This window comes from Hypanus sabinus, chromosome 6 (assembly GCF_030144855.1).
Source record: "Hypanus sabinus isolate sHypSab1 chromosome 6, sHypSab1.hap1, whole genome shotgun sequence".
Lineage (NCBI taxonomy): Eukaryota > Metazoa > Chordata > Chondrichthyes > Myliobatiformes > Dasyatidae > Hypanus > Hypanus sabinus.
Genome location: NC_082711.1, coordinates 114,875,413 through 115,451,699, shown reverse-complemented (window position 1 = coordinate 115,451,699; position 576,287 = coordinate 114,875,413). Strand labels below are relative to the sequence as shown.

The 576,287-nt window shown below is 42.1% G+C and overlaps 3 protein-coding genes across 9 annotated transcripts in view; 1 reads left to right on the top strand and 2 right to left on the bottom strand.

Moving 5' to 3' along the window:
* The first annotated feature begins 97,088 nt into the window (after positions 1–97,088).
* LOC132395769 (AT-rich interactive domain-containing protein 2-like) lies at positions 97,089–431,648 on the top strand. Of its 5 annotated transcripts, none has more exons than XM_059972775.1 (21): positions 97,089–97,221; positions 97,933–98,026; positions 221,037–221,134; positions 289,971–290,104; positions 297,593–297,811; positions 305,704–305,771; positions 333,266–333,335; positions 341,916–342,160; positions 365,992–366,088; positions 374,063–374,272; positions 376,706–376,864; positions 385,339–385,408; positions 387,056–387,190; positions 388,897–389,096; positions 401,938–404,315; positions 417,099–417,292; positions 418,467–418,605; positions 419,724–419,812; positions 425,087–425,210; positions 428,232–428,323; positions 428,632–431,648. In XM_059972775.1, the coding sequence occupies exons 1-21, from the start codon at positions 97,121–97,123 to the stop codon at positions 428,762–428,764; spliced, it is 5,049 nt and encodes a 1,682-aa protein (XP_059828758.1). In that variant the 5' UTR covers positions 97,089–97,120; the 3' UTR covers positions 428,765–431,648. The 5 variants fall into 5 exon arrangements, with proteins under 5 accessions (XP_059828758.1, XP_059828756.1, XP_059828759.1 ...); XM_059972773.1 differs by having other exon boundaries at positions 341,913–342,160; XM_059972776.1 differs by lacking the exons at positions 97,089–97,221; positions 97,933–98,026 and adding an exon at positions 160,641–160,724 and having other exon boundaries at positions 341,913–342,160.
* Positions 431,649–473,875: 42,227 nt separating this feature from the next.
* LOC132395770 (DENN domain-containing protein 2C-like) overlaps positions 473,876–576,287 on the bottom strand; it is a 184,458-nt gene continuing 82,046 nt past the window's right edge. For both annotated transcript variants that reach the window (XM_059972779.1, XM_059972780.1), the window contains exons 4-20: positions 574,334–574,482; positions 563,913–564,019; positions 549,803–549,994; positions 546,241–546,337; positions 527,284–527,328; positions 522,173–522,360; positions 511,576–511,685; positions 509,604–509,673; positions 505,199–505,276; positions 495,874–496,014; positions 493,769–493,917; positions 492,816–492,993; positions 490,170–490,211; positions 488,993–489,104; positions 482,670–482,909; positions 479,498–479,584; positions 473,876–476,598 (exon numbers count right to left, since the gene is read on the bottom strand). In XM_059972779.1, coding sequence (XP_059828762.1) covers positions 476,567–476,598; positions 479,498–479,584; positions 482,670–482,909; positions 488,993–489,104; positions 490,170–490,211; positions 492,816–492,993; positions 493,769–493,917; positions 495,874–496,014; positions 505,199–505,276; positions 509,604–509,673; positions 511,576–511,685; positions 522,173–522,360; positions 527,284–527,328; positions 546,241–546,337; positions 549,803–549,994; positions 563,913–564,019; positions 574,334–574,482 — 2,017 coding nt within the window. In that variant the 3' untranslated portion in view covers positions 473,876–476,566. The remainder of the gene's footprint in view (positions 476,599–479,497; positions 479,585–482,669; positions 482,910–488,992; positions 489,105–490,169; positions 490,212–492,815; positions 492,994–493,768; positions 493,918–495,873; positions 496,015–505,198; positions 505,277–509,603; positions 509,674–511,575; positions 511,686–522,172; positions 522,361–527,283; positions 527,329–546,240; positions 546,338–549,802; positions 549,995–563,912; positions 564,020–574,333; positions 574,483–576,287) is intronic.
* Positions 539,337–545,899, bottom strand: LOC132395771 (uncharacterized). 2 transcript variants are annotated; one of them, XR_009512737.1, is made up of 2 exons: positions 540,295–545,899; positions 539,337–540,016 (listed from the first exon to the last, which is right to left on the bottom strand). XR_009512737.1 is itself a non-coding variant. In XM_059972781.1 (2 exons), exon 2 carries the CDS (start codon positions 543,864–543,866, stop codon positions 540,696–540,698), a length of 3,171 nt encoding a protein of 1,056 aa, XP_059828764.1. In that variant the 5' UTR covers positions 543,867–544,033; positions 544,312–545,899; the 3' UTR covers positions 539,337–540,695. The 2 variants fall into 2 exon arrangements, 1 of the variants encoding a protein (XP_059828764.1); XM_059972781.1 differs by having other exon boundaries at positions 539,337–544,033; positions 544,312–545,899.

The window sequence follows — 576,287 nt, the reverse complement described above, 5'->3', positions numbered from 1 at the left end:
CCCTGTGTACACAGCGTTGCTGATAATTGTCCCGATGGACGGGTGGGATTATTTACAATACTAAGGTCCTGTGTACACAGCGCTCCTGATAAAATGTCCCGATGGACGGGTGGGAATATTAACAATACTAAGGGCCCTGTGTACACAGCGCTACTGATAAATGTCCCGATGGACGGGTGGATTATTAACAATACCAAGGGCCCTGTCTACCGAGCGCTACTGATAAATGTCCCGATGGACGGGTGGGATTATTAACAATACTAAGGGCCCTGTGTACACAGCGCTACTGATAAATGTCCCGATGGACGGGTGGATTATTTACAATACTAAGGGCCCTGTGTACTCAGCGCTCCTGATAAATGTCCCGATGGACGGGTGGGATTATTAACAGATACCAAGGGCCCTGTCTACCGAGCGCTACTGATAAATGTCCCCGATGGACGGGTGGGATTATTAACAATACTAAGGGCCCTGTGTACACAGCGCTACTGATAAATGTCCCGATGGACGGGTGGGATTATTTACAATACTAAGGCCCTGTGTACACAGCGCTCCTGTTAAATGTCCCGATGGATGGGTGGGATTATTAACAATACTAAGGGCCCTGTGTACACAGCGCTCCTGATAATGTCCGATGGACGTGAGGATTATTTACATTACTAAGGGCCCTGTGTACACAGCGCTCCTGATAATGTCCCGATGGACGGGTGGGATTATTTACAATACTAAGGGCCCTGTGTACACAGCGCTACTGATAATGTCCCGATGGACGTGTGGGATTATTAACAATACTAAGGGCCCTGTGTACACAGCGCTATTGATAAATGTCCCGATGGACGGGTGGGATTATTACAATACTAAGGGCCCTGTGTACACAGCGCTGAGGATAAATGTCCCGATGGACGTGTGGGATTATTAACAATACTAAGGGCCCTGTGTACACAGCGCTGCTGATAAATGTCCCGATGGAAGGGTGGGATTGTTAACAATACTAAGGGCCCCTGTGTACACAGCGCTCCTGATAAATGTCCCGATGGACGGGTGGGATTATTAACAATACTAAGGGCCCTGTGTACACAGCGATGCTGATAAATGTCCCGATGAACGGGTGTGATTGTTAACATACTAAGGGCCCTGTGTACTCTGCGCTACTGATAATGTCCGATGAAAGGGTGGGATTATAAACAATACTAAGGGCCCTGTGTACACAACGCTCCTGATAAATGTCCTGATGGATGGGTGGGATTATTAACAATACTAAGGGCCCTGTGTACACAGCGCTCCTGATAAATGTCCCGATGGACGGGTGGGATTATTAACAATACTAAGGGCCCTGTGTACACAGCGCTCCTGATAAATGTCCCGATGGACGGGTGGAATATTAACAATACTAAGGGCCCAGTGTACACAGCGCTGCTGATAAATGTCCCGATGGATTGGTGGGATTATTAACAATACCAAGGGCGCTGTGTACACAGCGCTCCTGATAAATTTCCCGATGGACGGGTGGGAATATTAATAATACTAAGGGCCCTGTGTACACAGCGCTCCTAATAAATGTCCCGGTGGACGGGTGGGATTATTAACAATACTAAGGGCCCTGTGTACACAGCGCTCCTGATAAATGTCCCGATGAACGGGTGGGATTATTAACAATACTAAGGGCCCTGTGTACACAGCGCATCCTGATAAATGTCCCGATGGACGGGTGCGATTATTAACAATACTAAGGGCCTGTGTACACAGCGCTGCTGATAAATGTCCCGATGGACGGGTGGGATTATTAACAATACTAATGGCCCTGTGTACACAGCGCTGCTGATAAATGTCCCGATGGACGGGTGGGATTATTAACAATACTAAGGGCCCTGTGTACACAGCGCTCCCGATAAACGTCCCGATGGATGGGTGGGAATATTAACAACACTAATGCCCTGAGTCAGCAGCGCTCCTGATAAATGTCCTGATGGACGGGTGGGATTATTAACAATACTAATGCCCTGAGTCAGCAGCGCTCCTGATAAATGTCCCGATGGACGGGTGGGATTATTAACAATACTAAGGGCCCTGGGTACACAGCGCTGCTGATAAATGTCCCGATGGACGGGTGGGATTATTAACAATACTAAGGGCCCTGTGTACACAGCGCTCCTAATAAATGTCCCGGTGGACGGGTGGGATTATTAACAATACTAAGGGCCCTGTGTACACAGCGCTCCTGATAAATGTCCCGATGAACGGGTGGGATTATTAACAATACTAAGGGCCCTGTGTACACAGCGCATCCTGATAAATGTCCCGATGGACGGGTGCGATTATTAACAATACTAAGGGCCCTGTGTACACAGCGCTGCTGATACATGTCTCGATGGACGGGTGGGATTATTAACAATACTAAGGGCCCTGTGTACACAGCGCTGCTGATAAATGTCCCGATGGACATGTGGGATTATTAACAATACTGAGGGCCCTGTGTACACAGCACTGCTGATAAATGTCCCAATGGACGGGTGGGATTATTAACAATACTAAGGGCCCTGTGTACACAGCGCTGCTGATAAATGTCCCGATGGACGGGTGGGATTATTAACAGTACTAAGGGCCCTGTGTACACAGCGCTGCTGATAAATGTCCCAATGGACGGGTGGGATTATTAACAATACTAAGGGCCCTGTGTACACAGCGCTGCTGATAAATGTCCCGATGGACGGGAGGGATTATTAACAATACTAAGGGCCCTGTGTACACAGCGCTCCCGATAAACGTCCCGATGGATGGGTGGGAATATTAACAACACTAATGCCCTGAGTCAGCAGCGCTCCTGATAAATGTCCTGATGGACGGGTGGGATTATTAACAATACTAATGCCCTGAGTCAGCAGCGCACCTGATAAATGTCCCGATGGACGGGTGGGATTATTAACAATACTAAGGGCCCTGGGTACACAGCGCTGCTGATAAATGTCCCGATGGACGGGTGGGATTATTAACAATACTAAGGGCCCTGTGTACACAGCGCTCCTAATAAATGTCCCGGTGGACGGGTGGGATTATTAACAATACTAAGGGCCCTGTGTACACAGCGCTCCTGATAAATGTCCCGATGAACTGGTGGGATTATTAACAATACTAAGGGCCCTGTGTACACAGCGCTGCTGATACATGTCTCGATGGACGGGTGGGATTATTAACAATACTAAGGGCCCTGTGTACACAGCGCTGCTGATAAATGTCCCGATGGACGGGTGGGATTATTAACAATACTAAGGGCCCAGTGTACACAGCGCTCCTGATAAATGTCCCGATGGACATGTCGGATTATTAACAATACTAAGGGCCCTGTGTACACAGTGCTCCCGAGAAATGTCCCGATGAACGGGTGGGATTATTAACAATACTAAGGGCCCTGTGTACACAGCGCTCCTGATAAATGTCCCGATGAACGGGTCGGATTATTAACAATACTAAGGGCCCTGTGTACATAGAGCTACTGATAAATGTCCTGATGATCCGGTAGGATAATTAACAATACTAAGGGCCCTGTGTACACAGCGCTCCTGATAAATTTCCCGATAGATGGGTGGGAATATTAACAATACTAATGGCCCTGTGTACACAGCGCTCCTGATAAATTTCCCGATAGATGGGTGGGAATATTAACAATACTAAGGGCCCAGTGTACACAGCGCTCCTGATAAATTTCCCGATAGATGGGTGGGATTATTAACAATACTAAGGGCCCTGTGTACACAGCGCTCCTGATAAATGTCCCGATGGACGGGTGGGAATATTAATAATACTAAGGGCCCTGTGTACACAGCGCTCCTAATAAATGTCCCGGTGGATGGGTGGGATTATTAACAATACTAAGGGCCCTGTGTACACAGCGCTCCTGATAAATGTCCCGATGAACGGGTGGGATTATTAACAATACTAAGGGCCCTGTGTACACAGCGCATCCTGATAAATGTCCCGATGGACGGGTGCGATTATTAACAATACTAAGGGCCCTGTGTACACAGCGCTGCTGATACATGTCTCGATGGACGGGTGGGATTATTAACAATACTAAGGGCCTGTGTACACAGCGCTGCTGATAAATGTCCCGATGGAAGGGTGGGATTATTAACAATACTAATGGCCCTGTGTACACAGCGCTGCTGATAAATGTCCCGATGGACGGGTGGGATTATTAACAATACTAAGGGCCCTGTGTACACAGCGCTGCTGATAAATGTCCCGATAGACGGGTGGGATTATTAACAATACTAAGGGCCCTGTGTACACAGCGCTGCTGATAAATGTCCCGATGGACGGGTGGGATTATTAACAATACTAAGGGCCCTGTGTACACAGCGCTCCCGATAAACGTCCCGATGGACGGGTGGGATTATTAACAATACTAATGCCCTGAGTCAGCAGCGCTCCTGATAAATGTCCCGATGGACGGGTGGGATTATTAACAATACTAATGCCCTGAGTCAGCAGCGCTCCTGATAAATGTCCCGATGGACGGGTGGGATTATTAACAATACTAAGGGCCCTGTGGACACAGCGTTGCTGATAAATGTCCTGATGGACGGGTGGGATTATTAACAATACCAAAGGCCCTGTGTACACAGCGCTCCCAAGAAATGTCCCGATGGACGGGTGGGATTATTAACAATACTAAGGGCCCTGTGTACACAGCGTTGCTGATAAATGTCCTGATGGACGGGTGGGATTATTAACAATACCAAAGGCCCTGTGTACACAGCGCTCCCAAGAAATGTCCCGATGGACGGGTGGGATTATTAACAATACTAAGGGCCCTGTGTACACAGCGCTGCTGATAAATGACCCGATGGACGGATGGGATTATTAACAGTACTAAGGGCCCTGGGTACACAGCGCTGCTGATAAATGTCCCGATGGACGGGTGGGATTATTAACAATACTAAGGGCCCTGTGTACACAGCGCTGTTGATAAATGTCCCGATGGACGGGTGGGATTATTAACAATACTAAGGGCCCTGTGTACACAGTGAACCTGATAAATGTCCCGATGGACGGGTGGGATTATTAACAATACTAAGGGCTCTGTGTACACAGCGCTACTGATAAATGTCCCGAAGGACGGGTGGGATTATTAACAATACTAAGGGCCCTGTGTACACAGTGAACCTGATAAATGTCCCGATGGACGGGTGGGATTATTAACAATACCAAGGGCCCTGTGTACACAGCGCTCCTGATAAATGTCCCGATGGACGGGTGGGATTATTACCAATACTAAGAGCCCTCTGTACACAGCGCTGCTGATAAATGACCCGATGGACGGGTGGGATTATTATCAATACTAAGGTCCCTTTGTACACAGGGCTCCAGATAAATGTCCCGATGGACGGGTGTGATTATTAACAATACTAAGAGCCCTGTGTACACAGCGCTCCTGATAAATGTCCCGATGAACGGGTGGGATTATTAACAATACTAAGAGCCCTGTGTACACAGCTCTGCTGATAAATGTCCCGATGGACGGGTGGGATTATTAACAATACTAAGTGCCCTGCGTACACAGCGCTGCTGATAAATGTCCCGATGGACGGGGGGGATTATTATCAATACTAAGGTCCCTTTGTACACAGCGCTGCTGATAAATGTCCCGATGGACGGGTGGGATTATTTACAATACTAAGGGCCCTGTGTACACAGCGCTCCAGATAAATGTCCCGATGGACGGGTGGGAATATTAACAACACTAATGTCCTGAGTCAGCAGAGCTCCTGATAAATGTCCCGATGACGGGTGGGATTATAAACAATAATAAGGGCCCTGTGTACACTGCGCTCCTGATAAATGTCCCGATGGACCTGTGGGATTATTTACAATACTAAGCGCCCTGTGTACACAGCGCTCCCGAGAAGTGTCCCGATGAACAGGTGGGATAATTAACAATACTAAGGGCCCTGTGTACACAGAGCTCCCGAGAAATGTCCCGATGAACGGGTGGGATTATTAACAATACTAAAGGCCCTATGTACACATTCCTCCTGATAAATGTCCCGAGGGACGGGTGTAATTATAAACAATACCTAGGGCCGTGTGTACACAGCGCTGCTGATAAATGTCCCGATGGACGGGTGGGTTTATAAAAAATACTAATGGCCCTGTGTACACAGTGAACCTGATAAATGTCCCGATGGACGGGTGGGATTATTAACAATACTAAGGGCTCTGTGTACACAGCGCTCCTGATAAATGTCCCGATGGACGGGTGGGATTATTAACAATATTAAGGGCCCTGTGTACACAGTGAACCTGATAAATGTCCCGATGGACGGGTGGGATTATTAACAATACCAAGGGCCCTGTGTACACAGCGCTGCTGATAAATGTCCCGATGGACGGGTGGGATTATTAACAATACTAAGGGCCCTGTGGACACAGCGTTGCTGATAAATGTCCTGATGGACGGGTGGGATTATTAACAATACCAAAGGCCCTGTGTACACAGCGCTCCCAAGAAATGTCCCGATGGACGGGTGGGATTATTAACAATACTAAGGGCCCTGTGTACACAGCGTTGCTGATAAATGTCCTGATGGACGGGTGGGATTATTAACAATACCAAAGGCCCTGTGTACACAGCGCTCCCAAGAAATGTCCCGATGGACGGGTGGGATTATTAACAATACTAAGGGCCCTGTGTACACAGCGCTGCTGATAAATGACCCGATGGACGGGTGGGATTATTAACAGTACTAAGGGCCCTGGGTACACAGCGCTGCTGATAAATGTCCCGATGGACGGGTGGGATTATTAACAATACTAAGGGCCCTGTGTACACAGCGCTGTTGATAAATGTCCCGATGGACGGGTGGGATTATTAACAATACTAAGGGCCCTGTGTACACAGTGAACCTGATAAATGTCCCGATGGACGGGTGGGATTATTAACAATACTAAGGGCTCTGTGTACACAGCGCTACTGATAAATGTCCCGAAGGACGGGTGGGATTATTAACAATACTAAGGGCCCTGTGTACACAGTGAACCTGATAAATGTCCCGATGGACGGGTGGGATTATTAACAATACCAAGGGCCCTGTGTACACAGCGCTCCTGATAAATGTCCCGATGGACGGGTGGGATTATTACCAATACTAAGAGCCCTCTGTACACAGCGCTGCTGATAAATGACCCGATGGACGGGTGGGATTATTATCAATACTAAGGTCCCTTTGTACACAGGGCTCCAGATAAATGTCCCGATGGACGGGTGTGATTATTAACAATACTAAGAGCCCTGTGTACACAGCGCTCCTGATAAATGTCCCGATGAACGGGTGGGATTATTAACAATACTAAGAGCCCTGTGTACACAGCTCTGCTGATAAATGTCCCGATGGACGGGTGGGATTATTAACAATACTAAGTGCCCTGCGTACACAGCGCTGCTGATAAATGTCCCGATGGACGGGGGGGATTATTATCAATACTAAGGTCCCTTTGTACACAGCGCTGCTGATAAATGTCCCGATGGACGGGTGGGATTATTTACAATACTAAGGGCCCTGTGTACACAGCGCTCCAGATAAATGTCCCGATGGACGGGTGGGAATATTAACAACACTAATGTCCTGAGTCAGCAGAGCTCCTGATAAATGTCCCGATGACGGGTGGGATTATAAACAATAATAAGGGCCCTGTGTACACTGCGCTCCTGATAAATGTCCCGATGGACCTGTGGGATTATTTACAATACTAAGCGCCCTGTGTACACAGCGCTCCCGAGAAGTGTCCCGATGAACAGGTGGGATAATTAACAATACTAAGGGCCCTGTGTACACAGAGCTCCCGAGAAATGTCCCGATGAACGGGTGGGATTATTAACAATACTAAAGGCCCTATGTACACATTCCTCCTGATAAATGTCCCGAGGGACGGGTGTAATTATAAACAATACCTAGGGCCGTGTGTACACAGCGCTGCTGATAAATGTCCCGATGGACGGGTGGGTTTATAAAAAATACTAATGGCCCTGTGTACACAGTGAACCTGATAAATGTCCCGATGGACGGGTGGGATTATTAACAATACTAAGGGCTCTGTGTACACAGCGCTCCTGATAAATGTCCCGATGGACGGGTGGGATTATTAACAATATTAAGGGCCCTGTGTACACAGTGAACCTGATAAATGTCCCGATGGACGGGTGGGATTATTAACAATACCAAGGGCCCTGTGTACACAGCGCTGCTGATAAATGTCCCGATGGACGGGTGGGATTATTAACAATACTAAGGGCCCTGCGTACACAGCGCTGCTGATAAATGTCCCGATGGACGGGTGGGATTATTAACAATACTAAGGGCCCTGTGTACACAGCCCTCCTGATAAATGTCCCGATGGACGGGTGGGATTATTAACAATACTAAGGGCCCTGTGTACATAGAGCTACTGATAAATGTCCTGATGATCCGGTGGGATTATTAACAATTCTAAGGGCCCTGTGTACACAGCTCTGCTGATAAATGTCCCGATCGACGTGTGGGATTATTAACAATACTAAGGGCTCTGTGTACACAGCGCTCCAGATAAATGTCCCGATGGAGGGGTGGGAATATTAACAACACTAATGCCCTGAGTCAGCAGAGCTCCTGATAAATGTCCCGATGACGGGTGGGATTATAAACAATAATAAGGGCACTGTGTACACTGCGCTCCTGATAAATGTCCCGATGGACCTGTGGGATTATTTACAATACTAAGCGCCCTGTGTACACAGCGCTCCCGAGAAGTGTCCCGATGAACAGGTGGGATAATTAACAATACTAAGGGCCCTGTGTACATAGAGCTACTGATAAATGTCCCGATGGACGGGTGGGATTATTAACAATACTAAGGGCCATGTGTACACAGCGCTGCCTATAAATGTCCTGATGGATGGGTGGGATTATTAATAATACTAAGGGCCCTGTGTACACAGCGCTCCTGATAAATGTCCCGATGAACGGGTGGGATTATTAACAATACTAAGGGCCCAGTGTACACAGCGCTCCCGAGAAATGTCCCGATGTACGGTTGGGATTATTAACAATACTAAGGGCCCGGTGTACACAGCACTGCTGATAAATGTCCCGATGGACGGGTGGGATCATTAACAATACTAAGGGCCCTGTGTACACAGCGCTGCTGATAAATGTCCCGATGGACGGGTGGGATTATTAACAATACTAAGGGCCCTGTGTACACAGCGCTGCAGATAAATGTCCCGATGGACTGGTGGGATTATTAACAATACTAAGGGCCCTGTGTACACAGCGCTCCTGATAAATGTCCCGATGGACGGGTGGGATTATTAACAATACTAAGGGCCCTGTGTACACAGCGCTCCTGATAAATGTCCTGATGTACGGGTGGGATTATTAACAATACTAAGGGCCCTGTGTACACAGCGCTCCTGATAAATGTCCTGATGGACGGGTGGGATTATTAACAATACTAAGGGCCCTGTGTACACAGCGCTCCTGATAAATGTCCTGATGGACGGGTGGGATTATTAACAATACTAAGGGCCCTGTGTACACAGCTCTGCTAATAAATGTCCCGATGGACGGGTGGGATTATTAACAATAATAAGGGCCCTGTGTACACAGCGCTGCAGATAAATGTCCCGATGGACGGGTGGGATTATTAACAATACTAAGGGCCCTGTGTACACAGCGCTGCAGATAAATGTCCCAATGGACGGGTGGGATTATTAACAATACTAAGCGCCCTGTGTACACAGCGCTGCTGATAAATGTCCCGATGGACGGGTGGGATTATTAACAATACCAAGGGCCCTGTGTACACAGCGCTGCAGATAAATGTCCCGATGGACGGGTGGGATTATTAACAATACTAAGGGCCCAGTGTACACAGCGCTGCTGATAAATGTCCCGATGGACGGGTGGGATTATTAACAATACTAAGGGCTCTGTGTACACAGCGCTGCTGATAAATGTCACGATGGAGGGGTGGGATTATTAACAATACTAAGGGCCCTGTGTACACAGCGCTGCTGATAAATGTCCCGATGGACGGGTGGGATCATTAATAATACTAAGGGCCCTGTGTACACAGCGCTGCTGATAAATGTCCCGATGCATTGGTGGGATTATTAACAATACCAAGGGCCCAGTGTACACAGCGCTGCTGATAAATGTCACGATGGACGGGTGGGATTATTAACAATACTAAGGGCCCTGTGTACACAGCGCTGCTGATAAATGTCCCGATGGACGGGTGGGATTATTAACAATACTAAGGGCCCTGTGTACACAGCGCTCCTGATAAATGTCCCGATGGACGGGTGGGATTATTAACAATACTAAGGGCCCTGTGTACACAGCGCTGCAGATAAATGTCCCGATGGACGGGTGGGTTTATTAACAATACTAAGGGCCCTGTGTACACAGCGCTCCTGATAAATGTCCCAATGGACGGGTGGGATTATTAACAATACTAAGCGCCCTGTGTACACAGCGCTGCTGATAAATGTCCCGATGGACGGGTGGGATTATTAACAATACTAATGGAGCTGTGTACACAGCGCTTCTGATAAATTTCCCGATGGACGGGTGGGATTATTAACAATACTAAGGGCCCTGTGTACACAGCGCTACTGAGAAATGTCCCGATGGATGGGTGGGATTATTAATAATACTAAGGGCCCTGTGTACACAGCGCTCCTGATAAATGTCCCGATGGACGGGTGGGATTTTAAACAATGTTAAGGGCCCTGTGTACACAGCGCTACTGATAAATGTCCTGATGGACGGGTGGGATTATTAACAATACTAAGGGCCCTGTGTGCACAGCGCTACTGATAAATGTCCTGATGGACGGGTGGGATTATTAACAATACTAAGGGCCCTGTGTACACAGCGCTCCTGATAAATGTCCTGATGGACGGGTGGGATTATTAACAATACTAAGGGCCCTGTGTACACAGCGCTGCTAATATATGTCCCGATGGACGGGTGGGATTATTAACAATACTAAGGGCCCTGTGTACACAGCGCTGCTGATAAATGTCCCGATGGACGGGTGGAATTATTAACAATACTAAGGGCCCTGTGTACACAGCGCTGCTGATAAATGTCCCGATGGATTGGTGGGATTATTAACAATACCAAGGGCCCAGTGTACACAGCGCTCCTGATAAATGTCCCGATGGACGTGTGGGATTATTAACAATACTAAGGGCCCTGTGTACACAGCGCTCCTGATAAATGTCCCGATGGACGGGTGGGATTATTAACAATACTAAGGGCCCTGTGTACACAGCGCTGCAGATAAATGTCCCGATGGACGGGTGGGTTTATTAACAATACTAAGGGCCCTGTGTACACAGCGCTCCTGATAAATGTCCCAATGGACGGGTGGGATTATTAACAATACTAAGCGCCCTGTGTACACAGCGCTGCTGATAAATGTCCCGATGGACGGGTGGGATTATTAACAATACTAACGGAGCTGTGTACACAGCGCTTCTGATAAATTTCCCGATGGACGGGTGGGATTATTAACAATACTAAGGGCCCTGTCTACACAGCGCTACTGAGAAATGTCCCGATGGACGGGTGGGATTATTAATAATACTAAGGGCCCTGTGTACACAGCGCTCCTGATAAATGTCCCGATGGACGGGTGGGATTTTAAACAATGTTAAGGGCCCTGTGTACACAGCGCTACTGATAAATGTCCTGATGGACGGGTGGGATTATTAACAATACTAAGGGCCCTGTGTGCACAGCGCTACTGATAAATGTCCTGATGGACGGGTGGGATTATTAACAATACTAAGGGCCCTGTGTACACAGCGCTCCTGATAAATGTCCTGATGGACGGGTGGGATTATTAACAATACTAAGGGCCCTGTGTACACAGCGCTGCTAATATATGTCCCGATGGACGGGTGGGATTATTAACAATACTAAGGGCCCTGTGTACACAGCGCTCCAGATAAATGTCCCGATGGACGGGTGGGATTATTAACAATACTAAGGGCCCTGTGTACACAGCACTGCTGATAAATGTCCCGATGGACGTGTGGGATTATTAACAATACTAAGGGCCCTGTGTACACAGCGCTGCTGATAAATGTCCCGATGGACGGGTGGAATTATTAACAATACTAAGGGCCCTGTGTACACAGCGCTGCTGATAAATGTCCCGATGGATTGGTGGGATTATTAACAATACCAAGGGCCCAGTGTACACAGCGCTCCTGATAAATGTCCCGATGGACGGGTGGGATTATTAACAATACTAAGGGCCCTGTGTACACAGCGCTCCTGATAAATGTCCCGATGGACGGGTGGGATTATTAACAATACTAAGGGCCCTGTGTACACAGCGCTGCTGATAAATGTCCCGATCGACGGGTGGGATTATTAACAATACTAAGGGCCCTGTGTACACAGCGCTCCTGATAAATGTCCCGATGGACGGGTGGGATTATTAACAATACTAAGGGCCCTGTGTACACAGCGCTGCAGATAAATGTCCTGATGGACGGGTGGGTTTATTAACAATACTAAGGGCCCTGTGTACACAGCGCTCCTCATAAATGTCCCTATGGACGGGTGGGATTATTAACAATACTAAGCGCCCTGTGTACACAGCGCTGCTGATAAATGTCCCGATGGACGGGTGGGATTATTAACAATACTAACGGCCCTGTGTACACAGCGCTTCTGATAAATGTCCCGATGGACGGGTGGGATTATTAACAATACTAAGAGCCCTGTGTACACAGCGCTACTGAGAAATGTCCCGATGGACGGGTGGGATTATTAACAATACTAAGGGCCCTGTGTACACAGCGCTGCTGATAAATGTCCCGATGGACGGGTGGGATTATTAACAATACTAAGGGCCCTGTGTACACAGCGCTACTGATAAATGTCCCGATGGACGGGTGGGATTATTAACAATACCAAGGGCCCTGTCTACAGAGCGCTACTGATAAATGTCCCGATGGACGGGTGGGATTATTATCAATACTAAGGGCCCTGTGTACACAGCGCTACTGATAAATGTCCCGATGGACGGGTGGGATTATTAACAATACTAAGGGCCCTGTGTACACAGCGCTCCTGATAAATGTCCCGATGTACGGGTGGGATTATTAACAATACTAAGGGCCCTGTGTACACAGCGCTCCTGATAAATGTCCCGATGGACGGCTGGGATTATTAACAATACTAAGGGTCCTGTGTACACAGCGCTCCTGATAAATGTCCCGATGGACGGGTGGGATTATTAACAATACTAAGGGCCCTGTGTACACAGCGCTCCAGATAAATGTCCCGATGGACGGGTGGGATTATTAACAATACTAAGGGCCCTGTGTACACAGCACTGCTGATAAATGTCCCGATGGACGTGTGGGATTATTAACAATACTAAGGGCCCTGTGTACACAGCTCTGCTGATAAATGTCCCGATGGACGGGTGGCATTATTAACAATACTAAGGGCCCTGTGTACACAGCTCTGCTGATAAATGACCCGATGGACGGGTGGGATTATTAACAATACTAAGGGCCCTGTGTACACAGCTCTGCTGATAAATGTCCCGATGGACAGGTGGGATTATTAACAATACTAGGGGCCCTGTGTACACAGCGCTGCAGATAAATGTCCCGATGGACAGGTGGGATTATTTTCAATACTAAGGGCCCTGTGTACACAGCGCTCCTGATAAATGTCCCGATGGACGGGTGGGATTATTAACAATACTAAGGGCCCTGTGTACACAGCGCTCCTGATAAATGTCCCGATGCACGGGTGGGAATATTAACAATACGAAGGGCTCTGTGTACACAGCGCTGCTGATAAATGTCCCGATGGACGTGAGGGATTATTAACAATACTAAGGGCCTGTGTACACAGCGCTCCTGATAAATGTCCCGATGGACGTGAGGGATTATTAACAATACTAAGGGCCTGTGTACACAGCGCTCCTGATAAATGTCCCGATGGACGTGAGGGATTATTAACAATACTAAGGGCCTGTGTACACAGCGCTGCTGATAAATGTCCCGATGGACGTGTGGGATTATTAACAATACTAAGGGCCCTGTGTACACAGCGCTGTTGATAAATGTCCCGATGGACGGGTGGGATTATTAACAATACTAAGGGCCCTGTGTACACAGCGCTCCTGATAAATGTCCCGATGGACGTGTGGGATTATTAACAATACTAAGGGCCCTGTGTACACAGCGCTGTTGATAAATGTCCCGATGGACGTGAGGGATTATTAACAATACTAAGGGCCTGTGTACACAGCGCTCCTGATAAATGTCCCGATGGACGTGTGGGATTATTAACAATACTAAGGGCCCTGTGTACACAGCGCTGTTGATAAATGTCCCGATGGACGTGTGGGATTATTAACAATACTAAGGGCCCTGTGTACACAGCGCTCCTGATAAATGTCCCGATGGACGGGTGGGATTATTTACAATACTAAGGGCCCTGTGTACACAGCGCTCCTGATAAATGTCCCGATGGACGGGTGGGATTATTTACAATACTAAGGGCCCTGTGTACACAGCGCTACTGATAAATGTCCCGATGGACGTGTGGGATTATTAACAATACTAAGGGCCCTGTGTACACAGCGCTATTGATAAATGTCCCGATGGACGGGTGGGATTATTTACAATACTAAGGGCCCTGTGTACACAGCGCTCCTGATAAATGTCCCGATGGACGTGTGGGATTATTAACAATACTAAGGGCCCTGTGTACACAGCGCTCCTGATAAATGTCCCGATGGACGGGTGGGATTATTAACAATACCAAGGGCCCTGTGTACACAGCGCTGCTGATAAATGTCCCGATGGACGGGTGGGATTATTAATAATACTAAGGGCACAGTGTACACAGCTCTGCAGATAAATGTCCCGATGGACGGGTGGGATTATTAACAATACTAAGGGCCCAGTGTACACAGCGCTGCTGATAAATGTCACGATGGAGGGGTGGGATTATTAACAATACTAAGGTCCCTGTGTACACAGCGCTGCTGATAAATGTCCCGATGGACGGGTGGGATCATTAATAATACTAAGGGCCCTGTGTACACAGCGCTGCTGATAAATGTCCCGATGGATTGGTGGGATTATTAACAATACCAAGGGCCCAGTGTACACAGCGCTGCTGATAAATGTCACGATGGACGGGTGGGATTATAAACAATACTAAGGGCCCTGTGTACACAGCGCTGCTGATAAATGTCCCGATGGACGGGTGGGATTATTAACAATACTAAGGGCCCTGTGTACACAGCGCTCCTGATAAATGTCCCAATGGACGGGTGGGATTATTAACAATACTAAGCGCCCTGTGTACACAGCGCTGCTGATAAATGTCCCGATGGACGGGTGGGATTATTAACAATACTAAGGGCCCTGTGTACACAGCGCTACTGAGAAATGTCCCGATGGACGGGTGGGATTATTAATAATACTAAGGGCCCTGTGTACACAGCGCTCCTGATAAATGTCCCGATGGACGGGTGGGATTTTAAACAATGTTAAGGGCCCTGTGTACACAGCACTACTGATAAATGTCCTGATGGACGGGTGGGATTATTAACAATACTAAGGGCCCTGTGTGCACAGCGCTACTGATAAATGTCCTGATGGACGGGTGGGATTATTAACAATACTAAGGGCCCTGTGTACACAGCGCTCCTGATAAATGTCCTGATGGACGGGTGGGATTATTAACAATACTAAGGGCCCTGTGTACACAGCGCTGCTAATATATGTCCCGATGGACGGGTGGGATTATTAACAATACTAAGGGCCCTGTGTACACAGCGCTGCTGATAAATGTCCCGATGGACGGGTGGAATTATTAACAATACTAAGGGCCCTGTGTACACAGCGCTGCTGATAAATGTCCCGATGGATTGGTGGGATTATTAACAATACCAAGGGCCCAGTGTACACAGCGCTCCTGATAAATGTCCCGATGGACGGGTGGGATTATTAACAATACTAAGGGCCCTGTGTACACAGCGCTCCTGATAAATGTCCCGATGGACGGGTGGGATTATTAACAATACTAAGGGCCCTGTGTACACAGCGCTGCAGATAAATGTCCCGATGGACGGGTGGGTTTATTAACAATACTAAGGGCCCTGTGTACACAGCGCTCCTGATAAATGTCCCAATGGACGGGTGGGATTATTAACAATACTAAGCGCCCTGTGTACACAGCGCTGCTGATAAATGTCCCGATGGACGGGTGGGATTATTAACAATACTAACGGAGCTGTGTACACAGCGCTACTGAGAAATGTCCCGATGGACGGGTGGGATTATTAATAATACTAAGGGCCCTGTGTACACAGCGCTCCTGATAAATGTCCCGATGGACGGGTGGGATTTTAAACAATGTTAAGGGCCCTGTGTACACAGCGCTACTGATAAATGTCCTGATGGACGGGTGGGATTATTAACAATACTAAGGGCCCTGTGTGCACAGCGCTACTGATAAATGTCCTGATGGACGGGTGGGATTATTAACAATACTAAGGGCCCTGTGTACACAGCGCTCCTGATAAATGTCCTGATGGACGGGTGGGATTATTAACAATACTAAGGGCCCTGTGTACACAGCGCTGCTAATATATGTCCCGATGGACGGGTGGGATTATTAACAATACTAAGGGCCCTGTGTACACAGCGCTCCAGATAAATGTCCCGATGGACGGGTGGGATTATTAACAATACTAAGGGCCCTGTGTACACAGCACTGCTGATAAATGTCCCGATGGACGTGTGGGATTATTAACAATACTAAGGGCCCTGTGTACACAGCGCTGCTGATAAATGTCGCGATGGACGGGTGGAATTATTAACAATACTAAGGGCCCTGTGTACACAGCGCTGCTGATAAATGTCCCGATGGATTGGTGGGATTATTAACAATACCAAGGGCCCAGTGTACACAGCGCTCCTGATAAATGTCCCGATGGACGGGTGGGATTATTAACAATACTAAGGGCCCTGTGTACACAGCGCTCCTGATAAATGTCCCGATGGACGGGTGGGATTATTAACAATACTAAGGGCCCTGTGTACACAGCGCTGCTGATAAATGTCCCGATCGACGGGTGGGATTATTAACAATACTAAGGGCCCTGTGTACACAGTGCTGCTGATGAATGTCCCGATGGACGGGTGGGATTATTAACAATACTAAGGGCCCTGTGTACACAGCGCTACTGATAAATGTCCCGATGGACGGGTGGGATTATTAACAATACCAAGGGCCCTGTCTACAGAGCGCTACTGATAAATGTCCCGATGGACGGGTGGGATTATTATCAATACTAAGGGCCCTGTGTACACAGCGCTACTGATAAATGTCCCGATGGACGGGTGGGATTATTAACAATACTAAGGGCCCTGTGTACACAGCGCTCCTGATAAATGTCCCGATGTACGGGTGGGATTATTAACAATACTAAGGGCCCTGTGTACACAGCGCTGCTGATAAATGTCCCGATGGACGGGTGGGATTATTAACAATACTAAGGGCCCTGTGTACACAGCGCTACTGATAAATGTCCCGATGGACGGGTGGGATTATTAACAATACCAAGGGCCCTGTCTACAGAGCGCTACTGATAAATGTCCCGATGGACGGGTGGGATTATTATCAATACTAAGGGCCCTGTGTACACAGCGCTACTGATAAATGTCCCGATGGACGGGTGGGATTATTAACAATACTAAGGGCCCTGTGTACACAGCGCTCCTGATAAATGTCCCGATGTACGGGTGGGATTATTAACAATACTAAGGGCCCTGTGTACACAGCGCTCCTGATAAATGTCCCGATGGACGGGTGGGATTATTAACAATACTAAGGGTCCTGTGTACACAGCGCTCCTGATAAATGTCCCGATGGACGGGTGGGATTATTAACAATACTAAGGGTCCTGTGTACACAGCGCTCCTGATAAATGTCCCGATGGACGGGTGGGATTATTAAGAATACTAAGGGCCCTGTGTACACAGCGCTCCAGATAAATGTCCCGATGGACGGGTGGGATTATTAACAATACTAAGGGCCCTGTGTACACAGCACTGCTGATAAATGTCCCGATGGACGTGTGGGATTATTAACAATACTAAGGGCCCTGTGTACACAGCGCTACTGATAAATGTCCCGATGGACGGGTGGGATTATTTACAATACTAAGGGCCCTGTGTACACAGCGCTCCTGATAAATGTCCCGATGGACGGGTGGGATTATTAACAATACTAAGGGCCCTGTGTACACAGCGCTGCTGATAAATGTCCCGATGGACGTGTGGGATTATTAACAATACTAAGGGCCCTGTGTACACAGCGCTACTGATAAATGTCCCGATGGACGGGTGGGAATATTAACAATACTAAGGGCCCTGTGTACACAGCGTTGCTGATAATTGTCCCGATGGACGGGTGGGATTATTTACAATACTAAGGTCCCTGTGTACACAGCGCTCCTGATAAATGTCCCGATGCACGGGTGGGAATATTAACAATACGAAGGGCTCTGTGTACACAGCGCTCCTGATAAATGTCCCGATGGACGTGAGGGATTATTAACAATACTAAGGGCCTGTGTACACAGCGCTCCTGATAAATGTCCCGATGGACGTGTGGGATTATTAACAATACTAAGGGCCCTGTGTACACAGCGCTGAGGATAAATGTCCCGATGGACGTGTGGGATTATTAACAATACTAAGGGCCCTGTGTACACAGCGCTACTGATAAATGTCCCGATGGACGGGTGGGATTATTTACAATACTAAGGGCCCTGTGTACACAGCGCTCCTGATAAATGTCCCGATGGACGGGTGGGATTATTTACAATACTAAGGGCCCTGTGTACACAGCGCTACTGATAAATGTCCCGATGGACGGGTGGGATTATTAACAATACTAAGGGCCCTGTGTACACAGCGCTATTGATAAATGTCCCGATGGACGGGTGGGATTATTTACAATACTAAGGGCCCTGTGTACACAGCGCTCCTGATAAATGTCCCGATGGACGTGTGGGATTATTAACAATACTAAGGGCCCTGTGTACACAGCGCTCCTGATAAATGTCCCGATGGACGGGTGGGATTGTTAACAATACTAAGGGCCCTGTGTACACAGCGCTCCTGATAAATGTCCCGATGAACGGGTGGGATTATTAACAATACTAAGGGCCCTGTGTACACAGCGCTCCTGATAAATGTCCCGATGGACGGGTGGGATTGTTAACAATACTAAGGGCCCTGTGTACACAGCGCTCCTGATAAATGTCCTGATGGACGGGTGGGATTATTAACAATACTAAGGGCCCTGTGTACACAGCGCTCCTGATAAATGTCCCGATGGACGGGTGGGCTTGTTAACAATACTAAGGGCCCTGTGTACACAGCGCTCCTGATAAATGTCCCGATGGACGGGTGGGATTGTTAACTATACTATGGGCCCTGTGTACACAGCGATGCTGATAAATGTCCCGATGAAAGGGTGGGATTGTTAACAATACTAAGGGCCCTGTGTACTCTGCGCTACTGATAAATGTCCCGATGCAAGGGTGGGATTATAAACAATACTAAGTGCCCTGTGTACACAGCGCTCCTGATAAATGTCCTGATGGACGGGTGGGATTATTAACAACACTAAGGGCCCTGTGTACACAGCGCTCCTGATAAATGTCCCGATGGACGTGTGGGATTATTAACAATACTAAGGGCCCTGTGTACACAGCGCTCCTGATAAATGTCCCGATGGACGGGTGGGATTATTAACAATACTAAGGGCCCTGTGTACACAGCGCTGCTGATAAATGTCCCGATGGACGGGTGGGATTATTTACAATACTAAGGGCCCTGTGTACACAGCGCTACTGATAAATGTCCCGATGGACGGGTGGGATTATTTACAATACTAAGGGCCCTGTGTACACAGCGCTGCTGATAAATGTCCCGATGGACGGGTGGGATTATTAACAATACTAAGGGCCCTGTGTACACAGCGCTACTGATAAATGTCCCGATGGACGGGTGGGATTATTTACAATACTAAGGGCCCTGTGTACACAGCGCTCGTGATAAATGTCCCGATGGACGGGTGGGATTATTAACAATACTAAGGGCCCTGTGTACACAGCGCTACTGATAAATGTCCCGATGGACAGGTGGGATTATTTACAATACTAAGGGCCCTATGTACACAGCGCTACTGATAAATGTCCCGATGGACGGGTGGGATTATTTACAATACTAAGGGCCCTGTGTACACAGCAGTGCTGATAAATGTCCCGATGGACGGGTGGGATTATTAACAATACTAAGAGCCCTGTGTACACAGCGCTCCTGATAAATGTCCCGAATGACGTGTGGGATTATTAACAATACTAAGGGCCCTGTGTACACAGCGCTACTGATAAATGTCCCGATGGACGGGTGGGAATATTTACAATACTAACGGCCCTGTGTACACAGCGTTCCTGATAAATGTCCCGATGGACGTGTGGGATTATTAACAATACTAAGGGCCCTGTGTACACAGCGCTGCTGATAAATGTCCCGATTAACGTGTGTGATTATTAACAATACTAGGGTCCCTGTGTACACAGCGCTACTGATAAATGTCCCGATGGACGTGTGGGATTATTAACAATACTAAGGGCCCTGTGTACACAGCGCTACTGATAAATGTCCCGATGGACGTGTGGGATTATTAACAATACTAAGGGCCCTGTGTACACAGCGCTACTGATAAATGTCCCGATGGACGGGTGGGATTATTAACAATACTAAGGGCCCTGTGTACACAGCGTTGCTGATAATTGTCCCGATGGACGGGTGGGATTATTTACAATACTAAGGTCCCTGTGTACACAGCGCTCCTGATAAATGTCCCGATGGACGGGTGGGAATATTAACAATACTAAGGGCCCTGTGTACACAGCGCTACTGATAAATGTCCCGATGGACGGGTGGGATTATTAACAATACCAAGGGCCCTGTCTACCGAGCGCTACTGATAAATGTCCCGATGGACGGGTGGGATTATTAACAATACTAAGGGCCCTGTGTACACAGCGCTACTGATAAATGTCCCGATGGACGGGTGGGATTATTTACAATACTAAGGGCCCTGTGTACACAGCGCTCCTGATAAATGTCCCGATGGACGGGTGGGATTATTAACAATACCAAGGGCCCTGTCTACCGAGCGCTACTGATAAATGTCCCGATGGACGGGTGGGATTATTAACAATACTAAGGGCCCTGTGTACACAGCGCTACTGATAAATGTCCCGATGGACGGGTGGGATTATTTACAATACTAAGGGCCCTGTGTACACAGCGCTCCTGATAAATGTCCCGATGGATGGGTGGGATTATTAACAATACTAAGGGCCCTGTGTACACAGCGCTCCTGATAAATGTCCCGATGGACGTGAGGGATTATTTACAATACTAAGGGCCCTGTGTACACAGCGCTCCTGATAAATGTCCCGATGGACGGGTGGGATTATTTACAATACTAAGGGCCCTGTGTACACAGCGCTACTGATAAATGTCCCGATGGACGTGTGGGATTATTAACAATACTAAGGGCCCTGTGTACACAGCGCTATTGATAAATGTCCCGATGGACGGGTGGGATTATTTACAATACTAAGGGCCCTGTGTACACAGCGCTGAGGATAAATGTCCCGATGGACGTGTGGGATTATTAACAATACTAAGGGCCCTGTGTACACAGCGCTGCTGATAAATGTCCCGATGGAAGGGTGGGATTGTTAACAATACTAAGGGCCCTGTGTACACAGCGCTCCTGATAAATGTCCCGATGGACGGGTGGGATTATTAACAATACTAAGGGCCCTGTGTACACAGCGATGCTGATAAATGTCCCGATGAACGGGTGTGATTGTTAACAATACTAAGGGCCCTGTGTACTCTGCGCTACTGATAAATGTCCCGATGAAAGGGTGGGATTATAAACAATACTAAGGGCCCTGTGTACACAACGCTCCTGATAAATGTCCTGATGGATGGGTGGGATTATTAACAATACTAAGGGCCCTGTGTACACAGCGCTCCTGATAAATGTCCCGATGGACGGGTGGGATTATTAACAATACTAAGGGCCCTGTGTACACAGCGCTCCTGATAAATGTCCCGATGGACGGGTGGGATTATTAACAATACTAAGGGCCCTGTGTACACAGCGCTCCTGATAAATGTCCCGATGGACGTGTGGGATTATTAACAATACTAAGGGCCCTGTGTACACAGCGCTCCTGTTAAATGTCCCGATGAACGGGTGGGATTATTAACAATACTAAGGGCCCTGTGTACACAGCGCTACTGATAAATGTCCCGATGGACGGGTGGGATTATTAACAATACTAAGGGCCCTGTGTACACAGCGCTACTGATAAATGTCCCGATGGACGGGTGGGATTATTAACAATAGTAAGGGCCCTGTGTACACAGCGCTCCTGATAAATGTCCCGATGGACGGGTGGGATTATTAACAATACTAAGGGCCCTGTGTACACAGCGCTCCTGATAAATGTCCCGATGGACGGGTGGGATTATTAACAATACTAAGGGCCCTGTGTACACAGCGCTCCTGATAAATGTCCCGATGGACGGGTGGGATTATTAACAATACTAAGGGCCCTGTGTACACAGCGCTCCAGATAAATGTCCCGATGGACTGGTGTGATTATTAACAATACTAATGGCCCTGTGTACACAGCGCTCCAGATAAATGTCCCGATCGACGGGTGGGATTATTAACAATACTAAGGGCCCTGTGTGCACAGCTCTGCTGATAAATGTCCCGATGGACGTGTGGGATTATTAACAATACTAAGGGCCCTGTGTACACAGCGCTGCTGATAAATGTCCCGATGGACGTGTGGGATTATTAACAATACTAAGGGCCCTGTGTACACAGCGCTCCTGATAAATGTCCCGATGGACGTGTGGGATTATTAACAATACTAAGGGCCCTGTGTGCACAGCTCTGCTGATAAATGTCCCGATGGACGGGTGGGATTATTAACAATACTAAGGGCCCTGTGTACACAGCGCTCCTGATAAATGTCCCGATGGACGGGTGGGATTATTAACAATACTAAGGGCCCTGTGTGCACAGCTCTGCTGATAAATGTCCCGATGGACGTGTGGGATTATTAACAATACTAAGGGCCCTGTGTACACAGCGCTGCTGATAAATGTCCCGATGGACGGGTGGGATTATTAACAATACTAAGGGCCCTGTGTACACAGCGCTCCTGATAAATGTCCCGATGGACGGGTGGGATTATTTACAATACTAAGGGCCCTGTGTACACAGCGCTACTGATAAATGTCCCGATGGACGGGTGGGATTATTAACAATACTAAGGGCCCTGTGTACACAGCGCTACTGATAAATGTCCCGATGGACGTGTGGGATTATTAACAATACTAAGGGCCCTGTGTACACAGCACTACTGATAAATGTCCCGATGGATGGGTGGGATTATTAACAATACTAAGGGCCCTGTGTACACAGCGTTGCTGATAATTGTCCCGATGGACGGGTGGGATTATTTACAATACTAAGGTCCCTGTGTACACAGCGCTCCTGATAAATGTCCCGATGGACGGGTGGGAATATTAACAATACTAAGGGCCCTGTGTACACAGCGCTACTGATAAATGTCCCGATGGACGGGTGGGAATATTAACAATACTAAGGGCCCTGTGTACACAGCGCTCCTGATAAATGTCCCGATGGACGGGTGGGATTATTAACAATACTAAGGGCCCTGTGTACACAGCGCTACTGATAAATGTCCCGATGGATGGGTGGGAATATTAACAATACTAAGGGCCCTGTGTACACAGCGCGGCTGATAAATGTCCCGATGGACGGGTGGGATTATTAACAATACTAAGGGACCTGTGTACACAGCGCTGCTGATAAATGTCCCGATGGACGTGTGGGATTATTAACAATACTAAGGGCACTGTGTACACAGCGCTGCTGATAAATGTCCCGATGGATGGGTGGGATTATTTACAATACTAAGGGCCCTGTGTACACAGCGCTCCTGATAAATGTCCCGATGGACGGGTGGGATTATTTACAATACTAAGGGCCCTGTGTACACAGCGCTCCTGATAAATGTCCCGATGGATTGGGAGGATTATTAACAATACTAAGGGCCCTGTGTACACAGCGCTCCTGATAAATTTCCCGATGGACGTGTGGGATTATTAACAATACTAAGGGCCCTGTGTACACAGCGCTACTGATAAATGTCCCGATGGACGGGTGGGATTATTTACAATACTAAGGGCCCTGTGTACACAGCGCTCCTGATAAATGTCCCGATGGACGTGTGGGATTATTAACAATACTAAGGGCCCTGTGTACACAGCGCTACTGATAAATGTCCCGATGGACGTGTGGGATTATTAACAGTACTAAGGGCCCTGTGTACACAGCGCTCCCGATAAATGTCCCGATGAACGGGTGGGATTATTAACAATACTAAGGGCCCTGTGTACACAGCGCTCCTGATAAATGTCCCGATGGACGGGTGGGATTGTTAACAATACTAAGGGCCCTGTGTACACAGCGCTCCTGATAAATGTCCCGATGGACGGGTGGGATTGTTAACAATACCAAGGGCCCTGTGTACACAGCGCAACTGATAAATGTCCCGATGGACGGGTGGGATTGTTAACAATACTAAGGGTCCTGTATACACAGCGCTCCTGATAAATGTCCCGATGGACGGGTGGGATTGTTAACAATACTAAGGGCCCTGTGTACACAGCGCTCCTGATAAATGTCCCGATGGACGGGTGGGATTGTTAACTATACTATGGGCCCTGTGTACACAGCGCTCCTGATAAATGTCCCGATGGAAGGGTGGGATTGTTAACTATACTAAGGGCCCTGTGTACACAGCGCTCCTGATAAATGTCCCGATGGACGGGTGGGATTATTAACAATACTAAGGGCCCTGTGTACTCTGCGCTACTGATAAATGTCCCGATGAAAGGGTGGGATTATTAACAATACTAAGGGCCCTGCGTACACAGCGCTGCTGATAAATGTCCCGATGGACGGGTGGTATTATTAACAATACTAAGGGCCCTGTGAACACAGCGCTACTGATAAATGTCCCGATGGACGGGTGGGATTATTAACAATACCAAGGGCCCTGTCTACCGAGCGCTACTGATAAATGTCCCGTTGGACGGGTGGGATTATTAACAATACTAAGGGCCCTGTGTACACAGCGCTACTGATAAATGTCCCGATGGACGGGTGGGATTATTTACAATACTAAGGGCCCTGTGTACACAGCGCTCCTGATAAATGTCCCGATGGATGGGTGGGAATATTAACAATACTAAGGGCCCTGTGTACACAGCGCGGCTGATAAATGTCCCGATGGACGTGTGGGATTATTAACAATACTAAGGGCCCTGTGTACACAGCGCTACTGATAAATGTCCCGATCGACGGGTGGGATTATTAACAATACTAAGGGCCCTGTGTACACAGCGCTATTGATAAATGTCCCGATGGACGGGTGGGATTATTTACAATATTAAGGGCCCTGTGTACACAGCGCTCCTGATAAATGTCCTGATGGACGGGTGGGATTATTAACAATACTAAGGGCCCTGTGTACACAGCGCTGCTGATAAATGTCCCGATGGACGGGTGGGATTATTTACAATACTAAGGGCCCTGTGTACACAGCGCTACTGATAAATGTCCCGATGGACGTGTGGGATTATTAACAATACTAAGGGCCCTGTGTACACAGCGCTATTGATAAATGTCCCGATGGACGGGTGGGATTATTTACAATACTAAGGGCCCTGTGTACACAGCGCTCCTGATAAATGTCCCGATGGACGTGTGGGATTATTAACAATACTAAGGGCCCTGTGTACACAGCGCTCCCGATAAATGTCCCGATGAACGTGAGGGATTATTAACAATACTAAGGGCCCTGTGTACACAGCGCTCCTGATAAATGTCCCGATGGACGGGTGGGATTATTAACAATACTAAGGGCCCTGTGTACACAGCGCTCCTGATAAATGTCCCGATGGACGGGTGGGATTGTTAACAATACTAAGAGCCCTGTGTACACAGCGCAACTGATAAATGTCCCGATGGAGGAGTGGGATTGTTAACAATACTAAGGGTCCTGTGTACACAGCGCTCCTGATAAATGTCCCGATGGACGGGTGGGATTGTTAACAATACTAAGAGCCCTGTGTACACAGCGCTCCTGATAAATGTCCCGATGGACGGGTGGGATTGTTAACAATACTAAGGGCCCTGTGTACACAGCGCTCCTGATAAATGTCCCGATGGACGGGTGGGATTATTAACAATACTAAGGGCCCTGTGTACACAGCGCTCCTGATAAATGTCCCGATGGACGGGTGGGATTATTAACAATACTAAGGGCCCTGTGTACACAGCGCTCCTGATAAATGTCCCGATGTACGGGTGGGATTATTAACAATACTAAGGGCCCTGTGTACACAGCGCTCCTGATAAATGTCCCGATGGACGTGTGGGATTATTAACGATACTAAGGGCCCTGTGTACACAGCGCTCCTGCTAAATGTCCCGATGAACGGGTGGGATTATTAACAATACTAAGGGCCCTGTGTACACAGCGCTACTGATAAATGTCCCGATGGACGGGTGGGATTATTAACAATAATAAGGGCCCTGTGTACACAGCGCTTCTGATAAATGTCCCGATGGACGGGTGGGATTATTAACAATACTAAGGGCCCTGTGTACACAGCGCTACTGTGAAATGTCCCGATGGACGGGTGGGATTATTAACAATACTAAGGGCCCTGTGTACACAGCGCTGCTGATAAATGTCCCGATGGACGGGTGGGATTATTAACAATACTAAGGGCCCTGTGTACACAGCGCTACTGATAAATGTCCCGATGGACAGGTGGGATTATTAACAATACCAAGGGCCCTGTCTACAGAGCGCTACTGATAAATGTCCCGATGGACGGGTGGGATTATTATCAATACTAAGGGCCCTGTGTACACATCGCTACTGATAAATGTCCCGATGGACGGGTAGGATTATTAACAATAGTAAGGGCCCTGTGTACACAGCGCTCCTGATAAATGTCCCGATGGACGGGTGGGATTATTAACAATACTAAGGGCCCTGTGTACACAGCGCTCCTGATAAATGTCCCGATGGACGGGTGGGATTATTAACAATACTAAGGGCCCTGTGTACACAGCGCTCCTGATAAATGTCCTGATGGACGGGTGGGATTATTAACAATACTAAGGGCCCTGTGTACACAGCGCTACTGATAAATGTCCCGATGGACTGGTGGGATTATTAACAATACTAAGGGCCCTGTGTACACAGCGCTCCTGATAAATGTCCCGATGGACCGGTGGGATTATTAACAATACTAAGGGCCCTGTGTACACAGCGCTGCTGATAAATGTCCCGATGGACTGGTGGGATTATTAACAATACTAAGGGCCCTGTGTACACAGCGCTCCTGATAAATGTCCCGATGGACGGGTGGGATTATTAACAATACTAAGGGCCCTGTGTACACAGCGCTCCAGATAAATGTCCCGATGGACGGGTGGGATTATTAACAATACTAAGGGCCCAGTGTACACAGCGCTGCTGATAAATGTCCCGGTGGACGGGTGGAATTATTAACAATACTAAGGGCCCTGTGTACACAGCGCTGCTGATTAATGTCCCGATGGACGGGTGGGATTATTAACAATACTAAGGGCCTGTGTACACAGCGCTGCTGATTAATGTCCCGATGGACGGGTGCTATTATTTACAATACTAAGGGCCCTGTATACACAGCGCTACTGATAAATGTCCCGATGGACGTGTGGGATTATTAACAATACTAAGGGCCCTGTGTACACATCGCTACTGATAAATGTCCCGATGGACGGGTGGGATTATTAACAATACTAAGGGCCCTGTGTACACAGCGTTGCTGATGATTGTCCCGATGGACGGGTGGGATTATTTACAATACTAAGGTCCCTGTGTACACAGCGCTCCTGATAAATTTCCCGATGGACGGGTGGGAATATTAACAATACTAAGGGCCCTGTGTACACAGCGCTGCTGATAAATGTCCCGATGGACGTGTGGGATTATTAACAATACTAAGGGCCCTGTGTACACAGCGCTGCTGATAAATGTCCCAATGGACGGGTGGGATTATTTACAATACTAAGGGCCCTGTGTACACAGCGCTACTGATAAATGTCCCGATGGACGGGTGGGATTATTTACAATACTAAGGGCCCTGTGTACACAGCGCTACTGATAAATGTCCCGATGGACGTGTGGGATTATTAACAATACTAAGGGCCCTGTGTACACAGCGCTATTGTTAAATGTCCCGATGGACGGGTGGGATTATTTACAATACTAAGGGCCCTGTGTACACAGCGCTCCTGATAAATGTCCCGATGGACGTGTGGGATTATTAACAGTACTAAGGGCCCTGTGTACACAGCGCTCCTGATAAATGTCCCGATGAACGGGTGGGATTATTAACAATACTAAGGGCCCTGTGTACACAGCGCTCCTGATAAATGTCCCGATGGACGTGTGGGATTGTTAACAATACTAAGGGCCCTGTGTACACAGCGCTCCTGATAAATGTCCTGATGGACGGGTGGGATTATTAACAATACTAAGGGCCCTGTGTACACAGCGCTCCTGATAAATGTCCCGTTGGGCGTGTGGGATTATTAACAATACTAAGCGCCCTGTGTACCCAGCGGTCCTGTTAAATGTCCCGATGAACGGGTGGGATCATTAACAATACTAAGGGCCCTGTGTACACAGCGCTGCTGATAAATGTCCCGATGGACGGGTGGGATTATTAACAATACTAAGGGCCCTGTGTACACAGCGCTACTGATAAATGTCCCGATGGACGTGTGGGATTATTAACATTACTAAGGGCCCTGTGTACACAGCGCTGCTGATAAATGTCCCGATGGACGGGTGGGATTATTAACAATACTAAGGGCCCTGTGTACACAGCGCTGCTGATAAATGTCCCGATGGACGGGTGGGATTATTAACATTACTAAGGGCCCTGTGTACACAGCGCTCCTGATAAATGTCCCGATGGACGGGTGGGATTATTTACAATACTAAGGGCCCTGTGTACACAGCGCTCCTGATAAATGTCCCGATGGATGGGTGGGAATATTAACAATACTAAGGGCCCTGTGTACACAGCGCGGCTGATAAATGTCCCAATGGACGGGTGGGATTATTAACAATACTAAGGGACCTGTGTACACAGCGCTGCTGATAAATGTCCCAATGGACGGGTGGGATTATTAACAATACTAAGGGACCTGTGTACACAGCGCTGCTGATAAATGTCCCAATGGACGGGTGGGATTATTAACAATACTAAGGGACCTGTGTACACAGCGCTGCTGATAAATGTCCCGATGGACGGGTGGGATTATTAACAATACTAAGGGCCCTGTGTACACAGCGCTCCTGATAAATGTCCCGATGGACGGGTGGGATTATTTACAATACTAAGGGCCCTGTGTACACAGCGCTACTGATAAATGTCCCGATGGACGTGTGGGATTATTAACAATACTAAGGGCCCTGTGTACACAGCGCTATTGATAAATGTCCCGATGGACGGGTGGGATTATTTACAATACTAAGGGCCCTGTGTACACAGCGCTCCTGATAAATGTCCCGAAGGACGGGTGGGATTATTAACAATACTAAGGGCCCTGTGTACACAGCGCTCCCGATAAATGTCCCGATGAACGGGTGGGATTATTAACAATACTAAGGGCCCTGTGTACACAGCGCTCCTGATAAATGTCCCGATGGACGGGTGGGATTGTTAACAATACTAAGGGCCCTGTGTACACAGCGCTCCTGATAAATGTCCCGATGGACGGGTGGGATTGTTAACAATACTAAGGGCCCTGTGTACACAGCGCTACTGATAAATGTCCCGATGAAAGGGTGGGATTATAAACAATACTAAGGGCCCTGTGTACACAACGCTCCTGATAAATGTCCTGATGGATGGGTGGGATTATTAACAATACTAAGGGCCCTGTGTACACAGCGCTCCTGATAAATGTCCCGATGGACGGGTGGGATTATTAACAATACTAAGGGCCCTGTGTACACAGCGCTCCTGATAAATGTCCCGATGGACGGGTGGGATTATTAACAATACTAAGGGCCCTGTGTACACAGCGCTCCTGATAAATGTCCCGATGGACGGGTGGGATTATTAACAATACTAAGGGCCCTGTGTACACAGCGCTACTGATAAATGTCCCGATGGACGGGTGGGATTATTAACAATACTAAGGGCCCTGTGTACACAGCTCTCCAGATAAATGTCCCGATGGACGGGTGGGATTATTAACAATACTAAGGGCCCTGTGTACACAGCGCTGCTGATAAATGTCCCGATGGACGTGTGGGATTATTAACAATACTAAGGGCCCTGTGTACACAGCGCTACTGAGAAATGTCCCGATGGACGTGTGGGATTATTAACAATACTAGGGGCCCTGTGTACACAGCGCTACTGAGAAATGTCCCGATCGACGGGTGGGATTATTTACAATACTAAGGGCCCTGTGTACACAGCGCTACTGATAAATGTCCCGATCGACGGGTGGGATTATTTACAATACTAAGGGCCCTGTGTACACAGCGCTGCTGATAAATGTCCCGATGGACGGGTGGGATTATTAACAATACTAAGGGCCCTGTGTACACAGCGATGCTGATAAATGTCCCGATGGACGGGTGGGATTATTAACAATACTAAGGGCCCTGTGTACACAGCGCTACTGATAAATGTCCCGATGGACGTGTGGGATTATTAACAATACTAAGGGCCCTGTGTACACAGCGCTACTGATAAATGTCCCGATGGACGGGTGGGATTATTAACAATACTAAGGGCCCTGTGTACACAGCGTTGCTGATAATTGTCCCGATGGACGTGTGGGATTATTAACAATACTAAGGGCCCTGTGTACACAGCGCTACTGATAAATGTCCCGATGGACGGGTGGGATTATTTACAATACTAAGGGCCCTGTGTACACAGCGCTCCTGATAAATGTCCCGATGGACGTGTGGGATTGTTAACAATACTAAGGGCCCTGTGTACACAGCGCTCCTGATAAATGTCCTGATGGACGGGTGGGATTATTAACAATACTAAGGGCCCTGTGTACACAGCGCTCCTGATAAATGTCCCGTTGGGCGTGTGGGATTATTAACAATACTAAGCGCCCTGTGTACCCAGCGGTCCTCTTAAATGTCCCGATGAACGGGTGGGATCATTAACAATACTAAGGGCCCTGTGTACACAGCGCTACTGATAAATGTCCCGATGGACGGGTGGGATTATTAACAATACTAGGGGCCCTGTGTACACAGCGCTGCTGATAAATGTCCCGATGGACGGGTGGGATTATTAACAATACTAAGGGCCCTGTGTACACAGCGCTACTGATAAATGTCCCGATGGACGGGTGGGATTATTAACAATACTAAGGGCCCTGTGTACACAGCGCTGCTGATAAATGTCCCGATGGACGGGTGGGATTATTAACAATACTAAGGGCCCTGTGTACACAGCGCTACTGATAAATGTCCCGATGGACGGGTGGGATTATTAACAACACTAAGGGCCCTGTGTACTCAGCGCTACTGATAAATGTCCCGATGGACGGGTGGGATTATTTACAATACTAAGGGCCCTGTGTACACAGCGCTCCTGATAAATGTCCCGATGGATGGGTGGGAATATTAACAATACTAAGGGCCCTGTGTACACAGCGCGGCTGATAAATGTCCCAATGGACGGGTGGGATTATTAACAATACTAAGGGTCCTGTGTACACAGCGCTGCTGATAAATGTCCCGATGGACGTGTGGGATTATTTACAATACTAAGGGCCCTGTGTACACAGCGCTACTGATAAATGTCCCGATGGACGGGTGGGATTATTAACAATACTAAGAGCCCTGTGTACACAGCGCTCCTGATAAATGTCCCGATGGACGGGTGGGATTATTAACAATACTAAGAGCCCTGTGTACACAGCGCTCCTGATAAATGTCCCGATGGACGGGTGGGATTATTTACAATACTAAGGGCCCTGTGTACACAGCGCTACTGATAAATGTCCCGATGGACGTGTGGGATTATTAACAATACTAAGGGCCCTGTGTACACAGCGCTATTGATAAATGTCCCGATGGACGGGTGGGATTATTTACAATACTAAGGGCCCTGTGTACACAGCGCTCCTGATAAATGTCCCGAAGGACGGGTGGGATTATTAACAATACTAAGGGCCCTGTGTACACAGCGCTCCTGATAAATGTCCCGATGGACGGGTGGGATTGTTAACAATACTAAGGGCCCTGTGTACACAGCGCTCCTGATAAATGTCCCGATGGACGGGTGGGATTATTAACAATACTAAGGGCCCTGTGTACACAGCGATGCTGATAAATGTCCCGATGAAAGGGTGGGATTGTTAACAATACTAAGGGCCCTGTGTACTCTGCGCTACTGATAAATGTCCCGATGAAAGGGTGGGATTATTTACAATACTAAGGGCCCTGTGTACACAGCGCTACTGATAAATGTCCCGATGGACGGGTGGGATTATTAACAATACTAAGGGCCCTGTGTACACAGCGCTCCTGATAAATGTCCCGATGTACGGGTGGGATTATTAACAATACTAAGGGCCCTGTGTAAACAGCGCTGCTGATAAATGTCCCGATGGACGGGTGGGATTATTAACAATACTAAGGGCCCTGTGTACACAGCGCTGCTGATAAATGTCCCGATGGACGGGTGGGATTATTAACAATACTAAGGGCCCTGTGTACACAGCGCTCCAGATAAATGTCCCGATGGACGGGTGGGAATATTAACAATACTAAGGGCCCTGTGTACACAGCGCTGCTGATAAATGTCCCGATGGACGGGTGGGATTATTAACAATACTAAGGGCCCTGTGTACACAGCGCTCCTGATAAATGTCCCGATGGACGTGTGGGATTATTAACAATACTAAGGGCCCTGTGTACACAGCGCTACTGATAAATGTCCCGATGGACGGGTGGGATTATTTACAATACTAAGGGCCCTGTGTACACAGCGCTACTGATAAATGTCCCGATGGACGTGTGGGATTATGAACAATACTAAGGGCCCTGTGTACACAGCGCTACTGATAAATGTCCCGATGGACGGGTGGGATTATTTACAATACTAAGGGCCCTGTGTACACAGCGCTACTGATAAATGTCCCGATGGACGTGTGGGATTATGAACAATACTAAGGGCCCTGTGTACACAGCGCTCCTGATAAATGTCCCGATGAACGGTTGGGATTATTAACAATACTAAGGGCCCTGTGTACACAGCGCTCCTGATAAATGTCCCGATGGACGGGTGGGATTGTTAACAATACTAAGGGCCCTGTGTACACAGCGCTCCTGATAAATGTCCGGATGGACGGGTGGGATTATTAACAATACTAAGGGCCCTGTGTACACAGCGCAACTGATAAATGTCCCGATGGACGGGTGGGATTGTTAACAATACTAAGGGCCCTGTGTACACAGCGCTCCTGATAAATGTCCCGATGGACGGGTGGGATTGTTAACAATACTAAGGGCCCTGTGTACACAGCGCTCCTGATAAATGTCCCGATGGACGGGTGGGATTATTAACAATACTAAGGGCCCTGTGTACACAGCGCTCCTGATAAATGTCCCGTTGGGCGTGTGGGATTATTAACAATACTAAGCGCCCTGTGTACACAGCTCTCCTGTTAAATGTCCCGATGAACAGGTGGGATTATTAACAATACTAAGGGCCCTGTGTACACAGCGCTACTGATAAATGTCCCGATGGACGGGTGGGATTATTAACAATACTAAGGGCCCTGTGTACACAGCGCTGCTGATAAATGTCCCGATGGACGGGTGGGATTATTAACAATACTAAGGGCCCTGTGTACACAGCGCTACTGATAAATGTCCCGATGGACGGGTGGGATTATTAACAATACTAAGGGCCCTGTGTACACAGCGCTGCTGATAAATGTCCCGATGGACGGGTGGGATTATTAACAATACCAAGGGCCCTGTGTACACAGCGCTACTGATAAATGTCCCGATGGACGGGTGGGATTATTAACAATACCAAGGGCCCTGTCTACCGAGCGCTACTGATAAATGTCCCGATGGACGGGTGGGATTATTAACAATACTAAGGGCCCTGTGTACACAGCGCTACTGATAAATGTCCCGATGGACGGGTGGGATTATTTACAATACTAAGGGCCCTGTGTATACAGCGCTCCTGATAAATGTCCCGATGGATGGGTGGGATTATAAACAATACTAAGGGCCCTGTGTACACAGCGCGGCTGATAAATGTCCCGATGGACGTGTGGGATTATTAACAATACTAAGGGCCCTGTGTACACAGCGTTGCTGATAAATGTCCCGATGGACGTGTGGGATTATTAACAATACTAAGGGCCCTGTGTACACAGCGCTACTGATAAATGTCCCGATGGACGGGTGGGATTATTTACAATACTAAGGGCCCTGTGTACACAGCGCTCCTGATAAATGTCCCGATGGACGGGTGGGATTATTTACAATACTAAGGGCCCTGTGTACACAGCTCTACTGATAAATGTCCCGATGGACGTGTGGGATTATTAACAATACTAAGGGCCCTGTGTACACAGCGCTATAAATAAATGTCCCGATGGACGGGTGGGATTATTTACAATACTAAGGGCCCTGTGTACACAGCACTCCTGATAAATGTCCCGATGGACGTGTGGGATTATTAACAATACTAAGGGCCCTGTGTACACAGCGCTCCCGATAAATGTCCCGATGAACGGATGGGATTATTAACAATACTAAGGGCCCTGTGTACACAGTGCTCCTGATAAATGTCCTGATGGACGGGTGGGATTATTAACAATACTAAGGGCCCTGTGTACACAGCGCAACTGATAATTGTCCCGATGGACGGGTGGGATTGTTAACAATACTAAGGGTCCTGTGTACACAGCGCTCCTGATAAATGTCCCGATGGACGGGTGGGATTGTTAACAATACTAAGGGCCCTGTGTACACAGCGCTCCTGATAAATGTCCCGATGGACGGGTGGGATTGTTAACAATACTAAGGGCCCTGTGTACACAGCGCTCCTGATAAATGTCCCGATGGACGGGTGGGATTATTAACAATACTAAGGGCCCTGTGTACTCTGCGCTACTGATAAATGTCCCGATGAAAGGGTGGGATTATAAACAATACTAAGGGCCCTGTGTACACAACGCTCCTGATAAATGTCCTGATGGACGGGTGGGATTATTAACAATACTAAGGGCCCTGTGTACACAGCGCTCCTGATAAATGTCCCGATGGACGGGTGGGATTATTAACAATACTAAGGGCCCTGTGTACACAGCGCTCCTGATAAATGTCCCGATGGACGGGTGGGATTATTAACAATACTAAGGGCCCTGTGTACACAGCGCTCCTGATAAATGTCCCGATGGACGTGTGGGATTATTAACAATACTAAGGGCCCTGTGTACACAGCGCTCCTGTTAAATGTCCCGATGAACGGGTGGGATTATTAACAATACTAAGGGCCCTGTGTACACAGCGCTACTGATAAATGTCCCGATGGACGGGTGGGATTATTAACAATACTAAGGGCCCTGTGTACACAGCGCTACTGATAAATGTCCCGATGGACGGGTGGGGTTATTAACAATACCAAGGGCCCTGTCTACAGAGCGCTACTGATAAATGTCCCGATGGACGGGTGGGATTATTATCAATACTAAGGGCCCTGTGTACACAGCGCTACTGATAAATGTCCCGATGGACGGGTGGGATTATTAACAATACTAAGGGCCCTGTGTACACAGCGCTCCTGATAAATGTCCCGATGGACGGGTGGGATTATTAACAATACTAAGGGCCCTGTGTACACAGCGCTCCTGATAAATGTCCCGATGGACGGGTGGGATTATTAACAATACTAAGGGCCCTGTGTACACAGCGCTGCTGATGGATGTCCCGATGGACGTGTGGGATTATTAATAATACTAAGGGCCCTGTGTACACAGCGCTGCTGATAAATGTCCCGATGGACGGGTGGGATTATTAACAATACTAAGGGCCCTGTGTACACAGCGCTGCTGATAAATTTCCCGATGGACGGGTGGGATTATTAACAATACTAAGGGCCCTGTGTACACAGCGCTCCAGATAAATGTCCCAATGGACGTGTGGGATTATAAACAATACTAAGGTCCCTGTGTACACAGCGATGCTGATAAATGTCCCGATGAAAGGGTGGGATTATTAACAATAGTAAGGGCCGTGTGTACACAGCGCTCCTGATAATTGTCCCGATGGACGGGTGGGATTATTAACAATACCAAGGGCCCTGTGTACACAGCGCTACTGATAAATGTCCCGATGGACGGGTGGGATTATTAACAATACCAAGGGCCCTGTCTACCGAGCGCTACTGATAAATGTCCCGATCGACGGGTGGGATTATTAACAATACTAAGGGCCCTGTGTACACAGCGCTACTGATAAATGTCCCGATGGACGGGTGGGATTATTTACAATACTAAGGGCCCTGTGTACACAGCGCTCCTGATAAATGTCCCGATGGATGGGTGGGAATATTAACAATACTAAGGGCCCTGTGTACACAGCGCGGCTGATAAATGTCCCGATGGACGTGTGGGATTATTAACAATACTAAGGGCCCTGTGTACACAGCGTTGCTGATAAATGTCCCGATGGACGTGTGGGATTATTAACAATACTAAGGGCCCTGTGTACACAGCGCTACTGATAAATGTCCCGATGGACGGGTGGGATTATTTACAATACTAAGGGCCCTGTGTACACAGCGCTCCTGATAAATGTCCCGATGGACGGGTGGGATTATTTACAATACTAAGGGCCCTGTGTACACAGCTCTACTGATAAATGTCCCGATGGACGTGTGGGATTATTAACAATACTAAGGGCCCTGTGTACACAGCGCTATTAATAAATGTCCCGATGGACGGGTGGGATTATTTACAATACTAAGGGCCCTGTGTACACAGCGCTCCTGATAAATGTCCCGATGGACGTGTGGGATTATTAACAATACTAAGGGCCCTGTGTACACAGCGCTCCCGATAAATGTCCCGATGAACGGGTGGGATTATTAACAATACTAAGGGCCCTGTGTACACAGCGCTCCTGATAAATGTCCCGATGGACGGGTGGGATTGTTAACAATACTAAGGGCCCTGTGTACACAGCGCTCCTGATAAATGTCCCGATGGACGGGTGGGATTGTTAACAATACTAAGAGCCCTGTGTACACAGCGCAACTGATAAATGTCCCGATGGAGGAGTGGGATTGTTAACAATACTAAGGGTCCTGTGTACACAGCGCTCCTGATAAATGTCCCGATGGACGGGTGGGATTGTTAACAATACTAAGAGCCCTGTGTACACAGCGCTCCTGATAAATGTCCCGATGGACGGGTGGGATTGTTAACAATACTAAGGGCCCTGTGTACACAGCGCTCCTGATAAATGTCCCGATGGACGGGTGGGATTATTAACAATACTAAGGGCCCTGTGTACACAGCGATGCTGATAAATGTCCCGATGAAAGGGTGTGATTGTTAACAATACTAAGGGCCCTGTGTACTCTGCGCTACTGATAAATGTCCCGATGAAAGGGTGCGATTATAAACAATACTAAGGGCCCTGTGTACACAACGCTACTGATAAATGTCCTGATGGATGGGTGGGATTATTAACAATACTAAGGGCCCTGTGTACACAGCGCTCCTGATAAATGTCCCGATGGACGGGTGGGATTATTAACAATACTAAGGGCCCTGTGTACACAGCGCTCCTGATAAATGTCCCGATGTACGGGTGGGATTATTAACAATACTAAGGGCCCTGTGTACACAGCGCTCCTGATAAATGTCCCGATGGACGTGTGGGATTATTAACAATACTAAGGGCCCTGTGTACACAGCGCTCCTGTTAAATGTCCCGATGAACGGGTGGGATTATTAACAATACTAAGGGCCCTGTGTACACAGCGCTACTGATAAATGTCCCGATGGACGGGTGGGATTATTAACAATAATAAGGGCCCTGTGTACACAGCGCTTCTGATAAATGTCCCGATGGACGGGTGGGATTATTAACAATACTAAGGGCCCTGTGTACACAGCGCTGCTGTGAAATGTCCCGATGGACGGGTGGGATTATTAACAATACTAAGGGCCCTGTGTACACAGCGCTGCTGATAAATGTCCCGATGGACGAGTGGGATTATTAACAATACTAAGGGCCCTGTGTACACAGCGCTACTGATAAATGTCCCGATGGACAGGTGGGATTATTAACAATACCAAGGGCCCTGTCTACAGAGCGCTACTGATAAATGTCCCGATGGACGGGTGGGATTATTATCAATACTAAGGGCCCTGTGTACACAGCGCTACTGATAAATGTCCCGATGGACGGGTGGGATTATTAACAATAGTAAGGGCCCTGTGTACACAGCGCTCCTGATAAATGTCCCGATGGACGGGTGGGATTATTAACAATACTAAGGGCCCTGTGTACACAGCGCTCCTGATAAATGTCCCGATGGACGGGTGGGATTATTAACAATACTAAGGGCCCTGTGTACACAGCGCTCCTGATAAATGTCCTGATGGACGGGTGGGATTATTAACAATACTAAGGGCCCTGTGTACACAGCGCTCCAGATAAATGTCCCGATGGACGGGTGGGATTATTAACAATACTAAGGGCCCTGTGTACACAGCGCTGCTGATAAATGTCCCGATGGACGGGTGGGATTATTAACAATACTAAGGGCCCTGTGTACACAGCGCTGCTGATAAATGTCCCGATGGACGGGTGGGATTATTAACAATACTAAGGGCCCTGTGTACACAGCGCTGCTGATAAATGTCCCGATGGACGGGTGGGATTATTAACAATACTAAGGGCCCTGTGTACACAGCGCTGCTGATAAATGTCCCGATGGACGGGTGGGATTATTAACAATACTAAGGGCCCTGTGTACACAGCGCTCCTGATAAATGTCCCGATCGACGGGTGGGATTATTTACAATACTAAGGGCCCTGTGTACACAGCGCTCCTGATAAGTGTCCCGATGGACGGGTGGGATTATTAACAATACTAAGGGCCCTGTGTACACAGCGCTCCAGATAAATGTCCCGATGGACGGGTGGGATTATTAACAATACTAAGGGCCCTGTGTACACAGCGCTCCTGATAAATGTCCCGATGGACGGGTGGGATTATTAACAATACTAAGGGCTCTGTGTACACAGCGCTGCTGATAAATGTCCCGATGGACGGGTGGGATTATTAACAATACTAAGGGCCCTGTGTACACAGCGCTACTGATGAATGTCCCGATGGACGGGTGGTATTATTTACAATACTAAGGGCCCTGTGTACACAGCGCTCCAGATAAATGTCCCGATGGACGTGTGGGATTATTAACAATACTAAGAGCCCTGTGTACACAGCGCTGCTGATAAATGTCCCGATGGACGGGTGGGATTATTAACAATACTAAGGGCCCTGGGTACACAGCGCTACTGATAAATGTCCCGATGGACGGGTGGGATTATTAACAATACTAAGGGCCCTGTGTACACAGCGTTGCTGATGATTGTCCCGATGGACGGGTGGGATTATTTACAATACTAAGGTCCCTGTGTACACAGCGCTCCTGATAAATGTCCCGATGGACGTGTGGGATTATTAACAATACTAAGGGCCCTGTGTACACAGCGCTATTGTTAAATGTCCCGATGGACGGGTGGGATTATTAACAATACTAAGGGCCCTGTGTACACAGCGCTCCTGATAAATGTCCCGATGGACGTGTGGGATTATTAACAGTACTAAGGGCCCTGTGTACACAGCGCTCCTGATAAATGTCCCGATGAACGGGTGGGATTATTAACAATACTAAGGGCCCTGTGTACACAGCGCTCCTGATAAATGTCCCGATGGACGTGTGGGATTGTTAACAATACTAAGGGCCCTGTGTACACAGCGCTCCTGATAAATGTCCTGATGGACGGGTGGGATTATTAACAATACTAAGGGCCCTGTGTACACAGCGCTCCTGATAAATGTCCCGTTGGGCGTGTGGGATTATTAACAATACTAAGCGCCTTGTGTACCCAGCGGTCCTGTTAAATGTCCCGATGAACGGGTGGGATCATTAACAATACTAAGGGCCCTGTGTACACAGCGCTACTGATAAATGTCCCGATGGACGGGTGGGATTATTAACAATACTAGGGGCCCTGTGTACACAGCGCTGCTGATAAATGTCCCGATGGACGGGTGGGATTATTAACAATACTAAGGGCCCTGTGTACACAGCGCTACTGATAAATGTCCCGATGGACAGGTGGGATTATTAACAATACTAAGGGCCCTGTGTACACAGCGCTGCTGATAAATGTCCCGATGGACGGGTGGGATTATTAACAATACTAAGGGCCCTGTGTACACAGCGCTACTGATAAATGTCCCGATGGACGGGTGGGATTATTAACAATACCAACGGCCCTGTCTACCGAGCGCTACTGATAAATGTCCCGATGGACGGGTGGGATTATTAACAATACTAAGGGCCCTGTGTACACAGCGCTACTGATAAATGTCCCGATGGACGGGTGGGATTATTTACAATACTAAGGGCCCTGTGTACACAGCGCTCCTGATAAATGTCCCGATGGATGGGTGGGAATATTAACAATACTAAGGGCCCTGTGTACACAGCGCGGCTGATAAATGTCCCAATGGACGGGTGGGATTATTAACAATACTAAGGGACCTGTGTACACAGCGCTCCTGATAAATGTCCCGATGGACGGGTGGGATTATTTACAGTACTAAGGGCCCTGTGTACACAGCGCTACTGATAAATGTCCCGATGGACGTGTGGGATTATTAACAATACTAAGGGCCCTGTGTACACAGCGCTATTGATAAATGTCCCGATGGACGGGTGGGATTATTTACAATACTAAGGGCCCTGTGTACACAGCGCTCCTGATAAATGTCCCGAAGGACGGGTGGGATTATTAACAATACTAAGGGCCCTGTGTACACAGCGCTCCCGATAAATGTCCCGATGAACGGGTGGGATTATTAACAATACTAAGGGCCCTGTGTACACAGCGCTCCTGATAAATGTCCCGATGGACGGGTGGGATTGTTAACAATACTAAGGGCCCTGTGTACACAGCGCTCCTGATAAATGTCCCGATGGACGGGTGGGATTATTAACAATACTAAGGGCCCTGTGTACACAGCGATGCTGATAAATGTCCCGATGAAAGGGTGGGATTGTTAACAATACTAAGGGCCCTGTGTACTCTGCGCTACTGATAAATGTCCCGATGAAAGGGTGGGATTATAAACAATAGTAAGGGCCCTGTGTACACAACGCTCCTGATAAATGTCCTGATGGATGGGTGGGATTATTAACAATACTAAGGGCCCTGTGTACACAGCGCTCCTGATAAATGTCCCGATGGACGGGTGGGATTATTAACAATACTAAGGGCCCTGTGTACACAGCGCTCCTGATAAATGTCCCGATGGACGGGTGGGATTATTAACAATACTAAGGGCCCTGTGTACACAGCGCTCCTGATAAATGTCCCGATGGACGGGTGGGATTATTAACAATACCAAGGGCCCTGTGTACACAGCGCTGCTGATAAATGTCCCGATGGACGGGTGGGATTATTAACAATACTAAGGGCACTGTGTACACAGCGCTGCTGATAAATGTCCCGATGAAAGGGTGGGATTGTTAACAATACTAAGGGCCCTGTGTACTCTGCGCTACTGATAAATGTCCCGATGGACGGGTGGATTATTAACAATACTAAGCGCCCTGTGTACACAGCTCTCCTGTTAAATGTCCCGATGAACAGGTGGGATTATTAACAATACTAAGGGCCCTGTGTACACAGCGCTACTGATAAATGTCCCGATGAAAGGGTGGGATTGTTAACAATACTAAGGGCCCTGTGTACACAGCGCTGCTGATGGATGTCCCGATGGACGTGTGGGATTATTAACAATACCAAGGGCCCTGTCTACCGAGCGCTACTGATAAATGTCCCGATGGACGGGTGGGATTATTAACAATACTAAGGGCCCTGTGTACACAGCGCTACTGATAAATGTCCCGATGGACGGGTGGGATTATTTACAATACTAAGGGCCCTGTATACACAGCGCTCCTGATAAATGTCCCGATGGATGGGTGGGAATATTAACAATACTAAGGGCCCTGTGTACACAGCGCGGCTGATAAATGTCCCGATGGACGTGTGGGATTATTAACAATACTAAGGGCCCTGTGTACACAGCGTTGCTGATAAATGTCCCGATGGACGTGTGGGATTATTAACAATACTAAGGGCCCTGTGTACACAGCGTTGCTGATAAATGTCCCGATGGACGTGTGGGATTATTAACAATACTAAGGGCCCTGTGTACACAGCGCTCCTGATAAATGTCCCGATGGACGGGTGGGATTATTAACAATACTAAGGGCCCTGTGTACACAGCGCTACTGATAAATGTCCCGATGGACGGGTGGGATTATTTACAATACTAAGGGCCCTGTGTACACAGCGCTCCTGATAAATGTCCCGATGGACGGGTGGGATTATTAACAATACTAAGGGCCCTGTGTACACAGCGCTACTGATAAATGTCCCGATGGACGGGTGGGATTATTTACAATACTAAGGGCCCTGTGTACACAGCGCTCCTGATAAATGTCCCGATGGACGGGTGGGATTATTTACAATACTAAGGGCCCTGTGTACACAGCTCTACTGATAAATGTCCCGATGGACGTGTGGGATTATTAACAATACTAAGGGCCCTGTGTACACAGCGCTCCTGATAAATGTCCCGATGGACGTGTGGGATTATTAACAATACTAAGGGCCCTGTGTACACAGCGCTCCCGATAAATGTCCCGATGAACGGGTGGGATTATTAACAATACTAAGGGCCCTGTGTACACAGCGCTCCTGATAAATGTCCCGATGGACGGGTGGGATTGTTAACAATACTAAGGGCCCTGTGTACACAGCGCTCCTGATAAATGTCCCGATGGACGGGTGGGATTGTTAACAATACTAAGAGCCCTGTGTACACAGCGCAACTGATAAATGTCCCGATGGAGGAGTGGGATTGTTAACAATACTAAGGGTCCTGTGTACACAGCGCTCCTGATAAATGTCCCGATGGACGGGTGGGATTGTTAACAATACTAAGAGCCCTGTGTACACAGCGCTCCTGATAAATGTCCCGATGGACGGGTGGGATTGTTAACAATACTAAGGGCCCTGTGTACACAGCGCTCCTGATAAATGTCCCGATGGACGGGTGGGATTATTAACAATACTAAGGGCCCTGTGTACACAGCGATGCTGATAAATGTCCCGATGAAAGGGTGTGATTGTTAACAATACTAAGGGCCCTGTGTACTCTGCGCTACTGATAAATGTCCCGATGAAAGGGTGCGATTATAAACAATACTAAGGGCCCTGTGTACACAACGCTCCTGATAAATGTCCTGATGGATGGGTGGGATTATTAACAATACTAAGGGCCCTGTGTACACAGCGCTCCTGATAAATGTCCCGATGGACGGGTGGGATTATTAACAATACTAAGGGCCCTGTGTACACAGCGCTCCTGATAAATGTCCCGATGTACGGGTGGGATTATTAACAATACTAAGGGCCCTGTGTACACAGCGCTCCTGATAAATGTCCCGATGGACGTGTGGGATTATTAACAATACTAAGGGCCCTGTGTACACAGCGCTCCTGTTAAATGTCCCGATGAACGGGTGGGATTATTAACAATACTAAGGGCCCTGTGTACACAGCGCTACTGATAAATGTCCCGATGGACGGGTGGGATTATTAACAATAATAAGGGCCCTGTGTACACAGCGCTTCTGATAAATGTCCCGATGGACGGGTGGGATTATTAACAATACTAAGGGCCCTGTGTACACAGCGCTACTGTGAAATGTCCCGATGGACGGGTGGGATTATTAACAATACTAAGGGCCCTGTGTACACAGCGCTGCTGATAAATGTCCCGATGGACGGGTGGGATTATTAACAATACTAAGGGCCCTGTGTACACAGCGCTACTGATAAATGTCCCGATGGACAGGTGGGATTATTAACAATACCAAGGGCCCTGTCTACAGAGCGCTACTGATAAATGTCCCGATGGACGGGTGGGATTATTATCAATACTAAGGGCCCTGTGTACACAGCGCTACTGATAAATGTCCCGATGGACGGGTGGGATTATTAACAATAGTAAGGGCCCTGTGTACACTGCGCTCCTGATAAATGTCCCGATGGACGGGTGGGATTATTAACAATACTAAGGGCCCTGTGTACACAGCGCTCCTGATAAATGTCCCGATGGACGGGTGGGATTATTAACAATACTAAGGGCCCTGTGTACACAGCGCTCCTGATAAATGTCCTGATGGACGGGTGGGATTATTAACAATACTAAGGGCCCTGTGTACACAGCGCTCCAGATAAATGTCCCGATGGACGGGTGGGATTATTAACAATACTAAGGGCCCTGTGTACACAGCGCTGCTGATAAATGTCCCGATGGACGGGTGGGATTATTAACAATACTAAGGGCCCTGTGTACACAGCGCTGCTGATTAATGTCCCGATGGACAGGTGGGATTATTAACAATACCAAGGGCCCTGTCTACAGAGCGCTACTGATAAATGTCCCGATGGACGGGTGGGATTATTATCAATACTAAGGGCCCTGTGTACACAGCGCTACTGATAAATGTCCCGATGGACGGGTGGGATTATTAACAATAGTAAGGGCCCTGTGTACACAGCGCTACTGATAAATGTCCCGATGGACGGGTGGGATTATTAACAATACTAAGGGCCCTGTGTACACAGCGCTCCTGATAAATGTCCCGATGGACGGGTGGGATTATTAACAATACTAAGGGCCCTGTGTACACAGCGCTCCTGATAAATGTCCTGATGGACGGGTGGGATTATTAACAATACTAAGGGCCCTGTGTACACAGCGCTCCAGATAAATGTCCCGATGGACGGGTGGGATTATTAACAATACTAAGGGCCCTGTGTACACAGCACTCCTGATAAATGTCCCGATGGACGGGTGGGATTATTAATAATACTAAGGGCCCTGTGTACACAGCGCTGCTGATAAATGTCCCGATGGACGGGTGGGATTATTAACAATACTAAGGGCCCAGTGTACACAGCGCTGCTGATTAATGTCCCGATGGACGGGTGGGATTATTAACAATACTAAGGGCCCTGTGTACACAGCGCTACTGATGAATGTCCCGATGGACGGGTGGTATTATTTACAATACTAAGGGCCCTGTGTACACAGCGCTCATGATAAATGTCCCGATGGACGGGTGGGATTATTAACAATACTAAGGGCCCTGTGTACACAGCGCTACTGATAAATGTCCCGATGGACGGCTGGGATTATTAACAATACTAAGGGCCCTGTGTACACAGCGCTACTGATAAATGTCCCGATGGACGTGTGGGATTATTAACAATACTAAGGGCCCTGTGTACACAGCGCTATTGTTAAATGTCCCGATGGACGGGTGGGATTATTTACAATACTAAGGGCCCTGTGTACACAGCGCTCCTGATAAATGTCCCGATGGACGTGTGGGATTATTAACAGTACTAAGGGCCCTGTGTACACAGCGCTCCTGATAAATGTCCCGATGAACGGGTGGGATTATTAACAATACTAAGGGCCCTGTGTACACAGCGCTCCTGATAAATGTCCCGATGGACGTGTGGGATTGTTAACAATACTAAGGGCCCTGTGTACACAGCGCTCCTGATAAATGTCCTGATGGACGGGTGGGATTATTAACAATACTAAGGGCCCTGTGTACACAGCGCTCCTGATAAATGTCCCGTTGGGCGTGTGGGATTATTAACAATACTAAGCGCCCTGTGTACCCAGCGGTCCTGTTAAATGTCCCGATGAACGGGTGGGATCATTAACAATACTAAGGGCCCTGTGTACACAGCGCTACTGATAAATGTCCCGATGGACGGGTGGGATTATTAACAATACTAGGGGCCCTGTGTACACAGCGCTGCTGATAAATGTCCCGATGGACGGGTGGGATTATTAACAATACTAAGGGCCCTGTGTACACAGCGCTACTGATAAATGTCCCGATGGACGGGTGGGATTATTAACAATACTAAGGGCCCTGTGTACACAGCGCTGCTGATAAATGTCCCGATGGACGGGTGGGATTATTAACAATACTAAGGGCACTGTGTACACAGCGCTACTGATAAATGTCCCGATGGACGGGTGGGATTATTAACAATACCAACGGCCCTGTCTACCGAGCGCTACTGATAAATGTCCCGATGGACGGGTGGGATTATTAGCAATACTAAGGGCCCTGTGTACACAGCACTACTGATAAATGTCCCGATGGACGGGTGGGATTATTTACAATACTAAGGGCCCTGTGTACACAGCGCTCCTGATAAATGTCCCGATGGATGGGTGGGAATATTAACAATACTAAGGGCCCTGTGTACACAGCGCGGCTGATAAATGTCCCAATGGACGGGTGGGATTATTAACAATACTAAGGGCACTGTGTACACAGCGCTACTGATAAATGTCCCGATGGACGTGTGGGATTATTTACAATACTAAGGGCCCTGTGTACACAGCGCTCCTGATAAATGTCCCGATGGACGGGTGGGATTATTTACAATACTAAGGGCCCTGTGTACACAGCGCTACTGATAAATGTCCTGATGGACGGGTGGGATTATTAACAATACTAAGGGCCCTGTGTACACAGCGCTACTGATAAATGTCCCGATGGACGGGTGGGATTATTAACAATACCAACGGCCCTGTCTACCGAGCGCTACTGATAAATGTCCCGATGGACGGGTGGGATTATTAACAATACTAAGGGCCCTGTGTACACAGCGCTGCTGATAAATGTCCCGATGGACGGGTGGGATTATTAACAATACTAAGGGCCCTGTGTACACAGCGCTACTGATAAATGTCCCGATGGACGGGTGGGATTATTAACAATACCAACGGCCCTGTGTACACAGCGCTGCTGATAAATGTCCCGATGGACGGGTGGGATTATTAACAATACTAAGGGCCCTGTGTACACAGCGCTACTGATAAATGTCCCGATGGACGGGTGGGATTATTAACAATACCAACGGCCCTGTCTACCGAGCGCTACTGATAAATGTCCCGATGGACGGGTGGGATTATTAACAATACTAAGGGCCCTGTGTACACAGCGCTACTGATAAATGTCCCGATGGACGGGTGGGATTATTTACAATACTAAGGGCCCTGTGTACACAGCGCTGCTGATAAATGTCCCGATGGACGGGTGGGATTATTAACAATACTAAGGGCACTGTGTACACAGCGCTACTGATAAATGTCCCGATGGACGTGTGGGATTATTTACAATACTAAGGGCACTGTGTACACAGCGCTACTGATAAATGACCCAATGGACGGGTGGGATTATTAACAATACTAAGGGCCCTGTGTACACAGCGCTACTGATAAATGTCCCGATGGACGGGTGGGATTATTTACAATACTAAGGGCCCTGTGTACACAGCGCTACTGATAAATGTCCCGATGGACGTGTGGGATTATTAACAATACTAAGGGCCCTGTGTACACAGCGCTATTGATAAATGTCCCGATGGACGGGTGGGATTATTTACAATACTAAGGGCCCTGTGTACACAGCGCTCCTGATAAATGTCCCGAAGGACGGGTGGGATTATTAACAATACTAAGGGCCCTGTGTACACAGCGCTCCCGATAAATGTCCCGATGAACGGGTGGGATTATTAACAATACTAAGGGCCCTGTGTACACAGCGCTCCTGATAAATGTCCCGATGGACGGGTGGGATTGTTAACAATACTAAGGGCCCTGTGTACACAGCGCTCCTGATAAATGTCCTGATGGATGGGTGGGATTATTAACAATACTAAGGGCCCTGTGTACACAGCGCTCCTGATAAATGTCCCGATGGACGGGTGGGATTATTAACAATACTAAGGGCCCTGTGTACACAGCGCTCCTGATAAATGTCCCGATGGACGGGTGGGATTATTAACAATACTAAGGGCCCTGTGTACACAGCGCTCCTGATAAATGTCCCGATGGACGGGTGGGATTATTAACAATACTAAGGGCCCTGTGTACACAGCGCTACTGATAAATGTCCCGATGGACGGGTGGGATTATTAACAATACTAAGGGCCCTGTGTACACAGCGCTCCAGATAAATGTCCCGATGGACGGGTGGGATTATTAACAATACTAAGGGCCCTGTGTACACAGCGCTGCTGATAAATGTCCCGATGGACGGGTGGGATTATTAACAATACTATGGGCCCTGTGTACACAGCGCTCCAGATAAATGTCCCGATGGACGGGTGGGATTATTAACAATACTAAGGGCCCTGTGTACACAGCGCTACTGATAAATGTCCCGATGGACGGGTGGGATTATTAACAATACTAAGGGCCCTGTGTACACAGCGTTGCTGATAATTGTCCCGATGGACGTGTGGGATTATTAACAATACTAAGGGCCCTGTGTACACAGCGCTACTGATAAATGTCCCGATGGACGGGTGTGATTATTTACAATACTAACGGCCCTGTGTACACAGCGCTCCTGATAAATGTCCCGATGGACGGGTGGGATTATTTACAATACTAAGGGCCCTGTGTACACAGCGCTACTGATAAATGTCCCGATGGACGTGTGGGATTATGAACAATACTAAGGGCCCTGTGTACACAGCGCTCCTGATAAATGTCCCGATGAACGGTTGGGATTATTAACAATACTAAGGGCCCTGTGTACACAGCGCTCCTGATAAATGTCCCGATGGACGGGTGGGATTGTTAACAATACTAAGGGCCCTGTGTACACAGCGCTCCTGATAAATGTCCGGATGGACGGGTGGGATTATTAACAATACTAAGGGCCCTGTGTACACAGCGCAACTGATAAATGTCCCGATGGACGGGTGGGATTGTTAACAATACTAAGGGCCCTGTGTACACAGCGCTCCTGATAAATGTCCCAATGGACGGGTGGGATTGTTAACAATACTAAGGGCCCTGTGTACACAGCACTCCTGATAAATGTCCCGATGGACGGGTGGGATTATTAACAATACTAAGGGCCCTGTGTACACAGCGATGCTGATAAATGTCCCGATGAAAGGGTGGGATTGTTAACAATACTAAGGGCCCTGTGTACTCTGCGCTACTGATAAATGTCCCGATGGACGGGTGGGATTATTAACAATACTAAGGGCCCTGTGTACACAGCGCTCCTGATAAATGTCCCGTTGGGCGTGTGGGATTATTAACAATACTAAGCGCCCTGTGTACACAGCTCTCCTGTTAAATGTCCCGATGAACAGGTGGGATTATTAACAATACTAAGGGCCCTGTGTACACAGCGCTACTGATAAATGTCCCGATGGACGGGTGGGATTATTAACAATACTAAGGGCCCTGTGTACACAGCGCTGCTGATAAATGTCCCGATGGACGGGTGGGATTATTAACAATACTAAGGGCCCTGTGTACACAGCGCTACTGATAAATGTCCCGATGGACGGGTGGGATTATTAACAATACTAAGGGCCCTGTGTACACAGCGCTGCTGATAAATGTCCCGATGGACGGGTGGGATTATTAACAATACCAAGGGCCCTGTGTACACAGCGCTACTGATAAATGTCCCGATGGACGGGTGGGATTATTAACAATACCAAGGGCCCTGTCTACCGAGCGCTACTGATAAATGTCCCGATGGACGGGTGGGATTATTAACAATACTAAGGGCCCTGTGTACACAGCGCTACTGATAAATGTCCCGATGGACGGGTGGGATTATTTACAATACTAAGGGCCCTGTGTATACAGCGCTCCTGATAAATGTCCCGATGGATGGGTGGGAATATTAACAATACTAAGGGCCCTGTGTACACAGCGCGGCTGATAAATGTCCCGATGGACGTGTGGGATTATTAACAATACTAAGGGCCCTGTGTACACAGCGTTGCTGATAAATGTCCCGATGGACGTGTGGGATTATTAACAATACTAAGGGCCCTGTGTACACAGCGCTACTGATAAATGTCCCGATGGACGGGTGGGATTATTTACAATACTAAGGGCCCTGTGTACACAGCGCTCCTGATAAATGTCCCGATGGACGGGTGGGATTATTTACAATACTAAGGGCCCTGTGTACACAGCTCTACTGATAAATGTCCCGATGGACGTGTGGGATTATTAACAATACTAAGGGCCCTGTGTACACAGCGCTATTAATAAATGTCCCGATGGACGGGTGGGATTATTTACAATACTAAGGGCCCTGTGTACACAGCGCTCCCGATAAATGTCCCGATGAACGGGTGGGATTATTAACAATACTAAGGGCCCTGTGTACACAGCGCTCCTGATAAATGTCCCGATGGACGGGTGGGATTGTTAACAATACTAAGGGCCCTGTGTACACAGTGCTCCTGATAAATGTCCTGATGGACGGGTGGGATTATTAACAATACTAAGGGCCCTGTGTACACAGCGCAACTGATAATTGTCCCGATGGACGGGTGGGATTGTTAACAATACTAAGGGTCCTGTGTACACAGCGCTCCTGATAAATGTCCCGATGGACGGGTGGGATTGTTAACAATACTAAGGGCCCTGTGTACACAGCGCTCCTGATAAATGTCCCGATGGACGGGTGGGATTGTTAACAATACTAAGGGCCCTGTGTACACAGCGCTCCTGATAAATGTCCCGATGGACGGGTGGGATTATTAACAATACTAAGGGCCCTGTGTACACAGTGATGCTGATAAATATCCCGATGAAAGGGTGGGATTGTTAACAATACTAAGGGCCCTGTGTACACTGCGCTCCTGATAAATGTCCCGATGGACGGGTGGGATTATTAACAATACTAAGGGCCCTGTGTACACAGCGCTCCTGATAAATGTCCCGATGGACGGGTGGGATTATTAACAATACTAAGGGCCCTGTGTACACAGCGCTCCTGATAAATGTCCCGATGGACGGGTGGGATTATTAACAATACTAAGGGCCCTGTGTACACAGCGCTCCTGATAAATGTCCCGATGGACGTGTGGGATTATTAACAATACTAAGGGCCCTGTGTACACAGCGCTCCTGTTAAATGTCCCGATGAACGGGTGGGATTATTAACAATACTAAGGGCCCTGTGTACACAGCGCTACTGATAAATGTCCCGATGGACGGGTGGGATTATTAACAATACTAAGTGCCCTGTGTACACAGCGCTTCTGATAAATGTCCCGATGGACGGGTGGGATTATTAACAATACTAAGGGCCCTGTGTACACAGCGCTACTGAGAAATGTCCCGATGGACGGATGGGATTATTAACAATACTAAGGGCCCTGTGTACACAGCGCTGCTGATAAATGTCCCGATGGACGGGTGGGATTATTAACAATACTAAGGGCCCTGTGTACACAGCGCTACTGATAAATGTCCCGATGGACGGGTGGGGTTATTAACAATACCAAGGGCCCTGTCTACAGAGCGCTACTGATAAATGTCCCGATGGACGGGTGGGATTATTATCAATACTAAGGGCCCTGTGTACACAGCGCTACTGATAAATGTCCCGATGGACGGGTGGGATTATTAACAATACTAAGGGCCCTGTGTACACAGCGCTCCTGATAAATGTCCCGATGGACGGGTGGGATTATTAACAATACTAAGGGCCCTGTGTACACAGCGCTCCTGATAAATGTCCCGATGGACGGGTGGGATTATTAACAATACTAAGGGCCCTGTGTACACAGCGCTCCTGATAAATGTCCCGATGGACTGGTGGGATTATTAACAATACTAAGGTCCCTGTGTACACAGCGCTCCAGATAAATGTCCCGATGGACGGGTGGGATTATTAACAATACTAAGGGCCCTGTGTACACAGCGCTGCTGATGGATGTCCCGATGGACGTGTGGGATTATTAATAATACTAAGGGCCCTGTGTACACAGCGCTGCTGATAAATGTCCCGATGGACGGGTGGGATTATTAACAATACTAAGGGCCCTGTGTACACAGCGCTGCTGATAAATTTCCCGATGGACGGGTGGGATTATTAACAATACTAAGGGCCCTGTGTACACAGCGCTCCAGATAAATGTCCCAATGGACGTGTGGGATTATAAACAATACTAAGGGCCCTGTGTACACAGCGCTGCTGATAAATGTCCCGATGAAAGGGTGGGATTGTTAACAATACTAAGGGCCCTGTGTACACAGCGATGCTGATAAATGTCCCGATGAAAGGGTGGGATTATTAACAATACTAAGGGCCGTGTGTACACAGCGCTCCTGATAATTGTCCCGATGGACGGGTGGGATTATTAACAATACCAAGGGCCCTGTGTACACAGCGCTACTGATAAATGTCCCGATGGACGGGTGGGATTATTAACAATACCAAGGGCCCTGTCTACCGAGCGCTACTGATAAATGTCCCGATGGACGGGTGGGATTATTAACAATACTAAGGGCCCTGTGTACACAGCGCTACTGATAAATGTCCCGATGGACGGGTGGGATTGTTAACAATACTAAGGGCCCTGTGTACACAGCGATGCTGATAAATGTCCCGATGAAAGGGTGGGATTATTAACAATAGTAAGGGCCGTGTGTACACAGCGCTCCTGATAATTGTCCCGATGGACGGGTGGGATTATTAACAATACCAAGGGCCCTGTGTACACAGCGCTACTGATAAATGTCCCGATGGACGGGTGGGATTATTAACAATAGCAAGGGCCCTGTCTACCGAGCGCTACTGATAAATGTCCCGATGGACGGGTGGGATTATTAACAATACTAAGGGCCCTGTGTACACAGCGCTCCTGATAAATGTCCCGATGGATGGGTGGGAATATTAACAATACTAAGGGCCCTGTGTACACAGCGCGGCTGATAAATGTCCCGATGGACGGGTGGGATTATTAACAATACCAAGGGCCCTGTCTACCGAGCGCTACTGATAAATGTCCCGATGGACGGGTGGGATTATTAACAATACTAAGGGCCCTGTGTACACAGCGCTCCTGATAAATGTCCCGATGGATGGGTGGGAATATTAACAATACTAAGGGCCCTGTGTACACAGCGCGGCTGATAAATGTCCCGATGGACGGGTGGGATTATTAACAATACTAAGGGCCCTGTGTACACAGCGTTGCTGATAAATGTCCCGATGGACGTGTGGGATTATTAACAATACTAAGGGCCCTGTGTACACAGCGCTACTGATAAATGTCCCGATGGACGGGTGGGATTATTTACAATACTAAGGGCCCTGTGTACACAGCGCTCCTGATAAATGTCCCGATGGACGGGTGGGATTATTTACAATACTAAGGGCCCTGTGTACACAGCTCTACTGATAAATGTCCCGATGGACGTGTGGGATTATTAACAATACTAAGGGCCCTGTGTACACAGCGCTATTAATAAATGTCCCGATGGACGGGTGGGATTATTTACAATACTAAGGGCCCTGTGTACACAGCGCTCCTGATAAATGTCCCGATGGACGTGTGGGATTATTAACAATACTAAGGGCCCTGTGTACACAGCGCTCCCGATAAATGTCCCGATGAACGGGTGGGATTATTAACAATACTAAGGGCCCTGTGTACACAGCGCTCCTGATAAATGTCCCGATGGACGGGTGGGATTGTTAACAATACTAAGGGCCCTGTGTACACAGTGCTCCTGATAAATGTCCTGATGGACGGGTGGGATTATTAACAATACTAAGGGCCCTGTGTACACAGCGCAACTGATAAATGTCCCGATGGACGGGTGGGATTGTTAACAATACTAAGGGTCCTGTGTACACAGCGCTCCTGATAAATGTCCCGATTGACGGGTGGGATTGTTAACAATACTAAGGGCCCTGTGTACACAGCGCTCCTGATAAATGTCCCGATGGACGGGTGGGATTGTTAACAATACTAAGGGCCCTGTGTACACAGCGCTCCTGATAAATGTCCCGATGGACGGGTGGGATTATTAACAATACTAAGGGCCCTGTGTACACAGCGATGCTGATAAATGTCCCGATGAAAGGGTGGGATTGTTAACAATACTAAGGGCCCTGTGTACACAACGCTCCTGATAAATGTCCTGATGGACGGGTGGGATTATTAACAATACTAAGGGCCCTGTGTACACAGCGCTCCTGATAAATGTCCCGATGGACGGGTGGGATTATTAACAATACTAAGGGCCCTGTGTACACAGCGCTCCTGATAAATGTCCCGATGGACGGGTGGGATTATTAACAATACTAAGGGCCCTGTGTACACAGCGCTCCTGATAAATGTCCCGATGGACGTGTGGGATTATTAACAATACTAAGGGCCCTGTGTACACAGCGCTCCTGTTAAATGTCCCGATGAACGGGTGGGATTATTAACAATACTAAGGGCCCTGTGTACACAGCGCTACTGATAAATGTCCCGATGGACGGGTGGGATTATTAACAATACTAAGTGCCCTGTGTACACAGCGCTTCTGATAAATGTCCCGATGGACGGGTGGGATTATTAACAATACTAAGGGCCCTGTGTACACAGCGCTACTGAGAAATGTCCCGATGGACGGATGGGATTATTAACAATACTAAGGGCCCTGTGTACACAGCGCTGCTGATAAATGTCCCGATGGACGGGTGGGATTATTAACAATACTAAGGGCCCTGTGTACACAGCGCTACTGATAAATGTCCCGATGGACGGGTGGGGTTATTAACAATACCAAGGGCCCTGTCTACAGAGCGCTACTGATAAATGTCCCGATGGACGGGTGGGATTATTATCAATACTAAGGGCCCTGTGTACACAGCGCTCCTGATAAATGTCCCGATGGACGGGTGGGATTATTAACAATACTAAGGGCCCTGTGTACACAGCGCTCCTGATAAATGTCCCGATGGACGGGTGGGATTATTAACAATACTAAGGGCCCTGTGTACACAGCGCTCCTGATAAATGTCCCGATGGACGGGTGGGATTATTAACAATACTAAGGTCCCTGTGTACACAGCGCTCCAGATAAATGTCCCGATGGACGGGTGGGATTATTAACAATACTAAGGGCCCTGTGTACACAGCGCTACTGATAAATGTCCCGATGGACGTGTGGGATTATTAACAATACTAAGGGCCCTGTGTACACAGCGCTGCTGATGGATGTCCCGATGGACGTGTGGGATTATTAATAATACTAAGGGCCCTGTGTACACAGCGCTGCTGATAAATGTCCCGATGGACGGGTGGGATTATTAACAATACTAAGGGCCCTGTGTACACAGCGCTGCTGATAAATTTCCCGATGGACGTGTGGGATTATTAACAATACTAAGGGCCCTGTGTACACAGCGCTCCAGATAAATGTCCCAATGGACGTGTGGGATTATAAACAATACTAAGGGCCCTGTGTACACAGCGCTGCTGATAAATGTCCCGATGAAAGGGTGGGATTGTTAACAATAACAAGGGCCCTGTGTACACAGCGATGCTGATAAATGTCCCGATGAAAGGGTGGGATTATTAACAATAGTAAGGGCCGTGTGTACACAGCGCTCCTGATAATTGTCCCGATGGACGGGTGGTATTATTGACAATACTAAGGGCCCTGTGTACACAGCGCTGCTGATAAATGTCGCAATGGACGGGTGGGATTATTAATAATACTAAGGGCCCTGTGTACACAGCGCTGCTGATAAATGTCCCGATGGACAGGTGGGATTATTAACAATACTAAGGGCCCTGTGTACACAGCGCTCCTGATAAATGTCCCGATGGACAGGTGGTATTATTGACAATACTCAGGGCCCTGTGTACACAGCACTACTGATAAATGTCCCGATGGACGGGTGGGATTATTAACAATTCTAAGGGCCCTGTGTACACAGCGCTGCTGATAAATGTCCCGATGGACGGGTGGGATTATTAACAATACTCAGGGCCCTGTGTACACAGCGCTGCTGATAAATGTCCCGATGGACGGGTGGGATTATTAACAATACTAAGGGCCCTGTGTACACAGCGCTCCTGATAAATGTCCTGATGGACGGGTGGGATTATTAACAATGCTAAGGGCCCTGTGTACACAGCGCTGCTGATAAATGTCCCGATGGACGGGTGGGATTATTAACAATACTAAGGGCCCTGTGTACACAGCGCTGCTGATAAATGTCCCGATGGACGGGTGGTATTATTAATAATACTAAGGGCCCTGTGTACACAGCGCTGCTGATAAATGTCCCGATGGACGGGTGGGATTATTAACAATACTAAGGGCCCTGTGTACACAGCGCTGCTGATAAATGTCGCAATGGACGGGTGGGATTATTAACAATACTAAGGGCCCTGTGTACACAGCGCTGCTGATAAATGTCGCAATGGACGGGTGGGATTATTAACAATACTAAGGGCCCTGTGTACACAGCACTACTGATAAACGTCCTGATGAGCGGGTGGGATTATTTACAATACCAAGGGCACTGTGTACACAGCGCTCCTGAGAACTGTCCCGATGGATGGTAGGGAGAGCCCTACGATCCTCTCACAGTCCTTTGTAGGGACTTCCGGTCCAGTGTTCAGCTGTTCCCATACCAGATGGGGATGCAGCTTCTCAGGACACTGCCAATTGTGCTCTTATGAAATTCAGTTAAGATGGGGGTGGGATCCCTTGCGTGCCGCAATCTCTTTTGGAAGCTGAGGCACTGCTGTGCCTTTGTTTCATGGAGGTGATCTTTTTAGGGTGTACATTACTTACAATTTGTCAGTCCATGCTAGAATGTTGTCCAGTCCTGCTGTGTGTGGACACAATCTGCTTCGTCCTGAGGAACAGTGTGACTCTGTTCATTGAAAACATGATGCTACATCTGTAAGACAACAAGGTCAGAAAGTAATAGCCAACATCACTTCCTGCACCTGTCCTTCCACCATCTCACCTGTGGATTACTCAGCCAGCCTCCATGTCGTGAAGCTGCAAGACCCTGCACACTCCTCCAACAAGCGGTTAAAGATCGCATGCCCAACCGTGTGGCAATGGTAGCTTGTTTCCTGCTACGTCTTCACCCCTCAGAGCAGGCTTGGCTGAACGCCAGGGAAACTGAGCCAAGTGTCCTTGCTCCAAAGTAGCCACTCTTTCACTGAAACAGAAGCAGAGTGGGACTGGGCAAAAAGAATTAATTATCTTATCAAAGATGCAGGTGAGCTGGATGTTGAGAGGAGGATAAAACTGACAGCTCACAACAGCCGAAGATTTCCATGCTTAAACCCTTGAGATGATCTGGATGTTGACTCCTTAAACCCTTCAGAATCTCCATGGCCATTCTGACGTCTGATTTACACTAAACAAGAGCTTTCAGCAAATATAACTTCAATGAATTATGTAAATCTTGAATGAAGTCTAAAATAATGCTGACCTTGAAATTTTGATTGTCATAAAAGGACACAGTTCATTTATGTTGTGAGGGAAAGACATCTTACCCAACAGACCAAAGTCAATGTGGTTACCCTCTGACGCAGTATCTAGTACTCACTTTACTCAATGCTGGCTATGACAGTCGTGCCAACTACTAATGAAAAGCAAAGCCACCCGCTCTGCTTCTCAAAGATCAAAGTAAATTTATTACCCAAGTACAGATATGTCACCATACACAACCCTGAGATTCATTGTCTTGTGAGTGTAACACCCTGACTGATATTTTACTGCTAGCGTGTAGGGTAGTTCATTTAATGGCTTTCTGTATGAGTAGTGTGTCCTGCTGGTAGTTTTTGGGTTACTGTTAAAGATAAGGGGTTGTAACGTTCAGCTTAAGAGTGTGAAGTCAGCCAGTTAGGATGAATAAATTGGGAGAAGGTTCAAGAGGAAGCTGGGTGGAGAGGTTTTGGGGACACAGGGAGGGGGGAGCGGAGCGAGGTCTTTTCGGCGGGAGGTGGAGAGAGAAGCTTGAAAGAACCCACCATAGGATTCGATTGAATTGGAATGCACTATTTGATAGAGTCCAAGATGGAGAATTCTACTGCGATCGGTGAATAGGAGTTGGCACCATGAGTAAAAGGACATATCCAGCTTTTGGAAGATCTGAGCTTCAACCTTGTGCACATTTGACTGTTTTAATTATAATGGGCTCTTTTGTTTGTTTTTCTTTCTTTAATAACAGTTTGTTTAAGCTGACATTCTTAAGTATACTTTCTTTATAATTGTATGGAGTGTATGATCTGTTACTTCTTGCTGACTCCTAACTGCAGGGGGGCAGTATTTACATAGCATTCGCACAGATCCGGGTTCGGTTGTCGAAACATCCCAACTTCCCGGTTTTGGTGGGATCCAAGTCATACTGACCCTAGACAGACGGAGCCTGAGAAAGGTGGTTTTCTTGCCGCTGAGTCCAGTGGCTGTTAGTGAGCGGCTAATGAGCCACATCTGTAGAGATGCTGGTAAAAAGCAGTTTCACGGGCGAATTCAATAAACCCATAGAATAATAACCATAACAGAATCAGTAAAAAACCTCACCAACTTGGATGTTCAACCAATGTGCAAAAGACAATAAACTGTTCAAATACAAAAATAAGTAAATAATAACAATAAATCAAAAAGCAATAAATATCGAGAACATGAGATGAAGAGTCCTTGAAAGTGAGTCCATAGGTTGTGGGAACAGTTCAGTGATGGGGAAAGTGAAGTTGAGTGAAATTATTCTGTTTGGTTCAAGAGGTTGATGGCTGAGGGGTAGTAACTGTTCTTGAATTTGGCGGTGTGAGTCCTGAGGCTCCCAATCCACCTTCCTGGTGATGTTTCTTCTAGATGTGCTCAATGTTGGGAAGGGCTTTACCTATGATGAACAGGTAACTAGGCCATGAATTAGGCCATATCCACTACCTTTTGTTGGATTTTCCTTTGTGTTTCTGTAGCAGGCTATGATGCATCCAGTCAATATACTCTCCACTACACAGCTATAGAAGTTTGTCAAAGTTTTAGATGCCATGTCAAATCTTCACAAACTCCTAAGGAAGTAGAGGCACTGTCATGCTTTCTCCATAAGGATAGGTCCTCCAAAATAGTAACACTGAGGACTTTAATGTTGCTGACCCTCTTCTCTTCTGATCTTCCAATGAGGATTAGCTCATGGATCTTTAGTTTCTTCTTCTGAAGTCAATTATCAGCTCCTTGGTCTTGGTGATGTTGAGTAAGAGGTTGTTGTTGTGACACCACTCAGCCAGATTTTCAGTCTCCTTCCTATATGCTGCTTCATCACAACCTTTGCTTCTGCCTGCAATAGTGGTGTTGCCAGCATTCCTGAACAAACATCGGAGCTCTGCTCAGCCACACAGTCATAAGTGTAAAGTGAGTAGAGCAGGGGGCCAAGCACACAGCCTTGTGGTGCTCCTGTGCTGATGAAGATTGTGGAAGAGATGTTGTTGCCAATCCAAAATGACTGAGGTCTGCAAATAAGGAAATCAAGGATCCATTTGCACAAGGAGGTATTGAGACCATGGTCTTGAAGGTCTTGGAGCTTATTGATTAGATTTGAGGGGATGATGGTATTGAGTGCTGAGCTGTAGTCAATAAAGAGCAACCTGATGTTTGCATCTTTGCTGACCAGATGTTCCAGGGTTGAGTAAAGAGCCAATGAGATGGCATCGGCTGTGGACCTGTTGCTCCAGTTGGCAAACTGAAGTGGATCCCAGTTGCTTCTCAGGCAGGAGTCTACATGTTTCATCAACAACCTCTCAAACACTTCATCTCTGTGGATGTAAGTGCTACTGGACAGTAGTCACTGAGGCAGGTCACCACTTTCTTCTTAGGCACTGGTATAAGGGAAGCCTGAAGACCTAAGGACTTACTCAGCATAGCCCCCATGTTTGGTCAGATTGTTACAAATTTGTAAAAGGTTATCTTACACTTCGCGCTCTCACGTAATCTGAAACTCCATCTGTTTCAAAAGTTTCTGCAGCAAATGTACACAACCAATTCTGCTACCTATCAATCAAAACAAACGTCCCAAATCAATGAAATTTGAAATAGCACTGGTTCTAAACAGGGGTGTTCTCATGGGTTTTTAACAGAAAACATTAGCTGGTTTGCCAGGCCCAGATTAGCTATGATGATGTCAAAGCAGTAATGCACAAAGACTGATATCAAGAACTGTCTGCTCTGCACATTACTATCGTGTCTGAGTGACTTTAACATAGTCAACTATGTAGACTTGTTGGCAGACAAGCAAAATACGCGTCATCTGTGCTTCACAGACCACAAATAAAATTGGAAGCAAACCAACACCAAGGCAATCAGAAAACAGCAATATGAAGTCCGGTTCAGATTTAGAAACTGATAGGAGAATCAGATCATAGAGTAGAATGCACACCAACTCATAATCAGCAGAAGAGAAAAAATAAGTTTGTTGGCAGTTTAAGAAAGCTGAGGAGTTCTTACAGATCTTTGTGTCCTGATGTAGACTGTCACAGTAAAAATGAAAAGGGCAAAGAGGTAGATGAATTCATGGAATATTTCCAAAAGAGAGTGTGTTTCCAGGGGCAGTAACAGCGTGTCTACTTCTGAGAAATGTTGTGGGGCAGATTTCAGTGGCATTGTATTGGCAGAAATGCAGTCATGATGTTACTGAGCTTGGAAGAACTACAAGCCATCAGGGCCAGCAGCAATGTTCTCTTTAAAACTGTCAATACCATTTTAACCCTTGTTTACAATAAAATCTTCTACAAGAATATCAAGATTACCCTGAAACAAGTTTAGGCTAAATTTGTTCATATCAGCTTTATTACTAAGAATGGTAAATCAAGATTTAAAATACTTCCCCAATCTATCTTTTCCCATTGTACAACCCAACCTCTGCTGGCATCTTCTGCCATGTGGGATCCTGCATGGCAGTCACATTTCCAGCGAGCAAACAGTTCTCAGAAATGGAACCCAGATGCAACCTGCAATGTCCTGTATGGGAAATGACAGGGCACAGACAAGGGTGAAAAAATGTCTTGTAAGAAGACTAACTGTAGTGAATGAGAATCAGGTTTATTATCACCGGCACATGATGTGAAATTTGTTAACTTCGCAGCAGCAGTTCAATGCGATACATAATCTAGCAGAGAGAGAAAAAAATAATAAATAAAATAAAACATAATAATAAATAAACAAATAAATCAATTATGTATATTGAATAGATTTTTTTAAAACATGCAAAAACAGAAATACTGTATATTAAAAAAAAGGTGAGGTAGTGTCCAAGGGTTCAATATCCATTTAGGAATTGGATGGCAGAGGGGAAGAAGCTGTTCCTGAATCGCTGAGTGTGTGCCTTCAGGCTTCTGTATCTCCCACCTGATGGTAACAGTAAGAAAAGGGCATGACCTGGGTGCTGGAGGTCCTTAATACTGGATGCTGCCTTTCTGAGACACCGCTCTCAGTTGAAGATGATCAGGCCAAATGAACTGGAATCAAACTTGGTAGAACAAGGGTGGCAACTGAAGAGGGAGAAGCTGTTAAAGAAAAGACAACTTAGATAACATAATATTTACTCCCACTAGAGAAAAAGAAGGGCATCCAATCTAAAGTTAGAATGAGGCAGAAAAAAGCAGTGTATGTCTATTTTGATAAAGGCTGGACTTAAATCTGTTTCTCTTAAGAAGATTTGGACTTTATTATTCTTCCTATTGCTTTTTCCATGAAACGTACAACAATGGTTTAACACCAAAAGTGATGCCCATCAGTCACAATATCTTCACTTACCAAGGTGTTAGCTTCTCCACTGAATCCTGGAGCTCACTGATAACATTTATATCAGGCACCACAACTACTGGAACAACTACATTCAGACCAAATAACTTCAGCAAAAACTTCATTTTTAAGTAATCAAATACACCTAGGAACATAGAAAACCTACAGCACAATACAGGCCCTTTGGCCCACAAACCTGTGCCGAACATGTCCTTACCTCAGAAATTACCTAGGGTCACCCATAGCCCTCTATTTTTCTGAGCTCTATATATTTGTCTTAAGACACCCCATCATCTCCTCTGTACCTACTCCCCAGCACCTTAAACCTGTGACCTCTCACGATAGCCATTTCAGCCCTGGGAAAAAGCCTCTGACTATCCACATGATCAATGCCTTTCATCATCTTATACACCTCTATCAGGTCGCCTCTCATCCTCCATTGCTGCAAGGAAAAAAGGCCGAGTTCACTCAACCTATTCTCATAAGGCATGCTCCCCAAACCAGGCAACATCTTTGTAAATCTCCTCTGCACCCTTTCTATGGTTTCCACATCCTTCCTGTAGTGAGGTGACCAGAACTGAGCACAGTACTCCAAGTGGGGTCTGACCAGGGTCCTTTATAGTTGCAATATTAACTCTCAGCTCCTAAACTCAATCCCACGATTGATGAAGGCCAATGCACCATATGCTTTCTTAGCCATATAGCCAACCTGCACAGCAGCTTTGAGTGTCCTATGGACTCGGACCCCAAGATCCCTCTGATCCTCCACACTGCCAAGAATCTTACATTAATACCATATTCTGTCATCATATTCGACTTACCAAAATGAACTGCCTCACACTTATATGGGTTGAACTCCATCTGCCATTTCTCAGCCCAGTTTTGCATCCTATCAATGTCCCACTGTAACCTCTGACAGCCCTCCACACTATCCACAACACCTCCCAACCTTTGTGTCAAATGCCTGCTGAAATCCATATGCACTACATCTACTGCTCTACCTTCATCAATGTATTTAGTCATATCCTCAAAAAATTCAATCAGGCTTGTAAGGCACGACCTGCCTTTGACAAAGTCATGCTGACTATTCCTAATCGTATTATGCCTCTCCAAATGTTTTTAAATCCTGCCTCTCAGGATCTTCATCAACTTTCCAACCATTGGAGTAAAACTCACTGGCTCGCAACCCTCCAATCCTCTGGAACCTCTCCCGTCCCCATTGATGATGCGAAGATCATTGCCAGAGGCTCAGCAACCTCCTCCCTTGCCTCCCCCAGTAGCTTGGGGTAAATCTCATCCGGTCCTGGTGACTTATCCAACTTGATGCTTTCCAAAATCTCTAGCACATCCTCTTCCTTAATATCTACATGCTCAAGCTTTTCAGTCTGCTGCAAGTCATCCCTACAATTGCCAAGATGTTTTCTCGTAGTGAATACTGAAGTAAAGTACTCATTAAGTACCTCTGCCATCTCCTTCGGTTCCTTACACACTTCTCCGCTGTTCTCCCTTCATTCTTCGAAACACCAGCAAGTACAGGCTATCACACACTCCTCATATGTTAACCCTTTCACTCCTGGGAGCATTCTTGTGATCCTCCTCTGGACTCTCTCCCAATTCCAACACATCATTCCTTAGATAAGGGGTCCAAAGCTGCTCACAACATTCCAAGTGCAGTTTAACCAATGCTTTATGAAACCTCAGCATTACATCCTTGCTTTTGTATTCTAGCCCTCTCAAAATGAGTGCTAACACTGCATTTGCCTTCTTTACCATTGACTCAACCTGTAAATTAACCTTTAGGAAATCCTGCACAAGGACTCCCTAAAGTCCATTTGCAAGTCCATTTGCACCTTTAGTTTTTGAATATTTTCCCCATTTAGAAAATAGTCCATGCCTTTATTCCTTCTAGCAAAGTGAATGACCATTCACTTCTCTACACTAATCTGACATTTCTTTGCCCATTCTTCCAATCTGATGAAGTCCTTCTGCAGACACCTTGCTTCAATGCTACCAGCCCCACCATCTATCTTTGTATCATTTGCAAACTTGGCCACAAAGCCGTCAATCCCTTCATCCAAATCATTGACATATAATATGAGAAGGAGCAGTCCCAACAACGACCCTTGTGACACAGCCAACCAGAAAAGACCCTCTTTATTCCTGTAATACCATGTTAAACAACCTCATGTGTGGCACCTTGTCAAAGACCTTCTGAAAATACAAATAAACATTATCCACTTCCACTTTATCTATCCTGCTGCTATTTCCTCAAAGAATTCCAACAAATTTGCAGCAAATATTTTCCCTTAAGGAAACCATGCTGACTTTGGCCTATTTTGTCATGTGTCTCCAAGTACCCTGAAACCTCATCCTGAATAATAGACTCTGGCATCTTTCCAATCTCTGAAGTCAGACTAACTGGTCTATAATTTCCTTCTTTTTGCCTCCTTCCCTCTTAGAGAGTGACATTTGCAATCTTGAAAGATCATTACTAATGCCTCAACAATCTCTTCAGCTACCTCTTTCAGAACCCTGGGGTGTAGTCCATCTGGTCCAGGTGACTTATCTACCTTCAGACCTTTCAGTTTCCCAAGCACCTTCTCCCTAATAGCAACACAACACTCACTTGTCCCCACTGATATTGTGGCATTTCTGGCATACTATTAGTGGCTCTACAGTGAATACTGATGAAAAATACTTATTAAGTTTGTCTGCCATTACTTTGATCCCCAGCACCATTTTCCAGTGGTCGGATATCCACTCGTCTCTTTATATATATCTCTGGAAAACTTTTTGTATTTTCTTTTATGTTATTGGCTAGCTTACCTTCGTATTTCATCTTTTCTCTAAGCTTTTTTTAGTTGCCTTCTGCTGTTTTAAAAAATTTCTCTATCCTCTAACTTAGCATTAATTTTTGCTAAATTATATACCCTCACTTACTTTAATGCTGTCTTTGACCTCTCTTGTCAGCCATGGTTACCTCATCCTCCCTTTAGAATACCTCTTCATCTTTGGGATGTATCTTCCCTGTGTCTTCCAAATTGCCCCCAGAAACTCCAAGCATTGCTGCTCTGCTCTCATCCCTGTTAGTGACCTCTTCCAGTCAACTTTGGCCAGCTCCTCTCTCAGCCTTTGTGATACAGATACATCTGATTTTAGCCTCTCCTTTTCATATCAATCAATAGACTCTCCACCATACATCTGTAGAAGTTTGCCAACACTTTAGATGACATGTTGAATCTGCACAAACTTCTGAGAAAGTAGGACACTGCCATGCCCTCTTTGAAATGGCACTTATGTGCTGGCTCCAGGGCAAAGCCTCTGATGCGATAACACCCAGGAATTTAAAGCTACTGACTCTCTCCACCTCTGATTCCCTGATGAGCACTGGCTCATGGGCACCCCAATTTCTTCCTCCTGCAGTCGATAATAGAAGTCTCCATACACAAAACCTTTGCTAGCATCTCTCTGGAAGAGTGTACAGTCTTGGTTCTAGAAAGAATTCAAAGAAAGGCCATTATTTTAATGTCTAGTTACAAATCATTTGATACAATTGAGCCAAGATCTTCACTATTAGCTTTGTAGTGCATAGAATTTGGAAAATTTAATTGATCTACTTAAAATGCCACCATACTTGGACTCATGTCAATGATATAAAAACCTAAATGGTAGCTCAAGTTCAAATTTAATGTTCATTCAACCATACATGAATACCCATCAATACAGCCAAATTAAACAGTGTGACTCTGGGGCCAAGGTGCAAAACACAGTACCAACAGTCACACACAGCACAAGGCACATATAAGATAGCAGTAAACAATCAGTAACACAAAAAAATATATAGCCCAAGTCTGTGAGTGACTTGTCCTGCAAACTGATGGTGCATGGGTGCTATTGGCAAGACCAAACAGTTCTCAGCAGTCTGCAGATGAACGCAATTCAGCTTGCCTTCCATTGAGCAAACACTGGAGGGCAGCACCAATGGGAAGAGCCAGCCCCCGAGCCAGAGTGGATGCTGAGCTACACTGCCTCCCGCATCACCCCTCCTGGACTGCTGCAAGAGTCAAGCCCCCGACTTGAGCCTCGTCTTCGGTACAACAGAGGCCATGCAGCTCCCCCATCGACTCTCTTGCCAATGAACAGAAGAAATGGACTTGCAAGATTTTACATTATCAATGTCCAGCAGAATCTTGAGATCGCAAGAGAAATATCCAAGACTATCACTTTCACTTCGCCTTTGCACACTGACTCAGGTGCCTTCCTGTAGCAGGCAGTAACACAGTCCAAACCACATCCTCTGTGAATGAGCAGCTCACTGATGGAGTACCTGCAGTACTTGAAGTTCTCACTGTCCAACTGGGACTTGTGATCATAAAAAGACATTAAAAAAATAAAAACACCTTTTGTTGGCCCCAGAGAGGCTGTTGTGTCCGAACATGTCACAATCTTACTGGAAATGTGTATTTCTAAATATAAACATAAATATTGTGTTCATTAAACCATGGTGGTGATTTTAGGAAATTTCCCATTTTATGGAAAGTCATTGATCTTTGGAATAAATTGCCATTTCAGGAAGCAAGTGTGAGCTCATTGCAAGCACTCAAAAGGGAACTTAATATTCTCATGTATAAAATACAGCTAAAGTTTTTGCGAGCAAATGTTAATCTGGAGGTCATTGTGGATTGATTTGAAATTCTGGGATTAATGTCCCACAGTTTTTAATCCCAATTTGCTTTTGAAGTGGTTTTCTTTGGACTAATTGGACTATTTATAATGTGTATCATTTACGTGGTGCACAGCAAGAACCAGCAAATATAGTCAAATGCAACATCTCTTAATTCTCCAGTCTCTACTTCCAACAAGCAAAAAGGCAATAGATACAGAACATGGTCATTTCATCACCACCAATTTATTTTTCCAAGTTACACACTTTCAGAATGAGAATCAGGTTTATTATATGAGGTAGAATTTGTTGTTTTGTGGCAGCAGTATCGTGCAAAGATGACAAATTACTTTGAATTATAAAATAAATAAATAGTGCAAATGAAGATAGTGTTCTTGTGTTCATCGACTCTGATGATAAAGGAGAAGAAACTGATTTTCTTTCACTGCCTCTGGGTCAGAAATTCTGGAACTCTGAACCTAGCAGTACTGTGTTAACCTCAGTGCCAAAAGACAGGCACAGTTCAAGAAGGAGACCTACCATCCTTTTCTCAAATGCACTGAGGGATGAACAATGGCTTCAGGCCTTGCCTGCAATGCCACACCCTGTGAATGAATACATCATTGGCTGTGAATTGCCTCAGTGTCAGGATATTGTGGGGATGTGAATGATGTACTCGTTCCTTCAATTACAATTGTTGTTTGTGGGACCTTGCTGTGTACAAATAGTCTGCCTGAACCACTGGGATGAGAACAGTCATTATATCTAAAGTAATTTATGATACGAAATGTTTTCAGATCTATTGTTAAGTTGCCAAATAAATGAATGTATTACTATCAAGCATAGTGCGATTGGATGTAGAATGCACATCTTCAGATTATTGGCCCATATCTTGCAGAATAACAATGGCAAAACCGTCAGCATTCACTAACTCTACCCCACATAACTTGACAGCAATTAAGAGACTTCTGTATTTAAAAATCCTAGGTTAGGTAAAATATATTTACAGAAGGCAAGGAAGGAAGGTGGATTGGCATTGCCTAATTTTAGATTTTATTATTGGGCGGTTAATATCCGATATTTGTTATGTTGATTAAAGGATTGGGATATATCTTTTAGCCCTCATTGGGTGAACCTGGAAATTAAATCTGTACAAGGATTTGCATTGGGTTCTATTTTAGGGACTTCTCTTCCCTTTGCTCTTTCTAAATTGCCGAAACGAATTGACAACCCGATAGTTAAACATACTTTACGTATATGGCTTCAATTTCGGAAATTTTTTGGGTTGACTCAGTTTGTTTTAAATATTCCTATTTTATCCAATTGCTTTTTTTATCCTTCTATTATAGACCAAGCTTATTCAGCTTGGAAGACTAAAGGATTACTACGATTTTCCGATTTATTTTTGGATAATTGTTTTATGTCTTTTGAGCAATTATCTAATAAATATAATTTGCCTAGATTTCATTTTTTTAGATACTTACAGATTAGAAATTTCTTAAATACTGTACTTTCTACTTTTCCAAATTTTGTGTCTTCAGGTATTTTGGAGAATTTGTTTGAACTAAATCCTTTTCAGAAAGGGCTAATATCAAAACTTTACAATATAATTATGAAGATATGTTCAGAGTCCTTTTATAAGACTAAAAATGATTGGGAAAGGGAACTTAACCTTACTATCCCTATTGAGAATTGGGATAAAATTCTTCAATTAGTTAATACATCATCTATATGTGCTAAACATTCATTAATACAATTTAAAGTTGTGCACAGGGCTCATATATCCAAGGGTAGATTGGCTTGTTTTTATTCCTATATAAATCCTATTTGTGACAGATGTCATTCTGAGATAGCGTCTTTAACTCATATGTTCTGGTCATGTCTGCTTTTGAAAAAATATTGGAAAGATATTTTTGATATTATTTCTGCGGTATTGAACATTGATTTACAACCTCATCCTATTATTGCAATTTTTGGTTTACCAATGATGGACTCACTTCATTTATCCTCTTCTGCTTGTTGAATGCATTTCTTACATTAATGGCTAGAAGATCTATTTTGTTGAATTGGAAAGAAATTAATCCTCCTACCGTATTTCATTGGTTTTCTCAAACTATGTTATGTTTAAATTTAGAAAAAATTATAAGTGTTGTATTTGATACTTCTATTAAATTTGAAAAGATATGGAGACCATTTATTCAATATTTTCATATGATATAATATGACCCTGTTCCAAGCCTATTTGTTTTTCCAGTTTCGATTTTATATATGTTGAGAGGATCGGAGTTGACGACACTGATGATCTTGTATTTTTGTGAGATATTATAAACAGCCCTTTTTTTTCCATTTTTTCTTTTTCTCTTTTTCTTTTTGTTTTTTTTCCTTATTAGTTATTAGATTAGTTTTTTCTGCATAATTTTTTTTCTTTTTCTTTTTTCTGTTTTTTTTTTAATATATTATGATATACCTAGGTTTGCCTTGTTTATTTGTATATTGTATCGTCCATGATTTGGGAATACCCACTTATACTGTAATCATTGCTTATGTATTCTTTCATGTTCAGTTGAAATGTGTATGTTTGTAATCCCATTATTTATTTATCAATTTTATTTTGTTGATATTAATAACGATAATAAAAAGATTGAAAAAGAAAGAAAGAGACTTCTGTGAGCGTGGATGTTAACGAAGGGAACAGGAGTTGCTCTTGGCAATTTGTCTCTGGCAACAGGCTGTACTTCAACACTGGAATCCTCATGGAGTTCAGCATAGGAGAGGGAGCTTGGGCTAAGTTCTCACCTGAGAATTCTATGCAAGATTCAACGATAGCCTCCACATGATTTAGGAACAAAATATTTAGAAGTGCCTCAGGTAAGAGTATGGTATTTAGAAAGACATTCAGATGGTAGTTAGTTGAAAAATACTCTCCTAAATCCTTCTAGAAAATTTTGGAAAAAAACATTAGCGGTTTTGCTAAATTGATGTTTTAAAAGTGTTCTACGTTGTAGATAAGTGTTTCTAATTTAAATTATTTTGTTTATTTTTTGAACAAATTTTGGAATACTTCTGACATGGTCAGAATGTTTTTTAGAGTTTAGAGTTTGACAGTTCCAACTTGCATTGAATATTTATCTAATTTTGTGAGTGGAATTTATTCAGGTTTTCCCATGTGATACTTTTTCCAGTGGTGAGGAATATAAGATGACTTTACAATGTTGTTGTATACCAGCTTTTTTTTTATTAAACAAAATATACTTTATTCAAAATTAAAATTATATACAGTAACCATTCAAAAACTTTCAATTCTTTACAGTTGGTACCATTACTGTCTTTACATTTTCAAAGTTCAGAAGTTTTGCCACCCACGTGGCACTTTGTTCTTTCATATTTACATTCAGGGGGTATACCCCCAACCCCCACTGGAGAAGAACCCTATACTGTGGTCCTTCCCCACCGGACCCTTGCGGTGGCTGCACCAAATTTGAGTGCATCCCTCAGCACGTACTCCTGCAGCCAAGAATGTGCCAGTCGGCAGCATTCCCCCACGGACATCTCCGTGTGCTGGTAGATCGTCAAATTTCAGGCCAACCAAAGAGCGTCTTTCACCAAGTTGATGATCTGCCAGCAGCACCGGATGTTGGTCTTGGTGTACATCCCCGGGAACAGCCCGTAGATCAGAGTCCTCTGTTACGCAGGGGCTGGGGATGAACCCCAACACCGCCCCTTCCATCCTCCTCCACACCTTCTCCGCAAACCCACAGTGTGCAAAGAGGTTGGTCACCGACTCCTCCTCTCTGCAGTCCTCCCGTGGGCAGAGGGGTGTGGAGACGACATTCCGGGCCTACAGGAGGGATTGGACTGGGAGGGACCTTCTCATCACCAGCCAGGCGAGGTCTTGGTGCCTGTTGGTGAGGTCTGGCGATGAAGCATTTTGCCAGATGAACTGGACGGTCTGCTCAGGGAACCACCCCACTGTGTCCATCACATCCTTCTCCTGCAGTGCCTTACGGGCTGACTACTGCCTGATGGCCCTGTGGTCAAAGGCGTTGACCTGAAAGAACTTCTCTACGAAGGACAGGTATGGCGGCAATGACCAGCTGACAGGGGTATTGCGTGGGAAAGGGGCCAGACCCATCCTTCATAGCCAAGGCGACAGGTAGAACCTGGGCACGTAATGGTACTTGGTGCCCACATACCTGGGATCCACACACAAACTGATGCAGCCACACACGAAGCTGGCCATCAGGGTGAGGGCGGCATTGGGGACGTTTTTGCCCCCGTTGTCCAGGGACTTGTGCATGGTGGTCCGCCTGACCCGCTTCATCCTCGATCCCCAGACAAATCTGAAGACGGCTCTGGTGATTTCCAAACTGCAGGAGTGGGGGATAGGCCACACCTGTGCCAAGTACAGCAGCCCTGAGAGCACCTCACACCAGATGACCAGGTTCTTGCCCACTATCGATAGGGAACGCCCTCCCCACAGCCCAGCTTCTGTTTCACCTTGGCAGTCCGCTCCCACCAGTTCTTGTTGCATGCCTCGGCATCAGAACCAGATCCCCAACACCCTCACGTGATCAGCCCTGATGGTGAAGGGGACGCTGGATTGGTCAGGCCAGTTGCCGAAGAGGATGGCTTCGCTCTTCGTGCGGTTGACCCTGGCCCCCGACGCCTGCTTGAACTGTTTGCAGATGCTAATCAGCCTGCGAACTGACCTCGGATCAGAGCAGAAGACAGTGATGTCATCCATGTACAGGGAGGTTTTGACTTGGGTCCCTCCACTGCCTGGCAGCATCACCCCTCTTATGTCCTCATCCCTCTTGATGGCTTCGGCAAAGGGTTCTATGCAGCACACAAACAAGACAGGGAAGAGAGGGCAGCTGTGCCTGACTCCAGACCTGATGGGGAAGCTGCAGTTTTATCACAAGACCAATCCTTGATCTGACAAAGAAAGGGGCTTCCCTTCCTCCACTATCAGCTCTGCCCTATCACACTTAGGTTGAAGGGACAACACTTTTATATTCCATTTGGATAGCCTCCAGCCTGATGGCGTGAACATCAATTTCTCAAACTTCCAGTAATGCCTCCCACCCCTTCGCCATTTCCCATCCTTTTCCCCTCTCTCACCTTGCCTGCCCATCACTTCCCTCTGGTGCTCCTCCCTCCTTTTTCTTTCTTCCATGGCCCTCCATCCCTACTTATCAAACTCCAGCCCTGTATCTTTCACCAATCAACTTCCCAGTTCCTTACTTCATCCCTCCCCTTCCAGGTTTCACCTATCGCTTGATGGTTCTCTCTCCCTTTCCCTCATCTTTTAAATCTACTCCTCAGCTTTTTTTCTCCAGTCCTGCCCATAATGATGACTGTACTTTTTTCCCATTGATGCTGCCTGGCCTGCTGAGTTCAAGTATCTGCAGATTTTCTCTTGTTTCTGACAGGGAATTCCAAGGTATTTGGAAATCAGGCCCTACTGTATAGACTCAGAGCGTGTGGTCTCTCTCTCTCTCTCTTTCACACACACACACACAAACTTACTCACCTTTCCACAGCCTCCTTCTCTGCAAATTCTGATCACCGTGCCTCCAGACATCTGTCTGAAACCCTGCCTGAGCCTCCGTACCACTGCCCTCCTTTCTCACTTAGTCCTTCCAGCCTTTCTCCTCTCACTCACCTCCTTTCATCTCTACATTCTCTATTGTCCAGCTGCTCGGAAGTGAGGGGAGCCACTGACCATTACAACCCATCCTTTTCAGGCCTGCTCCCTGATCTCTCTCCCACCCCATTTCCAGAAAGAATGCTGCTCAAGGCCCGAGGCCTAACTCAGATCATCTCCCAGCAAATCTCAAAAGACCTTCAGCTGCCCACCAGCACTGGCAGATATCATCTGATCACGGTCACCTGCCTATTCGCAAGTGGGCTTGGTCACCCTGCTGCATAATTTTCTGGCCAATAAGACCATAAGACATAGTAGCAGGATTTGGCCCTTTGGCCTGTCAGGTCACCTCCGCCATTTCATCATGGCTGATCCAATTCCCTCTAAACCCCATTCTCCTCCTTCTTCCTGTATCATTTCATGCCCTGACTAATCAAGAACCTTTCAACCTCCACCTTAAATACACCTAATGATCAGGCCTTCACAGATCACCTTACAAATTATGAATTCCCACAGAGTCAGCTAAAGAAATTCCTCTTCACCTCCATTCTTAAACGACATTGCACTATTCTCAGTTAATGTCCTCTGGTCCTAGACTCCCCCAGCAACCCCCTCACATACACTCTGTCTAGGTCTTTCAACATGCGAGAGGTTTCAATGAGATCCCCCCATTCTTTTAAGTTCTAGTGATAACAGGCCCAGAGCCATCAAATGCCCTTCATATAATAAGCCTTCCATTACAGAATATTATTTGTAAACCTTCTTTGAACCCTCTTTGATTCAGCACATCTTTTCTTAGAGAAAGTGCCCAGAACTGCTCACAACACTCTAGTGCTTTATAAAGCCTCAGCATTACAAATTTGTTTTAATATCCTCGACCTCTTGAAATGAATGCTAACATTGCATTTGCCTTCCTCACTACAGACTCAACCTGCAAATTAACCTGTGGGGAATCCTGCACGAGTACTCCAAACTCCCTTTGCAGCTTGGATTTTTAGATCTTTTACCCTGTTTAGAAAATAATCTGTGCTTTCATTCCTTCTACCAAAGTGCATGACCTATTCTGCGCTGTATCTCAATGAATAAATAAACGAGGAAAGGGTTTGTGAGGACCCTTCATTCCATTGACAATGTCTGGAAGAAATTGCTGGTTTGGTTTCAGTGGAGCATATTTTACTGCAAGAGGTAACCAAGGTTGGCTGGATACCGACATTGTTCAAAAACAATACAAACTTATTGTTGGCAATCACCCTGATGGCAAACTGCAGGAAGAGCTGGAAGAATTTCCCATGGCAAATCCCAATATATTGAATGATCCAAACATATCCTAAGGATTATTGAGTTGAATTTATGTGCTGGAGATGGCGTCTGTCTCTCAAGAAGAATAGAAACATGGGAAACCTGCATCTTCATCTGTATTGACCTGCGCTGAAGGAACAACAAACTGCAATTACTTTCCTTGGCCTTAACTGTTGTGGTTTATAACATATAATCATATAACAATTACAGCATGGAAACAGGCCATCTTGGCTCTTCTAGTCCGTGCCGAATGCTTTCTCTGACCTAGTCCCACTGGCCCGCACTCAGCCCATAACCCTCCATTCCTTTCCTGTCCATATACTTATCCAATTTTACTTTAAATGACAATACCAAATCTGCCTCTACCACTTCTACTGGAAGCTTGTTCCACAGAGCTACCACTCTCTGAGTAACAAAATTCCCCCTCGTTTACCCTTAAACTTTTGCCCCCTAACTCTCAACTTATGTCCTCTTGTTTGAATCTCCCCTACTCTCAATGGAAAAAGCCTATCCACGTCAACTCTATCAATCCCCCTTATAATTTTAAATACCTCTATCAAGTCTCCCCTCAACCTTCTACGCTCCAAAGAACAAAGACCTAACTTGTTCAGCCTTTCCCTGTAACTTCGGTGCTGAAACCCAGGTAACATTCTAGTAAATCTTCTCTGTACTCTCTCTATTTTGTTGATATCTTTCCTATAATTTGGTGACCAGAACTGTACACAATACTCCAAATTCGGCCTTACCAATGCCTTGTACAATTTTAACATTACATCCCAACTTCTATACTCAATGCTCTGATTTATAAAGGCCAGCATACCAAAAGCTTTCTTCACCACCCTTTCCACATGAGATTCCACCTTCAGGGAACTATGCACCATTATTCCTAGATCACTCTGTTCTACTGCATTCTTCAATGCCCTACCATTTACCATGTATGTCCTATTTGGATTATTCCTACCAAAATGTAGCACCTCACACTTATCAGCATTAAACTCCATCTGCCATCCTTCAGCCCACTCTTCTAACTGGCCTAAATCTCTCTGCAAGCTTTGAAAACCTACTTCATTATCCACAACGCCACCTACCAACACCCTATCTGCATACTTACTAATCCAATTTACCACCCCATCATCCAGATCATTAATGTAAATGACAAACAACATTGGACCCAGTACAGATCCCTGAAGCACACCACTAGTCACCGGCCTCCAACCTGACAAACAGTTATCCACCACTACTCTCTGGCATCTCCCATCCAGCCACTGTTGAATCCATTTTACTACTTCAATATTAATACCTAATGATTGAACCTTCCTAACTAACCTTCCATGCGGAAACTTGTCAAAGACCTTACCGAAATCCATATAGACAACATCCACTGCTTAAATGAAGATTTAAATAAAGATTTATTTTATTTATTGAGTTACAGCATGGAACAGGCCCTTCAAACTATACCACCCAGCAATCCCCCCATTTAACCCTAGCCTAATCCTGGGACAATTTACAATGACCAATTAACCTACCAGCCAGAACATCTTTGGAGCGTGGGAGGAAACCGGAGCACCCGGAGGAAACCCTGGTGGTCACGAGGAGAATGTACATACTTGCAGACAGCAGGGGGAACTGAACCCGGGACTCTGGTGCTGTGAAGCATTGTGCTAACCACTACCCTACCGCTCTGTCCCATGTGATTCAACACCTGCATGCAGTGGCTATTGGATAGTCACTAAGAGTGGGGATGCTGATGGACGTGTGGGAAACGGTGGAAAATTTCAGTGAGTAGATTGACCAGGTTAATTCCTCAGCCAAAAGGGCCGTTCTATGAAGAGAAGCTAAACAGTCTGGATCTGTATCCCTCAGAGCTTAGAAGAATGAGAGGTGATCTCATTCAAACAAATAGGAGAATATGACAAGGTAGATGTTGAGATAGGAGAGTCATGAACAGGGGTAAGTATCTACTAATTAAGAACATAAGAAACATCGGCTGTCTGGCTCAGCAAGCCTGTTCCACCAGCAAGATTGCAGCCGATCTACCACGGACTCACCTTCATCTACATACCTTTTCCCCGTATCTCTTGGTGCCCCCAAAAATCTATCTTAGATGTCTTAAATATACTTAATGAGGTAGTTCCTACTGCTTCCCTGGGCAGAGAATTCCACATATTCACCACTCTCTGAGAAAGGCAGTTTCTCCTCATCTCTGTCGTAAATTTATTCTCCCAAATGTTGAGTCTATGTCCTTAAGTTCACTTACCAGTAGGAACAATTTTTCTGCCTCTTTCTAATAGAAACACACAAAATTATTAAGTAGATAAGATTCTCTCTGATTCTTCTGAATTCCAGTGAGTAAAGTCCCATGTGACTCAATCGCTCCTCAAAGGTTGACCCCTCATCTCTGGAATCAAACTGGAGAAACTCATCTGCAACATTTCCAAAGTCTGGGAGACTAGAACTGCACACAGTACTCCAGATGCAGCCTCACCAGTACCCTGTACAGTTGCAGCATGACCTCCCTGCTCTTAAATTCAATCTCTCTGGCAATGAAGGACAATGTTCCCTTGGCGCTCTTGATAACCTTTTGTATCTGCAAACCAACCCTTTCCTATTCATGCACAAGCACTCTCAATTCCCTGTGTACAACAGTCGACTGTAATCTTTCACCATTTAAATAATAGCCTGCTCTTCTTTTTTCCTTGGATGACCTTACACTTACCAGCGCTGTACGCCATCTGTCAGACCCTCACTTACTCTCTTAACCCATCACTATGTCTCTGCAGACTTTCCACATCTTCTGTATAATTTGACTTCCCCTCAATTTATTGTCAGCAGCAAAGTTAGATACACTGCACTCAGTCCCTTCTTCCAAGTCATTACTATGCATCGTGAACAGTTGCAGGCTCAGCACCAACCCTTGTGGCACTCTGATCACCACTGACCGCCAACCAGAGAAACTCATTTATTCCAAACTCTCTACCAACCCTCTATCCATGTAATGCAGTACTGTGCAAAAGTCTTTGGCACATGTGTATAGCTAGGGTGCTTTAAGACTTTTGCACAGTATTGTATTTGTCAAAGTGGACCAGAGAACAAGTTTGTAAATTGGGGGGGGGGGGGGGGGGGGGAGCAAAGGATGTTGAGAATGGTGAAGTCGGAGGGCCATAGGCGGAGAGTGGGACAGGTGGAAAAGAAGGAGTGCCAGGGGTGAGGGGTAGTGCATGTACAGATTCACCCAGTCCTGAGACACCAGGCAAGGTCATTTGATGCCAAACAATTGGTTTATTAGTAATTACAGAATGTCTCCCTGGTACTTCCTGTTTCTCCCCCCCCCCCCCAGCCCTTTTCCCAACCACTTCCTGCCCCCTTCCCACTCTCACTCCACAATCAGATTTATCATCACACACAGATGTCATGAATTTTGTTTTGTTTACGGCAGCAGTACAGTGCAATACTTAAAATTACTACTGCACTGTGCTAGGCACCCTAGCTATATATAAAATGCCAAAGACTTTTGCACAGTACTGTACATTACCCCAACTCCATGTATTCTTATTGTAAGTTTATTATATGGCAGCTTTTGGCATCCTAGTGTACGACATCCACCCATTCCCCTCTAACTGCTGAGCTCTTTATATCCTGAAAGGACCTGGCCTCTATGAATTCATGAAGGGACTAATAATTTTAAAAAGAGGTGCCTAGAAATTACTTTTCTCAGGAAATAGTGAATCTCTGGAATTATGGAAGAATGGTGGAAGCCAGATCATTAGACATTTCTGAGGAGGAGAAAAATAAATATCGGAAGGAGAGAGGGTAAACAAAACCAGGACAGAAGCGCAGTTGAAGTTACAGAAAGCTCTTACTTAATGTCAGCAAAATGACACAGCCAATGATTGACTCCAGGAAGGGGAAGAAGGGCAAATAAATACCAGTTTACATTGGGGGATTAGCAGTGGAGAGAATCAGCAGCTTTAAATTCCTGGGAGTTAACATATTGGATGGCCTGCCCTGCACCCAGCACACACTGTACCTGTGGATGTAATCATAACCAAAGTGCACCAGCATCTTTACTTTCTTTGGAGGTTTACAAGGTTCAGCTTGCCATTGAAAATACTAACGTACTTCTACAGATGTAGTGTTGAATGTATTCTGACTGGCTGCTTCACAGTCCAATATAGCAATTTGCATAGGAACATAAGAAACTGCAGAGAATAGTGGACACTGCCCAATACATCACAGGCACATCCCTCCCTGCCACTGGTAGTATCTATAGGAGGTGCCACCTCAAGAAGGCAACACATCATCAAAAATCTCAAAGACTGATTGGAGTACTATGCAGATGCGACAGGGAGAGTTCCTGTGCAAATCTGACATAGACCTTGAAAAAGCAGCAAATTTTTTGACAGGAGCCATTGATTGGAGTACTGTGCAGAAGTGACAGGAGCATTCCTGTGCAGGTCCAACAAAGAGCTTTTAAAAACCCTGTCTCTATAAAATAGAGTTACCACCTAGCAGAGTGGCCATCGTCAAGCAGTCTTGAGTCATAGTAGTAAGATATTGGCTCAACAAGGCTTTGGCAAGAACAGGCAGAGGTTAGGTAAATTTGTTCATTATTTCTTATTTAACTCTAGAGAGAATAGTGGGTATGTCTACAGAGCAAGTGTTCTGTTTTGGTTGTTAGTTGTGGGACACCCAGTCTCCTCAATGGCTACACCTGCACCAGGTGTATCAAGATGCAGCTCCTCAGAGACCATGGTAGGGAACTGGAGCTGCAGCTTGATGATCTTTGGCTTGTGAGGGAAAGTGAAGCAGTGATAGACAGGAGCTACAGGGAGGTAGTCACCCAAGGTTGCAGGAGAGATAAATAAATGTGTGACTGTCAAGAGAGGGAAGGGAGAACATCAGATAGTGGAGAGCATCCTTGTGGCCATCCCTCTCAACAATAAGTACTCAATTTTGAGTACTGTTGGAGGAGGGGGGGGGGATGATCTACCTGGGGAAGCAACGGCAGCTGTGCCTCTGTTACTGAGTCTGGCCCTGTGGCTCAGAAGGCTATGGAACAGAAGAGGATGGCCGCAGTAAAAGGGGATTTCATATGTCAGGGGGTCAGATAGGCGATACTGTGGACATGGATGGTAGTTTGTCTCCCAGGTACCTGGGTATGAAATGTTTCTGGATGCATCCACAATATGCTGAAAAGGCTGAGCAGGCAGAAGCCATGTTACAAATAGCTACCAACGACATAGGAAGAAAAAGGAGGAGATCCTGAAAAAAGAATATGGGGGTTTAGGAAGGAAGCTGAGAAGCAGGTCCTCAAGGTAGTAATGTAGTAATCTTGGGATTGCTGCCTGTGCCACGTGACATTTGAGGATAGGAATAGAATGAGGTGGCATTTATGTGCGTCTGAAGCATTGGAGCAGGGTGCAGGGATTCAGATGTCTGGATCATTGGGACCCCTTCTGGCCAGGTGGGACCTGTATAAAAGGGAGAGGTTGCACTTGAATCTGAGGGGGACCAATATTCTTGTGGGGCAGATTTATTAGAGCTGTTGGGAGTGGTTTAAACTAATACGGCAGGGGGTGGGAACCAGGGTGATAGAGCTGAAGATGAGCCTGCAGATTTACAAGTAGATGACGGGTGTAACATGAATGGAAGGAAGGACAAGCCAATAATTGGGTAGAAATGTAGACAGCAAAGAGTTAAATTGTACCACAGTGGCAAAATTCAAAAAGGCGAAGAATGCAGGACTGAAGGTGCTGCTTTTAAATGTGTGTAGCATTTGTAATGAGGTGGAAGAACTCATGGTGCAATTAGAGACTGGTCAGTATGACATTGTGGGCATCACTGTATATTTGTGCCTAGGAGTTTTGCACAGTACTGTATTTTTACCAGTCTGTGGGTAATAAAGCTTCTTCTGAGTTCCCTGTGGATTAATGACTGATCTTGTTTTATGCTGTTCTATGAACAGTACGTATACCAACACTTATTTCCCATTAGGATTGCCATCCTCTTAAACCACTGCATTTCTTGTGATGGAAATAATCACTTAGCCCTATCAAAAAGGAACTGCAGGAATTTGAACAAGTGATGAAAGACTGTTGATATATTTGTAAGTCAGAATGGAATATGTCTTGGAGGATAACGTTCCATGTGGATGTTCAAAAAGCGTCCTTTCATAAATCACAGTGTCAGAAGTGGGGATTGTGCACAATGTTTAATTCTGTATGTAACACCTCAGCAATCAACTTGTTCTTTCTTCATCAATGTATCTAAATCCTGTAACTTCCCACCCAATGGCTCTGTGTGATTACTTTCACCAGAAAAAAATGCAGTGGTTCAATATGGTTGCTCATCAATGACTTTACAAAGGCAGTAATGAATGGATGAGAAACATTGTCCTTGCTTGTTACATCCACATTCCCTTTGATGAGGTGTCTAAAAAAGGTATATGAGATGCATTCTTTGATTGGCTAAGGGAAATAATATCTTATTTGGGAAGTTATACTAAAAATGCATAAATTAGATAGACCACAGATTGTGTACTGCATATGGTTCCAGTCACCACTTTATGGGTTACAGTAAAGTAATTGCTCTTCAGATAAAAAAAAAGGACATTTATGATGATGTTGCTAGGACTGCAGATTTTAAGTTATGAGCTAGACTTTGGTCATGGTTTAGGGGAAATTTTATTAAAGTATCTAAAATTATGAGGAGTCTAGCAGAGTGAATAAAATAAACTTAGTAGAGGAGTCATAATTGAGGGGCCAATCATTTAAAAGTAATTAGTTGAAGAAATAGACTGGATAGTAAAACACCCTTTGAGATGAAGGTGGTAGAAATCCGGAACTCACTGCTTAAAAGGCTGATAGCAACAGAGGTCTTCATAACTCTGAGTGTTTGGATCTGTGCTTCATGATCTGCACTTAGTCTAGGTACAATGGACTACATGACATTCTCCAGTATTGTGAAATTTCGAAGATTCTCTCTCTGATCCTATAATCTTTGAGATACATCTTTAAAAATATCATTGTTATGTGCTGTGTCGTACAACATAGGCAATTATGGTCTTGAGCAGGATTGCTCTTGGCAAACTTTCTTACAGAAATGGTTTACCATTGCCTTCTTCTGGGCAGTGTCTTTACAAGATGGGTGTCCCCAACCATTATTAATACTCTTCAGAGATTGTCTGCCTGGGGTCAGTGGTCACATAACCAGGACTTGTGATCTGCACCAGCTGCTCACGTGGCTTCACGTGACCCTGATCAGGTTGGGGAGAGGGGTGCTAAGTAGGTGCTACATCTTTCCCAAGGGTGACCTGCAGGCTAGTGGAGGGATGGAGCCCATCTACCAAAATGAGTGGCCATTGGGAGATCCCACTTTTTTAGGTGGATGGAACACAGGTGCTCACAAAGTGGTCTCCCAATCTATGTTGGCTTTCACTGATACACAGGAGGCCATGCGAGGAGTACTGGACACAGTAAATGACCCCAACAGACTCACAGCTGAAGTGTCACCTCACCTGCAAGGACTGTTTGGGGCCCTGAATGGTAGTGAGGGAAGAGGTGTAGGGGCAGGTGTAGCACTTGCCCCGCTTGCGAGGGTAAGTGCCAGGAGGAAGAGATGAATGGACAAGGGAGTCATGTTGGGAGCGATCCCTGCAGAAAGCAGAAAGGTGGGGGGGAGGGAAAGATGTGATCTCGTAGGAAATGGCAGAAGTTTTGGAGAATTGTGTGCTGGATGTGGAGGCTGGTGGGGTGGTAGGTGAGAAAATGAATCTGGAAACCGTGTGGTATGAGCTTGTGGCGAACGCATTTTCCTAGAAAGGATGCGAGGCTGTAGTAGCGGGTCTGGGTAAGCATGTGGTCGAAGAGTCAGAGAGCAGCAGAGATTTCGGGGGGGGGGGGGCAGTGAGTGGGTTTCACTGAACTCCCATTGAAGGGAAGATCTAAACTTTGTGTAGGCATCCTAAATGGCCACCCATACCCATTCCCATTTCAACATGTCTATCCATGGCCTCCTCCACTGTCATGATGAGGCCACACTAGGTTGGAGGAACAACACATTAAATTCCATTTGGGTAGCCTCCAATCTGATGGCATAACCTTACTTGAACTTCTGGTATTGCCCCGACTACCCCTCTCCTTCACCACTTGCCATCCCCTTTTCCCTCTCTCACCTTATCTCCTTGCCCACCTATCTCCCCCCTCTGGTGCTCCTCCCTTTTCTTTCTCCCATGGCCTTCTGTCTCTTTTACCAATTTACTTCTTAACTCTTTACTTCATTCCCTCCTCCTCCAGGTTTCACCTATCACCTCTCTCCCCTCTGCCCCAATTTTTACATCAACTCCTCAGCTATTTTTCTCCAGTCCTGCCAGAGGATCTCCGCCCAGAACTATTTTCTAGATGCTGCCTGGTCTGCACTGTTTAACGTAGTTCAATGTAGTTTTTCTATTGTTTTACGTAGTTCAGTGTAGTTTTTGTATTGTTTCATACAGCACCATGGTCCTGAAAAACGTTATCTCATTTTTACTGTGTACTGTACCAGCAGTTATGGTCGAAATGACAATAAAAAATGACTTGACTTGACTTGCTGAGTTCCTCCAGCATTTTGTGTGTGCTTCACAAGATGCCACTCCGGTTAAGACTAAACATGGCAAAGGCAAGGTCTATTAGCTGCTAGAAAGGCTTCGGGGAAATAAAACACAAGGGATACAGTTGACACATTCACAGCAGGTAACTAATTTTCTCACCTGCTGTTGTAGCCTCAGTATTTACATACAACACACACAAAATGCTGGTGGAACACAGCAGGCCAGGCATTATCTATAAGAAGTACAGTCGACGTTTTGGGCCGAGACCCTTTGTCAGGACTAACTGAAAAAGATAGTAAGAGATTTGAAAGTGGGAGGAGGAGGGGGAGATCTGAAATGATAGGAGAAGACTGGAGGGAGAGAGATGAAGCCAAGAGCTCGGAAGTTGATTGACAAAAGGGATACAGAGCTGGAGAAGGGAAAAGATCATGTGACAGGAGGCCTAGGGAGAAAGGGGGAGTAGCTTCAAATAAGTTTTTAAGTCACTAATAATTTTCTGCATCATAGGCAGTTTTAATGTTGAATATTAAGGAAGGAGATAGACTCTTGTTAGAATGATTATTGCTTGGTCAGGTGATGGAACATAAAACAATACAGCACAGGAACAGGCCCTTCTGCTCACAATGTTGTCTAACCAAATGGCCAGCTAAACTAAGCATATCCTTCCATTTTCTTCACATGCATTTTAAAAATGTATCTTAAAAGTCTCAAGTGTTTCTGCTTCTACCACCACCCCAGACATGGCATTTCAAACATCTATCAATCTGTGTGAAAAAATCTTGCCCCCTCTCAACCTAAATGCAAGCCCTCTGGTATTAGACATTTCAACCCTGGGGAAAAGATTCTGTTTGTCTACTCTATCTACACCTCTTATAAACCTCTATCAAATTTCCACTGCAAATTCATAGCTGCTTATCAGCCAAAGCTGGACATAAGTAATACTGCTTGAGGCTACAGTATTTACATCATCTGAGAAGGGTGGAAAAGAAATAAACCTTCAGAGTGGCAAAATAGAGGTAATTCATTTTTAATGGACTGTTGAAAAACAGTAACTTGGAAAAGGCCATATTTTAAACCTGATGGAAAACAATCCTCAGTTTAATTTACAATGTTACATGAAGTGTTTCCTGACTTCTTTATAACAACTTTGAAATTTAATGCAGACAAGTGTGTTACTTATTACACTTTGGAGGATAAACCAGGCTAAGAGTTACACAGCAAGTGGTAGGACACTGAGGAGTGCGGTAGAACAGAGGGATCTGGGCATACAGATGCTCAATTCCTTAAAAAGTGAGACCACAAGTAAATAGGGTCATAAAGAGAGCTTTTGGCTTTCATAAATCAAAGTATTGAGTACAACAGTTGGGATGTTATGCTGCAGTTGTACCAGACATTAGTGAAGTCTAATTTGGAATATTGTGTGCAGTTCTGGTCATCTATCTACAGGAAAGATATTAATAAGATTGAAAGAGCTCAGAGGAAATTAATGAGAATGTTGCCAGCACTTGAGTTATAGGGTAAGGTTGAATAGTATTTTAATCCCTAAAGTATAGGTGATTGAGGGGAGATTTGATAGAAGCAAACAATATTATGGAGGGGCATAGATAGGGTAAATGGAGGCAGGCTTTTTCCACTGAAGGGGAATTTCTTCACTCAGAGAGTGGTGAAACTGTGGAACGAGTTGCCAGCAGAAGTGCAAACACGAGAAAATCTGCAGATGCTGGAAATTCAAACAACAACACACACAAAATGCTGGTGGAACACAGCAGGCCAGGCAGCATTTTGTGTGTGTTGTTGCAAGCAGAAGTGTTGGATTCAGGTTTGATTTCATCACAAGAGAAATTTGGACAGGTACATGGATGCGAGGGGTATGGCTCGGGTGCAGGTTGATGTGACTAGGCAGATTGATAGCTCGGCATGGACCAGAGGGGCTGAAGGTTCTATTTCTATGCTGTGACCCTGATGAAAATGCAGGATTTGGGCACTTTGCACTGTAAATCTACTTCTACCCAGGCAGGATTTTGCTTTTATAAGTGTTGTAGAAAATGAATTATCCAGACAATTCTCCTCAATAATAAGCATTCTGCTTTGGGAGGGGTGTCTGGCATTGAATCTGGTTCTGTGGCTTGGGGGGGGGGGGGAGAGTGGAAGAAGAGGAGTGCAGTAGTGACAGGATATTCCATAATTAGAGGAGCAGAAAGCAAATTCTGTGGATATGAAAGAGACACCTAGAGAGTATGTTGCCTCTCAGGTGCCAGGGTCAGGGATGTCTCATATTGGGTCCATGACAGTCTGAGGGAGGGGGAACAGCTGGAAGTTGTGGTACATATAGAAAAGGGGAGGTGGTCCTGAAGAGAGAATTCAGGGAGTTAGGCAGAAAGCTGAACAGCAGCTCCTCAGTAGTAGTAATCTCTAGAATGCTGCCTGTGCCACATGCCAGTGGCGGTAAGAATAGGGTGATTTGGTGCAGGGGAAGGGTTTCAGATTTCTGGATTATTGGGATGTCTTCTGGGGAAGGTATGATCTGTACAGAAAGGAGGGGTTACACCTGAGCCCGAGAAGGACCTATATCCTTGTGGGCAGGTTTGCTAGAGCTGTTGGGGAGGGTTTAAACTGATTTGGCAGGGTGATAGGAACTGAAGTGATAGGACTGAGGATTGAGGATGGTGTGTGTTGAACCTGTGAGGAAGGACAGGCAAAACTGCTCTCAGTGGGACCAGTTAAAGTGTAATGGGGGCCTTAATCAAAATGGGTGATGAATACAGAACTGAAAGTGATATATTTGAAGGCACAAAGTATACAGAATAAGGTAGATGTTCTTGTAGCACATTTCGATTGGCAGGCATGATGTTGTGGGCATCTCAGAGCTGTGGCTGAAAAAAGATTATAGTTGGGAGCATAACATCCAAGAATACACATTGTATTGAATCCACTTATCAAATCCTTGGAAAGAGGTGACATGGGATCAGACAATATCAAATCCTTGTGAGTAGAGTTAAAAAGAGTAAAAAGACCCTGATGGGAGTTATATACAGGCCAGCATGTGTGTTACAAATAATAGGAGACAGAAGAGGCATGTAAAAAGGCAACATTTTAATAATCTGGGAGATTTTAATACGCAGGGAGATTGAGGAAATCCAGTTGGTTTTGGATCCAAAGGGAGGAAATTTATAGAATGCCCATGAGATGACCTTTTAGAACAGCTTGTGATAGAGCCCAGTAGGGGGACAGCAATTCCGAAAGGCCCATGTTTCTTGAAGAAGCTTAAGGTAAAGGAACCCTTAGGAGAAAGTGATCTTAATGATAGAATTCACTCTGCAGTTTGAGAAGATAAAATCAAATATTTCAGTATTACAGTGAAGAAAAGGAAATTACACAGGCATGAAAGAGCTGACCAAAGTTGAATGGAAGGGGACACCAGCAAGAATGACAGCCAAACAGCAATGGTTGGTGTTTATGGAGGAAATTCAGAAGGCATATGAAAGATATATCCCAAACATGAGGGAGTATTCTAAAGGGAGGATGAGGCAACTGTGGTTAACAAGGGAAGTCAAAGACAGCATAAAAACAAAAGAGAGGGTATACAGTATAGCAAAAATTGGTGGGAAGGTAAAAGAATGGGAAACTTTAAAAATCTAATAGAACACAATTAAAAAAGTCATAAAGAAAGAAAAGATGAAATATGACGATAAGCTAGTCAATAATATAAATATGGAGATGTAGTAACGGGGGACAAAGAAATGGCGAAGAATTTAGTAAATAGTTTGTGTCAGTCTTCATTGTGGAAGATACTAGCAGAATGCCAGAAATGCAAGAGTGGCAGGGGGTAGAAGTGAGAATAGTGTTGCTATTTTGAAGAAGGTGCTTGGGAAGCTAATAACCATTTTACATTGTATGCCAGTGATTTAGATGAAGGAACTGAATGAAGTGGACATGTAGAGGATGTTCTGCTGAAGGGTTTTGACCTGAAATGTTGATGGTACTTTTTTCCATAGGTGCTGCCTGGCCTGCTGAACTCCTCCAACATTTTGTGTGATGCTTGGATTTCTAGCATCTGCAGATTTTCTTGTTTGTGTGGAGTAGGTTTCCTATAGTGGGGAAGTCTAGGCCCAGAGGGCACAGCCTCAGAATTGAGGGCCATTCATTTAGAACAGAGAATGAATTGATGGTTTTGGGGATGAAATGAAGACAGGGTAGGGCCAGGCAGTGTTGAGGAAGCAGGATGTCAGCAGAAAGACTGAAACATATTGGGGAAATGGGTAATGAAGGGATGCACTCTGGAAGAAGGAATGATGGCATGGACTTTTACTAAATGGGGAGAAAATTCAAAATCACAGGTGCAGAGGAAGTTAGGAGTGTTCTTGCAGCATTCTCTAAAGGTTAACTTGCAAGATGAGTCAGCAATAAGGAACTAAAGACTAAAATACAAAAGCAAGGATGTAATGCTGAGACTCTACAAGGCATTGGTCAGTCTGCACTTGCAGTTTTGGGTCTCTAGTCTAAGAAAAGATGTACTGGCCTTGAGAGGGTCCCGAGGAGATTAATGAAAATAATTTCAGGAATGAATGGGTTAACAAATATGGAGTGTTTCATTACTCTGAGCCTGTACTTGGAGTTTAGAAGAATCTCATTGCAACCTATCAAACATTGAAAGGTCTGAATAAAGTGGATGTGGAGGGGATGTTTCCTACAGTGGGGGGAGCATCCAGGCCCAGAGGCACAGCCTCAGAATTGAGGGCCATCCATTTATGAGATGAGGAAAATTTTCTTTGGCCAGAGGGTGGTGAATCAGTGGAATGCTTTGCCACAGATGACTGTGCAGGCAAAGTCATTGGGACAGTTAAGGCGGAGGTTGATAGGTTCTAGATTAATCAGGGCATCAAAGAAGAAGACAGGGTTGAGAGGGATAATAAATCAGCCATGATGAAATGGCAGAGCAGACTTGATGGGACGAATGGCCTGATTCTGCTCCAATGCCTTACGGTCAGAAATAAAATTCTTCATTAAGTATTGAGAGTATAATCCACTCTTGTTGACCCATGAACACCTATTGAGCCAACTCCTTGTGATTATGAAAATTTCTTTGCAATTTAACCATTGTCCTTTTCATCAGAAATAAGTTTCATGTATATGTAATTGTTGATCCCAGTCAATGCCATCTTTCTTGACTACTGTTAATCCTTTAAATCTACTTTTCACAAAGTAGATTCATCACATAATTGCCAAGGTCCCTCCTCCCACCAACATCCATAATGATAATCCTTCTGACAGAGCACATATGTGGAGAACTGAGTAACACTTAAAGTTTTAGAACCTTGCTTAATCAAATCCATTACCAAACTAATGAATGCACATACTGTGACAGTCAGCAAAACCCAAACCCTTTCATGTCATGCAGCAGATTTCACACAGTTTAAAGAAAACCTCTAGTATGGATGGGCATAACATTTCTAAAGACAGCACAAGAATTACTACAAATAAAAGGTGAACTTTGTTACCTTCCACCACACTGGAAAGTTCAGAGTTGTTAAATTTATTAATTAGCATACAAGATACATATGTTGCAAGGAAAAATTGCACAATGTTCACAAGTTATTTGTTTCTTGCAAGCATACACTAATTAAACAATTAACATTTGTCTGAATTGTAAAATATTTTTCAACACAATGTTGGTTTGAAGTGCAGTTATTTCACAAGTACGTACAGTACAAAATACTGTAATCAATATACAAATGAAGCATTCCCCATTAACTAGTCAGGTTCTCTCTATTTGTAGCAAAATGTTTCACATTGGGGGAAGGAATACTTTAAAATTACTTTTAACAGTTAATTATATTATTACAAGGCTTAGAATTAACAGTGGAATGCTATAATCAAAACCAGCACAATAGGCAAAGATTAAAAGAAGAGCAATTAAAGTGGATTCTGTCCACTGGGACTTTTATGTAAGAATCTCTATACCAAAAAAATTTTGAATTAAGATTAGCATACACAAGTTGACTCACTTACAAAAGAAATCTCAAATTCAGGCAGTATTTATTGTTCATCTGTAACCACACTGACAGAGAATTGTGAACTGCCTCTCTGAATGTGCCAGAAGTACTTAAATGTTTGAAAAGATAGGTCAAATTGACATTTATTTTAAAGTACATTAACTATGAACAAGCATGGGTGGCATCTTCTGTTCAGTTAGTTTTTGGTTGAATTAGGTGAAAAATGTTTCAATTCTCTGCTCTGACAGAAGAAATTTCCCAATTTCTTCCTAAAAATTACCTAGCATTCATATTTGTCCGAATTGCAGGTTTTCTGTAAACTCCTTTCCTTTCAATATTTATAAAAACAGCCTAGATGAGGGATGAAGTACAGAAACTTGAAGACTCACACTCAAGAATTGAGGAACAGCTTCTTCCCTTTCACCATCATATTTTCAAACAGTCCACGAATCTTACTATTCCTTAATTTTGGCTATATTTATTTATTTTATTATTAATTGTAATTTTCTGTCTTTGCACTGTACTGCCACAAAACAACAAATTTCACAGTGATAATACAGTGCCTTGAAAAAGTATTCATCCTCCATCATTATTTACTGTCTCATTTTCTAAATTTAAAATATACTGTAGTAGGCTTTCTTTGAGCTAACCTACAAAACATTGTGCATCACGTCAAATCAAAAGAAAAATTGCAAAACCTGTCAACAATTTACTAAAATTTTAAAAACCTAAATTGTGAGGCTGGTAAAGTATTCATCCCTTTGTAGTTACTATATTAACTTTTTTTAGGTGCAATATTGTGTATTACCTTACCAACTTACCCAATTTGTTGATGTAGAAAATTGAAGGATCACCTGAATAAATATCCCCTCTCTCTAAAAGGGCCAACAGACCAAAACCAAAATAAAGACAAGAGCATGATAATAAGACACAAATATAGGGAAAGGTACAAGACCACTTTAAAGCAGTTCAGCATAGTCCGTCATGAAAAATACAAAACCACAGCTACACTGTCTACATCAGGTCACCCCTCTAAACTTAGTCGGTGGAGAAGAATGACACTTGTACGAGAGATTACTGTGACGCTAACAATCAGTCTGAGTGAGCTCCAGAAGTCAGTGGCTGCCACTGGAGATGAAGTTCATGGCTCCACAATCTCCAAGGCCTTACCCAAAAAGAGTATTTATAGAAGAATGGCAAGGAAGTAGTCTTTCTTGTGTAAGCATCTCTATACCAAAAAAAACTTGAATTAAGATTAGCATACACAAGTTGACCCATTTACAAAAAAATCTCAAATTCAGGCAGAATTTATTGTTCATCCGTAACCACAGATAGAAAATTGTGAACTGCCTCTCTGAATGTGCCAGAGGTATTTAAATGTTTGACGACGTAGGTCTAATTGACATTTATTTTAAAATACATTAGCTATGAAAAGCTTTAAAAAGAGCATACCCTTGCTATGACGATTTTGCGAAGTGTCACTTATACTGTAAAAATGTGGAAGAAGGTATTGTGGTCAGCTGAGACTAAGGTGGAACTTCTTGGCCTCAACACCCAGTGGTATACATCTAACACCGCACATCAGCCAGCTAACACCATCCCTATTGTGAAGTATGACGGAGTTAGCATCATACTGTGGGGATTATTATCAGTAGCAGGGACCGAAAATCTGGTCAGGATCCATGGAAAGATGAATGCTGCTAAATATAGAGATCCTGGATAAAATCCTGCTAGCCTTTGCCAGGAAGTGTGTCTTTCAGCAGGACAACAACCCACAACACACTGCCAGAGCAACCATAAACAACTAAAATTGATGTTCTTGAGTGACTGGGAGTCCTGATGTTAATCCAATTGAACACCTCTAGCAAGACCTCAAGATTGCTGTTGCTCCCTAATTATCCTGGCACAGCTTAAGAAATTTTGCAAGGAGGAATGGGCAAATTTTGCTCCAGAACATTGTGCAAAGCCAATAGAGACTCATCCAAAAAGACTACTAGCTGTAATAACTGCGAGAGATGGTTCAACTGGGTACTGAGCAAAGAGAGATAAATACCTTTCACTGCTGACATTTCAGTTTTTGAATTTTCAGTTTTTCATGTTGTACAATTTTTCCTTTCTCTTGGGCTCTACTGTGACAAAAATAGCATGTCATTTACAAATAAAACTTCAGTTAAATTCATTAATATCACTGGTTGTAATACTCATTCATGAGAACAAAAGGTTGGGGGCTGAATCTGATTACCGATTTATAAATGGGTTACTTTGCCATTTCTTTCTCACAGTCGCAACCCTCTTTATTGTGATCTCTGAACCGAATTTTATTTAGAGTTATATCCATGAATGGGAGAGTTCCCAATTGGATCACCGACCAAATCATATACCTTGCAAACAGCAAGGAAATGAATGATCAGTTAATTTGACAATATTGATTAAAAGGATGAATGCTTCATAAAGCAATTCTGTATGTAATAAAAGTGCCAGAGTACTTGCTTAAATCTGAAAATGCTGCATAATTTGTTATCCAATGACAAATAATTTATTAAAACTCTTACTTTCATTTGGTTATATAAATACAAATAGTCATGATTGAGTGCCCATTTTATATCTCTGAACAACAATTAGCCTTGATGAGATACAGAATTTTGGGAAGGCAATGCACAGCTACTTTATCACTATCTGGACAAAGTTGTTTAACAGATGATATCCCAATTGGGTGTTTAATTAGGTAAGTGGCCAGTATTCTATATCTGATCTGTATATCTGATTTATCTAAAAGTTGCTTCAAAGTTTAGCATCAGCAAATGCACAACTTTTACATGTTGTCCCCCTTTACCTTGTTCAGCACAGAGTTTATTGCCAGTTCTGCACATTGTACAGATAACTTCCAAATAATTAAGACCATAAAAATAGTAGTAACTGGAATAGGCCTTCTGGTCCATGAACCTGGTTCTCTGTTGAACAAGATTATGGTTGACGCAACTTTCCTCAAATCCACTTTGGTATGAGAAAAATACTGTCAGAATATTTCTATAAGAAGAAATATTGTCAAGCCCTCAATAAACCTTAGTTTCAATATATTACCCCTCTTTCCAACTCCAATGAGTAAAGACCCAACCTACCTTTCCTCATATGACAATCTTTCCATCTTCTTTTAACTGACTCCAATGTCAATATATCTTCCTTAAAATAAGGGGCCAAAAACTGCTCACTGCTTTGTACATGTACCATTACTGAATTATATAGCAGTTGTAAGAGGTTCCTACTTCTATACTCCATCCTTGAATTAAGGGGGCAATATTCCATTATCTTTCCTTATTACTTGCTCCACCTGTATGCTAGCTTTCTGTTCATCTCTGAGAACACCCAAATCCTGCTGTGCTCCAGCTTTTGCCATCTAAATAATAAACATTTAGTCATCTTTGCTACATGAACCTTACATTTTCTGACATTATACTTCATTTGCCAGTTTTTGCCCATCCATTCATCAGTAACTCTCTGTACTGTTTGTAGTCTCTGTGTAACTTACTTTTGTGCTAAAAATTGGTCACTTTTTTCCCTCTTATTTATTAATATACAGGATATAAATCTGAAAATACTTCCTGCTTATTAATCCTCTATCTATATTAATGTATTACCTTCCATACTATCTAGTCATTTCTTGTGAACTCTTCTTGAAAATCCAAATATATTATATCTACTGCAAGGCTTAACAAAATGAACCTGGATTATCATAAATATAACTACTGTAATAATTTCCATTTAAAATATACTTTGGAACAATTATTTTTATATAAAAGACACACAAGACATAAATAGATGCATACACATATTAACTTTACTTTTTCCAGTATTTTTTAATGACTGTACTGGCCCAGCTCCCTGCATTCATACAGAATTCATAACTTGCCCATTACTTTTGCTGCCAATATTCACTCTTCTCTCACGTTCGTAAGCTAAATATCTGACTCTCTCCTTCCCTATCAAGAGGTTGTAATTGACATTTTTGCTGACAAGGCCAGTCTCACACAGCTATTTTGATTCCTATCTTGCTTCTGACAGACTTCAGTCCATTCACCCAGAGTCTATCACATACTTCTGATGATATTTTCTGCAACAGTACTTCTGAAAGGTCTTTCATTTTCCTGAACAGTATTTTCCCCTCCAACACAAGTGAACAAGTGAAGTTTATTATCATTTAACTACCTACATGAATATAACGTATATAACCATATGACGTATATAGAGGCAAGACAATTCTTCAAACCAGGGTGTAAAACACATAATACATGCTAACTTGTGAAGCTAAGAATAAAATCTACAGATCACACATAAATAACAAACTAAAGTGCATTAATATTAAATATTATAAGGTACAGAACAGATTAACCAGTGACGATGCAGCTGGAGGTTCAGAATCTTGGGGGAAGAAACTGTTTCTCATCCTGACCATCCTTGTTTTTATGCATCGTCGTCTCCTGCTTGATGGTAGAAAGTCAAAGAGAATACTGGATGGATGGGTGGAATTATTAACAGTACTAAGGGCCCTGTGTACACAGCGCTGCTGATAAATGTCCCGATGGACAGGTGGGATTATTAACAATACTAAGGGCCTGTGTACACAGCGCTGCTGATAAATTTCCCAATGGACGGGTGGGATTATTAACAGTACTAAGGGCCCTGTGTACACAGCGCTGCTGATAAATGTCCCGATGGACGGGTGGGATTATTAACAATACTAAGGGCCCTGTGTACACAGCACTGCTGATAAATGTCCCGATGGACGGGTGGGATTATTAACAATACTAAGGACCCTGTGTACACAGCGCTCCTGATAAATTTCCCCCCAATGGATGGTAGGGAAACCCCTACGATCCTCTCAGCTGTTCTCACATCCTTTAGTAGGGACTTCTGGTCCGATGCTTGATTGCTCCCATATCGGATGGAGATGCTCTCAATAATGCTCCTGTAAAACGCAGTTAAGATGGGGGTGAGGGGGGGGGGGGGGGGTGGTAGCAGCCTTGCTTGCCTCAATCTTTGTAGGAAGTGGAGGCGCTGCTGTGCCTTCTTGTTCAGGGAGGTGATATTAAGTGACCAAGTGAGGTCACCTGTGATGTGAACTCCCAGGAATTTAGTGCACTTAACTCTCTCTACAGAGTAACCATGTATTTGGATGGTTTGTCTGCAGCTTCCTGAAGTCCACAGTAATTTCCTTCATCTTCTCCACATTCAGGCTTATGTTGTTCTTCTCACACCAATCCACTTCCTCTCGATACTCCATCTCGTCATTGTTCTTGATAAGGCCTGTTGAAACTACATCTGCTTTATTCTGTGCTCTCCTTACCTCCCAGCCAGAACAAAGATAAAATTCCCCTTGTCTTCACTATCGATCCTAAGCAGTTCTTCCACGTTAAGCATCAATCTACCTGCACTACTTTCAACTCAGTGTACTGCTCTCAGATGCAGTCGCCTGGATGCTGGAGACACTAATGCAGACTGGCTGACTGCTTTGCAGTGTACAATGTTTCAAAACCTGGGCCACTGTACCTCCTTTTGCAATTGAATCAGGAGACCAGTCTGTGCAGATCAGAAACAACAACTCCTTGCTTGACATCAAAACCTCAAGGAAGCATACTTAGCTCGCTGCTCTACTCTCTTTACACCCATGATTGTGTCTAGGTACAAGGCAAACACCATCCAGAAATGCACTGATGACACAACTACTGATTGTAGAATCCCAGATGGTGACAAAGTGGTGTACAGGAGTGAGACAGATCAACTGATTGAGTGGTGTCGCAATGGCAATCTTGTACTCAACAACAGCAAGACCAAGAAATTAACTGCGGACTTCAGGAAGGGGAAGGTGCAGGAACACACACCAGTCCTTATTGAGGATCAGCAGAGGAAAGGGTAGGTAGTTTCAAGTTCCTGGTTGTTGACATTTCTGAAGTCCTATGTTAGGCCCAATACAATTACAAAGAGGGCACGCCAGCAGCTATGTTTCATTAGGAGTTTGGGAAGATCTTGTTTGTTATCAAAGACTCTTAGTAAGTGCCGTAGAGAACATACTAACTGGTTGCATCACCATCCGGATTGAGCACCCACTGTACAGGATTGGAAAAAGCTGCAGAGGGTTGTTTACTCAGTCAGTTCCATCATAGGTACTAGCCTCCCTTCCACCGAGGACATCTTCAAAAGGCAACATTCATCATTAAGAACTACCCTCGCCCAGGACATGAGATCATCTCATTACTACCATCAGAGAGGAGGTACAGGAGCCTGATGACAAACACTCAACACTTTAGGACCAGCTTCTAGCTTATTATAATTTATGGTACTGTAACACAACAAATTTTTAGACATGCTGGTAATAATAAACCAGATTCTGATTCTCCACCATTCAGTCAAGTATAATAATGATTATCCAGTAGTCTATCACTTTGATCCTTAATCTCACTCTCCATTTTGATCTCCCACAGCATTCTGAAGTCCAATGCAAAACTGAAGAAATATAGCACTCTATCTTGTGTCTAGGCAGACAGCAACCCTCTAAACTCGATAGCGAGCTCAACAATTTCAGATACCAGTTTTTCCTGCCAGTAATTATTTACGGTCACCCATCTGTAACATTAATTAATTTCCTCTAATTTCAAACGTTTCACAATTTGCTGAGGATTTCCAATATTTGTCAGGATTCTAGCTACTGCTATGCTTTACTTCTGAATTTACATTTGTTTCCTGGAGACACAAGAGACTGCAGATACTGGAATTTGGAGCAACAATCTGCTGCAAAACTCAGTACTTGTCCAGTCATGATACCATGTTTTGACCTGAAACGTTGACAATTCTTTTCCTCACAAAGATGCTCTGCCTAATGAGTCCCTTTTGCAGACTGTTTGTTGTTTCATAACGTTTCTATCTAACTGCTCTCAGCCATGCCCTTTCCTTTGTACTCCTCTAAACAGATTAGATATGATTAAACCGCATTCACTTCTCTCCCTTAGGTGGCATCAAAAACAAATAACTTTGGTTTCCTATCAGATATCACTTTTGTTCTGTTCCACCTTTCCCTACAAGTGCACGTTTTCTACTTTTCCAGTTCTGATGAAGGGTCATTAACCTGTAACGTCTGCTATGTTTTTCTTTCCACAGATGTTGTCTGATCCGGTAAACATCTGACCTGACCTGGCATTTCTTGCCGTCTTTCCAAGCTAGTAATTCTATATTTCTCATATGTTAAAGGAGTGGAAAAAAATTAATGTTGTAAAAATATGCAATGTTTACAAACACAACTATCTGTACGCAAGGCTTCCAAATTTATCTTGTTATAAATAACCGCCCAAATATTTACTATAAGCCCAACAACTGTAGGTGCTAACTATATTTAGGGATACTACAAGAGCTCAGATGACCTGTGCAATAAAACCTTAATCTTCGTTTTCCCCCCTCAAAAAAATAATCTCTTTAGCGCAGCCCCAACACCGAGTGCTGCATATCGCCATTTTGAGGTTTTGAACGGAACGGTTTAGCCGTGCGCGTTGCGTGTCTGGTGGGTAAGCTTCACCGGGTCGCTGCCTCCCCGTCTCTGTGCCGGTTGGGATTCGGAGCGCGAGCACAGCACGGCGCCGCCCGCCGCCGCCGTCCTCCGTTAACGATCCGCGTCTCCAGCTCGCCCCGCGAACTACAGCTCCCGACCGGCCGCACGCGCGCTCCAGCGCCTGCGTCCTCCTCTCCAACGGCGCCACCAGCGCTCCGAGAACCCGGGGAAAGCGGCCGCGATGCACCCCGGGACTTGTAGTGCAAACTCCGCGCCTTCCTTCTGCTTCCCCCGAGCGATGGGACTGCAACTCCCAGCCTGCCTCGGACCGAGCAGGCAGCCATGGCGGCGGATTGTTTGGTAGAATTGCAGGACCCCCCCTCTGGCGGGTAATTGCTCGGCCTTCATTGTCTGTGATGGAAGATAGTGAGAGAGGGAAAAAATAGAGAAAAAAATTAAAATTGGATTCGATTTTTTTCCGGAAAAAAATTGACATCCATAAATTTTAACCAAAAATAATCGGAGCGAATGGAGAGAAACGAACCGAGCTCCTGTCAAAACCCCCGGCCCTTTGAGAGAAAAAAAGCAGGCGAGAGACGGTGATAAGGAGATTAAAATCTTTCCCCCTCCCCCTTCACAGGCTGGCAGGGTTGTTATAGGGAGAGCGGCGGAAAATATAGCCTCCCCGGTGAATCGCACGGCGCGGGCCGAGCCGCCTCACTGCGCACCGGCGAGTCTGCCATCAGCGGTCTCTGGTGCTGCCGAAGCCTTGCGCCGTCTCCCTCCCTCCCTCCCTCCCTCCCCCAGCGCTCTTCCTCCTCTCTGGCTCTTGTTTAATTCCCGTCGTGGCCGGCGATGGCTCGGGCTCGGGCTCCGGCGCCCGACTCTCCGGAGATGAAAAAGAAGAAACTGTAAAAGAGCATACAGCAGACCTACATATATATAGAATAAGGACCGAGTCACCTCCGGAGTTCCCTCTCCGACCTTTTTTTGTTGTTTTATTATTTATTTGGGGGAGTTTTTTTCTTGTGTATGAGAGGGATTATTATGGCCAAAACTCCGAGTAAAAGCGGCGGCTTGAGGACTGGCAGGAGTTTCCTGGACGAGCTGCGGCACTTTCACAGGAGTAAAGGGTAAAAACAAATGTATTCACCAGAAAATAAATACAACTTTTAATGGAGGGGGTGAATTAACCGTCTAAAATAATACAAGGGGAGGGACGAAATGTGTTGTTTTTATTCAGCGGCCTTCAAAGGCTTTCCCTTGTCACTCGATGTCTGAACATACACCATAGGCGATTGGAATGAGAATTATTTCATTGTAAAGAATGAAATATGTTCCTTAAACTTTTTTTAAATGGCGAGGGAGGTCGAGAAGCGTAGAGGCTTGAGTATTGGCAGCCTTTGTTGCCTTGTGTTACCACCTTTTTGCCAACAGTGATTCTTGGCAAGGAAATTAATTTTCATTTGAACTCTTTTTAATAAAAAAAGCATTCGAATTACAATTTTAAATTCTGCGCAGCGTGGAGTTGTAATTATCTGTCAGGTTGAAGGGGGAGTGGCGGGGGGCTTTTGAATCGCCGAGAATAAGAGGAATATCAAACTTTAAACAGACTTTTCATTTATTAAAATGTATTTGTTTATAATTTGGCTTTGAATTTGACTTGAAAATCTGACCAATTTTGATACTGAATTAGCAATATTTATTTTTAATTTTAATTCATTACGTTAATTTTGTTCCAAACTTTTGGGTAAAACACGGGTTTATATTTTTAAGACGTTTGCTGCTGTTTAAAACAATTGCTGCAAGTTAAGTGAAACTAAGACTTATTTAAATGTTTTTAGGACAACCTTTAGAAAGATCCCAATCATCGGAGGGAGAGAGTTGGATTTGAGTGCTTTATACAACAGAGTCACTTCACTCGGGGGATTCGCCAAGGTAATTTGGGCATTTATGAAGACATATCTTTTATGGTAGCTTGTATTTGATGGCTGTGGCCATCGAAAGACAACTCTGTTTCTTAGAAGCCATGCATAATGTTTGTTTACTACTAGGGGTGACTTGTAGTTGGATTAATGAACATAAAATGTTGAATTCTGTGAATTTTATTTTTTAAACATAATCCAATGGTTTACTGGAGTTAGCGTGGACCTCACAGGTCACTGATATAACTATAAATGTAACTAAAAAAGCATCCTACGAATTTAAAGAACATTTTCTGCATAATAAACTTGTGGATTCGCAATATTTATCGTTATTAACAATATCAAAATATGCCTTGGGTATTTTTAAAGGCTGACATCCAATTTTACGTGAAGCGATACAAGGTTTGCCGCCTCTTTTAATTTACCACTGAAATGCACATATGCGCACGAATATAATATATCAATAAACAGATTTTGGGGGGGGAGGGAACCAATTCCTCCCTCTTAGAAGAGAATTTATACGGTCCTTTGAAATACTGTGCTTTCGCGCGATGAAACGGGTTGTGAGAGCCCTTTTAAGTAAGGCCTGTCTCCCAGCCGAAGTGTGGGAGCAAGTGAATGAACTGAAAATTAGCGACTGTGTAATATCAGTAGTATGAGCGGGATCGGTGAGAGTCAATACAACTGTCTGCTGCAATTTACTCTTAAAGGGGATTTGTTCGTTTATTTTGTTTTCAAAAAATGGTTGTTAGGCTTCTCGTCCAGCTAGGCCTTATAGAGGCCTCAATCAATATAAATCATAATAAAAAAAAACTACAAAAGGCATCTTTGGCGTCCAGAGGCTTTTGTTTTGTAATTTGGATATTGGATAAGATTTTTTGACCGCATGTTGAATATTTTTCAGAAAAGTACTTGGTATGGGAGGAGGGTGGGAGATGGAAAGACTAATTACTGTACCTGTATTTAAATTAACCATATTGGGAATAGTAATCTGGTATACATTTGAACAAACTGCAATTACTGATTGGTGCTGTAGTGTGTTTTCTTGCATTGATTACCAAGATATCTATATGTTGGGTGACAGACTATGGCTGTGTATTTTTTTGTGAATTGTGTGCACCTAATAGTTATCCTTTGAAATGAAGGGAAAGATTTGCAGTGATGGAATAGTGGAATAGTTTGCGGAATGCTTAAAATCACATTGCAAATCTAGAAAACAAAAATATTCAGAATGTTGGTGATTCTGAGCTGCCAGGCAGCATCAGTGGAAAGAGAAACAGAATTAATGTTTTGGATTCAAGATATTTTGAGTAACTTTTTCCTCTGATACTAGCTGACCTGTTGAGCATCCCCAGCGATTTCTCTACGGAGACAGTAGCTTTAGTAGACAGTAGACATTAGAATGAATAGCATAGCTATGGAAGGATTTTAACACAGGTAACAATTTCAAATTTGAGGTGAGATATATCAGAATTTTGCATATATAGATGGTTGAGTGGGAATAGAGATATCGACAGGAGTGATGACTGTTCTGGAGGATAGCTGGTAGCAGGCTGGTTTGGACAGCTTTGGAATAGTTGCGTGCTAAAATATGGACTAGGATTTCAGGAGCAAATCTTGTCAAGTCGCAGTTTGAAATGGGCAATATTTTGAGGCTGATGTAGGTCAGAGAGGGTATGGGATTACATGGTTAAATTGATGTCAGATAGCCAAGTTGAAATGCCCAGTTTACTTCAGCCTAAAACAGATGACTAAGAAGAGATGTACAGCTGGTGAAGAAACAGTGTTTTGTGTTTGGGATGGTGATGATGGGTGAGAGGTGTTGCACTCATTAAATGTCCACATTCTGGTCATTCCATTATGTAACTGAAGGAATTCTGGCCCATCCAGGAATAGATTTTGAATAAGCAGATAGTGTAATAGTGGAGGAAAGTGATAGTTATAACAGTGAGGCAGAAATAAGACAGTAAATGCTAGAAATACACAGCTGGTTAACTACCATTTTAAACAGTTAATGTTTCATTAAAATAGGTGTCAACAGCCAGAACCAAAACCTGATGTTGTCATGGGATACTATTGTCAAGGAGCATGATAGTGTTGAGAAACAGGGGAGGGGAATACAGATTGGATCTGTAAATGTAATGCTATTTAGTACACTAACTATATTGATGGGTCAATATTAACATTGTTGTAACTTATTGTGGTTAGGTCAGCCTAGCATGATTCCATCCACCAACAATCAGAAAACTACGTTTGTATTTACTTTTTTTTATGGAGTACAAAGCTTGGTAAATGTTGGGTTTATGGAATGACACGGAGTCAAAAATATTTGGTCATTTGCTTTGGTCATAGATCTGATTTATTTTTCTGAGTCCCATTTTAGTGAATTTCTTTTTGTTCTCTACTGATCAGAAACTTTATTTTACAGTTGTGCTTTTATTCCCTCAGCTTCACCGGGTTTCCTTGGGAGATCTACTCAGTCTCAAAAATAAGTGATGAAATTTGAAATAGCTTAAATCTATGCTACAACTGAGAACCGTGTATATGGATAATGAACTAGATAGTTCAGTCAGTTATTCCAATTTTCCTTCTAGATTCTGTAGAAAACCTTTTGATCATGCAACTTAGATTTAATTAAGATAGTTTAAAAATGTGTTCTCTCATTTCAAAGGATTGAGTCATAATCCTTTACATACAGGTTGGGGGGATTTGGGAACTGGATGGGGTATCAGGGAATGCTAATACGTTAAAAGTGGAACCCACTTGGGCCGGAAATCCCATTTGTTTTGTAACCTAACAGAATAGTTATTTTTTATGTTATCAACTTAAATTTATAATTTAATTTTGTAAGCCACTAAATGTCCTTCTTGCACAAAAGGAAGTCATTAAAACAGGAAAGGCTGTGACAGTTCAGAAAAATACTTCCAACTTTTAGCCTACATCCTTCAAAATATTCTGTTGGGTACTTGTCCCTTATCTTCTTGAAAGTTATGTTTCCACTAGTTTTCCAGACAATGAGTTCCAGATCCTAACTGATGACACAAAGATGGGAGGGAGTGTAATGAGTGCGGAGGACATTGAAACCCTGCAGGGGGACATAGATAGGCTGAGTGATTGGGCAGACATTTGGCAGATGAAATATAATACTGACAATATAATAGTGTGAGGTCTTGCTCTTGGGCAGGAAAAATAATAGAGCAAGTTATTATCTAAATGGAGAGAAACTGGAAAGTGCTTCTGTGCAAAGGGATCTGGGGGTCCTGGTGCAGGAAACACAAAAAGTTAGTATGCAAGTACAGCAGGTGGTCAAGAAGGCCAATGGAATGCTGGCTTTTATTGCTAGGGGGATGGAGTATAAGAACAGGGAGGTCTTACTGCAGTTGTATCGGGTATTGGTGAGACCACACCTGGAGTACTGCGTGCAGTTCTGGTGTCCATATTTAAGAAAGGACATACTGGCTCTCGAGGCAGTGCAGAGAAGGTTCACTAGGTTAATTCCGGGGATGGGTGGGTTAATGTATGATGAGAGGTTGAGTAGATTGGGACTCTACTCATTGGAGTTCCGAAGAATGAGAGGCGATCTTATTGAAACATATAAGATTGTGAAGGGGCTTGATTGGGTGGATGCAGGGAGAATGTTCCCAGTGATGGGTGAAACTAGGACTAGGGGGCATAATCTTAAAATAAGGGGATGCCATTCCAGGACTGAGATGAGGAGAAATTTCTTCACTCAGAGGGTAGTGAGGCTGTGGAATTTACTGCCCCAGAGAGCTGTGGAAGCTACTACACTCAATAAATTCAAAACGGAGATAGACATTTTCCTGGATAAAAATGGCATTAGGGGATACGGTGAGCGAGCAGGTAAGTGGACATGAGGCCAGGTTTAGATCAGCCATGTGATCTCCTGGACCAGTTTTCGATAGCCTGGATGGGTCGGAGGTGAATTTTCCAGATTTTTTCTCCTCAATTGGCAAATCGTTTTTTTTTCCCCCGGGTGATCACATGGGTTTGGGCGGGATGAATAATAAAATAAAATGGTGGGCATGGTGTCCTTTTGGTTGGCACTGTTGCCTTGTGGGATTCGGTGAAAACTAGAGTTAAGATTGGATCAGCCATAATCTTGTTGAATGGCAGAGCAGGCTTGAGGGGCCGATTGGCCTACTCCTGCTCCTATCTCTTATGTTCTTATGTAATGTTCCAAACAATTCCCGACATTCACACTCTATCACTTTGTGTTCCCTTGTTTTTGAATTATCAGCTCCTCTCAGTTTGCTCTATCTAATGCTACATCCACACTAGACCAGATAATTTTAAAAACGCCAGTTTCGCATAAAAAAGATAGGCGTCCACACTATGTGTTTTTGAAAATATCTCTATCCACATTGAAACGGAGATTTCGGCGAATCTCCTCCTACTGCGCATGCTCAGGACACATCTATCGAAAAATCTTGCTATAAAAGTGCGCGTTTGTGTAGTTACAGACTAGAAAAACTTAAAACGATGGATAGTTGTTGGCTTTCGCAGGAGAACAAAAGTAAAAAAAACAAATACTGGAGCATACGGCGGCAAGCGACAGGGTGTTCACGGACAGATTGACCCGGCTGACAACGAACATTGAAAAACTGACTAACTCTGTTGCATTAATAAAGCCCCTTGTTAAATGTTCATCAGTGTTATCTTGTATTTCCATACAATGTTACAGCAGGCTGTTAGACATCTATTGTCAGAGAAGTACTTGCATAAATAAGTAAACCACCTTCATATGAGCAAGGACAGAAAACAGGGCAAAGTGAGTATACTTATTTATTCAGTAAGTTATGGGTCAAAGTATTTGGTGAGTACATTTCTAACTCTTATGGCTTCAGTCTCGTTGCCGTTTGTTCTGAAATTGTTAGGTTGCGTTCAAGAAAACAATGAAATTGCTCGCTGCCGTCTGATAGCATTTTCAGGTTTCTCCAGTTGCCCCGTCCACACTGATCTGCCGAGCAGCGTTTTTAAAAATACCCACCGTGGAAAGCGTTTCTGAAAAGCTCTGGTTTCGGGGGATGAAAACGCCATTTTAGTATGGATGGAGGGTAAAAACGAAGAGAAAAAGCTTTGGTTACGGATTTATCCGGAGTAGTGTAGAAGTAGCCTAAACTAGTCATAATCTTTTCAACCTTACTGTACTCCAAGGAAAATGACCCATCTTTTACTGTCCCTTTTCATTGCTGAATCCCTCACCCCTGAAAATCTCTGCACCTACTTAAAGACCTTCACATCCTTCCTAAAATGTGATGATGAGAATTAAATGCAATAATCCAATTGTGGCCTAATGAGAGTTTTCAAAAAATCTAATCAATACTACTTCCCTGTATTTGTGTTCTTTGCTTCCATTTATGAAGTCCAAACACCCATATACTTTATAATGCTTATACTTCCAACCACTGTATACTTGAGAGAAATTTAAAAAAATGGGAAACTGTGCCCCTCATCACCTAAACTTACATCTTGGCTTTGCATCATCTGATTTTGGGCATTGGTAGTCATTGAGCTACTTGTCTGACTTGTCATTCCTCATTCAAAGTAAATTTATTATCAAAGTACCTATATGTCACCATATACCATCATGAGATTCATTTTCTTGCAGGCATTTAGTGTGAGGCTGAGTGGAATGGAATTGGGTCTGTCCTTGTCTGAGCACTGCCATGCATTATGGATGGTTATATAGTAATCATATTTGGGTGCTTTGATTTTTGTTCTCTCTACTATAACAGAATTAAATGATTCGCTGTTGTCTGCTTACAATTGTTCTGTCTGGTGTCTGCAGATCAATGTAAAACTGAGGTTGAGTATAGTTTGTAAGGCTAATTATCTTCCCAGGTAGTAAATTTACTAGTGAAGCCATTGAGCAGGGTATTTTCAGATTGTTTTGAGGAGATAAAAGTCATGATTCACCTGGGATTTTTTGTACCTGTGGCATTTTTAAAAAATATGTAGACTTATAAAAATCTCTTGGCATAGTTATGCACAAAAGGTTAATTCCCTGAATTGGTTAATCAAAAAGGATTCACGTTGATGATGATTTTGGTGCTCTCATCCAAGTTTACTGTCTTCTGATCGTGTTTCTCTCCATATGAATACCCTTATTCATATTTATTGAAAAGTTGTGTTGATCTTGATTAATGATAAAGTGTGGCCTGGGAGGGTGGATGCAAGTCTGTCTGTTTGAGAGTCGAGTTGAGTCAGTTTTCATCTGGCATCTCATCCACAGCCGTTTCAACGTGGGTGGCCCCGAGTTGGCATTGCCTGATGTAGTTCTTGAAGCATGTAAGCCTCCACGTGACATCACCATGTTGATACCCAAGATATCAAATCCCTATCCAACTACTTCTCAAAGTGGTATCTAAATCTGAATGTCAACAAACAGCAACTTCCATATTTCATCTGGACAACTGACTAACCAATTTTAAACTTAATATCAAACTAAATGACAAACAACTACCCAACGATCCATACCCAGAGTACTTGGGAGTCACACTAGACTGAAATCTCTCATACAGGATCCACTTCCAAAATGTTGCAGAGAAACTAAATTTCAGAATGGCCATGATCAGGAAGATAGCAGGAATCAAATGGGGTGCTAAGTAGTTAGTCCCATGAACATCTAGCTTAGCATTATGTTTCTCAGTTGCTGAGTACTGGGAGCGAAGTGCTCTCACAAGCATCATCAAAACACAACACTGTACTGCTATGAGAATAATCTCAGCAGTCCTAACATCTGTCCAATGGCTTCCAAGAATGAGCGGATTAGCACCAGTGGAGATCCTTAGAAGAGCAATTTCAGCAAAATTCTACAAGCATATCCAAAATATGCTCAACAACATTCCAGTTTGTGAACTCATTGGAAATGCTCCCCCATCTTCCGGACTCAAATCTCGAAAATCTTTCTACAACGTGATAAACCTAGATTCCTATGATGAACACACTGAATGGCACCGATACTGGCACAGAAGTAGATTCAGAAGTTGATATGCCAAAACAGCACTACACCAGTGGGGCGCTAGCAAACCCCAGGTTGCCCCTGGGCTGCCCAAACCCAGGACATTTTCTACCTGGTCCAAACATGCCCTGTCACCAAGATCCAAGTTGGCCAATTCTCTTTATTAGTTAGTGGTTTATTAGATTAGTTTTTCTTAGGGCAATAATTTTTTTTCTCTTTTTTTTCTTTTTTTTCCTTAACATGATATACCTATTTTTTGTTGTTTCGTTTATATGATAGTTGTATCATTCATGATTTGGGAAGACTTAACTATATTGTACTTATTGCTTGTGTATCCTTTTATGTTCATTTTAATTTTGTGATCCCAATAACTCTGTATTAATCTTGTCATGTTGATATTAATAAAAAGATTGAAAAAGAAAAGAAAGATCCAAGTTGGCTTTGATCCAGCCACGAGCTTGAGGAGTGGCTTGACAAAAACCAATTTGAAGAGTAAACAGCTGCCATAAAAAAACAATTCATGTCTCTTTCAAGCTGTTAGATTTGGTCTTGTTGCTTCTAGTATGTCAAATGATGAAACTTGTATTGCTTTTTCACTATTGACCAACCCTTTCATGTTATTTGTTTAAATCCATTTTTGAAAATGTTTTTCTCCAACACATGGCTGCATCTTCAAAGTCTTGCAATGTTTTCTCTTAAATCCTGAGAATTAGATAGCCTATTGTACACTTCCAACAATATGACTGCCCTTTCTAATAAATTTGTTGATCTTGTTAGTCTGTCATTCCTCATCAGATGTGTAATTATTTTCTTTTACCATAATTGTTGTTCCTTCTCTCAATTTTGGTCTTCTTAAAAGCATTAACCAGGAATGTTGAGCAATCATTCATTCCTAACTTTTGCCTTATTTCTGTATTCCTACAAGCCTATCCATGCACTAAATTCAGTTCCTTAAATCATTAGACTGGTTGCATTAAAGTACAAATGAATAAGCATTGCCAAACACTTACATTTTTCTGGGTCTTTTTCTCCTCTGCTTTCCAATCTCATTCTCTGCTTTTCATCCTGATTTAATTCCCTATCCTTGACATTCAGTTTTGCTCATCTGCTTTTTGAAATTCTTTGCAGTCCATTTTTCCTTTGCCAAACCCATTTGGCATTTTAAGGTCTGTGCAGAAGAATGTTGGTCTCGGCCCTCTGAAGTGAAGTTTGCTGGGCTTGCAGAGATCCCAACCATCTCTAAGATCCTTTCCTGCACCACAAGCTTAGTCATTTTGATTTTCCTCCTATTTCTTTACTTACCAGCTTTTGCTGTATGTTTGATGTACAATAGATTCTGGGTAATTGGGGCAGCCGCTTATTAAGAACAACTTTAAAAAAAAACAAACTAATTAAGAAAATAGTTGGGATTCCCTTCATTTATTTGGGACACTATGCCATTTAATTGTTGCAGAAGGCTGTTGCTGAACATCTTCTCACTAGCATCAGACGCATGCAATTTTGTGACTGTCAGATACTACATTGTGCTTGGAGCAAACAGTTTTTAAATAGCATAATTTGCTTGTGTTAAAAAAGCAGTGATTTTTGTCACTGATAGTTGGCAAGATATAAGCAGTAAGACGACCCAGAGCTGTTTTGCTCTCTGAGGTTTCAAGCATCCAGGAACGGCTGGGAATGAAAATGAAACTATTTCACAACTTCAAGTTGTGAAGGCATCTTGAATGTTACAATGAAAATAAAGATATGGAGGATGCAGTAGTCAATAGCATTGTACGAAGACAGTCCATTACCTACTCTAAATGTCTGCACTGATATTGTTCATTTACATTCAAAACAATACACCAGCGTACACTGGATGAATTCCCCTGTTAACAACTATTGGGATCTAATACAGTTTTATAATGCTGTAATGCTATTGATAGTATTCTAATTTGTTCTGTATTTCATTTAAATACACAATTTGTTACTCAGTTATATAGTAGTTTGTCTTTTTTTTAATACTTCTTTAAACTATTTCCATGAAAATTTGATTAATTGCAGCAGCCACTAAATTGGGCCAAAATATACTGGTCCTAATGTGTCTCAATTAATTGACTGTATTTGGTAACTTTGTAATTTGGTTAATATAGTTGAAAACTGGTTTATCATAAAATATGATTTTTAATCATTGTCTAACTTATGAGTAACTTGATTGTAGATAACCAAACTCTACTATAGAACTACACAGACCTGATAATTAGTGTTGGAGTACACTAGTTAATTTCTTTGTACGTTAAGTAAAAGTTCAAAAGCTAGTTGAACGCCTGTTAACTTATTTGATCCCAAAGCTATGTTTTAGAACATTTTTGAGCAATAAACTAGCTTTGGAGTTAAATTCGATTTGGGAGCTTCTTAAAATAGAGCAGAATATCACAGATAGAATCCAAGTTGGATATTATGCTTATTTAGATGTTGGGAACATCTCTTCTTGAAGGTAGTGCAACCTAGTGAAAACTGCTGGCTTTGGTGGGAATCAAGTACAGATAGAGCTGGGATTACAATCAATCATTATCATTTTAATAATTCAGTGTGGACTTGTGCTGAATTTAAAGTAATTATTGTAGCAATTGCAGAAGAAATCAAAGAACGACCCACAAGTAAGCACTTCTGCTCTGAAAGAGTTGGACAGTCTGTGGTCTCAAGGTGGAAATATTGTATCATTGCAAATATTACAATAATTGGGAATAGATGATTCAATGGGATAAATTAATAACTATTGCAGTAGTGACATTTATGAGACATGGAGAAATGACAAAGTTGTTAATAAGAGTGAATAAGGATTTTCTGGAAGGTACAGTCTTTCGGGGAAGGGGAAAAGGTGGTAATGTAACTAGTGTGGAAATAATGTGCTGTGTGGTAGCAAGTGCAGAAAATACATCTATGGGGTAGTCTCAATCTCGCCTTTGTCAAGGGAGAGAGAAGGTGGAAAATTACAGACATCAGCCTTGATCCTGTCATCACAGGTGAGGGAGAAATCCTGACTAAAGGAAGAGGAGAATATTTCAGAACCAGCAGTGTGGAAATTATTATTGTCAAAACAGTTTTAACTGGAGAAAACTGATAACGTGTATTGAGAAGATGGGGAGTAGCTTGGTCCAAGTAGTTTTACAGTCTGTCACTTTCTATGAGAAGCTTTAGCTAAATTTTAAAAGGCGACAGGAAAGAGCTGGAGGTTACAGTAGTTACCAGATCATAAATCCAGAGGCCAGGAACGTTGATTCAGGCATGTGTTTGAATCTCCTGGTTTTTAACTTTCTGCCAAAGAAAATGGGCCTTTTCTATTGCTCTCCCTAGGCCCCATGTGATTTTATAATACTAAAGTTAAGTTTCTGCTGAACCCCCTCTGTTTAAAAGAAAACAAGTTTTTGTAATCGTTCCTTGTAGCTGGAACTTTCTAGTCCTGGTAATATCCTTATACATTCCATTTATATCCTCTCCATTTTGGTAGCTTCTTTCCTAGTGCAACATTCAAGAGGTGGTCTGACAAATGTTTGTGCAGAGCTTTAGCACATGTTGCTTGCTCTTGGCCATCTTGGCTAATAAAAGCAAGAATTCCAAATACGTTTGTAACCATTTAACTTTTTTCGCAACCTTTATGTAGGCATGCCCTTCAAAGTACTCCAGGGCTCTCAATTTTTTTATTATTCATTTCGTTCTCTGAAATGTGGATAAAAATTTAGTTTTGGTAATGACAACCATGAATCTACTAAATTATTTAAATGCCTGTTGAGGTAAGGAAATCTGTCATCTTTAACTCTTTGTGGCCCTAGACAATTAAATTTGGTGATGGACAATTTAAAAAAAACAAAATTGTAAATGAAATTTGCATCATATGAACAAAATTCTGAAAATAGAGCAAACTCAGCCCTTTCATAACATTGGTGTAATGAAGAGCCAAAGGTAAGATTGTAACCTGTGTTCAGTCATATTTTTATTCTAAGTGAATTTGGTAGAAATTTATTAATGAATGTTGCTGGAAAGTTGCCAAAAGAATTGAAAGGTTTTAATAAACTGTTTTGTAAGTTAGTAGTTACAATAGAAGATCCTAGTTTCATTAAAATTTAATCATATTGAGTGTCATGAATCTCATCTCACCCTTGATGTGGTGGAATTTGAACTGGCCTCTGAATTGTTACTTTAGGCTGTTCTAAGTAGGCTGGTTGCTTAATCATCAGAGTGAAGCAATTGAGATAAATAGTGAACTGTTCCTAAACAGGGTGGCATGATGGATACAAGCACAAAGCAAGTTGGATTATTTGAAGTTAGTATGGTGCCAGTTGTACAGGAGTTGTATTGGAGCCACATTTTTTTTTGATAAAATAGGAGATTTTTCAGGTTGACTAACTGAAATGGCTGAGTATATGGGAAAGTGGAGACTGGACAAAGTTGGAAATGAAAGAAGTTGACCTATCACATCTGGCAGGAGGAGTCTTTCTCACTGATACTAAATTTTCTATGCTTTCCATCAAAATTATACAATTTACTTTTCAAAATCAAAACTTGCAGTTATCTTGCTGTAAGTGCTGTAGGGCAAGTAATTTGATAATTGTGGTATGTTGTCTTATCCAAAAAGAGTGCATAAATATTGATCTGTTCTTTGTTTACTTGAAGGTAGTGATTCTATGTTGTCATAAGTTGTACACTAAGGATTTTTTTTGAGTAGTGGGACAAAAATGAGGAGTGGGATCTGTTTAGAGTGAATGTTCAAAGTTAAACCTTTTGGTTCGAGGGGTTGTGAGAGCAAACTCCTTCCATTTTCTTATAAGCTGTAGCTGAGAATGCTTAAAAGTAGCCAGCAGCCTCTTATTAATTTTGTTGTAGGCTTTTTAGTGAACAGAAAGCCTGTTGTGCAGTGATACGAAGTAATTTGTTTTTGGGAATGCAGTACAGTTGTATAGTTCTCTTCAGAGAATCATACACTTTAAGATTTGATGGGGGCATTTTCCATTGTAAATCATGCATGTGCAGATAAGCTACTGGTATCTTCTGTGTCAAATGTACATGTAATGAGAGCATTCACAATGCTGAGAGAAAGTTGGTCATGGTGTAAAAAGTGTACACGTCATGGGCTTTTATATGACAACCAGATTTATATAATGATGTTTACTCTGCATCTGTATAATTACAAGACAATTTTCTGATACAGGTCTCAAACTGGTGCTGGGAAGCAGAATAGGATAGATCCTCTAAGTTAGTTACTTATTTGATCAGTTGCCTAGATAATGTGATAGATCTATACTCCTCACGCTGAGCCTGTAGCCTCCTGTTTTTTTTCTTAATTACCCTCGTCCCAAACAGTAGAAAATGTAACTCTTGACCCATAACCCCAGTGACATTGTAGTCCTATCACCTGCAGCTGACTTTCACCCTGACTCTAATGATTGCCCCATCCCTGTATTTCATGTGCTCGTGGTGCCTTCTGTCTGAGTTCTGCTAAATTTCCAAGCAGATGGCTCATGACATCAATGGTTGTTAGCCTGCCACACATCAACTGGTCAATACACCATTAGATGCATCAACTAAATTCTAGACAGCTGAAAGTTTCGTACAGCTGACTTCATTTCTTTTCTCTATCAGGCTTAGTTAAGATCTGTCAGATGTGCTGTTCAGTGAACTTGCAAAGCACCATACATCTGATTCTAGGATCAAATTTATTTTTCCAAACCTTGTTCTTGGTGAATACAAAACATTGTTTCTGTCTCTGTTGGATGTGTATTTAGGAACTGGTAGTGCTATAAACCATTGGTAAATCAGTTCTAATACATTCTGGTTGTGGTAATGTAACATCTTTTGTAAAGTTACAGATTTAGGTGTGTACTGTCATAATTGGCATGGCAATTTTTTAAGTTTGGACTATTGATCTATAGAAACTATTCTGAAATTTACCATGATGGAATTTAAATGCAATTTGAGAACAGTATAAACTTAAGTTGATATCAGTAAAGAAGTATCAATGCAAGTTTTAAGCCAGTTTAAAACCTGGTTAGATCATAGTTACTCTTAAGAAAAAAGAAGAGTTCTTGCCTGGTCTGATTCTATATAGTCTCTCTCCAATGTGGATGATTTTTAACAGCTTTCTGAAATGCCACAGTGAACCATCTAAGTTATGTTATCACTTTTGTCATGAATGCCAAGTTTTTCAGGTAAAGCCATATTTTCGAAGAGAATAAATAAAATCTTGGTGTTTCAGATTTTCTGAGTAAGCAACAGAGCCTCTAGTCAGATCTTGAGGGTCTGATAGATTGCATGTAGTTGGGATGTTTCCTCTATAAATAACTGTTGTCTTAAATGGGCAACCATTTAAGTTATTTTGAGCATTGTGATTATTTAGAACTATGTTCTTCATGTGTTTAAGGCAATGTGAGGTGGATAAGCAAGGTGGTGAAAGGTTACCTGAGATCTCAGAATAGAGTTGAGCAGCTGTGATCTTGTTGAAAGGGCAGAGCAATGTCAAGGAAACAAGCGACCTATTTCTGCTTTTATTTCTTGTATTCCTTTAGAAAAGTTAAAAATGATCTAAAACCATTTGACTTGTTTTCATTCTAGATGGAAAAGTCAAGAACAGAATTAAGCCATTTACCCCCATTGAGTTAGCTCCACCATTCAATGCCAGATTTATTATTCTCTATCAACCCCATTCTTCTGCTTTCTCCAAGTAAGATTTGATAGAGTTACTAATCAGGAACCCAAGCATAAGCAATGTCTAGGCTGCCACAGTCATCTGTGGCAATGAATTCCAAATTCACCACCTTCAGGCTAAAGTAGTTCCTCATTTGTTCTAATCCTTTCATTCTGATCCTAGACTCCATTACTACTAGAAAAATCCTCCTCACATCCACAATCTAGATCTTTCAATATCTGGTATGTTTCTGTGGATCTTCTGCCCCCCCCCCCCCCAATCCTTCTAAACTCCAGTGATTACAGACCCAGAGCCAACTAAAATGCTCCTTGTACATTAACCCTTTCATCCCTAGGATAATTTTCAAACCTCATCTGAACCCTTTCTAATGACAGCCTATCTCTCCTTAGATATGGAATCCCAAACTGCTCACAATACTCAAGAGTATATAAGTTGTATAAAGCCTCAGCATTACATCCATGCTTTTATCTTCTAGTCCTCAAAATGAATGCTAACCTTGCATTTGTCTTCCTTACTACTGACAAACTGAGTTAACCTTTAAGGAATCCTACACTAGGACTCCCAAATCTGTTTACACCTTTATTTTCTGAATTCTCTCCCTATTTTGACAATAGTCTACGCCTTTATAGACTTCCTTAGCTGTATTCCATCTGCCATTTATTTGCCTATTTTCACAATTTTTGTAAGTATATTCTGCAGACTCTGCTTCCACAAGACTACCTGGCCCTCCACCTATATTTTTTTTATCATCTGCATACTTAGTCACAAAGCCATCAAATTAGTCTTTGGGATCATTAACATACAGTTGCAAGAAAAAGTTTGTGAACCTGATTTTCTGCATTAATTACTCAATGCGGTCTGATCTTCATCTTAATCACAAAAGTAGACAAACACAATCTGTCTAAACGAATAACACACAAACAATTGTTCTTTTCATGTCTTTATTGAACACATTGTTTAATCATTCACAGCCCAGGCTGGAAAAAGTGTGTGAACCCTTGTATTTAATAACTGGTAGAACCTCCCTTAACAGCAGTAACCTCCAGCAAATGTTTCCTGTAGCTACTGATCAGTCTTGCACAATGGCGAGGGGGAATTTTAGACCATTTCTCCATGCAAAACTGTTGAGTTCATTAATATTTCTGGGATCTCTTGCGTGAACAGCCCTCTTCAGGTCATGCCACGGCATCTCAATTGGGTTAAAGTCTGGACTCAGACTTGGCCATTCCAAAGCATGAATTTTCTTTTCAAGCAATTTGGTTGTTGATTAACTCTTGTGTTTCGGATCATTGTCTTGATGCATCATCCAACTTATATTAAGCTTCAGGGGACATACCGCATTATTCCCTCAATGATTGCAAACTATCCAGTCCCTGAGGCAGCAAAGCAGCCTCAAACCATGATGCTCTTTCCACCGTGCTTCACAACTGAGATGAGGTTTTGGTATTGATTTACAGTGCTTTTTTTCCTCCAAACATAGCAGTGTACATTTCTGCCAAAAAGTTCAGCTTTTGTCTCATCTGTCCCAGAAGCCCTGTGGAGCATATAGGTGGACTTTTGGAAACTTGATGTGCAGCAATTTTTTTTTTTGAGAACAGCCATTTGTTTCATGGTATCCTTCCATGAAAACCATTCTTGCTAAGTGTTTTCTTATAGTGGACACATGAACAGATACTTTAGCAAGTTCTAGAGATTTCTGCAGGTCTTTTTTGCTGTTACCTTTGGGTTTTTTTTTCACCTTCAGAATTGCATGTTATGCTCTTGGTGTGGTCTTTCCTAGGGAGAGTAGCAGCGGTACTGAATTTCCTCAATTTCGTAGATAATTTTTCTTATTGTGGACTGATGAACACTCCAGTCTTTAGAAATGCTTTTGTAGCCTTTTCCAGCTTCACGCGTCTCTAAAATTCTTCCTCTAAAGTCCTCTCAAAGTTGTTTTGATCGAGGCATGGTGCACATTAACAGATCTTTCTTGAGAAGAGCAAAATCTGCCAGTAATCTGACTGTGTGTGTCTTTTTTTATATAGGGCAGGACACTTCTACAACCCACACCTCCAATCTCATTTCATTGATTGGAACTTTTATAGAAGGCATTACCCCAGAAGTTCACATACTTTTTTGAACCTAGACTGATTGTTTAAATGGTGTTCTGAGAATTGATGTGAATTACAATTGTTTGTAAGTTACTGGTTTAGGCAGATTGTGTGTGTGACTTAGATGAAGATCAGACCACATTTTGAGTAATTAATGCAGAAAACCTGGTAATTGCAAAAGGAGCACAAACTTTTTCTTGCAAATGTATAACATGAAAAGTAGTGAACCCCATACCAACCCTTGGGAGTACTACTGGTAGCCAACTAGAAAAAGCCCCCTTTATTCCCACTCTTTGCCTTTTACCAGCCAAACATTTTACCATGAGAAACCTCATCTGCATCAACTTGTTAACGGCCTTCTGAACATCCACTCTCCCTTTCTTCTTCAAAGAATTCCAATAGATTTGTTAAGCGATCTCTCCCTTAAGGAAACCATGCCGACTTCAGCCTATTTCATCATATGTTTCCAAGGAATTTGAAACCTCATACTTAAAAATTGACTAAAATATCAAAAACCACTAAAGCCAGGCTAACCTGCCTGTAATTTTCTGTTTTTTGCTTCTCTCCCTTAGAGTGGGGTACCATTTGTGATTTTCCACTTCTTTGGAATCATTCCTGACTATCACTTCTCGAAAGATCACTATTAATAACTCCATAACCTCTTTTAGAACCCTAGGCTGTAGTCCATTCAGTCCAAGTGACCTGTCTTCAGACCTTTCAGCCTCTCAAGCAGCTTCTCCTTTGTCATAGCTACATTCACTTCCACCCCAACTCTTTCAATTTTCTGGCATATCTTCTACAGTGAAGAATTGTGCAAAATACTTATCCAGTTTATTACTATTTATTTATTCCCCATTACTACTACTCCAGCATCAATTTCCAGTGGTGCATTGTTCACTTTTGCCTCTTTTACTCTGTAAAAGTTTTTTGTAACATCTTATTAGTAGCTTGCCTTTACTGTTCATCTTTTCTTTTCTCCCCTTGCTTTCTGAGTTTCTATTGGTTATTAAAAGCTTTGAAATTTGAGCTTCCTGCCATTTTTCCCCCAATTTTGTATTTCTTTGCTTTTGCTGTTTTTGACTTCTGTTGTCAGCCACAGTTGTGCCATCCTTCCTTCAGTATGATTCTTCTTCAGAATGAAATGATCCTTAGTCTTCCAAATTACTCCCAGAAACTACTGCCATTGTTACTCTACTGCTAGGATCCTCATTCAGTCAACTGTGGCCAACTCCTTTTTCATGCCTCTTGTAACCTTCGCTCAACTGCAAACCAATATATCTGACTTTATCTTCTCCCTCTCAAACTGCAAGTTGAATTCATTCCTGTTATGATAACCACTTCCTAAGGGTTCCTTCACCTTAAGCTCTCTAATTATATCTGGTTCACTGTACAAAACTAAATCCAGAATTGCCTTTTTTCTAGTAAGCTCTACCCCAGGCTGCTCTAAAAAGCTATTCCAGAGGCATTCTAACAAACTCCTTCTCTTTGGATTCAGTATCAGTCTGATTTTTCTGAGTTTAACTGCATTTTGAAGGGACTCATGACCATGGTAACATTGTTCTACTTACTTATTTTAATCTCTACTTCTGTAGATCACATCCTAGCTACTATTTTGAGGCCTGTATATAATCCCCATCAGTCTTTTCTTTAAACCCTTGCAGCTTCAAAGCTCTATCCCAATGATTCTACATCTTCTGATCCTATGTCACTTCTTGTTAGGGATTTGGTTTCATTTTTTAAAATCAGAGCCAACTCACTCCATTTATCCACCTGCTTGTCTTTTTCATAGGATGTGTATCCTTGGATCTTTAGCTTCTCGTAACGATTCTGACCACACAGCATAATTCCTGCTTATTTATAACTGTACTGTCAGCTCACCTACCTGTTTTGTATACTACATAGATTAATATATAATACCTCAAGTCCTGTATTCAACACATCTTTTCTCAAATTTGTGTCAATGTTGCCTGAAGTTAAACTTAAATGGCTCTAGCACCAGTCCAGAGATTATCATCTTCATGGATCATGTGTTCAATTTAGACCCTAGCTGCTCAAATTCCCTCAGCAGAACCTGTTCTTAATGCCATTATGTCCATATGGACCACAACTGGATCTTTCCCTTCCCACTCAAAATTCCTCTGCAGTTCAGATGAGATGACTCAGACCCGGGCAACACAGCCTTTGGGACTCAATTCCTTCATCAGAGAGTTGTCTATTCCCCTGACTTTACCAGAAGACACAGGGGGAAAATTAGACTTTGGCCCATTGAGTCTGCTCTACCATTCTATCATGGCTGATTTATTATCCCCTTTAACCCTATTCTCCTGCCTTCTTCCCATAACCTTTGACATCCTTACTAATAAAGAACTTATCAACCTTTACTTTAAATGTACCAAATAACGTCCAAGGCAGTGAATTCCACAGATCCACAACCCACTAGCTAAAGAAATTCTTCCTCTTCTGTTCTAAAGGGATGTCCTTGTATTCTGAGGTTGTGCCCTCATTCTAGACTTGCCCACTACAGGAAACATCCTCTGCACTGTATCTAGGCCTTTTAATATTTGAAAGATTTCTATGAGATTTCCCCCCCCCCCCCCCCAATATCCTTCTGAACTACAGTGAGTTTAGGTCCAGAGCCATCAAGCACTCCTCATACATTAACCACTTAATTCTTGGGATCATCCTCTTGAATCTTCTCTGGACCCTCTAATATCAGCACATCCTTTCGTAGAAAAGGGGCCCAAAACTGTTGTATTGCAAGTGCAGTCTGACCAATGCATTATAAAGTCTGGATGTAGAAATGGGGGATAATACAGTGGTGAAATTAAATTTGCTATAGATTCACCCTGCAAGTTGATTTTTAGGAAATTTTGTATTATGGCTATCAAATCCCTTAGCACATTTTGCCTGAATTAGCTCCCCATTTAGAAGAGTCTATTCTTCTATTCTTGCTTCCAAAGTGCACTTCTCTACACTGTACTTTTTTTGCCACTTGTTTTGCATGTTCTCCTAATCTGTCTAAGTCCTTCTGCAGACTCCCTGCTTCAACACCACCTGCCCCTCCATGTGACTTTGTATTTTCTGTAAATTTGGCTATAAAGCCATCAATTCTTTCTTTCTAAATCTTTTTATTAAGCCATCAATTCAATCATCCAGATCATTGACATATAATGTGAAAAGAAACTGTCCAACATCGACCCTTATGGAACATCATTAGTCACTGGCAGCCAACCAGAAAATGCCTCTTTATTCCCACTCTTTGTCTCCTGCTAGTATCTTTCCTGTAATATTATGATCATGAACTCTTGTTTATGAGCCTCATGTGCGGCACCTTCTCAAAAAGCTTCTGAAAATTCAAAATAACAAAATCCACTGACTCTCCTTTTTCTATCCTGCCTGTTTCTTTTCTGAAAAGAATTCCAACTGATTTGTCAGGCAAGGTTTTCCATGTCTTCAGCCTATTTAGGCTAATAGGCTAATAGGCTAATTAGCCTATTAAGTACCCCTGAAACCTTATCCTTAATAATGGACTCCAACATATTCCCAACTATTGAAGTCAGGCTAACTGACCTACAATTTCCTGTCTTCTGCCTCCCTCCCTTCTTGAAGTGGAGTGACATTTACAACTTTCCAGTCCTCTGGAAACGTTCCAGAATCTAGTGATTCTTGGAAGATTATTACTGAAAGTCCACAGTTTTTCAGCTGCCTCTTTCAGAACCTTGGAATATAGTCCTTCTGGTCCAGGTGGCTTATCTACATTCAGACCTTTCAGCTTCCCAAGAACCTACTTAGTAATAGCGACTACACTCGGTTCTGCTCCCTGACATTCCATAACTTCTGGCATTCTGCTGGTGTCTCCCACAGGGAAGACTGACATAAAATACTATGAGTTTGTCCAGCATTTCTTTGACCCACATTAATGCTTCTATAGCAGCATGACATCCAGTCAACATCTTTTGCTCTATCTGGGGGTGGGGGTGGGGGGGGTGGAGGAACTACTTCTGGTATCTTTTATACTACTGGCTAGTTTTATTTCATATTTTCTCTCCTTATTACATCATAAGTTGCCTTCTGTTGGTCTTTAAGTTTCCCAGTCGAGCTTCCCACTAATTTTTGTGATATTATATGTCCTCTGTTTTGCTTTTGTGCTGTCTTTGACTTCTCTTGTCAATAAATGGTTGCCTTTAGAATACTGCTTATTTGGGATGAATCATAGCAACATGGAAAACCTACAGCACAATACAGGCCCTTCAGCCCACAAAGCTGTGCCGAACATGTCCTTACCTTAGAAATTATCTAGGGTTGCCCATATCTATCCAGCATTTTCCAAGTTACTCCCAGAAACTCCAGCCATTGATGCTTTGGCATCATCCCTGCTACTGTCCCCTTACAATCAACTTTATCATGCCTCTGTAATTCCCTTTACTTACTGCAAAACTGATAGATCTGACGTTATCTTCTTCCTCTCAAAAACTGCAGGGTGAATTCTATCATATATTGGTCAGTACTTCCTGAAGTTTCCTACATCTTAAACTCCTCAAATCAGGTTCATAATACCACACCCAATCCAGAATTGCATTTTCCCTAGTGGGCTCAACCACAGATTGCTCTAAAAAGTTACCTCAAAATCCCTTCTCTTGGGATCCAGTTTTAACCTGATTTCCAAATCTACCTGCATATTGAAATCCCAATAACCATTATATCATTCCCTATTTACATGCCTTTTCAATCTCTCCTTGTAAGTTGCACACTAACCCTAGTTTCAACTAGTTCCCTGAACCACAGTTAATATTCTCATCCTTGCTGCAGTCCCCACTGCCATTACACAGGAAGCTGGAATCTCAGACTTGTTGGACAAACTCAGGGCTGAGGCTCCTGCACTACCTCTTGGAAGCCCCACCTGCTTCAGTTGTAGGCACACCCTTATGTCAATTAGCACAGATCAGATTTGAAATAGTTAATCAAATGAGTATGACTCCCTCCTGAAACACAACATTCAGGTAACGCTCACCCTCCATGATGTATTACATCAGGTAAGCTCAGGTTCCAGCTCACCAGCTTGGGTCTACCAAATAAATGTGGTCACCAGGGGTCCACCAACTCATCTGATCCTGGATTCCTATATTATTTAATTAAATGTAATTTGATGTCATTATTTAATTACTCTGTTGCCAGCCTGCTAAGCAAATAATCTGAGTAATTTAAAAAGGAAAAATTACAGGTATTGCCTGTTCCCCTCAAGTCCACTCTTTCATTTGCCTTTGTTTTATTGGCAGCTGCTGTACAATTAGCCAGTTAGATAATTAATGAGGCTTATTGCTTTAACTCCATCCTGCTCTCTTCTGTAAGGAGAAATTCACTAGCAATCAGCCTTGTTGTATTAACTCCATCCTGCTCTCTTCTGTAAGGAGAAACTCACTGGCAATCAGCCTTGCTGTATTAACTCCTTCCTACTCTCTTCTGTAAGGAGAAATTCGTTGGCAATGAGCCTTGCTGTATTAACTCCTTCCTGCTCTCTCCTGTAAGGAGAAACTCACTGGCAATGAACCTTGCTGTATTAACTCCTTCCTGCTCTCTCCTGTAAGGAGAAACTCACTGGCAATGAACCTTGCTGTATTAACTCCTTCCTGCTCTTGTTTTTCCTCTCACTCCTGGTCCAATCCCATCTTCTAGCCCCAGGCCATTAGCTCCATGGGAACATCAAGTACTTTTCATAAGATTAAAATTTCTGTACTTTCTGGTAGCAAGTTCCAGGTTGCTATGAACTCCATCTTAAGTGATTTTTAAAAAAATGTTTGGTTTCTAGATGAAGGGGAAAAGGTCTTGTCCGTTTGCTCTGTTTAGATATTTTACAGTATTCCTCTATATTGAATCTCCTTTCATTTGCCTCTGTTTCAAAGAGAATAATTACAGCTTATCCAAACTTTATTTATTGTTAAATTTTTCTAGCTCTGCCAATATCACAGCAAATTTTGGCATCTTGTTCAGTGTCATCACATCTTTCCTGTAATATAGTGACCAGAACTGTATGCATTATTTAAGTTGTGGCCTAACTGATGTAAGCAGTTCTAGATAAGCTCTATGCTCTTGTTTTAAATACACCTCCTAATGAAGAAAAGTGTGCCTTTGTGAGTTGCCTTGCTTCTTCTTAAGGATGCAGCAAGATAACTGACGAGGTCCCCTTGTTTTCCTCTATGCTCTGGAGCATTTTGTACAATGCCATCTATTGTAAGTTTCCTTGCCTTCACCTCCTCTTGCCAGAAAGGGGGTAGATATGCAATATGAAGGTAAGCTTGCCAATAATATCAAAAATGATACCAAACTTTTTTTTCAGATATATGAAAGAGGCGAGAGTTAGATATTGGACTGCTGGAAACTGACGCTGGAGAGATCACAGACTACTGCAAGAAACATAAGGTTGTGATTGTAGGTGTCTTTAGCTTTCCACATATTGACTGGAACTCCCACACTGTAAAAGGTCTGGATAGGTTAGAGTTCGTCAAATGTGTTCAGGAAAGTTTTTTTAATCAAAATGTTGAAGCCCCAACTAGAGAGTGTGTGGTACTAGATGTCCTATTAGGGAATGAGGTTGAGGAGGTGACAGAAATTTTGTCTTCTGATAGGGAAACACTTTGCATCTAGTGATCATAATGCCATTAGTTTCAAGTTAGTTATGGAAAAGGATAAGTCTGGTCCTCGGGTTGAGATTCTAACTTGGAGAAAGGCCAATTTTGATGGTATCATAAAGGACTGGCAAGTGTTGATTGGCGCAGGTTGCTTTCTGGCAAAGGTGTACTTAGTAAGTGGGAGACCTTCAGAAGTGAAATTTTGAAATACAGAGTTTATAAGTTCTTGTCAGAATAAAAGGCAAGGATGACAGGTTTAGAGAACCTTGGTTTTTGAGCAATATTGAAGCCCTAGTTAAGGAAAAAAATGGACATGCATTGCATGTGTAAGCAGGTAGGAACAAATGAGGTACTTGAAGAAATGCAAGAGAACATTTAAGAGGAATTTTGGGAAAGCTAAAAGAAGGCATGGGGTTGCCCTAGCAGACGAAGTATGGGAAAATCCTCAGGGTTCTACAGGCTCATTCTGAGCAAAAGGATAGCAAGGGACAAAACGAATCCTCTGGAAGATCAATGTGGTCATCTATACTCTAAATTGGAAGAGATGGGGAGATCTTAAATGGACTTTTAATATGTCTCCCTATTTACTTGGGAGTCAGACACAGAGTCTATAGATGTGATACAATGCCACAGCGAGGCTGTGGACCCTATACAGATTACAGAGGAGGAGAAGGTGTTTGCTATCTTGAGGCAAGTAATGATGGATAAATCTCTAGGACCTAACAGTGTGTTCCCTCAGACCCTGTGGGAGGCTGGTCCAAAAATTGCAGGGGCCCTAGCAGAGATATTTAAAACATTCTTAGCCATGGGTGAGGTGCTGGAGGTTTGGAGGATAGCTAATGTTTTTCTGTTGTTTAAGAAAGCTTCTTTAAAAAAAAGCCAGGAAATTATAGGCTGGTGAGCCTGACATCAGTAGTGGGAAAGTTATTGGAAGTTATTCTAAGGAGCCAGATATTTAAGTATTTGGATAGAAAGAAGTTGATTAGGGATAGTCAACATGGCTGTGTGTGTGGTAGGTTGTATCTCACCAATCTTTTAGAGTTCCTTGAGGAAATTACCAGGAAAGTTGATGAGGACAAGGTGGTGGATGTTGTCTACATGGACTTTAGCAAGGCCTTGGAGAGAGTCCTGCATGGGAGAATGGTGAAGAATGTTCAGTTGCTTGGCATGATGTAGTTAATTGGATTTGACATTGACTTCGCTGGAGAAGCCAGAGAGTGGTAATAGATTGTTGACACTTTGACAGGAGGCTTATTATTAATGCTGTGCTGCAGGGATCAATGCTGAGTCCATTGTTGTTTGTCATCTATTTCAATGGTCTGGATGATAATGTGGCAAACTGGATCAGCAAATTTGCAGGTAACACCAAGATTTGGGGTGTAGTGGACAGTGAGGAAGACTATCAAAGCTCGCAGTGGGATCTGGACCAGCTGGAAAAAAAAGGCTATAAGATGGGAAATGGAATTTAATGCAAACAAGTGTGAGGTGTTGCACTTTGGTGGACCAACCAGTGTAGTGGCCTTACACGGTGAGCAGTGAGTGTGGTAGAAGAGAGGGATATGAGAACACACATCCATAATTCCTTGAAAGTGATGTCACAGGTAGATAGGGTCATAAATAAAGATATAGGCACATTGGTCTTCATAAATCAATGTCTTGAGTGCAGGAGTTGGGATGTCATGTTGAAATTGTATAAGATGCTGGTAAGGCTTAATTTGGAGAATTATGTGCAGTTTTGGTTACCTACTTACAGGAAAGATGTAAATAAGATTGAAAAAGTGCAGAGAAAATGTGCAAGGATGTTGCTGGGACTTGAGGAACTGAATTATAGGGAAAGATTGAATAGTCTAGGACTTCATTCCCTAAAACAAAGAAGATTGAGGGGAGATTTGATAGAGGTATACAAAACTATGAGGGGTGTAGATAGGATAAATGCAAGCAGGCTTTTTCCACTGAAGTTGGTGAGACTGGAACTAGAGGTCATGGATTAAGAGTGAAAGATGAAATGTTTAAGTACATGAGGGGGAAAATTCTTCACTCAAAAGGGGTGTGAGAAGGAGCTACCAGCACAAATGGTAGATGTGGGATTGATTTCAACGTTTCAGAGATATTTGGATAGGTGCATGATGGGAGGTGTTCGGACGGCTGTAGTCCGGGTGCAGGTCGATGACACTAGGCAGATTAATCGTTTGACGTGGACAAGATGGCTGAAGTCCCTGTTTCTATGCTGTAGTGTTCTATGACCAACTTAAATATGCTTTTTAATTGCTCTTTGAACAACTACAGTTATAAAAAAATATTTCTACTGGTTTTACTAAGAAGGTATCATAGGTACAGTAATATCAGTTTGGTTTTGGGGAGAAAACAATGGAAGTGAATGAGCAAATGCAGTGCCCCTTGTTTTGGGTTTCTTAAGCTTGCTGTTAACAGTAGAAATGAAATTTATAATCTGGTTTGAATTGACTGCTCCAGTGAATTAATTTGTGTAGCACCATGTTCTTAGTGCATTGAGCTATGTGACAGCAACCTGAATGTGGTGAAAAGTGTGCACCTGTCCTTTTTTGGTTTTGAACTTGTGTTTGTAATCCTTGGTAGTCTTAAATTCAGATTAAAAATTCCCTCAAACTACAATTCATATTTAAAGTTTAAAATTTTCATCTGGCATGTTAGAGAGAATTTAAATTTTATTGAATATGGATGAAAATTTAATCTGATGTTATGCAGGTTAATGTGTTTTATTGTTGAAAAGCTATGTGAAATATTTATGCTTTAACTACTGAAAAATGAATTATATGGATATTCACTTAGTAGCTAATCCAAATATTATACACATCTGGAATAGGAATAAGAGAAGGTGGAGTGGAGCAGAAGAGGGGGAGAATGGGTGTTATATTATTGAATTCTTAAAAATGTGCGAATAGAACAGCACCTGAGGGCTTTTTTATAATCAAAGTACTATTGGTATTTAAAAACTAAGGAGGGTGTGGATTTGTAAGTTGTTAAATTGTTCCTTTCTCTTGATCCAATATCCCTCTCTGTTATTCACGCTATTAATGAAATGTCTTGAAAAGATCTTCATTTCAAGCAATACAGTATGACATGATATACAGTACAGGAGGCCCCTGTTTTTCGAATATTTGCTTTATTTGCTTCGCTGTTTCGAAAGACCTACATTAGTTACCTGCTTTTGCTAACAGAAGAATGTTTCCACTGTTATGAAAAAGGCAGTGCACACCCCGAGCAGCTAAGCTCCTCCCCTGGAACTGCATTCTAGCGGCCATTGCTTAAACACGTGCCTATGAGCATCTTTGCTTTACGTTATCTCAATTTATTTTGTGCATCCGTTAGCAAGATGAGCTCTAAGGTATCGGAAAAGCCTAAAAGAGCTCGTAAGGGTGTTTCGATCATGGTAGACGAAGTAAGGACATTGTGCATTGAACTTGCTGGCATCCACCATTCACACTATTTACACGCAGAGAGAAAGAATCTTGAAAGCTGCTGATGTTACTGTTGGTTCTGCTCATAGCAAAGTGGTCTCTTTTAGTCGGCATCCAATAATAGATAAAATAGAAAGTCTATTGCTTGAGTGGATTCATGGGTGTACAAAGCATGGTGTTCTGTTATCTTATAATTAAGGAGAAATCAGGCAGTCTTTTTAATAAGCTGAAACAGAAAGCACTGGACGATGGTGATGAAAGTGTTGCAGAACTGGAATTTAAAGGTAGTCATGGGTGGTTTGATTGGTTTCTGAGGCGAGAGAAGTTTCATTGTTTAATGTTTACTAGAGAAAGTGCTTCAGCTGATACTGAAGCTGCTGAAAAGTTCCCCGCAGAACTGAAGAAAATAATTACAGAAGGTGGTTATTCGTATAAGCAAGTGTTTAACTGTGACGAAACTGCAATTTATTGAAAAATAAATTGCCGAGCAAGACGTTTATTTTGATAGAAGAAAAGTAGGCTAAGGGACATAAGGCCTCCATCGAAGGACAGGTTTAGCCTAATGCCTATTATTAACGCCACTGGTGATGCTGTCCTTAAGCCTCTTCTAGTGTACTATTCAGAAAATCTGAGGGCACTTAAAGGCTTTGATAAGAATACACTTCTCGTTGTGTTCCGTTCACATCCAAGCGGTTGGAATACCCAAGTGCTTTTTTCTGAGTACATGAGTGGATACGTTAGTTCTTTTTTTTGAAAAATACTGTAGAGAAAATAACCTCGATAATACGTGTCTTGCGATTGCTGTCTTACCAATTCTGGTAAGTGAAACTACATACGCTATTTCTACTTTATAAAGGCTGTGTATTTTTATGTGCTATTTGGTATGATTTGGTAGTTTAAAGGTTACTGGAGAGAGTGCTTCCGCTGAGAGCGCTTGCGTGAGATTTTCGCTACACTAGACAGTGCTACAATGATTGCCGACAAGTATTTCTACTTTATATAGGCTGCGTATTTATCAGATCATTCCTGCTTTTACTATATGTTACTGTTATTTTAGGTTTTGTGTGTTATTTGGCATGATTTTAGGTTATGTTTTGGGTCTGGGAACGCTCACAAATTTTTCCCATATAAATAAATAGTAATTGCTTATTCACTTCATGACATTCTGGCTTACAAACCGTTTCATAGGAACACTGTACCTTCAGATAGCGGGGGAAACTTGTATTTAAAAAAAACATCTTTCCCAATTAAGTTCAAGAATAAAAAAAGTGATAGATGGATAGTGTCAAACAGCAAGAGTACGTACACTCAACTACTGCAATAGAAGTGCTTGTTGTTGACAAAATAGTTGGTACAGGCTCATAGAGAATATTAAAGCAGATGTTTTCTACACAACAAAATTGATGTAAGTTTTCAAATATTGGGGAAGGAGATCTTGTGGATCATGAAGTCCTCATGGCCTGAGAAGGGTGAGACACCTTCTAGGACATAGAAGCTTTGAAGATATAAACATATTCAGGAGGTGAAATCTTGTGGACTGAGCGTTGTGAACAGATAATAGAAGCTCCAGGCTGGTCAGGATTCTGTTTGTTGACTATAGCTCAGCATTTAACACCACCATTCCCACAGTTTTGATCGATAAGCTACAGCACCTGGGCCTCTGTACTTCCCTCTACATTTGGATCCTTGACTTCCTAACTGGAAGAACACAATCTGTGCAGATTGCTTAAAATATCTGCACCTTACAGGCTGTCAACACTGGCTTACCTCAGGAGCCTGCTCTACTCTCTGTATACCCATGACTGTGTGGCTAGGTATAGTTCAAATACCATCTATAAATTTGCTGGTGAAGCAACCGTTGTTGTTATAACCTCAGATGGAAATGAGTGGGCATACAGGAACGAGACATACCTGCTAGTAGAGTGGTGTTGCAGGAACAACGTTGCATTCATTGTCAGAAGATGAAAGAGCTGATTGTGGACTTCAGGAAGACGAGGGAGCACAAACCAATTCTCACAGAGGGATCCGAAATGGAGAGTGTGAGAAATTTCAAATTCCTGGGTGTCAAAATCTCTTGAGGATCTGAGGATATGAGGTCCCAGCATATTGATGCAGCTGTAAAGAAGGCAAGGTGTTGGCTATATTTCATTAGGAGTTTGAAGATATTTAGTTTGTCATCTAAAATTCTCAAAAACTTCAAGATGTATTGTGGAGAGCATTCTGCCAGGCTGCATCACTATCTGGTATGGGGGTGGGGGGGGGGGGGGGAGGCAACTGCACAGGACTGAAAGAAGCTACAGAAAATTGTAAAATTAGTCAGCTCCATCTTGGGTACTAGACAACTTCAAGGAACAGTGCCTCAGAAAGGTGGTGTGCTTTGTTGAGGACCTCAATCACCTAGGACATGCCCTCTTTTCATTGTTACTATGAGGAAGGAGGGACAGAAGCATGAAGGCACACATTCAGCGATTCAGGATCAGCTTCTTCCCCTCTGCCATCTGATTCCTAAATGGATATTGAACCCATGAACACTTTCTCACTTAAAAAAAAATATTATTTCTGTTTTTGCAGTATTTTAATATATTACATATACATATACTTACTGTTATTTATTGATTTTTTTCTTAATATATTTTCATGTATTGCATTCTATTGCTGCTGCTGCTGCTAAGTTAACAAGTTTCACAACACATGCTGATGATAATAAACCTGATTCTGATTCTGGAAGTTTTATGGTATTCAATATTTTTATACATCCTTGATAAGAATGGTGTGCCCAGGGTAATGAGTTTTAGTTTTCTTGGTTTCTTTTTCATTATCAGATGCACTTCTGCAACTTTTTGAATCCATGAGGTGGTAATCGTAATGGGGGAGAATAGGATCAATATAGTAACGTAGCAGCTAATGTCATAAATTGAGACATGCTTGTTTCGTTTCTTTTGCTTCCTCTGTAATCTTTGTGCTTTTCAATTCTTAAAAATTAGACACTAGATGTAAACTTGGTCAGAGAGGTTCCTTACACAGCATGGAAACAGGCCCTTAGCTTAGCTTCTCCGTGCCAGTTAAGTTATTCTTATTTACTTCTGTTTGGCCCATTCGCTCTAAAGTTTTTCTGTCCATGTACCTGGCTAACTTTATTAAATGTTGTAAGTGTATCTGTCCCTACAGTTTCCTCCATATAACCACTACAGTCTGTGTGTGTGTGTGGGAGGTGGGGAGTGGGGAAGGAGGGAGATACAGCTGCTTGGGTCCATTTTAAATCTTCCCCCTGCTGTCTTAAGCCAAGTCTCAGGGTCACTTACTTGGGGTGGGGGTAGGAACTGTGATCATCTCTGTACTTTTTCTAGGCCCCTCATAATGTTATAAAGTCACTTCTCAGCTTTCTGCGCTCAAGTTGTAACGTGTCAAAAGAATTTTGTTGCATTCGGAAATATATGACAAATAATTAATCCGAAAACGTCTGATCTGAGTTCTGATGAAGACTCGGCCCAAAATGTCAACTGTTCATTCCCCTCTGTAGATGCTGCCTACCCTGCTGAGTTCCTCTAGCATTTTGTGTCTGTTGCTCTGTAAAAAGTCCCAGCCTATCCAGCCTCTCCTTGTAGCCCAAGCTTTCAGTCCTGTTTGTATCCTTGTGAATCTTTACTGTATTCTTTCCAGCCTAGTGATATTCTTATTGTATGGCACCCGGAGCTGAATTGCATGTAATGCAAGTGTGGTCTTGCCAATGACTTTATACAATTGTAACATGAAGTTCCAACTTCTGTTTTCAGCGCTGTGATTGATGAAGGCAAGTGAGCAAAATGTCTTCATCATTCTCTCTACTTGTGCCACCACTTTCAGAAGCTGTGTACTTGTACCCCCTAGGTCTTTTTGTTCCATCTGTCTCCAGGATCCTGTCATTTATTGTGTGGTTTTCCCCTGATTTAATTTACAAAAGTACAATGCTTATCCAAGTTAAATACCGTCTGCAATCCTTTCAGGTAGTGGTCACCAACCCGTCAATCGTGATCGACTAGTTGCTCTTTGAGACTTTCCCAGTAGATCCCGGAGAGAAAAAAGAAAAATAAATACACAAATATTGTTGAGAGATCGTTTCTGTGTTGCGGGGTTTTAGTTCCGTTCTTTCTGCCCAGTGAGCATGTGTGTAGCTCCCCCGCACTACACAGTGTACTTTAGTGGTTGATATGAGTCAGCTGCACCTTTCTTCATTCCCTGTCATGCCCTCTGTTGAACTCACGCGAGGACATCAGTTGCCTAACCGCAGTGACACCCTCGCGCCAGGGATCATTGGTTGGCCTCGGGCGGCCAGCGGGAAGTGCCGTCGCTACTGGCCTGGAGCGCTGCCTCTAAACCTGTTTAACACACTGAATGTTCGTGGGGAACTCGGTGCTAAAGTATTCACAGACGACCTAATTTGGGCTCAGCGTTTCGTAAGTATCAGAGCAGCTACCTTGCTGCGATCTACTGAAACAAACTTTTGTCAGCCAATAGATCCTACAAGGGGGGGGGGCGGGCGCGCACCCTGTCACACTCCTCACTCGGTCGGTCATTCTCTCCGGACTGCGACCACCGGCGGCCCTGGCACAGGGACCTCCGGCCCCGACCTTGTCCTCTCACCCCACCCACGACCAGCTGCACCTGGCCAAGGTGTCTGGCAGCGGGCGGGCGGGAGGCTGGAGCTCGGACCCAGAGGCTGTCTAATGAGGCAATGAAGCCCTCAAAACTGCTTCGGTACCCTGAGTCCAAGTACCCCACACTGAAGGACAAGCCCATTAAGTTTTTTTCAGCAGAAAAAACATGAGCAGCGCAGGACAGAAGCTAACTGCCGAGAGCCGTGAAAACTAAATTGTGGAATAGACTGGACATAAGGAGTATCGAGTATCGCTGTATTCCCATCGTCTTTTACACCCCCACTCCCGTCAGCTGGTCCGCAAGAATATTGTCAATATTAAACCAGTCCGCGGTGCAAAAAAAGGGTGAGGTGGTGTTTATACATTATCTCTACTTCCAGGTTGCAGGTTTTTACTTCTAGTCTTTTCTGCCCCAGTGCGCGTGCGTGTAACTAATTGATCTGGGGTCGATCTTGCCTTTTACTAAGGCCAAGGTAGGGGATCTTGGGCTTAAAAAGGTTGGTGACCACTACTTTGGGGCATATCTCCAGTTGGTCCAGATTCTGTTGTATTCTTAGATAACCCTTTTTCATGCTTCACTCTAACACCAATTTTGGTATAATTTGTAAGCTTATTAACCATGCAAATGACACTCTCATCCAAATCATTAAAATAAATAACAGACAGCAATGGACCCAGCTCCTTTCCCTATGGCACACTACTGGTTACAGGTCCCTGACCTGAGAAATAGCCCTCCATAACACCCTCTGACTCCTTCCACCAAGCCTTTTGGCTGGTTCACCCTGAGCTTCATGTAATCTAATCTACCAGACCAGGTCTGCCATGTGGAACCATACTTGTAGACAATATCCACAGCCATGCCACCTTCAGTTCTCTTTTTTACCTCTTAAAAAAAAAACTCAGTCGGATTTTTGAGAATTAATTTCCCATGCACAAAGTCATGCTGACTATTCCTAAGCAGACCTTGTCTTTCTAAATGAGATGTATAGACACCATCAGATTTCTGAATCATTCGTGACTACCTCAGTTTTGCTCTATTTGCACTATTTACTTATTTCCTTTATGCCATCAGATTTCAGAATGGTTCATGAACCATTTTAAAACTTCATCGTTATTTATCTTTTGCACTATTTATTTTTGTAACTTAGTGTCATCTTTATGTCTTGCACTGTGCTGCCGCCAGAAAATAACAAGTTTCACAATTATACGTCAGTGATAATAAACCTGATTCTGAAATGGAGACTTGCGAGCAGAAACGGTAGACTTGAGTGCATGATCCATAATAACACCAATACATTATCAGAAATAACAAACCATAGTGGAGGCCTTTCAGTCCAATCACCATTTGCTGGCTTAACTCTTATAAGAAAGCTGTAACCGTAAACATTTGAAGGTTAAAATAATGGATACTGAAAATGTGAAATCAAAAGAAAAAGTGTTAGCAATACTCAGCTGATCAGGAAGTGTCAGTGGAAAGAAACAACATTTCAAGTTGAAAATTCTCAAGATCTGGGGAAGAAAGCAAGTCAGTTCCAAGTTGCAGAGGTATTGAGTGAAGGTTGGCTAGGGCAAAGGTAATACTTCTGATCGGATTGGGCTAGGTTTGTCTTTTGATGAAGCCATTGATTGATAAATTAATGAGTGGGAGTGAGTAAAAACACGAAAGGAAAAGTGAAGCTCATGGAATACAGGGTAGAACTGTAGCAAATGTCTAATTCATCAGATAGTGTCTGTGGGGAAAGAAAAATTGCTTTATTATTGCCACTTGTACTGAGATAGTGAAAATCTTTGTTTTACATTCCCTTCATAGAGATACTTCAGAGTTATAACAGTGCATTGAGGCTTTACAAGGGAAAACAATAACAATGCCAAATAAAATGTAGATACAGAGAAAGTGCAGTGTTGGCAGACAATTCAGGTCAAGGCTGAGACAAGGTAGATTGTGAGGTCAAGAGTCGATCTTGTCATACTATAGAACCATTCAGTAGCCCTGTAAAAGCTGTCCTTGAGCCTGGTGGTGCATTATTTTAGGTTTTTGTGTCATCTGCATGAAGGGGGGGGGGGTGTATAGGGAGAAGAGAAGAGAGAATGTCTGGGGTTGCTGGAGTCTTTGATGATGTTGCTGTCATGTTGCTGAGGGGAGGTAGTTGTCGTACCAAGCTGTGATGTGACAGATAGGATGCTTTCTATGGTGACCTATAAAAGAAGACATGAGAAGTATCTTTCGCCTCCTGAGGAAATACAGGTGCTGATGCACTTTATTGGCTGTGGTGTCTACGTGCTTTGACTATAATACACTGTTGGTGATGTTCACTCCTAGGAATTTGAAGCTTCAGACCTTTCGACCTCGGTGCCATTGATGTAACTAGGAGCATGTGCCCTGCCCCTCTTCCTGAAGTTAATGACCAACTCTTCTGCTTTGATGAATTTTAGGGAAGGGTTGCTGTTAGGGCACCATGCCTCTAAAAGAGTAAATATTACAGATGGATGATTTCTGTTAAATCTGACCTGTTCTGAAACAAACTGAGAAAATGACTTATCTGAATTTGCTTAATTTGACTTGAGTCCTGATGACTGCATTATGTTCAGATGGAGAAAAAAATACTGTTCCTTACTTTAATATTTGGCATAGTTGGAGCAAGCAGGATAGACAAAAGAGGGGCAAAAAGATAGGTGGATGTTGGACTTACAGGCCTTTGACAAGATGTTGCAAATAAGGCTACTAAACAAATTAAGAGCCCATGGTATTACAGGAAAGATTCCAGCATGGATAGAAGATTGGTAACAAGTAGAAATAAAGAGGTCCTTTTCTGTAGGTTGCCAATGACTAGTTGTGTTCTGCAGGGGTTAGGACTGCTTCTTTTCATGTTATACAGTGTGTCAGTGATTTGGATGATGGAATTGATTGCTTTGTGGCCAAATTGTAGGCAGTAGGTAGATACGTGCAAGGACAAGAAAGTAGTGAATCTGCACAAGGACATAAACAGTGTAGGAAAATGGGCAAAGAAGTGGCAGATAGAATACAGTGTAGGGAAGTGTATGGTCATGCTCTTTGGTAGAAGGAGTCAAAGAATTGACTACTTTCTAAATGTGGAGCAAATTCAGAAATCAGAGTTGCAAGGGGACTTGGGAGTCTTTGTGCAGAATTCCCTAAAGGTTAATGTATAGATTGAGTCGTTGTTAGGGAAGGTAAATACAATTTTAGCATTCATTTCAAGAGGACTAGAATATAAAAGCAAAGATGTAACACTGAGGCTGCACTTGGAATTTTCTTGGGCCCCTTATTGAAGAAAGAATGTGCTGGCATTGGAGAAGGTCAGAGGAGGTTCAGGAGAATGATTCAGGTATAGGGAGCATTTGATGGCTCTGTGTCTGTATCAGCTGGAGTTTAGAAGAATGAAGGGGAATCTCATTGAAATATATCAAATATTGATAAGCCTAGAGAGTGTGGATGTTGGGATGTTTCCAGTAGTGTGGAAGTCTAGGACCAGAGGGCACAGCTTCAGAATAGAAGAAAGGCTCTTTAGAACATAGATGAGGAGGAATTTCTTTAGCCAAAGGTAGTGAATTTATGGAAGTGAACCATAAGACATAGGACCATTCAACCCATTGAGCCTGCTCTGCTATTCTATCATGGCTGATTTTTTTATTCCTGTCAACCCCACTCTCTAACTCTCTGCTTGTAACCTTTGATGCCCTCACTAATCAAGAATCTATTCATGTCTGCTTTGAATACACCCAATGATGGGCCAATGGCCTAATTCTGTTCCTGTCTAAACAGTGAAAAAAGCCATGGTATGTGGGAGTCTTATCTTAAATATGCTCTTATATCCATTTATTCCCATTTACATTCATTCCATAGCTGTGCTATTCTTTAATGTTGATTTTCTTTATTTTCAATAGTAATTTTAGTTGTGCATTCGAAACCTTATCATTTTTCTCATCCCTCGCAATTTGTATCTGTCCTTTCATTGTATGCCACTATCACATGCAAGTGCATTTTCAATGTATTTTGTGCCGTTTCTTTGAATCTGTTCTCTCATACCTACCAAATTTTATAATTCCTTTGGTTACTATAAAGCTGGCCCAATTTTGTGAGTCTTCAAACTTATATTTTTTCACACTGGGGAATATTCTACTGACTTTGCACTGAATCCTATGTATTATCTGAACATCCTTCTTGTCTAAGTATTTAATATATAAGTTGTTTATATACATTCTGTGGTATATTATTGTAGTGATTTTAATATTTCAGTAATATCTGAGTAATATTGTCAATATATTTTTTGAGTAAGCATTCTTTGTTAATATTCATTATGGGATATACGTAAGCAGTATGTGAATGCCACCACGTCATGTGTGAGTGACTCTCTTTAAAAAAAAAGGAAAGAAAACTGAAGTGGACAAATATTCAGGCACCTGTGTTTTTTCTTTTAATTAGTTTTTGGGGTTAAAAGACAAAACAGATGCAACGAGGAAGTTTTTAAATGAATCCGAGATGATGACTTAACTGTTAAAGGGTAGCATGTCCTTTGGAAGGGGAGAGAGACATTCCAGTTTTAAAAAAGAGCAGAAAATGGACAAAATTAACAAACAATGAGTATGGCCACGGGTTCATAACCAGTGTGTACTAGGTAATAATAAATTTAAAAAAGCAGAAATGGCTGGCTACGTCGGAGAGATAGACATGTTGGATGTATACTGAACGATTTGGGCAGTACTTTGAAACAAGTGAAATAGCCAAAGAAAAATGTGCCAGTGTTTCTGAGTACAATGGTTGGAAAAGCATATAATTTGCTTAGTTTAATTGCTCCAACCAAACCAGCCAAAATGAGCTTTGCTAATATCATGAACGTAATGCAGGAACATTTAGAGCTGAAATCACTTGATTTTAGAACGCATTAGGTTTCAGAAGTGGAGTCAAAAGGAAAGGGTCTCTATTTTAGCTGATGTGGCTGAATTGAAGAAATTGAGCTTTATCAGTTCAGTGATGGGATTAATGATCGTTTATTTTGTGGAATCTTACAAGAAAACATTCAATAATAGCTCCTAACTGAAGCACAACTCACATTTAAAAGAGCATTTGAAATCACTTATCAGTTTATACAGCAGCCAGAGACACAATTGAGTTACAGTCGACAATGAAAGTGAGCATGAACAAAAATTGCAATGTCCAAACAGAAAGTCAAGTTGCAGTTTCAAAAAGAACACTATTCTGCATGCTTTTGGTGAATAGTCTGATAAAGATGAGAGTGACACAGGACTGGATAGCCTTGAGAGTTTCAGTGTGAAATCTGACAAGCAATATGACTTACAGCAGAAGTGAACAGCCAGTTAAATTAAAATACAGTTGGATACTGGCTTGTCTGTTTCAGTCATTCCACAAAATGAGTTTGAACAGCATTTCAAAGATGCAGGACTGAAGCTTGCAGATATCCAACTAAGAACTTATACTGGAGAAAATATAACTCCTGTTGGAATGACATTTGCAACAGTGAATACAACAACCAACAAACCACGTTGGGTTGTATGTGATGAAAACAGGAAGGCCAGCATTGTGGGGTATTGATTGGCTGAGACAACTACAATTTGATTAAAGATTCATTCACCATTGCATGCAACATCCCCTACAATAGTCAACTGAAAGCAAATTAAGAAAGGTACTGGATGATGCTTACAGCAGTGTTCAAGGATGGTACTGGAAAACTCAAACATATCAAGGGTAAATTAGTGTTAAATTGAAATGCCACACCCAAGTTCTACAAAGCCCATCTGGCTTCTTGTATCATCCGTGATGAAGTAGCCAGTGAACCACTTCATATTCATATATATTTGCATAGAGGCTGAAATAATTCTTTCTAAGGTTGAGTGTAGCCCATCGGCAATGCCAGTGGTTCCAGAAGCTAAGAAGGATGGGTCTGGCAGGATCTTTGTGATTTTTAAGGTCACCATCAACCTAGTACTGAAGGTAGATCAGTGCACTCTGCCCAGGATAGAAGATATCTTTCTAACACTTCAGCAAAGTGGACTTAGCTGAAGCCTACCTACAGGTGGAGATGGCAGAAGAGTCCAATGCGTTTCTCACCATAAATACTCACAAAGGACTTTATCGCCATAATAGGGTTATTTTTGGAGTAGCATATGCATCTGCGCTCTGCCAGAAAACTATGGACTAGGTGCTCAAAACTGCCCAGGCACTTAGTGTTACCTGTATGATATCATTGTTACAGTGAGGATGACAAGGGACATTTCCAAAATCTGAAGAGTGTTAAAAACATAAGAAAAATATGGGCTCAGAGCATGTTGTGACAAGTGTGAATTCTTTAAATCAAGCATCACTTACCGTGGTCACACCATTGATGCACAAGAATTACACAAGTGTGTGAGAAAATTCAAGCAGTAGTGGATGCCTGAAGGCCAAAGGATTTGTTGTAGTCACTGTCCTTTTTAGGATATGTAAACTGCTGTAACAGTTTTCTGCCAAACCTGGCTACTGTGCTCTACCCCTTGAACTCATTAATATAGATTGGGAAGAAATGGCAGGCTGAGGTGGGCTTCGAAAAGGTAAAGGAAATGATGTCAGACTCTACTCACACATTAAGTGACACATCATCCAGTGAAGCTTGCTTGTGATGCCTCTTAATGGTAAAGGTGCACTCATGTGACATGTTATGAGTGATGGAAGTGAACACCCCATTTCACAGCCCTAATCTTACTTGGGCAAGCAGAGTAACCTACCTTGTCGGGAAACACATTATACCACAAGAATAAGTAATCCTTCATTGTGATTAAACCTTTTGGCCTGTATGAGAGAGTTTAAAATTTGCTGCGCTGTGGATGTCTTGTAGTAGTTGTATTACAGAGTACGTTACATGTTTGAGTTGTGATAGATTCGATATTGAGTTGGAGTTTATAGCTAAGCAGGGAGAAGTGTAGTGTATTCAATATTTCAGTAATATTTGAGTAATGTTGTAAACATAATGTTGGATTAAGTATTCTTTGTTTACATAATTCACTATGAGTTATACATAAGCACTATGTGAATGGCATATGTCGTTACACTACATGTTGTATTTGAATTTTTAAAAAAAGGAAAGATAATTAAGTAGACAAATATCCTGGCTCCTGTGTTTTTTCTTTCAGTTAGTTTCTGGAGTTATAAAACATAACGATTTTTATATTCTGTACTACTTGCCATAAAACTTTCTAAATACTACAATATTAATAATTTTCTATTCATATATTTTGGAGGAATTGGATCTCAGTTTCAGTGCCTGATGCTTTGAAAAGTCTGATATTTAAGTGCATCAGTTAAAACTGCTGTGGCTTACATTTCTTCATAGAACCATAGAACATTACAGCACAGAAACAGGCCTTTTGGCCCTCTTGGCTGTGCCGAACCATTTTTCTGCCTAGTCCCACTGACCAGCACCTGGACCATATCCCTCCATACATCTCTCATCCATATACCTGTCCAAGTTTTTCTTAAATGTTAAAAGTGAGCCCGCGTTTACCCCTTCATCTGGCAGTTCATTTCACACTCCCACCACTCTGTGTGAAGAAGCCCCCCCCCCCCAATGTTCCCTTTAAACTTTTCCCCCTTCACCCTGAACCCATGTCCTCTTTTTTTTCCTCCCCTAACCTCAGTGGAAAAAGCCTTTTTGCATTCACTCTATCTATACCCATCATAATTTTACATTCCTCTATCAAACCCCCCCTCATTCTTCTACGCTCCAGGGAATAAAGTTCTAACCTATGTAACTCATTTTCTTAAGTCCTGGCAACATCCTTGTAAACCTTCTCTGCACTCTTTCAACCTTATTAATATCCTTCCTGTAATTCGGTGACTAAAACTGCACACATGCTCCAATTTTGGCCTCACCAATTCCTCACCATAACATTCTTCCTGATCAAAAACGACAGTGTCTTTGTCCCGAAGTGCTAATTCTGTTTCTCTTTACACCTCCTAAGTGCTTCTGATATTTTGTACTTTTATTTATAAAAATAGTTTCTAATTATCTAATCAGGGTGGGGTTATGCATTGTGCAGAATGCAGCACGCCTGTTTGTCATGCTTTTCTATATTTTAGTACTGTCCAAACCTTGCCTCTGATCTTCAAACGCAATTTTGTTACTGTCTATACGATTATTTGAGCAAAGCATAAATGAGCAGTGTCCCCTGGCTGATGACCCTGCAGCTGACCTAAGGGCACTGTTGGAGGTGCATCAGGCAGCAATGCCAAACAGGAAATAGCATCTTCCTGTAAATCTCATTGGATTTCTCTCGTGTTTTAGTTGCCACAAAGTTCAAAGTAAAATTTATCATCAGAGTACATACATGACACCACAATCTTTCTGAGATTTTTTTCTGTGGATATACTTAGCAAATCTTTAGAACAGTAACTTGTAAACAGGATCAATGGACAACAAACTGTGCAAATGCGGCTATAAATAAATTGCAATAAATAATGAGCAGGAAATAATAAGTTAAGAGTTCTTAAATGAGTGTAGTTAACCACTTTTGTTCAAGAGCCTGATGATTGAGGGGCAGTAATAGTTCTTGAACCTGGTGGTGCGAGTCTTGAGGCTCCTGTACCTTCTACCTGATGGTAGCAGTGAGAAAAGAACACGTGGTGAGGATCGTTGTTGATGGATGCTGCTTTTTGACAGCAATGTTTCACGTAGATGTGCTCAGAGTGATTGGGAGGGTTTTACCTGTGATATACTGGGCTGAATCCAGTACCTTTTTGTAGGATTTTCCACTCAAAGGCATTGGTGCTCTCATACCGGGCCGTACTGCAGCCTGTCAGCACACTTCCCACCACACATCTTTAGAACTTTGCCAAGGTTTTTGATGACATGCCTAATTTCTGCAGACTGCTGAGGAAGTGGATGTGCTGTCGTGCTTTCTTGGCAATTACATTTATATGATGTTCCCAGGACAGGTGCTCTGAGATAGTGACACCCAGGAATTTAAAGTTACTGACCCTCTTCACCTCTGTCTCTTGGATCATGGACTTCTGGTTTCCCTCTCCTGGTGTCTGCTTTCAGTTCCTTGGTCTTATGGACATTGAATGAGAGATTGATGTTATTACATCAAATTTTCAGTCTCCCTCCTGTAGGCTGATTCATCATCACCTTTGATATAGCCCACAACAGTGGTGTCATCAGCAACTTGTATATGGTGCTGGAGCTGTACATAGCGACAGAGTCATCAGTGTAAAACAAGTAGAGCGGGGCTAAGTACACACCCTGCAGTGCTCTTTTGCTAATGGAGATCATGGAGGAGATGTTTTTGCCTATCTGAACTGATTGCATCTACAAGTAAGGAAATCCAGGATCCAACTGCACAAGAGGGTACTGAAGCCCAAATTTTGGAGTTTACTGATTAGATTTGGGGGGATGGTGGTGTTAAATGCTGAGCTGTAATTGATAAAGAGAATCCTGATAAATGCATTTTTTCTGAACAGTTCATGATAATTAACCATGTTTTGATCTATATTTCCCGTGTCTCTTAAGTACTTTGTGCATGTATTACTTTTCGCTGTCTTTTGTGTTCCTGTAATTTATGGTGGTTTAAGTTTTTCTTGTTTTCTAGTAGAATCCCAGTTAAATATTAAATTGCTTTGTGCTACGTGTTTACAAACAAGGTTACATAAAAATTTCTTATGAGGAAGATGTTATGTTAGAAATGGAGTATAGTGCCGATTCTGGTTAATGGGATGCACCAGGACCAGTACTTCTGGCCCAAATAAGTAGCTGCATCAATTAGTCAAATTTCTTGGAAGTTGTTTAAATGGTATAAAAATAACAAACTGAATAACAAATTATGTATTTAAATGAAATGCAGAACAAATTAGAACACGATCAACACCACTGCGGTAGTGTAGTATAAAACTGTGTATTAGTTCCTTATATTTATTGACAGGAATTCATCCATATCACATTCTTTTGCCTGTAAATGGTGGGGGGGGGGGAGCGCGGGGGAAACAATAAACACCTGGTGAAGATAATGGACTGCCTTGATACAATGTTGTCAATTATTGCATCCTCCAAATCTTCATTTTCATTCAAGATGATTGTTGATACCTTCAGATTCTTCATAGCCCCTAACATTTTGAAGTAGTGAAATGCTTTCATTTTATCTCCCAGCCATTTCTGGCATCTCCAATGCTCGAAAGCATAATGCGAAAAACAGTTTTGAATTGTCTTACTGCTTATTTTTTTTACCATCTATCAGTGACAAAAATCGTTGCTTTTAGAACAGAAACACATGCAACTGATGCTTTTTAAAAACTCACATAAAATGCTGGTGGAACACAGCAGGCCAGGCAGCATCTATAGGAAGAAGCACTGTCGATGTTTCGGGCCGAGGTCCTTCATCAGGACGCCAAAGTTCCACCAGCATTTTGTGTGTGTTGCTTGAATTTCCAGCATCTGCAGGTTTCCTCATGTTTGCTATTTAAAAACTGTTTGCTTATAGCATAGTGTTGTGTCCAACAGCCATGTAAGTGCATGTGGCTGACACTTGTTAGAAACTGTACAGCAACAGTCTCCTGCCCTAGTTAAGCAAATAAACAAATAAACAAAGTGTCTCAAATAAACAAAGGGAATCCTGACTATTTTCTCAATTAGTTTCTTTAAGAGTTCTCTGAAATAAGCAGCTGCTCCGATTAACCGATGGCCCAATTAGCTTGAATCCTTGTATTTGTAGATTTATTTCTTGCCCATTATGTGCTATTAGATGGTATATATTGCCTCGCAAGAAGCATACCATTTATCAAGTAACACTTGTAACTTCGAAGAAATCTTATTTTACTGAAAGTTTAATAAAACAACCTGAATTAAAAATATTACTGACTTAGAAGATATGTGAAATCTGAAATAATTCTGTAGTAGATTAATCAGAAAAAAAGTGGTCTTTGATTCTGATAAAAGAAGTAACAAAATTCAGCAAGAATGTTTTTGTAATGCACACAACAGAATTGGAGAAAATGCAGGGTCTGGGTGATTGGATGGAATTTTGGCATCTTGGAAATTGAAGCAAAATGACAGGATGATTGAAATGAAAATAAAGCATACAGACCAATCAGAAACTTTCCACATTCATTTTATATTGTCTAAATTTTCTTGTTCATCTGTTGCAGTCTAATGTCTGATTTCATATTCCTGCTGTCCAGCAACGTCCAAAAAACAAAGACTTAAGTTTTAGTGTTTGTCTTGCAAAGTACTCTCAGTAGCTAGATTTTCTACCACAGAGTTGAGAATATTGATTTGTCAGAATATTTTAAGAGCAATCCATACTTTAATTCAACATTTGCATTATTTCTTGCAGATTATATAAACAAAACAGATACAAAACTACCTTTTGAGTAATATAAGCAACACGCACAATGCTGGAGGAACGTCAGATTAACTGTTTTCCACAGACGCTACCTGGCACGCTGAGTTCCTCAAGCATTTTGTGTTAGTTGGATTTCCAGCATCTGCAGATTTTCTCTTATTCTTGAGTAATATTATTTGTTTTGCCCTGAAGTGTGTATTGCATCATTGTGTGCAATGTAAAGTGGAGTTATATATTTAGATCATTCCTTGTTATTAATCAAATTTCATTATTTTTAAAAACTAATATGAAAAATTTAATTAAACACATGTTCTTCATTATGCTTTCTACTTAATCCTTAGATGACTCAGGTCATCATGAAGCAGTAGTTAATTAAGAAGTTGCTATATTAATCAGATTCCCATTCAATAGGTGCATTTAATGTAAGAGAAATGTATAGAATATATATCCTAAAATTCTTTTTCTTTGCAGACATCCACAAAAACAAGTGCTTCAAAGAATGAATGACAGTTAAAACATTAGAACCCCAAAGTCTCCCAGCTGCTCCTCCTTTGCACAAGCAGCAGCAAAGCAATAGAACGCTCCAACCCCACCAGCAAAAAAGCATCAGCACCCTCCACCGAGCACTTAAACGTGCAACAAAGCATCAGTAAAGACACGGACTTGCAGTATCCAAAAACTACTCGTTCAGTGACAATCCGACCTACCACAAGTGCTCTCTTTCCCTAATAAGGGAAAAAGAAGTGTCGCCATTTCACAGCAAGAGGGGAGACATAACAAACAATGCACAGATTTACAATGCTAAAAGTCTGTTGCATCGTTTTTTCCGAGGTCTGAGCCTGTAGAGTTGGCACCAAAAATGGCGCAGCTATCCGAACACACAGCCCCCAGCAGCTAACCCGCTACTCCGAATGTTCTGTGTTCTCCCATGATGCTTCAGTCAGGGGCACCGGCCTAGAATCAGTACATTCCCAGAGCCACGAAATCCCAGAACCTTGAAGGTGCCCCCTCACCCTGAAAGAGGGATAAAAGGAGTTTCAAAGATAGAAATAAAGCTGTTTCTGAAGATGCAAGCAAAGGAGTCGCCATTTAGCGCCATTTTAACTTTGCTCTGCCCATTCTTGAATGATACCATTGGGGAGTGGTATAGCTGGGAAATTATTGGTCCACATCGACCTTTTCCTTCACCCCCCCCCTTCATTTGTTACCAGTATAGCAAGTTGCACTTGTGTGTAGGTTAGAGTGATGAAAACAAACCCTTCATTTACTGAATACTGACTGACCATCAGCCACATATTTATATTAATTGTACATTAGTTCCAATTTTTTCATTCTGCCCACATTCCCATCAGCTGTCCACAGGTTCCGCCATTCACTTATAGACTTGGGGCAAATTACTGTGGCCAGTAAACTTACTATCCTTCGGGATGTGGGAAGAAAGCTGCCTGGTAATAGAACAGGTAGAATCCTCACAGACACTACCCAAGGTGAGAATTAATTGCAGGTCTCATGCATTGTGAGGCAGCAACTCTATTAGCTGCATCGTTCTCAAATTTACTGAATTTTGTTCAGTAGGATAGTGCTAAACTTGTGCATTATTTTCCTCATATTAATGTAAATTATTGTATTGTTCTTGGCCACTGTATTAAATATAACAATTCAGCAAGTTGCTGTGCAGATTGCATGGTTTTATTGCAAGTATTCTATACATATATATGCTGGTTCCTTGCTAAGCATTTGGGATGCTTCCAAAGATCGAGGGTGCTAATGGCAAAGGACTGAAAATGGGTCATTGGGATAATGAGAGGTACATTATTGACAGCATTGCTGTTACATGAAACTGGTATGAACCTCTGCCTTCCTTGTTCCTATGTATTGTGGTGCCAGGAATCTGAGAGCATGTACTCTCCATGGTTTTTTATTACTGTGCTGGGAACTTGAGAGGAAATTCCTGACCTTTGCTGTTCTCACAACAGATGATTGTCCCAGGCCTTCAGGGCTGGAATTGGGCAACTAGAACAAGCAATGTCCACTCCAACAAGCCATTCTACCCTAAGGTGTGAGACTGAGGACTCTGCTCTGAATGGTAGGCCATTGCTTAGAAGTAGCAGAGTGTGGTCTATCTGTTGACAGATTATAGGATCATTTGGTCTCTCTCATCACTTGTTAAAGAAATTTCTCAGTAAGGCAGCTCGTCCCTGTGAATGGTCTGCGCTTGTGCTGGCCAGGATACAGCCCAGTGCACGTCTCAGCATTCAGTGGTTGCGCTGCTCACCCGAAGGCCACTGAAAACCAGCAATCGGGCAACTTCTCTGCACTGAACAGTGAGGAAATTTATTGCTGTGAAAGCATGTGTAGAAAACAGGGATTTGCACATTAATGTGGAGGGCAGGAGGTTACATCAGGCTCCTTGCACCCATGTCCTTGGCACACGATTAAGCAGAGTGAGGATTAAAGTTATGTTCCTGGCACAACAGGGCACAGCCTGATTGGGTACCTTTCTGAAAATATGGGGGGAAATGAATGTGTAAATATTTTGACTGAAGGATCAAAAGTGCTGTAATGAGTTGGAGATCTGTTGGATAGTTGTATACTGGTATAAGTGCAAGTTGTTTATTTTTTGTTATTTAAATTTGCTTATATATTTATCGGTCACCTTTCTGAAGGGGTCTTGAGTACTTGGCCAGAATCCTTACTATGAGTAATATGTTGATCTGGAGCATGATGGAGAATGTTGATGGCAAAAAAATTGAATGAGAAGTTTTCTTGAAAAGTTGCTTCATCTTCGTCCTGTTTTGAGTCTTAGGGTTACAGACCATTACAGCTTCTGGCTGTGGTTTGATAGTTTTCTTTTAAACTGTGTTATGAAATAGGCCTGGCCACAATTTGGTTGAGAGAAAAATGTATTTTTTAAAATTATACCTTTTACATTCTTGGAATGGTTCTGAGTGCTTTATAGCTAATGAATTATTTTTTTCCCTAGTGTAGTCACTGAAAACCCATTTCCAATTTACATGTAATTACATGTGATTCCACAAGTTGTGTTGTGATAAAGCCCATTGAGAACTAAGAAGAAACAGGTTGCGTTATTGTCCTTACACTTTCCTCAGGGTTTTTCAGGACGTTGTTACACCTTGACTTCAGTAAACTTTCTGTGGCAGCTAATCTGCATAACTAATAGGAAATTGTACAGATATAGCTGAGCCAAACCTTTGTAGTCAGGTAGTAAATACGTAGTTGACGCTTGTATTTGCATATGCGAAGATGGGCTTTAAAAATGAAGTGTGCAGGCTCTTCATCACACTGTCCATTGACAATAAAAGTTCACAATGAGTTACTACAAAATGTGCATCACCTCCTGTCTCTGTTGTGCAACCTCAAAAAAAACATATTGATGATGAAATTCAACAGTCTTTTAGGTACCAGTGGTACCTTTGGTTGTTGGAGGAAAAGAGTATTTGAAGACCTTCAGATCTGGCACAAAACTAATAGTGACCTGGGTGGCAATGATCCCTACTACCCTAAATGTTCCTGTCACTTGGATTGCACACAGTAAGTATCCTTAAACAAAAAGGAAAAATGGCAGGTTTGCATGTTTGTTTATGCTGCCTCTTTCATGTTAAAGCAGAAGTATTTTAGTTCCTGGTTATGGTCAATTGGCTGTGCTCAGGCCAGCTATGGCATTCGTGAGGGTGTGGGGGGAGATTTCCAGGTGGATATAAAAAGTGATTTGAGGATGCAGTCAAAGCTTCTTGAAGAAATGCAATGACCCCATTGACCTCTGGGAGCCTCTGGTCCATGATGCTCAAAATGGAGGGGCAGCATTGAGGATGGTGTTGAGAACATTGGGAGGACAAAGAAGCCCTGTGTAAATGAAAGAAGAAATGAATCACCTGGCAACTATTAACATGCCTGCCTATCAGCCTCTTGTGGATGAGTCATGTTAGCCACCTCAAGAATACACTAGATCCAAGTGGGTAGCAAGCCTTCCTTGATGTTCGCAGTAAGAAAAGGGTGTGTCCTGGGTGGTGAGTATCCTTAATGATGGATGCGTCCTTTCTAAGTCACTACCTTTTGAAGATACATCGATGGTGGAGAGACTAGTGACCATGTTGGAGCTGGTCCACCATCGAACTCTTCTCCTCGCTGAACTAGTACCCTTGAGATGAAGGGAAATTCTCAGTTTTAACACCTTATTTCAAGAACTCCATTCTGTTGTTTCTACACAGGATTATAATGCTAAAATCTTTGGAGTTTGATTTTCTTCATAACCTTCTGAATTGGTTGAGAATTCTACTGATTACATCTAATTCTCACATATTTCATTATAAGCTAATTACTTCTCCCCTCTTGTCTGTTTCTTCCCAGATCTGTCATGTTCATGCAAAATTTTGTAGAAGCATTCGTGTGCCTTTGCCTTTACCGTTATGTGTTCACCAATATGTGCTCCACTTTTGTTAGTGTCTTTCAGATGCTTAAAAACTCCCTGTATAAATTAGTTTCTTCGATCTACTCCTTAAGTTACTAGTTAAGAGAGCAAGTGATCTTGATTTCTTCCTTTTATGGCCAGTAGTGCACTTGGATTCCATCATCTTGTTACTTTGTTTAATGCCGAAGTACAAGAAGTATGTCTGATTGCTTTCCAGTTGTGTAGAATTTTATGAGACATACATTTTTAGTTCACTCATTTGTATGTTGCTCATTGAAATAAAAACATCTTCCAGTGTCCCTGGTAAGTTTCAAGGGAGCATGGGAAACAGAACTAGCTGAATTTCAAAGGAACGCTGGAACTGGGGACTTGACAAACCAGATGGCAAACTATCAGGATTTCTGTTGGCTAGTAGGTTATAAGAGTTTTTCTTTTACCGTAGTCAATAATAGGTTCAGTTTCAATATTTGGTATCCATGCCAATTATTGTTCTGTTGCTTCTGCTGCTCTGATGGGGTTGGTTACTGATTCAATAGTCCAGATCATCATTCTGTCCGTTCTCCCTCTTCACATCACCTTGCCACTGAGACACCAGAGCTCCCATCCAGCAGCCATGCAGGACAACCTTTACCATAGGACTGTAGTTCAGGAAGATAGCTCTTCAGTTCGTTTGGGGGTCTTCCTGCTATTACCTCATCCCAAAAATGAATGCAATGGATTCCAATTAATTGGGACACATTGGGCAGTAAATTTTGACCCAATTAAATAGCTGTCCCAATTAGCCACATTTTCATGGAAATAGTTAAAAAGGTATAAAAAAAATGACAAATTTAACTGAGTAGCAAATTATGTATTTAAATGGAATACAAAACAAATTAGAACACTATCAATACTACTACAGTACTATAAAATTGTATATTAGTTATTGACAGAAGAATTCATCCAATGTACGCTGCTGTGTTCTTCTGATTAAATGTAAATAAACACAATCAGTGCAGAAACCTAGTGTAGATAATGAGCTGTCTTCGTACAATGTTATCACTGATTGAATCCTCCAAATATTCATTTTCATTGTAACATACAGGATGATTGTTGATGCCTTCAAATTCTTTGTAATTCCTAACTTGAAGTAGTGAAATCATTTTATTTTCACTCATGGTCATTTCTGAATGCCTGACACCACAGTGAACAAAACAGTTCTGAATTATTATACTGCTTATTTCCTGCCAACTGTCAGTGACATAAATAATTGCTTTTTGATCACAAACACATGCAACTGACACTATTTAAAAACTGTTCACTCTAAACATGGTGCAATTAACTGGGATTCACTGTATGTTTAAAAAAAACCCTTAAATCACAGGTCGAAATTAATGCATTGAAAAAAACTGGTGTTGATACTGACCCTTGAAGGACTCCCTTCATTTCTCAGGGTTTATATCATTTTATTTCTTCCTTAAGCAGCCATGAGTTTGAAAGGCCTATTTGGTTGATTTATCGTTCATAGTTTAAAATGGGGTCTGGAGAATGTTTGATGCCCTGGCCCCTTTCATTTGGTAATATTAAGATCAAGATCCTCTTTTCTGCTTCATTTCAAAAGCTTTCTCTGCATTAACTGCAAGTAACCTAACTTAGTTTGTGGCTTTTTCCTAAATTTACTTTGTTTGTCTTCCCTTAGTGTTTACTGTTCTGTTCAGGGATATGTAATCCATTGGCTGGCATGCAAGACAGAGTAATTTAAGTTAGTAATATTTTGGATCACTTTGACAATGGTATCATATTTTCTCCAGATTTTTGACACATTTACTTTTTAAGTATTTGTAGATAATTTTTGGAACTAATATAAGACATAGGAGCAGAACTAGGCCACTCAGCCCAAAGAGTTTGCTCTGCCATTCCATCATGGCTGACTTATCCCTCTCAACCCCATTCTCCTGACTTCTCCCCATTAGCATTGACACCTTGAGTAACCAAGAACCTACCAACCTCTGCTTTATTAAATATGCTCAATGACTTGACCTCCACAGCTATCTGTAGCAATGAATTCCACAGATCACCACCCTTTAGTTAAAGAATTCCTCTCATTTCTGTTCTAAACAAACACCCCTGTATTATGAGGTTGTGCCCTCTGGTCCTAGACTCATCCACTTTAGGAAACATCCTCTCCACATCCACTCTATCTAGGTCTTTCAATATTCAATAGGTTTCAATAAGACTGCCTTCTTTCTTCTAAACTTCAGCATTTACAGATCTAGAACCTTCAAATGCTCATAATTTAATCCTTTAATTCCCAGAAAAATTTAAGGCTCAGAATTACATCCTTGGTTTTGTATTCTAGTCATCTTGAAATAAATACTAACATTGCAATTGTCTTCCTTACCACCAACTTAACCTGCAAGTTAACCTTTAGGGAATCCTGTAGAAGGACTCCCAAATCTCTTTGCACCTCCTGAGTTTTGAAGTTTTTTCCCATTTAGAAAAAATTCCATGCCTTTTTTCATTCAACCGAAGTGCATGATCATATACTTCCTTCCATTGTATTCCATCTGCCACTTCTTTGCCCATGCTCCCAATCTGTCCAAGCCCTTCTGCAGGTTACCTGCCCCTCTACCTACCTTTGTATCTTCTCTAATCTTGACCACAAAGCCATCAATTCCATCATCCAAATCATTGACACATAATGTGAGAAGAAGCAATCCCAATACTGACTCCTGTGGAACACCACTTGTCACTAGCAGCCAACCAGAACAGGTATCCTTTATTCTGCCTCTTTGCTTCCTGCTAATCAGCTAATGCCCTATACCTGCTAGTATCTTTCTTGTAGTACCATGGACTTTTATCTTTTTAAGTAGCCTTACATGCAGCAACTTCTAAAACATCCACTGACTCTCCTTTGTCTTTCTGCCTGTTATTTCCTTAAAGATTGTCAAGTAAAATTTCCCTTTAGGGAAACCATGCTGACTTTGGCCTAATTTATCATGGTCTTCTAAGTACCTTTATCCTTAATAGTGACTGCAACATCTTTTATTAATTAAGGTAATAAAAGATTGTAATATTAAGATGTTTATTATGGTCTAGGAATGTACCTATGGAAAATGCTTATCACTTCCAGAGCCATGCTAAGAATTTATTAATAACTTCCAGAGTGTTGAGCTTGCTTCAAGCTTAAAATCTTAGCAAATTAATGCAATAAAAATACCATCAAGAATTACACTTAGTGGATTTCCTGTGAACATATTGTGCTGTCTATGTTATTACAGGTTTTAAGGGCAAAGGATGTGATGTTGATATATACACCTATTTGGAAATAATTAGTTTTACTTTTAAAGATTTCCTTGTATCAATTTTTTTCAATATGTGGATCACGATATTCCTACTGATTTCAGATTGATAACATTCCAATAAATATACATTTTAGAAAAAACTAAATCATTCTTCAACCTATTGTGATCTATTTAACTCAGATTTGTATGAAACTGGCTTTAATAACAGTGGGAAAGCTGGCCATATGTAGCAGCACCGTTGGACCATATGTGAAGCTTTCAATGTAATGAAGTTTTTAAATGACATAAGCTTCAGTAGTACTATAGGTGGCCCCCATTTTTTGAACGTTGGGTTTACGACAGCTTGCTGTTACGGAAGACCGACGTTAGTAACTGTTTTTGCTAACCAAAGAGGATTTTCGCTTTTACGAAAAAAAGACACCCGCTTTATATGTGTGTGTTTACCCCGAGAAAGACTACCATGATAGTGAAGCCTTATGCAGTCAGTTGTGTGCGCACGCATGTACGTGCCCAGGCGTGTATGTGCCCATTCTGATTAAGTGAAACTACACCGTACATACAGTATTTCTACTTTATATAGACTTGTATATTTATCATATCATTCCTGCTTTTACTATATGTTCGTGTTATTTTAGGTTTTATGTGTTATTTGGTATGATTTGTTAGGTCTTTGATCTGGAAATGCTCAAAAATCTTTCCCATATAAATTAACGGTAATTGCTTCTTTGCTTTACGACATTTCGGCTTACAAACGGTTTCAATGGAATGCTCTGCCTTCAGATAGCGGGGGAAACTTGTATTCACCACAAATTTGGAACCATATGCTTTATATATTTAAAATCCTTTTTTGATGTCAGAAGTATCTGGGTAATCAATCAGAGGGAATAGTCTCATGATTGGGTATTATTTGCTATTTAATGTAGTCCTGATAGAACATTGTAAAACTTAAGTTTTTAGTATTGTGGGATCACTACATGACAGATCAATCTGACCATACTGAGACTAATTGGATTTCTCAGTGGACAAACCATTCTTCTTAAATAAGAATGGATCACAACTATCCTCATGAATCCTAGATTAACATTAATAACATTAGACCGAATCTGACAATGGAACTTATTAGAATTAATTGTTGATTCTGATTCCTGAGGAATATTACACTGATGGAGTTAGTCTGCAATTTTTCATTTAATCTCTCTAACATGTTCAGATCATTGGAAGATGAATTATTTTAGTTGCAGTGCAAGTGGGGAATCCATTTGCCAAACATGCACAGGTTACTATGCCAAGCATGCTTGAAACAGGGGTGAATGACTACATAGAGCTTTTTTCTGTCATCTATAGTCCTTGTATCCTAGGGATATTGTATGCTGTATTTCCACAGAGAGTGACCAAAGAAGATCAGGGAATCTTAGTTGACTTTCTGTGGTTGAGTGAAAGGTCCAGGGATCATTTGCAGTACCTTCTAATTCCAAAACAAAGCTCAAAATATAGGCCACCTAATCAGTTATGTCTTGAGTTATTTGGGTGGTTTTGTCTGTTTGGCCTCTTCTTTTAATGTATGACATCAATGGGTGACGTCAGCGGCAAGAGCGGGGTTGAAAAAGAGGCCCACTTTTAGGAGCGGGCAGCGGAGTGCGCAGGAGCAGAGTGCTGGGCTTTGGCTCAGCGGGCTTTGGCGCAAGGGGACTTCAGTGAGAGGAAATCAGTGAAGCTGAGTACGTGCTTGCTGAGGTAAAAAAGGTAAGGTCAGTAGGTACTTTTTTCATTTATTCTGACTAATCTGGGATCAGGTAATGGGGGAGACAGTTAGAGCAGTGGTGTGCTCCGTATGCAGTATGTGGGAGGTCAGGGTCAACACAGTTGTCCCTGATGACCACACCTGCAAAAGGTGCATCCAGCTGCAGGTCCTATCAGACCGAGTTAGGGAATTGGAGCAGGAGCTGGATGAACTACGGATCATCCGGGAGGCAGAGGCAGAGATAGATGAGAGTTATTGGGAGGTAATCACACCTAAAAGACAGGAGGTAGGCAAATGGGTGACAGTCAAGAGAGGAAGGGGGAGCAGACAGAGAGAGCAGAGCACCCCTGTGGCCATTCCCATCAACAATAAGTATACCGTTTTGGATACTGTTGGTGGGGATGACCTACCAGGAATAAGTTGCAGTGGTCCTGTCTCTGGCACTGAGGTTGGACCCTCGACTAGGAAGGGGAGGAGGGAAGAGAAGAGAGCAGTAGTGATAGGGGATCCTATAGTCAGGGGGGCAGATAGGAGATTTTGTGGGGAAGATCGGGAGTCTCGGATGGTATGTTGCCTTCCTGGTGCCGGGGTCCAGGACATCTCAGATTGAGTGCAGGTTATTCTCGAGAGGGAGGGTAAGAACCCAGATGTGGTCCATGTAGGGACCAATGACGTGGGTTGGATGAGTGACGGGGTCCTGCGTAGGTAGTTCAGGGAGTTAGGTGCGAAGCTGAAGGGCAGGACCTCCAGGGTAACAATCTCAGGATTACTACCTGTGCCACGTACGAATGAGGCAAGGAACAGAAGGATTATACAGATTAATACGTGGCTGAGAGGATGGTGCAGGAGGGAGAGCTACAGGTTTTTAGAAAATTCGGCTTTGTTCCAGGGAAGGTGGGATCTGTTCCGACAGGACGGTTTACACCTGAACTGGAGCAGTATGAACATTCTTGCAGGAAAGTTTGCTAGTGCTTCTTTGTGGGGGGGGGGGGGGTTTAAACTAAATTTGCAGGGGGCAGGGATCCAGGATGCGAGAGAGGATAGCGAGATGAAGAATAAAGGACAGGTGGGGACTACACGGTTCCAGAATATTAAGTGTGTAGTAGAGAAAGGTGAGGCGGAACAAGTGATAAGGAGGACACATGTACAGAGGGATGGTCTGACGGAACATGGAGTTAAATGTGCAGAAAGAATAAGTAAATTTAGGAAGGACAACAAAATTCAAGGGGCGTATAGCCCGATGGGAGTTCGGGGAGCTGGGTTAAGCACAATAGGCAGCGATTTAAACAGAGAGAGGAGAAGTGGCCTGAAAATTCTATATCTGAATGCACAGTGTCAGAAATAAGGCGGATGAGCTTGAAGCTCAGGTGCGAATGGGTAACTGTGATGTTGTTGGGCTAACGGAGACATGGCTGCAGGGAGATCAGACCTGGGAAATGAATGTACAAGGGTATACATGCTATCGTAGGGACAGAAATGTGGGCAGAGGGGGTGGGGTGGCCCTGTTGGTGAGGAATGAGATTCAGTCCTTTGCAAGGGGGGGACATAGGATCAGGAGAAGTAGAGTCTGTGTGGATAGAACTGAGGAACAGTAAGAGCAAAAAGACCCTAATGGATGTTGTGTACAGGCCACCAAACAGTAGCATGGATATTGGGTGCAAATTGAATAGGGAGTTAACATTGGCATATGGCAAAGGTAATGTCGCAGTAGTTATGGGGGATTTCAACATGCAGGTGAACTGGGAGAATCAGGTTGGTGCTGGACCCCAGGATAGGGAGTTTGTAGAGTGCCTACGGGATGCATTCTTGGAACAGCTTGTATGAGAGACTGGACCAGGGACAAGGCTATTCTGGATTTAGTGTTGTGTAATGAACAGGATTTGATAAGCGATCTTGAACTAAAGGAGCCATTAGGAGGTTGTGACCATAATATGATAAGTTTTTATCTGCAATTTGAGAAGGATAAGGGCAGATCGGAGGTGTCAGTGTTGCAGTTGAACAGAGGAGACTATGGAGCCATGAGGGAGGAGCTGGCCAAAGTTAAATGGACGGATATCCTAGCAGAAAAGACAGTGGAGCAGCAATGGCAGGTATTCTTGGGAATAATGCACAAGGTGCAAAATCAGTTCATCCCCCGGAGAAGGAAGGATTCAAAGAGAGGAAAGGGGCCACAGTGGTTGACAAAGGAAGTCAGAGATTGCACAGCATTTTAAAAAAAAAAGTAAGTATGACAGAGCTAAGGTGAATGGGAGGACAGATGATTGGGAAATTTTTAAGGAACAACAGAACTTAACTAAAGAGGCAATACGGGGAGAAAAAATGAGGTATGAACGCAAGCTAGCCAGGAATATAAAGGAGGATAGCAAAAGCTTTTTTGGGTATGTGAAGAGAAAGAAGATTATTAAGGACAATGTTGGGCCCTTGAAGAATGAATTGGGTGAAATTGTTATAGGAAACAGAGAAATGGCAGAAGAACTTAATAAGTACTTTAGATCTGTCTTCACTAGAGAAGACGCAAGCAATCTCCCAGATGTATGGATGGGCCAAGGACATAGGGTAACAGAGGAAATGAAACAGATTGACATTAGGAAAGAAACGGTGATGAGTAGACTGATGGGACTGAAGTCCCCAGGTCCAGATGGTCTGCATTCTAGGGTGCTAAAGGAGGTGGCTCTGGAAATTGCGGATGCATTGGTAATCATTTTCCAATGTTCCTGAGATTCAGGATCAGTTTCTGAGGATTGGAGAATGGCTAATGTTATCCCACTTTTTAAGAAAGGAGGGAGGGAAAAAACAGAGAACTATCGTCCTGTCAGACTAACATCAGTAGTGGGGAAGATGCGAGAGTCCATTATTAAAGATGAAATAGTGGCATATCTAGATAGCAGTAATAGGATTGGGCCGAGCCAGCATGGATTTACCAAAGGCAAATCATGCTTGACTAATCTGTTGGAGTTTTTCGAGGATGTAACCAGGAAGTTAGACAAGGGAGATCCAGTGGATGTAGTGTAACTCGATTTTCAGAAGGCATTTGATAAGGTCCCACATAGGAGATTGCTGGGTAAAATCAGAGCTCATGGCATTGGGTGGGGGGGGGGGGGGAAGATACTGACATGGATAGAAAACTGGTTAGCAGTGAATGGGTGTTTCTCGGAATGGCAGGTGGTGACTAGTGGGGTGCCACAGGGCTCGGCATTGGGACCACAGCTGTTTACGATTTACGTCAACGATTTAGATGAAGGCTTTGAGAATAACATCAGCAAGTTTGCTGATGATACTAAGCTGGGTGGCAGTGTGACGTGATGAGGATGTTAGGAGAATTCAGGGTGACTTGGGTAGGCTGAGTGAGTGGGCAGATACTTGGCAGATAACGTTTAATGTGAATAAGTGTGAGGTTATCCACTTTGGGAGTAAGAACAGGAAGGCAGATTATTATCTGAATGGTGTAGTGTTAGGTAAGGGAGAAATACAAAGAGATCTAGGAGTCCTTGTTCATCAGCCACTGAAGGTGAACGAGCAAGTGCAGCAGGCAGTGAAGAAGGCTAATGGAATGTTGGCCTTTATTACAAAGGGAATTGAGTACAAGAGCAAGGAAATCCTTTTGCATTTGTACAGGGCCCTGGTGAGACCACACCTGGAGTATTGTGTACAGTTTTGGCCTCCAGGGTTAAGGAAGGACATCCTGGCTGTAGAGGAAGTGCAGTGTAGATTCACAAGGTTAATTCCTGGGATGTCCGATCTATCTTACGCAGAGAGGTTAGAGAGACTGGGCTTGTACACGCTGGAATTAAGGAGATTGAGAGGGGATCTGATTGCAACATATAAGATTATTAAGGGATTGGACAAGATAGAGGCAGGAAATATGTTCCAGATGCTGGGAGAGTCCAGTACCAGAGGGCATGGTTTGAGAATAAGGGGTAGGTCATTTAGGACAGAGTTAAGGAAAAACTTCTTCTCCCAGAGAGTTGTGGGGGCCTGGAAGGCAGTGGAGGCCAATTCTCTGGATGCTTTCAAGAAGGAGCTAGATAGGTATCTTATGGATAGGGGAATCAAGGGATATGGGGACAAGGGTATTGATAGTAGATGATCAGCCATGATCTCAAAATGGTGGTGCAGGTTTGAAGGGCCGAATGGTCTACTTTTGCACCTATTTTCTATTGTATGATATAAACTTAATGCCACCTTCAAGGCTATTACCCAAACACCTTTTGTTTTGAATATTTGTATAGAGAGCTTCAACTTGGAAGGGTTAGAGAGGCAGAGTGATGAACTGAAAGCTTCCGCATTACTCTGAATAGACAGTTCTCAGACTTTTCATTGAACAAATTAAACTTTCTTGATTTTTAACATAATTACGATGAACTCTGTAGACATTGCTTGGGGAAGGAAGCTGCTTTTTCATTTTAATGTATTTTTAGTAGCTAATGTAAAGCCATGATTTTATAGAACTATCAAAATGCTGGATGAACTCAGCAAGTCAGGTAGTAGAAGCTCAAGATTTTCAGCATCAGCAGAGTCTCGTGTTTGTGATTTCATACATTCTTGATTCCATATTTTCAGAGATATCTAATGCTTGCTGATGGCAACTAATAATATGAAAGTGTATATGAAGTAAATGAATTCAAATTTATGTAAAATCAAATAGAATTTTCAATAGCACAGATTCTATTGCAAAAGAATTGTTTTTACTTTTGGCTTACTCTTGCGATTTTGGAAAAGGTTTATTACAATTGCTCTAAGTCATATCCTGTATAACTTCAGTTGACTCTTATTTTCTTGCAGTTTGTAATTGTGGATAGACTATTGCTTGAAATGATCCCTGAAATGAAAGATTTAACTTGGGGAGAGTGTTTAATGGCTCCGGGCCTGTACCCACTGGAGTTTTGACGAAAGAGGGAGGATCTCATTGAAACCTATCGAACATTGAAAGGCCGAGATAGAGTGGATGTGAATTCAAGCAATAGTCTATCTGCAATAACAAACTTCAAGATACATAAAAAGAGTCAACAATTAAGTAGTTAAAACATACGTGATGTATCCTTGCAATGTGCAATGCAAGTAAAACAAGATCTTGAGGGATTTTGACAGGGTGAATGCACAGTCTCCTCTTGTTAAGGGAAACTAGAACTGGGAAGCATTCTTGAAAGGCTTGAACATTTAAGACAGTGATAAGAGTAAAGTCTTTTTGATGCTTGCAAGTTTTTGGAATTTTCTCAGTGTTAATTAGATGTCCAGTGGCATTATTGGGGTCTAAGTTATCTAAATAAATTGTCTGTTATCTTTTAAATATCCCTTTAGTGCCCTGGATTCTCTTGAGTCCTAGTTCAAGTTTACAGTCATCCTTGGCCTCCAAGGAGAAGAATAAACTGGATGTGGAATGTATTGCTTCCAAAAAAGGCCCAACAGGATAGTTGAGAGAGAGTCAGTGGATGGGATGTATCTGAATTTTCAAAAGGCATATGATGAAATGTTACAGAGGTTATAACTGACTCTGCAGTTGAACAATAACCTGGATTGAAAAATGTCTCTCTTCCATCCATTAAAATATCCAAGAACTCTTATTATCAAAGTACAAACCCCATTTCCAGAAAAGTTGGGATATTTTCCAAAATGCAATAAAAACAAAAATCTGTGATATGTTAATTCACGTGAACCCTTATTTAACTGACAAAAGTACAAAGAAAAGATTTTCAATAGTTTTACTGACCAACTTAATTGTATTTTGTAAATATACACAAATTTAGAATTTGATGGCTGCAACACACTCAACAAAAGTTGGGACAGAGGCATGTTTACCATTGTGTTACATCACCTTTCCTTTTAATAACACTTTTTAATCGTTTTGGAGCTGAGGATACTAACTGTAGTAGATTTGCAATTGGAAATTTTGTCCATTCTTGCTTGATATAAGACTTCAGCTGCTCAACGGTCTGTAGTCTCCGTTGTCTGATTCTCCTCTTCATGATGCGCCATACACTTTCAATAGGAGATAGTTCGGACTGGCAGCAAGCTAGTCAAGCACACACACTCTGTGTCTACAAAGCCATGCTGTTGTAGCCCATGCAGAATGTGGTCTGGCATTGTCCTGCTGAAATAAGCATGGACGTCCCGGGAAGAGACGTCGCCCTGACGGCAACATATGTTTCTCTATTTTCCTAATATACGCATCAGAGTCAATGGTACCTTCACATACATGCAACTCGCCCATGCCGTGGGCACTGATGCACCCCCATACCATCACAGATGCTGGCTTTTGCACCTTTTGCTGATAACAATCAGGATGGTCGTTTTCATCTTTGGCATGGAGAACTTGACGCCCATTTTTTCCCGAAAACTAGCTGAAATGTGGACTCATCTGGACCACAGCGCACGGTTCCACAGTCTTTTGGTCCATCTGAGATGAGCTCGGGCCCAGAGAACCCGCCGGTGTTTCTGCATAGAGTTGATATATGACTTCTTCCTTGCATAATACAGTTTCAAGTTGCATTTCTGGATGCAGTGACGGACTGTGTTAAGTGACAATGGTTTTCCGAAGTACTCCTGAGCCCAGGTGGCTATAATTGTCACAGTAGCATGACAGTTTCTTAGGCAGTGCCGCCTGAGGGCTCGAAGATCACGTGCATTCAACAGTGGTTTCCGAACTTGCCCTTTACGCACTGAGATGTCTCTGAATCTTTTCACAATATTATGTACTGTAGATGTTGAAGACCTAAATTCTCTGCAATCTTGCATTGGGAAATGTTCCTTTTGAACTGACTAACAATTCTCTCACAAATTTTGGCACAAAGGTGTGAGCCACGACCTATCCTTGCTTGCAAAGACTGAGCCTTTGATGGATGCTACTTTTATACCCAGTCATGATACCTCACTTGCTACCAATTAGCCTGCTTAATGTGGAGTCTTCCAAACCGGTGTTACTTGAATATTCTGTGCACTTTTCAATCTTATTTTAACTCTGTCCCAACTTTTGTTGAGTGTGTTGCAGCCATCAAATTCTAAATTTGTGTATATTTACAAAATACAATTAAGTTGGTCAGTAAAACTATTGAAAATCTTTTCTTTGTACTTTTGTCAGTTAAATAAGGGTTCATGTGAATTAACATATCACAGATTTTTGTTTTTATTGCATTTTGGAAAATATCCCAACTTTTCTGGAAATGGAGTTTGTATATGCACATTATTCAACCTTGAGATTTGTCTCCTAACAGGCAGCCATGAAACAAACAAACCCAAAAAATCTCATATATAAGACCATCGAATGTGCAGAGAAAAAAAACACGTTGCTCATAACAAAAACCAATAAAAATTAAAAAAAAACTCATTGAAAAGATGGGGATGTGTACGGTGGCCGTGTCGTGAGCTCCAACCAACTTTACAGTGTACTGCTAGTGTCTGCAATTTCTTGTTCAAGTAGCTGCTAGTCACACTAGATTTTTTAGATTGACTGTTCTGAACATCGGGAAGATGGCATTTACCCACAGCTTACTGCCTTTTCTACACTGGGAACCCCTGCTTACGCAATCCATGGGAGACTCATTTATTACACTGTCGCTACCTTGGAAGCGGCGCTGGAGGTGAGGGAGAATGGCTGGCATCCTGGTGAGATTAAGACTGTGTGCTAATCGGCCGCCACTCCCTAGGATACTCCTGGCTAATGTTTAGTCCCTGGACAACAAGCTGTGCAAGCTGAGAGCCAGATTCTCCTATCAGCAGGAAACAAAGCAAGGTAATGTTTTGTGCTTCGTGGAGTCTTGTTAATGAAGGAGATACGGAATCACACCATCGAGCCCTCTGGGTTCTCCCTGTTCCAGGTGGACAGGTAACCTCTCTGGTAAGAGTAATGGAGGTGGAGAAATTGACTATTATTGCTTCATGGTCAATAATGTTTGGTGCGACCGGTGGAATGTGCATGCCCTCCAATCATTTTGTTACCCAGCTCTGGAGTGCCTTGTGCTGCTGTGTAGACCTCTCTGGCTGCCTCGGGAGTTCACGGTTGTTATTATCACAGCTGTATAGGACCCTGGTCAGACCCCACTAGGCAATATCATCAGTACAATTTTGAATGAAATGTTGGTGATCATCTTGGTGATTATCTTGGTGATTGTCAACTTTTATGTGTCCTGTGATTAGCTGTTTGTGTGCGTGGGTATATGTGCCATTTCTATTGGTTACCGATTATGTAATCTGCAATTGGTTCATTAAAATCCAATTAGGAGATTATTGTTGTCCAGTCTGTGTTAGTCGAGCATTATGTAGGATTAACATCGTCCTCATTGATTGACATGTGTAATCAGGTGTGAATTGGCTTTTGGCTCTGGATCGATGACTTGATGCTGAAGTGGGATGTAGACTGGGTTCATTTTGACATGCTTGTTGATAGAATTCTATGTGGAGAACAAAGCCTTTAAGAATTCTCGGTTGTTGTTGACGAGCTTGGCTTAGGACAATGAAGTTGGTCCAATTGAATTGATGTGTTTCACAGTCACCATGTATAGATACAAGAGAAGGTTGATCATGATCACAGCCCTTTGGTGTTCATGTACCCTTGTTGATGGCTTCCTACCAGTCTGGCCAACATAATGCTTGTCGCAGTTGGCGCATGGAATTTTGTATATAGTGTTTGTATGTCGTGGGTAGGCAATCTTTTATTCTTGATAAATATTGGCGTAGTGTGGCTGTAGGTTGTGCTACTGTGATGTCAAATGATCGTAGAAATCAAAAATGTATTGGAAGTGACCGATAGACCAACAAAACCTCTGCAAGCTATAAAGCCAGCTTGGTGAGCCACTTATCAACAACATCCTCAACCTGAGCTCCAAATCTTTTCCAACATCTTAAAAACCATAAGCAAATAGAGTTCTGAACTGAAGTTCAGAAGAGACCCATAGTTTAGCACAGAGCCAACTAAACCTTGAGAAGAGTCTGAACCGGCCTGTACCTCGTCTTGGGCCCCAATAGCCTGTCCTTTTCAATCTGGCCTGATGCCTAAATCACCGACCATACATTGGGTTCATTTGGTTTGATGCACTCTCGGGCTGGGACCTCAGCACCTCAATTCAGCCTGTGATCGACCATTTACCATTAAAGATATTTATCGGGTGTGCTGTATATGCAGGGTCCTTAGCATTCTCAGTGATCCCTCCCATCTGTTCAACGATCTCTTTGACACCTTTCCATCAAGTGTACTGTACCATTAGGACAAGAACTGTTAGGATGGTAAGCATCATCTTCCCTCAGGCTATAAGACAGCTGAACTTCCTGCAACCACCCAGGTTTCATGACATATGAAGAGCCATAAGTGTTCTAGTTTATATTTCAACTTGTCTATGCACTTTATTATTTGCGGTAGTATTACTTTCTGTTAAGTGTGTGAATTATATGTACTGTGTTGTGCACCTTGGTCTAGAGGAACGTTGTTTCATTGGCGGTATACATATGTAAGGTTGAATGACAATAAACTGAACTTGAATTTAAAAATGATAGAGATTGGATGGAGTAAATAGGCCTTCAGATCTTTTTGATGTCTTTGTTAAAGAACACCATAACATACAAACCTCGTTCCAAAGTGAAGTGGGAAGTAGCAGAATATAGAGCATTGCAGACTGGTTATAGTCATTGCTCTCCCATTTATCACTTTCTCAATCAGTAAGAGATTTGGCAAGGAGAGTAGCAACTGAGAATTTTTTTCTTAAAATCATTGTTAGAATTGGGATCTGGTTGTATTAAAGCAGATGGTATATTAAAACAGAAAGTTAGCACAGGTGATGCAATACTGAGTAACTAGATTGATCCTGGGATTGAAGTTGTTGTCCCAGGAAACAAAACATAGGAGGGGGCCTTTACTCATAACTTACATGTAAATGTGGCAATTTTACTGAAATTTGACAGTTTGTGATGGGTTGACTTAAAAATGATGCAGAAATAATATGGCAAGTATTTCTACAACTAGGAAACATAGTTTTCAGATATGGGGGGATAAAATAGGGTCTTTTAAGAGACTCCTGAATAGGTACATGAAGCTTAGAAAAGTAGAGGCTATGGGTAACTCAATGTAATTTCTAAAATAAGTACATGTTCGGTGCAGCATTGTGGGCCGAAGGGCCTTGACCATGCTGCAGGTTTTCTGTGTTTCTGTGGGTTCGGCCATTTAAGACAGAGATGATAAAGGTTTCATTACTCCTGGAATCCTTTATCCCTGGGTGTTCAGCATGCTCAGTCATTCATTATATTGGTGGGTGGCAGAATGGAACAACTAAAAGGCTTTTGCCACACAGAAACCGAGATCTGTGTTCATTACTGATCTCAAGTGCAACCTGTTTGGAGTTGGCATATTCTCACTGTAACGTTCTCCTTCGCGTGTAACGAACGCCGAATTAAACGTCGAGATAAACCACAGTTAATAAGAACCAGATCGCAGTAAGATTAACCATTTACTGTTCACTCTTCACATTAACATATGGTGAAAACTGTTGATAAAACAATACAAGATTGATACAGTATTTGTTCCTTCCTTAATATCACATTTCAAGTGTAAATACTTGCAAAGGTGACTATAACTACATTACACTAAGGTGCAGTATACAGGGAGAGTTTACCTGCTCCATTGACTACTTTAAATACACTTCCATGCAAACTATCCGCAACTCTTTAACTAACGAAAGCATAAACATTATCGACTGTCGTTACTTCTAACAGGATCGGCATTAACATCTTAGTTCAATATATCGATTATCTATTAACTTACAGCGTTGCTCTCGCTGTGATTTCTCATGCCTGCAAAACAACTTCTGCTCAGGTGTGCCTCGTGGTAAGCCCCCACCCTCGCGCTAATTTCAAACCGGTACTTTCCCACAAGACGCGGCGAAACCGGATGTGACGTCATCGCATGCCGATATATTTTACATGCAATGAATATACTTTAAACACTTCTAATTCTAACTAGAAAATACTATCGAATGAATTACTAAGCAAAAATATTATAAACTAAATAACTGTCGTAAAGACAGCACACTCACTCTGATGACATGAGCTTCCGCCATTGTTGATGTGTTGATTGGAGGTTGATGAAGGGTATGATCTGGGGAGAGTTGATGAGTATGCCAGGAAAATAAATAAATTAGTTTGTTGAAGACTACTGTAAATGACAGTTTAGTTGGTTTGCATTTGGTAGACTTGTGGCCTGCTTCTGTGCCTAATCTTTTTATGACCGTGATTCTATATTCAAAGCTGACTGATATTTATGAAAATTGTCCGCAAATGGACAATGTAATTTCCTTTTTCTATTGAAGGACAGAAGTTGTTTTAAAAGTTAAAGAGCAATACTTGTCGTCCCTTTCAGGGTTACCCATAATTCTTGCAGGAGTTCTGGTCATAATTAAGGCACCAATTAAAAGCACAATGGAGACACAGGAGACCGTACATGCTGGAATCTGGAGCAATACGCAGAAGACTGCAGGAATTCAGCAGGTCAGGTAGTATTTATGGCAGGAAATACAGATGAAATTTAGATTGATATTGGTATGAAGAGAACCCAGAGCAGTATTTTGAATGGGGCAGGTGGTGTCCACTTCGTTCGAGTTCACATTTATGTTCACTCTACTGTGCACATGTATACCGCCAAATAAAACAACATAGTAATGTAACTCACAATATTACTATAAATAAATTAACAAATAATAAGGTGCATTTACAACACAAGTTAAAAAGTAAACAGTATAATGCTACTGGCGCTTCATATGTGATTAGACTTTGGTGGTGGCAGGGAGTTCATTTGTTTCACAGCCTGAGGGAAGGAGCTGTTTCCCATCCTAACAGTACTTGTCCTCAGGCCACAGAACCTCTTTCCTGATGGTAGGGGGGTCAAAGATACTGTTGGACAGATCAGAGGGATCATTGACAATACTAAGAGCCTTGTGTACGCAGTGCTCTTGATAAGTATCTTGGTTGAGTTGAAGAGAGAACCTATAATCCTCTTAGCAGTCCTTGCAATCCTTTGTAGGGCCTTGTGGTCAGATGCCTCGCAATTCTCATAACAGATGGTAATGCAGCTGGTAGGGACACTCACAATGATGCCCCTGTAAAAATTGGTTAGGAAGTGGTGGGGGAAACCTCGCTCAGTTCAATCTCTTCCAGAAGTGGAGATGCTGTTGTACCTTCTTGATTAAAGAGGTGGTGTTGATGGGCCAGGTGAAATTGTTTGTTATGTACACTCCCAGAAACTTGCTGCACGGAAGAACTGTTTATTTGTCATGAGATGTTGTCAGCCTGCAACTTCATGAAGTCCACAACCATCTCTTTGGTTTTGCCATACTGAGACTCAAGTTGTTGTGCTCCCACCATTCTACCTCCTTCTGTATGCCATCTCATCGTTGTTGTTGATGAAGCCAACCACTTTATGATTTGGTTTGAACTGGATCTAGGAATGCAGTAATCATTTTCCTCCATGGATGCTGCCTGGTCCTCCGAGTTCCTCCAGCTTTTTGTATGCTGCGATTATAAGTATAGTCTATCCTTGGAAAACAATCTTTGTTCTCCTGTACTGTATCTGTGCTGTTTCCATAGCAATCTGTGATGCCCACCCATGCCTCATTTGACAACCAAAATAGCAGTTTGGTTCCTTGCTGAAACAATGCCAATGAATGAAGATTTTAGGTTTAGATCTTGGCTAGAGAGTAATCTTTTCACTAGCCAGCCTATGTGGTGGAAATAAAAGAGAACACAGGCAGAGTTTTGTTTCCTGTTCTAAAATCTAATCATAGTGCCAGTGGCCAACAAGACTCAACTTTTAGAAAACTCCTCCAATAGTCACCAGAATGGCTTGATTTTGTGCTAGATGGTGGGATGAAGTTGCTGGATCTGGGTTTAAATGGGTGAAATTATGAGCTGAAAATGTCATGATATTCATTTTGGGTGCTTATTTTTCTTATTAATATTGGATGGTTAAATTAGTTGCTTTGTTTGTTTTGATGAAGCTTGGACTCTGTAATTACTGATTTATTTTCACATTGTCTTGCAGGTTTGCATTTAATTCTTAAACAGTGCCCTATTTAGCACTACATAAAAATACTGAAACTTTTGTGATTGTAGTCATTAGGTGCCTCAAAGCTCCACATTGAGTCCTGTAGAAGATTTTATAGGGAGGGGAGATGGAGCATTTTCCCACTCTTGATTGTTACTCCTGACAGACTTGAGGGGTTCATTGAATCAAATTAAGCCCAATCTATCATTAGCTAATTCACGTAATATCCTTGTACTTGATAATTTTCAATAAACATGGCAGTAGAAAAATATAAAGTGACAAATTGTGGTTTAAGAAATGTCCAAACTTGACAGTTATAGAATATATCACAATGTTTATTAAATTATAGAAGCTGTCTGTAGTACAATGGAAATTTCGTGAAATGTTTCACAATTTTACCATTTAAATACCTAAGTGATTAAAAGTTATCCTCATTCAATAATCTTATAGTCTAGTGGTCACCAACCTTTTTGAGTCCAGGATCCCCTAACTTGGCCTTAGTGAAAGGCGAGATCAACCCCAGATCGATTAGTTACACGCATGCGCACTGGGGCAGAAAAGACCGGAAGTAAAACCCCGCAACCTGGAAGTAGAAATAATGCATAAACACCAGGGGTACTCACTGTTTTTTGCACCACGGACCAGTACAGTATTGACAATATTCTTGCAGACCTGCTGACAGGGTGGGGGGGATGTTAAACACGACCGGAATACAGTGATATTCGAAACAGGTTGCTTATGTCCAGTCTATTCGGCAATTTAGTTTTTGCGGTTCTCAGCAGTTAGCTTCTGTTCCGCGTTGCTCATGTTTTTTCCACTGAAAAAACTCAGCGGGTTCATCTTTAAATGCAGGGTGCTTGGACTCAGGGTACTGAAGCAGTTTTGAGGGCTTCATTGCCTCATTAGACAGCTTCCTGGCCTGAACTCCAGCCTCTGCCTGCCCGCCACCAGACACCCTGGCTACGTGCGGCTGGTCGTGGGTGGGGTGAGAGGACAAGGCCGGAGGTCCCCGTACCAGGGCCGCGGCGGTTGCAGTCCAGAGAGATTGAGCGACCGAGCGAGGAGAGCAACAGGGCCGCGCCTGCCCCCTCTTGTAGGATCTATCAGCCGACAAAAGTTTGTTTCAACAGATCGCAGCGAGGTAGGTGTTCTGCTACTTACAAAACCTTGAGCCCGAATTAAGTTGTTTGCGAATATTTTAGCACCGGGTTCCCCACGAACATTCAGTGCGGTGAACAGGTTCAGAGACGGCGCCCATCTGTCTGCACTCCAGGCCAGTAGCATCGGCATTTCCCGCCAGCTGCGCTCCGGGCCAGTAGCATTGGCAATTCCCACTGGCCGCGCTCCAGGCCAGTGGCATCGGCGGTTCCCGCTGGCCGCGCTCCGGGCCAGTAGCATCGGCAGTTCCTGCTGGCCGCGCTCCGGGCCAGTAGCATCAGCGGTTCTCGCCGGCCGCACGAGGCAAACACTGGCGAGAGGGTGTCACTGTGTTTAGGCGACTGTTGACCTCGTGTGGGTTCAAGTTCAACAGTGTGTGTGACAGGGAGTGAGGAAAGGTGCAGCTGACTCATCGTTTCCTCGCTGCCCGGTGGTTGGGGACCACTGAAGTACACTGTGTAGTGCGGGGGAGCTACACACATGTGCACTGGGCGGAAAGAAAAGAACTAAAACCCGGAAACGATCTCTCAGCAGTATTTGTGTATTTATTTTTCATTTTTTTTTTCGGGATCTACTGGGAAAGTCTCAAAGATCAACCAGTCAATCACAGTCGACGGGTTGGCGACCACTACTATAGCCAATTGTATGAGTGACATTTCACCAGTGTTTTTATGCCAGCAGAAAATTGTTGAATTTATATGTTGATTTTCTGAATAATTTGTCATTATCATTTTAAACCATAAGCTTTTTGAAAAGCCTGGGAGTAAAACTGTGACATGTAAAAGAAGTAATAATTAGTCAGAGCTGTTAAATTAGATCTAAGTTTTAAAACGTGTAGTGCTTCTTTTGGTTTGTTAAGTAGCATTGAAGTGCAAGTTTGAAGGTGTTACATTATAGTTGGATAGGATTTCTTTAAGATAATTCCGAAGGGACCTTGTATGTTATCACCTACGCCATAGGACCTTCTTTGGTGCTTCTTTTGCCTGCTGTTTCTATGCCTTTTTGCTTCAATTCTGAAATTAGTTAGGATATGAAAATCTATCGCAAGGCCATTAAAAGAAACTGAACCTCGATCCTGTCTCTTCACTTTTCTCCACCCTAAGATGTTTATATGCAGTTCACTGTGAAAGTTTCTGATATAACATTTGTTAAGGATAAAGATCAAGCAGGAAGTTTGACTTCAATGGAATACGGTGAACGTTCTACATGTTGACTTGGTACACAGATAAGCCAACAGTGAGGAGTTTTCAAAATAGTTGTTGGTGCTCAAACAACTCACCTCTAAAGAGACAAAAAAAATTCCACTCCTGTTACGTTACAGTTACTGATTATGTTGCGTAATGTCGCAATGCTAATGAATGCAGATTATGAAACCTTTTCCTTTGATTTCAATTCTATGTATTTTTTACAGCCTGATTATGCATTTAAGTTTCCCTTTTCATGTGACTGCTGAGTTTTTGAAGACATGGAGGCATTTAAGGATTTGAAATTTCATGCCTTTAAGTTGGGTCATAAAGGTTTGACACTATTTATTAAAGTTGCCTATACGTTGATTTGGTTACCAGACTAGTGATGTATACTCACCCCACTGTATTTGTTTGTATTGGCCAAAATGTCAGAATAATTTTCCAGAAATTTTGACCAAAATCCAAAGGTATCAGTTGAAGCTGTTGTCAAGCCACCTTTTCAAAGACAATAGGGGAAGGTGATAAAATACTGGCTTTCCCATTGATGCCCATATTCTGCAAATTAATAACAATTAATTGTGTATAACAGCTGTCTTATCACTTAAGTATCCAGGGCCAGTTAAGCGCATGTGAGATATACTTAATGACCTAGATTATTTTGTTTTTGTCTTCTTTCTTGCCCTTCTCTTACCCCATATTCCCTTTGCTTTTTGGAATGGGAAAAATGAATACAGATCATTTTTGTCAACTGATTTTGTAATTTTGTTCTATTTGGTTGCTTGTGTGTAGCTAGGAAAACCAGATCTATATATTGCATGCCTTGACACATCATTATTTAGTTTTTCAAGATTTTGTTTCACTCACTCTTTTTGTCAGGAATGTATGAAGTCCTAAAGTATGAAATTAAACATTGGACTTCTATAGGCCTTTTAAATTAAAACACCTGCAACCATTAATTTTTAATTCTACTTTCACCTATTAAATCACAGTTTAATAGTATAAAATTAGGAATAATCTTTGTTGTCTTTCTCTGTATTTTAATTCGAACCAAAATATCCCTGCACCAAGGTTGCTCATGACTTTTCAAATGAAGTAACTTGTCATACAGACCTATGTGTAACCTCTTTGTTGTTGTGCCCCTCCGTTTAGTGCTATACCAACCAGTACAGCTCAGAACCATGTTTGCTTTTGGCTTCATGTTTGAAGTTTAAGGAAGCAGGTAATGGTAATCCCCAAGCCTTCTGAGCACCCATCTGTGTTCTTGTGCACTTAATTAAATTTGAATTTATTTGCCGATTTGGCAAATCCTTTTGCATAGTTTTCATCTACTTCTGTCCTATTTCTGCCAGTTGTCTGACAACACTGGTGAATGTCAATGCCATTCTCCAGATTATTAGTGAATACATAACAAAACAAAGCCCAGTACAAAACTATCCATGAAGGAGTAGCAGAATTGGTTACTTCATGTTACTTTGAGTTGTTTGTTAATGGTTTTGTTCTTTGGAGAATTAAATGTAGTAAAAGTATAGGGAGGTTAACAGTTTTGACAGATTTTTGCTTTAATTTCCCTTCCAGGTTTAACATAGAGTCATAGACAAGTACAGCACAGAAACTGGCCCCTCAGCCCATCTTGTCCATGCTAAACCACTTAAACTGCCTACTTCCATCGACCTGCATTGGGACCATAGTCCTCCATATCATATCTGTGTACCTATCCAAACTTAAACTTTGAAATTGAGCTTGCATGCATCACTTGTGCTAGTAGCTCATTCCAGATTCTCATAACGCTCTAAGTGAAGAAGCTTCCCCTCATGTTCCCCTTAAACTTTTAACCTTTCACCCTTAACCCAGGACCTCTAGTTGTAGTTCTACCCACACCCTGTGGAAAAAACCTATTTGCATTTACCCAAAATTTACTCCTCATAATTTTGTATACCTCTACTAAATCACCCTTCAATTTTTGACATTCCACGGAATAACGCCCTAGACTATTCAATCTTTATAGCTCAGATCTTCCGGTCCTGACAACATTTTTGTAAATTTTCTCTGTACTCTTTCAACGTTACTTACATCTTTTATGCAGATAAGTGACCAAAGCCGCATGCAATACTCCAAATTAGGCCTTATCAACGTTTTTACAACTTCAACATAACCACCCCATCTCCTGTATTGAATACAATAATTTAGGTGTCTGTATAACAAGTGCACTTTTAGGGTCCCACAATGTCTGTGATTGCGGAGGTGGCCTTTGTGGTCCTTCAGTTGAGGATGTAGACCCAGAATTGAATGTTGGCACTCTAATCTCTATTTAATAGAGCAATTTCAAGTGGGATTTGAGCCTTGCATATTTTGGTTCATTTCAATAGTTAAAAGCTGGTGAACATGGTAAATACTGCTTTTTGGAAATAGTTAATGTTATGTTTTTTTTGTGGTTGAAGTAACTTCATGTGTATAATCTTAAAGCGGTTCTAGAGTTGTTCTAGAGTCTTTCCAGTGTCTTTTCCAAGGGGCAGTTCTTTTTGACTCTACAATATTTTGCCTGCTTTTATCTGTGAAGTTGTTAATGTGATGGAGTTATTATTGCTGCTGTAAGTACACTTGTAGGAGATTCATTGTAGTTTAAGCTTGGAACAGATATTCAGGATGTATTTTTTCTTGTCAGATTAGACTTTCTTCAGTCCAAAGAATATCTATTTATAGCTATAATTTGTACAGGTCAAGTCTAAACACAAGACATTTTGAGCCATTATAGTTCGATACCACAGTGTACATGCAATGTGTATAGAGTGAACACTATTCTCTTCCAAAAAATTAATTTACGCGATTGTTCAAGAAACACTTCAGTCTTTGTCACAAATTCCCTGGGTACTAGTTTTTCTGTCATCTGTTGTACTAATGTGTTACTGTGATTCTCATTTGGGCTCCAACTGTTTACTGGTAATATTGAAAATGTGAGTTGTTTAAAAAAAAGTCCTACCAGTTGTTACATTTGTTAACCTTGTTCTTGGTTAAGTAGAGTTAGAAAAAAAATCTGAGCCATACACTTTTTAAAAAAAAAAATGTTTAAAATTGTCTGAAATTAGATAAAATGTTGAATTTTAGTCCCAAGCCATAAGTTCCTTTATTGCCGAGCCTTGAATGGAATTTGATGCCAGTGGGGCTTTAATGTTACTGTTTAAATGAGGCAATGCTGATGGATAACCATGAAGGTTATAACAAGTATTCTGTTTTAATTGTGTTCCCTAGTGAAATAATTTGTATGTTCTGGCAAGTTTTTTTTTAATATAAAGCTGCTAGATATAAAAATGTACCATAGTTTATAAATGACCATGAAAAGTTGTTCCAATGTTGCCTGAGTTAAGATAGGATGCCATTGAAACTGTGTTGAAATGAATTGAATATTGACAGACACTTCATGGCAATGTCTTTGTCATTTCTGGTTTGCTGCCTGTGCCATGTGCTGGAGAGGGTAAGAGTAGCATGATTTGGCAGATGAATGTGTGGCAGAGGACAGGGTTTCAGATGTGTGGATCATTGGGATCTCTACTAGAGAAGAGTTCTTGAGATCTCTTCAGGGGAAGTTATGGTCTGTACAAAAAGGATGGGTCACACCTGAACTTGAAGGAGACACTATTTATACTTGCAGACAGATTTGCTGGAGCTGTTGGGGAGAATTTAAACTAGTTTGGCAGAGAAATGGGAGCCAGAGTGATAGGTCAGTGAATGAGGCAATTGGTATACTGGTAGATGTACTGTGCAGAGAGAGTGTGAGGAAGGATAGGCAGTTGATTGTACAAAACTGCACTCAATAGAATGGGTTGAAGTGTATCTATTTTAATGGAAAAAAAGTATTAGGAACAAGGTTGATGAATGTAGAGCTTGCGTAGTACATGGAGCTACAATGTTGTGGCCGTTACAGAGTCTTGGCTGTCACAAGGGCAGGAATGGCTGTTGGATGTTCCAGGGTTTAGATATTTTAAAAAGGGACAGGTAAGGAGGTTTAAAAAAAAAGGTTGGAGAGTGGCATTGCTGATCAGAATAGTATCACAGCTGCAGAAAGAGAGGATGTCTGGATGTCTTTTGAGTCAGCATGGGTAGAAGTCAGAAAAAAGCAGGGAGCAATCACTTAGTGAGGGATAGGAACAGATGGTATGGGGAAGTGCTTAATTGGGAGAGGGAAATGATATACTGTAGATATTAGGCAGGAACTTGGGAGCATAAACTGGGAATGGTATACTCTGGGAAATGCACAAGAATGTGGAGATTGTTTAAGGAGCACTTTCATGGGATTCTGGATGGGTTTATCGCATTGAGGTAGGGAAAGGATGGGAGGGTGAAGGAACCATTATTGACGAGATGTAGAACACTTGGTCAAGAGGAAGAAAGAAGCTTAAATTAAAATTTAGGAAGTAAGGATCAGACAGGGCTTGGGGTAGCTAGTAAGGAGCTGAAGAATGGACTTGAGAGAGAACTAGAATGGTGCATGAGAAGGCCTTGTCCAGTGTGGTTAAGGAAAACCCTAAAGTGTTAATGAAGAGTTGAAGCAGATGTGCAAGACTGATCAACAGTTTCTGGCAACATTTAGTTGAAGTTATTGCTGTACAAGGGGATCACACCTGTTCCTGAAAGCAAAGGTTCACATTAGTTTTCCAACAAATACATGTAATATTGGGTTATTTTTCTCAAAAAATAGATGAACACGTATGATGTTTTTCTGTGTTATTTTTTGTTTTTTTTAATCCAGTTTTAGGATTTGCGTGAAGAACTGATCACATTTTACGCCATATTTATGCGGAAGTAAAAATTCTACAGGGTTCACAAACTTTCTAGCACCACTGTAGCAGTTCTGTTGCTTGCAGAGATATGTGCCAGGAGGGACAAATGGACAATGGTATCGCAGAGGGGGTGTTCAATGTGGAGACTGGACAGTGGGAGGAGGTAAAAATGTACCATGGAGAGCATTCTGACAGGCTGCATCACTGTCTAGTACAGAGGGGCTACTGCACAGGACCGAAAGGAGGCTGTAGAAAGTTGTAAAGTTAGTCAGCTCTATCTTGGGTACTAGCCTCTGTAGTATCCAAGACATCTTCAAGGAGCAGTGTCTCAGAAAGGTGATGTCCATTATTAAGGACCCCCATCACCAAGGGCATGAGCTCTTCTCATTGCTACCCTCAGGAAAGAGGTACGGAGACCTGAAGGCACACACTTACTGATTCAGGGACAGCAGCTTTCCCGCTGCCATATGATTCCTAAATGGATATTGAACCCTGATCACTACCTCACTTCCTTAAATATGTGTTATTTCTGTTTGGCACTATTTTTAATCTACTGTATATATATTTATATACATACATATATACTCACTGTAATTTATTTATTATTTCTATATTATCATGAACTGCAGCTACTAGTTAAATTCCTTATTACATGCTGGTGATAATAAACCTGAATTCTGATTCTGGTGGCAAGTTCCTGTTGAAGGTTGTAGAGTTACGGAAAATGAAGTGTTAGATGTGGAGCTTCAAGGGATGGTAGGTAAGGACAAAAGAAACTCGATCCCTGTTAAGGTGGGGGGAAGATGGGGTGAGTGTGGATTTCTGGGAAATGAAGATGTAGGTGAGGGCAGCATCAATGCTAGAGGAAGGGAAACCCTGTTCTTTCAAGAAGGAGGAGATCTCTAAAGACTGGAAAAGAAAGCTTCATCCCAGGAACAGATGTGGTGGAGATGAAGGAACTGAAAAAAGGGAATAGTATTTTTACAGGAGACAGGGTGGGAAGAGATAGCCGTGGAATTACTAAAAGGTATGGTACTCAGTTTATCTCCAGCGATTGAGGCAGAGAGATCGAGAAAGGGGAGAGGGGTGTCAGATATGGACCAAGTGAATTTAAGGGCAGGTGGAAATTGTAGGCAAAATTGATGCAATTGACAAACTCAGCCTGGGTGAAAGAAGCATCACCAATGCAGATGTCATTGGTGCATTGTTTTATGTAGCCAATGAAAAGGCAGGCATAGCTGGGGTCCACGTGGGTGCACATGGCTACACCTTGAGTTTGGAGAAAATGGGAATCAGAATCACGTTTATTATCAGTGGCATGCATAATCTAGCAGAGAGAAAAAAATAAATAAAATAAAACATAATAAACAAACAAGTAAATCAATTGTGTACATGGAATAGATTTTTTTTTAAAAATGTGCAAAAACAGAAATACTGTATATTAAAAACATGAGGTAATGTCCAAAGCTTCAGTGTCCATTCAGGAATTGGATGGCAGAGGGGAAGAATCTGTTCCTGAGTCACTGAGTGTGTGTCTTCAGGCTTCTGTACCTCCTACCTGATGGTAATAGTGAGAAAAGGGCATGCCCTGGGTGCTGCAGTTTCTTAATAATGGACACTGCCTTTCTGAGACACTGCTCCCAAAAGATGTCCTGGGTACTTTATAGGCTAGTGCCCAAGATAGAGTTGACTAGACTTACAACCTTCTGCAGCTTCTTTCGGTTCTGTGCTGTAGCCCCTCTATAGCAGACAGTGATGCAGCCTGTCAGAATGCTCTCCATGGTGCAACTATAGGAGTTTTTGGGTGTACTTGTTGACACGCCAAAACTCTTCAAACTCATAATAAAGTATAGCTGCTGTCGTGCCTTCTTTATGACTACAACAATATGTTGGGACCAGGTTAGATCCTCAGAGATCTTGACATCCTGGAATGATCCTGACATCATTCTCTCCACTTTTGATCCCTCTATCAGGATTGGTATGTGTTCCTTCGTCTTACAATCAGCTCTTTCGTCTTACTGATGTTGAGTCCCAGGTTGTTGCTGCAACACCACTCCACTAGTTGGCATATCTCATTCCTGTACACCCTCTTGTCAACATCTGAGATTCTACCAACAATGGCTGTATTGTCAGCAAATTTATAGATGGTATTTGAGCTATGCCTAGCCACACAGTCATGTATACAGAGAGTAGAGCAGTAGGCTAAGCAGACCCCCCACCCCCGAGGTGCGCCAGTGTTGATAGTCAGCCAAAAGGATATGTTATCACCAATCCGCACAGACTGTGGTCTTCCGGTTAGGAAGTCGAGGATCCAATTGCAGAGGGAGGTACAGAGGCCCAGGTTCTGCAACTTCTCAGTTAGCATTGTGGGAATGATGCTATTAAATGCTGAGCTGTAGTTGATGAACAGCATCTTGACGTAGGTGTTTTGTGTTGTTTCGGTGGTCTAATGCTGTGTGGAGAGCCATTGAGATTGCTTCTGCCGTTGACCTATTGTGATAGGTAAATTGCAGTGGGTCCTTGCAGGAGTTCAGTCTAGTCAAAACCAACCTCTCAAAGCATTTAATCACTGTCGATGTGAGTGCTGCTGGGTGATGGTCGTTAAGGCAGCCCGCGTTATTCTTCTTTGGCACTGGTGTAATTGTTGCCTTTTTGAAGCAAGTGGGAACTTCTGCCTGTAGCTGTGAGAGGTTGAAAATGTCCTTGAATACTCCCACTAATTAGTTGGCACAGGTTTTCAGAGCCTTACTAGGTACTCCATCCGGACCTTCTGCCTCACGAGGGTTCATTCTCTTCAAAGACAGTCTAACATTGGCCTCTGAGACAGAGATCATAGGGTCTTCAGGTGCAGGTGGGATCTTCACAGTTGTAGTTGTGTTCTCCCTTTCAAAGCAGGCATAGAAGGTGTGGAGTTCATCTGGTAGTGAAGCATCACTGCCATTCATACTATTAGGTTTTGTTTTGTAGGAAGTAATGTCTTGCAGACCCTGCCAGAGTTGCCATGCATCTGATATCGCCAGATCAACCTTGTTCGAAATTGTTTCGTTGCCCTTGTAGCCCTCCGCAAATCATACCTGTTTTTCTGGTACAGGCCTGGGTGCCAGACTTGAATGCCACAGATCTAGTCTTCAGCAGACGACGTACCTCCTGGTTCATCCACTACTTTTGGTTTGGGAATGCACAGCAAGTCTTTGTAGGCACACACACATCCACACAGGTTTTAATGAAGTTGGTAACAACTGCAGTATACTGATCCAGGTTCAAAGATGGATCCCTGAATACAGTCCAGTCCACCGATTCAAAGCTGCCTTGCTTCCCTTGTCCATACCTTCTTGGTCCTCACTACTGGTATTGCAGTCTTCAGTTTCTTCCTATATTCAGGGAGTATAAGTACAGTCAGGTGATCAGACTTCCTGAAGTGAGGGTGTGGAATAGCATGGTAGGCATTCTTGATGGTGGTGTAACAGTAGTCCAGTGTGTTGTTTCCTCTGGTATTGCAAGTGATATGCTAAGTATATGCTTAATGATTTTTTTTCAGACTGGCCTTGTTAAAATCTCCCAAAATGAAGGTGTTAGGGTGTGCCGTTTCATGCATGTTGATTCCATTACTCAGATCATCTCAAGCTGGCTTGACATTGGCCTGAGGTGGAATGTAAACTGCTACCAGAATGACCTTAGAGAACTCCCGTGGTAGGTAAAAAGGACGATACTTTACTGCTAGTTATTCCAGGTCTGGTGAGCAGAATTGGGACAGCACTGATATATTTGTGCACCAAGGAGAGTTGATTAAGAGGCATACTCCTCCACCTCTGCTTTTGAGAGACTCTATAGATCTATCCTGACAGTGTATAGTAAACCCATTGATCTGAATTGCTGCATCTGGTACGGAAGGGGTTAACCAGGATTCTGTGAAACAAAGGACACTCATGGTCCTAATGCCCCTCTGATTCAGCACTCTGGCTCTGAGATCACTGATTTTATTCACCAGAGACGGCACGCTCGCCAGCAAGTTCGTTGGTACAGGGAGCGAAAAACCCTATTTCCTTAAACGCACTTGTAACCCTGATCTTCGCCCACACTTCCTCCGCGGTTTTCTCCACAGACTGTGTTGTTTCCATTAGTTTTAAGCAGTGATAGTTCGTTTAAATGCGTTAAGACGTTTTTGTTGACTGTACTGACCTTGGAAGCAGTTGTGCTTTTAGCTGTAACAGGCTGAAATGGGAATATTTAATCGTATCCATTGAGCGTACTGCTGCTACTCAAGTCACGCCTAGGCATCCTGGAGGAGCCAAAGGAGAAATTGCTAAGGATGAGGACAGTTCTGCAAGATGGAGGAGAGTGCTGGTGGGGGAGAACTGTTTGGTCTTTCGTTGAGAGAGAGAGAGAGAGAGAGAGGGGGGGAGAGAGAAAGAAAAAGAAGCGGAGAGTTTTAAGGCTTTCTTGATGAGGGATAGAAATGTATGGAGACTGGATATCCATGAGGCATTAAGGCCAGGGAATTGAAGGTTGTTGAGATCAAGAGCATGTGAAGTGTCACGGATGTAAGTGGGAAGGGACTGAAACAAGGGGGATAGAATGAAGTTAAGGTATATGGACATGAGTTCAGTGTAGGAGCAGGCAGAGACAATGGGCCTACCTCGACAGTGTGGGGTAAAGGAACTATGAGTTTGGTAGCAGTGGATGGGAGCTCTTCAGTCGTGATGAGGATAGTGATGGCTTTGGAGACAATTTTCTGATAGTCTGGCATAGGGTCCTTTACAAGGTGTAAGTATGTGGAGGTGATTGAGAGTTGCTGCCTGGCCTCAACAAGGTAGAGAGAAGTCAGTCCATCACCCTACAACAGCACCCCCTTTGCTGGTTTGATGGTAAGGTGTGAGAGTGGAGTGCAGGGCATTCAGACGGGTTAAGCTTTGAGGAGGGTGAGAGAGTTGAGTCAGTTGATGCCTCGTCAGGAGTTAAAGATGAGAAGATCCAGTGCAGGCAGAGAACCAGAGAGGAGTGTTGGGAGACTGGAGAAGGAGTCAACAATGTGGGTTGGGGATTTCTTGCCAAAGAAATGGGTTCGGAGATGGAGAACATGAAGACAAACTTGGTGTTGAAACCAGCGCAGAACTCACTGAGGTGTGGGTGAAGGGGAGTAAAGGTAAGGCCCTTGCTGAGGACAGAGCGCTCAGCCTCAGAGAGCAGACGTTCAGAAGGAATGGTGAAGACAAGGCAGGGATTAGAACTGTGAGCAGAGTTGTTGGTGTCAGAGGAGGGGGAAGGGTTGGGGTGTTCAGAGAAGGTAGGGTGGAAGAAAGATTGGAGTCTCTGAGGACAGAAGAGATAATGGGGAGCCTGAGAGACTAGGGATTGGAGAGTGGTATTGGGGAAATAGGAGCCTGTTGGCCTATCAGCAGCGAGGAAGGTCCTGGCCTGCAGGTGGTGGCAGTCAAGGTTCAGGTTGGAGCTGAGCTAAAGACGTCGTAATTTGCAGTCTGAAGGCATCCAGGGTAATTGGAGACAGAGTTGGAAATGATGGTATCCGCGGTCTGGAACTACCTGACCTGACTGGAGATGGTTGAATTGAGGTCCGAGCGGGTGGCGGAGTGGACTGTGGTCAGGAGTCCACATCCAAGGCAGTCAGATTTGGAGTCTGGAAATGGGTGATCTTCTGACCTTTCCTACAATAGAGGATGATGAAGAACTGGTGGTTGAAGGCGTGGGTACAGAGGAGAGGTCCATGGCAGGTGAAGGAGAGAGAGGTCCAGAGCTTCTCTCTCTTCCTTATCTATCCTTCGGGTAGATAAGTCACTGGGATGGGATATACCCTATATTATTACAGTTAGCAAGGGAAGAAATTGCTGCACCTGTGGTGTTGCTTTGCGTTCTCACTGGCTGCAGGATTAGTACCAGATGATCAGTGGGTGTCACAGATTATTCCTTTGTTCCAGAAAGGACGAAGGTAATATCCTAGGAATTACAGACCAATGAACCATACTTCAATGCTGGGCAAGTTATTGGAGAAGATTCTTAGAAACCGAATTTACAAACATTCGGAGAAGCATAGTCTGATTAAGGACAGGCAGCTTGGCGATCTCTCATGGTCCTGATCGTGGATTTTAGTTAGGCATTTGATAAGGTTCCCCATAGTTGGCTCAGTCAAAGTCTGGAGGCATGAGATCCAGGGAAACTTGGCAATGTGGATTCAAAATTGGCTTGTCTATAGAAAGCAGAGTTTGGTTGTTGATGAAGTATATTCTGCCCGGAGATCATTGACTAGTGGTGTTTCGCAGTGTTCTCTTCTGGGAGCCCTACTCTTTGTGGTTGTTATAAATGACTTTGTTGAGGGAGTGGAAGGGTTGCTTAGTAAGTTTGCAGTAGAATGTTCTTATAGATTACAACATAGCATTGACAAGAAGCTGAACTGGACTGAGAAGTGGTAGATGGATTACAACCCAGAAAAGTGAATTTATTAATTTTGGAAGGTCAAATTTGAAGGCAGAATATAGGGTTAATAGGATGCTTAACAGTGTAGAGGAACAAAGAGATATGGGGTCTGCATCTATAGATCCCTTGGAGTTACAGTGCACATTGATAGGGTTGTTAAGAAGGTGATCTGTGTGTTGTCCTTTAGTCATGGGATACGGTTCCAAGAATTTGCAAGATAACGTTCCAGATTCTATAAAACCCTGGTAACTGCACTTGGAATAATATGTCATTTCTAGCCATCTCATTACAAGAAGGATGTAGAAGCTTTAGAGAGGATGAAGAGGAGATTTACCAGGATGCTACCTGGATCAGAGAGTATGTCTTCTGCGGATAGGTTGAGTGAACTATGGCTTTCTCTTTGGACTGAAGGAGGAGGAGGAGAGGTGACTTTAGAGATGTAGAAGATAAGAGGCATAGATTGAATCATAGCCAAGACTTTTTCCCAGGAAATGACTAGTAGGAGAGAATGTAATTTTAAGGTTATTGGAGGACTGTAGAAGGAAGATATTAAAGGAAAGTTTTTTTTTTACAAAAAGAGTGGTGGGTACATGCTCTTCCAAGGGTGGTGGTGTCTCTTAGGCACATAGCTATCCATTTTATGTTTATCCATGTAGGAAGGAATGTTAGAATGATCTTGAGTAGATTATCAGGTCAGCACAACATCATGGGCCAATGGGCCTGTAATGTTATGTTTTATATTCTATGTTCTATTATGGCGACTGTCTACCATGTTTTGTTTATCTAGCCTCTGAGCCAATTTCAGGAGAGTACTCTTTATTTGGGTAGATCAGAACAGATGAAGCAGTCTACATCACATCAGTTGTGCCACCGCTGGTATCAGTTAGTTTTTCATGAGATTTATTTGATTTATTTGATTTATCAGATGAGCAGTCAACATAGTCAAGAGTGATGTCAAGATATTTTTTGATTTTCAATTACAGTTAAGAGGCCTTCCTCAGAATGAACATTACTTGGAATGTCTGTCACATTAACCAAGATATAGTGGAAAAACTTGTCTTGCATTCTGTATTACAAGGAGAATAAAACTACACCTATGCAAATACTCACAGTACCTGGTGACCATCTGTTCTCTATCTTTGGAACATCCTTCAAAGGAGTGAACCCTTTTAAGGTATCAGACTCCAATGGTGTATAAGGCAGGGTACTGAAACCTTGTGCTGACCAATAGGCTGGAGTGTTTAAAGATGTCTTCAACCTCTCTCTGCTGCAATCAGAGGTTTCCACCCACTTCAAAAGGGCATTAATTATGCCAGTGCTCAAAAATAACAGAGTGAGCTGCCTCAACAACTGTTGTCTGGTAGCACTCACGTCTGCTTTGAGAGGTTGGTCATAGCTAGAATTAACTCCTGTTAGAGCAAGGAACTGGACCTACTACCACCACAACAGGTCTACAAGGGACGCAATATCACTGGCTCACCACTGGGCTGTGGACCACTGGACAGTAGCAATACCTATATCAGGCTGCTGTTTATTGATTCTACCATCATCCCTGCTGTACTAATTAACACACTTCAAAATTGGGGCCTCTGGACTTCTCTCTACAACTGGATTCTTGACTTTCTCATTGGGAGACCTCAGTAAGTATTGATTGGTGATCACATCTCCTTTCTGACAGTCAACACAGACCCATCTTAAGTATGTTTGCTTATCCCATGGCTGTTCATCCTCTACATTCATAACAGTGTGGTTAGGCACAGCTCAGGTGACACCTGTAAGTTCACTATTGACACCACTGTTGTTAGTAGAATTTCTGATGGTGACGAGAAGGTGCACAGGAATGAAATAGATTGGCTGGTCAAGTGGTGCCACAGTAACAACCTTGCAGTCAATGTCAGCAAGTTCAAAAGTATTGATTGCAGACTTCAGCAAGGGGAAGTCAAAGTTTAAAGTCAATTTATTATTGAAGTATGTATATGTCACCATATACAACCCTGACATTCATTTTCTTGTGGGCTTATTCAATAAATCCAAGAAACATAATAGAATCAATATGTACCCAACAGGATAGTTAAACAACCAATGTGCAAAAGACAACTAAATGTGCAACTACAAAAGTATTAAAAAGGACAGTAATAAATACACAAGCAATAAATATCAAAAACATGACATGTTTTCAAGAGTCCTCGAAAGTGAGTCCTTAGGTTGTGGGAGCTGTCCAGCGATGGGGACGAGTTAAGTAGAGTTATTCCCACTGGTTCCAGAGCCTGATAGTTGTGGGGTAATAACCTGGTGGTGTGGGTCCCAAGGCTCTTGTACCTTCGTTTCAGTGTATGTTCTCCCAAGATCATACTCCATGCATCAGTCCCTATTGAGGGATCAGCAGTGGAAAGTTCCCGGATGTTAACATCTCAGAAGATCCACCCTGGGCCCAGCATATTGATTCCAACACATTTAAGGCACACCAACAGCTATACTTCATTAGGAATTTGAAGAGACGTGGTATGTCACCAAAGGCTCGCAGATTTCTTCAGATGTACTGTGGAGAGCATTCTGACTGGTTGCATCACCGTCTGGTATGGAGGAGCTAATGTGCAAGATTGTAAGAAACTTCAGGGAGTTGTAGAATCAGCCAGCTCCATCATGGGCACAGGCTTCCCAACCATCGAGGTCATCTTCAAAAGACAGTGACTCAAGAATGCAGTATCCATAATGAGGGCCCTCATCATCTTGGACATGTCCACTTTTCATTACTACCTTCAGAACTGTGCCTAACTGGAAGCCTGAAGATTCACATGCAAATTTTAGTTTCTTAACAGGTTATTTTGCTTTGCTATTAGACTTCTGAATGGCCCATGAACTCACAGACATAACCTAATTATTCCTTTTGCACTTCTTATTTATTTATTTATTTATTTATTTATTTTTATATTGTAACTTGTATAAATTGATTGTGCCTGCACAGTATTGCTGCCACAAACAAAGTTCACAACTTATGTCAGTGGCAATGGTCCTGATTCTGATCCTACAGATTAAATCATTACACAGTGCATTGAAACAACACACACAAAATGCTGGTGGAACACAGCAGGCCAAGCAGCATCTATAAGGAGAAGCACTGTTGACGTTTCAGGTTGAGACCCTTCATCAGGACTAACTGAAAGGTAAGATAGATGGAAGAAGGGAAGCCCCTTTGAAGCTCTTAGCTTCATCCCTCCCCCTCCGGTCTTCTATCATTTCGCATTTCCCCCTCCCCCCACTACTTTCAAATCTCTTACAATCTTTCCTTTCAGTTAGTCCTGAGGAAGGGTCTCGGCCTGAAACGTTGACAGTGCTTCTCCCTATAGATGCTGGCTGGCCTGCTGTGTTCCACCAGCATTTTGTGTGTGTTTTTTGAATTTCCAGCATCTGCAGATTTCCTCGTGTTTACAGTGCATTGAGGTAGTCAAAGGTAGAACAATAACAGTGCAGAATGAATTGTTCAAAGACAGAAAAAGTACGGTTCAAATAAGTAATGTGCAAGGAAATAACAAAGATTCAGAGATTCCAAATACATTTATTATCAGAATCTGTATGCAGTATACAACCCTGAAATTCATCTTCCCCGTGGATAGTGACAAAACAAAGAAGGCAAGAGAGGACTGCGAAGCTTTTAAAAATCAACAGAAGGAAAACTTAAAAAATTTAGTCACTAAGAAGGGCTTTGTGGCAAAGTTTGCAGATAATACAAAGATCGGTGGAGGAGTAGGTAGTGATGAGGAAGTAATGTGATTGCAGCAGGACTTGGACAAATTAGAAGAATGGGCAAAAAAGTGACAGATGGAATACTGTGTTGGATGATAATGCATTTTGGTAAAAGGAACAATAGAGTGGGCTATAATCTAAATGGGGAGAAAATTCAAAACATCAAGAGGTACAGACAAACTTGGGAGCCCTCATACAAGACTCCCAGAAGGTCAATTTATAGGTTGAGTCTGTGGTAAAGAAGCCATTCATTTCAAGGAGAATGGAATGCAAAAACAAGGAAATAATTCTGAAGCTTTACAAGACAGTTTTAGGCCCCACATCTCAGAAACAATCTGTTGTCATTGAGAAAGTCCAGTGGAGGTTCACAAGGATGATTCTGGGAATGAAGGGGTTAACATATGAGGAACATTTGGTGGCTTTGGTTCTGTACTCACCGGATTTTTGGAGAATGTGTGGGGATCTCATTGAAACCCACCGAATGTTGAAAGGACTAGATAGGGTGGATGTGGAGAGGATGTTTCCTATGATGGGAGTATCCAGAACTCAAGGGCACAGCCTAAAACCTGAGGGGTGAGTTTTTAGAACAAAGATGAGGAGAATCTTTTTTATTAGCCAGAGAGTGGTAAATCTGCTAAATTCTTTGCCACACACTGTGGTGGAGGCCAAGTCCGTGGGTATATTTTAGGTGGTAGTCGATCATTTCCTGATTGGTCAGGACATCAAAGTTTATGGCAAGAAGGCAGGTATATGGGGCTGAGTGGGATCTAGGATCAGCCATGATGGAATCGTGGAACAGACTCGATGGGCTGAATGGCCCAATTCTGCCTTATGTCTTTCCTTATAGAGTAAGGAAAAGGTGGAATACAAAAGTAAGTTAGCCAATAATATTAAAGAGGATACCAAAAGTTTCTTTGGATATATAAAGTGTAAAAGAGAGGTGAGGATGAATATTGGACTGCTGGAAAACTGTTCTGGAGAGGTAGTGATGGGAGACAAGAAAATTCTGGCCAAACTGGATAAGTATTTTGCATTAGTCCTCACTGTGGAAGACACTAGCAGTATGTTGGAAGTTTCAGAGTGTCAGGGGTCAGAAGTGTGTGAAGTTATCATTACTAGGGAGAAGGTTCTTGTGAAACTGAAAGGTCTGAAGGTAAGTAAGTCACCTGGACCAGATGGTGTACACCCCAGGATTCTGAAAGAGGTGGCTGAAGGGATTGTGAATGTATTAGTAATGATCTTTTAAGAATCACTAGATTCTGGAATGGCTCTGAAAGACTGGAAAATTGGAAATGTCGCTGTACTCTTCAAAAAGGGAGGGAGACAGTGGAAAGAAAATTATAGGCCAGCAAGTGTGACTTCTGTGGTTGGGAATACATTAGAGTTAATTGTTAAAATGTGGTTTTGGGGTACTTTGAGGCACATGATAAAATAGGCTATAGTCAGCATGGTTTCCTCAGTGGAAAGTCTTGCCTGACAAATCTGTTGGAATTCTTTGCAGAAATAACAAGCAAAATTAACAAAGGAAAATTGGCTGGCATTGTGTATTTGGATTTTCAGAAGACCTTTGACAAGATGCCACACATGAGGCTGCTAACATGTTAAGAGTCCAGGAAAGATACTAGCATGATTAGAGCATTGGCTGATTGGTGGGAGGCAAAAAGTGGGAATAAAGGGAGCCTTTTCTGGTTGGCTGCTAGTGATGAATTGTGTTCCACACGGGTCTCTGTTGTGGCTGCTTCCTTTCACATTGTATTGTATGTCAATGATTTGGATGATGTAATTGATGGCTTTGACGATACAAAGGTAGGTGGAAGGACAGGTAGTTTTGAGGAAGTAGAGAGACTACAAGAGGACTTGGACAGATTAGGAGAATGGGCAAAGGAGTGTCAGGTGGAATACAGTGTCAGGAAGTGTATGATATGTACTTTGGTAAAAGAAGTAGGTTAGACTATTTTCTAAGTGGAGATAAAATTAAAAAAATCTGGGGCGCATAGTGAATTGGGAGTCCATGTGCAGGATTCCCTAAAGGTTAATTTGCAGGTTGAGTCTGTGGTGAGGAAGGCAAATGCTGTGTCAGCATTCATTTCATTAGGGCTAGAAAATAAAAACAAGGATGTAATGTTGAGGCTTTATAACACTGGTGAAGCCTCACGGAGTATTGTGAGCAGTTTTGGGCCCCTTAGAAAGGATGTAATGACAGTAGAAAGCATTCAATAAAGGTCACGAAAATTATTCTAGGATTGAATGGCTTGCCATATGAAGAGCGTTTGATGGCTCTGGGCCTGTGTTCACTAGAGTTCAGAAAAATGAGGGGAGGCCTAATTGAAACATATCGAATGATGAAAAGCCTTGATAGAGTGGATGTGGAGAGGATGTTTCCTGTGGTGGGAGAGTCTAGCACCAGAGGACACTGTGTCAGAATAGACAAATGTCCCTTTAGAATGGAGGTACGGATGAATTTCTTTAGCCAGAGAGTGTGAATCTGTGGAATTCATTGTCACAGAAGGCAGGAGATTGAGGCTGAGAGGAAAAACGAATCAGCCATAATAAAATGGCAGAGCAGACTTGATGGGCCAAATGGCTGAATTCTGCCCCTGTGTCTTATGGTCAAAAACCATAGAACCCCTTCAAAGAAAACATCAAACCCCCACCCCCCCAGTGTGCAAACAAACAACAAATAGCGCAAACTGCCAAGAACAGCTGTAAAACAGAATATAATATACAAAAACGAAAGAGTCCAGGCATATTCAGTTCAGTTCAATCTACCACTGTGTCATTTATCTACAGTCTGCCCCTGATCAAAATCGCCCGAAGTAGCAACAAAAAAGACCAAAACCCAGAAGCATATTGTAATGTGAACTAGAGTCCAATCCACAAACCATGTCAGTTAAACCTTACCCAAGACCCAGAGCTTCGGTGCCATTCTCTGACAACATTGAGAGGGAGAGACAGCATTTGTATGCAGGGACCTTCCTGTGGCAGCAACAAGTATGAGGCTGATAGTGCTGAACACTTACCGCCTTCTGTGATTTCAGTCTTCCTGGACACTTTAATCGGTGAGCAATGGAGTTGATTATGGAATTGCACCCGAACTCCAGGCTTTTTGGCCTTAAGACTGTGTGGTTCACTCGAAATCTCACCGAACTCCTTCAGAGACAGCAAAGTACCAGATCACTCAATTGACCTGAAGACACACCACCAAACTATGGACCACAGGCTCCAACAGTAGCAGACCACATTTGAAAGAAAAAAGAAACCATAAAGAAGTAGTTTCATAAACTGTTTGGAGGCGGTTGTAGTTGGCCGCGTTGTTTACTGGTGCCATCTTCTGGATAATAATGAGATAAGTTGTGCAGTCAAAAGTCTATGTTATTGTATTAGAGAACTACTTAACAGTCTTATAACTGCGGGGTTGAAGCTGTCCTTAAGGCTGCTGGTATTTTCAGTCTTCTGTAACTTGTTCCCAATGGAAGAGGGGAGAAGAGAGGATATCCATGTGGGCGGGGTCTTTGGTTATGTTGACTGCTTTGCTGAGTAAGTGAGCAGTATAAACAGTCTGTGGAAGGGAAGGTGGATTCCATGATGTGTTGAGCTGTGCCCACAATTCTCCCTGCAGTTTCCGTTGTGCATCCTAATGACAGAGGATGCATGTATGAAATTCACTTCTAGCTCTCAAAATTGTTCAAGTGGAAGGTTGAAATAATATTCTTGACAGTGTTTTGTCAAAACAATTTTTTTTGAAGTAGTTTTCTAAGGCATATGGAACTTGATTATTTTCCAATAGTTTGAAGGATCTTAGGCTGGCGAGACCAGACTTTGTCATTAATGTGTGTGATGAGCAATGACTTCGTGGAATGAAAGTCACTGGTATGTATGTTGAATAAGCCTTTTACCAAAATAAATCTTCAAACCTTTATGTTTGTGCATTGTTAGCTGGTTTGATCTTCAGAATGTACTTTTTGATCATGGAATTAATTGTATGATTTTTAGATCTTGGCGAACTCCAACAATATGCTATATATTACACTCTGTCAAAAATGCAGGGATACCAACAGATATATCTCTGGAATCCAGCCTTAATGTGCAAGGTCAGTGACAGGACCTGCTCAGAACAGCAGCTAGAGAAATCTTCCTTCTGAAGGGAAATTGCTTCTTCTAGGAGAGGGCTCATCATGTTTTACCCTTACTTGACAATGGCCACTTTATTGGGTTGCTGGGGTTAGTGACAAATATTTGGGTTGGCTCCTTTTTCGGCGTGCTAATCACTTACTTCCCTGTGTTCTCTTTAGGAATTCTGGGTAGGTTCCGTCATTTCATTCTGCTTTCACTAACTTGTTGTCAAAGCTGCTTATTTGCTTTCTTGTGAGAGGAATTTCAGAACATGTGCACTGGAATAGTGACATTAAAAAAACTACATTTTGGCAGTTTTATTATATGTTCATCTCTTCTGTTGGCAATGTCTAAGTTCAGTAAATCTGTGAAAGAATGGCTTTCAGTGCATCTCTGGGTAATTGGCTGCTCCTAGGCAGTGCAGGAGTTCCATATTTTTACAGATTGAGTGTGATGCTCATGTACTCTGATTTCTTTCTATCTAATGAGGTGACCTTCACTTTAGCCAGTTCTGAGTAATAATTTTCCCATTATTCTTCCAGGAGTTAATCACTTATTACAGTGCCCTTGGTAACACATTTGTTGACTACCATTTTGAGAATTGAAGTAAAGCTGATGTTGTTCCAGAGTTTGGAGAAGAAATTTTATGTATCTGCTATAGTCATGAATATCCTTCTGCTAATTACAGCTTGATTTTATTTTGAGATCATGATTGGTAGTTCCAGGCCAATGTGAATGAGACTTGAGCAGTGTTGGGAGTTGAGGTAAGATGGCAGCACTGTAGGAGTCCTGTCATGTACTGCTGCTATTAAAATACCTCAGAGAAAAAAGATGATTAATTTCCATAAATAAAAGCTTATTTTGAAAAATTGATCAGGAGGTGATGAATTAAAATAGGTAGAGATAAAAAGTTGGAAATGTGGGGTGCTGGAAATCTGAAAGGTACATAACATAGAATAAACACAGAATGAAGACCTTTGTCTCTGTGTAATGTAAGCATGTAGGATGTGTAGGCAGTATCGGAGAGAATAGTAGTGTGGTTAGCTTTACAGTCCCAATGATTGGAAGGTTGAGGTTCAATTCCTGCTGCCGGACTTAGTACTTTCTTACCATAATGTTTAGGTTTCTTCTGGTGCTCCAGTTTCATGCCATGTTCTAAAGACATACAAGTCAGGGTTGGTAAGTTGTGCGCATGCTATATTAGTGCAACAGCATGGTGCAGGGGTCGGCAATGTTTACCACTGAAAGAGCCAATATGGACCCATTTCCCACAGAAAAGAAAACACTGGGAGCCACAAAACCCGTTTGACATTTAAAATGAAATAACACTGCATACAATGTTTTTTTTTGCCTTTATGCTATGTATAATCAGACTATAATGTGTTGCATTTATGAAATTGATGAACTCCTGCAGAGAAAACAAAATTACATTTCTGCATGCAACAAAAACATTTTAAACTCCGAAAAGAAGATGTTGGGTTGAAGGTTACTCCATAGTTAGCCTACCTTGGATCGAAGAATTAAAAGAAAGCGTGCACTGGCGGGTGTCAGGCATTGGCAGTGGTGGATCTATATTAATAGCGATAAAAAACACGTTTTAGTGGTGTGCTACACTCAGCGCTAAAATAAAGACACTGCAGTCAAACGTAACTTTATTCAAACTAAACAGCCTTGCTTTAAAGCCTCCCTCAACCCGTCCCCGTGGGCGCGGATGCTCCAAAAGACACGTACTCACAAACCCCCGTAGGCTATCTCCCTTAGCCGGAACGGTGGCTAATTGTGAGCCGGTTCAGATGTGCCAGGAAATGGGGTCTCCACAACGTTTTTAGATTGTACAAGATCACCATAATCTTCAAATTTTGAATTACATTTCAAAAGCTAACAAACCACGGGGAGCCGCAGCACAGAGATGAAAGAGCCGCGGGTTGCCGACCCCTGGCATGGTGAAACTTATGGGCGGCCCCCAGCACATCCTCAGACTATGGTGGTTATTGACTCAAACAATACATTTCATTGTACAAGTGACAATAAAGGTAATCTTTAAAAGTGGGTGTGCAGAAAAAGGTACTAATCCTATGGGAATCAATTAAAGGCCAGCTGGTCCCAACATGTTTCTGTGGGAATTAAGATATGGATGACAAAGTTTGGAAACCTTGGAGAACAAGAGATGTTGCTAACTAAGTCAAAAAGGAAAAGCATGCTTATGATTTAGGAAGCTGTGAAATTGGACAGGGCCTTTGAGGAATATAAAGGAAGAAGGAAAAAAAAACTAAGTTATGAGCGCAAAAGGAAATGAAATTTTCTTGTGAGGAAAACTAAACAGAATCCCAAGACATTTTATACATACGTTAAAAATAAGAGAATAATTTCAATGTTTGAGAAGTTTGTATAAGCACGTGGATAGTAGGGATATGGAGGGCTATGGTCCCAGTGCAGGTGAATGGGAGTAGGCATTTAAATGGTTTTGGCATGGACTAGATGGACCGAAGGGCCTTTTTTATGCTGTACTTCTCTGTGACTGTATAACTAGGAAAGAGGGTAGGACCATTTAAGGACAAAGGAGGAAACTAATGCCTGGAGGCAGAGAAAATGGACAAGGTACTAAAAGAAAAGAGTACTTGGCATCGGAGGTCCTCTGACTGGTTTTTTGTGACCAGTGGTGTTCCAGGGATCAGTGCTTTGTGAAATATATTGCAGACAGCACAGAAATTGGTGGTGCTACGGATGGTAAAGTAGGTAATCAGAGGAATTATCAGAAATTCATCCAGTTTGAAATGTGGGCAGAGAAATGGCAGATGCCTTTTTTAATCCAGACAAGTGTGAGGTCAAATGGAATAGGAAAATACACATTAACTTGCTGAATTGTTGTACAGGGATATCTTGGGGTACAAGTCCAGAGCACCCTGAAAGTGGCAACACCAGTAGGTTGGGTAGTATACGACATACTTGCCTTCATTGGTTGGTGCTTAGAGGCCAAGATAGAGCATGTGGAGAGGGTATTTCCTATAGTGAAGGAGTCTAGGACCAGAGGGCACAACCTCAGAAGGATATCTGTTTGGAACAGAGATGAGAAGGAATTTCTTTAGCCATAGGGTAGTGAATCTGTGAAATTCATTGCCACAGATGTCTTTGGAAGCCAAGTCATTGGATATATTTAAAGCAAAGGTTGATAGTTCTTGATTAGTAAGAGTATCAAAGTTTATGGGGAGAACACAAGCAAATGGGGTTGAGAGAGGTAGTAAATCGCCATGATTGAATGGTGGTACAGACTCAATGGCCGAATGGCTTAATTCTACTGCTATGCCTTGTGGTTTTATCAAAATCAGGAAGTCATATTGCAGCTGTATTAAGCTGGTTGGATTGCATTTGTTGTTCTTTTGCATGTTTCTGTTTGCCTCATTGCAAGAAGCGTGTATAGGTTTTGGTGAGGCTGAGAAGAGGTTCAGCAGGATATTGCTTGGATAAGAGTATTATTTACAAGGAGAGTTTAGACAAACATTGATTGTTTTCTTCAGAGCCTTGGAGACTGAGGGAATATATCAAATTATGAGAAGGACAGATAAAGTTGATTTTTAGATAACAGTCTTCTTCTCAAGAGGACCACAGCCTTGTAGAGTTTGGAGGCTTGCATGATTCAGTTACCTGGAGAACTATGTTGGCTGGAGTTAGGGCTTTGTGCTTTGACTCTTGGTAAGGACACTCATCTCAAACAGATCAAATGGCAGGCTAGAGTAAGAGTGGCCCACTTGTCGTCCAGGTGTGTGGATTCAGCTCAGGGTAAACTACCAAGACTGGTCAAAAAACAATTGTTATGGAAATAGCAATGAAGAATCCTTCTATAAAGACAGAGATGGAGGACCTTCATTGCTGCCCTAAATGCTAGCACCGTAATGGGTAGTAAGCAATAGATGAAGCAAATTTAAAGGAGATTTGTGATGCAAACTTTTCGGAATGGTAGGTGCCTGGAAGTTGCTGACAGGGGAAGTGGTGCAAGTAGACACAATACCAATGTTGTCACGAGGAAATCTGCAGATGCTAGAAATTCAAGCAACACAAACAAATTGCTGGTGGAATGCAGCAGGCCAGGCAGCATCTATAGGAAGAAGCACTGTTGACGTTTTGGGCAGATACCCTTCATCAGTCTTGACGAAGGGACTCGGCCCGAAACGTCGCCAGTGCTTCTTCCTATAGATGCTGCCTGGCCTACTGCGTTCCACCAGCATTTTAACAATGTTGTCAGTACAGACTTCGTGGGCTGAAACACCTGTTTCTGTTAAGCACTGTTTAAAAGTTCTATGCTGTTATAAGTTGTAAATGCAGGTCATTGGTTGTACTGAAAAACTGAGTTTATAGGCCACAGATAATTTGGTGCAATATAGATCTTTGTTATGGTTAGTTTGTCAATTTTGATGTGGAAGGAAATGAGTGTGTGTCACTAATCTTATGAAAATTAAGGATGATAAATGTTTCAACATTGACTGAGACTGTCACCGCTTTGTGTCTTTCATTTCTTTTCTTCTTTCTGTGTGACTCAACCAAGTGCTGAACTCTTGGTGGATATGTTCACTAGTTTCATCCAGACTCTCACCTGGAGGCTGAAAACTAATAGAGATGGGTGGGGAAGCTGTAAAAATGGCTGAATGATATCCATCCAGCATGGCAAGGCATCAATATAAACTTTTTAATTATCTTTTGTGACTAAGAACTATTACAAAACAGAGTCAGCATTCATCATGTATTGAGATTGATTAATGAGCTGAAGTTTTGGAGATTTTGTTTGGTTGCATCTAAGGGTTTAAATATTTTTGCAAGTTTGCCTCATTTTAAGATCATGTTAGTGAAATGTCATTTGACTGTAGAATTATAGAAAAGAAACATTTCTGCTGATAAGCTTAATTAGGTTTACAAAGCAGTTAAAATTGCTTTATTTATTTACAGTGCATACTATAAACATTTTTTATCTTAAAATGAGCAATTTTTTCAGTGGTTCAAAATTCAAAGTAAATTTATTATCAAAAAATGTATGTATATGTTCACTTGCAGACATTTACAGGAAAATAAATATAATAGAATTTATGAAAAACTATAAAGACGGAAACAGCCAGTGTATAAAAGAAAACAAATTGTGTAAATAATAAAAAAGTAAATAAATAATACTGAATCCATGAGTTGTAGTCCTTGAAAGTGAGTCTATAGGTTGTGGAGTCAGTTCTGTGTTAAAATGAGTGAAAGTATCCATACTGGTTCAGGAACTCGATGGCTGTACGTTAATGACTGTTCTGAACCTGGTGACCTGATGCTCCTGTACCTCTTGCCTGATGATAGTGATGAGTAGAGAGCATATCCTGGTTGATGAGGGCCCTTGATGATAGAGGTTGAGTTCTTGTGGCAGTGCTCCTTTTAAATGTGCTCAGTGATGGGGAGAGTTTGCTTATGAAGGACTGTGCAGTATCCATTGCTTTTTGTGGACTTTTCTATTCTTGGGCATTGGTGTTTCCATTCCAGGCCGTGATGCAACTCTCCTTTGTGCATCTATAGAAGTTTGTCAGAGTTTTAGATGACATGCTGAATCTACGTAACTGTTGAAGAACATAGAGGAGCTGTCCTGCCGACTTTGTGATGGCATTTATGTGCTGGTCCCAGGATAGATCCTCAGAAATGATAATACCAAGGAATTTAAAATTACTTACTCTCTCCACCTCTGATCTCCTAATGAGATTGGCTCATGGACCTCTGACTTCTTCCTCCTTAGACAATAATCAGCTTTTTGGTTTTGAATCCATCACAAGTCAACAGTAGTTATGTTGAAGAACAGTTTTCAGGGCACGTATCAGCAGCACATTATAGCTGATAACTAGGGAGGGTGTTAAGTTAGTGCACTGCTGTCACATTCAGTACTCGGTAGTATTGGACAATTTGAGCAGTAGCTGTTACAAAATTCCCATTTTCAATAATTGTAAATCCTTTACATCTCCTAATGATGGTGAAGCATTTCTATTATTCTGACACAGCTACACTTCTCCACACCAACAGGCCTTTTAATCCCCCATCTCAATGCTGACCATTTTGACTATTTACCATTTGCCTGCATTAGGTCCATATTCATCTACACTTTGTCAACTTAAATGACTGTGGAAAGTCTTATTAAAGGTGATATTGCATCTCTCTCCACTACAACTTCTGGTAGTGCACTGCAGATCTCAACTCCTCACTACTTGGAAAAACAGTTCCTCCTTAAAATTTCTCCCATACCTTCAACTTATGCCCTCTATTTTTTCACTCATACCACAAGGGCAAAATGATTTTGAACATCTACTCTGTCTATCTGCCTTAATTCTCATTCTCGCCCTTGCCTGCACCCTCCCTAATTATTTAACTTACCCTTGCACTCTCACTGGCATGTCTTTTGCAGACCCTAGGAGTTTATTCTTTCTTCTGTAACTGCACCTTTGTCTTCCTGATCTGCAGACCACAATCAGTAAGGATAGGCAGCAGCACCTCCACCACCATTATTCTAACCTTTGGTGCTCTACAAAGTTGGACCCTCAGCCCCCTAATCTACTCCCTGTACTCTTGTCATTGAGTGGCCAGATTCTGTTCTAGTGCCATCAAAAAGTTTGCAGATTATACAACTATAGTAGGCTGTGTCTCAAATAATGACGAGTCAGAGTACAGGAAGGAGCTTAGTGACATAGTGTCATGACAGCTATCTTTCCCTCACCATCAACCAGACAAAAGAACTGGTCATTAACTTCAGGAAGGGAGTAGTGCACACGCTCCTGTCTCTAGCAACTATGTTGAGGTTGAGCAGGTTAAACACTTCAAGTTCCCAGGTGTGAATATCATGAATAGCCTGTCCTGGTCCAACCATGTTAATGCCATAGCTAATAAAGCTCACTTATTTCCTCAGAAGGCTGAGGAAATTTGGCATGTTCCCGTCATCTCTTTACTATTTTTTTGCTGATGCACCATAGAAAGCGTTATGTCTGGATGTATAATAGCTTGGTGTGGCAACTGCTCTGCATATGACTACAGGTAGTCCCCGAGTTATGAACGTCCCACTTACAGACAACTCGTAGTTACGAACCGAGGAAGGAGAATGCTGTCTGCCATTTTAAGTTGGATTGCGACGCCGTCCACCATTTTAAGTTTGCCACCTCCAGTATAAATTCCCATGCAGAATATTGTGGAGGATCAAATACCCAAACCCAGCACAGCTCCCACTTGTCCCATTTAGCCTGTCTCAGTGCAGTGGTCCTTAGGACCCGGCGGAGCTCAGGACCTGCCGCCTGCAGTGTTTCTGTTACATTGACGGGAAGCAATCACGATTGAAAATTAAGTGGAAATAATAAAGCGTTTGGAAAGAGATGAAATGCCATCAGTCATTGGAAAAACGTTAGGCTACAGTCGGTCAGCGATCGGAACAATTTTAAATGATAACGGATAAAGTGAGAATAATGGAGCATGTGAAAGGCCCTGCCCCAATGAAAGCTACAATTATTACCAAGCAACGCAGTGGTTTAATTATTGGAATATGTACGTTTCTTAAGTGTTTTATATGCATAGAAAAGTAAAATATGTACTATATACTAAGACAAAAATTTGACTAACTGACGCTAAATAATACCGGATGTGCTAGTTCTGACTTATGTACAAATTGACTTAAAGGTGGACTCAGGAACGGAACTCATATGTAACCCGGGGACCGCTTGTATATATATAAAAAAAACTGTAGAGATTTGTGAACACAGGTTAGCACATCACGAGAAGTGGCCTCACCTCACCCGCTGCCTCAGTAAAGCAGCCAGGATAATCAAAGTTCTCACTCACCTCAGTCATTCTCTCTACTCCCCTCTCCCATTGACCAGAAGATACAAAAGCCTGAAAGCATGTAGCACCAGGATATAGGACAGTTCCCTTCCGAGGGTTTCCGGTGACATCATCGTCAAGAATGGCAGCTTAAGTCACCAGCTCCTCCGGAAAAACGTGTATTAAGCCCCGTTAACCCATCAAATATAGTATTTTTTGAAAAATATTTGAACCTGAAAAGAGAGGCAAGAATGAGGAGAAAGAATGGAAATAAAAAAAGCGACACTGCGGAGCCTGCGTCCAAGAGGAGTGCAGTGAGCAGCTCTCCTACCCAACTGTGTGCTAGCGAGGGGGACGCTGGAACTCGTTCAGGCGAAGTGGCAAATATGATTGAAATCCTAAAAGAGATGAGGGAGTTCCAGAAAGAAATAAAGCAGCAACTACATGATATTAAGTCAGAGCTCGCCAACGTCAATCAAAAAATGCGGTGGCAGAGACTTGAATTGAGAAGGTGGAAGATCACGTTCAAAACGTTGAACGAATACTGAGTAAGACGATAGAAATATTAAATCACCAAGAAGGTAAACTGCTTGACCTGGAGGAGGGAAGATCACAGCAGAAAAATATCAGAATCTACAACGTTCCCAAAGGAGCGGAGGGCTCGTCTATGACGGAGTTTGTCGGAAAGTTGCTACGGGACGTGCTGGAGCTTCCTTCAGCTATGGAGCTGGAAATCGAGAGGATGCATCGCGAGTTAGTCCCGAAGTCTACCCAAGATAAGCCATGTTCAATAATAATTAAATTTCTTCGGTACAGCAGCAAGGTGGAGATTCTACGAAGGGCCTGTGTGAGTGTTTTTAGACGATAAAGTAATATATTTCGAGCAAGATTACCCCCCCCCCCGTGGTCCTGCAGAAACGTAAAGAATACTCTGAAGTAAAGCAAGTACTAAATCAAAAAAAACATTAGATTTCAAGCTCCGCACCCTGCTAAACTTCGAGTGTTTTATGACGACGGGACGCGGTTGTACCAAACAGCGAAAGAGGCGACTACAGACATGAAGGCCAGAGGGTTGCCCGTCAGCATTACCAAACCGAGAGAAAGCCTTGCAGAGGAATTATTCCGCTTCGCTTGGGAAATAGTGCGAGAATCAAGAAGGCAGGAGACAGGAGGAGGCTGAGAGAAGTATATCAGGAAGAGACAAGGAGTTTCCCGAAGACAGTCCTCACCCCCTTCAGAAGAGCCATAAGGTTTGGCTAACTTTAAAAATGTTGAGAAGCTAAACGGAAGCAAAAGTAGGAGAAATCTTAGTAGGAGAAAAAGTAGGAGAAAACAGGGAAATCTTTTCTGTGTAATGGATTTGTTCACTGACTTTTATTAATACTGTACTTTGAGGAACAAATTAAAAAAGAAATTGGTCTCTACTTAGAATTTAATGATAATGGAGAGGTTTCACCTCCCATTTTATAGGATACTCTGAAGGCGTTCTTAAGAGGGAAAATTATAGTGATAAGTGATATCTTCATATTGTTACGAAATCCCGTATCTGGATCACTTACCAGCAAAGATAGAGAGGTCCGTTGAAGTCTGATGGTACTATTTTTAAAAGTCTTTATTTATGAAGGGGCACAAAAATAAGATTAATACAAACATTCAGATACTATACGTCGTCACTACTCAATCTAAAAGCGCGGGTCTAATAATAACCATCAATAAGAAACAGCTCGATTGTTTGTCTAGGGCAGAGGTCGGCAACCTGCGGCTCCGGAGCCACATGCGGCTCTTTCATCTCTGTGATGCGGCTCCCCATGGTTTGTTAGCTTTTGAAATGTAATTCGAAATTTGAAGATTATGGTGATCTTGTACAATCTAAAACCTTTGTGGAGACCCCATTTCCTGGCACATCCGAACCGGCTCACAATTAGCCACCGTTCTGGCTAAGGGAGATAGCCTACGGGGGTTTGTGAGTACGTGTCTTTTGGAGCATCCGCGCCCATGGGGACGGGTTGAGGGAGGCTTTAAAGCAAGGCTGTTTAGTTCGAATAAAGTTACCTTTGACTGCAGTGTCTTTATTTTAGCGCTGCGTGTAGCACACCGCTACAACGTGTTTTTTATCGCTATTAATATAGATCACCACTGCCAATGCCTGACACCTGCCAGTGCGCGCTTTCTGTTAATTCTTCGATCCAAGGTAGGCTAACTATGGAGTAACCTTCAATCCAACGTCTTTTTTTCGGAGTTCAAAATGTTTTTGTTGCATGCAGAAATGTAATTTCGTTTTCTCTGCGGGAGTTCATCAATTTCATAAATGCAACACATTATAGTCTGTTTATACATAGCATAAAGGCAAAAAAAACCCGTTGTATGCAGTGTTATTTCATTTTAAATGTCAAACGGGTTTTGTGGCTCCCAGTGTTTTCTTTTCTGTGGGAAATGGGTCCATATTGGCTCTTTCAGTGGTAAACGTTGCCGACCCCTGGTCTAGGAGATAATATATTGTCCGATGGAAATATAAAAGTCACTCAATTCCTGCAGGCTTCAGCCTTTTGGGGGGGGACCGCTGGGTTTTCACTTGTTGGAGAGAGAGAGAGAGATTGGTGAGAAAAGAAACTTGCCCGGGTCTTTTATGAAGCAAATCCGTTGAATCAGGGGAGCGGGCTTCCCCGTTGTTAGCTAAAAGTGGTTTTCCGTGATTCCAGGCATGGAATCCAACGCACGTGGCTTCCCGCTACTACGGGATCGTTAGCGTTTCTTCTGGTGCGTCTAAAGGGGTTGTTCCCCCCCAGACCCTCTTTTATACTTCCTCATGGGGTCTCAGATGTCAATCAGGTAGGGATGATGCAATCCCTCTGTAAACCAGCCCACTTTGCCCGAGGGCTTGCACGTAGCATAGTCCCCAATCCACAAACTTGGTCTCCAGGAGACAATGGCCAGGTCTCTCTCATTTCCTGGGTCCTCTGAGCCAACCCAATAATGCTCTTGTGATTCTCAAAAAGGGGTGGCTCCCCGCCCCTTCGGCCCCTCAAAGCTGTGGTGCATTCATAACATGAGACATATGCAGCTCAGTACCATGCTCAGTTTCCTGTGATAACTCTTGTACTGAGACATACACAGCTCAGAACCATGCTGAGTTTCCTGTGATAACTCTTGTACTGAGACATACACAGCTCAGAACCATGCTCAGTTTCCTGTGATAACTCTTGTACTGAGACATACACAACTCAGTACCATGCTCAGTTTCCTGTGATAACTCTTGTACTGAGTGTTACGTATCCCGTAACTGGGTCACTTACCAGCAAAGATAGAGAGGTCCAATGAAATCTGATGGTACTATTTTTAAGTCTTTATTTATAAAGGGGCACAAAAATAAGATTAGTACAAACATTCAGATAATATACGTCATCAATACTCAATCTAAAAGCGCGGGTATAATAATAATCATCAATAAGAAATAGATCGATCGTTTGTCTAGGGGATAATATATTGTCCGATGGAGATATAAAAGTTACTCAGTTCCTGCAGGCTTCAGCCTTTGGGGACTGCTGGGTTTTCACTTGTTGGAGAGAGAGAGATTTGTGAGAAAAGTAACTTGCCCGGGTCTTTTATGAAGCAAATCCGTTGAATCGGGAAAATTGTTTCCCCGTTGTTAGTTCAAGAAAATCGTTTCTGTGGTACCCACCACCGGCTCCCAGGCGAGGGAACCGAAGGCACGTGGCTTCCTTCAAATGGCTTCCCGCTATTACAGGATCGTTAGTGTTTCTTCTGGTGCGTCTGAAGGGGTTGTTCCCCCAGACCCTCTTTGATACTTCCTCACGGGGTCTCAGATGTCAATCAGGTTGGGATGATGCAATCCCTCTGTCAACCAGCCCACTTTGCCTGAGGGCTTGCACGTAGCATAGTCCCCAATCCACAAATGTTGTCTCCAGGAGACAATGGTCAATGTCGCGTCATTTTGCATCACTGGGGAATGAGGCATTCGTCATGTCTCTCTCTCTCTCCCATTTCCTGGGTCTACTGACCCCCCCCCCTCAACTAGTGCTCTTGCGACTCTCACAAAGGAGGGGGCTGCGGCCATAACACCTCCCCTCTAACAGCGTTTTTTACCAGCGGTTAAAAATGGATTTGTACAGAGTCACACAGGATTTTAGAATCTAACACAATACACAAGCTTTTCTTTTCACTACAGAGCAGTACAGGTATACATTTAATTCGATATCCAAACAGTTAATGATTACAGTGGCATTTCCTTTAATATTGTAACACCTTGTACCTTACTAAAGTCTCGTAGCATCAGACTTCAACTTAATAACCACCTATTTTTTTTCAGCAACAAAACTAAGGAGTTGTGATCTTCGCTTTTGTGCATCTACAGAAGTTTATGCGAATACTAATCGTTTTGGTCGTTTTACTTAACCGGCAGGTCTCCAAGGGGGCTGTCTTTTTTCACAGGCTTTGGCGCAATCCCGTACAACCTGCTTTGCTGTTTAAAATGGCATCCCCATTAACCGTTGCCTCTTTTCCTGTGAGTCCCCCCCCCCCCCCCCCCCGTGGGGAACTTGAGTAATTTGGCGTGGTAAACTCCTGCCCGCCTTGTTCTTAGGGGTTATTTTATCAACACCGTGTCCCAAACTTAGGCCATTTCCAACCAATTCTTTAATTTTACCCAGGTGGCTAGCCCTTTCGTCAGGACCCTTCACGCTATTGGTTTTTAATTTGAACTCTTCCTTCAAGTAGCATTTCGAATTCGGCCTCTTCACACCCCATCCTGGCATAACAATAGAGTGGGGGGCCCCGCTTTCTCCCGGCTCACTCTGTAAGCGATCTGCCAGGTTTAAAATTTCGTCATTTGACTTGGGAACTACAGACTTTCCGTTTCCTTCAATAATAATCCTCATCTCCCCATTCTTAAATTCTGCATTAACTTTGAACACACCTTCGAGTACAAACACCTAGGAACTCACACTTCCCATGGTTACCAAGGTTAACCCTTTTTCCACTGAACCAAGTCTATCTGACCCACAAGGACGGCCGCCCCGTTCCACAGAAACAAATACCTCAGACTTCTTCTGAGCTCCGTTACTAGGTTCAGTACCACGTGCATCCCCATCTTGGACACACTCAAACGGGACATTGGCGTCTTCCAGGCTTTCAATACCCGTACCCTTTTTAAATTCTAAGTTCCCCCGTTTCTCCCAGGTACTCTCCAGGCAACTCCCTTCCGGAGTAAACTCAACCCCGCGGGCTGAAACAACCTCATCTGCCAACCCAGCAGACTTCTTCGAGGTAAGGGCACCCTTTTCATCTAGTGCTGCCCTCATTTCATTATCGGGAACACCTTTAGAAGTTTCAACTTCCTCAAACAGTTCTGCCAAACCAGACAGATCATCCATGTCCAACTCTGGACCTCTTAACCGCTCTATCTATCAGTTCCTCATCTTTATTTTCTGCCTCTAGGACCTTTCTCCTCGCTAAAGGCAGATCTACCTCTGCTTCCTTACCCTCTTTCACTTTACTACTCTTCGTTTTACCACCCTCTAAACCCTCGTGGTACAGGGTCTGTAGAAACGTCTCGGCCAAATCAAAACTGGCCCGATTTAAACTGCTCTCGTTCTCAGCTGCCTTTCTCGACAGGCTGCAAGTGACCGCACATGCGGGGTAGATCTGGGACTCTAGGGGTGGGGCCACCGCACTTGCCGGTCGGCGGGTCGGCATCATGGCTGCCCAAACCTTACCACCTGCTAAATCATTACCGGGAAGGATGTCCGCGTCAGTTCTCGGGAACTCTGATGGCACCCCTATTTCAACGGGTCCAGACACCAGCTCACAATCCATAATGACCTTGTGTAAGGCCACCATTTCTATTCTTTTGCTGATCCCCTCTACCACCACCATGCCCGTTTTTCGACCAAATTCTAGTACCCTACTGCTGATCAACGACAGCTCAGCCCCTGTGTCTCTCCAGATTCGTACGGGAATTGGTGGTTCCCCCTTCCTCAAAGACACGGTTCCGTGTGTCAGAGAAGTCTCAGACCCTTCTCATACTCTGTTTACCCGGGGCTCTCTGGTCGATCTACTGATTATCACGGCACACCCGATAAGGTCTGCGGCTTTCCCTTTTCCTATCTCTTTCCTCGGAGCAAAGCATCGAGATGCAATATGCCCTCCCTTTCCACAATTAAAACAGGTCAAGCCCGGAAACCTCTGGCCGTCTTGCCTTTCCCCCTCAACCTTACCGCTAGCTCCCGGTGGGACCTCTGCCTCACTCGTCGGACTTTCTCGATCGTTCCCACGATCTCTTTGGGAACTTTTATTCGAGGAAAACTTTGTCTTGTGGGTTAGGGCATATTCATCCACGAACCTAGCAAAATCTGAAATGGACTTATTCGGCTTCTCATTCAAATACATCCGGATGTTCTCCGAAACACAACCTTTAAATTCCTCAATCAAAAGTAACTCCCTGAGATGCCCATAATCCTCGTCCACTTTTTCCTCGGTGCACCAACGGTCCAAGAGCACACCCTTCTCATAGGCAAACTCGGTATACGTCTGATTCCACCCTTTTCGTAAATTTCTGAACTTTTGTCTATATGCTTCAGCTACTAGCTCGTAACCCCGGAGAATGGCCGCCTTTACTTGGTCATATTCCTCCTCCCCTTCCCCCTCCGTGGACAACACTGCATATGCCCGCTGGGCCTTCCCTCTTAACACACTTTGTAACAACGCCACCCACTGCTCTCTGGGCCACTTCTGATTCCCTGCCACCTTTTCAAAAAGCAAGAAATAACTATCAACATCCGTCTCCTCGAACGGGGGTACTAATCTCAACGCCTGACTGACATCAAACGGCTCCTCTAGGTCCGACCCCTGACTTCGTTGCTCTTGCCTTAACTTCTCTATCTCCAAGTCATGTTTCCTCTCCTTCTCCTTCTCGGCCCTGTCCTTCTCCTTCTCGGCCCTTTCCTTCTCCTTCTCAGCTGCTTCCAGCTCTTTTAACTTAATTTCATGTTCCCACCTTAATTTTTCCAACTCTAACTGAGCCGCCCCACTAGCTGGTACCTTTTCAGGGATATTTTCCAATACCTCAGCTGTAAACACATTTTTCCCAATATAATACTGAGTTATTGCCCTTCGCACCTCCTGCTTTTTCATTGACAACCTTACCCCTGCGAGGTTTAACTCCTTCGCCAATTTTATCGTCCGATTTGGAGGCCACCTCCAGCGCCTCCAGAGTCGGGTTTTCTATAAATTCACCCACGTCCATCTTTGCTGGTTTCCCGTCTGGCTACTCGCGTAACCAGATCCAAGCTTTGGACCTACAAGCCCGATTCACTGGCCCTCCAATTTGGTGTCAAATCCTGAGACGAGAACCCCAACTGTTACGAAATCCTGTAACTGGATCACTTACCAGCAAAGATAGAGAGGTCCGTTGAAGTCTGATGGTACTATTTTTAAAAGTCTTTATTTATGAAGGGGCACAAAAATAAGATTAATACAAACATTCAGATAATATACGTCGTCACTACTCAATCTAAAAGCGCGGGTCTAATAATAACCATCAATAAGAAACAGCTCGATCGTTTGTCTAGGGCAGGGGTCAGCAACCTTTACCACTGAAAGAGCCACTTGGACCCGTTTCCCACAGAAAAGAAAACACTGGGAGCCGCAAAACCCGTTTGACATTTAAAATGAAATAACACTGCATACAACGTTTTTTTTGCCTTTATGCTATGTATAAACAAACTATAATGTGTTGCATTTATGAAATTGATGAACTCCAGCAGAGAAAACGAAATTACATTTCTGCATGCAACAAAAACATTTTGACCTCCGAAAAAAAGACGTTGGGTTGAAGGTTACTTTTAAGTAAAATACTCAACGTCTATTTGAGTCCTTCTTGTATTTATGAAAAACGCCAAACTTAAATTTGCCGCCAGCAGCAAACCAAAAATAACGTCAGCCAGCTGTCAACCTGAAAAATAAAAGGACTATTTCACTGAACAATGAAAACATATGAATATACGCAAAATAATAGGCAATTAAAATATTTATCATCCTTGTTCAGGTTGACTCACACCTGACAACGCAGTCGTATTCAGTAGGGATGGATTGATGCTTAGGGGAGTGACCGGGAAGGATAATGTGTTTTTTTCCTCTCTGAACTCACAGAAGTGTTTCCCAAACGATGTTTGCATTGCGATGATTGCAGAATGTAAATACTCCGAATTTATCAAGTCGTGACCTTGTTTGAACTCTCTCAAATTGGGGAAGTGAGACAATGTGCCTTTCTGTAAATCTCTGGCAAGCAACGTCAACTTGCGCTCGAATGCCAAAACATCCTCCAACATGTGCAGGGCTGTACGTCCTTACCCCTGAAGAGCTGTGTTCAGGTGCGCTGTCATGTCTACCATGAAGTGTAGCTTTTCCAGCCACTCTGGCTGTTCCAGCTCAGGAAAGGTGAGCCCTTTGCTGCCCAGGAAAGTTTTCACTTCTTCCAGACACGCGACAAAGCGTTTCAGCACCTCCCCTCTGGACAGCCAGCGATAAAAACACGTTGTAGCAGTGTGCTACAGGCAGTCAGTAAACTGCAGTCAAAGATAGCTTTATTCGAACTAAACAGCCTTGCTTTTAAGCCTCCCTCAACCCGCCCCCCATGGGCGCGGATGCTGCAAAAGACACGTACTCACAAACCCCCGTAGGCTATCTCCCTTAGCCTGAACGCTGGCTAATTGTGAGCTGGTTCGGATGTGTCAGGAAATGGGTCGCCCGCCACAACGTCTTATTTAGATTGTACAAGATCACCATAATCTTCAAATTTAGATTTACATTTCAAAATCTAACAAACTAACATAAAATACATTTTAATTAAATACTGACCATGTAGCGGTGTGCTACACGCAGCGCTAAAATTACGACACGGAGTCGGTAACTGCAGTCGAAGGAAAAATCTTTATTCGAAATCTTCAGCCTCACTTTTAAGCCTCCCTCAACCTGCCCCCATGGCGCAGAGGCTCCAAAGCTCTGTGCTCGCAAACCCCCGTAGGCTATCTAATTGTGAGTCGGTTCGGATGTGCCAGGAAAAGGGTCGCCACAACCAATTATTTCTCAAAGCAACAGGGAGCCGCAGCACAGACGTAAAAGAGCCACATGTGGCTCCGGAGCCGTGGGTTGCCGACCCCCGGTCTAGGGGATAATATATTGTCCGATGGAAATATAAAAGTCAGGTGGAGTTTCAAGATGGTGACGTAAACATCTGCCTTTTAGGCGCTCTTCACTTTTCTAACTATAATCACCCTTTAATCAAATCTTTTCGAATTTAACCAAATGAGTTGATATTTTCGATTGTCTTTTTTTTCCCCTAAAACTATATTTGATCTAACTTTGCCGAACTTAAAATGGCTACAAGTAAGAAATCGTCTAAGGAGCCTTTATCTATCGATGCAATTTCTAATCTTCTGGACGCTAAATTTGCAAGTTTGGAAAGCAAGCTGGAAAGTAAAATGGCAAGTTTGGAAGATAACCTGGAAAGTAAAATGGCAAGTTTGGAAAACAAGCTTACCACGAAAATGTCTGAACTTGAAGGAGCTGTTAAATCGCTTGATACTAAGTTTCAGTCGCAGGCAACGGATATTCAGCGACATGAAGATAAGTTGGAGACTCTTGAAAAATTAATTGTTGAAAAAGCACGTACACTTGAGGAGTTGGATAAGAAGGTACAATCGACTCTTAAAGCTGTAAATCAGCATAAGTTTAAAATTACTGATCTCGAAAATCGATCTCGCAGACAGAATTTGCGAATTATCGGGTTTTCCGAAAAAGTTGAGTCCGGTGATTTAACTGAATTTTTCTCTAAATTACTGTGGGAAATTTTCGGTGATGAAGGTTTGCAAACTAAACCTGTTATTGACCGTGCTCACAGAGTTGCGAGGTTTTCGTCTATGACTGATAAACCACGAGCGGTGATTGTTCGCCTTCATTATCCTTGTGAGAAAGAGCTTTTAATTCGATTAGCTCGTAAAAAAGGTATGATTTCTTACAATAACTTCAAATTTCGAATTGTTGAGGATTATTCTTATGAGGTTATGAGAGCCAGAATCGCTTTTAAACCAGTGATGGCAGAGATTTATTTGATTGGACTTAAACAAGTTTTAATGTATCCAGCGAAGCTTAGAATTACACTGAGCGACAACAGTCAGCAAATTTTTAACACTCCGGAAGAAGCGAAGAAATTTGTTGAAGAATTTTGATCTTCTACTGCAACTTGAACTATGTGTTATGTGGAAGATTTTTCGGAGAGAGGATATCTTTCTATTTTAAGTTTTAACCTATGAAGCTGGGTTATAACTTCTTATTTTGATCTATGGGTCTGGTTTTTTTTTACTATCATCATTGTTTATAGATGTTCTTTTTAATTTTTATAATATCTTTTTTTTTCTTTCTGTTATGGTTATATACGTTTATATTTTGCAATAATGATTTACTTTTTTTTAAAGATGTCGTTTCTTTTTCCCGTAAGATTCTGTTTTTTGTAAGCATTTATTTGTTTGCCTGTACTCAGAAATGGGACGAATGTTTTGGATTTTTGGTCTTTTTTTTTATATATATATTGTACTGTTTATTATATCCCTTTTTTTTAAATCTTATTTTGTCTTTTAACAGATTGCTGAACTCACATTTGTATTTAGTAATTTGGCTTTTTCAAAATGGCGTTTCTTCTTCCCATAAGTCTTTGCTTTTGAAACGTCATCTTGTATTTGTACACGGGATTTTTTTTTTAAAGGTGTATTACACTTTTAAATTTTGATGTTTATACTTTTTTTATTAATGATTGTTTGTTTTATTATATTAGTTTTCTTTTATTCTGATTGATATATATATTTTTTTGCAACTCTATATCTTAATTTGGGTGTTATATAGTTTTCTTTTAATCTTTTTATGGAGCTGCCATCTTGAAATGGGGGTAATATTAGTATTAGATTATGCGCCTACCGCTTGGCTTTTTTTCGAAGGGTGGGGGGAGGGGGTAGGGATCTTTTTTCACGCTTTTGCTTTTTATTTTTTTGCTTTTAGTTTATGGGCCGACTTTAAATTATTAATATTGTTGAGGTGTCATGTTCTCCAGTTGCTCCTGAATCAATTTTCCTCCTTCCTGAATTGTGGGTTATGTGTCTTTCTAACCTTTTATGATACACACAACTAATATTAGTATGATGGATAAATCTGTTAACTTTATCTCCTGGAATACTAATGGTTTAAATCATCCGATTAAACGTAAAAAAATATTTAAAGTATTCCATAGACTGAATGCTAATATTATCTTTGCACAGGAGACCCATATCAGGAGGGAAGATGATCAACGTTTTTTTAGGTTCTGGAAGGGTCAACAATTTCACTCGAATTGTACCGCTAAAATTAGGGGTGTGTCTATTTTTATAGACCCCTCAATATCGTTTACACATCATGAAATTATTTCTGACCCACAGGGTAGATTTTTGTTGATAACTGGCTTACTTTTCCATCGGAAAGTTGTTCTAGTTAATATTTATGCTCCAAACTTTGACTGCCCTGAATTTTTTAAACGTTTATTTACTTCCCTTCCTAATCTAAATGAATATATGTTGATAATCGGTGGAGATTTTAATTGTTGTTTGAATCCTTCGATGGATAGATCTAAACCTATTCGTACTCTTCCGAACAGATCAGCCCTACTTATTAATTCGTTTATGGTTGATTCGGGAATTACAGAAATATGGCGGTTTTTGAACCCTAAAGATAAAGAATTTTCATTTTTTTCACATGTATATCATAGCTATTCTAGAATTGACTATTTTCTTATTGATCATCGGTTATTAACGGATGTTATTGATTGTAAATATGATTCTATTACTATTTCGGATCATGCACCTTTGAAGTTATCTATTAAGATTTCGGACTATTCCAATAATATCAGATCTTGGAGGCTTAACGCTACTTTGCTTCAAGACCCAGAATTTATCACCTATATAAAACAGCAAATTGACTTGTTCTTCTCAACAAACTGTACTGAAGAAATCGACAGAGGAATACTTTGAGACTCTTTTAAGGCTTTTATTCGTGGACAAATTATCTCATATTCTGCTGGTAAAAGAAAACAAAGATATTTAGATATTGCTTTATTAGTGGATAAAATCAAGGAAATTGATAAGATTTATTCCGTGACTCCTACCAAAGAACTTTATAAGAAGAGAGTTGAGCTTCAAATGGAACATAGTTTACTATTATCTTCTTCAATTGAAAATCAATTAATTAGGACCAGGGCTCAATTCTATATTCACAGTGATCGTACTGGTAAACTGTTAGCTAATCAATTAAAAGCTATCTCGACTAAGCGACAAATTATTAAAATTCGCAAACAAGACGGTAATTTAACTACTGATCATAAAGAAATTAATACCTTTCAAGATTTTTATAAATCTCTATATCAATCAGAATTTGATGGTGACCAGTCCATGATAGATAATTTTTTTAACAATTTGAATATTCCTAAACTGATTGATGAAGACCATAGCCTGTTAGATGCTCCTATCTCTATGGTGGAAATAGGAGAGGCTATCTCATCAATGAATTCAGGGAAAGCTCCTGGTCCTGATGGTTATATAGTAGAATTTTTAAAAACTTTTTCTTCTTTGCTCTCTCCTTGGTTATGTGAAATTTTTAATGATGTGTTTGCTAAGAAGAGATTACCTCAATCCTTTTATGAAGCTAATATCTCTCTAATTCTTAAAAAAGATAAAGATCCTACTTTATGTACATCTTATCGCCCTATATCACTATTAAATGTAGATTCTAAGATTCTTACAAAAATTTTAGCTATTAGATTAGAAAAAGTACTATCACAGATTATTTCAGAAGATCAAACTGGTTTTATGAGGAATCGGTATTCCTTTTTTAATGTTAGAAAATTGATTAATATAATTCATACTTCACCACCCACAATCCCAGAATGTGTTATTTCATTAGATGCTGATAAAGCTTTTGATAGAGTTGAATGGATATATTTATTTAATACATTGAGAAATTTTAATTTTAGTCCTAACTTTATATCATGGATTAAATTAATATATCATAAACCTGTTGCTTCTGTTCTTACAAATAACTATAGATCCTCTTTTTTTCAATTATCTCGTGGTACGAGACAAGGCTGTCCCTTAAGTCCTTTATTATTTAATATTGCATTAGAACCTTTAGCTATTGCTATTCATGAATCTCCTAATATTTTTGGTATTACCCGTAATGAGAAGTTATACAAATTATCACTTTATGCTGATGATTTGCTGTTATATATTTCTGACCCTGATAGGTCTATTCCCGCTATTTTATCCTTGTTGGTTCAATTTGGTACTTTTTCTGGTTATAAACTAAATTTAGATAAGAGTGAATTATTTCCTTTAAATGCACAAACTTTATTGAGTGATAGGATACCATTTAAAGTTGTTATTGATAACTTTACCTATTTAGGTATAAAAATTACCAAGAAATATAAAGATTTATTTAGACTGAATTTTTTACCTATGCTTCATCAAATTCATCAACTTACTACAAGATGGTCTCCTTTGTTTTTATCATTAATTGGTCGGATTAATGCTATTAAAATGATGATTTTACCGAAATTTTTATACTTATTTCAAGCCCTACCAGTTTTTATTTCTAAATCTTTTTTTGATAACATTGATTCAAAAATTTCCTCATTTGTGTGGCAAAATAAAAACCCTAGGTTAAGTAAAAAGCAATTACAAAAATCTAAAAAAGATGGTGGTTTAGCCTTACCTAATTTTAGATTTTATTATTGGGCAAATAATATTCGTAATTTAATGTATTGGAAACTAGATTTGGATTCACCACTGTGCCCACAGTGGGTAAATTTGGAATGTAATGAGGTAAAGGGATATTCTCTATTCTCTGTTCTTGGTTCTTGTCTTCCTGCTGATTTAGTTAAATTTAATAAACAAATATCTAATCCTGTTATTTAACATACATTACGAATTTGGTTTCAATTTCGTAAGTTTTTTACTTTGAAAAACTTTGTTCTTGATAGCCCTATCTTACTTAATTTCTTTTTCAAACCCTCTTGGACAGATCAAGCTTTTAACATATGGAAAAGGAAAGGTATAAAATGTTTTCGTGATCTCTTTTTTGAAGATACTTTGATGTCATTTGACCAACTTTCCAACAAATTTGAATTACCTAAATCTAATTTTTTCAGATATTTACAAATTAGAAATTTCTTACATAAAGTTTTACCATCTTTTCCTAATTCAACTTTGGTGGACTTTACAGATTTGATTTTTACCTTAAATCCTTGTCAGAAGGGATTAGTAGCTTTTATTTATAATATGATTATGAAGATACAACCAGAAATATCAGTTAGAATTAAACAAGAATGGGAAAAAGAACTTCGATATAATATATCAACAGATAAATGGGAAAAAATTTTGCAAATGGTTAATTCTTCTTCTATATGTGCTAAACATGCTTTAATACAATTTAAAATTATACATAGAGCTCATATGTCTAAAGATAAACTTGCTCGATTCTATTCTCATATTAACCCTCAATGTGACAGATGTCATTCAGAAGTGGCCTCATTGACCCATATGTTTTGGTCATGTCCCACTTTACATAATTACTGGAAGGACATATTTACTACTATTTCCTCAATTTGGAATACAGATTTACAACCTCATTTTATTACTGCAATTTTTGGCATACCAAATGAAGATGGTAATCAGTTTTCCCCTTCAATCAGACGAATGATTGCTTTTGTAACATTAATGGCCAGAAGGTCTATATTACAAAATTGGAAAGAAGTAAATCCTCCTACCACGTTTCAATGGCTTTCTCAAACTATTTCTTATCTGAGCCTGGAAAAAATTAGAAGCACTATTTTTGACTCATCAATTAAATTTGAAGAAACTTGGAGACCGTTTATTCGACATTTTCATATGAATTAATTTGGCCTTTTCCAGACCTTCTTTCTGCTTATTCATGTTCAGGTATGGAGTTCTGGAGTTTGTTGACACTATCATATACTTGTAAACTATTATTATTGCCCATGTTAGTTTAGTTTAGTGTTTTATTTTTTTAATATATAGTTTTTTTTCCACATATTTTCAATTTTTTTTCTCTCTTTTAATGGTTATTTTTGTTTTTTTTCATATATAATCATATGGATTTGATTGATTAAGGTATTTTCTTCTGTTGATGTTTAATAGGATATTGTTATCTTATTATCAACGTGATTTCAAGTCTATTGTATTCATAATTTACATTATTATGTTATGTTTTTTTTGTGTATATATGAAAATCAATAAAAAGATTGAAAAAGAAAAAGAAATATAAAAGTCACTCAATTCCTGCAGGCTTCAGCCTTTTGGGGGGGACCGCTGGGTTTTCACTTGTTGGAGAGAGAGAGAGAGATTGGTGAGAAAAGAAACTTGCCCGGGTCTTTTATGAAGCAAATCCGTTGAATCAGGGGAGCGGGCTTCCCCGTTGTTAGCTAAAAGCGGTTTTCTGTGATTCCAGGCACGGAATCCAAACGCACATGGCTTCCTGCTACTACGGGATCGTTAGCGTTTCTTCTGGTGCTTCTAAAGGGGTTGTTCCCCCCCAGACCCTCTTTTATACTTCCTCACGGGGTCTCAGATGTCAATCAGGTAGGGATGATGCAATCTCTCTCTCAACCAGCCCACTTTGCCCGAGGGCTTGCACGTAGCATAGTCCCCAATCCACAAACGTGGTCTCCAGGAGACAATGGTCAATGTCGCGTCATTTTGCATCACTGGGGAATGAGGCATTCGGCATGTCTCTCTCTCTCTCCCATTTCCTGGGTCTACTGACCCCCCCCCCCCCTCAACTAGTGCTCTTGTGATTCTCAGAAAGGAGGGGGCTGTGGGCATAACAATATAAAGAAAAAAATAAGGAATAAAACATCAGAGGAATTACAAAATAGGCTGAAGGAACTAGAGAAAAAACAAATTGAATTTGGCACAGGATATATTAGGGGAAATTAAAAGAATTAGGAATGAAATTAGTAGTTTGGCTATGCAAGAAATCAGGAAAAGTTTAATGTTTCTGAAACAGAGACGTTATGAAAGTGGATCAAAGTCTATGAAAATACTGGTGTGGAAACTGAAAAAAAAAGCAGAAAATACAATTCATAGAATTAGGGACCCAAGAGCGAAATTGATAAAAAATAAGCTAAGTGAAATTCAAGAAGCTTTTGAAGTGTTTTACAAAACTCTATCTTCCAAAGTTCCAAGCATAGCCCAAATTGACACCTTCTGGAATTCTCTAGAGCAGGGGTCAGCAACCTTTACCACTGAAAGAGCCACTTGGACCCGTTTCCCACAGAAAAGAAAACACTGGGAGCCGCAAAACCCGTTTGACATTTAAAATGAAATAACACTGCATACAACGTTTTGTTTTGCCTTTATGCTATGTATAAATAAACTATAATGTGTTGCATTTATGAAATTGATGAACTCCTGCAGAGAAAACGAAATTACATTTCTGCATGCAACAAAAACATTTTGAACTCCGAAAAAAAGACGTTGGGTTGAAGGTTACTTTTAAGTAAAATACTCAACGTCTATTTGAGTCCTTCTTGTATTTATGAAAAACGCCAAACTTAAATTTGCCGCCAGCAGCAAACCAAAAATAACGTCAGCCAGCTGTCAACCTGAAAAATAAAAGGACTATTTCACTGAACAATGAAAACATATGAATATACGTAAAATAATACGCAATTAAAATATTTATCATACTTCTTCAGGTTGACTCACACCTGACAATGCAGTTGTATTCAGTAGGGATGGATCGATGCTTAGGGGAGTGACTGGGAAGGATAATGTGTTTTTTTCCTCTCTGAACTCACAGAAGCGTTTCCCAAACGATGTTTGCATTGCGATGATTGCAGAATGTAAATACTCCGAATTTATCATGACGTGACATTGTTTGAACTCTCTCAAATTGGGCAAGTGAGACAATGTGCCTTTCTGTAAATCTCTGGCAAGCAACGTCAACTTGCGCTCGAATGCAAAACATCCTCCAACATGTGCAGGGCTGTACGTCCTTTCCCCTGAAGAGCTGTGTTCAGCGTGTTCAGGTGCGCTGTCATGTCTACCATGAAGTGTAGCTTTTCCAGCCACTCTGGCTGTTCCAGCTCAGGAAAGTTGAGCCCTTTGCTGCCCAGGAAAGTTTTCACTTCTTCCAGACGCGCGACAAAGCGTTTCAGCACCTCCCCTCTGGACAGCCAGCGATAAAAACACGTTGTAGCGGTTGCTACACGCAATCAGTAAACTGCAGTCAAAGATAGCTTTATTCGAACTAAACAGCCTTGCTTTTAAGCCTCCCTCAACCCGCCCCCCATGGGCGCGGATGCTGCAAAAGACACGTACTCACAAACCCCCGTAGGCTATCTCCCTTAGCCTGAACGCTGGCTAATTGTGAGCCGGTTCGGATGTGTCAGGAAATGCGTCGCCACAACGTCTTATTTAGATTGTACAAGATCACCATAATCTTCAAATTTAGATTTACATTTCAAAAACTAACAAACTAACATAAAATACATATTAATTAAATACTGACCATGTAGCGGTGTGCTACACGCAGCGCTAAAATTACGACACGGAGTCGGTAACTGCAGTCGAGGGAAAAAAACTTTATTCGAAATCTTCAGCCTCACTTTTAAGCCTCCCTCAACCTGCCCCCCCCCCCCCCCCATGGCGCAGAGGCTCCAAAGCTCTGTGCTCGCAAACCCCCGTAGGCTATCTTATTGTGAGTCGGTTCGGATGTGCCAGGAAAAGGGTCGCCACAACCAATTATTTCCCAAAGCAACAGGGAGCCGCAGCACAGACGTAAAAGAGCCACATGTGGCTCCGGAGCCGCGGGTTGCCGACCCCCGCTCTAGAGTTACCCACTTTAAGCGAAGAACAAAATAGAATGATGACTGCCGACATAACTGAAGTTGAATTAAAAGCTGCAATTAGTAGGCTTCAATTAAGCAAGTCACCAGGATCAGATGGGTATATGGCACAGTGGTACAGAGAATTTTAAAAATGTGTTAATTCCTGTTTTACTCCCCACACTGAACTGGGGTCTAAAAAAAGGCACAAATGCCACCCAGTTGGAAGGAAGCAATAATCTCAGCTATACCGAAAGAAGGCAAGGATAAAATGGAACGAGGGTCATTTAGACCAATATCTGTTCTTAATGTAGATGATAGATTATTTACCTCAATCACGGCCAAACGATTAGAGGAGTTTCTACCCATACTGATATGTAACGATCAGACAGGTTTTATACGGCAATGCCAGACAGAAGACAATATACGAAGGACACTTCACATTATGGATCATATACAAAAAAATAAAATTGAAGCAATAGTGATAAGCGTGGACGCTGAAAAAGCATTTGATTCGGTTAATTGGTATTTTCTTTACAGAGTTTTACATAGATTTGGTTTCCAAGACACAATTATTAAAACTATACAGACACTATATGACAATCCTACTGCTAGGATTAAAATCAATGGATGTTTATCAAAGAGTCTTACCCTAGAAAAGGGTACGAGACAGGGTTGTGCATGGTCCCACCGCTACTCTTCGCGTTATATCTGGAAGCATTAGCTCAATACATCAGACAAAATGAAGCTATCAGGGGAATTACTATTAAAGGGACAGAGCATAAATTGGCTTGTTATGCAGATGACATTTTGATCTATCTAGGGCAACCAACATACTCTTTACCTAAATTGATGCAATCCTTTGAACGATATGGTCAATTATCAGGATACAAGATCAACATAGATAAAATCCAATTACTTTCATATTGCTATAGCCCACCAGGAGAAATTGAAAGTAGATATCCCTGGGCATGGCACACAGAGTCTTTCAAATATTTGGGCATCATTATGCCCAAAGATTTGGCAAAATTATCAGAATATAATTATCAGCCTTTATATAAAAGAATTAAGGAAGATGTGGCAAGATGGAACCTGATTCCTTTTTTCAGTCTGATTTCAAGGATTGAGTCTATTAAAATGAATATACTGCCCAGACTGTTATATCTCTTTCAGACCCTACCAATAGAAATTAATCAAATTCAATTCAATGAATAGAACAAGGTGTTATCAAGGTATATTTGGCAGGGTAAAAGGCCTGGAGTTCATCTCAAAACTTCGCAATTAGCAAAGAAAATGGGGGATGGGGCCTACCTTCTCTTAGAGATTATTGTTTTGCAGCACAGTTGAGAGCTGTGATATGTTGGTGCAACCCATTGTATGACGCTCAATGGAAAAACATTAAGGAGCGGGTACTTCCCATCCCCATACAAGCAATTTTGGCTGATAACAACCTGCAAAGGTACATAAATACTATTGATACCATGGGTGAAATTGACTCTTAAAATATGGAAAACTACTATAAAAGAATATAATCTAGAGGGAGATATTGCAATTCTTAAATGGTGTGCATATGACTCGGATTTTACACCAAATAAATTCGATGCTAGATTTAAGGACTGGACAGCTAAAGGAATAAGAGTTCTTTGCAACATAATGAAAGAAGGAACACTGTTCAGTTTTGAAATGCTTAAAGAGAAGCTTATTAGAAAAACAAGATTTTTATCGGTATTTACAGATGCGACAACATATTAATAAGACGCTTAAAAATGTAACCAAGGCAAGTACATACTGATAGAGCTATTTAGAAAAGCGTATAATTCAGATAATGGTAGTAGAATCATTTCAGGCATGTATAAAGGGTTGTCAAGTCTTAAAACACATTCGACTTCATAAATTAAAACAAAATGGGAGAAGGAAGGAGGGATAATTATATCTGAGGAAGAATGGCCAACAATATAGAGATATCAATGGAAGTGTACCAGTTCACAGAAATGGAGGGAGTTTGGATGGAAAACTTGATAAGATATTTTATTACATCCTCTCAGAAATCCCATTATGATAGTAACCTGCCTGTTTGCTGGAGAAATTGTGGAAATCAAAATACAAATCATTATTATATTTTTTGGGACTGCCCTGTTATCAAAGTCTGTTGGAGGGGGATACACAATGCCCTACAAGACATCTTTAAATGTGAAATACCCTTAGAGAGTAAGACCATATATTTTGGATATATACCTCAAGAATGGTTGAAGAGAGATAAATATTTATTGAATATTCTGTTGGTGGCTGGTAAAATGACTCTTACTAGGAAATGGTTATCACAGGAGAGCCCAACTTTAAATACATGGATGGAAATTACAATGGACATTCACAAAATGGAGAAGATAACAGCATCTGTTAATCATAAGCTGGAACAATTTGATTCATACTGGGGAAAATAGTTTAACTACATAATGCCTCATAGACCTGATTTCATTTTCACAAATCAATGAATATGTTTTTAAAAAAAAGATCACTCCCTACTTGTACATAGTTCTTACCTTTTGCTTGTTTTCTCTTGTCACTCTTTTCTATACGTGTATATCTCAGATAAATACTTTGTGGAGATTTGTGATATATATGATATATGTACAATGTCTGAAATACATCTTATGGAAATGGTTGTTTGATGATGAACTTCAATAAAAAAAAATTAAAAAAGGACAGTTTCCTTCCCACTTATATCATTCTTGAATCAACCTCTTGTATTATAAGATGGACTCTTGGCCTCACAATCTACCTCATTATGATCTTGAACTTTATCATTTACCTGTATTGCACTTTTTCAGTAGCTTTTACACTTTATTCTGCATTGTTATTGTTTTATCTTATTCTAGCTCAATGCACTGAGTAATGATTTGTCTTGCATGTAAATAGTATGTAAGTTGCTGAGAAGTATAAAGAATAATCAAATGAAATTGAAAGGATGGAGACCAAGTTTGTCCAGAAGGTGCAAATGATGTCTGAGACAGAAATGAATGTTAGTTAAAGCTAATCTGTCTGGAGCAATATAAATAAGGGGAAATAAATGAGGGTTGTCAGGAGAAGAAAATGTACACCCTGAAATACAGTGGATTCTGGTAAATTGGGCCATTGGTATTTGGGGCAGTTGCTTATTTGGGACAACTAAACAACAAGAACTAATTGGGAAATTCCCTTTATTTGAGACTCTGTGCCACGTTTGGGACAGGAGACTTGCTGAATAGTTTCTAACTAATGTTAGTCACACGCACTTGTGTGGCCATTATGCACGGCATCCTGCTTAGAGCATACAGCTTTTAAATAGCAGCAGTTGCATGTAGTTTGTCTTTTAAAAATCAGTGAAGTTTGTTACTGGTGGTTGGCAAGAAATAAACATTCAGGTAACTTAGAACTGCTTTGCTCACTGCAGCTTCAAGCAATTCAGGCTTGTGGATGGTAGAAATGGCTAGGAGTGAAAATGAAACAATTTCACTACTTCAGGAAGTTAGGAAGTACAAAGAATTGGAAGATGTCAACAACCATCTTGAATGTTAAAATGAAGATTTGGAGGATGCAATGATTGAAAGTATTGCATGAAAGCAGTCCATTATCTGCACTAGGTGTCTGCCCCAATTTTGTCAATCAAAAGAACAGGGCATTGTATCCTGGATGAATTCCTCTGTTGATTCTAGTTAATTAGAACATATCGGGACCTGTACATATTGGCCCAATTAAGTAGCTACTCCAATTAGCCGAAGTTTCATGGAAATAGTTAAAAAATTATATAAAAAATTGACACTACTGTTTAACTGAGTAACAAATTATGTATTTAAATGAAATACAGAACAAATTAGAACACTACCAATGATACTACAGTACTATAAAACTGTGTATTCATTCCTAATACCTATTGATGGAGAAAGTCATCCAGTGTATGCTGCCATCTTCCTTTGGTTGATTAAATGAGCAAAATCAGCACATTCTCCTGGTGCAGATGGCCTATCCTTACACGATGCTATTGATGATTGCCATCTTTCAAATCTTCATTTTCATTGTAACATACAAGATTATCGTTAATACCTTTAAATTCTCTTGTCAAATCTGTCTTGTCTACATTGAGACTCAAGTTGTTGTGCTCGCACCATTGTACCAGTCATTCTACCTCCTCTCTGTACGCTGTCTCACCATCATTGTTGATGAGGCCAACCACTGTTGTGTCATCCACAAATTTGATGTTCCAGTTGGAACTGAATCTAGCAGTACAGTCATGTACCAACAGCAGGCTGAGCTTGCAGCCTTGGAGGATGTGGTTGCTCAGCATGATAGAGCTAGAGATGTTTAGACTCACTGTGGTCTTTCTGTGAAGACGTCCAAGGTCCAATTACACAGAGAGATTTTGAGGCTGAATGAGGACAGTTTACCCATCGTCTTCTGAAGGATGATCATAGTAAATGTCAAGCTGTTCGATAAACAGCATCCTGGCATTTGAGACACAGTTTTCCAGGTGGGACTGTACTGAGTAAAGGGCAAAAGTTATTGCATCATCAGTGGACCAATTTGAATGATAATTAAACTGGAAAAGGTCCAGGGTAGCAGGAGGATGGGAGATTTAATGTGATTCATAACCAGCCATGCAAAGCATTTTATTATTGTTGAGGTCAGTGCATTAGATAGTAGTCATTAAGGCAGGTTACTGTCACCCTCTTGGGCACTGGGATGCCTTGAAGCCTGCAGGGACATTGGACTATTCCAGAATGGTGTTGAAGATGTCTGTTATAACCTCTGTTAACTGGGCTAAATAGTCTCTCAGCACCTGACCAGGTATGTTATTAAGCGCTGCAGCTTTTTGTGGGTTGACTCTGGCTAGGGTCTTCCTCATATCAGCTATGGCCAGACTGAGTGCCTTCCTTGCTGGCACATTGTTTCATTTATCAAACTGTGTAAAAGATAGTCAGGCTATCAGGAAAAGAGGTGTCACCATCTTTGACATGCAGAATAGTTTTGTAGTCTGTTATGATCTGAATGCCCTGCCACTTGTGCCTCGTATCTCTGGTGTCACTGAAATGGCTATATATTCTCTGTGAATAATCCCATTTTGCCTTCCTGATGGTACGGGCCCCGATCTGAAGGTTGTATCCTGATATATCAGCAGTGCCAGACCTCTGTTGTCAACCGTGGCTTTTGATTTGCCCTCACAGAGATGTGTTTAATGATGGTGACATCCTCAATTCACTTCTCGATATAGCCAGTCACAGATCCTGCATATTCATTGTTAATGTGATGGTCATAGCATTGCAGGGCTGTTTTGAAAAGATGGACTGGAACCTATTCAGTGAGGAGCTACCTGAGGTTGCTGCTTCTGGCCAGGTCCGTACCTCCCTTTAAACTGGTTTGATTTGCTTGATATATATGCAGTCTCTATGCAGGAATTAGATAAGTGGTCAGAGTATCCAAGGTGGGGGTGAAGGTCACCATAGATGTTGGTACAAACATGCTAATAGAAACGAGAAAAATCTGCAGACGCTGGAAATCTAAGCAACATGCACAAATGCTGGAGGAAATCAGCAGGCCAGGCAGCATTTATGGAAAAGAGTACAGTCCATGTTTCGGGTGGAGACAATTTAGGCAAGACTGTTAGCATAAGTTAGCATACCTGAAGTAGCCAGCAACAAAAAAAAGAAATTGTGGGGTTGTGTGGTTTGCAGATCACTGATGATGCCAGAGCTCTCAGCTTTAGAAGAAAGGGAGGTAATGGCGTTGATTTGCACGTGGAATTGATACTACTTTTGGCTGAGATACCTAAAACCATAGGTGCTTACAGGCGAAGATGTAAACAGCCACAATCACAATGGCAGTGAAATTCTTCGTTAAATAGAACAGTTTAGAACACCAGAGGTGAACAGTAAAAGTTCAGTTGACCTGAAATGTTGTCAGTCCTTTCCTTTCAGAGTTGCTGCCTGACTTACTGAGTTCTTGTAGCAGAATGTTGTACAATTAGTAAATTATTCCAATTCTTGTGGATAAAATGAACTATTGAACTGAGTTACTCCTCCGAGGCTTTCGTGTGGTGATGACTTGGGGTTTTGGTGATTCTGGTACTAACCGTGAACCTTACATTATGGTGTAACAAATGCTGGAAATCTCAGGTATGAACACAAAATCTAGTTTTAGTGTGTTTCTTTGGTTTAGGAATTCTTCTTGTTCATTGAATAGGCCCAAAGTGTGTTTTTCCCTGGAAGTCGTTTACAACATGACTCCCAGTTGTTCCCTTCCACCACCTAAATTGTACATCTGCTGCCTGATGCTCCTTGCCTTGACACTTGGGATTGAATTCCCGCTCACCAATTGATCATTCCCTAACTATAATCTTTCTGGCGACTATATTTCTGCACCTCACTTTCTGCTTTTTGGCAGTGATCTACACTCTACTATGGATTAGTTTGCTATCAATTCTGAAAGCAACAGTGTCACAAACTATTCAATAAAAAGGTAGTTTTTAAATGGTAACAAATTTAAAGGTTTTATGTGTTTGGATGATCCAGCAAAGTCCAGCAAGCAACCAATATATTGGTCTTTACTGCAAAGGATTTGAGTAGAGCCATTTTGCTGCGGTTGCATCAGGACCTGATAAGTCCACATCTAAATTATAGTACGCAAGTCTGATTTTCTTTTGTAAGGAAATGTCTTGTGGAACCATGGTAAAGGTTCATTCACTAGATAGATTCCTTGGATGGCAGTTTGATAGTACAAAGAGTAGATTTAAGTATATGGAATGAAACCTCTCAGCTTCAGAAGAAAGGGAGGTAATGGCATTGATATGTATGTGGAATTGATGTTACTTTTTGGCTGAGATATCAAGAGCCTAGAGCTGAGGTAAAGATTAACCTTGATCCTACTTAAGGTGGAGCAGGGCACGTGGGGATAAATAGGAATAGCCTACTTCTGCTGCTATTTGCGTTCTTATGGATTGCTAGAGTCTGTGAACACTTGATACCCCCACATGTGCTGTAATATTTAATTTAACTTCATGAACTCATCATCATTATCTGTCATGTCGTATGATGTGGGTGATCCTATCCATGACCATGATTGCTGTTGGCAAATTTTTCTACAGAAGTGGTTTGCCATTGCCACCTTCTGGGCAGTGTCTTTACAAAATTGGTGACCCCAGCCATTATCAATACTCTTCAGAGATTGTCTGCCTGATGTCAGTGGTTGCATAACCAGGATTTGTGATCTGTACCAGCTGTTCATATAACCATCTACCACCTGATCCCATGGCTTCTTGTGATCTTGATCCGGGGGGGGGGGGAGGGGGAGTGGGGGGGGTATCTAACTAGGTACTACACCTTGCCCAAGGGTAACGTACAGGCTAACAGAGGGAAGGGGCTTCTTACACCTCCTTTGATAGAGATGTATCTCCACCCTGCCGCCTGATTCATGAACTAAGACAATTAACTGATATAAATTATTGTTTTTCTTCTTTGAATTATTCAGTAGTGAGAAGTGAAACAGTGCCTTGTAAAATCAAGTGAATGATGAGTATTACACAAGCCACAGTTTTGTCACATCTGATCTACATTTAAGTAGCAGCAGTATACTAAATTTTCACCAGTATTTACTGAATGGTACATAATTTTTTTCACTGTTTCCTTCCTTGATATTATTACCATATTTTGTATTTTCTGTTTGGCTTCTAACTGACTAACAGAGAGTGAACAAATAACCAATACAATGGTATCAGTAAGTAGGTGGAAATTCAGAATGAAGTGCATGTGATTCTTCAGGTGCCCAGGTGTCTGAAGTGAATCTGAAACGTCAGAGTCGAAAGTTGACAATATGGTTATTTAATCCTGATGCATATTCTAGACTTGAAATGTTGACTATTATTTACTCTATCTGTTTGTGTTTTGCTTAGATTTTAGCATTTGTATCCTCTTGTGCCTCCATGATTACTGTAATGCTCAATTACATAAAATGATACAGAAGGACAGAATTCTAACAGTGGAATATGCTTATTTGGGATGCATGTAAATTTTGGTCTAATTAAGTGGCTACCCAAATAACCAAAGTTTCATGGAACTAGTTTAAAAAGGTATAAAAAAAGACAAATTACTGTTTAAGTAATAAATTATGGATTTAAATTTCAAAGTTCAAAGTAAAACTTGTTATCAGAGTCACCACATACAACCCTGAGATTCTTTTTCTGCGGGCAGGCTTAGTAACTCTATAGAATAGTAACTGAACTGCTTGTAAGGAAGTAGAGGTGCTGTCGTGCTTTTTTCTCAGTAATATTTATATGATGGATCCAAGTCCAGGACATATCCTCAGAGATAGTGACACCCAGGAATTTAAAGTTATTAACTCTCTCCACCTCTGATCCTGGGATGATGACTGGCTCACGGACCTCTGGGGTTCAGTTCCTTAGTTGTACAGACATTGAGTGAGAGCTGCTCTTCTTAGACTGAGACAAGTTTTCAGTCTCTCTCCTGTATGCTGATTCATCACCACCTTTGATACAGCCCACAACAGTGCAGTTGTCAGCAAACTTGTATATGGTGTTGGAGCTTTACTTAGCCACATAGTCATAGATGTAAAGCAAGTAGATCAGGAGCCAATGAGATAGCATCTGCTGTAGACCTGTTGCCAATTTGGTAGGCGAATTGGAGCAGATCCGTATCACTATTCAAACAGGAGCTGATATGATTCAACACCAGCCTCTCAAAACACTTCATCACTGTGGTTGTTAAGTGCCAATAGTCATTTAGACAGGTTATCATGCTCTTCTTGGGCTCTGGTGCGATTGAAGCCTCTTTGAAGTACTCTGAGGGAGCGAGAGGTTGCAGATACCTGTGAATACACCAGCCAGGTGGTAGGCACCGGTCTCCAGTACTCAGCTAGGTACTCCTTCTGGATTGGATCCTTTCCTTGGATTCACTTTCTTGAAGGCAGACCGCATGACAAGCTCTACTGTTCACTACATTACAAGATTAATAAGTCTGTAACAACCCTGCTATAGTCATTCAGGTCCTCAGGTGAGTTCTTGACCACTGCCCAGTCCAATGACTGAAGACAATCCTGTAACCGTTCCTCAGTCTCCTGCGACCACCTCTTGGTTGTCTTGATCTCTGGAGCCTTGCTCTTTAGGCTCTGTCCCAAGTGATCCGCCTTGCCAAAATATGGTCTTGGAAAGGAACAGTAGGCATTCCTTATTGTAGTGTAGCAGTGATCTAGCGTGTTAGGACTTATGGTGCAACAGGTTAAGTGCTGGTTATAATTGGGTAGGGTTTTCTTCAAAAAGGCCTGGTTAAAGTCACCAACTATAATTTGAAATGCATCAGGATGGGCAGTTTCTTGTTTACAGACAGCATTGTGCGTTTTTGTGAGTGCTTACTTTTAAACCGCCACTGGTGGTATGTAAACTGCGGTCAGGATCACGGATGAGAACTCTTGAGGCAAATAGAATGTTTACTTGTTAGTTGTTCTGAGTCAGGGGAACAAGCAATTGACATAACCCCAACACTCCTGCACCAAAAGAATTGACCAAAAAGCATACACTGCCACCTCTTTTAGATCAGAACACTATTAATGCTATTATAATACTGCAAAACTGTGTATTAGGCCTTAATAGTTATTGATGGAGGAATTCATCCAGTGAATTTTAAATTATAGTTGGTGACTGTAAATGAAGAAAATCAGTGCAGACACTTGGTAAAGATTTGCACTGCCTTCAGGCAATGCTTTCAACAACTGCATCCTCCAAATCTTCATTTTTATTGTAACAGTCAAGATTGATATCTTCAAATTCTTTGTAGTTCCTAACATGTTGAAATGGTGAAATTGTTTTGTTTTATTTCCTGTCCATTTCTAGCATCTCCAAGCCTGAATGCTTGAAACTGCAGTGAGCAAAACAGTTCTGAATTGTCTTTCTACTTTTTTCTCACCAACAATCAGTGACAAAAAAACACTGCTTTTTTGAACATCAACACATGCAAATGACTCTTTAAAAACTGTTCACTGTATGCATACGCAAGGAAATCTGCAGATGCTGGAAATTCAAACAACACACACAAAATGCTGGTGGAACACAGCAGGCCAGGCAGCATCTATAGGGAGAAGCACTGATGACGTTTCGGGCTGAGACCCTTCATCCCCAAGTAAGTGGCTGTCCCAATAAACTGATGGTCCCATGAGTTGGAGTCCACTGTTTCTGGAACCACTAAGTAGGTCAGATAGCATGTGTAGAGATGGCTGTACCCATCACTGTTTGTCATTGCAGTGAAAGTTTATGACTGAAAATGAGCAATATTAATTTTTTATATTTCCACGTCCTGCAGAATTTTGTTTTGGTTTTTTTATTATAAATTGCTTTGGATTCAACAAAATTTGCAAGAAAATTGCGGTTTAGAGGATTTGTAGAAAGAAAGTACACCAAGATCATAATTTTGATTTGTTCACTTGTTAACAGTACACATGGCTTATGACTAATAATGCAAAGAAGGAAAAATTTTCAGGACATGATTGAATGAATTGACTGAGCATCAACTCTAGTTACCGTAACAGATTTTGCTATGTAATTTTATGACACGACTGTGGTGGGTCTCATCAGCAAGAACGATGAGTCAGCATACAGAGAGGAGGTGCAGCGGCTAACGGACTGGTGCAGAGCCAACAACCTGTCTCTGAATGTGAACAAAACAAAAGAGATGGTTGTTGACTTCAGGAGGGCACGGAGCGACCACTCTCCGCTGAACGCCGACGGCTCCTCAGTAGAGATCGTTAAGAGCACCGAATTTCTTGGTGTTCACCTGGCAGAGAATCTCACCTGGTCTCTCAACACCAGCTCCATAGCAAAGAAAGCCCAGCAGCATCTCTACTTTCTGCGAAGGCTGAGTAAAGTCCATCTCCCACCCCCCATCCTCATCACATTCTACAGAGGTTGTATTGAGAGCATCCTGCAGCTCATCACTGCCTGGTTCGGAAATTGCACCATCTCAGATCACAAGACCCTGCAGAGGATAGTGAGGCCAGTTGAGAAGTCTCTCTTCCCACCATCATGAACATTTACACTACACGCTGCATCCGCAAAGCAAAACAGCATTATGGAGGACCCCATGCACCCCTCATACAAACTCTTCTTCCTCTTGCCATCTGGGTAAAGGCACCGAAGGATTCGGGCTGTCACAACCAGTCTATGTAACAGTTTCTTCCCCCAAGCCATCAGACTCTTCAATACCCAGAGCCTGGACTGATACCAACTTACTGCCCTCTATTGTGCCTATTGTCTTGTTTATTACTTATTGTAATGCCTGCACTGTTTTGTGCACTTTATACAGTCCTGGGTAGGTCTGTAGTCTAGTCTAGTGTAGTTTTTATTCCTGTGTTGTTTTTACGTAGTTCAGTGTAGTTTTTGTACTGTAGCACCATGGTCCTGAAAAATGTTGTTTCATTTTTACTGTTTTCTGTACCAGCAATTATGGTCGAAGTGACAATAAAAAGTGTCTTGACTTGACTTGACTTGATTTGCTAAACATTAGTAATAAGAATTTAAGAATTGGTGTCAGTTTGGTGTGCACAATTTTAATATACCTACATTTACTTTTTTAGGTAACAGATAAAGGTCTCTGGGCGGATCTTCTGGAGGAATTCAACTTTCCAAAAGGTTGTGCCAATGCGGCCTTTGCTTTGAAGCAGTACTACCTGAGGTGAGTGAAAATAAGTGAATACATCTCATCCTATTTGCATGTTGGTTCTTTCTGTGCTGACACAAGCATGAAATTCTTCAGGTTAACTAAATTGCTTAGTCACTTAATTATTGATAATGTCTTTATTTCAGATTAGTCAATTGTATTTAACTTGTATTTATATATTCTCTCAAATGTTTGGTTTACAATTGCATAATACAATGGATGGTCTAAGCAGTTTCCCTTTTACTAAGTGCATATGCAGTAGGGAGAAATCAAGAATATTGTCATGAAATACCAAAGTCATGCTTCCAATTAATAATGGACGGAGAGACATGGGAATAGAAATTTCAAATTTCAGATCTTTCCAGGCACCTTGCTACTAACAAATATGTTCTTGGCAAAAGTAAAGTTCTAGCAAATGAGATTGTGTGGTGGTGGTGCCGCCATGTGGGAAATATGCAGTGGCTCTAATGGAGATGTGTTTTCAAAAGTTAGGAGTGGACACTAAATATTCCTAATTACAATATGTTCAGGAAGGTGTAAAGGATGGGCAGTAGGATAACTGTTTAAAGGTAATTATTTGGTCAGACTCTTGCCGGCCTATTGACTCCAATGTACTTCCTTGGTTTACTGTGACTACCTGCTTGGACAGTAAATTTACTTTGTAATTTGAACTTTGAATTTTGATTGTAATGTGGAATTAGAATTGAATGCTTTGGATAATACGAGAGGAAAGGGTAAGCAATGGGAGATTTTTTCTGAGTTTCTAGTTCAATACCTCCTTGATCAGCGAAGATGGAATAATTGCCGTATTTGGTTCTGGGCAATGGTGTGGGTCAAATTGATCAGTAAGGGGAACACTTGGGGAATGGTAAATATAATATCCTAAAACGTGGTTTATGAATGGCAAAAAACAGTGAGAAACCTGGCAGTAGGTTTGACCCCTCAAACCTGCCCCTTCATTCATGGCTGATCTATGCCAGATGTCACCTGATCATTTTTAATCAAGTTCCCTCTTGCTTTTTCTAGAAACTGTCAGTTACAAACCTGTATGATCTTTCCATGTAGGACTACCTGACCATTCCAGGTGTTAGTCTAATAAATACCACTGAACTGCTTCCATTTACATTCTTCCTTGAAGACCAATACTGTGTACAGTACTCCAGATGTGGTCTCTATATAAAGTGAGGCATTGCCTTCCTACTTTTAATTTCAGTTCTCCGGATGATAAAATACAGTATTCTCTTACCCTTTCTAATTAATAGTTATATCTTTATGTTAGTGTTTTGTGAATCATGTACCAGAGCACCAAGATCTCTTTGCACCTCAAGAGTTCTACAATCTCTCACTGCAATACAGTCGGCCCTCCTTATCCGCGAGTTCCGCATGCGCAAATTCAACCAACTGCGAATCAAGAAAACCTGGAAGTGCTCTTCCAGCACTTGTTGTTCAAGCATGTACAAACTTTTTTCTTCTTGTCATTATTCCCTAAACAATGCAGTATAGCAACTAGTTTACATAACATTTACATTGTATTAGGTATTATAAGTAATCTAGAGATGATTTAAAGTATACGAGAGGATGTGCATAGGTTACCGTGGATCAGGATCGAAAAGAAATTGGAAGTTCTCTTACTATGTGAGTCGGAACAGGTACATCCAGTATTATTTAACATCAGTTAGTCAAACGTTTGACTTAGTATATGGTATAGATTTTACCTTTTACCTATAAAACACTTAAGAACGTATGTTTCAGCGCCGGGCTCGGGAACAGAAGTTCCCGAGTTCGATCCAGTGACAGATCGCCCCCAAGTGTGCTCTCCATCTGTGTGGTTGACGTGAAGGATCAAAAACCCAATACCCAATAATTAAACCACTGCGTTGCTTAGTAATAATTGTAGCTTTCATCGTGGCAGGGCCTTTCTCACTTTATCCTTTAAAATTGTTCCAATTGTTGACTGTCAGTAGCCTAATGCTTTTCCAATGACCGATGGCGTTTCACCTCTTTCCCATTGCTTTATTATTTCCACTTTATTTTCAATTGTGATCATGATTATTTTCGTGAACAGAAGCAGAGCTAGGCTGCCAGATCCTAATGTCCACTGCACTGAGACAGGTTGGTTAAATAAGGTCTAAGGTTCCGCTGGGTCCTAAGGTCCACAGCATTGCGGCAGGTTAAATAGTGACTTGAGCATCTGCGTTTTTGGTATCCGCAAGGGGTCCTGGAACCAATCCCTCGCGGATAAGGAGGGCCGACTGTAATATGCTTTTTCTTATTTTTCCTGTGAAATAGACAACTTTACTTTTCCCCTTCATTATATCCCATTTATTCTCTCTCTGCCCACTCTCTACCACTTTCCTGCTAGCTCTGTCATGAACAAAGGGCCAAGAGGACAGCTTTAACATGGAATTGAATTTTAAAAGCTAGTCTTTATTATGGTTTTCAGCGAATTCCAGAACTTAATGTATTTTGTTCAACATCATCCTTCAGGGAAAAATTTCTGGTCTGTTTATGAGTCCAAGTCCAGCAATGTCTTCATGCTAATCTGCTTTCTGAAAGGAAGCTGTTTGGTTGAAGCAAAGTTGTTACATTAACAAAATAAGATCACCTGGCAGTAATCTAAACCCCAAATTGATGCAACATAGTCACATCTGCCTAATCAACTTTACAAAGTCTTTCTTTCAGACATCAGGAGTGGGCTCCCTCACCTCTACCCTTTTGACCCTCCACACTGGTGCCCTTCAGGGTTGTGTACTAAGCCCCCTCCTTTACTATCTGTATACCCAAGACACTGTTGCCACCCAGAGTTCCAATCTGCTAATTAAATTTGCTGACAACACTACACTGGTTGGCCAAATCTCAAATAATATTGAGGGAGCTGAAAGCGAGGAAGTCATCACCCTGACACAGTGGTGTCAAGAAAACAAACTCTCCCTCAATGTTGCAAAAGGAGCTGGTTGTGGACTACAGGAGGAATGGAGACATCAGTAGATCTGGGGTTGACAGGGTGAACAGCTTTAAGTTCCTTAGCATAAACATCATGGAGGATCTCATGTGGTCTGCACATACTGGCTGTGTGGTGAAAAAGGCACAGCAGTGCCTCTTCCACCTCAGAAAGTGGAAGAAGTTTGGTATGGCCCCCAAATTCTAAGAACTTTCTATAGGGGTACGATTGAGAACATCCTGACTGGCTGCATCACTGCTTACTATGGGAACTCTATTTCCCCTAATTGCAGGACTCTGTCACCCCAACCACAAACTGTTCCAGCTGCTGCCATTGGGGAAATGGTATCCCAGCATAATAGCCAGGACCAACAGGCTCAGGGACAGTTTCTTCCACCAGACCATCAGACTGCTTAATTCATCCTGACACAACTGTACTTCTATGTTATATTGACTATCCTTGTGTACATAAAACATAATATTTATTATAAATTATTGTAATTGCATGTTGCAGGTTTAGGCAGAGACGTAATATAAGGATTTTTACTCCTCGTGCATATGTTAGTAATAAAGTCAATTCAATTCAATTTAAGTATGCAGATTTGAATACTGTTGGGAATTACAGAGGCATGCAAGAGAAGCTGGCCAAAGTTGATTCTTTGTGGAATGAGCTTCCTGTCTGTGTGGAATGAGCTTCCTGTAGAAGTAGTAGAGGCCAGTTCAGTTGTGTCATTTAAGGTAAAATTGGATAGGTATATGGACAGGAAAGGAGTGGAGGGTTATGGGCTGAGTGCGGGTAGGTGGGACTAGGTGAGATTAAGAGTTCGGCACGGACTAGGAGGGCCGAGATGGCCTGTTTCCGTGCTGTGATTGTTATATGGTTATATGATTGGAAAGGGAAACCAGCAGGGTATCATCAATAGCTGGTGTTTCTGGGGGAAATTCAGAAGATGCAGGAAAGATACATCGCAAAGATGAAAAAGTATTTCAAAGAGAGAATAAGGCAATTGTGGCTGACAAGGGAAGTCAAAGACAGCATAAAAACTGAAGAGAGTGTAGATAATATAGCAAAATTTAGTGGTAAGGTAGAGGATTCAGAATTTTTAAAAAACCCACAGGAAACTAAAAGAGCCATAAAGAGCAGAGCCAATAAAAAGGTGTTAAAGGTCAGGCACATGACCTACAGCAGATGACACTGGAATGCAATATTTAACTTGGGAAGAAAAAAATATAAAAGCAGCCACCTGAAGTGTGTTGGTGGCGGTAACTGTAGGAGATCAACTATCGCTGATGTGAGGTGCCCCACGGACACATGGAAATTTGAAATGAAACTATGAGGAACACGTGGTCAGCAGCAGAAACTCCTTTATAACTGGTAATATCTTTTCTGTTCTTTGACTGTTCATGGAAGGTCAGGAACACTTAGTTGGTGTGCATATACGTATTGGTTGTATAAGTTCACATGTTCTTCAGTTGAGACAATAAAGGTACTTGTCAGTAAATACAGATCTCTCTGTGCCTCACTGATCATTATTACAAGGAATGATTCTTGTAACAGGAGGGAGGCAGAAGAAAGGAAATTGTAGATCAGTTAGCCTGACTTCAGTGGTTGGAAAGATTTTGTTGTCTTAATATTAAAGATGAAGTTTTAGAGTACGTGGAGGAACTTGATAAAATAGGCCAAAGTCAGCATGGTTTTCTAAAGGGGAAATCTTCCTCAACACAACTGTTGGAATCCTTTGAGGAAATAATAGGCAGGATAAACAAAGGAGTCAGTAGATGTTGTTTATTTGGATTTTCAGAGGGCTGTAGACAAGGTGCAGCACATGAGGCTATTTAACAAGATAAGAGCCCGTGATATTACAGGAAAGATAGTAGCATGAATAGAAGATTGGCTGACTGGCAAGAGGTAAAGAGTGGGAATAAAGGAGGCCCTTTCTGCTGTAGTGTGTCAAGGGAGTTCGTTGCTTCTTTTCATGTTATATGCCAGTGATTTGGATGAAAGAATTGATGGTTTGTTGGCCATGTTTGTGGATGATACAAAGGTAGGTAGAGGGTATGTAGTGTTGACGAAGCAGGGTGTTTGCAGGAGGGCTTGCATAGATTGAGGGAATGGCAGAGAAGTGACGGACAGAATTTAGTGTAGGGAAGTGCATGGTCATGCACTGTGGCAGAAGGAATTAAAGCATGAACAGTTTTCTAAATGTGGAGTAAATTCAGAAGTCATAGGTGCAAAGGGACTTGAGAGTATTCATGCAGATTCCGTAAAGGTTAACTTGCCAGTTGAGTTGGTGGTAAGGAAGGCAAATGCAATGTTAACAGTCATCTTGAGAGGATTAGATTATCAAAGCAATGATATATGCTTTGGCTTTATAAGGCATTGGTCAGACCACACTTGAACTGTTGTGAGCAGTTTTGTACCCTTCATTTAAGAGAAGATGCGCTGGCATTGGAAAGGGTCCAGAGGAGATTCACAAGAATGATCACAAGAATGAAAGGGATAACATATGAGAAACATTTGATGGCTCTGGGCCTGTACTCACTGGAGTCGAGAAGAATAAGGAGTGATCTCATTGAAACCTATTGGATATAAAAAGGTCGAGATAGATTTGGTGTGGAGAGGATATTTCCTGTAGAGAGTGTGTCTAGGACCAGAGGGCACAGCCTCAAAATTCAAGGAAGTCCATTTAGGTTGTCTCTGAATGAAATGGCTGTACATGTAAGATAATAGGACTTGGACAATATTTAGATATGGACTAAATAGCAGGTAGCATTTGTGTCATACAAGTGCCGAGGTCAAGGAAGTTTCTAAACACCCACCTTTTCAATTCAGTAGGATTTATGTTGCCTAGATGCACACCACCAATATACTGGCCACCATTGACCAGGAACTCAGTAGACCAGTGATGTAAATATTGGGTACAAGAGAAGGTCAACAGCTAGATATCCTTTAGCAGGAGACTCACCTTGTATCCTAGAGCCTTTCTGTGGCTACCTACCACACTTTCTATGAGACAAAAAATGCAGAAGATGGAATAATCACTTTTGCAGCTCAATGCAGTTCCAAAAACATTCAGGAAGATTTTAAGTTAGCCATGTTATTTGACCCAGTCAGTGGTAGAAGATACATGGGAATATCTTCTCTATGCTATCTATTTCTCAGATGATCCAGAATATACTTCTGTTCCTTCATTGTCTCTGGGTCTTATTGGAAGGACTGAAGTAGGTCAACTTATTACCACAACCAAGTGCAATTATGGATGGGTAATGAATGCTCAGCTCATCAGCCATACTTGTGTCACTTAATATCAAGTTTTATTTTAATAAAAAAAAAGGAGCCCAGAAAATCTGGGGTTGTCTTTCGCAGAAAATTTGAAAGGAGGTTAGATAGCAGTGTACAAAATCATGGCGGTTTTGTATGGAAATCATAGAAATTCTGAGATCTCACTGGTTTATGCCAGTGGTTTCAAACATAACTAATAGGATTCATCAGTTTAAACTTGATAAACCTGTGCTTTCACAAGTGTAATGTTAATCACAGAGGTCTAGTAAATACTTGACAGAACTGGAAGCCCATGTCTTTGCTGGACTTCATGTGGGACTCTGGCAGTTGGCTGACATGCTGAAATTTGGTAGCATTGCAGTTAGCACGACTCTATTATAGCTCAGTGCATTTTGAAGTTCGGAGTTCAATATAAACATTGTTCTGTAAGGAAATTTTGTACGTCCTGCCTGTGGAATGCATCGGTTTTCCCTGGGTGTATCAAAAGTATCATCAGAACAGCCATAATGAATCAATCTTTGTAAAGTAATGGGGAAAGAATCTATGTACCACAGGCCTTAGACTTCCTTATTCAAAACTATCTTTTAAATAAGAAATTATCTTTATTTTTTTAAATGAGAAGTGATCCTTCTCAGTATTGCATATACATTTTACTGTCAGCTGGGGGTAGTATTTCTAGCAGTGGGGTTTGGAAGCATTATACAAGGTAATATACAAGTTATCCAACAGCCATTATTGGTCCATCAGTTTATGTGTTAATAAACAGAAATCCCTTTGATTTTCATGAAAGAAGCTCAATGTCTGAACCTAGATAAAGTTGAAAGGAAGTAACATTAGCAGTCTCCTTCCTGATGGCAAAGGGAGTATCTCCTGAAATGTCTACAATAAGAATTATCCCTGCTGAACGAGTAAATCAAAATTTCCCTTGTAGTACAACCAATTGGTAGGCTGCTGGTTGCAAATATCCTGCTAGAGTTTTTGGGCAACAAATAAAGAATTGATGGTTTGATTTTCACACAGTGTTGTTGCTGTGCCTAGCCCCATATCATTGTCATAGGATCTGTATTTATGATGGGAAATTGGACTTTAAAAATCCAGCCCAAATCCATTGTTTCCAGATTAATGGGAATTACAAAATGAATGCTCAACAAATAACCTATTCCAGTGATTTTCAATCTAAACAGAATATACTAGAAATATTCTGCATCAGTGGAAAGAGAACCACAGTCAATGATCTTTCATCATAGATAATAATTTATAATCATATAACCATATAACAATTACAGCACGGAAACAGGCCATCTCGGCCCTTCTAGTCCATGCCGAATGCTTAGTCTCCCCTAATCCCACTGACCCGCACTCAGCCCATAACCCTCCATTCTTTTCCAATCCATATACCTATCCAATTTTGCTTTAAATGACAATACTGAACCTGCCTCTACCACTTCTACTGGAAGCTCATTCCACACAGCTACGACTCTCTGAGTAAAGAAATCCCTCCTCATGTTACCCTTAAACTTTTGCCCCCAAGTCTCAACTCATGTCCTCTTATTTGAATCTCCCCTACTCTCAATGGAAAAAGCCTATCCACGTCAACTCTATCAATCCCCCTCATAATTTTAAATACCTCTATCAAGTCCCCCCCTCAACCTTCTACACTCCAAAGAATAAAGACCTAACTTGTTCAATCTTTCCCCGTAACTTAGGTGCTGAAACCCAGGTAACATTCTAGTAAATCTTCTCTGTACTCTCTCTATTTTGTTGACATCTTTCCTACAATTTATATCAGACAACATCAGTAATCTCTACACAAAATTCTGCTGTCATAATAAATAGATGCAGGAATAGGCCATTTAGTTCCAAGCACCCTACTTAAGGAAAACCTCAACCTTGCACCTGCTTTGTCAAATCCTGCAAGACTTTGTTATGTTTCAATGAAATCAACATTAACTGTTCGAACTCGAGTGCATAGAAACATACTGCTATCTCTCTGCAGATGACAACCTGCCACTCCAGGAATCATTTGGCTCTATCATATTTATATTCTTCCTTTCAATGTGGAGATCAAATCTATACAGAATGTTCCAAAAACAGTTTCATCAATGCTACATATGATTGAAAATGCTATACTCAGGCTCTCTCTCAATGAAGGCAAATATCCTTTTGCCTTTCTAGTAACTTACTATACCTAAACATTTGTTTTTAGTGGTTCCCATACACAGAAATTCTGATCCTTCCAAATCCTATCATTCTTAAATCTCTCAATATTTAAAAAATGTTCAGTAGGGTCACAGCCTCCTAACCCAAAATGACCCTATTATTACAGCTATCTTTTCTATTAACCAAATCCAAATCTGAGAATATATTGCTCTCATTATTCTGTGTTCTAATGTTGTTTGATAATGTTGAGTGGTTTCTGTAATTATACCAGATTAATTCATTTGCCTTTATCTGTTCACTAAAAGATTTATTAAACAATTTGTTGCTCTTTCAGAAATCCATGTCATCTTTTTCCAGTCATTTTATTTTCAAACTGCCCTGTTACCATTTCTTTAATGGATATAAGCATTTCCCTACTATTATTAAGCTAACTCTATAGTTCCTCCCATTTTCACGCTGCTTTATTTTATCTTAAATAATGATATTAAGTTACTATCTTCCAGTTTGTGGAATCATTCTCAAATTGTTATCTGTAAATGTGCCATATGGATCAAAGGGAATTTGAAAGCACAAGTCCTTTTAGACCCACAGGTTTAAACTTAATTGATTTGTTTTTGAGATGAGCTGGTGTGTACTAGTCCATAAAATAAAGGAACTTGATTTAAACTGATTATCAGGGAAGGACTGATCGGTACAGGTGATAAAATATGATACAAGTGTAGTGCTGCTTTGATGAAGTGGAATGCAAGGATATTGAGCTGTCTGATTATGGCTGAGACATTTGCTTTAGCAGGGAATTGGATTAGTAGGAGGGAACTGAGGTGAAAAATTGAGTAACCCAAAGTTTAGCTGGAGAGAGCCGTGGATTATGCAAAACATGATGTTGGACATCTAATCAATAGAATAGTGGTGAATCGAAATTTAATATATTGGAAATTAGATTTAGATTTACCATTGTGCCCACAGTGGGTAAATTTAGAATGTAATGATGCACAAGGATATTCTTTATTTTCTGTTCTTGGCTCTTCTCTTCCTACTGACTTAGTTAAACTTAATAAACAGATATCTAACCCTATTGTCAAACATACATTACGAATTTGGTTTCAATTTTGTAAGTTTTTTATTTTGAAAAACTTTGTTCTTAATAGTCCTATCTTACTTAACTTTTTTTTTAAACCTTCTTTAATAGATCAAACTTTTAGTATATGGAAAAGGAAAGGTATAATATGTTTTCGTGATCTTTTTTCTGAAGGTAGTTTAATGTCTTTTGACCAAGTTTCTAACAAATTTAAGTTACCTAAATCTAATTTTTTTAGATATTTACAAATTAGAAATTTTTTATATAAAGTTTTACTATCCTTTCCTAATTCAACTTTGATAGATTTTTCAGATATGATTTTTACTTTAAATTCCTGTCAGAAGGGATTAGTGGCTTTTATTTATAATATGATTATGAAGATACAACCAGAGGTATCGGGTAGAATTAAACAGGAATGGGAAAAAGAACTTCAATACAACATATCAACGGAAAAATGGGAAAAAATTTTACAAATGGTTAATTCTTCTATATGTGCTAAACATGTTTTAATACAATTTAAGGTTGTACATAGAGCTCATATGTCTAAAGATAAGCTTGCTCGGTTTTATTCTCATGTTAATCCTCAATGTGACAGATGTCATTTAGATGTGGCTTCATTGACCCACATGTTTTGGTCATGTCCTACCTTACATAATTATTGGAAGGACATATTTGCCACCATTTCCTCAGTTTGGAATATTGATTTACAACCTCAATCTATTACTGCAATTTTTGGTATACCAAATGAAGATGATAGTCGACTCTCCCCTTCAATTAGACGAATGATTGCCTTTGTAACATTAATGGCCAGGAGGTCTATATTACAAAATTGGAAAGAAGTAAATCCTCCTACCACATTTCAGTGGTTTTCCCAAACTATTTCTTGTTTAAGTTTAGAAAAAATTAGAAGTACTATTTTCGATTCATCAATTAAATTTGAAGAAACTTGGGGACCGTTCATTCGATATTTTCATATGAATTAATCTGGTTTATTCCGGACCTTTACTCTTTTTATTCTGTTCTGGTATGGAGTTCCAGAGTTTTTGACACTACCATATATATATATATAAACTATTATTATTGCCCATGTTAGTTTAGGTTTTTTTTAATTTCTTAATATACATTTTTTTCTGTATTTTATATATTTTTTTCTTTTGACGATTATCTTTAATCTTTTTCATGTTTAATTAATATAGGTTAGATTGATTATCGTACAATCTTCATTTTTTGCTGATAGTTGAATAAGATATTGTTATCTTATTACTAATTTAATTTCAAATTTAATGTATTCATAACCTATTTAATACAATACTATGTTATGTTTTTTTATATATGAAACAATAAAAAGATTGAAAAAGAAAGAAGAATAGTGGTGAATCAAGAAATAGAGGGACAGGATAGAGTTGGATGTTGTTATATAGGGAAGCTGACTCCATTAGAATGGATAGATGATGTAGCTAGTGAGTAAAATGTAGATGGAAAAATGGGAAATTGTGAGTAAATTTATGAAGAAGGAAATTGGTGAAAAGAGATGATTATGTTTGAAATGCTTCAACTGTGATAGGATGGGCAAGTGTGAAACTAGAAAGAGATCTTTGTGAAATAGACGATGGGAAAATGAAGTTTGAAGAAGGGTAGTGTGGTTGATTATGTTGAAAGATAGCAGACAGGTAAGTGTAGGTGGCATGTTAGGGTGGTGCAGTGGATGTAATTTATTTAGAATTTTCCATTTTTTTTACAAAAGTTGAGTGTTAGCCAGCTGCTTCTCTGTGGTAATCATTGTATTATGTGCTACCTTTGTTTTTGCTGATTGAACTCTGTAACTATGTTGCCAGATCTTACCCATTTTGCTGTGTGATTTCAGGTTCTGTTTCTGTTTGAGCAAGAATTTTGCTGTATGTTAGCCATTAGATGGTTTTGGAGGAATCAGTTCATAATAGTCAGGAACAAAGAAGATTGGCATTGTTACACTAGAATTTGAAAATAGAGAAGGCAACCATTCAGTAATCAACTTACAGAATAAACAGAGTGCAAGTGCCTGAGTTTTCAATTGAAATTTAAAGTTAAATTTTTGGAACAATTGGACAATGAATAAAAGAAATGATGGAGTTTTCAGCACTTACTGATTTTTTTCCCCCTGTGCTTGTGCTAGGTATTCAGTTGTAACACTTCACATCATTCCTCTTTCTGTGCTTCACTTGTCTTTGTATCTCAGCCAAAAGTTTAACAATTAACCAGGCAGCATATTTGTACCTCATTTGAATTATGTCTGGATTAATTTATAACTCCTCAGATCTCATTATTTTGGAATACTTTTTGTTGATGGTTTCAGGACCTTGTGTTCTCTGGTTACTCATTTGCTGGTTATAATGAAATAATTTACTGTCTATTGCATCAACATTTTTCAGATTTTGAAAGCTTATTTGTACCTCTTGATCTCATTTTGAGAGGAAATAAAACCATCAGTTTTCAATTGTTGCTTAGACTGAAGCCTGAATTCCAGGTTTTCTGAAGAACGAAACCAGCTCAAGATACTGCTGAGGAGAAATTATTCTGGGGATGATTACAGACTGAGGTTTCCTGTCCTGAGTTCTCCAATAAACTGTGATTGCAAGTTTTTTTTTGCAGCAGGGTGTTAAGTCTCTATTCTAAGTTATTTTCCCAATAACTTGAAGTACTGTTTTGTGTGAACAGTGTTTCAGATCTTAGTGTTGGTGTGAGCATTGGATAGTCAAGCTATAATATAGAATACTTGGTGGGGGGGGGGGGAACCATAATATAGCAGTATGAAAACGATTCTCAAATTTGAATGTAAGCATGTTGTTCAGAGAAAAGATTATTACATGGTCTTTAAATTAATGAACAAGACTCCCTTTGCTTATTGTTGTATCCTCATCATTCTCAGTATAATAAAAATCATGCTTGTTTTGTAATCTGTCCCATAGCATCAGCCTTTTTTCTGATCCTAACATTTGTGATGTCAAAAGAGATGCCCAAACATAAATGTTTTTTCATGTGTATTAAATTTGGTGGAAAATGCCTCTCTGTGTAATTATAAAGTTGAAAAAGTCTGCAGTCTGAAAGGAAAACAAATGTCGGAGCTATGTGGCTCAGGCAGTAACTGTGGATCAGGAGGCAGTTCACCTGTGTAACATTGCTCATAAACTGCCATTGTGTTGTTTTTGCCATTAGTACCTCAGAATCTGTTCATTCCAATTTATTATTGGCAAGCCTTACTCATAAAACAAAGAGTGGTAGCAAAATTGTTATGCTCTTGAACTCAGTGTGATGATGGAGTTCAAATCAAAGTATGGCAGATAGGGAAAATGGTCCCCAACCGAACTGGTCTTTGTTCATATCTCAAGACTAGGCAACATGCTTGTTAATCTTTTCTGCACCCTCCAACTTAATCGCAACTTTCTTATAGTGTGGTGCCCATAACTGCATGTTACACTCCAAGTACAGTCTAACCAACATTTTGTACAACTGTAGTGTAGCTGTGAGCTTAAATGACAGCATCATTAATGATGTCATACGAGACAGCAGTGCATACATGACCCACGTAAATCACTAATATTCTTTCAAAAAAACTGTTTTTAGTCACACTAATTAATATTTGACTCAAACAAGCAGTGAGTTTAATTAGACTTGAAGTGGTAACACCATTCAACTTCAAGGAATTCAAGAAGGTAGCTCACCACCAATTCAAGGCATTTAGAGATGGGGATAAACGCTGTCCTTGTCAGTGATGTCAGCATCCTGGGAATGAATAAGTTCAAGTTCATTGAAAGTTCTGCTCCCCATGGCCCAATTTGCACCAGATTCCTCTAGCTTTGGAGTCAGCAGGAGACTGATGGAGTGAGTACTGTTTTAGATTCGCTCCATAACCTTTACTTTTTTTAACCTTTGATCACCCTTATCCAACTTATTTTTACCTACACCAAAAGATTCTTGCTATTTTTTTGGACTTATCGTTAAGAGTTTATTGTGAATTTTTGAAGATATGCAAACAGAAATGGCTCTTAGATCTAAAGGACGAGAACCTGGGCGCAACCCAAACGGTAATGGAAAGAAGCAAGCTCATCCGCAACGCACTGAATTAACTTATGAGCTGTTTATGGAGGTTTTGGATAAAAAATTTGATGAACTACAACAAATTTCTAAACAAGATATAAAGACTTTTCAAGATTATATGGTTAATATGGATTTAGTAATTAACCAGCAGCAAGTTCTTATCGCATCTCTGCAAGAAGACGCTCGGAAATGAGATTTGACAATTGAAAAATTGCAACAGGATTTAATTTCGACCACTGAACTGGTGGAAACACTTAAAGCCAAGAGTGTCGACTTTGAGAATCGGTTCAGAAGACAGAACCTACGTTGGTCTCCCAGACGGCATAGAAAAAGATGACCCTTCAAAGTATTTTGCTCAACTTTTAAAAGATGCGTTTCCATCGGTTTTTCCAGATAACCCTCCGTTACTTGACCGTGCACATAGAATTTGGCGTCGATCATCGAGTGCTCCAGCTAAACCTTAGGTTGTAATTGTCCGGTTTCATTATGTACACGACAAAGAACAACTTATTCGTGTGGCTCGGTGGGCAGGAATGGTTAAATTTCAAGATTACTATTTCCATTTGGTTGAAGATTTTAGTCCTGAAGTTTTGAAGAAAAAGGCTTCTTTTTAAACCTCTGATGTCTGAATGTTATGAGAAAAATCTAAAACCTGCGCTCTTATACCCTGCGAAGCTTAGAATCTCTCCGCCGAATGCTCCAAGCCAGGTTTTCCTTTCTACATCTGAAGCAAGAAGTTATCTGGAGGAGAACTTCCCTACTGCTACAGACACCAATCTCGAATAAATCAGTGATTCTGATCGTGTAAGATGCTTTTCGATTCCTCAAACCAGATTTAGTCTCTGGTTATTGGTGTAGGTTTATCCTATACTTTATATTTAAGTTAAAGTGTGTTTTCGTCATATTAGTTGCTCTGTTTTATACACTTTAACCATTATACTATATTCTTGACTATTATTTTTGTTCCTTCGAAGGTGTATTTTTAACCCTTCGAAGGTGAATTCTTTTTTATTAAGATGGTTTTTTGAAAAATATTTTTGGTTTTGTTTAAGATGGTGGTATTTTTTTTACTCTTGTCTTCTTCCTACAATGCATCGCTTATCATAGCTTAAATACTTTTTGTTTTGTCTGGGTTATAACCCGATTTATAAGCTTTTAGTGATTATATTCTTTTTTTTACAACTAAGTATAGTAAGAAGTGTGGTTTTAGTATAATGATTATATTAAAGTCGGGGTGGTTTTTTTAAATATATATCCTTTATATACGGAGTGGTCTTCCGCTGATATAGGAGTAGAATTAGTCTCATTTTTTCCTTTTTCTAGCCATATTTTGGCTTTTTCTTTTCTTTTTCTTGTGGGGGTGGGGGATGGTCTGTTTTCTAATTTTATTTTTCTTTTACCAGTTTGTTATAGTTTTTTCATTTGGGCTGTTTTTGAACTTCAAATATGTCTACGATGTCGTCACTTCTGGGTGCATGAGTTCATAATTTGGTTAACCCTTTTTATACCAAAGGGTTGATTTTAGAATTATGGCTCAGACCATTAATTTTGTGTCTTGGAATACTAATGGTTTAAACCATCCGATTAAACAAAAGAAGATTTTCAATGTATTCCAAAGACTTAATGCTCATATCATTTTTCTACAAGAAACTCATGTGAGGAAGGAGGACAAATATTGCTTTTTTAGGTCTTGGCGGGGTCAACAGTATCATTTGAATTCGAATGCCAAAATAAAGGGAGTTTCAATTTTTATTGACTCCTCTATTGCATTTGTTCAACACGATATCTTTTCGGATCCGAATGGTAGATTTTTGTTAATTACGGGTTTACTTTGTAACAAAAAGGTTGTTTATGCTCCAAATGTGGATTGTCCTGATTTTTTTAAGTCCTTATTTACTTCTTTACCTAATCTAAATGAATATAAGTTAATAATGGGTGGTGACTTTAATTGTTGTTTAAATCCTTTGATGGATAAATCTTTATCTATTCAGATATACCCAATATGTCAGCCACTTGTATTAACTCCTTTTTGACTGATAATGGAGTTTTTGATATTTGGAGATTTCGGCATCCTAACGACAAAGAGTTTTCTTTTTTCTCACATGTTTATCATTCTTATTCGAGAATTGATTATTTTTTATTGACTTTTGTTTTATTCCATCGGTAATTGGTTGTAATTATGATATTATAGCTATCTCTGACCCTGCTCCATTAAAACTTTCTATTAAATTTACGGATACAGCTTCTAATGTTAGACAATGGCGATTTGACTCTACCTTACTGCAAGATCTGGACTTTATTAAATTTATGAAGGAACAGATCGATTTCTTCTTTTCAACTAATTTCACAGATGATATTTCTCGCGGAACACTTTGGGACACTTTTAAAGCGTATATACGTGGACAGATTATCTCTTACTCCGTTGGTTTGAGAAAATGCATTAAGAAGGAAACTCTTTTATTGGTCGATAAAATTAAAGAGATTGACAAGAAATATTCGATCACTCCTAGTAAGGAGCTTTACAAACAAAGGGTTGAACTTCAAACGGAACATAGTTTATTACTTACATTTCCGATTGAAAATCAATTAATGAAAACCAGATCTGATTTTTATATACATAGTGATAAATCAGGTAAACTGTTAGCTAGTCAGTTGAAGAATGCTTTGGTTAAACGTCAAATCACTAAGATTCGTCAGCAGAATGGGGATTTGACAGTTAACCATGATGAGATAAATAAGTCATTTCAAGACTTTTATACCTCCTTGTATCAATCTGAATTCCCTCAGGATCGTAATACCATGTGTGATTTTCTTGGGAAATTGAATTTTCCAAAATTATCATCCGATGATCTTTCAATATTAGATTCTCCTATTACGGACGCAGAAATCAAAGGGGTTATTTGCTCAATGAATTCTGGGAAAGCACCAGGTCCAGATGGGTATACAGTAGAATTTTTAAAATGTTTTTCCACTACGTTTTCTCCTTGGTTATGCAGGGTTTTTGAAGAAGCAATTATTGGGGAATTTACTACAATCTTTTTATAGAGCTTCCATTTCTTTAATACTGAAGAAAGATAAAGACTCTACTTACTGACTGTGCATCCTATAGACCAATATCATTATTGAATGTAGACTCCAAGATCTTTTCCAAGTTACTGGCATCCAGGCTGGAGAAGGTATTACCCCAAATTATTTCGGAAGATCAAACCGGTTTTATTAAAAATCGCTATTCTTTTTTCAATGTCAGGAGATTACTGAATATTGTTTAAACTCCTTCACATAGCACTTCAGAATGTGTTATTTCATTAGATGCGGAGAAAGCATTTGATAGAGTTGAATGACCATACTTATTTAATCTGTTGGAGAAGTTTAATTTTAGTCCGACATTCATTTCCTGGATTAAACTGATTTATCACACTCCAGTAGCCTCAGTGTTTACTAATAACCAAAGATCTCCCTTTTAGCGTTTATTTCGGGGCACTAGACAAGGCTGTCCTCTTAGCCCATTACTACTTAACATTGCTTTAGAACTTTTGGCAATTGCCATCAGAGAATCACAGGATATTTCGGGTATTAATCATGGGACAGATATTCATAAGTTATCTTTGTATGCAGGTGATTTATTATTATTCATTTCTAACCCTGAGAAATCTATTCCAGCAGTTCTATCATTGTTGGCTCAATTTAGTGAGTTTTCTGGGTATAAGTTAAATCTTAATAAGAGTGAATTGTTTCCTTTGAATAGACAGGTCCCAATTTATGGAAATTTACCTTTTAAATTAGTTAATGACTCTTTTATTTACTTAGGGATTAAAATCACAAAAAACCATAAAGAATTATTTAGGTTTAATTTTTTTACCCTTAATTGATCAGATTAAAGGCTTGTTTACTAAGTGGTCACCATTATCTTTATCTCTGATAGGTAGGATTAATGCTATTAAGATGGTTATTTTACCTAAGTTTTTATATATTTTTCAAGCGGTACCAATTTTTATTCCGAAATCTTTTTTTTTACTAATGTTGATTCAAAAATTTCCTTATATATATGGCAGAATAAAAATCCCAGGTTAGGTAAAATATATTTACAGAAGACAAAGAAGGAAGGTGGGTTAGCATTACCTAATTTCAGATTTTATTATTGGGCAGTTAATATTAGTTATTTGTTATGTTGGTTGAAAGATTGGGATGGATCTTTTGGCCCTCATTGGGTGAGTTTGGAAATTAAATCGGTACCAGGTTATGCTCTGGGTTCTATTTTAGGGACTTCTCTCCCTTTTGCTCTTTCTAAATTGCCGAAACGAATTGACAACCCGATAGTTAAAAATACTTTACGTATATGGTTTCAATTTCAGAAATTTTGCGGGTTGACTCAATTCGTTTTAAATATTCCTATTGTACCTAATTGCTTTTTCCACCCTTCAATTATAGATCAAGCTTATTTGGCTTGGAAAACTAAGGGATTACTAAGATTTTCTGATTTATTTTTGGACAATTGTCTTTTGAGCAATGATCTAATAATTATAATTTGCCTAGATTTCATTTTTTTAGATATTTTCAGATTAGGCATTTTTTAAGTACTGTACTTCCTACGTTTCCAAATTTTGTGTCTTCAGATATTTTAGAGAGTTTGTTTGAATTAAACCCTTTTCAAAAGGGCTTATATCAAAACTTTATAATATAATTATGAAGATACGTTCAGAGCCCCTTTATAAGACAAAAAATGATTGGGAAAGAGAGCTTAATCTTATTATTCCTATTGAGAATTGGGAAAGAATTCTTCAATTAGTTAATACATCTTCTATATGTGCCAAACATTCATTAATACAATTTAAAGTTCTACATAGGGCCCATATGTCCAAGGATAAATTAGCTCATTTTTATTCTTATATAAATCCTATTTGTGATAGATGTCAATTTGAAACTGCATCTTTAACTCATATGTTTTGGTCATGTCCATTTTTGAAAAAATATTGGAAAGATATTTTTGATAATATCTCTGCGGTATTGAACATCGATTTACAACCCCATCCTATTACCACAATTTTTGGTTTACCAATGATGGACTTACTTCATTTATCTTCTTCCGCCTGTCGAATGATTGCATTTCTCACTCTGATGGCTAGAAGATCTATTTTGCTGAATTGGAAGGAAATAAATCCTCCCACTGTATTTCATTGGTTTTCTCAAACTATGTTATGTTTAAATTTAGAAAAAATTAGAAGTGGTGTATTTGATACTTCTATTAAATTTGAAAAAATATGGAGACCATTTATTCAATATTTTCATATGATGTAATATGACCCTGTTCCAAGCTTATTTGATTCTCCAGCTTTAATCTTATTTATGTTGAGAGGATCGGAGCTGATGACACTGATGATTATGTATTCTTGTGAGACATTATAAACAGCCCTTTTTTTTCTTTTTCTAGTTTTTCTTTCTTTTTTTTCTTTTTCTGCTTTTTTTTCTTTATTAGCTATTAGATTAGTAGTTATTTTTGCATAACATTTTTTTCTGTTTTTTTATATTATATATTATGAAATACCTAGATTTACCTTGTTCATACATATACTGTATGGTTCATGTTTTGGGAAAACTCATTTATATTGTAATCATTGCTTATGTATTCTTTCATGTGCAATGGGAATTTGTATGTTCGTAATCCCTTTATTAATATATCAATTGTATTTTGTTCATATTATTAATGATAATAAAAAGATTGAAAAAGATTCCTCTAGCTTCTTCCCTATGTGTTTGGTTAATATGGAACTCCAGTTAAACATTAATTTCAAAGCCCATTCTTTTTCTCAAATCCACAGTCTCTCACTTTTATAATTTGTAATCTCTTTCAGTTGAACCTTCTGCATGCCCACATTGTTTTCAACATTGGTCTCTTTTTCATTTCTAGCATTCCTTGAAACTTGCTGCTTCTCATTCCTTAAACCTGGCCATTGCTTCTCTGCTGTAGTACTTGACATGGTGTGGTGGTGGTGTATTTTTTTCAATAATGCAATGAAATATATAAAGAGGTTTGGTTATAGTAGAGGTTCCATTCAAATACAAGTTGTTGTTGTTATTGTTATATAGCACATTACAGTAAGTACAGAAGTAACAAGCAGTATCTGTTGGTGCAAAAATGGTCGCTGAGAATGTTGATGTGCCCAAAAGGATTCCCATGTATGTACTTTGATTTGCTTTCTTCGTGTGACCACAGTGCAATTAATCTCCACTCTCATTTTGGTGTTTCTGTGGTACTGAATGCCATGTTTGCTCTGTTGCATGTTATTTAAATACATAACCAATCAAGTAATTGAGAAAATGGAACAATTGCAATCATGTATAACTGAATTTCCACTTTCCACATTGATTTTGTTTATTGTACTGAGAAAATATTTGTGTAATTTTTTCTGTTCTCATTATCTGAGCTATAAATTTCTAAACTTGCACTAAGATATGCTTTATCTAATAACCACAATTTTTATTTAATTGGTACCTCTATTATGACTTGAGTTTTCAAATTTATGCAAATGCTAGTAAGATGATAAACTATTAAGCATTTTTATGACGTCATGTTATGATTCTTTGCGGGGATGATTCACTCTGAGGGGCCCCAAGAAAGCTTTAGATGAGCTTCAAAGAGCATTTCATAAGTTCTGTATGAAATGGCTGTGAATAGGAAACTAGCGAAAAGTTACCAAATTATGGAAATTTGGATCAAAGTAAGATCAGTGAAATTTGTGGAATGGGCAGTGAAAAACAAGTTGAATACTGCAAGGTTCCATATCACCCTGTTCCATGTGCCTTTTCTCTTCCAAGGCCCCAAACATCTTGTATTGTCAGACCATTTTTGTCATGTGGGCTTGGCAGTGAGTGCAACAAAACCATTTGGTTGGCTATAGTGGGGGGTGGGGCAGTGGTGGAGATGGAGGGCTTTTGAAGGAAGATGAGGATATATAATCAACTGGAATTGTGGAAACATTGAGAATGAAAGTTGTAAAGGTCGGGAAGATGCAGAGGGAAGGAAAAGAATGTGATTGATGAGACTTTAAATCATTGGTTAACATTGCCCTTAAAGCTGTATAATAAATAGTGCATGAAATTGTTCCCATAGTCAAAGGGTTAGTTTCAGCACATCTTCTACAGATTGTTACGTTCTCTTTTTTAAATTCTAACCAATCAGATTGCTTAGACAACAAAACTAACTAAAGGCTGCACTTCAGTGCCTATGTGATATTGTGGCTTCAAGCATTGCCATTTCATCTGTGAATTAAATTCAGTTGTGGTGAAAATTGTGGTTCCACAACTGAGATTTTACACAAACTGAGGTTTGGGAAGCTGTAAAAAGGTACTAGTATTTCCATTGTGTAAAACTGCTAGTAATTCTCTGTTTGGTGGGCAGTCTTGTGGAAATCATCTGCAAAGTGTAGTGTACAGCAAAACACTGATAATACAATATCTGGAAATCTCTGTGGTTCAGTATTTGACTCACCAATTGAGAGTTCTTTTTCAACTTGTTGAGCTCTGGTTTCCATGCTTCCATCCTACTTGCTAGGTCCCATTTCTTGAATTCTTTTAAAATTTGCCAAGTTGACTGGGAAAGTTTTAACACTGTGTAATATCTTTCTTGTTTTAAAAAAAAGGAAATTTAAAAATGTGTTGGAGTATTAATAACATTATGTGGCAGAGAAAATCTGCTTGTCTGACACCACAAGGAAGTGGCATGTTTTCACCCCTCTTGTGCTAAGTGCAAGTAAACACTAAAATCAGACTCTGGTATTTATATTAGATTGCATAAGCTTGTACTTTTGTGAGCTGTGATATCAACAATTTTATTTTCTTGTAATTGTTGCATGATGCAATCCTCTGGTTCTGAATTTGTTGAAATTTTTGAATTTCCTCACAGCTTCTCAAATTTTAGCAGTTGTTAATATTAAGCATACTTTTGAAATCAAAATTGTTAACTTTCTCATAAAATGTTGAGGACTAATCTACACTTTTTACACTAAAGTTCAGCAGCGTTTTCTAACTGTATAGAAATACCTTAAGGAAATTAGGTGCTTGTGGTTGTGGTAAGATGCAGGTTTCTGCTGTTAAATTCTAAATAGTAACTGGTAGTAAATTCTAAAACATGCTTGGGAGAAAATGGTGGTCTGCTAATTGTGCTTTAGCATGTTTTTGTTGTGTGATGGTAACTGCACTGCAGAGGTTTTGGAGTAGATTGCCTGATTGGCATTCTAGTTTTCGCTTTTCACAGCTCATCTGCAGTTGTTAACAGGATTTGCATTACATCTAATTTGTTGCTGTTTACATACTATGTGAAGCTATACAATATGTAGTTACAAAATACATGGGGCCCCAAATTAGGCAACCATTTTTGTCACTAGATATGAAGTTCGCAGTTGTGAATCATGTTTAAGACCAGTTCCCCTTGCAGCTCCATGCCCAATCTATCTCTTTTCTGTGTTGCTTGGAACAGAGTTTTGCTTTGAAAATTCTCAGCTGTTTAGTCTGTTCCTTTCATAGACTAATGTCCTTTCTTTCAGGTTCTTGATTTCAGCTTTCTTTTTATCCACATCTCCTCTTCTGTCCTCCCTATCACCCACCCCAGGCTTTCATACTTGCCTGAATGACCACAGTTCCCAGCACATTCAAGGCTCAACACCATCTAACATAAAGACAGCTTGATTGGCAGTCATTCCCTCCACTATCAGTGTGGCTACAATGTATGCCATCTACAAAATGCATTATGGTGTCTCGCTTAAGGTACTCAAACCTTCAAACTCATGATCACAATCATAAAGGAGGATAAGGGCAATAGATACATAGAAACAGCACCACCTGCAGCCATCCCCCACCCTCTCCCCCAAAGTTGCACACCATCCTGATTTGGAAATAAAAATACCTATCCTCATTTTACGGTTGGTAAAATCCTGCACTTAGATGCCATTACAAACAAGGCTTAGCGGTGCCTTTCTTTGAAGATTGTATAAATTCGGGAGAATGCCACCAGGAACGTCATCAAAATTCTATGGAAGCACAGTGGAGAGTATCCTTACTAGTTGCATCCTGGTCTAGGTTTGGAATCAACAATGCTCAGGAATGGAAACATTGTAGGAAGATCTTTATCAAAAGGGTTGTAACACTTGAAGGTTGCTCAATACCAGCTTCTCAATGTTAAGATGTCATTACAATTAAAAATAAATACATCTATAGTAAATAGCTCTTTAATCTAGGTTTTGGTCATGTGCCATCGTATACATTTAGTATCTGGCTTTCTATTCCTGTGACGTTTCTTGGAGTGTTATTTTTGCGTTAAAGGTTATACACTGCATTACAGAGGAAGGGGTTGCACTCTTGGAAAATAGTACATATTGCTTCAAGTAATGATGTTTGGGAAAACTTTTTGTTGATTTATTTATTTGGTGTTTCCACATAAATTCAGTGAGTGAGTTTTATTCCATACCTCACAATTTTAGGTAATGGTTTGTGAGTTCTTTAAGAGTGAACTTCTGTAACTGAACAGTTATAAAATGAGAGTTGCCAGTATATGTTAAAGCACTCTTGATGTTTTACATGGCGACCTTTGACATTTTCTCTTTTCAACTGAGCAGTGGATTGTGAAAATTTCCATTGCGCTATGTCAGAATGGGCAGATTACTAATCAAACATAGTTAACAGAACAAATGCATTGTTTTCTGAAGGTGGCAGCACAGTAGACAGGGTGATAAAAGAAGCTGTTTTGTATGCTTACCTTCCTCAATTGGAGCATTGAGTACAAGAGTTGGGATGTCATATAACAAAATGTTTGTGAGACTGTACCTGGATTATTGTGTGCAGTTCTGGTTGCCAAACTTTGGAAAGTGTGTGATTAAGCTAAAGAAGGTGCAAAAAAATGAACAAGGATGTTGCTGATACTGGAGGATTTGAGTTATAAGGAGAGACAGGGTAGACTGGCACTGTTTTACCTGGACCGATGAAGTCTGAGGCTGACTTTGCAGGCATGTAAAAAAAACATAAAAAGTACAAATAAAATTGGTGTGATACTCAATGTTGTCAAGACTAAAGAACTAATTTTTAACTACAGAATGAAGAAGCCATGAGACAAGTCTTCATCAGGGGATTGGAGGTGGAGAGTGACAGTAGCTTTAAATTCCCTGGTAATATCTTATCAGAGGATCTGCCTTGGCACTAGCACATGGGTGCCATTACAAAGAAGGCATAGCAGGGCCTTTCTTAGCTGTTTGTGTAAATTCAGCAGAATGTCACCAAAAACTTCAGCAAAATTCTATGGATGCACAGGGGAGAGTTTCCTTACTGGTTGCATCCTGGCTTCGGTATGGAACCACCAATGCCCAGGAATGGGGATGTCTACAGAAAGTGGTGGATATAGCCCAGTCTATCACAGGTGGAGCCCTACCAACCAATGAGCACATTTACATGAAGCACTGACAAGAAAGCAGCATTCATCATTAAAGGCTCCCACCATCAAGGCCATGCCATGTTCTCACTACTGCCATCGGGTCCCACACAAACAGGTTCATGAACAGTTATTACCATGCAACTTTGTTTTCTGAATAAGTGGTTTTCTCATTGGTTAATCTTACCAAGGTGTTAAATGCATATTTTCTAATTGGATTAATCTTATCTATGGAATCTTATCTTTTGGGTATAAAAGTCAGGCTACGTCCACACTAAACTGGATAAATCTGTAACCGAAGCCTTTTCTCTTTGTTTTGACCCTCCGTCCACGCTGAAATGGCATTTTCCTCCCACGAAAATGGAACTTTTCTAAAATGCCCTCCAAAGTGTATAAATTTGAAAACACCGCTTGGGCAGAGCAGTGTGGACGGGGTAACCAGAGATTTCTAGAAATGCTGTCATTACGTGCCTGAACAACCTAACAATTTCAGAACAGACGGCAATGAGACTGAATCCAGAAGAGTTAGAAATGTACTCACCAAATATTTTGACCCATAACTTACTGAATAAATAAGTATACTCACTTTGCCCTGTTTTCTGTCCTTGCTTGTACGAAGGTGGTTTACCTATTTATGCAAGTACTTTTCTGACAATAGATGTGTAACAGCCTAATGTAACATTGTATGGAAATATAAGATAAACAATGATGCAGACATATTTTATACATTTAACAAGGCGCTTTAATAATGCAACAGAATTGGTCAGTTTTTCAATGTTCATCATCAGCCAGGCTAAATTGTCCGTGTAGTCCCTATCGGTTGCCTCTATGTGCTCCAGTATTTGTTTTTTTTTAGTTTTAAGTCCTCCTGTGCGAGAGCCAACAGCTGTCCATCATTTGGCAATTTCCTTAAGTTTTTCTAGTCTGTAACTGTACAAACGTGCACTTTCACAGCGAGATTCGACACCAAACATGCCACTTGTTTTCTGTAGATGTGCCCTGCACATGCTCAGTAGGAGGAGATTCGCCCAAATACCTGATTTAATGTGGACGGAGGTATTCTCAAAAATGCTTGGTGTGGACGCCTATCGCTTTTAAGTGAAACTGGTGTTTTCAAAATTATCTTGTCTAGTGTGGACATAGCTTAACTGTTTTATGCTAGGCATCATCTCTTCTTTAGTTAGTACGCTCCCCTGTTATGTCCCTGTTCTCTTTGTTCTATCAACTCTTTAAAAAACGATCATGAAGCAACAAGTTTTATGTTTTGTTCCTGACTTAACATTGGATTTAAACACCAGAATCTCACAAGTTTTGGCATTGTCTACAACAGGGTATTCTGAAGTTAAATATTTGTTACATTTGAAGATAAAGGGATATTTAGCTCACAACAAAAGGGACAAGATCTTCCTTTGTTGTTCCTCTGTTGACTGAGAGAAAAGTTCTGAAAAAATGTTCTGGCTTTGAATACCAGATGGTAATCAGGATGTGCAACATAGGGAGTTTCAAAGCGAACTAAAACAATGAAAGAAAGCACAGCTGTGACTTCAAGGGGGGCAGTCCCTCTAGTGACATTACTGCTGGCGTTCCACCCAAGGAAACACCTACTTCTGAAGTTCTGCTAACTATACAGTGCCAGCATCCAAACCGCTGAGAGTTACAGCCTACATTGGACAGACTTTTGGTGCAGCGATGCCATCTGAACTCCGAAGAATTATGTGATGGACATAACATGAACTCTGCAGCTTCCTCTAGCTACTCAAGTGAGAATGACAGTGATGAAACAATAAGATTGACAGCAATGTCACACCTTGCTCCAATAAAGACCAAGGGTGTAAGGTCAAACAGGACTGAAGATAAAACCATTGCTCATCAATGTATTGACAAACTAGTGGCAGATTCATCAACTTGCCTAACCACTCAAAAATCCGTTGAAGGACAGCAACTGCTCAGCTGACTCTTTGACTCTTAATGAAGAACAATTGGAAGTGTTTTGAACTTCAAAGGTGACCTTATGTACTGCACCTGTATTAAAAATGCCTGATACAGGTAAGCTATTTACCCTGTATGTCAACACATAATAACAGTCTTAATGCAAGAACATGATTTGGTTATTACCCTACCAAAGATCTGATTCTATAGACTGATGGCTCATCAATGAATCAGAATTGAAAGCTTTGATTGAAGCCTGTAAATTGGCAAAATTAAGATGAACTAATATCTACACTGATTCTCGATATATTTTCGGAGTTGTCTATGACTTTGGAAATTTATGGAGACAGAGGAATTTTTGCAGCTCTAAGAACCCCGATTAAGAATGACCAATTAGTACAAGAAGTTATAGGTGTCATACAGCTGCTGTCAGAAGCTGTCATATTAAAATGTAAAAGCCACTCCATAATGAGTACACTGGAAAGCCGTGGAAATGCATTCACAGATGAAATTGTAGATAAGAAAACTCAGGAAGAGATAAAAGAAGTACCCAGAACATATTGTGACGAGATCCTAAGGTTTATTCTATATGGACTGTGTCTTTAAAAAGAGAGAGAGTGTGTGCACACTTTCAGAGAGAGAGAGAGAGAGAGAGAGAGAGAGAGAGAGAGCACCGAGCAGCTCTAGAGTTGCCATGGTTACAGAAGGGCGGAGCTATATAATGGACAGCTGGCATTCAGCATGTTTGGGATATATACAAGGTCAACAGGCTTTTCAGACAGACACAAGGAATCTTGTATCATTGCCCTCGAAGGGTGCATTTCGCTCTAGTGTGAAAAAGGGGTGACCGGTGGAAGACTATCGGTGTGCTTAACCCTTGCCTGGGTTGATAGCTTTACCAAGTGAAGACAGTACCCTTTTGTGTGGTCACAGTTGGTGACTTTAACAGGACTTTGGAGGACAATGTGGGAAGAATCAACGGCACCAGCTTACTTGGAAAACAAATCACCTCTTGCTCTCTCCTCAATTCTACTCAACTCAATATCACGAACTGAACTGACCTCGTTCCTATACCATTGTAAGACTGTATCATTTACCACCTAAGTGTGAAGAAGTTTGGAGTTTTATATTTACACACTTATATATGCCTAAACTCTGCTAACCTGTTTGATTTATCTGATTTTATTACTATATTACATAGATACTAATAAATAGTGTTTTGTTTGTAGCAAAGCTAGACTCCAGGTGTGTTCCATTTCTGCTGGTTCTTTTAACCCGTTACGTGGTACGTAACAATATACAGTGACCCTGACAACTGTAATTATGGAACTGAAGTTGAACTCTGTACCACAGATGACATACAAGATATCAGAGTAGAGATGCAAGTTCTATGCTCTAACCAAGAAAATTGGTTCTGGATGGAGAATGGTGGGGGGTGGTTACACAGCGATGGAGCATGGAGATATGGCACTAGTCATAGACTGGTAGCTCTAAGTTGTTTCTTTATCTGGCACAGCAGACACACTCTCAAGGACACTTTGGAGTGCAAAAGATGACCAGCAGATTCTCACAGTGGTGGGGGAATCCAAAGTTCAGGGCACAAGCTCAACAAACGTTTGAAAGATACATGGCATGCTAAAAAACAAATCCTGGAGCAGCAGAAAAGCTACCACAAAGTGCTTCTGCTCCATCTGGTCCATTTGTACATCAAATGGACAATATTTCTCTAACAAAAGTGTCAACGATACTCAGATGTACTGGTAATAATGGACAAGTTTTCATGATGGGTGGAAGCTATCTCAGCAAGGAGAGCAACTGCCACATACACACCAAATACTCTGACTATGGACTATATTCCTAGATGGGGATTACCATGCCACATTGACTCTGACCAAGAAACACATTTCACTGGAGTGTTTGTCAAGAGTGAGAACATTGAATAGGCTTTTTATTACCCATATCACCCAGAATCATCTTCAGTTCTGCACTCAGAAATTTATACAAAGAATCCAGATACTATACACAGTAAAATTTTGTTTGTTAGTCTAGAAGTTCAAATGCATTTTTTTTCAAAAAGCTTGAAATTTGTACTTGGCTTTGAAATTTGTCTTAAACTTTTAACCATGCCACTCAGTTGAAAGTGCTACTATGAATACTAATTGAGTCATGTAATTCCCTAATTTGTTTAGCTTCCATATCAGCAGAGAAGATAATATCATTTCTGAACAGAAGTTGGGCTATAGATTCAAGTGAGAAACTTGGCAGGGATTCTAAACTCTAAGTGAAGGACTTTTGAAAAGTTAGAGTTTGTTTAATTTTTATGTAAGTTTGTTATGGTAATAACTTTTAATACCATCTTCATTTGCTAACATTAGAAAACATGTTCAAGAAATACCTAAAATTATTTCTTTGGTTTTACTCTTCGCAGGTAATATTCCCACTCTGCTGTCAGCCCTAGTTAAATGATTAGGTTGTTGCATGTTTAATAACTACATTGAATGAATTTAACATTTGTAGTGACCATTTGAAATATGTTAGTCAGTTTGGCTAGATTAGTGGTCACCAACTTTTTTAAGCCCAAGATCCCCTACCTCAGCCTCCGTGAAAGGCAAGATCGACTCCAAATCAATTAGTTACATGCATGTGCATTGGGGCAGAAAAGACTGGAAGTAAAACCCCGCAACCCGGAAGTAGAAATAATGTATGAATACCAAGAGTCACCATCCTTTTTTGCCCCACGGACCAGTTTAATATTGACAATATTCTTGTGGACCAGCCGATGGGGGGGGGTTGTTAAACACAACCAGAATACAGCGATACTCGAAGCAGGTTCCTTATGTCCAGTCTATTCTGCAATTTAGTTTTCATGGCTCTCAGCACTTAGCTGCTGACCAGCTTGCTCATGTTTTTTTCCGCTGGGTTTGTCTTTAAGTGCAGGGTGCTTGGACTCAAGGTGCTGAAGCAGTTTTGAGGGCTTCATTGCCTCATTAGACAACCGCCAGACGCCTTGGCCAGGTGTGGCTGTTCCCGTGCCAGGGCCGCAGCGGTTGCAGTCCAGATAGAGCAACTGACCTACCGAGGAGTGCGACAGGGTGTGCGCCTGCCCCCCCCCCCGTAGGATCTATCGGCTGACAAAAGTTTGGCTCGAAGGATGACTTTCAGTAGATCACAGCGAGATAGCTGCTCTGCTACTTATGAAACCCTGAGCCCAAATTAGGACATCTGTGAATATTTTAGCACCGGGTTCTCCATGAATATTCGATGTATTAAACAGGTTTAGAGGTGGCGCCCGTCTGTCCGCGCTCCAAGCCAGTAGCAACGGCACTTCCTGCCGGCCGCATGAAGCAGCCGGTTACCCGAGGCCAACCAGTGATCCCTGACGCACTTAGGTAATGACCTCGCGTGAGTTCAAGCTCAACAGTGGGTGTGACAGGGAATGAGGAAAGATGCAGCTGACTCGTATCGTTTCCTCGCGGCCCGGTGGTTGGGGACCACTGAAGTACACTGTAGTGCGGGGGGGAGCTACACGCATGCACACTGGGCAGAAAGAATGGAACTAAAACCCCGCAACCCAAAAACAATCTCTCAACAGTATGTTTGTATTTATTTTTCTTTTTTTTCGGGATCTACTGGGAAAGTCTCAAAGATCGACCAGTCGATCATGATTGACGGGTTGGTAACCACTAGGCTAGATATTTACAAAGCATGTTGGATGTATATTTCACATGATTGCATTTGGTAGTAATGTCTACCACCACGGTCCTTGTGGATATGATGTTCCATCTTTATGCCACAGATACTGTTGCTGTGTGGCACTGATTTTTTTAAATTATATTTTTATTTTTGTTATTTACAGATGCAGTGTGAAACAGGCCCTTCTGGCCGAACTAGCCAATCTACCCTGCAGTCCACCACTCGCCTAATCACAGGACAATGTACAATGACCAATTAACCTACTAACCAGTATGTTCTTGGACTGTGGGAGGAAACCAGAGCACCTGGAGGAACCCATATGGTTCATGGGGAGAACGTAAAACCCCTTACAGATGGCACTGGAATTTAACTCCGATCTAATGAAGGATTTATTCAACAAGAAGTGCTGAATAAATAGTCTATTTTGGATTCTTTCTGAATCCATCTGTGTCATAATCAGGAATTTTCAGAAAACACTGGGTATTCCAAATTTATCTTACTCAGCATGTACAAACAAGCCGGAGGAACTCAGCAGTTCGGGCAAACCAGCTTGTTTGATTTGACCACAGCATCTGCAGTTTACTTTGTGTTGTCTTATTCAGGTTTGTTTTCTGAATGGACTGTTTAGCATTTGCTCAGGAAGATGTTCACCAGTTGATTGCCAGTATATATTTGGATCTTTGTGCTAAAAGATTCTCAGAACAGCTTCTAATATCTTGTATGAATGAATTGTCCAATTTGTCAATACAGTATACACCAGCAGTTTCCAAAGTGGGTGATATGCAATGGGAGCAGCTAAGGGATTACAGGATTAATTTAAAATATAAATTACTTATTATAAGCATTTGTCCTAAGTGCCATATAATTTATTACAATGATCATGAAAGTGATCTTGACTACCGTAGATTCCGGACTACAGAGCGCACCTGATTAAAAGCCGCACGCTCTAATTTTAGAAAGAAAATCAATTTTGTACTTGTACAGGCCGCGCCAGATTTTAAGCCGCAGGTGTCCCACGTTGTAATATGAGATATTTACACAGAAAGATATTACACGTGAGGATTTTTTAACTTTTAATTAAATCCGTATGGTAACATAAGCAAATACATATTGCAAATGCTTTTTTTCGAACAGTGCCTGTAACACAGCTACTTTTAAATATACATGCGTATTGGTAGCACACAAATTACGTTGTGTATACTTTTTTACTGAACAGTGCACGAACAACATTCCAATATCTCCTAACGACTGGTAAAAAAAATATATATACTGCAGCCTACCAGGAAAAGTTATTGATCGCCTTCTTCATCTTCCTCCTGCGCACTAAAACCACCAAAGTCCTCTTCTGTGTCCGAATTGAACAACCTCAGGATCTTGTCACTCACTTCAGTCTCTTCGTTGTCGCTCTCACTTGAGCGCACGTGGTCCTCTTCATCACGCAGCAGTCCAGCCTTTCGAAACCCGTTGGTGATGGTGGATGTTGTGACACGGCTCCACGCATTTAGGATCCACTGGCAGACTTGAGTTAAAGATGCTCTTCGCATGCGTCCTGTTTTGGTAAAGGATTTCTCGCCGCTCGTCATCCAAGCCTCCCACTCAACGCGCAGCGCCACTTTAAATGCCCGGTTCACGCTGATGTCCAGTGGCTGCAAATACTTCGTGGTGCCCCCAGGAATCACAGCTGGAATTGAGTTTGTACTCTTGATGGCAGCTTTCACTGAACTTTCATTGTCAGCCGCTTAAAAATCACCATCGGTGGAAGCTTTAGTCCGGATGCTGTGCAGCTCAGAACACAAGTAAAATGCGTTCTCTCATGGCCACTTGTTTTCAGTGTGATGGACGAGTTACCTTTTTTATTAACAGTCCGAGTGAGAGGCAGGTCAAACGTCAAAGGTACTTCATCCATATTTATGATATCATCTGGCCCGATGGAATTCTCCGCTATCTTTGTTTGAGTGAATGTGCGGAAGTTAGCAAGTTTTTCCTCGTGGTCGTGAGGGAGCTGCTGACACAGAGTCGTGCGTACCCTGACGGACAGGCCTTTTCGTCTCATAAATCTAAAACACCACGATGGCCCACCTCTAAAATCTTCGATTTTCATTTTGGTGGTGATTGCTTTAGCCTTCAGTCTGATCTGCACGGTGGAAACACCGCGGCCGCCTGCTCTCTGTGTGTTAACCCAGTCTTCAAGAAAGTTTTCAAGTTCGGGCCATCTGCTATGATTACCTCTGAAAGCTTTTGTCGTCTTTTTGCATTGACTCAGTTCTTCACGCTGGTGTCTCCACCATCTCAACATCGATTCATTTATGCCAAGATCATATGCAGCAGCTCGATTTCCTTCTTCAACCGCCAGATTGATCGCCTTTAACTTAGTAGCTGCATCATATGCTTTTCTTCGAGTGTTTTCCATGTTGATGAGGGTGAGTACAAATGACTGATTTACAATAATTTAATTGTGAAAGTGCGCTTGATTTATCGTACAATTTCATTGGACCTCTGTGAACTACTCATCAATTTTATTGGTCTACTGTTACGAGGCAAAATGTTTTTGGCGGCATGAAAAAATAATGTGCATTAGCCGCACCGTAGTATAGGCCGCAGTGTTGCCGCAGTGTTCAAAGCGTGGGAAAAAAGTAGCGGCTTATAGTCCGGAATTTACGGTACATTTCAATAGCTTACAGTCCAACCGAGATATCGCTGTTCCACTTTATGTACCTTGAGACAGAGAGTCAAGTATTGCCTGAGGTATGATGATGTAATAACTTCAGGTTGAATGTAAATAATAGGCAGTTGACTGTGGTCATTGATCCACAATGCAGATGGCAGAAGCAGACCAAATGAGAAAGAATTGTAGACAATATATTGTGGAGTGTCTAAAATATGGATTTATACCATCATTAAGCCAATATGTCTGTTGTGTGAATAAGTTTTTTTTTCCAAAAGCGACAATGAAGCCACCCAGGCTCCTTGAATGTTTGAAGAAAACACAATTGGACAAAGCAAGTAAGAACTTGTCGTATTTTCCATCATTTTGTGAAAACTTTTAGAAATAAAAAACACTTAAAAGCATGTTTACCAGCACATCACAACAAAACAGTGGTAGTTTTGCCTCCTTTGTATAACATTTCATTGGTCATTGCTGAGTCTGGGAAGCTCTTTCCATTTGGAGAAGAACAGGTTCTGCCAGCAGTAAAGGACGTATTAAAACATAGAAAACCTGCAGCATAATACAGGCCCTTTGGCCCACAATGCTGTGCTGAACATATCCTTACTTTAGAAATTACCTAGGGTTACCCATAGCCCTCTATTTTTCTAAGCTACGTGTATCTCTCCAGTAGTCTCTTAAAAAACCCTCTTGTATCTGCCCCCACCATCATCACTGGCAGCCCATTCCATGCATTCACTACTCTGCGTTTTAAAAAAAAACTATTGAATTGAATTTGAATTGAATTGAATGATCTTTATTGTCATTATACATGGGTACAATGAAACTCTGTTTGGCTTCCTCTCAGGCAATGAAACAAAGTGGTAAAGTAGATAAGTAGCAGAAGATAAGTTGCAGAAGCACCATAATATCACAGTAATGCACAAAGTGGCGTTAGTGCAAGTATTTGAGTCCTTGTGTGTGCATGTGTGTGCTCACAGTTTCAGTCATTGTTCTGTGTGAGTGGTGTGATGGCGGCCACAGATCTGGGGTAGAAGCTGTTCCTCAGTCTACTTGTTCTGGCTTTTAGTGTCCTGAGCCTTTTGCTGGACGGCAGTGGGTCAAACAGGGAGTGGCCGAGTATGGTGTCTCTGGTGATGCTGATTGCTTTCCTCCTGAGTTTGCTGGAATAGATGGTGTCCAGTCCTGGGAGCTCCATCCTGACAATTCGCTGGGCCGTCTTCACCATGCAATGCAGGTCTTGTCGCTCAGAGGCTGAACAGCTAACACTGTGGCACTGTTGGTCAGAATGGTTTCAGTTCTCCTATAGAAGTTAAGCAATAACTTTTGTGGGAGTTTGGCCTGTTTCGGCTTTCTGAGGAAGAAGAGTCTTTCTTGTGACTTTTTTTACAAGCATCGAGGTGTTGGTGGTCCATGTCAGCTGTTTTGACAACAGAACTCCAAGGACCTTTAGGTTTTCCACACTTTCCACTACCTCTCCATGTATATGGAGGGGTGTGTGTACTCTGTCCTTTGATCTCCTGAAGTCAATGATAATCTCTTTTGTTTTAGAAATGTTAAGGACCAGATTGTTGTCCTTACACCACTCAGTCAGATGATCCACCTCGAGCCTGTAGGCCGTTTCATCCTTGTCCGAGATCAGGCCAACCACTGTGGTATCGTCTGCAAATTTAATTATGGAGTTGGAGGTGTAGATGGGTGTGCAGTCATGTGTGAAGAGTGTGTAGAGCATTGGGCTCAGCACACAGGCCTGCACGGGGTGCCTGTTTTTAAGATGAGGGTAGTGGAGGTGTACTTACCAATTCTGACTTGCTGTGGTTGGTCTGTGAGAAAGTCCATGATCCACGAGCACAGGGAGGAACCAAGGCCAAGAGTGTTCAGTTTGCTGACCAGTTTATGGGGGATGACTGTGTTAAATGCAGAACTGAAGTCCACAAATAACATCCTCACATAAGTGTTCAGTTCCTCTAAGTGAGTCAGAGCAATATGGAGGGCTGTTGTGACTGCATCCTCTGTGGAGCATTTTGCCAAATAGGCAAATTGGTGTTTGTCCAGAACAGGTGGGATTATAGCCTTAATGTGTGAGAGCACAAGTCTCTGAAAGCACTTCATGGCTATGGGTGTCAGCACTACAGGGCTGACTTAACCCCAACATCTCCTCTGTACTTACTTCCAAGCACCTAAACTTGCTCTCCTGTGATAGGCATTTCAGCCCAAGGAAAAAGCCTCTGACTATCCACACGATCAATGCCTCTCATCATCTTATACACCTCTATCAGGTCACCTCTCATCCTCCGTCGCTCCAAGGAGAAAAGGCCAAGTTCACTCAACCTATTCTCATAAGGCATGCTCCCCAATCCAGAAAACATCCTTGTAAATCTCCTCTGCGCCCTTTCTATGGCTTCCACATCCTTCCTGTAGTGAGGTGACCAGAACTGAGCACAGTACTTAAAGTGGTGTCTGACAAGGGTCCTGTATAGATGTAACATTACCTCTCGGCTCTTGAACTCAATCCCATGGTTGATGAAGGCTAATACACAGTATACCTTCTTAACCACAGAGTCAACCTGCGTAGCAGCTTTGAGTGTCCTATGGACTCGGATCCCAAAATCCCTCTGACCCTCCACATTGCCAAGAGTCTTGCCATTAATACTATATTCTATCATCATATTTGACAAACCAAAATGAACCACCTCACACATATCTGGGTTGGACTTCATCTGCCACTTCATAGCCCAGTTTTGCATCCTATCGATGTCCCGCTGTAACCTCTGACAGCCCTGCACACTATCCACAACACTGTCACTCTTTGTGTCATCAGCAGATTTACTAACCCATCCCTTCACTTCCTCATCCAGGTCATTTATAAAAATCACGAAGAGAAGGGGTCCCAGAACAGATCCCTGAGGCACAACACTGGTTACCAACCTCCATGCAGAATATGACCCATCTACAACCACTCTTTGCCTTCTGTGTGTGTGCAGGCCATAAACTTGAATGCTTCATTCAGTAATTAACTCAGGAAGTTCACACATGACTTTGCTTATTTGTCAGAATTATTTGCAAAGTTTAATGAAATCAATCTTCAATTGCAAGGGAATTATGCAAATCTTTTCAAAGTCAAATTAATCTTCACATTTCTGTCCAAGTTAACCCTATTTAAGTGATGATCTTCAAGTATACTGTGCCCACCTAGGTGAGCTGTATAAAGACATGTCTGAGAGAGTTCGGGATCTTCTCTCAACCTACATTCTAATAATTCCAATTCTGAACACTTGAAATGAGGAATTTAACAGGAAGGTTGGAGGAAGATATGATCTTGCTACAAAATTACTTTGAGCTGAAGCTGAATTTCAAAAACTTATCTCAAAACTTTGGTTTGTAGAAATAAATCTGAATGCTATCTTGCACTGTGGACAAAGGTCAAGAAGTTCTTTATTGCCATGTCAACATTGTACTTAGTGGAGCGTGGTTTCAGTGCAGTCATCCAGCTTCTTTTAAAGCAACAGAACAGACTACAGTTTGCTGAACCTGAGAAACCGAGGCTTATTTTGAGCGAATTTCGGCCTGATTTTGAGAAGCTAATATCACTACAGCAAGCCCATCCATCACATTGAAAGGAGAAAAAGCTATGTAGTGAATAGTTGGACTGTTAATGTATGCTCTAAAATTATTGATGAAAATTTGTTTTACTATAATTAAGTAATTTTATTTGTAACTTTAAATAGATTTGAATAGTTTTGCAATTAAGTTTGTCATTGCTTTGAATGTGCAATTCTCATTTTATTCCACAGTACGTCATAAATTAAAATTCTTTACAGTTTTTATGTAATGGGTGGAAAGGGAGAGGTAGGTGCTTGAGTAGTGGTCAGGGAGACAAAGGGGTGGTTGCCCAAAAATGTTTGAAAACCACTAGTATGCACTCTCTCTATATCCTCTTGGACGCTGGCTCCACTTGTTGGTATAAGCTGTCAATTTATGTTATCCAGCAGAGCCATGATGCATGTACTAAGCTTGCAGGGAATTATTCCAGCAGCATGTATGTCAAGTTTTCTCTTTTATCCAGAGAACTACAGATATCTTCTTTCAGTAACGTGAAAGGTCCAACATAGACTACTGAAAGAGACAATGCTAGTACTCTCTCATTGTAAAGAAGACAGATAAAATTGTTCTGTTCTTATTTAAGGAATTTAATGCCACAATGTGCAAGTTTCAGTGTATTATGCAAAGCTTGCTTTAGAATACTGTTGCCATGTTGTTTGTTGTGCCATTTAGTCCTAAAACTGTCAGAATATTAGGAATGCCCAGGTAGAAGTTCTGTAAACTTTGTACCAATATCACCCATTTGTTATAAAATCATTTCCATTTAAGTTAGTTCCTTATTTCTATTAGACCAGATTTGTCCTATAGGATGGGTGTGTCAATTTTGGAACAAAACACTTGTGCAAGATTTGTTTATGGCTGGTTGCTAATGCATGTTTCTAGATTTATTCCTTTAGGTACTGTCCAAATCTTGATTTCTCAAGCAAATGAAAGGTTTCATTTGGTTTCAGAATATAATGGTAAATCTTTATATGGCAAGTTCAGCTAATGTTTTGGTCAACAATGATTCTCAAGGTGTTAATTATAGCAGCAAACCCCAAACCAGAAACCAAAACAAAGTGATTGCCATTAACGTGTAACTGCTACTGAGTCGTCATACTTGCATGATGTGCCCTTGTTCAAATGATTGTTACAAGTGTTGAATCCTTTATTTGATCCTTTAATAGCAATTAGTATATAATCTTGAAATGATGAACCCAAGTGTAAGCTAAGCATTATTTAGCGGTCTGCAAAATATACTATCTCTGCCTTCCCAAGTTACAAACGGCCATAAAATAATCAGGAATACGTAAATTATTCCTTTCACCTTCACCACCCCCCCTCTGATGTGACTAATTATCATAATAAATGAAAAACACGATATAAAACAAATACAGAACAGTTACATGGCTCCTTCAATGATACGAGAGTCTATAATATTGAATATCGAAGGCAGATATTTAGACTTGTTGAAGGCCATTCTCTGTCATTTGTGTAGCTCTATGTTAATTATCACTAACTGGCCTATGTCTAAAAAATTATTCAGTTTCAGAGTTCAAAGTAAATTTATTGTTGTATACCTTGAGATTCATTTCCTTGCAGCATTTTACGGAAAAAGGTGTAACTCTCTCATTGGGCTCGTATACAAACCTGGCTTGTTAGCTAACTCTGTTAACAGCCACATAACTCAGCAGTGAGAAGGCCACCTTTCATAAGCAATATATGTCTAAGGTTGGTATGATTTGGGGTTTAACCAAGCAGGAAAGTTAGGACGTTCCGATTAAGGAACCTTGATTGTAGTGAATGCTGTGTAATAACTACTCCATGCAAAGTTATTGTTTGCCAGGATATTAACAGATCATACACCAGTGAAAAATTACAAAGGAAATATATTTACCAAATTTTCAACTTTAACAAACAGTTACAGAAAAATAAAAGAAAAATGAAAGGGCCCATTACAGTTAAAGCAGTGCAATGTGCACATAAACTTGGGAGCTCATTTTTGGAGTGTTCAGATGTATCAGTCTACTCACACTGAACCCACGCTCTGCTTAAAGGATGCCAGCAATAGTTTGGACTTCCCTTGAAGACCATCTCGAACAAACTGGCTCTCTTAGAAGTATTGGCACTTACACTGTGGAACCATTCACCTGCACAAAGCACTTCTTTAAATGGGGTCTCTCCTTCAAATGGCATTTCTGTGGCATCTTCCCTTGTGTCCTGCTCAGCAGCTCCCATCAAAAGACCCCAAACCAGACTCCTGTTCTTTGGATATCTGATCCTGCCCAGCTCTTCCGAATCTTCCACTGGGCAGTAAGTTACAATTGGCTGACACAACATTCCCAAGTTGGACAGCATGATTCCTTACCTTTAGCTTTTACTAACAGGACACACTGCTTTTGCAGAAAACTGATAAAATAAAAATACCTCACAACATAACAGTAGAAATCTTAACCAGGGCATTACAAAAGAAATATCGAATTTTTCAAAAAAACTAAGCATAAGCTGACAAAGAAGTCAAAATGGCACTATTAAGTGGCGATTTTTGAGTGTGACTCCGATGGGAATCATCAGGTATTCACGTTTAGGACTATTAAAGCTGAAAATCATAGTCATAGCCATGGGTACTTCAGTTAGCAGCATCATTTTAAGACGTTTAAAAACTATCAATCCTTAATATTGATGAACTTCAGATGGCAGTCTTGGGTAGTGCTTGCAGTTCCCCTTTAAGAAAACAGAACCGGGGTGCCTTACTGGTCTACAGGTACAGTTGAAGCACAGAGGCCTTAGACTTCCACTCCTGACTATCTTGCTGGTAGATACGTACAGTCTCTGGAAAATAAATTGAAGACCTCAGAGGAAAATTGCTGCACCAAAGGGTCATCAAAGACTGCTATGCACTTTGCTTCATGGAAACATGGCAATCCCCTGCCATTTTTGACACAGAGCTCCAGCTTGTTGGTTTCACCAATCTTCGCAAAGACAGGGCAGCTCAGGCTTTGAAAGTTGGGGGAGGTGGAGAATGCTTTATGATTAACTCCTTGCAGTGTACAAACATGGCGGTTCTGTCTCAGTCCTGCTCACCCAACCAGGAAATCTAGGCGTCAAATGGCAACCATTTTATCTGCTCAGGAAGTTTTCTGCCATTTCCTTGGTAGTGATGTATATTCCCACCTGAGGCCAATATCAGGCAGCTGAGAGGAGCTGAGCAATGTAATCAGCAGGCACAAAATGATGCACCCTGATGCTTTTCCTATCATTACAGGAGATTTGGTTCAGGCTAACTTCAAGAAGACTCTGAACAACTACCACCTGTGCAACCAGAGGAGCCAACACACTTGACCACTTTATATCATCATCAAGAATGCCATCCCATTCCCACACTATGGAAAGTCTAACCATCTGGCTATATTTCTACCCCCAGTATATAGGCAGAGACTAAAGATTGCAGCACCAGTGAGATTGCAGCACCAGTGGTGAGGACCAAGAAAGTATGGTCAAAGGAGGTGGAATGCTTACAGGATAGCTTTTATTCAGTGGACTGGATAGTATTCAGGGATTCATCCTACAGTGTGAATGATTACACTACAGTTGTCAATAACTTTGTCAAGAATTGTGTGGTTGAGTGTTTGCCTTCGAGAACATACTGAACATACCCAAATTAAACCAGGAGATTCACAATCTGCTGAGGGCAAGATAGGTAGCATTCAAGACCAGTGATCCAAAGCTATACAAGAAGTCCAGGTATGACATATGAAAGGCTACTTTAAAGGTGAGAAAACAATTCTGATTGCGGTTAGAGACTGAATCAGACGCATGTCAGCTCTATCAGGGTTTGCAGGTCAATACCTCCTACAAAGTGAAACCTAACATCATGAAAGGCTGCGATGCTTCACTCCCAGATAAACTCAAAGCCTTTTATACACACTTTGAAAGGGAGAATGAAACCACACCTGCAGTATTTGGTGACCTTGTGATCTCTGTCTTGGGCACTGAAGTCAGAATATCTTTCAAAATGGTGAACCCTCATAAAATGTCAGGCTCTGATAGTGTACCTAACAGAGCTCTGAAAACCTGCCACCTGCTTCAAAATGGTGACAATTATACCAGCTCCAAAGAAGGACAGGTGAAATGCCTCAATGTCTATCACCCAGAAGCACTCACATGTACTTTAATAAAATGCTTTGAGAGATTGGTAATGGCTTGAATAAACTCCTGTCAAAACAATGACCTGCTGCATTTTGCTCATGACCACAATATGTCCACAGCAGATGCAATCTCATTCCCTCTCCACTTGGCCTTGGGTCACCTGGACAACAGTATTACCTGTGTCAGGCTTCTGTTTATCGACTACAGCTCAGCATTCAACAAGATCATAGCTTCAGTTCTAATCACCAAGTTCCAATATCTGTGCCTCTGTACCTCCCTCTGCAACTAGATTCTTGACTTCTTCACTGACAGATCAGGAGTAACATCTTCTCGCTGATAGTCACCACTGATGCACCTCAAAGATGTGTGCTTCGCTCACTTCCCTATTCTCCTTACACCCATGATTGTGTGGTTAAGCACAGCTTAAACACTGTCTATAAATTTGCCGATGACACAATTATTGTTGGCAGAATTTCAGATGGTGACAAGGAGGCATACAAGAGCGAGAGATCAGCTGCTTGAGTGGTGTTGCAGCAACAACCTTGCAGTCTATGTCAGTAAGATCAAGAAATTGATTTATGGACTTTAGGAAGGGTGAGTCGAGGGAGCACACAGCAGTCCTCATCAAAAGAACAGCAATGGAAAGGGTTCCTGGATGTGAACATCTTGAGGATCTATCCTGGGCGTAACATATTGATGCAATTACAAGAAGGCATGACAGAAGCTATATTTCATTAGGAGTTTGAGGAAAATTAGTATGTCACTAAAGACACTTGCAAAATTTTACAGATGTATACTAACTGGTTGCATTATTGTCTGGTGTGGAGGGGCCACTGTGCAGGATCAGAGAGGAGCTACAAAAAGTTGTAAACTCAGCCAGCTCCATCATGAGCAGTAGTCTCCCCAGCATCCAGGACATCTTCAAAAGGCAATACTTTAAAAAGATGGCATCTGTCATTACAGACCCTCATCACCTAGGACAATGCCCTCTTCTTTTCATTGCTACTATCAAGGAGGAAGTACATGTACCTGAAGACATACAATCAATATTTTGGGAACATCTTCCTCTCTGCCATCAGATTTCTGAATGGGCTTTGAACCCATGAATTCTACCTTAGTATTTTTTCACTGTTTTTTTGCACTACTTATTCAATTTAATATTCTTTTTTGTAATTTATAATATTGCTTTGTACTGCTGCCGCAAAACAAAAATATGCAGTTTGCAAAAAGATAGCAAATAGTATCAATAAAAATAATACTGAGAATATGAGTTGTAAGGAGACCTTAGATTATGGCTGGAGAGTGGGGTCTTTGAAGATGGGTGCTGCTTTTCTTGTGAGGGTACTTGATGTAAATGTCACCTTTGATGCACTGGGCTGTATCCACCACTTTCTGTAGCCTTTTTTGTTCTACAACGTGTGGCTACCAGTCGTCACAGGCTTCTTTATTAACTGATATGTTGTGAATGAAATTGTGCATTGTACAATCATCAAGCAATCAAACCTATTTCTGATGCTATGATAAATGAAACATGGAGAATAAGGCTGAAGGTGGTTGTGTCTACATTGAATTCCTTCAATGATGTTCTACAGCTGAGTTGAGTGACCTTGGCCGCAACTACCATTTATGGTGATTTGCAATTTGAATCAGTAGGTGGTTTTACTTTGATTCTTTTAGAGTTTCTTGATATCAAATGTTGGAGCAAGTGTTCCCAGCAGAATTTAAGCAGTATGTGTGCAGGTTAGTAAGTGCCACTTCCTTAGCATTGTTAACCATGTATTCCATCACTTTGATGGTTAAATTCAGGGTGGATACTAATATTACAGATTGGATTTGAATAGCGGGTTGTGGAGGGACATAGCTGGGGAGTTCCTTTTTTTGATACACGGCAGGGCACTCGAGAAACTGTCCATTATAAAACAAGTGTTCAGCGCTAAAAATGGAATATTATTTTGTCACATCCTTTGTGGCAGACTCGATTATGTGATGATGAAGATCTAAGGAAGAGAACAAGGCAGTTTATCTGCTTGGTAAAAATATTCAGTGTGGCTTTTGCATGCATTTGCGGTGTCCCTCGTTCACTCAGAATGGGGACATTATGAAGTTGTTCCACTCATTGGCTGCTTAAGTGCTGAGGATGAGGTAGTTGGTTTACAAATGAAGGCAATGTGTATTGAGACTCCTCAGAAGGAGAGGCTTATGTTGGGGCAAAATTGCAGTCAACAGGATACTTTGTAGTGTAAAAGGGGGGCAAAATCAAAATCAAATACAAATACAGGACTGAAGGTGTTATATATGAATGCTCACAGTATATGGCGTAAGGTAGATGAACTTGTAGCACAATTACAGATTGGTTATGTATGATGCTGTAGGCATTTTTGAGTCATGGCTGAAGGAAGATCCAAGGATTAACATTGTATTGAAAGGACAGGCAGGAAGGCAGAGGAGATAGCATGGCTCTGTTGGTAAAAAATGAAATCAAATAATTAGAAAGAGGTGTCATAGGGACGGAGGTGTTAATCATTGTGGGTAGAGCTAAGGAACTGCAAGGGTAAAAAGACCCTGATGGGAGTTATATACAAAACCCCAAACAGTGGTAAAGATGGCTGGAAGGCACAGGTTCAAAAGATACATTTAATGTCAGAGAAATGTATACAATGTACACCCTGAAAATCTTTCTTTTTTCGCAAACATCCACTAAAACAGAGTGCCCCAAAGAATGAATGACAGCTGAATGTTAGAACCCCAAAGCCCCCTCCAGCTCCCCTCCCCCAACAACAAAAAAGCATCAATGCCCTCCACTGAGCGCTCAAGTGTGCAGCAAAGCATCAATAAAGACACAGACTTGCAGTACCCCAAAGACTACTCGTTCACCCAGTAATCTGACAAACCACATGCTCACGCTCTCTCCCTAATAAAGGAAAAAGGTGTCCCTGTTTCACAGCAAGAGGAGAGACATAACAAACAATTAGCTGACTTATAATATTAGAATTCTGTTGCGTCACTTTTTCCGAGCTCTGCACCCAGAGAATCGGCCCCGGAAAGACTCAGGTCTCTGGATACACAGCCAGCAGCTAGCCCACTGCTCCCAACGTTCCATGTTCTTCTGCAACGCCTCGGTTAGGAGCACTGACCTTGAATCAGCCTGGCTTCAGAGCCATGAAAATCTGGTGCCCTGAAGGTGCACTAGTTTTCCAGGTCGTGTACTTGGCATATCAAAAAGTGGTCGGTTGTGAGGTCCTGAGAGCGGGTCACATTCCTGCAAAGAATTGAAGTCAGAGTGTAACTGCAGGTCAGGTTCTTCCAAAGAAACTCGAAAAGGGAAAAAAGAGATATCAAAGTTAGAAACAGAGCTGTTTCTGAAAATGAAAGCAAAGGAGTCGCTGTTTACCGCCATCTCAACTTTGCTCCGCCCACTCCAATATACTTCCCAAAGAAGAAGTATTCCAAAGGCCAGATGACACAACCATGGCTAACAAGAAGTCAAAGCCAACATAAAAGCCAAAGAGAGAGCATATAATAGAGCACAAATTATTGGGAAGTTAGAGGTTTGGGAAGCTTTTAAAAACCAACAAAGGGCAACTAAAAATGTCATTAAGGAAAAGATGGAATACGAAAGTCAGCAGCTATCTGAAGTTTCTTCAGATAGATAAAGTGTAAAAGAGAGGTGAGAGTGGATATTGGACCACTGGAAAACGATGCTGGAAAGGTAGTAATGGGGGACAAGGAAATGGCGAACAAAGTGACTAAGTATTTTGCATCAGTCTTCATTGTTGAAGATACAAGCAGTATGTTGGAAGTTCTAGACTATCGAGTCAGAAGTGTATGAAGTTGCCGTTAGAAGGAGAAGATTCTTGGGAAGCTGAAAGGTCTGAGGGTAGTTAAGTCACTTCAATTAGATAGTGTACACCCCGAGGTTCCGAAAGAGGTAGCTGAAAAGATTGTGGAGGCATTAATAATGATCTTTCCAGAATCATTAGATTCTGGAATGGTTCCGGAAGGCTGGAAAACTGCAAATGTCACTCCACTCTTCAATAATGGAGAGAGGCAGAAGAAAGGAAATTGTAGGCCAGTTAATTTGGCTTCAGTGGTTGGGAAAATGTCGGATGCAATCGTTAAGGATCTGGCTTCAGGATGTCATTCTGGTGGCCCAATCAGTGGCAGGAGCAGCGCACACTGAGGAGGTAACTCACAGATAGGCAGCACTCATTTAAAAAGAGAGCTTCATGTGTGTTCGGTGTCATTCCGCCAGCCCAATCACTGGCGGGAACAGCGCAGAGAGGAGTAAGAAAGTCCAGAAGGGACATTGAGCTGTGGTGCATGTGGGAGTGGTGCTCGGAAGAGTCGTTGGTTTTGGGTAAGTTGTCGGGGTAAGCTTCTATTAAGTTTCCCTTTTTTTAAATTCCTGTGTCAGGTATACTTGGTGTAGTTTAAATGGCTGTTGTGTGTTCTTCATGCTGGAGTCCTGGAAGACCACTGTTTCCCAGGGAACCACATCTGTGTGAAGTGCATCCAGCTCCTTGAAGACCATGTTAGAGATCTGGAGCAGCATCTAGATGACCTCTGGCTTGTACGGGAGAGTGAGGAGATCATCAACTGGAATTACAAGGAATTAGTCACCCCTAAGTTGCAGGAAGCAGATAACTGGGTGACAGTCAGGAGAAAGAATGGGAAGGTGAATAAGCAGTTAATGCAGAGCACCCCTGTGGCCATTCCCTTCCATAGTAAGTATACTGTTTTGGATACTGTTGTGGGGGGTTATGTTACCGGAGAATACCACAGAGACCAGACTGAGCTTGGGTCCATGGTGCAGAAAGAAAAGAGGGAGAACAGGGGAGTGGTAACAGTAGGGGACTCAATAATCAGATGAACAGACAGGAGATTCTGTGGATATGAACGGGACACCCGGATGATATGTTGTTCCCAGGTGCCAGGATCAGGAACATCGCAGGTTATGTCCACAGCATTTTGGAGGGGAGGGAAAGCAACCAGATGTCTTAGTAGATATTGGTACTAATGACATAAGGACAAGCGAAGAGGTCCTGAAGAGAGAATTTAGAGAACTAGGCAGAAAGCTGAGAAGCAGGGCTATCCGGGTAGTAATTTTTGGTTTGCTACCTGTGCCATGTGCCAGTGAGAGTATGATTTGGCAGATAAATATGTGCAGGGGGCAGGGTTTCAGGTTTTTGGATCATTGGGGTCTCTTCTGAGGGAGGTATGACCTGTACAAAAGGGATGAGTTGCACCTGAACCTGAGGGGGATCAATATTCTCAAGGGCAGGCTTGTTAGTGCTGTTTATTGAGTTTAAAGTAATTTGGCAGGGGATGGGAATCAGAATGAAGGGACAGATGATAAAAGTGCAAAGATAGCATGCAGTCAGACTGTTAGAAGGGCAGGCCAGGTAATAGGACAAAGCTGCAGCCAGCAGGGTGAGTACTGAATAGGGTACAGAATCAAAATGGGTATCAAATACAGTGTTGTATCTCAATGCATGGAGTATAAGAAATAAGGTGGATGATCTTATTGCACTTTTACAGACCATCACTGAATTGTGGCAGAAGGATGGTTTAGTTGGGAGCTAAATGTCCAAGATTACACATTGTATCAGAGGGATAGGAAGGTAGGCAGAGGGGGTGGTGTGGCTCTGCTGGTAAAGAATGGCATCAAATCATTAGAAAGATGTTACATAGGATTGGGAGATGTTGAATCCTTGTGGGTTGAGTTAAGAAACTGTAAGGGCAAAAGCACCCTGATGGCAATTATATACAGTCCTCCAAATAGTAGATGGGATGTGGACTACAGAATACAATGGGAAAAAGAAAAGGCTCGTCAAAGGAGCAATGTTATGATAATCATGAGAGATTTTAACATGCAGGTAGATTGGGAAAATCAGGTTGGTAATAAATCTCGAATGAATTTGTTGAATGCCTACGAGATGGCTTTATAGAAAAGCTTGTTGTTGAACCTACTAGGTTATACTGGATTGGATGTTGTGTAATGAACTGGGAGTGATTAGGAGCCAGTGATCACAGAATGATTGAGTTCAACTTGAAATTTGATAAGGAGGAAGTTAAGTCTGTTGTTGCAATATTTCAGTGGAGTAAAGAAAACGACAGTAGTATGAGAGAGGAATTGGCCAAAGTAATTTGGAAAGAGATGCTGGCAGGGATAATAGCAGAGTAACATTGACTTAAGTTTCTGGGAAAAATGAGGAAGGTGAAGGATAGATGTATTTCAAAAACAAAGAAATACTCAACTGGCAGAATACTATAAATGTAGCTGACAAGGGAAGTCAAAGCTGATGTAAAAACAAAAGAGGGGACATACAACAAAGCAAAAATTAGCAGGGAGATAGAGAATTGGGAAGCTTTTAAAAACCTACAGAAAGCTATTAAAAGAATCATTAAGAGAAAAAAGATGAAATGTGAAAGCAAGCTAGCAAGCAATACAAAGGTGGATAGAAAAAGTTTTTTTTAGTATAAAAAATAAAAGAGATGAATGTGGACATAGCACCACTAGAAAATGAGGCTGGAGAAGAAATGATGGGGGATAAGGAGATTGCAAGTCAAGTCAAGTCACTTTTTACTGTCATTTCGACGATAACTGCTGGTACAGTACACAGTAAAAACAAGGCAATGTTTTTCAGGACCATGGTGCTACATGAACAATACAAAAACTACATTGAACTACGTAAACCAACACAAAAACTACACTAGACTACAGACCTACCCAGGACTGCATAAAGTAACAGAACAGTGCAGGCATTACAATAAATAATAAGCAAGACAATAGGCACAGCAGAGGACAGTAGGTTGGTAGTCCAATGGCTTGGGGGAAAATCTGTTACATAAATAAACAACTGAATGGCAGCGTCCGGGATTCCGTCTGTTTCCTTACTCCAGCCAAGTATTTCGTTGCCATTTTAATTTAATGTCCATTGGAGAGCAGAATGGACTGGAGAGCTGGCAGGCTAGGGCTTGCTTTTTGCCTGGCATGGACTCCTGCCACTCACCTCGCGTCTGCTTCCTCGCATACTGCTTATGACGTCCCTGCCTCCGGCCACTGACATCAGGCAACTCCGACGACTGCAGGCCTGATTCCCTCAGCAAGCAGACCTCAGAGAGCAGAATGGACGGGAGAGTTGGTCGGCTAGGGCTACTTTTCTCCTGGCACAGACTCAGGTGACTCCGAGGACTGTAGGCCCGATTCCCTCAGCAAGCCGAGGTTGCGCAATCTAACCAGCAGATTTTCAAGAAGGTTTGTTTTTGGGCAATCTCTGTATAGTAGCAGTATCTGGCAATGGTAGATAGTTGCTCTGTTATCCATTGCCCTAAACCCTAATTGTGCATTAAAATTAAATTTTAAAAACTAAATTAAAGATCAGAATGGCCGCTGCTGCCGTGTGCCGCGCTACCTACGGACAACACCTGATGAAGTAAATTGAGTATTTTGCATCAGTTTTTACCATGGAAGACACTAGTAGTGTGCTAGGTGTTGAAGGGTGCGAGGAAAGAGAAGTGAGTGCAGTTACTATTACAAGGAAGAAGATGCTCAAGAAGCTGAAGACCTAAAGGTACACAGGTCACCAGAGCAGAAGAACTGTACCCTCGGGTTCTGAAAGATTATGGAGGCATTAGAAATGATCTTTCAAGAATTATTGGACTCTGGCATGGTTACGGAAGTCTGGAAAATTGCATTTCTGACTCCACTCTTTAAGAAGTGAGGGAGGCAGCAGAAAGGAAACTATCGACCAGTTATCCTGAGCTCAGTGCTTAAGAAGATGTTGGAGTCATTTGTTAAGGATGAGGCAATGGAGTACTTGGTGACACAGGACAAGTTAGGATAAGTCAGCATGGTTTCCTTAAGAGAAATCCTTGCCTGACAAACCTTTTAGAATTTGTTGAGATTACAAGTAGGATAGATAAAGAGGATGTAGTGGATGTAGTATATTTGGACTTTCAGTGGCCTTTGACAAGGTGCCACACATGAGGCTGCTTACCAGGTAAAGAGCCCATGCCAGTTGAAGGAAAGTTACTGGCATGGTTAGAGCATTGGCTGATTGGTATGAGGCAGTGATTGGGAATAAAGGATCCTTTTCTGGTTGGCTGCCAGTGAACAATGATGTTCTGTAGGAGTTGGTATTGAAACTGCTTTTTATGTTGTATGTCAATGATTTAGATGATGTAATAGATTGCTTTGTTGCCAAGTTTGCAGATTGAAGATTGGTAGAGGGGCAGGTAGTGTTGAGAAAACAGGAAGGCTGCAGAAGGACTTAGAAGGAGAATGGGCAAGAAAGTGGCAAATTAAATGCAATGCATGGTCATACACTTTGGTAGAAGAAATAAATATGGGACTGTTTTCTAAATGGGACGAAAATCAAAAAATCTGAGATGCAGTTGAGAGCCCTTGTGCAGAACACCCAAAGGTTAACTTGCATATTGATTTGGTGGTGAAGAAGGCAAATGCAATGTTAGCATTCCTTTCAAGAGGTCTAGAATATAATAGCAGGGGTGTGATGCTCAGGCTTTATAGAGCACTGGTGAGGCTTTGCCTTGAGTATTGTGAACAGTTTTGGGCTCCTTATCTAAGAAAAGGTGTGCTAGCATTGGAGAGGGTTCAGTGGAGGTTCACAAGGATGATTCCGGGACTGAGAGGGTTATCATATGATGAATGTTAGTTGGCTCTCAGCCTGTACTCACTGGAATTTAGAAGAATGGGATTGTAGAATTTGTTACCACAGGCAGCATTGGATACCAGGTTATTGGGTATATTTAAGGTGGAGATTGATAGGTTTTTGATTGGAGGCACCATCAAAAGTTAAGGGGAGAAGGTCAGGGAGTAGGGCTGAGGAGGAGGAAAGAAAAAGGATCTGCCATGATTATATGGTGGAGGAGGCTCGATAGGTCAAATGGCCTAATTCTACTCCTATATCATATAGTTTTATGGTTTTGGGGTACTTGAAGGCACAGGAGAAAATAAGCCATAGTCAACATGGTTTCCTCAAGGAAAAATTTTCCCCTTCAAATCTGTTGGAATTCTTTGAAGAAATAACAAGCAGGATAGACAAAGGAGAATCAGTTGGTGTGGGTATTTGGATTTTCAGAATACCTTTGACAGGGTGCCACATGTGAGCCTGCTTAACAAGATAAGAGCCCATGGTATTACTGGAAAAATATTAGCATGGATGAAGCAGTGACAAATTGGCAGGAGGGAAAGTGGGAATAAAGGATGCCTTTTCTGGTTGGCTGCTGCTGAGTGGTGATGTTCCACAGGGATCTGTGTTGCGATCACTTTTTGTGTTACATGTCAATGACTTGGATGACAGAATTGATGGCTTTGTTGCATAGTTTGTGGATGATTCGAAAGTAGGCAGTGGGACAGGTAGTTTTGAGGAAGTAGAGAAGCTACAGGACTTAGATTAGGAGAATGGGGAAAGAAGTGACACAGAATACAGTGTTAGCAAGTGCATGATCATGCACTTTGGTAGAAGAAATAAAAGGGTAGACTATTTTCTAAATAGAGAGAAATTTCTAAAATCTGAGATGCACAGGGACTTGGGAGTCCTCATGCAGCATTGTCTAAAGGTTAATTTACAGATTGAGTCAGTGGTGAGGAAGGCAAATACAATGTTAGTATTCATTTCAAAAGGACTAGAATATAAAAGCCAAGATGTAATGTTGAGGTAAAGCACTGGCGCAGCGTTACTTGGAGTATCACGAGTAGTTTTGGGCCTCTTTGAAAGGTTGAGCTGATACTGGAGAGGGTTCAAAGGATGTTCTCGAAAATTATTCCAGGGTTAAAAGGCTTGTCATATGAAGAACGTTTGATGGCTCTGGGCCTGTAGTCACTGGAATTCAGAAGAATAAGTGACTTCTTTGAAACCTATTGAATAGTGAAAGGCCTTAATAGATTGGATGTGGAGAGGATGTTTTCTGTGGTGAGAGAGTCTAGGACCTGAGGACATTGCCTCAGAATAGAGGGACTAAATGGCCAAATTCTACTCATACATCATATGGTCTTATAACCAGGAATTGTGTTGTACACAACTGCTAGTATGACCATCTACAACCTGCTCCCTTGGCTTCACGTGACACTGATTAGGAGGCTGTGGGTGGGGAGAGCTAAGCAAGTGTCACACCTTGTCCAAAGGTGACCTGCAGGCTAGTGGATGGAAGGAGCACCTTACACTTCTTTTGGTAGAGATGCATTTCCACCCCACCACCCTGGTAAAAGAAGAGGGAAGGGAAAAAGAAGTATTAATTTGCAGAAAGTGATGAGTAAGACAAAAGTGATATCTTTAGTATGATGAGAACAGGGTTGCCCTGCAGTTGATCTAGAAATGAGGTCATCTGATTGATGAGGTAGTTGGGGAGAGAATATGGTCAACTATTCATAAATGCTGTGCTGAGGATATTAAGACAGTGAAAATATTGAAGGCATGTCAGCAAAGTCCATGTTCTTTCTCCAAATAGATATTTACATAAGCTAGTCTTACAGCGTTGAGCTGGTCCTGAAAGAGATCATTATGATTAAACAGCTACAAATCAGATGCCTAGGGTTCAGTTGCTGTTGTGATGATGTTGGTTGGTAGATTAGTGTGGAGTTTCCTCTAATGTGAAAGTCATTTGAAGATTGTTGTTTTCCTCATGTCACAAACATCATGTAAATATAAGTAATTTGAGGCTTTAAATTAAGTGCAACATACTGGGGAGAGAGTGGTTCCATCATTTTCAGCATTATAGACAAAGTATTGAGATTGATTGCCCTTATGGAAAGAATTCAATGTTAAGTATGCAGGGATGGAGACAATGGATTACAGAAATTTGGCTGTGTTCAGATAAAGGAAGATTAAGTGGTAATGACAGAATTGGTCCTTCTAGGATTATTAATGCTGTAAAGAATTTCAACCACAATGACCATAGGAGAACCAGGGGAGATTGTCAGTGCTGAAATGGTGTAAAATTCTAAAATAAATTCATAGTTTCAATATTGCAGTTATCAAATGGTCAATTTAGTGAAAAAGCTCCCTTGGGAGCTGATGCCATCAATTATTTTTGATTCATTCAGATGGAAATTAGATTTCTTTCAGAATATAACATTTTGAAACAAGACAAGATTTGGTATACTGCAGCAGTGTACAAAAAGCTGGCACCAAGTTGCAATGTCCATTGAGTTTGTGGCTAAGTTATTTTCTTAGGCTTGTAGGGATGGGTTTGGGGCAGCACGACAAGCTGGAGCAGGTTAAGGTTTAGGGATGGGAATGAGGGGAAATGGAGGCAAGGGGCAATAAATGAAGAGTCAGGGAAGGGGCTGGAGTCCAGTTTGAGCGCTCTACAATAGACCAGTGATACCTTTGGATGGAAAGTCCATGGGAGTCCGAAGTTTGAGGCCTGACATTCAAAGTCTTGTGATCAGCAAGTCCTGTGGTTGATACAAAAGGTCAAAGACTGAAGTTGAGGCCTAATAGTTGAATCCCTGTGTCAGTGTGTCCTAAAGTTGCAGACCCGTTATCCATCAGCCTGGGAGGTGGTCTGTCCTGGGTTTGGAAGCCTGTTGGTGTGTGTGAGTGGGAGGGAGAAAAGCAGCTTGTTTTAGTTGTTTTCATTTTGCTAGTTATGTTGTTGCTTGTGTTGTTCTCAATATTGTGGGTCATGCTCTATTGGCACTAGAATGTGTGGCGGCACTTGCCTTGACATCCCTGGGTTTGGTTGGTTATTATCGCAAATAACACATTTCACTGTATATTTCAATGTACATATGATAAATAAATGAAAATGTGTTTCTGAAAGCTCACCATCATTAGTACATTCATTGTTTTTTTGTAGTTCAGTTGATAGATTGCCTGGCAAGAAGAATCAACAATTACATTAACATTTTGTAATTGCACGAAGCAACAGTAAAGGATAAAGTAAATGAATGCTTGTAAAACATCCACTAGATTGTCATTGCAAAGATCAGTTTGAAACACTTATGCCCTTATAGGGAAAGAAATTTGAATTTGCTCTATATGTGACTCCAAGCATAGTGAGATGATTGACTGTAAATATTCTCCAATGTGATTAGTCAACCCATGTACTTGTGTCAGAATTTCTTTGAAAGCGAAAGAAAATGTGGTGGAATATCTGTATCAATCTAAGCAGGTGTATCCAATGTCAACTCCAGTAAAGCTGCAGAATAGCATTTACACTAAAGTGCATTTTCCATCGTTTTTTTAAAAGCATGACAAATCCAATCCACTTATTTATAAATGCATCAATTTACATCACACACAAGGTTTGAATTTTTGCCTTTAAAATGAAAAACATCCATGAAGGTCTGCTTGAAAAATGTGGTTTGTATTTTCTTTGCGCCAGCATAACAGAGTTGGCAACAAATGATGACCACACACAATCATGTTTTCAATACACTACTCTTCGATTTGAAAGTGCACTGACCTATTTAGAACCATAGAACTTTACAGCACAGAAACAGGCCTTTTGGGCCTTCTTGGCTGTGCTGAACCATTTTTCTGCCTAGTCCCACTGATGTGCACCTGGGCCATATCCCTCCAAACCCCTCTCATCCATATACCTGTCCAAGTTTTTCTTAAATGTCAAAAGTGAGCCCGTATTCACCACTTCATCTGGCAGCTCATTTCACACTCCCAAGAAGTGGGAAAGAAGTCCCCCTTAATGTTCCCTTTAAACTTTTCCCCTTCACCCTTAACCCATGACCTCTTTTTTTTCTCCCCTGGCCTCAGTGGAAAAAGCCTGCTTGCATTCACTCAATCAATCTATACCCATCATAATTTTATACACCTCTATCAAATCACCCCTCATTCTCCTATGCTCCAGGGAATAAAGTCCTAACCTATTCAACCTTTCTCTGTAACTCAGTTTCTCAAGTCCCAGCAACATCCTTGTAAACCTTCTCTGCACTCTTTCAACCTTATTAATATCCTTCCTGTAATTAGGTGACCAAAACTGTTTGGATGTGTGATGCTCTGATCAGTATCACTGCTGAAACTTTCAGAAGTGCAAAAGAGTAAGTGGAAATATTCTTAAAAAAACACCTGTTAAGAAAATGAGATTTCACCAATGTTGTTAGGAGTGACAGTTTTTCCTGGAAGTTGTAAAGCAAAACTAGTTAGTTATCTTGAGTAAATCTGCAGATGCTGGAAATAAATAAAAAACACAAAATGCTGGCAGAACTCAGCAGGCCAGACAGCATCAGAAGTGGATGAAGGGTTTCGGCCTGAAACGTCGTTATTACCTCCTCCCATAGATGCTGTCTGGCCTGCTGAGTTCTGCCAGCATTTTGTGTTTTTTATTTGTGAGTTTTCTAGTTAGTTATCTGACTACTTACAATACCCCGTTTTCCAAACGTGCGCTTTATGACACATCGCTGTTAAGAAAGACCTACATTAGTACCCTGTTTTCGCTAACTAAAGAGTGTTTTCACTTTAATGAAAAAAGGGAGTGTGCACCCCGAGCAGCCAAGCTCCTCCCCCGGAACTGCATTCTAGCCACCATTGCTTAAACACGTGCCTTTGAGCATCTGTGCTTCATTTCGATATGTTTTGTGCATCTGTTAGCAAGGTGAGTTCTAAGGTATTGGAAAAGCCTACAAGAGCTCGTAAGGGTGTTATACTTAGCGTAAAACTAGACATAATTAAGCGTTTTGATCCTGGTGAATGAAGTAAGGACATTGTCCGTATGTTGAACTTGCCTGCGTCCACCATTCGCACTATTTACATGCAGAGAGAAAGAATCTTGAAAGCTGCTGATGTTACTGTTGGTTCTGCTTGTAGCAAAGTGGTCTCTTTCAGTCGACATCCAATAATGGATAAAATGGAAGGTCTATTGCTTGAGTGGATTGATGGGTGTACAAAGTGTGGTGTTCGTTAAGTTACACACACAAAATGCTGGTGGAACACAGCAGGCCAGGCAGCATCTATAGGGAGAAGCGCTGTGGACGTTTCGGGCCGACAGCCTTCATCAGGACTAACTGAAAGGAAAGATAGTAAGAGATTTGAAAGTAGGAGGGGGAGGGGAAAATGCGAAATGATAGGAGAAGACCGGAGGGGGTGGGGTGAAGCTGAGAGCCAGACAGGTGATTGGCAAAAGGAATACAGAGCTAGAGAAGGGAAAGGATCATGGGACGGGAGGCCTAGGGAGAAAGAAAGGGGGAGGGGAGCACCAGAGGGAGATGGAGAACAAGCAGAGTGATGGGCAGAAAGAGAAAAAAAAGGGAGGGGAAAAAAACCCCAAAAAAACCCTAAATATATCAGGGATGGGGTAAGAAGGGGAGGAGGGGCATTAACGGAAGTTAGAGAAATCAATGTTCATGCCATCAGGTTGGAGGCTACCCAGCCGGTATATAAGGTGTTGTTTCTCCAACCTGAGTGTGGCTTCATCTTGACAGTAGAGGAGGCCATGGATAGACATATCAGAATGGGAATGGGACGTGGAATTAAAATGTGTGGCCACTGGGAGATCCTGCTTTCTCTGGCGGACCGAGCGTAGGTGTTCAGCGAAACGGTCTCCCAGCCTGCGTTGGGTCTCACCAATATATAAAAGGCCACACCGGGAGCACCAGACTCAGTATACCACACCGGCTGACTCACAGGTGAAGTGTCGCCTCACCTGACAGGACTGTCTGGGTCTCTGAATGGTGGTGAGGGAGGAAGTATAAGGGTAGGTGTAGCACTTGTTCCGCTTGCAAGGATAAGTGCCAGGAGGGAGATCGGTGGGAAGGGATGTGGGTGATGAATGGACAAGGGAGTCGCGTAGGAAGCGATCCCTGCGGAAAGCAGAAAGGGGAGGAGGGAAAGATGTGCTTGGTAGTGGGATCCCGTTGGTGGTGGCGGAAGTTACGGAGAATTATACGTTGGATCCGGAGGCTGGTGGGGTGGTAGGTAAGGACAAGGGGAACCCTATCCCGAGTGGGGTGGTGGGCGGATGGGGTGAGGGCAGATGTGCGGGAAATGGGAGAGTTGTGTTTGAGAACAGAGTTGATGGTGGAAGAAGGGAAGCCCCTTTGTTTAAAAAAGGAAGACATCTCCTTCATCCTGGATTGAAAAGCCTCATCCTGATAGCAGATGCGGCGGAGATGGAGGAATTGTGAGAAGAGGATAGCATTTTTGCAAGAGACAGGATGGGAAGAGGAATAGTCCAGGTAGCTGTGAGAGTCTGTAGGCTTATAGGAGGTATAAGTAGATAGACAGTCTCCTGAGATGGAGACAGAAAGATCAAGAAAGGGGAGGGAGGTGTCAGAAATAGACCAGGTAAATAGGGCAGGGTGAAAGTTGGAGGCAAAGTTAATAAAGTCAACACGTTCAGCACACGTGCAGGAGGCAGCGCCAATGCAGTCGTTGATGTAGTGAAGGAAAAGAAGGGGACGGATACCCATATAGGCTTGGAATATGGACTGTTCCACAAAGCCAACAAAAAGGCAGGCATAGCTCAGACCCATACAGGTGCCCGTGGCTACTACTTTGGTTTGGAGGAAGTGGGAGGAGCCAAAATTATTGAGAGTAAGAACTAATTCGGCTAGACGGAGGAGAGTGGTGGTAGAGGGGAATTGGTTAGATCTGGAATCCAAAAAGAAGTGGAGAGCTTTGAGACTGTACTGGTGGGGGATGGAGGTATATAGGGACTGGACGTCCATGGTGAAAATAAGGTGGTGGGGGCCAGGGAACTTAAAATCATTGAAAAAATTCAAAGCGTGAAAAGTGTCACGAACATAGGTGGGAAGGGATTGAACAAGGGGGGATAAAATAGTGTCAAGAAATGCAGAAAGGTGTTCGGTGGGGCAGGAGCAAGCTGAGACAATGGGTCTACCTGAACAGGCAGGTTTGTGGATCTTGGGTTAAGTTATCTTTAAGTTATCTTGTACTTAAGGAGAAATCTGTCTTTTTAATAAGCTGAAACAGAAAGCACTAGATGATGGTGATGAAAGCGTTGCGAAAGTGGAATTTAAAGATAGTCATGGGTGGTTTGATTGGTTTCTGAGGTGAGAGCAGCTTCATAGCTTAAAGTTTACTGGAGAGAGTGCTTCTGTGATACTGAAGCTGCTGAAAGTTCCCCGCAGAACTGAAGAAAATAATTACAGAAGGTGGTTATTCGTATGAGCAAGTGTTTAACTGTGATGAAACTGCAATTGGAAAAATAAATTGCAGAGCAAGACATTTATTTTGATAGAAGAAAAGCGGGCTAAGGGACAGGTTTAGCCTAATGCCTATTATTAACACCACTGTTGATGCTGTCCTTAAGCCTCTTCTAGTGTACTATTCAGAAAATCTGAGGGCACTTAAAGGCTTTGATAAGAATACACTTCTCGTGTTCCATTCACATCCAAGTGGTTGGAATACCTAAGTGCTGTTTTCTGAGTACATGAGTGGATACGTTAGTCCTTTTGTTGAAAATTAGTGTAGAGAAAATAATCTTGATATATAAGTGTCTTGTGATTGTTGATAATTGTGTTGCTCATCCACCTGGCATTACCGAGTATGGCGGTAACATTCGTGTTGCGTTCTTACTGCCGAATGCAACAACGTTGCTGCAGCCATGTGACCAAGGCCTAATAGCCACAATTAAGGCTTACTATACGCAAAATGTGATGCGTTTTATTGTAAGTACCATTGACAGAGAGGGCAACTCCGAAGCATCTTTGCGAGAGATCTGGAAAGAGTACAATATAAAACTGGTGATTGCCAACCTTGGAGATGCTCACGATAGGCTAACAGTTTCGATGAGAAATGGCATTTGGAGGAAACTATGTCCCGAAGCAGTGAACGATTTTAATGGCTTCGAACCATCAACAATAAATATGGCAATAGTGAGTTTGGCTAAGGGGGCTGGGTTTGTGGAAGTTGCTGAAGATGATGTTGAAGAGGTTTTGGCATTCCATGACCAAGAACTGACAGATGAAGAGCTGATGCAATTGTAAAAGGAAAGGATAACAATCGAAACCGAACACAATAGCGAATGGCCCAAGAGTGAAGTCGTCCAGGAACTGAACGAAAAGCAATTGCATGAGATTTTCGCTGCGTTTGACAATGCTGCAATGATTGCAGAAAAGCAAGACTTTAATTTTGAAAGGGTACGTAGGTTTAGGGCATATTTGCAGGATGGTCTGAGTGCTTACAGAGAACTGTATGATAGAAAAATGCGCGAGGCTAAGCAGTCAAGCCTACTGTCGTTTTCCATGCCTTCCACATCAGCCACAGCAGACGACGAACCTCGACCTTCAACATCAAGGCAGGCAGACATAGAAGAAGGTGACCTGCCTGCCCTGATGGAATCAGATGACGATGAGATGACACCCCAGTCTCCTCTACCTCCCACCACCCCAACCTCCGACAACTCAGCCTAACACACTATCATCAGTGTGCTTGCTGTCTTCCCAATACTGGTAAGTGAAATTACACTGTACAAACATTATTTCTACTTCATATAGGCTTAGTATTTTTATGTGTTATTTGGTACGATTTGTTATTTGGTATGATTTGGCAGTTTCATAGCTTAAGGGTTACTGAAGAGAGTACTTCTATGAGAGCGCTTGTGTGAGATTTTCGCTATGATAGACAGTACTGCAATGATTGGCAAAAAGTATTTTTATTTTACATAGGCTGTGTATTTATCATGCCATTCCTGCTTTTATTGTATGTTACTGTTATTTTAGGTTTTATGGGTTATTTGGCATGATTTTGTAGGTTATTTTTTGGATCTGAGAACGCTCACAAATTTTTCCCATATTAATAAATGGTAATTGCTTCTTCACTTTACGACATTCTGGCTTACAAACCGTTTCATAGGAATGCTCTACCTTTGGATAGTGGGAGAAACCTGGTACTTGGAAATATTGAAAGTTAGATCAGTAGTGGCTAAGTTATTAGAAGGTATTCTATCCAGGATATATAAGTATTTTGATAGACAGGGCCTGCTTAGCAACAATCAATGTGGCTTTTTGCATGATAGGTTATGTCTAACCAATCTTATAGAGCTATTCAAGAAGGTACCATGAAAGTTGGCAGTTGATGTTGTCTACGTGGACTGTAGCAAGGCCTTTGAAGTCCCAACTAGGAGCTGATACAATGTTTGGAAATCAGGATAAAGTAGTAAATTAGATTCAACATTGACGTAGCAAGAAAAGCTAGACAGATAGAATGAGATGGTTGTTTCTCCTACGGGAGGCCTGTGTACTAGTAATGTGCCACAGGGATCAGTGCTGGGTCCATTGTTGTTTGTTGTTTGTTATTTGTATCACAATAATAACAGAATGATTTGTTTTCTGTTGGTCTTCGTGGTGAAGGACATGTCTAACATGCCAAAGAGAGACGTTATGGATACGATGGGAGGCGAGGATCTTGGTACAATAATTTTCGCTAAGAAGGTAGTGCTGAGCAAATCTGTAGGCCTGGAGATAGAAAAGTCTCTTGGTCTTGATGGAATGGATCCCAGGTACTGAAAGAAATGGTAGAAGCTATAGTAGAGGCTTTAGTGATAATTTACCAAAGTTCTCTGGACTCTGGGCAGCTCCTGGCGGATTGGAAGACAGCAAATGTTGGATGTAGGCAAAAGGCAGATGACTCCAGGCTAGTTAGTTTAATATCTGTAGTTGAGAAAATGCATGAAGCTATCATTAAGGAAGAAATACCAAGGCATCTGAAAAGAAGTGGGTCCATCAGGCAGACACAGCATGGATTCAGCAAAGACAGGTTCTGTTTGACAAATTTACTGGAGTTCTTTGAGGATATAATGAGTGCAGTGGATAGAAGAGAATAGATGGATACTATTTACTTGGATTTCCAGAAGGCGTTCGATAAGGTGCCGCATAAAAGACTTGTCCATAAGATATGGATACATAGAGTTGGGGGTGATGTATTAGCATGGATGGGAGGATTGGTTAACTAATAGAAAGCAGAGAGTTGGGATACATGGATGTTTCTCTGATTGCCAATCAGTGGTGAACAGTGTGACATGGGTTGGTACTGGGCCTGAAACTGTTCATGATATACATTAATGACCTGGAAGAGAAGACTGAGTGTAGTGTCTCTCAGTTTGCTGATGATACTAAATTGAGTGGAAAAGCAAATTGTGCAGAAGATACAGGAAGTCTTCAGAGAGATATAGACAGGTTAAGTGAGTGGGAAGGGTCTGGCAGATGGAGTACAATGTTGGTAAATGTGAGGTCTTCCACTTTTAAAGGAAAAGTGAAAGACTAGATTATTATTTAAATTGTAAAAAGTTGCAGAATGCTGCTGTGCAGAGGGACTTGGGAGTGTTTGTGCATGAATCACAAAAGGTTGGTTTGCAGGTGCAACAGGCTATCAAGAAGGCAAATGGAATGTTGGCCTTCATTGCTAGAGGTATTGAATTTAAGAAAAGGGCGGTTATGCTGCAACTGTACAGGTACTGGTAAGGCTGCACCTGGAGTACACCGACTGTGTGGAGTTCTGTCTCCGTACATGGCTTTGCAGGCAGTGCAGAGGAGGTTAACCAGGTTGATTCCAGAGATGAAGGGGTTAGACTGTGATTGACTGGTCTGGGACTGTACTCGCTGGAATTCAGAAGAATGAGAGGAAATTTTATGGAAACATAAAAATGATTAAGGAAGTAGATAAGATAGAGGCAGGAAAGCTTTTTTTCCACTGGTAGGTGAGACTAGAACTGGGAGAGATGGCCTTAAGATTTGAGGGAGTAGATCTAGGATGGAGATGACAAGGTACTGTTTTTCCCAGAGAATGGCGAATCTGTGGAATTTTCCGCCCAATGATGCAGTGGAGGCTAAGTCAGTAAATATATTTATGTAAAGGGGGTTTCTTTTTTTTTCTTTGTTATTGTTGGGAAAGGGTTTCCTTTTGTTAACTAGCAGGAATGCTAATTTACTGATAACGAGAATGGTATTCCTTTGTAAACCAAATGGGGATTAATGTTCTTTCTTCTGAGTCTGTAAGCTTTTGTTGACGGGCTTTTGGGCAGATCGGCGCAAGGGGGTCGAGAGAGAGGACGCAATGCTCTAAGCTGGGCGAGGATCGGACCCCAAAGGGGGGTCCGAGGCCGGGAGATTCTCCGAGGGGGGGGGGGGGATGAAGCTAGATGTGCTTGGTTGACCACTCGGAGGGTTCTGAGCTGTTTGGAGAGTCGAGGAGTTTGGAGGGTCCTGAGCTGCGAGTCGAGGAGTTCGAAGGGGATCGAATGGTGGCCAGAAGACTTCAGTAATTGAGCTTCAACGGTTGTGCACGAAGTGGTTTGGACTTTGATAAGTTTGGCGCCTTTTCTTTAATTTTCTCTTCATATATACTGTATCGTTATTAATCACTTAGTTATAGTAACCTTTATAAATTGAACTCATTTAATCGCATATGGTGTACTGTCTGTTTTTGGGCGAGGCGGGGACATCACACAGCATCCACACCAGCTGATTACCCAGTTTGGCGGGGCCGAAGGCTGCTCCCCCAGACGAAACGAGCTGAGCGAGCCTGAGGCGACCCAGGGAGTTACATTTAAGATAAGGTTGGATAGATTTTTGCAAAGTAGAGAATTAAGGGTTATGGGGGAAAGGCAGGTTAGTGGAGATGAGTCCATGGCCAGATCAGCCATGATCTTATTGAATGGTGGAGCAGGCTCAACGGGCCAGATGGCCTACTCCTCCTCCTATTTCTTATGTTCATATTAGATGATAATGTGGTAAACTGGATCAGCAAATTTGCAGATGACACCCAGATTGGGGTATGGTAAACAGCAAGGAAAGCTATGAAAGCTTTCAATGGGATCTGGACGAGCTGGATAAATTGGCTGAAAAAATGTAGACAAGTGTGAGGTGTTGCACTTTGGGAGGAAGGGCTGTCCATTGTAGAATGTATGCAATGAACAGTAGGCCACTGAAGAACTGCAGCTGAACAAAGGGATCTAGAAATACTGATCCAAAATTCCTTGAAAGTGATATCTTAGGTAGATGGGGTTGTAAAGAAATCAAAGTACTGAGTGCAGGAGTTTGGGCGTTATGTTGAAATTGTATAAGACATTGGTGAGGCCAGTGTGCAGTTCTGGTCTTCTAATTGCAGGAAAGTTATCAATAAAAGTGATAGAATGCAGTAAAAATTTACAAGTATGTTGTCAGGATTGAGGACCTAAGTTACAGAAGTTTAAATTGAATTGACTTTATTTCTTACATCTTTCACATACATGAGGAGTAAAAATCTTTGTTATGTCTCCACCTAAATGTGCAATGTGCAATCATAGTAATTTATAATAAATAGAACAGTCAATGTAACATAGAAATGCACTCAAATCAGTGTGATTTAATAAGTCTGATGGCCTGGTGGAAGCTATTGTCGTGGAGCCTTTTGGTCCTGGCTTCTGTGCTGTGGTACCATTTCCAGGATGGTAGCAGTTGGAATGCATTGCGGTTAGGGTAACCCGGGTCCCCAATGATCCTTCAGGCCTTTTTTTTTAACACCTGTCTTTGTAAGTGTCCTGCTTTATGAGAAGTTCACAACTACAGATGCACTGGGCTGACCACACCTCTCTCTACAGAACCCTGCAATTAAAGGAGGTAAATTTCCCATAGCAGGCAGTGATGCAGCCAGTCAGGATGCTCTCAATTGTGGCCCTATAAAATGTACTTAGGATTTTGGGGGCCCATACCAAACTTCCCCAACCATCTGAGGTGAAATAGGTGCTGTTATGCTTTTTTCACCACACAGCTGGTGTGTATATATACCATGTGAGATCCTCGGTGATGTGGATGCTGAGGAACTTAAAACTGTTTACCCTCTCAACCCCATATACGTTGATGTCAGTAGGGGTTACCCATCTCCATTCCTCCTGAAATCCACAACCAGTTTCTTTGTTTTTGTGTCAATGAGGGAGAGGTAAATTTCTTGACACTACTGTGTCAGAGAGATGACTTCTTCCCTGTAGGCCACCTTGTTATTGTTTGAGCTGAGGTCAATCAATGTGTCATTGGCAAATTTAATTAGCAGATCAGAGCTGTGTGTGGCAACACAGTTGTAGGTATGCAGGGAGTAAAGGAGGGGACTTGGTACACAGCCCTGAGGGGCTCCTGTGTTGAGAATCAGAGGTGAAGGGAGCCCACTCTTTACACCTGCTGGTGATCTGATTGGAAGTCCAAGATCCAGCTGCACAAGGCAGGGTCAAGGCCGAGGTCTCTGAGCTTACTGTCAAGTCTGGATGGAATTATGGTGTTGAATGCTGAATCATAGTCCAAGAACAGCATTCTCACATAAGCATTCTTCTTCTCCAGATGTGTAAGCACTTTATATAGGTTTGGACTTAATATTCCCTGGAGTGAAGGAGAATGAGTGGAGATACGATAGAGGTACACAAAATCAGAAGGGGTATAGATATGGTCAATTCAAGCAGGCTTTTTCCACTGAGGTTAGGTGAGACTAGAACTAGGGGTGAATAGTTTCCTTAAATATATTTAAGGAAATCCTAAGGAGGTGCTTCTTCACTTAGAGGATGCTGCAAGTGTGTAATGAGCTGCCAGGGGAAGTAATGAATTTGCATTTGATTGCGACATTTAAGTGAAGTTTGGCTGAATACATGAATGGAAGTGTTATGGAGGGCATTGTCCAGGCACCGGTTGATGAGACTAGGAAAAATTAGTTCGGTATGGAGTTGGTGGCTGATGGGATTGTATAGTGCTCTATGACTCTATAACTTGTTTCCTGGCAAAGTAGGTTCTCTTCAACCCTAAAAGCATCAGAATGATTGATGAAATCCATCCTTAAATGAGGAGTAGAATTAAACCCAACCTTTAGCTGTGTTCAACAAGTGGCAAGGGATGTTTCTTCTCATAAATACTTTTTAGCACTTTTGTTTTGCTGAAGGACTTAATAGTATGGGTTGTAGATAATACACAAACGTATCTCTTCAGCATGGTGCCTTTGTTGTGTAAGAACCCCTAGGAAGCGTTTCACTGCTAACGTTATGATCTTTCTGTAGAAGCAGGGTTTGGGTTAAGGTTAGAGATAACAGGTGCTTTGGAATGTGAGCTATCCAATGAAGAGAGTGTTTTCTCCTGTCGTGTGCCTGACATTGGTGGGATTTAGGTCTTTTGTTTGGTGGGAAATGAAGGGAGAAGATGCCGGAGAGAAGAGGTTGTAGGACTCAACCCGGAGTGGGGCCATTATTCGATGAAGCGCGGGGAGATCGAAGGAGGATCGGTGAAGGGGAAACCGCGAGCTCCAACTTGTACACATTAGACTGTTTTGTTAAAATGGGCCCTTTTTTTTGCTTTTTCTTTACTAACCCTTTAGTCAAATTAAGAACTATAAAGCTAAATCGTTCAGTTGAATGTGGTGTACTGTCTGTTATTTTGTGGTACTTATTTGTAACAGGGTAATGAATCACGCAGCATCCACACAAACAGGAGGTTTCAGGGGGGCTTGCACCTCAATCTCACACGTTTGGCGGTGCTGGAAATTGTCTTTCCTAGACTTGCGCAGCCACTGGAACCAGAGTGTTTCAATTGTTATTTTGATTTATTTGCATTTACAGAGACCAAAAGTTAACTTGCCTTATTAACTGTATTTTATCGATAACATAAATTAATCGATTTTGACAAACACCTAAAAAGAAAGTTTTAAAAAAAGAATAAGAAAATTAGAGTCCTCATCAGCAATGTTGGTGGGCTTAGTGGTCTGTGCTTTTAAGTACTTTGTACTTATCAACCACCTATTCATTGGCATCAGTGAATCAAGATCTTTCAGCCCTAAACCATACTGTGGCTTTAGAACAACCATGGAAGAAAAGCCACATTCCTAGAGGATTGGTCAATATTACTGCAAGGGCTCTGCATCAAAATAGCATTTAACCAAGAAGCATTTCATGAAAAAGCTCTGGTGAATTGAAACTCTAAGAATCTTGATGATGCAGGATGAGTTTTTCACTGACTAGTGTCAAATTAAATATGAAGGAAAATGGAGGTGTTGTTGCAAATGAAGAAAAACTCACTCCATTTTGCTGCAGAAGTTTCTCAGCACGGTAATCAAGGAAGTAAAACTCAACCCAACTGTTTTCAGCTGTTTCGTAAACTAACCTTTTATCAGGTTACATGTAGAAGTGCTCATGAGAGAAGAGTGTTTCAATTTGAAACTTTTTATGATACAGCAATTCATGGCTATAGGCAGCAAAATCTGGATAGTTGTAGTTAAAAAAAAAGATAGGGTGGTGGCCAGTTAAATAACTATGGAAATTACATTGGTCTTGGAGTACTTTTCCAAACTTATTAATGTTCCTACTTTATTACTTTGTAATTTCTTTTATATATTTTCTGGTAAATAGTTATCAGCATTCCTGCAAATGATACCAATATATAGCAAAATTTATATGCTTGTAGCGATGTGCTACACACAGTGCTGAAATAATGACACGTAGTTGGTAAGTCGTTTCGAGACTAGTTTATTCAAACTTCGCGGTGCTGGTATTTAAATCCCTGGCGCCTGCCCTCTCCGGGTGGAAATGACATTGGAGGTGCATTGCCAAAGTCTACCCCCCGTGCGCTGGCTATTTGTGAGCCGGTTTGCCTGTGCAGAAAGTGGGTCGCCACATAACACCCCCCCCCCCCCCCCCGAACCGGCAATACACCCCCCAATGTCCACAGTCTGGAGCAGCTTCTGTTTAGGAGGTCTGCCCTGCGCCGCGATACCTGAACCTCGACCGGCTGCGCCGTCCACATGGGCTGGTTTGAATCGGTCCACCGTGAAAACCTCCTCTTTCCCCCCAATGTCCAGAACGTACGTGGACCCGTTGTTGTTGATCACCCTGAACGGCCCCTCGTACGGCCGCTGTAGCAGTGCCCAGTGTCCGCCCCTTCGTGCAAACACAAACTTACAGTTTTGCAGTTCTTTAGGTACATGGGTTGGGGTCGGTCCGTGCTGTGAAGTTGGTACAGGGGCCAGGTTGCCGAGCCTTCACGTAACCTGTCCAGGACAGCTGCGGGTTCTTCCTCTTGCCCCCTTGGGGCTGGTATGAATTCTCCCGGGACAGCCAGGGGTGCACCGTACACCAACTCGGCCAATGAAGTGTGCAGATCCTCGTTGGGCGCTGTATGGATTCCAAGCAGGACCCAGGGAAGCTCGTCCACCCAGTTAGGTCCTCTCAGGCGGGCCATGAGAGCCGACTTCAAGTTCCACCAGTCCGTTCGACTGTGGGTGGTAGGCAGTTGTGTGGTGCAGCTGCATTCCCAACAGGCTGGCCACAGCCGACCACAGGCTGGAGGTGAACTGGACGGAGGTAATGTGGGCCGGTACCCCAAAGTGTGCTACCCAGGTTGCGATCAGTGCTCGGGCGCAGGAATTGGCAGATGTGTCGGTGAGTGGGACCGCCTCTGGCCACCTCGTGAACCAGTCTACCATAGTTAGGAGGTACTGCGCTCCTTGGGACACTGGTTGGGGGCCCACGATATCCACATGAATGTGTACTTGAGTTCAGGTGGTCGTAGGTGCTTGCTGAAGAATGCCAGGGGTTGCCAGCGCCCCTCGATGAGCTGCTCCAGCACCCCACCGACTACTGTGTCGGATGTCCACACCTGTGCTGTGTCAGACGCGTCCACTGTGAGGGCAGTTGGAAAGTCTGTTCTGGGGTGCACCAGCATCGCGGCATCTGCCAAGGCTTCCTTGGCTTTAACGAAAGTGGCCGCAGCTTCCTCGACCCAAGTAATGTCCTTGCCTTTACCCGGCATCAGGGTTTACAAAAGGCGCATGATACGGGCTGCTGAGGGGAGGAAACGATGGTAGAAGTTCACCATACCAATGAACTCCTGCAGGCCTTTGACCGTGTTGGGCCGGGCAAAGTGGCGGATCGCGACTACCTTGGCTGGCAGAGGTGTTGCCCTGTCTTTGGTAATCCTGTGGCCCAGGAAGTCGATGGTATCGAGACTGAACTGGCATTTGGCTGGGTTGATTGTGAGGCCGAAATCTCTCAGGCGGGAGTAGAGCTGGTGGAGGTGGGCCAGATGCTCCTGACGACTACTGCTGGCTATAAGGATGTCGTCCAAGTAGATGAACGCAAAGTCCAGGTCGCGTCCCACCGCATCCATTAGCCGCTGGAATGTCTGTGTGGCATTCTTCAGGCCGAACGGCATTCGGAGGAACTCGAACAGGCCAAACAGGGTGATGAGTGCTGTTTTGGAGATGTCTTCAGCGTGCACTGGGATTTGATGGTATCCCCGGACGAGGTCTACTTTGGTCAAGATTCTTGCCCTGTGCAGGTTTGCTGCAAAGTCCTGTATGTGCGGCACGGGGTAGCGGTCTGGAGTTGTAGCCTCGTTCAGTCTGCGGTAGTCGCCGCATGGTCTCCAACCCCTGGCTGCTTTGGGCACCATGTGCAGGGGGGAGGCCCATGGGCAGTTGGACCTCCGTACGATCCCCAATTCCTCCATCCTCTTGAACTCCTCCTTCACCAGGCGGAGCTTTTCCGGGGGGAGCCTTTGTGCGCGGGCATGGAGAGGTGGTCCCTGGGTCGGAATGTGGTGCTGTACCCCGTGTCTGGGCATGGCTGCTGTGAACTGCGGTGCCAGAATCGATGGGAAGTCCGCCAGGATTCTGGTGAATTCGTTGTCCGGCAGCGTGATGGAGTCCAGGTGTGGGGCCGGCAACTTGGCTTCACCCAGAGAGAATGTCTGGAAAGTCTTGGCATGTACCAGTCTTTTCCCTTGCAAGTCTACCAGCAGGCTGTGAGCTTGCAAGAAGTCCACCCCCAGGAGTGGTTGGGCCACGGCAGCCAATATGAAGGCCCACGTGAACCGGCTGGCGCCGAACTGCAGCTGCACTGGGCAGGTGCCGTAGGTCCGTGTCATGCTGCCGTTTGCGGCCCTCAGGGTGGGTCCTGGCTTCCTGTTGCGGGTGTCGTACCCCGTCGGGGACAAAACGCTGATCTCCGCTCCGCTGTCGACCAAGAAGCGGCGTCCCGACTGCTTGTCCCAGACGTACAAGAGGCTGTCCTGGTGGCCAGCCGCCATAGTCATTAGTGGCAGCTGGTCCTGGCCCTTGCAGAGCGGGCGACAACGGCGGGCTTTTGTGCCCCACCGCTGGTGGTAGAAACACCACTGTTCACTGTCCTCCTCGCTCCTGCGTCTGTGTTGTGTGCACTCCCCTGCCGGGCCTGGTCTGGTCTGCTGTTGTGTGCGTGGCCTAGTAATCTGATCGACGGACGCCAAACTCTCCCTCTTGGCTTTCCACAGCACGTTTGCCTGGGCAGCCACCTTCCGGGGGTCGCTGAAATCTGCGTCGGCCAGCAGCAGATGTATGTCCTCAGGCAGTTGCTCCAGGAGCTTGCTCAAACATGAGGCAGGGCTTGAGTCCGTCAGCCAGGGCCAGCATCTCGTTCATCAATGCTGACGGCAGTCTGTCTCCCAAACCGTCCAGGTGAAGCAGGCGGGCACCCCGCTCACGCCGTGAGAGGTCAAAGGTCCCAATGAGCAGCGCTTTGAATGCTTCATATTTGCCTTCTTCCAGGGGCGACTATATGAAATCCGCAACCTCGGCGGCCGTTTGCTGGTCAAGGGCACTCACCATGTGGTAGTAACGCATGGAATCAGAGGAGATCTGCTGAATCTGGAACTGGGCTTCTGCTTGTCTAAACCACACGCGTGGTCGCAGCGTCCAGAAAGTCGGCAGTTTTAGCGAAACTGCGTGAACAGATGAAGAGTCGGTCATCTTTGGTCCAAATCCCGTTTGGACCGTTGGGGTCACCAATGTAGCGATGTGCTACACACAGCGCTGAAATAACGACACGCAGTTGGTAAGTCGTTTCGAGACCAGTTTATTCAAATTTCACGGGGCTGGTATTTAAATCCCTAGCGCCCGCCCTCTCCGGGCGGAAATGACATTGGAGGTGCATTGCCAAAGTCACCCCCCGGGCGCTGGCTATTTGTGAGCCGGTTCGCCACATGCTTTTAAATATTGATGATTAAGGTAAGTTCAATAAAATACTTGTGCAACAAATCCAGCGTTCCTGAGTTCTCAGCAGTATTTCAAATTGCAGAAGCATATACAGCACTGTTAACTCAGCCTCGCATTTACATTAAAAAGTTGTATTTTGTGAAGGCCTATGTCAAGTGTGAAGTAATTTAAATTCAAAGTAGTTGCCAAGCATGGTTAATGTCAATTTTCTTCACTTTCTTAGCTATAGTCTTAACTCTTCTACTGTGCAATCTATTAAATCCCCTAAAACTTTAAAAGTGCAATATTTACTTGGATGTTGGCAGTTGAGATCAGCCTGTCTGAAAGGGTTCATTTTAAATTAATTTGGTTCAATGTCAGCTTATGATAAAGCAATCCATGCTGTAAATCCTCTAATTTTAATAATGGTGGTTGTGGAAAGTAGCCTAATTTTTTAATTTCTGAGATTTACCATTGTTACTGGAAATGATCTTTAACTTTGTATTCCTAAATTCTTTTAAAATTTTGGCCATGTGTACATTTCTCTTTCTCAGCCTGTAGGAGAAAGTGTCAGTAAATCTTGCCTCTTTCATAACACTGAACTGATTATTACTTTCCTTTTTATTCAATGCCTTTTAAAGTTACTTTTGCACATTTTCCTAAATTCATTACTTCATATTTATTTATGTGCAATGGACTGCAATTTACCTATTTTTTCCCGCTTCACTATCCTCTTATGTATTTTTGGAAACTTGGCTAATTGCTGTACTGGTAATATAGTATATGCAAATATCAATGCATTTGATTTTTTATATTTTATCTTCTGTTGCCCACCTGCTTGATATTAGGCTGTTAGTAATGAAAGATTCCAGTTTTGAAATGTTTTTCTGAAACAGTTCAATTATTACCAATACCTCTTCTGTTTTGATTTGTCAACTGTAGTGTAACCTCTGTAAAGTATACATTCAGTTCATTGTGCTTTGTGCAGGTACCTGGAGAGTTATGAAAAGTTACATCATTTTGGTGAGGATGAAGAAGTACTTACACCAACTAATTCTCGACCACAAGCTGTTGTTTCTGGGGTTCATTTGTTTTATAATCATCATCAGCACATTATCCCAGGTAAGTACCAATGAAACAAAGTCTGGAAGAAAATAATTGAATAACCTGTTTTGGAGATGGACTTTGAACTCTTCACAGAGAAATACCCAGTTGGTACATTTATTTCAGTACAGTTTCTCTTAAACCGCCAGTTTAGGAGTGAACTAACTCTTTGTGGACCCTGGTGCCTATAGGCACTATGTAGTACATTATGTAGTACTGTCTATTTCAGTTAGCATATGTGCAAAGTAATTGGGCTATGAGATTACTTCAGAACAAATTTTAAATAGCTTTTAATTCAAAGATTTCAAAAGTACATTTAATGTCAGAGAAATGTATACAATATACATTTGGCATGCAAAAGTTTGGGCACCCGGTCAAAATTCCTGTTACTGTGAATAGTTGAGTAGAAGATGAACTGATCTCCAAAAGACATAAAGTTAAAGATGGAACATTCTTTTCAACATTTTAAGCAAGATTAGTGTATTATTTTTGTTTTGCTCAATTTTGGAGTGGGAATAAAAGGAAAGGAGCACCATGCAAAAGTTTGGATACCCCAAGAGATTTGAGCTCTCAGATAACTTTTACCAAGGTCTCAGACCTTAATTAGCTTGTCAGGGCTATGGCTTGTTCACAATCATCGTTAGGAAAGGCCAGGTGATGAAAATTTCAAAGCTTTATAAATACCCTGATTCCTCCAACCTTGTCCCAACAATCAGCAGCCATGGGCTCCTCTAAGCAGCTGCCTAGCACTCTGAAAATTAAAATAAATTATGCCCACAAAGCAGGAGAAGGCTATAAGAAGTTAGCAAAGTGTTTTTAGGTAGCCACTTCCTCACTTTGTAATATAATTAAGAAATGGCAGTTAACAGGAACGGTGGAGGTCAAGTTAAGGTCTGAAAGACCAAGAAAACCTTCCGAGAGAACTGCTTGTAGGATTGCTAGAAAGGCAAATCAAAACCCCCGTTTGACTGCAAAAGACATTTAGGAAGATTTAACAGATTCTGGAGTGGTGGTGCACTGTTCTACTAGTCATCAGAAGAAAATCTTTCCTGCATCCTCACCTCAAAATCCAGCATCAGAAGTTTGCAAAGGAACATCTAAACAAGCCTGATGCATTTTGGAAACAAGTCCTGTGGACTGATGAAGTTAAAATAGAACTTTTTAGCCGCAATGAGCAAAGCTATGTTTGGAGAAGAAAAGGGTGCAGAATTTCATGAAAAGAACACCTCTCCAATTGTTAAGCACAGGGGTGGATCGATCATGCTTTGGGCTTATGTTGCAGCCACTGGCATGGGGAATATTTCACTGGTAGAGGGAAGAATGAATTCAATTAAATACCAGCAAATTCAAGAAGTAAGCATCACATCGTCTGTAAAAAACTGAAGGTGAAAGGAGGATGGCTTCTACAACAGGCTAATGATCCTAAACACACGTCAAAATCCACAATGGACTATCTCAAGTGGTGCAAGCTGAAGGTTTTGCCATGGTCCTCACAGTCCCCCCACCTAAACATCATTGAAAATCTGTGGATAGACCTGAAAAGAGCAGTGCATGCAAGATGGCCCAAGAATCTCACAGAAATAGAAGCCCTTTGCAAGGAACAATGGGCTACAGAAACCATTTACAAGCTGTGTTACTAAGTACTGACCACGGAGGATGCCCACACCTTTGCTTCAGGCCCTTTTCCATTTTTGTTATTTTGAAACTATAAAAGATGGAAATAAAGAAGTAATCTCGTTTAAAAATATCAAAGAAACTTTGTCTTTTGGAAATTAGGTCATCTTTTACTCGCTTAGCTATTCACAGTAACAGAAATTTTGACTAGGGGTGCTCAAACTTTTGCATGCCACTGTACATCCTGAAATTCTTTCTTTGCAACCATCCACAATAACAGAGGAGTGCCCCAAAGAATGAATGACAGTTAAATGTTAGAACCCCAAAGCACCCCACCAGCTCCCCCCACCCACGTATAAGCAGCAGCAAATCAAAGATTGCCCCCCCCCCCCACCAGCAAAAAAAGTATCAGCACCCATGCGTGCAGCAAAGCATCAATAAAAGCACTGACTTGCAGGTCCTGAAAGACTACTTGTTTGCTTGGTAATTCGACATACCACAGTCTCTCTCCCTAATAAGGGAAAAAGAAGTATCCTCGTTTCACAGCGAGAGGAGAGACATAACAAACAATTGCTGATTTAAAAATCTGTTGTGTCACTTTTTCGGAGCTCTGTGCTCAAAGAACTCGGGTCTCTGGGCACGCAGCCAGCTTGCTGCTTTCGATCTTCCGTCTCCCACGACACACCGATTTCCTACGGAGGCACCGACCTCAAGTCTGCCTGCCTCCAGAGCCACGAAATCCCAGAACCCTGAAGGCATGTTAGTCTTCTAGGCCGTGTCCTTGGTATGTCGAATAGCGGCCAGTTGTGAGACCCCGAGAGTGGGTCCCATTGATACAGCATAAAGTAGCCATTCTGCCGATTGTGCCTTTGATAACCATTTCCTAGCCCATCAATCTTTTACCCCTCAGTTTTCTCCTGTTAATGTTAGCACTGAATCTATCTACCATCTTTTTAGACATACCAAATCAAAGGAATTCTCTATTTAAAAAAAAATACTCCTAGCAGTTCTCAGTTCTTGTAGTAATTACCTTATACCATGCCCTCTTGTTATAGCATTTCAGCCAGTGGAAACATTTTCTCATTTTTCTAAACCTTTAAACTTGTTCTTCTATTAATGGAGAAAGGCAATATCCTCTTCTGTAGTCTAACTGACATTGTGCATCTAGTATTGATGTAAATCTCTGCACCCTCTCTATGGCCTTTATTTTTATACCTGAAGAGTGATATCCAGAATTCAACAGTGCTCCTTTTGGTGTATGAACATTTATAAAAGTTATTAACGTTTATTTCTAAAAGCCATGGATTCCTGTATGGATTATTACAGCTTTTCAAACTGTGCTCGCACTGAAAGATCTTTGTCTATACATCTTGTCTTTAATATGGTTGTAGCCGACATCAGAATATCTTTCAGCCTTCCCTGCAAAATTGTGCCATTTAATTGCATTGACATCATCATTTTTCTAACAAAACCTATCATATAACCATAACCATATAACAATCACAGCACGGAAACAGGCCATCTTGGCCCTCCTAGTCCGTGCCAAACCCTTAATCTCACCTAGTCCCACCTACCCGCACTCAGCCCATAACCCTCCACTCCTTTCCTGTCCATATACCTATCCAATTTTACCTTAAATGACACAACTGAACTGGCCTCTACTACTTCTACAGGAAGCTCATTCCACACAGCTATCATTCTTTGAGTAAAGAAATACCCCCTCGTGTTTCCCTTAAACTTCTGCCCCCTAACTCTCAAATCATGTCCTCTAGTTTGAATCTCCCCTACTCTTAATGGAAACAGCCTGTTCACGTCAACTCTATCTATCCCTCTCAAAATTTTAAATACCTCGATCAAATCCCCCCTCAACCTTCTATGCTCCAATGAATAGAGCCCTAACTTGTTCAACCTTTCTCTATAACTTAATTGCTGAAACCCAGGTAACATCCTAGTAAATCGTCTCTGCACTCTCTCTAATTTATTGATATCTTTCCTATAATTCGGTGACCAGAACTGCACACAATATTCCAAATTTGGCCTTACCAATGCCTTGTACAACTTTAGCATTACATCCCAACTTCTGTACTCAATGCTTTGATTTATAAAGGCCAGCGTTCCAAAAGCCCTCTTCACCACCCTATCTACATGAGACTCCACTTTCAGGGAACTATGCACAGTTATTCCTAGATCTCTCTGTTCCTCTGCATTCCTCAATGCCCTACCATTTACTCTGTATGTTCTATTTGGATTATTCCTGCCAAAATGTAGAACCTCACACTTCTCAGCATTAAACTCCATCTGCCAACGTTCAGCCCATTCTTCTAACCGGCATAAATCTCCCTGCAAGCTTTGAAAATCCACCTCATTATCCACAACACCTCCTACCTTTGTATCATCGGCATACTTACTAATCTAATTTACCACCCCATCATCCAGATCATTTATGTATATTACAAACAACATTGGGCCCAAAACAGATCCCTGAGGCACCCCGCTAGTCACCGGCCTCCATCCCGATAAACAATTATCCACCACTACTCTCTGGCATCTCCCATCTAGCCACTGTTAAAATCTATTTTATTACTCCAGCATTAATACCTAACGACTGAACCTTCTTAACTAACCTTCCATGTGGAACTTTGTCAAAGGCTTTGCTGAAGTCCATATAGAGTACATTCACTGCCTTACCCTCGTCAACATTCCTCGTAACTTCTTCAAAAAATTCAATAAGGTTTGTCAAACATGACCTTCCACGCACAAATCCATGCTGGCTACTTCTAATCAGATCCCGTCTATCCAGATAATTATAAATACTATCTCTAAGAATACTTTCCATTAATTTACCCACCACTGATGTCAAACTGACAGGTCTATAATTGCTAGGCTTCCTTCTAGAACCCTTTTTAAACAATGGAACCACATGAGCAATATGCCAATCCTCTGGCACAATCCCCGTTTCTAATGACATATTAAAGATCTCCATCAGAGCTCCTGCTATTTCTACACAAACTTCCCTCAAGGTCCTGGGGAATATCCTGTCAGGACCCGGAGATTTATCCACTTTTAAATTTCTTAAAAGCGCCAGTACCTCCACCTCTTTAATTGTCATAGGTTCCATAACTTCCTTACTTGTTTCCCACACCTTAGACAATTCAATATCCTTCTCCTTAGTGAATACCGAAGAGAAGAAATCATTCAAAATCTCTCCCATCTCCTTCGGTTCCACACAGCTGACCACTCTGATTCTCTAAGGGGCCAATTTTATCCCTCACTATCCTCTTGCTTTTAATATAACTGTAGAAACCTTTCGGATTTACTTTCACCTTATTTGCCAAACCAACCTCGTATCTTCTTTTAGCTTTTCTAATCTCTTTCTTAAGATTCCTTTTACATTCTTTATATTCCTCGAGCAATTCCTTTACTCCATGCTGCCTATATCTATTGTAGACATTCCTCTTTTTCTGAACCAAATTTCTAATATCCCTTGAAAACCATGGTGCTCTCAAACCTTTAACCTTTCCTTTCACCCTAACAGGAACATAAAGATTCTGTACCCTCATAATTTCACCCTTAAATGACCTCCATTTCTCTATTACATCCTTCCCATAAAACAACTTGACCCAATCCACTCTCTCTAAATCCCTTCGCATCCCCTCAAAGTTAGCCTTTCTCCAATCAAAAATCTCAACTCTAGGTCCAGTCCTGTCCTTCTCCATAATTATATTGAAGCTAATGCTATTGTGATCACTGGACCCGAAGTGCTCCCCAACACATACATCTGTCAGCTGACCTATCGCATTCCCTAACAGGAGATCCAACACTGCCCCATCTCTAGTCGGTACTTCTATGTATTGTTGCAAAAAACTATCCTGCACACATTTCACAAACTCTAAACCATCCAGCCCTTTTACAGAATGAGCTTCCCAGTCTACGTGTGGAAAATTAAAATCTCCCACAATCACCACTTTGTGTTTACTACAAATATCTGCTATCTCCTTACACATTTGCTCTTCCATCTCAACATGCTGCAAAAATTTCCCTTTTCAGTTTGCCTGTATTCTTTGAAAGTTTATAAATTGCCCTTTTTTCACATTGTCATTCATTTACAAGTTTAATTTATCTCCTACATAAGCATATCCAGTTCATAGTACATAGAACAATACAGCAAAGTACAAGCCCTTCAGTACACAATGGTCTCTCACATAGCCTGCTATTATTTTCATCCATGTGACTATTTAAGAGTTCCTTAAATGTTCCTAATGTATTTACTTCTACCTGCTCCATGTACTGACCACTCTCTGAGTAGTAAAGCAAAAAACACCTACTTCTGACCTCCTCCCTTATACTCTACAATTAGCATAAAAACATGTCCCCTTGTATTAGCTATTGCCTCCTGGGAAAAGGCCCTGGCTCTCTATTTTATCTATGGCTGTTATCATCCTTCAAACCTCTATCAAGTTGCCTCTCATCCTCCTTTGATCCAAAGAAAAAAATCTGAGTTTTCTCAACCTCTCCTCATAAGACATACTCTCTAATCCAAGCAACATCCTGGTAAGTCTCCACATCCTCCTATAATAAGGTGATCCGAACTGAACACAATATTGCAAGTGTGGTCTAACCAAAGTTTTCTGGAGCCGCAACATTACCTTATAGCCCTTGAACTCAGTCCAACATGCCATACTCCTTCATCTTGCATTGCAACTTTGAGGGATCTATGGACATGAACCCCAAGATTCTTCTGTTCTTCCCATGTTAAGAATCCTTCTGTTAACTCTGTCGTTGAGTTCAACCTTCCAAACTGTACCACTTCACACTTTTCTGATTGAACTCCATCTGCCACTTCTCAGCCCAGTTCTGCATCCTTTCAATGTCATCTTATTACAAACAACCTTCTACACCGTCCGCAACATTACCAACCTTCGTGTCAGTCTGCAAACTTACCACACTCTACCTCTTAACCCTTCCACTTCTTCATCCAAGTCCTTTATTAAAATCACAAACAGTAGGATTCCCAAAACCCTACAGATCCCTACGGAGCACTACTGCTCACAGATCTCCAGGATGAATATGCTCCATTCACTACCACCCTCTGCCTTCCATGGGCAAACCAACTCTGAATCCATGCAGCCAGGTTTTCATGAATTCTATCCCTCCTGACCTTCTGAATGAGCCTACCATGGGGAACCTTGTCAAATGTCTGTCTTAAAATCCATACATGCAACAACCACCACTTTACCTTCATCAATTTGTTTTGTAACTTTCTTGGAAAAAGTCAATCAGGTTCTTGAGGCATGACCTTCCCCTCTCAAAGTCCTGCTGACTACCCTAATCAGATTGTGCTTTTCTAAATGCTCGTAAATCCTGTTTCTAAGAATCCTCACCAGTAGTTTGTCCACCAGTAATGAAAAATTCACTGATCTTTAATTCCCAGGATTACCCCTATTACTTTTGTTGAACAAAGGATTGATTTGCTATTCTCTCAGTCTCCTGATACTACTCTTGTGGCCAGTGAGGACACAAAAATCATCACCAACAGCACAGCAATCTCTTCCCTTGTTTCCTGTGGTAACCTGAGGTATATCCCTCCAATCCTAACATTTATCTATCCTAATGTTTTTCAAGCTCCATAATGTGTTTTAGTGAATGTGGTTTCACCTAGGACATTTTGCAGCATTCTTCACTTTACCTGGGAAAACAGTTTTTTATGGCTACGCTCTTTTCTACAAAAATACCAATTTTGTATCTACATTACTCGCATTGTCATCCTACCAGGTGAGCTATCAAGCATTGCTTCTAACATGACGTGTATAATTTTAAGCACAGCTTTAACAGTTGATAGCTCTTGTAATCTAGGGAGGAAAAAAAACTAAATGCTTTTCTTTTTTTTCCCAGAAAGTGTACGTCGTGGTTATGGCCTATTTACAGAATTTACTACGATCAGTGACTATAATAAAGTGATGTTGTCTTTGCTTTCGGGACTTCCCAATGAAGTGGACTTTGCAATTAATGTTTGTACATTAATGTCGCATGGAAACCAACAGATTCTGCAAATGGAAAAAGACCCAAAGGTTGTTACACTTCTTCTTGCACATGCTGGGATTTTTGATGATAGTAAGTAATCTTTTTAATCCATAAATATTAGAATAAATTATAGCATTTAAATTTTGGCCATATGAAGAAATAGTATAGCGGAAGAGTACATCTAAGAGTCTCATGCTCTACCGACTGAGCTAGCCGGGCAATCATGCTTGCATCAGAGCAAATTTAAAGAAGTGGGATATTCTGATGAAGAGCAGCAGTGGTTTAAAAAAAAACAACAATATGGACTTTTAAGATCGTAAACCAGCGGGTTGTTGTTATGTCTCCTGCTCGCTGTGAAAATGGGGGACGCCTCCCTCTCCCTTGTCAGGGAGAGAGAGAACCTGTGGGTTGTCAAATTTCGGATGAAATGCGACGCTTTTGGGGTAACTTTGGTCTATGTCTTTGCTATTGCTTAGCACATGCTTGGGTTCAATGATAGTACTGATGTGCGCTTATTTTTGTTGGTGGGAGGAGGGGGGGATCCTTGCTCGCCGCTGCTTATGTGCATGAGGAGGGAGCTGGGGTGTCCTTGGAGTTCTCATGTTTAACTGTCATTCATTGTTTGGGGGCCACTTCTCTGTTTTCATGGATGTTTTGCAAAGAAAAAGCATTTCAGGATGTATATTGTATACATTTCTCTTGACATTAAACTTGACCTTTGGTATTTCTGTAACAGTAGGAACTCATTGATAAGTAGGAAATGAGTAATAAAATTGTAGCTTCACTCTGAGGTGAAGCAATTCTTTGAGATGTGGAAACTGCCAGGTGTTAAGTAATTTAAACCATGGTAAATGATTAACCTCACCAGAGGAAATAAAAACAGTAACCATGTACAGTAATTGACATTGAATGGAGTGGCAAAACTGATGGAAAATGAGGGAACCGCATTGAAATTTAACACTAAGACCTAGTGTTTTGTTTTAAGTGTGCATCACTCAAGATTTAGTATTTGCAAGTCAAAGGAAAACTAGTTGTGTTTAAATTTGAACTGTAGTTAAATTTGCTGCTAATCGTCAATAGTGAACTTATTCACAGTGTTTATACATTGTAACATCAAGCTACATCCACTTTGTAAATATAAAGCTCAAGTGATTTTTTTGAAGAAAAAATCTCTGGTTGAATTGCAAATTAATGAAGCTGTGGTAGTGGAGACAGTGTCAGGATTGCAGGACCTGGTAGACAGTGGTACTTGAATACTTAAGTGTCAAGTCAATGCCCTCGCCCAACACTATAATGTAAGAGTTCGGAAGATAAGTTGAAAGCAGTGCACTGAGAGTCAATTTGGGATAAATATCCTTATAAAAATGGCTGACAAGAGTATAAATAAGACTGCAAACAAATAACATGGGTAAAAGTGCATCTTTGATATTATAGAAATACCACTTTTCATATCTTTACTTTTAAGAAGATGTTGTGGAAGGAATTAGGCCATGAGACCATAAGGCTTAGGAGTCTGCCCTGTCATTCCATCATGGCTGATTTATTATCCCTCTCAACCCCTTTCTCCTGCCTTATCCCCATATACTTTGACATACTTACTAATCAAGAGCTTCAGCATTAAATATATCCAATGGACATGACCTCCTAAGCTGTCTGTGGCAATGAATATAACAGATTCACCACCCTCTGGTTAAATAAATTCCTTCTCATCTCTGTTTTAAATGGATGCCCTCAATTCTGAGCCAGTGCCCTCTAGTTGCGGACTCCCCTGTTCAAGGAAACATCCACCCCAGGTTCACTCTAGGTCTTTCAATATTCAGTAGGTCTCAATGAGATACCCCCTCTCTTCTAAACTCCAGCAAGTACAGATCCAGAGCCATGAAACACTTCTCATGCATTAACCCTTTCAGTCTCTTGAACCTCCTCTGCACCTTCTCCAATGCCAGCACATTTTTTTTTAGATAAGGGGCCTAAAACAGCTCACAATACCACCGACTCAACCTGCATTAACTTTAGGGAATCTTGTACAAGGACTGCCAAATCCCTTTAACTGTCTTACTTCAGAATTTTTTTCCACATTTAGAAAATAGTCCCTGCCTTTTATTCCTCTTACCAAAGTGCATGACCATACACTTCTCTACACTATATTCCATCTGCTATTTCTTTGTCCATTCTTCTAATTAGTCTAAGTCCTTCTGCAGACTACCTTTCCTTCCACCTATCTTCATATCGTGCACAAACTTGGCCACAAAGGAAGTTATCAATTCCATCTATGGCATATAATGTGAATAAAGCAGTCCTAACATTGACCACTGCTGAACACCACTAGTCACCAGCAGCTAACCAGAAAAGGCCCTCTTTATTCCCACTATTTATCTCTAAGTTAAGTTAGCCAATTCTCTATCCTTGCTAATGTCTTTTCTGTAACACCATGGACTTTTAACTTGTTAAACAGCTTCATATGCAGCACCTTGTCAAAGGCCTGAAAATCCAAATAAACAATATCCGTTAACTCTCCCTTGTCTACCCTGCCTATTATTTCCTCAATTCCAACAGATTTGTGAGGCATAATTTCCCCTGAAGGAACCTATTTTAACATGTAACTCCAAGTATTCCAAAACCTCATCGTTAATAATGGACTCTTAATATCTTCCTAGCCACTGAGGTCAGGCTAACTGGTCTACAATTTACTTTTTTTTTGCCTCCTCTCTTCTTAGAGTAGTGTGACTTTGCAATTTTCTAGTCATACAGATCCACTTCAGTACCATAGCAGTGTAGCAGTTAGTGTGCTGCTATTACAGCTTGGGACGTCGGAGTTCAGGGTTCAATTCCATCGTCCTCTGTAGGAAAATTTGTATGTTCTTCCGTGGGCATGTGACCTTCCTGTAGGTGCTCGGGTTTCCTCCCAAGGTCCAAAGATATACTGATTAGTAGGTTAATTGCTTATTGTAAATTATTCTGTGATTAGGCGAGGGTTAAATAAGTGTGTTGCTGAGCGGTGTGGCTTATTGCCCTGAAGGGTCTGTTCTGCACTTTATCTCTAAGTAAATAAAGTTCAAAATGCAAGGTAAATTTATTGTCAAAGTACATAGATGTCACCATATACAACCCTAAGAATCATTTTCTCGCAGGCATATACAATAAATCCTGTAATCATAATAGAATCAATGAAAGACTGCACCATCAGAACGGACAACCATTGTGTAAAGGACAACAAACTGTGTAAATACAAGAGGAAAGAAAGACTAACAAACAAACAAGCAATAAATGGTGAGAACATGAGATGAAGAGACTTTGAAAGTGAGTCCATAGGTGTGGGAACAGTTCAGTGATGGCAAGTGAATTTGAGTGAATTTATTGCCCTCTGATTCAGGAGTTTGATGGTTGACGAGCATTAACTGTTCCTGAACCTTGTGGTGTGAGTCCTGAGACACCTGTACCTTCTTCCTGTTGGCAGCAGTGAGAAGAGTGTCAGGTGTGGCAGGTGTCCGTGATGATGATGCTACTCTCCTGTGACAATGTACATGTGTTGCTCAATGACAAGGAGGGCTTTACCCATGATGAATAAATCTATTACTTCTTGAAAGATTACTTTCAGGAATAGACAAGAGATGCATAGTCAAAAGCATCAGGCTTCAAAGACTTTTTTGTTAAAAAAAAAACAGAGTTTAAAAATGCTGCACTAAATGTGTATGATAGTATCCTGCTGAGTGCTGATACAAAAGATAAAAACTATATATCAAAGCATCAAAACATACATGAAAATGCATCATTTGTATCAACAACCAACAGTCCAAGGATATGCTGGAGACACCCTACAAGTATCACCACTCCTCCTCCAACAATTTAGCATGCCCACATTTAATATCTCTAACCCTAATGCTAACCCATGTGTCTTTGGAATGAGGGAGGAAATGAAACACCTGAAGGAAATCCATGTGGTCACAAGGAGAACATACAAACAGATTGTGACTTGAATTGAACTCCACTCGCTGATCACTGGCACAGTAAAGCATTGTGCTAACCACTATACCACTGTCCCACTCCACGAGAGTACTTATCGTCCTAAAATCTAAACACTCAAAAGGATATACCCCATTCTCAGTGCACATTTCAGGCTATTTTGCTAGACTACCCTCCCAACTGCTGGAAGCTGCTGTGCTTGAGGCCTCGTGTGCAGATGCCTGCCCTTCACTGGCACTCAGTAATTGCACCAAATACCCAAAGTTCTGAATAACTTAATGCCTTGATTATGCTCCAATCAGGTGATGAGTAAAACAACACGCATTCCAGGTCATCTGTTGCAGATGATTCATGCTTTTTGGTAGCTATCACTGTTCTTAGCTGTGGAATAAAGTTGATTTTGCATACCGTGAACACTCGCCACTGTGGCACTGTTACCATTTTAAATGGGATATATTTAGGGGAGATCTAGCAGCTCCAAACATGGCATCCCTGGGTACCATGAGCTTTCAATGCAGATAATGGACTGCCTTTATAAAATGTTACCAATGACTGCATCCTCATTTTCATTGTGACATTTAAGATGATTGTTTGGTTTAAGATGGCGCTACTGAATGTGTGTGACAGCTTACTGGCAGTTTGAAAGGCGAGAAGTTTGACTAAAAACATTACTAACAACACCTTTTCTGAAGTAAATTGTAGTAAACTATTACTGCAAACAATGAAGAGGTGAGTGAAAGAGAAATGAATTTGAGAGATGAGCAGTGCTGGTGCTTTACAAAGTCGAAGCAGATGGAGTGAGTGATCTGGAGAGGATGAGTAAAGGAAGAGGAGTTTTGATGCTTGTCCAGCTAACCCAGGTGTGAGGTTGGATTGCTCTTAAGCGCCGAGCGGATATGGAAAAGTTGAGAAGGGCTTCAGCCTGGGCGACATAATCTAGACCCAGAGTGAATCACTGCGTAGCATGGTCTAGGCCAGGTCCCAGGTCTTAATGTGAAGTATGATCCACTGTTCGGACAATTTAAGTACCAGTCTAGGTAGACCGGAAAGGCCAGGTGTTGTGATCGGAGGTGAGAGTTGGGCCGATTTTGCTCGCTGTCCAGTGATGTTCATTTATCTCTCCTTGGTGCTGAGACTGCCCCCATCTGCTATGCTTCAGGTCTGCAAGATTTGCAGCAATTTGGCTCACTAATGTGAACTGATATTGAGGCTTTGGGCCTACTCCAGGGATTCGGATCTAAGGACTCAATTTAGTTTGAAATGCTGTTACTCGCTTCTCTTGTTGGCGAGATTTATGCTCCCCCCCCCCTTACTTTGTGCATTGGGGGTTGGTCTTTTTTTTAAATTGGGTTCTTTCGTGTTTCTTGCTTTGTGACTGCCTGTAAGCAGACAAATCTCAAGGTTGTATAATTTATACATTCTTTGTATTTTGTATCTTTGGCTGCTGTCTTCTCCCCTCCTCTACCTTTTTCTTGTGGCTGCACAACTTCCTCAGTTTGGAGACTTTGCTGTGGTGACCAGCTCAGTGGTCAATGAGCACTAATTTGCAGCCAAATAGAAAGGGATTGTGCAGCTTCCATCATATCTCACAGAAAGTGATTAATGTAATTCTTGGATCCAGGAACTCTGTCAACATGTGAAGTGAGAATTGCTTATTCTCTACACTGCCTTGTTCACAATGCTGGCTAGAATGCTGTGTACCTCAGCACTAAGTAGACACACAACATTCTCTCAGAATTATGTTGTTGGCAATTCATTTCAGGCCATCCCTGGGTAACAGGTTCTGTTTTACAGATACCTTTAAGTCAGTTTTGTCCACGGCAGAAAATACACACAAGTCACTTAATATTTTAACCATACTCCACAGTATTGTGATGAATGACTTATAAGAAATAGCAATTATTATAAGTGAAAAGAGAGAAGAAACTAATTCTGCAGTTTTGTAGGAGTGAATGTTTATATGTACATTGTACTTCTGAATTTAATACTATGGGACTTTATTCATATGTACAGGTTTCCTCCACTATCTGAAGGTAGAGCGTTCCTATGAAATGGTTTGTAAGCCAAAATGTCGTAAAGTGAATAAGCAATTACCATTTATTTATATGGGAAAAATTTGTGAGCTTTCCCAGACCCAAAAAATAACCAACAAAATCATGTCAAATAACACATAAAACCTAAAATAACAGTAATGTATAGTAAAAGCAGGAATGATATGATAAATACACAGCCTATATAAAGTAGAAATACTTTTCTCCAATCATCGCAGCACTGTCTAGTGTAGCGAAAATCTCACGCAAGCGCTCTCAGTGGAAGCACTCTCTCCAGTAACCTTTAAACTACCAAATCATACCAAATAACACATAAAATTACACAGCCTATATAAGGTAGAAATAATGTATGTACAGTGTAGTTTCACTTACCGGAATCGGGAAGACAGCGAACATGCTGATGATGGTGTGTTAGGCTGAGTCGTCAGAGGTTGGGCTGGTGGGAGGTACAGGGGACTGGGGTGTCAGCAATTTTTTCCAATAAATTACAGTTTTGTCACAGTTAAACACTTGCTCATATGAATAACCACCTTCTGTAATTATTCAGTTCTGCTGGGAACTTTTCGGCAGCTTCAGTATCAGCCGAAGCACTCTCTCCAGTGAACGTTAAACTGTGAAGCTGCTCTTGCCTCAGACGCTGATCAAACCACCCGTGACTACGTTTAAATTCCACTTCCACAACACTTCCATCACCATTGTCCAGTGCTTTCTGTTTCAGTTTATTAAAAAGACTGATTTCTCCTTAAGTATAAGATAATTTAATGGAACACCATGCTTTGTACACCCATCAATCCACTCAAGCAGTAGACTTTCCATTTTATCCATTATTGGATGCCGACTAAAAGAGACCACTTTGCTATGAGCAGAACCAACAGTAACATCAGCAGCTTTCAAGATTCTTTCTCTCTGCGTGTAAATAGTGTGAATGGTGGATGCCAGCAAGTTCAACGTGCGGACAATGTCCTTACTTCGTTCACCACGTTCGAAACGCTTAATTATGTCTAGTTTTACGCTAAGTATAACACCCTTACGAGCTCTTTTAGGCTTTTCCAATGCCTTAGAACTCATCTTGTTAATGGATGTACAAAGCAAATTGAAATAAAACACAGATGCTCACAGACAAGTGTTTAAGCTAGATTGCAGTTCCGGGGAAGGAGCTTGGCTGCTTTTTTTTCATAAAAGTGAAGACATTGGCTAGTGAAAACAGATAACTAATATAGGTCTTTCCTAACAGTGAGCTGTCGTAAAGCGAACATTCGAAACCAGGGGCCACTTGTATTTGTGTCCATAAGTTAGATGTTCATAACCTGGGGGTGGCCTAAACTGGTGCATCTATGGAGAGGAAAGAGAAGATGATGAAATTGAGTTGCAAAAGTGTTGTGAGATGTTAATGCAGCCTAAGCTAGGAAGGCAGGAAGAAACAAAGTCACTTATTTATTCAGAAATGTGGCTTTTGTTAGCAAGGTAAATAATTATTTATGGTGAGCCAACACTTTGAACAACCATTTATCAGTATGGCTATTTCCACAATGGCAGGTGGAATGTTCAAAATTTGGAGCTACTAATGTTGAAAAATGGCAACATGTTTCCTCATCAGGATGATGTGTGCTTTAGAAGGAAATTTGGAGGTCTTGGTATTCCCACATGCCCACTGCCCTTCTCCTTCTAGTTATGAGCTTAATTATAGATGTGATATTGGTTAGTTACTGCAGTTAATCACATATATGTACATACAGCATAAAGGTTAAGGCAACACCAAACGTGAAGTGAATGTGATGCCAGTGAAACAGACAACTTCATCCTTGATATTTTTCCAAATGTGTAAATATACTGGAGCTCCTGTGCTCTCTCTCTGTCCAGTTTGTTCAATATAATGATATTTTTGTAGTTGGTGGCATAACTGTTATTTACAACTGGTTTTAAGTGTCTGGTCATCAGTTTGCTGATTATATATTTTCTTTGTTTTAGGTCCAGGAACCTATTTAAATGTATATGAATCAGAATGGAAAATAAAATCTGGAAGGGACTTCATAAAGGTGATTATGTTTCTGGTAGATCACAGCATGCCATTGTTGTAGTTAATTAGAGTGCAGTTATCCAGGATGTCTACATGAATGCATGTAAATTACACTGTAGTTCAAAATCTATATATTTTTAAACTTTTTAGACTTGCATTGTATAGCTTAAACAAATTAAGAATAGCATATGTACTCTTTAGTATTAAAGTCGTGAACAAGGCATTTATTTGCCTGACCAGTTTACAGATCCAGATGTGTTAAAATGATGAACTCTTGTGGAATTATGTTTAGAATTTACTTTCATTGGAGGACCCTCATCCTCAAACTAAAACAAAATGTACCAAATTCCAAAATTGGAAAATGTTCTGTTGAACTGTCAGCTTAAACAGAATGTAGTGCAAAATGTACCTAATCAAAAGAAAAGGGACCATGAACATTGGTATTACTTCCGTAACCCCGTTCTGATTTCCAGGACATAAAACTTCATTTGAAGGTGAAGCAATTTGTTGCAAGAATTTGTCTAATACGTGTATCCAGCTTGTTCAACCCATGCTCACTTCTTCCATGCCTGCACTTTCAAGGCATCTTGCTTCCCAAAGTCAGCTCCTGATTGGTAAGACCCTATGGAACCTAGAACCTTCCCCCAAAAAATGGTAGGTCCTGCTTTCAGAAATATTTGGACTACTAATGAATTATCTCCCCCCCCCCCCCCACCAGCTGCTATGAAAATTGTTAATCTTTCAATGTTTACAAATGCATGTAGCAAATACACAGAATTTAACATTCAGCATGTCTTAAGCACATTGAAGTTACCAATTCGATAATAGATTCAATTCAGTTAGAAGTGGAAATTATCTGGAAGTTAACTTATTCCTTTCCATGTAAATGAGGTGGAGTCGCTGAATAGTGCACGTTCAGAACCAGTGTTTTGCAGAATGACAAATTGCTCCTTTGAGGGGAGTTCAACATTGGAAATCAGTGAAGATGACAGCAAAGAAGTTGTTTCAGGAGGTTTGAGGTTTTCATATTTACATGGATATCCTTGGAAGTAATTTAGATTATCAGTACAATACTTATTTAGAAAACAAATATTGAGATGGATGTATTCAGTAGAAAGTCAGTAAAAGTAAACTCCGCTCTCATTATGTAATGCAGTAGGTTTGCCATGTCTTCATGTTCTTGAAATCTAGTGTTTTATTCCATTTAAACAATTCTGTGCCCATGGCACAATTGGAGTGTCATTTCTTGCTCTGTGTCCTGCTTGGATTTCTGTAGATCTTCTATTAGTTAAATTGGACTGCATTAGTGATCGACTATACACTAAGCTTTTATATTTGTTTTTGACTAACAAACAAATATATGATATCCACAGAACATTGAATGATAATAAGATATTGAATGTGTCATATACCTAGCAAGGTTTTTCTGTTGCATTTATTAACTTCCAGTGCAAGCCTGTCTTCTTATCTAATGTCTTGAGCCAGGATGTGCCTGGATTGAGATAGAAAGCTACTCTCACCTGCCAGCAGCATGTTCCTAGCAATGCCATTTATTTCTGGTCGAGAGAAGAGAAAAACTTTGTGTTAATATGAAGTAATACAAATGGGTTTAATACCAGAATTAGGAACATGTCAGTGCAGGTGATCAGCCATCTGCTTTTCACCTCTGGCACAAATGTAAATCCACTCCAGAATGAAGAGGTACAGATTTTTTTTAGCTATAAGTGTGAAATATTTCTGTGTGAAATAGTTGATCAGTTTCTGAGCTGCACTAGGGACTAATGCTAAATTACACTAATTTGTGGTATAATTTTGAATGCCATTAGAAAAGGAGATGCAAGTCCAGGCATATGGACTGGTAGGAGGACTTCCACATTAACCTGGAAATATTAGTATTTTTCTTTTAACCTAACACAGGATGCCAAAAATGAAAAATACACCATCTGTAGCATTGTCTTCTTTGGATTAGTAGAAATTGATTTGTTTTTTAAAATGTTTATCTAATGAAAAGATGTATTTAAGTCTTCTTGGCATTGTCTTAAATTTATATTGGAGGAAAAATAAAAGAAAATTGTAGGATGTATCCAGCGGCACTGAGACTGACCTTTTTTTTTCCCCACCCTTGTCTTGCCTTAACTTGAAAATGGGAATTGCAGGTTGATAGCCTTTTGAAGGAAAATACAGTAATTACCTTTGTTTAATTAGATTTATAATTGGAATATGTCTTTTGCATTGTAAGTTGATAATTAAACCAATTGGCCCAGAGCAATTGGAATTTACCTTAGCCTGTTGGCAGCTCAAGAATTAACAATTAATGCATTAAACAATGTTTATTAATAGAATAACAGCTCAGCACAAATGAACCATCTATTTTGCATCAGTAGTGCCTTTAAAAGTACTGAAGAACTGAGATTTCATAACCCAATCATCAAGTAGCAAGCTCAGTGGTTTTTCAATCCCTGAGAAAAATATTTATTTGATGACAACAATTGAGTAGTGCTGGTGTACACATGCATCATGTATGAGTGGATATTTATTAATATGAACATCTTCTAAAATGTGTGAAGAGCAACCTGTTCCTCTTCCCTGCTTCTGTAGTGATTGGGGAGAGAATTGGAGGCCATTAGGAGAAAAATTGGTTGGATGGGACAGGTGACATTATTTCTGTTACTTTTGTGATGGCATATTTAGCTGATCACTTGGTATTTTAGCTCAACAAGTTGTCAAAGGATTGGTAGGAATTCTGTTGTTGTAATCCTAAATTTCTATCAAACAATGCAGGATAGCATTAATTTAGTAATGAGTTGCCTTTTTGTTAGGCAATATTGTCTTTCAAAATAACACTGCACTTAAATTGAGGAATGTTGTTTAAAGTGAACACTAAAAATAGGTCTGAAGGGAAAATTTCATGACAATATTGATGATCATAATCAAAGCAAAATCCTGCTCATTTGAAAATATTTCAGTTTAACTAATGAAGGTGATCTGAAAAATAATATAATCTTGAATTTAAATTACAGTGATTGTGAAATGGAAGTTAGATAGGTATAAGAAATGCAAATTAGATCTTAAGTGGCAATCAGTAATTGAATCTGTAATCAATCTAGTAAAGAGCAGTTAAGGTCATTTCTGAAAAAACAATACTTTGTGGCGGTCTCTTGCCCTTTGTCAGTGAATGGGGCCAGAGCAAGGGTTAAGCGACACTGATTGTAGATTTGGACTTCAATTCAGGTTTATGATGATGTGTTCTAGTTTCTAGTTCTAATTCTGTTCACTCCTTTTTTTGTTACTACTTCTGAGTGATTTTTGAATTGGGACAGACTGCAGATAATGAACACTGAACTGAACTTAAATATGCTTTTTGATTTTGTGCTTTCTATTCGGTGTTTTTGCTCATTTCATTTTGGTGCCATTTGTGCAGTTTTGTTTTGCGCGTGGGGGTGGGGGAAAGGGTTTGATGTTGATGTTATTCTTTGAACGGGTTGGTTTCCTGGTTCTTTGTTTTGTGACTATCTGTGGGGAAGACAAATTTCTGGGTTGTAAACTGCATACATACCTTGATGATAAATACTCTCTGAATCGTTGAAATAGAATTAGAAATGTTTAGACAGATGTCAAACTTTATTACCCATGTCTACTGGGTAAAGCACATTTGCCACAATGTTCAACTGGAGCTCAAGAACAGCTTCTCCAAGTGTATTCTGGTTGAACCAGTTCAGACCCTGCCTGTTTTCTGTGAAACTGAAAGGAGAGGTTAGATTTCAGTAGCATTCGTGATACTATTAAGAACCCCAGATAGCTGTTCTTTTTTTGGTGAACATAAATCTTTGTTTCTAAGCTGTGTTTTCTTTTAAATTATCAATGTACCCCCAAATTTCTTGCTTTTACAAGCTTAAGTAATAGTTGGAAAACTTGTTTCCTTCCAGTAATCAGAAAAATCAGAACACATGTTCATATCTTTATACTTTTACCAATTTCATTCTTAATAGCACAATAATAATATTAAAGTGGCATGACTGCCGCAAAAATATTTCTTGCCTGTCGGTTGCCATGTATAAGGTTGTTCCCAGAGCTTGTATTCCAGTTTTCTCAGCATTTTAAACATAGCAACTCAGTCCTGGCCTTTCTTTCCAAAATTATACACAGCTATTTACATTTTATGTTTGCATGATTTTAGCTGATGTGTATGTTCTTAAAATGATGGGTCCTTGCTGCTCAGTTCAAGACATTATTTTGTGTGGCTGGGTGTTTCTTTTAGATTTTTTTGTGCTAGAATTCATTGGTATATGTATTCTTGATTATTGATAAGAAGGGCCAACAGTAGCAGTTATCATGTTGGTCTCCATTTGTGTTCTTCTGCATTGGTTTTAAGATTTAAAGCACCAGATTTATGCTGCAGAACATTGTGGGTTATCATCCAGTATCTGGCAAACCACCTAGACTCATCTCACCAGTTGTGCTCTACTAGGAGTATGCTTTTTCTTCTGAAATGCTTCCAGTTACATCTTCTGATGGGAGGCCAGGCCCAAAGTTCCCATCTGGTCAACAATAAATAGTGCAGTACAGAACTTTTCCAACTGTAAGTGATTGACTCTTCCCTAAAATAGAGATATCAGTTGTGATTGAATGGTAGAGCAGACTTAATGGGCCTTGTGGCCTAATTCTGGTTTTCTATCTGATGACTTTGCGTATGAGGTTGAGAAAGTACAGAATTTGCAGAAGGATTTAGATAGAATGGGCAAAGAAGTGGCAGATGGCATACAGTGTAGGGAAGTGTGTGGTCATGCATTTTTGTAGAAGAAATAAAGGTGTGAACTATTTTCTAAATAAGGACCAAATTCAGAAATTAGTGATAAAGGGACTTGGGAGGCCTTGTGCAGGATTCCCTAAAAGCTAACTTGCAAGTTGAGTCAGTGGTAAGGAAGATAAACGCAATGTGTTTCAAGTGCACTAGAATATAAAAGCAAGGATATAATGTTGAGGCTGTAAAAGGCATTGGACAGACTGCTCTTGGAGTATTGTGAGTAGTTTTAGGCCGTTATTTAAAAAAGGATGTGCTGGCATTGGAGAATTTACATAGGAGGTTCATGAGTATGATACCAAGAATGAAAGGGTTAATGTATGAGGACCATTTGATAGCTTTGGGCCTTTACTTTCTGGAGTCTAAAGGAATGAGGTGAATCTCACTGAAACCTATTTGGAGAACATATTTCCTTTAGTGGAGGTTTCTAAGACCAGAGGACACAGCGCAGAATAGAAGAACAGTTCTTTAGAACAGAGATGAGAAAGGACTGTCTTTAGAAAGATAGTGAATCTGTGGAATTCATTGCCACAGAGAGCTGTGGAGGCTGTCATTGGGTATATTTAAAGTGGTGGCTGATAAGTTCATGATTAGTAAGGGCATCAAAAATTACGAGGAGAAGGCAAGAGAATGGGACTGAAAGGGATAATAAATCAGCTATGATGGAATGTTAGAGTAGACTTGATGGGCTCCTTTTCTTATGGTCCTATTTTTATTCAACCTCGTGATGCTCCAACCCCATGTTCAGCTGATACTTAGGTAATTTGGATCCACTGCTACTCATGTAATACTTTGCTTGATTTGAAAGGAAGATTTAAATGGACTTCATGACGTTTTAGGTCCTAGATGCTTGTTTCTGGGGTCACCACTGTTTATGTGGTCTGCTTCTGGTGTCACCAATTGCCACACCCCAAAATCTGCACATTCCCATTTGTACTTGAAAACAAACCAAAACCTCTGAGAGACAATTCAGGGTACACAAACATTGTATGAGGTGCTTCCAAATAATGACTTTCCAAATTGAAAGAGTGCATTTGATCCTTTATTGTGAAACCAGCAAAGACAAATGATCAAGAGCAATTAAACAAAAAAAAAGTTAAATTATATCCAAAACTAACAAAGTTAAGTTTCAGATATAACAGTCTAACTTGCAGTCTAATAGTGATATTGGCATTCAAAGAGTGTAACTAAACAGTCCAAGAGTCCCAATTAACGATCTAATTAGCATCCCATTAATGATATTAGCACAACTAATTAGCATATCTAGGCATTCCAATAACATCCTAATTAGTGGTCATTAAAATAATATCATTCCTCTTGCCTCAACCCCTCTCCACTAGACAACTAAATGAAGACAAAGCATCAATATGTAACTCTGCTCATTTGCTTTTACCACGCCCAATCCATGTGACAGATTGCCATAATATACATGCCATAAAATATAATATAGACAGAAAATAGATATTTGGCTCCATTGGATACAAAACAGATATGTGGCTCCTACACCATTGTTTAACTCAAAGAAGATAGCTCTGGAGGACTACATTTTTCCTTTTAGTTACTTAGCTCAGGAACTCGGGTCCTGATAAAAGGTCAACTGTAATCTTTTCCATAGATGCTGCTTGGCATGCTGAGTTCCTCCAGCATTTTGTGTGTGTTGGTTGGATTTCCAAAATCTACAGATTTCTTCTTTGTCTATGCCTGGGATGGGTTAGGTCAGATGTCCAGAAACTACAAATGTGACACTATTCATCCAGGAACCTCAGCTCACATTAGTGCTGTTTAATCCTGCAGTTAGGCAATTTTTTTAATGTTGCGTAGCATTTGAATAGATAAAAGATAATGTGTAGGTCCCTCTTGAATGGATAAGTGGAAGATAGGCAGACATGAATGTTAGCCAGTTCATTTGTCTTATGATCTGAAAGAGTCAGTTTTTGCTGACCGCCAAGGGTATCTTCTGGTACACAGTCATAAAGTTGGTCCTATTGTTTGCATCATTGAGGGAAATTGAACTTGTTTAAAATCTAACCAGAAATCTTAAGTTTTAAGATAGCTGCAGTAAGGATTAGTATAGACCTTGTGGGAGACTATTAAATTGGAGCAAGGCAAATTACGAGAGAATTGAGCAGGAACTAGGGATAGTTAATTGGGAACAGCTGCTTTTGGGCAAGTCCACATCTGACATGTGTAGTGTGTTTAAAGACTAACTGCACAGAGCACAGGACAGGTATGTTCCAGTAATAAGGAAGGACAAGGATGGCAAAGTAAGAGAACCTTGCATGTTGAGAGAGGTAATGAATTTAGTCAGGAAGAATAAGGTATTGTAAAGCTTACGAATCAAACTTGATTATAATGAAGAGAACTCAAAAAGGGAATTAGAAAAGCAAGGAGAGGCCATGAAAAGTTCTTGGTAAGTAGCATTAAAGAAAATCCAAAGGTATACTATACAAGAATAAGAGGATAGGACGAGGGAGAGGTTAGGACCTCCCAAGGATAAAGGGGGGAACATTTTCTTGGATGCAGAGGATGCGGGTGAGGTCCTTAATGAGTACTTTACCTCATTATTTACCAAGAAAGTAAATGTGGAAGATAGGTGCTGAGCGAATTGAAAGGGTAGGGCATTTAGAGGTAAAGGAGGAGATAATATTTAGTTTCTTAAAGAGTATAAAAATGGGTAAGTCCCTGGGGCCTGATGGGATATATCCCAGGTTATTGAGAGAAGGAAGAGAAGAGATTGCTGGGGCCTTGACCAATATCTTCATGTCCTCTCAGGCCACAGGCAAGGTCCTGAAGGACTGGTGAATAGCTAATGTTGTTCCATTATTCAAGAAATGTACTAGGAATAATCCTGGAAATACCGGTGAGTCTCATGCCAGTGGTAGGGAAGTTACTGGAGAGAATTCTGAGGAGTATGATTTGAAAAATCATGGCCTAATAAGGAAGCATCACCATGGCTTTGTGTGGGCACTTCATTGAGGTTTTGACAAGATGATTGATGAAGGATGTTGTCCATGTGGATTTTAGTAAGTTGTTTGACAAAGACCCTCATGGGAGGCTTATCTAGAAGATTAAGGTGCATGGGATCTATGGTGAATTGGGCATTTGGATTCAGAACTGGTTTGCCCATAGAAGAGAGGGTAGTGGTCAAAGGGTCTTATTCTAGTCTGTCATTAATGGTGTTCTGCAGGATCTGTACTGGGACCTCTGTTTTTTGTGATGTACATAGGTAACCTGGATGATAATATAGAAGGGTAGGTTAGTAAGTTTGCATGTGCAAAACCTTGGTTGGACCCCACTTGGAGTACTGTGTTCATTTCTGGTTACTTCATTACAGGAGGGATGTGGATGCTATAGAGAGAGTGCAGAGGGGATTTACAAGTATGTTGTTTGGATTGGACAGTATGTCTCATGAGAATAGGTTGAGTGAACTTGACCTTTTCTCCTTGGAGCGATGGAGGATTAGAGGTGGCCTGATAGAGGCTGAAAGATGATGAGAGGCATTGTTCGTGTGGATAGCTGGAGGCTTTTCACTAGGCCTCAAATGACTAGCATGAGGGGGCATAGGTTTAAGGTGCTTGGAAGTAAGTACAAGGAGGATGTCAGGGGTAAGTTTTTCACACAGAAAGTGGTGGGTGCGTGGAATGCACTGCCAGCGAAGATAGTAGAGGTGGATACAATAGGGTCTTTTAAGAGACTCTTAGATGGAGGTTAGAAAACTAGAGGGCTATGCAGTAGGGAAATTCTAGGCAGCTTCTAGGGTAGGTTACATGGTCGCATAACGTTGTGGGCCGAAGAGCCTGCAATATGCTGTAGATTTCAAAGATTGTGGTGGTGTTGTGGATAGTGTAGAAGACTGGCAAAGAGTACAATGGGATATAGATCAATTGCAGATATGGATGGAGAAATGGCAGATGGAGTTTAACCTGGCTAAATATGAAGTGTTGTAGTTTGGTAGGTCAAATGTAAAGAGACAGTACACTATTAAGAGCAGGACTTTAAACTGTTGATGAGCTGAAGGATCTTGGAATCCAAGTTTATAGCTCTTAAAAAGTGACTACAGGTTGATAGGATGGTTAAAAATGCATTTGGCATGCTTGCCATTGTGGGTTGAGGTACTGAGTTTAAAAGTCAGTAAGTTATATTACAGCTTTATAAAACTCGAGTTGGGCTGCATCTTGAGTATTGTAGACAACTCTAGTCACCTCATTATACAAAAGTTGCCGAGGCTTTGGAAAGCGTGCAGAAGAGGTTTACTGGGTTTGCTGCCTGGATTAGAGGCCATGTGCTGTAATGAGAGATTGGAGAGGCTTGGGCTTTTTTTTTCTCTGGAGTGGCGGTGTCTAAGGGGATATTTATAAGATTATGAGGGGCATAGCTAAGAGTAGACAGGGAGTATCTTTTTCTTAGGGTTGAAATGTCTAATATCAAAGGGCATGCATTTAAGGTGAGATGGAGAAATTTGAAAGGAGATATGGGGGCAAATGTTGTACGCAAAGTGTTGGATGTCTGGAATGCGCTACCTGAAGTGGTGGTAGAAGCAGATACATTTGAGACTTTTAAGAGACATTTAGATAGGCGTATGAATGTGAGGAAAATGGAAGAATTGGACATTGTGAAGGCAGAAGAGTGTAATCTAGTTCACCTTTTGATTACTAATTTAATTGGTTCAGCACAGTATTGTGGGCTGAAGGACCTGTTCCTGATTCTATGTCCTATGAATCTGTTATTGCTATTGTAATTTGCTTGGCTTGTGCTTGATTTGATCCAGTGCTTCAACTTGTTGTCTATAGCCTGTCCAAGCCTCTCTTTTCTGGGACAGGAAGTGGAATGTTTATCTCACTTGCCCTCTGCACCCTAGAGTTCAGTGGTCTTGATGGCATCGTAGTGAGGTGGTTTATCCACAACTGCCTCACTTTTTGAAGCTGAGAAAGCTGGGATCAGAACTTAGCCACCATAAAAGACATGAAAATGTGGTCTGACTTTTTCTTTGATACTTGAAACGAAACAAGTTTTCCAATTATTATTTAGGTTGTATTAATATGAAAATTTTGGATAAATTTTAATTAAGAAATTATTTAGTAACACAGCTTAGTGTTGGTAATTATATGTCTCATAATAAGATGTATGTTTACAAAGAGTGTTATTTGATAAATTCATTTTGTAGCTGACGTTGTAAAGATGTCTTCATAAGTACAATTTTCCTGAAAGGAAGTATTAACATGAAGCATTGAGGCACTCCTTTGGATGGGATTGATCATGGATGTTGTGTCCTAGCTGTCATATGCAAGCCAGGGCAGTATGATATGGAGAGCAAGTTGTTGCCCACATAGCAGGTTCCACTGCTCAGTGCAGCTGATGAATCCAAATGAACAGCAGAGACCAATACAGTTTTGCACTGGCAGCATCGCAGGAGTTGCCAGTCAGCTTTGAACTCAATGTAGGACTGCCTTAGGGACTCCAGCTCCAGTTTTTTACCCTTGGGGTTCACTCCCAAGCCTTCCCTGTGAATGGGGCTAGTCACAAGGCAACTGAGGTTTGAGATCAGAGTTTTCCTTCTCCTAGATGAGCTGCCAATCACGGCTCACAAGCTCCATCTGCCCGAAGCATTATTTATTATATGAAACCTATAGCCAGCTCTTTTGGGCTTTTTGAGTGTTGCAAGCTGAAGCACACACATTTGAAGCTGTTAATAAATTACCAACAACATTGATTCAGTAAAAAAAAAAGACAGCTTCATATTTGTACTCAGCCTGAGCAGTGTAGTCTTGGCACCTTGCAGCTGTATGAAGCTCTTTCTTTTGCAGTCTCTATATTTTTCTCAGTTAAACGTTCTGTAATGTTTTAATAGCTTCCAAATCATTCATGATTGTTTTGCTTCTTGCAAGGAGTACTAATGTCAGCTTATTTAACAAGTCTAATATGTGATGTGCTCACTCAGTTAGGTATAAGACCGGTTTTTTAAGCACTATGTGTCTCCTTTTAACTTATAATGTATATTTATTAACACTGTGCTCTCAGTATGAAAATGGTTCAAGATTTCAGAGTGAATTGCATTAGAATTATACAGCACAGCAGGAGCATTCAAACACATGTTGCCAGTGCAAGCTTTCTGAAAACCTATCTAATTTGCCTACAAGCTTCAAGTGTAGTTTTAATTTATTCTTGTGTTGAGGTGTTGTTATTACAGTCAATTTGATACTCACATCCTAACTGCCTCTGAACCAGTAGCCATTTCAGAGAGGTAGATTTGAGAGTGGCAAAGAATGGTGAGCCAGTGTTATTTTTTAATGTAAAGCAGTCTGCTACCTTTGTGCTAATAATCACTATTACTTACCTTCCCTTTAAATTATATAGTGTTGGATTTGATCTTAATAGTCCATGGCATCCATATTCAATTCTCATTTCACAAATGCTGTTTAAGCTGTATGATACAAGCTGGCATGCCATCCTTGTTTATCTTCTCCCCTGACACTGGAAGTAGCTACTCCTATTTATACAAGTACATGTCTGATATCTAATGTGATGTTCTGCATGCTGTATTGTATAGTTTAAAACTATAGTTTGGGTCATGGGGTGGAGCTATGTCTCTAGGAAAAGAGCTACAAGGCACTCCTTCCTTCCTTTAGCCTGCAGGTCACCCTTGGGCAAGGTGTAGCACCTGCTTATCTCCCCCACCGATCAGGATCACATGAAGCCATGAGAACAGGTGGCGGATGGTTGTATGACCAGCTGGTGCATATCACAAATCCTGGTTATGCAACCACTGTTGCCAGGCAGACAATCTCCAAAGGCTATTGATAATGGCTAAGGTCATCTGTCGTGTGAAGGCATGGCAAACTATTTCTGTAGAATTTGCCAAGATCAATCATGGTCATGGAAAGACCATGATCACCCACGTCATATGACACAGCACAAACAAACAAAATTTAGTAAATTTATCTTGTATGGTCATTTTTTTAAAAAAATTGTATATTTGGATCTCTTCAGTGACTTGAAAATACAAAGTAAATTTATTAAAGTACATGCATGTCAACAAATACAACCCTGAAATTCATTTGCTCACTTGTTGCTAATAAATAGACAATTGAGCTTTAGAGCCCACTCTTATTATCTAGTTTAGAAATTGGTTTCACTAGGATGCATGTGAAAATGTGTACTTCATAGACTTTTGTTGGGCTTTTTATGTAGCTATTCATTTATAAAATTCCAGTTCTTTCATGCAATGCAGGGAGGAGGAAGGTGGGAGCCTTGCTTCTCCCAATCTTTTTATGAAGTGGAGGTAAGCAAGGGTCCCCCCCAACCTCCATCTTAGCTGCGTTTTACAGGAGCACCATTGAGAGCAATCTGACGTGTTGCATTTCCATCTGATATGGGAGCAGTCAAGCATCGGACCAGAAGTCCCTACTAAAGAATGTGAGAACAGCTGAGAGGATCGTAGGTGTTTCCCTACCACCCATTGGGGGAAATTTATCAGGAGCGCTGCATTTGCAGGAGGCATAGGCGGTGATGTGGCTCTGTTGGTAAGAAATGGATTTACAATTTTAGAAAGAGGTGACATAGGGTTAGAGAGTGTTGAATCTTTGTGGATGGAGTTAAGAAATTGCAAGGGTAAAAAAATTCATTATGGGAATCATATATAGGCTTCAAAATGGTAGCCAAGGTGTGGGGTTGAGATTGCAAAGAGAGCTGGAAGAGGCATGTAATAAGGGTAATGATACAATTGTAATGGGGGTTTCAAATTGCAAGATGTCGGACTGCGAGAGGGGATTTGTTGAGTGCTTATGGGATGGTTTGTGAGAGCAGCTTGTGCTTGAGCCTACTTGGGGAAAGGCTGTCTTAGATTGAGTGTTGTGTAATACCCAGATCTTATTAGAGGACTTAACGTAAAGGAGCCCTTAGGAGGCAGTGGCCATAATATGGCTGAATTTATACTGCAATTTGAAAGGGAGAAGCATAACTCAGATGAATCTGTATGGCAGTGGAATAAAGTGAATTCCAGAGGCATGAGAGGGGAGCTTGCCCAGGTGGATTGGAGGAGGATACTGGTGGTGATGATAGTAGAGCAGAGATGGCGGAACTTTATGGGAATAGTTCACAAGGCACAGGATAGATAGCACTGAATAGGCAGAAGAAAAAGTTCTTAAATGGCAGGGGTAGTTAACTGTGTCTGACAAAGGAGTTAAGAACTGCACAAAAGCCAAAGAAATGGCATATAAGGTAGCAAAAGTGAGTGGAAGTTGGATGATTGAGAAGTTTTTAAAATCTAGTAAAAGGCATCTAAAAAACTATTAAGGGAAAAGATGAAATATGAGGACAGTGTAGCCAATAACATAAAGCAGGATAGCAAAAGTTTTTTTCAGTTATATAAAGAGTAAAAGAGAGGTGAGAGTTGATGTAGGGCAACTGGAAAATGATGCTGATGAGGTAGTAATGGAGAACAAAGAAATGGCAGATGAACTTAATGGGTACTTTTGCATCTTTCTTCACTATGGAAAGCATTAGCAGTGTGTCAGAGGTCCATGAGTGTCAGGGAGTGGAAGTGAGTGCCATTACTATTACAAAGAGAAAAGTGCTAGACAACCTTAAAGGTCTTAAGGTGGATAAATCACCTGGGCCAGATGGACTACATCCCAGAGTCCTGAGAGAGGTTGCTGAAGAGATAACGGATGCATTGGTCATGATCTTTGAAGAATCATTTGATTCTGGCATGGTTCCGGGGGCTGGAAGATTGCAAATGTCACTCTGCTCTCAGTAGTTGGGAAAGTCTTGGAGTCTATTATTGAGAACGAAGTTTTGAGGTACTTGGAGGCTAATGATAAAATAAGTCAAAGTCAGCATGGTGTCTGTGAAGGGAAATCTTGCCTGACAAATCTGTTAGAGTTCTTCGAAGAAGTAACAGGCAGGGTGGACAAAGGAGAGGCAGTAGATGTCATTTACTTGGATTTTCAGAAGGCATTTGATAAGGTGCTACACATGAGGCTGCTTAACAAGATAAAATCCTGTAGTGTTACTGGAAAGATACTGGCTTGGATAGGGTGGAATGGCAGGAGGCAGCGAGTGGAGATAAAAGGGAAATAAAAGGGTTGGCTGCTGGTGACTGGTGGTGTTCCTCAGGGGTCAGTATTGGGCCCAATGCTTTTCACATTGTTTGTCAGTGATTTGGATAATGGAATTGATGGCTTTGTGGCAAAGTTTGCAGATAATAGGAAGATAGATGGAGGGGTAGGTAGTGCTGAGGAAGCGATGGGATTGCAGCAGGAGTTAGACAAATTGGAAGAATGGGCAAAAAAAGTGGCAGATGGAATAAAGTGTTGGGAAATGCATGATATGCATTATGGTAAAAGAAACAGTAGTGTGGACTATTATCTAAATAGGGAGATGGTTCAAACATCAAGCATCCAACAGAGGGACTTGGGAGTCCTCACACAAGACTCCCTGAAGGATAATTTACAGGATGAGTCTCTGGTAAAGAAGGTAATTGCAATGTTGGCATTTATTATAAGGGGAATGGAATTTAAAAGCAAGGAGATAATGTGAGCCTTTATAAGGCACTAGTCAGGCTGCACTTGTCAATAGGTTTGGGCCCCATATCTCAGAAAGTTTGTGTTGTCGTTGGAGAGATCCAGAGGAGGTTCTTGAGGATGATTTTGGGAATGAAGAGGTTAACATATGAGGAGCCTTTGGGCCTGTACTCACTGGAGTTTAGAAGAATGCGGGAAATCTCACTGAAACCTACAGAATATTGAAAGGACTAACGGGGGAAGATGTTTCCTATGGTGGGGTATCCACAATTGGGGCACACCCTCAAAATTGAGGGGTGACCCTTCAGAACAGAGGTAAGGAGGATTTTTTTTAGCCAGAGAGTAGTATATCTGTGGAATGCTCTGCCACACATTATGGTGGAGGTTAAGTCTGTGTGTGTATTTGAGGCAGAAGTTGATTGTTTCCGGATTAGTCAGGGCATTCAAGGATATAGCAAGAAGGCAGGTGCATGGGGCTGAGTGGGATCCTGGATCAGCCCTGATGGAATGGTGGAGCAAACTCACTGGGCTGAATGGCCTAATTCTGCACCTATGTCTTATGGTCTAATATATAAATGACTTGGATGAGAATATCCCAGTAAGTTTACCGGTGGGGGAGCCCATTTGTTCAGATGGATTTCAAGTGACAGTTGGAAGGTGGTGTGTGCTTTTGCGCAGACCGTGGGACCAGCCTGTGAGTTAAAGGTAACTTCAAGATGAGCTCCATTTTATGTGCATACAGGTAGTCCCCGAGTTATGAACATCCGACTTACGGACAACTCATACTTATGAACCGAGGAAGGAGAACACCACCTGCCATTTTAAGTCAGATCGCGACGCTGTCCACCATTTTAAGTCGTTGCATTTGACACTGTGTTGAGTGTTTAACTTTGTATTTAGCTTAAATTATTCTTAGTAAGATTCACCCTGACCCCGACCCCCCCCATTTCATTCGGCTGGTGGCGCAGTGAGATTAGCGCTGGGCTCGAGAATGGAGGTTTCCGAGTTTGATCCAGTGATAGACCTCTCCCATGCCGGGTTGATGTCGATCCAGTGACTCTCATACCATCCATGCCGGGTTGATGTCGAGCTTGCAACTTGACCTCGTAAAAAAAAACTGCCACCTCCAGTTTAAATTTCCACTTGGAATATTGTGGAGGATCAAATACCCAAATCCAGCACAGCTCCCACTTGTCCCATTTAGCTTGTCTCAGTGCGGTGGTCCTTAGGACCCAGCGGACCTCGGGAGCCGGTGCAGCTCGGGACCTGCCGCCTGCAGTGTTTCTGTTCCATTGACGGGAAGCGATTGCTATTGAAAATAAAGTGGAAATAATAAAGCGTTTGGAAAGAAATAAAACACCATCAGTCATTGGAAAAGCGTTAGGCTACAGTTGGTCAACGATCAGAACAATTTTAAAGGATAACGGATAAAGTGAGAATAATGGAGCCTGTGGAAGGCCCTGCCCTGATGAAAGCTACAATTATTACTAAGTCACGCAGTGGTATAATTATTGGAATACATACGTTTCTTGTGTTTTATATGCATAGAAAGATAAAATACATACTATATACTAAGACAAACATTTGAATAACTGACGCTAATAATACCGGATGTACTTGTTCCGACTTATGTACAAATCCGACTTAAAGACGGACTCAGGAACGGAATTCATATGTAACCCGGGGACTGTCTGTATTCGGACTGGATTAATTGTAATGGACCCTTTTAATTATTTTTCTTTTCTTTTTTCCTACTAACTGTTCAATATAGTGAAATTTATAAATATACTTTCTTTATAATTGTATGCAGTGTATGATCTGTTACTTCTCCCTGACAGCTAATTGCATGGGGGCAGTATTTACAATTTTTGCACCGATTGGGGTTTCGATGTTTGAGAAATTGCAACTTCCCAGTTTTGGTGGGATCCAGTTCATACTGACCTTAGGCGTATGGAGTTTGAGAGAGGTGGCTCTGAGTCCAGTGGCTGTCAGCAAGGGTCTAAGGAGCTGTGTCTAGAGATGCTCGGTAAAAGGGGATTTCATTATGAGGTTCACCTGGGACTTGATTCCCTGAATACTGTGTATTTGCTGTAAGAATTGATTAAGTGTTTTGTGTGTTTAACTCTGTATTTGAACTAGTATCTGGGAAAGTGATTAAGATACTTGATTATGGACGCCGCAGCGATTCAGCTTTGGTGCTAGTCATAGAGATTATCCACAACTAATGCTTGTGATCTGAGCAGAGTGGATATCTGCAGCCCAGATGAATTGTTGATTACGGTTTTAAGTGCAGTTAAAGTAAGTTACCCTCATTGAACTGTGTTTGGATAAATCTGTTAGTCCATACTAGCAAGGACGGGATGGAGTGGATCTGTTTGGTACGATTGGGCACCTGGAAAGGCGGGGCCATAGGTCATCCTTACTTTCAGAGAAGACAGAAGTGTAGGCGAGCATGAAGAATTGGAGGAGAGTTTCCCGTAGCTAGGGCAGAGGCTTTAAAGACAAGTTCTCTCATTTTTGTGCAATGAGGGAAAGGAATTGTTTGATGTGAAAGGTCTAATGAGTCCTTCAGTGGTTGATTTAAATACCTTGCTCATTTTGGCTATTATGTCACTGGTTGATAAATGCAGAAGTATATCTGTGGAAACCCTACATTATTGTAGGCTGGGTGTGTTCTCTGGGGTCAAGCCCATATCTGATGGGGAAGAAAAATAGGGGTTTGGGCTGAGCAGACATTTCAGTTACTGAATGAATGGCAGTGCTCAGATAATATGAAAAATCTGAGACTGGTAGAGAGCTCAAAGGGCCTGGCAGCTGGTATAGTGAGGTTCCTTAAGGCAAAAAATCCATTAGTCACATCAGGTAATTTCAGAGATTATCATGAATGGAAATCTTGGTCGGCATATGTGATTGGGTTGAAGGTCCTGTTTCTGTGCTGTATGACTCTGACTCTTGTTTTGTTATTTTACATTGCATATCCAAGTAGAGATCTAACAAAATTGTAAGACTGTGTAGAATGTACTAATACTTCTCTGGAAACCTTACTTAATTTATTTAGAAATACGATGGTAGCAGGCCTTTCCAGTGCAGTGAGTCTGCCCTGTCCAATTATACCCATGTGACCAATTACCTACTAACCTGTCTTTAGAATATGGAAGGAAACCAAAGCACCTGGAGGAAACCCACGTGATCATGGGGAGGACAGATAGACTCTTTACAGGCAGCGGTAGAATTGAACCTGGTTTTCTGGTGCTTTAATACTGTTATGATCCCAGCCCCCTCCTTTGTGAGAATCGCAAGAGCACCCGTCGAGGGGGGGGGGTGGGATCAGTAGACCCAGTAGGAGAGGGAGAGAGAGAAATGTGCCGAATTGCATGTTCCACCCGGGATGCAGAATAAGACGACAGCGACTATTGTCTCATGAAGACCACGTGAAAAGCCCTCGGGCAAGGTGAGCTGGTTGAGGGAGAGATTGCATCATCCGAACCTGATTGACACCTGCGACCCCGTGAGGAAGTATAAAGGAGAGTTTCAGGGGGACAGCCCCTTCTGATGCACCAAGAAGACACGAGAGAGTGATCCCACAGCAGCGGGAAGCCATTCTGAAGGAAGCCATGTGCGTTAGATTCCGGGATTGGAATTTGTGGCTGGAATCACAGAAAACCGCTTTTAACTAACATCGGGGAGAGGGAACCAACACTCCCCCGATTTCACGGAAGCTTCATCAAGACCCAGCAAGTTCTTTCTCTTCTCCCCAATCTCTCTCTCTCGGTCGCCCCAAGTGAAACCCAGCGATTCTCAAAAGGCTGAGGCCTGCAGACTTCTGAGTGACTTTTATGTTTCCAACGGACAATCTATTAACCCCTAGACAACAGTAGAGCTCACTTCTTAATGATGATTATTACTATACCCGCGCTTTAGATTGAGTATTGACGATGTGCATTATCTGAATGTTTGTATTAACCTTACTTTTGTGTCCCTTTATAAATAAAAACGTTTGAAAATAGTGACATCAGACTTCAACGGACTTCTCTATCTTTGCTGGTAAGTTATCCAGTTACGGGATACGTAACAATACAGCCGTGCTAACGTGCCACCCTAACTTATCTGAATAAATTAGATATCTTTGTATATAATTTCATGGCTATCTAATTCTGTGTACTTTTAGGTGACTGGTGATATAATTTGACTGCAATAATAGTTGAGAAACTGCAGATTTAGATAAAAAGAGAAGGGAAGCAAACAAAAGGTTTAGGAAGTGAAATCATCTATGTTCCTTGAGGTACATAAAGGAAGCAGGAAAAAAATTAAATAGAGAATCAACAGATCTAAAAGGAGCCACGAAATGTTCTCGGTGAATAGGATTAAGGAAATCTCCCAAGGCTTTTTATATATTAAAAATAAGAGATAACTGGAGGCGAGGCTAGGAACACTCAAGGACAAAGGAAGGAATTTATGCATGGAGCTAAAGGGAAATGGTTTTCATCAGTATTCACCAAGTAGAAGGACGTTGTATATGGTAAGATCTAGGAGGGGAAATGCTGATATTTCAGGCACGTTGATGTCAAGGAAGAGGAGTTGGGTCTCTTGCAGGATGTTACGATAGAAAAGTCCCCATGACCTGATGGAATCTTATCCCAGATCAGTGAGAGAGGCGAGAGAGAAGATTTGCAGGGGCAATGACAGAGATCTTTGTATCATCTTCAACCACAGATGAGGTTGCAGGGGACTGGAGGATAGCATTTGTTTTTCCTTTGTTTAAGAAGGGCAATGGAAGAATAAGAAATTATAGGTTAGTGAGTGGCAGGGAAAATATTGGAGAAGATTCTTCAGGATAAGATCAGTTTGCACCTGGAAAAGGCTTTTTGTGAGAGATCATGTATTACAAACTTGATTTGGAAGACTTTAAGGGCAGGGTCTGGGTCCGAGAGTGAGGAATAAGCTGATGTCTGACCAATTTAAGTGCCAGGCCAGATTGGAAAGATCAAGTACGGACCAACTCTAGACAGCAGAGCACAGGCCTGAGAGCATATTGAAGCAGCAGGGCCCAGGTCTGAGTGCAGGGAATGAGCCAATGTTTGGGCAGTTTAAGTGCCAGGCCACATTGAAGATCATGGCGTTGGGACTGGAGGAGAAGGATGGGTTGGTGTTCAGCTCGCTGCTTGGCATGGTTTTCTTGCCTCTGCACTGAACCGAGGCAGTGGCCTGCACCTAACAGGCTCCTAAACCAACTTCAGTGATGACTGTTTTCGTGGCTGTCCATTCACTTTCATGATCTTCAGTTCTGAATGTTAGTTGTTTACTTTTTTTGTTTACATGATTTGTTCTTTTTTTCTTGTGCATTATGTGTTTGACAGTCTTTTTTAATGGGTTCTAATGGGTTTCTTTGACTTGTGGCTGCCTAAAAGGAGATGAATCTCAAGGTTGTTATGTACTTTGAACTTTGAGTTTTTGAAAAGCCAACAAAGATGATTGATGAGGATAGAGCAGTGGATGTTCTATACATTGACTTCAGTTAAATTCACAACAAGGTAGGCTGACCCAAAATCATAGCGCATGGGATCTATTGTGACTTACTAGATTGGATTCAAAACTGGCTTAGCTATAGAAAACAGAAGGTAGTGGTGGACTGTTGTTATTCTGACTGGAGGTCTGTGACCAGTGGTGTTCTACAATGATCAGTATTGAGATCTTGGTTTGTGATATAATATTAATGATTTGTCTGAAAATGTAGGTCTGGTGATCGGTAACCTGCAGATAACACAAGAATTGGCAGAGTTGAGGACAAAGAAGAAGTTTGTCAAAGTATACTACAGGGTATGCACCATTTGGAAACCTGAACAGTGAAATGGCAAATAGAATTCAATCCAGACAAGATTCTGCTGTTGCGCTTTGGAAGATCCAAAGTAAGAGGAAAGTATGTAATAAACAGCAGGATTTTCAGGGCCATTGATATACAAAGGGATTTTGGAATGCAAGTCCCTAGCTCCCTACAAGTAGTAACACAAAAAAGTAAGAGTTCATAGTAAATTTATTATCGATATAGGTAAACGTTATTATGTACTACCTTGAGAATAATTATTTACTGGGAAAAGAAATACAACAGAATTTTACAAAAAAAAAACTATACGTAAGCAGACAAACTAACAAACATCAATGGCAAAAAAAGAAGACAAACTGAGTAAATAATGATGATACTAAGGTAGGAGGTGTTGTGGATAATGAGGTGGGTTTTCAAAGCTTGCAGGGAGATTTATGCCGGTTAGAAGAATGGGCTGAACGTTGGCAGATGGAGTTTAATGCTGAGAAGTGTGAGGTTCTACATTTTGGCAGGAATAATCCAAATAGAACATACAGGGTAAATAGTAGGGCATTGAGGAATGCAGTGGAACAGAGAGATCTAGGAATAACAGTGCATAGTTCCCTGAAAGTGGCGTCTCATGTAGATAGGGTGGTGAAGAAGGCTTTTGGACCTTTATAAATCACAGCATTTACAGAAGTTGGGATGTAATGTTAAAATTGTACAAGGCATTGGTAAGGCCAAATTTGGAATATTGTGTACAGTTCTGGTCACCGAATTATAGAAAAGATATCAATAAATTAGAGAGAGTGCAGAGACGATTTACTAGGATGTTACCTGGGTTTCAGCACTTAAGTTACAGAGAAAGGTTGAACAAGTTAGGTCTCTATTCATTGGAGCGTAGAAGGTTGAGGGGGGATTTGATCGAGGTATTTAAAATTTTGAGGAGGGATAGATAGAGTTGACGTGAATAGGCTGTTTCCATTGAGAGTAGGGGAGTTTCAAACAAGAGGGCATGATTTGAGAGTTAGGGGGCAGAAGTTTAAGGGAAACACGAGGGGGTATTTCTTTACTCAGAGAGTGATAGCTGTGTGGAATGAGTTTCTTGTAGAAGTAGTAGAGGCCAGTTCAGTTGTGTCATTTAAGGTAAAATTAGATAGGTATATGGAAAGGAAAGGAGTGGAGGGTTATGGGCTGAGTGCGGGTAGGTGGGACTAGGTGAGATTAAGGGTTTGGCACGGACTAGGAGGGCCAAGATGGCCTGTTTCCGTGCTGTGATTGTTATATGGTTATATGGTTAATGTTGAGAATGGGAGTTGTAAAAAGTCTTTCCAAGTGAGTCTGTGGTTAATAGAATCGGATCAGGGTAGTAGTGAATGAAGTTATCCATGGCAGTTATGAGCCTGTTGGTTGTAGTGTAATAATTGTTTCTGAACCTGGTGGTGTGGGATGTAAGGCTTCTGTACCTTTGTCTGATGGTAATAGTGAGAAGATGGCATGGCCTTGATGGTGGGGGTCATTGGCGATGGTTGCTGCTATCTTTTGGGGACATCTGTGTAATTGCTTAGTGGTGGGGAGTGCTTAACATGTGATGCACTGGGCTGTATCTATCTTTTTTTTTAAAGCCTTTTCCATTCTTGACCATTAAAGATTGCACACCCAGTCCCTGATGCAACCAGCTAGGATACTCTCCACTGTGAATCTGTAGGAATTTGTCAACATTTTTGGTGGAACGCCAATTCTGTGCAAACTTCCAAGAAAGTAGAGGTGCATTTAAGCCTTCTTTGTGATAACACTTCTGCGCTGGTCTCAGGATAGATGCCCTGATATGATGATAGCAAGGAATTTAAAGCTACTTACCCTCTCCATCTGTTTCCCAACTGAGGTCTAACTTATGGACCTCTGGCTTCTTCCAACAAAGGTAATCAGTTCTTTGGTTTTACTGACACTGGTGTCTGAACAACAACCTCTTACTCACTGAACTGGATTTTCAATCTCCCCTCTATGTAATGACTCATCACCACCTTTAATTCATCCAACAATAGTGGTGTCGTCAGCAAACTTAAATATGGCATTAGAGATGTACCAGTCCACACAGTCATGTATAAAGGAAGTAAAAGAGTGTGTGGGGAGTGAAGTGGGGTTAAGCACTCAGCCCTGTGGTGCTTCTGTGCTGATAGTGAATGTGGATGAGTTGCTGTTGACAATCTGTACGAACTAGTTCAGCAGTGAGGATATTGAGGATTCAGTTGCAAAACGAGGTATCGAGGCTCTGGTCTTGTAGCTTAGTGATAAGTTTTGAGGGGTGGTGATAATGTTGACTGTCATTGGTGTGCATCCTGATGTATGCATCTTTGTTGCCCAGGTGATCCAGGGCTGAGTGAAATACTAATGAAATATCATTGGCTATTGCAAGGGATGATAAATAGGGTAATTTTATTGGCCAGGGGATTGGATATAAGGGTTGGCACACCAAGTTGCAGTGTATCAGCTTTGGTTAAGCCGTATAAGAATGTTATGAAGTTCTGGTCCCCATTTTACAAAGAATGTGGACCAGAGATTGGTTTGGAGAAAGTGCTCAAGAGGTTCACTAGAACTTTTGCTGGTTAAGAGAGATTGAACGAGCTTGGATTGCTTTCTCTGGAATGTTAGAGGGTGATTGATGAGCTTACAGTATATAAAATTATGAAAGGCAGAGAAGGGTAGTTAGTCGGTCTTTTGGAAATGGAAAATACAAAAGGGCATAGCTTCCATTCTTGACCTTAAAGATTGCACACCCAGTCCATGATGTAACCAACTAGGATACTCTCCACTGTGCATCTGTAGAAGTTTGTCAACATTTTTGGTGGAATGCCAATTCTGTGCAAACTCCCAAGAAAGTAGAGGTGCATTTAAGCCTTCTTTGTGATAACACTTCTGTGCTGGTCTCAGGGTAGGTGCTCTGATATGATATATCATATATATGATATGGTATCATACACTAGCTTTAGGCTAGTGGAGTGGTGGATAAAGACGAAGAAACTATCCCTGGTGGAATGGTGTGAGGGTGGAGTGAGGGCAGACATGTGCCAAATGGAAGAGATGCAGGAGAGAGCAGTGTTGATGGTGAAGGAAGTAAAACTCCTTTTTTTGAAGAAGGAGGAAATCTCATTAGTTCTAGAATGCTGAGAATAGATGTGGCAGAAATGGAGGAACTGAGAGAAGGGAACGGTAGTTTCACAATTGACAGGATGGGACGAGGTGTAGTCCAGGCAGTTGGGATCATAAAAGGTATCAGTAGTTTTTTCAAGCAACACACACAAAATGCTGGTGGAACCCTCGGCCCAAAACGTCGACAGTGCTTCTCCCTATAGATGCTGTCTGGCCTGCTGTGTTCCACCAGCATTTTGTGTGTGTTGCTTGAATTTCCAGCATCTGCAGATTTCCGCGTGTCTAGTTTTTTTTTGTGTTTGAACCTACGAACCCAAATGTCTTTGGATTGTGGGAGGAAACTAGAGCACCTAGAGGAAACCCACATGGTCACAAAAAACGTACAAACTTCCTAAAGACAGTAGTGGGAAATGAACCTGGGTCGCTGGTATTATAAAACGTTGTGCTAACCACTACGCTACTATGGTGCACTAAATTGTGGAATATGATCCCCAGATGCTGAAAAGCCCTTTGCAATATTACAAAAAGAATGTCTCAACTCCCAATGAATTTGAAAACTATTCACCTTCCAATACTCAATAGACTTTACTACAAATGGGGTACAGCTTTTTTTGGGCGAGTGCATTATTGGCAGTCCAGATAACTTGTGTAATTGTGAATTGCTGAACTTGCTGAGAAACCCTGACTATTATTATCCCATCTGTTCACTAATGTTGAACACCTCATTGATTGACCAAGTGCCATTTTCTACTGTTGCCCAGCAGATGCATCAGGGAATTCTGGTGCTGAATCTTCTTCAGGTTAGGTTTGTTGCTGATTCACTGACTACAATCATTTTAGTAACATATAGCTTCCAAGGAAGTGGATAAACTTCAGAGTGTTTGTGTTTTCTTAAATGAATTGATTTGAATGAAATGTGTTGCTGGCATAGATGTATTTAAATGGATTTAATTCTTTTCAGATTTCAGGTTTTAATGTTTATATGATATTTCATTTTAATAAGTGTTTGAATATTTTCATTCTCAAAGCCATTTGATGGCAGTAAATCTGGGTGTGAAATTTAACCAGCTGTCAAATCTTTTGAGGTGGGTTGCCTTTTCCAGCAGAAGGCTCTGTGTGTAACAGAGCCACACTATCTGAGGTGAAACAATGCTTAGGGAAACAATGCTGCAGCAGGTAAGTGTTGCTTGGCAAACGGTAAGCCTGGTTAGTCAGTGGGCCAGACAGAAACATTCCTGTATCAGATGCAGCCCTTGAGTATGTTGTTGACTTCTGAGAGCAACCAAATTAGGTTTACATTTATTTGGGCAAAGAGGAAGATGAGCTTTATGACTTGGAGCCTTGTATATTAGGCAAAGGTACTTACTGACGTATTTGTTAGCATTTTCTCATGATGGCAGTCATCAACTGAGCAATTTCTGATGTGATCTTAAGGAGGTATGATTCTTAATTATTATTAAAAGTTTTGTATATATTTAAATTAACCTATATAATAATTAACATTAATTTAAATATACAAAACTTTTCTGAACTGCTCTGTTCCAAATATAATCAATAATGCTATCAGTTTATCAATAAAACAAGGATTTTTACAACATTAGAATTTACAGATTAGAATCTAATTAGCAAAATAAGAACAGAAGTCTCTCCCTGCAGATTTAAGTACAAAGAAAATTAATTGAAATGTAATCTAAGAAATTTAAGTCGTATCAAAGCAAATAACTGCAGATGCTATGAAAGTTAAAATCAAGAAATGCTAGGAGATACTTGCGATCAAGAGGTATTTGTTACAGGCTAACAGCGTTTGTGAAATACTTATCTGTATTTCTGTATCCACAGGTGGGGCTTCACCTGCTGAGTATTTGCAGTATTCTTTGCTTTAAGTTGAGCTTTGTTAAGTTCTCTTGACCTTTAGATTGTATAAACTAGGAATTTATGTTCTGTAAGGAACCTATTATTGATCTTTTGCCCTGAAACTACTTTTTTTTCAACTAATCACACATAATACAGTTCCATTACAAGTAAAACATTGCCAAATGGTGAATTTCTCTGTGTGGGGATCAGACAGCAGTACTTACCTGGACATGGAAGGAGTATGAGGAATGGGAGCTTCCAGCTGGATCACAATTAACGTTGCATAACTGCCAGCTTTGTGCTTTTAACTTAAAAGCGAGCCTATCTGATTTGAAAATAGAGACTGCCAGATTTTATTTTATATACAGTGCAGTGCTTTATGGGGGCATTTTGATGTTACAGTAATTAGTCAAGGAACTTAATCAAGGTGTCTGGATAAACAATCCCATTATGATATCTGTGGAAATTAAAATGGGATTTGCCTTTTTTTAAAATACAGTATGTGCAGAATTTGTGACTTTGAAGTCATTAGATTGTTGTAAAATCTTATCTGAGAAAACCTACTTAAAGCCTATAGTAAACCAGATAGAATTTTACAACAATTTTACAAATCTACTTCTTTTTCCGTCAGGACTGAAAAGTCCTGACAAAGGGTCTCGGCCAGAAACGTCTCCCTATAGATGCTGTCTGGCCTGCTGTGTTCCACCAGCATTTTGTGTGTGTAACTTGAAAGGAGTACTAAGATTGAACAGAGTATGAATTTATGAAAAGAAAATCACAATTGTCTAATTGCACTTTCTTTGAAGGTGTGCTTATTTGAATAGAGAAGTGGGAGCTAATGGCTATTATATTGAAAGCTTTTGCTAATATCACAGGGCATTGTTCAATAAGCTTGGAGCATATGGAGCTGGGTGTAATACATAGGCATGAACTGAGAAGTGATTATCAGACAAAAGCAATGAGTGGGAATTTTTTTCGGGTTGACAGGTTTTAGTTACTAGGGTGCTGCATTGATCAGTTCTTGGGCCACAATTGCTCATAATCTCTTTCAACAGTTTGTCAAAGGGGATCAAATATCATGTTTCCAAGTTTGCTGATAATACAAAACTAGGTGGGATTTTGAGTAGGATGAAGGATGTAAAGAATCCTCAAGGGAATACAAACTAAGTGAGTGGCCAAGACAATCAGAGATGTAACGAAGTGTGGGAAAAATGAGATGTTATCTACTGTGTGCCCAAAACAGACAACATCAGATCATTCTTTTAAATGTTGAGTGATTTGGGTAATGTTCATTTTTGAAAGGACCTAGCTGTCCAGGTACACAACTTGTTTAAAGCTAAATGCAGGTGCAATAAGCAATTTGGACGACAAATACTCTGTTAGCTTTTATTAAAGAACATTTGAGTACAGAAATAGAGATAACCAACTGCAATTACGTATATAGGACTTGCGCAGAAAATATTTTAAAATTCTGAATACCTTACCAAAAAGGATATTCTAGGCTTAGAGAAAGTTCAGTGAAGATTCACTAACTGGTTCCAAGGATAATGGGTTTGTTGTAGGAGAGATTGAGCAGAGGTTAGAAGAATAAAAGAAGAGATTATCGGAAGTTAGAGTTATTGTAGGACACAGAGACTGTATGCAGGTCTATTGTCTTCTGTTATCAGATTCCTTTGCTTCCCCCCCCCACCTATCACTTCTCTTTATTTTTCCTTCCCCTTCCCACTCCCTCACCCTCCTGCCTTCCCCCTCTAGATCCACCTATTACCTGCCAGCTCCTGCTCCTCCCGCCCCTGCTATTCTACTGTTATTTCAGTCCGGATGAAAGATTAGGGCCCAAAACATCAACTGTTCATCTTCCTCCATAGGTGCTGCCTGGCCTGAGTTCCTCCTGAATTTTGTGTGTGGATCCAGATTTCTAGCATCTGGAGTCGCTCTTGTGTCCCTTGTTATGAAGTTCACTCTGCCAGTGAAATGTACAATTTGTTAAATTCAATCAAACCATTCAGTTTTTTTTAAACCGACAACTTTTTATATTGAATTTGTTCTATTAGTTATGTTACATTTTACTTTGTTTACCCAATTTGGAGTTCTTTGCATTAAGCATGTGTACAGAAATGTGTAATTTTATCATTTAGCTGAATGTTTAATATTATATATTTTTTAAGTACATGATGCATTAAAGAACTTTTAAGAGGTCAGATTTTAGAAAACTAAATTTGCTTAAAGTTTAAGTTTCAATATAAAACACTTATCAAAGTTTTAAAAAGGAAGTTTATAAACATTAATATATGAATGCATTAACTTTGGAAACTGAAATAGTTGGAATGATTTATGTCTAACATGGTGGTATCCTGAAAATACTAAACTTAGAAAATTCTTAACAGTTTTGGAAAGATACTGTAGAAGACCAAGAAGTCCGGGAGCTTGTTGGAGATAAAAATCACAAATCTAAAGGTAAGACAGAGTTGATAAACAGCAATGGCGATGGTGAGAAATAAACAGTTAAACAATACAAGTCACAGTCCTAAAGGTTGCCATGACTTACTGACGTGTTTATGAGCATTTGCTCAACAGTCTCTTGTGTTGTAAGGTAAAATTTTACTTAGAAATGAACACTGTGTAGGAAGCATCTTATAAAATATGAGACTTTAAAATTAGATCCATTAATGGAGAAAATCAGTTTAGAATGTGTTGGTTCAGGTTCAGGATCAGAATTAGGTTTAATATCACTGGCATATGGGGTGTTAACTTTGCAGCAGCAGTACAATGCAATACATGATAATACAGAAAAAAACTGAATTAGTGAGGTAGTGTTCATGGGTTCGATGGCCATTCAGAAATCAGATGGCAGAGGGGGAAATGCTGCTCCTGAATTGTTGAGCGTGTGCCTTCAGGCTCCTGTATCTTCTATCTGATGGTAACACTGAGAAGAGAGCTTGTTATGGTGGTGGAGATTCAAGAAGAGGCTTTTTCAATAACACCCTGCCTTGATGGGATGAAGGCTAAGAACAGTGGAGCAATTTTTGAGAGGTATTAAGATATATTTTAAGACATAGGAGCAAAATTAGGTCATTTTCCCATTGAGCCTACTCTGCCATTTGATCAAAGCTGATTTATTTTCCTTCTTAACCCCATTCTTCTGCCTTCTCCCCAAAACCTTTGCTTTCCCTATATAAGGAAATCATGCTAACTTTGGCCTACTTTATCATGTGCCTCAAAATTCAGTGAACCCTCATCCTTAATAATGGACTCCAATTTCTTCTCAACCATTGAAGTCAGACTACCTGGCAAATAATTTCCTGCGTTTCTTTCTTGAAGAGTAGAGTGACATTTGCAACTTTTCAGTCTTCCAGAACCATTCCAGAATTTAGTCATTCTTGAAAGATCATTGCACAATCTCTTCAGTTACCTCTTTTTAAAAATCTAGGGTGTAGTCCATCTGATCCAGGAGACTTATCCACCTTCAGACCCTCAGCTTCACAAGTAATTTCTCTTTAGTAATTGTGACTACACTTACTTCTGCCCGACACACCCAAATTTCTGGCATGCTGCGAGTGTCTTCCACAGTGAAGACTGACACAAAATATGTACTCAATTTATTCACCTTTTCTTTGGCCCCCGTTCTTACCTCTATCATCATATTCCAGTAATTTGAAGTCCACACTTAATTCTCTTTTGCACTTCATATATCTGAAAATATACTTCTGGTATCCTCTTTTAAATTATTGGCTGACTTCCCTTCATATTTCATCTTTTCTTGCAGCATGGTAACATAACGCTTAGTGCTAAGCTTTCTAGCTTCAGTGATCAGGGTTCAATTCTCATTGTTGTCTATAAGAAGTTTCACGCCATAGATGCTCTCTGCTTTAACTGTGTGAGTTTCCTGTTGGTGCTCCAGTTGCTTCCCACATTGCAAATACATTAGAATTAGGATAAAGATGGATAAAGTTGATGCAGGAAGCACATCCTTGGATTGTGTTAGACATTGATGCAAAAATATAATTCACTCTAAGGTTCAATGTTTCAATGTACATGTGAGGAAATAATGGTAATCTTCTATTGCTTTTTTAGTTGCATTCTGCTTTTAAATCTTGCCAATCCTCACATTAATTTTACAATTTTCACTTATCTTCACACCAATTTCTGCTATATTATATACCCTCTTTAAGACCATAAGATATAGGAGCAGAAATAGGCATTTGGCCCATTGAGTCTGCTCTGCCATTCAATCAATTCTTGCAGTCATCCCCACTCCCCTGCCTTTTCCCCATACCCTTTGATGCCCTGGCTAATCAAGAACCTATCCATCTCTGCCTTAAATACACCCAATGACTTGGCCTCTATAGCTGCTTGTGGCAACAAATTCCACAGATTTACCACCCTCTGACTAAAGTAATTTCTCCACATCTCTATTCTAAATGGACATCATTCAATCCTGAAGTCGTGCCCTGTTGTCCTAGATTCCCCTACCATGGGAAATAACTTTGCCATTTCTAATCTGTACAGGCCTTTTAACATTCAAAATGTTTCTAGGAGGTCCCCCCTCATTCTCCTGAACTCCAGGGAATACAGCCCAAGAGCTGCTAGGTGTTCCTCATACAGTAACCCTTTCATTCCTGGAATCATTCTTCTCAATCTTCTCTGAACCCTCTCCAATGTCAGTATATCCTTTCTAAAATGAGACCAAAACTGCACACAATACTCCAAGTGTGGTCTCACAAGTGCCTTACGGAGCCTGAACATCACATCCCTGCTCTTATATTCTATACCTCTAGTAATGAATGCCAACATTGTATTCGCCTTTTTCACCATCAACTCAACCTGGAGGTTAACTTTTAGGGTATCTTGCACAAGGACTCCCAAGTCCCTTTGCATTTTGAATTCTCTCTCCATCTAAATAAGAGTCTGCCCATTTATTTCTTTCACCAAAGTGCATGATCATATACTTTCCAACATTGTATTTCACTTACCACTTCTTTGCCCATTCCCCTAAGCTATCTAAGTCTCTCTGCAGGCTCTCTGTTTCCTCAACACTACCCGTTCCTCCACCTGTCTTTGTGTCATCAGCAAATTTAGACACAAATCCATTAATCCCGTAGTCCAAATCATTGACATACATCGTAAAAAGCAGCGGTTCCAACACCGACCACTGTGGAACTCCACTGGTAACCAGCAGCCAGCCAGAATAGTATCCCTGTATTCCCATTCTCTGTTTTCTGCTGATCAGCCAATGCTCCACCCATGCTAGTAACTCCCCTGTAATTCCATGGGTTCTTATCTTGCTAAACAGCCTCATGTGCAGCACCTTATCAAAGGCCTTCTGAAAATCCAAGTACACCACATCTACTGCATCTCTTTTCTCTACCCTGCTTGTAATTTCCTCACAAAATTGCAGTAGTTTAGTCGGGCAGGATTTTCCTTTCAGGAAACCATACTGGCTTTGGCTTATCTTGTGCCTTCATAATCTCATACCTAGCAATCGATTCCAACAACTTCCCAACCACTGATGTCAGGCTAACAGGTCTATAGTTTCCTTTCTGCTGCTTCTCACCTTTCTTAAATAGTGGAGTAACATTTGCAATTTTCCAGTCATCTGGTACAATGCCAGAATCTATCGATTCTAGAAAGATCATCTGGAATGATGCTCTCCATACTCTTCCTTCAGAACCCGAGGGTGCATTCCATCAGGTCCAGGAGATTTATCCAGCCTCAGACCATTAAGCTTCTTGAGCACCTCCTCAGTCATTATTTTCACTGCACAAACTTCACTTCCCTGATACTCTTGAATGTCCGGTATACTGCAGATATCTTCCACTATGAAGACTGATGCCCTTAAGTCTCTTTTTACCCTTTATATGCTTAAAAATGCTTTTAATATCTTCTTTGATATTAGTCAGCTTCATTTCATAATTCATCTTTTCCTTCCTGAAGACCTTCTTAGTTTCCTTCTGTAAGTTTTATAAGCTTCCCAATCCTCTCTCTTCTTTGGCTTTGGCTTCCTTGTATGCCTTGTACTTTGGTCTCTGACTTCACTTGTCAGCCATGGTAGTGTCCTTCCATTCAAAAACTTCTTCTTATTTGGAATATATCTGTCTAGCACTTCCCTCATTTTTTTTGCCGAAACTCCAGCCATTGCTTCTCTGCTGTCCTTCCTGCTAGTGTCTCTTTCCAGTCAACCTTGGCCAGTTCCTCTCTTATGCCTTTGTAGTTTCCTTTATTCCATTGAGCTACATTTTGCTTTTATGGTGTCATTTACTTGTCAGCCACATTTGCTTCACCTTCCGTTTCGAATGCTGCTGCTTCTTTGAGATGTACCAATCCTGCGTCTTCTGAAATACTTCCAAAAACCTTGGCCTTTGCTGAGTATTGTCATCCCTGCTAGTGTTTCATCCAACCAACCTTGGCCAGTTTCTATATCATACCTCTGTAGTTATCTTCACTCACATGTAATACTGATTCATACAATTTTAGCTTCTCCATCAAACTGCAGAGTGAATTCTATCTTACTGTGATCTCTACTTTGCAAAGGTTCTATTATCTTGGGCTCCCTAATCAAATCTGGTTCATTACAAACACTCAATCTATTTTTGCCTTTTCTCTAGTGGGCTCAACCACAAGCTGCTCTGAAAAAGCCATCTCATAGACATTGTACAAATTCCTTCTCTTGGGATCCAGCATCAAATTGACTTTAAGAATCTACCTGCATATGGAAATCCTCTATATCCTTCATAATGTCACCTTTTTTACATGTCCTTTCTATCTCCTGTTGTAAATTGTACTCCATCTCCTGTTCGGAGGCCTATATATAAAACCCATCAGGGTATTTTTTGCCTTTGTGGTTTCTTAACTCTATACCCACAAGGAGTCTACATCTTCTGATCTTGTGCCGCCACTTTCTAAGGATTTGATTTCAATTTTTACCAGCAAACCTTCCTGCCTACCTGCCTGTCCTTTGAATACAATGTGTGTCCTTGGATGTTAAAGTCTTAGCTGTAATCTTTTAACCACAATTCTGTGATTCCCATAATATCATATTTGCCAATTTCTATCTGTGCTACAAGATCACTTACCTTATTCTGTATACTGTGTGCATTTAAATGTGACAATTTCATCCCTGTATTTACCACCCTTTTCAATTTTGTCTCCAGTTGCCTGAATTAAATCTTATACCTTTCTAATTTTTTTTTGTCTTTATTCTAGAAACTTTAGTAACCTGTCCTGCACTCTCCTTCCTTTTTACTTTATCCATATTTTTCAAAGCTGTTGAACTCGCCACTTCTAATATTTAGTTTAAAGCCCTATTCAAACCCCCGATTATGTGATTCACCAGGACCCTGATCCCGCATAGTTCAGGTAGAGGCTGTCCCATCGGAACAGCTCCCTTCTTCCCCAATACTGGTGCCAGTGTACCACGAATTCAAACTCACTTCTACCAGACCAATCTTTGAGCCATGCACTTAACTCTCTGATTTTATTAACCCTGTGCCAATTTGCAAAATCCAAAGATGATTAATTTTCTGGTTCTGTATCTTAATTTGCCCTACCTGCTGAAATTCCCTCAGCAGAACCTCTTTCCTTGTTTTTCCTACATCGTAGAAACAATGCAATTGGATCTTTCCCCAAATCTTCTGCAGGTTGGATACCAGGCAGGCAACACAGCCTTCGGGACTCTCGATCCTTGCAACAGAGAATTGTATCTCCTGAGTACTATCCCCAATTACAACTACATTTTTCTTCTCTCCTCCCTCTTGAATGGTGCCCTGGACCCTGGTACCATGGTTTGGTTGCTCATCCTTTCTAGAGCCACCACTCTCATCCACACAGGAAGAAATAAACTCAGAACTGCTGAACAAACTCAAGGGCTGAGGTACCTCCAGCATTACCTCTTGGATCCACCCATCTGCTTCACTTGCAGTCAACTCTCTTGTTCCTGGCCACAGACTGAATTTGAAGCAGTTAATCTAATGATTGTGACTGCCTTTCTGGACTAATTAGGTGAAACAAGAAAATTAAAGTCATTTTGTGTTAAGAATGAAATGAACATGAATTTTGTTTGAAGAATGCAAATTGTTGCAGATATAGCATGGTAGCTCCACCTATTGACAGAAAGCCACAGAGCATTTTAAAATGATAGAGAGAAAGGGAAAAAAAGATTATGGCTAAAATTATAGCACTCAGCATCAGAAACAATTGTTTAATCTAATGAATATTTTAAGTATGATTACATGTTGAAAAATTGATTTGGATTTCTAAAATTTATATTTAGTTTTATAGCCATATATTAATCAGTCTTGTATAGGTATTGCTTATTAAATACAGATTCTGCTAGACATATTTATATTCTGGAAGATGCTCCAAATTATATTGAAACAGTTCGTGCCAGTTTGTACAGAATGAATTTTATAACACTGGTAGTAGTAAGGGGCCTGTGTACTTCATAAGCCACAATTGTAGCAGTCCTTTGTTCAACCTGCTGCTTGATTCATTGCTCAGTGCGAGTGAAGTTGACAATTTATCTTTCTTAGAAAAATTATCAAATGTTCATTGCAATGAACATTTTCTACCTGAGAGGACAATTGGCTTAATGACAGTATTTGTATTATACCTACTAATTGGAGATATCTGAATGAACAGATACCACGAAGATCAGTGGAATGATGGTGTGAAGGGTAGTCTTGGGCAACAAAGTGATTATTGATGTATTGGTGAAATGGACTGAGAAATGGCAGTTGGAATTTAATTCTGATAAATATGAGTGATAGATTTTGGGAGTACAAATGAGGCTAGGACATACATCGGAAGTAGTAAGACTAAGGGCCTTGGAAGAATTGAGGAACAAAGGGATGCTGACATGCAAGTCTAAAGATCCTTGAAGATGGCAGCACAGGTAGATAACCTAGTTAACAAGCACATGGGATTCTAGACTTCCTTACTTGGGGCACAGAATAAATTAATAGGAAGATTATGCTCTAATTTTATAAAACAAGTGTTAAATCTCAAAGTTCAACATAAATTTATTATTGAAGTACATATATGTTGCCATATACAATGTTGAAATTCATTTTCTTGCCAGCATAAATCCATAATAGAATCAGTGAAAGATTGCACTAACTTGGACATTCAGCCAGTGTGCAAAGGACAACAAACTGTGCAAATACAAAAAGAAAGAAGTAATGGAAATAAATAAATAAATAAACAAGCAAACAAACAAACAAGCAAGCAAGCAATGCATATCGAGAACATGAGTGTCCTTGAAAGTGACTCAGTAGGTTGTGGTTTGTGGGGCGAGTGAAGTTATCCCCTTTGTTTACAAGCTTGATGGTTCAGGGGTAATAACTGTTCCTAAACCTGGTAGTGTGAGTCCTGAGGCTCCTGTACCTTCCTAATGGCAGCAGTGTGAAGAGAGATTGACTTGAATGGTGGGGGTCCCTGATGATGCTCTCCTGGGACAACGCTTCTTGGAGATGTGCTCGATGGTGGGGAGGGCTGTACCTTTGATGGACTGAGCCCTATCCATTACCTTTTGTAGGATTTTCCATTCAAGGGCATTGGTGTTTCCATATCGGGCTGTGATTCGGCTAGCCAGTCAATATACTGTCCACCACACATCTGTTTAAGTTTGTCAAAGCTTTAGACTTCAGTTGGGACAGCGTGCAATTCTGGTCACTGCACTATAGGAAGCAAGTGATAATGCTGGAATGTGTACAATGAAGAAACACTATTAAGTTATCTGGAATGGAGTGTTTTATTTACAAGGAATAACCAGAGAGGTTGGTTTGTTTTCCCAAGATGGAGTGGGTTAAAAGGGGACATGATAGAGGCATTTAAAAATAATAGGGGCACAGATCCCACACTGTGGGATTTTTTTTTGCCATTATCAGAGGTGAATATAACTAAAAGATAATGATTTAATATAATGAGTCAGATCTTTACAGGAGATCTGAGGGGAAGGTTTTCAACCAGAAAGTGGTGAGAATCTGGAATGCACTGCCAGATTGGGTGATGGAATAAGAGTTGCTGATAGTTTCCAAGAAATGTCCAAAGAACATTTAAATTGCCTAGGCAGAGAAGGCTATGGAACAAATGCTGAAAGATGGGATCACTGTGAACAAGTGCCCATCGCTCAGTGTGGACTTGGGGGCTGACTGACCTGTTTCCCGTCTACGAAAAGATAGCCACACTGCATCTTCCCTTTCCCTTCTCTAGAGAGCATTTGGATGTAACTTGATGACCTGATATGACTGATATTGTGAAGTGTTGCTGTGTTTAGAAGCATACATCTACAATACAGAGTGGTATTATACAATATTTTACACTTCTTTCAACTTTTACATTTTGCATGTGTTAGACATGTAGATAGGATATCAACTACTCAAGACTGATGAGCTCCAGTGCAAGCTGCTAATTCTATAGTCTTTACATCCACACTACCTTTCTCTCAAAGGGTGCCCCAACGGGTCACCCCGTTGTCTAGTTGTTCTCTGAAATTAACAATGCTAAATCTTAAGAGAAGGTTCAAACTGAATTTAAAAAAAGTACAGACAAGATACTTTCCTCATTTTCTGTATGTTTGATTTAGAATTAGAACTGTCTATGGTTAACATTTAGGCCCTTCTGCCAGTTGTATCTGTCAGACTCTGCGCAATCAATCACCCTTTATGTTACTGCTCTTTTTGACATGTATCTCCCTCATTGAAAATAATTTGTGCATTTACTACAGAAAAGGAAATTGGAACTAATTCCATAAAATTGACATGGTGTACTTTATTGGCTTTTGTTTGTAGGTTAGTTAAAAGAGCAAATATTAAATGTATTGTGGTAATCCCCCAAAATGGGACGTACAGTATTTAAATTGTTTTATCACCTTTTTTTAATCATTTGTGATGTGGTAATGAGTGAATAATATAACTTCATATTCAAATTAGTGTACCTTAACAAAGATGTCAAAATGCTTATTGAATACTGTTCAATAATGGCCTTGGATGTCAAAATGATCGAAAAATTTTGTTCCATTGTTTGCCTCAATACTAGAAGCTGCTAGCGATGATGGATGGGACTCTGTCTTGTTCCACCCTCCACAGAAATTGGGTATCAATGACCTGGAAGGACAAAGAGTGCTGCAGATAGCTGTTATTATCCACAATTTGTCCATGGAAGAAGGGAATGCCAAGTTATTAGCTAACCGAACGTGCCTGAGGTTTCTGCTGCTATGTGCTCACAGTAAACACATATCACTTAAGCAAATGGGATTGGATACATTGGGAAATGTAATGGCAGAGGTAAGATTTTCTCAAAAATTTCATTAGTAGATGGAGCTGCTCCATATTGAATATGTTGCAATTGCAAAATGTGAATGTTACTTATTGTTTGGGCCTCAAAATATCTCTATCTATAATTTTTTGAGCCCCAGAAATATTTGCATCTGTGCTACATAACAAATAGACTAACATTAGAAGTGATGGATTACTTAAGCTGAACATTTGCATGAAGCAGCATTTGATAGGCAAATTGATTCCATCACCACCATTTATTTGATTCCTTGATAAAATAGTGAAAGATGTTGAGATACCAGTGTATTAACATTTCAATACTTGTAATATGGTCAATCCATATCCAGATTTTTCACATTAGGGTGAGGAAAATGATTCAAATGATTTGGATAACTAAGGACTTTAGTTATCTTTAAGTTGTCAATTTTAAGAAAAACTTTTATCGTGAGGCAGCAATAGGAATTTTAATGTTTTGCGTTTCACAAATCATCTGTTAGATTTCTGATTTTTAACTTATTTTGATTGGAGAGCATTTGAGGTAATTTGCATTTAAGATTCTTCAATTAATTGAATTCATCCATAGAACACAGATTTCTGAGTATTTGCATCTGGTTGTTTTTTTTCTGGGGAGAAATGAGCTTCCTATATGCCATTAAGAAGAGAAAATCTGCAGATGCTGGAAATCTAAGTAACATACACAAAATGCTGGAGGAATGCAGCAGGCTAGGCAGCATCTTTGGAAAAGTGTATTTTCAACGTTGACAATACTCTTCTCCATAGATGCTGCCTGGCCTGCTTAGTTCCTCCAGCATTTTGTGTGTGTTTCCTTATTGTCACACGAACTTGAAGCATCAGAGGTTAAAGACTTCAAACATATAAACATGAGTTAGAATGACTTTACTCATACGAACTCAATAGTGAGTTATAGCCAATATCATTGGCAACTCAACGGTGCCATAGTAGGATTGGATGCCAACCATCATGAAATGCTAAGCAAGAACTAGTCTATTAAACAATACTTTGTGTAGTTATGCAGAATAGATGACAACAATCCCTAATATACTTTACAATTTTTGGGGTTTCCAGTTGAAAGTTTTAAGCAAAAATACTTGGCTGCATAAGATAAATTTTCAGTAAGTGGCAGACTACAACTGAATTTGCAGATACATAAGTCTGCAGATGTAGGCACTTGCTATTTTCCTGCATGTGCTAATCAAGAAGTACATGCAAACAATATGTAGTTTTCTTCAGCCTAGGCTTTCAGTCTCTTGGTGGCGAAATAGAAATTTCCACGTGTAAGTGGAAATTACATGTGTAAATTTGTATGGCAAGTTTCAACAGTTTGGGACATTCCAAACTGCAATACAGGATTTTTTTTGGAGTAGCTGGTGCTCTTATGTGGCTATTGATTGAGCACTGGCACCACCAAGGAAAAGAAATTCCACCAGTAACTTGATAAAATATTTGGTAAATACCCATACAAAAATTGAACAAGTAGTGAGAGGAATTCACAGTACGATAGAACATAGAACAGTATAGCATAGAAACAGGCCCTTTGGCAACAATATTGTGCCAAACCAATAAAATTAGTAATCAAACAACCAGTTAAGCTAGTCCCTTCTGTCTGCACAATGTCCATATCTTTCCATTTTCCTGACATTCATGTGCTTATCTAAAGGATTTTTAAGAATCCTTAATGTATTTGCCTCGACCATCACTCCAGGCAATACATACCAGGCACCAACCACTCTCTGCAGTAAAGTTTGCCCCTCACACCTCCTTTATAGAAGCATAGAAAATAGGTGCAGGAGTAGGCCATTCAGCCCTTTGAGCCTGCACCACCATTCGGTATGATCTTGGCTGATCATCCAACTCAGAACCCTGTACCTGCTTTCTCTCCATACCCCCTGATCCCTTTAGCCACAAGGGCCATATCTAACTCCCTGTTAAATATAGCTAATGAACTTGCCTCAACTGTTTCTTGTGGCAGAGAATTCCAGATTCACCACTCTCTGTTGAAGAAGTTTTTCCTTATCTCGGTCCTAAAAGGCTTCCCCTTTATCCTTAAACTGTGACCCCTCGTTCTGGACTCCCCCAACATCAGAAATAATCTTCCTGCATCTAGTCTGTCCAATCCTTTAAAATTACCTTCTCACCTTAAATGCATTCCCTCTAGTATTAGACATTTCAACCCTGGAAAAAAAGATACTTTGTGTCTACTCTATGCTTCACATGATCTTACAAGCATCTATCAGTACCTCCCCTTTGCCATGGATGCTCCAGGGATATCAGCTCAAGTTTCTCCAATCTCTCGATTTAGCACATGCCCTCTAATCTAGGCAACATTGTGATAAACTTATTGTTCACCATCTCCAAAGCTCGACATCATTCCTATAATGGGGCGATCAGAGCTGTGTGCTATGCTCCAGGTGCAGCCTAACTAGAGTTTTATGAAGCTGCGACATAACTTCCCGACTTTTGAACTTAATGCCTTGACTAATTAAAGGCCAGCATGCCGTAGGTCTCCTTAACCAGTCTATCAATTTGCAGGCACTTTCTGGGAGGTATGAACTTGGACACCCAAGAACTCTCTGCTCATCAACATCGTTAAGGGTCTTTACATTTGACCTACCAAGCTGCAACAATTTACATTTGACCCGGCTAAACTCCATCTGCCATTTTCCGCCGATATCTGCAACTGATGTATCCCGCCATGTTCTTTCCTAATCTTCTACCACCAATCGTTATATCATCTGCAAAAATACTAATCCACCCATTTGCATTTTCATTTATAAACATCACAGACAGCAGAGGTCCCATCACAAATCCTTGCAGAACACCACTAATGACAGATCTCAAACTAGAATAAGTACCTTTGATCTGTCATCTATGGGCAAGCCAGTTCTGAACAACTAATCTGAGCCTCTGGTAATGATCTTGGCATCATCAATGGGGATGGAAGAACTCTGGGGGATTGGAGGGTTGCAGGTGTTGTTCCCTCATTCAAGAAAGGGAGTAGAGATAGCCCAGTGAAGTGAGTCTTACTTCAGTGGTTGGTAAGTTGATGGAGAAGATCCTGAGAAGCAGAATTTATGAACATTTGGAGAGGCATAATATCATTAGGAATAGTCAGCATGGCTTTGTCAAAGGCAGGTTGCGCCTTACAAGTCTCATTGAATTTTTTTTGAGGATGTGATTAAACACATCGATGAAGGTAGAGCAGTAGATGTAGTGTATATGAATTTCAGCAGAAATTTGATAAGGTACTCCATGCAAGGCTTATTGAGGAAGTAAGGAGGCCTGGGATCCAAGGGTACATTGCTTTGTGGATCCAGAACAGGCTTGCCCACAGAAGACAAAGAGTGGCTATAGACGGGTCATACTCTGCATTGAGATCAGTGACCAGTGGTGTGACTCAGGGTTCTGGGACTCCTACTCTTCGTGATTTTTATAAATGACCTGGATGAGGAAGTAGATTTGTAAATTAGTAAATTTGCTGATGACACAAAATTTGGGGGTGTTGTGGATAGTGTGGAGGGCTGTCAGAGGTTACAGCGGGACATTGATAGGATGCAAAACTGGACTGAGAAGTGGCAGATGGAGGTCAACCCGATAGGTGTGAGGTGGTTCATTGTGGTAGGTCAAATATGATGGCAGAATATAGTATTAATAGTAAGACTCTTGGCAGTGTGGAGGATCAGAGGGATCTTGGGGTCCAAGTCCATAGGACACTCAAAGCTGCTGCACAGGTTGACTCTGTGGTTAAGAAGGCATACAGTGTATTGGCTTTCATCAACCGTGGGATTGAGTTCAAGAGCTGAGAGGTAATGTTAAAGCTATATAGGACCCTGGTCAGACCCCACTTGGAGTACTGTGCTCAGTTCTGGTCACATCACTACAAGAAAGATATGGAAGCTATAGAAAGGGTGCAGAGAAGATTTACAAGGATGTTACCTGGATTGGGGAGCATGCCTTGTGAGAATAGGTTGAGTGAACTTGGCCTTTTTTCCTTGGAGCGACGGAGGATGACAAGTGACCTGATAGAGGTGTACAAGATGATGAGAGGCATTGATTCTGTGGATAATCAGAGGCTTTTTCTCAGGGCTGAAATGACTAACACGAGAGGGCACAGTTTTAAGGTGCTTGGAAGTAGGTACAGAGGAGATGTCCAGGGTAAGTTTCTTATGCAGAGAGTGGTGAGTGCATAGAATGGGCTGCCAGTGACAGTGGAGGAGTTGGATGCAATAGGGTCTTTTAAGAGACTCTTGGACAGGTACATGGAGCTGAGAAAAATAGAGGGTTATGGGTAACCCTAGGTAATTTTTAAAGTATGTACATGTTTGGCACAGCATTTGGGCCGCAAGGCCTGTATTGTGTTGTAGGTTTTCTATGTTTCTATTCTAATCCAAACAACTACCGTAGATTCTGGACTACAGAGCGCACCTGATTAAAAGCCGCACACTCTAATTTTAGAAAGAAAATCAATTTTGTACTTGTACAAGCCGCACCGGATTTTAAGCCACAGGTGTCCCACGTTGTAATATGAGATATTTACACAGAAAGATATTACACGTGAGGATTTTTTAACTTTTAATTAAATTCATATGGTAACATAAACAAATATATATTGCAAATGCTTTTTTTTGAACAGTGCCTGTAACACAGCTACTTTTAAATATACATACGTATTGGTAACACACAAATTACGTTGCGTATACTTTTTTACTGAACAGTGCACGAACAACATTCCAATATCTCCTAACGACTGGTAAAAAAAATATATATACTGCAGCCTACCAGGAAAAGTTATTGATCGCCTTCTTCATCTTCCTCCTGCGCACTAAAACCATCAAAGTCCTTCAGTGTCCGAATTGAACAACCTCAGGATCTCGTCACTCACTTCAGTCTCTTCGTTGTCGCTCTCACTTGAGCGCACGCGGTCCTCTTCATCACGCAGCAGTCCAGCCTTTCGAAACCCGTTGGTGATGGTGGATGTTGTGACACGGCTCCACGCATTTAGGATCCACTGGCAGACTTGAGTTAAAGGTGCTCTTCGCATGCGTCCTGTTTTGGTAAAGGATTTCTCGCCGCTCGTCATCCAAGCCTCCCACTCAACGCGCAGCGCCACTTTAAATGCCCGGTTCACGTTGATGTCCAGTGGCTGCAAATACTTCGTGGTGCCCCCAGGAATCACAGCTGGAATTGAGTTTGTACTCTTGATGGCAGCTTTCACTGAACTTTCATTGTCCGCCGCTTAAAAAATCACCATCGGTGGAAGCTTTAGTCCGGATGCTGTGCAGCTCAGAACACAAGTAAAATGCGTTCTCTCATGGCCACTTGTTTTCAGTGTGATGGACGAGTCACCTTTTTTATTAACAGTCCGAGTGAGAGGCAGGTCAAACGTCAAAGGTACTTCATCCATATTTATGATATCATCTGGCCCGATGGAATTCTCCGCTATCTTTGTTTGAGTGGATGTGCGGAAGTTAGCAAGCTTTTCCTCGTGGTCGGGAGGGAGCTGCTGACACAGAGTCGTGCGTACCCTGACGGACAGGCCTTTTCGTCTCATAAATCTAAAACACCACGATGGCCCACCTCTAAAATCTTCGATTTTCATTTTGGTGGCGATTGCTTTAGCCTTCAGTCTGATCTGCACAGTGGAAACACCGCGGCCGCCTGCTCTCTGTGTGTTAACCCAGTCTTCAAGAAAGTTTTCAAGTTCGGGCCATCTGCTATGATTACCTCTGAAAGCTTTTGTCGTCTTTTTGCATTGACTCAGTTCTTCACGCTGGCGTCTCCACCGTCTCAACATCGATTCATTTATGCCAAGGTCATGTGCAGCAGCTCGATTTCCTTCTTCAACCGCCAGATTGATCGCCTTTAACTTAATAGCTGCATCATATGCTTTTCTTCGAGTGTTTTCCATGTTGATGAGGGTGAGTACAAATGACTGATTTACAATAATTTAATTGTGAAAGTGCGCTTGATTTATCGTACAAATTCATTGGACCTCTGTGAACTACTCATCAATTTTATTGGTCTACTCTTAAGAGGCAAAATGTTTTTGGCGGCATGAAAAAAAACATGCATTAGCCGCACCGTAGTATAGGCCGCAGTGTTGCCGCAGTGTTCAAAGCGTGGGGAAAAAGTAGCAGCTTATAGTCCGGAATTTACGGTAATTCACCATGGATCCCATGCTTGTTAATCTTCTGGAAGTGTACCAATGAGGGACCTTGTCAGAATCCATGTAGATAACATCCACAGCTCTACCTTAGTCAATCACCCTCGTCACCTTGTCAAACAACTCAATCAAGTTGGTAAGATGTTACCTGCCTGCACAAAACCATGCTGGATCTCCTAATTGAGCCAATGTTTTCCAGATGCTCATAAATCCTATCCGTATGAGTTCTTCTGGTAACTTCCCTGCCATTGATGTGAGACTCAGAATGACATGATGTTACAGAAGCATGGTGTAATTATCAATGGCTAAAAAGAAATGAGTAAAACTCTAGTGATGTTGTTGTGATGCAAACTACAAATGGTACTCACAGTCATGTACATTTGTAACCTTCTCATCCTATCATTTACAGCAGATTATAATATTTCATTGTTGTGTTTCAATAACTTGGAAACCTGTATGCATTTGTTCATTTGGGACACATTGTCTTAATGTGGAAAATCTTGAATGATAATTTCAATTAACGTATTCCAAATATATTTAACATCAAATAATGCACTATTTAGATATATGGAAATGCTAATAGCTTGCCATCTGGCTCACTGGACTCTATATCCTGTATTCCCCTTGAAGCTCACTGGGACCACATTTTCTGTACTCCTTTAAATTTACATCAGGTTCGCTAGAAAGTTTACTATGCTATTTACAGCATTTTGGAAAGAGAGAATTTAAAGTGTGTGTGGCCTAAGTCGGTTGTGGTCAACCATGGGTACTGCACCTCTGCAGCCTCTCCAGGGCACAAGCCAGGGCAGAACTGATATGGAGATCTGTCTGTTGCCCGTGCAGTGGGACCCCCTCTCCATGCTGATGACGGGTCCAAAGGAACGATGTAAGTCGATACGGTTTGGTACCAGCAACATCACAGGAGTTGCTGTGTCGGTGCTGGGTACTGCAGTCAGCCGCCTTCGGGACTCCAACTCCGGATTTCTCCTCGGGGTTTACTCCCAAAGCCTTTCCCATGAGCGGGTATAGCCGTAAGACAACGGAGGTTTGAAATCGGAGTTCTCCCTCTCCTAGATAAGCTACCATCTGTGGCAACCCACTTTCTACACAGGCGCACAAATAGCCAGTGCGTGGAGAGAGACTTTGGTAATGCACGTCTGATGTAATTTCCGCCCGGAGAGGGCGGGCTCTGGGGATTAGATGCCAGCGCCGTGAAGTTTGAATAAACTAGTCTCGAAATGACTTAACGACTGCGTGTCGTTATTTCAGCGATGTGTGTAGCACATCGCTACATTGGTGACCCCGACGGTCCAAACGGGATTTGGACCAAAGATGACTGACTTTTCATCTGTTCACGCAGTTTCGCTCAAACTGCCGACTTACTGGACGCTGCGACCACACGTGTGGTTTAGCCAAGCAGAAGCCCAGTTCCAGATTCGGCAGATCTCCTCTGATTCCATGCGTTACTACCACATGGTGAGCACCCTTGACCTGGAGACGGTCGCCCAGTTTGCGGATTTCATACAGTCGCCACCGGAAGAAGGCAAATATGAAGCATTCAAAGCGCTGCTCATTGAGACCTTTGGCCTCTCATGGCGTGAGCGGGGTGCCCGCCTGCTTCACCTGGACGGTTTGGGAGACAGACTGCCATCAGCACTGATGAACGAGATGCTGTCTCTGGCTGACGGACACAAGCCCTGCCTCATGTTCGAGCAAGCGTTCCTAGAGCAACTGCCCGAGGACATGCATCTGCTGCTGGCCGACGCAGATTTCAGCGACCCCCGGAAGGTGGTGGCCCAGGCAGACGTGCTATGGAAAGCCAAGTCCATCGGTCAGATTACCAGGCCACGCACCCAACAGCAGACCAGACCAGGCGCACACCACACAGAGGCAGGAGTGAGGAGGCCAGTGAACAGTGGTGTTTCTACCACCAGCGGTGGGGCACAAAAGCCCGCCGTTGTCGCCCGCCCTGCAAGGGTCAGGGCCAGCTGCCACTAATGACTATGGCGGCTGGCCACCAGGACAGCCTCTTGTACGTCTGGGACAAACAGTCGGGACGCCGCTTCTTGGTCAACACTGGAGCGGAAATCAGCATCTTGCCCCCGATGGGGTACGACACCTGCAACAGGAAGCTAGGACCCACCCTGAGGGCTGCAAACGGCAGCACGATACGGACCTACGACACCCGCACAGTGCAGCTGCAGTTCAGTGCCAGTCGGTTCACATGGGACTTCACACTGGCTGCCGTGGCCCAACCACTCCTGGGGGTGGACTTCTTGCGAGCTCACAGCCTGCTGGTCGACTTGCAACAGAAAAGACTGGTACATGCCGAGACTTTCCAGACATTCTCTCTGGGTGAAGCCAAGTTGCCGGCCCCACACCTGGACTCCATCATGCTGTCAGACAACAAATTCACCAGAATCCTGGCGGAATTTCCATTGATTCTGGCACCGCAGTTCACGGCAGCCATGCTCAGACACTGGGTACAGCACCACATCCAGACCCAGGGACCACCTCTCCACGCCTGCGCATAAACGCTCCCCATGGTAAAGCTCTGCCTGGCGAAGGAAGAGTTCAAGAGGTTGGAGGAATTGGGTATCGTACGGAGGTCCGACAGTCCATGGGCCTCTCCCCCCCCCCGCATATGGTGCCCAAAGCAGCCGGGGGTCAGAGACCATGCGGCGATTACCGCAGACTGAACGAGGCTACAACTCCAGACCGCTACCCCATGCTGCACATACAGGACTTTGCAGCAAACCTGCATGGGGCAGGGATCTTTTCCAAAGTAGACCTCGTCCGAGGATACCATCAAATCCCGGTGCACCCTGAAGACATCCCCAAAACAGCACTCATCACCCCCGTTCAGCCTGTTCGAGTTCCTCCGAATGCCGTTCGGCCTGAAGAATGCCGCACAGATGTTCCAGCGGCTAATGGATGCGGTGGGACGCGACCTGGACTTTGCGTTCATCTATTTGGATGACATCCTTATAGCCAGCAGTAGTCTTCAGGAGCATCTGGCCCACCTCCACCAGCTCTACTCCCGCCTGAGAGATTTCGGCCTCACAGTCAACCAGGCCAAGTGCCAGTTCGGTCTCGATACCATCGACTTCCTGGGCCAGAGGATTACCAAAGACTGGGCAACACCTCTGCCTGCCAAGGTAGATGCGATCTGCCACTTTGCCCAGCCCAACACGGTCAAAGGCCTGCAGGAGTTCATTGGTATGGTGAACTTCTACCACCGTTTCCTCCCCTCAGCAGCCCATATCATGCGCCCTTTGTACACCCTGATGTCGGGTAAAGGCAAGGACATTACTTGCGATGTGGAGGCCGCAGCCACTTTCGTTAAAGCCAAGGAAGCCTTGGCAGATGCCGCGATGCTGGTGCACCCCAGAACGGACGTTCCGACCACCCTCACGGTGGATGCATCCGACACAGCAGTCGGTGGGGTGCTGGAGCAGCTCATCAAGTGGCGCTGGCAACCCCTGGCATTCTTCAGCAAGCACCTACGACCACCCGAATTCAAGTACAGTGCTTTCGACCGGGAGCTGTTGGCACTGTATCTGGCAATCCGACATTTCAGGTACTTCTTAGAAGGCAGGCCGTCACCGTGTTCATGGACCACAAAACATTTGACCTTCATGTTCACGAAGGTGGCCGATCCCTGGTCAGCTCGCCAGCAGCGACATCTGTCCTGCATCTCCAAGTACACGACGGACATCCAGCATGTCTCGGGAAAGGACAACATCGTGGCAGACGCACTCTCCAGACCAGCTGTCCAGGCCCTGTCCCTGGGGGTGGACTATGCAGCACTGGCAGAGGCGCAGCAGGCAGACGACGAGATGCCCAGCCACAGGTTTGCAGCTGCAAGACTTTCTCGTAGGGCCAGGTGAGAGGACCCTCTTGTGCAACGTGGCTACCGGCCAACCTCGCCCCATCGTCCCGGCAGCCTGGAGGCAGCGAGTTTTCGACTCCATACACGGTTTGGTGCACCCATCTATCAGGACAACTGTCTGGCTGGTCTCCAGCAAGTTCGCATGGCACGGACTCCGCAAGCAGGTTAGTGAATGGGTCAGAACGTGTGCGCAGTGCCGAACAGCCAAGGTGCAGCGGCACATTAAAGCCCCGCCGCAGCAGTTCGAACCCACCCACCGGAGGTTCAACCACATTCATGTGGATATTGTGGGTCCCCTACCAGTGTCCTGCAGAGTGCTATACCTCCTAACTATGGTAGACTGGTTCACGAGGTGGCCAGAGGTGGTCCCGCTCACCGACACATCTGCCGATTCCTGCGCCCGAGCACTGATCGCAACCTGGGTAGCACGCTTCGGGGTACCGGCCCACATCACCTCCGACAGAGGCGCCCAGTTCATCTCCAGCCTGTTGGGAACGCAGCTACACCACACTACTGCCTACCACCCACAGTTGAACAAACTAGTGGAATGTTTCCACCATCACTTGAAGTCGGCTCTCATGGCCTGCCTGAGAGGACCTAACTGGGTGGAAGAGTTTCCCTGGGTCCTGCTTGGAATTCGCACAGCTCCCAAAGAGGATCTGCACGCCTCGTCGGCCGAGTTAGTGTACCAGGAGAATTCATAACAGCCCCAAGGGGGCAAGAGGAAGAACCCGCAGCAGTCCTGGACAGGCTACGTGAAAGGCTCGGCAACCTGGCCCCTGTACCAACTTCACAGTACGGACGGACCCTGACCCATGTACCCAAAGACGTGCAGAACTGTAAGTTTGTGTTTGTATGAAGGGGCGGACACTGGGCACCGCTACAGCGGCCGTACGAGGGGCAGTTCAAGGTGATCAACAACAACGGGTCCACGTTCTGGACATTGGGAGGAAAGAGGAGGTTTTCACGGTGGACCGACTCAAGCCAGCCCATGTGGACTTGATGCAGTCGGTTGAGGTTTAGGCACAGCGGTGCAGAGGCAGACCTCCCAAACAGAGGCTGATCCAGACTGTGGACATTGGGGGGTGTATTGCCGGTTCTGGGGGGTGGGTTATGTACTTTCTGCGCAGGCGAACCGGCTCACAAACAGCCAGTGCGCAGGGAGAGACTTTGGCAATGCACGTCTGATGTCATTTCCGCCCGGAGAGGGCGGGCACTAGGGATTAAATGCCAGCGCCGCGAAGTTTGAATAAACTAGTCTCGAAACGACTTACCGACTGCGTGTCGTTATTTCAGCGATGTGGCTACACATCTGTGGTTAATGAGCCCCATCTGCCTGGAATTTAATGTGTATTGTGTAAATAATAGAAATATCCAACTTGCCAAAAATTCTGCTAATGTGATGCCATGAAGTTTTCGAGAGATTTATGGAGTTTTACTGTGGAAAATTTGCTGCAACTTCTTTAAAATGCCAGAACATTGTTATTTCTTCAGACTGTCCTTCTATTTCTGACCAGAGAATTCTGATATAGTTTGAAGGCAGTGCCCAGAGGGGCAATCTGCAGTAATAGAGAAGAAAACAGTAAATTTTATGTTGTTAAAAGAATTTTATAAGAAGTACAGGTCTTTCAGCTCACCACATCTACTATCATGCCTATCCATAATACAGTGCCTATTAAAAAAATCAACCTCCCCCTTTGAAGTTTTCATGTTTTATTGTTTTACAACATTGAAACACTGCATTTAATTTGTCTTGTTTGACACTGATCAACAGAAAAGGGCTCTTTCCTGTCAGAGTGAAAAGGGATTGCTATAAAGTGATCTAAATTAATTTTCAATATAAAACACCAAATAATTGAAGGGTCTCGGCCCGAAACGTCGACATCGCTTCTCCCTATAGAAGCTGCCTAGCCTGCTGTGTTTTACCAGCATTTTGTGTATGTTGTTGTTGAAATAATTGATTGCATATGTATGCCACTTCCCCTTTAATATGACAGAAATGCACCCAATTGGTTTTAGAAGTCACATAGTTAGTTTAAAAAGATCACCGTGTACAGTCAAGGTGCTTCAATAGATTGTAGTAAAAATACACCTGTATCTGAGAGGTCCAACTGCTGGTGAGTCAGTGTACTGGCAAAAACTACACCAGGAAGACACAAGAACACTCCAAGCAACTCTGCGAAACGGTCATTGAGAAGCACAAGTCAGGAGATGGATACAAGAAAATTTCCAAGTCACTGAATGTCCCTTGGAGTACAGTTAAGTCAATCAACAAGAAATGGAAAGAATATGGCACAGCTGTTAATCTGCCTAGAGCAGGCCAAACTCAAAAACTGAGTGATCATTCAAGAAGAGGACTAGTGTGGAAGGCCACCAACTCTGACAAGTCTGAAGGAGCTTTAATGGCTGAGATGGGAGAGAGTGAGAATACGCCAAGTGTAGCCCGAGTACTTCACCAGTTGCAGCTTTATGGGAGAGCGACAAAAAGAAAGCTACTGTTGAAAAGAGGCTCACATGAAATCTCAACTAGAGTTTGCCAGAAGCATGTGAGAGACTCTGAAGTCAGCTGGAAGAAGGTTGGATGAAATCAAGATTGAGCTTTTTCACCATCAGACTAAATGCTATGTTTGGCACATCATCAAAAAAATGCCGTCACTGCTGTGAAGCATGGTGGAGGCTGCATTGTGCTGTGGGGAAGCTTCATTGCAACTGGCCCTGTCAGGCTTGTGAATGTAGAGGGTAAAATGAATGCAGCAAAATATAGGGAAATCCTAGAGGAAAAACAGTCTGCAAGAGAACTGAGACTTGGGAGAAGATTTGTTTTCCAGGAAGTCAATGACCCCAAGCATAATGCAAAAGTGACACAGGAATTGCTTAAAATCAACAAAGGTAATGTCCTGGACTGGGCAAATCAGAGTCCAGACCTTAACCCAATTGAGAAATTGTGGCTGGACTTGAAAATGGTTGTTCACTCAAGATCCCCATGCAATCTGACAGAGCTTGAGCGGTTTTGTAAAGAAAAATGGGGGAAAATGCTATGTCCAGATGTACAAAGTTAATTTAGCAATCTAACTACACAGACTCAAGTTTGTAATTGCTGCCAAAATTGCATCTACTAAATACTGATTTGAAAGGAGCGAATACTTATGCAATCAATATTTTGTGTTTTATATTTTTAATTAATTTAGATCACTTTGTAGTGATCTGTTTTCATTTTGATCATTGTCAAAAAAAGCCATATTAAATCCACTGTGATTCAATGTTATAAAACATGAAAACTTCCGGAGGTGGGGGGAGTGAATTCTTTTTATAGACACTGTACTCCCACTTGCCTGCATTAAACCCATTCCCTCAATCCCAAGTACCTGTACAGATGTCTTTTGAATTTATTATTTCTGTCTCCACTACCTCCTCTGGCACCTCATTTTAGACAATAACTACTTTGTGAAAGTACTAACCCCTCAGATTTTCTGTAAATCTCTTCATCACATTGCGTTTGTCTGAGTTACTTCCATCTGTTATAGCTATGCCCATGTTCCTGTTTGATCTGTAGCCTGTTCTGACCTCAGACAACCTTTTAAACTGTCCACTGTGCTATCAATTTCGGTGTCATCTGTAAACATGTTAATCATGCAACTTATATTCTCATCTGAATCATTAATACATTAATCAGTATCACAGCGGAAAAGGATCTGGGCAATTGTAGGGATGACACAGTGGACTGAAAAGCTTGAGTATGTAGATATTAAAGAGGGTATGCTGGAGCTTTTGAAAAGCATCCAGTTGGAAAGTCACTGGGACTGGACAAGATGTACCCCAGGCTACTGTGGGATGCAAGGGAGGAGATTGCTGAACCTCTGGCGATAGTCTTTGCATCATCAGTGGGGATGGGAGAGGTTCTAGAGGATTGGAGGGTTGTGGATGTTGTTCACTTATTCAAGAAAGGGAGCAGAGATAGCCCAGGAAATTATAGACCAGTGAGTCTTACCTCAGTGGTTGGTAAGTTGATGGAGAAGATCCTGAAAGGCAGGATGTATGAACATTTGGAGAGGCATAATATGATTAGGAATAGTCAGCATGGCTTTATCAAAGGCAGGTTGTACCTTATGTGCCTAATTTAATTTCTTGAGGATGTGACTAAACACGTTGATGAGGTTAGAGCAGAGGATGTAGTGTACATGGATTTCAGCAAGGCATTTGATAAGGTACCCCATGCAAGGCTTATCGAGAAATTAAGGAGGCATGGAATCCAAGGGGATATTGCTTTGTGGATCCAGAACTGTCTTGTCCATAGAAGGCAAAGCGTGGTTGTAGACAGGCCATATAGGAGGTCGGTGACCTGTGGTGTGCCTCAGGGATCTGTTTTGGGATTCCTACTCTTTGTGATTTTTATAAATCACCCTGGATGAGGATGTGGAGGGTTGGGTTAGTAAATTTGCTGATGACACAAAATTTGTCTTTTCTTTTTCAATCTTTTTATTGTTTCATATATAAAAAAAACATAACATAATAATGAATAGGTTATAAGTGCAATAAACTTGAAATTACATTAATAATAAGATAACAATATCCTATTAAAATATCAACAAAAAAAGTACATTAATTAATCAAGCCTATAATAATTATATATGAAAAAATAAAAATAATCATCAAAAGAAAAAAAATTAAAAAATACAAGAAAAAATATATATTGAGAAAAAAAACACTAAACTAAACAAACATGGGCAATAATAACAGTTCATATATATATATGATAGTGTCAAAAACTCCAGAACTCCATACCTGAACAAGAATAAGCAGAGAGAAGGTCTGGAAGAGGCCAAATTAATTCATATGAAAATGTCGAATGAACGCTCCCCAAGTTTCTTCAAATTTAATTGATGAGTCAAAAATAGTGCTTCTAATTTTTTCCAAGCTCAGATAAGAAATAGTTTGAGAGAGTCACTGAAAAGTGGTAGGAGGATTTACTTCTTTCCAATTTTGTAATATAGACCTTCTGGCCATTAATGTTACAAAAGCAATCATTCGTCTAATTGAAGGGGAAAACTGATTAAACTGATTACCATCCTCATTTGGTATACCAAAAATTGCAGTAATAAAATGAGGTTGTAAATCGATATTCCAAATTGAGGAAATGGTAGCAAATATGTCCTTCCAATAGTTATGTAAAGTGGGACATGACCAAAACATGTGGGTCAATGAAGCCACATCTGAATGACATCTGTCACATTGAGGGTTAATATGAGAATAGAATTGAGCAAGCTTATCTTTAGACATATGAGCTCTATGTACAATTTTAAATTGTATTAAAGCATGTTTAGCACATACAGAAGAAGAATTAACCATTTGTAAATTTTTTTCCCATTTTTCTGTTGATATATTATATTGAAGTTCTTTTTCCCATTCTTGTTTAATTCTACCTGATATTTCTGGTTGTATCTTCATAATCATATTATAAATAAAAGCCACTAATCCCTTCTGACAAGGATTTAAGGTAAAAATCAAATCTGAGAAATCCATTGAAGTTGAATTGGGGAAAGATGGTAGAACTTTATGTAAAAAATTTCTGATTTGTAAATATCTAAAAAAAATTAGATTTAGGTAACTTAAATTTGTTGGAAAGTTGGTCAAAAGACATCAAACTACCTTCAAAAAAAAGATCATGAAAACATTTTATACCTTTCCTTTTCCATATGCTAAAAGCTTGATCTGTCAAAGAAGGTTTGAAAAAAAAATAAGTAAAATAGGGCTATCAAGAACAAAGTTTTTCAGAGTAAAAAACTTACGAAATTGAAACCAAATTCGTAATGTATGTTTGACAACAGGATTGGATATCTGTTTATTGAATTTAACTAAATCAGCAGGAAGAGAAGAACCAAGAACGGAGAATAGAGAATATCCCTGTGCCTCATTGCATTCTAAATTTACCCACTGTGGGCACAATGGTGAATCCAAATCTAATTTCCAATATATTAGGTTACAAATATTATTCGCCCAATAGTAAAATCTAAAGTTAGGTAAAGCTAAACCACCATCTTTTTTAGATTTTTGTAATTGCCTTTTACTTAACCTAGGATTTTTATTTTGCCACACAAATGAGGAAATTTTTGAATCAATGTTATCAAAAAAAGATTTAGGAATAAAAATTGATAAAGCTTGAAATAAATATAAAAATTTCGGTAAAATCATCATTTTAATAGCATTAATCCAACCAACTAATGATAAGGGTAGGGGAGACCATCTTGTAGTAAGTTGTTGAATTTGATGGAGCATAGGTAAAAAATTCAGTCTAAATAAATCTTTATATTTCTTGGTAATTTTTATACCTAAATAGATAAAGTTATCAGTAACAACTTTAAATGGTATCCTGTCATTCAATAAAGTTTGCGCGTTTAAAGGGAATAAATCACTCTTATCCAAGTTTAGTTTATAACCAGAAAAACGACCAAATTGAGCCAACAAGGATAAAATAGCGGGAATAGACCTGTCAGGATCAGAAATATATAACTTAAAGTGATAACTTGTATAACTTCTCATTACGGGTAATACCAAAAATATTAGGAGATTCACGAATAGCAATGGCTAAAGGTTCTAAGGCAATATTAAATAATAAAGGACTTAAAGGACAACCTTGTCTCGTACCACGAGATAATTGAAAAAAAGAGGATCTGTAATTATTTGTAAGAACAGAAGCAACAGGTTTATAATATATTAGTTTGATCCATGATATAAAATTAGGACTAAAATTAAAATATCTCAAAGAGTTAAATAAGTATGTCCATTCAACTCTATCAAAAGCTTTTTCAGCATCTAATGAAATAACACATTCTGGGATTATGGGTGATGGAGTATAAATTATATTAATCAATTTTCTAACATTAAAAAAGGAATACTGATTCCTGATAAAACCAGTTTGGTCTTCTGAAATAATCCGTGATAGTACCTTTTCTAATCTAATGGCTAACATTTTTGTAAGAATCTTAGAGTCTACATTTAATAGTGATATAGGGCGATAAGATGCACATAAAGTAGGATCCTTATCTTTTTTAAGAATTAGAGAGATTGTAGCTTCATAAAAAGATTGAGGTAATCTCTTCTTAGCAAATACATCATTAAAGATTTCACATAACCAAGGGGAAAGCAAAGAAGAAAAAGTTTTAAAAAATTCTATAATATAACCATCAGGACCAGGAGCTTTCCCTGAATTCATTGATGAGATAGCCTCTCCTATTTCGGCCATAGAGATAGGAGCATCGAACAAGCTACGATCTTCATCTGTCAGTTTGGGAATATTCAAATTGTTAAAAAAATTATCCATCATGGACAGATCGCCATCAAATTTTGATTGATATAAAGATTTATAAAAATCTTGAAAAGTGTTATTGATTTCTTTATGATCAGTAGTTAGATTACCGTCTTGTTTACAAATTTTAATAATTTGTCGCTTAGTCGAAATAGCTTTTAATTGATTAGCTAACAGTTTACCAGTTCGATCACTATGGATATAAAATTGAGCCCTGGTCCTAATTAATTGATTCTCAATTGAAGAAGATAATAATAAGCTATGCTCCATTTGAAGCTCAACTCTCTTCTTATAAAGTTCTTTGGTAGGAGTCACGGAATAAATCTTATCAATTTCTTTAATTTTATCCACTAATAAAGCAATATCTAAATATCTTTGTTTTCTTTTACCAACGGAATATGAGATAATTTGTCCACGGATAAAAGCCTTAAAAGAGTCCCAAAGTATTCCTCTGTCAATCTCTTCAGTATAGTTTGTTGAGAAAAACAAGTCAATTTGCTGTTTTATGTAGGTGATAAATTCTGGATCTTGAAGCAAAGTAACGTTAAGTCTCCAAGATCTAGTATTATTGGAAAAGTCCGAAATCTTGATAGATAACTTCAAAGGTGCATGATCTGAAATAGTAATAGAATCATATTTACAATCAGTAACATCCGTTAATAAACGATGATCAATAAGGAAATAATCAATTCTAGAATAACTGTGATATACATGTGGGGAAAAAAAATGAAAATTCTTTATCTTTAGGGTTCAAAAACCGCCATATTTCAGTAATTCCCGAATCAACCATAAAAGAATTAATAAGTAAGGCTGATCTATTCGGGAGAATTCAGATAGATTTAGATCTATCCTTCAAAGGATTCAGACAACAATTGAAATCTCCACCCATTATCAACATGAATTCATTTAGATTAGGAAGGGAAGTAAATAAACGTTTAAAAAATTCAGGGCAGTCAAAGTTTGGAGCATAAATATTAACTGGAACCACTTTTCGATTAAAAAGTGAACCAGTTATCAACAAAAATCTGCCCTGTGGATCAGAAATAATTTCATGATGTGTAAACGAAATTGAGGGGTCTATAAAAATAGACACACCCCTAATTTTGGCGGTACAATTCGAGTGAAATTGTTGACCCTTCCAGAACCTAAAAAAACGTTGATTATCCTCCCTCCTAATATGGGTCTCCTGTGCAAAAATAATATTAGCGTTTAGTCTATGGAATACTTTAAATATTTTTTTACGTTTAATCGGATGATTTAAACCATTAGTATTCCAAGAGATAAAGTTAATAGACATATCCATCATGTCAATATTAGTTGTGTATATCATAAAGGGTTAAAAAGACACATAACCCATAATTCAGGAAGAAGGAAAAATGATTCAGGAGCAACCGGAGAACATGACACCTCAACAATATTAATAATTTAAAGTCGGCCCATAAACTAAAAGCAAAAAGATAAAAAGCAAAAGCGTGAAAAAAGATCCCTACCCCCCTCCCCCAACCCCTTGAAAAAGAGCCAAGCGGCAGACGCACAAACTAATACTAATATTACCCCCATTTTCAAGATGGCAACTTCATGAAAAGAAAGAAAAGAGAAACTATATAACACCCAGATATAAATCCAGGGTTGTAAAAAGAAAGAATATATATCAATCAAAATGAAAAAATAATATAAAAAAGCAAAAAATCATTAATAAAAAAAGGATAACCATTGAAGTTTAAAGTAGTGTAATATGCCTTTTAAAAAAAGATTCCATATTCAAATATAAGAAAATGACGTTTCAAAAACAGAGACTTATGGGAAGAAGAAACGACATTTTGAAAAGACCATATTACAGAATATAAATGTAAATTCGCCAATCTTTTTTTTTAAAAAAAAGGTCATCAAAATAAGATTAAAAAAGGATTCAATAACCACTACAATATATATAAAAAAAAAGGTCCAAAAATTCAAGACATTCGTCCCATTCTCAAATACAGGCAAATAAACGCTTACGGAAAGCAAAGTCTTATGGGAAAAAGAAACAACATCTTAAAAAATAAATCATTATTACAAAATCTTAACATGTATAACCAATCCAGAGGGAAAAAAAACTTAATTAAAAAAAACATTATAGTAAAATTAAAAGAGCATCTGTAAATCATGATAATAAAAAAAAAACCAGGTCTACAGACCAAAGTAAAAAGCTATACCGCAGCTTCATAAGTTAAAGCCTAAAAGCGGAATGGCGTATTCTTCAACATAACACATAGTTCAACTTGTACTAGAAGACCGATATTCTTCAACGAATTTCTTCGCTTCTTCCGGAGTATTAAAGAAGCGCTGACTGTCATCACTCAACGTAATTCTGAGATTCGCTGGGTATCTTAAAGCTTGTTTAAGTCCAGTCGAATGAATCTCTGCCATCACCGGTTTAAAAGCGATTCTCGCCCTCATCACCTCGAATGTGTAATCCTCAACAATACGAAAGTTGTTGCTTCTGTGAGAAATCATACCTTTCTGACGAGCTAATCGAATTAAAAGCTCTTTCTCCCGAGGATAATGGAGACGGACAATCACAGCTCGTGGCTTGTCTCTCGCAGCCGAAAATCTCGAAACTCTTTGGGCACGGTCAATAGTAGGTTTAACCCGCAAAGCGTCCTCGCCAAAAATTTCCCACAAAAAGTTAGAGAAATATTCAGTTAAGTCACCAGACTCAACATTTTCGGGAAATCCAATAATACGCAAGTTCTGTCTGCGAGATGGGTTTTCAAGATCGGTGATCTTAAACTTATTCTGCTCCACTATTTTAGCGATCGATCGTACCTTCTTCTCCAAAGTTTCGATTGTACGTATTTTTTCACAAATTTCTTGTCAAGAGCCGCAAACTTTTCTTCATGCCGTTCAATATCTGCTGCCAGCGATTGAAGCTTGGTATCAAATGATCTAATTGCTTCTTCAAGCTCAGACATTTTCACAGTAAGTTTATTTTCCAGACTTGCAAGTTTAGTATCCAGAAGACTGGAGATTGCATCGAGAGATATAGGGTCTTTAGACGATTTCTTAGGTACAGACATTTTAAGTTTGAAAAAATTAAATCAAGTATTATTTTAAAAAAGAAATAAATCGTAAATATCAACCCATGTAGTTAAGAATGAAAAGATTTGATTAAAGGGTGATTATAGCTTAAAAAATGAAGAGCGCCTAAAAGGCAGATGTCTACGTCGCCATCTTGAAACTCCACCCCGACACAAAATTTGGGGGTGTTGTGGATAGTGTGGAGGGCTGTCAGAGGTTACAGTGGGACATTGATAGGATGTAAAACTGGGCTGAGAGGTGGCAGATGTTCAACCCAGGTAAGTGTGAGGTGGTTCATTTTGGTAGGTCAAATATGATGGCAGAATATAGTAGTATTAATAGTAAGACTTGACAATGTGGGGGATCAGAGGGATCTTGGGATCTGAGTCCATAGGACGCTCAAAGCAGCTGCGCAGGTTGACTCTGTGGTTAAGAAGGCATACGGTATATTGGCCTTTATCAAATGTGGGATGGAGTTGAAGAGCTGAGAGGTAACGTTACAGCTATATAGGATCCTGGTCAAACCCCGCTTGGAGTACTGTGCTCAGTTCTGGTCGCCTCATTCATGTGGAAGCCATAGAAAGGATGCAGAGGAGATTTACAAGGATGTTGCCAGGATTGGAGAGCATGCCTTATGAGAATAGGTTGAGTGAACTCGGCCTTTTCTCTTTGGAGAGATGGAGGATGAGAAGTGACTTAATAGAGGTGTACAAGATAATGAGAGGCATTGATCGTGTGGATAGTCAGAGGCTTTTCCTCAGGGTTGAAATAGTTAGCACAAGAGGGCATAGTTTTAAGGTGCTTGGAAGTAGGTACAGAGGAGATGTCAGGGGAAAGTTTTTTATACAGAGAGTGGTGAGTGTGGAATGAGTTGCCAATGACGGTGGTGGAGATGAATATGGTAGGGTCTTTTAAGAGACTCCTGGATAGGTAGATGGTGCTTAGAAAAATAGAGGGCTATTGTTAACCCTAGGTAATATCTAAGGTAAGGACATGTTTGGCACAGCTTTGTGGGAACTTTATTAGGTGCCTCCTGTACCTAATACAGTGGTCATTGACTATATTTGTGGTCTTCTGCTATAGCCCATGCATTTTAAGATTATATGTGCTGTGCATTTAGAGATGCTCTTCTGCACACTGCTGTGTAACAGGTGGTTATTTGAATTACTGTTGCCTGTCAGCTTGAACCAGTCTGGCCATTCTCCTCTGAGCTCTCTCATTAACAAGGTAATTTTGGTCTCAGATCTGCTGCTCACTGGATGTTTTTTGTTTTTGCACCATCCTTGTAAACTCTGGAAACTGCTGTGTGTGAAAATCCTAGAAGATCAACGGTTTCTGAGAGACTCAAACCACCCTGTTTGCACCAACAGTCATTTCATGGGCAAAGTCACTTACATCATATTTCTTCCTCATTTTGATGCTTGGTCTGAGCAACTGAACGTCTTGACCGGTCTGCATACTTTTATGCATTGAGTTGCTGCTACAGGATTGGCTGATTGGATATTTGCATTGATAAACATGTACAGGTATACCTAATAAAGTGGCCACCGAACATATATAACAAACAACAACTGATCCAGAATCAGTCCCTGTGACACCACTGGTCACAGGTCTCTAATCTGAAAAACAGTTGCCGCCAACACAAGAAAATCTACAGATGCTGGAAATCCAAATCAACACACACAAAATGCTGGAGGAACTCGGCAGACCTGACAGCATCTAGGGAAAAGTAAGCAGTTGACGTTTCAGGCCGAGACCTTTCATCAGGATTGGGAATAAAAGATGGGAAGTCAGAGTGAATAGTTGGGGGGGGCAGGGGATACCACCCTTTGCCTCGTACTACCGTCTTGATATTTCCATTCAATTAGTTAGCTTACTCTGGATCCCTCATGATCTAATCATCTAACCTTCAAGACCACCAGCCTATCATGAGGAATTTTGTCAACATCTTGCTAAAATCCATGTCAATAATGTCACCCAGCATGCCTTCATCAGTTCTCTTTAAATAAAAACTCAGATTTGTGGGACATGATTCCCCGTGAACAAAGCCATCTAAGCAATCCAAACAAAGAATTTAAGCAATTCTTTCCAAATGCAAATAATTCCCGTCTTTAGAATCCCTTCCAATTATTTTTCCATTGCTTATGCTGCAAGGCACACTAGATTCTTAGAGCTCTGCTGCCCTCCTTAAATAAAAACACATTATCTATCATTGCAAACATGAGGAAATCTGCAGACGCTGGAAATTCAAACAACACCCACAAAATGCTGCTGGAACACAGCAGGCCAGGCAGCATCTATAAGGAGAAGCACTGTCGACGTTTCGGGCCAAGACCCTTCATCAGGACTAACTGAAAGGAAAGATAGTAAGAGATTTGAAAGTAGATCTTTTACCAGTTCCTGACTGATGCCATCAAAACTGGCCTTCCACTAATTTAGAATTTTAATACGGACCAGTCCTATTTCTTTCCAAACCTTTCTTGAAATGCATAAAATTATGGTTAATTGTCCTAAAGTTTCCTCCTATTGACACATCTCCACTTGCCCAGCCTTATTTCCCAAGCGTGTTGTCCCGTCACTATTATGTCCATCCGTATATTGCTTCAGAAAGCTTCCTGAACACATTTAACAAATTCTGCCCCAACTAATCCTGGAGCATAGAGGTAGTACCAGTCAATATTAGGGGACTTAAAATGACCTGCTATTACAACCTTATTATTCCTCTGTCTATATGTGACTTCCTGACATATTTGCCCTTTTACTTCCCTCGATTGGGGGATTGCCAAAGTGTTTACCTCTTTCTTATTTCTAAATTCTACCCATCTGGCCTCTCTGGATGTTTCTCTGGGAATATCTTCTCTACATACGACTGTGATGTCCTGTCTGTCTTTTGGACAATTTTTCTGCAATAGTTGTAATATCACAATCAACGTGCTGATCCAGGCCCTGAGTTCATCTGACTGACCTGCAAAGCAAATGCAGCTTTAGTTTCTCAGACCTTCCTTCCACACTGGCTGACCTGATCTGCCCACTGGATTTAAGAGCTTTTATCTGTATACTTTATCTTGCTCATGTGCTACTTTGGGGTCCCACCTCCCTGCCGCACCCACCCTCCACCATCTAGTTTGCCAGGTAGCCTCAAAAGGAGGCCCACAACATCAGTGATATTTTTACACTTCGCACTTAACAGCGCATAAAGTTACTTGCAACATTGCAGGTAAGGGAGCTTTGTAGTGTGGAGTCCATTTGATCAGACATGTGATATGAACTCCTTTAACTTAAAACAATGTAATTTGCTTTGGTCGACTCAATCAATATGCGTATCTTGTAGTTTGCTATCATACTGCAAGACTTAGTTTGATCAGTTGAGCTTTCAAGATTCTCATGTTTATTTTTCTTTTCAGCTCCAGCTGGATCCCATAGACTTCCAGAGTACCCAGCTGATTTTTCACACCATTACAAAATGCATTCACTCTTCAGACAAGTGGTTTCGAATTCGAGGTACGTCTGCTATTTACTGCCTGCCACCTTTCCTCCCTTAGAATCAAAATTGTGATCATTATCACTGATAAATGTCAAGGAATTTTTTGATTTGTGGCAGTAATATAGTGCAAGACATAAAAAATTACTACGCAACAATAATGACTAAACTGAATAGTACATAAATAGAGCAAAATAATGAGGTAGTATTCATTGGTTCATGTACCATTCAGAATCTGATGGTGGAGGGGAAGAAGTGTTGATTGTGTGTCCTCAAGCTTCTGTGCCTTCTCCTTGATGGTAGTAATGAGAAGAAGACATGAGCGAGTTGATGAGGGTCATCTATCTGACTCCCTCAGTCTTGGCCTTGCTGCTTTCTTCCCCTCTTGTCTTCTCACAGTTTTGCTGCCTGCCTTCCTCCCTGTCTCTCCAACGATTGGTGGACATGCAGTGAAGTTAATTGTACATGGGACAAATGTATACTTCTAAATGAGCAACCCTTTACATTGTCAAATGATTGCTACTTACGGTCATGTTCGAAAGTTTATTCTCTGCCTTCCATAAGTTAATACCAACTTATTAGGGCGACATGATAATGCAGTGGTTAGCACAACACTTTACAATACAGCTGACCTGGGTTCAATTCCCACCGCTATCTGTAAGGAGTTTGTATGGCCTTCCTGTGACAGCATGGGTTTCTTCCAGGTGCTCCGGTTTCCTCTCTCAGTCCAAAGACCTACCGATTGGTAGGTTAATAGGTCATTGTAAATTTCCATGTGATTAGACTAGGATTAAATTGGAGTTTGTTGGACTGCGTGGCTCTAAGGGCTAGAACAGCCTATCCTACACTGTATCTTAAAAACAAAAAGAAAACTTATTTTGCTATCCATTGGACTCCAACAATAAAGGTTCATGATGTCTTGGAAAATTTGGGTCTCTTCCTATGTCTCAGGAGGCATCTCTGAACAAAGGTAGGTGTTGATGAGATAAAGCATTCAATGGAAATTCCTTCATCTTCAGTACCAACTTTTAGCTTCTGCAGCATAGGTTGTTGACGATCTAGACCTCAGACCCAGTATAGGTGCAATAGCTTACTAAACAAGTGTTTCCCCTATGTTTCTGAGACTTAGACAAGCACCGTCATCAACATCATCTGAGCAAAATCCACAGGGATGAAGAGACCATTTGAATGAATGATACCAAATTGCCATAACAGATACAGTGCATATAAAAAGTATTTTCTCCAACCCCAGAAGTTTTCAGGTTTTGTAACTGAATCATAGTGGATTTAATTTGGCTTTTAACACTGATCAACAGAAAAAAACTCTTCTTTGTCAAAATGAAAACAGATTTCTACCAAGTGATCTAAATTAATTACAATTATTAAAAAAATTGATTGCCTAAGTATTCACTTGCTTTAATTAGACACACCAAATTATCCCTAATGCACTCAGTTGGTTTTAGAAGTCACGTCATTAAGTAAATGAAGATCGCCGTGAACAGTCAAGGTACTTCCAATTACCTGTAGTAAAACTGCACCTGTAACTGGAAGATCTAACTGCTGGTGAGTTAGTATACTGGCAAACCTACACCATGAAGAGAAAAGAACACTCCAAGCAACTCCACAAGAAGGTTATTGAAAAGCACAATGCAGGAGATAGATACAAGAAAATTTCTGAGTCACTGAAAATCCCTTGGCGTACAGTTAAGTCAATCAACAAGAAATGGAAAGAATATGACATTGTTGTAAATCTGCCTAGAGCACGCCGTCCTCAAAAACTGACTGACTGACCATGCAAGAAGGGGAGAGTGGCAAAGCCACTGTTGGGGAAAAAAAAAACTTGCATGAAATCTCAGCTTGAGTTTGCTACAAGGCACGTGGAGATTCTGAAGTCAGCTGGAATAAGGTTCCACGGTCTGATGAAACCAAAATTGAGCCTTTTTGCCATCAGACTAAACACTATGTTTTGCGTAAGCCAAATACCACACATAATCAAAAACACACCATCCTTACCGTGAAGCATGGTGGTGGCTACATTATGCTGTGGGGATGCTTCACTGCAGCAGGCCCCGGAAGGCTTGTGAAGGTAGAAAGTAAAGTGAATGCAGCAAAATATAGGGAATTCCTGGAGGAAGGCCTGATGCAGTCTGCAAAAGAACTGCAACTTGGGAGATTTATTTTCCAGCAAGAGAATGACCCCAAGCATAAAGCCAAAACTACACAGGAATGGCTTAAAAACAACAAAGTTAATGTCCTGGAGTGGCCAAGTCAGAATCCAGACCTCAATTCAATTAAGAATTTGTGATTGGACTTAAAAGAAGCTGTTCACTCATGATCCTCATGAAATCTGACAGAGCTTGAGCTGTTTTGTAAAGAAGAATGGGGAGAAATTGCAGTGTCTAGATGTGCAAAGCTGATAGAAACCTATCCACATAAACTCAAGACCGTAATTGCCGCCAAAGGTGCTTCTACTAAATACTGACTTAGAAGGGGTGTATACTGTGCTTTGCTGGTCTCCTGGCCTCATGATAATTTTTGACCATTGTTCTACATGTCTTGCAACTGGCAACCATGCTCTTCGTATTACTATAGCAATCCCAAAACCATTTTCTACTCTGTAGATCAGTATTACCAATTGATATAATAAACCATTATTCTGGAAAAATGAGCTTTTTTTTATTCCTGAAGAAGTTTTCTCTAACAAATGTTAACTTTTTCTTCCAATTGCTATGTTATCTTACAAAACCTTCTGTGTTTTGTAAGAAAAATCTTTTTGGGATGTCTGTGAACAAGCTCTCTTGAAATATCTTACCAGCAGCATTTACAACCCCTTAGCTGGTGTTTCATAAGAATCGGGACTATGGATAGACCAGTTTGCACCTCTCCCATTCAACAAGACCTTAGTTAGTCTACCTCTGTGACACCTCCCTGCACTACTGCGTTTTCCTTGTTTCACAAGCACCCAGAATCTATAGACCTCTTGTTTTGAATGAGCATCAACATATGAATTAGGGAACTCCAAAGATTCACAATTATTTTTTTTTATTTCAGTCCTAAATGGATTTCCTCCTTTACTGGCACAGTGATCCTTGGTTCAAGACCTCTTGGCTAGCAAACACTGCCTTGCATCCGCACTGTATGAATCACAGAATACTGTGAAGGCTATTTCTAATTTTTGTTTAACTTTAGACACAAATTAATATTCCACTTAGAACAATTGAATCCCATGTTAGAATTATGACTTGCATATGATAGATTTGTATCATCCAAGCTTTACTCTTCACCTTCTGTGGAAATCCAGTAACTAAGATGCTAAGTCATGTGTTGTAGTTTCACACTTAAACATTTAAATTTTGAGCGATTGGGAAAGAGCAGATCAAATTTGCTCCTTCCACCTCATCTGAATGCTGCTTGCTTGATTTGTAAGAAGTAACAACTACTTGCACTCCCAGGAAGTTCATTCCGTAAATGAAGTTGTCAGAGTGTGATTCGAGGGTAGTGAGGATTGAACTAGATTTAAAATGGTATGGAAGTCAGAAGCTCAACTGTACAGAATCACAGGCACTCAGCAGGATGTGATAAAGCTTTAACTGTTGAAAGAAAATTTTTTAGGAAGAGGCATGTTGACTGAAGGATCAGCAGTTTCTGGTGAAGCAGGAGTAATAGATATCTCTAATAGATGACGGAAGGTTGTGTGAAGGAGTAAAGTCTAGATGAAGTCACAGCTGTAGGAAGAAAATAACTTGTGACTGCAACTGGCCTTGCTGCTCTGCTCCTTGGATCTGCAGTGACAGTGATGGTTGATAGGATTCGCGGCTTTGAACAGAGAAAGTTATGTTAATGGTAAATTGCTTAGCTTTATGACCAATTTAGCAGCAGGGTAAAAGTGCAATGAATTAAAAGGTTAGCACTTCACCTTGGGTACAGTAAAACCTAAAACATGTCTTAAGCACTGACACTGATATAGAAAATGTATTCACAAGTACTGATTGTGTATCCAATATCTTTGTTATTTGTGACATTGGGCTCTATACTACACATTTACCTCAACCCTTACATCTTTCAACAGCTTAGAGTGCCCGACACTGGGCAAGAGCTGCGCTATAATTTTCTTAAAGCCATTAATTTATTGTATTAAAATATTTTCTCTTTTTCTCATCTGATAAATAGTTCTGATTTGTACAGGAGGGTGCTGGATTTGAAGTTAGTAAGATAATCCCTTCTGGGTTAGATCCTGTGTTGCTCATCTTAGCATGATTACATAACCTAAAAGTGAGATTCGTTTGCAAGAATTTCAGGCTATGTGCAGTTGAGGGAGGAAAATGAGGCAATTGCTATACTAGTAAATTTTGGCTCAGTCCAAATATGTTTCGATGCCAACTTTAATAGAAAGGTAGCAATGTAATTTTTAAATTCAGTATACATATGCTACACATAGTCATAGAGTTGTACAGCACAAAATAGCCCAGTACTGCTTACCTATGTTAACTCTATTTGCTTCCATTTTAGAGTATACCTCTACTCCTTTCCTATCCAATGTGCCTGTCCAAATGCTTTTTAAATATTGTATGTGCTTCTACTACTACATATGGTAGTTTGTTACATATAACCATCACTCAGTGTGGAAAAATGTGCCCCTCTCAGCTCGCCGTTAAATTCTTCAGTTTCACCTTAAGCTTATCTTCTCTCGTTCTGGACTTCCCCATTGGGGCAAAAATATCTACCCTATTTATACCCCTCATGATCTTATAACCCTCTGCAAGGTCATCCCACAGCCTCATGTGTTCCAATTTAAATAAATTTGATCTATCAAATCTCTCCTTATAAGTAAAGCCTTACACTCTAGGCAGCATCCTGCTGAATCTCTTTTAAATTCTTTCTAATTCTCCACAACCTTCCTGTAGTGTGCTGACCAGAACTGTCATAATATTCCAAGTGTGACCTGACCAACATTTTGTACAGCTGCAACATGACATCCCAACTATTGTACTCAAAGCCTCAGCACTCCGTAAGTTTCCTTCACTACCTTAACCAGCTGTGTCGTCATTTTCAGAGAACTATAAGTTTATACCCAGCATCCCTCTATATATCAGCACTCCTGAGGTTCCTTCGTTTACTGAATATGCCTGATTAGTATATGACTCTCCAAAGTGCATTACTTAACATTTGTCAGGATGAAATTTCATCTGCCACTGCTCTGCCTAATTTTCCATTTGATCTTTGTCCTTCTGTTATCTTTCATTATCTTCTTTACTTTCCTTCACCCCTGTTTATTCCATCAGCAAACTTGCTCAGCCACAGTGGTCCAAGTACCAATACTTGCAGTAATCCACTGGTTACAGACCTTCGGTCATAAAACACCCATTGATCAGTACCTCTGCCTCCTGCTATTAAGCCAATTTTGGACCGAGTTTGCAAATACAACGTTAATCCCACATGCCTTAAGCTTCTGGACTGGTTTACCATGTGGGGCATTGTCAAAAATACTGATAAGGCCATGTGTAAGCCACGTCTTAAACTCTGCTACCTTCTTAGTTACCTCCTCAAAAAAAAAGCTTGGTAAGGTCCCCCCCACACTAACTATGTTGACACCTAATCAGTTTCTAAATTTCAAAGTGTCCTGTAGATTTTTTTTTCCCCAATAATTTCCCCACTATTGATGTAAGGCTGAATTGCATAGGTTTTTGGCTTATCTTTATTGCTCTTTTTGTATATGTGAATAACATTAACTATTTTCCAGCCTTGTATCTCTCACCTGGCTAACAAAATTGCAGAAATCTCCATTGGAATTCCAACAATGGCCCTCCTTGCTTCTCAGGCCTGAGAGATTAATCCACCTTCACGTCTGCCAGCATCTGTCAGTTCTTTCTGTTATCCAGAATATCAGCATACCCTCTGCTCTAACTCTCCATTCTCCGTATCCTCCTCCCTGGTGTTGACTGGTGAGAAGTGTTCATTTAATACCAGACTTGTATCCCCTGAATGATTTTGCTTTTGGTGCCTGAGAGGGTCTAGCTACCTTCTTGCTTCTAATGTACTTATTACGCAGTTTTGGGATTCTCCTTAATCCTGCTTAATAAGGCTAATTCCGCTGTACCATTGAGAGCATACTCACCAACTGCATCTCAGTGTGGTATGGCAATTGTCCCGTATCAGACTGCAATGCACTCCAGCGGGTGGTGAAGACTGCCCAGCGGATTAACGGCACCCAATTGCCCACCATTGAGAACATCTACCATAAACGCTGCCTGGGCAGAGCGAAAAGCATTATCAAGGATGCATCTCACCCTAACCAAGGACTTTCTGTTCTCCTCCCATCCGGTAGGCGCTACAGGAGTCTCTGCTCCCACACTAGCAGGCACAGGAAGAGCTTCTTCCCTGAGGCTGTGACCCTGCTGAATCTCACATCACAGCGCTAAGCAGTATTGCACCCATATCGTACTGTCTCAGTACTTTTATATTTGTGTGCTGTAGCACTTACTTTTTATTCGCAGTTATTTTGTAAATAATACTATTTTTTGCATTTCTGGTTAGATGCTAACTGCATTTCATTTGGCTTTGTATTTGTGCTCGGCACAGTGACAATAAAGTGAGTCTAATCTAATCCACATCCTTTTTTTTCTCTTACCTAATTTAAGTTCTCCTCTATACCCTCAGTAAAACTCAAAGAACTCACTCAAAACTTGACTTATCCTTTCTTATTTCTAATCCAATTTGCAGATTATCTCAAGCCAAATCTCCTTTATTATTATTAAAGTTCTTAATTATTAAATACTTTGTTTGTCTTTAAGCAGAAATAATCCTCTAGCTATGCTCTACTCTGCATAATAAAGTTAAATAAAGCATATTAAAACAAGTGCATTTTTGCTTTGGTATTATAAAACATCCCACATGGTTTACTGTATAAACTATATTGTAAATTGAAATATTTAATGGGCCTGTTAAGGTTAGTTATACAGCAAACACAAGGAAATCTGCAGATGCTGGAAATTCAAACAACACACACAAAATGCTGGTGGAACACAGCAGGCCAGGCAACATCTATAGGGAGAAGCGCTGTCGACGTTTCGGGCCGAGACCCTTCGTCAGGAGTCCTGCCTGGCCCGTTGTGTTCTACCAGCATTTTGTATGTGAGGTTAGTTATACAATCACCACAAAGTTCAGGTTGACCAGTTTTGCAAAGTTAGCATTTTAATATATTTATGTGGCACCCATGTATCATGGCTTAAACACTGATCACATCATGTGGTTGGGGAAATTATATGTCTATGGTTAGATACAACGTTTGGAGACTAGAAGAGAAGCTATAAGGTAGGATAGCTCCTTAACAAGTAATCTTTTTTTTATTCATCCTTTATGAGTGTTTCAAGGTTCATACCTTTAGCACACACCTAGTAAAGCACAGTGCAACTATTCCAGGCGTATCATGACTGTAAGCCTATTTAATATGGTGTTCAGAGTTTTGATAAGCAGGTGCTCTCAGGAGCTTACATCTACATTGTACTATGTTCAATGCCCCAGACGCATTATTAATCTCTACATTCATACACTATATCCCTGACTTTCATAAGTTACATTATTAATCCATAGGTAATGAGTACTTTGGCCCTAGTTTTTCTGTTTTCCTGTTTAAAAAAATATTTGATTGACTTAAGTTAACAGTCATAGTTGTTGAGATTTTGTCTGAATTTGAGAATACATAGGCAGATTTGAACACAAGTTTGCATAGCCAAAATATTTTTTTCTTTAGAATTGCTGATGATTAGTAAATCATTGCTGTATTTTCTTTTGTACTTAATTTGCGGCACTTATCAAATTATAGTTTGCCACCTGGGAGTGATTTGCCATTATTACAGCCGTTATTTAATTTTAACGGCGTGAATCATTGTTTTAACTGTCTTCTCTTACTTTTAATGCAAAGCGATCTACAAAGTACAAGTTAAACTATTTATTTAATACTAATATTTAATGCTGATTTTTTTTCTTGATTCCAGGTATGGAGATCTTGGCTAAACTTTGCAAAATTGAAGAGAATGTAGATATTATCTGTGAATGTGTGGAACAGGAATCCTATCGTGAGATTGTGAACCACTTATCCCTCCAAGATATATTACTGTTAATTGCTAGTTTGGAAGCTCTGTATATGTTATCAAGTCTGGGAGAGATGACCTGCACCAAAATCATCAAAGTGGAAAGAAGTATTGGTAAGTTATAATGAGGAAATGTGGTTAGTGCCTACTTTTCATTCACATGAAACATTGCTGAGATTTTAGTAGCTTTTGTGTAAGTACTCAATTGGAGAAAGACTATAGGTTCCCCATAAATTTATCACCATTCAGCTGTGGCTGCTTCAGAAAATGAATTTTTCATGCTTCTTTGTGCACTCTCCATTTTCTTCAGTAATTCTTTTTTGGAATTTAGGCTGTTTAAAAAATTATACTGGTTTTGCGAGTGCCTAATGTTGTGCTTAAATGTGCATAAATTTAAAAAGCAAGTTGAAGCACCAGAAAAATAAAGGCTGAATGTGAAGAGAACTATAGTGTACTAATAATAACATGGGAGCAGAGCATTCAAGCAGCTATAAACTTCAGTGTTTCCATGTATCCACTGAAATATATTTATCCAGGTGCCCTAGACAACTATTTAGGAAATTTCATTTTTGCTTAATTAGAATATGCATTGGTGACGATCATCAATTCTCTAAATACCATGTAAAATTTGTATTCTCAAAAGAATAGTGTTTGGTGAAACTGAATCTGAATATATCTCCTTCATATAGGGTTACAAGAGAAAATACTAGGTTTGTAATTGTTAGTGAAGATTATTTTATAAGCCATACTTCCTCAGAAGAAATTTCAAAACTATTATGGTCCCTTGCATTTAGAAGTACAAAGGACTACTTTATACTTTTTTAAAGTCCCTAACTTTATTCCCAAAGGCCTGGCATTAATACTTATAGCATGCCTCTATGCGTCGAGCCTCACATTCCCAAACTATGTAGCCTGTAGAAGTAGTTTATCCATGTTTATTCTATCAATTGTTTTTGATCATCTAAATTTCTGAAATTAACAGAATATGATTCCCTTGTGCTTCAATTTTTAGCTGTATAGGGCAACATCTTTCTTGAGGTGTGGTAATCAAAAATGCTCTCAGTGTAGTCTAACTTGGTTTGATTAACTGTAATATTGCTTCCACCACCTTGTATTCCTGTCCAGAGTCGGAATCCTGTTGTTCTGGCATACAGGTGTTGACCCTTCATTCTCTTTGAAACCTAACTCTTTAGCCTTTCACTGCTTGGAAATTTTTTTCTATATGTTTTGGGTAACTTGGATAGCCTCACTTTACTTGTATTGAAATATAACACTTTGATTTTGCCCCTGTGTTTAATCTAGTCATTTTAAGAAATTTATGATTACTCACAGTGCACTGTTTCTGATATCTCATGATTATTTTGAGTTTCATCACATCTTTATTTGAATTATTTCTAACTGTAAATTTCTAGCTGCATAGGCCATCTTGAGAATGTGCCCACCATTCCAATGTGGTCTATTGTTCTATTTTAGAATTTTAAAAACATTGCTGAATAATTAACCCCAAGTTCCATGAACTTCAAGATTCATATGGAGGACTATATCAAGTGTCTTAAGGAAATCATTGTCAATAATGTTCGTAAACATTTTCTTATCCATCTTATGAGATGGATAAAAAAAACATTAGGTTTGTTAATGTACCATTTAGGAAGCCTTGCTCACCTTGTCTAAATCAAATGGAAAATATTCAAGGTGTTCTGCTACTGTTGTCTGTTTTATAAACTTGAGTAATTTCTCCACTGTAGATGTTAGGTTAACTTGTTTTTAATTTTGTAATTCCCCTCTTTTTAACTTTCTGAAATAGCAGAAGATTTCTGAATGTAGAAAATGTTGAGATGTTTTAATAAGGGTGCCTCTAATGGTATCCAACTTTTTACAAGCTATGGGATGAAAGCCTTTTGGTCCAAGGAATTTGACTCCTGCCAAAAATTTCTCAAGTCCTGGATGACAATCTGAACAATCTTTAGGGAGCAATGTCTCAGAAAGGCAGCGTCCATTATTAAGGACCTCCAGCACCCAGGGCATGCCCTTTTCTCACTGTTACCATCAGGTGGGAGGTACAGAAGCCTGAAGGCACACACTCAGTGATTCAGGAACAGCTTCTTCCCCTCTGTCACCTGATTCCTAAATGGACGTTGAATCTTTGGACACTACCTCACTTTTAAAAAAAATATGCAGTATTTCTGTTTTTGCACTTTTAAAAATCTATTCAACGTACACAACTGATTTACTTGTTTTTTGATTATTAGTATTATTTTTATTTTATTGTTGTTGTTATTATTTCTCTACTAGATTATGTATTGCATTGAACTGCTGCTGCTAAGTTAACAAATTTCACGTCACATGCCGGTGATAATAAACCTGATTCTGATCACTTATCTACTGAACTTATTACAAAATTGCAGGAGACTTTCTAAAATTATTCTTCACTCATCAATTTGTTCTATATGTTTGACTCAATATTACATTTGTGCAGTATGGCCAGTGGTACTGTGATATGTACGTTCTTGTTTTGATTTAATACTTATTACTAAAAAAAAATTTCAGATCAGCTTGTATGCCTCGTGTCTGTGGATATACAGAACTTTCCTGCTGATGCATTAGCAGCAGTCAAGGTTGTTGAACAACAGAGCACTCGACCAGCATCTGAGACTAGTTGGTCAGTTACAACAGACAACGTTTCAAACCACAATGCCCCTGCAACAGGTATAGTTTTTATTTCCATTGTATCTTGTTAAAGTAGTATTTAATTGATGTGGGTGAAATGAAAAAGATGAAAGATAAGATTACCTTCTTACAATTACTTTGCCACAGTGTTTTAGAATGGTACATTTGATAGCTATCTGTATTTATCCTGTGGTTTACAGAAATTTTATCACACTTAGAATTATGATTAGTTTTGTTGAGATATCATCTGAACTCAACCTACACCATGGTGATGTAACTACATTTAGATCTGCACTCTTAACCCAAAAAGGAAAGAAATTGAATTGGGTTTTTGGTTCTGATCTCTTAAGTGATTTGTGCTGATCTGAAGGGATGCTATTGTACTTGTTTTTTTTTAAATCTTATAATTACAAAGCTTGCAAAGCTCATCTCAAAGCTTTTGTCACATTCACTCTTTTGCAGTACAGGGATCTATCTCCTTACAATTTCTTTATTCATTCCACTTTAACTACTGAATTCTATATTCTACTCCCTGAAAAATTCTTTTCCTTCACATGAGGAAACCATCTTCAGCTGTGATATCAGTCGTTAGGATTCTTGTTCATCCTTATTATCAGTGTTTCTGTTTGCAAGTTAATTCAGTTATCAATGGTGGTTCAGGATTAAGCTTTTCAACAACAATACAAAAAATGCTGGTAGAATTCAGCAAGTCAGGCAACATCTATGGACTGGTGTCAGCATTTGACACTTCAGGCTGAGACCCTTGATAAGGACTGGAAAATAGGTGAAACCAGGTGAGAGAGGAGATGGGTGGATGAATGTGGGAGCAGTATGAAGTAAGAAGCTGGGAGGTGATAGTTGGTAGAGGTGAGGGACTGAAGAAAGGGGAATCTAATAAGGGAGGAAATTTGACCATGGAATAAAGAAATGGAGGAGGAGCATCAGAGGAAGGAGATGGAAAGGTGAGGAGAAAAGAAGGGATGAGAGGGAAACTAAAATGAGGAATGTAAAAAGAGAAGGAGTGGGGGAGAAAATACCAAAGTTAGAGAAAGTGATGATCATGCCATCAGGTTGGAGGCTACCCAGGCGGAAAATGAGGTGTTGCTCCTCCAATCTGAGTAAGGCCTCATTGTTGCAGAGGAGGAGACCATGGACAGACATTCTGAACTGGATGGGAAGTCAGAATGATTTGGGTAGGCTCCGGGAGATCCAGCCTTTTGTGGTGGATGGAGTGAAGGCCGCCTTAATTTATCGGTTTGCTGTCCAGTTTTCTAAATACAATGTGAAATATGAGTACAGAGTTTTATTACTTGTAGTGTTAAATACAATGGAATCTGTTTAATTGGGACACATTGGGACTGGTACATTTTGGCCTAATTAAGTGGCTGTCCCAATTAGCTGGTTTCATGGAAATGGTTAAAAATCTATAATAAAAGACAAATGGAGCAACAAATTACATATTTAAAATACAGAACAATTTAGAAATATACCAATGCGAGGACAGTACTGGAAAACTATGTATTGTTACGAGCCCCGTAACTGGGTCACTTACCAGCAAAGATGGAGACGTCCGTTGAAGTCTGATGATACGATTTTTAACAGTATTTATTAGTAAAAATACACAAAAATAATATCAATGCAAATATACAGATAGTATATGTCATCAATACTAAATCTAAAAGTGCGGGTAGAATAATAATCAATAAAAAATAAGCTTTATCGTTGTCTAGGGGATAATGTATTGTCCGATGGAAACATAAAGTTCACTCAGTTCATGCAGGCTGCAGCCGTTGGGGATCGCTGTGTTGCAATTTGTTGGAGAGAGAGAGATTTAGGAGAAAAACTTGCCGGCTTTCCTTGATGATTTCAATCTGTCAGGAGTCTCGTTGTCGTGGCCGTTCACTTGTGGCCTCTCCTTCAGCTAAACCGTTCTTCCGTGGTGAGCTCACCACCCCAGGCAAGGGAGGACGCACATGAGCCCCCACCAGCTTTCGCTATCAAACGCTGTCATGGGATTTCTAGCATTTCACCTGGTGCATCTAAAGGGGTTGTTCCCCAGACCCCTCTTTTATCCTTACTCATGGGGTCTCAGATGTCAATCAGGTTGGGATGATGCAATCCCTCAACCAGACCACTCTGGTTGTCCCCTGAGGGTTTTCAATGAATAGTACAGTACTCAATACACAATTCAGTCTCCAAGAGACAATGGCCGTTATCAGTGGTTCCGTTCTGCTGAATTCTAAACCTTGTGTATTCTGCGTGTCTCCCTCTCATTTCCTGGGTCCCAGACCCGAATTAATAGCGATCTTTCAATTCTCAAAAAGGAGGGGGGCGACTTTGTACCCTTCAGCCCCTCAGAGTTGCATCACATTCATAACAGTATTAATCCCTAATAGTTGTCAACAGAGGAATTCATTGAGTATATACTGTTATGTTCTTTTGGTTGACTGTAAATGAATGTATGAGCACAGACACCTAGTTTAGATAATGGACTGCCTTCATACAATGCTTTTGACAATTGCATCCTCCAAGTTTTCATTTTGATTGTAACATTCAAGAAGATTGTCAATACCTTCAAATTCTTTGCAGTTTCTAACTTGCTAAAGTAGTGAAATTGTTTCATTTTCATCTTGCCCATTTCTGGCATCTTCAAGCCTGAATGCTTGAAACTGCAGTGAGCAACGTAGTTTTGAATTGTCTTAATGCTTATTTTTTGCCAACTACCAGTGAGAAAAGTCACTGCTTTTTGAATGCAAGCACATGCAGCTGGCGCTATTTAAAATTTCTTCACTGTAAGCACAGTGCATTGTCTAGCAGCCACAAAAGTGACCATGACGGATGCTGGTTAGAAACTGTTCAGCAATAGTCTCCCGCCCAATTCAAAGGGTGGGGGGGGAGGGAATCCTGTCTGTTTTCTCAATTAGTTTTTGTTTTTTAAGAGTTGGCCCAAATAAGTGTCTGCCCCTATTAACCTATGTTCTGACGTAAGCAGAATGGTTTCATTGTGGACAGGTTTGATATAATTAATGCTGTGTGGTTTTCAGTACTACAGTGTGACTGATATTGAGTGCTGTTCGGTTACTTTTATGATTCTATTATGCCTGTGCAAAGAAATTTACATACTTTGCATTCAATCACCTTATGGCATGAAATGTTCATTGTTCTTGTGAAAGCAAGGACATTTATCTTGTGTAACGTGAAAGGGTTAATTATTTGACCTGTTATGAAGGAGATACGATCCTTAGTTTTCAGTTTGGTTCTTCAATTTTACTTGAAAAGAGCGGTGCCTCAGAAAGGCTGTGCCCATTATTAAGGACCCCCATCACCCAGGACATGCCCTCTTCTCATTGTTACCGTTAGTGAAGAGGTACAGAAGCCTGAAGACACACACACACAGATTCAGGAGCAGCTTCTTCCCCTCTGCCCTCCAGTTCCCAAATGGACATTGAACCTATGAATACTACCTCATTTTTTGTATTATATTTTTTCTGTTTTTGCACTTTTTAATTTAGCTATTTAATATGTATATATATACTTACTATAATTGATTTACTTATTGCATTGTACTGCTGCTAAGTTAACAAGTTTTATGACGTATGTGGGGGATATTAAACCTGATTCTTAGTAAATGGTACCCTAGGAGAACTTCATTTCTATTGACAATATTGTATTTGAGATTAAAAATTGGCAAATAAATTGATAATCTTGTATTACTAAGCACATTTTATCTAAAGGTGCAATTTTAGAACTCCTTTTAAAAGAAATACTGCAGTAAATAAATACTTCTTTAAAAAAAAGTTAAATCCAAGGGTATGTATTGCTAGTTATGCACTTTTTCCCCCAAGTCTTTATAGATATTGTTTGCAATGCCATAGTGTAAAAAATTAATAATTGGATGTAAAAATAAATAAAAATAATATTTCTCATTATCAGCATCATGACGAGTGTTGCCAACATTTTTAGGGTTTTCAGTAGTTGGTATTTTCTCAGGTTCAGTATCAGTGCTGAGTCTCATCATTACATCTATTTCTGCCAGTTTGGAAAATTGAACTCTCACTAGGCAATGAATTTTGAAATTTACTATGTGCTGCTAGATGGATCGTTATAAAGGTTCCCATAATAAACATATCAATTCCTGACATGAGGGGTGACCTGAATCCACTCCAATGTGCCTACTGTCACAACAGGTCAATAGCAGATGTAATTTCCTAGGCTCTTCACTTTGCTCTGGAAAACCTGGGCAATGAAGATGCATACATCAGGATGCTTTTCATTGACCATAGATTCATAGAATAGAGTTTTTGAATGCTCCAGTACAAAAATAGGCCCTTCGGCCAACTAGTCTGTGCCAAACCATTAATCTGCCTAGTCCCATAGCCTGCGATACCTCTCTTATCTGTGTATCTATCCAATTTCTCTTAGATGTTTTAATTGATTCCACATCGACCACTTGCACTGGCAATTCGATCCACATTCTCATCATTCTCTTGAGTGAAGAAGTTCCCCCTCAAGTTCCCCTTGAACATTTCACCTTTCACCCTTAACCCATGACCTTTAGTTGTTGTCTCACCAAATCCCAGTGGAAGAAAGCCTGCTTGCATTTATCCTATCAGTATCCCTCATAATTTTGTATATTTCTATCAAACCTCCCTTCAACCTTCAATGTTCTAGGGAATAATGCCCTAATCTATTCAACCTTTCCCAATAATACAGGTCCTCAAGTCATTGCAACATCCTTGTAAATTTTCTCCGTACTCTTTAAATCTTACTTTCCTCTTTCCTGTAGGTAGTTGAGCAAATCTGCACACAATACTCCAAATTAGGCCTCGACAATGTCCTATACAATTTCAACATAACATCCCAACTCAGTACACTGATTTATGAAGGCCAATGTGTCAAAAGCTTTCTTTACAACCCTATCTACCTGTGATACCATTATTATGGATGTATTCCCAGATCCTTCTGTTCTACCCCACTCCTCAGTGTCCTGCCACTCGCCATTTAAGACCTACCCTGGTTGGTCTTCCCAAAGGGCAACAGCTCACATTTATCTGCATTAACTTCCATCTGCCATTTTTAGCCCATTTAGCAGCTGGTCCGGATCCCTCTGCAGGCCATGATGGTCTTCCTCACTGTCACATCTCTAGTCTTGGTGTCATCTGCAAATTTGCCAACTCATTTAACCACATTATCATCCAGGTCATTGATAAAGATGGCAAACAACAATGGACCTAGCACTGATCCCTGTGACACAGGCTTCCAGTCAGAGAGGCAGCCATCTACACCACTCTCCGGCTTCTCCCACAAAGCCAAAGTCTAATCCAATTTATACCTCATCTTGAATGCCAAGCGACTGAACCTTCTTGACCAACCTCCCACGTGGGACTTTGTCAAACGCCTTGCTAAAGTCCATGTAAACAACATCCACTGCCTTGCCTTCATCAACTTTCCTAGTAACTCTGTAATTAGTTAAAGACCCACCACGCACGAAGCCATTCTGACTAATCGATCAATGTCTATTCAAATACTCATATTTCCAGTCCCTTAGAATACCTTCCAAAAGCTTTCCCACTACTGACGTCAAGCTCACCAACCTATTATTTCCTGTCTTATTCTTGGAGCTTTGCTTAAACAACGGAACAACGTTAGCTATCCTCCAATCCTCCAGCACCTCACCCATGGTTAAGGATATTTTTAATATCTCGATTAGAGTTCCTGCAAGATATGCACTAACTTCCCACAAGGTCCAAGAAAATACTTTGTCAGGCCCTGGGGATTGATCCACCTTACTTTGCCTCTAGACAGCAAACACTTCCTCCTCTATAATCTGTATAGGGTCCATGATCTTGCTGCTGCATTGCCTCACAACTATAGACTTTCTGTCTGTCTCCTGAGTAAATACAGACGCAAAAAAAAATCCATTTAAGATCACCCCCATCTATTTTGGATCCACACATAAATTACCTTTCTGATCTTCCACATTAGCTTTGTATTCAGTACTATCATAACCTCAACTTATCACTGATCTCAACACCTGGGCCTTGGTAGCTACCTGTGAACTGGATCCTTGATACCTCAATGGCAGACCCCAGTTAGTTCAGATTGACAACAACATCTCTTCCACACTCTCCATCTGCACAGGTGCACCATAGTACTGTGTGTTTAGCCTCCTGCTCTACTCACTTTTATACTTAAGGTTTTGTAGCTAAGTCTGCTCCAATGCTACATGTAAATTTGTAGATGATACCACTGTTGTTGGTGGAATCAATGGTGGTACAAATTGGCACACGGAAGGAAAAATATCCTAACTGGTTTCATCACAGCCTGGTATGGAAACCCAAATGCCCAGAAATGAAAAAGGCTACAGAAGGTCCTGGACACAGCCCAGTCCATCACAGGCAAAGCACTCCCTACCACTGAGTACATTTTACATAGAGCACTGCCCAAGGAAGCAGCATCCATTATCAAAGACCCAAACCATCCAGGTCATTCTCTCTTTTTGTTACTACCATCGGGCAGGAAGTACAGAAGCTTTGGGTTCCGCACCACTAGGTTTAGGAATGATTATTACTCTACAATCATCAGGGTGCTGAACCGGTGTGGATAGTTTCCATTACCACTACTATGAACTCATTCTACAGTCCACTTTCATGAAGTCTTCACAACTCATTTTTATCAGTTTTTTTTATTTGCACAGCATGTCTTCTTTTACACATTGTCTTCTTTGCCAGTCTTTGTTTATGTATAATTTGTTTTGTAAATTCTATTTTTTCCCTGAAATACTTGCAAGAAAATGAATGTCAAGGTAATGTACCATGTACCAAGGTACCATGTATGTACTTTATTAACGCATCTTTGAACTTTGATTCCACAGGATTTAGTTGTTCGTATGGAACATCAGATAACTGTTTTCAAATTTGTTTGTTGTCATTCAGTTGTACACAGGTATAAAGTTAAATGAAACAAAATTCCACTGGGACAAATTACAGTACATATATCTCATACAGGATATATAATAATAGTAACACAATAGTACTAACAGATAATAAAGATATACTATAGATGTGCAAGTTGACATTAAGTGAATATACAACATACAGCTAAATATACAACAGTGTAATGCTACTGGCACGGTCATAAATAATGTGTACTGGGTTGTAGCAGGGTGTTCATAGCCGGGGGGGATGAAGCTGTTACACAGCCTAACAGTCCTTGTTCTTATACTGCAGTATCTTCTGCTCAACTGTAGGAAGTCAAAGAGATGGTGGGACAGATGGGAGGGTTCCTTGACAATGCTGAGGGCTCTGTGAAGAACACTTCTGGTACTGTCCTGGATTGAGGGGAGAGAGACCCCAATGATTCCCTCAGCAGTCATCACAATCCATTGCAGGTTCTTAAGGTTAGATGCCTTGTACTTCCCATACCAGACAGTGATACATTTAGTCAGGACCCTTCTGATGCTGCTCTAGCAGAATGTGGGGAGCCTCATTTGTCTCGATCTCCTCAGGAAATGGAGGCGCTGCTGTACTTCCTTGACTAAAGAGGTGGCCAGGTGAGATCACCCATGATGTGCACTCTCAAGAAATTTGATGCTCCAGACTCTCTCCATGGAGGAGCTGTTGACGTACAGTAAGGAATGGTCAGCCTGCAACAACTTGAAATCCAATCCTCTGTGTGTGCTGATTCATCATTGTTGCTGATGGACAACCAGTGTTGTGCTATCAGTAAACTTAATGATGGGTATAGAACAGAATCTATCAGTCATGTGTTAGCAGAGTAAACAGCAGGGGGCTGCCAGTGCTCAGCATGATGGAGCTAGAGATATTGCTGCCAGCACAGACTGTCTGGGGTCTCTGTTAAATCCAAGATCCAGTTACAGAGGGAGGCGTTGAGACCCAACAAGGACAGTTTAGCCACCAGCTTCTGAGGAATAATCATATTGAATGCTGAACAGATGTCAATGAATAACATTCCGATGTAGGAGACACAATTCTTTTGTGAATTCTGCAAATGGACTTTGTAGCTGGCACATGACTAGCTCCCTTAACCATAGCTCAATCATAACAGAATGTAACTTAAAATATTTTAGGAATGAGACAGCAATATAAACATTCCTTTTCTGATATAACTTTGCATTACACTCTAACCTTTGTGTATTGTTATGAAGTAACTATTTTAATTATGAGCATTAAATCAAATAATGTATGGTGAAAAAAAGTAATTCCAGTACTAAACATACTTGCTAGCACCGATCTTCGGGTAAAATATCTACAATTAATCTGATTACAGCCAATCAATGTCTTACTCTTACGAATGTATCTTTCTGTTACATAATTTGACAGATTTGATTGCTCCTTAACAGTAATGATTTTCAGAACTGGAAACCATAAATCGAAATAACTTATTTTGGTTAATTGAAAAGTTAGTAAGTTCACCCTCTGCTAGCTGATAGCACTTGATTATTCCAGCTAATGTAGAGCTAAATTTGGTGGTATGTCTTCTGATTCGTACAGCTACTAGACCTGTTGCAGTCCCTTCTGCTGGCCTCTTGGAATTAGACAGTGAGACTTTTACATGTCAGTGGTAAGTGAACAATGTTTTCCTAAAATCCTCTATTATATTCTCCTCTGGATTTTCTATGTGACTTTTGTAATGAAATTCTTACCGAAACCTTTGTTCAGTTTGGATAGATTATTCAATGTAGTTTCATAATGTTATTAAGTCTGTCCTCACTTATACCAAATATAATTCATGGCTGTATCATGACTTATAAAGCAGTCAAGATTGATCTTTTCTAAGTCAATTTTTCCTTATCTGTATTAATTCCTTGATGGTGTTTAATTTCATGCAATTACATGAGCCAACCTGTCAGAGCATGGTCCTGACTAAACCAGCACTTCTAGCAGAGCTGTAGTGTAGTATTACAGTAATGCAGAATTGTTTGTTCTGTTATTGGTTTATTATTGTCAGGTATCAAGATAGTGACAGCCTTTTGCATGCCATCCATATGTATGTCAGTAAGTAAATAGAGATGTTTATTTACCCATTGGTTGTAAAGCAAAATTGATATTGTCATTTGGTTAAGAAGATGAAGTTTGTGTTATTTTATCTTGACAGTTCAAGTTGTCTCTTTTCTTCATGTTCTATGAAATCATAAGGTAGTAGCACAAAAGAGGCCCATATGCCAATACTTTATTTTTGCTGGAGCAGTTTAAAAACTAAATCCACAACTCTGCATGGTTAAATACGCTAAATTATATCAACTGCTGCAAACATTTATGCAGTTATTCCCAGCACAAAATGTTTCTGTGTCAACTACTGAGTATAGTAAGCAACCTTTTGCCCCAGCAGCAGTCCAGTGGTGGCATCCGGGATTCCGTCCATTTCTGTATTCCCGCCGAGTATTTCGTTGCCACAGATTTAGTCCAATTTAATGTTCATTTGGAGAGCAGAATGGTTGGGAGAGCTGGCCAGCTAGGGCTTGCTTTTTCCTGGCACGAACTTCTGCTCGCTTGCCTTGCTTCCGCTTTCTGGCTCACTGCTTACGACATCCTCACCGGCATCAGGCGTCTCCGAGGAATGCAGGCCCGATTCCCTCAGCAAGCAGACATTGGAGAGGAGAATGGACAGGAGGGCCATTGTTGTCTTACTTTGCTGTAAATAATGATGAATCTGCAACTCTATTTAGCTGTTCCATTAATCTGATTACCTTATTTGGACCATAGTCAATCTTAAATAGAGGGAGTCCACTTGTGTTCATTGTGTTGGCTTTTCAAAGTCCAGTATCTTGTTAAGTTAAGTATCTTGTGTTCTGAAAAATAATTTAAAGTCACAATTAGCAAAATTTAGTTTGTCCAAACCTTTTGACTTGATTTTGTGGTCTGAGATCATACTGAACTTTTTTGTTTAGTTTGATTTTTATGCTGGTTTATGCAATTGTGAACTCTATATCTTTATTTTTTTTCCCCTTGGTAAATGTCATTACTGTGAAAATGTTTCAAATCAAGAATCCACATACAAGGATGGCATTTTAGTGAAATTAACAAGATAGAAGGCATAATATCATTTAGGAGAGCCCAACTGAGTATGCTGTACATTTGATGCAGTAAAAGAAAATGTGCAATCCCAAGCTATATTTGCATAGATTTTGATTCGTCTATCCCTATCCCCAATATCTCTCTTGGAGGATTAGAAGATAAATGTTGTAACAAATAATTTTGTTCTACTTAGGTTGAAAGCCAACTTTGAAGAAAGTGCAGATAGTTCGATCTATCGAGTCGACCTATATTCTGAATACCTTTCACTGTGTAGTAAACTTGGAAGTGGTGCCATTCTGACATCTACAGGATTCACTAAATGTCTACGGTATGTTGAATTCTAACTGGCAGTGCTCAAAGTACTTATCAAATAGATAGGGCTATAAAACTGGCATACTTAAAATGACTTAATGATGTTTACTGTTTGTATCACTACCCTTTTATATCCAAATCCTATTTTGTATGTTTATGTTACCTTGAACACTATTTTTGAATCATTGATTGAAGCTTTTTTTTTGCTGTGATTTATTCTGTCGACCTTTTATAATGGAGTCCTTATTTTAAAATTTAGATTTATCTGTTTTGTGATTAAAGAGAATAATTAGGGAGATGAGATTTTGGGAGATGTCTCTGTTGCATGCAGTTTTCAATGATCCTATTGTGTTCCTATTTACTATGAATGCCAACACGAAAGTGAATCTCGGTATATGGTGACATATATGTGTTTTGATGATAAATTTACTGTGAACTTTGAACTTTATTTCTTCACTCATTATTATTAAGGACTTCATGCACTTCCTCAATAGAAATGAAGTTATACCAAATGTATCAAATAATGATTTAAAAGATCAGATTAATTGAAAATTATTTTTAATCACTCAGTGCCTCAGTGATTGTTACAAGCCTGGAGGTCCAGTAAGAGTTTGCTTCAGGCCAGAGATTGCACAGCATCTTAATTTAATGCAAGTTCAGATTAAAAAAAGATGCATCTGAATAAAAGAGCAACAATTTATTATTGAATCATGTGAATTTCCATTTGCTTTTCACATTTGTATTTTTGATGTTGAATCTTATGCAGTATTCATCAAATCTTAAAACTGCAAGACAAGTAGTAAAGGGAGGAAGGAGGTAATTTGAAACTAAATCTGTGTTATGAGATTCGGGCAAGTGGAGTTTGGATCAATGGAAGAGGTTGTGGAAAAGTAATCAATAGCTTTTTGCTTCCCGTTACAAAGAGAAAAATATGCAAATAAGTATAGGGATTATTACCTGGAGTACAGGAAATTCAGGTGTGTTAGGATAGAAAAGATTGATATGATAAATTGTAGTTGAAAATAGAAGTCTTGAAGATAAAGAAGTCAGTTAGTCTAGATTGGAAGCATCTAGGTACTGAAGAGATTCTTTGTATGTGGAGGATTCAACATGTTACACTAACTTTTTAGTTCTAAAGGGGATAGTGGGGTACAAAGCTTCTCAACCACTGGTATAGGTAATTACTAAAATTATACAAGGACATCGGGATTTTAGTTACTCAACATGAGAGACCCTGATTAATTTCAGGATAGTGAAAAGCAGAGAAAATGATAGATTTCACCATTGTGACTGATTACTAGATGACACTGATTTAAGTTAACTGACAAAATTAACTTGGATGTGACATGAGAAACTAATATTTATTCTGAAAATTGTTGTTATCTTGCATGTGCTATTTATAAGGTTGTTGGAAGCACATTCAATAATATTCTGCAGGGAGGTGGGTAAGTACTTCAAGGATGAGACATCAACAGGGCAATTACTCTGGAAAAGCTAGGAAGTAATAAATTGAAGAGCTCCTCCAAAGATCTGGCGTGGACGCAGTCTGTGCCTTGACATTCTAAAATTCACCGTCTCTACTAACTCATTGTGTAGTTTACTTAGTGACTTGCAAGTGTATAACCTGCTAACTAAGAAACATGAGAAAACCATTCTTAAGGGGTTATAATCTTTCAAAAATCTTTACCGATTGGGGTAACAATTATATAATCTCTGATTTAGGTTGACCTTTCCAAATCACACAATAAAGAAGATAGAAGATGCTGGTGCTAATGGTCAGTCACAGTTTCACGTGGTTGGGATCAAACGTAGAGCAGTACCTCTCCCTATAGGAGCATTTCATCAAGAGCAGCACATGGCAAACCATTCCTCAGTCACAATGAAAACTGGCTCTACTTCCAGTACAACACCAAGTTCTATTGGTAAGAGAATAGTGAATGACATTTATATTTAGAGTTTAATTGCGTAAGCTGTACTTTCAGAGCAAAATAATGTTAATACAGAGAAGTAATCATCCAATATTTCAAGTTGTGATGACAATTTTTTCCTCCAAGAATCAAAGAATGCTTACAATGGTCCAGGATGTTCTGTACACATTACATAAATAATTACTTTGATAGAATTTTCACCTGATGGAGACCATAAAGGTAGATGGGGTCATAAAAAGGGCTTTTGGCCCATCAGGTTAATGGGGTCATAAAGAGAACTTTAGCATATTGGCCTTCAAAAATCAAATTATTGAGCACAGGAGTTGGAATGTTATGTTGAAGTTCTGTAAGACATAGGTAAGGCCATAGATGGAGTATTGTGTGCAACTTGGTCATCTACCTACGAGAAAAAATATCTATAAGACAACTGTGAAAATTTATGAGGATGTTGCCAGGGCTTCAGGGCCTGAGTTATAGAGACCTGAGTTATTGAATATGTTAAGTCTGTGTTCCCTGGGTTGTAGAAGAATGAGGGTAGATGTGATGAAGGTAAATAATATTACGAGGGGCAGAGATAGGGTAAATGCAAGCAGGCTTTTTCTGCTGAGGTTGGTTGAGACTAGAACTAGAGGTCATGGGTTAAGGGTAAAAGGTGAAATATTTAAGGGGAATCTGAGGGAGAGCAACTTCACTTAGTGGGTCATGCAAGTGTAGAACAAGCATCCTGGAAGTGATGAATGTGGTTTAATTGCAACATTTACAAGAAACTTGGATAAGTACATGGATGGAAAGGATATGGAAGGCTGTGGTACAGGTGCAGGTCGATGGGACTAGGCAGATTAACAGTTTGGCGTGGACTAGATGAGCAAGTGGGTCTGTTTCTGTACTGTAGTACTCTGACTTCACAAAAACTAAGAAATTTTCAATTCAATTTTACATTGACCTTTAAGACAAATATGCCTGGTTTACACTTAACTCCTTGTGCACCTCTTCCCATGCAAAGTGCAAGATTTTCATCCAGATTACATCTCATGGTACTTGTGTGAAATGTGTTTTAGCCATTCATAACCAGATACAGGTACATTCAATCGTGTACATTAAGATATAAATACTAAAGTTTATTAATAGCCTTCAGATTACTTCAAAGCAACAGCAAGTCAAAAGTGGTTTCTTATTTAATATCCAAAGAATTATAATTGATGTTTCTGACAGTATGCTTAAATTAATTTTTTAAGATAATTTTTACTCTGGAGATTTGATAATAGTCTGGACGTTTGGTAATCTCATGGTTAATTTTTAGTATGTATGTACCTTTAAAAATATAATATTTGTGTTATACGCAAAGTAATTTGGCATTATTTTAATCTTACTAAATTTTCAGCAGTTTTCTTTCATAAATATTCATTTGGGTTATATATTTATGTTTGATTATTTTGTTACAAAATCATCCCTCACTTAATTCATGAAAACTTTCACAGATTTACAATTTCTTTTGGAAGAAGTTTTGGTATCTTCAAGGAAATGTTCCCGAATCTAAGGCATCTTGACTACTTTTTCTTGATGCTGCTTGAGTTCTTCAAGCATTTCTGTTTAGTGTCTCGCATTCTGGAGTTCACGTGGAAATTCAAAGCTTACAATTTAAAGTATAATTAGTTATACATTTGATTTGTATATTTGTAGTTATATAATTTCTAATAACAATTCCATTTTTAATGGATTTCGAAACTATTTGCAAGGTAAAAGATGGAGACACAAAGCAGGAGACTTCACCCAGTCGGTATAATATGAATCATTGGAAAACTGTTGAAACTCGTTGTTTAGAAGCAGTGCAATTGGAAATTCATAACCATTAGGGATGGTCAATATGATATTTGAGCTCCCTATACATACAACAAGCAGACTGGATGGAAGGGAACATGTAAATTTCCAAATGTGCTGCATAAAAGTTACTGTCTATAGTTTTGTTAGGGGCTGGGGAGTGTAACATATTAGCATGGACAACAGATTGGCTAGCTACAGAGATCTGAAGATCTCAACCATGATCTTGTTAAATGGTGGAGTACATTTCATGGGCTGGACTGCTCTTTGGTCTAATATGTAATGTTAATACTGTGACTGCTGGCAACCTGAGAGGCTCTCCAAGAGCTACAACAGGCTGGGGAAGTCGTAAAAATGTGCAGAAACATGTTTTTGTGGCATGTCAGGCTAGTCTCACAGGCCAGGTGTGTGGAGTTATGTTGTACATCACATATCTATGAAATCATTATACTGAGCAACTAGCAATCCTTTAGATGTAGATGAAATACCCAGATTAATTGGAGAAGTACTTTGTACTTATTAGTTGGTTTTTCATTGCCCTTTTTTTGTCAAATCTATCCAGCCATTTCCTGTAGACTCTCAGAATGCATACTTTTTGGGTTCAGGGGATGTTCCTGACTTGCTTTAGACTCTTACTTTTTTTCCTGCTTTGTTGTCTCTGGAATTAAAGGAAGATGTATCATATTGTATAATGCTTCAACCTTATTCCTCCATAACATTTTTACCTTTTTTGACTCCCGGACTACATCCCCAGTGTCCCCTCTTCCTTTCGAGCCATTACATAAAAACTATAAAGAATTTATGATGCACTATGGGAAGAAAAATAAGAACTGCAAATCCAAAACTACAAATAAAAATATTTAGTTACAGTAAAAATAATTTTCAGCAACAATTTTAGAGTACCTAAGTAGTCCAACTATTCACTACTTCATTGCTTTGCACCTTTCAGTGAGATGCATAGACTTGGTGTAGTAATATTAGCTTCCCAATATCAGGCTGACTATCACTCAGAGGGAGTTTCAGATCCCTACATTCAGTAATTTTGCAGTCAGTTTTGTTGCTTTGAAAGAAGTTGTGCGACTGCACTGAAACCACAAAATGTGATGTTGGAAAGGCAATAAATAAATCTTGACCTTTATCTACAATACAGGATAGTGTTCAGAGGTTTCTTTCTGCAACTAAAAGTCTTGATATGATTTTTTGAACCTTGGCTTCAATAGTCCCACTGTGGCATCCTGTCATAGGTGGTGCCCCTTTGTTGCACAGGTAAGAATGTTGGTGAGCAGAATGGCAATTTCTGAAAAATTGCTCAACATCCTAAAGTATTGACTCCCCCTTCATATCTGTTTCAAGTTCCCTTGAAAATAACAATTCTTAAAGCATGCTTAAGTGAACATAACCAAGAAGCAAAGATTGGTTGCCTGGCAAAGCTGATTCATTCAACTGCAGAGCAAATTCTGTTATCCAAAGTACGTTACAGAATGTGTCTTCCAAATTCTTAGACATTTCATCTATTCATCTTTGAACAGAGTTGTCATTGAATGGAATCACTTTAATTATTTGGTCTGGTGACTTCTGCAAAACCCTACTCAGAACTTCCCTTACCACTGGCAGAATCAGTTCTTATCCAATTGTATGGGGCTTTCCAGATACAGCAATGAACAATGAAAAGTTGTATGAAGCACACAAACCATCACTGTTTTGTTGTGAAGTGCTGACAAACGTGTTTTGAAGTATTATCCATTTCTGGAAAGTTTTCACGAAATGGTTGAAAATAAACCAAGTTCTTGTTTGCTTTATCCTGGTGTGCTCTCTTCAAATGTTCAAAGAGCCTGGATGGTTTCATTGCCTCACTTGGAAACACCTTTTCACAAAACAGAAACATCGGCTTGGCGCTGGTATAAATCCATAATTCAGATACCCTGCACTATACTGTTTACACTTCTTTCTCGTTTGGCCTGCTTCTGCCTTTTTCGTTAAGTATTAATTACCACGGTCAATCATATATTGTTTAAGTCCAACGTGAAGCACTGCGATCAATAAACTGGAAAGTTATGACATCATCATAGCTCGGGCAAATCCTGAATCACTGCCTGAAGTTGCATAAATGGGGCAGTGATATTTAGGTTGGGCCATGAAATACGGTCAAGTCCATTTGAAACAGCAGATTTCCATACCCTAATTTACAGGAATTGTGTAACTGTGATTAGGAAATGGGAATTGTACTAACTAATAGTGTACTACAGCAGTGAACAGCAATAATGTGCAGGCCGGGCCTGGAAATGACACAAAATCTTCAGACCAGATTTCTCATGATATGCCAAGGACAGAAGTTTCAGATTGCTTTTCAGCAACCATAATGCACTTCAACCAAAGTCTAAGAGAACAGTGGGTTAGCAGGGGGTGAGGTGATCATGCGATCATTGTAAGCTATTATGAGGCACTGAGGAGCAAACGCTTATAATAAGTATTTTCTTAAATTAAGCCTGTAATCCCTGAGCTGCTCCTTTGCTACAAAGCACCCCCTCTATCTCCCCTTTATTTCTTTTGCCCCCTTGGAAACTCCCACCGGGCTCGATGGGGGGGCGCGGGCACAGATATCACACACTTTGGGACTATGGCTTTAAAGGAACCACATTTATTTTTTGCTACTCAAATGAATCAGCAGATGCTGGAAATAATTAAATAAAAACACAAAATGCTGGCAGAACTCAGCAGGTCAGACAGCATCTATGGGAGGAGGTAGTGAGAACGTTTCGGGCTGATGAAGGGTTTCGACCCAAAACGTCGTCACTACCTCCTCCCATAGATGCTGTCTGGCCTGCTGAGTTCTGCCAGCATTTTGTATTTTTTTGCTACTATTGGTTTTACATTGTTGCAGAAGTTATTACAATCTGTTCTGTCTATCTTGCAAATTTATTCATACAGATCATCGTTTCCCTCGGTCCTCAATTTTTGTCATTCCTTGCCTCATTCATATTCATAGACTTACTGCTTTTTGTAGCAATGTTATAATCCATCTAATACAGTCATAATATCTTTTGTTGTTCGCAGATGGATTACTTGTTTTTATTTCTCAGAGGAATGTGTATTTGTTCAGAATATTGAAATATTTCTCAAAGCACCTGCTATTATTTATCTACTGAAACTTTTAATCTAATTCAGTATCTACCCCTGTATCATTGGCTTTTTATTTCATTTCTTTAATTTCTGACTGAGCTGTAACTCTCTCCAGCTGCATACTGAATTCTCTCATATTGTGATATTTCCTCAGAGACTTTCTCAGGAGGTTACTATTCACTTTATCTCATTGCAGAATATAAGGCTTGCTTCAGCCTGTTCCTGGAATTATTCAATTACATATTGTTCCAGAGAACTTTTCCAAATGAGTTCTTTGAAATCCTCCTCCAAAATGCATTTAAAGTCTCAGATGACATGACAGCTAAAAATCCAAGATGATTGCTATTATTTTTCCTACATCATTTTCCTATTTCTTGACTAATTTTTTGTCAGAATCTGGTTTATCATCACTGGCATGTGTCAGGAAATTTAACTTAGCAGCAACAGTTTAATGTAATACATAATATAGAAGAAAGAAGAAGAAATAAGTAAGTAAATTTACAGTATACTATATTGAATAGATTAAAATTGTGCAAAAAAGCAGAAATAATTGTATACTGAAAAAGTGAGGTAGTGTTCATGGGTTCAATGTCCATTTAGGAATTTATATTGCAGAAGGGAAGAAGCTGTTCTTGAATGTGTGTGCCTTCAGGCTTCTGTACCTCCTACCTGATGGTAACAGTGAAAAAAGGGAATGCCCTGGGTGCTGGAGGCCCTTAATAGTGGGTGCTTCCTTTCTGAGACACTGCTCCCTGAAGATGTCCTGGGTACTTTGTAGACTAGTACCCAAGATGGAACCAACTAAATTTGCAACTCGCTGTAGCTTCTTTCGGTCTTGTACCAGACAGTGATGCAGCCTGTCAGAATGTTCTCCACAGTACATCTGTAGAAGTTTTTGAGTGTATTTGCTGACATGCCAAATCTCTTCAAACTCCTAATGAAATGTAGCTGCTGTCTTTTCTTCTTTTTAACTACATCTATATGTTGTGACTAGGTTAGGTCCTCAGAGATCTTGACACCCAAGAACTTGAACTGCTGATTCTCTCCACCTCTGAACTCTCTGTGAGGATTGGTGTGTGTTCCTTCATCTTACCCTTCCTGAAGTCCACAATCAGCTCTTTCGTGTTACTGATGTTGAGTCTAGTATATTGCTGTCATTAAAGGCCAGTATGCAAACCAGTAAACCAAAGATGTTATTTTTAGTGGAAGTCAGTAAAACTGCAGTATCTGATATCTGAGATAAAAGCAGAAAATGTTAGGAATACCCTGGTGAGCAGGCAAGATAGCATCTGTAAAAAGAGAACAGGATTAGCCTTTCAGTCAAAGACTATTGGAATTGGGAAAGGAAAAACTTGATATGAGTTGAGAGAATGGAAATGAGTTGAGATGGAAAGGAGAAAGATTGAATGTGATTGAAGTGATTTGAGTGCGGCCAGGTTATCATCGGATTACGTAGTGGTTGATAGGTTCATCATGATAATACAGTCATCAGAGTGAAAAATGTGAAATACAGGCCCATGAGACATGGCCAGCAGATGGACAGTGTTACCGGATGGAGAAAAACCAAGCCAGTGTCAGAAATGGATGGCACTATCAGAACTGGCCAGATCTGATACAGAGAAGGCAAATTTACCAGAATTTGTGGAGCTTAATATTGAGTCCAGAAGGCTACAAAGAGCCCACAGGCAGATTGGGGAGGGGAGCACGTCCTCAAACATGAGTTGTACCTCATTGTTACAGTGTTGGAGGCTACAAGCAGTTCAGCGTGAGTGGAATAGAGAACTAAATGTCAGGCAATAAGAAACACGGGGGGGGGGGGGGGGTCACTTCTTCAGACTGAATGTAGGTACTCTGCAAAGAGAATACCCAATTTGTTTTTGGTAAAAGACTCCATATTGTGAACTCTAAATTTGTACACTAGATTGAATTTTTTTTGTCCCTGTCTTTTATCTCGCCCCTCCTACCTCCCAATCTAATTCTATACTCTCTTTTTCTAAGCAAGGATCATTCTTGCTACTTACCCTTGTGTTTACCTCCACTCCTTTAGCATCAAGAACTAGAAATGTAGAAATATGGAAAACCTATGCACAATATAGACCCTTTGGCCCACAATGCTGTGCTGAGCATGTACTTACTTTAGAAATTACCTAACGTTACTCATAACCCTCTATTTTTTCTAAGCTCCAAAGACTCTAGTATATTTAACTCATGATCTTTCTCACTGTGAGATCATGTTATAAATTTTAGTTACTTATCTAGTGTCTGTCAAATGTTTCATGAATTCAGAAACATCTGTAAGTTTAACTTTTTATATTTTGCTAATTTGCTTTTACTGTTAAGCTCTCTGCTTATCATTCGGAAATTGTAATCTTACTCTTTAACTTCATGCTTTCACTTTAAGTCCAACCTTTTTCTCCCTTGAATACTGCTTTTTCTCTATGCTTTTGCCTGTATTTTCTGATTCCCTGGAATATGGGTCCAGGCTGATTTAAGTTGATTGGATGTTGCTGTCCTGTGAATCAAAACTCCTTCTGTTCACAAGTCTCTGAGCCACTCTAACCCTTACCAATTTGTACAAGTAAAACATCTGAGATGATTATTCTTTACCTGGAGAATTACAGTCGCTAATTTCCTCCCCCCCCCCCCATTTCAAGTTTATTCAACTGAACACTTTAAAATTCAGAGATTTTGTAGATTTTAAAATAATACAAATTATGTATAAAGTAAAAAATGGACAGTTACCACAAAGTATCCAAAGATTGTTTAAAATGAGAAAAAAATCAACAAGACTTGAGAGGAGCATGTATATTTCAAAAACAAATGTAAAAAGAATCATTGTACAAAGTCAGATGGGTGAATCTATGGAACAGTTGTAGTGAGAATTTAAAAACATTTTTTAAGTTTAAAAAATTATTTTAAAATAATTCAATGAACAAATATAAAATACATGATTTAAAATTAATGGGGGTAATGTAAATAAATGATACTTGGAATTGGATTTTGTGTGAAAAGATTATGAAATTTTTTGTTTTGATGTGATGATTGACACAAGTATGTTTTTGTATAAGAGGGATAGGTGTAATAAGCTGTAGTTTCAGCCTACACCCTTTCAGTTTCTTTTGAAGATTTTTATTATTTAATTTTGTCTTATGAAATCATCGTTGAAAATGATGCTTTTTGTTATGTTTGTACTGACCGAAATAAAATTTCATTCATTCATTCAAATTCTCTATTAACAATTAGTGCATTGCAAAATAGAACTAAACTACTCAATCAATCGGAAATATTAATACTGTTTCTCTCTCCTCAGATACTATATAATCTGCTTCATTAGATCTTCATCTGCTTCATCTAGTCTTCATTAGACTGGTACTTCCAATCATACTTGTAGAAAGCCATTTCTATCCATCTGACTCCCAATTCTCTTTCCATTTCACTCTCATTCCTGCCACTGGAATGGTCGCCATGCCAATTTGACTATCCTTCCAATAGTCTTTTCTCACATTCTTGGAAACACCAGATGCCTATTACATATTGAGCTAAGAATGAAGGCCAGGGCTGCTTTATTACTACATTCTGGTACTTGTACTTTGCTAGTCTGCATTTACGTTCTTTTGTGACTCACTGCTGAGCAAATGCAGTATCTCTTTATACCTTAAAGATCATTCGACATAGGAGCAAAATTAGGCCATTTGGACCATCGATTCTGCTCTGCCATTCCATGCTGGTTGATTATTATTTCTCACAACCCCATTTTCTTGCCTTCTTCCTGCATCCTTTTACGCCCAAGAGTCTATGAACATTGGCTTTAAATATACCCAATGATTTGGCATCTGCAGCTGCCTTTGACAGTGAATTCAACAGATTCATGACTTACACAGGGAAATCTGCAGATGCTGGAAATTCAAGCAAGACACACAAAATGCTGGTGGAACACAACAGGCCAGGCAGCATCTATAAGGAGAAGCACTGTCGACGTTTCGGGCGGAGACCCTTCGTCAGGCCCGAAACATTGACAGTGCTTCTCCTTAAAGATGCTGCCTGGCCTGCTGTGTTCCACCAGCATTTTGTGTGAGATTCATGACTTTCTGGCTAAAGAAGTTACACCTCAGTGTTATTGTAAAGGGACATCCTTCTATTCTGGTCCTGGACTCCCTCACAATAGAAAACATCCTCTCCACATCACTACCTAGACCTTTCAGTAGGTTTTGAGTTTTCCCCTCATTTTTAAATTCCAGCAAGTTTAGTCCCAGAGCCATCAAATGTTCCTCATACATTAGTTCTTTCATTCGCAGGATAATTCTCATGAACCTCTGGATCCTCTCCAGTGCCAGTGTGTCCTTTCTTAGATAAGGGACCTAAAACTGCTCACAGTGCTCCAAGTGCATATGACCAATGCCTTTATAAAGCCAGAGGATCACATCCTTGTTTTTTTTTAAAAATTATAGTCCTCTTGAACTTAATGCTGGCACTCATTTGCTTTCTTTACCACCAGCTCAGCCTGCAAGTTAACCATATACTTCCCTACACTGTATTCCATCTTCCACTTCTTTACCCATTCACCTAATCCAAGTTCTTCTGCAGACCCTCTGCTTCTTCAATACTGCCTGTCCCTTCACCATCTTTGTATCATCCACAAAGCTGGCCACAGAGCCATTAATTCCGTCCTCAAAATCATTGACATATAATGTTGTAAAGAAGCGGTCACACCACTAAAAGGCCCTCTTTATTCCCACTTTACTTCCTGTCAGTCAGCCAATCTTCAAACCATGCTGGTTTCTTTCCTGTAATACCTTGGACTTCTATCTTGTTTAGCAGTGTGTGGCCTTTTGTAACTCAAAGTAAACAACATTCACTGAATCTTCTTTATCTATCTTTCCTGCTATTTCCTCAAAGAATTCCAACAGATTTGTTAGGTAAGATTTCCCCTAAAAGTAACTATGCTGACTTGGCCTATTTATCATGTACCCCAGTACCTTGAAATCTTATCGTTAATAATGGACTCCAACATCTTTCCAATGACTTAAGTCAGGCAAACTGGCCTTTAATTTCCTGTTAACACACGCAAAATGCTGGAGGAACTCAGCAGGCCAGGCAGCGTCGATGGAAAAAACTACAGTCAACATTTCGGGCCAAAACCCTTCGGCAGACTAGAGCAAAAAAGCTGAGGGAGTAGATTAAAAAAGGTGGGGGGAGTGGAGAGAGAAACATGGGGTGATGGGTCAAACCTGGAAGGAAAGGGGTGAAGTAAAGAGCTGGGAAATCGATTGGTGAAAGAGACAGGAGGCCATGGAAGAAAGATAAAGAGGGGAGGAGAACCAGACGGAGGCAATGGGCAGGCAAGGAGATAAGGTGAAAGAGGGAAAAGGGGATGGTAAATGATGAGGGGGAGCATTACCGGAAGTTTGAGAAATCGATGTCAGGTTAGAGTGTACCCAAACAGATGCCTCCCTGCCGGTTTCCGTTACGGGGAGCCTCTAACCTGATGGCATGAACATCGATTTTCTTTCTTCCATGGCCTTCTGTCTCTTTCACCAATCAATTTCCCAGCTCTTTACTTCATCTTGTGTGTGTTGCTCAGATTTTCCCTTGTTTATAATTTCCTGTCTTTTGCCTCCCTCCTTAAAAGAATGGAATGACATTTGTGACTTTACAGTCCTCCGTAACTATTCCAGAATCCTGTTATTCTTGAAAGATCACCACTAATGCCTCCATAATTTCTTCAGCTTCCCAAGCACAGTAATAGGAACTACACTCACTTCTGTCACCCTGATACTTTTAAGTGTTTGGCATTCTGTTAGTGTCTTCCACAGTGAAGACTGATACAAAATACTTACTGAGTTTGTCTGCCATTTCCTTGACCCTGTTGCAACCTCTCCAGCATCATTTTCCAGTGGTCTGATAATCCTCTCCCATCTCTCTTTTGCTGTTTATACATCTGATAAAACTTCTGGCATTTTATATTACTGGTTAGCTAACCTTCATGTTACATTTTTCTCTCATTATTGCTTTTTTTTACTTGCTTTCTGTTGGTTTTTTTTAAATCTTCCCACTATTTTTTGCTATATTGTATACCTTCTCTTTTGCTCTTATGCTGTCTTTAACTTCTGTTGTCAGTCCCCATGTTTGCTTCATCCTCCCTTTGGAAGACTACTACTTTGGGATGTTTCTATCCTGTGCCTTCTGAATTGTTTCCAGAAACTCCAGTCATTGTTGTTCTGCTGTCAAACCTGCTAGTGTCCCTTTCCATTCAACTTTGGCCAGCTCCTCTCTGATGCTTCTGTAGCTCCCTTTACTCCACTGTAATACTGATACATCTGACGTTAGCTTCTCCCTCTCTAAAACTGCAGGGTGAATGCCATCGTATTATGATCACTGCCTCTAAGGATTCCTTTACTTTAAACTCCCTAATCAAATCTGGTTTATTACACAATGCCAAATCCACAATGGCCTTTTCCCTTGTGGGCTCAACCCCAAGCTGCTCTAAAAGCCATTTCGTAGACATTCTACAAATTCCTTTTAACACTTCATGTGGATCACTAACTAGAAAACTGAACACCATTGAATTTGTGGTCTCATCTATTCATTGAGCCCCCTAAATCTGCTATTTGTTAATCTAGATTGAGAACCTTGTGAAACATTGCTTGCCACATCAATTAATTTCAGTCTACTACATTCCAAATGACTAGTAACCCAGGACACAGTTTGGGAGGCATTATTCTATTGGTTATTTGAGTAATAACCTACTTATGTGATATCTTGGCATTGATGCAAAGAATTCTTGTACTGGACCTAATCAGTCTTTGAGTTTGTTGGGAGAACTACTTAAGGAGGACTTAAATGGAGCATCTCCAACTTCTTTAGATCTATATAAAAAGCTTGCAACCCCATAGAGAGTACTGTGGCATATTCAGGACACTGCATTTTAGGAATAAATTGATGACTTTGGAAAAAGTATGGATGAAATAGGGACTGCTCTGCACATCGAATTTCTAAGAATATGAAGTTTAGAAGAATGGTTTCAGAGATGAGGGATTGCAAGTACCATGTTAGGGTGCTTGTTCTCCTTGGAGAAGAGAAAACTGAGGTAATTCAAGAAGTTCAAAATTATGAAGGTTTTAGACCAAATTAATAAAGAGAAACTGTTTTCATTGTGAAGATTTGATAAGCAAGAACGCAAACTTAGGTTGACTGGCAAGAAGAACAGTGCCACCATCTATTTTTTTTTCTGCACACCAATTGGTCAGGGTTATGACCTTGTCAGGTTGATGAGTACAAATTCAATAGCAGTCTTCAAAATTGTACATGATTCTTGAAAAGTAGTTTCAAAAAATGAAGGGATTTCTAGAAATTGCAAGAAGTGGGAAAAAGTCATGCAAACTAGATTGAATTGCTGTCTTCTGTATTGTATTATTCTGTTTCTGTGAAACAAGCCCCAAATGTCGGGTTATCCAGCTATTAAGTTTGGCAGTGGACAGCTGACCAGTCGTCAGTTATTTGCTTACTTTACAGACTAAACTCCATAATTTGCATTTGAACAGTGAGCGTTGTGAAGATTGCACTTACTGTAAAGCCCTAATGGAGTAAAGTCATGGTACCCTGTCCAGGCTCTCTGTGTTGAACAGTTGAAGAGATGCAAATATTTGCTGCACTGTACTGTAATGAAAGTACTAGATCATTTTCAGTGGTGGATAAAAATTGAGAGAAGGAAATTAAATTAGAGGTAGTAATATCAGCAGTCAGGAAAAATCAGGGAATGATTCTTATGAGTCTTTCATAAAATATGTTATTGCAATTATGTTTGGATTTTTGGAAATAGGCCAGTTCCATATATACAGAATGCTATTACAATAAAGTTAAATATAACACTGAAATAATCATTTTATGTTCCTTCTAGGTACTGCTGCTCTTCCTGTCCAGAGCAGTTCTGTTCAGATGCACAGAACTGTTGTGTCTACCTTTTCTACAAGTCAACCAGTCACACAAATTCTTCACACAACTCAGACCCAGAGTGTAACCCAGCTGCCTCCTGTGATAAATACAGCTGTCCAGCATCATCAGTACTGTACCATTTCAAACAACAGTGGAATACAACCTAATGCTCTACTAACATCTGCTGTTCATCCAAATTTACATACTGGAGTAACCACAAATGTTTCTGGAAATGCTGTAGTTCAAGTGGCAGCAACCAAAGTTACTACTGCAGTGCAGCTACCTACCATGACCACTAATGTTCATCTTCCTCATGTTGCAGTTGCTCATCAATCCCTCACTGGACAGCAGCCTGTCTGTTCAACCTCGACAGTTTCTGTTCTCAATCAGACACTGCCTAATTCACAATTTCCTTCACGAACACAACCCATTACAAGTGCTGCCTTATTCTCCCAAGGTCCGCTGATCCAACCTTCTACTGCCCAGCCTGTGCAAGTGCATCTTCAATACACAGGAGCTCCTACCACTGTTGTATCTGCTGCTGCGCTTCAGCTACCAAGTAATCAGACTTTAACCATTGCAGGCAACCAAAACTCAGTTTCATCGCAGACATTTCAAAACATTAGTCCAACCCCTTTAACTATTGTCAGCAATTCTACCCAACTTCAACAGCAGCCCCAACAAGGTGTTCAAGTGATAGTAGGACATCAAGGCCAAGTTTACCCTGCTAGTTTTCATCAGATTGTTCTAACAAATCAGGGTGGAATGTCTTCTGCCCAAATGCCACCATCCTCCTTAGTGAACCCCAGTACTTGTGGACAAATGGTTTCTGTTCAACAGCCTCCAATTCAAGTCCATGTTCAGCAGCCTTCAGTGGGAGGTCCACAAACTAATACTGGTGAAACCAGTGTAATAAAACAGTTGCTACTTCCTAAACCACCGCCTCATTCACAAGCTGGCAAACTCCTACTTCCTGTCCCACAAGTTTCACCTTCTGTTACCAGGGCTCAAAGTCCTCAGATAGTTTATCAAATGATGGCCAACACAGTACCAACTGTTCAACCCCAATCTCAGCAGCTCTTAATGAACCAACCAAATTTGCAAATATTACAACCACATGGAGGCCTACAGACTGTGCAAATTATCCCTGGCCAGTTAATTTCCACAACCAGCCCAAGCACCATTCTCCAGGGACCGCCTCCCAATCAACAAGTCACAGTCACTGTTGTACCAAATACCAATTTAACCAATACAGATGTGAACCAAGTAAATGCAAGCTCAGCAAATACCCTTTCTGGAGATCATAATGCAAAGCTAGTCACCAGTACTCAACCTATCCAGTCATCATGTGTTTCAGTCAACCAAAGCAAGTCAACTGTAGATGAATCAGAAGGAGAGAAACATGTTTGCCAGAAAACTGAAGATGTTACAAAAGCATTTAATTCACAATCTGCAGAACAACCCTTTGGACAAATCGAAAATGCGTTTGTGGCTAATGCTTACAATTCGAACAATGGACACATAAATGGAAAACCTGATCAGACTGGAAAACTGTTTAATGGGGAGAGTAAGAAGGAGAGCCCCAGCTCAGGGATGAATCATCGTAATTTTGTGGAGAAAACACCAGCTTTGCTGGAATCAAAAGCAAGTAATGAGACAAGCTTGACAAATGGAGATCCAATTTTAGGGAAAGCTGGTGTAGTAGAAATTAAAAATGCTTTAAAAAGGCCAATGATTAATGGGGATTCTGATTTTGCAAAAGGTGATCGTTCACACATAGGGAAGGATGTTCCCAATGAGAAGTCAGTTGGCTCTAACCACTTGGGTAATGGGGAGATTCTTAACCAGGAACAACAGGATGTCAAGTGTCATTCGGATGGTGAGACTAATCAATCGGGCAGAATGTGCAATGGACCTTCTTCAGTTTCAAGTTTGAAATCGCATGCACACACTACAGTAATAGTACCAAATCCAACAGTTCAATCACACAGGAACTCTATATTAACTACTGGAACTTCAACAGTCACTTTTAATGTTACCATCCCTCAGCCTAATCACAACGGCAATATGCTTGTACAGTCCAGTCCTACAGAGTCTTCTCAAGTGATCTCCTGTCAGAACAGTAGTACAGTCTCTGCTTCAAAGCTTCCTACCTGTGAAGGTCAGCCATCTCGCCAAGCAATGAAGAGGCCTGGTGAAGACACATCTGCTGTTTCTATGGCAGGTATCCCAAATAAAGTAGGGGTGAGGATCATGACTGTTAGTGACCCTACAAAAGCTGGTAGCAACACCATGATGGTGGCTGTTCCTGCTGGAGCCACCATAAATACAGCAACAATAGCAGTAAGTATATATGATTCATTGCTAAGTTAAATTATTCCAAAATTGCTTGAGATACTTGTAGGTCTTTGGTCTGTCTTGAACATTTAAGGAAATTCCAGGATTCCATTTGACAATATATACAGAATATTTACATTGATTGCCTAGATATGAAGAAAGTGGCTAATGAGAGTTAACATGCCAGCACATGCAGTACTTGTTTATAAAATAAGAATTTAAAATGATAACTCTGGAAACAACATCATAATATTCCTTGGAAACAGAATAATGAATAGTCTTGATAAAGTGCAAACTCAAAAGTGAATCAATATGTCCATTATTAAAAATGACCTTTAAAATTAATTGACTTTTTCAAGAAGGTAACAAGTTCAATGAATTGAAGTTTCCATTTAATATTCTGACACCACACCATGGAATATTAGTAATTGGAAAAATAAATGAATCATATATGGGAACACCTATTGAGTGTAAGAAATTAATTTAATCATGGGAAGCAGAAGTTGCTACATGTGGATCTGTGAGGAAGCTAGAAGATGGGTCATTAGAGGAAAGTTTCAAAAGTTGGTACTACAGAACTTAAAGGGAATTAAATTTTGCAGAGAAGAACAAGCGAATCAAAGGTGGAGAAGTAAAGATGTGGAAGTGCTCATGAATCATGAATGATGAAGGCATTATAGTAACATATAAATTAAATACGACAGCCTTGATTCCATGGTGGTGGTCTTAACCTCAGCATTAGAAAATGATGGACTCAAGCCTCTCAGTTTTAGAGCATGTATTCTTGATGAGTCATAAAAATTGTATTTTTGCACTAAGATTTACTTTAGAAAAGAAGAGAACAGTTAAAATTATAAACTAGAGAAGTTAAAGTTTTCTTTATTGAAGTTGAATAGCCAAGGACTGATTTGAGTAGGCAGCACAGAATGCAGATTCAATGTTTGTAGCTTCTATTCAATGTAAATAACACGCGTGGTGAATATGGGAATGTTGTGAAACTGGGAGAAAAAGGTGTTGCTTTATATTTTTTTTGGAAAAAGTTTAATTAGAAAAATAAGTGTATTAACCTGTTAACTAAATGCTCATATCAGAAATTAATTGGAATTTAATTTAATAAGTGGCTTCATGGATGGTGAAAATACTTTAGGATGTCAGTTACTGCAGAATACCCAGCTCTTGATTTCTGAAGTCTTGACTTTCTTAGGGTATTTTAAGAGGGTTATGTTATAAGAGAATTATAATTCTCTTCTACGCAAAGAGAATGCAATTCCTAATTCCTCATTGTTTTAAAAATTAAGGGTCCAACAGGTAAACACATTGATTTTAATTAATTAGGTAAACAATTAAATAGGTAAACAATTGGGTTGATCTTGTCAAAAAATGTACAACAAACTTGATGTGCTATCTAGCAGTTTTTTGTGCTGTTTTGATTCTGAAAAATTCTATAATCCAGAGATGCTAGCTGGAGTTGCAAGGATTGTTCAAATTTCATATTAAGTTAGTTGGACTGATCACAGGTCAACATCTTGGAAAATTTAAGTTTTTTAAAAAATTTTGGAGAAACCATCTTTTCAAGATGGTCAGTACTGCAGAAGGAAGTATGGTCTTGCCTCCTGCTCCAGATATCTGGGTACGGAGTTGTTGTTTATTATTGTCAGATGTAGTAAGGTACAGTGAAAAGCTTGTCTGAATACTATTCATACAAGTCAATTCATTACACAGTACATTGAGGTAGGAACAGGTGAAACAATAACAGAATGCTAAGTGAAGTGTAACAGCCTACAAAGAAAATGAGACAGTAAGATGCAAGATCATAACAAGGCAGATTGAAGTCAAGAGCCTATCTTATTATAACCATAGAACATTATCCATCCTTGAGCCTAGTGATACCTGCTTTTGTATCTTCATCCTAGTGGGAAAGGGGAGTAGAGGGAGTGTCCAGGGTGGCTGGAGTCTTTGGTAATGCTGGATACTTTACTAGGGCAGTACAAAACATAGACAGAGTCAGTGGAAGGGAGTCTGGTTTCATGAAGTGCAGGTCTATATCCACAACTGCAGCTTTTTGCAATGCCATGCACAGCAGTTGCCATACCAAACTACAGTGCAACCAGGTAGAATGCTTTCCATGCTACATCGTGTAAAAATCAGTAAGGGTTAATGGGGCATAGCAAATTTCTTCTGCCTCCTAAGGAAATGGAGGTGTTGGTGAGCTTCCTTGGTCGTAGTGTATGCATGACTGGGCCAGTGCAGGCTATGCTGTGTCCTATGGGGATGTGCCTTATTCTGTTTGTCAAAAGCCATTTCTGTTGTGATTGGTTAGTTTAGAAGGTGCAGCTGCTTTTTCCATTGGGTAGGTGTCTGATGCCTAGTTTCAAATTTCCTGGGTATATAAAATTGCATGTGGAAAATTCCTCTCTCCTTCCTTTGTTTAAGACATGACCACTGGAAAGTTTGCTGTGCGTGCACTTCTGTTGAGTATTTGGCTTTGTATTGTCTGTAACTCAGGAAGCATCAATGTTTGGTCGAACTTTTACTGTTTGTAAATAAATAATTAATATACCTATTCGCAGAGAGTGCTCTCTGTCTCACCTGCCAGACAAACCTGATTGAACATTACAGGGTGATGTTCATGACAAGGAATTTGAAGCTCTCAACCTTTTTAACCTCCGTATAATTGATGTAGACAGGAGCACATGTATTACCACTCTCTAAGCCAAGGACAAACTCTTTTGATGACACTGGGGGAAAGGTTATTGGCGTGACACCATGTTATTGAGTTCTCTATCCTGTACTCTGACTCATCGTTATTTGAGGTACAGCCCACTACAGTAGTATCAACTGCAAACTTGTAGATGGAGTTAGAGTAGCATTTGCCCACACAGTCATGAGTGTACAGGGAGTACAGTAGGGGTTGAGGGAACAATCTAGTGGAGCATCAGTGTTGAGAATAATTGTGGAAGACATCTTCCTGCCTATCCTTACTCATTGAGATCTGTTGGTCAGGAAATCACAGACACAGTTGCAGAGGGAGGTGTTAACTCCAAGGACTTCGAGTTTGATGATGAGTCCTTGGAATTAGAGCATTGAAGATGGAGTTGTAGTCAATAAATAATAGTATAAAGTAGGTGTCGTTACTGTCCAGATGCTTCAAAGATGGGAGTAGGGTTAGGGAGATAAGTTCAATTTGAAGAAAGAGAGAGCTTCAGACAGGTCAGACACAAGAATTTTAAAAAGGAGAGTTTCGTAAGGCTCTGTGCATTAGCGGCAGACCAATTGATTCAGAGGAGAGAGAGAGAGGGTGAGCTTCGCACAGGTCAAGGACAGGAATTTTTAAAAAAGGAGCATTTTACAGGGCTTGGCACATTATCAGCAGACCAGTCGGTTCAAAGAGAGAGAGAGCTTCACACAGGTCAGAGAGAAGAATTTTGAAAAGGAGCATTTTGCAGGGCTCGGCACATTATCAGCAGACTAATCAATTTGAAGAGGGAGGTCAAGGTTCGCAAGGTCAGGGAAAAGGGTTTAAGAAAGGACTTTTGCAGGGCTTGGTGCATTAGCAGTGGACTAATTGATTTGCAGAGAGAGAGAGAGAGAGAGAGAGCTTCACACAGGTCCAGGCAAGAATGTTAAAAAGGAGAATTTTGCAGGGCTTGGCACATTAGTGGTGGACCAATCAATTGGCAGTTCATTAGCAGGAGCAAATTAAAGTAAAGCAGGGTCAAAGCCGAGCAGCCATTGTGTGAGCAGTCCACTGCAGGAGTGGGACCTTTGGCAAGGAGGCGCAGGTAAGTAGCAGGTAAGGCCTTTGTAGTGTTGAATAAAAAGAACCTAAATTGCAGTTAATTTTAAAAAAAGGGATGATGCAGGATCAGGTGGTATGCTGTAGCTGCACAATGTGGGAACTGGTGGGCCCCACTGTGGTTCCTGGTGATCACATCTGCAGCAAGTGTTGGCTGCTCGAGGAACTTGGGCTCGAAGTTGATGACTTGGAATCTGAACTTCAAACACTGCAGCACATCGGGGGGCGGGGGGAATTACCTGGATTTTCTGTTTCAAGAGGTAGTCACATTCATTAGATTAGCTGTCTCAAATTTGGTCTGTGCTCAGGGACAAGAGGGCTTGACTGCGAGTGAGGCGGGTAGCGGGATCCAAGATGCTTGCCAGAGGAACCTCAGTCCTTGATCTTGTCCAACAGGTATGAGATTTTTACTCCCTATGTGGATGAGAGTGGGTGCTGTAGGAAGGATGAGCAACCTAACTGTGGCACTTAAGAGGGGGAAGAGAAGAGAAATGTAGTGTAATTGGGGATAGTATAATCAGGGGACTAGACAGAGATTTCTGTCACAAGGCTAGAGTGTCCTGAAGGCTGTTTTGCCTACCTGGTGCCCGGATTTGGGACAGAGGGAATTGCAGTGGGTGGGGAAAGAACCAGTTGTCATGGTCCATGTGGGTACCAACGATATAGGTAGAATGAGGAAAGAGGTTCTGCTGAGGGAACTTAATTTAGTCCCTAGCTACTTAAAAAGTAGAGCTAAAAAGGTGGTAATCTCTGGATTACTACCTGAGCCACATGCAAATTGGCAAAGGGTCAAGAAGATTAGAGAGTTAAATACATGGCTTAAGAAATGGGTTTGGATTCACGGGAAATTGGCAACAGTATTGGGGAAGGAGGGAGTGGTTCCAATGGGACAGACTCCACCTGACCATGATGGGACCTGGATCCTAGAAAATCACATAACTCGTGCTGTGGATAGGGCTTTAAACTAAGTAGTAGGGGGATGGGTTCAACAGGTTGGAGAAGTAAAAAAAGGAAAGTGTGGATAAAGATAAAGAAAGATAAAAAAGAGAAGTAAGAGTGGTGTGAAGAAAAGTCAATTGCAAAAGAGAAAAAGATTACAAGATTTTAAAAGCAAAATGCGTGCAAGGGCACTTTATTTGGTTGCGGGGTGGAGAGGATTGGGAATTAAATATCCAAAGATATCAGGTAATACGAAAGGTAAGGGAGATGGGGTATCGCTCTCAACTAAAGATGACATTAGGGTGACAGTGAGAGACGATATAAGATCTAAGGAGCAGAATGTTGAATCTATCTGGGTAGAGGTAGAGTTTAGAAATAGTAAAGGGAAAAAAATCACTGGTGGGAGTTGTCTATCGACCACTGAATAATAACGTTACAGTGACGCAGGCAATAAACGGAGAGATATCTGAGGCATGTAAGAATGGAACAGCAGTTTCATGGGGGACTTTAATTTGCACATAGATTGGGTGAATCAAGTGGGTCAAAGCAGTCTTGAGGAAGACTTCATAGAATGCATCTGTGACAGCTTTCTTGAATAGCACATTACTGAACCTTCAAGGGAATGTACTATCTTAGATCTGGTCCTGTGCAGTGAGACAGGTAGTGATCTTTTAGTTAAGGATCCTCTTGGAAAGAGTGATCGCAGTATGATAGAGTTTCTCATGCAAATTGAGGGAACAATAGTTTGATCTAAAACCACTGTAAATGGTTTACAGCCTTAAAAAATGGAGACTACAGTGGGATGAGGGAGGATTTGGCTAGGGTAGACTTGGGACCACAAGCTTATATGGTAGGACGGTTGAGGAACAGTGGAAGACTTTCAAAGACATTTTTCATAGTGCTAAACAAAAGTATATTCCAGTTAAAAGCAAGGACAGTGAGGGTGGGGAGAGCCATCTTTGGAGAACTAAGGAAGTAAAAAAAGGCATCAGACTAAAAGCTCTGGCATACAAAGTCACCAAGAGTAGTGGGAAACTGGAAGATTGGGAAAACTTTAAAAAGCAACAAAGAGCCACTAAGTGAGCAAAAAAGAAAGGAAAGCTATACAGTCGGCCCTTCTTATGTGCGAATTCAACCAATCGCGAATCGAGAAAACCCCAAGTGCTCTTCCAACACTTGTTGTTCGAGCATGTACAGACTTTTTTCCTTGTCATTATTCCCTAAACAATACAGTATAACTAGTTTACATAGCATTTACATTGTATTAGGTATTATTAATCTAGAGATGATTTAAAGTATACGGGAGGATGTGCGTAGGTTACCGTGGATTGGGCTTGAAAAAAATCGAAAGTTCTCTTACTGTGTAAGTTGGAACAGGTACATCTGGTATTATTTAGCGTCAATTAGTGAAACGTTTGTCTTGGTCTATATTATATATTTTACCATTCTATGCATATAAAACACTTAAGAACGTATGTTTCAGCGCCGGGCTCGGGAAGTTCCCGAGTTCAATCCAGTGACAGACCACTTCCGAGCACGCTTTCCTTCCGTGCCTGGTTGATGTGGAGGATCAAAAACCCAAAACCCAATAATTAAACCCCTGCGTTGCTTAGTAATAATTGTAGCTTTCATCGGGGCAGGGCCTTTCTCACTTTATCCTTTAAAATTGTTCCGATTGTTGACCGACTGTAGCCTAACACTTTTCCAATGACTGATAGCATTTCACCTCTTTCTGATCGCTTTATTTTTCCCACTTTATTTCCAATCATGATCGTGATTATTTTTGTGAACAGTAAGACTGCGGATTCAGAGCTGTGCCGGGTCCTAAAGACCACCGCACTGAGACAGGTTAAATAAGGTCCGGGGTTTCACTGGGTCCTAAAGTCCACCGCACTGAGACAGGTTAAATAAAGGACTTGAGCATCCGCGATTTTTGGTATCCGCAAGGGGTCCTGGAACCAATCCCTCGTGGATAAGGAGGGCCGACTGTATTATGAAAGTAAAGTGGCAGAAAATATAGAAATGGATAGTAAAATTTTTTATAGTTATAAAGCGGAAAAGGGTGGCTAAAGTGAGTGTAGGTCCCTTGGAGGATGAGAAAAAGGAATTGATATTGGGTAATGTGGAAATGGCAGAGGTTTTGAATGACTATTTTGTGTCAGTCTTTACGTTGGAGGATATGCCTAACATGCTAAAGTGAGATGTTATAGATGTGATTGATGGGAGGTGAGGACCTCAATACAGTAATTATCACTAAAGAGGTAGAGCTGAGCAAACTTGTGGGTCAAATGTAGACAAGTCCTGGTCCTGATGGAATGCATCACAGGGTACTGAAAGAAATGGCGGAAGTGATAATTTACCAAAATTCTCTGGACTTTGGGCAGGTCCCAGCATATTGGAAGAAGTCAAATCTCACGCTACTGTTCAAAAAAGGGTGTAGGCAAAAGGCAGTTAACTATAGGCCAGTTAGTTTAACATCATTAGTTGGGAAAATGCTTGAAGCTGTCATTATCGAAGAAATAGCAAGGCATCTGGAAAGAAATGGATCCATCAGGCAGACGCAGCATGGATTCAGCAAAGGCAGGTCCTCTTTGACAAACTTACTGGAATTCCTTGAGGATATAACAAGTGCAGCGGATAGAGGGGAACATTATTTACTTGGATTTATTTAGGTTGATTCCTGGGATGGCGGGACTGTCATATGTTGAAAAATTGGAGCAACTGAGTTTGTATACACTGGAATTTAGAAGGATGAGAGGGGATCTGATTGAAACATATAAGATTTTTAAGGGTTGGACACGCTAGAGGCAGGAAACGTTCCGGATGTTGGGGGAGTGCAGAACCAGAGGCCACAGTTTAAGAATAAGGAGTAGGCCATTTAGAATGGAGTTTAGGAAAAGCTTTTTCACCCAGAGAGTTGTGGATCTATGGAATGCTCTGCCTCAGAAGGTAGTGGAGGCCAATTCTCTGGATGTTTTCAAGAAAGAGTTAGATAGAGCTCTTAAAGATACCGGAGTCAAGGGATATGGGGAGAAGGCAGGAACAGGGTACTGATTGTGGATGATCAGCCATGATCACATTGAATGGTGGTGCTGGCTGGAAGGGCCAAATGGCCTACTCCTGCACCTATTGTCTATTTCCAGAAGGAGTTCGATAAGGTGTCACTTATCCATTAGAAAAGGATTCATAGAGTTTGAGGTGATGTATTAACATGGATAGAGGATTGGTTAACTAACAGAAAGCAGAAAGTTGGGATACATAGGTGTTACTCTAGTTGGCAACCAGTGGTGAGCAGTGTGCTGCAGGAGCTGGTGCTGGGCCGCAACTGATCATGATATACGTTAACGATCTGGAAGAGGGGGCCGAGTGTAGCGTATCTAAGTTTGCTGATGATACTAAATTGAGTGGAAAAGCAGATTGTGCAGAAGATACAGAGAGTCTGCAGAGTGATATAGATAGGTTAAGTGAGTGTGCTAGAGTGGTGGCAATGTCAGTAAATGCCAGGTCATCCACTTTGGAAGGAAAAATGAAAGAGCAGATTATTATTTAAATAGCAAAAATTGCAGCATGATGCTGTGCAGAGGGTCTTGGGAGTGCTTATGCATGAATTACAAAACTTTGGTTTGCAGTTGCAGCAGGCTATCAAGAAGGCAAATGGAATGTTGGTCTTCATTTCTAAAGGGATAAGTTAAGAGCAGGGAGGAGTACTGCATGCAGTTCTGGTCTGCTTACTTGAGGGAGGATATACCAACTTTGGAAGCGGTGCAGAGGAGGTTCACTAGGTTGATTCCAGAGATGAAGGGGTTAGGCTATGAGGAGAGGTTGAATCACTGGGAATGTACTCGCTGGAATCCAGAAGAACAAGGGGAGATCTTATAGAAACTGCCCGGTGGCTTAACGGCACCCAATTGCTCACCATTGAGAACATCTACCATAAACACTGCCTGGGCAGAGCGAAAAGCATATCAAGGATGTATCTCACCCTAACCATGGAGATTTCACTCTCCTCCCATCCAGTAGGTGCTACAGGAGCCTCCGCTCCCGCATCAGCAGGCACAGAAAGAGCTTCTTCACGGAGGCTGTGACCCTGCTGAACCTCACATCCCAGCACTAAGCAGTATTGCACCCATATTGTACTGTCTCAGTACTTTTATATTTGTGTGCTGTAGCACTTACTTTTTATTCGCAGTTATTTTGTAAATAACACTATTCTTTGCATTTCTGGTTAGATGCTAACTGCATTTCATTTGGCTTTGTCTCTGTACTGAGCACATTGACAATAAAGTTGAATCTAATCTAATCTATAGAAGCATCTAAAATTATGAAGGGGATAATGATAGAGGCAGGAAAGTTGTTTCCACTGGTAGGTGAGACTAGAACTAGGGGACATAGCCTCAAGATTCAGGGGAATAGATTTCAAGTCAAGTCAAGTGTTTGTTTTTAGGATGGAGATGAGGAGGAACTGCTTTTCCCAGAGGGTGGTGAATCTGTGGAATTCTCTGCTCAATGAAGCAGTGGAGGCTACCTCAGTAAATATATTTAAGACGAGGTTGGATAGATTTTTGCGTAGTAGGGGAATCAAGTGTTATGAAGAAAAGGCAGGCAGGTGGAGATGATTTCATGGCCAGGTCAGCCATGATCTTATTGAATGGCGGAGCAGACTTGACAGGCCAGATGGCTGTCTCCTGCTCTTATTTCTTATGTTCTTAAGTTGCTGCTGACCAGTTTCAATGTTAGGCGGGTTGCAATGTGTTGAGGTTGTTCAGGAGGCTGCAGTTTAATATGCACCGTGGAAGTCAGAGCTGTTGGGTAGTAGTCATTTAGGTACATTACCTTATTTACTTTTCATCTTGGGATGATAGTGGTTTTATAGTATATAGTGTTACATACCCCGTAACTGGGTCACTTACCAGCAAAGATAGAGAGGTCCGTTGAAGTCTGATGGTACTATTTTTAACAGTATTTATGATAAAAAATTCACAAAAATAATCTCAATGCAAACATACAGATAATATACGTTGTCAATACTAAATCTAAAAGCGCGGGTATAATAATAATAAGAAATAGCTCTATCGTTGTCTAGGGGATAATGTATTGTCCGATGGAAATATAAAAGTCACTTTAGTTCATTCAGGCTGCAGCCTTTGGTTGGAGAGAGAGACGATGTTTTTTAGAACTTGCCCGTTTTCCTTTTTATGATGTCGATCCTTCGAAATGTCGTCGGTGGTGATCTCTTCTTTAGCTAAGCCGTCTTCCGTGGTAAGGCCTCAATCCCGGGCAACGGGAAAGGACACACTTGGGCCTTCCACCGGCTGTCGCTATTAAACGCTGTCACGGGATTTCTAGCGTTTCTCCTCGTGCGTCTAAAGGGGTTGTTCCCCAGACCCTCTTTTATCCTGACTCATGGGGTCTCAGATGTCAATCAGGTTGGGATGATGCAATCCCTCAACCAACCCCCTCTGATCGTTCCCTGAGGGCTTCCATGAAGTACAGTACTCAATACACAATTCCTTCTCCAAGAGGCAATGGCCGTTGTCTGTGGCTTTGTATCGCGGAGGCCAGGAAACATTCCAAACGTCTCTCTCTAATTTCCTGGGTCTCCTGACCTGAATTAATAGCGATCTTGCGATTCTCAAAAAGGAGGGGGCTACTTTGTACCCTTCAGCCCCTCAGAGTTGGGGCACAGGCGTAACAATAGCAACCTCAGATTGAAGCATTAAGAGGTTAAAAATGTCTATAGATAACCCTCTGCTAATCTGTACAGGATCTAAGGTTCTCAGTGCATGATCAGGGACATTGTTTGGGCTAAATATTTTCAACTGTTCATTCCCGGGAAAACGGATCTTACGTTCGCTTTGGTTTCTTTGGGTTCACATGCGTTGGTGGATGGTAACATGCCAATCCCTTTTGTTTAAAAGGTGCATTAAATGTGTTTAGCTCATCAGAAAGGGATTTGCTGTTGTTGGTAGTGCTGTCTGACTTTGTCTTATAGCTGTTTTAGCATGCAAGGCCTGGCACACCTAGTGGCTTGTCTGGAATGCAATTTTGTTCTGGTATTGTCTCTTGGCATCTCTGATAACTTTGCAGACAGCATACCTCAATTTCTTGTAAAAGGTCACTGTCACCGGATTTGAATACTGCAGTTCTGTGCTTAGGCAGGAAGAGGGTCTCCCAGTTCATCCAAGGTTTCCAGTTTGGGAACACCCAGATTGTGGTCCTTGCTACACAGTCCTCAACACATGCAGTATGATGTATGGTAAATGCTTGAAGAAGAAATCAGTGACTGAGTGACTTTATGATTCAGTAAATTGGTGTTTTTAACATGTTGTAACAACTTCATCAGTATCTTTGAAACAAGTGTCATTGACAATTTTGTATTGCTGTGTAGTGTCCTAATTATCTAAATGCACTTCTTTTGTTCTTTATAATGTCATATAGAAATGAATCTTATTCTGGTCTGTCTTAAATACATGAATGAGGGCCTCTGTCAGTCAGAGTTGACCATGGATTTTGCATCCTAGCTGTCAAGATACGCAAGCCTGGACAGTACGATAGGGAGAGCAAGCTGTTGCCCATGTAGCAAGCTCTCCCTCTCCACGTATCTGATGAACCCAAAGGAATGGCAGAGACCGATACAGTTTGGTACCAGCAGGGTCACAGGAGTTGTTGCCAGTCAGTATTGAACTCAATGTAGGGCTGCCTTAGGGACTCCAGCTCCAGATTTTTCCCTCGGTGTTTACTCCCGAAGGTTTTTCCATGAGTGGGTATAGCCACAAGGCAGTGGAGGTTTGAGATCAGACTTTTCCTTTTCCTAGATGAGCTGCCAACCACGGCTGATGAGCCCCATCTGCCCAGAGTGACTGGTTTTAAGGTACCAGTAACCCACCTATGCCCCTTCCCCTTTCAGTAGAAACAATTCCATCGGGCTTAGTAGCTAAGTCACACTTGAAGGCCAGGAGCTGGACTTGGTTGTCAGAAGCTATTTGAGGTGCATGCCATTGGAAGCATTTAATAGGTAATAGGTGCGTGTCCCCATTACCACCCCAGCTATAACAACCTTAAAGGGCTATTATATCACACCAGGTTTGACAGTTGTTACTCAGTTAATTGGAATTTCCCAATCCATTGATCATTCACCTTGACCAAACAATTTTTTTCAAATATAGATGTTGATGTTTTTCTGGTGTAGTCTGTTTTGGCATATGCTTTTGTGATATCATTCTGGAGGAACATTGTCTCATTTTTTAACTGCATTGCATTTGTGGTTTCTAAATGACAATAAACTGAATCTGAATAAATAGTATGGGGAAGTTTAGTTGATCACTTTTAAAAAGTATACTGTGACAGAAAGTCAATAAATAGATTAATTTTGTATTTGAAAATATTAAGTTCAGTTTTCACTGTAACTTTTCTAAAGTATGACTTTAAACTGTTAATGGAGTACAATTAAATTGAGAGTTGGAGTGTGACCAGGCACGGAGATGGATAGAATGAAACTTGTTCAGATAAACGGGTAGTGCATTAATTATCTACCTTTGTTGCATTGCTAGTCTAGAGAAGGGAATTTTTTTCTTGCCTTTTGCACTAGTTAGGCAAGAACTAAATTTGTTAGTATACTCAGCAATTAATAAGCTAATAAACAAGTGGTCAGATTTTGATATAAGCAACCCTTTCTCCTGTTTGGAACATCATATGATTTGCTTAGTTCTAATATTTGATCTGGAGCAGAGACCTGAAAGGACCAGGGAAATGGAGGAGTATAACTGTGTTCAGGTTTCAGATTAACCTGACTGCCTGTGTTTCACGAGGATAATTCAATATCTTGATGTAGTCAGAAATGCTTTTAAGTAATTTAGTAGGATTCTATCTATATCTGCAGTTTTTGATGACCTGGTATGGTGAGATAATTGAGCATTGACTGATTGGCCAAGTATTGTGTTTTCTGTTGAGACTTATTAAATGTTTTTGACATACAAATTTGATTGAATTTGATATGATCTTCTCAGAAATCTTGATGTTCAGCAGTTTGGTTAAACACTTTGTCTTGTTTACAGGGAGTTCCTAAAGTGGGTTCTCCTGCTCCTGTGTCCATACAACAGACAATGACCCAGCATCCACAGTCACAGATTTCTCCTGCCGTGGAACAGTTTACAGGGCCCCAGTCCCCTGTGGTTTCGGTCACTACAGAAACGGAGTCTGTCAAGAAAACTAGCCAGCACTTTATGTGTCTGTGGAAAGGCTGCAAGAGGTCAGTCACTTATTCAACCTGCAAGAAAGGGACACAATATGGATTTCTGAGCAATGACTTTGTATCTGTTTAGAAACAGCAGCGGCAATTTTGATGAATGTGCTGTTTAGATCACCACAATCTGAGATGGGCATCTTGAATTTATTTGCACAGATTGGAATTTTGCAGCCAATTTCTGAAAAAAATCACCTTACTATGAAAGGAATAGAGAAGAATATACAATGAGAGTAGTTTACTGATATGAATATGCTACAGAAATATGTTGAATTAAGATATTAAACTACTGATAGTCACCATTTTACCTAAAAACAATGCTGTAAATGCACATGTATCCTAGACAGTTCCTGATTCAAGTTTTCTTTTGGTTTCTACAATAACATTGTAGAAATCTTATCTTCTCTTTTGCAAGGAGAAAAGTGCCTTATGAAAATCATGACTCAAAGCTCTAGCTATGATTTGTAAATTTGTATTAACAGGGAGCTGAATTCTTTCTTCTTCATATTCCCTACTACCCCATCTCAATTGTGAGCTCGTCTTGCCAAGCTCCTTCTCCTTTACTGGCTTGTTTGCTTCCCCATCACAACCATTGAATGCACACAATTCTCCCCTTGTCTTGCTGAACCACCCTGTCACTTATAGCTTCTTGCCTTTACCCTACCCCTGTGAAACACTGCTATTCTTGACATTGAAAATATAATTAGATGGTTATCTTGAGTTTTATTGCCCTATTTTGCATTAGTTAGTCTCACTTATAGTGGGGCGGGCTATAATTGCAAATATGTTTAAACCCAAGTTGTCATTGTCCAAAGCTGCTCATAGAGAATCTAAAATTTTACATGGTGCTCTGGGTAGTCATTCTTGATTAGAAGGGCCTTTGCTGTATCTGGTGAGAATATTTCTAATTCCTGTTCTTTTTCTTTCAACCATGAAAGTAAACTTGTTAATTAACTACTGAGTTGTTCCAGAATCCTATTTCAATCCTGACCTCTAGTATTGTTTGTGTGGAGTTTGCACATTCTCCCTGTGCCTAAAGAGGATGACCTGTGTGTGGAAAAAGAGGGAATTAAGTTGACTTCGGTGGGAATTTCAAAATATCTTAAAGGTGTTCCCTGTTGAGATGTTCATTTCAAGTATATGTGGTAATGAGGTTTATTTTTGCTTTGGTTATTTGCAGGTGGTTTGAGGCACCCTCACAGGTGTTTTACCATGCAGCCACTGAGCACGGAGGAAAGGATGTCTACCAAGGTCAATGTCTGTGGGCAGGCTGTGAGCCACTTCCTCGGCAAAGACTGTCATTTATTACACATTTGCAGGTAATATGACTTACAGTTAACAGTTTACTACCTACCCAGTTTAAAGCAATCAGTTTAATCTTTCCAATAATTTGTCACTGTTTCAATGAGCAACATGAAACATGTAGGAAAGAAGTGGCTAAGAGATAGTACTGTCACTCTCTTCATTATTCCATTCTCTCAGGCTTGCCAAAATTTTGACTCAACAAGCAGAGAATCAGAGAATTTAGAAGCAATTAGGTTGTTCAAACATATGTTGTATTTTCACAGTGGCCAGAGAAATATGATTTCTGACAGCCAAAATATTACTTCAGATCAGTTTCAAAATCTAATCTTAAGTGTTTTTGGATTACCTGTTGTTGTTAGTCCAGGAATTCAGGGTAACATTGGTCAAAAGTAATTCTCTTTTTTTTAAGTTAGTCATAACTGAATAATAATATAAGCATGTCGAACAAAGAAGATGTGCTTTGTTCAATATACCTGCCAATCAATGGATGTTTGACTTTATAACTAGCATCAATACACATGCACAAGGTGTAAATGCTTTTTCCATTCAATGGTGCACTTGTAGAGTTTAGACGTATTTTGAAAATAAATTAATTATTTGCTTTTCGATACTTGTATTACAGATGTGAAAAGTTTAGCTAAAGGAAGGTAATGCAAAAGTCACAGTGAGACCATAGCAAAGTTTCTTCTGACCATTAGGAAGCTTCTGATGCAGGTTTAAACTAAATAAATACTCAGACAGGACGCCAATTCTTTCATCATAATCAAGTATTTTTAGAAAGGACAACTTGTGCTTCTCTGAGTAACTTTAAGGGAGGTTTCACTTAATGGTTATGCTGTAACCTCACGGGTCACTCTCACATTGGAAAAGGCAAGACAAACGTAATTTAAGATCAAGATCAGGAGGTGAAGAGTTGCATACCTGTCATACCTACCTGACAGATTGCAAGTAAGAAAAATGAGTTTTTTAAAGAGATGGGGCAAATTGAGAATTTTTAAAATGAAATACTTTAAGAATGTTGCTTTGCTTATAAGATGATTCAACTGCAACTACACTATGTAGAAATGGAATATTTTTAAATGAAGTGCAGCATATCTTTAATTGTTTTGCAAATGATGTATCATTTCAATAGGACAAACACTGTTCAAGAGAGGCTTTGCTGAATGGACTGAAGAGGTTGGAGCAGAAAGCACAAATGAGTAATGCACAAGGTGCAGTAAGGTAAGAACCCACCTCCTATTGAGCTAGTACAGTCGACCCTCCTTATCCATGAGGGATTGGTTCCGGGACCCTTCGCGGATACCAAAAAATCGCGGATGCTCAAGTCCCTTATTTAACCTGTCTCAGTTCAGTGGACTTTAGGACCCAGTGGAACCCTGAACCTTATTTAACCTGTCTCAGTGCGGTGGTCTTTAGGACCCGGCACAGCTCTGAATCCACAGTCTTTCTGTTAACAAAAATAATCACGATTATGATTGGAAATAAAGTGGAAAAAACAAAGTGATCGGAAAGAGGTGAAACACCATCAGTCATTGGAAAAGCGTTAGGCTACAGTCGGTTAATGATCGGAACAATTTTAAAGGATAAAGTGAGAAAGGCCCTGCCCTGATGAAAGCTACAATTATTATTAAGCAACGCAGTGGCTTAGTTATTGAAATACATATGTTTCTTAAGTGTTTTATATACATAGAAAGGTAAAATATATACTAAGACAAATGTTTGAATAACTGACGTTAAATAATACCGGATATACCTGTTCCGACTTACTTAGAGAGAACTTCAGGTTTTTTCGATCCCGATCCACGATAACCTGCGCACATCCTCCCGTATACTTTAAATTATCTCTATATTACTTATAATACCTAATACAATGTAAATGCTATATAAATAGTTGTTATACGGTATTGTTTAGGGAATGCTTGCAAGGGAGAAAAGTCTATACATGCTCAAACAACAAATGATGGAAAAGCACTTCCGGGTTTTCTCGATTCGCGGTTGGTTGAATTCGTGCATGCGGAACTCGCAGATAGGGAGGGCCGACTGTATTGATTTATTCAATGTATGAAGGAACTGTTAAAAGATAGATTTATATTTGCAGATCCTTATGTCATTGATCCTTGATTAGACCTTCTATTAGTGAATTCTGGCTGGAGAACTAATATTTTCACAGTTAGAAAAAAGCTGGCACAAAGAACATTGCATTAGATAATTGTTTTCTCTGCTGCAAACTTGTGTGACTCTGTGATGCATCATACACATGCACTTATGTGCAAGAAGTATGGGTAGTTTTGATGGTTAAACTAGAGTCATACAGAGTAGGAGTTGCAACATCATGTAGGGAACTGGGACTAAAAGGTTCCTTTGACCAGAGAAATGTAATGGAAGAATTTAAAATCAAATGATTTTGATAGAGTAAAGAAATAATTGAAAATTAGATGTCACAGATCTAAGGGAATTAGCAAAAGCAGCAGAGGTTGTACAAGAGATTTAAAAAATGACATGATTGTAATAGTTTACTTAAGAGTATAGGAACAGGTTAAATGACTTTTTAAAGTAACTGGATAAATATTTGACGAGAAGTTTTTTGGACTATCGAAAAATGCTCAAGATCAGATAGCACATTTACTAAGCCACTTTCTGAGCTATATTATGTTCAGATTATCTGGTATTATTTTTGAAATTGTTTGGTTAATAGATTTTATACCATTTGCTGTTATGTATTTTAAAATTTAGCCATGAGTAATTTTTCTTTCCAATATGTACATATATCTCACCTGCCTACAGGAAAGATAGCAATAAGATTGAGAAAGTACAGAGAAAATTTATAAGGATGTTGGCAGGGCTTGAGGACGTGAGTTTAGAACAAGGTTGATTAGGTTAGGACTTTATTCCCTGGAGCGTAGGAGAATGAGGGGAGATTTGATAGAGGTATACAAAACTATGAGGGGTGTAGAATAAGGTAAATGCAAACAGGCTTTTCAACTGAAGTTGAATGTGACTAAAACTAGAATTCACAAGATAATGGTGGAAGGTGGAATATTTAAGGAGTATCTGAGGGAGAAACTTCTTTACTTAGAGGGTGGTGCGAGTGTGGAATGAGCTGCCAGTGGAAGTGGTGGATGTGGGTCGATTGCAGCATCTAAGAGAAATTTGGATAAGTGCATGGATGGGAGGGGTATGGAGCGTTATGATGCATATATTAAAGTTATACAAATTACATCAAATGTTTATTTATTCTTTTATTGAGACACACCGTGGAATAGTGAAGAGCATGTACCAGGATGCCAGCATGTAGGATATTCAACTGTCCTTTATTGATCACTCTGCTTGAACAGTATGTGAACTCCTCCTCCCATGTGGGAGTGGCTAATGGAGTGATATAGCATCAACACTATTAATACTACCACAGGAGCCATGTTGTCCAGCAATCCACTGATTTAATTCCAGCCTAATCATAGGAGAATTTACAATGACCAATTAATCTAACAGCCAGTAGGTTTTTGGTCTGTGGGAGAAAACCAGAGCACCTGGAGGAAACAGGGAGAACGTACAAACTCATTACTGGTAGTGAAAGGAATTGCGTGTATTGTAAAGCGTTGTGCTAACCACTACGCTACTGTACTACCCTATTGTTATTGTGGGCAATAAACTCTTCTGGTACCACTAATGAAATTTTGGCACGGATAGAAGATTGGTTTATTCAGAGTAGGCATAAATAGGTCTTAGGCTGATTGGCAAGATGTAATGAGTGGTGCGCAAGAATCGATGCTGAATCCTTGGCTTTTTAGTTTACATTAATGATTTGGATAAAAGGACATAAGAAATGGTTATTGAATTTGCTGATGACACAAAGATGTGCGTATATCAATGTAAGGTGTGGAATATACATAGAAACTATAAAAGGGATACATGTTAGGTAGATGGGCAACAATTTGATAGATGTAGTATGGGCAACTCTGACATTGTGTACTTTGATAAGAAAATTTAAGAAAAAAAAGCTCATTACCTGAATGGTGAGAGATTGCAAAGAGCTTTGGGAGTCTTGTACATGATGTGCAAAAGGCTAGTAAGCAAGTATAGCAAGTAATTTGGAGCGTCCACAACATTGTCCTGAACTCCAAGAGCAAAGGAATACAAGGTTGGGATGGTTATGTTTCCATTATATAGGACATTGGTAATAGGTTCAATAGGTGCATTTAATGTCAGAGAAATGTATACAATATACATCCTGAAATTCTTCTTTGCAAATGTCAGCAAAAACAGAGAAGTGCCCCAAAGAGTGAATGACAGTTAAAATGTTTGAACGCCAAAGACTCCCCAGCTCCCCCTCCCACACACAAGCAGCAGCAAAGCAATGACCCCCCCCCCCCCACCAGCAAAAAAGCATCAGCACCCTCCACTGAGCACTCAAACATGCAGCAAAGGGGGGACTTGATAAAGTTATTTAAAATTATGAGGGGGATAGAGTTGACGTGGATAGGCTTTTTCCATTGAAAGTAGGGGAGATTCAAACAAGAAGACTTGAGTTGAGAGTTAGGGGGCAAAAGTTTAAGGGTAACACGAAGGGTAATTTCTTTGCTCAAAGAGTGGTAGCTGTGTGGAACAAGCTTCCAGTAGAAGTGGTAGAGGCAGGTTCGGTATTGTCATTTAAAGTAAAATTGGATAGGTATATGGACAGGAAAGGAATGGAGGGTTATGGGCTGAGTGCGGATCGGTGGGACTAGGTGAGAGTAAGCGTTCGGCACGGACTAGAAGGACCGAGATGGCCTGTTTCTGTGCTGTAATTGTTATATGGTTATCAATAAAGACACGGACTTACAGTACCCCAAAAACTGCTTATTCAATTGAGTGATACCACATTCCGAATTACGTATATTGTGTTGACCTCCATATTTCGGGAAGGATGTTAATGTATAGGAATAAATTTGGAGAATGTTCACTAGACTAGTGAAAATCAAAATTAAAAAAAAACTACCAGTAAGTGCTGGGAACCTGAAATAAAACAAAAAAATGCTGGAAATGGACAACAAGTCAGCCAGCATCTGTGGAGAGAGAAGCAGTTACTCTTTTAGCTCTGAGAAGCTTCTAGGTTCATTTAATAGACTAATATAAGGAATAGTTATGCTGTTTTCTAAGGAGATGGACAAGCTAGGCTTGTATTCACAGGAGTTTAAAGAGTGGTTGAAAAATATAGAGTCTAATGTGTTTTAACAATGTGAGCGTAGAGAGGATGTTTACTTGTGAGATCACATTCTAAAATGAGTTGTCCATTAAAGAAAGAGATCTTTTTTCTCCACTGGTTGTAAGACTTTGCGGCTCTGTCCAAAAGGCAGTTGAACTAGTCTGTGAATATTTAAAGGTAAAGTTGGATCAGTACTTAATAAGTGAGGGCAAGGGGGTACAAGTTCAAAGTAAAATTATTATTAAAATATACAGCCCTGAAATTTGTCTTAACCCACAAATAATCACAAAATGAAGAACAACCATGGAACCAACCCATTCAAAGAAAATCATCAACCCCCCCATGTACAAAAAAATCATGCAAACAGCAAAAAAAATACAGAATATAAAACACAAAATCAAAAGGCATATTTCAGTTAAGTTCAGTTCTGTATTCATTATCTGCAGGCTGCCCCGATTCAAAAATCGCCCAAAAGTAGTAACAGAAAAAGAGTGACCAGAATTAGAATACATCAATTAAACCTTCCCTCAGGAGCAGCGAGCGCAAGAGACCGCCACATGCAGAGCAAGGGACTGGTAAACAGCACTTGCTCTCTTCACCCACCTTGATGGGGTCATCTGCCTTGGTGCCTTAATCAGTGAGGTCGGTGAGAGGGGGAGTCGATTGTGGTCCACGCCCCTTCTGGCTACCTAGCCTCTGTGCCGCACACTTTGGTTGCAGACTTGGGAACGGTCTCAGAGACAACAACATGCCAGATCGCCCGATCAGCCTGAAATCACATCATTATACTAATTAAATGAGAATGTAGAGTTGAAGTTCTTAACAGATCAACCATGGCCATATTGAACGGCAGAGTGGGCTTGAGGTCCGGGGGAACTAATTCATATATCCACAAATCTTATTAAGCCTGCAAGCAAATTTATACTTTTTTGAACATTTGTAATTTAATACCAGAGATCAAAATGTTGAACAACTTATAGTGATGTCATTTATGCAGACTAGATTTGGTGCTTGTGGCCCTTGTAATGGATCTTAAGCTGCACACAAAGATGTTGAATTGTGTAACACGAGTTTATTTCAGGACTTGTTTATTGCTCAGAATAAAGTTATTAGTCTTTGGTGACACCTCATTTCTTAGTTTACTACTTTATTGGGTTGTTAAACGTCTTAGTCCATATGAACCAGTTACACTTCTTTGGATGAAATGCTGATTGCTATTTATATATAACTCATAGTTGTCTTTGAATTAATAATGCAATTCAAAATATATTTAAGTTCCATTCATTAATCTATTTCACTATTTTGTTATTCAGGCAATCTCCATCAGAGATTACATCTTCAACACCCAAGACTCACAAAGCCTTGGCTAACCATCCCAGTGCTGCCCTCATGGCCCTAAGGAAAGGCTCCCGCAACCTTATTTTTAGGAATTACTTGGTAAGTGATCTGCTCAAACATTTTCTGGAAGGGAAAGCGTTTTATCTTAAATTAAATACTTCTAAATACCTGATTAACATAATTTGAATAATCAAAGTCAGACAGTAATGTATTCAGATTTTCCTCAAGGGTTTGAGCCCATAAAATATTGGCCAATACTTCAGTGTCCTGATGTAAGGATTACGGGGCCTTCTAAGTGAGATGCTAAGAGGAAGTCAGAAAGAAAATATGAAAGATCCCACCAAGGAAATCAGCAACTTGTGCAAACATCTGAATTAACATTCCTTTCCGAACTAACAAATGATTGTGCAGATGCTGAAAATCCAGAACAACACACACAGAATGGTGGAGGAGCTCACCAGGTCAGACAGCATCTATGGAAACAGTTAACCTTTCAGGCTGAGACTCCTCATCAGGACTGGAAAGGAAGAGGGAAGAAGCCAGAATAAGGAGGTGGGGGAGGGGAAGGAGCGGAGACTGGCAGGTGAGAGGTGAAACCAGGTTAAGGAGAAGATTGGTAGGTGGATGAGGAGGAATGAAGTCAGAAGCTGGGAGATGATAGGTGGGAAAGGTAAAGGGCTGAAAGCAGAAGGAATCTCAGAAGAGGACAGTGGACTATGGTGCTCGATGAGGTGGTTCCCTTATTGATGCTGGGTTTCACCAAAGTAGAGAAAACCACACTGTGAGCACCATATACAGTAGATGACCCCAACAGGCTTGTAGGTGAAGTGTTGCCTCGCGTAGAGGAACTGTATGGCGCCCTGAATGGTGGTGAGGGAGGAAGTGAAAAGGCAGGTGTAGTTCTTGTCCCGCTTGCATGGATGTGCCAGGAGGGATACCAGTGGGGAGGGATGAGTGGATAAGGGAATCATGTAAAGAAAAATCCCTATGGATAAAATGAGGGGGAGGGAAAGATGTTTTTAGTGATAGGATCCTGTTGCAGATGGCAGAAGTTATGGAGAATGGTGTGCTGGATGTGGAAGCTCGTGAGATTTAAGTCAGGAAAAGGAGAACCTCTGTCCCTGATAATGGTGGTGGAAAGATGTGGTGAGGATGAATGTCACGGAAATGGCGGAAATGTGGGTGAAGGTAGCATTGATCGTAGAGGAAAGGAAACCCTGTCTTTTGAAGGAGGAGGACATCTCAGATGTTCTGATTCAGGTAATGGTGGTTTTTTAACATGTGGGATGCTCCGTACACACAAGGGGAGATTTCCCATTGGCCACCCATTTTAATTCTACATCGCATTCCCATTCTGACATGGGCTCCTTTACTGCCAGGTTGAGGCCACTCAAGATAAAGGAACAATATCTTGTATTCCATCTTGGTAGCCTCCAACTGGAAACTGTGAAGATCAATTTCTTTAACCTAATAATTTCTCCCATCCCCTTCTCTTTTTTCCCCATTCCCCATTCTGACCCCCTTTTCACCTCTTCTCATTTGCTCTCCCTTTTTCATTCTTCCATGGCCTTCTGTCCTCTTCTATAATATTGCCCCCTTCTCCAGCCCTGTAACTCTTTCGCCTATCAACTTCCCAGCTCTTTTTTTCACCCCTCCCCCTCCTGGTTTCACTTATCACCTCGTGTTTCTTCCTGCATTCCCCCAGCTTTTAAATCTACTCATTTTTTGTCTCCAGTCCTGCTGAAGGGTTTCAGCCCAAAATGTCGACTGTACACCTTTCCATGGAAGCTACCTGGCCTGCTGAGGTCCTCCAGCATTTTGTGTGTGCTGCAGTCATGTACAGTCGGCCCTCCTTATCCGCAAATTCTGCATGCGCAAATTCAACGAATCGCGAAAACCCGGAAGTGCTCTTCCAGCACATGTTGTTCGAGCATGTACAGACTTTTTTTCTTGTCATTATTCCCTAAACAACACATAGCATTTACATTGTATTAGGTATTATAAGTAATCTAGAAATGATTTAAAGTATACGGAGGATGTGCGTGGATTATCGTGGATTGGGATCGAAAAAAAATCAGAGTTCTCTTACTAAGTAAGTTGGAACAGGTACATCTGGTATTATTTAGTGTCAGTTAGTCAAACGTTTGTCTTCGTATATAGTATATATTTTACCTTTCTATGCATATAAAACACTTAAGAACGTATGTTTCAGCGCCGGGCTCGGGAATGGAAGTTCCTGAGTTCGATCCAGTGACAGATCGCTCCTGAGTGCACTTTCCACCATGCCAGGTTGATGTGGAGGATCAAAAACCCAAAACCCAATAATTAAACCACTGCGTTGCTTAGTAATAATTGTAGCTTTCATCGGGGCAGGGCCTTTCTCACTTTATCCTTTAAAATTGTTCTGACCGTTGACCAATGTAGCCTAACGCTTTTCCAATGACCGATGGCATTTCACTTCTTTCCGATCACTTTATTATTTCCACTGTATTTTCCATCGTGATCATCGTGAACAGAAACACTGAGGATTCAGAGGTCCGCCGCCAGGTCCTAATGTCCACTGCACTGAGACCGGCTAAATAAGGTCTGGGGTTCCACTGGGTCCTAAGGTCCACTGCATTGAGACAGGTTGAATAAGAGACTTGAGCATCTGCAAATTTTGGTATCCGCGAAGGGTCCCGGAACCAATCCCTCGCAGATAAGGAGGGCTGACTGTATCTTGTTATTTCTACTTAGTAATTGGTACTTAGCAATATGGATGTTGGTGAGGACAAGGTTTGAATTCAACTGACTGAATAGGGGTCAGTGCCTGCCCTAGACCATTCCTTGTAAAGTCATTAATAATTCATGAGAAGAGGAGACAACTAAGGAAGTAGCATGTGAAACACGGATAGGCAAATAACCACACTCTTTGTATCATAACCTATTCTTGTGTTGTATTGGAGAATAGGTCTAGAGTTTTGCCTTTTCAGTGACTGCTAATTTTCATGTATGCTTTTGGAATTTAGACAAGAGTATGGGTGTGAACATGATACCCTGCTAGGGAAAGGTCTGTTTCCCTCCATATTCTATTAGGTGATTAACTTCCTGAATTTTCATGATCGTTCTGTTCATTGACAGGATGAGAAGGAAGGACCGATTGTGAAGCATATTCGTTTGACCTCTGCCTTAATCTTGAAGAATATTGCAAGATACTCTGAGCTTGGGCGAATGTAAGATACAGTTTTCCTCTTTAAAAAAGAACAGTAATCTTTTTCTAAGGATGATTATTTGCATAAAATTGTGAAATTCAATTCCTTCCAGCTAGCACTGAAGTAAGAACAGTAGCTTTTCTGAGTATTCAAATACATAATCCATTTGTTTTGACTTTTTACTAACTCAACCATTTTGTGTTTATTTTTTTAAGTAAAGCACATTTCAAGATTTGCGGGAATAACATTTATGTGCAAAAAGTAGAGATATCAGTTTTATATTCTGCTGATGAGCAATAGATGTAAAACAAATTTGCTTCCCACCTCAGGTTGCTAAAGCGTCATGAGAACCACCTCTCTGTACTGGCCATCAGTGGTATGGAGGCTTCCACTGCACTTGCTAAATGCCTTTATGAACTAAACTCGCAAGAACAATCAGAACCAGCAGAAAGCAAACGCTGACAAGAAATGGACATCGTAAAAATCTAGCAACAGTAAACAAGGGCCAAAGGAGGAAATGTAATTATTGTGCAGATGAAGAACTGGAACCTTGCTGTCTACATTTTGTACCCGGTTGCTATAACGTGAAGCTAAAAGGACTGATCTTTATAAATTATTGGTTTGCGGGAAAGTCCCTGTTTTGCCAGAAAACAGAATTTCCTGTATCACCTTGAACTGTCATCTCGCTGCAGGCATTTCTGTCAGAACAGAAGGTTTTATGACACCTGAAGAAGTGATCAATCTAAAATAGGAACAATAACCTGATCACTTGTATGCACGCACATAAAAAACCTGGACAGAAAAACTGCTAGGTACTGTTTCCAGGCACTTGTAAAACTGTGCAGTCAGTCTAGGTACCTGCAACCTGCCCCTAGGAGCCTACAGATATTCTTCTGAGAGATTTGAGATTTGAAAACAAAATACCCAAGAATGTTTGTCCGTATATTTATATAAAAAATCTCAGTTATATTTCATTTCTTCGTACTTCTTTCAAAATGTTACAAATTTGTTGCTCTTAAGAGCATTACCCTCTAGTGTTCCTACTTAGTAGGTTTCATTTGCCCTGAAATCCTGCAAGACGGCCACTGGCTAATGGTCTCAAGTTGTGCCAAGAGCTATGGCCCCTTAGATTCTTGCTGGAATAGAATTTCATACATTGAGATGTCTGGATACAGCTTTGCATTTAATGTTTACGGTTTTAAAAACTGCACAACACTTGAGGTTTTCCCACTTTGTTCCCTATTTGAAGTGGAGCATTTCCAATTATTTATTGTCTATAACTACCACAGATTTGATGTTCCCATTTCAATCTTGTAAATATTTGTGAATATCAAAGAATGCCTACGTACCATTGCAGGAGAACGAAGGGTGGAGCAGTGCAACTTTGCAAGGAGTGAAATCTGGGTGAGCGCTAGAATTGAACCTGGAACAGCCTCAGGTCAAAGATGTGAGGTGTCATTCATTCATCCATATGAAGTGGCATTTTATCAGTTGCAGTGTGAATTTTGTGCCACTAGATGTCACCAGCATTCTTTTTTTTAAACCAAAATGCAACTGAAACAGTTAACAAATCTTACCTTATGGAAGTAAACCACGAGTGCAACAAATTTCCCACTGCAGTCGATGCTAGTTATTTGGGACACCAGGGTGATATTTAATCTTCCTATTTATCAAAAATATTTTGTTTCTAAAGGGACAATCAGTACAGATCAAACTGCACGGAATGTGCTTGAGGAAAATATACCTAAAGAAAATTTGTGCCCCAACCCTTGTCCTCTATTAATGGCATGAATTTGATTTTGTTTTGATGGCACCTTTTTGTTTGGTCAGCTCGTATTCATTACACCTCCGGCTACTATGAAGAGCAAGCGCCTACCTAGAATCAAAGGATCTAAATTTTTGTATGTTATCTGCCACATGTATGTAAAAGCATATACATAAGACACTGCAAACAGTGTGGAACTTTGTACATAACTTCACAAAGGTACTGATGCTGTATAATAAGATTGGCACAGTTTTGTGCAGCTGTGGTTTTTGTATTATACACCATGTAAAGCTTTTGCTTGTTATGAAATAATATATCACATCATTTTTCTATAAAAGGTAAAAATTCCAAAAGAATTTTAAAAACGATCTGTTATAGCATTTTTCCTGAGATAGGGCCCATTTTAGAAAACCTTTAGTCGCAGCACAACCTTCAAAACTTGTATAGGATTTTTTTTTAATTTGTAAATGTATTTAAATACATGATGTTTTATACAGCTTTATTTTCACCTGTTATATTTGTAATTTGTGTAGGTGTGATAGTTCCCTTGTTATTCCTTTGTTCTGTTTTTTACCCGTGACATATTAAAGTGTTTTTTAGTGTACAGTATAGTGCCTCTGCTTTTGGTACAATGTGATTATCCTGCCTATGGCCGGTTTGTGTTCCCTTGGTTTCTTTGTGTGCCTCACCACTGATGATCCTGAAATGTTTGGGTGCAGAAGGATAATTAAATACATAATTAAATGTAACTACACACTACTCATAGAATTTCATTTTGCTCAACAGTTTAAATCTGTAAGGATCAGCTGTTCACAGACCAGCAGTTGAGTTTGACAATGTTAATCAAAATTCTCTGATCTCATCCATTTAGTGAATCAGGGTTCTGCAAATAGCTTTGTCGTCCTGAACAAGTGACGATACTCTGATACTATTAGTAGCATCTTGGCAAAGTGTACATGAAAGGTGTTGAGGACCACATCATGCTCAGCTACCTTCCTGAGTACGAGCTTGCAAAAATTCTGTCTAGCCTAGACTTGAGAAAGAAACCTTACAGAACTAAATCCTGACAATGACTTGAATGCCATTTAGAATGTGGAGTGATAGGGGAAAGGATGAGGAAAAGGGAGAGAGCATTTCTCTAGTACAGGGCAATCTCACAATTATTAATTTCCCAGAATGAGCATCACTGTGCAGCACACACTGCAGAAACCAAAATATTCTGAATAAATCCATCCTTGCTTTAAAGCTTTGGAGTTTTTGGAAGGCACTTAGACAGTCCTGAGGTTTGGTTTTCACAAATTGCTTGAGATTTACTCATTCAGTTTATGAGCAACATCTGAAGCCATTGATTAGATTGCCATGTTGTAAAATGTCCCAGATTCCATTATTCTTTGTGTAATTGCAAGAAGTATATAAAAATAATTTAGTATCTCCTAGTACATTCAACAGAACATTCACCAAACTGCAATGCAAAAAAAAACGTTTTTTTAAAGAATGTATTTTAAGATGTATGTGCAGTACTGTTTTTTGTGCACTGTATGATCTAAGTTCTGTTTTACAGTAAAAATATAAAATATGGTACATTTTTGGTCTTCTTTCACAACTTGCTACTTGTTACCTAATTTCAAAGTTTCATGCAGGTAAGAAAATTTCAAACAGAATTTACATAAGTCCCTGGAGTCACAAGAGACTGCAGATGCTGAAATCTGAAGCCAAAAAGCAAGCTACTTGGAAGAGTGTGCTAGTCAGGCAGCATCTTGTATGGGTTAATAATTTTGCCCAGAATGTGGACTATTCCTTTTTGCCATGTATCAAAGTTCAAACTTAATAGCAAACTACATATATTTCACCATATACAACTCTGAGATTCAATTTCTTACGGCATACTCAATAAATCCATAATAGATAATAACCATATTGGTTCAAGAGCCTGATGATTGATGGGGTAATACCTGAACCTGGTGGAGTGGGTCATGAGGCTCCTGTATCTTATTTCTGATGGCAGCAGAAAGAAGAGAGCATAGTCTGAGTGGTGGGGGCCCCTGATGATGGATGCTGCTTTCTTGCAACAACGCATTGTATAAGCTCAGTGGTGGGGAGGGCTATACTTGTAATGGACTGGATCGTATTCACTACTTTGTGTAGGATTTCGCATTCAAGGGCATTAGTGCTTCCATACTAGGCAGTGATGTAACCAGTCAATATACTCTCCACTGCACAGCTGTAGAAGCTTGTCAAAGTTCTGGATGTCATGCCGAATCTCCACAAACTCATAAGGAAGTAGAGGCACTGCCAAGCTTTCTTCGTAATTGTACTTGTGCGCTGGGCCCAGAACACTGAGGAAGTTGAAGTTGCTGATCCTTTCCACTTCTGATCGTCCAGTGATTGCTGGATTGGGGACCTCTGATTTCCTCCTCCTCAAGTTCATAATCGGCTCCTTGGTGTTGCTGACATTGAATAAGAGGTTGTTGTTATGGTACCACTCAGCCAGATTTTCAGTCTCCTTCCAATGTGCTGATTTGTCACCATCTTGGATTTGGCCTACAACAGCAAACTTGAATATGGCATTGGAGCTGTACTTAGCCACATAATCATGAGTGGAGGAGGTGTTGCTGCCAATCTGAACTGATGGGTCTGCAAATGAGGCAATTGAGGATCCAATTGCATAAGGAGGTATTGAGACTAAGTTCTTGAAGCTTATTGATTAGTTTTCAGGAGATGATGGTTTTGAATGCTGAGCTGTAGTCAGAGCAACCTGATGTATGCATCTTTGCTGTCCAGATGTTCCAGGGTTGAGTGAGGAGCTAATGAGACATCATCTGCTGTGCACATACTGCTTCAGGAAGCAAATGGGAGCAGATCCAAGTCACTTATCAGGCAGTAGTTGACGTGTTTTGTCATCAACCTCTCATAACACCATCGCTGTAGATGTAAGTGCTACTGGATGATAGTCACCGAGACAGGTTACCACATTCTTCTTGGGCACCGGCATAATTGAAGCAGTTAGGTGTCTCAGATTGCTGAAGCAAGAAGTTAAAGATCTCAGTGAAAACTCCAGCCAGTTAATCAGCACAGGTTTTTAGCACTTGGTCAGGTACCCTGTCTGGGCTGGATGCTTTTCGTGGGTTCACCCTCCTGAAGGCTGCTTGCACGTTGGCGTCAGAGACTGAAGTCACTGGATCATCAGGGGATGTAGGAGTTGTGATGGTTCCTCCAGGTTTTGTTGGTCAAAGCAGGCATTGCAGGCTGCTGGAAGCAAAGCCCTGTAGTCACTTGATTTATACTAATAAGAGATGATAGTATTCGAGCCTTACCGCAATTGTTGAGCATCCTCTTTTGATTCAAGTTTTGTCCAGAATTGCCACTTTACCCATGAGATTGCTTTCCAGAGATTGTAACTGGATTACTTGTAGTTTTCATGGTCAGGCTAGAATGCCTCTGATCTGGCCCTCAGCAGGTTGTGACTCTCATGGTTCATCCAGTGCTTCTGGTTGGGGAAGAGTGAATGATCTGGTGGAGACACACTTGTCTATAAAGTCTGTGACGACCATGGTATATTCATTCAGATGCACAGATGAATCCTCAAACACAGACCAGTTTTGTTCAAATACCTGCTTATTCTGTGTGTGATTATTGTCCAAACACTGTCCCCACTACTGAGGCTGAACTGGTTTGCAATTAATGGATGCATCTACAAATGTTTGGAAGATGACAACCAAAGTATCTGCTATTTCTTCCCTCCCTTGACAATCAAGGATGTATCTGAGCTAGTTCAGGTGACTCGTCCATCGTAAATGTAGGTATATGGTATGTTCTCTTCTAGCTTTTAGCTCGTTCAGAATCTTAATTACTGCTTACTGTGCTGACGCTTCCCTAAGGAAGACTGTTGTAAAGTACCTCAGCTTCCTGCCAACATGAGCAAATTTCCTTCCTGCCCTTTGATTGTCCACCTCTCCTCCTGCAATACTTTCCATACAAGGGAGTCCAAAGGGAAGCTTTGCATTCCCTAGTATGTTTGTTCACAGCCTCTTCTAATGCTTTGTCTTAGTTTCCTTTCACACTCTTCCTCTGAGCTTTCACTAATCACCTGGTATATAATCTTTTCTACTGTCTTTTAGCGTCCATCTCTTAGGTCATCCATGGGGCTGTGGCTTTAATTTCCTTCCCCTTCATAGGAATGTACATAGACTGCTGGTGAAACATGGAGTACAGAAACCGGCCTGTCAGCACACTTGGTCTTTAACTACTACCCCAGGCAACCCATTCCAATATTGCCACTTGCTGTGTTTAAAATAAAACTTGTCCCTAACATTGCCTTTAAACTTATCAATTCTAACCTAAGAAGTATTTCCTGTAGTATTTGACATTTTCTACGCAAAGGAAAAGATTCTGACTTGTATCTCTGTTGCCCAGTTTTACAAACCTTGTTTAGGTATCCCGCCAGCTTCCAGTGCTCTAGGAAGAACAATCCCAAGTTTGTACAACCTTTCCTTACAGCTCATGCCCTCTAATCCAGGCAGCATCCTGGTAATTATTTCCTGCACAGTCTCCATTTCCTTCCTGTAATAAGATAACCAGAAGTGCACACAATACTCCAAGTTCAATCTGATTAAAGCTTAATAAACCTGCAGCACAACTTCTTTACTCTGAGACTCAGTGAATGTAAGCGTGCTGTACACAGTTGTCCCCTCCTGATGCACATGTGCAGCCACCTTCAGTGAACTATGAACTTGGACCCGAAGTTCCCTTTGTACTTCAGTATTATTAAGGAGTCTAACCATTAACTGTATATGTTCTTTCATTTGACCTTTCAAGTTTTATTTTTTATCATTGAAATACAGCGTGCACCACCCTGCAAATGCTGAATTTACCCTAACTTAATAATGGTAATTTACAACAACCAATTAACTATCAACCGGACCCAGAGGAAACCCACACGGTCACAGGGAGGAATACACATTCTTTACAGGCAGTGGTGGGAATTGAACCTAGGTCGCCTGTACTGTAAAGTGTGCTAATCACTACACTACAGTATTTCCCTGGATTAAATTGTATTTGCAACTTCACTGCCCATTACATATAACTGATCAAACTGACAGTCACAGACCCAGTCATCAGCAGTGCACAAAGAGAGTGAGGTGCAGGTTTCAGATTTGGTTGGTATATGGGGCACATTCTCCTTGTGAAGACCTTTGTCTCTTCCAGGTGTTCTGGTTTCTTCCCAAATGGGTTTAGGCTAATTACATAATTGCCCCGAGTGAGTGGGCAAGTGGTAGAATCTGGGGCAGGGGAGAAATTGGTGGCAATGTGGGGAGAATGAAAAAGATTAATTTCAGTTGTATGAAATCAGGTTTGCAGGTTCAGTAAGTAGGCACAGAAGACATTCAAAACTGGTAAGTAAATTAGCTATTTATTTACAGGACAAAACAGATATTAACCATTCAGTAAACCCTTCAAGTGTTGAAATGAATTGACTTTATTACTTGCGTGCTCCAAATACTTGAGTAAAAATCTTTACATCTCCATTCAAATGTGCATTGTGCAATTATAGTAATCTCTAATTAGTATGTACAACAGGATTGTTAATATAACATAGAAATACAGTAGAATCAGCATGAATTAATCAGTCTGATGGCCTGGTGGAAGAAGCTGTCCCAGAGCTAGTCAGTCCTGGCTTTTACACTGTGGTGCTGTTTCCCAGATGGTAGCAGCTGGAACAGTTTGTGGTTGGGGTGACTCAGGTCCCCAATGATCCTTCAGGCCCTCTTTACTTGCCTTTGTAAATGTCCTGAATAGTGAGAAGTTGACATCTACAGATGTGCTGGATTGTCCATACCACTCTACAGAGTCCTGCGATTGAGGGAAGTACAGTTCCCATACCAGGCAGTGATGCAGCCAGTCAGGATGCTCTCAATCATGCCCCTGTAGAAAGTTCTTAAAATTTATAAGGCCATACCAAACTTTAACAGTCTGAGTTGAAAGAGGCACTGTTGTGCTTTTTCACCACACAGCCAGTATGTACAGACCATGAGAGATCGTCAGTGATGTTTATGCCAAGAAACTTTAAGCTGTTCACCCTCTCAACCCCAGATCTATTGATGTCTATAGGAGTTAGCCTGTCTCCATTCCTCTTGCGGTCCACAACCAGCTCCTTTGTTTTTGCGACATTGAGGGAGAGTTTGTTTTCTTGACACCACTGTGTCAGGATGATGATTTCCTCTCTGTAGGCTGCCTCGTTATTATTTGAGATTAGGCCAATCAGTGCAGTGTTGTCAGCAAATTTAGTTAGCAGATTGGAGCTGTGGTTGGCGATACAGTTATGGGTATACAGAGAGTAAAGGAGGGGGCTTAGTACACATCCCTGAGGGGCTCCTGTGTTGAGGGTCTGAGGAGCAGAGGTGAGGGGGCCTGCTCTTACCATCTGCCAGCGAGCTGACAGTAAGTCCAGGATACAGCTGCACAAGGCAGTGAGACACCGCAGCATTCCACCCCCAAAAGATGCAACATTATGATAACAACTGCAGGCTAGAATACACCCTGCAGATTCCCCACTATAGTACACACAGAACATAACACAATCTTACCCAAAATTGTAAGCGTTGTCTGACTGGATCTCCCAGGACATCCCATACGAGGACAAGTGTTGCAAACCTTTTATTCTGCTTCTCTGGTCAGCATAGCTTCACGGCACTGCCACCAGGACCCGGAATGTGTCCAGCATGGTAAGCATACATTGCTTTTTACTTCTGTGTCAGAAGAGGCCCCACATAATTCACTTGCCATACCTGACCAGCTCATATGCCACTTCAAATGCATCCCAAGAGACCCACTGGCCAACCTCTGGGCTCAACCTATTGGCAGCTGGGGCCGCCTGCAGCCGCTGTCCTGGCTTCATCAAATATCAATGCCACCCCTGGAGCTTCTGCCCACTTGCTTGCTCCTTACCCCCTTCCACCTCCTGCATACTGATGGGCACCTACGGTCCTCCTTGGAAAACACTGTGGCTGTCATGATCTGTGTTGCTTGATCGACAGCAGCATTATGTATGGTTTCCTCAGTGTCTCCAGGGGTGTGGACATCTACTTGGCAGACTGTAATCGGGCACCAATGCACATCCTCCCAAGGAGAGGGATGACGTGTGTATCTTCCAGTTAGGCCCACGCCAATGAGGCACCCACTCCGCCGTGCTGTTAGCCAATGCCCAGGGGTTGGTGCAGATCCTCATGGGCTCTGTCTCCTCCCCAAGCGTCAGGGTCATAGCCAGCAGCTCGACCAATTTGCTAGATCCCTCCCGGCCTTCCAGCACTGTTCACTGCCCCGCCAATGGCTAGAGCCACTGGTAAACCAAACTTACAGTCAGGGTGTTGTACGGTTTACCCCGCTGTATGGATGAGGGGCCGGGGGTGTAGTGGTCATTATTCGGGAGAGCCAGGACCTGCTCAGGGAAGTCACTCATCCCACTGGGATCCTTCTCTGCAACGTATTACTTCCAGCTGACAACGCAGGATTGCTAGGCTTGGGGGGAAGTCTGCAGCTCAACTGGCACTTCACTCCATCTAGGGGCCAAGGAGAAGGTCAGCTGCTCATTGGAAGGAGGTCTTTCTTGGGAGACCTGATACAGGGAGCACAGCATCATTGTCAGGTGGGGATGTGTTAATGGCAATACCACAGGAGCCCCACATGGCGCCGTGCCTCCACTTTGGAGGTGAGGACCCGGAGCGGAAGATCTTGCACTTGGCCCGATCTGGTATCTCCTGCAGCCCAGAATGCCATTGTCTGCCGAGGAATATGACATTTCGGCTGGGGCCCTGTATCTTATTGGGGTTGATGTACCTACTCTGTTCTCGAGTGAGGTGACCACCTTATCCAGGGCCTGCAAGAGTGCAGTACATTATCTCTGTTACTGTATTCCCTGCAGGCCTCAGGCAATCTTACCATGTGACACCTTCGACAGACCCCCTTGGGGAAATATCTACCCTTCCTGGTAAAAATGAACTGGTCCTGTGGAGAAGAAGTCATTTGCTAGGCCTGCTACCACGTCCAGGACAGTGGCTGTGAGGAGCAGTGCCTACTTATTTAACTCTGTCATCAATGGCCATGCACCATGTACCAGCCCCCTTCTGCAGTGGCCACAATAGGCTATGGTAGAGGGAGGGTGCAGGACAGGTGACACCCCTCCTCCCGCAACAAGGCCTGCAGAGATTCCCAATCTCCCTGGTGCCTCCTGGGATTTAGTACCAGTGTTATCTACCGTGGGGGGGGGGGGGAGATCACCAAAGGCTCCCTTCCCTCTTGGCCAAACTCACCAGCACCTTTCCTCATTCCACACTGAAAGGTAAAGTAACCCTTATCTGTCAGCATGATGTGCCCCTCAGTAAATTCATGGCCAGGGAGGTTGCCACTGGGTTAGCAATGGGCCCGGGCCTGCAAGGTAGCCTCCCAGGAAGGGAGATGTGAGCCCCTAACCCCTCTATGAGAGTCCCGGGACCTGTCAGCTTTTGGGGTCACCGGGAACGGTGGCGTGCTCGGCACCAGTGCCAACCATCGCTGCTCATTCCCTTTCCCCTGATGTACTGCAGTGGGAATGCAAGGCGTTGGGTCACCCGGCTGGGAAAGGGCCTCCCACTACATCCGCTGGGAGCCCTGACCCCGTCCCTCCGTGAGTGGGTGAAAGAGCCCAACCCCTGCTGCAGATGAAGGTTTGCCAAAGCCTTTTGCAGAGCTTCCAGAGAGAGGAAGCTGGGGAATCTGGCAAAGGGCAGAAGGGAGCCCTTATCAGGAGAGGGCTTGGAGAACGACCCCTCTCCCTTACTGGCCTCCTGACCTCTTCCCTCCACTGTGCCATAAAGGATGGGAGTAGGAACCCAATCCCCTGCTCCCTCGGGACGCCAATTCTGAGCTCCAGCAAAACATTTCCTTACGGATCGTGCAAGGACCTTCTATGGGATCCTCAGGTGGCTGCTTGTCTAACACACTCTCAACTATGGGGTCCTTCCACCAGATAACAGGGCAGTTCCTTTAAATGGGGAGCTACTGCTTTGACTGAATGCAGCTCCATGGTTGAAGTTAACCTGTGACCCTCTGATGGGTCACCAGCACCATCATACACTCCTGTTCCTAAAGCCCCCTGGTGAAGGTCTTCAGTTCCTTCCTCTACTGTGAGGGCTGCAAATCCCACTTGAAGAATGAGGGACACCCAATCTTAACTGTCACTGTTACCCTGCCCTATCACGATTCATTACTTACATAGGAAGCTGGTGGAACTCTCGGCATTGTTCATCCTGTGGTGGGACATCAACCCTCCCCTGGCCCCCCCACCCCCAGGAAACCCTGTTGGACACATTCACTCCAGCACTCTTGTTGCCTAGATCCTCAGTATCCACGTCTGCGTAGGCTCACCTAGCTTCTACCTGTACCTGCCTCCCAACTCTGCCAGTTCCTTAGCAGAGACCTCTCTGATGGTAGTTCTCCCCCAACCCCCACCGTCCCTCTCCCTTATGCTGTTGTGTGGCTGCAGACAGAAGACCCTCATTAAGAGGGGGAAGCCTGAAGATCTCTTGTAATCAAATGTCCCCATCCTATCTACGTGTTGGAGTCACTTCGCCACAGTGTCAGTGCACGGACCTTAATGGGGTCTGGTTGCCAGTTATTCCTGCGGGCAGCCTATAACTGCTGCACCGTTAGATTGCCTCGTGTTACTGATTTACCCAGAGAGCAGCCTCTGGCTGCCCTGTTTCTTTTAGCTGTATTCATGGGTATTCCTGTCAATTAAACTTCAACATTCACTAATCCCTGCAAGTTACAAATACTTCTCTAAAGTGTGCCTTCATGCCGTCTCTCACTGCAGCACCATTCCACTGTTCTCATGGTGCCAGTCGCGATTCCGTGTCCTTTGGTGAGGCCCTGAAGCAAAAAGGATCAGGTACGTTCAGTGGTGTATTTATACTCTACTGGTGCTGTGATGTCATCAGCCAGTGCCATGGCACCAATCAGCAGCCAGTGGGAAGGCTGCAATGCTCCTTGAATGGACCAATCCCTAGCTAGCATCAGGGAGCGGCTTTTGATGAACAGGTAACAATATGGGTTTTGGTATGAATGGGTGCCTAGAGCAAATTGGTAAGGAGAGAGGGAATTTACATCTTGTACTTTACATCTGCGTAATAATTTAACTGAATAAATAGTGCAAGGTAAGGCAAGGCAAGACCCACGCCCATTAAATGCAAGCCTTCTGCTAAGGGGAACACAGGAGTCATGAGGAAGGCACATTAGTGGCTCTGTTTCATTCGGAGTTTGAGGATACTCCTGCAAATTTCTATGCATGTACTTTAGAGAGCATACTGACTGGCTGCATCACAGCCTGGTATGGAGGCAGATAACAAGAGAACCTTGAGGGTTGCAGACTCAGCCCGCTCCATCACAACTTTCCCCAGATCTTCACGAGATGGTGGCATCCATCATTAAGGATTTTCATCATGTCGGACATGCTGCCTCCTTATGACTACCTCCAGGGAGAGGGAACAGGAGCTTGAGGACACACATTCAACATTTCAGAAACAGTTTCTTCCCCTCCGCCATCAGATTTCTGAATGGTGCCCATTACTTATTGTAATTTTTATGCCTTTGGCTGTACTGCTGCTGCAAAACAACACATTTCAGTGATAATAAACCTGATTCTGATTCTGCTCCCATGACCTAGATGACCATGTTGTCAGCTGGATGAGTGTGAGATCCAGGTTTCAGAGCTTGAATATCCTTACACTCCAGCTGCAAGGCTGAGTATTTCATGGGTAGCACACTAGGGTCACATCAGCTTTCTCCCTCATCGGTTCAGGAATGCATGACCATCTAACAGACTAAACAAGAGCAGGCAGGTCATCCAGGAAATACCCAAACATTTCATATTCAGATCTGATTGCTGAGGGGAGTGAGGCTCCCCTGGGGAACCCAACCAGAGCCAAGACCGTAGCACCAGGTTTGGCTTATTTGTACAGCAAGGGAGGAGAAGGATCAAGAGAGCAATTGTCACAGAGGTTTCCACAGAGAGGGCAGCTGCTAGTCAGTTCTGCAAATGCAGATATGATTCATTGCTCCAGGCAGTGGAGGCCAAGTCTCTGGATGCATTCAAGAGGGAGTTAGATAGATAGCGGGGTCAAGGGATATGGGGAGAGGGCAGGAACGGGGTACTGATTGTGTATGATCAGCCATGATCACAGTGAATGGTGGTGCCGGCTAGAAGGGCCGAATGGCCTACTCCTGCACCTACTGTTTATTGTCTATTGTTCCATAGTCAAGCACATCATGTGGAGTATCCTGGACATTATGGTGTATGGGAAAGAGGCAGGAAAAGGATAAAGTCAGTCTTGCAGGCTGACTTTAAAGGTTACAGGGGTAAACCCTCAAAGGCAGTAGTCTCCTGACTACACCAGCTGATGAGCCGAGAAAAAGGAGTTTGTTGGTGCAGATGAGTATGTGGCTGGACAGATGGTGCAGTTGGGAAGACTACAGATTTCAACAGCATCGGGACCAGTTCTGAGGAGTCATGAGACTTGTACTCATCATGGACAGGAACAGTATACTTGGGCCCGTCTGTTAGTGTTGCTGGAGAAGATAAAAGTTAGTTTAACTGGGGTTGAGGAGCTGAACATAGATTCAGAGATAAGAAAGCCAATAAGAGATTAAATAGAAGACTGAAAGTTAGAGAGACAATCCGGAAAGCACAGCAAAAAAACGTAGGCAAACCAGGGCCTGGCTGTTGTAAAAGGCATATGTCCAAATGCAGGAGATTGACTGGGACGAAGAAGAAGCACGGTATCACAGTGGTTAGCACACCACTTTACAGCACCAGTGATCTTTGTTCGGAGTTCAGTTCCTGCCACTGTCTGGAAGGAGCTGGTACCTTCTTCCCATGACTGTGTGGGTTTCTTTCCGCTACTCTAGCTTCCTCCCACATTCCAGGAATGGATGGGTAAGGGATCGTAAACTCTGGGCATGCTATGTAGCCACCAGAATCATGATACCACTGGTGGGCTGCCCCCAGAATGATAGTCTTGGTCGCCGACTCAAAATGATGCATTTTACTGTATCTTTTCCAGAGTACAATGTAGATGTGACTAATAAAGCTATTCTTAATCCAAATCAGATGATCTGAGAGCATTGAAAGAATCAGGGAGTCAAATTTGTCAGCAGGAGCAATGCCTTGAAGAGGGGGCATGCTTTAAAAAGGGCAGGTCTAGGAGATTCATACACAAGGTTATAAGGAATATAATCAAGATTATGGTTGGTGAAGCTGTCCCAGTGTTGATGTTGGTTGGCAAAGATCTCCCTGTGTTGGTTGGTGAAGATCTCCCTGTGTTGGTTGGTGAAGATCTCCCTGTGTTGGTTGGTGAAGATCTCCCTGTGTTGGTTGGTGAAGATCTCCCTGTGTTGGTTGGTGAAGATCTCCCTGTGTTGGTTGGTGAAGATCTCCCTGTGTTGGTTGGTGAAGATCTCCCTGTGTTGGTTGGTGAAGATCTCCCTGTGTTGGTTGGCAAAGATCTCCCTGTGTTGGTTGGTGAAGATCTCCCTGTGTTGGTTGGCAAAGATCTCCCTGTGTTGGTTGGCGAAGATCTCCCTGTGTTGGTTGGTGAAGATCTCCCTGTGTTGGTTGGTGAAGATCTCCCTGTGTTGGTTGGTGAAGATCTCCCTGTGTTGGTTGGTGAAGATCTCCCTGTGTTGGTTGGTGAAGATGTCCATACGTTGATTGATGAAAATGTTCCTGCGTGGTTTGGTGAAGTTGTACCTGTGTTGGTTGGTGAAGATCTTCCAGTATTGATGTTGCTTAGCAAAGATGTCTGTGCTGGTTGGTGAAGTTGTCCCTGCGTTTGTTGGTGCAGATGTCCTTGTGTTAGTTGGTGAAGATGTCCTTGTGTTTTTTGGTGAAAATGTTCCTGTGTTGGTTGGTGAAGATGTCCCGGCGTTTGGTGGTGAAAAAAATCATGAACTGTCCCTGTGTCGGAGAAGTTGTCCCGGGGTTAGTTGGTGAAGATGTCCTTGTGTTTTTTGGTGAAAATGTTCCTGTGTTGGTTGGTGAAGATGTCCCGGCGTTTGGTGGTGAAAAAAATCATGAACTGTCCCTGTGTCGGAGAAGTTGTCCCGGGGTTGGTTGGTGAAGATGTCCATGTGTTGGTTGGTAAGGATGTCCTAGTATTGATTTTACTTTGCAAAGATGTTTTTGTGTTTGTTGGTTGAAGTTGTTCCTGTGTTGTTTGGTGCAATTGTTCCTATGTTGGTTGATGAAGATGTCCCTGTGTTGGTTGGTGAAGTTCGTTTGGTGGTGAAAAAATTCATGAACTGTCCGTGGCCTCACAGTCTGAGACTGTGCGCCGAGGTCTCCGCTCTGCTCCTGCAGATGTCGCTCCTGTGAGTGTATCGCTGCCCTTCCCCAGCTCCGAGCCAGCTGGAACTGCACTACGTGCGCTCTCTCACGCAGACAATGGCTCCAAGCACACCCCACCGGCAGAGAGCAGCGGCGAAACTTCGCCAATGCACCCCGACTGAGGGATTCTCCGGATGAAGCCGCGTAGGGAGAGGACAGAGTCCCCGCTGTGTAGGTACGGCTGCACGCTTGCTGAAAGGGCAGCAGGGCTGCGAGTGATGGGAGCGGGCTGTCTCCCTGGAGTGAGTGAGCAACTGCCTCGCAACCGCTTGCTTTTTGTGTTGCCTCCGAGTCTCCCCACTTTGTCAGCGTTTGCAGAGCGCCAGGTGGGTAAGAAACTACTTGAGCCGTTTTGAGGTATTTTAGAATCTTGCCTAACCCGGGCCCCCTCCGCCGACCCCACCTTCAACGGCCCTGGCTCGCCCTGTCTTCCAGTCCACTGTGTAAATCCTGCAGGAGAGATGTTCCTCACTCCGAATGTAGCCCGAGTGAAGGAACTGTTAGGGAAAACATGCGCCCCTCGTCGCCTTGTCCTGTCAGAGTTTCACACCGTTTAACTGAAGTCTTAGACTTGGCGACTCCTTTTAACTTCCGACTCCATCAAATAGAAATGCTGAACCCCTGGCTGGGTCCCTCTGCTCCCCGCTGAGTGTGAATCCGACAGTCGAACTGTGCTGCCGTTCTCTCTCTCCGCTCTCTGGTTGCTGGCGGGAATGAGAGCCCTCGCTCCCTCAGACCTCACGCTGTTAGCTGAACCCGACGCCACCTGCCTCACTTCACCCACCACCAAACCTTCTGGGGGCTTTATCTTTAAACGGCGCTGGTGTTCAGGCTGAAAAGCCCCTGTCAGAGAGTGCGGGAGGAAGCTCACCTGAGAAAGAACCCGGCACTACAGGTCGTGTCGGCTGGAAGCAGAGGTGAGTGACATCAGGTTTAGCCAAACTCTGGCAGTGCGTGGAGGAAGGTTTCGAACTGCAGTGAACAGAGGGATGAATCTCACCTCCTCCTCCTCACAGGGGCTATCAGTGTGTTTGTACCTGTGCCCGTTCGTCCCGGGGTAGAGTCGCACATGCGGGCACATGTCTGTCTCCCTGGAGACCCTCTCAGAACTTTCACATGTTTTGCACAAATATGCTCCTGATTTTTGCCATCTATTGTGAATAAATTAAATATAATACAGGGAAATAGATTTTGCAGGCATACAGTATTTAATTTGACACAAGACACCTGTTGAGATACATTGTGGAGCGGGCCCTTCCTGCCTGTCGAGCCCCGGCACCCAGCAGCCCCCGATTTAATCAGAAGGGACAATTTACAATGGACAATTAACCTACTAGCAGGTACATCTTTGAACTGTGGGGGGAAACGGGAACACCTGGAGGAAACCCACACTGTCACAAGGAGAAGGTACAAACTCCTTACAGACTGTGGCTAGAAATACAGACAGACATGCTTTATTGATCCCGGGGGAAATTGGGTTTCGTTACAGTCACACCAACCAAGAATAGTGAAGAAATATAGCAATATAAAACCATAAATAATTAAATAATAATAAGTTAATCATGACAAGTGGAAATAAGTCCAGGACAAGCCTATTGGCTCAGGGTGTCTGACACTCCGAGGGAGGAGTTGTACAGTTTGATGGCCACAGGTAGGAATGACTTCCTATGACGCTCAGTGTTACGCCTCGGTGGAATGAGTCTCTGGCTGAATGTACTCCTGTGCCTAACCAGTACATTATGGAGTGGATGGGAGTCTTTGTCCAAGATGGCATGCAACTTGGACAGCATCCTCTTTTCAGACACCACGGTCAGAGAGTCCAGTTCCACCCCCACAGCATCACTGGCCTTACAAATGAGTTTGGCAAATACATCGGACTGGTTCCCGTTAGCAACCTTGCCAGAGAGAGTAGGAAGCATCTGCACAGGGGAACCTCTCCTGGGGAAGAATTCTGAGGTGGAGGTGAGTTATTGCATTGACAGAAACATGCAGTATAATTAAGTTTGTAAATGAACTTGATTATTAAAAAAATTAATAGAACCTCTAAAAATACATTTAATATTATTTGAGGCCTGTGTGAGTGCCTTCATTAATGGCAGCCTTAGGACGTTTCCAGGTGAATATTGCTTTAATAGGAGTCTCCATGGCTGCCTTCTCTCAAGGTTATTTCTTCAGAGATCTCCCTATTTAAGACCATCTTTTTTGAAGCCACCCCTCTTACTTCCACTCTAAACACCCCCCATTTGAACCCCTCCCTCACCATCATCTCCATAAGTCCCTTTCACTTCATCTTCCTCTCAGGGGGCAAGTTGAGCAAGCCAGGGCTTTTCTTTTTGGTGTGATGGAGGATGAGAGGCAACTTGATCGAGTTATTGAAGACTCTGAGGGTCATGGGCAGAGCGGAGAGCCAGCACCTTTTCCCGGGGTGGCGATGGCCAGTACCAGAGGACATGCTCAGAGATAGTTTTTTTTATTCCACAGGTGCCTGGATGAACTGCCGGGAGAGGTGGTGCGGGCTGATATGTTAGGGACACATAAGAGACTCTTTGCTAGATAGGCAGATGGATGTAAGAAAAATGGAGGGTTACGGGCTGTGTAAGAGGGAAGGGTTAGATTGATTGTGGAGAAGGTTTATATTGGTTGGCACAACACCATAGGTCAAAGGGCCCATACTCTGCTGTACTGGACTATGTTTATATTCGAGGTTCTGGTTAAGATGGCGCTACCAAGCATGTGCGACAGCTTCCTGGTAGTCAAAAAGCTAAGAAATTCAGCATAAAATATCACTAAAAATACCTTTTCTGAGGTAAATTATGTTAAATTATCACCACAAACAGGTTGAGCAATGGCGAGGTGAGTTGGGGTGATCAAATGTAGTTATTAGGAAAGTTAAAATAATAATAATAGTAATAGTAATCAGATGTAGTTCCGATGCCCGTACAGCCGGTCTGGGAGTGAAGTTTGGATCGATCTGGGCACCATGCTGATTCGAAGAGCTTGAGAGCAGCTTCAGGCTGGGCAATGAGACCTAGGCCGAGAGTGAGCCGTTAGGTGGCACTGTCTGGGCCCGGGGCCCTTTGCAGCAGCAGCAGTACCTGAATCCTAGTGCGAGGTACAATGCTTCGTTTAGACAATTGAAATGCCAGCCCAGATCTGAGGCCAAAGGCGATTTCGCCTGCTCCCCGCTATCTTCACTTCTCTCTCCAGGGCACTAAGGCTTTCGCTGTTCCGTTGTTTGGTCAATTTAAATGGCAGTCCAGATGACTGAAAAGACAGGGTGTTGGTTGGGACGAGTGCTGATTTCACACGTTGGCTGTCTCCGTGGTGCTGAGGCTACGGTCTGCCCCGGCTGCTCTGCTCCATGCCTGCTATGAACTGGGGCTTTGGGCCTACTCCGGGCTGCCCTGGGGTTCGGATCTGAGGATTCATCTTTGGTTTTGAATGCTGTTGTTCGCTTCAATCGTATGCATGACTTGTATTTTTTTTCTTTCTCTTGGTCTTTTATTTTTATTCTTCTTTAAATTGGGTTCTTACAGGTTTCTTGCTTTGTGGCTACCTGTGAGCGAGCAATTCTCATGGTTGTATAATTCATACCTTCTTTGATAGTAAATGTACTGGTGTCCCTCACTTTACGAATGTTCACTTTACGCCACTTTGCTTTTACAAAAGACCCACGTTAGTAACCTGTTTTCGCATTACAAAGAGGGTTTTCGCTTTCACGAAAAGTTTTCCCATATAAATTAATGGCTCTTCGCTTTACGCCATTTCAGCTTAAGAAAGGTTTCAATAGACAATAGGTGCATAGGTTTCATAGGAACACTCTACCTTTGTAAAGGGGGGGGCACCTGTACTTGAATCTACTTGAACATTCACAAACCCCTCACCTACAACCTGCCCTTGGTTTATAGCTCCCTCCTCTCGCAGCCCCTCTTTCCCACTACTTACTTTCATAACACCTCCCACACCCCCCCCCCCCCCACCACCCTGGCTTGTGAACTCATTTCAACCCACAACTTCCCAGCCTCCAATCTCCTTTAAACCAGAAAGAGTGTGAGTCTTGGTTTGAAAGAATCAGGTGATTTGCTGGTGAGTAGCTTCTTCTTTCGGAGTGAGAGCTGTGAGAACTAAATAAGTAAATCTGTAAATAATTCAGAGTTTTGCAGCCTGGAATCAGGCCTGTGGCAAACTGCGTCCACACCAACATGTTTGCCCATCTGCACCAATTCCATTTCCTTACCTATTTACATGTCTGAAATGTCTTTTAAATATTGTAATTGAATCTGATTCCACCAACTCCTCAGGCAGCAAGTTCCAAATGTCAAAACACTCTCTGTGTAAGAAATTGAATGCCATCTGGAAATTCAAATATACAACATCCACCTGTTCCCCTCTATCCACTGCACTCATTATATCCTCAAAGAACTCCAGCAGGTTTGTCAAACAGGATTTGCCCTTCTTGAATCCATGCTGTGTCTGGATCACTTCTAGCCAGATGCCTCACTATTTCTTCTTTAATAATAGCTTCCAGGATTTTCCATTCTGTAAGCTAACTGGGATATAGTCAACAACCTTTTGCCTACGTCGTTTTTTAAATGGCTGACTTCCAATCCAGCAGGACTTGCCCTGAGTCCTGAGAATTTTGGCTAATTTTCACTTAGTCTACTATAACTTCTGCCATTTCTTTCAGTCCCCAGGATACATCCATCAGGACCAGGGAACTTGTCTACCTTTAGTTTGCTCATGACTACCTCTTTAGTGAGAATAACTGCATCAAGGTCCTCACCTGATATTGCACCCATAACATCTTTCTTTGGCATGTTAGATGTGTTCTCCACCATGAAGACTGACACAAAATAGTAATTCAAGGCCACATTACCCAATATTAGTTTCCTCTTCACATCTTCCTAGGGACTATATTCACTTTAGTCACGCTTCTCTGCTTTATTTGATTCCAAAAGCTTTCCTTATCTGTTTTTGAATATTGTGCTAGTTTATTTTCATAATCTGTCTTCCCTTTACTTAACTGATTCTTTGTTACTTTTTAAGTTTTCCCAATTTTCCAGCTTCCCACTACTCTTGGTGACTTGGCAATACTAAATGGCCCTCCATTCAAGGCCCCAAGCAGTACTTCCAGGTGAGGCAACACTTCACCTGAAAATCTGCTGGGGTCATCTATTGTGTCTGGTGCTCTTAATATGGCCTCCTCTACTTTGGTGGGACCTGCTTTGTCAAGCACCTCCACTCCATCAGCACGCAAGTGGAACTTCCTGCAATTCCCATTCCCGATATGTCTCCAACCTGATGGCATGAATATTGATTTCTCCTGGTAAAAAAAAATTCCCTCCCCCTCTCCTCTCCTATTCTCCACTCTGGCCTTTCGCCCCATTGCTCATGCCTATCACTGCTTCCTGGGACTCCTCCTCCTCTTTCTCCAATGGCCCACTCTCCTCTCCTCTCCTATCAGATTCCTTCTTCTCCAGCCCTTTACCTTTCGTACCCACCTGGCTTTACCTATCATCGTCTAGCTATCCTCATTCTCCTCTCTCCCCTCCCCCCACCTCTTTACTCTTCCTTTCCAGTCCTGAAGAAGGGTCTCAGCCCGAAACATCTACTGTTTATTTATTTCCATAGATGCTGCCTGACCTGATGAGTTCCTGCAACATTTTTGTGTGTGTTGGCTTTGTATGCACAAGGTTTCAGTTTGATGCCTTCCTTTATGTCTGTCCCACAGTCACGGGAGGTTTTATCATGCAGGTCAATTGAGAAAGTCAGGTTGGTAATGGATCTCAAAAAAGTGAGTTTATTAAATGCCTGTGGTGGCATCCGTCGAGTTTCCAGGGTGCAGGCCTGGGCAGGGTTGTATGGGAGACTGGCAGTTGCCCAAGCTGCAGGCCTTCCCCTCTCCATGCCACCGATGTTGTCCAAGGGAAGGGCACTAGGACCCATGCAGCTTAGCACCAGTGACGTCGCAGAGCAATGTGTTGTTAAGTGCCTTGCTCAAGGACACAAACACACTGCCTCAGCTGAAGCTCGAACCGGTGACCTTCAGGTTACTAGTCTGATGATGCCTTGCCCACTAGGCCATGCGCCAACAATTAAATGGCTTTTTAGAGCAGTTTGTCATTGAGCCTACTAGGGGATCAGCTATACTGAAGGGTGTTATATAATGAACCGGAGGCGATTAGGGAGCTTAAGGTAAAAGAACCCTTAGGAAACAGTGATCACAATATGACTGAGTTCAACTTGAAATTTGATAGGAAGAAAGTAGTCTGATGTAGCAGTATTTCAGTGGAGCAAGGGAAATTCAAGTGGTATGAAAGAGGAGTTGGCCAAAGTAAATTGGAAGGAGATGCTGGCAAGGATGACAGCAGAGTAGCAATGGCGGGCGTTTCTGGGGAAAATGAGGAAGGTGAAGCACATGTTTATTCCAAAAATGAAGAAATACTCAAATGGCAAAATAGTACAACCATGGCCGACAAGGGAAGTCAAAGCTGATGTAAAAACAAAAGAGAGGGCATACAACAAAGCAAAAATTAGTGGGAAGATAGAGGATTGGGAAGTTCCACTGTTCCCAGTTCATGCTCAATATTTCCCGGTTTATTGCCCATGCCACTGTAATGTTTTTGGTGGCCTATAGACAACTCCCACCAGATATTTTTTCCCTTTACTGTTCTCAATCCCTACCCAGATGGACTCAGCATTCTGCTCTTAGATCACCTCTCACTCTCGCTCTGATCTCATCCTTGATTAAGAGCACTAATCACCTTCCTTCCTATCCCCCCCATATTCCCTGGTACCCTTGGATATTTAATTCTCAATCATCTCCACCCTGTAACCATGTTTCTGTATTGGCCACTAAATGGCACTTTGTACTGATTTGTGCCACAGATTCCCTCATCTTGTTTGGAATACTCTGGGCATTCAGATAAAGTGTGATTCACTGACAAGCAGAAGCTGTGGATTGGGAGAATTCTAGAAACTAGCAATGGAGTAGCGCTCACGTCTACTGTGATGAAATGCCTTGAGAGGTTTATCATGGTTAGAATGAACTCCTGCCTCAGCAAGGACCGGGATCCACTGTAGTTTGCCTATCGCCACAATAGGTCCACAGTAGATGGAATCTCAATACCTTAGGTCACCTGGACAACACAAGCACCTCTGTCAGGATGTTGTTCATTGACTATTGCTCAGTGTTTAACACCAGGATTCCCACAGTCCTGATTGATAAGCTACAGAAACTGGGCCTCTGTACCTCCCTCTGCAATTGCATCCTTAACAGAAGACCACAATCTGTGTGGATTGGTGATAATACTTCCTCCTCACTGACAGTCAACACTGGCACACCTCAGGGGTGTGTGTTTAGTTCACTGCTCTACTTCCTCAATACCCATGGCTGTGTGATAAGGCATAGGTCAAATACCATCTATAAATGTGCTGATGACACAAGCATTGTTGGTAGAGTCTCAGATGGAGATGAGAGGGTGCACAGAGCGAGATATACCAGCTAGTTGAGTGGTGTCGCAGCAACGTCAGTGAGACCGAAGAGCTGATTGTGGACTTCAGGAAGGGCAAAACGAAGGAACACATACCAATCCTCAGAGAGGGATCAGAAGTGGAGAGAGTGAGTAATTTCAAATCTCTGGGTGTCAAGATCCAATGACACAAAGTTTGGAGCTGTTGTGAATAGTGTGGAAGGCTGTCAGAGGTTACAGAGGGACATTGATAGGATGCAAAACTGGCCTGAGAAGTGGTAGATGGAGTTCAATCCAGATAAGTGCGAAATGGTTCATTTTGGTAGGTCAAATATGATGACAGAATATAGTATTAATGGTAAGATTCTGGGCAGTGTGCAGGATCAGAGGGATCTTGGGGTCCGAGTCCATAGGACATTCAAAGCTGCTGCACAGGTTGACTCAGTGGTTAAGAAGGCGTATGGTGCATTGGCCTTCATCAACCGTGGGATTGATTTTAGGAGTTGAGAGGTGATGTTGCAGCTGTATAGGACCCTGGTCAGACCCCACTTGGAGTACTGTGCTCAGCTCTGGTTGCCTCACTATAGGAAGGATGTAGAAACCATAGAAAGGGTGCAGAGGAAATTTACAAGGATGTTGCCTGAATTGGGGAGCATGCCTTGTGAGAATAGGTTGAGTGAACTCGGCCTTTTCTCCTTTGAGCGACAGAGGCTGAGAGGTGACCTGATAGAGGTGTATAAGATGATGTGTGATGCATTGATCGTGTGGATAGTCAGAGGCTTTTTCCCAGGGCTGGAACGGCTAGCACGAGGGCACAGTTTGAAGGTGCTTGGAAGTAGGTACAGAGGAGATGTCAGGGGTAGGTTTTTACGCAGAGAGTGGTGAGTGCGTGGAATGGGCTGTTGGCGACAGTGTTGGAGGTGGATACGATAGGGTCTTTGAAGAGACTGCTGGACAGGTACATGGAGCTCAGAAAAATAGAGGGCTATGGGTAACCTGAGGTAATTTCTAAGGTAGGGACATGTTTGGCACAGCTTTGTGGGCTGAAGGGCCTGATTTGTGCTGTAGGTTCTCTATGCTTCTATCTCTGAGGATCTGAACTGGTCCCAACATATTGATGCAGCTATAAAGAAGGCAAGGCGGTGGCTATATTTCATTAGGAGTTTGAAGATAATTGGTTTGTCACTTAAAACACTCTAAAACATCTATAGATGTACTGTGGAGAGCATTCTGATAGGCTGCGTCACTGTCTGGTAAATGGGCGGTGGTTTATGGGAGGGCTACTGCATAAGACTGAAAGTAGCTACAGCAAGTTGTTAAATTAGTCAGCTCCATCTTGGGTATTGGTCCATAGTATCCGAGACATCTTCAAGGAGCGGGACCTCAGAAAGGTGACGTCAGTTATTAAGGACCCCCTGACCCAAGGCATGCGCTCTTCTCAAAGTTCAAAATAAAGTTTATTATCAGAGTGCAGACATGCCACCACAAACAGCCCTGAGATTCTGTTGTCTGCTGGTATGTTAACTGTAAACAAAGAGAAAATGCAGACATAAATAAATAGCAATAAATAACAAGCCTGAAATAACAATATAACAGAGCCCTTAAATGAGTGCAATTATCCCCTTTTGTTTAGGAGCCTGATGACTGAGGGCTAGTAACTCTTATTGAGCCTGGTGGTGTGAGTCCTGAGCCACTCATACCTTTTACCTAATGGCAGCAACAAGAAAAGAGCATGCCCTGGGTGGTGAGGATCTTTTTTACAGCAATGTTTCATGTAGATGTGCTCAGTGGTTGGGAGGGTTTTACCTGTGATATACTGGGCTGAATCCACTACTTTTTGTAGGACTTTCCACTCAGAGGCATTGGTGTTCCCGTACCAGGCCGTACTGCAGCCAGTCAGCACACTTCCCACCACACAGCTATATAAGCTTGCCAAGCTCTGATCCCTCTCTGATGACATAACAAAAATCTGTAGACTCCTGAGGAAATAGAGGCACTGTGGTGCTTTCTTCTGAATTATGTTGATATGATGGGTCCAGGACAGGTCCTCTGAGAGAATGACATCCATAAATTTAAAGTTACTGACCCTCTTCACCTCTGACGCTCAGATGATTACTGGCTCATAGACCTGTGGTTTCTCTCTCCTGAAGTCTAATATCAGTTCCTTGGTCTTACTGACATTGAGTGAGAGATTGACATTGAGTGATGGCATGAACATCAATTTCTCGAACTCCCAGTATTGCCCCCCCATCTCACCATTCCCCATCCCTCTTCCCTCTCTCTCCTTATCTCCTTGCCTGCCCAGCACCTCCCTTTGGTGCTCCTCCCCACTTTCTTTCTTCCATGGCCTTTTGTCCTCTCCAATCAGACTCCCCCCTTCTCCAGCCCTGTATCTCTTTCACCAACCAACTTCCCAGCTCTTTACTTCAATCTTCCCCCTTCGGGTTTCACCTATTGCCTTGTGTTTTTCCCTCCCCCCACCTTTTAAATCTACTCCTCAGCTTTTTCCTCCAGTCCTGCTGAAGGGCCTCAGCCCAAAACGTTGACTGTTCACTCTTTTCCATAGATGCTGCCCGGCCTGCTGAGCTCCTCCAGCATTTTGTGTGAATTGCTCGGATTTCCAGCAAATGCAGATTTTCTCATGTTTTTGTTGAGTGAGAGGTTCTTGTTATTACACCACTCAGCCAAGTTTTCAGTCTCACTCCTGTATGCTGATTCATCACCACTTTTGATACAGCCCACAACAGCGGTGGCATCAGCAAACTTGTACATGGAGTTGGAGCTGTACTGAGCTACACTGTCATAGGTGTAAAACAAGTAGAGCAGGGGGCTAAATACACAGCCCTGTGGTGCTCCTGTGCTAATGGAGATTGTGCAGGAAATATTTTTGACAATCTTGGGGTCTGCAAATGTGGAAATCCAGGATCCATTTGCACAAGGGAGTATTGAGGCCCAGGTCTTGGAGTTTACTGATTAGCTTTGAGGGGTGATGGTGTTAAATGCTGAGCAATAATCAATAAAGTGCATCCTGATCTATGCATCTTTGCTGTCCAGATGTTCCAGGGTTGTGTGAAGAGCCAACAAGATAGGATCTGCTTTAGAGCTGTTGCCAATTCGGTAGGTGAATTGGAGCAGATCCATATCACCATTCAGACAGGAGCTGATAGGCTTCAACACCAGCCTCTCAAAACACTTCATCACTGTGGATGTAAGGGCTACTGGATGATAGTCACTTAGACAGGTTAACACACTCTTCTTGGGCACCGGTATGATTGAAGTCTGCTTGAAGCAGGTGGGCACCTGACGCTGCCAGAGCGAGAGGTTGAACATATTCACCAGCCAGTTGGTCAGCACAGGTCTTCAGTACTCGGTCAGGTACTCTGTCCGGATGGGATGCTTTCCTTGGATTCACTCTCCTGACGGCAGCCTTCACATCATCTTCAGATACTGAGACCAAAGGATCATCGGGAGACATGGGGGTGTCTCTGTCCTGGTGATCAAAGCGATCATAGAAGGCATTGAGCTCATCTGGAAGTGAAGCTCTGCTGTCCCCTATATCACAAGATTTAGCTTTGTAGGAGGTTCTGGCATCCAAACCCTGCCATGGCTGTTGAGCATCCCTTGTTGATTCCAGTCTAGTCCGGAATCTCCACTTTGCCTGAGAGATGACTTTCTGGAGATCATACCTGAACCTCTTGTAGCATTCTTGATCTCCAGACTTGAATGCCTCTGATCTGGCTCTCAGCAGGTTCCAGGTTTCATTGTTCATCCAGGGCTTCTGATTGGGGAAAACCCCGAATGATTTCATGAGGACATACTCATCCACAGCTGTTTTAATAAAGTCTGTAACAACCCTGGTGTAGTCATTCAGGTCCTCAGATGAGTTCTTGACCACCGCGCAGTCCAATGACTGAAGACAATCCTGTAACTGTTCCTCAGTCTCCTGCGACCACCTCTTGGTTGTCTTGATCACTGGAGCCTTGCTGTTTAGGCTCTGTCTGTATGCGGGTAGCAGGAGTACAGCCAAATGAGCCGTCTTGCTAAAATGCGGTCTCGGAAAGGAACAGTAGGCATTCCTTATTGTAGTGTAGCAGTGGTCTAGTGTGTTGGGACTTCTGGTGCAACAGGTTACGTGCTGGTTATAATTTTCTTCAAAAAGGCCTGGTTAAAGTCACCAACTATAATTTGAAATGCATCAGGATGGGCAGTTTCTTGTTTACAGACAGCATTGTGCGTTTTTGTGAGTGCTTACTTTTAAACAGCCACTGGTGGTATGTAAACTGCGGTCAGGATCACGGATGAGAACTCTTGAGGCAAATAGAATGTTTAATTGTTAGTTGTTCTGAGTCAGGGGAACAAGTAACTGACATAACCCCAACACTCCTGCACCAACAAGAATTGACCAAAAAGCATACACTGCCACCTCTTTCCTTACTGGAATTTGAGGTAGCTGCATCCGGCACGTTCACTGTTAACCAACTCTTAATGCAACAAACAATTGATATTTGCCTCATCTGCCTCTGAACTTGCCCTGAGATCGTCAGACTTATTTTCCAGCGACCGTACATTCGCCAAATGGATGGTGGGCAGAGGTAGCCTCACCTCTCTGCACTTCAGCCTGATTTGAATCCTGCCTCTCCTACCCTGCTTTTGGCTTTGGCCATGGCCTTGACCCTTAATGCACTGTGCTTTACCGCTTTGCATTTAGCCGTCGAACGTGAAATCTGAAGATCATTGATATATTTTCGTTAAGAGGAAATTTACCTGCTGCAGATTGCAGCGAAAGCTGTTCAGAAGGAGTATATTTAAAAGGAACATTGGTTCAAATTCCTGCAGCCCACACAGAGTCACCCATGTACACTGTTGCCATCTTCAAAGATCTCATTGTTACCATTGGGAAGGAGATACAGAAGCCTGAAGCCCCACACTCAGCAATTCAGAAACAGCTTCTTTCCCTCTGCCATACAATTCCTAAATGGACATTGAACCCATGAACACTACCTCACTTGTTTTTTTAAATATGCAGTGCTTATATCTTATAGAGTATTCACTCTCCTTGGAAGCTTTCATGTTTTATTGTTTTACAACATTGAATCACAGTGGATTTAATTTGGCTTTTTCTGACATTGATCAACAGAAAAAGACTCTTTCATGTCAAAGTGAGAACAAATTTCTACATATTGGGCTGAATTAATTACAAATATAAAACACAAAATAATTGATTGCATAAGTATTCACCCCCTTCAAGTCAGAATTCAGTAGATGCACCTTTGGTAGCAATTACAGCCTTCAGTCTGTATTGATTGGACTCTATCAGCTTTGCACATCTGGACACTACAATTTTTCTCCATTTTTCTTCACAAAACTGCTCAAGCTCTGTCAGATTGAATGAGGATCATGGGTGAACAGCCCTTTTCAAGTCCAACCACAAATTCTCAATTGGATTGAGATCTGGACTCTGACCTGGTCACTCCAGGACATTAACTTCATTGCTTTTAAGCCATTCCTGTGTAGCTTTGGCTTTATGCTTGGGTCTTGCTGGAAAACAAATCTCCCAAATCGCAGTTCTCTTGTAGACTGCATCAGGATTTCCCTGTATTTTGCTGCATTCATTTTACCCTCTACATTCACGAGCCTTCCAGGGCCTGCTGCAGTGACGCATCCCCACAGCATGATGAAGCTGCCCCCATGCTTCACGGGAGGGATGGTGTGTTTTTGATGATGTGTGGTACTTGGCTTATGCCAAATATAACATTTAGTCTGAGGGCCAAAAAGCTCAATTTTGGTTTAATCAAACCATAGAATCTTCCAGCTGACCAGAGTCTCCCACATGCTTTTTGGCAACCTCTAGCTGAGATTTCTTCTAACTTTTTAAAAAAATCAACAGTGGCTTTCTCTTTGCCACTCTCCCATAAAGCTGCGACTGGTGAAGCACCCGGGCAACAGTCTCTCCCATCTCAGCCACTGAGACTTGTAACTCCTCCAGAGTTGTCATAGGTCTCTTGGTGGCCTCCCTCACTAGTCCGCTTCTTGCACGGTCACTCAGTTTTTGAGTTTGGCCTGCTCTAGGCAGATTCACAGCTGTGCCATATTCTTTCCATTTCTTGCTGATTGACTTAACTGTACTCCAAGGGACATTCAGTGACTTGGAAATTTTCTTGTATCCATCTCCTGACTTGTGCTTCTCAATAACCGTTTCACGGAGTTGCTTGGAGTGTACTTGTGACTTCTTGGTGTAGTTTTTATCAGGATAGTGACTCACTAGCGGTTGGTCCTTCCAGAATTTAGAAGCATAGAGAACCTACAGCACAATACAGGCCTTTCAGCCCACAAAGCTGTGCCAAACATGTCCCTACCTTAGAAATTACCTCAGGTTACCCATAGCCCTCTATTTTTCTGAGCTCCATGTACCTGTCCAGCAGTCTCTTCAAAGACCCTGTCTTATCCACCTCCACCACCGTCGCCAGCAGCCCATTCCACGCACTCACCACTCTCTGCGTAAAAAACTTACCTCTGACATCTCTGTACCTACTCCCCAGCACCTTAAACCTGTGCCCTCTTGTGTCAGCCATTTCAGCCCTGGGAAAAAGCCTCTGACTATCCACACGATCAATCCCTTTCATCATCTTATACACCTCTTTCAGATCACCTCTCATCCTCCTTTGCTCCAAGTTCACTCAACCTATTCTCATTAGGCATTTACCCAGTACCGAGGAAAGAGACAGCTGCTTTATAGGGATGTTGAGTTGAACTTGGACAAGTCAAGTAACCATTGGTACCAGATAACAATTTTAAGTTAGTTGCTAGAAAGGGTTGTCAAGTGGGAGGAAATTTAAAACAGTAAAGATTTTATTTTAAAGTAATAGCATGGTGTACAGTGGGCAGATAGGCAGAAGAGAGCAGAAAGCAACAGTACAATAACAACCGGTTTAGTACAGAACAATAATAAAGTGTTTATTCTGAATGCATGGAGCACTTGTATATGAATGAATCCAAAGACTGAGATGAATGGTTTGATCTAACAGTGATTATGAAATTATGGCGCAGAGGTGACCAAATGTAACAGGAGAGTATTCCATATTCTGTGACATTGTACGAATAAAGGACAAAGGGAAATTGGTAGAGGAAAGTGACAAAGGGTCTGAAAATAAGTTTGAGTGAAAATAAAAATTGCAAAGTAGTTCTATCAGTCTCTAAATAATAAATAAATACTCAGAAGGTAGCTGTATTATTGGGCAGAGTATCAATCTAAAAGTGACGAAGGCATGCTTAGCCATGGGTGACTTTAAACTTCATGTAGATCAGACAAATCAAGTTATCAAAAGTAGTTTTTGAGTTCATAGAATATATTTGAGACTTTTTTTAGAATAATTCTGAACTGTTAAGATGAAAGTTTCAACCTGAAATGTTAACTGTATTTCTCTCTCCACAGATACTGCCTGACCTGCTGAGTGTCCCTGGTGTTTTATGATTACACTTCACAGTTGGGGTTCTATCTTGTTTTTTGGTTCCTGGAAGAAGCTGTTTCAAATCTGGTCTTTCTAATAGGACAAGGATATTTAGTGATCTCATTGTCATATGAGTGGTAGTCTTTTACATTCAGTTTGAGAGTGGCAAACTGATAGTCAAAAGAGAAGCGTTAAACTTAAGGACAGGAAATTACGTAAGTAAGAGGGGTATATTTGTTATGATAGTTTAGACCATAGACCATAGGAACAAAATTAGTCCATTTAGCCCATTGAGTCTGCTCCACCATTTCATCATGGCTGATCCAATCTCCTGCCTTCTCCCCATATCCCTTCATGCCCTGACCAATCAAGAATCTATCAACCTCTGCCTTAAATATACATAAAGACGTGGCCTCTACAGCTGCCTGTGGTAACGGATTCCACAGATTCACCACTCTCTGGCTAAAGAAAACAAGCAAATGGGAGCATTTAATAAAATGTAATTGCGAAATAAGACTTTAATGAGGAAAAGTAATCCATGGTTAAGTAGGGAGGTTAAGGATGATGCCAGATTAAAATAAAATTATTGTGTTACCAAAGAAGGTCTGTGGACTGGAAGAATTTTAGAAACTAGCAATGGAGAGCTGAACAAACCATGACAAAGGGAATAGAATATGTCTCAATCAGCAAGAAATATAAAACAGATTGTATGTAAAAAACAAACAAGTAGCTAAAGTAAATATTGGTGCTTGGAAGCTAAGACCCAGTAATTAATAAAATAGAACCAGAGACCAGTTGGACTAAACCTGTTGCCAGCAAGATGTGAATAATAGTGTTTGGAAAGGCAGAGTCAACATGGCCTTATAAAAGAGAAATGGTATTTATATACTTATTAGAGTTCTCTGAGATTGGAGAGCCAGTGAAATGTAGTGCAGTGGGATTTCCAAAAGCCACTCATTGAAATGCAGCCTTTAAGATGGCCTGTGAATTTTCAGTAAAAATCTTGTGCCAAGGTCAGTGGACTTATCTTTTGGCAAGGGGATTGATGGAGATGATTGCTACAGTGGGAGTTGTTACATCTATATCTAAAGGACAACAGCATGTGAAGTTGCAGGACGGAATCGATACTACCCTCCTCAGCCTGGGAGCCGAGACGATCCAGGATCCAGGTTAGCCTCTGTCCAGCGCATACTGTATTTCTGAGCTCACTGTGCGTGTGACAGCGGCTGATGAAATCCTGGAGAGGCATCGACTGGACGGCTTCTCCTTCCGGGACCGTGCAAGGAGGGATCATCGGTTCCCAAATTTACCTCTGATATCTTTACCTTATTGATATAGTCATCCTCGGGCCCACCTAGCCCTCTCCTCCCTGCACAGCGCCATTCTGAAACGGGTGGGCAGCTGGTTTCACAACACACACCTCCTCTTGTTCAGCTGCCTGGTTCCAACCTGGACACTGGTTAAATATTACCTTGCTGAGTATTTTTATTACACTGATTACCCAAGGTAACTGAACCATATCATTCCTTCATCTGTGTAATTATGTTTGACTTGAAGAGTGTAACAGTGTGTAAACAGGCAGGTGGAACCTCTGCTGAACACTGCTGTCACCTGACTGAGCATCACCCTTGTGTCTGTAGCATAAGGTGATCTATTAACACTGATCCTACACACTGCAAATTAACCCCTGACAAATAACAGATTAACCAGCGCCCGGGCCCCTTTCTGGCCGAGGGCTGTTTGTGTGTCTCAATAAAGCTGTTGCTTGCTTCACTTGTTCCAGTAACAACTAAGCACATCCGAGCGTGTCAGGGTGCAGAGGTGAACAAAGTTGTCGTTACTAGGGAGATGGTGCTTGGGAAACTGAAAGGTCCAAAGGTAGATAAGTTACATGGACCTGTTACCATCAGGTAGGAGGTACAGGAGCCTGAAGCCCCACACTCAGCGATTCAGGAACAGCTTCTTCCCCTCCGCCATCCGATTCCTAAATGGGCATTGAACCCATGAACACTACCTCACTTTAAAAATATATATTATTTATGTTTTTGCACAATTTTTTATCTATTCAATATACATATACAGTAATTAATGCACTTATTTATTTATTATTATTTTTCATCTATATTATGTATTGCAATGAACTGCTGATGGACTACAACCCAGTGTTCTGAAAGGGGTAACTGAAGGGATTGTGGAGGGACTAGTAATGATCTTTGAGGAATCACTTGGTTCTGGCAGACTGGGAAGTTGCAAATGTCATTCTTCAAGAAAGGCAGGAGGCAGAAGAAAGGAAATTACAGGCCAGTTAGCCTGACAATCAGTGGTTGGGAAACTATTAGAGTCAATTGTTAAGGATGAGTTTTTGGGGTACTTGGAGACACATGGCAAATTAGGCCAAAGTCAGCATGGTTTTCTTAAGGGAAAATCTTGCATGACAAATCTGATGTCGTACTGCACCTAATCAGTAGGTGGGAGCACAACAAGCAGCAGTGATTTCAGTTAGGTCTGCTGCTGAAGTTGATAAAAGGCAGCACTTTGTGGCAGGTTCTGGAGTTGGACTGCACCCAATCAGTGAACAGGGTTCATTAGAAAGGTCAAGTAAAAATAAGGCAGGAGCAAGCGGAGCGGCCACTGTGTGAGTGGGCCGGTGTTGTAGAGTGGCTTTGGCTCATCAGGCTTGGGTGAGTAAAGTTTCTTTTTCCTCTGTATTTTTTCATTCTTTGTCTGTTAGAGCACAGTTAACACAGTGACAGTGGCTCCAGGGGCTGTGATTTGTTCTGTGTGTGAGACCCCCGGCCTCCCGCACCAGGTGCCTCGACTGCAGCTCCTCAGAGAACGTGTTAAAGAACTGGAGATGCAGCTCAATGACTTTCAGCTCATACGAGGTGATGGGAAACACAAGAAGGTAGTCCCCCTAGGTTGCGGGAGGCAGGTAACTGGGTGACAGGAGAAGGAAAGGAAATGGGCAGCCAGTGTAGAGTAACTCTGTGGTTGTTCCCCTCAATAATAAGTATTTCACATTGGACACTGTTGAGAGGGACAACCCACCAGGGGGAACTGCAGCAACCGTGGCACTGTGGATCAGAAGAGAACAGAGTGAAGAGGACTGCAGTAGTGATAGAAGGTTCCTTAGAGGAACAAGGATGAGATTCTGTGGGCACGATTGAGACATCAGATGATACGTTGCCTCCCAGGTGCCAGGGATCTCTTGGATTGGGTCCACGGGACTCTAAAGGGGGAAGGTGAGCACCAGAAGACCTGGTACGTATTGGCACCAGTGACATGGCTAGGAAAGGTGTGGTGGTCCTGATGAGGGATTTTAGGGAGCTAGGTAGAAAGCTGAAAAATAAACCCTCCAGGGTAGCAATCTCTGGATTGCTGCCTGTGCTACATGTCAGTGAGGGCATGAATAGGATGATTTGCCAGGTGAATGCATGGCTAAGGAACTGCTGCAGGGGGCAGAGTTTCAGATTTATAGATCACTGGGATTTCCTCTGGGGACCTGTACAAAAGGGATGATTTACACCTGAACCCAAGGGGGAAGCAATATCCTTATGAGCAGGTTTGCTAGAACTGTTCAAGAGGGTTTAAACTAGTTTGGCTAGGGATTGGGAACTGGAGTGATAGGGCTGAGGATGGGTAGTTGGTTTACAAACAGGCAGTGTGTAGTGGGACAGGTCGATGGTAGAGCAAAATTGCAGCCAAGGGGATGAGATGCAGTGTAAAAGGTGGACAAAATTGAAAAGCGGGAATACAGGACTGAAGGCATTTTATTCGGATGCTCGCGGTACATGGAATAAGGTAAATGAACTTGTAGCACTGTTAGAGACTGGCAGGTATGATGTGGGCATCACTGAATTTGGCTGAAAGAAGATTATAGCTGGGAGCTTAATGTCCAAGGTGCAGAAGATACGGAGAGTCTGCAGAGAGATGTAGAGTGGGCAAGGGTCTGGCAGATGGAGTACAATGTTGGGAGATGTGAGGTCATCCACTTTGGAAGGATAAATGAAAGATCAGATTATTATTTAAATGGTAAAAGATGCTGCTTGCTGCTGTGCAGAGGGACTTGGGAGTGCTTGTGTATGAATCACAAAAGGTTGGTTTACTGGTGCAGCAGACAAATGGAATGTTGGCCTTCATTGCTGGAAGGATTGAATTTAAAAGCAGGGAGCTTCTGCTGCAACTGTACAGGGTGCTGGTGAGGCCGCATCTGGAGTACTGTGTGCAGTTCTGGTCTTACGAGGAAGGATATACTGGCTTTGGAGACAGTGCCGAGGAAGTTCACCAGGTTGATTCCAGAGGTGAGGGGATTAGTCTACAAGGAGAGATTGAGTCACCTGGGACTGTACATGTTGGAATTCAGAAGAGTGAGAGGAGATCTCGAAGCATTTCAAATTATGAAAGGGATAGATAAAACAGAGGCAGGTAAAAGTTCTTTCCATTGGTAGGTGAGACTAGAACTAGGGGACATAGCTTCAAGATTTAGGATGAAGATGAGGAGAACTGCTTTTCCCAGAGAGTGGTGAATCTGTGGAATTTTCTGCCCAATGAAGCAGTGGAGGCTACCTCAATATATAAGACAAGGTTGAATGGATTTTTGCATAGTAGGGGAATTAAAGATAATGGGGAAAAGGCAGGTGGAGATGAGTTCATGGCCAGATCAGCCATGATCTTATCGGATGGTGGAGCAGGCTTGACAGGCCAGATGGCTGTCTCCTCCTATTTCCTATGTTCTTATGTTCATCAAAGGATATGTGAACCCCCATTCCAGACACATTTATTCCTTTGGACTCTTTTGGGAAAAGCTCTGCCTTCATTGCATTTCCCTTCCCCCTTTCAGGACTGTGAAATTTACCCACACACTTCGGTTTCTGCACAGGATCTTATTCCTCTCTGGCTTCTCTGCTTCTTTATCCCTTTAAAATTCTTCCTATGGCCTTATCTCTGTGTGCCTTTGAAGACTGTTTTCATAGCTTTACTCTTTACCTGAGTGCAGTTCTGAGCACACAGCAGATAGTTCCAATGACATTCTGGCTTTGGTCTCTTGTTCTGGGCACAGGTCCTGCTGCTGTAATGCTGCAGGTTCTGCTCATAATGTGTCCAAGTCATTCTGCATTAGGAGAGTGCATACATTGCAACAACAATGATGTGCATCAAAACATAAACTCTCCTGGGCTTGGAAGCTCAAGGGATTACATCAGCGGTTCATGTGGCTAGCAGCTCTGCACAAGATTGATATTCTATTCAAGGTCGTGAATTTGTGATCTTGCCTTAAGCATTCTGTGTGACTATGGCTAACTCTGCTGTGGATTTTGCTTTCCATGAAGCCTCCAAGGCAAAAATATGTTTGTTCCAGCTTACTGAAATTCAGCCAGTCCACTTGAGGATTTCCACTTCCCTGTGTTTACAAAACTGACAGATCTCAGCAGGATTTTCTTGGGAATCACCCAATCCAAAATGAACTGAATTTGTCTGATGTAGTGAGGTTGCACACTTCATTCATTATTCCTCTTCTCAAGTCTTTTCTGTGAAAGCCCAGGCTGCAGTGAAAGTACATCTCTATCATTACATTCAGAAAGTACACCACTATCATTACATTCTGAAAGTACATTGCTATCATTACATTCTGAAAGTACACCACTGTCATTACATTCTGAAAGTACACCACTATCATTACATTCTGAAAGTACACCACTGTCATTACATTCTGAAAGTACACCACTGTCATTACATTCTGAAAGTACACCACTATCATTACATTCAGGAAGCCATGTCAAATGTTCATCAGCTAAGACATTTGCATCTTCCAAGATCTTTGGTCCAAGAGAAAGTTCTCAATGCTCACTTTAAGTCCTTGAGCCTTACTTATTAAGGCCCGGTTTAGAGGGAATGTACGATCAAGGGAGGCTGGATAAACCTGGGTTGTTTTCTCTGCTGCTTCAGAGGCTGAGGGAAGATCTGATAGAGGTTTACAAGATTATGAGAGGCCTAGATAGAGTGAATAGAGAGTATCTGTTTCCCAGGGTTGAAATGCCAGATACCAGAGGGCATACATTGATGGTGAGAGGGGTAGGTTCAAAGGGGATGTGAGGGGTAAGTTTTTTACTCAGAGAGTCATGGATGCCTGGTATGCTGGTAGAGGCAAACACATTAGAGTCTTATAGGATCTGGACAAGGTGTAGGTAGGAGGGATTAGTGTTCGGGTGTTTTTGATTTGCTCTCTAGCTGGTTCAGCATAACAGTGTGGGCTGAATGGCCTGTCCCTGTGCTGTACTGTTCTACGCTCTAAATGACTGACTACCCATCCCCACTTCCCTGGGACATAATATTGTTAAACTGGTTGCAACTCCTTTCTCATTAGTATTACATTCTGTTATCTCGAGAGAGGGAGCGATCCTTTTGTCAAGTGCACACTGCTGTGTTAGTCCACGCTTTGGTCTTCAGTGTGAATGTGACCACATCCTTTCTGACACTCCTGTTGATTTGTCTTTCTCTGATTCACTCTGCTGTATTAAGCAGGTGGAATAAGCTATGCCCAATATCAACCCTTCCCACACTTAGTTATCTTTTCCCCAGCACTGGAGAGCCCTGCAACGTTAACTCCTGTTCCTCTTCCCTCGGGTGCAGTCCAACCGTCTGAGTGTTCCCAGCATTTTCTGTTTCTTTTACTCCGCTATCACTGGTGGCTAAGTCCTCCTGTGGCTCATGGGGCACTCTGAGACTCTTCCTGCAGTGATCCTCAGCACTTGCTGCGTTCTCTGTGAATGAATCACTACTTAGTTCAGAATCACATTCACGTTTATTGTCACTAACCTACAGCATAAAATTTGTCGTTTTGTGGTAGCAGTACAGTAGAAGACATCAAAATTATAGTAAGTTACAATAAGAATATATTAAAATGAATACAGTTCTGTGCAACAGTCTTGGGCTCATACTGTATAAGTAGCTAGGCTGCCTAAGAAGATTGCACGGTACTTTGGTAATTTTATGTATTGCACTATACTGCTGTCACAAAAAAAAAGCAAATTTCATGACGTGTGGGTGATGATAAAATCTGATTCTGATATGGGTCTCTATTGTGGACAGAGTGGGAAGGGGGCAGGGAGAGGGGCATCATGGTTGGGAAGAGGGGAAGAAACAGTAAGCACCAGAGAGACATTCTGTAATGATCAATAAAACAATTGTTTGGAATCAAGCGACCTTGCCTAGTGCCTCAGGGCTGGGTGTGTCTGTACCTACACCAAACTATGTCCTTGCTACTCTGCCACCTGCCCCACCCCCTTCCTGTGGCACTCCACCCTCGCCATTCCCAACATCCTCTGATCTGGCCAGATTGACAAATTTTGTACCTTGGATTTTTGAATTTTCTCCCCACTTAGAAAATACTTTGTGCTTTTATTCCTTCTACCAAAGTGCATGACCGTACACTTCCCAACACAATTCCATCTGCCACTTTCTTGCCTATTCTCCTAATCTGTCCATGTCTTTCTGCAGCCTCCCTGCTTTCTCAACACTAACTGCCCCTCCACCTATCTTCATATCATCCGCAAACTTGGCCACAAAGTTATCAATTCCTTCAACTAAATCATTGACATACGACGTAAAAAGTAGTCCCAACACAGACCCCTGAGGAACACCACTAGTTACTGGCAGCCAACCAGAAAAGGCTTCCTTTATTCTCACTCTTTGCCTCTAGCCACTCAGCTATGTTAGCATCTTTCCTGTAATACCATGGGCTTTTGTTAAGTAGCCTCGTGTGTGGCACCTTGTCAAAGACCTTCTGAAAATCCAAGTACAGAACATCCACCAATTCTCCTTTGTCTGTGCTGCTTGTTATTTCTTCAAAAAATTCCAACAGGTTTGTCAGACAAGATTTTCCCTGAAGGACTTTGGCCTATTTCATCATGTGTCTCCATGTAACTGGAAACCTCATCCTTAATAATGGAATCCAACGCCTACCCAACCACTAAAGTCAGGCTAACTGGGCCATAATTTCTTTTCTCTGCCTGTCTCCCTTCTTGAAGAGTGGCATTTGAAATGTTCTAGTCCTCTGGAACCATTCCAGAATCTAATGAGTCCTGAAAGATCATTACTAATGCTTCTGCAATCTCGTCAGCTATCTAGTTCAGAACTCTGGTGGTGTAGTCCATCTGGCCCGGGTAACTTAGCCATCTTCAGACCTTTCAGTTTCCCAAGCACCTTCTCCCCAGTAATGGCCACTGCATTCCCTTTTGCCCCCGACTCTCTCCAACTTCTGGCATGCTGGCATGGTTTCCTTAAGGGAAAATATCATCTGACAAACCTGATTGCATCTTTTGAAGAATTAACAAGCACATCTTTCCCTCCCACCTTTCTCACTTTCTGCTTTCCATTGGGATCGCTCCCTACATGACTCCCTTGCCCATTCGTCCGTCCCCACTGATCTCCCTCCTGGCACTTATCCTTGCAAGCAGAACAAGTGCTGCACTTGCCCTTACACCTCCACCCACAGGGCCCCAAACAGTCCTTTCAGGTGAGGTGACACTTCACCTGTGAGTCTGTTGGGGTCATTTACTGTGTCCGGTGCTCCCGGTGTAGTCTCCTGTATATCAGTGAGATTCTCCCCCTTCAGATTTCACTTATCACGTGTTTTTCCCTCCCCTCTCCCACCTTTTAAACCTACTCCTCAGCCTTTTTCCTCCAGTCCTGCTGAAGGGTCTCGGCCTAAAACATTGTCTACTCTTTTCCTCAGATGCTGCCTGACCTGCTGAGTTCCTCCAGCATCTTGTGTGTGTTACTTGGATTTCCAGCATCTGCAGATTTTCTCCTGTCTGTGAGCTGGAGGGGCAGGTAGTGTTGACTAAGTAGAGAGGCTACAGAAAGACTTAGGCAGATTAGAAGAATGGGCAAAGAATTGGCAGATGGAATATAGTGTCAGGCAGTGCATGGTCATGCACTTTGGTAGAAGGAATGAAAGTGTAGACTTTTAAAAGGAGAGAACATTGAGGTACAAAGGGAGTCCTCATTCAGGATTCCCTAAAGGTCAATTTGCAGGTTGAGTCTGTGGTGAGGAAGACAGATACAATGTTAGCATTCATTTTGAGAGGACTAGAATATAGAAGCAAGGATGTAATTTTGAAGCTTTATAAGTCACTGGTGAGGCCTCACTTGGAGTATTGTGAGCAGTTTTGGGCCCCAAGAAAGGATGTGCTGACACTGGAGAGGGTTCAAATCACCATCGAGCAGACTTAGAATCAGGTTTTACATCACCAGCACATGTGAAATTTGTCATCTTTGCAGCAGCAGTACAATGCAATACACAACAATTGAAAAAACCTGCAAATCAAAGAACGTATATAAATATTAAATAGTTAAAAAAGTAGTGTAAAAGTAGAACTAACAATGCAGTGAGTTAGTGTTCATGGGTTCAGTGTCCATTCAGGAATCGGATGGCAGAGGGGAAGAAGCTGTTCCTGAATCACTGAGTGTGTGCCTTTAGGCTTCTGTACCTCCTACCTGATGATAACAGTGAGAAAAGGGCACGTCTTGGGTGATGGGGGTCCTCGATGATGAACGCCTTTTTGAGGCATTGCTCCTTGAAGATGTCCTAAATACTATGGAGGCTAGTGCCCATGGTGGAGCTGACTAATTTTACAACACTCCACAGTTTATTTAAATCCTGTGCAGTGCCCCCCCCCCACCTCACCATACCAGACGGTGATGCAGCCATTTAAAACACTCTCCACAGTACAGCTGTAGAAATTTGCGAGTGTTTTTGGTGACATCCCCCAATCTCCTCAAACTTGATAGATCGAATGGCTTAATATGACTCATGTTCATCATTGTGCAACTCTATCTCCTCTTCTTCAATCCCCTCCCCAGCTGTATCTGGGCCAGCTCTTACACCCTCCACCCTTTTAATAACTAGTCCCAATTACTTCGACCCTGGACATCCACAGTTCCTATACACCTTTACCACCTTGTTCAGGAAGGTCTGTTTCTTTCTCAAAGATCCAACTAGTTCTCCTCCATGACCATCCTCACCTGCCTGCAGAACTTGTTCTTACCTTCAACAACTTTTGAGTTTTCCCACCAGATAGTCAAGACGTGCTCCCCATCACCTTCAACCCGGACGTCCCGACCCCCAGCCCCAGGGCTGTGTGCTGAGCCCATTGGTGTACACTCTGCTCACACGTGACTGCACGGCCGAACATTCAAACAGACAGATAGTCAACTTCACTGATGACACACAGCGGTGGGGTTCATCACCAACAACGATGAGGTGGCCTACGGAGAGGCAGTGGGAGAACTTGAGGCCCGATGCCAGGCAAATAGCCCCTTCCTCAAAGTCAACAAGACAAAGGAGATGGTTATTGACTTAAGAGAACTCTCACCACTCACGTCCCTCTTTAAATTGGCAGCAGAGCAATGGAAACTTCAAGCAGTTTCAAACTCCTGAGGGTGCACATCACACACAACCTCTCATGTCCCAGAATACAGTCAGGAAAACTCACCCACGCCTCTACTTTCTGAGGAGGCTGAAGAGAGCTGGACTATGCACGTCCATACTCTTGTCATTCTACAGGTGCACTGCAGAGAGCATCCTGAGATGCTGTGCCACTGCATGGTACAGAAACTACACTGTGACTGACAGGAAACCTCTAAAACTGCCCAAAGCATCACTGGTCTACCCACCATCAATGACATATTTACAGAAAGGTGCTAGAAATGGGCCAGTAACATCATGAAAGATTCCACCCCAGCCTGCTCATGGACTGTTTGTCCCCACTAGGGAGGGGGCTACGTAGCACCCACATCAGGACCACCAGACTCAAAAACAATTACTTACCCCAAGTAGTAAGGCTACTTTATTCTTTCCTGTCAGTCACCTTATGTACAACTTAGTTCACTTTATGGACATACAATCTATGCATATAGCTATTTCATACATTTATATGTATTTTTAAAAATAATTATCGTGGTCCTCATCTTTTGTGTTGGATCAGATCAGGAGTAACAAATTTTCCATTCTCCTTTACAGCAGTGAACAGGAAATTACATTAAGCAGTCTTGAGAGGATTGTCATGATAAGACAAGGAAGCAGTGATTGGCAGTATAAATGCCAGACATCCATGATAAAGTTCAAAGTAAATTTATTAGCAAAGTACATATATGTCGCCATGTGCAACCCTGAGATTTATCTCAATAAATCCATAATAGAATAATAACCAGAATGGAATCAATGAAAGATCGCACCAACTTGGGCATTCAGCCCTTGTGGTAAAGTATAATAAACTGTGCAAATACCAAAAGGCAGAAATGGTAATAAGTAAACATGCACTATCAAGACCATGAGTTATCCATGCATTGAGGGAACATTTCAGAGATAGGGAAGGTGAGGTTGAGTGAAGTCACCTCATTTGGTTCAAGGGGTAATAACTGTCCCTGAACCTGCTGGTGTGAGTCCCAAGACTCCTATACCTTCTTCCTGATGTCAGCAGCAAAACTGGTGGGGCTGGGGAGGTCCCATATGATGGACGCTGCTTTCCTGCAACAGCACCCTGTGTAGATGTGCTCAATGGGTAGGAGTTTACCCACGATAGACCGGGCTGTATCCACTACTTTTTGGAGGATTTTCTGTGTAAGGGCATTGTTGTTTCCATACCAGGCCTTGGTGCAACCAGTCAATGTACTTTTCACCAGAAATCTATAGAAGTTTGTCAAAGTTTTAGATGTCATGCTGAATCTTCACAACTCTTAAAGGAACAGAGGCTTTCTTCGCAAATGGACTTACATGCTGGGCTCAGGACCGGTCCTCCAAAATGACAATACTAAGGAATTTAAAATTTGTGACTCTCTCCATCTCTGATCCTTCAATGAGGATTGGCTCATGAACTTCTGGTTTCCTCAAGTCAAAAATAGCTCCTGGGTCTTGCGGACATTGAGTGAGGGGTTGTTGTGGCATCACTCGGCCAGATTTTCAATCTCCCTCCTGTATGCTGATTCTTCACCACCTTTTATTCGGCCTATGACAGCAAACTTAAATAGGACATTGGAGCTATAGTTAGCTATAAAGTGAGCAGAGCAGGAGGCCAAACACAGCCTCAGGGAGCATTGCAAGTGAGAATATCCAGCACCCAACTGCATTAAGAGGTATTGAGGTCAATATCTTGAAGCTTATTGATTAGTTTTGAGGGGATATTGGTATTGAATGCTGAGCTGTGGTCGATAAAGAGCATCCTGATGTCGGCTTGTATGCTGCCCGCAGAACACCCTGGTCCATCAGTGCCATCTTGACAAAATGTTACAAAGAAAGTACAGAACACAATTACTGGGAAGTTCCAGGTCTGCAGGCCAGATATTGAAATCACAATCTCAGTGAATCAATGTCCAGGAATAGGAGAGAATCGTCAGGGAAAGCTACTGTTCATGCAGTGTGCAACTCCTTATTGATTAAACAATGACTGACAGCTCATGATTACACAATGATTCACCCCCACTCCCCATGAATGGACATTACATTTATTGGCTATTTAGACCATAATATATTGGAGCAGAATTAGGCCATTTGGCCCATCAAGTCCTGCTCCCCAATTTTGTCATGGCTGATCCATTTTCGCTCTCAGCTCCAATCTTCTGCCTTCTCCCCCATCCCTTCCCTGTCTAATCAAGAATCTATCAACCTGTGGAGGTCAAGTCATATACCCAATGACCTGCCCTCCACAGCCACCTGTGGCAACGAATTCCACAGATTCACCACTGTCCAGCTAAAGAAATTCCTCATCTCCATTCTAAATGGACATTCCTCTATTCTAAGGCTGTTCTCTGGTCTTAGATTCCTCCACCATAGGAAATACCCTCACTCTGCACTCACTCTGTTGAGGCCTTTCAACATTCAATAGGTTTTAATGAGATCCCCCATTCTTCTGAATTCCAGTGAGTACAGGCTCAGAGTCATCAAACACTCTTCATATGACGAGCCTTTCAATCCCAGAATCACTTTTGTGAACCTTTGACCCTCTCCAATGTCAGCACATCCTTTCTCAGATAAGGGGCCCAAAACGGCTCACAATACTCCGAGTGAGGCCTCACCAGGGCCTTATAAAGCTTCAACTTTACACCCTTGCTTTTATATTCTAGTCCTCGTGAAATGCATGGTAACGACGATTCAATTTGCAAATTAACCTTTAGGGAATCTTGCACAGGGTCCCACTGTGCCTCAGATTTTTAATTTTTTTTCTCCATTTAGAAAATGTTTATTTCTTCTACTTAAGTGCATGACTTCCCAACACTAAATTCCATCTGCCACTTTGGCCATTCTCCCAATCTGTCCAAGCCCTTCTGTAGCCTCTCCAGTTCCTCAAAACTACCTCCACCTATCTCTGCACCATCCACAAACTTTGCCGCAAAACCATAAATTCCATCATCCAAGTTGCTGATATATAGTTTAAAAAGAAATGGTCCCAACACAGACCCCTGTGGAACACCACTCGTTACCGGCAGCCAACCAGAAAAGGCTCCCTTTATTCCCAGTCTTTGCTCCTGCCAATGAGGCACTGCTTTATTCATGCTAGAATTTTTCCTGTAATACCACGGGCTCTTTAGGGTGAATTATATTTAGCATTTAAAAATAGCCTGAGATGTTGGACAATAGAGAGCTGGTTCCTTCTCTGACTCAATTCATTATCACCTCTTGCTGATGCTTGAGACGTTGATTACAGCAGAGATACAGTGGACTTGATCAGGCATTGAGGTGTATGTACATTACACACCAGAGAGAGAGGAGCAAAAGATACTGGACATTTCAAAGCTCAAATTAAATTTATTATCAAGATACATATATGTCACCATATACCACCGAGATTCCTTTTCTTGTGGGTATACTCAATCAATTTTGCTCAAACAGCATCTATAAACCTGCTGATGATACAGCTGTTGTTGGCAGAGTCTCAGATGGAGATGAGAGGGCGTACAGGAGTGAGATATACCAGCTAGTTGAGTGGTGTCGCAGCAACAACCTTGCACTCAGTGTCAGTAAGACCAAAGAACTGTGTGTGGTCTTCAGGAAGGGTAAAACAAGGGAACAACAAACCAATCCTCATAGAGGGATCGGAAGTGGAGAGAGTGAACAATTTTAGTTTCCTGGGTGTGAATATCTCTGAGCACCTAACCTGGTCACAACATATTAATGCAGCTATAAAGTAGGCAAGACTGCAGCTATATTTCATTAGGAGTTTGAGGACATTTGGTATGTCAGCTGAAATACTTGAAAACTTCTATAGATGTACCATGGAGAGCATTCTGACAGGCTGCATCACCGTCTGGTATGGTGGAGGGGGTGGGTACTGCACAAGTTGCAGAGACTTGTAAGACCAGTCATGGGTACCAGCCGCTCCCATTATCCAAGACGTCTTCAAGGAGCGGTGCCTTAGGACAGTGGTGTCCACCATTAAGATCCCCCACCACCCAGGACATGTCCTCTTCACACTGTTACCATCGGGAAGGAGGTACAGAAGTCTGAAGGCACACACTCAGTGATTCAGGAACAGCTTCTTCCCCTCTGCCATCTGATTCCTAAGTGGCCATTGAACCCTTCAACAATGCATGACTTTTTTTAAATTGTTATTTTGCACTGCTTATTTTAACTGAACTATTTAATAGGCATATATGTGTAATGTAAATGAATTTCTCTCTATTTATTTATCAAGCATTTTGTTGTACTGCTGTTGTAAAGCTAACAAATTTCATGACATATGCTGGTGATCTTAAATCTGAATGTGATTCTGATAAACCCATAACAGAATCAATCTGAAACACAAACAGAAAATACTAGAAGCATTCAGCATTGCTGGGACGAAAAACACTCAGAACTGGAAAAGCAAGAATACAGCTTACAACTTGTTGAAAGAACTCAGCAGGTTGGGCAGCATCTGTGGGAGGAATGGAATTAGTAACGTTTTGGGTTGAAACCCTGCAATATCTGTCCAGTGACCTCTTTCCCTTCCTGTTATCCAGGGATCCAATAATTCCTTCCAGGCGCCGCAGTGATACCCTTGCGCCTCAGTGCACTGTATTCAACATCCACCAGAGAGTGTCCACACCCACACAGACTGGGTGACTGCCTCCGCTCAATCTGCAGTAGGCTTCCAGTCATCTGTTGTGTTCACTTAGTACGCTAAAGCCTCTCTGACCTCTGTTCGAACAACTAACCCATGTGTGAGGGACAGCACCTTATCTTTTGTCTGGGTATCTTCAGCTTGCAAGACTTGATATTGAATTTAACCATTTTTGATAATTCCACCTTTTCTCTTTCTCCTTTTACGTGGCTCTATTGTTCACTTTCCACCTCTTCTTGATTTGTGCCTTCACTTTTTGCACTTTTTGGAACAGAATTAGTCACTGAGTCACTGAAAAAACCTTACTCAAACTGACTGTAGTAAGTTTGGGGCGAAGAATTCATCTGGGCAATAGTAAAGAACAAGGATGCAAAGAGTGTTGGTTCAAAAAGTTTATTTTAAAATTCACATGTAAACAAGTATTTGTTACAGTTATTTCTCCTACATACACAGGCAGCCAATCAGCACCAACCTCTCACATTGCAAAGTTTGGAGGTGCTCGGTGATTGGCTGCCTTGGTGATCTAGGTGTTAGTGGTTTCACTTTTCTACAAATGCTCACTGCAGTTCTCCTAAAACTTGCAGCCCTCTGCAACAGGCTGTAGTGACCCTTCCATAATAATTCAGAAACTTGTAGCTGCTGGCTTCGTCCCTTGAGCCCTATAAGGAGGTCAGCATCAGAGGAAAAGAGTGACGGGATGAGAGATACCCAGATTGACAGAGAGAACAAAGTATCCCAGTCCTCCAATGGGTAATGAAGAGATTTACAAAGAGAATGATCTATACAGTATCACCTCAGGATATTACGAAGAGCTTTACTTTAAATGAAGTATGCCTGTGAAACCTAACTCCACACTTTACATTCAATTTATTCACAAACAATGGCTAACGCCCGGAGAATATTTGTGCAAAACATGTGAAAGTTCTGAGAGGGTCTCCAGGGAGACAGACATGTGCCCGCATGTGCGACTCTACCCCGGGACGAACGGGCACAGGTACAAACACACTGATAGCCCCTGTGAGGAGGAGGAGGTGAGATTCATCCCTCCATTTACTGGAGTGCTGTTGGTCTGCATTCTTTAGTTAGTCCCAAGGAATGGAAATCTGAAGTAAAAATAGAAAGTTCTGGAAACACTCAGCACATTAGGCAGCAGCTGTGGTGAGAGAAGAAGAGAAGTCCTCTTTTAAAGAACAGCCTGACAAAGTCTTCCACCTCAGACCTCAGCTTACTCTTCCCACAGATGCTGCCTGACCTGACATGAGCTCATGGCATCTTCTGAAACAGAACACGTTTATTCTGACCAAGCAAACGCTCAGAACAAGACCTTAAACAGTTTTAGTAATGAAAAGACAAGAGGCTTTGACTGGGCCCCGAGCTCGGCTGCCTTTGGTAAGATCGCGAGGGCTAGTGCCCATGTCAAACGGTACATTTCGAGGGAGTACAGAGGCAGGGCTGCCGGGGGTGCCTCCAGGACAGACTCCCTCATGCCATTCTGCACACTGGAGTCCATTGCATGATGAATGACTATAGATCTGTGTTTCACCTGGGGAGCAGCTAACGAGTTTACAAAAACCCAAATACATTCTCTGTGATTAACCCTGTGAAGCACGCAGGGGACTGAGACACCACTATTCACATTACAGGACAACAGGGCGGAATCTTCACAGCCACTGTGGGCAGGAAGCTCCTGCCTTTTCCATCGGTGGCTCGCTTAAAAAGATACATGAACCAGTGTCCATGATGCTCTGACAGCCAGGTGGAAATTGGTAATGAGTCTATAACTTCACTCTTCCCAGTCCTTCTGCAGTTGAAAAACACCTTCATTTACCCCAACTGGCTTCAGTCACTTTGGGGTGGTGAAGAAATTAGGATCAGTGACACCTCCCACATCGGATCACTTTATAGTGAGGGAGGTAGTGCATTACAGGGCTGAGGGGGGCAGGAATACAAGACACCCGGGTTAGACAGGTGCTTGCTAAATCCGGACTCCCACAAATGTGATCTGACCGTTCTTGTGGGTCACCATTGCAAATGTATCTCCTCAGAACAGGGGAAAACTAGATATTGCTTCTGTAATAACACAGAGAGATGGGTGGTGACCCGGTGCACTGCTTCGAGCCTACAACTGTGAGCAATCTTTAGCTGGATTAACTTTTCCACTTCTGCAAATCCAAGAACTTACCGTGGAAGCGAACAGGATACTGAACAGGAAAATTCTCATCAATCTCTCTGACGTGACTGAGGGAAAGCTCCAGCCATGGTCCAGTTCCAAAACGAGTCAGTGTTTGGAGTTGCGGACTGTGCAAACCAGCAGTGGGAGGGTGGCCCTTTTAGCTCTGACCTCAGGGTGAGATACAGTGCTGCTGTCTCAGGCCCTGTCTGCTCTCGCCTCACATCCTTCCTCATACACAGCCCTGCCATCAGCTTCTAGCCCAGAGTTTCAGAGCGAGACAGTACGAGTGCACACACAACTGTGAGTGAGCATTGAATGGAGTGGGGGGAGGGTTCAGTCCCTGACATTCCCACACGGCCTCTGCGGCACTGTGCCTCACATCTGAAGTCGCGTAGAGTCACCAATGGCTTCAGCTCGGAATGCCAACCCAAGAACAGGTTCACAGAGTGAGAGGAACATTTAGGACAGCTGCCTACAGGCGGGGAGTTCGAAAAGAACACCAGAACGAAGTGAAGCACTACTTTGATTGCAAGGACAGCTCCTGTCGGGTGCAGCAGCCAGGACTGACCCAGCCGTCGCTCTCAGTCACATCCAGTTTGCATTTGAACTCCGCGCTGCGGGTCTGAGACGGGACACGCTCCAAAGTGGAATGTTGTCTTTCCTCAGCATCACAGGGTGAAATCCAGGAGACAGCTTCCGAACCTAGTGCAGTGTGGAGTGCACACAGACATGGGCGTGGGGGCATAGTTCACCAAGCAGAACCAATCCAGAGAACCCAATGACCTGCAAAGGTAAATTCTGGAGGGAGTGAGTTCAGGAGTACTCACACTGCTTAGCAACAAATTGCTTCATTATAGCATCCACCATGCTGACGTGTCTGCATTATTGGATCTGCTTTCACTTCTTGGAAAGGAATTTCATTTTATTCCCTGTTGATGAGAATAAACAGGAAGTTTTAACAGTCAGAAGAGCAACCAGTCACAAGTTACAAGTTTTGCACAAATTGCCTCTTACATTCCACCCCCTCCCATAATACTTAGCAGAGCTGTGTAATGACACATTAATTTCAGAGAGAATATGTCTATGTATATAGTTTAATCATATCACCCTGCTGCAAGGTTTGAGATTCACATTCACAAAAGAAACACACAGGTTTAAGGTGAAGGGGACAGATTTAATAGGAACCCGAGAGGTGAATTTTTCACAGAAGAATAGTTATATAGAACAAACTGTCAGAGGAAGTGACTGAGGCAGGAACATTGTTTAATGGATATTTGGACAGGTAATGTGGTCCGCAGGTTGGGAAGCCCTGGTTTGAGGGACAGGCAGATGGGATTAGCTGAGATGGGCACCTCGGTGGGCTTGCACCATTTCCACACTCTGTGATTCGATGAAGATGTGTATTCCAACATGAGCCTTGGATACTTAAACCAACACTGGGTGGAAGTGGGCCTCTGGCTTAGGGGTTTGGTGTATCAGCAACCTCGTTTTCCCCACACTGTCCGTAACATTGGTACACCAGAGAATAATTTTTACCTGACTTTTGGAGTGCAATGGCTGGTGTAATAGCGGTTACAGCTACACAAGACCTCCGTCAGACCCCACTTGGATTACCCCTCTTAGATAGGTACATGGAACTTAGAAAAACAGAGGGTTATGCACTAGGAAAATTCTAGGCAGCCTCTAGAGTAGGTTATATGGTCAGCACAATGCTGAGGGCCGGAGGGCCTGTAATGTGCTGTAGATTTCTATGTTCTCTGCTAGCACAGACAATCAGGAAGACAATTCTGACCAAGAACACGACCCTGACACGGCAATAAAGACTTATGAAGTAAACTGGCCTTTCAGCCCATCCTGTACTGCCATCCCAGATGTCTATCCAATCTAGTTCCATTTGTTCACTTTTGCCCAGTTTCCCTCTAGCCCTTGTCCATCCATATACTTGTCTAAAAGGTCCTCTGTAATCCCAGCTGCCTTTCAGACTCTGTTGGGGTCATTACCATATAATGTTTACGCATTTAAAACCCGGGGCAGGCAGAGTGATAACATACAGCAGCAGGTGGCTACTGGGATGGGGTAAGGCTAGTCAGGAGCCGTGCAGTCAAGAGGGAAAAAAATAATGAAGTTGGAAGTAAATTTATTATCAAAGTACATATATGTCACCATATACAACCCTGAGATTCACTTTCTTGCTGGCATACTCAACAAATCTAATAACTACAATAGAATCAATGAAAGACCACACCAACAGGGCGGACAAACAGTGTGCAGGAGACAACAAAATGCGAAATACTTAAAGAAGCAAAATAGCCACAATGATTAAGTATAAGCAATAAATATTGAGAACACGAGATGGAGTCCTTGAAAGTGAGTCTATTGGTTATGAGAACATTTTAAGAGCCTGTCGGTTGAGGGGTAATGACAGCTCCTGAACCTGGCGGAGAGTTCTGAGGCTCCTGTTGGTAGCAGCAAGAAAAGAGCACTGCCCGGATGGTAGGGTCACTGGCGATGGATGTTGCTCTATGAAAATACACTGTGTAGGTGGGGTCAATGGTGAGGAGAGTTTTACTAGCATGGATAGAGGCTGACTGGCAGAAGGCAAAGAGTGGGAATAAAGGGATCCTTTTCAGATTGCTGCCAGTGACTAGTAGTGTTCTGCAGGGGACCATGCTGGAACCGTTCCTTTTTACGTTGCATGCCAGCTGATGGAATTGATGGCTCTGTGGCCAAGTTTGCAGACGATATGAAGATAGGTGGAAGGGCAGGTAGTGTTGAGGAAGCAGAGAGGCTGCAGAGGGACTTAAACAGATTAGGAGAATGGGCGAAGCAGTGATAGATGGACTACAGTGCTGTGAAGTGTACAGTCATTCATTTTGGTAGATGGAATAAAAGTATAGGCTATTTTCGAAAAGGGGAGAAAATTTTTAAAAAAGAGTCCAAAGGGATTTGGGAGTCCTCCTGCAGGATTCCCAAAAGGTTAATTTGCAGGATGAATCAGTGGTGAGGAAGGCAAATGCAGTTGGCATTCTTTTCAAGAGGACTAGAATAGAAAATCAAGGACGTAATGCGAGGCTGTAAAAGGCACTTGATTATTCAGCACCCTTTATTTAAGAAAGGATTGGTTGACATTGGAGAGGGTTCAGAGGAGGTTCATGAGAACAATTCCTGGAATGAAAGGGTTACCACATGAGCAGTGACTGAAGTCTCTGGGCCTGTACTAGGTGGAATTCAGAAGAATGAAGGGGATCTCATTGAAACCTGTTGAATGTTGAAAGGCCTAGATAGAGTGGATGTGAAGAGGATGCTTCCTTTGGTGGGGGAGTCTAGGACCAGAAAGCACAGCTTTAAAATGGAGGCATGTCCATTTAGATGGAGTTGAGGAGGAATTCTTCTAGCCAGAGGATGATGAACCTGTGGAATATGTTGCTGTGGGGGCCAGGTCATTGGATGTATTTAAAGCAAAGGTTCTTGATTAGTCAGGGCATCAAAGGTTATGGGCAGAAGGCAGGGGAATGGGGTTGACAAGAATTAGCCACGATGAATTGGTGAAGCGGACTTGATGGGCTGAGTGGCCTAATTCTGCTGCCAGGACTCATGGTTTTGCAGTAATGCAGCAACATTAATGTGGGTCAGAGTTCTCACTATTGTTGGGACTTTGATATTAAACTGAAAATCTAGTGTCACTGGCTGAAATTTTGTGAGTGCTCCACTAGGCTGCCCCCGTAATTACTCAGAGGTCTCCTTAGGACAAGATGCATGATGCAAATATGGTGGGTGTCATGCATAACGACACTCGGGATGGAGGTCACGGAGGCCGCCAGTACTCACCAAGGCCTTTGAGGAACCTGTTAACGCTTCTTGGCCCAGTTTCGGGGATGGTCTCCAGATATTCCCCAGCTCGCACCTCGAAGAGACCTACATTGGAAACATCCGGTTATCACTGCTCAGTAATCCCCATCTGTCCACAAACATTCTTTGACGATAGATTTGGGATGCCGATTGTAAACTGCATAATAGTGTGATCAAACAGATTGACTGCTGAAGCATTTCCTGGCTCGGTCTTCCCTCACCCTCGCTCCTGACTTCATGGCTCACAGCATGATGCCACTGGCATCTCTCTTCACCCCCGTCCTGGACACTGTCAGAGTTGCCCCTTTTCACCCGATCCAAGCTTGAATCAAACAGAACGTGCTCTTTCCAACCCAACCTGTCTGGTGACTTATTTTCAGAATAAACATTACATTAAGGCAGCTTAAAAGAATAAATCTAAAAAGGAAAAGTTTGGGAATACTGGATCTCAGCATTATCCCAAACTTACTCCTAGTGTTTGGATGACTGCCAAGCCAATGGAGACCATATGATATAGGAGAGGAACTGGTATCTTCCCTATAATAGCATGGGTTCTTATCTGGTTAAGTAGCCTTATGTGTGACACCTTGTCAAAGGCCTCCCAAAATCCAAGTACACAACATCCATCAATTCTCCCTTATCTATCCTGTTTGTTATTTCTTCAAAGACTTCCAGCAGATTTGTCAGGCAAGATTTTCCCTCAAGGAAACTATACTGACTTGACCTATTTGATCATGTGCCAACAAGTACCCTGAAATCACATCCTTAACAATCGACTCCAACATCTCCCAACCACCGAGGTCAGATTAACTGGCTCATGGTTTCCTTTCTTCTGCCTCTCTCCCTTCCTGAAGAGTGGAGTGACATTTGCAATTCTCCAGTCCTCCAGAACCATACTAGAATCCATTGATACTTGAAAGTGGTGAATCTGTGGAATTCATTGCCACAGGCAGTGCAGAGTCAAGTCTTTGCATATATTTAAGGCAGAAGCTGATAGATTCTTGATTGGTCAGTGCATGAAGGGATGCGGGCAGAAGGCAGGAAAAATGGATCAGCCATGATAAAATAGTAGAGCAGACTTGATGGGCCGAATGGCCGAATTCTGCTTCTATATCATATGATCTCATCATTACTAACACCTCCACAATGAAGAAGTCAAATGGATCACCACCATCTTTAAGTAAGACCAACTTAAAAGGGTCCCTCAAAAGTAAAGTTGTACCATAGGGCTTAAAACTATAAGAATACTTGCAACAGGACACACTGTTGCCTCTCTAGTTAACTGTGGGACAGGTGTGATGGAGCATTTGCTCTCTTCTGTTTGGTATTTACACACATGAACACTTCGGCTTCTATAGCACGTCATTTCAACCAGACAGGCCAAACTGGCCCAAGAGCCACAGCCAGTGAAGCAAGCAGCCTAACTTCAGGGTCCGCCAATGTCTGTCACGATACAGGTTATCACAGCTATTTACAGTATATCAGACAGTTGATCATTTGACACTGTGGGAACAAACTGGTTGAAAACGACAGGAATGCACCAGAGGACATAAAATACATAAATAGATTTGTGATGTAATTGTGCCTTAGAAATTATGATAATGCTAGTGATAACATTCTACAGCAATTAGCTGAGACAGTGGCTGTTTGCTTTACAGAAGCTTCACAGTTTTGGGATAGGCCTGTTTAAAAAAGGGTTAAGAATTCAGAAAGGAGCAAGCAAAGTACAAGCCAGGAAATGTGTTCATGCTCTCAAGGGGAAGTAGTGGAGATGTAATTCGACAGCAGGAATAAACAACAGTGTGTAAGGCAGGAAGGGCTGTGTTTGTCACCCAGTGTGGTTGAAATGAACAGAAATGCTCTTTTGCAAGAGTGGACATGCTGGACACGTTTACTTAAAAAAAATGAAGAGCACCAAAGTGAAACGAGATCAGAAAGCCGGATTTAGGAACCGAGAAATCAAAACTGAGAAAAGCAAATTAATTTTAGATCAGGGGTTCTTACCCTGGGGTTCAGGGAACCCTCGGGGGTCCGTAAACTTGGACGGGGAAAAAAATTACATCTCTATTATCAATAACCTCTGACTGAAATTTAGCATTTCCTTCAATTATGAATATATTACCAAATCAAAAATTTGTTTTTAAAAAATATTTTAATCACTATATTTCAACATAATTGGTTTATTTTGTAATCCCATGCATTTTATTTTATATATTTAAGTACATGATTCTGAGAAAGAGACCCACAGGCATCGCTGTACTGGCATGGGGACCCACGGGCATCGCCAGTCTGGCATAGGGGCCCCACGGGCATCACCACACTGACAAAGCAGTCCATGACATAAAAAAAGTTATGATCCCCTACATTAGATAAAGCATTTATAAAGTTGACAGCACAATGAAAATCCCCATCGTAGCCAGCAAACAAGAACTTGGCTAAGTCAACAAACATTATGGGAAGGAGTATCATGATTAGGGAAAAATAATTTATCCCACTCCACCATCAGGGTGCAGTCACGCAAAAAGGTTTTAAAGCTCCAGATTTCACTGGGGTGATGGGAGAGTTTTGCAGTTCTGATGTTTCTGTCAGTCTGTGGTGTTTCCTGTTTTGTGGATCACTGTGAAGAGTGAGAAGTTCAGGTGCATACTGTATACACTTTTTGATTTTTAATTATTTGAGCCGTTTGTACACTTGTCCAAGCTAACATGGCAGATGTGATAGAGTAAGAGTAAAAAAGCACAGCTGCCTCCGCATTCAACATCAGTGAAGATCGGCCTTCAGAAGTGCTGTAATATAGCAATGGATTCGTCTTGGACACCACCTGATGCAGCCGTAACCTTTGTTCAATAGGGCCACGACAGCTTTGGAATAGGTTTGCCAAATACAAGGGATAGGTATTTACATTTCAGTTAACTACGCTGCACTTAATGAGCACGGCAAAGGTCTTTTCTGTAATCTGCACTTCTAATTATTGTCAATTGTATCAGGAGAAATCACCAGGTCTGGAAACACAATGCCAGTAATCACAGAATGAAAAATATGGAAGTAATAATCAGACAGAATAAGACAGCATAAGAGTTAGTATTCATGAAAGAAAAACAGACTGGAGTATAAAGAATAGGCAGAGGTAAATGGCGTAAGCAGCACCGACCTTTGATTCCACTTTTCCGGAGCTCCCTGTCCTGCACGAAGCCAGCGAACATCTGAGTCTCCATGAAGAGCTCCAGGAACTGCCGAACGCTCTTGGAGGTGTGGGATTTGCGGAAGGCATCTCTCTGGAAGGAACGCTCGCCCCTCTCGCTGACGGACATGTGCAGGGAGTAATGGCCTACAACCTCCACGAAGAACCTGACACACGCTTCTGAGACGAGAGAGCTTAGAGAGGGCTGGGCTGGGGAAAGGGACAGGGTGAGTGCCAGACGCATCAGTTCACACATTTTCATACCAATTCCCCAAAAAGTTTTGGTCACCCCTAGGTGCGGTGGGGGGGGGGGGGTCAGAAACACACTTTCCACAAATTTTTCCACACTTTAAAGGCAAACCTGCAGATATCAGTTACAAGTTCCCATATGCATACCACATTCTACAGCTTTTCTTTAAAACTACTTTGGGTGGGGGGGGGGGGCACTGTAGTGAAAGGAATCGGCTGATAGTTTTAGTTCCCTTCTGAATTATTATCTTGTCCAGGGAAAGGAATCCAAAGACAATCACCCATCTTATGTTGTTTTAGCAAAATAAACTTAACATTTCGAGCAACACCCAGTCAATGCCGGAGGAAATCAGGTCAGGCAGCATCTTTGGAAATGAATGAATAGTCGATGTTTCAAGCCAAGACCCTTCTTCAGGACTGGAAAGGAAGGGGGAAAATGATGGAATAAAACAGTGGGGCAGGGGAAAGTTAAAGGTGATAGGTGAACCCAGGTAAGCAAGAAAGATAAAAGGCTGGAGTGGAAGGAATCTGAACGGAGATGAGAGTGGACCACAGGAGAAAAGGGAGGAGGCGATAGGCAGGTGAGAAGAGGTAAAGGAGCCAGAGTGGGGAATAGAAGAGGAGAGGGGGGGGGGAATTTTTTTACTGTAAGGAGAAATCGACATTCACGCCATCAGGTTGGAGGCCAGCCAGACGGAATACAAGCGGTTGTTCTTCCATCCTGAGGATGGCCTCGTGATGGCACAAGAGGAGGCGGCCACGGAAAGGGAATGGGAATTAAAACACTTGGCCACCGGGAAGTTTGGCTTTTGGTGGATGGAGCGGAGGTGCTCGACAAAGAGATCCCCCAATTTAAAATGGAGTTCATTAATATAGAGGAGGCCACATCAGGGGCACCGGACACAATAGATGACCCCAGCAGATTCGCAGGCGAAATGTTGCCTCACCTGGAAGGACTTTTTGGGGCCCTGAATGAAGATGAGGGAGGAGGTAAATTGGGAGGCTGTTTCATCATCACCTCCCTTCCATCTGTCAAAATCAGAGCTTTCTGAAGGCCAAACGTTTTAGTTTCTCTAAGATCTCTGCTTCTTTCTTGACAAAAGAAAGAACCTATATCCCTCCTCCACCACCACCCTCCTCCGTCTGTCTGGCAGACTGATTGCCAACCTGAATGATTTTCCTTGGGCTCCTCCCACTTTCTCCAAACTCATGTGGGCCCAAGATATGCTGTCTCTTTGTTGGCTATCTGGAACAGTCTACGTTTGAAGCCTTCCCCTGCCATACTCTTAAATTCTTCCTCCGCTACATCGACAACTGCATTGGTGCTGCTTCATGCACTCATGCTGAGCTCGCCAATTTGATCAACTCTGCCTCTAACTTCCACCCTGCCCTTAAATTCACTCGGTCTTTTTCTGACACCTCCCTCCCCTTTCACGATCTCTCTGTCTCCATCCTTAGGAGACAAACGGTCAACAGACATCTTTTATAAACCTATTGATACCCAGTGATCTCGACTATACCTCTTGCCACCCCATGTCCTATAAAAAAGCTGTTCCTTTTTCTCAGTTTCCTCGCCTCCATTCCCAGGACGCAGTTTTCTGTTTCAGGGCATCAGCGATCTCCTTTAAAGGACAGGGTTTCCCTCGCGCTACTATTGAAGCTGCCCTCACCCATGTCTACTCCATTTCCCATACATCCATGCTTTCACCATCTTCCCGCCTCCTTAATCATGAGAGTCTTCTTGTCCTTACCCATCAGCCTCCGCATCCAACACACACTATCCTCCGTAACTTCCACCATCCTGTCACTAAACATATATCTTCCCCCCCGCCTTCCACTTTCCACAGGGATCTGTGATTCCCTCCCCACGAATCCCTGCAGGCGGTCATTCATCCCTTCCCTCACCTCTCCAAACAGTCCTTCCGGGTGAGGTAGCACTTCACCTGTGAACCTGCTGGCATTGGCTATTGCGTTTGGTGCTCCCAAAGCGACCTCCTCTACATTTGAGACCCATCGTAAATTGGGGGACAGCTTCATTGAGCACCTCTGCGCCATTGGACACAAGCGGGACTTACTGACAGCTGAACATTTTATTTTCAATTCCCATTCCTGTTTGGACACGTGTCCGTGGCCTCCTCTTGTGTCAAGATAAGGCCACCTACAGGGTGGAGGAGTAACACCTCGTATTCTGCCTTCCTTCTCAGCCCCGGAGAAGGGTCTTGGCCCCAAAACATCTACTGCTTATTTGTTTCCATAGAGGCAGCCTGGCCTGCTGGGTTCCTCCAGCATTTTGTGTGTGTTGCTTTGGATTTCCAGCATCTGCAGAATTTCTCATGTTTATAACATGTTACCATCTTTTAATGTCTGTGTAACTTGGCATACAGCTGTGGCACAGGGGTCTAGAAACAATCTTGAAACACAGTCAGGAAACTGAGGCTTGGGCCCATAATCCACAGGCATGGGTTCAAAGCCCAGCTATGCACCTGTCATTTTAAAATTCTGCTGACAAGTTAAAAACAGAACTTGTGGAAGAGCCAACACCCAAAAACCTACCAAGTTGTTATAAAACCTTATCTGTTCCACTTCAGGAGACACCAATTCCCAGATGTTAGAGAGGACTGTACAAGATATCCTGGGCTGGGGAAACTTTACTGTATCCAAATATGGTGGCTTGTCCAATGCTGTCTATTATCTACTTAACACTCATGGTTTCATACAATGAGTTGCTTGCTGGGTCACTCCATAGAGCATTTAAAAGTTAAGCAGTCACATGCAAGCAAGATCAAATTTGAACTTAAGAATGCAAGGAAATAGGAACAAGAGTAGGCCACCCGGGCCCTGAAGCCTGGACTGCTATTCGGTGTGATTAACCGTGTTTCTAATGGGTTCAGGAAGCTCCCCTGTGCTTTTGGATATCTGTAAAGACCGAGCTCACTAGACAGAATACTCCAAAGACTTACCACTGTCCAAGAAGACAGACATTGTATTAAAGATTGCGTTCTCTGGATCTGGACTAGCTCACCTGAGGAAACCAATCACTCAACAGGTATCTGGACAGTCCTTTGTTACGACGTTCACAGAACTCAGAGAGTAGAGGACTGTTCTACGTGGGATCAAGTCATTGGGAAAGGGTGGTGGGTGGAGATACATCTCCACCAAAGGAGGTGTAGGGTGCTCCTTCCCTGCGTGAACCTGCAGGTCACCTTGGGCAACGTGGAGCACCTGCTCAGCCCCCAATCAGGGTATCGTAAAGACATGGGAGCAGGTAGTGGAAGGTTGTATGAAAAGCCGGTGTATATCACTAGACCACTGACGCAAGGGAGACAATCTCTGAAGAGTAAAAACACAAAATGCTGGCAGAACTCAGCAGGCCAGACAGCATCTATGGGAGGAGGTAGTGACGATGTTTCGGGCTGATGAAGGGTTTCGGCCCGAAACATCGTCACTACCTCCTCCCATAGATGCTGTCTGGTCTGTTGAGTTCTGCCAGCATTTTGTGTTTTTATTTATTTCCAGCATCTGCAGATTCACTCGTGTTGCCTTTTAATCTCTGAAGAGTATTGGTAATGGCTGGGGTCACCCATCTTAGAACCACAGAACATTACAGCACAGTACAGGCCCTTCAGCCCTCCATGTTGTGCCGACCCATATAATCCTTAAAAAAAAGTACTAAACCCACACCACCCTGTAACCCTCTATTTTTCTTTCATCCATGCGCCTGTCCAAGAGGCTCTTAAATACCCCTAATGTTTTAGCCTCCACCACTATCCCTGGCAAGTCATTCCAGGCACTCACAACCCTCTGTGTAAAAAAAACCTACCCCTAATATCTCCCCTAAATTTCCTTCCCTTAATTTTGTACATATGCCCTCTGGTGGTTGCTATTAGTGCCCTGGGAAACAGGTACTGACTATCTACCCTATCTATACTTCTCATAATCTTGTAGACCTCTATCATTCTTCTACACTCCAAAGAGAAAAGTCCCAGCTCTGCTAACCTTGCTTCATACGACTTGTTCTCCAAACCAGGCAACATCTTGGTAAATCTCCTCTGCACCCTCTCCATAGCTTCCACATCCTTCCTATAATGAGGTGACCAGAATTGAACACAATACTCTAAGTGCAGTCTCACCAGAGATTTGTAGAGTTGCAACATGACCTTTCTACTCTTGAACTCAATACCCCTGTTAATGAAGCCTAGCATCCCATAGGCCTTCTTAACTACCCTATCAACCTGTGCAGCGACCTTGGGGGTTGTATGGATTTGAACCCCAAGGTCCCTTTGTTCATCCACACTCTTAAGTAACTGACCATTAATCCTGTACTCAGTCTTCTGGTTTGTCCTTCCAAAATGCATCACCTCACACTTATCCGGATTGAACTCCATCTGCCATTTTTCTGCCCAACTCTGCAGCCTGTCTATATCCTCTTGTAAACTTCGACCACCTACAGCTCCATCCACAACTCCTCCAATCTTATTGTTATCTGCAAACTTACCCATCCTTCCACCTCTACATCCAGGTCATTTATAAAAATTACAAATAGCAGGGGTCCCAGGACAGATCCCTGCGGCACTCCACTAGTCACCGACCTCCAGGCAGAGTACTTTCCTTCCACAACTACCCTCTGCTTTCTTCCTTTAAGCCATTTTTTTATCCAAACAGCTAAGGTTCCACTTATCTCATGCCTCATGACTTTCTGGATGAGTCTCTTGTAAGGGACCTTGTCAAATGCCTTGCTAAAGTCCATGTAGACCACATCCACTGCCCTACCCTCGTCAATTTCTTTTGTTATCTCTTCAAAAAACTCAATCAGGCTCATGAGGCATGATCTTCCCTTCACAAAGCCATTTTGACTATCCATGAGTAGACTGTACTTCTCCAAATGCTCGTAGATCCTATCCTTAAGAATCCTTTCCAGTAGTTTGCAGACCACTGACGTAAGACTCACTGGTCTATAGTTCCCAGGTTTCTCCCTATTACCTTTCATAAACAAGGGAACTACATTTGCCATTCTCCAGTCCTCCGGCACTTCCCCTGTAGCCAAAGAGGATTCAAAGATCATAGCTAATGCTCCTGCAATCTCTTCTCTCAATTCCCACAACAACCTGAGGTGTATCATATCCGGCCCTGGGGATTTATCAATCTTGATGTTTTTAAGAAGATCCAGCACTTCTTCTTCCATAATCCCCACACTGTCCAGCACACAGGCCCACTCTACTTCGACCTCATCTTGATCAAGATCCTTTTCACTTGTGAATACTGAAGCAAAGTATTCATTTAGGACCTCCCCAACCTCCTCCGCCTCCAGGCACATGTTGCCCTCTTTATTCTTTAGCGGTCCCACCTTCGTTCTCATCATCCTCCTGTTCTTCACATACGCATAGAATGCATTGGGGTTCTCCTTAATCCTACATGCCAAGGCCTTCTCTTGCCCCCTTCGAGCTCTCCTAAATCCTTTCTTTAGCTCCTTCCTGGCTACCCTATATTTCTCATGAGCCCCTCCTGTTTCCTGCTTCTTATATCTAACATATGCTTCCTTTTTCCTCTTGACGAGTTGCCTCACGTGTTTCGTCAGCCACGGTTCCCTTTTCCTACCATTTTTTCCTTGCCTCAGTGGGACAAACCTATCCTGAACCCAGCTCAAGTGGTCCCTAAACTTCTCCCACATTACTTCTGTGCTTTCCCCTTTGAACATCTGGTAAAGACACTGCCCAGAAGGTGGCAATGGCAAACCACTTCTGTAGAAAAATTTGCCAAGAGCAATCATGGTCATGGAAAGACCATGATTGACTACATCAAACTACACAGCACATATCGAACACTCCTCCCTGAAGCAAGGCCTAAGATAAACGGCCTAAACCTGAACATGCAAACTCGCTCAAGGTTTGTACTCCAGCTTCCATAGAGAATCACCACACCATTTGTGAATTACTTGCTGAATCTGTTGTACTCCTCTAGGATCAATAAATCCACGATTTTCATCAACTATTGGCAACGCCAGAGACAAAGCACAGTGCCTAGCAGTCACAGTTCATTGTACTCACCATCTGCAGCCTCTGCTCCTTCCTCTGAAGCAAGTATTTCATTTCTCTGCTCAAAGATGTGCACCAGTGCAGCTTGGAGCTTGTGGGGAAGAATGCAATCTTCATCATCCATCTGTGGGGGGGGGGGGGGGGGGGCAAAGATCAGGAGATTCAGCCACGCAAACTGTGCCCCTCAGAGCAGTAGACTCACTGTTGACAGTGGCCGTGTAACAGTTCGAGGGAGGTACATACTCTACACCTTGGATGTTAGGTTAGATGGGCTCCCTGTGGGGACAGAGGGATGCAATAGCACTTCAGGAGAGCCATTAGTAACAGGCAAGTTGTTTACAATATCCACACCGAACAGTCACTGTCTCCACTGATGTGGTTTGGTAAACACAGTAACACTAAACAACATTAACGGCTCCTAAACACAGTGCACAGATTTTAGTAACACCGGCACGGATGAGGCAAGAGTACTTCAACTCCTGAGGTCAAAGGCTTCCCTTAAATAACCAGGGGATCTCAAAGGAAACGGAAACCACTAAACAAACGCTTCCTGTTGTCTAGTGTGCACACATGCTGTGCACGCGTGTGTGTAGGGGTGTGCTGCTTGTGCACAGGAAGGGTTGGCTGATCAACACTTACAGAACCCACCACATCTATTGCTTCACGTTACCGGTTTCAGTAGCCAGGAGAACGTGAGAGCACCACTGGTGTCAGCCGCATGATGGGAAATTATCTGGAGGGCACCAATAGGAATGGAAAAAGCTGCAACTTGCCTTGTTTTTTCTTTGCCATCAACTCAAGATGGAATCTGATGCGGCGGCACAAGGCAGACATCTCCTCAGTGACTTGGAGACATCCAGATACGTGGAATTAAATAAACCAGCCTGATTCTGTTCCCTGCAGTCTCAGCCAGTGAGACTCCTGCCTCATCCTGCCGCCTGAAGTCCATTCCGCTAGGAATGCGTTTACAGTGACTGGTTCATTCTGTGTCTGGCGGGGTGGAGAGGGTATGAACGGGGCTCCACATCAGCAGCTCTGCATTACAAAACTTGCCTCGCGGCAGAGGGGCAAAGAGGATTCTAGACTATTGACCCAGCAACAAGAGAGGGTACCAAATTCAGTAAACTTCAGCCGGGCACGCCAGTGAGGAACTCCACAGCTTTCACTCGCAGGGCAGCGCTGCACTCACCTTTCTCAGAAACCTGTTGGCACACAAGTCCACTACCAGCACCTGGAAAACAGACAGCGTAATGGACAGGGAGTGAGTTATGTGGTTCCACGAGGACCCCATTTCATAATGACACACAGCTCAGTCAAACCCAGCATCTCTTCAGTTTGTAGAACCCTGTTAAATCACCGGAAGGAAGGAGTTGGGAAAAACCCCCTTCTGTAATCAGCACGTGGCAACGATGCAGTGACCGTACTCCATGGTGCCCCTCAGAGTGTAAAGAGGCATCTATTTCATGGCTCATTCACAATCTTGGCATAATTAACTTATTATTATTTAATTATTTATGGTTTTATATTGCTATATTTCTACACTATTCTTGGTTGGTGCGACTGTAACAAAACCCAATTTCCCTCGGGATCAATAAAGTCTGTCTGTCTGTCTGAATCACTGCTCAGAAGATTCAAGCCCCACTATGGGAGCTGGAGAAGTAACTTCCAAGCAGTTAAATCCATTTGGAATTAAAAAAAATCAAACAAGCAGCCTCCACGTGCTGCACCAAGGCAATATAAACAAACACAGCTGAGCTGATAACACAGATAGGGAAACTAACCATGAAACCACTGGATTGTTGATTTAAAAATATTTGCTTCACTGCTGTCCTTATCATTGAGCAGAACCATTCCTACCACATCCGTTGGTAACGATGGACAGACAAATTAGCTGGCATCGCTATCCCTATCACACACAGGGGCCTCTAACTGTGCAACATCACGTTAGGTTTTCACTGGGATTCATCATCATCAGGTGCCGTACCACATGGTCTTGACCATGACTGTTCTTGGCAAACTTTTCTACAGAAATGGCTTGCCATTGCCTTTTTCTGGGCAGTATCTTTACAAGATGGGTGACCCCAGCCATTATCAATACCCGTCAGAGATTGTCTGTCTGGCATCAGTTGTTGCATAACCAGGACTTGTGCTATCTGCCACTTGTTCATACAACCATCCATTACCTGCTCCCATGACTTCACGTGGCCTGACTGGGGGCCAGGAAGATGCCACACCTTCCTCAAGGGTGAGCTGCAGACTAGCGGAAGGAAGGAGTGCCCGACACTTCCTTAGGTAGAGTCGTACCCCCACCCTGCCATCCTAACTGCTCTCAAACATTTGGATGCCTGGATTTGAACATTGACCTTCGGTGGCACATCACCATCAACAGGAGCCAAACAGTGACGGGAATTCTCTTCCACAAGGTTGCAGCGACCTTGACATTCCGGAAAGAAGCTGGAATACTCCACCAGCAACAGGGGCAGCCAGAACCAGATCAGTTTGGCAGCAAATGTGCTCACTCGATTCCATACCCAGACAGCAAGGAACAGAACCAGATCAGTATGGCAGCAAATGTGCTCACTCGATTCCATACCCAGACAGCAAGGAACAGCTTTGCACAAGAGCTTTTCTTCAGGTCACTAAGGGAAGGCATTCCTCTAGTGCCCCTAGAGGCACATAATACTGACTGCATACCACCCTGCCCTCTGACGCACTGCCCAAGCAGGTCGCTAGCCTGGGAGACACACTCACGAGGAGAACACACACCTTGCCTCAAGGACGGAGAAACAAGAGAACGCAGAAGCTGGAATCTGGAGGAACTCTGCAGGTCAGGGACATGGACAGTCAACCTTTCAGGGTGAATCCCTTCAACTGGACTCTTCTGCACTTCTGTCCATTGCTTGAAAGACACGTACAAACTAAAAACAAGGGAGGAAGACGCTGGCAAGTTGGTCAGCGTCAGAGGAAAGAGAAGCAGTTATCATTCTGGGCCTGCAACCCGTCTTCATAACTGTTCTGGCTCCGATTTCTAGCAAGTGCAAGTCTTGTTTTAAGGTTTACACATAAAATAAACTTGCAAACATACAGACTTGTCTTGGAGACAGAAATTAAACTGTTTGAACATACCCTACCCTCAGGAAATACTAAAAATTCTAGGGACAAGATGGACACAATCTACGTCATTATGATCTTGCATCTTACTATCTACCTACACTTCTGCATTCACTGATTTTTTGACCCTGACTATCTCAATGCACCGTGTAATGACTCAATATACTCTCAGTGGCCACTTTATCAGGTACACCTGCTCGTCAACGCAAATATCTAATCAGCCAATCATGTGGCAGAAACTTAATACACGCAGACATGGTCAAGAGGTTCGGTTGTTCAGACCAAACATCAGAATGGGAAAGAGATGTGATCTAAGTGTCTTTGACGGTGGAACGATTGTTGGTGGTTTGAGAATCTCAGAAACGGCTGATCTCCTGATTGTTGAGAAAAGCAGTCAAAGACATCCAGTGAGCAGCAGCTGTGTGGTGCAAACACTTTGTCAATGACAGGACAGCGACAGTAACTCAATTGACCGCACGCCAAATGGCACATCATGTCGAACCTTGACCGGCCACAGCAGCAGAAGACCACGAACATACACTTAGTGGCCACTTTATTAGGTACAGATATCTTCGAAAAAGTGACAATAATTTCACAATTTTAATTTTAACACCCCATCACTGAACTCACACTTAGATTAGACAGAAATCACATAATTCAGAGTTCATTATTTTCCACTTCCAGGTCCTAACAGGCACTCCCTGAGGGTTTTCTGAAGTCTCACCTCCTCGATTGGCAGGTCATTCAGCAGAGGCACCGAGTTGGAAAGGATTCCGATAAGGAAGGGTGTGGGAGAACAAGCGATGTCAATCATGACAGCAGGAAGCACAGGGATGTAGGTGTGTTGCCAGGTGAATGGGTACAGCATGGCCACAGCTGCATGCCCACACTTAGAGAGGGTGCTGGAAAACAAGAGGAACCATCACTGACCAGAGAGCGGTTAATCATTATAAATACAAAGAGAATTCAGAGTGACCGAGAAACACGGCAGGGAGAGTGGGGCAGAACGCAGGTTACAGGAAGGCTGGGCCAGCACATGTTAGTCATAAGACGGCAAAAACATTGTGGATAAAATCCAGTGAGTGGGACATGTAAGCCAGTGAGTGAATTTCATTACAGGAATACAAAAGCAAAACGGTGTGTAGGGGGAAGAGCATTAAATCAGTTGTGATATTGAGATTTGTTTTAAACTGGAGACACAAGACACAAAGATGAGCCTTGGCAGGAAAAGGTATAGGTGTAGGTAAAAACGGAGAGTTGAGCCATAGAAGAGAAACAGTGATATTTAAGTCCAGAAGCAGAGGAAAGAGTTTGAGCCCCACATTGTTCGCTCATATTCCAATACACAAGCCTCCCCAGTTGATGCCAATAGACAAAATAAATTGTAGTGTAGTGACAATTGATTCAGCTTTACACTTGTGTGCATGCTCCATACAAGCCCGCTTCCCCTTCTGTTGATGCCATTTTACCAGCATCCCCTCTATTACTTTCTCCCTCATGTATCGAGCTTGTCCTTCAGTGCAGCCCCCAGCATCTCTAGTTGTGAATTCCACCTTTCATCAAGTCCAGAAGCTCCCCCTCCACTCCCAGATTCCATGTTGACTAGATCCTGGGTCCTGGTTTAAGAAGCCACAATGAGATCAGTGTAGTGTACACAAGGTGATTTTAACTCCTTACCTGAGCTTGTCTGCGATAAAGATCACCCTCCGTTCCAGGAGCAGAGAGGCAAACACGTGGACCACATGCCGCACGTTCAAACACCCGAAGAGGCATTCGAAGTCTACGTGCTCCAGCCTCGAATCCGTGGGTCGGCAGAGCTCAATCACCTGAGGGATGTCAGTCTTGTGTCAGTGCGGGACATTACCGGTAGCGCTAACCAGCAACGAGGAGCAAAAGGGACGTGAGGAGATGTAGTTGAGAATGGGCCTAACGGTGAAACTGGGAAGATGCTGTGGTTTGGTCTACAAGTTCTGTCCTTGCGTAGAAATGCAATAGTCTGTGGCCACCCGCCCCATTACAGCAGCTGCATGGATGACTTTGACCACAACTGCATTATCCCAGCAAAACCCACCCCAGCCTCTCAGCCTGCTGTTGGCCTTTCCCAGTCGTACCATGTCCTGACCTCATTGCTGAATCTAACGTACAACATTCCATTAACCATCACAGACTTTCCAAAGTCCCGTCTCATGCAGCCAAATCCAGAACTTCCACGATTTCTGTTCTCAGAGCAAGTCCAGCAACTGTACACCTCTTCCTCACTCTCGTGCCACCGCAGCCTGCACCTGTCTAGGTCGACCTGTAGTCAACAGTTCACACCACGTAGTGCAAGCACTGCATTTAGTGGTTGTGGGAGGACGGGAAAAGTGTGATGCATCACTGTGGCAACCAGGTAACCTACTGTATTTAGCTTATAGGATTACAACAGGAGTCTGACTGAGAAGGAAACTAACATGTGCCTGGTGACGGGAATGGGCAGGAGAGCTGCTTTCTCCCAGTTGCAGCGACCTTGGTTTGATCCTCTCTTTGGGTACTGTTTATGTGAAGTTTGTAAGTTTCCCCTGGGTTCCCTCCCACATCCCAATGATGTTCACTTTGGTTGCTGTGAGCTAGTCTACTCCAGGGGTAGGTGGCAAAATCTAGCAGGAGATGATGGGCATGAGTGGAGAATAAATGGGGTCAGTAAACAATGGCAGGGATGGTTGCCATGGAGTCTGTAGACTGAAAGGCAGGCGTGAAGGAACAAATTACAGGGAAATTAAAGGAGGAGGGGCTTGATAGCATTCCAGAATATTAAAACTATGATAAATGCAAGTTCCTTTCTCAGTCAGAGCCTTTTGTCTTGTGTCATAATCCTTTAGGATGGGGTTGTACTTGATTTGTTCGTGCTAATGGCAATGTAGACAATGACATTGGTGCTAATGACCTTGATATTGACCTGCTGTGTCAAATATTGCCATGTTTTCCCTCGTGCAGCCACTCTATGTGTCAAGAGTGAAACCTGCTCTCCAAGACCAAATGAGGTTCCGTATGGTGGCCGAGGCAAATACATCAGAGGCTTTTCAGAGGTGTTTGGATAGGAACATGGATGCAAGGAGAATGGAGAGATGTGGGCGTGTGTAGTCAGGAGGGATTAGTGTCTGGGCGTTTTTGATTTGCTTTGTAGCTGGTTTGGTTCAACAGTGTGGCCTGTTCCTGTGCTGTACTGTTCTACATAAATGCCTCCATCACAGTACAAGAAAGATGGTTCTGCAAAAGATGGCAATATTTTCCAAACACAGAACACTACAGTGCATGATGCTGCGCCAAATGAATTAAATTAGTAATCAAATCCCCAACTAAATGTCCATATCCCTCTGTTCTCCGCACATTCACGGGCCCAAGGGCCTGGTAAACACCTGCCCTATTTGTCTTGACCACCACTTCTAGTGGCATGTTCCAGGCACCCACAACTTTGGGTAAAGTAATCCTACTCGGCACATCACTTTGAAATTACCCCCTAATGTTAAGTGCATGACCTGATATTTCAACCCTGGGAAAAGGACATCACAAGACCCAACAGTCTCGGTCCACCTTGCCTGTAGACCTTCTAATGCACTGCTCAGCATTTCCCAACCTCCTGCACTGGCCAGGGTCCATGTATAAACCACAAGTTCCTTCCCACTCTAGGCTTCACTTCTCTTCTTGGGCGTCCCGTTCAGTTCCTGCCTCATCCCTGGCCACGGCACTGACCCACCTTGCCCACCATCACTTCTTGTGCCATCTACCTGCGGCAGCCTGATTACCTCATTTCCTGAGCCTGGCAGGAAGCTCTTCACCGTGATGACTCGACCTGGGGCAGGGAAAGGGGCCTCCATGACGCTCCTCATGAAAGGGTGGACGAGGGCGGGCGAAAGCTCTCGTCTTTTCTCCACTTCATCTAATATCTGGGGTAAGAATGAAGAAAGATACACATAAGGTGATAAGCAGAGATGGAGGTAACCCTGGCTGTGAACTATTTCAGGCGAAAAAGCACAATATAAAAACTACCAGACTGAAAAAGAGATTTTATAGTCCAATGCCACATCCACAATGCGGGAAATCCCCGGTTCAGCGGCAGGCTCGCCTCTCTCCAGTACAGAGAGGAAGATCAGACGGCACTTCGATGTTTCAATCTGCACTGGGCTCGTGCGCCATCCTGCAGCTTTCTCCCCACAAGGTTCACTCACGCTGCCTCTGCCTCGCAGAGACCACAGAGTGCAGAAGCACTCAAACAATCTCCAAACAGCAAAACACAGTCTCCAACAGTTCCAGAATCACATTCAAGACGAGAAACAAGTGCAAAAGACATAAAAGGAGTGAAAAGGAAAAGTGAAAAGTGATCTAGCCCGAAGATGCTGACCAAAGGAGCATTGTATGCAGGCGCCAGCTTGACCGGAAGGTGTCCTCCTTCAACAAACAGGGTTTCCCTTCCTCCTCACCCGCTTCGTCTCCATTTCCCGTATATCCGTGCTCACCCCATCTTCTTGACACCTTAACAGTGACAGAGTTCCTCTTGTCCTTACCTACCAGAACAACAGCGACCACATCCTCTGCAACTTCCACCATCTTCAACAGGACCCTACCACTAAACACATCTTTATTTTTCTTCCCCTCTCTGCTTTCCGCCTGGATCACTTCCTCTGTGATTCCCTTCTCCTTTCGTCCATCCCCACTGACTCCCTCCCTGCACTTACCCTCGCAAGCAGAGCAAGTGATACACCTGGCCTCTACATTTCCTTCCTCACTACCATTCAGGGCCCCTATCAGCTCTTCCAGGTCTGCACTTCCTCTGCAAATGTGCTGGGGTTGCCTATTGTGTCTGGTGCTCCCGATGCCGCCACCTCTACATTGGTGAGACCTGCCATAAACTGACAGATGGTGCTGGAGCCCCAAGTGCAACCACTTGTGTTTCTCTCTGAAAACTGGAGATGGCCACGGTTTCTCAGGGAAGGACAGCTGGAGCCTAGTCTGTAATCAACATCGCTGAGACTCTGTTGCCTCTACAGTTCCAGAGATGCCGCGAGTGGGCGCAGAGTATTGAGGTGGAATGAGATTGTGGTCCAAAGCAACACCATCAAGAAATGGGAAGAATGATGAGGTCCTCCAAGCAGTGCTGGGAATATGATTAAAAATGTAGGGCCTCAAGAGGTGCCGCCATATATGCAATGTGTTGATTACAAATAGAGGACAGTGCAAACAGGGGAGGGGAATGGAGGGCAACATCTCAAGTATCAATATCCTGGAGACGAGGATGGCATTTGACTTCAGGGTGGATGGAAACTACTTGGCCTGGGAATGAGAACTCAAGAGCAGTTTCAGAAGGCCAAGACACAAGAAAGGTTCAGTAAGAATCAGGGAAAAACTTTATGGCAGTATGATTCTGGGAAGATTGGCACCAAAAGGGAGGTAGACAAAAAAACACATGGGTGTGCGATGTGGCTGTTACTCAGCCGAGCCATAGAGTGCAGGAATGCTGGCTCAGAACTCCTTACACAAGCCTTTCAGATGGGATATGGGATTCAGGAAGCCTATCAGTGTCATCTAAGGAAATAAATGATCTGTGAGGAGGACAAGATCCTAGAGAAATCAATAAATGAGAGTATACGAGTTGAACTAAAGGAGGCACTGGAGAAGAGATCAAAAGCAAACGGGGCAGATTAGTGGGGATTCCAACCAACGTGAAATGGAGTCATAGAAAACCTGACAGCAGAGAAACAGGTCTTTCAGCCCATCTCTTCCAATGCAAACCATTTAAACAACCTACTCCCATCGACCTGCATCGGGACCATACCCCTCCCATCCATGTACCTATCCAAACTTCTCTCAAACATTGAAATCGAGCTTGCTTCCACCACTCGTGCTGGCAGCTTGTTCCACACTCTCACAACCCTCTGAGTGAAGAGGTTTCCTCTCATGTTCCCCTTAAACTTTTCACCTTTCATCCTTAACCCATGACCTCTGGCTATAGTCCCACTCAACCTCAGTGGAAAAGTCTGTCCCTAACTATACCTGTCATAGTTTTGAATACCTCTATCAAATCTATGTTCTCTATGTTCTAGAGAATGAAGTCCTAACTAGTTCAATCTTTCCTCATAACTCAGGACCTCCAGACCCAGCAACATCATGGCAAACTCTCTATACTCTTTCAATCTTACTCACATCTTTCCTGCAGGTAGTGCACACAACGTAAACAAGGTCAACAACAACAGGTAAAGGTGGAAAAGAATTCTGAAAATTCATTGAAGAGAACTTTTAAGATCAGTGCACAAGTTTGACAGGGGGACATAAAGTAGACTGGATTTTGTTTTGAAATGGGATGAGCCCAAAAGTAGTCAAGAAAGTTACTTGATGGTAAATTAGAAAGAGGGCAGAGGGGTGGGTATGGACTGGAGGGTAGAGTGGGGAGCACATAGCGAGGGACCGAGGGAAACTCTCACATCCTCAATCATGCAGGGTAGGAAAATGAGAAGAAAGGAAAACCTGCAACACAATGTTATAGAAATACCCGAGAATGGGAAGTGCTGGTGTGGAATTATAAAAGGATACTAGAGAGGCAAAAAAAAGAGAGAAAGTATCGTCAGGCAAGTGATAGAAAATGAGTTGCCCCATTAATGAGCCGAACTGTAGCCTGGATACGGTGTGGTTCCATATCTTTAACAAGAAATAGACTGCCAGGCTCGGAGAACATCCATCCCGGGTCATTTACAGCAAGCTAGGGATGGAACAATGCAGGCTCTGAGCCACAGTTTCCAGTGCTCTTTGGCTACAAGGATGGTGCTGTAGGAGTGGATGGCTGTTTATATTTCCAATACTGCCCCCACATCTGTGCCTATATCAATGCCGTTTTCTGTGAAGGCAGGTCCAAAGGATCCATTTCGAGCTGTACACTCCTCATACAGATATCCGACTTCAGGCAGTACTGCAAAATCACCCTTTTCCTCCACATTGCTGTATCAGATTTATTATAACCAACATATCATGAAATGCTTTGCAGCAGCAGTTCTGTGCAAAGGCAGACAATTCCTATAAAATTTTAAATTAATAGTGCAAAAGAGGAAGGTATAATGAGGTGCACAGACCACTCAGAAATCTGATGGAGGGGAAGAAGCTGTTTCTGAATCAGTGAACGTGGCTTTTTGGGCTCCTGTCCTCCTCCCTGATGGCAGTAATGAGAAGATGGCACTACCAGAATGGTGAGAGTCCGTAGTCATTTTCTGGTGTCTGACTATTTATCACAAGTTTCCTGACTTTGTTCAGTCCCATACATGTCATCTCACCTCTCTGGACTGAACACCGAGTCTGTGTCCACCCGACCTGTCCATTGATAACTTCCCCGTACTCTGTAACTTTCTTCCTCACGAGTACTTCCCTCTCCTCCCCTTTCTGCTTTCCACAGGGATCGCTCCCTACGCGACTCCCTTGTCCATTCATCCCCCCCCCATCCCTTCCCACTGATCTCCCTCCTGGCACTTATCCTTGTAAACGGAACACCTGCCCTTACACTTCCTCCCTCACCACCATTCAGGGCCCCGGACAGTCCTTCCAGGTGAGGCGACACTTCACCTGTGAGTCGGCTGGTGTGATATACTGCGTCCGGTGCTCCCGGTGTGGCCTTTTATATATTGGTGAGACCCGACGCAGACTGGGAGACCGTTTTGCTGAACACCTATGCTCGGTCTGCCAGAAAAAGCAGGATCTCCCAGTGGCCACACATTTTAATTCCACGTCCCATTCCTATTCTGATATGTCTATCCATGGCCTCCTCTACTGTCAAGATGAAGCCACACTCAGGTTGGAGAAACAACACCTTATATACCGGCTGGGTAGCCTCCAACCTGATGGCATGAACATTGATTTCTCTAGCTTCCGTTAATGCCCCTCCTCCCCTTCTTACCCCATTCCTGATTGATTTAGATTTTCCCCCTCCTTTTTTCTCTCTCTCTCTGCCCATCAATCTGCCTGTTTTCCATCTCCTTCTGGTGCTCCACTCCCCTTTTCTTTCTCTCTAGGTCTCCCGTCCCATGATCCTTTCCCTTCTCTAGCTCTGTATCCTTTTCGCCAATCACCTTTCTGGCTCTCAGCTTCATCCCACCCCCTCTGGCCTTCTCCTATCATTTCGCATTTCCCCCTCCCCCCACTACTTTCAAATCTCTTACTATCTTTCCTTTCGGTTAGTCCTGACGAAGGGGCTCGGCCCGAAACTTCTCCTTATAGATGCTGCCTGGCCTGCTGTGTTCCACCAGCATTTTGTGTGTGTTGCTTGAATTTCATCCTTGCTAGTGAGGGCAGAGTGGCCCCAACACTCTTGATCTCTGCGGCAATTTCTCCGATTCAGTGGTGCAGAGCTGAAGGGGAATTTGCTATTCAAAAAAGGGGAAAGTCATGAAGTCAGGCAGACTGAAATCCCTGGGGCTGCAAGATGCATTCTTTGTAGTGAAAATGCATATACCAGGGTCAGTGAAATGCAGCACATCCTGGGATGGGGAGGCAGAACTGCAATTAATCACAAAGATACATTTATAGAGACGGAAAAATAAAAAAAAAACCCTTGCAAATGATGGAAACGCAAGAAAATCTCAGCAGATCACTTTGCACCTGTGGAAAGGGAGACAGTGAACAGTTCAGGTTCTGATGAATGGTCACCAGCTCAAAACATTCCTAAGTCCTGATAGTATTCAGCAGGGGGCGGTAGGGTAGTGTACAGTGACAGGGACCTAGGTTCAATTCCTGCAGCTGGAGACTCTGCTCTCCCTGTGACCGTATAGGTTTCCTCCCACAGTCCAATGGCGTATGGATTTGTAGGATAATTGGTCACAGGGGTACAATTGGACCGGAAGGGCCTGTAGTCCTGCTGTATCACTAAAGAGACATCAGATTAACTCATTATCTGTGCCAGGTTAGTGGATGTCAGCCTATCCAGTAAAGGAGTAACCAATTCCTGACATAGTGCGGATACTCCGTACCATTTTGGTACACCCAGACACTGAGCAGCACCTTCTCGGGGAGTCTGCTGAAGTCCTATTACCTCCATTGTTATTTTAAGCATTGGTGCTGTTTTATTGCAGCCTGGAGCTGCAAGTGGGATCGGATTCTATGATGCAATGATACTTGCAGCTGCAAAGAGGTTACACCATTCTGACGGCAGTAGGACTGCAGAGTCCCTGAAGGTTAACTCAGGGGTAAGGAAGGCAAATGCAATGTTTGCACTCACTTTGAAAGGACTGGAATATAAAAGCAAGGATGTAATTCTGAGGCTTTATAAGGCATTTGCTGGACCGCACTTGGTGTATTGTGAGCAGCTTTGGCCCTCTTTCCTGAGAGGGTCACGAAAATGATTCTAGGGATGAAAGGGTTAATGTATGAGGAGCGTTTGATAGTTCTGAGCCTGAACTCGCAGGAGTTTAGAATAATCAAGAGGGGATCTCAACAAAACCTATCAAATATCGAGATGTCTAGACAGAGTGGATGTGCAGAAGAGGTTTCCTACAGTGGTGGAATCTAGGACTAGAGGACACAACCTCAGAATTGTCCATTTAGGACAGAGATGCGGAGGAATTTCTTTAGCCAGATGGTGGTGAATCTGTGGAGTTCATTGCCACAGACTGCAGAGGAGGCCAAGTCATTGGGTATATTTAAAGCAGAGATTGACTAGTCAGGGCATCAAAGGTTACGGGGGGAAGGCAGGAGAATGGGGTTGAGAGGGATAATAAATCAGCCATGATGGAGCAGACCTGATTGGCCAAGTGGCTTAACACTGCTCCTTTATCTCATGGTCTTATGGACTAAAGCTAATTTATTCAGTTGACTGTCACCCTTGGCCCCTTTCCAAAACACAAGAGAAGCAGCCAGAGGCAATTCATGGGATCTCCTTGAAAAACACCAGACCAGACCAGAAACAGCAGGTAACAATCTGTCTTACTGCTGCTTCCTGTGCTTCCTATTTAAGCACTTCCGAGATTTGTTTGGACAGGAACAAGTCAGGAGCTTTTATCTGCCAGATTATGAACACGTCCAGGAACTTAAGAGAACCGCTGAGGTTTTCTCTCCGGTGACGGGGGTTATCGGGAAGTGATGATGAAGTTATTTAAAGTCTCAGCCTTGGTTTTTACTCACGTGCACTTCTACCCTCCTTCCCATTGGACGGTACTACCTCCCTGAGCATTCGGCGTCGGCAAAGTGTGGTGGGAGAGCAACTAATGACAGGACTTGAATAAAACTATTCTAAGACCATAAAATATAGGAGCAGAATTAGGCCATTTGGCTTATTGAGTCTGCTCCACCATTTCATCATTGCAGATTCATTTTCCTTCTTAGCCCTAATCTTCTGCCTTCTCCCCAGATCCTTTCATGCCTGACTAACCAAGAATCTATCAACCTCTGCTTCAAAAATACCCAATGAGTCCGCCTCCTCAGCTGCCTGTGGCAATGAATTCCACAGATTCACTACTCCCTGGTTAAAGAAATTTCTCCTCATCTGTTCTAAAAGGACATCTGCCCCTCTATTCTGAGACTGTGTCCTCTGGTCCTAGATTCACCCACCATGGGAACCATCCTCTCCACATCCACTCTATCAAGGCCTTCAAATGTAGGGAGAGAGTGTGTGAGAGCAAAGCCTGATAAGATAATGGCATTTGGAACATGGCACACACAGTGGATAGAGATGGACACTTTCTAGTTGTTGAGGGGTTAAATATGAAGAAACATTGATAAATGATAGAGATGTAAAAGATACCGGGTGTCAGGGTGTAGATACGTTTCTACTAAAGGAGGTAAGGTGCTCCTTCCCTCCACTAGCCTGCAGGTCACCCTTGGGCAAGGTGTAGCACCTGCTTAGCCCCCGATCAGGGTCATGTGAAGCCATGGGAGCAGGTGGTGGATGGTTGTATGAGCAGCCGGTGCAGATCACAAGTCCTGGTTATGTCACCACTGATGCCAGGCAGACAATCTCTGACGATTATTGATAATGGCTGGAATCACCTGTCTTGTAAAGACACTGCCCAGTTGAAGGCAACGGCAAATGACTTCTGTAGAAAAATTTACCAAGAGCAATCATGGTCATGGAAAGACCATGATCACCCATGTCATGGTCACACAGTCTATGTTCCAAGCACTTTTTCTCCAACTTCCACCTGGTCCATTTCTGACATGACCCTCCCCTTTCTCAATCTCACTGTCTCTATCTCCTGAGACAGCTTATCCACCGATGTCTATTACAAACGCACGGACTCTCACAGCTAGCTGGACTATACCTCGTCCCAACCTGCCACTTGTAAAACCGCCATCCCCTTCTCTCAATTCCTCCACGTCTGCTCTCAGGATTAGGTTTTTCATTCTAGAACGAAGGAGATGTCCTCTTTTTTCGCCCAAAGAAAGAGGCTTCCATTCCTCCACCATCAAAACTGCCCTCGAACACATCTCTTCTGTTTCACATGTGTCTGCTCTTACCCCACCCCCCCCATCCTACCAGGGATAGGGTTCCTCGTTCTCACCAACCACCCCACCAGCCTCCGTGTCCAGCACATAATTCTCCAAAACTTCCACCACCTCCAACGGGATCCCACCACCAAACATATCTTCCCCTCCACCCCCACTTTCTGCTTTCCAAAGGGATCGCTCCCCATGTGACTCTCTTGTCTATTCGTCCTTTCCCACTGATCTCCCTCCGGGCACTTATCCTTGAAAGCAGAACAAGACCTACACCTTCTCCCTCACTACCATTCAGGGCCCAAATAGTCCTTCCGACACTTCACCTGTGAGTCTGTTACGGCATATACTGTGCAGCTTCCTGTACATCGGCGAGACCCAGCGTACATTGGGAGACCGTTTTGCCGAGCACCTACGCTCGGTCCGCCAAAACAAGCAGGGTCTCCCAGTGGCCACCCATTTTAATTCTGCTTCCCATTCTGATATGTCCATCTGTGGCCTCCCCCACCCCTGTGTCGCGATAAAACCACACTTGGGTTGGAGGAACACCGCCTCATATTCGGTTTGGGTAGCCTCCAACCTGATGGCATGAACATAGATTTCTCAAACTTTCAGTAATGCCCCCCCTCACTATTTTCCATCCCCTTGTCCCTCTCTCATGTTACCTTCTTGCCCATCCATCACCTCCCACTGGTGCTCCTCCCATCTCCTTTTTTCTTTCTTCCATGGCCTTCTGTCTCTTTCACCAATCAACTTCCCTTCCCCTCCAGGTTTCACCTCTCACCTGGCATTTCTCTCTCTCCCCCACCCCTACCTTTTAAATCTACTCCTCAGCTTTTTTTCTCCAGTCCTGCTGAAGGGTCTCGGCCTGAAACTGTACTTTTTTCCATAGATGCCTGCTGAGTTCCTCCAGCATTTTGTGTGTGTTGTTCAGATTTCCAGCATCTGCAGATGTATTTATATATTTTTATTGGTTTAGAGACGCAGTGCTGAACAGGCCCTTCCGGCCCGTCGAGCTGCACTGCCGAAGAACCCACCTATTTAAGCCTAGCCTAATCACAGGTCAATTTACAATGGCCGATTAACCTACTAACCAACAAGCCTTTGGATTGTGGGAGGAAACGAACACATTCACGGGGAGGATGTGTGAACTCCTTACAGGAGGACACCGGTACTGAACTCTGACGCCCCGAGCTGGAATGGTGTCACGCAGACCACTAAATCCTTATCTGTGACGTCAATGTAGTACATTGATTGGGCCCTGTGGCCTGTTTCTAATCTCAGATTAATTTCCACAGTTTCACATGGCAACAATTAGCAGCTGGGGTTCCCGGAGCATTTCCTAGCCCAGAAACCTCATCAAGGATGGTGCTTCCTGATTGAAATTCAGTCCTCTGAACGGCTGACGCCTCCCCAGTGTAGGCCAAAAGCCCTGGACTCCAGGACGGGTGAGCCAGCAACCAACAGCTTTGTAGCACTATCGATCAGAACAGATTCCTTGCTTTGGCAATCTCTGGAGAACCCCTACGTGCTGCTCCTTCACCAGGTGGGGGCGGAGATGGGGGGGGGGCAGGAAGGATCTGGTCTGGTGATGTCTGGTGATGGGAGGACACGAGACAGGCACACTGATACACACGGGCAGACAAGCTCTGGCTTTGCTTTTACCTTAGAGAAGAGATTGAAGCAGCCTAGACGACTGATGATGCAGTAAACTTCTGGCAGCCTTTTACCTTTCCCGTTCGGCTGGGTGGACCACATGGAACAGAGCAGATAAAACAATCAACCAGGAATAGCTGGTGAGGCAGGATGACACAGTTCTAGGACCTTTAAGGTTTAAAGTGGTCACCTACATCGAGCAATTCATTGCACTCCGCGAATTCCCCGATATAGTGTTGCCCAGTTTATACGGCGGTGTGCTCAGTTATAGATCATAGAGGTCTCAGAGCTTCCACAGTGTGGAACCAACAAGCCTTTAAAAATCCACTATAGTAGCCCCAGTTTATTTTCCCCACTTTCTATCAATTACTTCCACCACCCGTCTCCTCCAGACCCTACCACTCACATGTGTGACAAGGTTGAAATCTGCTGGATTTAGTTATAATTAATTGTTCAAGTAATTATTTAAAAAAGTTAAAATAATTGATTACTTGTGAATATCATTACATGTTGAGAAAAGGGATATTACTTGAAAAACAGGCAGATGTGTTCAGTGGAAAACTCTGAGACTGTGTGCAAGTTATTCTTTTATAGCATTGACCACTCAGTCTGCCATTGATTTGTAAGAGCTTGCATTCCATCTTCAGGACAGGTATCTATATATTTCACTTGCTATATCCCTTTTCCAGGTAGGGAAAGAAATTCAGAAAATAATTGGAATTTTAAGTGAATTGGCACATTCATGTTTTCAGAAAAATGCTGAGTATCCCCCCCCCCCCCCAAATTTTGTGCAATTCTTTGAGTTATATGTTTGTTTGAAACGGCGAAAAAAAAGACAGGTATGATTGAAGTGTTAAAGCTGCACGGAGACAGTGTCATAAACATGCAGTGTAACTGTTTGGATGCAGAGTATTGCTGATAAAAGAATATGATGGTTTATTAGAGTATATTTATATTTGTGTTATATTTTTGATATCTTAGAATTAAAGCGAGATGTTCCCAACAGAAATAATAGTTAAACCAATAAAAGGCCTGAATGTTGAATGAATAACAGTATAAAGGGGACCAGGATTGAGCTTGATTCAATGTACATCTTATTGCCTATTGTTAACTGGATGTACTGTGATTTAGTTTTGTTGCATCAAGTGCCAGATGCATGAACATAGCGAATCTATGTTTTAATTGCCATATCCCCTTTTCAGGGGCACTACACTTGCACACTGGTGGCAATTCACAGTGTCAATTAACCCACCAACCTGCATGTTTTTGGGATGTGGGAGGAAATCGGAGCACTTCCTCGGAGAAACTCACGTGATGATAGGGAGAACATGCGAACTCCACACAGTCAAGTCTGAACCCTGGAGCTGTGAGGGAGCACCACCATGATGCCCCAAGAATAACTGCTGCGCTGACCGGGAATGTGGCCGGAACTCTGAACTCTGAACCACCAGTGCTCCAGTGCAGCCCCACATATACTGACGGCCCTTTCCCTGGGAGACAGCAAGCGTGTACTTGGTGCCCAGTGCAAGTCCCACACCTCCTGCTGCACATCTGCTCTCTCTGCGGTCAAACTGGTGAGTCAGAGGCTTGTTTCATTGACTTAACTTCCCTTGTTCTGAAACACCAAATCCCTCTCTCATCAGAATCAGGTTTAATATCACCGGCATATGTTGAGAAATTTGTTGACTTTGTGGCAACAGTACAAATCAATACATGATAATAGAAAAGAAACTGAATTACAATGCTCAAGGCTTCAATGTCCATTTAGAAAATAGATGGTGGAGGGAAAGAAGCTGTCCCTGAGTCATTGAGTGTGTGTCTTCAGGCTTCTGTACCTCCTTCCCGATGGCAGCAATGAGAACAAGGCATGATGAGGGTCCTTAATGACCGATGCCGCCTTTTTGAGGGATTGTTCCTTGAAGATGTCTGGAATATTATGGAGGCTATATTGTCCATGATGGAGCTGACTAGGTTTACAACTCTCTGCAGCTCAGCTCGATCCTGTGCAGTAGCTCCCCCCATCCACCACACCAGATGGTGATACAGCCAATTAGAATGCTCTCCATGGTACATCTGTAGAAATTGCGAGTGTCTTTGGTGACAAACCAAATCTCCTCAAACTGCTAATGAAATATAACCATTGCCATCCATGCCTTCTTTGTAGCTGCAATGATATGTTAGACCCAGGTTAGGTCCTCAGAGATATTGGTACCCAGGAACGTGAAATTGTTCATTCTCTCCACTTCTGATCCCTCTATGAGGACTGGTGTGTGTTCCCTCATCTTACCCCTCCTGAAGTCCACAATCAGCTTTTTAGTCTTACTGACATTGAGTGCAAGGTTGTTGCTGCAAAACCACTCAACCAGCTGGCATATCTCACTCACGTATGCCCTCTCGTCTCTATCTGAGATTCCACCAACAATGGTTGTATCATCAGCAAATTTGTAGATGGCATCCTAGCCACACAGTCATGGGTGTGGAGAGAGTAGAGCAGTGGGCTAAGCACACGTCCCTGAGGTGCGCCAGTGTTGATCGTCAGTGAGATGGAGATGTTATTTCCAGTCTGCACAGGCTGTGGTCTTCTGGTGAGGAAGTCAAGGATCCAGTTGCAGAGGCCCAGGTTTTGGAGCTTGTTGATTAGAACAGGGGGTATGATGATGTTAAACGCTGCTGACTATGAATGCAGAAACAATGTCAAAGTTTACATAAGAAATTGGGAGTAGACCTCTTGACCCAAGGTATCTACTCCGAAGGTTCAAAGTACATTTATTATCAAAGGATACATAGAAAATGTATCTTCCTGCAGGTACCCACGAAACAAAGAAACACCTTGGAACACGTTCAAACACACAATGCAAAAGAAAAGAACAAATTATGCAAATGATTAAAAAGTGAGTGAGTGACGCGTGGAATATTGAACCAGGAGCCCGGAAGTACTCAGTTTAGTTCCGTATCACGCTGCTAGTCCACTGCAGGCTGACGCTTGGCTGAAGCGCCCCAGTCTGCACCGCACTGTTAGAGACAGGTTCAATCTTCTACAGTACCCAGCACTATTGAAATACAGTGAGTGATGGAGGTGCCTGCAGTCCCCGTGTTTTTCAATCCTCAAGCCCACTTTGAACTTTCGTTGCTGAGCAAGGGTTGAGGTGTGAACCGTTTATTTTTGTCACAAGAACTGAGAAACATTGTTCTGCATCCCATCAACACAGATCATTCTAAACACAAGTAATCAAAGGGAAAAGCAATAACAGAAGGCGGAATATAGCATTAGTTACAGAGAAAGTGCAGTGCTGCTCATAGAATCGAGATTCAAGAGAGCAGAGCAAGTATCGCGGATGTAATGAAGAGACTTTCTGAGAGAACTTGCCGAGTGTCACCACATTCCAGTGCCAACTTGCCCTTTGCTGGTTGACTCAGCTTGCTCCAGGCTCTCGTTCAGCCACAACAAGCAGACCACCAATCAAGGAGGTCCATGAGGCAGTCCTTGTTGGAGAATCAGGGGCAGAGAGGGTCAGCAACTTTAAATTTGTTGGTGTTATCCTTTCAGAGGACCTGTTCTGGGCCCAGCACGCAAGGGCAATTACAAAGAAAGCACAGCAGCGCCTCTACTTCCCTAGGAGTTAGCAAAGATTTGGCATGACATCTAAGACTTTGACCAACTTCTATAGGTGTGTACTGGAGAATATATTGACTGGCTGTATCACTGCCTGATATGGAAACACCAATGCCCTTGAACAGAAAATCCTGCAAAAAATAGTGGATCCATCATCAGGGTACCACCAGGACACAAGCTCTCTTCTCACTGCTGCCATTGGGAAGGAGGTACAAGTGCCTCAGGATTCACACCAGGTTCCCGAAGAGTTATTACCCCTCACCTTCAGGCTCTTCACTCACTTTCAAGGACTCTTCATCTCATTACTCATTACTTATTTCTTACTATTCTTGCTTTCTTTTTGTATTTTCATAGTATGTTGCCTTTTGCATACTGGTTGAACATCCGAGTTTGGGGGGCGGGGGGGGTCTTTCATTGGTTCTGTTATGGGTATTATTCTACTATGTATTAATTGAGTATTCCTGCTAGTAAATGAATCGGAGGGTTGTATATGGTGACAAACATGTGCTTTGACAATAAATTTACCTTGAATTTGCATAGTGTGATTGCAGATGACAGTGAAGGTCATCTAAAGATGCAACAGGATCAAGATGAACAAAGAAAGTTAGCAAGGGAATGGCAGATGAAATTTAACTCAGACAAGTGCAAAGAGTATTAAGGATGTTGTCTGCGTGAATGTGCCAGGCCTACTCTTTCTGAGTCTAGAACAACTTTAAATCAGCCAGTATACTGTATGCTTAGTAAAAATGTGTAACAATTCATACTGATCACAGGCTCGTTAATGCTGAGCGACTGACTTACCAAGAGCTTCCTGCAGTATCCGAATCTCCTGCCTCCATCCTCGCCGGTCAGAACAAAGGAGAAGGTTTCACTGTTGACAGAATGATGATGACCTTGGTTATAAGCCAACATCAGAGAAGACCCCTGGCATTCTGGTGGGCAGGACCTTGTATCAGCCCTTGTATCAAAATCAGCCCTTGTATCGCCTCAGATAACCACTCTCCACAGGGGAAACAAAAGCCTGGTCTCACTCTCCCACTGGGCAGGTCGCAGCTCGGTCAGGGCATGCTTGGATTATTACGTGTAGCTCTGTCTGCAGCGTTGCAAGGAGGGTTTGGAGATGGTGCAGAAAGGCTCACCACAATGTTGGCTGGATGAGAGCATATTAGCTGAAAGGAGCGTTTGGACAAACTTGCATACATTTCTCTGGAATGTCAGGGACTATCTGATGGAATTAAAGTGAATGTACAAGGCCTGGTTCAAAATTTGCAGATGGTACTAATCAGGTGGTGGTGTAGAAAGCGTGAAAGATAATGAAAAAATATCCGGGGATCTTGATCATGCAGGTATTTGGCTGATTGGCAAGTGGCTTCAATGCAGATAAATAAGAGGTATTACGTTTTGACAGGTCAAACCAGGGCAGGATTTATACAGTGAGTGACAGGGCCCTGGGCAGCGTTATGAAGTTCACTAAAGGTGGTGTCCCAGGCAGAGAGGTGAAGGCAGTGTTTGGTGTGCTGGTTTCCAGTCAGAAGTTGGGAAGTGTTGTTGTAGTTATACAAGACATCAGTAAGGCTGTACGTGGAGTACTGTGTACAGTTTTCATCATCCTGTTATAGGGAGATGTTATCAAACTAGCAAGAGTGCAGAAAGGATTTATCATGATGTTGTTTGAACTCGGGGTCCTGAGTTACAAGAAGAGATAGTAAAGACCAAGACTTTATTCCCATTTATTCCCCGGAATGCAGAAGATCCCTGACTGCTATAGACGCAATCTTTTTTCCAGAGGGTGTGATTAAAAACAAAGAGAGCACTAGTTTAAGATCAGAGGTAAAAGTGATTCATATAGGGCATCAAGGGCAGCTTTTTCCACGCAAAAGGTGGTGCATATTTGCAATGAGCTGCCAGTACTAGTGGCTGAGGTGGCCACCGTAAGCATCATTTGCAAGCACGTGGATAGTGACCTAGAGAAAATCTGCAGATGCTGGAAATCAAAGTAACACATAAACACACACAAAGTGCTGGAGGAACTCAGCAGGCCAGGCAGCATCTATGGAAAAGAGTACAGTTGATGTTTCCCGCCGAGACTCTTCATCAGGACAGCATGGATGAGCTGGGCTGAATGGCCTGTTTCCCTGCTGTACGAGTGTAAATAACATTATGGTAAGCATTGCTAGGGTACAAATCAGAATCTTTTTTCCAGCTTGTAATTGCCAAATACTTAAGGTGAGAGGGGAAAGTTTAAAGATATACGAGACAAGCTTTCTTTATTAACGTAAAGTGGTAGGTGTTGAGAACGCACTGCCAGGGGAGGTGGGGGAAGCTGATACGATAACAACATCTGAGATGTTTAGACAGACACACGATTAGCCATGGAACAGAGGGACAAGCAGACAGGCGTCACATTCGCCATAGAACGGTGGCCCAAAGGACCCCTTCCTGTGCTGTACTGTGCTGCATCCAGGATGCCAATAAACTCTTCGTTGAATGAAGGGCAGGAGCTCATTCCAGTACCCTGACCGATATTCATTCCTATTTTTCACTTTTACACAGAACTTGCCATGGGCTGGCATGACTGTAAACATATCGGAAACCCTGAGAACAGTACACAGCGGGGCTTCTACCAGACCTGCCATTAAATTGTGGCAGCTCTGAGGAAATGAGCTGCTCTGTCAAATTCACCACCGGCTGTTGGAGTTTCACTGGGACTGCTTTCATGTGACAGGAAAGAGGCCCCGTTTTGAAAAACCACCCAGGGTACCAGAAGCCCTACCTGTTGAGGTGGGAAACTGCAGCCCATTCGCTGATGTCCGGGAAGCAGAATTGTGGGATGGCCTTCAGTCTCTCCTCTGCATCGCGAGCTTGCCTCGTTGATTTCTCCAACTGCAACAGACCGTGTGAACAAGCATCATGAAGCAAACAACGTACACGGCTTGGGAGCACCTCATTCCCCTGCTAAGTGCTCCCACATCCCGGCTGTCGCCTAACTGTGATGAATGTTCCTAGTCCACTGGTAGCACAGTTTACCTAAAAAAAAATAAAGTAGGCTAACCAGCCCCTCCAGCCAGTTCTGCCATTCATGGTTAATCACCCTAATTCAGTAGCCCGTTCCAGCTTCCCCCCATATTCCTTGAACCTCTCCAACTCCGTCCCTTGTTTCCCAGTGGCTTTCCCCTCATACCAGACAGCTGCATCAGGCATCACAAGAGGAAAGAAGGGGGTTAAAGGTTGTGAAAACAGAAGGTAAGGTAGGGAAGAGGAGGCAAGTGGTGGTGATAAGGGATTCGTTAGTTAGGGGAACAGACCGGAGCTTTCGAGGGCAAGGATGAGATTCCTGGATGGTACGTTGTCTCCCGGGTGCCAGGGTCTGGGACATCTCAGATTGAATCCTCCACATTCTTAAGCGGGAGGGTGAACAGCCAGAGGTCGTGGTCCATGTTAGATCCAGAAACAGGCCCTCTGGCCTACCTAGTCCATGTTGAATTATTAATCTGCCTAACGCCATCGACCTGCACCTGGACATAGCACTGCATAACTCTCCCATACAAATTTCTCTTAAATGTTGAAATAACACCCACATCCACCACTTCTGCTTTCAGATCGTTCCTCACTCTCACCACTCTAACTGAAGTTCCCCCATATGCTTCCCTGAAACATTTCACCATTGACCCATGACCTCTCGTCCTAATCTCACCTAACCCCAGTGGAAAAAGCCTGCTTGCATTTATCCTATCTCTCTCTCAAAATTTTGTATATCTCTATCAAATCTCCCCTCAGTCTTCTATGTTTTAGGGAATGAAGTCCTAACCTATTCAATCTTTCCCTGTAACTCAGGTCCTCAGTCCTGGCAACATCCTTGTAAGTCTTCTCTGCACTCTTTCAATCTTTTTGAATTCTTTCCTGTAGACAGGTGACCAAAGCTGCACAAAATACTTCAAATTAGACTTCACCAATGTCTTATACAACTTCAACATAACATCCTCACTTATAAGCTCAATACTTTGACTTCTGAGGCCAATGTATCTGAAGCTTTCTTTACGACCCAGCTACCTGGAATTATGGATCTGTTTTCCCAGATCCCCGTTTTACCACACATCTCAGCAGTCAATCTGTAAGACCTACTCCGACTTGTCTTCCCAAAATGCAACGTTTCACACTTGCCTGCACTGAATTGTCATTCTTCAGACCAGTTTTCCAGCTGGTCCATATCCCACTGCGGGCTTTGATAGCCTTTTCCACTGTCCACTACACCCCGAATCTTGGCATCGTCAGCAAATCTACTGATTCAGTTTATTAGATTATTATCCAGATACTTGATATAGATGACAAACAACAACAGACACAGCACTCAATTGGTTAGAGGACTCCAGACAGAGAGGCAATCATCTACTACCACTCCCTGGCTTTTTCCGCAAAGTCAATACCTAATCCAATTTAGACCATAAGACATAGGAGCAGAATTAGGCTATTTGGGCCATTGAATCCGCTCCACCATTCCATCATGGCTGATCCATCTTCCCCCCCCCTCCTCAGCCCAACTCATCAGCCTTCTCCCCATAACCTTTGATGCCATATCTAATCAAGAACCTATCACTCTCTGCCTTAAATACACCCATAGAACCATAGAACATTACAGCACAGAAATAGGCCTTTTGGCCCTTCTTAGCTGCACTGAAGAATTTTTCTGCCTAGTCCCACTGACCTGCAACTGGGCCATATCCCTCCAAACCCCTCTCATCCATATACCTGTCCAAGTTTTTCTTAAATGTTAAAAGTGAGCCCGCATTTACCACTTCATCTGGCAGCTCATTCCACACTCCCACTACTCTGTGTGAAAAAGCCCCCCACTAATGTTCCCTTTAAACTTTTCCCCCTTCACCCTTAACCCATGTCCTCTGGTTTTTTCTCCCCTAACCTCAGTGGAAAAAGCCTGCTTGCATTCACTCTATCTATACCCATCATAATTTTATATACCTCTATCAAATCTCCCCTCATTCTTCTACGCTCCAGGGAATGAAGTCCTAACCTATTCAACCTTTCTCTGTAACTCAGTTTCTCAAGTCCCAGCAACATCCTTGTAAACCTTCTCTGCATCTTTCCACCTTATTAATATCCTTCCTGTAATTCAGTGACCAAAACTGCGCACTCCAAATTCGGCCTCACCAATGCCTTATACAACCTCACTATAACATTCCAACTCTTATACTCAATACTTTGATTTATAAATGCCACTGTACCAAAAGCTCTCTTTACTATACTATCTACATGTGACACCACTTTTAGGGAATTATGTATCTGTATTCCCAGATCCCTCTGTTCTACTGCACTCCTCAGTGCCCTACCATATACCTTGTATGTTCTACCTTGGTTTGTCCTTCCAAAGTGCAATACCTCACACTTGTCTGTATTAAACTCCACCTGTCATTTTTCAGCCCATCTTTCCAGCTGGTCCAAATCCCTCTGCAAGCTTTACAAACCTTCCTCACTGTCTACTACACCTCCAACCTTTGTATCATCAGCAAATTTGCTGATCCAATTTACCACATTATCATCCAGATCATTGATAAAGATGACAAATAACAATGGACCCAGCACTGATTCCTGTGGCACACCACTAGTCACAGGCCTCCACTCAGAGAAGCAATCCTCCACTACCACTGTCTGACTTCTCCCATTGAGCCAATGTCTAATCCAATTTACTACCTCACCATGTATACCTAGCAACTGAATCTTCCTAACTAACACAATGACCTAGCCTCCACAGCTGTCTGTGGTAACAATTTCCACAAAATTACCATCTTCTGCCTAAATTAATTTCTCCACATCTCTGTTTTAAATGGACACCCCTCTATGCTGAGGCTGTGCCCTCTGGTTCTAGGCTCCCCCACCATGGGAAATATCATTTCCACATCTACTCTGTCTAGGCTTTCAACATTCAAATGATTTCAATGAGATCTCCAACACCCCCCCCATCCTTCAAAATTTCAGCAAGTACAGATCCAGAGCCATCAAACATTCCTTGAATCATCCTTGTGAACCTCCTCTGAACCCTCTCCAATGCCAGCACATCCTTTCTTAGATGAGGAGCCCAAGACTGCTCACAATATTCAAGGTGAGGCCTCACCAGTGCCTATAAGGCCTCAGCATCACATCCTTGCTCTTGTATCCCAGATCTCTTGAAATGAATGCTAACATGGCATTTGCCTTCCTCACCACTGACTCAATTTGCAAGTTAACCTTTAGGGTGTCCTGCACAAGGACTCCCAAATCCCAATGCATCTCAGATTTTTGAATTTCTCCCCATTTAGAAAATAGTCTGCACATTTATTTCTACAACCAAAGTGCAAACCCATGCATTTTCCAACATTATACTTAATTTGCCCTTTCTTGCCCATTCTCCTGATCCTTCTGCAGCCTTCCTGTTTCCTCAATACTACCTGTCCCTCCACCAATCTATGTATCATCTGCAAACTTGGTAACAAAGCCCTCTATTTGATCATCTAAATCATCAACATACAGCATAAAAAGAAATGGTCCCAACACCGACCCCTGCAGAAAACCACTGCTCACTGGCAGCCAATCAGAAAAGGATCCTTTTATTCTCACTTGCTGCTCCTGCCAATCAGCCAATGCTCTAACCATGGCAGTAACTTTCCTGTAATACCATGGGCTCTTAACTTAATAAGCAGGTGTGGCACCTTGTCAAAGGCCTCTGAAAGTCCAAATATACAACATCCACTGCATCCCCTTTATCTATCCTACTTGTAATCTCCTCAAAGAATTCCAACAGGTTTGTCAGGCAGGATTTTCCCTTAAGGAAACCATGCTGACTTAGTACTATCTTGTCCTGTGTCACCAAGGACTTACTCCGTAACCTCATCCTTAACAATCAACTCCAACATCTTCCCAACCACTGAGACCAGGCTAACTGGCCTATAACTTCCTTTCTGCTGCCTTCCTCCTTTCCTAAAGAGTGGAGTGACATTTGCAGTTTTTCAGTTCTATGGCACCATGCTGGAATGCAATGAGTCCACAATCTCTGTTTCAGAACCCTAGCGTGCAGTACATCTGGTCCGGGTGATTTGTGCACCTTTAGGTCTTTCAGCTTTTTGAGCACCTCCCCCTGTGCACTCACTTCTCTTTCATCACACACTACATCTGGCACACTGCTAGTGTCTTCTACAGTGAAGAATGATGCAAAATACTAATTTAGTTCATCTGCCATCTCTTTGTCCCCCATTATTTCTCCAGTCTCATTTTCTAGTGGCCCTATATCCACTCATACTTGAAAAAGCTTTTACTATCTACTTTGATATTGTTTGCTAGCTTGCTTTCATATTTCATCTTTTCCCTCCTAGTGATTCTTTTATTTGCTCTCTGTTGGTTTTTAAAAGCTTCCCAGTCCTCTGTCTTCCCACTAACTTTTGCTTTGTTGTATGCCCTCTCTTTTGCTTTAACATTAGCTTTGATTTCCCTTGTCAGATACGGCTGTGCTGTTTTACACCATTTGAATGTTTCTTCGTTTTCGGAATACATCTGTCCTGCATCTTCCTCATTTCCCCCAGAAACCCACGTCATTGCTACTCTGCTGTCATCCCTGCCAGCAGCTCCTTCCAGTTTACTTTGGCCAACTCCTCTCTCACAACACTGTAATTTCCCTTACTCCACTGAAATACTGCTACATCAGACTTTACTTTCTCCCCATCAAGTTGAACTCAGTCATATTGTGATCACTGTCTCCTAAGGGTTCTTTTACCTTAAGCTCCCTTATCGCCTCCGGTTCATTACGTAACACCCAAATCCAGTACAGCTGATCCCCGAGTAGGCTCAGTGACAAACTGCTCTAAAAAGCATCTCATAGGCATTCAACAAACTCTCTCTCTTGAGACCCATTGCCAACATAATTTCCCAATAAATCTGCATGTTAAAACCTCCCACGACTAGCATAACGTTGCCCTTTTGACTCACCTTTTCTATTTTGTGTTGTAATCTGTGATCCACATTCCAGCCACTGTTGGGAGGCCCGCTTTATAACTGCCATCAACGCCCTTTTACCCTTGTAGTTTTCTAACTCAGCGCACAAGGATTCAACATCTTTCGATCCTATGTCACATCTTTCTACTGATTTGATGCCATTCTTTACCAGCCAAGCAATGCCGCCCCCTCTGTCTACCTTCCTATCCCTTCGATACAACATACAACCCTGGACATTCAACTCCTAACTACAACCATCCTTTAGCCATGATTCAGTGATGGCCACAATGTCATACCTGACAATCTGTAACAGAGGAACACGATCATCTGCCTTATTTCTAATACTCCGTGCATTGAGATGTAACACTGTGAGTGCTGTATTTGCTACCCTCTTTGATTCTGCATCCCTGATGCACTGGTACTCACCCTGCTGGTTGCAGTTTTGTCCTATCATCTGCCTGCCCTTCCTGACAGTCTGACTGCATGCTATCTTTGCTTTTTTACCATCTCCTCTATCCTGAGTCCCTTCACTTACGTTCCGATCCTCCAATTAGTTTAAATCCTCCCTAACAGCTGTAACAAACCTGCCCACGAGAATATTGACCCCCCCCCCCCCTCCGTTCAGGTGTAACCCGTCCTTTTTGCACAGGTCAGACCTCCCCCAGAGGCAATCCCAGTGATCCAAGAATGTGAAGTCCTCTCCCTGCATCAGCTTCTCAGCCACGCACTGACCTGCCAAATCATCCTGTTTCTACTCTCACTGCTGCGTGGCACAGGCAGCAGTCCAGAAATTACTACCCTGAAGGTCCTGCTTCTCAGCTTTCTGCCTAGCTTTCTAAAATCTCTCTTTGCTTTTCCTTCCTTTGCAATTAGTGCCAATATGTACAGGTATCTCCCCCTTCACAAATGGCGTAAAGCAAAGAACCATTAACTTATATGGGAGAAATTTTTGTAAAAGCGAAAATCCACTTTGTAATGCGAAAACAGGTTACTAATGTAGGTCTTTTGTAAAAGCGAAGGGGCGTAAAACGAACATTCGTAAAGTGGGGTACACCTGTACCAGGATATCTGGCAGCTCTTCTTGCAAAATGTTGTGGACATGATCCGAGACATCCATGATCCTGGCAACATACCATTTGGGTGTCCTGTTCACATCCACAGAACCTCCTGTCAGTTTGTCTGACTATTGAGTCCCCTAACACTACCGCTCCCCTCTTCTCCCTCTTTCCCTTCCTCACCATGGACCCATGCTCAGTGCCAGTAGCCAGGTCTCCATGGCATTCCCCTGGGAGGTCACCCAATTTACTTCACCATCTTGAAATGCCTTCTTGACCAACCTACCACCCAGGACCTTATTCTAGGCCTTGCTAAAGTCCGTGCAGACTTGCCTTCATCAACTATTCTGGTAACTTCCTCGAAGAACACTAAGATTGGTTAGATATGACTGACAATGCACAATGCCTTGTGTCTGTCTCTCCAAATACTTATATATCCAGTCTCTTACAACATCTTCCAATAACTTTTCCACTACTGATGTGACACTCTGCGGCCTACAATTTCATGGCTTATTCTTCGAGCCTTTCTTAAACAAGAAAACAACATTAGCTACCACCAGTCCTTTGACACCTCAGCTGCAGCTAAGGATATTTAAAGGCAATTTCAGCACTGGTCCAAGGGAACACGCTGGCGGGGACTGGGGATTTATCCATCATAACTTGCCTCAGGACAACAAATATCTCCTCCTCTGTGACCTGTATGTGGTTTATGACTGCTCTGCTGCTTTGCCTCATTTCATTGGATTCTGTGTCCAACTCCCAAGTAAATACAGATGCAGAAAACCCATTTAAGATCTTCCCCATCTCTTTGGCTCCATTCATGCACATTTGCCAGAGCCTTTTTGATACCATCAAAATGGCTCCTTCTCTGATCTAGAATCTCAACCTGGGGACCCTTCCAGCTTCTGGCCTCATTTGCACATGGCATGGGTAGTAATCCTGAGATCACAACTTTTGAGGTCTGTCCTTTAAATTAGCAGCCAGCTCACTTTGTGGGATCTCGTCACCCATCCTCCCCATATCACTGGTACCACTGCCGCCCGCTCCCTCTTGGCTGCTCTCCCTCCCACTTATGAATGCTGTGGACTCAGCCTGTGATGCCCTGGCACCTGGGAGGCAATGTGCCGTCCGAGAATTTTGTTCTCATCAACAGATCCTCCATTCTGTTCCCCTAACCAGTGAATCCCCTATCACTACACCTGGCCTCTTCTCCCCCATTCCCCTCTGAGCCACAGAGACAGGTTCAGTGCCAGAGACCTGACCGCTGTGGCCTTTAGCTGCTCAATCAATCCCCCCCCACTCTCAACAGTATCTGAAGTAATATAACTGTCGCGAGGGAAACTGCCACAGGTTTACTCTGCACTGGCTATCTATCCCCTTCCCCCCTCCTGACAGCTGCACATGGCCAGTTGCTATTCTGTCAGCTCTAGCCAATAATTGGATCTTCTTTCCTTCTTTACTGTAGGCCATCACCGAGCAATGAATAGTTTCCATTTTCACAGGCATTCTCCAGTTGATTTAGTCCGCAGGTTGGAAAATAGACAGCTATCACGCGATTTGGTAAAAACACCTTCATAGTACTGTAATGAATGGCAGCAACAGTGGATGGGACTGATAAGGAAGAACAATTACTGAAGGCAGAGAAACAGAGAAAACTGGTCCTGCCGTTCACGGGAAGGAGATGTGTACCAATTGCAAGAAAAAGCTTGCGAACCTTTTGCAATTATCTGATTCTCTGCTCATAAAATGCAGCCTGATCTACACCTAAGTCACAATAATAGACAAGCACAATCTGCCTAAACTAATAACATGTAAAGAGTTGTACTTCTTCTCGTCAATACTGAGTACACCATTTAAGTAATCACAGTCTGGATTCAAAAAGCACGTGAACCTCTGGGGTACTGCCTTCTACAAAAGCTATTTGGAGTCAGATGTTCCCATCAATGAGATGAGACTGGAGGTGTGGGTTGTAGACATGCCCTACCCTATTAAAAAGACACAGGTTACTGACAGAGCCTGCTCTTCCCAAGGAAGATCTGTTTATGTACAACATGCTTCAGCCAAAACTTTCAGAGGACCTTAGAAGAACTGTAGAGATATGTGAAGCTGGGAAAGGCTACAAAAAAATCAGTCCACAGTAAGAGAAATTGTCTACAAATGGAGGAAATTCAGCATTGTTGCTACTCTCCCTTGGAGTGGGCATCCTGCAAATATCATACTGGGAACAAAGTGGAATGCTGAAGGAGGTGAAAAAGGGAAACAGCAAAAGCCGTGCAGAAATCTCTAAAACTTGCTAAAGTCTCTGTTCATGTGTTCACTACAAGAAAAACACTGAACAAGAATGGTGTTCATGGAAGGACACCATGGAGGAAACCACTGCTCTCCAAAAAAAAAATGTTGCTACATGTCTAAAGTTTGCAAAGACCACCTGAATGTTCCACAATGCTTCTGGGACAATGTTCTATGGACAGATGAGACAAAAGTTGCACTTCTTGGCAAAAATGCTCACTGCTATGTTTGGAGGGAAAAGGGCACCGTGCACCAACATCAGACCTCATCCTAACTGTGAAGTATGGTGGGAGGAGCCTCATGGTTTGGGGCTGCTTTGCTGCCTCGGCATGGCGAGCTTGGAATCGTTGAGGGAACAATGAATTCAAAATTGTATCAGGCCATTTTACAGGACAATGTCAGAGTAGCTGACAGGGTAGAATGTCACCTGAAGCTTAATAGAAGTTGGATGATGCAATAAGACAATGATCCGAAACAAAATAGTTTAAAAAGAAGAAAAATAAGAAAATTTATGTTTTAGAAAGGCTAAGTCAGAGTCCAGACCTTTACACAATTGAGATGCTGTGGCACGATCAATGCAACGAATCCTAGAAATATTGATGAACTGAAACAGTTTTGTTTGGAGGAATGATCTAAGATTCCTCCTCGCTGTTGTGCGAGTTTTATCATCTACTGCAGGAAACATTTCGTGGAGGTTACTGATGCTAAAGGAAGTTCTACCAGTTAAGGTTCACATAAATACAAGGGTTCACATTTTTCCATCTAGGACTATGAATGATTAAACAATGTGTTCAATAAAGACATGAAAAGTACAATTGTTTGTATGTCATTACTCTAGACAGATAGTGTTTGTCTATTATTGTGACTTAGAGGAAGATCAGCCCACATTTTATGGTAACTACTGAGAAAACCAGGTGATTGCGAAGGGTTCACAAACTTTTTCTTACAACTGTACATCAGATTTTTGAAATTAGCAATATTATGGGAGCTTGTTCAATTGCAGGTGGTGTCTGTAGGTCAGGTGGAACTGGCCTGTATTGGCTCACATCCCCAAGCTGTTAAATCTAAAGATTGAGGTACACCCTATTTTCAATGTTTGGAGGTGGGCTATTTCTGTGATGTTGATAAATCTCATCAGTAAACCTTAAAATGGTGAAGTGGAAGACCTGTAACACTGGACATAACCAAAATGGGAAGTTAGGAGCAAGCAATTGGTTTAGGTCTGTGGTTCAAAAGGCTGCAGACCACAAAGGAGAAGAGACCTATGATACTGAGGACGGCTAAATCATGAACCAAGACAGGGTCGTAACCCTTTAGAGTCAGATACTGTAGTAATTCAAACCAGGTGGAGTGTGCACTTACAGCACAGGTATAGCAGGAATAGGTGATGGTTGGCCAAATGAGCAGGTGGTGAATACCACAAGTCCTGGTTAGGCAACCACTGATGCAAGGCAGACAATCATCAAGACTATTGATGATGGCTGGGGTCATTAATGTAAAGAATATGCCCAGCAATGGCAAACCACTCATGTAGAAATATTTGCCAAGAACAATCACAGTCATGGAAAGACCATGATCGTCCACATCACAGGACATGGCACATAACAAATGAACAATGGCAGAAAGAGGCCAGAATAGACTAATCTGGTGAAAACAGTACAAACCTGGGGGAGGGGGGGGGCACAGGATTCACTGAGTGCCAGATTAAATATGTGAGAATAATTAGTGCTGTACGGTGCCAATTGGTCTGAGTGAAGGAGAACGTGTCCCAGTCCAATAGTTTTCTGACAGTGCAAGTTTCCCTGACCCAGTCCTGCACTACACCAACCTCAGTGCAAGGGAACGCAGTCCTGATCCTTCCCTGGACTGACCTCAGTGCAAGGCCAGAATTACACTGACCTCGCATTGAAATACAGGTTTCAGCTGGGGATCTTGGACATACTCCCTGATGATTTGGATGTGGTTACTTGCAGCAAAAACAGGATTGCTCGGAAAGTATACGTAACAATGTGGGGGAGCTTTCATGATGTGCAGCGTGCAAATCAGTCTCACCTTACTGGGGAACTGTTGCGTGACCTGTGGCTCATAGGTGTTGGAGGGAGCTTTCTTCCGAAGAGACACCACCACAAAGTACTCAAAAAGCTGCTGCTCCTGCAACTCGATTAAATCTCGTTCAAGAGTCTGGTAGCGTGTGTTCCTTTTCAATGTGGAGTGCACATACACCAGGCGCTGACTGTGTGCTGCGAACATCAAAACCAGAAGGGTTACTCCAATCACACATGGAAAAATACTGCACTGAAATCAAACGAGGGAAACTTGCTTCAGGATGAGTTGAGAAATTTCAATAGAGAACAACGTGTTAAATGGAACGGAGCCACCATCAGCTGGCACAGTGACAGTGAAATTCAGGGGCTGGGTTAACATGGTAACATACAGTGCCAATAAAAAGTATTCACCCCCCCACCCGAGAAGTTTTTCTCTTTTACAGTTTTACAACATTGAATCACTGTGCATACAACAACTGTTGCCCGGGTGCTTCACCAGTTGCAACTTTATGGGAGAGTGGCAAAGAGAAAGCCACTGTTGGAAAAACCTCACATGATATCTTGTCAGAAGGCATATGGGAGACTCTGAAGACAGCTGGAAGAAGCTTCTATGGTTTGATGAAACCAGAATTGAGCTTTTTGGCCATCAGACTAAACGCCGTGTTTGCCGTAAGCCAAACTACACACATATTCAAAACACACCATTTCTACCATGAAGCATGGTGGCGGCTGCATCACGCTGTGGGGATGCTTCACTGGAGCAGGCCCTGGAAGGCTTGTGAAGGTGGAGAGTAAAATGAATGTAGCAAAATACAGGAAAATCCTGAGGAAAACCTGATGCAATCTGCAAGAAAACTGTGACTTGCGAGATTTGTTTTCCAGCAAGACAATGACCTCAAGCACAAAGCCAAGGCTACACAGGAATGGCTTAAAAACAACAAAGTTAATGTCATGGAATTGACAAGTCAAGAGTCCAGACCTCAATCCAATTGAGAACTTGTGGCTGGACATGAAAAGGGCTGTTCACCCAGGATCCCCATGCAATCTGACAGAGATTGAAAAGGGCTGTTCACCCACGATCCCCATGCAATCTGACAGAGATTGAGCAGTTTTGTAAAGTAGGGCAAAATATTGCAGTGTCCAGATGTGCAAAGCTGATAGAGACCTATCCACACAGACTCAAGGCTGTAATTACTGCTAAAGGTGCATCTACTAAATACTGACCTGAAGGGGGTGAATAATTAAGCTATCAATAATTTGTTTAATAATTGTAATAAGTTTAGACCAATTTGCAGAAATTTGTTTTCACTTTGACACTGAAGAGACTTTTCTGTTGATCAATGTCAAAAAAGCCAAATTGACTGTGATTCAATATTGTAAAATAATAAAACATGAAAACGTCCGGGGGCGCAGGGTGAATGCTTTTTATAGCACTGTTCAAGTGCAGAATTACATGTCAGCAGGAACAGCACATGTGCATGGTAGCATCAGTGGATGGATTCTACACCAGAACAGAAGAGACTTAATACACAGCCATTGTTGCTTTATCACCGATGTCAGAAGCCCAACTCAGCTGTGTTGACGACACTCTTTAAAACTGCTGTACCTTGCCACAGGTTCCATAAGAATGTGGAAGGAGGCTGTACAACATTTCATGTCCACTCCACTACTGTTCAATATTATTATGGGTGACCAGCCAAAAATCAGCCCCCTTTGCCTGAATCAGAATCAGGTTTAAAATCACTGGCATTACCATAAAATTTGTTGTTTTGCAGCAGCAGTAAATTGCAATACTTAATAAGTGAAAAATAAAACACAATTATATATAAATAAAATTAAAGTATTGTAAAAAGAGAGCTAGTGCTCATGGGTTCGTTATCCATTCAGAAACCCGATGGTGAAGGGGAGGAAGCTGTCCCTGGGACATTGAGTGTGTGTCTTCAGGCTTCTGTACCTTCTCCCTGATATCAGCAATGTGAAGAGGGCATGTCCTGGGTGATGGGGGTCCTTATTGATGGATGCCTCCTTATTGTGGCATCGCCTTCTGAAGCTGTCCTTGATGTTGGGGAGGCTAATGCCCATGGCTGAGTTTACAACTTTCTGCAGCTTTTTCCAGTCCTTTGCAGTAGTGATGACACTCCAGACCAGATGGTCATGCAGCCAGTTAGAATGCTCTCCACGGTACAGCTGTGAAATTTGCGAGTCTTTGGTGATATATCAAATCCCCTCAAACGCCTAATGAAATATAGCCATGTAACTGTATCGGTATGTTATGCCCAGGATAGATCTTCAGAGATGTTGACACCCAGCAACTTGACACTGTTCACCTTTTCTGCTGCTGATACCTCGAAGAGGACTGGTATGTTTTCCCTCCACTTCCACTTGCTGAAGTCCACAATCATTTCCTCGGTTTTATTGATACTGAGTGCAAGGTCCTCGTTTTTTTTTGACACCACTCAACTAGCTGACCTATCTCACTCCTGCACGCCTCCTCGTCACCATTGGAGATTCTGCCAACAACAGCTGTGTCATTGGCAAATTTATAGATGGCATTTGAGCTGTGCCTAGCCACACAGTCACGAGTGGAGAGAGAGTAGAACAGTAGGCTAAGCTCACATCCTTGAGGTGTACCAGTGTTGATTGTCAGCGAGGAGGAGACATTATTACTGATTCACACAGACTGTGGTCTCCCAGGGAGGAAGTCAAGGATCCAGTTGCAGAGGGAGGAACAGAGGCCCGGGTTTTGGTGTTTGGTGATTAGTACTGAGGGTATGGTTGTGTTGAAAGCTGAGTCAATAAACAGCAACCAGTAGGTATTATTACTGTCCAGGTGATCCAAAGCTGAGAGGAGTTGTGAGATTGCATCCGCAGTAGATCTATTGTGGTGATAGGCTAATTGCAACCGGTCCAGGTCCTTGCTCAGCCAGGTGTTCAATCTGGCCATGACCAAATCTCCCAAAGCACTTCAGCACAGTAGATGTGAATGCCACTGGGCGATGGTCATTGAGGCAGCTCACCCTGCCCTCCTTGGCACTGGTATGACTGTTGCCCTTTCCAGAGGACAGAAGATGGCGCCAGTGAACAACGCAACCAATGGCAACATCCTTCAGACAGTTCACAAAACTACGTATTTAAAGTAAGCCAATAGCACTTAGAATGAAAGTTGGTCCCTAGACATGAAGCCTGGGCCAGCCAGAGCAGACCCACATCCTCAGAATCAGTTCAGAACATAGAGTAAACATCACTGAGCCCCTGAGATACCAAACACACCCACAGCCTCAGCGTAGTGAAGAGTGGAGTAAATGTCACGGAGCAGCAAGCAGAACTGGCCCAACACTCATCTCTGGTCACAAAACCCTTCCTTTTCAACACACCTGCCCAGTTCTTTAATTCTTCCAAACATCATGCCATTCCTCTAAGACCCAGGCTTTGCTGCATTGATACACTCTGGGCCTAGACCCCACCGCCACGTTTCAGCCTGTACCTGACCTTTCCAAATCAGCCCAGCGCTTAGATCGACCAAACCTCACTCTCGGTATTGGTGGAGGGGCCCTGAATCTGCCTCAACCTCACCCTGCCCTCCTCGAACATGCCTCAACCTTGCCCCACACCTTTTGACCCTCCAATCAGCCTTGCCTTTGGTCACCACTTCATTGTTTATGGTAATCGTTTACCAGAGTGTGTTTTTTTACATTAGTGTTATTAATTGACTATTTAGTTGTATTTCTTTTAGTGTATCTACTCTGTCCTTAAAACTTTGGAGTCCAAGACTGTCTTAGATTAGGTAGGGGTTCCCCAGTCACTCCTGAAAACTTACTTCTCCAGTTTCCACAACAAAGTTGGATGGTCAATCGCCCAAGATCTGAAATAGTCTGGATCTACTTGGAGATGGTTTAAGATTACAGGTCCAGCTGCTTTAGACTTACAATCACTCTATGAGGTATTCATGTTAATTTGACTTCTTGCCCTCTGTACATTATAAAATCATCCAGGGTCAGGATAAGTAGATCCTAAAACAGGAAAAATGTTGGAATATGAGAGGTTTGTAAAAATGAAAGGTTCAGCTCTTAGTTGGCCTGCATCAGTGAACTTCAGGAATGTTGTAAATCTGCGCCAGGGCAGAGGGATACTTACCACGTGCAATAATACACTGTCTGCCAATTTGTTTCATTCAAATGAAAAGTAGGTTAAAGTCTGCTGCCCTCAGCAGCTTACCTGGTAGACACTGAAGGGTAAGGAAACCCACGCAGACGTCCCCTCCAAAGCCGTCATTAGCGGTATTCTGGCCCTTGCTCTACTCAGCGACCTACACTGGGACGGGCACTCGGGTCTGACCTCTGTCACGGGTGGACAGAGTGGAAGACTGAAGGATGAGCTCAGAGGCTATGTTTTACTAGAGATACGAGGGAACTTGGCATTTCACCAAAGACTCCAGCATATTTCTACAGATGAACCATGGAAAGCACTCGGGGTAGCTACATCATGACCTGGCATGGGAGCTCCAACGCGTAGGATTGAAAGAGGGTTGTAGACTCAGCCAACTTCATCACGGGCACAACCGCCCCTCACCACTGAGGACATCTTCAAGAGGTGATGCCTTAAGAAGGATGGTCACTATCCAGGACATTACCAACATCAGGGAGGTGGGACAGGAGCCTGAGCCCGCACACTGTTTTAGGTACAGTCTCTTCCCTCTGCTGTTCAGTCCGCGACCTTGCTGTTCTTCTTTTGAACAATTTATTTATTGTTTTATTGTAACTCATGGTAATCTTTATACGTTGCATTGTACGGCTGCCACAAAACAACAAATCAGGGATAATAAACCTTAACTCTCTGGAATCTCTGATCCATGAACATTCACTGAGAGGGGAAGTATTCGGAATGGCATTGGGAACTCTGATCTGTGGATAGTGGGGTATCTGCCTCAAACTAACCATCAGCCTCCTCCCCAAGGGGACATCTGCCCCTGTTGCTGAAGAGACTGCAGTTCCCACGGCAGCCTCATTAAAGCCACCCTAGAACAGGGAGTGGCAGTAAGGCATCCCCAGTCCCAGAGAACCGTCTAAAAATGAAGACCACTGCCGACATCCCATCCAAATGCACGCATCACAATTTCACCTTTCTGTTGCTCTTCCGTATCACTCTCCGTCTCACTATTCTCATCTGAAAGAGAGAAGAACGTAGAGAGATTAGAAACGTTAAATGGCTGAATCAGACCCTTAAAGTGCAATGTGATGTTACCAGCCTCTCCAGAGAAGCAAGGTTGGGTGATCTGGATTTATGTTAGATACAGAAATATCATTGCTAAGGTAAAACTCAGATAATCGAGCACCTGACTGCTCGGAAACCCTAACAAAACAACACCTGGCTCACTGATTGGTCCAGAACGCAAGCTGTGGAGCTGGAGTGCAGATGTAGTGTGCAGACAGCACTGTGGGTCGGGGGAAAGATGGTACACACTTGAAGTTTAGGAGAGGTGACTTCAGTTAAACATACTAGATTTTGAAAGGGGGTTTGCGGGTTGTGCCTCAGGGTAGAGCTCAGAACAAGAGATGGGGAGGAGGTTGGCAGGGCACAGACTCTGTCTCTCTCACCGAGAGAGGGGTATAAATCATTGGAATGTTCTACCCAAATATGCAATAGACATTGTGGTTTATATTGGAAGCCAAAAGCAATAGGTGGAGCATGGCCAACCCCTCCCCCTCATGAGCACAGGAACAGACTCCTGTCTCTCTGCACTCAAACTGCAATACATTACTGGCACTTATTTTAAATCACCCGTCTTAAAAGGAATGGATTTACTAAGGTGCTGAGTAAGAAGGCCTGTGATGGTGGAGCTCAAAGTATGCCAGATATCTGTCAGATGACAAGAAAAAAAAGGTTTATTTTTGTCTTAGACCTCTAGATAGCCTATAATGGACCTCTTCTGGGGCAGGCGTGACCTGTTCAAGATGGACGGGTTACACTTGAATCCTGGGGGGACCAATAGCCTAGCGGGGAGGTTTGCTAGGGCTACAGGGCAGACTTTAAACTAGTAAGATGAGGGGGGCGGGAATCAATTTGAGGAAACAATGGGAGAGGAGGTTAGTTCACCAGTAGAGCAAGTAAATAGACAGTGTGTGAGGGAGGAAAGGCAGGTGATGGAGAAGGGATGCGCTCAGCCCGAAGATGTAGGGGAGAAGAAAGAAAAGGATAATAAATTTGAATGCATTCTTAGGGATGAAAAGAGAGGAGGAGGTGGAGAGTATCTTAAATGTATCTATTTTAATGCTAGGAGCATTGTAAGAAAGGTGGATGAGCTTAAAGCGTGGATTGATACCTGGAATTATGATGTTGTAGCTAATAGTGAAACATGGTTGCAGGAAGGGTGTGATTGGCAACTAAATACTCCTGGATTTAGTTGCTTCAGGTGTGATAGAGTAGGAGGGGCCAGAGGAGGAGGTGATGCATTGCTTGTCCGAGAAAATCTTCGGTTCTGCTAAAGGAGTGTCTCAGCCTGAAACGCCAACTGTTTATTCACTTCCATCTCAGGGATCGCCAACCTGAGTGTCCGCAGACCCCTTGGTTAAGGGTAGAGGGTCCATGGCATAAAATATGTTGGGAGCCCCTGCATAGATGTTGCCTGACTTTATGTGTGTTGTTTTGCATCAAATATCTCTCTTAGCTCTAGAAAGAACAACATGGATTTTGTACACAGACTTCAAACATTTATCAAACTCAAGACGTGGCACAGCAAAAGAATAACAGGGCAATAAAAGGAACCAAAACGGAGGTTGGAGTTTTGCACAGGTAGAAGATGCAATAACCACAAGTACTTCACAGCTCACGGACTGCGGATTGTCCTGGTTGCCACACTAGCACCGAGATGTAGGTAATTGTACTAGAGAGTGTGCAGAGGAGATTTACAAGGATGTTTTTAGAGCTCGAAACTACAGCTACGAGGAACGAATGGACAGACTGTATATGCTTCACTGGCCATGGTGAGGTGCCAAAGCACAGCAAGTGTGCCGGTAGGTCTGAGAGACGAACAATAGTTGTGGGGAAATTACAGGGAAAAGCCCAGAAGGATAGCAATAAACTGCTCTTAGAAGCATGAGGAACAAGCAAAGATGGTCAGCACGGTGTTGTCTGGGGGAGATGCTGCCAGACAGATGAGGGCATTGCATTTGATGTATTCCATGTGGACTTTGACAAGGAAGCTGGTCCAGAAGGCTACAGCCCATGGGATCCAGCTCAAGTAAGCAAATTGGATCCAAAACTGCCTTAGTTTGGAGGTAGAGGGCAATGGGGGGTGGTTGCTTTTGTTGTTATTGGTGCTGGGACCCCCTACTGCTTGTTACATAGATTAGTAATTTGGATATGAATATAGGACATATGATTAGTAAGTTGCAGATGGCATACAAATTGGTAGTGTGGGTGTTTTTAAGTAGAATTGTCAAAGGCAGCAGGATGAAATGATGCCCTATGAGGGTGGGACATACATGATGAACAGTAGGCTCCAGTGACCATAGTGGGGAAACAAGGGACTTCAGTGTACACGTTGAAAAATCCATGAAGGTGACATTTGAGATCCTAACCTTTATTTGCCAAGACAAAAGTAGGGAGTTATGGTACAACTTTATAAAATCTTGGTGACGCTACAGATGGAGTAGTGGGGATGGGAAGAGTTTGATTACACTAGAGAGGGTGAGGAGGAGATTTACCAGGACCTCCTGGGATGGAAAGTCCGGGTCTTGAAGCAGAGGAGGCCGGGGGATGCTGATAGAAGTATTCAATATTACGAAGGTATAGATAAGGTAGATAGAAGGATTTTTTTCCCCACACAACAGGGTTGAGGACAAATCTGAGGGGTTTAAGAATGGATTAGAAAAATAATATTTTCCAGCAACTATTTCCAATTACAAACAAGAGAAAATCTGGAGATGCTGGAAATCCAAGCAACATACACAAAATGCTGGAGGAATTGGCCTGCTGAGTCTCTCCAGTTACGCAACTTTTTCCCATACATGTAAGCCTATAAGCCATGTGGTTGGACTCAGGAACACACAATCTGAATGGGCGGTGGAGCCAGGCACTCTCATAATGTTTAAATATCCGGACAAACACTCAAATTGTCAAGGCTGTTTACCAAATGCAGGACAACTGGCTCAGCCAGGTGGGTGCCTGTGGATTGGCATGAACATGATGGGCTGAAGGGCCTATTTTCACATGCTATAAGACCACATAATTTACCAAATGTTAGCTTTAATTTCCCATTCAGATCTGTGGAGAGCCTGCAGCCTTGGAAGTGGGGAAGGAAAAGGCCGACAATCACAGGGCAAAAACAAAAGGCAGAAGAGTCGATCACTGTCAGCAAGGCTCTGCCCAAAGTTTTACATAAGCAGGGGATATCAGAACTTTAACAGTGGATAGCAGCAATGAGAGCAAAGTTCAAATTAAAATTTATTATCTGAGTACATACATGTCACCACAAACAACCCTGAGAATCTTTTCTCTACCGGCATACGCAGAAAATCTATAGAATAGTAACTGTAAACAGGATCAATGACAGACCAGTAGCATAGAAGACAAACTATGCAAATATAAACACATAGCAATGAACGATGAGAACATGAAATAACAAGATAGAGCCCTTAAAGTGAGATCATTGATTGTGGGAATCTCAATATATTAGTGTAGTTATTCTGTTTTGTTCTAGGGCCTGATGGTTGAAGGATAGTAACTGTTTTTTGAACCTGGTGGTGTGAGTCCTGAGGCACTCGTACCTTCGACCTGATGGCAGCAGTGAGAAAAGAGCATGGCCTGGGTGGTGAGGATCTTTGATGATGGATGCTGCTTTCCTACAACCGCATTGCCTGTAGATGTTGCTGCTCTGGGAGCTTCTATTGAATCTGTAGTGTTGTCACTTTGTGAACACTTGTAGAACGTGGCCATGGAAATCGAGGCTGCCTAGTTGCCTAAGACCATAATGGTTCTGAAGGGAAATGTCTCTTTAACAGAGTTGTACACTCAATAATTAGGATGTTGTACTTCCATAATACGCTCAGCATTAGAATTTCAAGGTATCCTAGGGCATTTTCGGGTGACCCTTTTCACATTGGTACTTGTTTTTTGGAGGAGGATTCAAACCCATTACTTCCTTGCCCTTTGCTTTCTAAGCACCCAAGAACTGGACATAACACCAAGAACACAGTTAAGTTGGATCTGTAAGTCACTCTGCAATACAGGCAGTCCCCAGATTACGGACGAGTTCCATTCCTGAGTCCGTCTTTAAGTCGGATTTGTATTTAAGTCGGAACAAGTACATCCGGTATTATTTAGCGTCAGTTAGTCAAATGTTTGTCTTAGTATATAGTATATATTTTACTTTTCTATGCATATAAAACACTTAAGAAACGTACGTATTCCAATAATTAAACCACTGCGTTGCTTAGTAATAACTGTAGTTTTCATCGGGGCAGGGCCTTTCACATGCTCCATTATTCTTACTTTATCCTTTAAAATTGTTCCCATCGTTGACTGTAGCCTAACGCTTTTCCAATGACCGATGGCGTTTCACCTCTATCCAAATGCTTTATTATTTCCACTTTATTTCCAATCGCGATTGCTTCCCGTCAATGGAACAGAAACACTGTGGGTGGCAGGTCCCGAGCTGCGCCGGCTCCCGAGGTCCGCTGGGTCCTAAGGACTAACAGTCTGAAATCCCCGGGTCCTAAACTGCACAGCACTGAGACAGGTTAAATGGGACAGGTGGGGGCTGTGCTGGATTTGGGTATTTGATCATCCACAATATTCCACGTGGGAATTTAAACTGGAGGTGGCAGTGTTTTTTTTTAATGAGGTCAAGTTGCGAGCTCGACATCAACCCGGCACGGATGGCATGGGAGTCACTGGATTGACATCAACCTGGTGCGCTCAGGAGCGGTCTGTCTCGAGCCCAGCCACCAGCCGAATGGAAAGGGGGGGGGGGGGTCGGGATCAGGGTGAATCTTGCTAAGAAAAAGTTAAGCCAAATACAAAGTTACACACTCAACACTGTCAACGGCAACAACTTAAAATGGCGGACAGCGTCATGATCTACCTTAAAATGGCGGATGGTGTTCTCCTTTCTCAGTTCATAAGTATGAGTTGTATATAAGTCAAACATTCGTAACTCGGGGACTACCTGTACAAGCCTGCCCTGCCATTCAATAGAGTCATAGCTGATCTATAGTTTCTTCAACTTCGTTACTGATTCTGATTTATCAAAACACACAGCGAAGTGCATCACTTGCATTAACAACCAACACACCCGAGGGTTGCTACACTTTCCACTGCATAAATACTATGCCCATAGTGCTAGGCAGAACAGCACAGAACACAACAAGCCTCTTTCCTCAGCCCTGTCCTGCCTTCTACCCATCCACACACATGAAGAGTCCTCCAACTCTAGGACAAACCTCCGGTCTTCAGGCTTCCAAGTCTGCACTACCCAGTAATCTTAGATATCAGCTCACTGACTAGCCGATGACGGGATTCAAAGTTCCGGCTTGAACACCGGGCACACCGACTCACCTGTCCTCATGCCTCTGCTTGCAGATACCTGGTTGCTTCAAGTGGCCTGGACTGCAGATATTCTTTGTCAGCTATCCCGGCTCTAATGCCCACAAGTCATCGGCAACCAACCAGAAAAGTTTGCCTTCTGCCAGCCAGCCAATCTTCTATCCACGCTGACATCTTTCCTGTAGTACCATGGGCTCTTACCCTGTTAAGCAGCCTCATGTGCGGCAGCTTGTCAAAGGCCTTCTGAAAATCCAAATACGCAACTTGCACTGACTCTCCTTTGTCTATCCTGCCTATTATTTCCTCAAAGAATTCCACAAGATTTGTCAGGCAAGATCTGGCAAGAAATCATGTTGACTTTGGCCTATTTTATCATGTGCTTTCAAGTTTCCCAAAACCACATCCTTAATAATGACCTCCAACATCTTCCCATCCACTGAAGTCAAGCTAATTGGCCTATAATTTCCTTTCTTCTGCCTCCCTCCCTTCTGAAAAAGTGCAATTTTTCAGTCCTAACTAACTTTTACTATATTCTATGTCCTCTCTTTTGCTTTTATGCTGTCTTTGACCCTCCTTGTCAGCCATGTTCGCATCATCCCCCTTTATAATACTTCTTCATTGTTGGGATGTATTTATCATGCGCCTTCTGAATTTCCCCCATAAACACTAGCCATTGCTATTCTGCTGTCATCCCCACTAGTGTCCCCTTCCAATCAACTTTGGCCAGCTCCTCTCTCATGCCTCTATCATTTCCTTTATAGACAATAGGTGCAGAAGTAGACCATTCGGCCCTTCGAGCCTGCACTGCCATTTTGAGATCATGGCTGATCATCTACTATCAATACCCGGTTCCAGCCTTGTCCCCATATCCCTTGATTCCCCTATCCATCAGATACCTATCTAGCTCCTTCTTGAAAGCATCCAGAGAACTGGCCTCCACTACCTTCCGAGGCAGTGCATTCCAGACACCCACAACTCTCTGGGAGAAGAAGTTTTTCCTTAACTCTGTCCTAAATGACCAACCCCTTATTCTCAAACCATGCCCTCTGGTACTGGACTCTCCCAGCATCTGGAACATATTTCCTGCCTCTATCTTGTCCAATCCCTTAATAATCTTATATGTTGCAATCAGATCCCCTCTCAATCTCCTTATTCCACTGTAATACTGATACATCCACTTTTAGCTTCTCCTGCTGAAACTGCAGGGTGAATTCTATCATATTATGATACTGTCTCCTAAGGGTTCCCTTACCTTAAGCCCTCTAATTAAATCTGGCTCATTACACAACACCGAGTCCAGAATTATCTTTCCGCACTGGGGTTAACTACAAGCAGCTCTAAAGAGCCATCCTGTAGGCATTCTACAAACTCCCTCTCTTGGGACCCAGCTCCAAACTCATTTACCAGCATATTGGAATGTCCCATCACTATCCTCACATTGCCCTTTCTATCTCCTTTTGTAATTTGTGTCCCACATCCTGGCTATTATTTGGCCTATGTATAATTCCCATCAGGGTCTTTTAAACCTTGCAGCTTCTTAACTCTACCCACAAGGAATCTGCATCTTCCAGCCCTATGTAATTTCTTTTTAAGGATTTGATTTCATTTTTTTTTAAACTAACAGAGCCACCCCACACCCTCTGCCTATCCTTGGATGTTAAGCTCCTAACTATGATCTTCTTTCAGACACTACTCAGAGATGGCCCACTAAGTTGTACCTGCCAATCTCTAACCACACTAGAAGATCATCAACCTTATTCTGTACACCAGCTGCATTCAAATATATCACCTTCAGTCCTGTATTCATCACCCATTCCGATTTTGCTCCTATGTTACATTTCAGCTCATCCCACAGAATGCAATTTTGCCCTACCATCTGCCTGTCCTTCCTCAGTCTCACTGCACACTGCATCTACTCGTACACCAACTGCCCCATCCTCAAAACCCCTGTCAAAATCATCTAATCTATCTTTGCTCCATCATTTTGCCCTTTCCCTCCAACAATTTATGAGATCTTGCAGTTATCATTACCAAAGCTGCTTATTATTGATGTTACAGTCTGAAGTTAAACTGCACCATTGGTATGATGGGATTTGAACCCTTTTCTCGGCATTGCTTTGTCGAGGTCACCATTACCAATCCAGTAACCTGACCACTAGTGAAAACCAGATCCAGCATGCATGGCAGATTCATGAACGTCCGATACGAGAAGTACTGTCGTAAGGGTCTTGGCAATTGAAATTTCTTTTTAAATATTACCCCTCTTGGAAGTTTTCATGTTTTGAATCACAGTGGAATTAATTTCACTTTTTTTTGACATTGATCAACAGAAAAGTCTCTTCAGTGCCAAAGTGAAAACAAATTTCTGCAAATTGGTCTAAATTTATTACAATTATTAAACAAATAATTGATTACTTAAGTACTCACTCCTTTGAAGTCAGTATTTAGTAGATGCACCTTTGACAGCAATTCCAGCCTTGAGTCTGTGTGGATTGGTCTCTATCAGCTTTGCACATCTGGACACTGCAATTTTCCCCATTCTTCTTTACAAAACTGCTCAAGCTCTGTCAGATTGCACGGGGATCATGAGTGAACAGCCCTTTTCATGTCCTGTGTTACGTACCCCGTAACTGGGTGACTTACCAGCAAAGATAGAGACATCCGTTGAAGTCTGATGATACTATTTTTAACAGTATTTGTTAGTAAAAATGTACAAAAATAATATCAATGCAAATATACAGATAATATATGTCGCCAATACTAAACCTAAAAGTGCGGGTATAATAATCAATAAGAAATAAGCTCTATCGTTGTCTAGGGGATAATGAATTGTCCGATGGAAATATAAAGTTCACTGCAGTTCCACAAGCTGCTGTCTTTTGGTTGTCGCTGTGTTGTAATTGTTGGAGAGAGAGAGAGAGAGATAGGAATAGAATGGGAACAGTTACCGCTACGGGTTTTGCCAACCTTCCTTTATGATTTCGATCCGTCAGGTGTCTCGTTGTTGTGGCCGTTCAAGTGTGACCTCTCCTTTAGCTAAACCATTCTTCCGTGATGAGCCCGCCACCCCAGGCAAGGGAGGACGCACACGAGCTCTCACCGGCTTTCACTATAAAACGCTATCACGTGATTTCTAGTGCTTCTCCTGGTGCGTCTAAAGGGGTGTTCCCCAGACCCCTCTTTTATCCTTACTCACGGGGTCTCAGATGTCAATCAGGGTGGGATGATGCAATCCCTCAACCAGACCACTCTGGTTGTCCCCTGAGGGGTTTCAATGAATAGCACAGTACTCAATACACAATTCCTTCTCCAAGAGACAATAGCAGTAGACAGTGGTTCCGTTCCGCAGATGTCAGGAGATATTCCAAACCTTGTGTATTCTGTGTGCCTCTCTCTCATGATGTGTATCCCTCTCATTTCCTGGGTCTCAGACCCAAATAATAGCGATCTTGCGATTTTCAAAAAGGAGGGGGCGACTTTGTACCCTTCGGCCCCTCAGAGTTGCTTCACCTTCGTAACACCCCCTTCCTTCTAAGAATTTTTGCCACAGGTAAAAATTAATTAATACAGAGTCTTACAGGATTTCAGAATCTAACACAATACAAAAGAGTTTTATTTTTCACTACAGAGTAATACAGTTATACATGCAATCCAGCATCTAAACAGTTAGCGATTACATTGTCACTTCCTTTAATATCTTAATATCTTGTACCTTAATAAATTCTTGTAGCATCAGACTCCAATTTAATAACCACCTATTTTTATTCCTCTCTTCAGCAAAACAAAACTGAAGAGTTGTGATCTTAGCTTATGTGTATATTACAAAAGTTCATGCAAATACTAATCTTTATTTTACTTTCAAACTTAACAGTCAATCTTCCATGGGGTTGTCTTTATTATTCACATGCTTTGTCGAAATCCCTTAAAACCAGATCCTGTTATTTAAAGTGGCATCCCGTGAACCCTCGCCCCTTTTCCAGTTAACTCCCACGTGGTTAGCTTGTATACTAGTGTGGAATAGGCTTTTGCATGCTCCTTTCATAGGAGTTATTTTATCAACAATGTTTTCCAAACTTAGCCCATTTGCTGAATTTCCACACAATTCTTTATTTTTAAGCAAGTCATTAATTTTATCTTCAGGACCCTTCATTCTATTGGTTTTCAGTTTAAAATCTGCAAGCGATCCCTCTTTGTTCAAACAGCATTTCGAATTCTGCCTCTTCACACCACACTCTTGAATACCATTAGCGAGTGGAGCACCTTTACATTCCAAATCAACCTGTAATTGATTCGCAGGCACCGTGTTAACAAGCCATTGTCTCTTCAGCCTGGTTACGGCTTCTGACACCAATCCAGACCTTAAATTTTCTTCATTCAATTTAGGAACTACACTTTTCCCTTTCCCTTCAATAATAATACCCACATCACCACCTTTTATCTCCTCACTAACTTCTAACACACCTTCGAACACAAACAACTGGGAATTCTCACTTCCCACTAGTACCAAGGTTAACCCTTTCTTCAGTGAACCAAGTCCATCTGACCCACAAGGACTGCATTCCTTTTTAACTGAATCAAATACCTCAGACTTTTCCTGAGTTTCATTACTAGGTTCAGTACTATGTGCATCCACATCTTGAACACACTCAAACGGGACATCTGCCTCTTCCAGGCTTTCAATACCCGTCCCCTTTTCAAATTCTAAGTTCCCCTGATCCTCCCAGATACTCTCTGGGCAACTCCCTTCCGGAGTAAACTCAACCCCGCGGTTGAAACAACCTCATCTGCCAACCCAGCAGACTTCTTCAAGGTAATGGCATCCTTTTCATCTAGGACTGCCCTCATTTCATTGTCGGGAACACCTTTAAAATTTTCAACTTCTTCAAACAGTTCTGTCAAGCCAGACAGATCATCCATGTCCAACCCTGGACCTTCTAACAGCCTTATCTGTTTCTCATTTTTACTCCGTGCCTCTATAAGTTTCCTCCTGGCTAAGGGTAGGTCTACCTCCTCTCCTTTACTCTCTTTCACCTCCCTATTCTTCGTTTTACCACCCTCGAACCCCTCTTGGTACAGGGTCGGTAAAAGTGTCTCGGCCAAATCGATACTGGCCTGATTTAAACTGGTCTCGTTCTCAGCTGTCTTTCTCGAGATGCTGTGAGTGGTCGCGCATGCGGGAGAGATCTTGGAACCTAGGGGCGGGACCGCAACACGCACGGGCTGGCTCGTCAGCTCCATGGCCGACCAAACTTCACCACCAGCTAAATCATTACCCAGAAGGATGTCTACGTCAGTTCTCGGAGATTCTGATCGCACCCCTATTTCAACTGGTCCAGATACCAGCTCACAATTTATAATGATCCTATGCAAAGGCACTGCTTCTGTCCCTTTTCCTATGCCTCTCAAAGCTACCTCTCCAGTCTCGGGTCCAAAATCCAGTACCTTACTGTGAATCAATGACTGCTCAGCTCCAGTGTCCCTCCAGATCCGCACTGGAACTGGTGTTTCTCCCTCTTTCACAGACACGGCTCCTTCTGAAATAAATTTCTCACGCCCCTCTCGTATTCTACCTACCTGGGGCTTTCTCGTCGATTTACTGATCACTGCAATACATCCCGTAGGGACTGCTGCTTTCCCTTTTCCTGTCTCCTTCCTCGGAGCAAAGCCTTTAGATGCAATATGACCCCCCTTTCCACAATTAAAACAGGTCAAGTCAGGACCCCTCCTGCCGTCTTGCCTTTCCTCCTCCTTATTTTTACCACTAGCTCCCGGCTGGATCTCTGCCTCAGCCAGCGGGCTTTCTCTACCATTCCCACGGTCTTTCTGGTAACTTTTACTCGAGGATAACTTGTGGGTTAGGGCATATTCATCTGCGAACCTAGCAAATTTGGATATGGACTTATTTGGCTTCTCGTTCAAATACATCCGGATATCACCCGAAACCTTTAAATAACCTTTAAACCTTTAAATTCCTCAATCAGAATTAACTCCCAGAGACACCAAAAATCTTCTTCCACCATTTCTGCTGCACACCAACGATCCAAGAGCACACCCTTCTCATAGGCAAACTCTGCATACGTCTGATTCCACACTTTCTTTAAATTTCTGAACTTTTGTCTATAGGCCTCAGGTACCAATTCGTAGGCCCGAAGAATGGCCTCTTTTACTCCATCATAATTCTCAGACTCCTCCTCCTCCATGGACAACGCCGCATATGCCCGTTGTGCCTTCCCTTTTAACACACTTTGTAACAACGCCTAATGTAGATAAGCCTACAAGAGGAGAGGCTGTACGTGATCTGATATTGGGAAAAGAAGCTGGTCAGGTGTTGGATCTCATGGTGGGAGAGCATTTTGGAGATATTGATCACAATTCTATCTCCTTTACCATACTTTGTGCCCCCAGTTTTATAAGCCCCTAGTAAGGTCAACCCTCAGCTGCCTTCACTACAGGGAAAGCAGTCCAAGCCTATCCAAACTCCAGCTCTCCTATCCATCTAACACTTTTTTTCTGCATGCTCTCTAATTTAATCACATCCTTGTTCAGACTGTAAGAAACTGGAGCAGCACTGGGCCAATCAGCCCATCTAGTCTGCTCTGCCGTTTCATCATGGCCGATTTATTATCCCCCGGACCCCATTCCCCTGCCTTCACCCCGCCAGCTTTGATCTCTTACTGATCAATAAACTATCGACCTCCACTTTAACACAGTAACACATAATTTTAGAATGCTTAAATCTTTTTTAAACATTTAAAAAGTTTTTATTAAAATTAATGTTAACAGCTCAAAATATTCTGAATATCAGAAACGTTCAAAGATATTTACAATTTAGCATCTTTATAACCATATAACAATCACAGCACAGAAACAGGCCATCTCGGCCTTCCTAGTCCGTGCCGAACTCTTAATCTCACCTAGTCCCACCTATCCACACTCAGCCCATAACCCTCCACTCCTTTCCTGTCCATATACCTATCCAATTTTACCTTAAATGACACAACTTAACTGGCCTCTACTACTTCTACAGGAAGCTCATTCCACACAGCTATCACTCTCTGAATAAAGAAATACCCCTCGTGTTTCCCTTAAATTTCTGCCCCCAACTCTCAAATCATGTCCTCTCGTTTGAATCTCCCCTACTCTCAATGGAAACAGCCTATTCACGTCAACTCTATCTATCTGTAACGTTCTCCTTCGGGTGTAACGAAACGCCGAATTTAACGTCCGGATAAACCACAGTTAATAAGAACCAGATCGCAGTAAGATTAACCATTTACTGTTCACTCTTCACATTAACATATGGTGAAAACTGTTGATAAAACAATACAAGATTGATACAGTATTTGTTCCTTCCTTAATATCACATTTCAAGTGTAAATACTTGCAAAGGTGACTATAACTACATTACACTAAGGTGCAGTATACAGGGAGAGTTTACCTGCTCCATTGACTACTTTAAATACACTTCCATGCAAACTATCCGCGACTCTTTAACTAACGAAAGCATAAACATTATCTACCGTCGTTACCTCTAACAGGATCAGCATTAACATCTTAGTTCAATATATCGATTATCTATTAACTTACAGCGTTGCTCTCACTGTGATTTCTCATGCCTGCAAAACTGCTTGTGCTCAGGTGAGCCTCGTGGAAAGCCCCCACCCTCGCGCTAATTTCAAACCGGTGTTTTCCCACAAGACGCGGCGAAACCGGATGTGACGTCATCGCATGCCGATATATTTTACATGCAATGAATATACTTTAAACACTTCTAATTCTAACTAGAAAATACTATTGAATGAATTACTAAGCGAAAATATTATAAACTAAATAACTGTCGTAAAGACAGCACACTCCCCGCTTGACCTTCGTAAGGTCACAATGAGCAGAGTACAAAACTTAGTCTCTTAATCAGTCATTGGGTAGAAGTAGAATAACTTCTGTAACTGGCCCTTGGTAAATTTTCACATCGCCTTGGTCGGTAGTCTTCAATTCGATCTTCCTGACATGTCCATCCTCGATAGGGAATGTAGCAGTGATTCTGGCCGTTGGCCAGCTGTTGCGGGTGATCTGCTTGTCCCTGAGCAGGACGAAGTCTCCAACTTGAAGATTCCTACGGGTTCTGTCCACTTTCGTCTCTGTTGCAACGAGGGTAGATATTTCTGTCTCCAGCGGGACCAGAACTGATTTGCCAGAGCCTGGACTTGTCTCCATTGCTTTGTGTACAAATTCTTGTCTGAGAAGTCTCCTGGTGGAGGAGGTGCTCCTGCCTTCTGCGTAAGGAGCGTTGATGGCGAAAGTATAAAGGGGTTTTCTGGGTCAGAAGACACAGGTAGGAATGATTGTGCGTTTATAATGGCTGTGACCTCTGCCATTAGGGTGCACAGTACCTCGTGAGCCAATCGGGTGTGTTGCTGCATCTCAGGTTTCCTTTTCCGGGTTTTCCGTAAGGACGTGAACCGTTTGACTGCCTGCTCTTTGTTATCTGGTGAGCGCTGGCATGGTTCTCTGATAGGCAATGGGGCAACCCCATTATTTGCTTCATCTCTGAAGACCTTGGTGTCTTCGGTTTTTAAAGAAATGGTATCTTGAGCTGATTGTGCAAGTTTGTCGTCATACTTCGTTAGAGCGAAGACTGACTGGCCCAGCGACTCGTCGCTTGCCTCGCGCTTGTTAACGCCTTGTTGTGCTTCCTTGATGCACGGGACACTCGGGCAGGGTCGAAAGATTGAATGGCGGCCACTCTCTAGCACATTGGTCTTGAGTGTGCCGACCGTCGGTTTGTGTACGTCACCGAGACACACCTCTCCTATCACCACCCAGCCCAGATCCAGACGTTGCGCGAAGGGGGCGTTGAGTGGTCCATTGATCTGCTGCCTAACCTTGTGTACCTGGATAACATCTCTTCCTAATAGCAGGAGTATTTCCGCTTTCGGATCCAGTTCTGGGATGTGTTTGGCGATGTGGTGGAGATGCGGCTGGTGTAGCACCGCACTTGGTGTCGGGATCCCAGCGCGGTTATTCATGATTTCATTGCACTCTAAGAGCGGAGGGAGACAGATGACGACTTTACCATCCAGGGACTCGATCTGGATGCCTTCTGCCTTCCTTCCTTGGGTTTTCATGTTGCCTGAGCAAGTTTTGAGGTAGTATGGGAACCGCTCACTCTCAATGTTGAACAATTTAAAGAACTCTGGACTGACTAGTGAACGATTGCTCTGATCGTCCAGAATCACATAGGCTTTGATGGCCTTGTCTTTGGCTCCTTTAGGGTACACCTTAGTGAGGCAGATCTTGGAACAAGAACGACTTGACTGAGCTTGACCGCAAACTTCTGTACAGTTCGTGCTGACAGCTATTGACCTAGAGTGAGCCTCTCCCTCCCCGCCGTCCTGTTGTGGGGGTGAAGGAGCGCTCTCGGTTTGTGGTGACAGGTCGGGATGCATGGCCTCGACGTGATCTGGGCTGCCACATTCCGGACACTTCACGGCGATCGTACACTCTCTGGCGAGGTGAGAGGTTGAGGAACAACATCTAAAACATATTCTTTTCTCCTTGAGAAGAGCCGTCCTCTCTTCAAGGGGTTTTTCCCTAAACATTCTGCATGCTTTCAGGGGGTGAGGTTTGTTATGCAATGGACAATACTTGCCAGGGTCGTTGTTAGTTGTAAGGGCTTCGGTCTTGAGCACTGACACGGGTTTATCAATGTTGAAAACATTCGAAACGGATCTGCCTGGCTTGGTGTAAATCGAACCGCTTCCTGGACCTACAAGGCTAGGGTCGTTTCGCCTCTTCGCCTCCTTGCACACAAACCTAGTGAGGAGCTCAAAGGGAGGAAATCGACCATCGTGGTCTTCCTTGTACTCTGAGGCAACAGTCAGCCACTTGTCCTGCAGCCCAAATGGAAGTTTGTCCACAATTGGTCTAATCCCGGATGGAGTATCTAGGAATACTAAACCAGCTGAATAGCCATCTTCTTTGGCGCCTTGGATCTCCATGAGTAAATCTCCGAATTCTCTTAACTTAAAGTGATCTTTGGCTGACACCTTAGGAAAGTTTCCCAGACGTCGATATAGCGCCGCTTCAATAATGTCAGGGGCCCCATATCTCTCCCAAAGTCTCTCCCACGCTTCGCTTAAGGCTAGCTCAGGTTTGTTGATGTACACTGAACGCATGCGTCTCACCTGGTCGCGTGATTCTTTCCCCAGCCATTTCGCCATAAGGTCCAACCTTTGGGTTGCACTGAGCTGGACCCCGTCAATCACGTTGGTGAATGTGGAGAGCCAAGCATGGTAATTTTCGGGTTTATCGTCAAACTGGTACAGTCCCGAAGTGACGAGATCCCGTCGTGCTAAATACTGCAGCGTGGGATCGGCTGCAAGCGGCATGCGGGCTGGAGAAGTACGTTGGCGCCCATATGACTGAGAACGCACGTTTCTCATGGAATTTGCCATCCTGGATTCAACCTCCGCGTCTCTTCGCATCGAACTTTGTAACTTTGGTGTCAAAGTATATCGGTTGTCAGCTCTTTCATTCTTGACTTCATCGCGGGGCCGCGAGGGTAAATTCTCTTCCTCGTAGCTGGGGAAGTTATCGAATAGGTATGGAGAGGGGAGACGAGCCTGCCTGTCTGCTTGATATTGTACATAGTCGCTCGTGCGTTCCAGTCTGGTCCTTTCCAAAGCAGAACTTGTTTCGGTCAGATCACGCGACCCTTCAGCTTCTTCTATGTACTCTGCTTCCACCCTGGCAGCTTCTCCTTCTCCTTCTAGCTGCAGCACATGCAACTCTGTCGATATTTTTGTCATTTCCAACTGGGTTTCGGCTTCTCTGGCGGCCTCTTCTCTTTGTCTGGCAGCCTCTTCTCTTTGTCTGGCAGCCTTTTCGGCTTCTTTGGTGGCCAGTTTCATTTTCAAAACTGCCTCTTGTTTGGCGTAATGCAGTCGCACCTTGGCAGCTTCTGCCTTGGCTCTTGCCTGTGTGGACTTACTTGATGTCGTTCTACTGCCCTTGTCGCTGGGCGCCATCGACTTGATCCCGGATCGAGCTGACATTGCAGCACTTGGAACACCTGATAACGCCTGGGTGGGCTTACTTGATGTCGGTTTACTGCCCTTGTCGCTGGGCGGCGTCGACTTGATGCTGGATTGAGCTGACATTGCAGCACTTGAAACACCTGATAATGCCGCTTTTTCACTGTAACGTTCTCCTTCGGGTGTAACGAAACGCCGAATTTAACGTCCGGATAAACCACAGTTAATAAGAACCAGATCGCAGTAAGATTAACCATTTACTGTTCACTCTTCACATTAACATATGGTGAAAACTGTTGATAAAACAATACAAGATTGATACAGTATTTGTTCCTTCCTTAATATCACATTTCAAGTGTAAATACTTGCAAAGGTGACTATAACTACATTACACTAAGGTGCAGTATACAGGGAGAGTTTACCTGCTCCATTGACTACTTTAAATACACTTCCATGCAAACTATCCGCGACTCTTTAACTAACGAAAGCATAAACATTATCTACCGTCGTTACCTCTAACAGGATCAGCATTAACATCTTAGTTCAATATATCGATTATCTATTAACTTACAGCGTTGCTCTCACTGTGATTTCTCATGCCTGCAAAACTGCTTGTGCTCAGGTGAGCCTCGTGGAAAGCCCCCACCCTCGCGCTAATTTCAAACCGGTGTTTTCCCACAAGACGCGGCGAAACCGGATGTGACGTCATCGCATGCCGATATATTTTACATGCAATGAATATACTTTAAACACTTCTAATTCTAACTAGAAAATACTATTGAATGAATTACTAAGCGAAAATATTATAAACTAAATAACTGTCGTAAAGACAGCACACTATCCCTCTCAAAATTTTAAATACCTCGATCAAATCCCCCCTCAACCTTCTACGCTCCAATGAATAGAGACCTAACTTGTTCAACCTTTCTCTGTAACTTAAGTGCTGAAACCCAGGTAACATCCTAGTAAATCGTCTCTGCACTCTCTAATTTATTGATATCTTTCCTATAATTCGGTGATCAGAACTGTACACAATTGACCAGAACTGTACACAAATCTTTGGTAATTAAAATAGCAGTCTTCCCCCCGTTTTTAACCCGAGAACAATGGACAAATACCTGTTGGCACGAAGGATTTTGGTGAAGCTTGGGACAAGCCGTACTCTGTGGAAACCACATTAAGTTGTGCATTGAATGAGATTACTTGCAACTGACCACAGTTCCTGGGTCATTACCATACAAGATTAAAGATCACACCATCCGACAATGCAGGAGCTCCACCAGCAGGCACACACACACAACCACCCCGTCAGTGAGCACCCATCTGATGTGCGAAGGTCAACCTCTGCCTGCGTTGTGGGAAAAGTTCACAGGAGGGTTTAAACTGGTCGTCTCCTGAGTCAAACTTGTAGCATTAGCTGCTGCCACGATAGTACTGTTGGTCACACCATTCCATTGACTTGGTTTCCACCTGCGGTTCAAACGTACTATTACACCGTGGGTCCGTTTGATCGCTGGCCGTAGACACACAGCAAGAGCCAGGGCACCTGCTGCCAGGATAAGTTGCTGCTTTATTGTCTGCAAAGCAGTGGATATGGCCCAAACCATCATGGGTTAAGCCCTCCCAACTTAACACTGTGGCTGGAAAGTTGTATCCGTCAGCAGAGATCCCCACCACCCAAGAGACGCTCTCTTCTCATTGCAGCCATCAGGAAGAAGGTACAGGAGCCTCAGGACTCACACACCAGGTTCAGGAACTGTTACTGCCCCTCAACCAATTCACTCAACTTCACTTGCCCGTCATTGAAATGTTCCCACAGCTTTTGAACTCACTCTCAAGAACTCTTCATTTCATGTTCTCAATATTTATTGCGTAATTATTCATTATTTCTTTCTTTTTGCATTTGCACAGTTTGTTGTCTGATTGAATGCCCTATTTGGGTGGTCTTTCATTGACTCTGTTATAATTATTATTCTTAGATTTATTGGGTATGCCCACAAGACAATGAATCTCAGGATTGTATACGGTGACATATATGTACTTTGATAACAAATTTACTTTAGACTGCAAGAATACTCAGTTCAAAGCACTTGTCGTTGAGAGTTCTGAGATTCTGAATTACTACTACTGATCAGCTTTCTCAGCCTGTTCCTTTTAGACAGTTTCCTGACAACCTACCAAATACAACACACCACTCTCGGAAGTGGCAATCTGTCATTGTTCTGTTCAATAATAAACTAGATCCTGCTGAATAAGTAGGAGCACCACAAATTGCCACAGTGAATGGAATTTACTCTGTTGAATAAAAAGGAAACTAGAAATATTTAATATAAAAGTGTCTTCTAGATTATCTAAATTATCACTTAAGTAGATTGTCATTGAGAAATTGTTTACACGTACTTTTAAAAATTCCAATGTGTGACACAAAATCCAGAGTCACTGGATTTTTATGATTTAGTCAGAAACTTTCAGTATAAACTTGCAAGCACAGACTTTGTACCTTTCTGTGGTGTGGATTCTGGTCCTGTGAACGCCACAGCCTTCACCTTTTTCTTTCCTCTTTTTGCATCATATGCTGCCTGGATCTTCAGAACCAGCTGGAAGAAAATGACATCCGTCACTCACCAGAGCATTGCTGTCTGTTCCAGCCGCTAGAGACCGTGGAACGCAGGGGACCAGTAAGGTATGGTGTTGCACATGCCGAAGACTCTATCCAGTGTGGTACTTACAGTCGAGCAGTGATTGCTCCCCATAAAAAGTACAAGATACAGTGCTGTAGTTTTCTCCCCAACACCAGAGCAAATATAAAAACAAACTTCTGGATGAACTCAGAGCGTTGAGCATCTGTGGGGAAAGAGAAACTGCTGATATTTAAGATCTTTATTCAGATTAATTCCTCTTCTACTGATGCTCGACCCAGAGTTTCTCCAGCAGTTTATTTGCTATAGATTTGAGCATCACCAATCACACTAAACCAATGAGATTATGGCATTCCACAAATACTGGAGACTGTTTATTGTGGGGTAAAACACAAACTGCCACACTTCCGAAAAACACAGGTGTGTACCTCTGACCTAGTGCGTTGCACAATGCTAGGTGTAATCATCATAAGCACTGTGCTTAAAATTTAGACGTCTTAATTTCGACAGCTTCCTGACAACACACCAAGCACAGTGCACAACCTTCTGATGGCAATTATTTTAAGTGACAATCTGTCGCTGTTCTCCTAAAGTTGAAGGTACAACAATCCAGTGTACGCTGGACTTGGCAATGCTGAACCAGCAAATTTTCCAGATGATCACTTTTCAGAAAATTGGTCAACTTGAAGGTCACTGTGGTCATCTGTGCATGAAGCCGAACAATTCACTCGTTTGTTATGAGTCGTTTTGTAAGACGTGGGTGATCATGGTCTTTCCATGACCCCAATTACTGCAGAAATTGCAGGGGCCTTGCAAGAGGAATTAAAAAAACCCTTAACCATAGGCAAGGTGTCAGAGAACTGGAGTATAGCCAACACTCCATTGTTCAAGAAAGCCCCTAAGAATAAGCTGGGAAATTATAGACCAGAGAGTCTGACATCAGTTGTGGGTAAATTATTTGAAGATATGCTAACAGATAGGATATATACAAGTATTTGGTTTTGAGCAAAGAACAATACAGCACAGAAACAGGCCATTCAGCCCACAAAGTTGTGCTGAACCAGCAAAAGGCAGATCAAAAACACCCTACACCCTGGCCATATCCCTCCAGTTTCCTCACATCCATGTGGCGATTCAAGCATCTCTTAAAAGCTCCCAATGTATTTACCTCTATCGCCATTCCAAGCAGCTCATTCCAGGCATCCATAACTCTCGAAGTAAAAACACTTATCTCTCACGCCCCCCCTTGAACCTAACCCCCCTCACCTCCAATGCATGTCCTCTGGTATTAGTCATATCTATCCTGGGAAACAGATACTCTGCCTCTCATAATCTCGTAAACCTCTATCAGATCTCTCCTCAGCCTCTGATGCTCCAGAGAAAACAACCCAAGTTTATCCAACCTCTCAAGATAGCACATGCCCTCTAAACCAGACAGCCTCCTCTTCTGTTCCCTCTCCAAAGCCTCAACATCTGTTCCAGATGTGGCCTATCAAGTTACAACACAACATCTTGACTTTTCAACTTAATGCCTCAACTAATAAAAGCAAGCATTCCATAAGCCTTCTGAACCGCCCTATCAACCTGTGTAGCCACTTTCAAGGGGCTATGAACTTGGATCCCAAGATCTCCCTGCTCAGCAACAAGAGTTAAGGACCTTGCCCTAACTGTCTCCCTGAATTTGCCCTGCTGAGATGCAACACCTCACATTTATCTGGGTTAAACTTCACCTGTCATTTCTCTGCCCTTATCTGCAACTGATCTATATCACGCTGCATTCTTTGCCAGTCCTCTACACCATCCACAACCCCAGCAAGCTTGGTATCATCCACAAACTTAATAACTCATCCATCTCCATTTTCAGCTGGGTCATTTCCATACGTCACAAACACCAGAGGTCCCAGCGGAACTCCACTAAATACAAACCTCCAGCTCGAGTAACTCCCTTCAACCCCTACTCCCTGTCTTTGTGCAAGCCAGTTCCGAATCCAAACAGCTAACTGGCCCCATGCATCTTAATCTTCTGGATATGATATGCTCCTTTATGCATGATAGGTCGTGTCTAACCAATCTTGGAATTTTTCAAGGAGGTTACCAGGGAAGCTGGTAAAGGAAAGGCAGTGGATATTGCGGGTGCATGGATTTCAGCGAGGATTTGACAAGGTCCCTCACGCATGGAGGCTGGTCTTGAAGGTTCAGTTACTTGGCATTCAGGGTGAAGTAGTAAGCTGGATTAGACATTAACTTAGTGGAAGAACTCAGAGTCATATGAGATGTCACCTCTCTGAAGGGAGGCCACAGGCATCGCTGTTCGTCATCTATATCAATACTGTGGATGATAATGTGGTTAAACGGATCAGCAAGTTTGTGGATGATGCGAAGATTTGGGGTTTAATGGATAACCAGGAAGGCCATGAAAGCTTGAAATGGGATCTAAACCAGCTGCAAAAGAAGTGGGCTGAAAAATGGCAGATGGAGGCAAGTGTGAGGTGTTGTAACGTGGAAGGACAAACCGGGAGAGGACATACATGATGAAGAGTACGGCATTGAGGAGTGCAGTAGAAAAAGCAGGATCTGAGAAAGGAGATCCATAATTCCTAGAAAGTAGTGTCACAGGCAGATAGTGTCGTAAAGAGAGCTTTTGGCAAATTGGCCTTCATAAATCGAACTGAGTACAGGAGTTGTTGGGATGTTATGTTGAAGTTGGGCAAAACAATGGCCAGGCCAAATTGGTCACCTGACTACAGTGAAGCTATCAATTAGATTGAAAGAAAGTAACAGAAAACGTACACAAAGATGTTGCTGGGAGTTGAGGACCTAAGTTATAGGAAAAGGTTGAATAGGTTGGACACTTTTCTCTGGAGTCTAGGAGATTGAGGGGAGATTTGATAGAGATATACAAAATCAGGAGGAGTACAGTAGTCTTCTTCCACTGAGATTGAGTGAGACTAGAACTAGAGGTCATAGGTGAAAGGTGACATATTTAAAGGGAAACTGAGGGAGAAGTGATGGAAATGTGGATTGAGCTGCTGGTGGAAGTGGTGGATCTGGATGAATGTCTACATTTAAGAGGTTTGGATAAGTATATTGATGAGAGGGGTATGGAGGACTCTGGTTCAGGTGTGAGTTGACGGGTCTAGGCAGAGCAACAGTTCAGTACAGACTAAATGGACCGAATGGCCCATTTCTGTGCTGTGGTGCTTTATGACTCTGTGACCAGATGTTATTCCACATTAATCAGCACTTTAAGATATTCGAATAGTACCATGTTCCGGTGAACCCTGATTTGGAACAGAGGATGGCGAATGGTGCCTCAGTAAGAGACAATCTTACTTGATGAATATGATTCTAAAACATAGCTGAATAGTGGATTATTGGAGATCTGCTGTATAAACAAGCAACCAGATTGCACAATTAACTCACCAAAGGGATCTTCTTTCGTTTTTTCACAAACACATCTCCACTGACAGAATCCTCAGGGATGCCCGGCACAGACAGGGGACTGGAGCGAAGCAGAGGTACTGTGCAGTCCTTACCGACCTTCCTCTGCTCTCCAGCTTTCAATGTTTTACTTTCCTGAGCTTGTCCCTGAAGACTGGGGGGCTTTGGTGGGAGCTGACGGGAGAGGAATAAATACACAAACATTACGTTGAGATTGCCCATTCCTGACCTGAAAGAGCTGGGAGAAAGCACCATCTAATAAGGTAACTTTCCTTTGCACATACTTAAATACCCATCTAAAATTTTTCTGGGCAAGCAGTTTGCTCGAGTTTAACACAGTCTTTTCCACATAGAAACATAGAAAATAGGTGCAGGAGTAGGCCATTCGGCCCTTCAAGCCTGCACCGCCATTCAGTATGATCATGGCTGATCATCCAACTCAGAACCCTGGACCTGCTTTCTCTCCATACCCCCCGATCCCTTTAGCCACAAGGGCCATATCTAACTTCCTCTTAAATATAGCCAATGAACCAGCCTTAACTGGTTCCTGTGACAGAGAATCCCACAGATTCACCACTCTCTGTGTGAAGAAGTTTTTCTTCATCTCGGTCCTAAAAGGCTTCCCCTTTATCCTTAAACTGTGACCCCTCGTTCTGGACTTCCCCAACATCGGAAACAATAGACAATAGGTGCAGAAGTAGACCATTCGGCCCTTCGAGCCTGCACTGCCATTTTGAGTTCATGGCTGATCATCTACTATTAATACCCGGTTCCTGCCTTGTCCCCATATCCCTTGATTCCCCTATCCATAAGATACCTATCCAGCTCCTTCTTGAAAGCATCCAGAGAATTGGCCTCCACTGCCTTCCGAGGCAGTGCATTCCAGACCCCCACAACTCTCTGGGAGAAGAAGTTTTTCCTTAACTCTGTCCTAAATGACCAACCCCTTATTCTCAAACCATACCCTCTGGTACTAGACTCTCCCAGCATCTGGGGCATATTTCCTGCCTCTATCTTGTCCAATCCCTTAATAATCTATATGTTGCAATCAGATCCCCTCTCAATCTCCTTAATTCCAGCGTGTACAAACCCAATCTCTCTAACCTCTCTGCGTAAGACAGTCCGGACATCCCAGGAATTAACCTCGTGAATCTACGCTGCACTTCCTCTACAGCCAGGATGTCCTTCCTTAACCCTGGAGACCAAAACTGCACACAATACTCCAGGTGTGGTCTCACCAGGGCTCTGTACAAATGCAAGAGGATTTCCTTGCTCTTGTGCCCAATTCCCTTTGTAATAAGGGCCAACATTCCATTAGCCTTCTTCACTGCCTGCTGCACTTGCTCATTCACCTTCAGTGACTGATGAACAAGGACTCCTAGATCTCCTTGTATTTCTCCCTTATCTAACTTTACACCGTTCAGATAATAATCTGCCTTCCTGTTCTTACTCCCAAAGTGGATAACCTCACACTTATTCACATTAAACGTCATCTGCCAAGTATCTGCCTACTCACTCAGCCTATCCAAGTCACCCTGAATTCTCCTAACATCCTCATCACATGTCACACTGCCACCCAGCTTAGTATCATCAGCAAACTTGCTGACGTTATTCTCAATGCCTTCATCTAAATCGTTGACGTAAATTGTAAACAGCTGTGGTCCCAATACTGAGCCCTGTGGCACCCCACAAGTCACCACCTGCCATTCCAAGAAACACCCATTCACCGCTACCCTTTGCTTTCTATCTGCCAACCAGTTTTCTATCCATGTCAATGTCTTCCCCCCAATGCCGTGAACTTTGATTTTACCCACCAATCTCCTATGTGGGATCTTATCAAATGCCTTCTGAAAATCGGGGTACACTACGTCCACTGGATCTCCCTTGTCTAACTTCCTGGTTACAACCTCGAAAAACTCCAATAGATTAGTCAAGCATGATTTACCAATGCTGTCCAATCCCTTTAGAATTTTATACGTTTCAATAAGATCCCCCCTCAATCTTCTAAATTCCAGTGAGTATAAGCCTAGTCGATCCAGTCTTTCTTCATTTGAAAGTCCTGCCATCCCAGGAATCAATCTGGTGAACCTTCTCTGTACTCCCTCTATGGCAAGAAAGTCTTTCCTCAGATTAGGGGACCAAAACTGCACACAATATTCTAGTTTGCTGTCTCACCAAGGCCTTGTACAACTGCAGTAGAACCTCCCTGCTCCTGTACTCAAATCCTTTTGCTATGAATGGCAACATACCATTTGCCTTTTTCACCGCCTGCTGTACCTGCATGCCCACCTTCAATGACGGGTGTACAATGACACCCAGGTCTCATTGCATCTTCCCTTTTCTTAATCAGCCACCGTTCAGATAATAATCTGTTTTCCTGTTCTTGCAACCAAAGTGGATAACCTCACATTTATCCGCATTAAATTGCATCTGCCATGAATTTGCCCACTCACCTAACCTATCCAAGTCACCCTGCATTCTCTTAGCATCCTCCTCACAATTAACACCACCACCCAGCTTCGTGTCATCCGCAAACTTGGAGATGCTGCATTTAATTCCCTCGTCTAAATCATTAATATATATTGTAAACAGCTGGGGTCCCAGCACTGAGCCTTGTGGTACCCCACTAGTCACTGCCTGCCATTCTGAAAAGGTCCCGTTTACTCCCACTCTTTGCTTCCTGTCTGCCTACCAATTCTCTATCCACATCAATACCATACCCCCAATACCGTGTGCTTTAAGTTTGCACACTAATCTCCTGTGTGGGACCTTGTCAAAAGCCTTTTGAAAATCTAAATATACCACATCCACTGGCTCTCCCCTATCCACTCTACTAGTTATATCTTCAAAAAATTCTGTAAGATTCATCAGACATGATTTTCCTTTCACAAATCCATGCTGATTTTGTCCGATGATTTCACCTCTTTCCAAATGTGCTGTTATCATATCTTTGATAACCCACTCTAGCATTTCCCCCACCACCGATGTCAGACTAACCGGTCTATAATTCCCCGGTTTCTTTCTCCCTCCTTTTTTAAAAAGTGGGGTTACATTAGCCACCCTCCAATCCTCAAGAACTAATCCAGAATCTAAGGAGTTTTGAAAAATTATCACTAATGCATGCACTATTTCTTGGGCTACTTCCTTAAACACTCTGGGATGCAGACCATCTGGCCCTGGGGATTTATCTGCCTTTAATCCCTTCAATTTACCTAACACCACTTCCCTACTAACATGTATTTCCCTCAGTTCCTCCATCTCACTAGACCCTCGGTCCCTTACTATTTCCGGAAGATTATTTATGTCCTCCTTAATGAAGATAGAACCAAAGTAGTTATTCAATTGGTCTGCCATGTCTTTGTTCCCTATGATCAATTCACCTGTATCTGACTGTAAAGGACTTACATTTGTCTTGACCAATCTTTTTCTTTTCACGTATCTATAAAAGCTTTTACAGTCAGTTTTTATGTTCCCTGCCAGCTTTCTCTCATAATCTTTTTTCCCTTTCCTAATTAAGCCCTTTGTCCTCCTCTGCTGGTCTCTGAATTTCTCCCAGTCCTCAGGTGTGCTGCTCTTTTTTTGCTAATTTATATGGTTCTTCTTTGCACTTGATACTATCCCTAATTTCCCTTGTCAGCCACGGGTGCACTACCTTCCCTGGTTTATTCTTTTGCCAAACTGGGATGAAAAATTGTTGTAGTTCATCCATGCGATCTTTAAATGCTTGCCATTGCATATCCACCGTCAACCCTTTTAAGTATCATTTGCCAGTCTATCTTAGCCAATTCACGTCTCCTACCTTCAAAGTTACCCTTCTTTAAGTTCAGAACCTTTAAGTTTCTGAATTAACTATGTCACTCTCCATCTTAACGAAGAATTTCACCATATTATGGTCACTCTTACCCAAGGGGCCTCGCATGACAAGATTGCTAACTAACCCTTCCTCGTTGCTCAATACCCAATCTAGAATGGCCTGCTCTCTAGTTGGTTCCTCGACATGTTGGTTCAGAAAACCATCCCGCATACATTCCAAGAAATCCTCTTCCTCAGCACCCTTACCAATTTGGTTCACCCAATCTATAAGTAGATTGAAGTCACCCATTATAACTACGGTTCCTTTATTGCACGCATTTCTAATTTCCTGTTTAATGCCATCCCCAACCTCACTACTACTGTTAGGTGGCCTGTACACAACTCCCACCAGTGTTTTCTGCCCCTTAGTGTTATGCAGCTCTACCTATATCGATTCCACATCCTCCAGGCTAATGTCCTTCCTTTCTATTGCGTTAATCTCCTCTCTAACCAGCAATGCTACCCCACCTCCTTTTCTTTCCTGTCTATTCCTCCTGAATATTGAATATCCCTGGATGTTGAGCTCCCATCCTTGGTCACCCTGGAGCCATGTCTCTGTGATCCCAACTATATCATATTCATTAATAACTAGCTGCACATTCAATTCATCCACCTTGTTACAAATGCTCCTCGCATTGACACACAAAGCCTTCAGGCTTGTTTTTACAACACTCTTAGCCCTTATACAATTATGTTGAAAAGTGGCTCTTTTTGCTTTTTGCCCTGGATTTGCCTGCCTGCCACTTTTACTTTTCACCTTACTACTTTTTGCTTCTACCCTCATTTAACACCCCTTTGTCTCTCTGCACTTGTTCCCATCCCCCTGTCACATTAGTTTAAAGCCTCCTGAACAGCAGTAGCAACATTTTAAAGTCAGTCACGATACTGTGGTCATTAAACAGAATCAGTGTCTCAAAACAAAGTGGTAGTTATACACTGTCACTAGTAAAGTGTGTAAGCCACGCTGGTAGCAGGCTCGCTCCCACTGCTTCTGGATGCAGCTTGTTGAGTTCACACCCAGCATTTCTGAGCAGGGTCACTTCTGCTGTACTGTTTACAGTCTGTCCATTGCAGCTCATGGTAGCTAATTCAGACCCACCAATTACTCAATAAGACAGCAACTGATCCCACTCTTAATCCTACGTACCTTGGTTTGCTCTGTAACTATCACTATCCCTGGCTAACACAAAAGTAGCAATGTTTGCTAACCACAACAGCCTGCTTAAGACCATCCAATTTCCAAATACCTTTTACAATAAATAAATATTAGCTCTATTTGTCACACGCATATCAAAACATACAATGAAGTGCATTGTTTATGTCAACAACCAACACAGCTCGAGGAAGTGCTGGGGACATCTTACAAGTGTCACCATCCACTCTGGCATCAACGTGCGCCCTGATATTATAGCTAGGGAGGAGGACGTCTTTAACTTTTAGGGTTGGATCCTTTTATTCTCGATTCCCCAAGCAGAAGGTACAACTTGTCTGCATTTCTTTGATCAATCGTATTCTTGGCAACATCTTACTCTCCAGTCAAAGTAGTCAAGTTCTGTGCCCTACGTACACAACATCAAGAATCCAGCTCCAATGAACCATAAGTGAGTCAATCACAAATCAAAAAGATTCAAGAATATTACAGATTTCAACTCCTGAATTTCTCTCCCCCTGATCCTGCCTCTCTCCTAGTCTGGATCCTGCAGTATTTTCTATTTCTTTTCCATTTTCTCATTTCCCTGAATCATCAGTTCCAACCAGAGAACCTACTTCCATCCTCATTTTCCTATTTCACTTAATTCTGACTATATTCTAACTCCACTTATACACCTCGAACACACCCATTTCACTTGCTAGTCTTTAATCCTGATTGTGAACCTAGACACCTTGCTCTAGCATCTTACCCTATTTATTTATGATCAACTTCTGGCCTGACACAGACCTTCAGATTTTTCCACTTCACCCTCTCAATCTAGCCTAAGCCTCAGTTATAATCAACTCCATCAGTGTCATCAGATCTATCAACAAAGGCACTGCTAGTGTTGCTTTGCTGACACACCTGTACATACGGAGCTCAAATCTCAGACACTTCCTCTTTGCACCGGACCAGAGCCCCACCACTAAACACCAGACCTTTGTTTCCAAATCACTTAACTCTGTTTCGAATGTGGAATCTTCCCCCAACCTTGACAATCAAAACACACATAGCCCAATTCTACTCCCTGCCCAAGATTCACAAGCAGGACCATCTTGAACTCCTTTTCAGTCTGTTCTCGCCCCACAGAGCACTTCTTCCTGATCAGTTCTTTCTCTCCTGTGTACACCTGAGTCCATTCGTTTATTATGTGCTGCGTCGTATGATGTGGCGATCATGGTCATTCCGTGACCATGACCGTTATTCTGTAGAATAATTTGCCAAGAACGATCATGGTCATTCCACGATCATGATTGCTCTTGGCAAATTATTCTACAGAAGTGGTTTGCCATTGCCTTCTTCTGGACAGTGTCTTTACAAGACGGGTGACTCCAGTCATTGTTAATACTCTTCAGAGATTGTCCGCCTTGCAACAGTGGTCCCACAACCAGGACTTGTGATGTGACCAGCTGCTCAAATGACCATCCACCACCTGCTCCTATGGCTTCACATGATCCTGTTCGGTGGGCTAAGCAGGTGCTACACCTTGCCCAAGGGTGACCTGCAGGCTAGCGGAGGGAAGGAGCACTTTACATCTCCTTTGGTAGGGACACATCTCACCCCGCTACCCTGCACCGACCTACACTCATCTCATTTCTGGTGTCCCCTACTACTTTAAAAGATTCTGGTGTCCAGGGCTGATCAAGCTGTTTTACCAAAATCCAATCCATCTATACATTCATCTCACCTTCTCTTCATTGTTGAACAGGGACCCAATCAACTCTCCTCACCTTTAGTGCAACTTAACAGCTGCCCTTTTATCTCTTCCCTTCTCACTGCTCGGACCCAAATGACTGCACTGCAGTTGAAGTGAGACCAATCTCCATCTTACACTACCTCACTGCACCCTCACCTCAGTCTTTGCCTGTTTTAGCTGCTACCATCGTTTGTGTCACTCAGAATTTATTTGGCTTCTATCCCATCACTGAGCTTTTCCTTTACTCTCTCAACTCCTCTATTTCCTCTCCTTTTATTTTAACCCATCTAATGAAAGGTCATCAACCCAAAATGACAACTTGGTCTTAACAGAAGCTGACTGGTGCAGTCAAGAGTAATACTGCAGGGAAACAGGAAATTTGGCCCAACCCGTCCATGCTAACCAAGACACCTATCTAAGCTAGTCCTATTCACCCACATCCCTCGAAACCAGGGGTTCCTAACCTTTGTTATATCATGGACAAATACCATTAAGCAAGGGGTCTGTGGACCCCAGGTTGGGAACCCTTGGTCTAAACCTATCCTACCTGCTTACCTGTCCAAATGTCTTTTAATGTTATTTTTCTTCCTTTCTTTTTAAATCTTTTTTATTAATTTTCAAACATAGGCATAATAACAACAGTAATAGAGAGATTGGAATACACAGTTAGTAAGCAGCATATACAAGTATACACTGTAGATAACACAAATGTACTAAGTCTCCTAAACTCATGATATATTTAACATGAAACAATTTCAGATCTGAATGGTAGATTTTTGCTAATTACTGGCTAATTTTCTAACAAAAAAGTTGTTACGGTTAATGTTTATGCTCCAAGTGTCGATTGTCTTGAATTTTTAAAGCATTTATTTACATCCCTTCCCAAGTTAAGTGATTATATGTTGATAATGGGTGGGGATTTTAACTGTTGCTTAAATCCTTCAATGGATAGATCTACATCTAACCAGGCACTTCTGAACAAATTGGCTTCTTTTATCAATTCCTTTATGGTTGATTCCAGAGTTTTAGAAATTTGGAGGTTTTTACATCCTAAGGATAAAGAATTTTCATTTTTTTCTCATGTATATCATAATTATTCTAGAATCGACTATTTCTTTATTGATCATCTTTTAATTCCATCTGTTATTGACTGTAACTATGATTCCATTGCCATCTCCCGCCATGTGCCCTCGAAACTATCATTAAGATAATGGATACATTTTCCAGTGCTGGACAACGGCGGTTCAATTCTATTCTACTTCAGGATTCAGACTTTGTCAATTTTATTAGGTAACAGATTGATTTTTTCTTTTCAACAAACTTTACAGAAGAAATTTCCAGTGGAGTATTATGGGACACTTTTAAAGCTTATATCCGTGGACAAATTATTTCATATTCTGCCGGAGTGAAAAAACGAATCAATAGTGAAATACTTATGCTGGTTGACAAGATTAAAGAAATTGATAAGAAATATTCTCTGGCTCCTAGTGAGGAGCTTTATAAAAAGAGAGCTGAACTTCAAATGGAGCATAGTCTATTATTAACCTCTTTGACTGAAAATCAATTAATTAAAACTAGGACCCAGTTTTATATACATAGTGATAAATCTGGTAAATTACTGGCGAATCAATTGAAAACTGCTTCGGTTAAACACCAGATTATCAAGATTCATAAATGAGTTGGTACCCTGATGGTTGATCATGATGAGATAAACAAAGCCTTTCAAGAATTTTAAAATTCTTTATATCAATCGGAATCTCCTGACGACCTCACTATAATGCATGAATTTTTAAAGAAACTGAATATTCCAAAATTATCATCCAATAAATGTTTAACATTAGATGCATCTATTATGGAAGAAGAAATAAAAGAGGCTTTTTTTGATGAATTCAGGTAAAGCTCCTGGTCCGGACAGTTACACAATAGAAATTTTAAATTCCTTTTCTACTATACTCTCTCCTTGGTTATGTAAAATCTTTAAGGATGCATTAACCATAGGAAAACTACCGCAATTTTTTTTACGAAGCTTCTATTTTCCTAATTTTTAAAAAAGATAAATAACCTATTGAATGTGCATCATATAGTCCTATATCTTTGCTGAATGTGGACTCTAAGACTTTTTCTAAAATTTTGGCAACTAGATTGGAGAACATATTACCTCAAATCATCAGACTGGATTTATTAAAAATTGTTACTCGTCTTTTAATATTAGGAAATTAACTAATATAGTTTACACTCTCTCACCTAGAATTCCAGAGTGTGTCATCTCACTGGACACTGAAAAAGCATATGATAGAGTTAAATGGCCATACTTACTTAGTATGCTTGAGAGATTTAATTTTAGTCCGAAATTTATATCTTGGTTTAAATTGATATATCATACCCCTTTAGCTTTGGTATTTACCAACAATCAAAGATCTCCCTTTTTTCAATTGTTTCGTGGTACTACGCAAGGCTGTCCTCTTAGACCTTTACTATTCAACATTGCTTTGGAACCTTTAGCTATTGCAATTACCCATGGGAATGGGACATACAAGCTATCATTGTACGCAGATGGCTCATTACTATACATTTCCAATCCTGAGAAGTCCATTCCTGCAGTTTTATCTCTGCTTGCTCAGTTTAATAGCTTTTCCGGCTACAAATTGAATCTTAATAAGAGTGAACTACTCCATTAAATATGCAAGTTCCAATTTATAAACTTTTACCATTCAAATTGGTCACAGACAATTTTACTTGTTTAGTTCTTAAAATTACTAAGAAGCATAAGGACTTATTTAAGGTTAATTTTTTTTTACCTTTAGTCGATCAGGTTAAACAATTGCTTACTAAATGGTCCCCATTGTCTTTATCACTGATTGGTCAAATCTATGCTATCAAAATGATTATTTTACCTAAATTTTTATACTTATTTCAAGCACTACCAATTTTTATTCCTAAATCCTTTTTTGATATTGTTGACTCTAAAATTTCTTCATATATATAGCAGAATAAAAATCCTAGGTTAAGTAAAAAATATTTACAGAAGTCTAAAAAGGATGGTGGTTTGGCATTGCCGAATTTAAGATTTTATTACTGGGCAATTAATATTCAATATTTAATATTTTGGACACAGGACTCGGATGTAATTCAAAGTCCACAATGGGTAAAACTTGAATGTAAACCTGTACATCTGTAAATCTCATTGATTTCTATCTTGGGGACCTTTGCTTCCCTTTGCTCTTTCTAAATTGAAGAAACAAAAAGTTAATCCAATAATTAAATATACATTACCAATACGGTTTCAATTTCATAGATTTTTTGGCTTGAATAAGTTTATTCTATCAAGCCCTATTATATCTAATTTCTTTTTCCAACCCTTTGTTATGAACCAAGCCTTTTTGATAGGGAAAATGAAGGGTATAACATGTTTCTTGACTTATTCTTAGATAACTGTTTCATGTTTTGAACAGTTGTCTAATAAATATAATTTACCTAGGTCCCATTTTTTTCTAGATACTTACAAATTAGAAATTTTCCGAATAATATGTTGCAGACATTTCTGAATTCATACCCAACTGATATCATGGAAAAAATGTTAGGTTTAAACCCCTATCAGAAGGGTTTAATAGCAACTATTTATGACATGATCATGAAAATACAGCCAGGTATATCAGATAAAATTAAGAGTGAATGGGAAAAAGAACTTCAATTTTCCTTACCTACAGAGAAATGGGAGAAAATTTTTCAATTAGTTAACTTCTCCTCTATATGTGCTAAACATGTGTTAATACAATTCAAGGTGGTGCCTAGGACTCATATGTCTAAGGACAAACTTGCTCACTTTTACTCCCACATAAATCCTATCTGTGATAGATGTCATTCGGAAGTAGCCTCTTTGACTCATATGTTCTGGTCTTGCCCTTTTTTGGAGAAATATTGGAAAGATATTTTTGGTATTCTTTCAACAGTTTTGAGTATTAATTTACACCCTCACCCTATTACTGCAATTTTTGATTTACCGATGGTGGATAATAGTCATTTATCCCCATTGGCTCGTCGGATGATTTCATTTGCTACATTAATGGCCAGAAGATCCATTTTATTGAATTGGAAAGAGATTAATCCTCCAACTGCATTCCAATGGTTTTCCCAAACTATATCTTGTTTAAATTTAGAAAAAATCAGAAGTGTCATTTTTAATCCTTCGGTTAAATTTGAAGAAACATGGAGACTATTTATTCAACACTTTTCTATGAGGTAACTTGACCTTTACTGAATCCTTTTTATTATCCTTAAATATCTGGATAGAGGAGAGGAGTTATTGACATTACTGATTATATCCATTGTAATATAATACCCCAGCTTTGTTTAGTTTAGTTTTGTTTAGCTTTTTTCTTTCTAATTTGGGTTTTTTTTTGTATTTTTTTTTCTAATGTTATTTTTGTACATGCCTCAACCACTTCCTCTGGCAGCTTGTTCCTAATGAGTGAAGAAGTTGCCCATTAGGTCTCTTTAAAATCTTTCTCCTTTAATCTCTGCCGTCCTATTTTTGATTCCCTTGTTCTGGGGAGAAAATTGTGTGCCTTCACCCATTTTCTGCCCCTAATGATGGTATTCACTTCTAAGATTACCCCTCAGAGTTTTAAGAATACAATCCCAACCTCTCACTGTAACTCATGCCCCCAAGTCCTGGCAATATTCTTGTAAATCTTTGCACTTCTTCCCAGCATAATTATGTCTTTCTTACAAATGGGTCATCAAAAACATGCATAATACTCCAGGTGCAACCCCACCAATGTTTTGTACAACTGCAATATTTCAAATATCCAGCCAGGGGTCTACGGACCCCTTGCTTAATGCTATTGGTCCACGGCGCAAAAAAAAGTTTGGGCACCCCTGCCTTAAATCATATTAAACTATGGTCTCTCTTCTTGGTGCATGCACACACAGCCTCTTGGCTACACTTTGAAACATGAGAGGTTAGCGTGGTTGTACAGCAGATTGTGCTGCTGCACCAGCTCCTGTGACATCTTCAACCGGATAGGCAAGTTCTTAATTGACTAAGTGGATTTCACTTGATTTCCAACCATATCCCAAAAATAAGCCAGAGGATTAGTTAGATACCACAAATTGCCACAGTGGATAGGTTAAGGGTAAAATAAAAAGAGTGGATAATGGAAGGAGGAGGAAACTGCTCTGTCGGGAGTCAATATGGACCAGATGGGTTGAATGGCCTCCTCCATTAACATTGGCAATATGGTTGGCATATGTTATACTTTCCTTTATTATTCTAGGCATTAAGCTTGAGACAAGAAGCCGAGCTTTTGGCTTTATTGAACTCTGGTAAGGCTGCACCCAGTTCCGGTTAGGAAGACAGTCAAGACTTTGGAGGGGGTGCAGGTGTCGTTCACCAGGATGCAACCTGGATTAGAGGGCAAAGAGGACTGACAAAATAGGGTTATTTTCTCTGGAGTAGCGGAGGCCAAGGTGAGACCAATGGAAGTTCATAAATGATGAGAGTCATAGACAGACAGCTGGTATTTTTCTTCCTGTGGTCTAATGTTCTAACAATAGGTGGCGTGCAAGGGGTGAGTTCAAAAGAGGTATGGGGGCAAGTTTGTTTTTTTTTTGAAAACTTTTTTATTGCATTTTTAAGTAGTTACAAAATGAAGTATGGAAAAAAAAATGTATATAACCCTTCCCCCCCCCAACTGCCCTATAGAAAAAAAAGAAAAAGAGAAAAAGAAAGAAAGAAAGATTGCCTGGTTGTTGGAAGATCTCCACATGCTCCATGGAATTCATAATAACTTTAATATGTATATTTATTTCTTTCCCACAAGTTTGTTTTTGAAACAGAGTGGTGGGTGCCTGGAATGCACTGCCACTGGTCATGGTGAAGGTAGGTTTAACAGAGATGCTTAAAATGCTCAGATAGTTGGATGGGAAAGGAGGGAATGGAGCAACATGGACCACGTGCAGGCAGGAAGAATTATATTTGTTCAGCACGACATTGTGGGCTGAAGGGCCTGTTCCTGTGCTGTACTGTTCAATGTTCCATGTAACAAGCTCTCTCCAATGACTTGGCCCAAACACGTGGTGTTCGCTGCTTGAGGAACAAGTGTGCTTCTAGTGAGATCTGGCTGAGCTGAAACTAGCATTTCCCATCCCACACAGGGACCACACTTCAAAACTGCCAGCAGTGGATTCAAGCTGTTTTGGGACATATCATGAAAAGTGCTCTCTGTATGTATCATATATGCAGATGTGCACATCTCTTTCCAATGTCCAAATGGACCCAGTTTAATAAGTCTACTTACTTCCGGGATCCCTGAACGCGGAGGTGTAAAGGACACGCTGTTTGGGATTACTGTTTGGCTTACTTCCGGGATCCCTGAACGCGGAGCTGTAAAGGACACACTGTTTGGGATTACTGTTTGGCTTACTTCCGGGATCCCTGGAAGCGGAGGTGTAAAGGACACGCTGCTTGGGATTACTGTTTGGCTTACTTCCGGGATTCCTGAACGCGGAGATGTAAAGGACACGCTGTTTGGAATTACTGTTTGGCTTACTTCTGGGATCCCTGGAAGCGGAGGTGTAAAGGACACGCTGCTTGGGATTACTGTTTGGCTTACTTCCGGGATCCCTGAACGCGGAGGTGTAAAGGACACGCTGTTTGGGATTACTGTTTGGCTTACTTCCGGGATCCCTGAACGCGGAAGTGAAAAGGACACGCTGTTTGGGATTACTGTTTGGCTTACTTCCGGGATCCCTGGAAGCGGAGGTGTAAAGGACACGCTGCTTGGGATTACTGTTTGGCTTACTTCTGGGATCCCTGAACGCAGAGGTGTAAAGGACACGCTGCTTGGGATTACTGTTTGGCTTACTTCCGGGATTCCTGAACGCGGAGATGTAAAGGACACGCTGTTTGGGATTACTGTTTGGCTTACTTCTGGGATCCCTGAACGCAGAGGTGTAAAGGACACGCTGCTTGGGATTACTGTTTGGCTTACTTCCGGGATCCCTGAACGCGGAAGTGTAAAGGACACGCTGTTTGGGATTACTGTTTGGCTTACTTCCGGGATCCCTGAACGCGGAGGTGTAAAGGACACGCTGTTTGGAATTACTGTTTGGCTTACTTCCGGGATCCCTGAACGCGGAGGTGTAAAGGACACCCTGTTTGGGATTAATGTTTGGCTTACTTCCGGGATCCCTGAACGCGGAAGTGTAAAGGACACGCTGTTTGGAATTACTGTTTGGCTTACTTCCGGGATCCCTGGAAGCGGAGGTGTAAAGGACACGCTGTTTGGGATTACTGTTTGGCTAACTTCCGGGATTCCTGAACGCGGAGGTGTAAAGGACCCGCAGTTTACCTCTGGAGGCCTCCTGGGTCGACTCGGTGGTGATGCCCAAACTCGCCTCCCCCGAGATAACAACGGTGAGAACTTGACGTCTTCGTATGGATTCTCCTTCGAAGGACCTAGAGTCGATGTAGGAGAGGAAGTTGCTAATCAGAATGCCTTGTTTCTGAATACAAGAACACTAAGAAATAAGAGTAGGCCATTCCATCCCTCATGCCTACCCCAGACATTTAATATAATCATGGCCGATCTACACCAGGACTCATCTCCTCCTCTGGGCGAGATTCCCACAGCCCACTACCCTAGATATCGAGCTTCCAGAATTACCTTCCTCTGATGGGCCATCTGCCCCAGCTCTCTGGGGCAGACAATCAGAGTTTCACTACCCTCTACAAGAAGAGATTTCCATGTAACCTAGTGTTATACCATCACCCCCTTTTCTTGAAAGCCTAACCCCTGTTCAAGGTTTTTCTGTTGGTGAAAACATTAATGGACTGTCATGCCATACGTTTTTCCAAACAGATCACCCCTTCTGGGTGGGTTCTGTATAATCACAGACCCATCAAACAATGTAAATGATTGTCAAGGGACAACTACCCCACCATTTAACAGTGAATGTAAGAGGGGCACTGCATTCAACATGCCAGAGTTTGTTCTCTGAAACAGAAGGATCGAAGTTCAATGTATATACACGTCACCATATACAACCCTGAGATTCATTTTCTTGTGTGCATACTCAATGAATCCATAGGATAATAACAACAACAGAATCACTGGAAAGCTGCCCAACTTGAGCATTCAACCAGAGTGCGGAAGACAACAAGCTGCAAATACAAAAAAAAAGGAATAATAAATAATAATAATAAAAAATATAAACAAAAAATATCAAGAACGTGAGATGAAGGGCCCTTGAAAGGGAGTCTATTGGTTGTGAGAACATTTCAATGATGGGGCAAGTGAAGTTAGGTGAACTTATCCCCTGTGGTTGAGGGGTGATAACTGTCCCTGAGCCTGGTGGTGTGAGGGTGATCACTTCTAGTGTTGGACTTTTAACTGGACAACCATGTGGTGCATCTCTCAGTGTGCAGCCTCGCTGCTCCAGGGAGCAAGGTCTGACTCTGTCTGTGAGGGGCCTACACCTTTTGCTTGTACCGAAAATGGGTTTGTCCAGGGTGTTCAAGTTTTCTCCCACATCCCAACAAACCTGCAGGTAGGCTCATTAACATCTGGGCACTTCCGCTCAATGTCATTAAGCGACGAGAGGTGAAGTCGTGGTACAAGAGAACAAGTCCCACTCTTCCCAGATGGGCTATAGGGAAACAAAGGGGAGAAACAACTCTGCTACTAGCCAGTAGGAACCTGATGGGCAGAATGTCTTCTGTTTTTATATGTATAAACAAAGAGTGGTCCTTATTGCAATATAAATGCAACCAATTATGGATTCATGGTGGTCTGGCCTTGAGCATTGGCCAGCTGGAATGCACTGTCTTTGACACTGGAAACCCCAGATGTAATTATCTTTACAGGGTAACTCCGTACACACAGGAGGCTTCCCAGAGGACAGGTCAGACTTTATCCAAGGGTGGGTTTGTTTGGCAGGAAAAAGACTACTCGCTCTGCTGTCTGTCTGCTCAATGCTACCTTTTGACTAGTGGTCACTTGTGGAGAATAAACGTTCTCCTTGGAGATAGTGCATTGAACACGGTAGAGCAGGACTGCCCAGAAATCGGTTCCAGATGTTGCACCTGCTCGGCATCTGTCATTTATCAGAAGGATTTGAGCATGAGCGTTTACAGTTGGGATTAGATGAACTATGTTAAGAATGGAGTCACGCAGAGTTTATATATTAGCTTCGATGTACAAAATGTGGCTGGGGGCCATTTCCTGTGCTGTCTGCAGGATCACCAAATAGACCCTTCACTAATGAAGTGATTGGATGGTGGTGTGGCACTTAAATTCAAAACCATCACCAAAAAGATGAGACTACCAACAGTAAGCAAATCACATTTAAGGAATCACTTAGCACACTCTATTTCCTTAAAGGAAAAGATCTTCCATCAGAAAACATCTCAGTGTGTCCCCCCCCCCAAAACAGACATGACTTGGCCCTGTGTGCCCATCTTCCCATTTCGGGTGGGGACTGCTGACCACCAAGAGGAGGTGCCGTAGAGACACAGCCCCTCCCAGCACAGCCTGTTCATCACCTTCCATTCCCCTCCTCGGTTCACTTATCACCTCAGTCTCCCATCTCACCCATCCCCTTCTTCTTTTTATACTGGCCAAATCCCCTCCCAACCCTCAGTCCTGATGCAAGGCTTTGACCCGAAATGTTAACAATTCCTTTCCTTCCACAGACGCTCCTCAACTGCTGAGGGCCAGCACTGGATACAACGCACTGCTCTACCTCTGCAGCCCTAACATGTTGAAAACACGCGTTACTGTAACCAAAGATGTGGGTAAAACGCATCTGGAAACAGAGGTCCAGAGCTTCTCACAGCTCTCCACAACCAACCCAGCACACAGATACCATCAACATCAGCTCCACATTCCAGGACTTTGTAATGGGGGATGTAATGTAACGAGGTTACATTCCAGAACTTTGTAACGGGGGATGTAATGTAACGAGGTTACATTCCAGGGAACTGCTGGACCACCTCCAGCTGGGGAGAAGGAGCTTTACAAAACTCTGGCTAGGTCACATTTAGAGTCCTGGCTTTAATTTTGTTTACCACATGATAGGAGGGATATGGAGGCTTTGTGCAGAGGAGGTTTACCAGGATGTTGCGTGGTCTGGAGAACACGTGCTCCTCTCTGAGGGGAGGTTGCACAAGCTGAGAGCAGCAGAGGTTGAGAGAGATTTGGAAGTAGATCACAGAAAGACGGTCAGTAGCTTTGCCCAGAAATGAACTAATTAGTACTTTAGGGCACATGAAATGGGTGGAGGTGGGGCTGGAGTAGGGGGAGCATCTAAAAATGTGCCAGTCAAGTTTTTCAAAAATAAAATACACAGAGCAGTGGCGTCCTGGAATACATGGGCAGGGATGGTGGTAGAGGGAGATTAGCATTAACAGGCACATGAATGTGGAAAGGGAGGGATATGGTCAATGCAAAGGGAAGAGGAATTAGATTAATTGGGAATCGCTGGTTTAATGAGCATGCCACAACACTGTGAGCTGAAGGGCTTGTTCTGTGCTGTACAGGACTATGCTCTATTTTACTGAATAGTGCCACTGGCGTAGGGAATCTAATTGCTTCCTCCAGCTTTCCTTTTGTATTTGTGTTTGAGTTTCCAAGGACTAACTCTTGCAGGGAAATTGGAACTGGTTTATCATTGTCACGTGTACCAAGATACAAAAGGAAGCTTGTCTTGTACACTGTTCACACAGATCAGATCAGTACGCAGTACAGCGAGGTTAAACAAGGTACAATAATGTCAACATGCAGTGCAGTAAACAATAAGGTCTTAAAGAGGGAGATCAGGAGGTCAAGAGTCCATCTTGTCATTCTAGGGAACTACCTGCCTTCCACAAGTTAATCATCTACCAGCATACTGGGACAGCACAGCAGTGTAGTGGTCAACACAACGCTTCACAGAACGGGCGACCCTAGTTCAATTCCCTCCCTTGGGTTTCCTCCGGGTACTCCAGTTTCCTCCCACAGTCCAAATATGTACCAGTTGGTAGGTTGATAGTCATTGTAAATTGTCCTGTGATTAGGCTAGGGTTAAATCAATGGTTTGTGGTGAAGCACAGCTTGAAATACTGGAAGGGCCAACTCCATGCTGTATCTCAATAAATACATAAATTAACTTATAACTGCAGGGTAGAATTTGTCCCTGAGCCAGGTGGTACGAGTTCAGGCTTTTGTATTTTCTGCCTGACGGGAGGAGGGACAAGACAGAATGTCTCGGTTTATGCTGGCTGTTTTACTGAGGCAGTGAGAACTATAAACAGAGCCCATAGGGGGAACCACAAACACATGAAAACCCGCAGATGCTGGCAATCCAAGTAACGCACACAAAATGCTGGAGAAACTCAGCAGTCCAGGCAGCAGCTATGGAAAAAAGTAAACAGTCGATGTTTTGTGCCAAGACCCTTCATCAGGACTCATGAAGAGTCTCGGCCTGAAACGTCTACTGTTTATTCTTTTCCCATAGATGCTGCCTGACCTGTTGAGTTCCTCCAGCATTTTGTGTGCGTTGTATGGAGGGGAGACAGGTTTCCACGGTATGTTGAGCTGTGTCCATGACTCTCTTACGTACAGAGCAGTTATCGTACCAAGATATTATGCAGACAGGATGCTTTCTACGGTGCATCAAGAAAAGTTGGTGAGGATCAAAGGAGAAATGCCTCTTTTATTAACTTAAGTGGGCTAGCTTACCAGTTAGCAATGCCCTATAACAGCTTGGAGTAGTCCGGAATTTGGAGTTCAACTCTGCTGCCATCTGTAAGGAGTTCATACGTTCTCCCTGTGAATACATGGGTTTCTCCCAGCGACACCAATTTCCTCACACAGTCAAGATGTGCCAGTTAGCAGGTTAATTGTAAATCATCCACTGATGCTGGGCTCACTGTGTCAGAAGGTCCTGCTCCATGCAGTATCTCTAAACAAGTAAGCTCCCCACCTTAACAAGATTAAATTTTAAAACACAGTACGGATCAGTACATGGAACTACGGTGTTGTGGCCGTTAAGGAGACTCGGCTGTCGCAAGGGCAGGATTGGCTGCTGGATGTTCTGGGTTTTGGAAAGGGACAGGGAGGGAAGTAAAAGAGATGAGGGAGTGGCATTGGAATCAGAGATAGTACCACAGCTGCAGGAAGGAGGACATTCTGACATTGCCCACTGGGTCAGTGTGGATTGAAGTTGGAAACAGTAAGGGAGAAATTGCTCCATTGAGAGTATTCCATAGGCTTGCCAACATTAACAAACTTACTGAGGAGCAGATCAAGAGAGAGTTCGTCAAGGTGTAAAAATAACAGGGTAGCTGTCACAGGGGATTTCAGCTTCCCTAATAATGACTTGCACCTCCTGAGTGCAAGGTTTAGAAGGGGCATAGACATAGGAGCAGAATTAGGCCATTTGGCCTATCAGTTCTGCTGTCATTCCGTCATGGCTGATTTATTATCCCTCTCAACCCCGTTCTCCTGTCTTCCCCCCATAACCTTTCATGCCATGACTAATCAAAAACCAATCAACCTTTGCTTTAAATATACCCAATGACTTGACCTCCACTGCTGTCTGTGGCAATGAATTCCACTGATTCACCATCATCTGGCTAAAGAAATTTCTCCTCATCTGTTCAAAACAGAAGTCCCTCTATTTCAAGGCTGTGCCCTCTGGTCCTAGACTCATCATTAAAGGAATCACCTTTCCTACAACCATTCTATCAGGCCCCCATTCCCCATCATTCCAGAGCCATCAAACGCTCCTCGTACTTTAATCCCAGAATCATTCTTGTGAATCTCCTCTGGACCCTCTTGAATGCCAACACATCCTTTCTTAGATTAGGGGTCCAAAACTGCTCACAATACTCTGAGTGTATCTGACCAATGCCTTATCTGTTGCCACATGCAGCTGTGGAGGCCAGGTCATTGGGTGTATTTAAGGCAGAGATTGATAGGTTCTTGATTGGACATGGCATCAAAGGTTACGGGGAGAAGGCCAGGAACTGGGGTTGAGGAGGAGATTAAAAGAAAGGATCAGCCATGATTGAATGGTGGAGCAGACTCGATGGGCTAGATGGCCTAATTCTGCTCCTATGTCTTATGATCTTATAAAGTCTCAGCATTGCATCCTTGCTTTTGTATTCGAGTCCTTTTGAAATGAATGCTAATGTTGTATTTGCCCTCGTTACCACCGACTCAACCTGCAGGTTAACCTTTAGGGAAGCCTGGATTCCTTCTACCAAGGGGCATCACCGTACAATTCCCCATGCTACGATCCATCTGCCAGTTTATTGTTCATTCTCCAAATCTGTCCAAGTGCTCCTGCAGACTCCCTGATTCCGACATCCAAATCATTCACATACATGAAAAGAAAATGACCCCTGCAACACACCACTAGCCAACCAGAAAAGGCCCCCTTTATTCCCAGTCTTTGCCTCTTTCCAGTCAGCCAATCTTCTATCCACACTGGTATCTTCCCTGTACTACCATGGGTTCTTATCTTGTTAAGCACACTTGTGTGGCATCTTGTCAAATGCCTTCTGAAAATCCAAGTAAACAACATCCACTGGCTCGCCTTTGTCTATCTTGCTTGTTACTTCCTCAAAGTATTCCAGCAGATTTGTCAGGCAAGATTTCCCCTTAAGAGAAACTTGCTGACTGGCCTACTTTTTACAAGCATATCTGAATACCTTGAAACCCCATCCTTATTAACGCACTCCAACATATTCCCAACTACTGCAGCCGGGCTAACTGGCTTAAAACTTACTTTTCTCTGCCTCCCTCCATTCTTAAAGAGTGGAGTGACATTTGCAATTATCCAGTCCTCCAGAACCATCCCAGAATTTGTGATTTTTGAAAGATCATTACTTATTGATTAGGTGTGTCCAGGAAGATTCTTGACGTAATATGTGGACAGGCTAACTGGAGGAGAGGCCATAGTGGACCTAGTACGAGGCAACTAACCTCATCAGGTGACAGATCTCAGTGAGCGAGTATTCCAGAGACAATGACCACAACTCCCAGACCTTTAGCATAGGAGCAGACGGCATGGGAAAGTATTTAACTGGGGAGGGCCAATCATGATGTTATTAGGCAGGATCTTGGAATGGTAATTGGTGTTGGTGTGTGGCCAAGTGGTTAAGGCTTTGGGCTGGTGATCTGAAGGTCATTAGTTCGAGCCTCAGCCGAGGCAGCGTGTGTGTTCTTGAGCACGTGGTGGCAGTTGGTGCAGCATAGACAAGACAAGACAGATGAACGATGGAAATTAGGAGATCGGTTTTGGAGCACGTGTGGGGTTCTGGATAGCGTTGTTCTACTGGGGCAGGGAAAAGATGTAGGGTGAAGGAACCTTGGATGACAAGAAAGCTGGAACAGTTATTCAAGAGGAAGAAGGAAGTATATTTAATGTTTTGAAAGCAAAAATAAGACAGGGCTAATGAGAGTTACAAGATGACCAGGAAGGAGCTTAAGAAGAGCGCTAGAAGGGGCGGAGGAGAAGGCCTTGTCAAGTAGAGTTAAGGAATCACATGAAGAATAGGAGGATGGCTAGACTGAGTGTAGGACCTTAATGAATACTTTGCTTCAGTATTTACTAGTAAGAGTGACCTTGATGACTGGGAGGTCAGCATAAAACAAGCCAATGTGCTGGAACACACGAGGTTAAGAAAGAGGATGTGTAGGAACTTTTGAAAAACATGAGGATAGACAAGACTCTGGGGCCAGATGATATATATCATAGATTACTACAGGAAGCTGCACTATTAGCAATGATCTTTGCATCCTCACTGGCCACAGGGGTAGTATCAGAATATTGGAGGAGAACAAACGTTATTCAGAAAGGGAATATGGACAATATTGGGAATTAGTCTAGTGTGCTTTACATCAGTGATGGGCAAACTATTGGAGAGGATTTACGAGCATTTGGAGAATAGTCTCATCAGGTGGCTTGGCGAGATGCAGTCTGTGCCTCACAAGCCTGATGGACTTTTTCAAAGAAGTGACAAAATAAAGTGATGAAGGTAGAGCAGTAGATGTTGTTTATATGTGAACGAATAAGGAATTTGATAAGGTTCCCTGTGATAGGTTCATCCAGAGAGTCAAGAGGCATGGGATCCAGGGAAATTGTCAGTGTGGATACTGAATTGGTTCGTCCATGGAAGGCAGAGGGTGGTTGTAGATGGAGAGTTTTCTGCCTAGAGGCTTGTGACCAGTGGTGTTCTGCAAGGATCTGTTTGAGATCCCTGCAAGTCATTTTTAATCAATGACTTGGCTGAGGAAGTGGATATATGGGTTTGTAAATCTGCAGATGACATGAAGGTTAGTGGTGTGTGGATAGTCTAGAGAGTTGTCATAGGTTACAACAGGACTTTGACAGAATGGAGAGCTGGGCTGAGAAGTGGTGGATAGAGTTCAATCTGGAAAAGTGCGAGGTTCTACACTTTGGGAGGTTGAACTTGAAGGCAGAGGTGAAGAATAATTATAAGTGTGGACAAACAGAGGGTCCAAGTCCCTAGATCCTTCAAAGTTATCACACAAATCGATAGGGTGGTTAAGGCGGCATATGGTAGGTTGGCCTTTGTTATTTGTGCAATTGAATTTGAGCTGTGAGGTCATATTGCAGCCCTGTAAGACCCTGATTAGACCACACCTGGAATATTGCATTCATCTCTGGTCACCTCATTATGGAAAGCAAGTGGAAGCTCTCGAGAGGTTGCAAAGAAGCTTTACCAGCATGCGGTCGGGATAAAAAAAAACATGTCTAATGATGAAAGGATGAGCAAGCCAGGGCTTTTCTCTTTGCAGCAAAATAGATGAGATGTGACCTGGTAAGAGTGCGTAAGATGACAAGAGACAGAGTGGAAAGCCGGTGCCATTTCCCAGGGCACCAATGGCTAATGAGAGTTAATTGAAAGTATGGGGGGCGGAGGGAGATGTAAAAGGGTGATTTTTTTTATTAAACACCCAGAGAAAAGTGCACAGAATGCACTGCCAGGGGTGTTGGTAGAGGCAGATACATTTAAGAGACTCTAGGATAGTCACATGAATGAAAGGAAAATGGAGGCCCATGTGGAAGGGAATGGTGGGATTGATCTTGGAGATCAAAATGTCAGCACAGTGTGGGCAACACAGCCTCCACTGTTCTGTGTTCCTGAGGAAGCAGAGGCATTGGTGAGCTCTCCTGGCCGTGATGTCAGAGAGGTTGGATCAGTTAGTGGTCCATTTCTAGGAGCTTTGTTCTCATCGTCTTCAATCTCAACACTGTTGATGTAGATAAGCACATGGACACCACCCCCTGCAATGACCAGAGCTTTTGTTATGATGACACAGAAGGAAATGCTCTTGTCTTGACACCACAGAAATTAATAGGACAGGCAATTAGGGAAAGCTGGAGAGGGAAGTAGGAAAACAAGCTTCCCAAGTTTGGGATTGATAACGTTAACCGGTTTACCAGTGAAAAACTTAGTTTATCATACCAATCATCTGAGACACAAGAGCACTGAGGTAGTACAAAGGAAAACACAATAACAGAATGTGGAATAAAGTGTGACAGTTACAGAGAAAGTGCAGTGCAGGCAGACAATATGGTGCGAGGGCCATGATGAGATAGGCCGGGAAGTCGAGAATTCATCACAATGTAATAGCTACTAAAGTGATGGGGACAGAATGGATAAGTTGAGCTTGTTTTCCCAGGAGCTGAGTCGGCTGAGGCATGATCTGACGTAAGCGCATCATTTTATGAGGTGCATCGTAGGGTAGAAAGTCAGAATCTTTTCACAATGGACAATGATCTTAAAAACACGAGGGCACAGGTTTAAGTTGAGAAGGGAGATGTTTTAAAGGGGATTTCAGATGTACTGTGCAAAAGTCTTAGGCACATATTGTATATAGCTAGGATGCCCAAGTCTTTTGCACAGTATTGTATTTTGTCAATATGGAGCAGAGAGGGAGTTTGTAAATCTGGCAGGAGCAAAGGATGTTGGGAATGGCAAGATTGGGGTGCCACGGGAGGGGTGTGGGTCAGATGACAGAGGAGTGCCAAGGGCAGGGATGGCAATGGGTACAGACACACCCAGCCCTGAGACACCAGGCGAGGTCCTTTGATTCCAAACAATTGGTTTATTGATCATTACGGAATGTCTTTCTGGTGCTTCCTGCTCCCTCCACCATCCACTCCCCTTTTGCCAACCATGATTCCCCTCTCCCTGCCCCCTTTCCATTCTCAGTCCACTATGGAGACCCAGATCAGAATCACATTTATCATCACTCACACATACCATGATTTTTTTGGTAAATTTGCAGCAGCAGTACATAAATAACTACAATTCTGTGCAAAAGTCATAAGTTCCCTATCTGTGCATAGAATTTTTGCACATTACTGTGTATTTAAACAGACAGGAAGCTGCTGCGATCCTGGAACTTGCAGCCAGAGGAGGTGGTGCTGAGGTACTTTGACCAAGAGAAGTGAAGAAGGATACAGCTCTAACGCAGTACGTGAGATCAGTGCAGATGAACAAAAGGGCTAGCAGGGATGTAGTGGTCTGAAGGGCCCATTTTGGTGCCTATGGTTTTATTGAAGGAGCCATGTACTGTTCCCCTAACTTCTAGAATGTTCCATTTCCACCGATCGATCAATAAGTAATAGAAAAGCTACATACACGAGGAATGCATCGCAAAATGCAGGGTGGCGGAAAGCACCGACAGGCAGAGCAAAAATAATCACACCAGTACGGCAAAGAATGATTTTATCTCCAAATTCGATTGCTTACTTATGATATCCTCGTAGATGTTCTCTTCAGACAGAGTTTGGGGAAGTGTCTTCTCCGTATCCTTAGCACCTTGTTCGTGATTCTTCTCATGACCTACAGGAGTCAGGAGTACCTTGAGACTGTCCACATCCTCAAACTCGTAGGACTTCCTACAAATAGAGAGTTGCAACATTTGGAGTCAGGTCTGCAGTTCAGAGCTAAGCGGGCTCGGAGAGGGGAAGTGAGAGGGAAAAAAAATGGATGAGCAGGGAAGAACACCAGGATGGGGGAGCGAAGAAGGACAAAGAAAAGGAGGGGATGGTGGGAAGCCAAGGGAGGAGGGAAGACAGGCAGTTACATAGGGGCACAAATGACCACAACTAGAATCCTGAATACAGCACAAAAGCCCTCAGTTCTCCACATGATTAACGTCAAATAAAATCAGTCACCAGGACTCCTAATGGGATACACAACCAGACACCTAGAACAAAACAAACAGATTTAATCTGAATCTTCTATATGGAAGAATACAGAGTGAGGATGGTAATGGGATGTCTATTTCAAAGATAAACGTCATGGCAGGAGCAAGCATGGCTGCCAAGAGCGACAACTGGTTAGTCTGACGAAGAAATCTCTGAATACAACACTAAGGTGATCATGGAGGAATGGGAACAGGTATGGAGGTGATAACGGGAGGCACGAGACATATTGTATCTGTTGGAGAGGAAAATTAGTGATGCACAAGATAGGTAGATAGAGGGAGTGAGGGAAGTTGCATGGGGGAGGGTAAAGTGGCAGGAGGGAGACAGAAGGGAAGAAAAACACAGGTAGAAGAGAAGGTCATGAGGAGAGGCAGAAACAAAGAGAAACTGTGCCTATGGCATTGCTTGGAGTCACCCAGTGAAAATACCCCTCCTAATCAGAGCGAGACCGCTGGAACATTATCATTATTCCAACGTGTAGATGGGACTCACTCGGACTTTTAACACATCGTTTCCAACAATTCATTCTGATAATTTGGGTGGCAAGTTCCAAGGTCTGTTATCATTCCATTGCTAGTTATGCCCCTTAAGTCATTAATAAATTTCCACCTTTCCACCTGCATCTCCTTTACATTCATGTGTGCGTGGTGTGTATGACAGGGCAATATGCAGGGTTCTCTCATCCGACCTTTTCCATTTCCCCCTTGTGCAATCTGTCACAACAGTCCGCGTAGAAGGACAGTGAATGACAGGCTGCTGACTCCACAGGGCCAGCTCTCTTGTTTTCACTCTCCTTCTCTGATGAAACAAACCTGTTATGACTTCAGACGTGATCACTCGCACCTGGGTGTGGATGAGGGCAATGATAAAACTGCAGTCTCTCACACGGCTGGGGCAGGATGGGGACTATGTCTCACAAGGTGGCTGGGTGCTGGGGCAAGATGGCCATCTCTGCTGGGCTTCACTGCACTGACTCTCAGCTTCTCCCAGACTGAATGTTCCTTCCCTGCGATGAACGGCCACGGGCCAGGGATTTCTGGAAGCTAGTGGGAATACTGCATTCTCAACCACCCCACCCTCCACCAAGGATTTATGAAGAACATCTTTTGGTCTCTTCTTCGGTCTACCAAGTAATCTCTTCCTTTCAGAAAGCCCTCAACATTTAACATTATTTATCACAACCAACAAAGGCTCAATTCAACAGCTCATTGAAGTGGAAAGGTACAGTCAGTAATCTCTGAAATGTCATGGGAAAGGGAAGCACCAGACTGGGATTTCTCCTGCAGTACTTTAACCCCATTCCCAAAGAAGGCTTCACCTTTCCCACATTTTGATTCTGGACTACTTACAACGGGATGAAATGTTGTTGCAATAACCTGAAGCTCCAGAACAATGATTTCTCTTATTGAAGAGTCTCTGCACTTATTGTCAAACTACTTAACGTGGGTAACGCTATTGAAAGTACCAAACAGATCAGGATATTGCAGACAGAT

Excerpts from the sequence above, each read along its gene's own strand:
- LOC132395769 (XM_059972773.1), top strand. The coding sequence starts at position 97,121 with ATGAGAGGGATTATTATGGCCAAAACTCCGAGTAAAAGCGGCGGCTTG. Across the intron at positions 333,336-341,912 it reads TAAAAATCACAAATCTAAAG|AAGCTGCTAGCGATGATGGA; the intron begins GTAAGACAGAGT and ends CCTCAATACTAG. Across the intron at positions 419,813-425,086 it reads AATGCACAAGGTGCAGTAAG|GCAATCTCCATCAGAGATTA; the intron begins GTAAGAACCCAC and ends TTTGTTATTCAG.
- LOC132395771 (XM_059972781.1), bottom strand. The coding sequence starts at position 543,866 with ATGTCAGCTCAATCCAGCATCAAGTCGACGCCGCCCAGCGACAAGGGC.